The sequence below is a fragment of the Megachile rotundata genome, chromosome 5, assembly GCF_050947335.1.
Source record: "Megachile rotundata isolate GNS110a chromosome 5, iyMegRotu1, whole genome shotgun sequence".
Classification (NCBI taxonomy): domain Eukaryota; kingdom Metazoa; phylum Arthropoda; class Insecta; order Hymenoptera; family Megachilidae; genus Megachile; species Megachile rotundata.
In genome coordinates, this window is record NC_134987.1 from 6558037 (window position 1) to 7134752 (window position 576716).

Sequence of the window (576716 nt, forward strand, 5' to 3'; positions counted from 1 at the left end):
TCGATGAATATATCACTGACAATGTGTAAATAGAGTCAAATAACTGAGCTTGTTTTGAGTTGTCTGTGCTAAAGGTGTATTAAAAAAAGTAATATAGTAAGTTGGTAAAATAATGGTACAATAAAATAATTTAATATTGGTATATTAGTACATCCATGCAGAAAATTAATGAAATAGTGAAATAGTAGAATTCTAGTAAAATTCTAAAATTCTAAAATAGTGAAATAATGGTCAAAATAATAAAAGAATAAACTGAATAAAATAATGAATAATTTAAAAATTGGATCATAGATACATTTTAATATAATACGATAAACTTAAAAACTAAAGCAATAAAACAGTGAAATAATAAATCATGAAAGCAGTACAGCTGTATAACAGTAACTTAATAAAATAGTAGAATAATGGAATACTCAAACACAAAATTGCAAAAATTGTAAAGTAATGGAATAACATAATTTTGAAGTTGCATCATGTGCACGTAGTAACACAATAAAGTACTAAAATAATAAAATAGTAAAATAGCAAAGCACCAAAGTAGCAAACCAATAAACCAATAAAAGAACAAAACACGAAAGCAGTAAACCAATAAACCAATAAAATAATAAAATATTTATACAAGAGTATCCCTCCTTTTAAAAATACTTTCAAAGAGACCAAAACTGCTCTCTCGTGCAAAATAGTAAAACAATCTAGAATACTTGCTAAATCGTATAAATAAGGAAGAAAGTACCGTACAATCAGATTATCTTACGTTACCGTTATTAGTAATTATCGTGGTACTATCAATGCCAGAGTATAACTTGCAGTTACCCGGTAACATCTTCGAAAACTTCGGGAGCAGAAGTTCGCGAAAGTTGGACGCGAAACTACGATAATGAAACCAGAAGTAATCTTCGTTTTCTTACATAAGGTGTTACGTTTTACGCCTCAGTTTCAGCTTGCATCGGCGAATAATATCGTGGGTTTCTCATTTTTTCTTTACATTTTTCTTAACCGCGAAATGTAGCCACGCGGTTTCACGTAACGCTACATGAATCATGGTTGCTTTAATTCGCGTTATCATTTGCGAGATAATCGCTTCGATCAGTAACGAGACAAGGTCAACCAATCACGACTTGACAAGAAGGTTATTTATATAGACGGTGAGCCGCAAATTAATCAAAACAAAACATCATGTTAGGAATAATAGAGAAATTAATTTAAATTCATTTTTTATTTTTGTCTCAGGATTTTAGGGATTTTAGGGATTTAGGGAGTTAGGGAGTTATGGATTTAGGGATTTATGGATTTGGGGATTTGGGGATTCGGGGATTTGGGGATTTAGGGATTTAGAGATGTAGGGATTTGGGGATTTAGGGATTTGGGAATTCAGGAATTTGGAAATAATAGGATTTGAAAATTTAGAAATTTGAGAGTTTAGGAATTTTCGAATTTCAGGATTTGGAAATTTAGGGATTTGGAAATTTAAAGAGTTAGAAACTTGGGGATTTGAGAGATATGAGAATTTAAGGATTTGGAAATTTTAATACTTGAGAGTTTAGAAGTTTGAGGGTTTAGAAATTTTTAATTTTCAGTATTTGGGTTATTGGGGGATTTGGAAATTTGAAGAGTTAGAAATTTGGGGATTCGAGTTTAAAAATTTACGACTTTCCAAATTTGTATATTTGAGGGTTTGGGAATTCACAAATTCGCGAAACTAAAAATTAAAAAAATGGAGAAATTTGTTCTAGTAAATATTCGTAGCTACAAAAATTTAGAAGCATAAATCCTTAAAAATATAAAAATTGAGGAACATAGAAATTCTTAAATTGAACTATTGACTGGTAACTTGGTGACCGCAGTTGCCCGTCGCTGCTTTGACTGGTAGTCATTTAACGCGCGGTTACTTAAGGGAGGACCATCAAACACATGACACTGCATTTTTCAGAAAAAACCCTAATTATCCTCATAGTTAACTTTAATATAGGTATGTTTTATCAGAAATTCAAATTTTTCGAACACTTACCTGAGTAAGTGTGACCCTAACCTGACACTTACGGTTACAAGTAATAATGAATTGGGCCACCAAATATCTGATTCCTCAATTGAAACACTATTGAAAGTAACCGTCCCCGAATCTGTCTTCAAATATCTGAATGGTTAGAATGTAGGTGTCACCCGTTACACTCAGTTGCAAGCAACGTACCGATAACGTTATCGCTGATGCACCTGATTTTTTACATCGATCAAGGCTTTTTGACGTCACTCTCATGAATATTCGTCCTAAAATATGAATTAAAAATCCAGTTTTTCGAGGGATCGCTCGGTCATCGATATAGGTCAACCTTTGACCGAAAAAATCCCTCTGAAAAAATGAAAATCAGCATGCAGTCTCGAATACCCGTTACTATCCACATGTGGGATCTACGGTGGTGAATCGTACCCCTAGACCACAGGCTGACTATTAGAAAACGTGCTAAATCTAAAAGACTACTTTGAACGTGTTATCACTCGCGTTTCAACCGCTTCTCACAATGGCGGATTTTCTACGCTTGACACTTTCTATGTGGTACCAGTGTATTTTACTGGAGTTTCAACTCGTATTTCGTACTAAATATCGGCCTGCGTGGCCTCATTTCTATTTAAATATATTTTACGTATACCTATTTTGTATTTGAATTGTTGTAACAGAATAATTTGTGTTTAAATTGTGATAAAAGAGTAGTTTGTGTTTGAATTATAATGTCAGAGTATTTTGTGTTTAAATTATAATTATAGGATATCTTGTGCCTAAATCATGATAACAGAGTATTTTGTGTAAATTATAACAACAGAACATTTTGTGGTAAAAATTATAATTCTAGAATATTTTGTGCTTAAATTATGATAACAGAGTATTTCGTGTTTAAATTATAACAACAGAACATTTTGTGGTAAAAATTATAATTGTAGAATATTTTGTGCTTAAATTACAGCAACAGAACATTTTGTGTTAAAAATTATAACAACTATAATAATATTTTAGGTTTGAATTGCAGTGACAAAATATTTTGTGTTTACATTATAATACCAGAGTTTTTTATGTTAAAAATTTATGTGAAATGAATGAAATAAAATTACGTGACTTTAAGAGAATATTTGTATATTTTTGGATATGTTAAGCTTGTTTAAAGAATATTGTATTTTGTGAGAGCAAAAAAGTTGTAATTTATGGTGCACAATTTATTTTTTTATAGTGCAAAATATGTTCATTGTAATTTTGCATGTAGTGTCATATGTGCTTGTAATAATTTTGTTTATAATGTAAAATATGATCGTTCTAATTTTTTTATAGTGTAAAATGTGTTCGTTATAAATTTTTTATAGTCTAACATGTGTTCATTATAATTTTGTTTATAACATAAAATATATGTTCGTTACAATTTTGTTTGTAATATGCCAATATCAAATATGCCATTTTGTATTATAATTAAAATAAAAAATTAGTCAAGGTGAAAAAGTTAATTTGTATAATTTTACGAATATTAAAATATCAGAAGTATTTAATAAAAATTGTTCTGTGGTTATTGAACGAATGAAAAGAAATGGTAAATGTGATTCTAAACATATATGTTTTTGTATATCTTTGTAGTTTATGTTTCATATCGTCCCACACTATAAACATAAAGAATTTTACGGTGAAGTGTCAGTAACTCAAACTACGTCATTCTATATTGTTTTCTCGTGTACGACACATTTTCACAGGTTGATAAAAGTAATAATTTGATACCATATCAGTTTTGACCTTGTTATGTAACAACAATTAATTTTATCATGCATGGTAATTTAAGTTTTAAATTTTTTAATATTTGTTGCAAATTTAAAATTCCACATAAAAACGAATATTATTAGTACACTTTTTTTAGAATATGTTTTTCTGTCAATTTAGGTTATAGCATTCTTTCTTAAACATTGCAGTTATGAAAAAGAATTTCAGGTATTTGCTTAATAATTTTTTCGTAATGACCATATAATTTGGAAATTTCTAATTTTAATTAAATTTGAAGAATCGAAAACTTGTAATTTTTAATTTAGAAATTAAAAAACTTGAAAATATTTGAGTTTGAAAATTATTAGTTTACAAATATGAAACCATCGAAATTATAAAGTTTAAGAATGTGAAGATCCCAGAAATTAAAAATTGAGAAGTCTCTAAATTGAAAAATTTACAAATGAAATGAAATAAACCTAAATTTCAAATTTACAAGTATATCAATATTAAAACTTCAAAATCTCTAAGTTCGAAAATTAATAAATTTCTAAATTCTAAACTCCAGGTACAATTGTCTCTAAACTCAATTATCATTCAAGAATTTTTATCATAATTCCCTATCAGTTTCTATATCAGGTCATAAAAGATAAGGAATCTTACCTGTAAAAATCACATTAGTTACACTCTCCTCTATACATAGATAAACTACTACTTTCTAACGACAATCTCTAATCGTTAATTGCTTGTACATTTCTCGACCAGCTAAACTTTTTCGTGTGTTTACAAAACAAGACCCGAGGACGACTCATCGAGTCAGCTTCGATCTATTGTCGATTCATCGATTTGGCGCTGCTTTGAGTCATTGTTGGCGGAAAATATCGTAACAGTAGGGTCATCGTGTTATCAGTCGAGAACACAGTCAACGTATTGGTAAGAATTGGTTGCATTCCTACTGTTCGAATATTTGTTTAAGTCATATCGAAAACAAACACCGGCATTCATCACCGGATGAACCATGGTTTTAGCTGGAGGGAAAATGTGGCATGGGTCAGTGCTTGCTCGAATGTTGAACATCTCGAACGGGATGAAATTTTGTTGCCAAGAATATGTCGTTAAACTGTAATTCGATTGATCACCGTATTAAACGTTCTTCTCTTCTCTGAAGACTATTCTGTAAAGTTTGTGTTACTGTGCGCGTTAAGTGAAGTTATATTTTTCACTTGTGAGTGAAAATTTAATTGAAAATTGATTAATTTATAACAATTCTTGTTGTGAATTGTAGTGACATTTCAAGTGTTCCAAGGTTCAAGTAAAGGTAATGTGCACAGTGTTTCAATTGTATCCACACTGTGAATTTTAATAATAAACTACAAAACCCATTTTCATTTAACCCATTGTCATTTAACCTATTCAGAATATTTTTATTTTAAATTACAAAATTTATTAAGCTACTTTTCTTCAAATGTGTTACTTGCTATCAGGGTGAAGAATTAATGTATTTATTTATTTATTTATTTTTCTATTTTAATTTTTATTTCAAAATTATTATTTTATAAATTATTATAGGCTGGTAGGATTACTATTAATTTTAGAGTTCGGTGTTAATTGATCAGAATTTTTAATTTGATTGATTAAGAAGTTTGTGACAAAAGATCAAGAGTGATTTTATCGACTGATGGGAATAATCGTCATGTGCTGATTAAACGCTGCTAATTGTACACAATTGTGCAGATTGTGTAGAACGATCGTTTGAAATATTAATCGTTAATTAGTTGATAGTTTTTTATTGAAATTTGATTAAAATTATTCTTGATGCAGGTTCAAAATTTGTGCTAATTATTTTACATAAATTGTGCTAGTTGATATAAATTGTAGGTAAGAATTATTTTCATTTTTTTGTCATTTTAATTAATTATAGATTGAAAATTGTATGTGTGAAAATGATAAAAAGTGTGCTTTAAGTGCTAATGTATTTATTTATGGAATTTTATTATTTATTCATGTTTATTTTATGTTTTGTTTAATATTTCTTTTTTGAAAAATTTTTATTGAATAATACGTGTAGCTTTGTGAATTTATAAATTTATAAAGTAATAAGTTTTTAAATTTGCAACTTTAAGTATTTCTAAATTTCTACATTTCTAAGTTTCTAAATATGAAAATCAACTATTTTGAAAATTTTCAAGTTTCTTTCTTATGAAATTTGAGAGTAATATCGAAAGTTTCTATATCTGAAAATTCATAATTTTAATAACGTTTAAACTTGATAATTGAAATTCTTCAATTTTTAAAATCGAAGATTTTTCAATTTTCTACCTATAAATATGTAAATTTCCAGAGTTAAAAATTTGAAAGTTCAAAGTTCAATACTATGTAGCAATGTAGCAAGTGTCGCGAAACCTTGCATTTACCATAAAGTGTTTATAAGGACTGAAGTTTTCTAAAGAGCAGATCCATGTCTTCGCTTATAAATAACAATGAGATAAAACGATTACGAAGTATTCTTCACAAAAATAGAGCAGTACTAAAACAAGTTGACGAAATAGGAAGTAGAACTACTGACCTCGATTCGGTCAATGGTTAATCGAGTTGATTAAATAACTAATTTTATCGTTAACCCTTTCGTAACGACACACTTTCTCCGAAAATCATACATTGTAAACTGGATAGCAATCTCAGTTCTACCATAGAAATTATTTATGTTAGTTAAAAATTAAAATCAATTAACCACAAAATTAAATTTTTATTCTCAAGCAGACGAAATTTCAATTAACGAATATAAAAGAATCATTTATTGAAGTCCAGTATAAAAATGAACTTTCTATCGTCAATTTGATCAATTTCAGAAATCAATCTTTAATTCTCAATTAGAAAATCGATTGGTGGAAAATTAAGTTTTTGAATTAAAAATTATCTAGTTATTAATTAAATTCAATTTGAACTGTTTGATTAGTTACGAAATTGAATTAATTATTTAATTTTTAAAGAAAAATATTTGAAATTATAAGCAACACGTATAATTGGTCACAACAAACAGTATTGTAATCATACTTCATATGTTATAATAATTGCATAAGTGGATGAAAATACGAGTATGCTTGTTACCGGTCAACAATACGATAAGAAGTGTATAATTAATAACACAAAATCGATGAGGTCAAATTAGTAAAGTCAAAACATGATCCAAACAAGAACAATTTATAGTACAGTGAAATCGAGATACAACATTTTTGACAATTTTTAGTTACGAGTAATGTTCACTTATTTAAAAAAAATTAGCAACCAATAAATTTTGTACAATTAAGTAAACATCAAAAATAAAGAATAATTTACTTAAGGCATTATACGATATACTATATAGTAATTATATTATATTACTTAAGATATGATAAACGTATGACCTCATATTTTACACGTGCATTTATTGAAAAAGAAAAAAACATTGTCATTTATAAAAACTTAGCAACGAATCAATTTTATAAACTTAAGCAAACATTCAACATAAAAGTAAAGAGTAAATTAATATTAAAGTATGATAAACGTATGACTTTATACTTCATACATGCATTTGTCAAAGAAAATATTGCCTCAAAAAATATTTTTGCAACATACGAAAAACACATTATTTGCCATACGATATCAAATTAATTTAAATAAATAAAATTCGTATTCTCACCGAAAAGTATGATGTATTATAACAAAAAATAAAAAATTTGCTAATTTAATTCTGGTTGAAGAAAGTAAAAAATATGAGTTATCAATAAAAATAAATAAAAATAGTAAAACTAATACAGAATAAATTACTAACGGAGAACATTCTAGTCTCCAAATATTTATGAGAGCCACTGTGTCAATGTACAACAAAGCACCCTAATTTTCTGTCCAATCAAATTGTCTTCCGCTTTAAAAATCTTAATTGTATGAAATTATTGCTTCGTGTAATTAAATCGGTCACAAAATCCTATCAGCTAATCTCCAGAAGACCACACAAGATGGCTCTTCTTCCCAAAATCCGATAAAGTCCGATCGAATTAGAAGAAAAATGAATTTCACGGTAATTTGTAACTGTACGTGCGACGTCACAAGGAGGAATTAACGAACTAGAAGCGAACGTCAATCGAATTGACCGCTTCACGACGAAGACGCGAAAGCCGGTCGTACGCTTATTAAATTAGTGTCTCCATGACGACCGGTGGTCAAGGAAATCAGTATTTCGTAGACAGTTGAAGTGACAGCGTCTGTTACGACTGTCAAAACGGCACAAAAGGTTAACGAGAGAATGATGACACCGAATCGGGTATCTCGCTGGTGAAAACGGTGCCGGTCTTTTTCGCGGGAAAAGGCGATTCATCGACGAGCTCCATGCTCGCCAAGATCGTACGATTATCGTTCGTTTAACATTCTTGGATATCGAATCTTTGTCACGTCTTCGTCGTCGATACAGAAGCCGACCAAGTGTACGTATAATGGCTTACTCGTTGCTGAATACCTCGTGCACGTTCGTTGATCGAAGATACGCGTTTTCGTTGTTCCATATAATGGTTTCGGTATTTTTATCGGGGACCAGGTGCGCCGAATTTTATTGTGCCTCCGGTATCGAAGAATGTACATACTGTATCTATATTGCGTCTTTGATTTAGGTGGAAATTTAACGAACAGATCTGTAACGAGTTATATCTTATGTCAGTGCTTCTTTTATGTAGAAAGGAATTTTTCGGAAATATTTTAGAAAAATGAGAAAGTTAGCATTATTTAAAATTCCCTCTTTTGTTACATACAGTAAATCTCTTTTGTCTAATTGGAAATTGTATACGAACAGGATATGTGTGTAACGAGATATAATATTCAGACAGAGTCGATGCATTCACTTGTGTAAAATGGAAATCGATCTTTCCGAAATATTTTAGACAAAATAACAAATTTGACATGGTTCAAAATTTCTTCGAATATTTCTTCTTCACATACGGTGAATGTAGGCTAAATCGCTGGCTATGCTGCATTTTGCATTTACAAATATAGTTACAAATTCAAATGTATGATTAGAACATATCTGGGAAGACATAATATTCTGTTTGAGTTGATGCTTTTTTTATGTGAAAGAGAATATGTATTTTTTTAAATATTTACAAAATGCATTTTACTATATTTGCAAGTTTTTTAAATAAACAATTCTTCTTTTCTGAATGTAAAAGAGGTGTTGATTAAAATTGTACGCCACATTGTATCTCGTTTGATCTAATTGAACGTTGAAGTGTATGAAGGTACAGATTTCTGTTTGTATTGTTGCTTTCTTTTATGTAAAGAGAAAATCGAAATTTTCCAGGTAATTGACATCATTGAAAGTATTAGTACAGGGGTGGCCAAGCTCCTTGATAGTCCAAGCCATTTTTCAAAATTTGAAATGTTTCGCGAGCCGCAATTTTCGATGGCGCAGTTTTCGATGAGTCATATCATTCTTAACTTGGACGGAAATTAAATTTGTTACAACGTTGCACTTAGTATTTCATATTTGTCGTTAGTAATTTCAAAGACATTTTGAACCACATACGGAATGATAATAATTTTTTAAAATATAATAGCACAAAAATGAAAAGGGAACTTGGGTACATTTATCGAGAGCCACAAATAATCCTTCAAAGAGCCGCATGTGGCTCGCGAGCCGCAGGTTGGCCACCCATGTATTAGTAGTTTAGAGATTTGATGATTTAGAGTCTAAATTTAAACATTTGGAGATTTAAGAATTTTAAAACTTTCAAACTAAAAATTTTGTAATTTTCAAAATTCCAAACTAAAATTTCAAGCTAATAAAAATTTAGTAACTTAGAAATTTAAAAAACTGCACATCTTGCGCGAGGTTTCCCATTTATACTAATCTAGCATACATTTAATATACATTTAGCATAATCTAGCATAAATTTATTTCCTATAAAGCATGAATTTAATTATCAAATTGTGTAATATTGAATTAATTTAGTAACATGAATTTCATACTTATTCACAAATATCGACAATAAATTTAGATGAATTAATATCAATAATTAATAAATCATAAAAGTATGTATGCATACCGAACAATTTGTAACTGCATATACAGGAAATAATAATTTATTATTTTCCAATAAAACGGAAATATAACACCAAGCTCATACAAGAAAGGCCATAATAACGAAACGGGAAATGTTAATAAACTGTAATTACGTTTTCAGTGTCATTGATATTACAAAAAACAATTTTTATTTAAATGAGCAACATTTTATTACGTTACCTTTGTGTCGGATAATACTGTATATTTAATTGCATCTAATTATCAGTTGAAAGATTAATTAATCGAGTATATCCACATAGGATAATAAATTCAATGATACTTTTGACATAACCTCTTCAGCGAAGAATTTTTAATTCCAGTTATAATAAGGAGTTATTATTGTGAGGATTAATTTTATTTTGATTTATTATTGCTTAGTCAAGAAAATGCAATATAAAAGTATAAATTTTAGAATTTCAAAAAATAACTATAAATAAAAAAATGTGGACGTTTAGTACACAAGATCTAATATGATTTTTTTGGAAACATCAGCAAATACCAGTGAATAGTGTTATGAATATATTTTTATAGCTAAAAATTATTTTTTCCTTCTAGGGTCGTAATATTTCAGTAAAACCAGGACTTACTTCGCGTAAGGAAAAAACAGCGCTGCTCCTTCAATTGTTTTTTCGAACATGTACAGGTTCTGTTTTAGAAAGGGTAGTTGTACCACCATTACAGACATGGTGCAACCGCCATTTCCAGATGAATGAATCTAAATGGAAAAATAAGTAAAAAATATGCAATATAATTTGTTTGTATATGGCTTTATTTTAAAGAAAATTGAATATGAATATTTTTTAAGTATTTGTAAAAAACTTTGTTCACAATGTAGAAAATTATAAAATCCACAAATTTCGTAATTCTACATTACACAAATATTATAAATCAACAGATATAATTGTTAACACTAGAACTACCAACATTAAGTGCTCGTTTATCGAAGAATAAAAGATAAAATGAAAAGGGAAATAAATAAATACTAAAGCATCAAGTAACATTTAGAACTAGTTTTTACCTCAACAAAATATGGCAGACATTTCCATAAAATATTGTAATATAAAGTGAGAAATCTGAAGACAGTCATTTTTCACTACTGATTGGTAGTTCTAGTGTTAACATTGCTAAAATGGGTTTTATTGATTTATTAGGTTTGTTAGGTTACTTTATTAGGTTTGTTACTTATATGTTCTTATCATCCCCTAAATTCATCACATTAAACATTGGTATCTACATCAATAACGTTACAAAGAATGACTGATAACTTTAGTAGTATTAATAATTAGATTTATTTGTTTATTAACATTCATTACGTAATTTTCAAAGTAATGAAATGTTGTATTTATTACTTTACGTGTCATGAAAAAATTTCTTTTATAAATACTTTAAAACTGTTCAAATTCAGTTTTTTTTGAAAATGAATGACATGAAAAAATTGTATTCTATGTTTTTGCCTTACTTTTTCATGCAGATTCGCCCCTTTTTTCGGTCTTACCATCATTTCGAAAACACCCTGTATACAAGATATTTTCATTTCCTTTATGACTATTGGGATTTATTTTCCGGTTAGCAAATTCTGCAAATATTTTACACGTATTTTTGTAACGATTTTGAAAACTGAATGTTAGCTTTATTTTTTGTTTGACTTTAGACAAGGTTGCACATGTATTTTTGTAACGACTTTTGGAACAGATTGTTTGCTTTATTTTTTGTTCGATTTTAGGAAAAGTTGCACAGGTATTTTTATAACGATTTTGGATATAGATATAGCTTTGTTATAATAAAGTTAACTTATAATAAACTACCTATTCATTAACGTCCAAAGACGTGAAGGTGTTAAACGATTGCATGCAGCTTAAATTTTGATTACACTCTTGTTTATGCAATATATTTGCTTTATGTCACAGAGTTAATCTAACAAAACCAAATAATATATTATTCCATCCATATATACTTACATGTGTGTGTATTTCGAAAACATTTAATAAAAGTTATTAGATTTCAAGCGAATGGACAATTTTATTAAGGAATTATCAAATGTTGGATTTCTATTTCGGGTCAATTTAACATGGTCGATGCACGAAAACCGAGAAAAATATGAATTGTTAAAAATTATTAATTAACGTGGTACAAATATTTTTATCATTGTAGATTATCTGTGATTATCTCTTGCCATCAAATACAATTTGTTTGTAGAAATCAATGTCAAAATCGTGTTAAACATTCATTTATTTTAAATTTGAAGATTAGGGAATTAAAAAATTTGAGATTCCAAACTGGAGATTTAGAAATTTTGTACTTCAGGAATTTTTTAAATTTCGGAAATTTAAGAATTTAAGAATTTGGAAGAATTACTATAGGAATTTGATCATTTGAAACTTAAAACTGTTGTGTGTTTGGGAGTTGAGGAATTTGGAAATTTACAAAGGGGAAAATTTGGAAATCTACTAATTGAAGGACTTGAAAATTTGAGAATTTAAGAATTTTGAAAATTCGTGCATTGAGAAATTTGAAATTCGATGAATTAGGAATTTTGGAAAAATTTGGTATTTGGGAGTTCCAAAATTTGAAACATAAAGTTTGGAAATTTGAAAATTTTAAGATTTAGAAATTCGAAAATTTTGGAATACAGCAACATAGAAATTTTTTAATTTAGGAATTTGAGAATTTGGGAATATAAGGATTTTGAAAATTTATGTATTTGGGAATTTGGAAATTAAGGAATTTGGAAGATTAGAAATTTGAGAATTTAAAAATGAAGGAGTTCGATATTTTAAGAACTTGGTAATTTGAGAATTCAAAAAATTGTAAAAAATTTGTAAATTCAAAAATTTCTAATACTAAAGATACTAAAGAAAAATTATAAGACATTATAAAAATGTCCATTTCTATTGCGACATTTAACGTGTTCAGCAAATGGCGTCTTCCCTTATATCGTTCATTTTTTACCGTAAACAGACAATCGAGGACAAACTTTCTTTTCTCTGTTGATCATGGTGGAGAAACAGTGTCAGATGGATATGGTAAATGTAAATTAGGGGAATGAGAGTTTGTGACGTGATTGCATCGTGAAAGTGGAATAACATGGTATGTACTGGGAAAACATCGATTCAAGTTTGTATCGTGTGTTTATTCAATAAAATCGAATTCCATTGATAATGTAGTATCGTTTCTTCGTGATAAGAAAGACCAAGTTGAAAAACATCAATTATTTAAGATAAGCGACATTAACGGTGCTAAAAAGTTCTCTTTAATGTTATTTCTGTGAGATTTCATTTAAATAACCATATATGATATACTGTTTCTTACTTATAATAATAAAAGTATTAACAAATGTTTATATGAAAGAATAAAATAATTTTTATTTTAAATGTTGAGTGAGTAATGACAAAATTAATTGTAATTGTCAAGTCAATAATTGTAAAGTTAAGGATAGGTCTATATTTTCTAGGAAGAATATGGCGAACAAAGGGAAAAATTTTTCCACTCGTTGATTTTTAGGGACTTTCGAGAATTTAAAAATATCCATAATTGCTTAAGGAATAATTATTAAATTAAGAACAAATTTAGCTGTTTTAGGAAAAATATGATAAACAAGGGAAAGGGATTTTCCACTCTATTTTCAGAGATCTGAGTATTTTTCTTGGGATAAGCAGTTTCATCAAAACAGACTTTGAGACTTGTTATAATATGAATCCAGGAATTTAGCAACTGTTAATTATTAACAATTATTATTTAGTATATAGAAATCAATCCAACACCCTTAAAAATATAAGGAAATTTAACACAAATTTTCCACTCCTTAAAAAAAAAAACACTCTTAAGTACTAAATGCTTTAAGTACCGAATAAAATCATGGTTTAATTCCGTTTGTTTCAGATTAAGTTTAATGCATTGTTAAAGCTGATAGAAAAAGAAGCTGTTCCAAGAAAATCTATTCAGAATGTTCTGTCTAAAAGGAAGAAACAATACCGACGGAAGATTTAAAGAAACGTCAAGGGAGGACGATTTCGGTTGGTGGATAAATAATGAAGACGATTTCAAGTCTCCTCGATCCAATCAGACCAGAGAATGTCAATCCCTAGGATCCTCGGAGTCGATGCTTTCTTGTGTCGATTCCGACGACAGCGAATGCTATTTTCTTGCACAAGAATTCAAGGATGATTACAACGATAACTGCGAAAAAATAGAGCTTACATCTTTGATTCATCAGGATCTGGACGTCGATCTTATTGAAAACGATGCGATCGCGAAGGAAGAGGTAAATTGATACAGTTTCTATTCTTTTAATAAAAATAATAAAATAATATAAAAGTATGAAGAGATGACCAAAGATTAATATTTATGTGTATATACACATTTAGATACAAAATTTTAAGGATTTTATATTATTATGATTGGTTAAGTTTGTATTTCTATGATCTACGGTAACATCTTTCAAATTGCTATGTTAATTTTTGTCTTCTATGTTTTGTCAAATAAAGACAATATTTTAAAATTAAATATCATATATACGCAGTTGATTAAAATTATTATTGGATATTGAAAGAAAATTTGTTAGAACCAATGCGGTTGAATGACCGTTTCACAAATTTATTTTATATTTGTTCAGATTGATAAAGAATTATATGTATATTATTAATTTATGTCTTATAGTTTATTCATTTGCTTTTAAATATCTTTTAACACATTTGTGGACAGTGAAAATTTCAATGAATTGTAAAAATAGGCAATTTTCTCGCGTCAAACGACCATTTTCTCGTGTAACGCTTCCAATTTACACAAAATGGCGGCTCAAGCAAAGTCAATACACAGGGGAAGGTAAAATAGTATTAAAATGCCTAATGAATTAGCTGATTACTTTAAAATGCATAATAACTACAAAAACTAGTGGTCATATAAAATACTGAAGTGAATAACAATAAAAATTTGACTATTCATGTTGTTTTGTAAATAAATTTTTATCATAAGCTATAACATTCACAGTCCGCGAACGTGTTAGTTTTAAAGTAAATACACATTATACATCGTTAGATAAACTACCAGTATTATAAACATATAAATATACTAAACTACCAGTTGAAAGATTAAAACACACAAAAATCTAATTTAATTGCAGGGTGTCACGACGTTTGCAGCGAATGGTACGAAACAATATTTTGACGGGACGGAAAGAAAGTCCGACAGATTCCAAGCTATTTGTTACACCCCCGAGAGGCTGGTTAGAACTCAGGAATACAGGATTTTAACACCTTCTCCCCGTTATTTGTCTATCAGTCAGTCAAGAGTGACGCCAGAAAATGAAAATCGTTCAAAGACTTTCCGCAGCCGGCGGCGATTGAACTATCTTATCGACCCTAAACAACTTGGTGCGTATTTTCCTGTTTATAGGATAGCTTCGAGCACACGTTCGACATTTTGCGCACCGTGCAAACTTGTTTCGAGCCCGTCAGCCAACTTGAATATAACCCAAGCCATTGTGTTTGACCCAGTAAAAGTTTCGCGGTCTACCGATATGTGAAATCGGCTCGCTTCGTGCTCATTAAACGTGTACTTTCGTTTCAATGCCTGCACTCTTAACACCTTATCGACGAGTGACGCTGTTTTGCGTGGAACTCAATACCCTGGAACTCGTATTTATTCGAATTCCATTTATCCCGGCGAAGTTTCTCTTGATCCCTGGCTCTGTTGCTGAACTCGTTACAGGAAGCGTTTCGTCGGGTTGCGAGGACGTTTGTGCAAACCGAGTAAAAAAGTAGTCGAATTTCGTCGAATGCGAGAGTTTCACCCTTAAACGGTAAGGGGTCCATTGTAACCCAGACTTGACCTGGAGATAACAGTTTTGGCGCGGTGGCACATTTCATGAGTGGATTGTCAGATTTATTGTACAAGCGTTTTTCTAAAATAACGAGTTTTATTTTATATTTTTAGATAATTTAATTAGGCTTCACTTCTTTTAGTTTCTATGTTACCTTGTTAGATGTTTACCTAAATACCAAACTATATTTCCAAAGAACATTTTACAACATTTATAAAAAGCAACAAACTCAGCTGCTATTTCTTCGAGGCAATTAAGTGATCATTTAGCGCCTTGTTTACAGTCGTATGCATGTACTTACGTGACTCGACTCGCAGTTAAGAAGAGTTAATCTCAGCAAGTTCATAATCCAACATAAGTTGGTTTAACGCTTTGAAAAATCGCGCAAAATTATGATCGCGTCCGTGTAACCGCGTTGTCGTAACAGTTTAGATAACAGGAAAGTTCAGCGGAGTTCAGCAAATTGGGCAATCGATAGAGCTCCGTTTAGATAAATCGAGTTTATATAAATGAACTTCCGTTCTGTTTGACCAAAAAACTTGACGTTCGATTAGGTGCAACAGTGGTGAATTCGGAAAAAGACGAGATGGCTTTATCGACGATCACCTGTCACGATTGGAAAATCAACCATGATCATTCGATGAAGAACAACAACGATCCCAAAATGGAAGATAAATGTCTGAACGGTGTAAATGGCAAGCAATCGATCACTCTACAAACAGCGGACGTCGTCAGCAAGAAGTCCAGCTACGAGAGGTTCAATGTCAGCTCGGAAGATGGTGAAAAAATGGGAAGCCATAGCTCTTTCTTGGAGGATGTTTCTAGCATACGAACCAGCGATTGGAGCACGGATTCGCACAATAATTCGCAAAATACTCCGCTGTGTCTCAGCGACGAGTTAGCCACGACGAGCTACAAGCTGGATACATCGCAGGTTTGAATTTTTATTTGTAGCTGCTTTTTCTTGTTTATGGACAGTAATTGCGGTTGGATTGACTGTGTGTTGTATTGTTAATTGGGTACATCTGGACAGTTACTGCAGGCTATTTATCGTCTGTATTTGTGTTGCGTCGGATAGTGTTGCTGTTCGATAATTACGCGCTTTCGGGGCTGTAGGGATAAAGCTTATTGGGTAATAGCTCATCATATTTACACTGTTTTAAATATTTGTGAAAAATAGTGAAGCTAAGATGCTTAAAAATTTGCAAATATTGACATTCCTATTTGAGTTGAATTTTTTGTTCTATTTTACATTTCTGTAATTTATTTTGAATTTCTGTTTCTATTTCAAATTTTCTTTGTTGAACTTCAATGTTTTAAACTTGCTTCCAATATTTTTTCTTGAACTTCAATGTTTTAAATTTCTTTTCAAAGTTTCTTCTTGAACTTCAATGTTTTAAATTTGCTTTCAATGTTTTTTCTTGTACTTCAATGTTTTAAACTTGCTTTCAATGTTCTTTCTTGAACTTCAATGTTTTAAATTTGCTTTCAATGTTTTTTCTTGAACTCCAATATTTTAAACTTGTTTTCAATGTTTTTTCTTGAACTTCAATGTTTTAAACTTGCTTTCAATGTTCTTTCTTGAACTTCAATATTTTAAACTTCCTTTCAATATTTTTTCTTGAACTTAAATGTTTTAAAAATATGAAAATTTACAATTTAGAAATTTAAAAATTAAGAAATGTAGTAACATTGAATCATAGAAATTTCAAAATTTTCTAATTTGAAAATAAGCGAATAAAATGTTAAACAGTTAACACTATAAATTAACAATTAATGATAATATTCACCAGGAACGATGTACAGCTGTTAACGAGGTGGTTTCGATTCTCGAAGTGCTCGACAGAAACCCAGAAAAAGCAACGGTCCTTCTTGAAGAAGATCGTTTTTGTGAGAGTACTTCCTCGCACGATCAATTAACCAGGCTGGCCCTGACAATTGAAACGGATGCAAATGTGCCTGGAGTTCATGACCATCCGGACAAGCTGGTGAAACATCTCCGAAACAAGGTGGAGAGACTTCAAAGTAGCAGCAAGGATATTTACAAGGACATTCGTGATCTTCGGAAGAGCTTTCAGGTAATTAATTGTCGATGTTTAATTATTGTTTCGAATTAAATTGTGATGTTATAAGGGAGTTAAGTTATTGTGAAGGCAAATCATTTTTAAAGTTAGGAATTTGAGAAGGTGAGGATTTAGTAATTTAGGAATTTGGGTAGTTGGAATTTAGTAGTTAGAGGAGTTTGGGAAGTTGGGAATTTAGTGGGTTAGGAATTTGGGAATTTAGTATTTTGAGAATTTAGTAATTTAAGAATTTGGCATGTTGGGACTTACTAGTTTAGGAATTTGGGAAGTTGGAGATTAACTAGTTTAGGAATTTGGAAATGTGGGGATTTACTAGTTTAGAAATTTGAGAATTTAGTATTTTGAGAATTTGGGAATTTAGTAATTTAAGAATTTGGCAAGTTGGGACTTACTAGTTTAGGAATTTGGGAAGTTGGAGATTTACTAGTTTAGGAATTTGGGAAATTGAGGATTTACTAGTTTAGAAATTTGAGAATTTGGGAATTTAGTAATTCAAGAATTTGGCAAGTTGGGACTTACTAGTTTAGGAATTTGGGAAGTTGGGAATTTACTAGTTCAGAAATGTGAGAATTTAGTATTTTGGAAAGTTGGGAATTTAGTAGTTTAGGAATTTGGCAAGTTGGGATTTACTAGTTCTGGAATTTGGAAAATTGGGGATTTACTAGTTTAGAAATTTGGGAATTTAGTAATAATTTAGTAATATTTAGAATATTTATTAATACTCTAGAAATTTGGAAATTTGAAAATTCAGAAATTTTGTAATTTGGAGATTTGGAAGTTTCAAAATCTTTGAATTTGTTTATTTAGGAAATTATGGGATGTAGTAACGTGGAACCTTGAGGATATGTTAATCTGAAATTTTGAAAATTTAAAAACTTTGGATAGTTGAAAATTCGATAATTTGGAAATTCTTTAATTTAATAACATAGAAATCTAAAAGTCTAAAAATTACAAAAATGAAACGCTTGGAATGAAAAGTAATATCTTCCAAATTTTCAAGTATAAAATTTCACACGCAACAAAGCCTCATATGTGGAATACTCTACGCATTTTGCGTAATTCGTATTGATCCTGATTGCTGTTAATGGAGAAACGTAACTAAACAATGACCTTATTTATTTTGCGTAACTAATAAGTTTAATAATAATTATTTATTAATTATTAATATTGCCATATTCTTTCATGGAGGGATACAATTTATAATAGTAACTGATATTGTTATTATTAAATGAAATTTTTATTCATTAAAGTAAAAATTTGTACATACATTGATTCTTGATGAAAGTCGCAGTTTTCAAGAAATATCGTATTAACAAATTTCGTGAATTAAAATAAGGAATTTTGTTATATAAAAATGACAGGAAAAATTGTCATATAAAATTGTCAGTTGACCGCTTTGGTAATTTTAGAATTAAAACGTATTCTTCATAAAAACTTACATTTTTCACTTCACATCCACTTTCAGTAAAAAAGAATATTCTTATACAATTATCACTCGCACCAATTATTTAAAAAAATAACAAAAGTAGCCTTGCCTCTTTAAATATCTAAAATTCACTTTCTGACATGGAGAACATACTTCATCTCCTTGTATTCCAAACAAAACGTTCTTATTATTATTTTCCAGTACGATGAGCAGAAGATAACAAGCATCTCGTCTAACGCGAATAAACTACGACAGGATGTTCAAGAATTACGGTATCTCGATGATCTATTAAATCTTCTTCGCGGAGAACTGGAGAGGATCTCAAGGATGAATTGGCCGTTCATTGTAGGACGTACAGAAGAACATCTTTCGGAGGAAATGAATCTTATCGTGTGAATGATACGAGTTCCTCGATTGTATTGGTACAAATTAATTGAAAAACAAAACTTTCGAGAATAATGTATCTTGTCACCCAAAGAAAACATTGTTTTAGGTATATTCGTAACAGAAACACGTTCAGAGTGTTTCACTGCCAATGTTTATATACGACAGCATGAAAATAGTTTTGTAAAAGAAATTACATATTCTATGATGTTGTCGTTGAAATTTTGAAGTAGGAATGTTTTCAAGGGTAATAGCAATACATTTCCCTACAGGGTATTTTAAAATAGTTGTACAATAGACATGGTGGAGTTTAATAGGGATAATGGCGATGTTGGGGATCTTGATGCTTTTGAGGGTACTCGAGAGTTAATTTGAGAACTGCGTGTATTTTAATGCGTTGTATTTCTGTGCGTTGAATTTCTATGCGTTGTATTTCAGCGCAATAGATACTTATATGCGTCGTATTTAGCGCATTGAATTTCTACGCGTTGTATTTCAGCGCATTGAACTTCTACGCGTTGTATTTCAGCGCATTGAACTTCTACGCGTTGTATTTCAGCGCATTACACTGCTATGCGTTGTATTTCAGCGCATTGAATTTCTATGCATTGTATTTCAGCGCATTGAATTTCTACGCGTTGTATTTTGATACATTACACTGCTATGCGTTGTATTTCAGTGCATTGAATTTCTTCGCGTTACATTTCAGCGCATTAAATTTCTACGCGTTGTATTTCAGCGCGTTAAACTACTACGCGTTGTATTTCAGCGCATTGAATTGCTATGCGTTGTATTTCAGCGCATTGAACTGCTACGCATTGTATTTCAGCGCATTGAACTTCTACGCGTTGTATTTCAGCGCATTACACTGCTATGCGTTGTATTTCAGCGCATTGAATTTCTATGCATTGTATTTCAGCGCATTGAATTTCTACGCGTTGTATTTTGATACATTACATTGCTATGCGTTGTATTTCAGTGCATTGAATTTCTTCGCGTTACATTTCAGCGCATTAAATTTCTACGCGTTGTATTTCAGCGCGTTAAACTACTACGCGTTGTATTTCAGCGCATTGAATTGCTATGCGTTGTATTTCAGCGCATTGAACTTCTACGCGTTACATTTCAACGCATTGCATTTCTACGCGTTGTATTTCAGAACATTGAATTGCCATGCGTTCTATTTCAACGCATTAAGCTACTACACGTTGTATTTCAGCGCATTAAAATTCCACGCGGTGTACTTCAGCACATTACATTTCTACGCGTTGCATTTCAGCATATTACATTTCTACGCGTCATATTTCAACGTGTGGTCTCACTACGCGTTATATTCCTCCACATTACATTTCTACGCGTCATATTTCTATACATTACAACTCTTACGCGTGATACAGCTACGTATACTGCACGTCCACACGTTACACTTCACCGAATTAAACTTCTACGCTTTGTATTTCATTGCATTGCAAGTCTACACCGCTATATCGCTACAGGTGGTGTCACTACGTATTGTATTTATACAAATTACATCTCTATATATTATATCTTTCTATATTACTAATTCTACGCGTTATATCATTACGCATTGTATTTCATCGTATTGCATTTTTACGCATTACACTTTTCACGCGTTATATCGTCACATATATTTCAACGCATTAATTCTTCGCTTTGTATTTTCGCGCGCTATGTCATCATCTTTCAACACTTTATATCGTCATCTATTAAATGTTGATGTGTTGTATCATCACCCGTTACATTATAACGCGTTATGTCAACATCTATTAAATTTCGACGTGTTATATCGTCACCCATTATATTTCAACGTGTTGTAACATCATTTATTAAATTTCTATGTGTAATATCGTCACCCATTATATTTCAACGTGTTGTATCATCATTTATTAAATTTCTATGTGTAATATCATCACCCATTATATGTATTTCAACGTGTTATATCGTCATCTATTAAATATCGTCGTGTTATATCGTCACTTGTTATATTTCAAGGTGTTATATCAACATCTATATGAAATTTCTACGTATGATATCATCACCCGTTACATTTCCACGCATTATATCACCGCAAATTGTATTTCTACGCGCCGTACAACCTCATGTCTCTCGAGTATTATAATATAGAATACTACAGAGCGTCGTAACTCCCAAGTAATTATAATTATAATGAGTGACAAGATCTCCTGTCTCAACATCGCCATTTTCACTATAGAAGCTTTGCATGCTCGACAATATACACTGTAGAAACTATAAATTCTTCATGGCAAATGAAATCGAGAAGTTCTTCACTATTTTGTGATTTCTTGCTTCGTCCAAAAACAAAAAGTATAAAACAATTGAAAATTAGACATATTTCAGATTATTATTTGATTGTTAGTCTTCGAATGATAAAACAGGGTCAATTATGATCAAAATCTATAAAATTACGCAAGGATACTTTCATAAAAATTAAATAATGAATTTAACACTAAATTGAACTTTGTATTTAACACTCAAACTTTAACACTGAATTTTTCTAGCGAAAAATAGTGTCCTTTTAAAAAAAATTAAATATTAAAAAATAGAAAGGACAGAGAATTTAAAATTACAAAATTTCTCAGTGATCCGCCATTCGAAGGTAAATCACGTATATTTTAAAAACGAAGCAAAATATTCTAAAATACTGAAGTACTTTTCGATTAATTTTGCTATTCACAATTTTTCGACCAACAGAATTGTAATTTATGAAGTTGTTATACCTAAAATCCTCAAACCGTTGTTGAACAAACTGTTGCCAGTATTAGCGTTAGTATTAACCGTGGGATTTAATAAAAATGAATATTTACGAAAGCCACAATACAAATTCTAGTTTTATAGTTATTTTTTATGTTTCACTTTAAAACATCATGTAAAACTGTAATATTAATCTGTTTTTTTATGGTACTCATCTCTGAAACATTAGGTTAGTTAGATTAAATTAACATTAATGTTGCGGTTTGAAACGTTGAAACTTTCAATTTCTGCTAAAATTTGTTAAAAAAAATTGATGAAATGTCTCGAAGCACATTTACGTAAATTTTTACTGGACATCGTTCGTGTTTGTACTAAAGAAACATTTTGGAATGTTTCTGAAATATCAAAATTTATAAAACTGTGAATATTTAGATTATTGAAAGTTTGATATAGCTGAAAACAATTGTGTACCTTTATACATGTGATACCCTCTTTATAAACATATTCCGAATGTTATAATCCAAACGTTTTGAAAAATATATATTTTAGAATTCTGTTTTGTACCACAATTTGCAACTATTTTTATTACAAAAATAAAAGGAAATATATGTTTCAGGAAAGTCACTGGAACAAGTCGATTGTGTTTAGAACATTTATTTTCCACTGTAAAAACATGTTCTTCGCAATCGCAATTCTTTTAATCATAAAGGAACATTTTTATTTCTTTATTTATCAATAAAAGTCATATCATTTATTTATTTATACTTTCATCGTCGTTGATAAAAAATTAATTATCAGCTAATGTGTTTAAATAAATTATATCTGAAAATTTTGTTTGTTATTTTAACACATTTCGCACCGTTATCACGTTTTTTTTATGGTAAACTCGTTATATTGCCACGTGTAGTAAAATGGTAAATTTTTTGGAATTGACAATATATTGAATCTTGTAAACAAGTTTTTTGGGATAATATGTGGAATTCTGAAGATGGCAATATAACGAAATTGTACATATTTTGATTCAAGATTTTTGAAGAATTGGTATGAGGAATGGAAAAAAATTTTTCTCTAGTGTAAAATTCAAGAATTTGGAAATTTTGAAAATCGATAATTTCAAATTTTGAAATTTAAAGTCTAAGAGATTTGATTTTTTAGAAAATTGAGGACTTCAAATTTTAAAAGTTAGGAATTTGGGAATTTGAGGATTTAGCACTTTAGAAATTTAGAAGTTTAATAATTTAAAAATTTCGTAATTTAGAAATTTGGAGATTTGGAAGTTTACGTACTTGAAATCTTAGATGTTTCATAATTGGAGATTTGGAAATTTTGTAATTCGAGAGTTTCGCTATTTAGTAATATGGAAACTTAAAAATTGGTTAATCTGGAAATTTGGGATTTAAAGATTCTAAATTCTTAAACTTTCAAATACCTCAATTCTTAAATTCCCAAATATTTAAATGCTCCATATTTCTTAATTTTCAAATATCTAAGTTGCTAAATTCACAAATACTTCAATTTACAAATTTCCAAATCCTTAAATCTCCACATTTACAAATTTTCAAATTCTACAAATTTCTCCATTTTCAAATTCTACAAATTTCTCCATTTTCAAATACCTCAATTCTCAAATTTCTAATTACCTAAATTGCCAAATTCTCAAATTTGCAAATACCTCAATTCTCAAATTTCTAATTACCTAAATTGCCAAATTCTCAAATTTGCAAATACCTCAATTCTCAAATTCCGAAATATTAAAATTCTCCAAATTTCTCAATTACCAAATTCCTAATTTACCAAATCTCCACCTTTAAAATATCCAAACTCAAAAACCGCAAGATTTATAATCCAGCGCTAATCCCATCAAACTCTACTAATCACTAAACCAGACTATCCATAACCTATACATTCGATTAATTGATTGATTTTATATGGGCCTCGACTGCTACGACCATTGTCCCCACCTACACACTCAAATAATAACATTTAAAAAATAAGTAACCAGCGCGAAATATGTTAATCAAAACCGAATTAATTTTAAGTACCACGGTAGTTAACGCGTTAAGTAACATCGCTACGGTGTGTTTGTTTATGATGATGCCTGGAGGAGTCGTGATAAGCGATGTCTGCTCGCAGCATTTCGCTGTGTCGGAACACATCGTGTGGAGAGGAAAGAGAAGGCAAAGTCGGTAACGAAGGTAACAAACAGCTTAACATGTTGGAATTACCGTCCGACGAATAAATTCCGTTAGTGGCGGATGCAATGGAAGCTGTGCAGGAAGTTGCAGCAGCCAGCGCTGAACTTGCTCCTTGATCACCAGCTCCCGGAATACTTGCAGATCCCATCAAGCTTCCTGAATACAAATGTACAACAGTAACGATTATACGATTAGCAGTTTGTTCTTGTCGGGAAAAATTTTGGGAGAAATCGTTTAATTAATGGTGCTTAATTGTACCACGTTTTAATTGTGAACCGTTTTAGTTCACGAAAGAATTCATCACTAATGTTTCATATCGAGTGGAGTATGAGTGGAGTATAGAGTGTGATAGTTCGATAATTTGTTGTTTTAGAGAGGCAAGGTTTTTATAACGTATTGTGATGTCAAGTTGGATATTGAATAAAAATTGGATATGGAACAGTAGGTAGACATTTGAAAAATATAAAATGGGTTAAGGACATAATTTAGAGATTAAATACAGTTTGTTAACATGTAAGAGATATTTAACTTTGAAAATTTGAAGAAACTTAAACTAGTATACTAACAGGTGTTAGTATTCTACTGCGACCTAAGCTTTACCCTTTAATTGCATCAATCATTCCTCTTCGTATGGTTCAAGGCTTTTTAACCATTCACCTGCAAGACTGACATTCGATGCGTTGGTCAACGAGGCAATGGACAGGGACGTTAACGTGGAAAAGTCTGTATTCTCGGCAGCTTTTGATTGATCCGTCCTCGCTACGTGAGGTTGACAAATAGATGCGAAGGCTGATCGAATGAGATCGTTATTTCTATCTGTTCGTCGATGTCTCGTGTTCGTGCCGGATTTATTATTGCTACCGAGCCCAAAGTGTAGGAGCTCTAAGTGTCTCCTCAAATTTCGTGATTGACGCAAAATCGCACCGCACAGTGGACAAGAGGCTGGTTGATCGGACATGCTTCGTGATTTGCACTGACCGTCTCCTAGAATTAATTCCGTCAAATCTAGACACGTTCAAATACAGCTCGTCATGATGATCCGTTATCTGTAATCGAATAGGTTTCTCTTTATATTCGCAATGTTTCAACAATCACAGAAATAATTATAGAGATCAGGCATGAACAAGTGGCTATCGATCTACGTTTCATTATTATTCTGAGTTTGCAAGTTTAAAAATTAAACTTTAAACTTATGAATTTCAACCTGAATTTCAACTTTAGGAATCATTGAAAAATATCTAAATTATCATGATTTTTCAAGTTTGAAATTTCTTAATCCCAAGTTAGCGAATTCTCAAATTTCCCAATTTCTAAAATTCTTAAATTTCAAATGGTCAAATTCTCAAACCCTGTTACCACTCAATTTTCCAACTTTCGAAGGAATTTCTAAATTTCCAGAAACTGAAATTGTCATATGTTTGAGTGTCAAATGTAAGAGTACAAATTCCCAAATTGACATTTGTATATTTCCAAATTTCAGAATTCCTAAAGACCTATTACTAAGTTTTCAAATATTCAAAAATTTACAAATCTGTACAAATTTTGAAATTTACAAATTTTTCGAGATTGCAAATAAAAAGAAATGTTAGTAATGTAACGAGAGTCTACTGTACCTATGAAAGCCTCTATAAGTACATAAATCACACGATATCATGTAGAGTAGTGACTTGCAAGCTGATTTGTAGAGGTATGGGCTGACTGATGATAGAACGACAGTCCATCTGATAAGAGAGATCGTATAGCTGTCAGCGGGCGGCACTTGGTCATACCTGATGTAAATGATACTCACAAAAGTGACTCAAATATATATAATGTATAGTAACTTCTTTTATTAATACGAGTATAAAGTTCTATAATAAAATAAATGTCTACTACCCTATCGATTTCAACTTGATTGATTAGGTATACTATCATCGACGCAATTAAGATTTTGTCTAAAATGTAAATGCATGCCAGTGAAGACGATTAATCCTAGAGAAATGAATCAATCGTATAAATTAGGAACCTGAATTTCCGCCAATTATCACAACACGGGTATCTCGATAAACGTAAATGAGAAACATTTGATTTCTTCTTTTTTATTGGAATTATTCCAGGGAACGTATAATCGACAGAAATTCGAATTCTACTTACATACGTACATGTATAATGTTAAAATATCGAGTCAATATTTTATTCACAGAAGAAATGAAAAATAAGCTACAAATATAGATTTGTAATTCGTTAAGTTTATATAAAACTGATGGTACAGAGTTATTGCGTAGGTGTGTGATATCGAAAATTCCGAATTTTTGAATAATTACTATGCCTAATTATTCATCGACTGCTATACCCATTAACCCTAAAATACTGCTCTTACTTACTAACGTGGAAGATTTTTGTATACTTTAACTTAACTTCAGAATTTTCCTCGGATCATTTTTATCTGAGTCGGTAAAAAAACAGATAAGAAAATGGAAACAAAATAAATTATACAGACATGTAACAACCAATTCATTCTGACAAATTTTATGAAACAATGTCAGTCGATGGCAGACAATACAAACAATAGTTTAAACATATATTCATATAAGTACATTAAAACGGTAAGTAAAAAAAAGAGAGGAATTGCGAATTCTTAAATTAAAAACGTGATATACAAAGATGAAACAAATCTGCAAATAAACCAAGGTATCTCTCGAATCACAATAACAGAATCGAACGATCCTGTGCCTGTCTTTGCTTTCGGTATGTTGCTGTACATTCATCTAGCGATGGTCGGTGACGGGATGTTGTTTTGAGGCGAAACAACATTCGACCCGTGCGATGTCGGCGAAGGAAGCGGGCTGGGTTTACAAATAATTTGTTCACAGGTACTATTTCCACTATCAGTTCCATACGTAACAGGCTGTTCGCTGTAATTGGACAACTCGACTTCAGGCTTTATTTCTATCATCATTGCATCGACCGGGGAACTCTGAATCGAATTATTACTAAACCGATATTTGCAAGACGATAAAAGGTGTCTCCGTAGATTTCTCGCTTGCCGCAACGTAGCACCGCAGAGCGGACAAACGCCTGGACAATCTGATGCACCACGTATTTTAGCCAAACTCATATTCCCGGTAATTCCACTGGACGCCGTTCCCGCTGTCGTACCCTGGGTAACTAGTGGGAGCGGTATACCGGGAGGAAAGCCCATATTAAGAGGACCAGGAAATTGCGGTATTTGTAGCGGAGAATATGGCTGCATTGGCATTAATGTATGAAGATGCGTTTCACTTTCCGACATTTGATCCTGATGCTGTCCTGCTTGAACACTTTCGGACGACACTGGCTGCGCTTCTTGAGCACGTGGCGAATGACAACCCCGATGATTCGAATATTCCAACCGATCGTTCGCTGCTAACAGACACAAACACAACATTACCATGCAGGGCTGAACTGATATTTGGGTCTGAAATTTTTGAATTGCAACGAAATCAATTAGATGCAGTTCAACCCAATTGATGGTTGTGCTTGTGTCCGTTCTAATGTAGGTAAAATTCTTGGAAAGAACTTTGAATATTGATGGATCATACTCCAAAATTATATTAATATTGTGATAAAAATAATACATCGGACACAAAACACAAGTAGCATTGTATATTTGTTTTTGTTCAAATTTTTTTACTAAATCAGTTATTCAATGTACAGAATAATGAAAACGATAGAAGATGTTTAATGTATACTTCGTAAATCGATATAAAAACACACCTAAATTAAATAATTGTAAGTTTATCTTATGTAAATAATCTATGATACTAAAACTGAAACATGTATTTCTAAACTTCCAACAGTTTTATTAAATTAAACAAGTAAAATAAACATAAAATATAACCCTATATATATCTTTTAAGTATTTCTTACCTGTATCGTCACCGTGTTCTGTATTGTCTTCATCTTTATGATCATATCCACTTGATCGATTATCACTTCCATCTACAGGCCTATTTTCACTATCAGTAGTATTAGAGGTACGTGGCCATTTTCCTGAAGAAGAGGATGACTTTCTTCTTTTCTTCTTTCGTTTCAATGGAAAATATGGATTATGTGTTTCCTTGGATAAAGCTTCATTTGCTGTTGGTATTGCTGATATAGGTACCTCTTCTCCATTCTGTATAAAATAAAATTTTAAATTATCGTATTATAATATCAATAGATACGTAGATTTCATCTACAAATTTTATTTAAAAAAACATACTTCAGTTAATATAGTAGGTGGTGTTAATCCATGAATACAAAGGCAATGAGCAGCTTGAAGTAACGAAGGTAATTGGGATGGTTCCACACTAACTTCACCACGATATACAAATTCCAATAATGATTCCAAATCATCTGCACCTATTCCAGCTAACATAACCACAGGGTGCTGACATGGTGTACTCTGTTAATATAAATAAATTATAATGCATTATCATATATACAATCGACGATCTTAGTAAAAAACAAATACATGTTATATCTATGTCAACATTTTACACAGCAACGACTTAGCAAGAATATATACTTTTTATGTACATTTATGGTATTGCGGCATGTGTTTTTTGCCACTAGGCCACTCAATTATGTATATTTTGAAAAGAAATCTTATAACCTTTAATAAGTCCAATAGGAAAGGACTAGCTGCACAAAGAACTATTTTATGTGCAGGAAAACTGCGTCCACCAGCAGCCAAAGTAACATCGACCAAATCTCCATGCCCTCTTAACAATTGCACTGCAGAAGCCAATGATGAACTAAATTCTCCCCAGGAGAGACTATATAGTTGGCCACTGCTTCCCATTCTAAATAACAAATTAACATGATTTAAAGGTGATAATGATATAGTAACAGTAACATAGTAAACTGGTGTCTCCATATTGTTATAATAGAATTATACAATGTGTAATACTTTAGAAAGAACTTAAAAATCCAACATACACGAATTTATTTAACACAACAGCGTACAGAAACGAAGTTAATAAAGATTCGAGAAAATTGACCACTAACGGTAACGATACGTTCTTGTCTCCCCCAACCACATTCTCTTAATTAGTGCCCCCACCTCGAAAAATATGATCTCGGCGTCGTCTTAGAGTTAACCTAGCAAAAACTTGTACTCCCAAAAAAAAAAATAGTTGAAGTATCAACGAAAAATATCATAAATATTATTGTTTATACATTGAAAATAAACAACATTAAACTGAAAAAATGGGGCACTGAAGCGCTGTATTTAATAGATAATAACTCACATCGTTAGAAGATTATTCGCTATATAAATTGTGCGTTAAATTAACGGCAATATGTTTAAATTCGTTGTCGTACGAAATAGGAACAAAAGTAATAGTTACAGATTTGTAACTTTGTTTTATGATCGCCTTCTTAGACCAAACAGACGCAGAACTCGAAAAATGAAATTCAAATGCTGTCAGAAATTATCATGCACGTCACATTTTATAAGATTGTGCTGCCCTCGTATTACCTTTAAAAAAACAGTTTAAGAATTTTGGCGGTAATTATGCGAAAGTGGAATATAAACACTTTAATGTCACTGTTATTTATAAGTATTTATATAATTTGTTCAATATATGTTCTTTATTATAATTCAAACTTGAGCCTGGACTTAGGAGCTTACAATAAATAGAAACAATTCTTTCTCTGATATAAATAGAAAAAACATTTTATCAGTTATATTGAATATTTATACAAACAAATGTAACTTTTAGAAACATTCAAAATACTTCATTTATTCAGTTCGAAATAACTTTGAAGAAGTTCGTACATTAATGTCAATAATGTCCTGTGAAAATAGTAAACTACACATAAATAATAACATTAAACAGACTGTAGAGGAAGAAGTTATAAAAGCATTAAAAAATGAGGGTATTAAAACCGCTATAATATGCTTAATTTATTTAGTATTACTTAATTCAATTATTCAATGAAAAGAATTAAACAATAACATTACATTTTTTATCACTAGAATATACTTTAAATACAGTAAATAGCTATGGAGAAAATTTATTACACGTTAGTGCAGCAAATGGTTGCCTTGATATAGTAAAAGAAATTTTACAAAAATGGAATAACTGTGGTGTTATAGACAGAAAAAATAAATTTGGTTGGACACCACTGATGTTAGCAATTCGTAATGGAGATACTAAAATAGTGAAATTTCTTTTAAAAGAAAATGTTAATATAAATGAATCAACCTATCTTGGTGAGTGAATTTATTTAATGAATAAGTAAAATTATAACTTACTTTCTATATTTTAGGTATATCAGTTCTTGGATTAGCTGCTGCTATCAATAAAGATATGTTTGAAATTGTATATGAAGCATGTCCATCAGCATTATCTAATTCTATAAATGATGATATTAATCCACTTTGTATTGCTGCTATGAAAAATGATAAGGATTTGTTTTTCAGATTGTTAGATATAGGTTTTGAAGTTTCTAAGAGCAGTAAAGTAGCATTTGTTTTTACACTCAATACAAACTTAATAAATTATTTATATATAAATAATAAATTTATTTATAGATGAATATACTCAAATTATGATGAAACAGTCAACAGTACCTGAAATAAGAAATTTAGCCAAAAGACAGCTTGAGATAGAAAATTATTGGAATGATGTTTCAGATAACATTCCTGTAGAACAAAATATTGGAACTAAATGTACTGTTAAGAATTACTGCAAGAACAATAATCTATTATCTCCAAATATCCATATTAATCCAATTTTTTCACCTCAATCAGTAAAACATGGTACTAATGAAGATACAATGAAAGAATGTAATAATAATATAAGAGTGAATTCAAACAAACACTTGAAACCTTTAAAATTAATATTAGAGCACTCAGAATGTGCTCCACATAGCATAATTTCACCAACTTTAACTTGTGCTCTTAGTGAGATGTTACCACAATCTCCAAATATATATTTTATGGAAAATAAACATGACGAAAAAATTGATTTTAATGTAATGACTAATATAGAAAAAGAACATTCATCAAAAAATAAAGGTACCATGACAACATGTTCAAAAAATAATGACTTATCTGAACCATGTTTGCGAAGGTACACTGATGTATATATATTAATATTTATATATGTTGATAAAGTATATTTTAATCAAATAACTATGCTAATTATTTATAAAGATTACAGTCCATTTGCCCACCAAATTTAAATATTCAAAGTGAGCCAGAAGATCTTGATACTACTCTTGGATACGTACCTGAATTTAGCCCACTTCGTTCACCAAATGTACCACCAGATATAAATGATGAAAATGTATTTGGAGAAAGTACACCAACTCCTCCACATTATAAAACACCTCCAAGAGGAATGATTTTAAATTCAGAAGAAACAAAAATGTTTGTTTTATTGGAACAGTATGGATTAAGCCAACACTTTCCCTTATTTATTGAACAAGAAGTAAGTATATTATATTGTCATTTTCAATTGTGAGAAATACAAAATTGCTTATTTCAACTTTTATATGTTTTATTTTAGATAGATATTAATTTATTTTTAACTCTTACTAATGATGATTTAATTGAAATTGGTATAGAAAATAAATCAGACAGAAAAATTATTTTAAATGTTATAACAGAGTGTAAGAAATCGCTGATGGAGGAATGTGTGAATTGTTATTGGTAATGATGTGTTTTTAATATATTTATTATGCATTTTATCTCTTCTGTATATAGTATAATATTTAAAATAAAATAATATTAATCAATATGAACAATGTAAATGAAAGAATAATAAACTTTATTTTTTAATATTTGATACATAAGTTAATTTTAAATATTTTGTGATAAGTATATATACATGTTAATATATATAATGTTATATTTTTCTACTTTAGTTCTGAAAGTATCTTTATAGTTACATACGAAATTTATGTAAAACTTGTGTGTTTTTTATATGAGACAATATTTTATTGATAAGTTCAGTTTTCGTTTCTTTTGGTTTATGAGGAATTGAATGTTGTTGTAGCCAATTACTTAACACATTATTGTGTAATTGATGTAACTGATTATTTCTTGCCATTGCTTCTATATTAACATTCTCATCCTGTTGAATGAAATATATAATAAGTCAAATATCATTTATACTTAGAGATGTCAAATTAAAAAAATGCAGTTGCTTACAATTTCTAGTGTGGATTTTTGAATTTCATCTGATTCATTAGATTTAGCTTTTAATAATTTTTCTTTTAATGATAACTGTTTCTGTTTTTCTTGCTGTATTGACCAATATAAAAATAAAATAAAATGATAAGAAATATATAAGATGAAAGAGATTTCATCTTGTATACAAGATTTATATATTATATAAATAGACAATGAAACATAAACATACCTCTGCTGTGTTAGAGTAATCTGGTTTTTGAATTGGAAAATATTTGGAAATTGCTATCTCCTTTGATAAAGTAAAATTATCATTTAGTTCTTTTGATACAATACTTTTAATACAGAGTTTCTTTTTAGCAGGCAACACTGAAATTTGATTAGTACTTGACAATTGAATTTCTACACAATTTAACTAATTATTAAATCTTTATAACTTGTTTGTAAATATAAACTTGTGTTAATACCATTTTGATGTTCATCAGTATTTTCAATGTTTAAAGTGTTTGCATCTTCACCAACAGGTATATTATGAAGTTGATGAATCATAGCTAAATGTGTTTTTAATGATGTAGAAACCCTATTGGAATTTTTTGTTAATTCATTTACATATTTTGCAGAAAATTCTAATTGTGCACTTGAAGTAATATTATTTTTTGGTGAATGTGCATTTAATTCTGTATTTTTTAATAATGTATCAACTAAAGAACTTGTATTTCCCAATGTCTATAGAGAATGAAATATTAGAGAAACATGTGTATTTTAGGACATATAGTAAGTCATATTATTATTAACTTACAGTATTAAATGGAGTATTTTTAGATACTTTTAATTGTGTATTACAAACTACAGGTAATTTTATAAGCATATCAGATAAAAACTGAGTAATTGTAGGTTCTTTATCTCTGTTTGGAATAATATCTACAGGACCACTTATTATACATAAACTAGGATAAATAAAAATATTCGATTTCGGCATTAAAAATTTAATTTCGTAATATAAAATTCCATCCTTATTTTTTGGTAAAGAATAGCCATACTGAAACAATATTTATGAGAAAAAATCTGGAAACTTGTTTACTTGTTAAAAAAGAAAAATTACATAAATATTTGTACCATGTTTTTCCAATGTCTCCGTAACTGATCATAATCTTTAAAAGGATATTTTGATGGAATTTCTTTAAATACCGATAATAATTTACCTTTCTTGGTGCTAAATAAAAATTTTCAACATTACTTGTTTATAACAAATTAAATAAAAATTAATATACAACTTAATACACAGTGAAATAAAATTAATTTTACCTAGGTAAAACATATATAAATGGAAAATTATAAAGTGATAAGTTAATGTATCCCTTAGGATCTGCTAGAAATTGTGAAATAACAGATGATGGAAGATAATCTTCAAGTTTAATGTATGAAATTTTTATTCTTTCTGCATAAAGTTTTAAACATACGTTCGTATCTAAAAGTTATAAAATATTAACTTTTATTGTTAAATGTATTTTTAAGTAACAATAAACAATAATTTTTATGATACCCTCTGTAAGAATATCTAATTGCAATGCTTTAGCTCCTCCTATGAAGTTATAAAATTCTTTGCCCTGAACAAAAAATTCACCAACTTTGTTCCATAAAGGAGCTATCTTAGTTTGTATTGTATAAATAAGACAAGATTTGTAAACTATGTCATTAACCGGCCGTAATCCTCGATACTGATAAAAGAAACCAGCACAATAATTTAAAAACCAATTTATTATTTTAATGAATTGTTGAAATAAATAAAACGAACCACTAATTTAAAATTTCTTAAAATTCTCTCCAATTTTCCTGTATCAAAGAATTTTTTATTCGCAATAACGAATATTAATGTTTCTGTACCTGATACCGGTGAAGCAATTACGTCAGAAATTAAATGAATAAGCAGTCTAAAATCAAATAAATATGTGACATAAGTAAAAGTAAAAATAAAATCAATAATATAAAAAAAGACGTAATTATAATACTTACCGACATTTCATTGTTTTCCAGTGAAAATTCGATTTAGATGATGAGTCTCGAACTTCAATAAAATCAATTTCACAAATTGCGCAACGCAAATCATTCATTGACGGAAACGAAGTATATACAATTGTATCTTTCTTGGTATCGCACATAATGTTATAAATATTGATTATTTAAGTATATATTTTATTGTTCTTATTTCATTTATTATTGAATTTTTGAATTCAAATCGCACGAATAACCAACATCCAAAAACTAAAAAATTTTTCAAACTGTTTGCATGTTTCTGCACAATGTATTAACCAAGTATGGATTCAGATATAAATTTAAAAATTCATAGGCTTTAAGTTTCAATTTTTGTATATAAAATTATAATTAAAATTGTTTATTTATGAACAACCGTTAAAATTTTTAATCTAGGGAATTTAAGAGATGACACTTGGCTATCCTATCTGAATGGTATATATAAGCGAAGCTCACGGCATTTCACATCACTTTGTGTAGTTATTGTGTCGTATTTTGTACGCTTCTCTGTTTTTTGGTTTTTGTAAAATATTGTCTAACTTGCGTTGCAAATATTTTCTTGTAAATTGTTCGAACGTATGTAAGTATACATTATTTACTTATTTTGTGCTTAAACATAAAATCGTGAGAAATATACATTCAGAAACAATGAATACTTCTTGCTGTTTCATTAATTATCCACCATCTTTCTCAACGAATTTTATAAGTAAATCAATAATATTATAAGAATACGTAATATAGAATAAAATTATAAATACGTCAGTTTATACAACAATTCTTAATTCAATTTATATACTGTTGAATGCATAACAAAATAAAACAGTTATAATATATTTTACGTAGGTATAAGGATTTCTCGAAATTTCTGGACGACCCCATTTTGTTGTACCTTTGTATTGTGGACTCATCCACAAATTCTACTGTAAAAATGCGTTTAGTGCAACAATTGAATAAAAATATTTAGATAAAAGTAATAAAATAGATTCAAATTATAAAATGAAACCAACATTTTTTTCTAATATAATACAGACAAATATAAACTACAAATATTAAATAATAACGTTAAACACATTGATTGCTGTGTACGAATATTCAATTCATCAGAATGTTGCATAATTATTTAGTATGCGTACTTCTAAAATGCGAATATAAAATATATATTTAGTTTCAAATAGAATTCTTTGTCTTATCAAATGAGGTAAAACTATTGCCGTTATCCTTATTATATCTTATTGCTTCACTTTTATGAACACAAAACCAATCAAAATATTGACATAAGTCTATTGTTGTTAATAGATTAAGCTAAGTATTGTCTGCTTATTGAAGATATAGTATATTCATTTTTATCCTTTCATTATTTCCAGCTTATTAGATCTTCAAATATGCAGATCTTTGTCAAGACACTTACAGGGAAGACCATCACCCTGGAAGTCGAAGCTTCAGATACGATAGAGAATGTCAAAGCTAAGATCCAAGATAAAGAAGGAATTCCTCCTGATCAGCAACGATTAATCTTTGCTGGAAAGCAGCTGGAAGACGGAAGGACACTTTCAGATTACAACATTCAAAAAGAATCCACACTTCATCTGGTTCTGAGATTACGAGGAGGAATGCAAATCTTTGTCAAGACACTCACAGGGAAAACCATCACCCTGGAAGTCGAAGCTTCAGATACGATAGAGAATGTCAAAGCTAAGATCCAAGATAAAGAAGGAATTCCTCCTGATCAGCAACGATTAATCTTTGCTGGAAAGCAGTTGGAAGACGGAAGGACACTTTCAGATTACAACATTCAAAAAGAATCCACACTTCATCTGGTTCTGAGATTACGAGGAGGAATGCAAATCTTTGTCAAGACACTCACAGGGAAAACCATCACCCTGGAAGTCGAAGCTTCTGACACAATTGAAAATGTAAAGGCGAAGATCCAGGACAAAGAGGGAATCCCTCCAGACCAGCAACGATTAATCTTTGCAGGGAAGCAGCTCGAAGATGGAAGGACACTGTCAGATTATAACATTCAAAAAGAATCCACACTTCATCTGGTTCTAAGACTTCGAGGAGGAATGCAAATCTTCGTCAAGACTCTCACAGGAAAAACCATCACCCTGGAAGTCGAAGCTTCTGACACAATTGAAAATGTAAAGGCGAAGATCCAGGACAAAGAGGGAATCCCTCCAGACCAGCAACGATTAATCTTTGCAGGGAAGCAGCTCGAAGATGGAAGGACACTCTCTGATTACAACATTCAAAAAGAATCCACACTTCATCTGGTTCTAAGACTTCGAGGAGGAATGCAAATCTTTGTCAAGACACTCACAGGGAAAACCATCACTCTGGAAGTCGAAGCTTCTGACACAATTGAAAATGTAAAGGCAAAGATCCAAGACAAAGAGGGAATCCCTCCAGACCAGCAACGATTAATCTTTGCTGGAAAGCAGCTGGAAGACGGAAGGACACTTTCAGATTACAACATTCAAAAAGAATCCACACTTCATCTGGTTCTAAGACTTCGAGGAGGAATGCAAATCTTCGTCAAGACTCTCACAGGAAAAACCATCACCCTGGAAGTCGAAGCTTCTGACACAATTGAAAATGTAAAGGCGAAGATCCAGGACAAAGAGGGAATCCCTCCAGACCAGCAACGATTAATCTTTGCAGGGAAGCAGCTCGAAGATGGAAGGACACTGTCAGATTATAACATTCAAAAAGAATCCACACTTCATCTGGTTCTAAGACTTCGAGGAGGAATGCAAATCTTCGTCAAGACTCTCACAGGAAAAACCATCACCCTGGAAGTCGAAGCTTCTGACACAATTGAAAATGTAAAGGCGAAGATCCAGGACAAAGAGGGAATCCCTCCAGACCAACAACGATTAATCTTTGCAGGAAAACAACTCGAAGATGGAAGGACACTGTCAGATTATAATATTCAGAAAGAATCAACACTTCACCTTGTGCTGAGACTTCGAGGAGGAATGCAAATCTTTGTCAAGACACTCACAGGGAAAACCATCACTCTGGAAGTCGAAGCTTCTGACACAATTGAAAATGTAAAGGCAAAGATCCAGGACAAAGAGGGAATCCCTCCAGACCAGCAACGATTAATCTTTGCAGGGAAGCAGCTCGAAGATGGAAGGACACTCTCTGATTACAACATTCAAAAAGAATCCACACTTCATCTGGTTTTGAGACTTCGAGGAGGAATGCAAATCTTTGTCAAGACACTCACAGGGAAAACCATCACTCTGGAAGTCGAAGCTTCTGACACAATTGAAAATGTAAAGGCAAAGATCCAAGACAAAGAGGGAATCCCTCCAGACCAGCAACGATTAATCTTTGCTGGAAAGCAGCTGGAAGATGGAAGGACACTTTCAGATTATAATATTCAAAAAGAATCAACACTTCACCTTGTGCTGAGACTTCGAGGAGGAATGCAAATCTTTGTCAAGACACTCACAGGGAAAACCATCACCCTGGAAGTCGAAGCTTCTGACACAATTGAAAATGTCAAGGCGAAGATCCAAGACAAAGAGGGAATCCCTCCAGACCAGCAACGATTAATCTTTGCAGGGAAGCAGCTCGAAGATGGAAGGACACTGTCAGATTATAACATTCAAAAAGAATCCACACTTCATCTGGTTCTAAGACTTCGAGGAGGAATGCAAATCTTCGTCAAGACTCTCACAGGAAAAACCATCACCCTGGAAGTCGAAGCTTCTGACACAATTGAAAATGTAAAGGCGAAGATCCAGGACAAAGAGGGAATCCCTCCAGACCAACAACGATTAATCTTTGCAGGAAAACAACTCGAAGATGGAAGAACACTCTCAGATTATAATATTCAAAAAGAATCAACACTTCACCTTGTGCTGAGACTTCGAGGAGGAATGCAAATCTTTGTCAAGACACTCACAGGGAAAACCATCACTCTGGAAGTCGAAGCTTCTGACACAATTGAAAATGTAAAGGCAAAGATCCAGGACAAAGAGGGAATTCCCCCTCATCAGCAACGATTAATCTTTGCTGGGAAACAACTTGAAGATGGAAGGACACTCTCTGATTACAACATTCAAAAAGAATCCACACTTCATCTGGTTTTGAGACTTCGAGGAGGAATGCAAATCTTCGTCAAGACTCTCACAGGAAAAACCATCACCCTGGAAGTCGAAGCTTCTGACACAATTGAAAATGTAAAGGCGAAGATCCAGGACAAAGAGGGAATCCCTCCAGACCAACAACGATTAATCTTTGCAGGAAAGCAGCTCGAAGATGGGAGGACACTGTCAGATTATAACATTCAAAAAGAATCCACACTTCATCTGGTACTAAGACTTCGAGGAGGAATGCAAATCTTCGTGAAGACTCTCACAGGGAAAACTATCACCCTAGAAGTGGAAGCCTCAGACACAATAGAGAATGTCAAAGCTAAGATCCAAGACAAAGAAGGAATTCCTCCAGACCAGCAACGATTAATCTTTGCAGGAAAGCAGCTCGAAGATGGGAGGACACTGTCAGATTATAACATTCAAAAAGAATCCACCCTTCATCTGGTTCTAAGACTTCGAGGAGGAATGCAAATCTTCGTCAAGACTCTCACAGGAAAAACCATCACCCTGGAAGTCGAAGCTTCTGACACAATAGAGAATGTCAAAGCTAAGATCCAGGACAAAGAGGGAATACCTCCAGATCAGCAACGATTAATCTTTGCAGGAAAGCAGCTCGAAGATGGGAGGACACTCTCTGATTACAACATTCAAAAAGAATCCACACTTCATCTGGTTCTGAGACTTCGGGGAGGAATGCAAATTTTCATCAGTACATCTACAGAAAAGATGGTCACCTTGGGAGTCGCATCTTCAAATACAACTGAGAATGTTATGGATAAAATTCAGGACGAAGAAGGAATCACTGCTGATCAACTTCAAGGGGTCACACAAACGCACATTCCATTAAATTATTGGAAATTGATGGTTGCTGACAAGCTCTTCGATCATGACGGTTTGATGAGTTATGTAAGCTACGGACTGTCTTACAGTTAGTAGTAACCATGAAGAATCACATCCTTGAGCCATTCGCAGAGAGTTACATCTTTGTCGGCGATGTCTATTACAAATGATAGTATTGATAGTCTCTTTTATTTGTTTTTTTTTTTATGAACATTTCATGTATTCATTAGTACTTGTTGTCGGTATGTAGATGTTTATTCATAAATGTATTACGAGAATGATAAATTGTATGGCTCAAATTACTCTTAAGAACTCATTCTTGTAATTCGTTTGCGTTCATTAAAGAACCATCTGAATATATGTATTAAATAATTTATTCCTTCCGTATTTATTTCTAGTGATATAATTTGAATTTCCATATTACTTTAAACTTTTTTGTTAATTGTATTTTTAGTTACATAATGTGGAATATATAGTATTTAATTTTCCGTTATTCAATAATAAAAATTATTAATTTCATTTTTCATTAAGTTTTAACAAAATTCATAAAAAATTAAATTTCAAACATGAAACTTAATTTTTTATGGATTTTGTTGAAATTTAATTTTGCAATTTTAAATTAAAAATAATTAAATTCTTAACTTTCTTTTTGCTTTTATTTTTCCTTTTATACATCTATTTTACGTTTAATTTGAATTTAATTTAGTATGCATGAAGTTAGTGTTTTAATTTTGTTCGTTAGTTTCCAGCACGAATTGTAGAGGGCATAATCAAAATTTCCCGCCGATTTCAACGTTCCTCAGTTGTGAGAACACGTTTGTTCTTGTCGGGTGTACGTGTTTATTTCTCTGATTAGTTTTAACAAATTCTATGAAATTCGTGTGTGTTTTTTTAAAATATGTGTTTATTCAGTGTATAAAAATATGGTGATGCAGTAAATAGACGAGTTCAAGCGATTTCTCTGTAACGTAAGTACCTGTTCGTTTAAAAATATTATACGCATTAAAAATATTTGACAGATACGCATATATTGGTGGCTCATGTTGTGTATAAGTATTATACGGTTTATAGCAGAAATTTGAACAGTGTATAGATATTTTGTTTAATTTCATTAACTAGCGTACAATAATTGTCAGTTATTGATCATAATAGTTATATCTCCAATTTTTTATTTTCTATTTTAGCGTTATTAATGTAGTGCAAAAGATTCACGATCACTTTCTCTTACAAAATTGAATTCCACACAGATAAAATACGGTATGCAATATTTTATACAAAACATGATGCAAAACACCGTGCATGCAATATTATTTATGTGCATTTTATACATTCAATCGTTAAGACCGGTACGAATAGGGTATCATTATCGCGATGGATTGCATAATTAATAAAGAAAAGTTTCGATTGTTATATCGTGAATATTTATCATTTTTCATACTCTGAAGAAAATGCGATTACCTTTTACTTGAAAACGAATAATTTCAAACCTCTGTAAAGTTGCGTTATACAACGAATTTCAAATGCATTTTTGAATAATACATGATAATATTTTCTGCCCTGAAGTATTAAAGATTGCATTCGATAGAATCATAAATTAAAAATGGTAAATATTACTGTTTCCTGTTTTATAAATACTTACTCTACATAATTATGCAATTTATGGATGCAATGATTATCAAGGACGAATAAATAATTTTAATTTTTAATAAGTTTTTAATATAAAAAGGAAGAGTATGATAAAGATCAGTATGAAGGTGTAAATAAAAATAGTAATTTATTACAATTTATTAAAATACTTATTTTTATAATAATTTGACGATTTACAATTTCGAGCTCCTTGAATTTTACGATGCAGAAATTAAAAAATTTGAGACTTTTTGGGGCTTTGTAAATCTGCAGATTTACAAGTTTGACTTTGGAGATTTATTAGTTTAGGGACTTGGAAATTCGAACATATACAAATTAAAGAATTTTGAGGTTTGGATGTTTGAAAAGTTACAAATTTCAAAAGTTAGTAGGTTGAAAATTTGAGAATTTGTGCATCCAGAAATCTGTTAATATGGAAATTGAGAATTTGGTACATTTGGAGATTTAGAAATTTGAAAATAAAAAATTGTTGAAATTAAGAAATTCTGGATTATTAGCTTTTGGAAATTTTTGAATTTAGGAATTTGAGAATTTAATGATTTCATGTTTTCAGAATTTCAGAATTTTTGTGTTTGAGAATTTGAGTGTTTGAGAGTTTAAGAGTTTGTGAGTTTGAGAATTGGAAAATTTGGGAGCTTGAGAATTTTGGAGTTTGAGAATTGGAAAATTTGGGAGCTTGAGAATTTTGGAGTTTGTAAGTTTGAGAGTTTGAGAGTTTGAGAATTGGAAAATTTGGGAGCTTGAGAATTTTTGAGTTTGAGAATTTGGGAGTTTGGGAGTTTGTGAGTTTGAGAATTTAGGAGTTTGAGAGCGTGAGAATTTGAGTGTTTGAGAATTTAAGAGTTTGAAAACTTTAGAGTTTGAGAATTGGAAAATTTGGGAACTTGAGAATTTTGGAGTTTGAGAATTTGGGAGTTTGTGAGTTTGAGAATTTGCGAGTTTGAGAGTTTGAGAGCTTGAGAGTTTGTGAGTTTGAGAGTTTGAGAGTTTGAGAGCTTGAGAGTTTGTGAGTTTGAGAGTTTGAGAGCTTGAGAATTTGAGTGTTTGAGAGTTTGAGAGTTTGAGAGTTTGAGAACTTTAGAGTTTTGGGAGTTTGAGAGTTTGAAAGGTTGAAAGTGTGAAAATTTGTAAATTTGATTGCCTAGGAATTTGAGAATCCATAAATTCAGGAGTTTGAGAATTTTCAAATTTTCAAATTTACATATTAATGGTAAGAGGTCCCCTTAAGTTATCCTTATCAAAAGTAAACCCCCAGCACCCTGATCTATACAATATCATCGGAAGTATATTAATTTTCCTGTCAATTATCATCAAAATAAAGATACAATATATGCATCCTCGTTATACCCAAGGAAATGGAATAATTATCAACGCGTTTTCTTTGCCGTACTTTTTGATTTACAGGTTATACAGTATGCGCTAAAACCGTAATCAGAAGCATAGGTTCGTTAACGACTCTCATCGCGACTTCCTCGAGACTGCAGCCCTTCGAGAAGAAGGTTCGTTTTCTTACGGTTAATTATTATCCGACCGCGTGAATCGCGTGACCAGAGTCGTCCCACAGTCATGAACCCGGAACCATCTACATACATACATATTTCCTGTACAAAGAATTTCTTTTTCTTTTCATCTTTTATTCCGATTCGTTCGCATTGTTCGTTTCTTGGATTATTATCATTTCATTCTGATTGCACTGATTCGTACGCTCAACCTTTAATAGGGTAACTGTACCTGATGTGGAGCACTACTTAATATGGGACACTGCAATATTTCAGTAAATGAGTAGCACAGTCATGCTACTTAGCAGAAGATGTCAGGAAATATTTTTTTATAAATAAAGGAATCGTATTAATATTTTTGTTTTAGTTGATAGTGCGTCGCTTATGTCAAGCAATGTTGTGTTTTCTCTTATAGCAATTTAAATTTTTTAAAAATTAAATATACATTTAAAGTATAGTATAAAATATTGTTAAGTGTATTATAAATTAATAAAGCAGTCATATTAACATTTTTGCATCGGTTGAAACAGTGTCATTTATGTAAAACATTGTTATTTTTCATAACAATTAAAACTTTCTAAATGTTAAATGATTAATTTATAAATAGTTAAACATCATAAAATAGTACTGAAATATATTATGAAAACCTATTTGGTTAAATATGTTAAAATATTATTAAATAGTTAAATATTGCTTTATTATTAAATGTGTTTGTTGTTGAGAGTCTATGAGTGAATTATTATCTAATTTAGTTTTTCCTATAATAATTATTATTTATTCATATATTTTGCGTATATAATAATTAATACGTGGAATGCATGTTTTATATTGATTAACTATATCTTGTTATTTATTTGATAGTATTAGCATTAAATTATATAGGATTTTCAGATTTAATTTTTTTTTTAGTTTTTATAAGATTTCATTGAACTTTTCTTTATCTTTTTAATTCTATTTTAAAGTTTCTTTGGCGCCGTAGATTTATGTAAAAATCTTACATAAATTATGGATGTTTCTTGTAGAACTGAAATGGTGGTCAGTGAAATTCCGATTGACTCCGTTTGAAATAGCGATTGTTACGAAATAATAAGTGCTCGCAACGATGAAAGTGCATAGAGACAAAATGTGACATCAAAGGCATGATTTTTCCTTATATAAAGCTTTCTACCGTGTATCTTTACTTCCGGAAAGAAGTTACGAATTAAAAGTTCTACTTTGAGTAGAATTTTTCTTTACAATTACGATTCTGTTACATTCATTATTGAAACAGTTACTTTTCCTTTTTGCAATATAAATGTACAAATAAACAGTATTTGTAAATGTACAAATAAACAGCTATCTTTCATTTTTCAACATCTTTCTGCAACGAATTATAGATTCTAGAATATATACAGATAATCCATTTTTATGTATACGGAAGTCAATAAATATTGGGTTTTGCTGGTATAATATATAATGATAACAATAATATACTATAATGTAGCGAATAATATAATGTATAATACAAATATAATAATACTATAAATATTGTAAACAAATGTAATAATTCCTAAATTCCTAAATTCCTAAATTCCTAAATTCTTAACTTCCTAAATTACTAAATTACTAAATTCCTAAATTCGCAAATTTCCAAATACCTAAATTCCTAAATTCCCAAATTCTCAAATACTCAAATTGCCACATTTCCAAGTTTCCAAGTTTCCAAATCTCCAAATCCCCAAATTCCCAAATTCCCAAATTCCCAAATCTTCAAATTCCCAAATTCCCAAATTCCCAAAATCCCAAATTCCCAAATTCCTAAATTCCCAAATTTTCAAATCCTCAGATTCTCAAATTTCCAAGTTTCCAAATCTCCAAATCACCAAATTTCCAAATTCTCAAATTCCCAAGTTCCTAAATTTTCAAATTCTCAAATTCCCAAATTTCCAAGTTTCCAAATCTCCAAATCCCCAAATTCTCAAATCTCCAAATCCCCAAATTCTCAAATTCTCAAATTCCCAAATTCCTAACTTCTCAAATTCCTAAATTCCCAACTTCTCAAATTCCTGAATTCCTGAATTCCTGAATTCCTAAATTCCCAAATTTCCAATTCCCCAACTGTCAAATCCCCAAATGATTAAATTCCTATATTTCTAGATCTCCAAATTGTCAAACTTCTAAGTTTCCAAATTCCAAAATTTCAAAATCTCCATATCTCAACTTTTGCTCCTGTGATCCTAGTAATACATTGATCTAGTTTGAATATTAGCTGTATTTCATTTTCTAACATCTTTCTACAACAAATTATAGATTCCAGGTTATATACAGGTAATCCATTTTTATACAATACGGAAGTCAATAAATATTGGCCGGTTTTTGCTAATACAATATATAATAATAACAATAACATACTATAATATAGCGAATAATATAATGCACAATATAAATATAATAACATAATTATTGTAAACATAAATGTAATAATATACACATATTTCGCAATATAAATCCAATAATATAAATTTCTATTGCAACACGAATAACATAAACTTCTGCAATATAAATATATTAATATAAACTTCGTTTATTCTATAAGAAGGCAGCGAAGAATTATCGAATAAACAGTGAATCAACTAATTAGTACAAAAAGAATTTCAATCGCTAAATGATACAATACATTCAGTAATTTACACGTTTCTCTGTACGTATAATGTCAGAACTCAAATTTATTCGTATCAATTAAATTTCTATTTTCACTTTTAAGGTTCTACGTCCTCTCTTCCAGAAGCAATAAACTCTAACTACATACATTCCCACGTTAAGTATCATGTATTCTTTTCTTGTTAGCACAACTAATAGCTCGATTATATTAAATTGTTAAGTCTTTTACACCTTTTTCAAAAATTTATTTAAGATCATATTAAAAAAATAAACATACGCGTTCACGAAAAATAATGTTATAAGTAAAATAAGTAAAAACAAGTAACTTGGTAAAATGATAAGTTAGAAACAAAACGTGAATTTAATATGAAGAAAATTAAAGATTAACCAGCTTATTATGCATCATTAATTATTTTGATCATCTTAAATATAAAATAGTGAGATGGTAAATTTTTAGGTCTATCTCAAGTCTATATTTCATTGTTCAGTCAATATGTTTTTAATTTGTATTTAAGTTTTAAGAAAATATTTTTTTATGTTTGTGCCTTGTATATTCTATGTTCACATACATGTAATATGAACATGTATTTTAATTTAGATAATAGAATTAACCCTTTCCATTCGAAATATGACTCACTCATAAATAATAAGTATAATAAGAATATTTTGCAATAATAAATAAGTTTTATTTGACTAGATCTGTAGTATTACACATACAATGCATAAACATAATGAAGCAGCCAAGTGCAAATAATATGAGAGAATAACTGCAAAAGAATTAGCTAAACTTTTCAACTAAAAAGTTTTGAGTTGCTGTCTGTTAATGGCAAAAATACTTTCGAGTACAAAGGGTTAATCATGATAAAATTAATAAACTACATAATAAAACTATCTTAAATTTGAACAGGGTATTATTGAAAGCTAAAAATTCTATATTAAAAGTTTCACATCCCATCAGGTCAATTAACGTATTAAAACTCAAAATTGTTAATTTTGCATTCAAAGTTTAATTTAATAAAATTGTCAATTCTACTGATTCCTTCAATAATTAATTTTTATTTACGTATAGTATAGCATTTTAATTTTTATAGACTCATAAAATTATCGCACAATCTGCAGTAAAATTAGATCTTCAATCGTTTAGTTTGATTAGATCTCCCCAAATTTCTACAATAAACCTTGATTTGTAGCAAAAATGATTAAGTATCTTTTCTCACCATTCAGTTAAGATCAATCGTGAATATAGAAAGGTCGCAGATTCCCACGTTGGGAAAATTACCCTTGGATAACGGCTATATGTGAAATGTTAGCGATCTCGGTCGTGGGTGGTATCCACGGCATTCCGTTAGAAGTTGCACCTACCTTTGCTTTGCAATGTGGATCAGTTGTTGCAGAAAAGTCTTTTACACGCATCAAGAGTTTTTGCTTGATCGATACAATGCTTTACGTAACGATCCGTTGCAGGAAAACTTTTACGATGAAAGGTTTAACAATTATCCACACTAAAACTGTATTTCACACTAAAACTACCGGTCTATTATTTTCTCCTCTTTATTGTTTTCACCAACTTTGTCTTTTCCGCTTCTGTGTTCTTGTTTAATATTTATCTGATTCATAATTTATCTAACCATCGTTCATTTACGGTCTGAAATTCATTTTATTAAAATTTTTCTGTACATCTGTTTTGTTTGCATTGTTTATACGGGGTATTTTTGAAATGATACAAAATGGCTGAAACAACATGGAAAAATAAGTAAAAATTGTAAAATAAAATTTATTTCTGACTTTATTTTAAAGAAAATTAAATTTAAGCATGTTTCAAGTATTTGTAAAAAAGTTTGTTCGCAATGTAAAAAATGATAAAATCAACAAATTTTTTAGTTGTGAATAAATATACACAGTATAAATATAAATCAACAGACATAATTATTAATATCGCTAAAATAGATTTATTACTTTATAATACCTTATGAGGTTTGTTACTTATATTCTTATTATTGACAAAATTCATCACATTAAACATTAATATTACATGTAACATAACATTTAAAATTAAACAATAATGTTAGAATGACTAACAATAAATTTTAGTAGTATTAATAAGTTTCATTCTTTTAATAACATTCATTAATTTCCAAAGTAATGAAAAGTTGCATACATCATTTTATGGGCCATGAACAAATTTCAAAATTATTCCAACTCAATTTTTTCGAAAATGAAGTGATAAAAAAATAAAAATAAATCATATAAATTCACCCTATTTACCATTTTGAAAACATCTTGTATTTACGTATTTTTTGAAACTCGAATTTAATTGTTCTCCGTTTCACCTTCGACTTTCAAAGTGATTCGACACAATGTTATCGTTGTTAATAACTAGTTGAGTGCGTTGGTCTGGTTCGTATATATTCCCTCGTTTCTTTCTTCAACAAGAGAAAGTGCTACGCGACACATTTTCATTATAATTAATCTTGCACGAGGCCAAGATCTTCTTGATAATAAGGTACACAGGTTCATACTCGAAAGTACAGTGAATTTCATTCATAGTTTATTCAATGAACGCTACACGAACCGTTCTATTCGTTCCTCGTTTTTGCAGCACTCATAATATCATAAAACTCACTTCTTATAAGTATCTGTTAGATTACTGATGCTTGAGAAGGTCGCAAATGCATTCTGTCATTTATTAGTTGATATAAATACAATTAATTGATGTAGTTGATATAAATACAATTGTTTATACAGAAATTTTCACTTTTCATGAAGGATTAATTTGTTTTAGCAATTTGGGGAAAGAAATGTGTGAAATTTTTATTTGATTTTTATTTGAAATTTTTATTTCATAATGTTTATTATGAAAGCTTGGAATGAAATTAATATTGTAGTTTTGAAATTCATTTCTCAAAAACATATTAATTTTTGTAATAAGAAAGGTAAAATGTTTCATTTGTATTCTATTATGAAATTATTTTTGATAAGAATCAAAAACATTTCTTTTAGTGATATCAGTAATAACATCAATATTTTTATGAATATAAATAAATACATTAATACTTGAGTGCCTCCCGTAAGAATTCGAAATAGAAACTGATAGAAAAAGAGATAAATTGTAATATTGTATTGCATAATATAAAAAAGATTTACTTCTTGCAAGGAAAAAATTATTTCTGTACTATAGTATAGAGAAAAATATATTTAAGTATTAAGCTGTAAATAAAAATTTATTTACGTATCAAACTATAAATAAAAATATACTCATGTACTAAACTACAAGTAAAAATCTACTTGTGCATTCTACAATTAAAAGTCTATATAATAAGCAAAAATATAATATACTATACTATAAATAAAATTGAAATTATATGCGATAGTACAACATAAATAAAAATTGTCTTATTTACTATAAATAGAAATTTGCTTGGGTACTATACTATTAGCTGAAATTTTCTTACATACTGTACTATAAGCTGAAATTTTCTTACGTACTATACTATAAGCTGAAATTTTCTTACATACTGTACTATAAGTAAAAATCTACTTGTGTACCACACTATAAATATAATTGCATTCATATGCTATAATACAACATAAGTAAAAATTGTCTTATGTATTATAAATAAAAATTTGCTTAGGTACTACACTATAAGCTGAAATTTTCTTACGTACTATTCTATAAGCTGAAATTTTCTTACGTACTATTCTATAAGCTGAAATTTTCTTACGTACTGTACTATAAGCTGAAATTTTCTTACATACTATACTATAAGTAAAAATCTACTTATGTACCACACTATAAATATAATTGCATTTACATGCTATAATACAAAATAAGTAAAAATTCTGTCATGTACTATAAGTAAAAATTTTCTTAAGTACTACACTATAAGCTGAATATTTCTTATGTGCAATGCTACAAATAAAACTCTATTTATGAACTACACTATAAGCAAAATTTGTTGCGGATTTACCGCTATTCGAAGCGAGAGTAAAACAGGAGTATGTTACCCTCGTGCGTATCTACGAGCTAGTCAAGATCAGTGAAAACGTTAATTATTACGGAGAAATCATTAATTATGTCGCTGGTCTTCCGTCTTCGTTTCGTTATTTCTTACTTTTTTTTTCTTCCCTTTCTTCACTACTTCCTTCTCTTTTTCCTCGTAGTCCTTCTGTCTCCTTTTTCCCTCTGTTCTCGTCTCTTTTTCCAAGCCTTCTCTTTCACCGTTGCATTCTTTCTTGGCGTTAATTATGCGAACAACTCCCACGACCGAAGAATGCCGCTCAAGATCATGGACTACGGTCGTGTCAGTCGTCGACTTTTCTAATTATTCTCCAACAATTTTTTTCCGAGACGTACACACCGAAACCGCGTTGTTCGAATATTAAATCGACAGGTGGCTTCCTGAATTCGTTTAACCCTAACTACCGAACCGACCAAATGACCGTTTTATAAGTTTCTTATCTTAAGTTACACTTGTGAGGCTACAGACCAGGTGCCTCACGCGAATTCGAATGCACATTCAAAATTTAGAGTACCAGCTGTAAACGTATAGGACAAGACATTTTACAACCGTGTCAAACGATAAAATTGACTGAAACTATCGGAAATGATATCAGACATGATTTTTGTTGATTTCGCGATTTACGTTGATGACGCAAATTTCCAAATTGGTAAATTCACAAATCCCCAAGTCCCTAAATTCCCAAATTTCTAAATTTACAAATCCCCAAATTCCTAAATTCCTAAATTCCCAAATTCACATATTTCCAAATTTCCAAATCCCGAAATCCTCAAATTTCCAAATCCCTAAATTCCCAGACTTCCAAATCCCCAAATTCCCAAATTTCTAAATCCCCAAATTTCCAAATCCTTAAATTCCCAAATTCTCAAATTTCCAAATTCCCAAATTCCCAAATTCCCAAATTCCCAAATTTCTAAATCCCCAAATTTCCAAATCCTTAAATTCCCAAATTCTCAAATTCCCAATTTCCCAAATTCCCAAATTCCCAAATTCCCAAATTCCCAAATTCCCAAATTCCCAAACTCCCAAATTCTCAAATTCCCAAATTCTCAAATTCTCAAATTCTCAAATTCCCAAATTCTCAAATTTGCAAATTACCAAATCCCCAAATTTCCAAATCCCTAAATTCCAAATTTCCTAAATTCCTTAATTCCTAAATTCCTAAATTCCTAAATTCTCAAATTTCTAAGTTTCCAAATTCCAAAATTTCCATATCTCAACTTTAAAACTCTACAAACTCTCAAATTAATTTCTCCCATATTCCAAATTATCAAATTTCCTGCTCGCCAAATGTAAAAATTTCTGAATTCTACAAATATTTCCACTTGCAATTTCCATTCAAATAAAGAAATTACCATTTAACTCTTATTTTACAAAAATTTACTCCTATGATCCTAGTAATACATTGATCTACTTTGAATATTAAAATTCGACCCGTTACAGAGAATATCCGTTACAGAAATCGAACAAGGTCTGTAGTTTTCAATGACGTCGCGTTTGTCACAGTCGCGTATTCATAACGTAAGGTACGCATTGTGAATTATAGTTACCGTTCATCTATTCTTCACGCATGCACAGATTTCATGTTGCACATAAAAATGCTGTGAAACTCAAAGGAGCATGCATTGACCGCAAAAGCGAGCGAACGAGTATCTGTTTCAGAATCTACTCACCTTTGCAGATCCGTTTTGATGATATACAATATTTCGGGAATCCTTAGTTGGATGAAAACTTTACATATCTTTATGAAACTTCGTGGATTTATTCGTGTATGTTTGTGCTCGGTTCATGAATTTTTATACGTTGTTACAGGTTTGCGACATACTTTGATTCTCGGCTTGTAGATCACCGAGATTACAACAGCTTAAATTCAATTTTTGACCCATTTTCATTTTTATTTCGTTAATTTTCGGTTATTTCTCCGGACATTAATTTTATTATGGAGCAAAATTTTTACTACAAAATTTTAGTCCATAATTTTGGAACACTTTCTACTTTTATTGGAACGGCTTTTAATTATATCTTTGGATGTCAGTTTTCTAATTTATGAAGAATTTTTGTTACAAAATTTGAGTGCATGATTTAAAATTTTTTAGCCCTTCCATTCTTATTTTATTAATATTCAATTGTTTCTGCGAATAAAATTTTTCTAATGTATGAAGATCCTTTGTTATAAAGTTTATACTTAAAAAATAATAATACTCATATTTAATAAGTATCACTAAATGAAAAATATTTATTACATAAAGGCATTGAATATTGTATACATCGACAAGGAGCAAATTCTATTTAAATTTTTGCAATACAATTTTGCAACACACCGGTTCAAAAACACTGATTCAAAATTGAGCAATTAATCAGAGAGTTACTGTCTGAAATATACATGTAGTAATTCCGTTTGAGAGGCAATATTTCATCAGCGAATTAAAATTCAGTTTTGTACGCCCACAATGGTCCACTCTTGCCAGATCTTAGCCACATTTGGAGATGCTATCAGCACAAAAAATATCGGTGATTCAGCACTTCAAATTTGTTCAGTTATATCGTAGAAATACGAAACTTTCGATGCAGATTTTATATAATTACTAGCCTGCCGCTTTGCAGGGTTAATAATAAATATCTCAAGATTCGATAAGAGAATAAGATATTCGTGAAATTCGTGTGTTTCATTTTTGAACAGGAGATAATATCAATAATCAGATTTACTTTTTGTAGTGATTGGAATATTAAAAAACTGTTGTCTAAATTAGGATGTTGGAAGCGGTGAAATTTCATAGGCAATTAATTCTTGAAGTCTGGGTCGTTGAATAACTTGTAACTATCGCAGAGCTCTTTGATAAACTATATTCTTTGTGCGTTTGTCATAACAGAGAATGTGCAACCCGTGCTGAAATTGTGGTTAAAGTAATTTTTGTGGTACTTCTTCAATTTTGATCACCACAAAACCTGTACTAAAACCATATAGTATCAGATCTCTGTGTAAAATTTCATGAAATATTCAGTATTTTTTGTGTGATACGACATACATAAAATTGAACTCAGATTTATATACAAGATTTCTATCTTCGGTTGTAATTGTTTTTATATATTCATTTTATTTGTTGTTCACGTTAATTATCAGTTTGTTTGAAATAAATATGGACGCTATTGTTTTACTCAATATTAAATATTGTTTTGTTATTGTTATTATTTATTCGATCATTTAACTATCAATTCAGTTTACTCCTCGTTTGCAATAATTATCTGTTTAAAATGAATGTGGATATTATTATTTCAATGTTATTCATTAAATCATAACGAAAATGACAAATAATAATACATGTCATCATTGAATATTATAGAAATTGATTATAAACTTTATTCAGTTCAATGTATACAGAATTAATGTACACATTCCAACGCATTCTTGTCGATTCGTTAGAAGTTCAGTGTCTCAATAATTAATACATCGTCTTGAAATGCGTATATCATCTTACGTATTAATTATCCTCACATTCTCAGCGGTAGAGAGCGAAGAAAATGCTGAGAAAAAATCGTGAGAAGAAGCGTTTGAACTTGCATCGAAACGAACAGTTTTCACTGCAAACACTTTTCCTGTTTCGAACACTTTTTCTTTTCCTAATAGCAAAAGTAAACTTACCTCAAATGAAAGGTACTTTTTTCTTAAATAATTATATGACTTAACTAAATACAGAAGTATAGTGTTTAACTTTCATTAAAATGAACAGTTTGAACTGTGAACACTTTTTTCCTTTTCTAGTAGTAAAAGTAAAAGTATTTAAAAGAAAGGAACTTACTTTTCAAATAATTTTGAGACCTAAATATTCATTTCCAGTATATACAAGCATGATGTTTGTCCAAATGATTTAAATGAAATAAAAAAATTATTTGAACTTTTCATAACGAAAGTGGGGCATCTCCATTTTTAAGAAAATCTAGTTCTTTGTATTTCTTAATTTTAATTAAATTTGATTCTATATTCTTCAAGGTTTCGTTTTATGTGGATTAAAAATATACCAAATCAAATTTTCTTATAAACTGCATTTGCATATTTTTTCGTTTATAAATTGTTTATTTTTTTTTAACAGGAAATGAAGTTATTTGTCAAAAGTTATTAAGTTGACTACTAATTCTTGTGCAATTTCTTTTAGAACTGTTCGAATTTTGTTGTAGAAGGAATAAAAAATGATTTGAGCTTCGTTAAAAATGTTGATTTGTTACATTTCAGTAAATAATTGAAATAGAATGTAAATGGGAATATAACGAATTTTGTAGTCAATTTAATATTTTTGTAATAGAAATAATATCGTATGCAATACAATATTAGTACAATAGAATACAATACGAGTACAATATGTATTATATAAATGCAATACGAAATATAATTTACAGCATCAGTACAATATAATATCGTTATATTATTAGTCCATTAGGCAATTTCTTATTTTTATTATAAATAAAATTTGCGTGTCGTCTTCTTCATATCTATTTCACGAAGCAATGTCCAACACGTGACACTTCCGGTGCGAACACGACCACCGTCAGTACTTACTTCCTGTTCCGGGGGTTTTCTTCCGGTGTAAATTAGTCAGCTTGCAACGAGTCTGTCGAGAATTAGTTAGCCCTTAAATACTATAGTTTAGAAGTATTGTATACACGACATATTTGATATTTATTGTTACATACTTTTCAATGTTACATACTTTTTATGAGTAAATTGTATGTATATTTACATAACATAGTTTTACTGTGATACAATAATTTTTGTTGTATTTGTAATGTACTATTGCATATTTTTATCCACTGACTGATATTATAAGAATGTTAGACGATTAAATAATGAATATTGTATTTAGGAGATTGATTTTATATTTATTTCATATTACACATATATAATATTATTTTATATTATACTTGCATATTAAATTATTATAGTGAAATTCATATTAAAATACATATTAAGATAAATTTAAAATATACATATTTGCATATAGAAAAGTATGTAAATTTTTCTTTTATTTACTTTAATTATTTAAAATTAAGGTGTTTTTCACTGTTTCGATATTTTAATTTTTTTGAGCATCTTTATTAAGAACAACAATTTAATATTTCATCTTTCAAGAGAAATTTTTAAAGAGAATTTTTGTAAGAAATTTTTATTAATTATAGATAAATATAGTATATCACATCAACTGAGTGTTCTACTTAATTCTAACAAGTTAATTTAATTTCAATTTTCTAATTTTATTCGAATTACAATTACTATTTTTACTGTTTTTCGAATTACAAATTACACTTCACATTAATTAAATAGCTCTAAAAAGTTGCAACGATGAAAACTTAATACCACAAGCAGAAAAAAAAACAGATACGAAATTTACATTTTTGAATAACGTATCGAATATGGAGAACATAATAGACCTCCAAGGAAAGTACACACGTAATTTCATTTAAAAAAAATTCATTAAAATGATTGTTCTCATAAATAGTAATTAGAGAAAAAAGATCAGATGTTCTATCAAGATTCATTCATCCAATCGTATAACTTTCATATGAAACAATGTTTCATATTGCCAGAAAGATCAGACGTATGATAGCATCTACAAACCTTGATACAGTGGATAATTAATGATTATCAAAAGAGGCGAATTATCTCATGACTCTTCTTGCGAGAAACAATGTAATCGTTATAAATTAATCATCATAAATTAATTACTTTATAAATTGATCGTTGTAAATTATTGTTGAATATTAGTAGTAAACTACGAATACTATTATATAACATTAACAATATAATATTTAATATAATTTTATTTTGTTAATAATAAAATATGAATGTAATTATGAATGACATAGTATTAATAATGTAATATGAAGGTTTACAGTAAAACATTTTCAAATTTTCTAATTGCTGAACTTTTGAACTGCAAAATTTTCAGATTACTAAATTCGACATTTTTGTATTTACAAATTCACAAATCTTTAAATTCCTAAGTTTCTAAATTATTAAATCACTAAATTCTTCAATATACAAAATCAAAAATTCTCAAATATACAAATTTCAAAATTTTCAAATTTCAAAATCCTCAAATCTTCAATTTTATAAGTTTCTAAATGTCTAAATCTTTAAGTATCAAAAACTGAAAATTTCTAAATTTCTAATATTGGGTTATCAAATCCCTAAATTTTCACTTTACTAAATTTGACATTTTTGAATTTCCAAATTTCTAAATCTTTTTAAGTTTAATTTTTAAGTTTCCAAATTACCAAACTAATAAATTCTCAAATTTTTCAATTACAAAATTTCCAAATTGTCAAATTCTCACAATCCCAAATTTTCAAACGTCCAAATCTCTAAAACCCAAAGTATCAAATTTTTAAATTATCAATACTAAACTATGAAACCCCCAAAATTCCAAATTAGCACATTCCCAAAATTCTAAATTTCCAAATGTCCAAATCTCGAAAGACCCAAAGCGGCAAATTTCCAAATTTTCAATATCGTATTATCTAAACCCCCAAACTTCTACATTAGCAAATTCGAAATTTTTGAATTTACAAATTTACTAAATACAAAAATAAAAAATTACCAAATCCTTGAACTCTCAAATTTGAAGTTCCCAAATTTCAAAACTAGCAATGTTCGAATCTCCCCTGAATTTTCCAAGATACCAAATCTCCAAGCATCAACATTATCATATTTCCCAAATCATTGAATTGTCAAGTCACCAAATTTACAAGCTACTAACCTCTCAAATTCCCAAATCACCAAATTCAAAATTCTCAAATCCCCAAATTCCAAAATTCTAAAATATTCAGCTTCCTAAATTCCGAAACTCTTGAATATCTAATTAAAATTCCAAAAGTCCACCCAAGAAAAATTTGTTCAGTCAACTATAACTACCGTATAGCCATAACTCCCATAACCTCACCTAACCTAACCATAACTACAGCCCTAGATCGAAGTAGGATCACGTACGAAAATTTCACTTTTATGTCTACAACATTATGTCATATACATACAAAAAATTGTCTTGGATCCTTCAAATTATTACTAAATACATTGATAACGATGTACACATAGCAATTTGTTACTATCATGATAATAAATTGTGTAGGTGATGAGCGATTAAGGGCCTTGCAAGCGTTAACGTTAGGCTCGAGTATCGATAACGCGTTAGATGAAATTTGAATGCCATAGAAAATGTTTGCCTACTCAAAAGACTAGTTTACAACTCTCCAACCACATTATTTGAGTTGAAAAGAATTACAGATATTTGGGAAAATAATGAAGATATAAAGCGTATGATGTATACAGAGCATGCCGGAAGCTGTGACCAAAGCAAAGGGTGGAAATACAAGATATTAACATGTGTTAATAATGTTATGTACAGTAGTATACCATGTTAGTAGCTAATACATTATATTATTACAATTTGAACAGGTCTTTTAATTTTGTGGAAAACGTGAGAATGATGAAAATTTATAGTAGTCCTAATTCGATGGCCAGGGACTGTGTTTGCATTGTTTCAAGGTTCGTCTCTGTTGTATGAAAACGTACGGGGAAAACGCGAAGCGATTAAATACGAAAAACGACTTGTCCGATCGCCAGCACGGAACTACTATCGCGAAGCGTGGAAGCGAGCTGGGTTTACGATCGCGACTTTTTTTTTCGTCGGCTTTATAACATGGCATCCGAGTCTCGGTCAGTGGACTTGAGTCATTGCAAGAGGAGAAGGAAGCCTGCCAAGGAGAACGAGAAAATTCTCCCTGCTGCATATAGCTTCCTATTCTCTATTTCCAATCTATTGGAAACTATAATTATATGCTCCGCGGAAGAATCAACGAAGTCCATTCGCCATACAGGAACAGAACGTTTTCATCCAACCATTTCATGTTAGATCAATGAGCGTGTGGTAATATTATTATAAGATTCATCATTGATGTTATACTACTGTAATATTTGTAGAATGTGGAAAGTTGGAAGCTTGGGAATGTGTGAAGGGAGATTTTGAATTGGTAATTTGGAAACTTGTGAAAATTTGAAAATTTAGTATTGAAAATTTGGAAATTTAAGAATTGAAGATTTGGTAATTTGGAATATTGAAAATATGGAAATTTTTGCTACTTTGGAAACTTGGGAAGATAAGGAAAATTCTATATTGAAAATTTGGAAATTTAGATATTTGGGAATTTGAGAATTTGGGGATTTGCAAATGGGCATTTGGAGATTCAAGAATTTAGAAATTTCAGACTTTGAGAATTTGGGAATTAGGGAATTTTGAAATTAGGGAATTTGGGAATTTGAAAACTTAGGAATTTGGGAATTAGGGAATTAGGGAATTTGGGAATTTGGGAATTTGGAAATTTTTGAATTTTGGAATTTGGGAATTTAGGAATTTATGGATTTGGTAACTTGGAATATTGATTGTCTGTTGATTCTGGAAATTTGCAAACTTAGAGATTTCAAAATTCCACTGTTTCGATATTTGCTCCTTTGAATATTTGGAGACTAGGAAAATTGAAAATTTGCTACAATAAATATTTAGATATTTATACACTAGAAAATTTGAAGAAGATTTAAGGAAGTTTAGGGACCTGGAAATTTGGAAACTTGAATAGTTGGAGATTTGGCAATTTTTAATTCAGTAATTTAACGACTTGAACATTTGAGAATTTATGAATTGAAAGATTCAGTAATTTGCAATATTGAAAATTGCTCATAAATCTATAAAAAAAATTCGAATTTGCTGATTGAGAAATTTATAGATTCACTAACTTTGATACTCGAATATCTAAAAACTTAGAAATTCGATTCTTCGATAATTCAGAAATTTGCTAATCTTGATATTTAAGTTTGCTAATTTTTAAAAACTTAGCAGTTTTCAAAGAAAACTTGCAAAATCGAAAATTCAAAAATATCATACAAAAATCCAAAAACATATAAAATGTCTAATTTAACACTTTAATAATTTTAGAATATGGAATTTGTAAATCTTGTGTCATTATTTTATAACAGTCTATGAGTACACACACTTCTTATAAACACTTGAGAATACCTGCAATTCCAGGCAGCAAGGATGCCTGTTATTAACGTAGTAATTAATTAGATGCTTTGGTCAGTACATTTTTTTTTTCGATTTTAAATTAGCCATTAAGGGAGTAGAATTTTTCATTCAGTATCAGATAAGTGTTTAAATGAAATAGGTTATTATAAGAACTGTTACGAGGCAGTGCATGAACTTTAATGGTCCAATAAATCAAGACTAGTAATTTCAATATTATTAGTTATTATTAAGACGAAATTAGAGTTTGTCAGATGGCTTCAATAATAACTTTCCATTAATCTCAGAATGGGAAATAGGTCGAAATTCGCGTGCAATATAATATGCAATATGATATGCAATATAATATAAAGGTATGCAATATAATTTTCCTACGTTATTACGATAAATATATCCGATTACTTTTTTATGATTTACCGTCCGATAAATAACACAGATAATAATTTAATAATACGTAGAAAATTCACAACAGCTAAAATTGCAAAAATTTCATTGTAAAATAGAATAATATTTCATAATGCGATCATATGAGAAATATTTGTGTACTATTTATCAGTTCATTTGTCCTTCATCATTAATACTAATTATTTCCGTCTCGTTCTATAAAAAAATTCTTGAATAATTACTATGCGATGTAATTTATGTCACAGTGGATCAAAGTGATGTTAAGATAAGTTTGCAGTCCTTTCTCGTTTAAAATAGTCATTTTAATCGTTAATCATTTTAGAGTGGTCACACTTGTCACTTCGATCGTGTGCTAATTTAAATCACATAATTATTTCAATGATAAATAATTTAATCAATCACTCATTTTAAAGTAGTAAGATAGTTAAATTATTGATTAATAGGAATTCGTTGAAATTTATTAAGGAAAGTTTAGAATTTTGTTAAATTATTAATTGCTAGGTAATTAACTTTTTTTGTAATTTAGCTATGTTACGAGCTAATTAACATTAGTCGTTAATTCAGCTAAGTTTAGGGATTTGTAAATTTAGCAATTTGCAAATTTAGGAATGTGCAAATGTGGGAATATGCACATTTGGGAATTTCTAAATTTGGATACTTGTAATTTTGGGGATTTGTAAGTTTGGAGATTTGCAAATTTGGGAATGTATACATATGGGAATTTCTAAATTTGAGGATTTGTAAATTTGGGCATTTGTAAATCTGGGGAATTGCAAAATTAGGGGTTTGTAAATTTGGGGATTTGCAAATTCGGAAATTTGCAAATGTGAGAATTTCTAAATTTGGAGATTTGTAATTTTGGAGATTTATAAGTCTGGGAATTTGCAAAATTAGGGATTTGTAAATTTTGGGGTTTGCAAATTTGAGAATTTGTAAATTTTGAGATTTGCAAATTTATAGACTTATGCCTTTGTTAAAAATAATTTAACTTACTTGTCAATTACTAACCAATTAAAATTAGTTACTAAATTAGTTAAATTATCAATTAATAATCAATCAAAACCACTTTAAGCTTTATATAAATTATAACCAATTAAAATCAATTGAATTATATTATCAGTTACTAATGAATTAAAATTCGTTAATAATGTGAATAAATTACCAATTACCAATCAATTAAAATTAGCTAATAATTGAGCTAAATTACCAATCACTAACCAATTAAAATTATTTCGTAATTGGATTCTATTATGAATTATTAACCAATTGAAATTAATTACTAATTTAGTTAAATTACTAATTATTAACTAATTAAAGTTAAAAGTAGTTAATAATTAAATTCTGTCACATTTGCTCTTTTCACATTTATTTGTCTACAGAATTATTTATAAGAATTTTGCAAATTCTCAATATTACAAAAATTTTCAATGAAACCTTCGCATCAATTTCCCATTCCTCCACATTACAATAATGACTTCTGAAAAATTGTTTTTGGCTAAAAACTGAATCCTCAAAAGCATGTAGCCAATGTAGATCACATTAAATTAAAATTCGCATCGTACCTTCTTTAAACTCTTTCGCAAGTGTTTCTCTCAACAAAAACTGTGCCGTTTTTCACGAATTTCCCAATCGAAATCAATTTTTTCTTCCATGTCCAAGAAAAGCGATGGTTTTCGAAACTGTTTGCGATTCGCGGGAAAACATTTGCGTAACGGAGTTCGATAATTGTGGCAACGGAACGCGGTGGAAAAAGTGGCAGGCATTATTATGGAAAAATGGAGGGCCGTTGTTAAGCGATGGCGCTCCTCGGTCGAGGAACGAGGAATAAATAAGGCGACGAGAATGACCCACACTCGATTATTGGCAAAGCTGGAAGGAGACAGGCATCGGTGTTGGACGAAGAATGAGTTGGATAAAGACGAGTGGATAGAAAATATGGCCATGATATTTACTAACTGCGGCCTCCACGTGAAAGTGCTTGGTTCTTCGCTTTGTACCGTGGCCGAGGAACGCGTACGGTTTCATGTAACGGGTGACATGACCGAACTTTTCGACGGAAACAGAAAAAAAAAGAGAAACGAAACCGAGAGAGAGAAAAATTAAGATCACGCTCGGATTCGAGGCAAGTGTCGTGTTTCAACGTTGTTATCCCTGCATCGGCGACAGAATTCGTTTATTATTAATATATTCCAAGGATTCCGTCCTCCGTGTAGGCTCACCCTGAACAGAGAAACGTGGAGAGAACGTGGCGGAAAAATGGAACGATCGAGTTGCGAGAGATTCGAATGCGATGGAATTTGACCTAAATAAGAGTTTGTAGAAGCGTGAACTCTCTCCCTTTTACATCTGCCCGATGGAGCTCGCGAATAAATCGTAACCAGACGTGTTTTTAATTAACGGACTTGTTCAATGAATCCTTCGTTTACGGAGCTATTGTTTTCGGTGATATTAATCGCCGACTTTTTGTTTTACTGAACTATCGCTTTCGTTAGTTTTACGCGATTTTTGTATTACTTGCTTCTGGAGGATTCGTGTATTTTGTTTTTTACAAGTTTTATGTTTTACGAGTGTTTGTTGTTTTTCTACGCTGTTTCATGTTGGTTTGCTGTATTGTACCGTTTGATTGTTATGTTTAAAGTAATAAGACAAACGCTTTCAGTTTTGTTTAATGAAATTTTGTTGAATAAATTATTTTGCTAAAAATGGACTATTCGTATTGAATTATAAAATCGAAACGAAAAGAAAGTTATTTTGTAACACTGTTACTATTATATGATGTAAAGTGACTTGCTCCAGGTTTCTTATTTTAATTCTTTGGATATCTGTATACTTGTCATGAAAAAGTAACAACTTAGCAGTTTAATAATAACTTGCTCCAGGTTTCTTATTTTAATTCTTTCGATATTTGGTTACTCGTCATGAAAAAATAACAACTTAGTACTTAATGATAACAATTCTTATTACCTAAAATAAAATTTAGGTAAAACAAGAAATATGTTTGTGATGTTAATACATTTTATAGTAATAAGCTAAATATTAATAAATAAAACACGATATGTGAATTCATAAATAAAACAATGAGGAGACAGATAAAAATCAAACTGATACGTAATCTGCCATGAAAGACAATATAATATGTAGGTAATCCATGTGAATGATCTCAAGTTGCATAATTTTATTTCAGTTTCAAAATTCACAGGAAAAAAGTTGAATTTTTAAATTCATTTTGTTAAAGTCACTTGAAGCCATTAAGAATAACTCTTCTTTCAAATAATTATTTTTTTTTTTAATAATTGAAGAAGTAATTGATTATTAGTACTGAACAAACTTGTCCAATTTTTTACAAATATTAAAAAAAATGGTTTAAATATAAATTCAGTAAAAATAAGTTTATACTTATTCTTTTAAATAAATTTTTTTTTAATAATTGAAGAACTGATTGATTGTTAGTACTGAAGAAACTTGTCCAATTTTTCATAAATATTTTGAAAAAAATGTTTTAAAAATATAAGTTCATTTATTATAGAAATTTATATGTTACAGACTATAGTATAATATATAATATAAATTTTTGTAATAAAAGTCTGAAGAGAATCCCGAAAGAAGGCCAAAGAGTTGTTAAATTATGAACAACAGTAATTTGCACAAATTACTTGACACATTCAAACGATCGAATGTTATAAATAATAAATATACGAAAAATTCCAAATCGTACAATAAATATTTTTTATTCTTGATTTACGAGTACTTTTCGCGGAACGAGGTTTTTAAAACCACGTTTAAAATATAATATACAAAAGATTGCTCTTAAAAATAAAATTATGCTTCGCTTTATCTGGAGATTCAGTTATTTCGGTATTCACAACTCCAGTTATCCCTGAGGTTTATTTCATGTTCGTCGTGGATAATCGGGAACACCTCCATTTTTTTCTGTTGGTGATGTTTGAGTGAACCACAATATTGGGACTAATTGTGCCCAAAAAACTAGTGAAAGTCAATTTCTACGAGTAGAATGGAAGACCAATTACGTTGAAGGAAGAGTCGAAATCAAAGAAGGAATCAAGATTAAGATTAGTAGAAGAATGGAAATTAGTTTCAGAACATTATATTTACCATGTCGAATTGATTTTGAAACGTAATTAAACAAAGGGGTTACCTGATGAAATATTAATATTTTCAAAGAGTGGCTCAACAATTTCTCGCTCCCACCCTCTAAAAAATTAGTGCAGGGTGTAAAGGAATTCTCTGAAAATTTGAGCTAAAAAATTTAAATTTAAGAGGTTGAAGTAATTTAAAGCTTTGCAAAATAAAATTGGAAATAAAATCTTTTAACTACTTTTTTATTTAGTTGAAACTATTTATTTATTTATTTATCAATAATTATACTTTATATTCATTATGGATATTTTATAGGGTTTATAATTTTATACATACTTTTATGTGTTTGGTTTAACCCCTACAGTTTTTTTTGCTGAATAATCTTTTTTAATACATGATGTTTATTTTTTCGGTTACATTGTTAATAAATATTGCAACTGATCCTCGCTTTTGGTTAAATATTTATCAAACTTGTCTATCAATGCTACTCTTTACTCTACCATATCATTAATTATTTGCAAACTCTCAAATATTTTTTGACAATTTTTATAACTTTCATTTAAAATTTACAAATCAGAATGCAAATCAAGGAAATCATATAGATATTCGAACTATTTATAAAGACTATGTATAAAGGCTATTTATAAAAATAATACTATTTATATTTAAATTAATGATTTCTTTATCAAAAAGTCATTAAATTCTTTTGTAAGAAATAAATGAATGTCGAACGACAGCAAGAAATATCAAAACTTTTAACAATCATCAAACATCACTATTTTCGACACTATCTTTAATATTAGTTAACCTCACTTATTATTTGATTATAGTTGATTTCTCAACTATGTAAACATGGTCAAACTTGATTAACAATCGTATTGCGTTTTATGTAACACTTTTTCCAAATACCGGAACTTTTATTTTCGAACGAGACAATATTTTGAATACAAACGTGCCTTGAATTCTTACCTTTATTTGTTTACCGAGCATAAGACTTCCGATTTTTCATGACACAGCTGTTCCTTCGAACTGCAAGCATTTTAAAGAAAAATTTTTCGATTTTGTTAAATCGAAGGAATTAATGTACTGCCTCGAGAACGGTATTCCAGTTCGTCAACATTTTAATCGAGACACTTCGTAGAAGCAAAAAATGTAGGTTACTCAAGCAATTTAATCCGGTAACGCTTGACTTCACTTCATCAACCTGTTCGAAATGCCTAAACTTCATTGGACATTTTAAAACATGCTTCTGCGATTATTTTATTAAACAAATCACGGGGCGAACTTGGTAATGTAATTTATTTTAAAGCTTGCATCGAGCTACTGAAGCTTTGAACAGGAAGCAACATCCTCGATGTCTCTCAAGTAGCACACTTTACAGAGTACACATTTTTACCGGATACATAACTTCTGCAATTTTATGTCTATATGGAATTAACCATTTTGAAATCATAGATTAACTCTGTAAACTTATTTAAGTTTACAACACTTATTTATTTGCAATTTTTTTTTTTTCATTAGTTCAGGTACAAATTAACATTTTTAGACGTATATTGATTGATTGATTGATTTTATATGAGCCTCGACTGCTATGATCATTGGCCTTTGACATATACTGTTCTTCAAAAGTATAGAATTTTATAAACGATGTATTGAGAAGTTATAGAATTTTTATTGAAATAAAAATGTTGTATACTATGGAGAATTATATGTACATCTTATACGTAAAAGGAAATCAGTTGAAATGTAAAAATAAAATAAACTGTTATTGAATTTTGATCTCATTAAAATGATTTTTGGGTTAATAATCTTTGATCAAATTCTGAGTTTTGTATTGACGAAATGTCACTTCATTATATAGTTAAACATTGATTTAATATATTAATCTGTTGTGTATTTAAATAGTAGTTCAGTACAATATCAATATATTATGTAGTTAAATATTAATTTAGTATGTTAGTCATTACAGTATTAAGTATTAATTTAACTTATTGATTTAACATTGCTTAAATATTATTGCTATATATTATTCTTCAAGTGAATTAATTTAAGATGAATATTAATTCGTCTGTTCGTATTCTGTTTTAAAGTATTCCCTCCAAATTCTATTTTACTTCAAATATTACAAATACAAAATTATAATAAAGATTTAGTCATTTGTGAGGTAAGAAACTTTGTTTAAATTATTTAAAATATATATTAAGTTCCTATTATGTGCAGTAATTTTCAGTATGCTAAAACATAAATCTTTAACAAACATATACAACTTTCTTGCAATCTATTAATGCAAATTAAGAATTAATTATTTCCTGGTTAATTTAGTATTCGTTCTTTTTACAACTAATACCTTGCATGCTTATTTATAATATCGAAGTGTTAACATGATATGTGAACCACGTATGGTCGTTTTCACCGAGGTAAACGATGCATTAAGCCTTTTTCTTTTCGATAAACTCTAATCTACTTAATATTATCTATTAATAGTATTAAAAAAATGAAGGACTAACAGTCTCCTCGATTTCCTTATCCTTGTACCGTAACACTTCTCAGTATCTTTCGAAATATGTACTTGCGACGAATGCATTGTATATGGTTCATTCAAGTACATTAATTTCTTATGTAATATGTAAAAACATTCATTCCTCGAAACTATGTTCTATATGTAAGTTTTCTGATATTTTCTTTTTTGCAAAATGTATTTAAACATCGTTCGATTTTTGTAGCGTTTATTTTATGTAGGTATATGGCACCAGAAGGGAGACTTTGGAAATTTTGACTTGGTGGAATTTGGAGATTTGTAAATTTGGAGATTTGCAAATTTGGGAATTTGGAAATTTGGGGATTTGCAAGTTTGAGAATTTCCAAATTTGGGAATTTGTAAATTTGGGGATTTGCAAGTTTGAGAATTTCCAAATTTGGGAATTTGTAAAGTTGGAGTTTTTTAAATTTTGGGATTTGCAAATTTGGAGATTTGTAAATTACTGAATTAGTAAATTTGTAAAATTAAAAATTTGGGAATTTGGAGTTTTGAAAATTTTGGCGTGGATACAGTATTTGAGAACATAAGTACTTGGAAATCTTGGAAATTGAAGACTTCGGAATTAAAATGTCTGCAGACGCTAGAAACTAGGTGTTTATGGTATCCAAAGTGCATAGAAATTTGTGGATCTAGGGATGTGAGAGTGTAAGATGTTAAAGACATAGCAGTTTGGTGATTTTGGAATTTAAAGATTTACTAGAAATTGTATAATGTACAAACTTCAATATGTAAGAATTTATTCGGATGTAGAACTCTAGAAATTTGTAAATCTACAGATGTGGGAATCTACGTATAAATTTACACATATGGAAATCTACACATCTGGAATTAAAGGAATATGTGGATCGTGATATATGGCAATCTAAGTATTTATGATTTTATCTTGAGATTTGAAGATTTACAAATATAGAAAACTAGAAGTTTGCAAATTTACGGCCACGAGAACCTATGGACATGGAAATGAAATCTAGGGACCTGAGGATATAGAAACATATGAAGGTCCACATATTTGCAAACCTTACGATGTGGACATCTACGGACATAGAAATCTAGCAATTTCAGAATCTACATACATAAGTGTCAATAGATTTATAAATCTATATGATTTCAGATTATAGGACATAAGAACGTATGAATATGATCTTGGCATATGGTCTAAGTATCCACAGACCTTGAAATTTGAAAATTTACCGATACATAAATCTAACATCTCAGAAATGTAGAAATTCAGAGATCCATAAATTTGAGATTGCAAAATTTGAAAATCCCCACATTCACCACCTACCGTTTCCATAACCTGGTACAAATTCGAAAATCCATCGTCGGAGGAGCTCAAAATTTGGCTAAAGGAACCTCGTCAAAGGTCACACATGCGTGGTGATCGAAAGGAAGGCCAGATTGCATCCGAGTACCATTTGGCAGACGCGTTGGTAAAGGTAATTCGTCCAAAGAATTTCGATGGAAAATATTCGCTGGCATCGGTGGTATCCTTAAGGTCTCTTCGGGTACTCCTCGCGAAACAAGGACAGAAGAGAAGGGGATACGAAGTTGTATAGGCACCTTTCTCGCGGCGCTCGCTATGGAATGGCAAAAAAGAGAGGAGGCACTGTCTGACGTCACGTTGGTTGGTCGGTAGTGCCGCTAGCCTCTCACTTGGTCGTCGACGTTCGGCATGCTCGGTTCGTTCATGCTCTTAATCCGATTTCGATCCACCTCGATTTTGTGCATCAGTCGTTCGATTGCCTCCCAGCCAGTCGGACGAAGGTCGTCTCCCGAGATTCGGCCGCGGGTACCCTGCAAAATGTGCGACAAAGTACGGCGAACCCTCCGCTAAAACCGGTGGTGATAAAACTGACAGTGAAGTTGTTCGGTGCGAATCGGCCGGCTCCATTTCGTCCGACAGTGCATGGCTGATTCGAAGTTTGTTTCTATCGTTGGTGCCATGATCATTTGGATACGATTGTGAATGGATTAGATACCTACCGCGGTAAGTCAACCTCTTTTCGACACCGGTTTCCGGTTGCCTCTGAACGTTTGCTCCTGTCGGGTTTAGCAGCTACTGTTTCGACTGTTGCAAGATTTAATTTTCTTGTGATTTGGTATCTTTGTGAAATTGTGGTAGACCAGGTACATGCGGAAGTAGAGAATTGAGTAAGATCGTGTGGGCGATCACAATGGACAGTTCTTTTTTTATTATAGGTATGAGTTTATTTGAATTGTGTTTTTGGAGAATATTGGGAATCTTCGGGTCTTGATTCAGAGACGAGGTCATTGTTAGGAAATTGGAAGGGTGATACAGATTTTGGATTAATAATTTGGGTACCAAAGAGTTTGGGTGAATAATTAGATACTGAAGATTTTGGAACAGAAACTTGAGTGAAATAGATCAATAATTTGGATATGGAAGATCAGTAATTTGACTAGAATAGACTTCAGATGAATAATTTGAATACAGATTTTTGAGTAGAATACACTTAATAATTTCAGTAGAATAGACTCAATAATTTCAGTAGAATAGACTCAATAATTTGAGTAGAATAGACTTTAGATGAATAATTTGAATACAGATGATTTTTTATTAGGATAAACTCAATAATTTGAGTACAATAGACATCAAATGAGTAATTTGAATACAGAAGATTGTTGAGTAGAATAGACACAGTAATTTGAGTAAAATAGACTTCAGATGAATAATTTGAATACAGATGAGTTTTGATTAGAATAGACACAGTAATTTGAGTAACATAGACTTCAGATGAATAATTTGAATACAGAAGATTTTTGAGTAGAACAAACTTTATGAATAATTTGAATACAGAAGATTTTTTATGAATATTTGAGTACAACAGATTTTGAATCAATAATTTGAGTACAAAAGATTATGAACCTTGCACACAACATTTTGGATCACATTATTCTGACTACATAGAACAGAAAAATTTTGTTTATTGTTTATGTAAAATTGTTGATGACTATAAAGAAATATTAGATCATCAGCTTTATCCAGCTTGATACAACAGTATAACTTAAAAGTGAATAATTCTTTTTTGTTATTTGTGGCACGCATTTATAATTTTGTATTATGAAAATAAGAAAGTTGGGGATTTTTAAGAGATTATCATAAAGTTTTATACAGGTTCTGTTGCTGTTATTTGGCGATGATTCATTGGTAGGGAATTGGGTACATTGAGGATAATACGAGGGAATTAATTAGGATATAAAAGGATCTATTATTTACCTAAAATTGTTGATGACAAACGTGGTTTCATTCTGGATAAGGAAATGAAAGGAAGTTAGATCATTCGTTGGGTAGATACAGTTATAGACAATATTAAAAATTATGTTTTACTTAAAGATTATGCATTGTTTATGCATTGTTTATGTATTGTTTATATATTGTTTAAATATATTACTATCGGTGAATTCGTATTTTGTAATGTTGGAAGTTTGCAAATTTTTAATTTGGTAGATTTAAAATTTTTCAAATTTATAAATTTCGAAATTTACAAACCCTTCAAGTTATTAAATATCCCTCAAAATTCCTAAATTCCGCTAATTATTAAATTCATAAATTTACAAATATTCTAGATTTCTAAATCATGCAAATTCCAAAGTCCCTAAATTTTCTAATAATCTAGAATCCTAAATTCTGCAAATTCCTAGATCTCCCAGGTGCTTAAATGTTCCAAATTCTTAGATCTTTCTTCCAAATACCTGAATCCTCAAACTTCGAAATATCCCAAATTCATAATTCTCTTAAATTTCTAAATCACCTACATTTATAAATCTCACAAATTTTTAAATTTCACAAATTTCTAAATCTCCCAAATTCCTAGATCTCCCAAATTCCTAAATCTCCCAAATTCCCAACTCTCCCAGTTGTCTAAATCTTCAAAATTCCTAAATCTCCCAATTGTCTAAATCCCCCAAATCCCTAAATCCTTAAATTTCCAAATCACTCAAACTCTGAAATCTCCAAAATACCTACATCCCTCAAACTTCCGAATCCTCCATATTTCCTTCCTTCCCAAAATTCATAAACTCTAAAAATATCTAATACTCCACATTCATAATCAATATTAACCATCATCCCAAACAAATACCGACAATTCCTGAAATAGTGACAGTACAACATTATTCATATAAGACTTCCACAAAATGCACTGTTTTGCACAAAACAAAGACAGAGAAACTTTCGGTGAATTTTTCCTGGAATTAACTGGTTTTTGGGTTGATTCAGCCATACCTGACTTACATGGACGAATACATGGACCATTGACCTTTAAATGTCTCTACGTTGGCGAACTGTTCAAAATGCTCTTTCGTCCTGCTTAGTATGAATAATTGATGGTAAACATCCAAGTTGGCCTGAATAGAATGAAATATCTGAATTCGGTTTCCCGTCAGAGTATTTCATTTTTAGAGAAATTTTACGGTAGTCAGTGATTTTTTTCTCCTTTCTTTGTTGAATGCATATTTAGCATATTTACCTTTCAACCGAATCGGTCGCTCCTTATTTGATTAGAAAGCGTTGTTATAGCGTTCGAGATGGACTTGTTTGCCTTTCTTAAAAATGTTTAAACGAAACGGTACAATATGTAAAAATTTCGAATCATCAATGAACTTTTCTGTTGGTTAGTTTGTATGCGTTCTTTTGAGGCTAGTAGGACATCGTTACAATTCTTTTTTCGTGTTTGTAACAAAATGGAGGCGATTAGTTATGTAACGGTTGAAATGGGAAATTGGTGATTGAATTTGAGTATTTGGGGATTTAGGAATTTAGGGATTTGTTAATTTGAGGAGATTTGGTAATATTAGAATTTATGGATTGTTGGTCACTTGTGGATTTCAGGATTTGGAGATTTGCTATTTTAGGTATTTGGAGATTCGTGGATTTAGAAATTTCAAACTTTGAAAGTATAGAAATTTGGAAATTTAGGAATTTGGGTATTTGGGAATTTCAGTATTTGGGAATTTGGGAATTTGTGAACTTGGTAATTTAGGAATTTTAGAATTTTGGAATTTTGGAATTTTGGAATTTTGGAATTTTGGAATTTTGGAATTTTGGAATTTTTAAATTTTGAAACTTTTGAAGTTGGGAATTTGGGAATTTGTGAACTTGGTAATTTAGTAATTTGGTAATTTCTGAACTTAGGAATTTGTGAAGCTCAGAAATTCCGAATTCTGAAAATTCAGAAATTTAATGATCTAGCAATAAATAGAACTGATTATAATTTTGCAATTGTAATTAAAATTTTGTTAAATACCTACCATGACCCACATCAAAAAACTTGAACAAAAATAATATTTCATATTTCACAAACAATGATTTAACAAATATTCCACATTTTCTGCATTATTTCACAAAACGCAAAGGAACGTTTTATCACAACAATTTCAGCTGAAGCGAAAAGTGACACCGATTCTCGATGTCTTCTTTATTTCTTTTTTTTCCTTAAGATTGCATATAATGATCACGTGTGGTATTACGTGAGCACGAACTAAGAAACCTTCACTGAAGTTGTTAACTCATCGATACGTGTTGTAAATTTACGTCTTTAGACTTGCGACTTTATTTCACTTGTGTCACCGGAATCGAGATTTCTAATCGAACACGCGAAACATAGTTGCTGCAATCTTGTTAGTGTGTGCATTCTCATTTATCAAGCTCTACCGCGTCTTACGTAATTATATAAAAAACTTTTTGTTAAAGTTGTATGATTTTTTTAGACACATTTTTACAGTACATAAATAGTGTTTGTTTCACGATTGACGTAAGTTTGGCAAAAAAAGAAACTGATAATAAACAGAACTTTTCTTTTGGTCATAAAATAAAATGAATCATAGTGTATTAATATGCAAAATGTTTAAAAGAAAGAGATTTTTTCTATTGTTTTCGACAGAGAAAAGTTGTAGTCTGAAGTTTTGAAGGAAACTGGGATTAATCATGGAATGTCTTGTTGGTTCATTTTTTTACAAAATAAAATGAGTCAAAGTACAGATGTCAAACCACGAGTTGGTTGACCCAAAGTAAAAGAAGCTCCTCACGGTGAACACTTCGTTACATTTCAAAGAGCGAGATCTCACTTTCACTGTCGATAACTTTGATTATATATAAAATATTAACATAGCGTTGCATTGTCTTTTTCTTCCTAAGTAAAATTACACAGCGATGAACCACAAGAATGCATTGCATCCGAAGATTATAACTCACTATAAGTATTCCATTAACGAATGTCAAGTCTGCGAATGAATTACTCGGAACACTAGAAACTACCGTGACTTTCAAAACAGTGGAAATTGATTAAAAAGTTTGTTGATACATTATTCTATAGTATATTGAAACAACCAGTGGAACCGAAAACAGTTTTAACCCTTAGAGCACTAGAGACGTACAGATGTCAACCCACGAGTTGGCGCGTGACCCAAAGTAAAAGAGGCTCCCCACCGTGAACACTTCCAGTTACATTTCGGCAAATAGGAATAATAATGACGATAACAACTGCTGAACGCAATTCGCCCTATCTCACTCTCGAGACATTTGCCTGTCATTGTTTTTGTCCTAATTGGTGTGTGACTGCTCGAGCCAATATACCGCCGAAAATACGTGTGAGGCGTCCATTTTTCTATTTTGACCAATTGGAGCCGTAGATTTTCTAAACACCTGGGTCAGCTTCTGCATGCGTCAACTGATGGGTTGACATCGGTACTTGCATCATTAACTGTGTTATATGACAATATATTATACTTGTATTACTATTCTTTATATGAAAATCTATTGTATTTGTATTAATATTAACTACGTCATATGAAGATCTACATTTGCATAACTATTAACTGCGTTATACGACAATCTGTTGTACCTGTATTACTAAGTACCTATTAATATGCAAGACATTAGAAAGAAAAAGACTTTTTCTATTTTATTTTTGACAGAGAATAGTGTACGCAGTTTAAAGTTTTGAAGAATATGGGATTAGAAACGTAATACCGTTTCGTTCGTTAATTCTTTTCTGTGTCGTTCAATTGCACGAGCTAAACGTGCGTTCTTCTTCTAGAAAATGCACCGATCTAGTAATCGTAAAAGGAATAAGGGGTTAACGGGTTAAAACGAACTGCTGCGATTAAACAGCACTGTCGTACTGTGAGAATCAGCTTAGAATTACCGATGAACGCCGAACGGAATCGGTCGTGAATGTTCAACTGTGCTCATTCGAATTACTTGAAAACTACGCGAAAAGAATTTACATCCTTTAACCCATTAAGAGTCTTATTATGTGTTCTGTGTGAAATTACAGAAGATAAATAACTTTGATGTAATCCGTTTTTAAGTAATATCTTATTACTTCTCAAGGTCACATGAAACATGGGTTAATTCCAATAGGAGAGTTAGGAAAATTTTATTTGCATTCGAATTGATGTGCTTCAACTATATTAGAAGAAGAGGAATTTTATGTTGTATTAAATTGAAATAAATTATTTTCAAATAACTTTTTATTTTAGTTCACTCATATAATGGTACAAATTTTTGGAACAAATTTTTTTTGTTTAAAGTAGTGTTATTCAAAAATTGAATAGAATACTATAATTTTAGTGAAATTTTGTCTCATACCAAATGTCTGTTATTATTAAAAGTAATTTACACATTTTATTTTCTATTAAATTAGATTTTAGTATTACATTTGATCACGTTTAAAACGAACATACAATTCCTGCTTTCACTTTCTTATAAAATGAAGAAAAATCTAGAATACATTCTACTGAAGTTTTGATTCAAAAATAACTAAAATTACGTACTTCAAATTTGGAATTCAAGGCACGATATGACTATCCAGAGTAAACATTCCTCATTACTTTTAAAATAACCCAAAACACACCGAATGTATAACGTTTCTTTAAACAGTACACTTTAAACCAAAACACAAATACTAATATAATTAAATTTTCTTAACAATGAAATAATTTTGCGTTACGGTGTTCATGTATAGACTTCCTTACTCATTTACTTCGAGATTTCACGTTAGACAAATTAGATATAATTTAGTTAATTGTGTTCTATATCAGTTATAATTTAGTTTATTATGTTCTAAATTAGTTACACTTTGGTTTATCATGTTCTAAATTTCCTTATAAATTAGTCCATCATGTTGTGCATTAGTTATAATTTAATTTATCTGGTTCTACATTAGTTACAATTTAGTTTATCATGTTCTAAATTTCTTTATAAATTATTCAATCATGTTGTGCATCAGTCATAATTTAATTTATCTGATTTTACATTAGTTACAATTTACTTTATTTGGAGATACATTAGTTACAATTTAGTTTATCATGTTCTAAATTTTTTTATAAATTAGTCCATCATGTTGTACATTAGTCATAATTTAATTTATCTGGTTCTACATTAGTTACAATTTACTTTATTTGGTTGTACATTAGTTACAATTTATTTTATCATGTTCTAAATTTCTTTATAAATTAGTCTATCATGTTGTGCATTAGTCATAATTTAATTTATCTGGTTCTGTATTAGTTACAATTTAATTTATTTGGTTATACATTAGTTAAAATTTATTATGTTTTACATTAGTTACAATTTATTATTTTATACATTAGTTATAATTTATTATGTTCTACATTTGACTACAACCTAATCCATATTCCTCCTAGGCACTCCTAATTATTCTATTCGTTTTTAAACAATCACTTATTATTCTCGAACATCTCTAGCATAAACTAGCAGCAAATTACCACGGTAAAGCGCGTTAAGATTCAAGACCCATGTAATCGAATTTCTCAATACGATCGAATATTTTTGGTTGACCAGCTCCGTAAGGTCGAAGAACTGTTATACCTTGTTCGGTGGTCAGTTTCCCATGGCGCATTCAGGGCATCTCGATTCGTTCGATTTGTTTCGTTCTAGAGCATAACTAACAAATATCTCTGTTCCATGAATCGCCTTGCAGAACTGCGGAGTACTTTGACTCCACGGTATCCAGTAAGTCCAGTTTGAGTAAGCATCCCGACTTCTCTCTGCCTTCAAGTGGATTGACCTCTGCCGTCAGGATTCGTGATAGGAATAAATTCTCGAATGATGTCTCCTTAGTCGTGTGTATTCCCAGTTAAACAACACGTCGGATCGTTGCTTTCAATTTTGGATACGGTCTACTCATAGTACAACTGGAATCGGTATGTGAGCTGTGTTCGACTTAACCCTCTTTTTTTCTCCTTGAACAAACATCGTCGTAACAGTTGTTCGGCGACCTCCGCAAGAGTTATATGCGTTTAACTTGCATGACACTGGAATACAAATTTGGAGATTAGAGAAATTTTAGGAAATTCGATCGATATTGAGAAATACGGGTTTTTGAAGTTTGTGGATTTAATCTTTTGGAAGTTTAGAGGTCTTTGAACTCGAATTACGTCAGTTCGAGTTTTTTACTTTTGGATTTTATTAGTGGATTTGTTTGAATGTGACTGTTTGTAAATAGGTGTTTATTTATATGTCAAGCTTTTTGGGTAATGGACGTTAATCTTTGTAGTTTCAAGTTTTAAATGTTAGTCAATTCTCAAACTTAATTTTCAAATTTTAATGTATTTTCAAAGTGTAAGTAAATTTATTTTCAAATGGTAATCGGCTTTTGTTAACCAATTCTTAAATTGTAAGTGAATCAATTTTCAAATTGCAAGTAAGTAAATTTTCGAATGTTAATCGATTTTTAAATTGTAAGAGAGATATAATTATATAAATAAAAATATGAAAATGTAAAATATTTTTCATTCATCTTGTTAATATATAAAAGTGATATTTATATATTTAATTAACATTCAAATACCACTAACGAGATAAACTAACATTTTTAAAGATGTCTTCATGAAGAATTGTAATTATAAACTGAAATTGCAAATTAACCCTAAAAATGTTTCTAATAAACAAACTACTGATTATTTCAGCTTGAAAAAAATTATAAATAATCTTTGAAAGTTATTTTAACATCTTGTTAAAAATGTTTTAAATCACAGATGATTTCACTAAATTTGAATGTTGAATACGAAAATAAATTCAGAAAGGTAAAAAAGTTAGAAAACGACATTTGTTTCATCTTCAAAACAGACGAAAATTTGAGTAAATGTCCTCTTAATTAATTGTAATAGATTAAATATTAAATGATACATGTAATTCATATGTGCTTGAAATTATTTTTTAGAGAAATAAAGTACTTATAATAATCCTTTTATGATCAGTCGATAAAATTCAAGATGAGCAACCACCAGTTACATAATTCGTGTCCTTTGATTCCTCTTGTTTTAAACCGCAGAAATAGGAGATGAAGGAAATATAATTTCAGTCAAAAATTATGGGGATAAGCTTACGAAACATTAGACGTTTGCGGTGTGTAAATAGAAGAAATATCTGTTTTACGCTTTTTGACGATTAGAATCATTAAGTAGATGATATAACTTACTGCCTAGTTAGAATGATCAAATTTTTAAACTCACAAATTTGAAAAATTTTAGTTTAACGTATGTCTACATTTTATAATTGGAAACTTTTAAATGTTAGAGACTTCAAGTTCATGAATTTTAAACATTTTTGAACTTTGAAAATCTCAAGGGTTTTCAAGTTAGAAATTTACTATATCTCAAATTTTCTAATTCTCAAACCTGCAAATTTACAATTTCTCAAATTTTCTAATTCTCAAATTTCCAAACTTAAATTTCCAAATTTTCAAATTTCAATTTTTTGTTTTCATACACCCAAATTCTTCGAATTGCAAATTCTCAATTTTCCAAATTTTCAATTGCCTTAATTTTCACATCCCAAAATTCTCAAACCCCTAAATTCTCACATTCTCTAAATTTCACATCCCGATATTCTCAAACCCCCAAATTCTCACATTCTCTAAATTTCACATCCCGAAATTCTCAAATCTCCAAATTCTCACATTCTCTAATTTTCACATCCCGAAATTCTCACATTCTCTAATTTTCACATCCTCAAATTTTCACATCTCCAAATTGTCACATCCCCAAATTCTCACATTCCCTATCTTCAAATTCTCATATCACCGAATGCTCAGATCCTTAAATTCTCAAATACCAAAATTTTCAGCTTCTCAAATCCCTGAATTTGCAACTTCTCAAATCCCCAATTCCTAAAATCCCTAAATTCCAAAATTCTCAGGTTTACAAATTCTCAGATCTCTAAATTCTAAATTTCCTCATTCTCAAATTTCAAATTTCCCAAATTCTCAAATACCATAACCTTCCAAATCCCTAAACCTTCCTATACCCCTAAACACATATCTCCCTTCCAAACATAAGAAAAATTCGCTCCTCCGACCCCAGCGCACTCGTTCAACAGCAATTAATTAAACACCGTCGTGTTCAACCATTAATACGTACCATTCTCATTATGTGCAAAGTACCAGACACGCACCAGAGGAGCTTGAAAAATAAAACTAAAAAGATGCGGCATCTGCTTAGTTAGCATATAATGTGGATTGATTTGCACACACGCGAGGGTCGGAAATCTTCTCATAAAGTTTGTCGCGATTCGTGCAGACTGATTCGTGTGCGCGATAATTGACTTCGCACGGAAATTGCGCGTGGAAAGAAGTTAAAAAGTTTGTTCGCCGTTCTATGGTGTTAGCTCGATAGGATTTTGACGTGCCATGCCGTACAACTATGAGAATACGAGACAATCGAGAAAGCATCGCGGCAAAATTCTCTCTGATTGTTTTCGTAGAAAGTAAATACACTGGGAAGGGGATTCTGGCGAGAGTACGCTCTTTCTCGTCTTTCGAGTGAGACAACCGCACCAAATGATCGTGAAAATCCAAATTAGACCTAATTATACGGTTTACAAAAAACTGAACAGAAAGGAACTTCAGGAAGCATAATTTTACGTAGACTGATCGATAATTACGTCCGACATTTTCCCTTTTACTTTCTGTACGAACGTTGTTTTATTACGAAAATTTTTAGGTGGATTATAGGGTTAGGTTTGGTTTGTAGTAACTATAAGGTGACTTTAAATGACTAGAGACAGTTGAATCATATATGTATTTTTATTATTTATAGTTTTTTCTGAGTGCAATATGTGACAAATGTAAACACACTATTTTAATGAAATTGCTTTTTTATAAATAATATTATAGAAAATATTCGTTGTTTCGTTTTATAAGAATTCTTTTTATATTCTCTGCAAAATGATACACTTTTGCGATACTATATCATTTTTGTTTGGTAAATTGTTTTATTAAAGAATATTAATTTATTCATATTTCCTTATTAATATTAAATTTGTGAAAACTGGAAGAGTCATTTTCATACTAGAAAAAATCATACGAATATCAAACTCAACAAATCAAACTAAATAAACTTTATTTTAATTAAATAGATCTAATGTGATTAGATCACTTTTTCCTTTTGTTTTTGTATTTCAATTATTCAGCATTTCTTTTGATATTTTATAATGTAATAAAATATGTACATATATGTATATGTATAATGAAATATGAAGTTGGTTTGTTGATACAAGAGTGTTATTTAATAAATAAAATATATTAACCTGGTTTCATGAAGTTTATTGAGTTCAGTAGATTGCAGTAGTCAAGATGAAAATTATTGCTTTTATATATCTTTTCGTGAGTAGGTTAGCCACACCAGAAACATGGTGGCATTCGACTATTTACTCGCCTATTGACACACTTCGCAGCTGTGGTGTAATGCGGACTTCACGAATGGTCGAACTTCTGCATCGATTTCACGCTGTTTGAAAGTCCGATATGAAATTTGTAAACGTTTGTTCAGGATTTTAGCGGCTGAGAATATTTTCGGGACGAAGGAGTACCGTTTCGATTATGGTTCTCTGAGTATTATAAAGGACGGTTCAAAATGGAATCAAAAAACATTTTTTAAAGTTCATATACATTAGCAAGTTTTATTTATATTCAAGATTTATTATATAAAATATAAATATGATGCATAGTAGAAATACATATGTTATAAACAAGTTATATGTTTTCTATATATATATGTCTTCTACATAACAGTACAAAATCAATATTTACACAAAGGATGATTTAAAGTTTAATTAAAATTCGTTGATTTTGTATAAATAAATGTATTGAATTATACAATTATTGCTATACATTGCTATGTATTAAAATACTGCAAATTTAAATTAAAAATTATTTTGATATTTAAAGAATTTTGGTAGTCACACTTATAGATCAAATCTGGATGTACGATATATCAAATTATACATAAAATACAAATGAAACTCTGTATTATATCTTAAATATTAGTGTAATACACTTACAATATGTAAAATGTAGTATATGTAACATGCAAATACAATATGCATATATATATGTATACATAACATATGTGATACCATATCTTGCAAAACATGTAACATATATGTACAATCAGTATATGTGTGTATATGTGATACATCGTATACAAAAATATTTAGTATAAAAATATCCACCATAAATTATAAATATAAAATTTACTATGAGAAGTACAAGAACATGATGTAGAGTCTTATAAAGTCTTATGAAGTTATGTGGGACACCCAGTACATTGCACTCAACGTTACACAAAAGAAAATGTCTTTTTGACAAAATTACATCAAGTTTTTTGTTCGTACTTTAATTTTCACCGAGAACACATTATACCTAACTTGCGAATAAAGGCTTTTATCAAAGGAAAGGTGCCATTCTCTGGACGTGATTTGTCCGTCGAACTTTAACAGGGTCGGTTTGCTATTACCGTGCTGTAAAACGGTATACATACGTATTATCTATTCTTTGTGCAACGGTGCATCGAGTAACAAAAGGTTACTAGGTTTCGCATTACGTAATTACTTTGTCGCTCCTTCCTCCAGGAACTCTATATGCAATGAGCTAAATCCTGCTCGAATCCGAATATAATCCCTCTCGAATATAATCCGACATCGGATCACTTCACGGATTTTTCTACCTTGTGAAAAATCCTAGACAGAAACTTATACTGTTAAACTGTTAAGATATTGTGCATAATTAAAGTTTGTATAACAATTTGTACATGGATGGATGATGTGAGATATTTTTAAAAAATCTACCCTTAAAATATGGTGTAAGGTACTCTTAAAAAATCTAACCTTAAAAAATGGTCTCCCAACACTTTTCTTTGCTTCCACATTTTTAATTTATTTTTCATTGCAATTTATTTTGCACCTGTTTCACTATATTTATTAACGTTTCCATTATTCATGACACAGTTTTATAAACCATCATTTGCAAAAAGATATATGTAAAAGTTTCAGTTCACAGTTTTGTTCCTAAGACATGAATTTGTGTCACTACATGGACCCCAGTTTTTAACACTTGCTACTTTCTCCGAAAATTATGGAAATGTGACAAGTATTGGACCATTAGGACGTTAGGAATTTTAAGTCAGTTCTGTGAATTCGTTAGAAGAGTTATGGGAATAGGCCTACAGTTACTTTATGGGTTTAACAGGTTCCATTTTTAGTCGTCGATCGTCAAATTTCACTGTCTTCATGGTTAATTGACCTACTATGGCTGAAATATGAAAGAAGACATTTTGCATTGGCATTTTTTAAATTTCTTTAATTTACTTTATTTTATTATTTAGTAATACACGTATTGACATCTTTGAAATAATTGTAGACAGTAATAATAGTAACTTGAATTGTACAAATTCTTTTTATGGCCTACATATTTTTTATAAGTGTTGTAACTAAAAACAATTTGTAAGTATAAAATATTTAACAACTTCAAAAATCAAAGATCTTTTTTTTTGAGTGACCTGCATATTATTCTTTGAACAATTTTGCGTATACAGGTTTTATAATATAATGTTACACCTCATTAATATAAAAATGCCTCAGGAAAATAATTGAAGTTGCAAATTCTGAATATTTTTCTCAAAAAATTTAAATATTTTGCAAATTGATTTTCGAGATTATGCTATACTGTTGAATGTAACTTACTGATAAGATTTATATTTATTAAGAACGATATAAAGTCACTCAAAACAGTAAACGAATAACTTAACCTAACCTAATTATGAACCATTGCGAAATACAATAAAATTTTAATCGCGACATTTCTTAGCACACAGAACAAAATATCCAAACTCTTCGAATATACAATATTTTAAAAGTTGAATCTTATACACCATCTTAAAATATGAAACAGCAAATGTCAGCAGGTGTTGAAAAATTTCCTGACCTAACCATGAACCATTACGAAATACAATACAATTTTAGTCACGACATTTCTTAATACAGATAACAAAATATTAAAAATGGTCAAACATCCAATATTTCAAATGTTGAATTTTATACACCATCTTAAAATATGAAACAGTAAACGTCAGCAGGTGTTGAAAAATTTCAGCGTCCGTTTATTTTAAACGATCTCCGTAAAATCGCAAAGGGATTGTCGAGATTTATGGGTGAAAATATCATCCTCGTGAATCCGATTCTCCGCGCGGACAATTATCTTCCCGAGTAATAGTTCCTGTTCGAGCTCATTCGACAAGACAAATGGAGATGACCCGTTTAGTCTGGTCGTCGATGAACCGTTGATCACGACGAACGCTTCGAAGCAAAAACTTGGAAACGCGATGGTCGACCGGTTTGAATTCTCGCTATCGAGAAAGGAAACATCGACTTTCTTCCTGTCTTTTTCTCTTTCTTTGGGTTTCTTTGTCTCCTACGGACGTACAAATTCTCCTTTCTTGCCTTTTACAACCGAGTACTGCTACGGGCGCGACGATAACACTGTTGTTGGCAATTTTATTGTTAACGGAATTTTCATGAACTTTTTTGTATTAATACTAGAGCACACCAGTCAAAATGACTGGTTTTGCAATTTCATTTTAAAACTTTTCATGTTACAATTTTTTTCGCAATGTGATGACGTTTGCAGCGATAACTAAAGGTGTAATAGAATGAATTTTATTTTTGTTTCATTTATTCAGCATCAAAATAATTTTGTATCGTGGCTACTTATACCAATACCAGTCATTTTGACTGGTGCTTTTCAAAGTGGAAAAGTATTCTACAATTCGTTTACCGAACCCGAAATCGTTTAGTATGTTTTCCTAGGAAATTTTATCGCACACGTCTTATAAGGCGCCAAAACGTGAACATAAAGCAGCGATGTAACGTAACATAGTCGTCGATGTTTCACGCGGTCATTTTGTTCACCGTAGTCGTTGGAACAGGAGCTAATTCTGCTTTATATAACGTTATTTTACAAGCCCTAAAAATGGCGAAACGATTGAAAATCTCTGAATTGTTGCAAAAAGTGAAGAATATACCAATGGTTGCTCTGATATCGAGGATGGTGAATTGTACGAGTATGAAGAAAGTGAATCAGAAGAAAATGAAATTGAACTTTATAGTGATAATGAGATAGAGAAAGAAAATGTTCAGGAGTCCTCGGAAAGTGAATTAGAAAATATTTGGGATCTACGTAAAAGAAGTGCTTGTGAGCTTTCAAGTTCTGAAGATGAAAATAAAAGTATAAATCATCAAAATGAAATTGCCCCAGTTGGAAAAAATGAAAGGGACTAATTATATTACTATAGTAATAGCTATCATTATACAGTAGTTATAATTCCATAAAGTGGTATTTCTTATGTAAGATTGTAACAAATAAATATAAGAACATTGTACAGTTATAAATTTTTTGAAGACCAGTCATCCTGTCTGGTTTTGGTAGCTTCGCCCTAACTGTTGACAGTTTTAGCGTCAAAATGATCGATCGGAGCGTTGTTTTAAAGTCGATGTTACTTATCATTGGTCTTTTATGGTGTTCGGGACGATTAGAGGAATCGCCCACTTAAATAACTGTATCGCTCGATAAGGTTACATGACTCGAGAACCTGAAGCGGTGCTACGTGTAGAAACAATGTAAAAATGTGGGGTTAAGTTCAATATTTTTGTGTTGGATATTAATATTAGATTTATGGATTTTGAACAGTTACTTTTAGAATATGAATGAAGTACAACAATCAGAAAATGAAATATAAAACATAAATTAATTTGTAAAATCATTCTTTATCTCAAAAAAAATTGACATACATTTCGATAAAGGCATCTTAATAATTTCTATAATTGAAGACAAAAAATCTAAGGTGCGTCATGATTTTACCAATCGATTATTATGATTGTGTTATGATATGTGAATGAGTTTGATAGTGAGTGTTTAAGAATGCTTGAAGATGTCCATTTAAAGAAATATATATTTCTTTTTCATAGAACAACAAATTTTCCTGTGAATTTTAATAAGAAACGAAGAATCATGTATGTATGTACATGTACGGTAAATATGTACATGTGTATATGTATGTGTACATGTGTGTAATAATTTATATGTACATAAGTGCATACAATGTGTCTGCATATATGTATATACTTATACATGTACATGTGTGCATATTTGTATACAAATGTGCATATATGTAAGTGTATATATTTATTGTATATGTGTGCATATGCATGTATGTATACGCGTATATGTATATGTATGGACGTATATGCATGTGTATATGTATAAACGTGCATATGTATGTACATATATGCATAAATGTATGTATATGCGTCTGTGTGTACTATATACGTACTTTCATGCATGTGTACATATATGTACATATGTGTACGAGTACGTGTATGTGCGTATACGAATGTGTGTGCTTAAGCACGCGTATTAAAGGAGGAATGATATGAATAGCCACATTGCATCGTGAATTTACAATTACGTTATTAAAGAAAGTAGTAATTTTGCTCTACTGACCAAATACATTTCCTGTAGGCTCGCGTCTATGGAATATAACATACGTGTGTAATCTAGAGGCTATTAACCCTGTTTCCGGAAGAGAGCAGTGCACGAGCGGAGGCCATTGTCTTCACTTTCCGATTGCTAGACATTCGTGTAAGATCTCTTATATATCATTGATGAATATTCACCGAAACACGTGACTAACATCAACGACAACTTCCTCTTTGTATGCTTCCATGTTCGCATCTTATCGCTGGTTTTCTATCTACGTATTTTCGTTTCGAATCACTTTTTACAGGCGTGTGAAACAATTAGCGACATCGATCTTACTGCTAATTAGTTTTGTCGTGAAGTGCTGTGAAACGTGAACAATTATACACGAACTTACGAACGTAAAAACTTGCTGTTTCAATATATATTTTAACAGCATTCAATCAATCTTTTATGTATCTCATCGCCTGTTTTATATCTCTATTATTTTTAATTGCTTTTTGAACACCTTTAATGGAACGGACGATATATGATTATTTTTACTGCCTGGTGCTACTAATTGCGAATGATTAAATATCTTTTTCATTTAGAAATCTTATTTCTTAGATCAAAATCTTGAGCTTCATTGTCATACACTTTAACAAATATTTGATACGTTCATGTTTTATTAATGATTTTCTTGTCTCTTTCCAAATTGTGTTTGGTCAATGTATACAATATGGTATTATTATTACATTGTTTAGTACATTATCATTTTCGTTAGATCTTCCATTAGTAGTACTGTAATTATCGTAGTAGTTATTGTCTTTACTCGATATTTTACTAATACATATAATAATATATTACAAATAACATAATAGCTGGTGAGTTTCTAGTGTATCTTAGAAACTCAACTGCAAGGATGAATAATGAGAAGTATGAGAAAATTTTATTAGACAATAGATCAATCATTGGTTTGAATATCAAGCTAGTTTGACTGGCAGTAAAAGTGTTAGTAATAATTAACAATAATTGAATGTAACTAGAAAAAAAATTTTGCTATAGATGCAGATTATACAATTTTTTGATTATTAAATTTTTTTTAGACAAAAATGTATACATCAGCAATAATAAAAATAATGAAGAATAATTATTCAATAGTAAATAACAATTAGTCAATGATAATTAATCAATGATATTATTAATCAATAATATTCAATCAATAATATTTAGTCAATGATAAATCAATGATGTTATTAGTCAATAACAATTATTCATAATATTTAATCAATGACAATTAGTTAATATTATTTAGTCAATATAAATTTGCCAATAATATTTAGTCAGTAATAATTACTCAATAATAATGGTCAATAAGTAAAATAAAATCTTGATTGTTGTAAATATAAATTATAAAATTTATCAATTATTAAATTTCTTTTAGACAAAAATGTATACCTCAGCAATAATAAAAATAGTCAAGAATAATTATTCAATAGTAAATAACAATTAGTTAAAAATAATTAGTTAATAATAATTAGTCAATGATTAGTCCATAATATCCAGTTAATAATAATTAATCAATAATATATAGCCAGTAATAAATTACTCAACAATAATGATCAGCAAGCAAAATAAAATCCACGTTATCGATGACTCAGTTATTTCTCCATAAAAAATTGCGAAATAACTACTTCAGACTTCCGGTATTAAACAATAAATACAAAACGCATTAAATTCAATTATTTATTCGATAACGTCGCACGAAAGCGTGCAGAATGCATGCCGAACAAGAAGTAGACAGTTCTACATATGATGGCCTCCTTGTTGACCCAAAGTAAACGGAGCATGACTTGAGTTTGTTCGATGCTTGTGTGTGACTATGTATCACGTGAAATAGAAGTCATCCGCGTACAGTCAAGACCAAATCTGGTTTCCCTAGGGAAATATTCAAAAACCTCTTATTCTTAGATTTTCAGTTGGTAGTTTTGTAAATTTGGAATTTTAGAAATTTGGAGAATTTAATTTACTATTTTTCTAAATTAGAGATTTAGGAATTTGGAAACTTAGATGTTTAGGGATGTAGAAATATATGGGGATTTAAAGATCTGGAGATTGGGGGAAATTTATAGAACTAGGAAAAATTTAGGACGTTTAGAAATTTGGAGATTTGAGAACTATCAAAAATAGAATTTAGATATTTGGGAGCATGAGAATTTGGGAATTTGGGAATTTGAGAAATTGGAAGTTTGAGAATTCGGGAATTTGAGAAATTGGAAGTTTGAGAATTCGGGAATTTGGGAATTTGAGAAATTGAAAGTTTGAGAATTTGGGAATTAGAGAAATTGGAAGTTTGAGAATTCGGGAATTTGAGAAATTGGAAGTTTGAGAATTCGGGAATTTGAGAAATTGGAAGTTTGAGAATTTGGGAATTTGAGAAATTGAAAGTTTGAGAATTTGGGAATTTGAGAAATTGGAAGTTTGAGAATTTGGGAATTTGAGAAATTGGAAGTTTGAGAATTTGGGAATTTGAGAAATTGGAAGTTTGAGAATTCGGGAATTTGAGAAATTGGAAGTTTGAGAATTTGGGAATTTGAGAAATTGGAAGTTTGAGAATTTGGGAATTTGAGAAATTGAAAGTTTGAGAATTTGGGAATTTGAGAAATTGGAAGTTTGAGAATTTGGGAATTTGAGAAATTGGAAGTTTGAGAATTTGGGAATTTGAGAAATTGGAAGTTTGAGAATTTGGGAATTTGAGAAATTGGAAGTTTGAGAATTTGGGAATTTGAGAAATTGGAAGTTTGAGAATTCGGGAATTTGAGAAATTGGAAGTTTGAGAATTTGGGAATTTGAGAAATTGGAAGTTTGAGAATTTGGGAATTTGAGAAATTGAAAGTTTGAGAATTTGGGAATTTGAGAAATTGGAAGTTTGAGAATTTGGGAATTTGAGAAATTGAAAGTTTGAGAATTTGGGAATTTGAGAAATTGGAAGTTTGAGAATTTGGGAATTTGAGAAATTGGAAGTTTGAGAATTCGGGAATTTGAGAAATTGGAAGTTTGAGAATTTGGGAATTTGAGAAATTGGAAGTTTGAGAATTTGGGAATTTGAGAAATTGGAAGTTTGAGAATTTGGGAATTTGAGAAATTGGAAGTTTGAGAATTCGGGAATTTGAGAATTTGGAAATTTGAGAACTTGGGAATTTGATTAGTTGGAAATTTGAGAATTTGGGAATTTGAGAAGTTGGAAATTTGAGAAGTTGGAAATTTGGGAAGTTGGAAATTTGGGAAGTTGGAAATTAGGGAAGTTGGAAATTTGAGAATTTGAGAATGTGAAAATGTGAGAATTTAAAAATTTGACCATTTAAAAATTTGAAAATTTAAAAATTCAAAAATTTACAAATCTGGAAATGTATACTCTTTAAGTTCACATATCATTATTGAAAGAAAGTCTACATTAGGTTAGTATGCGTTGTATCCGAATGTACCTGCACATATAAAATTCCATTTAATTGAAAAAAAAAAAGTAATTACAATAATCGGCTACCTAGTACTTAAACAGTTCGCTGTTTCTTCTGCGGTATATAATTATATTTAATTCAAGAAGGAAAAGTTGCTCGACAGTCTAGAATACTGTCCGATTAAAGTGTATCGGGTGTATTGAACCAAAAGTTGACCACCGATTGCAACTTTTTTTGTTTATTTAGAAACAAAAACCGACTGCAGAGAAAGGAATTATGGTCTCAACCGGAACGCTAGTTTTCCTTGAACCATGAAATTGCACATTTCTCGTCAGAACTATCAGCTTCTTTTTTAATTTATTCGTTTTTTTCTGCGTTCACTTTCGCAAAGAAGAAATAGATACGTTTTAATAAAACTTCGTTTAATAATTACATTGTGAATATTGAGTTTCGTGTTCAGAGATCGGTAGACAGTCTATCAAAAAACTAGCATTGCTTAGTTACACCGTGAGTAAGAGAAAATTTAGAGATTTTAAAGATTTTAAAAGAAACTTGATAGATGCAGTTATTTAAAAATTTAATTGGATGATTTTTATATGGCTGTTTTATTCTTTGAACGTAGACTTGTAAAAGAATCATTTCTTTCTTATATTTATTTTAAATAAAAAATTTAGGTAATTCAAATTTTTTGGATAAAAAAATGGGGAATCGTTAAGGTGAAAATTGCTAAACTTTTTAATTCTCTAATTTTATAAATTTATTCTTGTATATATTGAGAATATTTTAAGTTACTGTTAGGTGAAATTATTGATTTAAAAGGAACTTATTCGTAATAGATTTTGAATTGAGCATTGATTATTTATAGTGAATAATTGATCAATTTAATTAACTCAACAAAATAAATTATGTGAATTTGTGATTTTGAAAATTGATAAATGTGAACATTTGTAAAAAACTTCGAATATTCTTCTAATAATAAACTTCTAAATTTCTAAAATTTTCAAATTTACAAATTTACAAATTTTAAAACTTGATAAACCTAAAATTTCAAAGTTAATAAATTTTTAAATTTGAAGGTTTACAAATTTATGAATTTTTTAATTTAGAAGTTTGAAAGTCAGTCAATTTTAAAGTTAGTAAACTTGTAAATTTCTAAAATTTTTAAATTTACAAATTTACAAATTTGAAAACTTGGAAAACCTAATATTTCAAAATTAATAAATTTTTAAATTTGGAGGTTTACAAATTTTCAAATTTTTTAATCTAGAAATTTGAAAATTAAGAATTGTCAATTTTAGAGTTAGCAAAATTATAAATTTGTAAAATTTTCAAATGTACAAATTCACAAATTCTAAAACTTGAAAAACCAAAATTTCAAAATGCACAAATTTTCAAATTTCAAAATTTACAAATTTGAGAATTTATTAATTTTAAACACTAAAATTATACAAACCTGAAAACATCCAAACTTCCCTATCTGTAAATTTACAAATTTTACCACAAAGCATGAAAACATTTACCACAAAAAAAAAATGAATAGAACATTCACGCGAAGTAAAAATAATTTCTGATCGTACGCATGCTGAAACAAATAATTAGTATTAATAAACTTCATAGCGCGAGTGACTAGAGAGAATCTCGTTTGCATATCTCACGTTCGACTATTTGTAAATGTTTACGAATACCGTAAAGTCTCGCTTTACGTTACATCGTGCTTTGCATGTACAATAAACACGCGGGTATTTCAATGAACACAGCGTAAGTACACACCTAATCTTCTCTCATAAAGTGAAAAATGAATTATGCAATAATTTTTTAATTTTTTTTAATCTGCACGTAGACATCCTTATTCAAACATATATTTACTCTTGTCAATAAAAAATTTGTACATTTTATCTTAAAATCTTTTTACAGCAATTTATCTTTGCTATGTGCAAATAGATTAAGTAGTTTTCAAATGTGGAAGAGTACATGGTAATCAGAATATAAGTACGTGGTAATCATTTCAGTTCACATTTTTGTTCAAACTTATTGTTGGACTAGTTAATAAATGATTTGTTAGATAGTTTTGTTAGGTAGGCATTTTAATTATTCAATTTGAGGTGTAGTTACAAAAATTGGTGCCTATCTAGTCTATGATTTGTTGGTCTAGATTACGTAATTAGAATATTACATTAAATATATTGTTATTTATTATAATTATTATTTAGTGGAATTAAAGATTGTTAGCTTGTTGGATTGTTAGTTGATACTGATTACAGTATCAACTAACTTAAGAAGTGATATAGGACATAAGAAGTTGGGGATTTGGAGATTTGTGGATTTGGAAGTTTGGACATTTGTAGATTTGGAGATGTGGAAAATTTGAAGGTTTGAGAGTTTGCAAGTTTAGAGGTTTGTGGATTTAGAAGTTCGGCGATTTGTGGATTTAGAAGTTTGGACATTTGTGGATTTGGAAATATAGAGATTTGTGGATTTGGAGATGTGGAAAATTTGAAGGTGTGAGAGTTTGCAAGTTTAGAAATTTGTGCATTTAGAAGTTCAGCGATTTGTGGATTTGGAAGTTTGGAATTTGTGGATTTGGAAATATAGAGATTTGTGGATTTGGAGATGTAGAAAATTTGAAGGTTTGAGAGTTTGCAAGTTTAGAGATTTGTGAATTTAGAAATTCGGCAATTTATGGATTTGGAACTTTAAAGTTTTCTGTATTTGGAGGTTTAGTGATTTTCTAATTTGCTCATTTGGAAACTTGTGGATTTAGAAAAACTTGTGGCTCGATAAACGAATGAAGCGATTCGTTGGATGAAGCGATAAACAAATAAACTTAAGAGTATTTCATCTTACAATTCCAATTCTCAAAAGAATTCACTCGAAAGTAAACACAGGTGTTTCAGTGATCCGAACGCCGTTCACAAGTGTCCCCTTCAACTCCAAAACAGTTGGCTTCCCTTCAATTTTGTGCAGATGCACAAACAATCGATCGCATTTGAATTCGAATTCCGTTTACTAGCAAATGCGTTCTATGCTTCCTTCTGCACCATGTCATACAATTACATAAGCCCTCTCGAAATGACCCCGTAAACGCAAAGAGGTAAAAATTTCCTCGCAAGCGAGCATACAATTTGAGCTAACCTACTCCCCACCTACAATGTAGGTAAACGGCTTTCTTCGCTTCATGAAAGTAGCCTCTCTTCGGGCGTGCATCGCGCAAACATTCTTTACGCAAGCTCGATCTCTCCTTTCTTCCCTTTCACAGCCACTTACGACCATTCTTGCTATTTAAACGCATTTGCATACTTCCAAATGGGTCAGTCGAGCCTCGGTAACCTGTAGACAACTATTATGCTATTGAAACATATGCGTTTAACCCGTTAATCGACCAAGACGAGTTAATGCGTCGTACGTTGACTGGCGCCAGAAAAAACTCCTCTTGATTTAAAGACTGTAATGCAACTTTGAACTCTTAGATGTAGATGGTTTTCTACATTTGATCATTTAAGAAAATGTATTTAGGTTGTGAAGCATCTATTTCTTATGTATGTTTGCTTGTAAGGTATATGTGTACATATGGCGCAGAGAATTTGAAAATAATTGGATCAAGTTCGATTTGGAGGTATGAGGATTTTGAGATTTAAGGATTGGGGCGGTATAGGGATTTTGGGGTTAGGGATTTGGAGATAATGAGGTATAGACATTTAGGGAGTTGGAGGTATGGAGATATGGAGATGTAGGGATTTAGCAATGTTGGGATCTGGAGATATAGGGATTTGGGGATATAGAGATCTGGAGATGTAGGGATTTGGGGATGTAGACATCTGGAAGTATGGGATTTGAGGGTATAGGGATTGGGAGATGCAGAGATCTAAATGTTTAGGGAATTGGGAGGTGTAGAAATGTGGCGATATAGAGATAAGGAAATATAGAGATTTGGAGATGTAGGGATCTAGCAATTTTGGGATTTGAAGATACAGGGTTCTAGCAATGTTGAAATATGGAGATATAGGGATTTGGAGATGTAGACGTTTGGAGGTATAGGGATTGGCAGATACAGAGATGTAAATATTTAGGGAATTGGGGGATGTAGAAATGTGGGGATACAGGAATAACGAAATATAGAGATTTGAAGATGTAGGGGTCTGGAAATATAGAAATCCAAGTATATAGGAATTCGGAACTATAGAAATATGAAGATATGGAAATTTGGAAATAAAGATATTTTTCTTTATACCTAAAGTAATTCAAATATAGAGTCGTTATCAAATCCCTATTTTTATCACCTCCCTGCGACATACATATATGCCTATACATGCGTGTAATGCATGCACATGTGCACGTCCGACTGGCGCCACTAATCCAAAGACTCTTCGATACAAAGACTCTAATGCAACTTTGAACTCTCAGTAGAAGGTTCTCCATATTTGATGACTTAAGAAAATGTATTTAGGTGAGGTAAAATTCACATATTTACTTATAACGCATATGTGCACGATATACAAAATATAAAACTCTGATTACTCATATATACAAAAATACAAGACAAACCATGCCATATACGACTTTTTGTCACAAAATCAAACTATCCTAAAATGGGTCAAAATCTCAAGAAAAATTGTCAAAAGTGCCGAAATGATTAGCAGAGGGTCAGGAAAGAGCCTTCAATCGAAAGCGAGTATAGGTATGTGTTACGTATGTATATGAGTGGGACCACAAAAAACTCTTCTTGATGTATGAACAGTAATGCAACTTTGAACTCTCACGTATAGAAGATTCTCCATATTTGATTGCTTAAGGAAATGTCGTATTTAGGTTAGAAAAAGTTAATTTCTTACATATTTTTGCTTATAATGTATGTATGTACGAAATATACATGTATGAACATGTGCGTATTATTATATATATGTACATGTTTGACGAGCAGCATAAATAACTTTTTTCGATTTAAAAAGAGTAAAGTAACTTTGAACTCTAAGATGTAGAAGGCTCTCCATAATTGATTACTTAGGAAAATCTCGTTAGATAATATGATCGCATAGGTGATAATATTTTATTAACGCGTTTAAATAGATTATTTGCATGATCCTGTCGCAATTAAGGTATGCTTAATATTATTAGCCTTAACTGCTTTAATTATTGGGAAGGGAATCAAGATTGGATATTACAGGTTTGCTATAGAAGTATGAGAAATGGATAAAAATGTAAGATGAGAGCTTATGAAAGAACTGGTCCAAATATGAATATAAGAAACTGTTTAATTATTCATTTGATTTAAAATATGTTGTGTTGTATTAATTTTGTGAGGTTTTGCAAAATGTAAATTTGAAATTGTCATTTAATATTAGATTCATAACTAAATTTGTTATACATTCCTTTTGTTTTGAAATCGTTTACTGAAATTTAATTAACAGTCAGTTTGAGTTGAAAGAACAATAAATGTTCAAATTGTTAAATTTCTATATTCACAAATTTTCACTTGTGTATGTTTCGAAGTTTTGAAATATTCAAATTTTCTAAATTTACAAATTTGAAATCTTCCAAATTCGTCAAATTTCACAAATTCCCCAAATTCCTAAAACTTCCATCTCAATTCCCCAAATTCCCAAATCTTCCATCTCAATTCCCCAAATTCCTCAAATTCCCCAAATGCTCAAACCTTCCATCTCAATTCCCCAAATTCCTTAAATTCCCAAAAGTTCCAAATTGTCTAAATTCCCCAAAACTCCCAAATTTTCTAAATTCCCAAATCTTCCATCTAAATCCCCCAAACTCCCAATATCTCCAAATTGTGCAAATTCCCCAAATTCCCTAAATTTCCTAAATTCCCAAAAATTCCAAATTGTCTAAATTCCCCTTTCCCAAATTTCTCAAATTTCTCGAATTTTCCAAATTTCCCAAATTCCCCAAATTCCTCAAATTCCTCAAATTCCCAAATCTTCCATTTCAATTCCCCAAATTCCCAAAAGTTCCAAATTGTCTAAATTCCCCAAAACTCCCAAATTTTCTAAATTCCCCAAACTCCCAATATCTCCAAATTGTGCAAATTCCCCAAATTCCCTAAATTTCCAAAAATTCCAAATTGTCTAAATTCCCCGAATTCCCCAAATTCCCCTTTCCCAAATTTCTCAAATTTCTCGAATTTTCCAAATTTCCCAAATTCCTCAAATTCCCCAAATTCCACAAATTCACTCTTTCCAAATTAGAAATGTTTCTAACAAAAAATCTAACCCAAAGAAAGCAATTACATTTACGTTTTCCTCATCAGTGATGTACATTATACAAATTTGACACCTGAATCAGATTGCGACATCTCGCTTATATAACCGTGTCTCTAATGTAATATGTAGTACCTGAACCGGAGAAATCATTGAATTCGACTTTCTTCTTCTTCATCGACAGAAATCTACTACATATTCAAAGTCGTCTCCATTTAGCTCCACATTTTTCCACGATTGCTTTACAAACTGTAACTACTGATCGTCTATCTGACCAGAGAATGTCCGTGGCAATGTCCCTGGTATTCTATTCAGTTATGAAAAGAATAACGTGCCTTTCAGTGTTGCGTATACATTAGAAACGTAAGACGGCAATAACGTAAGAGTGTAATGTGTTATTACGACGGAAAGTGTGTTTTATAACGAGTACCACTTTCGTTTCACAAGTAGGTACGAACTAAAATCTACTCTTCATTCATATTTTTATCTCTGTGCCACTTACTTGTACTTGTTGACTATTGTAGTAGAAATAGATACATGTATAAGTGGATGGATAATGGAGAATTTTATTAAGAATAATCGATAAATGTCTTGTTATAAAGTAGACAGTGATGTCATTAATTTTTGTTATTGCATATTTGTTACTGTACGTGTGCAATATTGCACATGTACATGTGTATATGTTTAAATATGTGTAATAATACAGAAATTGGTTCTTTTATCTTTATACTGCAAGTGAATGCTTCTGTTCTTCACTGTGTATATGGTCTTATATGTATATCTATTAACAATATGTTATACATATGTTATACAATATGTTATACATATGTTATAGAATATGTTATACACGTGTTATAGAATATGTTATACATGTGTTATACAATACGTTATGCATATGTATACATATGTTACACATATCTTACATTTATGTTATGCATGTGTCATACACATATCATACACATGTCATACATATGTTAAACATATTGTACATAACAATATAAAATAAAATTGCATAACATGTGTCTCATATAATTGTTAACAATATGCAAAAAATAATTATTTTGTATACACACTAAAAGTGTATAGATACTCTCAATAAATTAATTTTAAATATTTAGTGTTCCAGTAAGCTTCTTATTGACATGTGTAATGTTTAAGATGAAGTCACTTGTGTACTACTAGTAAATAATAAATTAACAAGTTTCTATAAATTAAAAGATAATAAACAGATACAATTATCCACATCCACACAGAAGAATTACATATTCAATTTTGAAATTAAATTTGAATCAACAGCATAATTAAACTAAAAGCACACAAGATCTCCATCTCAAACGTTTTCTCAATCAAAAGAAGGAAAGTAAGCTAAAAAACTATGCATAAAAAGAAAAAGCAACCTGAACACTGATCGTACATTAGCATTGATATGAATTCGTGCATAAAATCACAGTGCAACAAGTAGGTATAGTTAGCCTAATGGTGGATGTATAAAGGAATAGTTTGAAAGAAAGGTAGGCGTGTTGCGAGGTATCGAACTCTTTTTTGACGTCGATTTATACCATTCCCCATAGATTTGTAGTTGTGAACCGTACACATGACTTACGCCCAAAGAGAATCTACTTTCATGGAGCGAGGAAAGTCCGTCTGCTTAGGTGCACGTTGCTTCGAAGCAAGTTTAGAATACAACTATACACACACGTACAGAGACACGGAAATATATGTGCAGGTGTGCGTACACACAGGTGGGAGCAGAAGGAAGTCGACCAGGTTCGCGTAACAACTCGAGGTGTCTTTGAGCGGACACGAGAACGGCTTGAGTTTCACGAAGAAAACTCGTTCGTTTCTTTTCTGAACATGCTTTCGGTATCGCGGTAAAAGCGAGAGAAAAACGAAATTACGTTGACACCTCGATCAATCGTTGAGGTAGGAAAGGTTATCGAGAAGGTTTCTCTTGTGATGTTCTTACGTTTGTTTCTTTGCTACCTTGTTAAAATATTCAACTTTCATGCTATCTATGGTTATATTACCATACTTGTTTGTAAGAAATTATTCTATATTTTGGGGAAATAATTTTAGTTTACAGGAAATTCTATAGGTAGATCGGATTTTAATTTACAGGAAATTAGATGGGATAATTTCAATTTATAAATTCTGTAGTTGGAACAATTTTAATTCACGAAATCCTAATCTAAAATAATTTTAACTCAGAAAAAATTATTGTATACATACATAGAATAATTTTAGTTGAAATTGTTCTGCAGTTAAATTAATTTTAATGTAGAAAAAATTTGTCTATGTTTAGCTAAAATTATTTTAATTCACAAAAATTATTTAAAGCTCAACTAGAATAATAAAAATTATTTAAATCTTAACTAAAATAATTCACTTTATTTGATCAATTTTTTTAATAAAGTAAAGTTGCATCTAAAAATGTAGAAACTAAAGAAATATTTTCTTTAAATATTTTAAATATTTTGTTTTTAAATATTTAAGCTTAATATGCCTAATTGTACCAATACTGAATTGAATATAGTAAATTGAATAAAAATAGTAAAAAGAGTTCTAAATGATACCGAAGTGAAATTTTTGAAAGATTCGATGACATCACAGTAGCTACTAGATGTTTTTAAGCATAACATAATTTGTTTTCGAGGTATATTTTTGTTAAGACGATTCTGAATATTAATTCTAGAAACACGGTGGAGCAAGACGTGCTAGAAACACATTTTTTACGCAAGTATGCAGACGCGATCGACGAGCAGTTAAAATCATGATAATGAGCGTCGTGCGTGTGAAAGTATCGTAAAATAACGTGATTTTAGTTTAGAAGACTCCCCAGGCTATCGCTTTGCATTTTATGTGTGAAATTCTGCATATTAATTGTGATGCAGATGAGTCATTCATGCGATAAAGCGTTGGAAATGTGGAATTTTAATTATACAGTTGTAGATGATGATAATTATTGATTTTTGATAATTAGAAATATTAATATAACTTTAAATATTAATTAAAGTAATCTTTTGTTTATTTGAATTTGTTTATCAGTGCACCTATTTTTGAGGAACTAAAAGCTTCTATTAAAAATCTTTTACGAGTTTAAATTATATTTTTAGGGTTATAAGTATTTGCAAATTTAATAGAAAATATTTTGATAATTTTTATAAAAGTTTCAAAACGTTGTAATTTTTAAATTTTACAGTATTTTGAATTTGGTTAATGAAGTCTACTTTTATGTATTTTATCTCAAACGCCTATCAATCAATTATTGCGTGAAGTTAATATTTAATCAATAATTAATAAATTAATTAATAATTGGTTATTAATCAATTGTTAGTTGGTACTAACTATCAATTAATATTATACTGTACTAATTTTAATTGCAAACAATTGTCAAGTACTATGAATTTTACAAGTTGTAATGTTTCTATGTAATTTGAGGTTATGTTAAAGTTTTCGATAAATATTGATATTAATTATTCATCAGTATTTATCAATTGATAGACTCTGTATACAAAGAGATAATACGTTAATTGCCATAAAAGTTACCTTTCAAATCCAATCTAATTGAACAATTATTAAATCAAATATAATTGAACAAATATTGTGAATATAAAACATAGAAATTAAATTTGCAAATTATTTAATCATTGTTTCTAAAAATTCAGCTATATATTTAATTAATATTATTAAAAAATGTAATGATTGGAATAACACATTAAATATTGAATATTACGAAAATATCATAAATTTATTTAAAACTGAAAAGTTACGAAAAAAATAAATTGAAGAAAATTCGAAGTAATATTAATATTGCGTGTATTAAGTTCGCAATGTGGTAAATGGAAAGTCTAAATTGGAAAACGAAAGGTGTGTATTCATATTCTGAATGCATAATTGCAAGAATAGTATGCCGTACTACATACACTCGTTTTCACTGCGGTATTTAACGCATTAATAACTCGCAATATAATGCCTCTTACCACATACGACAATTTTCACTTGCGGCTAAGTAGAAAAAACTGCAATCACGTATCTCTTGTACGATAATATGTACCATTAAAGATATTAAGCATTAACTTTTTGATATAATGATCCAATTTGCTATTACAAATTATTACCCTTCTTCTCGGGGCTGATACGTTGTAAGAACTTCATTTAACTTCTTATGTAAGATCTACATTTAATTTTTTATGTGAGATTGTAACTTTTTAAGTACGAACTTTGCTCTTATTTTCAAAAAAAAAAATCGTAAAAATACTTTTATGAAAGTCACAAAATATCGTAATTTTCATGAATTTGATATTTCAATAAACATAATTCTCTATACTACAAAATTCATTTTAAATTTTCATATTTTGTATGTGATATCAAAATTCCTTTTGAATTTTCATATTTTATACGTGACATATAAATTCATTTGGAAATTTCAAGATTTATATATAATTCTTGAGTTTTATATTTTACTTCAAATAAAAAATTGATTTGAACCACTGCATTAATTGAATCATATGGACATACATACCATTACATTTTCCACTTCCTAAATTGTTGAATTTTTAAATTCCCAAATTCTCAAGTTTCTAGAATCTTAAATCCCTATTTCCCCAAGACCCTAAATCCCTAAATCTCTTAATCCCTAAATCCCTAAATCCCCAAATCCTTAGATTCTCAAATCTCTAGATTCCTAAATCCTCAAATCCCCAAATTCACAAATTCCCAGATCTCTAGATCCTCAGATCTCCAAATCCACAAATCCCTAGATCCCTAAATCCTTAGATTCCCAAAACCCTAGATCCCAAAATTACCCAATCCCCAAATTTACAAATTCTCAAATCCCTAGATCCCTAGATCCCTAGATCCTTAGATCCCAAAATCCTCAAATCCTTAAATCCCTAGATCCCTAGATCCCAAAATCCTCAAATCCTTAAATCCCTAAATTCCTAGAACCCAAAATCCCCAAATCCCTAGATCCCTAGATCCCTAGATCCCTAGATCCTTAGATCCCTAAATCCCCTAATCCCCAAATCTCCAAATCCGCAAATCCCCATATCCCTAGATCCCTAAATCCCTAAATCCCAAAATTCCAAAATGCCTAGATCCCTAAATCTATAAATTACAGAATCCCAAAATTCCTTACTTTCATGACAGCGAACGTGTCTTATTAAAAAAAAGAAAACAAAAGAGAAATAAAATGTCCAAGTATAGCAAGAGACAAGAAGAAGATACAGCGAAAAGTCAAGTCTTACGTCCAACTTTCGAACTTTTTCCCCTTTTTTCATCGAATGAAAGGTGAATCCGTGGTTTTCTTAATCAGCGCACGGCTATCTTCGCTGATTGTTTTAACATCTTCAACTGTTTCGGCCAGGTGAGCCGTGAAAGAGCCTCCGATTTCTCTGGTTCTTGCGAAATCGATAGACGCCTCCACCGCAACCCTTTTTCGACATGCAAATGCGGTAGAAGCAGCCGCTAAAACGGAAATTATTTTTCGCCAATTGTGGTTTCTATCGTTCTTGCGTTGAAACATTAGAAGCGGTTCTCGTTGAAGAATGTTTGCCTATGCAACATGAACTCCCACATGTACCGTAAAAGCTGCGGTGTAAACAGTTGACTGAACCAATTTAACTAAATTACGTTTATTAAACGTGATACGTCAATCCTTTAACGTATGTTAATCCTTTATGTTAATCTTTTAGTTTTCTTTTGACTTTGAATAAAATTACATTCTTTAACATTTATCATTAAGTTAGATGAGATAATAAAATTGTCATGATAATATATTAGGTTTTGTGTGAGACTTACTTTCAAAATATAGTAATGAACAATTACTAATAATTGTGATAAATGTAGCTTATAATCATATTATCGCAATTGTAAAATTATTAATAATTATAGTAATTGTTACTTAGTATCATAATATAATAAACTGTTATTAATAATGATAATGATCATTGTCTGAAACTACTGTAGCAGTTAAGCAATTGAGCATTTACAGTTGAATTAAAATAAATTTGTAGTTGAATAGAACCTTATGTATAATACAATAGAATATATTATTCAATAGTACAGAATAAATTATTAACTAATACAGTAGAATAAAATATTAAATAATGTAAAGGAATTAAATATTAAGTAACACAGTACACTAACATACTAAATAATACAGTAAAATGAACTGCTAAATAATAGAATAATGTAAAATATTAAACAGTAATAAAACTACCACTAAATACCCCAATAATATAAAATATTAAACAGTAATAAAACTACCACCAAATACCACAATAATGTAAAATATTAAACAGTAATAAAACTACCACCAAATACCCCAATAATATAAAATATTAAACAGTAATAAAACTACCACCAAATGCCCCAATAATATAAAATATTAAACAGTAATAAAACTGCCACTAAATACCACAATACTATAAAATATAAAACAGTAATAAAACTTGAAATACCATACTTCACTCCATTAATACAGTATCTGACTAAATAAATAAATTCGTGAAATAATTTTGTTTTCACAGATTGCATCGCGTATACTGCAATAATAATCAAAACAAGAGAAGCACCACTTATCGACACAAAAATTTCTTACAAGATTACCCGAAGTGAAAAACCAATAAAATTCTGGAAATTTATATCAATAATTACAGTATCTTCTGCAATCATAAATTTTAGACCTACAGGAGCCATAACCATTACTTACTTAACAGTCTGCACTTGTACTACCACTTTCCCATTAAACTGTTTCCGGTAATGAAAGCAGTTGCAGCAACTATTAATTTCAAACTGAAAAGTTTGTCAAATACCATTTCATAATATCATTTATATAATTGATTATGTTATCGCATTTTATTCTTTTATTTTAATTTGTTATTTCAACGCTTGTACGTTTCCTAACGTCTTACTGTAATTTACTGGTAATTTCTAGTTTCTTTTGATACACCTTTTAGAAAAACCTTATTTCTTGCTATGTTTTTGCGACTATTAATGGATTAATACTTGTAGGTTTCAGTTTTTGTAAACTATGAAACTGTGAAACTGTAAAAAATATTTAAAAAACATACTGACAAATAAATCAGTCAAGGAAAATGTGAATAATTAAAATTTAAACTTCATGGAAAAGTAAACAAATTTTTACGAATTAAAATATTTTTTTAAAACCTAAATAATCTCTTATTGCAATATTTATAAATGAGGTAAAAACTGCTGATGTGAAAAATTCGGTCAAGAGAAACTTAAACGATTAAAATTACAAAATATAACTTACCAAAAAATAAGGAGTTTAATAACTGAATTTTAACATTTTTGAAATTAAATATTTTTTAAAAATTGATATCGTCAAATCTAAATGACTGTACTCTCTTAAAGAAATATTTAGAAATAAAATTTACTGATATGAAAAATTTGATCAATAAGTATTTAAATGATTAAAATTAAAATATAATTTAGCATAAACTAAAGAATTTAATATAAGCTGAACTACTTTCTTGAAAATCAGTATTTTCAAACCTAAATAAATGTACTCTTAACTAAACATTTAGAAATAAATATTCAAAATGTACGAACCAAAAAATTTAAATCGAAAGACAATAAAAATGTTAACCATAACCTCAAGAAGGTAACAAATCTTAAAGCTAAAAATCTCATTTTTCTACTAATTGATCCTCAATCGATACCAATAAAAATCGACAAATTTCTGTACAAATTGAATTGAAAACCAATATAGTTTTGTACAAATTGAATTGAAAATTTGTTTCCTACAAATCCAAGGAATGTTTCTTTCCGTCCAGTGCATCCTTTGTTCCAGTTATTTTCACTTTTTCACCTGACTGCCAAGCCAGCATTTTTTTACACCTGTCTTTCGGTTTTCTCTGTCTCTGCGTGTCGATAACCGTTTCTCTGGAGAACCGTTATCGGGTAACTTAACCGAGTAACGAGATCATGTTCTCTTCGGTTTAATGGATACACGCGAAAAATGGAGTCTCGTTGAGGTTATTACTTTTTCTTTTCTTGGCAGACATACTACTGATGAGAATCCTGTTCCATTGATGCACTCTATTTTAGATTCAAGGTCAATTCGATTTTATTAGTTACAAGGGATCGTCGATAAATTTTACTGTGTTCAATATTATGACATAAACCGATTGATACCGGTCTTATAAGCCCTATCTTAAATTCTAATGACATAATCGTGTTCAGTGTGCCAATTAAAAGTTATCTGATCAGAGTGCAACATAGTTGCATGTCCAGTTTTCTTTTAAGTTCGATGCATCTCAAGCAGAACATCTCAAGTTTTTCCTAAGAGATCGCGTGGGAATATTCAAAAATTATCTTATGAAACTTCTCAAGTTGCAATTGCTATCAATTTTTTACACTTGTTATGTGAAATTACTATGTATATTTGTAGCAATTTATAGTAATGTTTATGCTATAAACATTTGTCAAAATAATTCTATACTTTCAATAAAAATCATGAAATTACGTCATCATAGAGCATTTTTGGATACTTTATTAAAATTATTAAATTATAATATAACAAATATTTCACATATAATAACTGTATAAAAATTGTTGTAGAAAGGAATACATTTTTTTATTGTATGTTACATATGAAAAACTAATTTTGTATTTCAATACGTTTTTCCATTAAATATGAATAATTCATATGATTAATTTCATTGATATCTTATTAATTTATTAGTCTTATTAATCCAGTAAGATTAGTAAGATAATCTTACTAATTAATCATACTAATCTAATAAAATTAATAAGATTAATCAATCTTATTGATTATAAAATTTCATTAATCTTATCAATTTTATTAATCTTATCAATCTTATCAATTTTATCAATCTTATCAATTCTATCAGTCTTATCAGTCTTATCAATCTTATCAATTTTATCAGTCTTACAGTCTTATCAATCTTGTCAGTCTCATCAGTCTTATCAGTCTTATCAAACCTATCAGACTTATGAATCTTATCAATCTTATCAATCTTATCAATCTTATCAATTTTATCAATCTTATCAATCTTATCAATCTTATCAGTCTTATCAATCCTATCCATCTTATCAGTCCTATCCATCTTATCAATCCTATCCATCTTATCAATCCTATCGACCTTAATCTGATCTTACTACTCTGATTCTTACTAAGCTCATTAATATGATGACCTTACATCTTAATTATTCACTGTCAGCTAATTAGAAGCATAAAATATTTGATACTATAAATTCCATAGTGAGAATAAAGGTCACTAAGATAAATCTATGTCCAGAGAGGGATCAGCAATGAGATCAACGGATTGTAATGCGTGTCACGACGATTCTTAAATAAAAATCAGTCAGCGACATGCTGATGCATCATAATGAATCTCACCAATGCGAGCTAACAGTATTGGGTGTATAACTACACCGTTGACTTTACGAGAGGTGTGTCAACCTACATTGTTCAGGTTTCAAATTCTTTGCCTTTCTTTCCGGATCTGACACGTTAGAAATTCCAGAATCCATTTTGTAGTCGATTAATATAAAATTATATTATCAATATAAAATTTTCTTTGTTATAGAAATTGATAGTGTAAGTTTCAAATTTTCACTTACTCTCTGCACTTAATACTCTAAAAATTCAATGTTTCATTTTTTAAACACTTTAGTATCGCATCATTATCTTCCTGTTATTATAAAAAATTAATTATAGAAAAATTTATTACTTCGTTTAATTTAAGATTATTTTCCTTTCATTTATAAATTTGTCACACAAAGAATACCAAAACCCATCATTAGGCTAAATTTTTAACATGGTATTATATTCTCTTTACTATGAAAATTAATCTTCACAATTTATCCTTTTTTGGCAATTTTTGAAGCAATTTGATATTTTAGAAGTTTTAGATTTTATTTAAAAAATCACCTTTTTCTGATAGTAATAAATGAATTTGATATTTAATAACTATACATGATTCTTTATGTTAAAAATTCATTTTGAATTTTCATATTTCATATGTGTTATCAAAATTCATTCTACATTTTCATATTTTATATATAACATAAAAATTATTTTAAATTTTTCGTATTCTCGAGTTTTGCATTCTACTTCAAATAAGAAATGAATATGAATTAAAAAAATTACAAATTCAAATTTTTAGTTTGAATACTAGGAAATCACTAATTACAGTCTTGAAGTTATAATGTATTCATATAATTTAATTAATGCAGCTGAACCAAGTATGTTCTGAATTAACATAATCACTTAACTTCATCAGTCTTGCTGGTTCACCGTGGTTACCTTAATTACGAAATAAAACATGGTTTCTTAATTCACTTTTGTGCCAATTTCATGCTCGTTTTATTAACACGAAACAATGTTTACAAGAGAAAACGATGACCTGATTTTGGTCCAAAACATGTCCAGCCAAAAATATAAATAAATAAACGTGTCTTTAAAAAACTTGCAATCTCACGTATTTATATTTACATATACAAGTTTAAATAACACATTTTTTATTAATTTTTTTAATGGAAATTTGAAAAGAATTCTTTAAATTTTCTATTGCGTTTTCTATTAAAGTTTAAATTATTCAATGCATAATTTATTACATTGAAAAATATATACTATACAAAATTATGCAGTAGGTATATTTGAAAAAACTTTGTGTCCAACGTTTGTAATATATGAGAGGGGATTTGAGTATTGAATTAAACTAAAATTAAAAAATAAATATTTCGTACTCGACAGACGAGTCAGTCAGGTTAATGTAACAAGTTATATTAAATACCTTCAAACTAAATCTATAATGCTATATATCAAGCATTGAAATATAACAAAATAGGTGACAGTGAAAAATAATAATTTCAATAAACTTTAACAATTTCTTAAAAATGAAAAGAATTCAGGTTTCTGTTCCAATTATATGAAAAATATTTTCGAGTGCAAAAGTTTGGAGGAATATATTTAACATCAGAATTAAAGAAGAATATATCAAATATTAGAATTGAAGAAAAATATATCAAATATTAGAATTGAAGAAGAATATATCAAATATTAGAATTGAAGAAGAATATACCAAATATCAGAATTGAAGTAGAATATATTAAATTTCAGAAATGAAGTAAAACATATCAAATATCAGATTTGAAGAAAAACGTATCAAATATCAGAATTGAAGCAGAACATATGAAATATCAGAGTTGAAGAAAAACATATCAGACATCAACATTGCAGACGAACATATCAAATATCAGAATTGAAATAGAATATATCAAATATCAAAGTTAAAACAGAATATATCAAATGAATAGAGAAAAGTATATCCATTATTCTCCGTCAATTTTTTATTTCACTGAACGGTACAAAAACAGTTATCTCTTTTTCCTTCCTGAAAGGAGTGAAATTTCTAGAGACAACCGTTTACAGCGAAAGAAACGTAAAATCGAAGCGATGTCTTTTCTTGCTTCCTTTGTCATGGGTATATAAAATCATGCCGAAACGACGATTCGTTGCGAAATCATTTCGATCGCATTACGACATTGTACAATAGGTACCGTGCAATTTCGCTCTCGCCAGGAGATCGCAATTGCACAATTTTCGTCGCGCCAGACGAGACATTCGGGCGGACCTAGAAAGCGTCTAAGAAATGCTAATACAGCCAAGTTACTAGTCACTTCTGTTATCTGAATGTAGTAACTATACGAATGTACTAGCTATGGGTCTTCTGAAACCTTGGAACCCTTTCAAACACAAAAAAATTTCGAGTTTCGAGAATTTGTTCTTCAAACATAAGAAGATTTCGAATTTCGACAATTCCTCTTCTAAATATAAGAAAATTTCGAATTCTTGAAAATTTCCCCTTCAATCATATGAAAATTTTAAATTTCGACAATTTCTCTTTCAAACATAAGAAAATTTCGAATTTCAAGAATTTCCCTTTCAAATATAAGAAAATTTTGAATTTCGACAATTCCTCTCCCAAATATAAGAAAATTTCGAATTTCGACAATTTTCTACTTTACACATAAGAAAATTTCAAATTTCGAGAATTACCCCTTCAAACATATGAAAATTTCTATCTTTTTCTGCGGTTCAAAAGTTTTAATCTTTTTCGACAATTTGAAGCTTTGTGCTTTTTTTTGTGATACGAAACCTTGTACCCTTTTTGTGATTCGAAACCTTGTATCTGTTTCGTGATTCGAAACTTTCGAAATCTCGATATAAAAACATATAAAGTCAATGAGTAAAGAATCGTTTGCAACAAGCCTAAAGAATATTTGATTCGTCTATTGTTATATATCAGGAATATTCTATATTGTGGTATTGATTGTCATATTACTACTTATGAATACTAGTGTACAAGTGCTTCAATGATATCTTGAAATACTTATACCCTAAATCTTCAAATTTATAAATCCCCCAATTTCTCAATTCCTAAATCTCCAAATTTTCAAATTCCCAAATTTGCAAATTAAAAAATTTCAAAATTTTCACAATTTACAAAACCTTAAATATCTACATTCCTAAATCCACAAATATCCATGTATCAAAATACTCAAATCAACAAATCATCTAGTTTTTAAATATATATGTTTCCACATTTGTAAATTTCCAGATTTCTTAAATTTTCAAAATTGCTAATCCCCATATCCCTAAAACTCCAAATCTCCATGTCCTTAAACCTCCAAATCCCCATATTCCTAAACCTCCAAATCTTCAAATCCCCATATCTCCATATCCTCATATCACAAAACCTCCAAATCCCCATATTCCCATATCTCCAAATCTCCAAATCTCCAAATCCCCATATCCCCAAATCCCCATATCCCCAAATCCCCATATCCCCATATCCCCATATCCCCATATCCCCATATCCCCATATCCCCATATCCCCATATCCCCATATCTCCATATCCCCAAATCCTCATATCCCCAAATCCCCATATCCCCAAATCTCCATATCCCCATATCCCCAAATCCCCATATCCCCATATTCCCATATCTCTAAACCTTCAAATCTCCAAATCCCCATATCCCTAAACCTTCAAATCTCCAAATCCTCAGATCCCTAAACCTCCATATTTCCAAATCTCCAAATCCTCATGTCCCTAAACTTCCAAATCCCCAAATCCCTAAAACCATATTCCTGCAAATCCCCAATTTTCCAAATCCTCAAATCTTCAAATCTTCAAATCTCTAAATTCCCTAAATCACCAAAATCTACAAATCCTCAAATTTCCAAATCTTGAAATCGCTAAATTTTTAAATTCCCAAATATACCTACTCATATACACAATAAACCCAGCCATATATGCAATCGTACCTTGACAAGAAACGAAAATATTAGTTAAACGATGTGCATTCATGTTCCAGCGGTCACGGTACGAGGATGAACAATTACGAAGATCGCAGAAGGCCGCGGACAGGTGGTTCGAAGAAGCCGAGGACTGCGTTCGTCGTAGGAAATGACCATGACGAGCGTGGCTGTCGCCCCGGGTAGCCTCGGTGCACCACCATCTATGCTCACCCCGAAGATGTATCATTTACAGCAGGGGTTAAATTCAACATCGGCCTCACCCACTCCAGGAAAGGTACGTCTTATAACCACATTACATTACCGAACATAATAAGGCTCCTAAAACTCTGCATATATATTCGTTTATACACTAAAGACCATTTAATTTGACTTGATTTGACCGCCTTTTGACTTGAAATTTTGAGGGTACAATGATAAAAAGAACAATTTACCAGAATTATGAGATTGCTAACCAGGAGAACTGTTTAAGTGTTACCTCCAAAATGGAGTATATTCAATTGGATATTCTTTAAGATGACAGAATTTCTTAAATGAAAGAAGGTAACGTTTGGTGAGTTACCCTGGTTACTGAACGTAGTGAAGCTTCTGTGACGATTCGATCTGTATTTGTTCGTTCATCTGCTTGTTTATCTGTACGCTTCAGTCCGCCATTTTTGGGCTTCTGACTTGAAATTTTTAGGGTAGACTCGTGAGACACCCTAAGCTTGCTGTATAGATTTTGCCGGCGATCTGACGACAGGAACCTGTCATCATCGACGTCAATCGAATCGATAAATAACCGTTTGATATTGTTTTCGATAATTTTTCACACATAGAATCGATTGCGACCACGTTGAAAGCTCTATAACTTATCGTTGACGACAGTATTGGTCGTCATTGACGTCAGTCGTCGTGACATCAATTAATAATCGTGTTTGGTATCGTTTTCGATAATTTCTGACATATTTAATCGTTTTCAACGACTTTAAAATACCTATATTTAATTCTTGTCTACCTATACAGTAGATACTTTAAATTTTAAATACACATTTGAATTCGTATGAAACATCTAACCCACCACTATATATAATTAAGTACATTAGAATCCAAAATTAGAACACTTGTCATCATACACTTTGAAAAATTAACCAGATTGAAATTTTTAAAAACATGGATGCCAAAAAATATTTTCATCGAACACTTAGATTGTTACTAAAACTTCATTACAAGTCACTACATAGAGTTTTATTAAATTAAAAATTGCATCTTATTACATAAAAAATGGTTAAATAAAAAATAATTTAACATGTACCGAAAAGTTATGTTAAAACTTAAAAAAGTTATGTAAAATATTTTGAATCTTGTTACATTGAGATGCAGTTAAATATTTGGAATTTATTGTATTTGACGAAATACCAAGGTGTGCGATATTTATCCTGGTTTTGCATAATCGTTCGCTTATTTAATTCAATTAATTACGTAAACTCCATCAAGAGTCGCGTTTCACGTTTGAACACGAAATAAACGTGACTCGAATTTATGAACAGGAGTTAAGGACGTATACGTTTTGATAAAAACTGTGCAGAGAAAGTTCGCACAGACGGATTGATAATTACAATTCGTGACCGGCCCCTTGCGTAACGGTATAGCATATATACATACAAATATACATATGTAATAACAGTATCTACGTTTCCATAGATCTTCTCGTGTATCGTTGAGTTTTCCTTGTCGATTACTTCCAACACGTACCGAAATGTAAATAAGATAGTAGGTCAATAGGATCTTTCGTGCATAATAATTAACTTCAATTTTCTTCTAACTGTATTTTCTTCGGGACTGCCATTTGTAAATGTATTTATCATACTTACTGTGGATCTTATAATGTAAAGTAATCATGTGTAATACGGAACTGCTTATTTCAAGATCTTGCCATAAATTGATTTATGGTTTTTATACTCAGAATTAATATAAGATTAGAACAAAATTAATTTGTATGTCGCCATTTGTATATAGGGTGATCGACAGTAGATTTTGCAGGAAACAAGATTGAAAATTTAGAAGGAATTTTGTTTATCTAATGTTTATTGAAAACATTCGAAAACTTGTAGAAATATAACAAAATTAATTTGTAGGTATATCGACATTTGTATGCAGAATGATCGACAGTCGATTTTGTAGGAAAAACGGTTGAAAATTTAGAAGAAAATTTGTTCATATAATGTCTTTTGAAAAAATTCGATACCTTGTAGAAATATAACAAAATTAATTTGTATATCGACATTTGTATGCAGGATGATCGACAGTGAATATTGCAGGAAAGAAAGCAGAAAATTTAGAAGGAATTTTGTTCATCTAATATTTTTTGGAAATATTTGAAACCTTGTAGAAATATAACAAAATTAATTCGTATATCGGCATTTGTATACCAAAATGATCGACAGTGGATTTTGCACAAAAGAAAGTTGATTTAGAAAGAATTTTGTTCATACACTTTTTGAAAAAGTTCTATTAGAAAATTTGTGCAAATATTTGTAAAATTTGTTTAGTAACACAATAATTTTGTGTAAATGAATGACTTTCGTAGTCATAGGGTTAAATAGAACCACATTTTATAACGGTGTAGAAAATATCTAAACAAGTTCAGCAGCTACCGGAAATATTACTTTCACTTATGTTTAATATCACATTTAAAATATTACTTAAGATATCATTATACTTGAATGATATTGACCTGTTGATAGCTAGTTTAATTTCTAAAAACATTTTGTCACCGACGTTTAAAAAGTTATATAATTGAATAATTAGTAGTCTTTGAGGAGAAATAGAAATCTTTGTATTACCATAAGGAAGTAGATTAAGTATTGTCTCCTTCAAAAAATTTCTATTTTCACATACTTGAACGTTCAGTTTTGAAAAACTTGATCTGAAATTTGATTTGAACTTTACAAACTTGAGAATTTTAGAAATGTAGTATTCAAATTTTCAGATTTTGAAACATATCAATTTGTAAATTTCTAAATGTTTAAATTTTGGAATTTTATGTATTTTTATATCTATGAAGCAAGTTCTTAAATTCTTAAATTCTTAAATTCTTGAATTTCCAAATGACCAAGTTTTCATATTCTAGAATATGGAAACACTTATGTTTTCGAATTCGTAATTATAAAATTGAGAAATTGCTTGAATTCTTTTTGTACATTTTCAAATTCCTAAATTAGCAAATTGCCGAGCTCTCAAATTTCCGAGTTTCTAAATTACCAAAATTCCAAATTCCCAAATCCCCTAATTACCAAACTCCCAAATTCCCAAATTACCAAATCCCCAAATTTGCAAGGTCTCAAGGTCCCAAATTACCAAACTCCCAAACCCCCAAATTCCCAAATTCCCAAATTCCCAAATTCCCAAATTCCCAAATTCCCAAATTCTCAAACTCCCAAACTCCCAAACTCCTAAACTCCCAAACTTCTAAATTTCCAAATTCCCAAGGTCCCAAGGTCCCAAAGTCCCAAATTACCAAACCCCATATTCCCAAATTCCCAAATTAGCAAAATCCCAAACTCTCAAATGACTAAACTCCCAAATCCCCAAATTACCAAACCCCATATTCCCAAATTTCCAAATTAGCAAAATCCCAAACTCTCAAACGACTAAACTTCCAAATCCCCAAATTACCAAACCCCAAATTCCCAAATTTCCTTAAACATTCTTTCACACACAAACATCAAAATAAAAATATTCCCTTATCACATATTTCTCCCAGACCATCTCGATTACTCTTAACAGAAGTATCTTCCTTTTAACTACTAATAATTTCAGTGTTAATTCAGTGAATGTAATTTAAAGTAATTCCGCTATGCACAAGTCAAGTGCTCTTCAAGATGACTCTATATCGAAACTCTTGAAACACGAAACGTGTGAGCAAGGACGTAGCAGCTCTTCCGATGATGTAAGAGCATTCGCGTACTACGCGATTTTATTCGTCCAGCTCTCTCACAAAGGCCTGGCTCCGGTTTTACCTTAAAACCTGACCTCGTCGGTGACATCGAATACCCCGCTGTTTTCTGCGAAAGGGTTGTGCTCAGGTGGACACTGCTCTTGTCTCTCAGTTCCTTTCGTTAAAATCGTCAGGTAAAACGTGCCCGGTGTACAACGTACGTCTTGTTCTCGTTCGATTCTGTAGTTTCCTTGTGGTCGAAGTTGCAAAACAGCTGTAATTAATCGTACACGTTCGCTGAGCTGATCTTTGAAGGAGAACACGCAAGTTTGCGATACGATCGATTGTGAGTTTGTCTTTTACGAAATTCTTTCGATGTTTATGGCATTTTATTTGGTTCTTTTTAATTCTATTTACCGGTTATTTACGTAAAATTTTATTTTATGTTTTGTAAATTTCGTTTATACTTTAGGTTATAATTTCGTTAAAAGTTTGTAAACTTTAATTTCTTTCTTCCTCTAATTTTTTAAAATTTGTTTGAATCTAGGTTAACATTTACATGACTTTTTGTGGGGAAGAAAATTTTAGTTTGATGTGAAAACTTAATTTAGTACTAAATTTTTCAAAACTGTAACATAAAAATTTTCAATATGATCAAAGAATAGAATCCATTGGAATGATTTAAAGATTATGGAAAGTAAGTAAAATGATTTACACGGAATAAGTTTGGTAAAAGGTGTTATAAATGTACAAACAGGTAGTAATAGTATCATTTAGGAATAATAAAGCGATCATGATAGTTTAATCATCTCTCAACAGCGATAATTGACTTTAATGCTGTTAATGGCAAGAAAATATGTGGAAGTTTAGAAAGCATGGTAACAGGTTGTAAGGAAGCGAAGAAAGTTGTATTCTATCTGTTCTAATAAATGATACACCTGCGATATGATTTACGATGACTGATTACGACACGTGACGAAAAATTTCAAATTCACGATCTACTTCGCAAATTTTTCCTTTATTTTTTTCACATATAAACTATTAATCGATAGTTTAAATGAAACGGTGTTTCTTGTGGATTATTGATCGAATTATTTTGAAGGATATTGCGCACATTGGTGAAAGCAAATCGTAGAGTCGAAAATCGCGATATGTGCAGCGGAAGAAAAGTATTAGAAGCTGATAGAAATCTAACAGAATTTGGTTCTACTTCAAGCGAAAACGTTTCGCTCTCAAACAAAATCATTTGTTTAAATAGTGTATACACTTTCACTTTGCTTGCTGGAAGTGCAATTTCAGGTTTCAAATAATGGATTTTTCTTGGATAATAACGGAAACAAGTGTAAAAATGTTGATATAAATTGTAACATTACAAAGTTAAGAAGGGAAGTGCACGAGCTTTCAAATGTAGATTGCGTTTAAAATTTACACAATTGTAGATGGTTTTGTTAGTGATAATTTTGTGTAATTATAGCACTTTTGCAAACTAAGGAAGATATTCGCTTTAGAAGTCGTGGTATAGTTTCCTTTGTAATTGTTTAGGTATGTAGTATTTATAGTAGTAGTATTAGCTCTTGTAAGCTGAATATTATCAAGTTTTGTTTCCTCAATTTTTTATATTTTCAAATTTTTCAGTTTTTCCGTTTTGGAATTTTCGTATGATACAATTTTCCAATTTACAAATTTTTAAATTATTGAATTTTCACATTCGCAATTTTTCCTGTTTTTCAGTATTTTTACTTTAAGGTATTCCGTTTTCAATTTTTCAATTTTTCAATTCTTCAATTCTTCAATTTTTCAATTTTACAATTTTACCATTTTTCAATTTTTCAATTTTTCAATTTTACAATTTTTCAATTTTACAATTTTACAATTTTTCAATTCTTCAATTTTACAATTTTACAATTTTACAAATTTCCAAAAGTTCAAATTTCCGAACTTCAAATTTCAAGTCTCAAAATGTCAAATCTTTAAATTTGTTTATTTTTAAGTCTAAATTATCAAATTCATAAATTTCTATACTTTCAAATCTCCCAACTCTGAAATTCATAAATCGAAATTCATAAATCCCCAAATTCCACTATTCAATTTCCAAACTGCCTCCGATTATCAAAGATTCATTTCTAGATCAATCGACACAACTATATTTTATTTCCACATCAACCTTGTATAAAATAAATTCCACCCATGTATCCTTCGATATGATCATTCCGTCAAATGTTACCAGCACGGTAGTAAGTGCCTCACGTGCAACCGGTTTTGCGTTTGGCCCACATTGCTATGCCACACGATAGAACTTTCGAGATATTGCGTCCCAGAAGTACGCACTCTCTTCGCATTAAATCGAGAAAACACGGTTTTCTTGCCATTTCCTTTTTCGACTCATCGGATATAAGCTAAAGAATTATCCCACAGATAAATCTATATACATACATGAACAGGCGATAGAAAGACCACTATTATAGAACACAGGTATCGCGTGCACCGATCTAATCGAGATCATTATCCGCATCCGGGTTTCGTGTCAATCAGTGAAAACATCACGGACCAGGATTATGAAAAAGATGAGGCTAAGCATCCGGTAAGGAAAACGTCGAAGAAGAACCAGGTCTCGGTTCGCGAATTGCTGTATCGTCTGAATACGGGTTCGAGAAGATTGTGTAACTAGTGTCTCGTGTTCGCATACAGCATGATGCATCTATGGTGCATCCGCCGTGACCCCGGTTCATGCACGGCCACCTTACAAGATCGGATCTGGATAATTCCTATATTCACCTGTCTTCGATTGCGTACCTCTTTTGACCAAATACGATCCGTCTACGGTTTACTCCCTGTGATTTATTTGTTAGGGGGGTCTGTTAGAACTAATCAAATACTATATGTAGTCTTTGTATTAAAACAGACAAAGAAAGTTGAAATTTTATGTCAATGTGGTATTATGCAATCGTTGATGCAAATTGGACTTGAACTGCAAGTTTGAATATTAACCTCTTAGAATACGCCATTATAGTAGCTTTCGCGGATACCATCTCTTCGACTATAGTGGCTTTCGCGAATGTCGTAGATTACATAGCGCCACTATAGTGGCTCACTCGCTCACCGTTTCACAGCCGTCAAGAATCCCAGTGAGTACATTCGTCCATGTGATAATTCTTCGTTTCTTTATGCCTTGTGTTCTCCAGCACGTACGCGTTACGTATCCGCTTCCATAGGGAACCTTAAGTAAAACTTGCTACTGTTTGTACTTCACCTTATCGCGAAAAACGTGTGGGACACGGTTGAATTTATGTGTAATTTTATACATTCCGCCATCTTAAATGACTATATGAGTTCGCCTTTTTTACAACGGTCTGAATTAACGAGAACTCCCCGTGTAATGCTCACTTGCAGTTACTTTAACCTCTTAGGCACGACACGCCACTATAGTGGCTTCCGCGAATGTCGTAGATTACATAGCGCCACTATAGTGGCTCAACTGGCCCACTCATCGTTTCAATTGAATGATCTTCATATGTTTTGATTCGCACTTTTTTGCCTTCACCACGTTTTATAAGAGTATTAACAAATATCACAAAACTACATTACATGTAAATAAAAGGTAACGCCAAGTTTAGGCACCATGGGACCTCCTTGCACTAACCCTTTGCACTCGGAAAGTTTATTTTGTCGTTCAAAATGTCCCCTCAGAGGGGACAGCCGAGTGCAAAGGGCTAATACACGATATTGGAAACATTTGGAAATTACATATTTGTGAATTTTCTAAAAAAGTAAATTATCAAAGTTAAAGTATATGTATCATATCTTTGGGAAAAATTATGATTTAATCATCAAAAACTTCGTTCCAATGTACTCGTGTAGAGAACAGCATTGTCATACATTGTTATCGTTTAAGAATTCGAGAAAAATTGATTGCAGTTGAATAACGAGTGTGTCACGTGTCGGACTCGTCAAAGTATGGCAAGAGGTTAACTTGCTGTACTTTGATGCTGTACTCGTGACGCACTCGCTGAGTGAAGCTTGCTCGGATTTTTAGTTTACTTAAAAATTCAACTCATTTCTGGTTAATTTGAAGTTTAAATCTGATTATAGTTCGCGTAGTCAAGGATCGTTGAATATGGCGGCTCGTAGGTGAAATTAGTAGGGGTGCTGCTCCATGAAGTTCTTAGCCTTTAAATATTACATTAAACATCACATTAAACATCATACATTTAAAATTGTGCAACAGGAAATAAGCATGTATGAAAAGAAAATGGACGAACTTGTTAAAATCCTATAAGAACAAAATCAAATATTATTTACTATGTTATTGCTAATATCAAGTTGAAATTAGAGTTGCTGCAGTTTCACAATGCGTCTCTGAACCTCTCATTGACTATAAAATCGAAATGACATTTTAATTTTATTTGTTTCAATATAGCAGTGGAAAAGTAGCCGCAGCTGGTGAATAAATTGTATGGTAAAAGTTAATGCGAAACACACGCGTGATGCATACTTAACTTGAAATTAAAAGTAAAGAGAAATGAATGAATAAATAGTAAAATGTAAAATAGTATACGTATCATTCTTATTTCAATATGAATCATCATAGACTTCAAGGAAAGAGACGTAAGTTGATCTCAAAAATGTTTAATTCAACAATTTACTTTGTAATAATATTCCAATGTTAAATATTGGTAATGTATTTATATGAAAATATGTGATACACAAAATTGAAGTAACATGTTAACTTTCTTTATTTTGAGATTGCAATAGTGTCTACATTGAGCTAACTAATATACCTGACAAATGAGTTGTATAATCGCCATATCACTTATGTGATGACTCGTGAGTGCTTGAAATAATCACTTGTGTGATGACAAACATTTCTACTTAACCCATGATAAATAATTTTATTAAATAGTTTCAGGTGATAAAAGTAGCTAGCTTTTAATATTTAATTGTGATAAAAATAGGTAACTTTTGGCATCTAATTATGATAAAAGTATCTAAACTTTAACAGCTAACTTTTAGTATCTAACTATGATAAATATAGGTAACTTTGATTATGTGACTACGATAAAAGTAGCTAACCTTTGATACCTAACTTTTAGTATCTAACTGTGATGAAATTAGCTATCATCAGAACAGTCGATCATTATTAAAAATAAAATAAATTACTGTTCATTAAAGTTTCAAACGAGTTCAGTTTAGCCACTTGAAGTGTTACAAGAATGTTCTTTATATTAGATTTAACTATAAATAATCCTTTCAATCTGCCAATTTGCCTTCGTTTGATCTGACCATTTTCTCAAGGATCACTGCCTATTACATGAAGAAAAATTATATTTTTACACTTCTCCAAAGAATCTAGTGATTTGGTCGCGTCACATCTCTCCAACATTTACTGATTGATTGATTGCTTAAATTACGGACGTTAACTGCTGTGATCTAACAGTCATTTATAATATTGGCTGCATTTATTTATAATAGATATTAGTTTGTCAACTGTTTCAATTTTTACTGCTCATGATAAATTGTTAAACCTTTACAAATTTTAGGTAAATAAATTCTCAATGTTTAGATTTAATCTTAAAATTGAGAATTCAGATATAAAATGTTTAGACATGTTTAGATATAAAATGTCATATTGTAACATTAAGCAATGATGAATAAATACATCGAACACAAAGAAAATACTCTTATTATATACTTTATTAAATAAGTAATCCAAAACGAGAAATGATTAAAATTTTATGTAATAAATAATTAATAGTTTGATAATGACAATTGTTGTATTGAAATAAACCTTTTACTTCATTATTGAAATTTTGAGAAACAAGTAAACCAAAACGAGAAAAGATTACATTTTAATATAATAAAAGATTAAAAATTAGATAACGTCAATTGTTACATCAAAATAAAGCTTCTATTTCATTATTGAAATGAGATTGTAAGAATTATAGCAGTTCCGATTTTTCTTTCGTATTCCACGGTTCCGAAAGCGAACGTTCTGCGTTTCGTCTTCGTAATTGGAATTTACGAGTGCTATCACGTTAGCATCCATGAATTAATAAACTCTCTGTCGGGTTATTATCCTTTTCATGAAATTTAAAAAACGCGATTCGCTTATGTTTAACTACCTTGGGAAACAGAATCGCTGAATAATTCATTTTTCTTTTACCAATTAGGTTGTTTTCATGGCCTGTCAAATCGTATTCTGTAATATTTTCATAGATCAATCGTATTATACATTACAATAAAAACAATTATTATACTGCATTAGATCAGAATTTTCATCTCTATTTACAAATGTCAAGCTCAATATTTTGCATAGAGTACATATAATAATCAAACTTTCACTTGAATTAAAAATTCTTTGAAACTCAAGTTAATAAAATATTCTTTTCATTGTTTTTATAATATAATCTTATCTTGATCCATCTTACAATTGGTCTACTTTTATTTTAATTTTCCATGAACACCCCTAATACTTTGAAAGAATTATACAATTAAATCGAAACATATATTTCTGAATTCCTAACTTTACCTTATTTTCTCAAGAATAATCTATTGAACCAAGAGTTGATTTGAGGCCACTATATTACTGACATTAAAAGACAGTTTTATCATAAGTTATGCAATGAATTCCGTCGTGTAATAATGACTGCCATTACATTCAGCATTCCTAAGCAAATGCTCTAAATACATGCAACGTTTCCTAGCTCGATTATCTAGTATTTAACCATTTTTTGGTATATCTCAGAATATTCAACTCTAAAGTATATTCAAGAAAATAAAGGAAGTGTCGGAATGAGGAGAGCTTTGGACGATATGTTATGTTATATCCAGATAGTGCGCCGGTGTTGGAGAACATATACATTTGTGACCATTGAAAATTAACCATCAGCATTCGTTCATTTTATCAGCATTCTAAACGTATTTTTAAATATTTCTGAAAATATGCATTACTTTTCTTTTAGGTTACTGTAACAGTAGCTCGTATTCAGACGCTTTCAAAAATGAACATCCTCGCTTTTATTTTAAATACATTTGTACCGAACGTTACTTTCGTTCACCTAATTCGAACTCTGTATCATGAAACAGACTTATTTTAGATATAAACTGAGACGTTACGTGTTTCAAATATTTAATAGGTTTGATACGTTGTGAAATAAATATGGTAGCAAATATTCAGATCATTTCCTCTACCGTTGTCATTTTTGATCGTACAGGTTGTATTCGTGTAACCCATGGGAGCGTTCTTTTTGCTCGATACTCGCAAGCAGAACGACATAACACGATAGTGTTAAGTAGTGCATACACTTCTCTATGTAAGATTATACTTCTCCAACCGTGGACGCTGACTTGGTAATTTCTAACTTCACAAGCACCGTGTCGGAATTCGAACGTGCAATTTCCTATCGGTCGTTGTTCATCATTGATTCTGTGTCCGCTATTAATTCATTGCGCGCGAACCGTGAACAAATAAGGTAAACCTATCTTCAATGCTAACATTAATCATATCGGTGTAATTAATCTTGACGATGATCGTTTGTAAGACTAGATGGAAAATAGCAATAATTCTGTCTGACGATAAATAAATTTGCTTCGATAGGAGCTAGTTTGCGGCAGTTAAATTGTTGCATATCGAATGTTCGTTTCAAAATACGTGACGTGGATGTAACATATGTGACATATATACGACATGATATGTGACATATATGTGACTGTATATATTTTGCATAATTTTGTTACGTACAAGAATAGCAATATATGTGACACATATTTAACATAATGTGCGACGTATGTGTGACTTAATATGGTACATGCGTGTGACATAATATGTAATATGTATATATTTTTCATTAATTGACATAAAAGAATTGCAATGTGACATATATGTAACATAACGTGCAACACATGTGTGACATAATGTGTGGCATATGTGTGACTGTATATATTTTGCATGATTTCGTGACTTAAAAGAAAAACAATATATGTGACACGTATCTGACACATATGTAACACAATGTATGACATATATGCGATATAATATGTGACATATACGTAACATATATATATTTTACATGTTTAATGACATAAAAGAATTGAAGCACATATGACATAAAGTGTAACATATGTATGTGTGACATAATATGTGACATATGTATGACTACATATTTTCCGTCATTTCGTACTACAAAAGAATTATAATACATATGATATATATGTAACACAATGTATGATATACAGTGGGTAACAAAAGTAAGTAAACACTTAGAGTATCACTGCTGTAACTGCATATTCGCGTTGTGCAATGAAGAATAGGATTTCGGCCATTCATTTAACCTTACATTAAAGAATAACTAAACATGTAACAACTTCACATAGTAACGGCAGTGAGACTCATCACTGACCGTCGTCTTTTTTATACGAACGTTTTTTGGATTTCGTACTAATAATTTTCCGAAACGTTTAACACATGTACTCAAAACATAACACGATTTGTTATCTTTCTTGTGTACCTTTTTCAACTGTAATATTTACTGTTTCGTTTGATCTGGTTAGAATTTTTCTGAAACTCTTAGTCGTTGAAATAAATTAAAAAACATCAGCAGACATCGGCGAGTCTTGGGTTTCTTCTTCACTTCCATTGGCATTTAAACATAATTAAATAATTACAATTTTATCACAATTCATATCATTTTATTCAAGAGAATTTGCAGAATAGTTTGGTATAAAAATAAAATGAATAAAAGCAACTATAAGACCGTGAAACATTTCCAAAGTTGAAAATTTACAATTTTCCTTTAAGTCAAATTTTCTCGAAAACGATAACCACTACAAAGAAACAGTTTACGAATTCAGATTCGGCATGAAATAATCTATAAGTGTCATTTATAAATAAATTGCAAAATTGCAAGTATTAAAAAGTTATTGAGCAATGCCGGTCGTGTTTACTTACTTTTGGAACGTGTATTCGTTGCATACCGTGAATCTTTATTATTTTTTACGAGAAAATCCAGCACTAATAAACATTTTATCAGCATAATTATATAGATTATTTCATGTAGTTTCAGCAGATATACAATTTGTTTTTTGAAGTTACATATTTGCTTTGACACAAATGTTTTTTTGCCACAAGCTCTAAGTGTTTACTTACTTTTGTTACCCACTGTATGTGTGACATACTATGTGACATGTGTGTGAATTTCAGATGTGAGATATTTTCAAGTTATAGAGTTAGAAATTTAGAAATTAGGAATCCAGAAATTGAGGAAATGACTAATTTGAAAATTTGAAGTTACAAGTCTGAAAATTAAAGAAGCTACCAATTCTAAAATTTGAAATTTTGAAAACTAAAAAATTTGTAAGTATTACATATTTGATTTTTATTCGACTGTTCTCCTCAATTCAAGAAAACTCACGTTTCAATTTCAATGACACACGCATCATACCTTCACTTTACAGCGTAAACTTGCATCACACAGCATTACAAGATTACACTGCGTATCATGATAAACTAGTCACATTCTAAATATAAGTAGTAATCTCAACAAAGAACATGTTCGATAATCTCACCACTTAAAAGAAGATTTCCTCGATGCGATCACTACTAAACTTGCTATTAAATTTCAAAATTCTTCAAGCCTCGGTGAAAGAAATACACATAAAAACGGAACTGCGCTTTTGAAATCGCGCTGAGTGCAAAAGGAAACGAAAACTGTTTGTACAGGAAGAAGAGTGTGTCGATTGTTGCGAAAAGGGAAAGAGGAAGACACAATGAGTAAGAAAAAGAGAGAGGAATAAAAGATGCCCATCACTTGAGGTCATCTTGATCCGAGCCTTGGCCATCGAGGGAAAGTGGACTTCTGCCTTTTATGTCACACGTGGTCGACTTTTGATTCTTTCCATTCTCTTCGTCCTTTCGATAGACTCGATTTTGCTCGGATACCGTTTTACTCGGCAAAATCAATAACTATATTTCTATGGAACCTCTTCTTTTTGTCTTGTGTTGAGTTATAAACGAATAGGAAAATGCGTAACTACATATACAGGGTGATTAATAACTGGTAGTACATTCAGACAGGAGGTGATTTTACGTTAAAAATAAGTCGAATATGTAGTATAAATGTTTTTCGTATGGAGTTTCGTTTTTAAGAATTCAAATTTGAAAATTGATAAAGGTATTAATTTTGGAGAATTTCAATTTGGAAATTGATAAAGGTATTGGTTTTCAAGAGTTTAAATTTGAAAATTAGTAGAAGTATTGGTTTTCAAGAATTTAAATTTGAAGATTGATAGAAGTATTGGTCTTCAAGAATTTAAATCTGAAAATTGATAGAAGTATTAGTTTTCAAGAATTTAAATTTAAAAATTGGTAGAAGAATTTTCTCAAACATTTGTAAGATTTGTGCGGAATAAAATTTGTAAAAAAGTGATGCTAAAGTTCTTCGTACATGTAGAACTTAGTTTTCAAGAAAACTAAATTAGAAAAATTTGTGAGAAAATTTGTAAGAAAATTTGTAAAAAAATTTGTAAGAAAAAGTGATATATAAGAATTTTTCGTAAAGAACTTGCTTTTTGACAAAATTGAAAAATTGCAAAAATATGTGTGAGAGAAAATTTGTAAGAAAATGGTAGATTTTTATGAAATGAAATTAAAAGAATATGATATAAGTATTTTTTGTAAAGAACTTGGTTTTTGAGAAAATTAAATTGGAAAAATTGTATAAATACAATTATAATAAAGTTTGTAAAAAGGTTTGTGAGATTTGCACGGAATAAAATATAAGAAAATAAACATGACAATTTTAATAAAGTTTTCGATAATTTAATGATTAGTGGATGTCGTAAATTAGCAAACTTGTAATTGATATGGTTTTAGTGCAATTTTGCGATACTTTTATGTCATAAAATCGTGTCTGACTTTCTATGTTTCGAAATTGGCCATTCGATACATGCCACCTAATATTAACGAATGACTGAATTCCGTGTGGGAACCTATTGATTTTCGATACCAGAGGGTTAAATATATTTTTGTAATCGATTCACTTTGTAAAGAATGAGAGAACGTTATTAATCTTCAAACTATTTCGAACCTACCGATTTTCGATATCGAAGAGGTCAATTTACTGTAAACGAGTCACTTTTTAAGAAACGGGAGAATGTTATGTATATTCAAACCATTACCAAAGGTTTTCAGATTTAAAAATTAAAAGAAAATAAAACTATTCAGGAATATTGAATAATTTTTGTTGTATGTGAATATATACTTGTTGAACTGTATTTGAATAGAAATTTAATACGAGATTAATAGTTCTTTATTAGAATAATTTAAAATAAACTTTTATTCAAAAATATTAGGATATATTAAACAATCCAGAAGGATATTGTTTCAATCAATAGGGATAAATAATTGTAATCCATAAAGTAGATCAAAGAATAGTTAGCAATTATATAATATTTACATATATAAGGTAAAAGTACCAGTAGTTGACCATGTACCAGTAGTTGACCATTTTGTTTAAAAAATGATGAAATAAGGTTTGTATAAGTTGCGCACTTCAGATGATAGTGACTTTTAGATGCCACGACATTTGTTGTTTAAATTTTGGAACAATTGCGCGTGAAGTAAAGTGTGTCTATTAGCAGCGAATATCCGAGTGCAATAAGGTAAGTAGTGTGCCGATATATTTCTATTTCCTTAACGATTCTGTTAAGAATAGCTCTATAGTCCAGATAAAAAATTTATATGTTGCGAACATTTTGTGAATAAATCAGTTACTGTGTAAGCGCTTACAATGTTTTATCAATTTAATAAATACATTGTTTTTGTCGTTCTAACTTAAAAAAACAATAGTTTTTTAATGGTCAACTTTTGGGTATTGTTAATGTACAACTTTCAGAAGTTGACAGGCATGGAAGTGAATAGTGGCTACTTCACTATTTCACTATTTTACTATTTTACTATTTTACTATTTTACTATTTTACTACTTTACTATCATACTGCTATAGTGTTTTGCGATTTTCATATTTTACTATTTTATTATTTTGCATCTTTGCTCTTTTCCTATTTTCTTGTTTTTCATCTTTCCTCTTTTTCTCTTTTGTCATTTTGTTATTTTGCTATTTTACTAGTTGATTATGGAAGTGGCCAGAGAAGCCCGACGTGTTGGACTACAAATGGAATGCTGTAGTTTCTCATATTAATGAGCCCACCAAAGCAAGCAGAACTCGTAATGTTTATTCTGTTCCTGAGTTGAATGTTTTATTCAATTAATTTGGTTAATTTCGTCGTTTTATTGTTTAAATATGATTTGTACTGCTTATTGTTAAAATTAAACGATAATAAACTGATTTCCAGCATTAGTCTTTTAACCTTGCTTCGAATATAAGTGGTCAACTACTAACGAAAAGAGGTGGTCAATTACTAGTTTTTTCCTTTTCAAGAGTGGTCAACTACTGGATCATTTTCCGAATTCTCAAAAATATTTACCAAACTTGTATAACTTAACTTTTTTTAAAAAGTGGTCTTGGTACATAATCTGAAGGGTTTAACGAACGTCTCCATGCATTGATTCTCGCCATTTATTGATAGAGTAAAGAGTTACCATTGTTTCCGTAGAAAATTTCTCTTAACTGGTCAACTACTGGTACCTTTACCTTATAACTATATGCACTTATTTATTTATAGTTTATTGTATTTTAACAATTGTTTAATATTTTTTTACTTTCCTTACTTGCTATTTATTTTTAGAATGTATACATGTAGGTGTAGTTCAATAATTAGAAAACCGAGGAACAAATTTTCACTCATTAGTTAGAAATTATAAATTTCTAAATTTCTAATTATCCAGTTCTCAAATTTCTACATTCCTAAATCCCCAGTTTTCAAATTCTAATCTTTCTCATTCTCCAAATTCTCAAATTTCCAATTTTCAAAACCACTATATTACTGAATTTTCAAATTTCTGAGTTTCTGAATCTTTAAATTTATAAATTTATAAGTTCCAAAATTTCTCAATTTCCAAACGCTAAATCTCCAAATTTTTAATTCCATATTTCCAATTTCCAAATCCCTAAATCCAGAAATTTTCAAATTACCAAATCACCAAATCACCAAATTACCAAATTACCAAATTACTAAATTACCAAATTACAAAACTACCGAATTTCCTAATCCACGAATCTCCAAAATCTTAAATTTGTAAATTGTCAGATTTCTAAAATTTTCAAAATCCCAAATCTCTTTATCCATAAATCCCCAAATCCTCAAATTCTCAAATCCTCACATTTTCAAATTCTCAAATTCTCAAATTCTCAAATCCTTAAATACTCATATCCCTAAATCCCTAAATCTCTAAATCTCAGAATTTCTAAATCTCTAAGTCCCTAAATACTGAAATACCCATATCTCCGCATTCTCAAAACCCTAAATCCCCAAATTTTCGGATCCTTGACACCCCAAGCTCCCAAATTCCCAAATTCTCAAATTTCCAAATCCATAAATCCCCAAGTCCCTAAATTTCTAAATTCTCAGGCTTCCTAAATTTCCAAAATCCCATATCTTCAAATCCATAAATCACTAAACACCCAAATATCCAATCCCCATATTCTCAAATACCCCTACACCTCCAAATCACAAATCCCACATATTCCAAATTTTTCAGATTCCTCAATTTCAAAATCTCCACCTTTCCAAACTCCAAAACCAAAAATTTTTCAAATTCCAATATTCCACATTTGTCAAACTCCCAAACTCCAAATTTTCCAAATTCCAAAACTCACAAATTCTGCACTCAAAAAAAATAAATTAACTGCCACCGAATCTACTGCTCAACTCCATACGGAAACGTTAGCATTCAGTAGCGCGATAAATTTCACCGTGGCCGGAAAAATCGTTCGAAAATGTCACTGGATCGAAAGCTGTACCCGTTAGGTCTGAAATTTCGTCGGCCACGCCCGTCGCACCTGCAAGATATTAACACGTTTCTATAACCGTTGAAACTGTTTTATCCGTATGTCTATACGTCGATTTTCTCGTTGTTTCTGAAACGACCGTGCAGGCCGCTCCTCTTACGTGAGCTTCTGGAACACGAGACTTTTACGAAAGTCGAGTCGAGAAAGTAAAGCGTATCGAAGTTTGCCTTCGGGCTAGCAATCTGCTCCATTTTCCGACACTCGTGATGTCATATCATGCGATATCCATCTCACGAAATACGAATAACCTCCTTTTTCCCCGTGGGGAGGAAGTACTCGGCGAAGGAAGTCACCGATTTTCTTCGTTTCTCGACGTGTCTGGATATCGAACCCTTCGGCCCCGAACGTTAGAGGAAGTAATTTATCGTAATCGTTCATTATCGTTATTCAACATCGTTCTCGATGCTCCTCTCGTAATTCCACGAGTGTACGAAGGCTGGCAAAAAGGAAGAAAACAGGTGGAATGAAAGAATGTGAAATGAACCCGAGTTCGATCTCGTCGAGGAGAAAATGTGAAACGTTTTTCACGTGGGATCTTATGAAAGTAAGAGGCGAGGTGTTTTGATTCTATAAGAATTTAATCACCGTTAAATTGATTCGATGAATTTCGTTCTTGCGAAGAATGCGCATTCTCTTTCTGCTGTTAACGCATACGGGGATTGTCAATTGGAGTTCTTGTTAGGATTGATAGAGGTATCTTGTTTGAGGTAATTTTTTGTATGTTGGACAGTGTTTTGTGTGGTCTTTTGACTCGAGTTGAAAGAAACTATTTATGGATAAGTAATAGATTGTATGTTCGATACATTTTTGTCTCGAGTGAAAAGGTATTTGAGTAATTGGATAATATAATTATCATAATCATAATCATGACCATAAAATGGATAGTTAGAAATAAATGACAATTGTATCTGATAATTAGAAAATAACAATTATATTCGAAATAATATGTAATTTTTAATGAAAATGCTTGTGAACTAAAAATTGTATAAAAGTTTTTTAAATATTTGTATGTCATTCGAGGGTTTCATTTCTAAGTTTATGTTATAAAGATTTGTTTGAAGAGTAAATTACTATTGGGTTTGAAATACTCTCATTGTACATATATAAAATACATATATAATGTGTACATATTAAAAGAACAAAAGCCTGTATATTTAAATAGAATAATGAAATAGCAAAATAGTATAATACTGGATGAGTGGAACAGTCAGACAATGAATAGTTAATATTGAATAATATGTAACTAAATAATAGTGCAGTGTAGTCAAGATACATTAAAATAATCGAAATAATATAGTAGCAGTAATTGTAAAATAATAAAACAGTGCTTAGAATAGTAAAATAGTAAAAATAGTTGGAATAACAAGAACAGTAAAACATACATAGTAAAATTATAAAATGGTAGAATGACAGAATGGCTGAATAGTAGAATAATAAAATAGTTGAATAATTTAAGAATTCAACAGTTGAATAATTGAATAATCGAGTAGTTGAATAGTTGAATATTTGGACAGTTGAATTATTGAATAGTTGAATAATTGGACAGTTGAATAGTTGTGTAGTTGAGTAGTTAAATAGTTGAATAATTGAATAGTTGAGTAGTTGAATAGTTTAATACCTGAATAGTTGAATAATATAATAAGGAAATAATCAAACAGTAAAATAATGAAGTAGTGTAGTAGTTAAATAGTAATGTAGTAAAGTGAAAAAATGATAGAATAACAGAACAGTAGAATAACATGGTCCTAAAACAATAAACTAGAAAAACAGTAAAATAGTAAAGTAGTTAAATAGCAAAATTGTAAGATAGCAAAATAGTAAAATAGTAAAATAGTAAAATAGTAAAATAGTAAAATAGTAAAATAGTAAAATAGTAAAATAGTAAAATAGTAAAATAGTAAAATAGTAAAATAGTAAAATAGTAAAATAGTAAAATAGTAAAATAGTAAAATAGTAAAATAGTAAAATAGTAAAAAAGTAAAATAGTAAAATAGTAAAATAGTAAAATAGTAAAATAGTAAAAGAATAAAAGAGTAAAATAGTAAAGTAGTAAAGTAGTAAAGTAGTAAAATAGTAAACTAGTAAAGTAGTAAAATAGCAAAGTAGTGAAATAGTGAAATACTAAAATGTTAAAATACTAAATTACTAAATTACTAAAATATTAATATTCTAACATTGCAAAATGATAAAGCAGTAAAGTGATAACGTAGTAATATAGTAAAATCGTAAAACAGCAAAATAGTAAACCAAAAAAATAATGAACTAATACAATAGTAGAAAATGGAATAATAAAACAGCAGAACATTGCAAAAATTTTTCTCTACATCAACATTTACACAATGAAAATACAACGCTTACATAATTTGCAAATATCATTATATAACCAAATAAATAAACATAAGTGTTACCCAATTTCAATGCAAATAAATGCCATAACATAGAAATATTTCTTAACTGTTTTATTGCATACAGTAACATCCGTTCAAATTCCTCATGATACTACCCCACTATAATGACTAGGCAAAATTAATAAAAGATCGACAACAAAGTTAAAGGAAAGATTTAATATGTACTAATTCGACGTTCAATTTAAAAAATGTCCAAACACACTATCACTTACCTGTGCGCAACTATTAATTTATCATCAGTATAAAAAGAGAAAAGGGCGTACGGATAACTTCACGTATATATTTTCTTGAAAGATCATAGATCATATGTAACCTTGGATCACGCACATCGTACACGCAAATGCGGCCTTAATCATTTTTTTTTCATTCTCTAGAAACAATAGTCGAGAGACAACGGCCATTGCTTTACGAGTTTCCTGGTTTCAATTAAGCTTTCGCTTTCCAGGTAACTCTCGTGTTAATTATCCTCGTACGGTATCCTGCATGTGTTTACGATAGAACTTTAACCCGTTATTTGCATTTGTTAAATTAGTACGTAAATTCGTTTTAATTCGGGAGAAATAGTTCTTTTATAAAATATATAATAATTTAGTTACAATGTAAAAATAAATATATAATAACTTTGGTGTAATAAAAAATATACATATAATAACAATGAAAAGCATATAATAAAAAAATATGTAATTAAGGAATTTGTATATGTATAATTCATAATGAATTTATGAACAGGAACAATGGTGAATTTTCATATAAATAAGAATGAACTTATTCATGAATAAAAGTGATGGTGAACTTTTTGTACAAATAGAAGTGAATTTATGTATAAATGAAAATCATGATGTATTTTTATATAAACGAAAATGAATTTACTTATGATTAAAAACGCTGATGAATTTTTATATAAATATAAATAAATTTATATATGGATAAAAATGATATCGAACTTTTGTATAAATAGAAACAAATTTTATTTATTTGATTCGTGTTTTTGAGAAATTTTGCAGTAATACAAATATGTGTTCAATAATGTTACATTTTCCAACATTACCAACAATTTATTATTATTTTATATTTCATTTTGTAATTCGTATATGTCTTTGACGTAAACATATGTTATATGTAAACAATATGTTTTTGATGTAAATAATTAGAACAAATTTACATCGATAAAAATTATGGTACGTAATATTTTAATGTGCAACATGTTCCAAATACAAAAATTCCAAAATTCTGAAATACGTAAGTTCAAAAATCTCAAAAATTGTAAAATTCCGAAATTCTGAAATACCAAAATTCAAAACTCCCCAAAACTCTACATTCCATAATTCCAAAATCCTAAAATACTAAAATTCAAAAATGTCAAACTCTCAACCCTCAAAAATTCCAAACTCCTCACTTACCAAATCCCACAATTAAAAAATTATAATTTTAATTGAAATTTTCAAACTTTATAGACAAAACTTTGTCTCGATTTCCGTCTTGAAAAGTGGATCTTCCCATAAAAGTCCGATAAACCACAAGCAAGGTCACCGCGTAATAATAAAAATTTGCATAAACGCCTTGATCAAGTACCATAAATCAAATCACACAGCATAAAAACCAAACAATAAAAGAGATATTATATTATGCGTACATTTACAAAGACACGATTAAAATGGCGGAGTAAACTGGCTCGTCAGAATTGAATAATTGTGGAACACTTGTAATGAACTTCGAAACACTAGCGTTCCACAAAACACCGATTAAGAACCGCCGCATTAAGCACTCAACGTTGTAAATAAGATTCTGAATCTTTTATTTAGCGGTATCGTTAATATTCAGTGCAAGTACTTGTTGCGAATAATTACCTGCTTGTTATTATCGTTCGGAAAGGAGAATGTGTACGTGGAGCTTTCGTTTTCGACAGGATATCCTCTTTTAGCAAACGGAATTCTCGATGAGTTGCACGTATCCGTAACACGACTCCAAATGTTGATGTTAACTTGAGGTCGAATATGGCGCTCGAAAATAATACTTTCGTTTGCAAAAACAAAACAATTCGGAGCTTTTTTATCCTTTGTACAAAGTATTTTTGATGTTGGTAAATTACAACCTTGAAGTTTGTTGAGAAAATGAATTCTTTTGAAGTTGTTTCTCTATTACTAGTTTTCCAGAACGACTCTGAATAGATAACTGAATTTTTTTGTTGATAAAATAAATTCTTTTTAAGTTGAGAAATTGGAGATTTAGATATTTGAGAAGTTTCTCAAATTTCTCCTAATTTCTCGATTTCTCAATTTTTCAACTTAGAAAGAGTTTACTTTGTCAATAAAATTTTAGAGTTATCTGTTTAAAGTTGTTCTGTCAATTTATAAATTTAGGAACTTAAAAATTGGAAAATTGGAAAAATAAGAAGCTTGAATATTTGAAACAAATGAATTTAGAAATTTAAGAACTTAGAAATTTGTGAATTAGAAAAATTACTACTTTGTAAATTCGAATATTTTAAGTACTAGAAATTTAAAAATTGTAGAGATTAGAGTTGTAACTTTGGGAGTTTGGAAACTTAAAAAAATAGTAATTTTTAATTTTGAGAAATTGTAAATTTAGAACTTTGAGGAATTAAAAATTTGTGAATTTGATAAGTTAAAAATTTGAAAATTTCAGAAGTTAAAAATTTACCTGTACTATTAGTTTCACAGAACTTTACAATTTTTTGTTGACAAATTTAATGAATTCTTTTAAAATTATTCCTTTGCTATTATCTTCTACTAGTGTTTGTTTCACTGTATTTATACGTCACATATACAGAACACTAAATATCTTTAAAAAATACCTATTTCATGTTAATTTAAACCAAATAATGAGTCACCTTTCGAGGGTAAAGAATTAACTTTCGATCACTAATTACTTATTCCTAAAAAAAGAATCATGGCGATGCCAATCAATTCTTTAAATTAAATCACGATTTTTCATTTGTATAAAATATCTACAACATATTTATACAGAAATAGAACCTATGGCAATAATAACATGAGAATTGTACAAAGAAAGTGTGCAAACAATAAAATTTACAGAGTTTAGACACAACGAGAATTTATTTAGCATGATCTTATATGAGGACGCCGAAAGGGTTTCTTCGACTCGAAGAAACGCAGTTTGTAAATTTCCTGCGCAAGAGATTCAACGAAGCACGACGTTTCATTGACTCGCCAGCTAATTACTGTTCTAATTAAAAAATAAAGATTATCCGATAAAAGTTGTTTCCGCGAGACAAGTTTTTCGTGTAGTTTTAAATGAATACGATTCCGCGTTTGCATAAATATTATAGCACATTTATGGTGGCTACTCGAGAAAGAGCAGGGGCTATAAATTTGATCTTGTTAATTTTACGTTAATGTGAGATACATTTTTATTTTAAGATATATATTGTGAAATATTTTATTCGGAGGAGTATGAGATCTTATCTGGAATTTGAGTTTTGTGCTGGTTTTAAGTGGGATTGTGGGTTACGGAAATAAAGAACAAAGAGAATGTTAATTTCTTTGTGATTATTTTTTTTATAATAATTCATTTTGATTTAAGATTTTTGGTTATAATCATATACAAAATTGTACATTTTTTATTTTGTACACATATGTACATACAAAATTAGTCGATGTTATATAACCTTAAGAAAAATTTATCAGACATATCTAATGTTAAGAAATAACAATAGAAATGAACACAGTTAAAAATTTGGAAATTTGCTGTGTCTCAAATTTTCACGTTACAAAACTCTTATTTGTCTAAACTTCTCAAGTTTCTTTATTTTAACAATTTTTTGCGTTTACAAATTCTCAAATTCCATAATTTGCTAGTTTCTAAATTCCCAATAGTAAAAATTTGTAAATTTCTAAATTCCTATATTCAATATTTCTAAGTTCTCAGATCCTCAACTTCTCAAACTTTTCAATTCATAAGATCCTATATTTTCAAATCTTCAAATACTGAAATGTACAAGTCCCTAAACCTCTAAATACCTCAAGTTACAAATCCCAAAATCTGCAAATCCCCTAAAGAAGAAATGATCGAATCCTCAAATCTTCAAATTCTGTCATTTTCAAAAATCTAAATATCTCAATTTTTAAATTTGTAATTTGTCAAATGCGCGAATTATTAAATTTACAAATTCTCAAGCTTCTAAACTCTCAATTTCCAAAAAAATCTCAAGTCTCCAAATTCTCAAGATCTCGAATTCTCAAGTCCCCAAATTCTCAACTCTCGAAATTCTCAAATCCCTAAATTTTCAAATCCCCAAATTCTCAAATCTCCAAATTCTCAAATTCCCAAATTCTCAAATCTCCAAATTCTCAAGTCCCCAAATTCTCAAGTCCCAAAATTCTGAAATCCCCAAATTCTCAAATTTCCAAATTTCCAAATTCTCAAATTTCCAAATTCTCAAATTTCCAAATTATCAAATTTCCAAATTCTCAAGTTTCCAAATTCTCAAGTTTCCAAATTCTCAAATTTCTAAATTCTCAAATATCCAAATTCTCAAACCTCCAAATTCTCAAGATTTCGAATTCTCAAGTCCCCAAATTCTCAAATCCCTAAATTTTCAAATCCCCAAATTCTCAACTTTCCAAATTCTCAAATCCCCAAATTCTCAAGTCCCAAAATTCTCAAGTCCCAAAATTCTCAAGTCCCAAAATTCTCAAATCCCCAAATTCTCAAATTTCCAAATTCTCAAATTCCCAAATTCTCAAATCTCCAAATTCTCAAGTCCCCAAATTCTCAAATCCCCAAATTCTCAACTTTCCAAATTTTCAAATCCTCAAATTCTCAAGTCCCCAAATTCCCAAATTCCTAAAATTCCAATTTTCTAAATCCCCGCGTCTCCCGACACCTAAATTAAATCCCCAATTTGCCAAGTTCTCAAGTTTCAAATTCCCCAATCTCTCTCACATTGACCACATAACACCTGACCCTGCAAAACGTCAGAACAACACGTCTGATATTATCAAGCAAAACGATACCTCGAAAGCGTATTTGTGCATTGAATGCAAGGACGAGAGCAGTGCGGGACCGAGGGAAAGAAAGAAAGAACGAACAAACATGGATAAAAAGAAAAGGAAAGAACAACAGGTTTCAGGGAAAGTAAATGACGGTAGGAATCGTTCGAGACCGCGTTTTAAATTTGTTTTCCCCTGGTGAAACTGGCAGGATCGAGAGAACGGGCTTGTTTTAGGGCTGGACCACAAACGAGAAGAGAAACCGGGGGAGGACAAAGACATGTCTCCTCTTTCGCAGAAAAGAATAATTTCATGCCTATGCACGATCGTAAAAAATATCTATTTATAGGAAGCCGTAAAAAGAAGGGGGATTGAAAAATATTTGAATTGGTCATCGCCTGGTTTTTCTGGTTTAAACTCGCTCTTTAAGAAACCGTCGTTTCAAATGATACAGGAAATCTATCTCGTGATACGGTACACGCGTTTGCCAACTGGTTTGCTCGGAGGAAAAATTTCGTTCTTATGAAACAAAAACGTGTTTTCATTTTACCAGTAATCGCTCAAATTTTAATATTTTTATAGCTGGTGAATGTTTATTGAATTTGGCGTGGGTGGAGTCGGATGTCAAGGGCGAAGGGAAATATTTGAACGAAAATTTATTAATCGTATTCAATTTTTTTTAATAGTATGTGCTGGATGTTCAAATGTATCTGGCTACACGCACATAACTTTGCTTACGGTGTTTATTGACATATTTGTAAGTCTAATAAGATAAATATTAACACAAGATGTGAGTTGATTGATTTAGGTTTACACATTCGTGTTTGTTCGTAAATTTTTTAATTGACAAAGAGTACATTTTTTTGCGACACACTACACATTAGAATACTTGTTGATCAACAAACTTTTTGTTGTATTTTTTCATAACGAGTTTATTTTGTGTTCAAAGATGCTTGAATATGCAAATTATAATTGGACTTATATTTAAAAATGAACAGTACTATGAATTCGAGTGAGACTCATATTTGAACTACACGTGCGTCACGAGACTCAAATGCCAAGTTAAATGAAATGACATCGAAATGGATTTTTGAGAGGATTTTCAAAACATGTTTTCAGGACAAATATCTGTTTGAGGTCTCCAGCTATAAAAACAGTAGAAATAGCAAGTTATGACTAAAAAAACAAATTGTACTGATATTATCATTACAAAATATGTTTGATCTAATGCATTATCTTCTGCTTTCAATAGCAGACGATTTATTCAGTTAACCTATTTTAAATTCCTCTCTGTGTACAGTTTCTTTTTTAAAGTATATATTATTTTTGTCATTCGTAACTTATTTGTAATTTGTAAATTATTTTTAATAAAGTATGTATTAGTAATTAAAGTATATATTATTTCGGTAAGAAATAAATAAATAATGGAAAAATATGTTTGTTCCAGAATTACGACACGTTGAGCAAAGGAAAAAAGTCGTGGAGTGTGAGACTGGGTCTATCGAGGCAGAATCAGAGCACCGATGATCCCGGAAAAGGGTGGGGAACGATAAGCGGCGGTAGCGGGATTTCCCGTCAAATGATCTATGGTGATCCATGGCTGTACGGTACGGTTCGATCTTCGAGGGCTGGTCACGAGCCACGAGGATTCATGACACCACCACCACCACCACCACCGGGAGCACCAGTGTTGGTAGTATGTTCCTGTCCAGAATTTCTCAGCGGAACCACCCGGAAGTTCGGCAATTGCCGCAAGTGCGGTGGTCACCGATTGGCTGGTGTACCTTTAGGAGGAACATGTCGACTTCCGTCGGTTTCCTCGAGATCCAGACCCAGCCTCGCGGGTAAGTTCCTTAACAATTGATCTAAATACGAATTACGTTTATTTAATAATTTACGGTTGGAGAAGTATAATTTTACATAGAGAAGTGTATGCACTACTTAACACTATCGTGTTCTGTCGTTCTGCTTGCCAGTATTGAGCAAAAAGAACGACATGAAAGAACATGGGTTACACGAATACAACCTGTACGATCAAAAATGACAACGGTAGAGGAAATGATCTGAATATTTGCTACCATATTTGTTTCACAACGTATCAACCCTATTAAATATTTGAAACACGTAACGTCTCAGTTTATATCTAAAATAAGTCTGTTTCATGATACAGAGTTCGAATAAGGTGAACGAAAGTAACGTTCGGTACAAATGTATTTAAAATAAAAGCGAGGATGTTCATTTTTGAAAGCGTCTGAATACGAGCTACTGTTACAGTAACCTAAAAGAAAAGTAATGCATATTTTCAGAAATATTTAAAAATACGTTTAGAATGCTGATAAAATGAACGAATGCTGATGGTTAATTTTCAATGGTCACAAATGTATATGTTCTCTAACACTGGCGCACTGTCTGGATATAACATAACATATCGTCCAAAGCTCTCCTCATTCTGACACTTCTTTTATTTTCTTGAATATACTTTAGAGTTGAGTATTCTAAAATAAACCAAAAAGTGGATTAAATACTAGATTTATGGAACTGGGAAACGTTATACGTATTTAGAGCATTTTCTTCAGGAATTAAACCTCGCTATATTAATAATATAGAGGGTGTTCAGAAACGGGTTGATACTAATGCTTCATCGAAAAAAGTCATTTTTATCCATTTTAAATATTGTAGTTTGAAGTTTATTGTAGTTTAAATATTGAAGAACTGACTGATTTGTGTTCAAAATATTTTTAACCGGATAAATTATCGAAATTAATTGAAGAGAAGTGGACAGTATTTTGCTGAACACCTTGTACATTAATCGTTCAAGGCCTTCATAGTAAAAGTCGAACGGAAATAAGTTTATTTGTTCTGTAGGTATAAGGAGCTCGTACAATAAACAATTGCAGTGAATGAGACGATAAACCATCAGAAAAAGACGTTCTGACTGTGAAATGTTAGCTTGATCGATAATTAAAACGTTATTAAAGACAATTTAGTGTGGAATTTCCCTGAGGAAGTTTTATGTAGAATTTACTGTGGAAAATTTTATATAAAATTTACTGTGGAAAATTTTGAATTGAGTTTACTATCGAAAATTTATGTAGAATTTACTATAAGATATTTTATTTTACGTAGAATTTATTAGAGAAAATTTATGTAGAATTTACTGTGGAAAATTTTATATAGAATTTACTACAAAAAATTTTGTATTGAATTTACTAGCGAAAATTTATGTAGAATTTACTATAAGATATTTTATTTTGTGTAGAATTTATTAGAAAAAATTTATGTAGAATTTATTATAGGAAATTTTATGTAGAATTTACTATAGAAAATTTTATATAGAATTTACTACAACAAATTGAATTTACTGCAGAATCTTGTATGTAAAATTTATTATAAAAAATTCTGTATAAAATTTATTATAGAAAAGTATGTGTAGATTTACTACAAAAAATTTTATGTAGAATTTTGTATTAAAATTATTAGTATAGAATATAGTTCTCGTAATTAGAAATCTACTTTAATATTTTAAACATCGAAAGAAATAATATAAAATAGTGAAAGAAATAAATATAATAGAGTTAGATATGAAAACTATCGCAATATCATACAACCACAAAATCATTTTCTTTCTAATTTATTCATCGATAATCATAGTAATCTTAATCCTCCGTATTTTGTTCACGCTTCAAAGGAAATGTGAGTAACGGAAAGATGTTTTGTAATTAACACGCATGCCTTTTAGATCAGTTAGCATTTGTTAATGTATTCTAAGTGGCAATGTTTGCTAAGTGTTCATAAGTAAGTTTCCAAAGTGACACGTACACCGGATGAAACTGCAATTTCGCAGATGCAAAATGCTATTTTATATAACTGCACGTCTGCACCCATAACAAGTCGCCTACTTATGACAAAAGTGACATAACGTAAAAAATACAATTGACGAGTCAACGGTACAGAAACATTCTTTGATTATTATGAAAATTTTATTCATTTGTTTTCATAATTTAGCGGATGAAGAGCAGTTATGTCGCTTTTTATGATTCATGCGACAGTGTAAGGTGCTTCATAAATGAGTCTTACTATGAAAATAATAACAGTAATAAAGATATTAATATTAATAATAGCAGTATAGTAATTGAAGTTCATACATTATGCATATATGTGCAGTTAGATTTGCGTTGTGCAATATTCCAGAAATATTCTTATATAATATTTAAAAAATTCAATATGTATATTCTTATATATTGTTCGAAACTAGTTTCTCGTTTCTGAAAAATATACTTTTTTAAGTTGTGTCACGTTTGTCGGATGTGATATGTTTCATAATACTTCAAACAATACATAAAACCTTCACACGCAATACATATTTCAATACATCCATTTTAAAGCAATAGTTGGTTAATATATCTAAATCTTATATAAAACGAATAACATAACTTGATGACGAAAAAATATGGTAAAATATTATTTATATCAGTTTGAATTTTAAAATTTAATAAAATTTGTCTCATAGACAAAGTTGTTCTATTTTTAAAAACAACTATGTATTAGGATTATGTCATTAAATAACAAATAATCAATTTCATAAAATAGAAAACTTGACACAATTTTGTAACATAAATATACTTATGGTAAATTAATATAACGCTTAAATTTTTATAAAAATAATTTCATAAATGTTTTATTGACATTCTCAAGATAAATGGCTCTTCCATAAAATATAATACAATTTATAACATAACAATTATTACTAGCCATTAACATGTTTAGTTTATACTTCAATTATCACATATTTCTTTTAGAACGATAATCTTTCAACTTTGCGTAATATCTGTAATTTTCAGTTTGTACAATTAAAATATTTTATTATACAATATAAAAGTTTGAAAACTATTTGACATTATTTACTCGAGTCAGCCATTTTGTATGAAACGTTTACGCAAACATTTTCGACAACTTTAAACTGTAAATTAGTATGCTAAAAGATATTTTGTAACGCTAGACTTGTTAAGCAACAACTAACATTAAAAATTATTACTTTCTTATGTATTGTGTGTCTTACAGCCATTTTGTAGTAAACATATTAACCAAAAGCTATGTTACCTTCATCAAATTTTAAAGAGGTAATAAACTTCAAATATTCTTTTGCGACTTTGTATGTCAAATCGTATACTTTGTATATTTGCACATTAACCATTGTTTATTGTCATTGACCATCTGCCATTTTTAAGAATATCAATGGAAGACATGAACAGACATTTTCAGCGAGCTTAAGCTTCAAGTTGATATGCTAATCCTAAAATAATTCTATCAGTCTGTAGTACCGCCATGCTATCAAATTTCTTTTGCAACATCATATACAATGTAATCAAACCCTCTTAGACCCCTGAACTTAACATACAATGGCGACCAACTACATACTTAACACTCCTTCACAATCTAGACAATGAACACTATTGTTTATAAAGATAATTTTTTATAGATAGTAGATGTAACATAATTACTAGCATTACTTTGTCAAATAATTTGAACACAAATTGAAACGTCTGTTTTAGACCTACAAATGTACAAGGTTTTTGGAAAGTATTCTCTGTATACTCTTAATTAATGCAATATATGAGAAAATAGTTTTGCAAACATCAGTTACTAAAAAATTTTAAGTACTCAGCTGATTTTTATTGAATTTAAGGTAATGTAATATGTGAAATGTGTGTACTACAGTAGTCAAACATTTTAATTAGAGAGTTCATAGCTTTTAATATGCAAAGTAAATCACGCAAACAATATAAAAAATGAAAAATGACATTTTTATTCTGTTTGTGGATTTTTATTTAATCATTCATATTACACTCTTTAATAACTCTTTAATTTCTGAAGAAAATTTTAAATAGCATCTTCGTATTCTAATTAAAAATGTATCTCCAGCACCTCCTGCATTATACATAGTAATTGCAATTATTTCCATTTTGATTTCATTCTAAACCTTGTTAAAATTTCACTAGAAACAAGATTTCATTTTAAAATCTTGTTTAAAGGTTTTAACCTCAACAAAGTTTAAAACGAACAAGGCAGAGAACAAGATCAAAGATTAACCAAGGTTCAAAATGAAACCTTGTTCTTCACAAAAAGTAGAACTTCCAAAAAATTCATAACAAAGTTTGTGATACAAACTTAACCAATAAAATAACCTCGATTAATTTAAATACAAAATCCGCAGGAGTTCTGAGGTCACCGATAGACGATCCGTACGACCAGATGCGTCGGAACCGTCTGATGGAACCTCGGACACGGGCTCGCAGTATTTCGCCGCACCGGCCGTTGTCCCAGCGGGATTCCCGGAGCCAGAGTGTGGCAAGGAACCCGAAGGAGCGCAAAAGCTCGATCGAGGGTACTTGCTCGAGGTCCGAATGGTTCGACAAAGAAGCGAGTTACGAGGAAACGGCGCGAAAGTCACGAGCGAGCTTCACTGGTGTATCCACCGGCGACGATTGGTTAGAGGAGGCGCCTTCTTCGGATCAGCCACGAGGTCAATCGACTTCCACGACGCCAGGCAGGCTGGTTCGGATACCGAAGAAGATCAAAGGCAGAGATTGGCCGGATCGTGTGGTGGTAAAAGGAACGGAGACGAAGAGCCAGGATGAGATGTGGAAAGAGAGGCCGTCCAGCGCCGGCGATTCCAGGAGGAGCATCCTCGAGTGCGACGTAAATCCGTACCTTTTACTGAAGAAGCACAAGGACGAGGACGATCTGAGCGACGATCTGTCGGACAACGCGCTCGAACAGGAGGACAATAGACCCCTCTCGAGTCTGTTCGATTCGTCGAAGGTGAAATCGATCGAGAGGATACCGAACAGGAGTGCGGTGGCGGCGATCGGCGGTCAACGAATCAGGGTGTTCAACGAACCACGGGAAATCTCGGACGACGAAGAGATCCCACCGGTCACCAGGATTCCCATACCAAAGGTTTCACCGAAACGGCCGCCGAGGCGGTTGAAGGAAGCCAAACAAACGTTGAAGAGTATCCTGAAGCGGGGCAAGGTGGTCGAGACCAGAAGAAAGAACGTTCTGTTCAACGTCGACAACGTTATATTCGCTCCTGAGAAGCCGTCGGAGGTGACCCGACTGTCCTGGAGCAGAATCGGCAGGATCTGCGTCTCTGCCAGAGAACAAAGAGACAATGACGAGTCTGTGGAGGAGGAAGAGGACGACGAAGAGGAGGAGGAGGAGGTGCCAATAACGTCGCACGAACAAAGGGAAAAGTACAATTTCATCACTATTCCAAATATCAGGGATCCGAAGGAGGACAGGGTCAGACTGAAGGAGCCCAGAATCGCGCAGGATGTGTGCCAAAACCCCGTTTACATGGACGGGATTAAGGTAGATAAATTTATACCTCCCGGCAATGCCGAGCGTGCTTTCGCGAAGAAGAAGAAAGAGGAGCCGACGCGAAAGAGCGAGGATATTTCGAGAAGCTTTGCCGATCAGACGACCGTTCATCCGGTGAGACACGAGAATAACAAGGAAGAAATCGAGGAAAGAAAAAGGATAACGGAAGAAGTGAACGTGGACAAGATGGAGGAGGATACGGAGATGCAGATCGAGATCGAGGAACATGAAAATCGCATTCCTGGAATTGCCGTCGATGAAAAGGACTTGATACTGAAATCTGAGGGTGAGAGTATTTCTTTTTTTATTTTGTTTCGTACTTTTTTATTATTTTTTATTTTTGCTGTGGTAGTACGTAATTAACTAATGTCTATATTATAGATATGTAGATAGATATATATGTCATAATTTTTTACTTTCCACATTAAGATATTTCAGTGTAAATTAGCAGTTTATTGAAATTATTCAACTTGATACATTCTAATCTATTTTATCTTGTTTCGCGTCATTGTCTTCTTTCTTTTCATATTTTTTTTTTTATACAAGTTCAAACTAATCTAAAACTAGTCTAAAATTTTATTAAACCTTTAAAAGCTTTAAAATTGTTAAAACTTAAAATTAAAACAAAATTAAAATGTCAACAACGAACATGCAACGAAGAACAAAATTTTAAATCTGGATGAAAATTATTTTAAGTATAATTAATGATTTTGTATCCTCCGGAAGCATTCGAGCAATCAATTTGTATTCGAGTTTCAAAAAACATCGAGTAAAAATTATTTTCGTTAACAATGACAATTTCACGAAAAATATTTTGGCCTTAAAACTCATAAATCATCAGACAGTTTGCAGAGTGCTCCTTTCTCTGTGTATCACGAGCGTGTAATTATCCTTTTCAGAGATCTCACACGTTTTCTCTTCTTTTCATGGCTATTCACCTGCGAGTGATTATATTTTGTACAATGGCAGACCTTGTTTACCGAATGATAGGTTCACATATTTTTTGTTTGGCATAAATTACTATTGAACTTAAAATTATCTCTTGAATGATTCATCTTTTTTATTTTTACTCGTACAGTACTCCGTACGGTTTTTTGTGCACGTCTTGTTAGTTGTGAAGAGTAATGTTATCTTTTTGTCTTATCTGATTACTCGTAATAAGGTGTAGCGCTTTTTATTTGCAAACAAAATTAAAGTGGATGCTTTTAACATTCAATGTTTCATGAAAATAATGATATATCATAAGTGAACATTAAAATTCTTAATAAAAAATGCAACTGCATATTCATATTAATTATAGTTATCATATAAGTCATTTTAATTAATTATATTGATTATATATTGTGTTAGAATAATATTAGATAAAAAAGTATGATACAGAATTCTTGTTGTTTGTTATACATAAATGAGTTGAAATCGAATATTTTTTACTGAAGAATATTAATAAACTGTCTTGTTTCAACAAATGAAGTAACAGCCATTTTGTATGAAGCACATTGATAAAACATTTCATTTTTTTTTAAATTTGTATACAATGATTTTTGTTGAATTTCAAATTTCTAACTAGCTTAATATGTATCAATATGTTAATTAATAAATGCAATTAATAAATATTTAACAGTACTCGTATATTAAGAAATCATATCTGATTTAATGTAAGCTGTTCTATAATTCATGAACCAGTTCAATATTACTAAAACTTATTCTAAAAAAAAATCAATGAGAGATTGAATTAAATTATTTTTTTTTACAATAAACTGTAAAGAGTGAAGATGTAAAATTTATACAAAACCACGTAAAAACCGGTCAAATTCTGTCACAGAAAAATTACAGAATGTCCAGATATAAAAAGATTAATTTAAATAATAATATGACACGTAAATTTTTACTAAAGTTGCAGAGAATTCGAAAAGACCGCCATTATCGCGCAGTCAAAGCGAACGATCGTCCAACAGACCCGAAGTATCGGCTGCCGACGTGTTTTTCATGGACACCATGCGTATCAGCCTTTGCAGAAAACTGAAAGACACATCGTCCTCGTTAAACTCGAGCGAGCAAACGCTTCACCAAGAAGATTCGATCGAATCGTCGAAAGAAACCATAGAAAACGTGAGCCCCGACGACTCGACTGAACAAGAGTCGTCGAAAGCCAAGGAAGCGGAGGAAGCGGTAGAAGACAGGATACAAACGATTAAAACGGAAACAGAACAATTGCGAGAATCTCCTAGCACTTTTGAAAGAAACAACGATCACTTCCGAGGGATGCGACCCACCAGCTGGTCTCCTCCTCCTGGAAAACCGAAACACCGTTACAGGATCAGCGATCCTGGTATAAAAACTAAAGTTTTCGATCCGTCCGAAACGAGTTCAACGTTGAAGACCACCTGGAACACGTCGAGTTCCTACAATTCTTCGAAGGTGGAGATCGGTACACCGACAACGGAGAGCAACGTGTACAAGATCACGGTGAGTCCTCGAGCCTCACCTCTCGTCCATCGGTTACAAATCGGTCCAGGCACCAATGGCTCGAGGAGGACCTCCATTTTGATCAACGGTGACGCCACGGCGCCCAGCGCAGCCGAAACAACGCCGGACAACAAGGTGACCATTAGCGTCGGAGGAGAGGACAGTGTCTATAATCCTACAGTGATTTCCGTCAACTCGGATAATCCTCCTCGGATAAAAACCTCCGGCGAGAATCGCACGCTCGTCATCCTGGAGAACTACAAGTCGAACATCGTCGTGGAGACGGGCAAAGAGGATACGAAAAAGACAGAGTCCGTCGAGGATGTTCCTCTCAAAACTAACAAAGCTGGGGACAAAACTTCGGATTCCGATAGCAAACCCGTCAGTACCGAGAAAAGCGCGAAGTTCTACGTGAGCGATCAGAAGAGTGATCAGAAGGAGCCGGAGAAGTCGAAGCTGTCCGGACTTTCGAAAGAAGCGTTGATCTCGAAGTTGCTCGAGGATTCGCTGCGAAAAGCGCGGGAAAATGGGGAGATATTGAACGAAGATAGCGGCGAGGCTATCTTGAAGATCCTGAAGCAGAGCTTGTTGAAGACCAAGGAGTACGAGAGTTCTGAATCGACTCTCGAGGCTAATTATTCGAGAGCGAGCAGCTTGAATTCGGAAGGTGACTTCATCTCGACGAATTTGTTCCTCGAGGAGAATCCTTACGAGGTAATCAAGGAACCCATTTACGAGGAGATCCCTGATGAACCTCCGCCGCTGCCGTTGAGCCCGCCACCGACAGAGGACTACATCAAGGATAGAATTTATTTCGGTGACGTCGATTATTATAGGAAGAACAATTCTGAACAGTTCCTCGACACTTACTTAACGGACAATGTCTTCAAGAAATCTAATCCTGAAGATATCACGGAGAACTATCTGTCGAAGAGTCCGGAGGATTTCTTCAAGAAAATGTCCACGTCGCCGGAGAAGGAAAATATTTCCAGCAAGTTCGAGTTACTGAATTTTTTGATGGACTCGAAAGATCGAGCGATCTCGGTTGAAGAGGAGGAGGACGACGATGAAGAGGATGAAGAGGATACTGAGGGGGATTTGGAGGCTTTGTATGAACAGAAGGAGACTAGTCTTGGAGATCTCAGCTCGAAAAGCTCGCAGATTTCTAATGTTTCTGACAGCAGCGAGGAATGCAATATTATATTGACTAGCTCGTCGGAAACATCAAAGGTAAGTTTTATTTGTACACGCTTAATATTGATCTCATATAAATTTAATATAATTTAGGAAACAGAATTTAGCAAAATCATAGGTGAGATTTTAAATCATTTAACAAATTCAGGTTCTAATGTTTTTAAACTTCTTCATTTTCGAGATGGTATATTTTCAGATTTTTAAGTTATTAAATTTATGTTAAATTTTCACTTCTTAAATTGTAAAATTTTAAAAATACCAAATTATCATATAACTACCCTTGAGCTGTGGCAAATTCCTAAATTCTTGAATTATCAATTACAAAATTCATTTTGATATAAATTGGACTAAAACCACTAAAATTTAAAGAGATATTGTTAAAATACTAACTACTAATATTATGTTTGCTGAACAAGCATCAATAGTATCTATTAATATATAGAAATAAAAATTTATATCTGTCTTCCAATATTACTTAAATTATTACGTTACATTACTAATTAAATTATTACCTTTTATTAATCTTAAATATTATTCAATTTTATTTACAATGAACATCAATTTTTAAAAGCTTCATTTCATTATAAATTTTATCGCAAAATTTTATTGCTGTACCTCTTAATTTTTAATCATGATTTGATCAATCAGTTTAATCACGATCAATCAGATCAACCAGATTCAAAAAATCTTGATGTGGACCTACATTTGGTCACGCAATAAAATCATGTCTATATTATTAATCAAAAATTTATTGTATTAGTGGAAGTAAATGTCTGAAAAACTGTGACACGAATTATAATGGATTTTTACAGGCAAGGGCTGTAGATATAGAAAGAACTGATAGCGGAGTGGGATCAGAAAGTAGTCAGGCTAGCAGCACTCGAGGCGTGCCGAGACGTTGGAGAACAGGAAATGTCTCTTCGGGACCAGGAAGTCTCCTCGGTGGAATCCCACAAGTGATTTCCGGTGATTCAAAGCTCTGCGAAGATTGCGAACAACGTTTGGATCCTTTAATAACTGACAGGTGAAACGATCATGTTGCTAAAACATTAAGGCATACCTGTCGGATAAAGATGAAGTGAAATTTTTATGGAGAGCAAATATTGTTCTTTATTCTTTTACAACTTTAACCCTTTACATTTATATCTACATTAGATTTTTAGATACTTTATTGAATCACACAAATATTTTATATTTCTGATATTTTTTATTGGATTACACAAATATTTCATATTTTTAATAATATTTTTTATCATTCACCAGAATATTTCATATTTCTTATGGTTCATAAGAATGTTTCATAGTTTTTTAAGAAATATTTAATTTTAAAGATTATTGGTTTTATTAATGTCAAATTATTTTTGTATTTAATATTAAACTTTTTTTGGTTTATTTGATATTTAATATTATCCTTTTTATTCTACATTGAGAACTATTTTTTTCTATTTAATATTAGAAATTATTTTTGTTGCTTAGTATTAAAGATTATTTGATATACAAAATTATTTCTTTATTTATATACAATTATTGTTCAAATCGTTAAAATTCTGATTTTGGTTGATTTCAAATAATTAATTTGCTACATCTACTTCCCTTAATTTTCTTCTTAGTTATCACTGTTTGAATCAAAGGAAGCGTCTGAAGAGTAAATGAAATTCATCATTATTACTTTCAATTTCACGGTACACGTCTGCAACAAACTTTCTTTTTTCCATTTTAGATCTCTATTAACCCTTTGTACTCAACTGCATTTGCTACAAAGTGATACGTATTATACTTTAATAGAAAACTGTGAAATGTGAAATTCCAATTTCATTTATATTGAAATAAATCAATTTTCCAAGTAAATTGAAAATTTTGTTACACAACTTCTTCGTTTCAATAAATACAAGACTGTGAATAAATAAAACTGCCGATCATTGTGACTCGAGCTTTTGGATACTAAAAAAGTTGTTACGACTTGCTCATTAATAGAAAATAAATTAATAATAATGAAGAATAATCGTTTTTGAATTACTTGAGTGACTTCATGCTTGAACTTACGTGAATTTCATTTTGAAACATCAAAATATCAGAAATTAAAATTATTATAAATACATGTTGAAAATTATATTAATATTCGTATACATTTAATGACATACCTATGCTATTAAAGACAGGTTACATAAAATAGAATTTTGTCAAACGTAAATAACAAATTATATAAATAACGAAATTGTTTAAAATATTTATCGTTCATAATTACAATTTTTTATATTGCCTTTTGCAATATTATATAATATAATATAAACAAAATTTAGACGATATATTAAATTATAAATAAATTTTTTTAATAGGAATTACTTTCTTATTAATGTCACATACATATATGGAATAATTTAATTTGAAAATCCATTTGAATTGAAAAATGTATTCAATGAATTCAAAAATGCATTTAGAAAAAATAAAAATAATCTTGATAAATTAGTATATACTATTGCATACATGTATTAAATCAGTATACATGCACGTATCGAATATTACACTATTTTAAATATATTGCAAAAATTAAATTAGTATAATACATTAATAACAGAAGTGATGATCGATAGTCTCTCAAGAAGAAAACTTGTCGGAATAGCGTGCACACGATTTCAATAATACTCATGAAAGACAAAGTACGTAACAAATACTTAGAATCATTGACTCGAACTTTCTCCTACTACTAATTCTGTTTACCGTTGTAAGCGAAAGTTTTATTACCGAATATGCACGTTAACTTCCAACAAATTATTGTATAAAGGAGCATTCACAAATTTATTAGTAATAACGAACTATATAATATCCAACCCTAATTTGTAAAACTGTAATATTGTAATATCAAGTATATTATATTGTAATATAAATTGTAATATCAAGTAACAAAACCTATGAGTAATATTAATAATAACCAATAACTCTTGAAACTATAAAAAATGGAAACAGCAATATCAAGTAGTAGTATTTATTAGTATGTTGTAATATTAATAGCAACCACTATTTTTTGAAATTATAAGAAATAGAAATAGTAATGTTAAGTAGTAGTATCTATTAGTATGTAGTAGTATTAGCAGTAACTAATTTTAACAATAACAATTTTTGAAACTGTAAAAAATACAAATAGTAATATTGAATAGTAGTATTAATAGTAACCATTAATTTTTGAATGTGTAGAAAATAGAAATAGTAATATTAAATAGTTAATAGTAACTATTAATAGTAACAATTAATTTTTGAAAGTATAAAAAATAAAAATAATGCCAAATAACAGTACCTGTTAGTAAACAGTAATTATTAGTAATAATAACAAAATTTAATAATTAAATAATAACTATGTTAATCATTTATGGATCATATGTTTCTAATCTTACTTAAATGATAATTATTATAATGTGTTTCTTTTTATCTTACAGTGGTGTGGTGTACGCTCCTTTCGTATGCAGAAAATGTTCCAAAAAAAGAGTGGAACGTAAAGAAATCATTACAGAAATCGTAGAGACTGAACTGAAATATGGAAGAGATTTGCAAATCATACTAGAAGAATTTCATCGACCTATGCTGAGGGCTGGCCTTCTAACTTCTGATCAACTTACAGCAATTTTTCTCAACGTCGAGGAACTTCTAGAGCATAACCTTGTACTTGCAGAGAAACTGAAAGATGCCGTGGAATTTGCTCAGGTGAACATAAAATTATTTTCTCTTAAATAATAGTTAGACGATGATTGTTGAGTACAGTCTTGTTATACGAGTTGTATGAACATAATATTCTGCATTAAATGCAAGTTTCAAATTTGCTAATTAATACTTTACGAATTTACAAATTTACCACTTGACAAATTATTATTTTATATATTACAGAGTTTGTAAACTTGAAAATTTCTCAATTTTTTAATTAAGAAATTTACTAATTTTTAAAGCACGAAATTTACAAATTCTAGAAACTCAAAGTTTATATATTTTCAAATTATGAACACAAGTCTTGGAAACTCAAAATTGATAGTCTTAGAAAGTTACAAATTTAGAAATTTTCAGCTTTACAAACTGATATATTATCAAGTTTATTAATTGAAAAATTGAGAAAATTTTAAGATTACAAATTCTCAAGTTTTAAGGTTTATAAACTTTCAAAATTATAAAGTTGGAAGTTTCCAAATTTATAAACTAATAAATCGTCAAATTTGTTAATTGAGAAATTTTTACAATACTTCCCCAAAATAAAAGTTATTTAATATAATTTAAATAACAATTTTTTTATTATAAACATTAGAAGAAAAATAAAATATTCGATCAATAATATGATAATTTATAATACTGTTTCTACAAAAACATAATACTTTTTATTAAATATAATTTTACATAATAATGATATTAATTAAAATTTGATAAGCATCTGACGTGCAATAAATAAAATTTAATAAACACTTAACGTGATGAATAACATTTTTAAATAATTTACGATCCATTAATGTCACACAGGAGTCAGGGGACGAAGATCTGTTGACAGTCGACGTCGGAAAAATTTTCTTAGAGTCCGAACGAATGCTTCACGCTTTTGAAAGTTACTGTACCCGTCAAGGAAGCGCAAGTTTATTATTACAGAACTTAGAGAAAGAGAAAGAGTTACTGCGAATCTTTCTGAGAGTTTCACAAATGGAAAACACAGTTCTACGTAGGATGAACTTGAATTCTTTCCTCATGGTACGAGTAAACAAAATTGAATATTCCTTGAATACTAATCGTGCATCTATTAATATATCTTTTTTCTTCCTTCAGGTTCCAGTTCAAAGAGTAACAAAATATCCTCTTCTGCTGGCTCGATTATTGAAAGCCACGCCATCCGTAAGACCAGATATTCAAGAAGCAAAAGAAAGACTAAAACAAGCACAGGCTAATATAGAATTGCATTTGGAACACATGAATGCTGTAGATATATTTATTTATGTATTTCGAGTATTAGGTAATTGTTGCGTTTAATTATTGAACGATTTTGCAGGAAGCGAAAGACGTAACTTCGACGAAGCTTTGGAGGAGAATTTCGATTATACAAAATGGTAGACGACCCATTGGTGAACAGGATATGGTCAACATCAAGTTGAGGAAGGTAATTCAAGGATTTGAAAACTATGTAAATGATATGTGAATGTAGGATACATCAATTGCATTATATTAATAATTTATAAATTTTCAAAATTACAAAATCCTAAATTCATAAATTCTCACAATTCTCAATTACCAAATTACCAAATTCCCAAATTTCCAAATTCTCACATTACCAAAATTACCAAATTTCCAAATTCTCACATTTCTGAATTTCCAAATTCCCAAATTCTCACACTTCTCAATCACCAAATTACCAAATTCTCACATTACCAAATTCCAAAATTCCCAAATTCTCACATTTCTGAATTTCTAAAACCCCAAATTTTCACATTTCTCACTTACCAAATTCCCAAATTCCCAAATTTCCAAATACTCACATTACCAAATTCCAAAATTCCCAAATTTTCACATATCTCAATTTCCAAATTCCCAAATTCTCACATTTCTGAATTTCTAAAACCCCAAATTTTCACATTTCTCACTTACCAAATTCCCAAATTTCCAAATACTCACATTACCAAATTCCAAAATTCCCAAATTCTCACCTATCTCAATTTCCAAATTCCCAAATTCTCACATTTCTGAATTTCCAAAACCCCAAATTCTCACATTTCTCACTTACCAAAGTACTAAATTTCCAAATACTCACATTACCAAATTCCCAAATTGCCAAATTCTCACATTTCTGAATTTCCAAATTCCCAAATTCTCACATTTCTGAATTTCCAAAACCTCAAATTCTCACATTTCTCATTTACCAAAGTACCAAATTCCCAAATTTCCAAATTCTCTCATTACCAAATTCCAAAATTCCCAAATTCTCACCTATCTCAATTTCCAAATTCCCAAATTCTCACATTTCTGAATTTCCAAAACCTCAAATTCTCACATTTCTCACTTACCAAAGTACCAAATTCCCAAATTTCCAAATACTCACATTACCAAATTCCTCAATACCCTAACTTCAAAATTTCCAGATTCCATAGATTCTCAAATTTCCAAAAATCATGTCTACTTTGCCTAACACGAAACATTTATACAGAATATTAAAAATGGCTAGAAGTCCTAGCGCACCTAAAAAATCCACTTACACTCAAAATACAAAGTATCTAAAATATTTATAAAATTGAAATATATATTAATTATATATTTGTCATAATAGATGGCCGTGGAAGTATTAGAATGGGCTCACGAAGAAGCGAAATTCGTTTTGGAAGGACGACTTTTGGTTGCACAACCAACAGATAATAATTGGAGACGCGGACGGACTGTCAAGCTAGCTCCTGTTACTGCCATGTTGGTTACTAATGGCAAAGTAACTATTTCTATCTTTTTATTATATATTTAAGAATGTTCAGCGTGTAATTTATTTACATGTAATATTTATGATTCACAGCCAAATGGGGAGGACCTTGAATTTAACGACGACTCCCTTTTTCCGAGACACATAGGTATCAAAGAAGCTACCCTTCTGTTGGTCAAAGAAAAACTTGGTCGTTACTCTTTATTGCGTGTAAGTTTACACTTTTGAATCTGAGACATGAAATTTGGATATAAGTTTACAAAATTATTGTTCATTTTAGGAACCATTGTATCTTGATAAGTGTATTGTATGCTGTGAAACAGACCTTGAAGATTATTTCGAAATTCAAGAATTGTCGTCCAAGGAAACTTTTATATTTAAGGTAACTTTCTGTTATTGAAAGGAATGTTAAATTTCTAATTGTAAATTCTTATGGAAAATCATAAATTCTCAAATTTTCCATATTCTTTAATTCTCAAATTTTTAAATTTCCAGATCTACAAGTTCCAAGTTCCTAAATTCCTAAATTCCTAAATTTTCAAATCTCAAAACTCTCACATTTTGCAATCTCAGATTCCCAAATTTTTCAATTCCATAATTAAGTTTTCAAGTTCACTAAATTCTCAAATTTCCAACTGTCCAGTTCCTCAAAAATATTTCTCCAAGTTTCTAAATTTCCAAACCCTAGTTTGAGTTTCAAGGTTTTCAATTTTCAATTCACCAACTCTTCACAAGCTCTCAAGTCTCTATTTTCCTAACTTCTAAATTCCTAAATTCCTAAATTAAAACCTTACATGTTTACTTTCTCTACTTCTCTACCACAAGCAAGTTTTTATTTCAAAAAGACATTTATTTCACTAAATATCATTAAATTGAATAAATATCTTTTTTGATTATAGGCCGAAGACGGAGCCAGAACAAAAAGATGGTGTAGAACGTTACAAGCGCACGCTCAATCTCTCGGTGCATGGCGCAGACGTCGCGGAGCATTGCCAAATATCATGATATGTGGTGTTGCAAGAAATTAATAAAGGATCCAGACACAGTTAGATATAAAAGTCAAACCTATATACACTTACAGCAATTATTTAAAGGTTACAATGATTCCTAAACGCACGAGTGAACAAACAGCCGTACGATCTCCGGATGAATATTGATTTATTGAGGAGAATGTGTTGGACCAAAGGATTTCCTCTGCTCATTGACGACACATGTCGATGAGTGACACGAAAGTCTAGTTCTCACCGCACGCGTAAATGCGTTCGGTTACAGTACGTTGCAGAAACTAAAGTTTCCTACGTAGCTGTAGTCAACACGTTGTATAGCGTCAAATCGCATTAAGCTATTCTCTTTTTCCTCTTGAAACTGCGCACATATATCAGATCGGGTTAATTATGGCAGGACCGTTTAATTGTAATTTACATTCGAACCGAAAGAGCAGAGTAGCTGTGATACTGACCGGTGTATTGGGTACTTTCACGTTTCGCAATGTCAAATTCTGCGATGCGAGTTCGAGTTTCTTTCCTATGTAAGTACTTATTGTACGACATTTAAGTTTTGCGTGAACATCGATAATAGTGCGTATAATATTTAAAGAAATAAAAAACGAGGTAATAGGGTTGTCGCATTTTGTACCTACGATTTATGAAAACCAAGAAACTGCCAAATGTTTCGTAAACCAAGCTTGACGATTTATAAATTAATTAATTTACCGCATACCTTGATTAATTATTAACAGTATTTTATGCCGTCTAACACGTAAAATAGGAATTGTACATTGTACTATAATTTTATTTAAGATGTAAGCCATATGTTTGTATATAGATGTATATTTATACTGAGATTGGTTTTAGCTATACAACTGTTATATTAAATACATCATTCAATAAAAATCAAATATACCTACTCATATGCTGTACATTACAGCATAACTATATTTCATCCTTTACCATCATCTGAAATGCTTTAATTTAGAAATGTAGAAATTGTCAAATTAATTAGTTTAGGGCTTTGAAAAATGATTAATATACGATACTTTAAACATTAATCATTTGTTTACAAGTACAAATAGAATTTTTCTTGATCGACGACTTTGATAACAAAACTCATCTTGATACGTATTCATATAAATACATCAATAATAAAGAAAACAATCTTTTAAAAAAACCGCCACAAATGCTGTTAGCAGCGCCATCTAACAACAAACTGCTGAACTATGATGATCGCGTGTAAAGTACCGACCGGGTTCTGTCGGTAAATAATTGGTTACACATCAACGGTAATATACCATCAGAGAAGTTTCTATTGTAGTACCGCGTATCACTGCTAGATGGCGCTGCGTCGAACCTGCATAAGGGAGCATTCAGATAGGGCAAATACGTGCCAAATAGCCTAATATGAACGACATTTAATACAGCCCAAGAGAACAATCGTCCCATTTATGTATTCATCACATTTCTTCCATAACTTACAGTTGTCTTCAACTTCTTAGACGCAAATTAATTGCTACATTACCTTTAACCTCCCAACAATTTTTTTTAGATTTCTACAAGATCCTGTATTACAACGCAAACTAATATGTACATATTATTATGATAATTGCGTCCTAGAATTAAGTGTTAATAATGTACATATCTATTAATAAAATATAGTAAGTCATTTGATGTACAAAACTATTTGCAAATAAATATGAATAAAAATTTGTATTTGCATATTTACTTATTTATACATCCCGTCATTCCGATCCTCAGAAATTGCCCAAATCTTAAAAAATAAAGAGTAAAGAACAAAATACTGAAAATATGTTATGTACAGGAAAACCCTGCACTATGTCAAGATAACCTTTGTGCTTCATGGAATTTTTATAACGACATTTCAAAAATTCTCAGGGCTCGATTTTTGAAATTCTGGCGACCGATTTTGGCAATTTGTATCAGGAGAACATAAGTTGTGTGGAGGTATTCGTGCCACTTCCTGGACTTTTTGTGACGTCAAATTCCAAGAATTTCCGGGCAGGATTTTTGAAATCCCACCGACCGATTTTGGAAATTTGTATCAGGAGAACATAAGTTGCGAGGAGGTATTCGTGCCACTTCCTGGAATTTTTGTGACGTCAAATTCCAGGAACGCCCGGGCAGGATTTTTGAAATTCTGGCGCCCGATTTTGGAAATTTGTATCAGGAGAACATAAGTTGTGAGGAGGTATTCGTGCCACTTCCTGGAATTTTTGTGACGTCAAATTCCAGGAACGCCCGGGCAGGATTTTTGAAATTCTGGCGCCCGATGTTGGAAATTTGTATCAGGAGAACATAAGTTGTGAGGAGGTATTCGTGCCACTTCCTGGAATTCTTGTGACGTCAAATTCCAGGAACGCCCGGGCAGGATTTTTGAAATTCCACTGACCTATTTTGGAAATTTGTATCAGGAGAACATAAGTTGTGAGGAGGTATTCGTGCCACTTCCTGGAATTTTTGTGACGTCAAATTCCAGGAACGCCCGGGCAGGATTTTTGAAATTCCACTGACCTATTTTGGAAATTTGTATCAGGAGAACATAAGTTGTGAGGAGGTATTCGTGCCACTTCCTGGAATTTTTGTGACGTCAAATTCCAGGAACGCCCGGGCAGGATTTTTGAAATTCTGGCGCCCGATGTTGGAAATTTGTATCAGGAGAACATAAGTTGTGAGGAGGTATTCGTGCCACTTCCTGGAATTTTTGTGACGTCAAATTCCAGGAACGCCCGGGCAGGATTTTTGAAATTCCACTGACCTATTTTGGAAATTTGTATCAGGAGAACATAAGTTGTGAGGAGGTATTCGTGCCACTTCCTGGAATTTTTGTGACGTCAAATTCCAGGAACGCCCGGGCAGGATTTTTGAAATTCTGGCGCCCGATGTTGGAAATTTGTATCAGGAGAACATAAGTTGTGAGGAGGTATTCGTGCCACTTCCTGGAATTTTTGTGACGTCAAATTCCAGGAACGCCCGGGCAGGATTTTTGAAATTCCACTGACCTATTTTGGAAATTTGTATCAGGAGAACATAAGTTGTGAGGAGGTATTCGTGCCACTTCCTGGAATTTTTGTGACGTCAAATTCCAGGAACGCCCCGCAGGATTTTTGAAATTCCACTGACCTATTTTGGAAATTTGTATCAGGAGAACATAAGTTGTGAGGAGGTAATCGTGCCACTTCCTGGAATTTTTGTGACGTCAAATTCCAAGAATTCCTGGGCAGGATTTTTGAAATTCCACTGACCTATTTTGGAAATTTGTATCAGGAGAACATAAGTTGTGAGGAGGTATTCGTGCCACTTCCTGGAATTTTTGTGACGTCAAATTCCAGGAACGCCCCGCAGGATTTTTGAAATTCCACTGACCTATTTTGGAAATTTGTATCAGGAGAACATAAGTTGTGAGGAGGTAATCGTGCCACTTCCTGGAATTTTTGTGACGTCAAATTCCAAGAATTCCTGGGCAGGATTTTTGAAATTCCACTGACCTATTTTGGAAATTTGTATCAGGAGAACATAAGTTGTGAGGAGGTATTCGTGCCACTTCCTGGAGTTTTTGTGACGTCAAATTCCAGGAACGCCCGGGCAAGATTTTTGAAATTCCACTGACCTATTTTGGAAATTTGTATCAGGAGAACATAAGTTGTGAGGAGGTATTCGTGCCACTTCCTGGAATTTTTGTGACGTCAAATTCCAGGAACGCCCGGGCAGGATTTTTGAAATTCCACTGACCTATTTTGGAAATTTGTATCAGGAGAACATAAGTTGTGAGGAGGTATTCGTGCCACTTCCTGGAATTTTTGTGACGTCAAATTCCAGGAACGCCCCGCAGGATTTTTGAAATTCCACTGACCTATTTTGGAAATTTGTATCAGGAGAACATAAGTTGTGAGGAGGTAATCGTGCCACTTCCTGGAATTTTTGTGACGTCAAATTCCAAGAATTCCTGGGCAGGATTTTTGAAATTCCACTGACCTATTTTGGAAATTTGTATCAGGAGAACATAAGTTGTGAGGAGGTATTCGTGCCACTTCCTGGAATTTTTGTGACGTCAAATTCCAGGAACGCCCCGCAGGATTTTTGAAATTCCACTGACCTATTTTGGAAATTTGTATCAGGAGAACATAAGTTGTGAGGAGGTAATCGTGCCACTTCCTGGAATTTTTGTGACGTCAAATTCCAAGAATTCCTGGGCAGGATTTTTGAAATTCCACTGACCTATTTTGGAAATTTGTATCAGGAGAACATAAGTTGTGAGGAGGTATTCGTGCCACTTCCTGGAATTTTTGTGACGTCAAATTCCAGGAACGCCCCGCAGGATTTTTGAAATTCCACTGACCTATTTTGGAAATTTGTATCAGGAGAACATAAGTTGTGAGGAGGTAATCGTGCCACTTCCTGGAATTTTTGTGACGTCAAATTCCAAGAATTCCTGGGCAGGATTTTTGAAATTCCACTGACCTATTTTGGAAATTTGTATCAGGAGAACATAAGTTGTGAGGAGGTATTCGTGCCACTTCCTGGAGTTTTTGTGACGTCAAATTCCAGGAACGCCCGGGCAAGATTTTTGAAATTCCACTGACCTATTTTGGAAATTTGTATCAGGAGAACATAAGTTGTGAGGAGGTATTCGTGCCACTTCCTGGAATTTTTGTGACGTCAAATTCCAGGAACGCCCGGGCAGGATTTTTGAAATTCCACTGACCTATTTTGGAAATTTGTATCAGGAGAACATAAGTTGTGAGGAGGTATTCGTGCCACTTCCTGGAATTTTTGTGACGTCAAATTCCAGGAACGCCCCGCAGGATTTTTGAAATTCCACTGACCTATTTTGGAAATTTGTATCAGGAGAACATAAGTTGTGAGGAGGTAATCGTGCCACTTCCTGGAATTTTTGTGACGTCAAATTCCAAGAATTCCTGGGCAGGATTTTTGAAATTCCACTGACCTATTTTGGAAATTTGTATCAGGAGAACATAAGTTGTGAGGAGGTATTCGTGCCACTTCCTGGAATTTTTGTGACGTCAAATTCCAGGAACGCCCCGCAGGATTTTTGAAATTCCACTGACCTATTTTGGAAATTTGTATCAGGAGAACATAAGTTGTGAGGAGGTAATCGTGCCACTTCCTGGAATTTTTGTGACGTCAAATTCCAAGAATTCCTGGGCAGGATTTTTGAAATTCCACTGACCTATTTTGGAAATTTGTATCAGGAGAACATAAGTTGTGAGGAGGTATTCGTGCCACTTCCTGGAATTTTTGTGACGTCAAATTCCAGGAACGCCCCGCAGGATTTTTGAAATTCCACTGACCTATTTTGGAAATTTGTATCAGGAGAACATAAGTTGTGAGGAGGTAATCGTGCCACTTCCTGGAATTTTTGTGACGTCAAATTCCAAGAATTCCTGGGCAGGATTTTTGAAATTCCACTGACCTATTTTGGAAATTTGTATCAGGAGAACATAAGTTGTGAGGAGGTATTCGTGCCACTTCCTGGAATTTTTGTGACGTCAAATTCCAGGAACGCCCGGGCAGGATTTTTGAAATTCCACTGACCTATTTTGGAAATTTGTATCAGGAGAACATAAGTTGTGAGGAGGTATTCGTGCCACTTCCTGGAATTTTTGTGACGTCAAATTCCAGGAACGCCCCGCAGGATTTTTGAAATTCCACTGACCTATTTTGGAAATTTGTATCAGGAGAACATAAGTTGTGAGGAGGTAATCGTGCCACTTCCTGGAATTTTTGTGACGTCAAATTCCAAGAATTCCTGGGCAGGATTTTTGAAATTCCACTGACCTATTTTGGAAATTTGTATCAGGAGAACATAAGTTGTGAGGAGGTATTCGTGCCACTTCCTGGAATTTTTGTGACGTCAAATTCCAGGAACGCCCCGCAGGATTTTTGAAATTCCACTGACCTATTTTGGAAATTTGTATCAGGAGAACATAAGTTGTGAGGAGGTAATCGTGCCACTTCCTGGAATTTTTGTGACGTCAAATTCCAAGAATTCCTGGGCAGGATTTTTGAAATTCCACTGACCTATTTTGGAAATTTGTATCAGGAGAACATAAGTTGTGAGGAGGTATTCGTGCCACTTCCTGGAATTTTTGTGACGTCAAATTCCAGGAACGCCCCGCAGGATTTTTGAAATTCCACTGACCTATTTTGGAAATTTGTATCAGGAGAACATAAGTTGTGAGGAGGTAATCGTGCCACTTCCTGGAATTTTTGTGACGTCAAATTCCAAGAATTCCTGGGCAGGATTTTTGAAATTCCACTGACCTATTTTGGAAATTTGTATCAGGAGAACATAAGTTGTGAGGAGGTATTCGTGCCACTTCCTGGAGTTTTTGTGACGTCAAATTCCAGGAACGCCCGGGCAAGATTTTTGAAATTCCACTGACCTATTTTGGAAATTTGTATCAGGAGAACATAAGTTGTGAGGAGGTATTCGTGCCACTTCCTGGAATTTTTGTGACGTCAAATTCCAGGAACGCCCCGCAGGATTTTTGAAATTCCACTGACCTATTTTGGAAATTTGTATCAGGAGAACATAAGTTGTGAGGAGGTAATCGTGCCACTTCCTGGAATTTTTGTGACGTCAAATTCCAAGAATTCCTGGGCAGGATTTTTGAAATTCCACTGACCTATTTTGGAAATTTGTATCAGGAGAACATAAGTTGTGAGGAGGTATTCGTGCCACTTCCTGGAGTTTTTGTGACGTCAAATTCCAGGAACGCCCGGGCAGGATTTTTGAAATTCCACTGACCTATTTTGGATATTTGTATCAGGAGAACATAAGTTGTGAGGAGGTATTCGTGCCACTTCCTGGAATTTTTGTGACGTCAAATTCCAGGAACGCCCGGGCAGGATTTTTGAAATTCCACTGACCTATTTTGGAAATTTGTATCAGGAGAACATAAGTTGTGAGGAGGTATTCGTGCCACTCCCTGGAATTTTAGTGACGTCAAATTCCAGGAATTCGCTTGTTCTCTTGATTCGAATTGTCTCTTTTGCATATTTGTTTTTTTTTTCTGTTGGGTTTGTTAGGTAACAATAAATAATTAAACTTATTGTCTAATCATTTAATTATTATCTTGTATCATGCCCGTGCTATGCACTGGGAATTAATCAGTTAACCTTTATCCGCTATGCAGTCCTAAATGGTATAAGATAGATATGCGCAATAAATTTTTTACAATGGAGCCTAACCGAGAACAGTCAAATGGACTACTCTCAATGATGAGATAATTAATGTTTAATTTGGAGTAATTTTGAGTTTTCGAAAATTTGTTTCCCAGGATCTGTGATTATCTCATGAAATGCTTATCTTTAAATTTCTATATTTCGTTTTCCTAACTCCAAATTCGAAATGATCAAATTATTCAATTTGAAAGTTGTGTAAAGATGTTTAGAGCAAAATCATTTATAATCTATTATAAAATTGAAACTTCGTCATCATATATCAAAGCGTAACATACCTATTAAATAGTAATATAACAGAAATGGAAATCTGCTCGAATGCAACATTTTGTTGATGAAAGAAATTGTATGGATTTTTAAAAAGTATTCAATATTCTAAGCTTTTAATTATTTTATTAAAAAGTTATTTATAGAACATGCTACAGTTTCTTTTTAAAATAGTCATGTATAATTCTAGGTGAATGTGTAGAATTAAATATGATTTAACTTTAACATAATTTTTTTAAAGTTCGTAGGAAGTTTTGAAATTTTCTTGTGGCGCTGCGTGTCGCGCGCTGAAATGCGTTTAAGTGGTTCTCATACGTGTTTAGCCAGTTTTAATTTCACAATCAGAACCCCTGACATGTCATAAACAACAGAGATGGGTTACAAATGTTACGGTAGATATGAGCTGTTCCATTTAAATGAATGCATTTAACTGTTTACAAAATTAATAATTTTATTTAATGAAGAATTAAACTGTGTATCGAACTATGGCTCAAGCAAAGCTAAACTCTCAAGAGGAAACAAGCGGAACGCTGAATGACAAAGAAAAAGAGAGCGACGAGAAAGATGGTATATTAAACTAGTTATTTTCAAATTATTGCAAGATATATTTCTATTATATTTTAATTATTCTTTGTTTTTATTATTATGTTAATTTGATTACTAATCGATTTAATGATAATTTGCTTGAAATATTTCTTTCGAGTGTCTTACATTATTTATTATGTTTTTACTTTTTTTTATATCCTTTAAAATAATCAGGAAATTATTTATTTGTTTATTAGGTTCAACAACAGTATTAGAATGCGCAGTTTGTCTTCAACCATGTATATATCCTGCAAGATTGCCTTGCAATCACATATATTGTTATCTCTGTGTCAAAGGTGTTGCAAACCAAAGCAAAAGGTGTCCTATGTGTCGCCAAGAAATTCCTCCTGATTTTCTTAACAGACCTCAGTTAGTGGAAGTTGACGAAGCACAAAAAGAATCAGAGCATTTCGAAGAAGAATATCAGTGGTTTTATGAAGGTCGAAATGGTAAAATATTTGTTTTTGTCTACATTAATTTCATTTATTAAATATAATAATGCAGGGGAAGTTTTATTAATACATATTTATCTTTTAAAGAAAAGGTTTATGAGTATACAAAAAATATTATATGTTACAAATAAAATTATTTTTTTTTAATTATATTAAAAATAAAACATTAGTTTCTTCGTTATTTGTTAAAAACATTGGATAAAGTTATAGAGAAGTTTATGTCCTACCCATTCATAGGTTGGTGGAAATATGATTCACGGACCAGCGAGGATTTGGAAGCTATTTACAACCTAGGTAGCACCCAGTGTGAAATTTTAATTTGCGGCATGCTTTATGTAGTTGACTTTAAAAATAAATGTCAGTATAGAAAACATCAACCACATTATAAACGTAATATTAAGCGGGACAGAAAAGACGCACCTTGCAAAGGTGTTTCAGGAATAAAATAAGTGGTTGTATTTTGCACATCTTTTTATCTATGATTGATATGAAGCATTTTTAAAACTTATTTATATATAGAAGACATACAATAGCTAATAAATCTATTATAGTTTTACATAGAGTATATAATAAAATTTCTTGGTATGATATAAGAAATACAAAACTCCACTATTTTGTTACAAAAATTATGATTTAGTTTTAATGTATATTTGTAATAAAATTTCTATATTCCAGAATATAAGTTATTTTTCTTTGTGATCCCTCTAATGAAAGTGTTATATATTTTCTATGTACTCTTACAACATTAAAATGTTTGTGGACATCATTTGTTATTTCCTTCCTGTTGTAGAAGACATAACTTGTGTAATATTTCAATTATATTGTTGCAGGTTGGTGGCAATATGATCAGCGTACGAGCCATGAACTCGAAACTGCATACAAACAAGGCAAACGGAATTGTGAATTATTAATTGCTGGGTTTCTTTATATTGCTGATTTTGGTTCGATGCTTCAATTACGTAGAAATGACCCTTCTAGACGAAGAAAAATTAAGCGCGATTTATATAATGTACCTAAAAAAGGAGTTGCAGGTTTAAGATTAAATCATCAAGATGAAGAAATCATTAGAGAAGTAAGAGGAGCAGAAAGACCAGCTAGTCCTGCAAGCGATGATATGGGTATAATGTTTAGTAAATATTTTCATTTATTAAAGCTTTAATATCACGTATTACAACTTTGTAATATTTATTAATATTGATTATTTGGATAATATGATTTTATATTTAAAGGTACAGGAGATGGTACAAATACTCCAGTACCTCCAAGTAATACACCACAAACACCAGCGGGTGGAACAGCAAGTGGTGATGCTACACCCCTAAATGATAGAATGGAACAAAGAGACTCGCTGCATCAGGTATTAGAACAAATGCGTTCCTTAGTTCTAAGAGAACATTTGTCCCCAGACACAGATGATGAATTAGAGGAAGATGAAGAGAATGAATCGCCTTCCACTCATCCTACATTATAATGCCTACAAACATCTAACATTTCCTATTCATCAAACGAAGATCATTTTTAAGAAAGCTTAATTTTATTGAAATAAATGTAGCATCCCATTAAATGAAAGATATAGTGTAATAAATTCATGTACATGATTTGAAGATACAAAATACTTTATAATACTATACAATCTGTGATGTTTATTAGAGAAGAAGAAGTTAAGTACAACAATTAAGTCTTTCACATTCAAATTATTCGATGAATGATCATCTCAATTATTGTCATAAAATACTCAGGCTTTGTAAATTTCTATCAGCATAAACTTTGATCATCTGTTCACAAAATATTTTCCAGGAAGATATCATTCCGTACTACTGTACTTTAATATTCTATTTACTTAATTTAGATTTATATCATTTTCGTTATTTTTATTGTAGATTATATCGTGAAACTCGTAAATATAAATCGCTAAGGTTAATTAAGGGTTTCTGAAACAAAAGAAATAATGCAATCTACTTGTACATAAAAATGTAACATATTTAAGTTTTGCTTGCACACTCGACATAATTGGTACACTGCCGTTTTTTACTCGCTTTTTCTTTAAAAAAGAAGAAATTCAATGAAAGTTTTTAATTATGTTTTTTTTTGTTACAACATTTGTATCAGCACTATGTGTTACAGTCAAACTGTATCGCCACAAGACGAATAAATTGCCAAAACTAGAGAATCATTGCAGTTTCGAATATGTACATTCAGTACATCGAAGTTTAAATAGCATTATTTTCTCAAATATGTAGCAACGAAATAATTTGTTGTAAATATTGAAAAATAAGAGCAAAGATGTAAAGAACTTTGTATGTCTCAAGTCTTTTAGTATTAGAATAGCCTTTATCAGTTTTATGTCATGGTCAAATTTCTTAACAAGTTTGTATTATATTTATTACAATTAATTCTGATGGAATCAATGCAAATATCATTTAATTTCTACACAATATATAAATGCAATATATTGTTTAAGAATACAACTTATATATTTTTAATGTGTTTAATCAGGTTGTCAACAAAATTTCGACCATAAAAACAAGAAGTATTATAAATAAGCCAGTATAAGAGAGAAAAGAAAAGTAATTTTATCTACAATAAATAATTACAATATAAACAATACTACTTAAAGGAAATTGTTAGTTTCATATAGTTATTTAAATTTTTGAAAGATTTAGCCTTTAATGAAGACCTTATATGATCAATATATACAGTTGTGAATATTTTAGGAGTTTCAACATTTATTAACAATATATATTGATCGTTTTTCAGGTCTACAATAAAATGTATGAAACAAAGGAATTAATGTACTTCTTTTGTATATTTTAAAATATTGTAATTGTTAAAAATTAAAATATATATAATTTTATTAAATAATGTCACATTTATTTCAAATCATATGCGTACATTTATGTATAACATTTTTTATTTTTATATTTAATTTGCGTGATAACATCAGCTTTTAAACGTCCCTTTCTCATAAACCTATTTCACATATTATTAAATATTAATATTAATTAATTAATATGTTCATTAAAAATTAAGAATTAACCTTTATTTATACGGATATACACATTATTATTCTATTTGTATTTTTGTTATTAATCAAATTTACCCGCCATGAAAGTATGTCAAAACTATGATCAAAGAAACTTCCATGTGGGTAATAAAAGCCGGTCTACCGCCAGATTCTGATTTTATTTACGAAAAGGAAATCTTATAGAAAAAGTATTGATTCATTACGCACTAATGATATGAGTTAGAAGAAATATAATTAATACAATATTCATAAGGTTTGTGTTACTTTTAGTTGCAACATTGACATAGATTTTTTTATACGCAATATGATGTAGAGTATTGGTTTTAGGTATGTACGTTTACAACTTATAAATTTGGTATAGACCGTTAACGTTCAACAAACAAGTAAAAATTACTTGCCAAATAAATTGTATACAATTGTTTTCTACAATATTACATGACATTCGAGTGGTCAAATGCTTAAATAATTATTGATACGATATGAAACAGTTACGTTATACGTACAATACGGTAAAAATAAAAGAATTTATTTATACGAATAGTTACAAAAACGAAATAAATTAAAAGTAATGCAACAATAAGAAAGTGCATATAGATAGAAACTACCGTAATCGCGTGATCTTCCGGTCGCATTATTTGATAAGTCTAAGGTGGCCCAGTTTCGGTTAACGGTTAGACTTGAATAAAAATACATTTACGTTATTTAACAAAAATTTCGTGTTTCAGATTGCAGATTCATCTATGTAGTTAAATAAAAATTAGTGCACCGTACTAATTTAAAAGAACAGAAATAGTATAACGCAATGAGCGTACAACAAAGCACAGAGTTGATCATCTTTGTGACCCATATCGAAGCAGAGGATTCATTCCTCAAAATTTGGGGTCAAGTTGACAAAAATTCTGCGACATGTGTGGAACGTATGATTTTACCTCTGGTTGAACATTTTATTCGAAGTCAAGGCTGTGTTGGACCTTTGGCAGCTAATTTGCATATAAATGCTCTTTGTTGTGCCAAATTTCAAAATGAAGGATACTATCGAGCCAGAGTAATTAATATACGCTCTGATGGTATGGTAGTTCTACAGTTTATTGATTATGGCAATATCGAAGTACTACCACCTCAAGAGGTTCATTTACTTGATACTATACCTGGTTCCGAGTCTTTGCAATCCCTTCCACCAGTGGCATTAGATTTCACATTAATGCATGTATTACCTGTGAATGGTATCTGGGAAAACAAGATAATAGAGTCCATTAAGAAGACTCTACGGTACAATGAATATAAAATTTTGTTTCATAGTATGGTTAACAATCATCGCTTCATTAAACTTTGGTGCAATAATGAAGATTTCAGTGAATTACTGATTAAGAGACATATGGCAATAAGAGCCTCTTTGCAAGACATGTTTAGGTATTTATGTTATTATTATATATCAGTTGTTTTATATTTATTTTGATGTAAGCAAATGTCTTATATAAGTTTTATTCTGATATTAATTTGTGTTTCATTTCTATGGTTGTTACTTTTATAAAATATTTTTAATATTAAATATGTCATTTATAATCATTTTTAGATTCTTAAACCAGAGTATACTAAACTCATTTAATTTGTAAAATTTTAAAGAACTGTGCAACTAGAATAATGATATGTACATATTTTTAATGATTCCGAAACTGCACAAATTTTGACTTACTCTTCTCTACAATTAGAATAATGTGATTTAATATGCTCTACGTTTAGACTCCAGATTTGAATTAACGATAATAAGTTATTAAAAAAATATTGTCTTCATTATCTTTGCTTAATGAAATTTATCCGTATGTTTTAGGCTAAAGTGTGTGCAACAACCTCAAGTACCAATCTACCAACCAAGTAAACATTCTCTTAGCAGTAACTGTGCTACAATGACACCTGTAGAAAATATGAATGCATTGCGATGTGATGGAAGTGAAATGCATGGATATCAATCAAATGTTCCTTTATGTTGTTTGGCACAACAGAAACAAATGATGCAGACTTCAGTTCAAGAAGCTCTGGTGTTTAAATCTCGTGTTTTGGATGTTCCGTCGAAACATGATGTATACGTTTCTTGTGTAGAAGATGGTCCACATAAATTTTCCGTTCAACTTCGTAGCGCTAAACAAATATTAAGTTCACTCATGAGGGAAATTAATAGTCATCCAATTGAACCATTACAAGAACCTCCTTTACCTGGGTCAGTCTGCCTAGGTCGTTACACACAAGATAAAGTTTTATGTAGAGCAGTCGTAATGTCTGTAATGGAAAATAAGTGTAAACTTTATTATGTTGATTTCGGCCATACAGAAATGTTACCATATACAGATATTTTCCAGTTACCACCTCATTTTATTAATCCTAGAGTACTTTCTATACGATTTACGCTAAGTGGTGTGTACGAATTAAATACAACAGAGGAAATGAAAGAATATTTTAAAAAAATAGTATCACACAAACCGCTCGTTTTACATGTACGTCCACCGGAAGGACCACCTTTGGTTCAGTATGGTGACTTATACGATGAAGGGAAAAATATAAAAGACATTCTTAGACAAGCATTTCCAAGTCCAACTGTAATGACACCAAGCTCTCCAACCTTTACGTATCAAGAAGCAAAAAAGTTGTTAAAGGGCACAGAAGAAAATGTACTCGTGTCATTTGTAGAATCTTGCAAAAAGTTTTTTGTACAGTCGGAAAAAAGTATTAAATCTCTTGAATTAATAATGACTCATCTGGCAGAGTTTTGTAAATCTGCACCAAATTTGAATTTGGCACAGCTAAAAATTGGTTTTCCTTGTGCTGCTTTGTATGATCATCAGTGGTATAGGGCACAAATCATTGCTATAAATTCAAATAACGTGAAGGTTTTATATGTTGATTATGGTAACGAAGAAACAGTACCTTTAACATCTCTTCGTTACATCCGCGAAGATTTAGTCAAAAAATTACAAGCTCAAGCTATAAAGTGCATTTTAAATGGCTGGGAACTTTTACCTTGTACTCAAGAAGTTTACAATCAATTTGAATTATTGATTTTAGAGAAGCGTTTAAGTTTAAGAGTAGTAGATGTAACTATGGATGGTATAATTGTAGATTTATACGATCCCGAAAAAATGCAGGACGTTAAATCTGAAATGCTCCATTTAATTGGAGATGAGAAGAAAGTAATAAATGAACTGAGTTATAACGCTATGGAAGAGAAACACTCTGTAAAAATGAGTTCAAAAATAAATCAAAGCGAAAGTACAAATAAATGGCACGAAAAGAAGCAATCAGATTCTTGGCATCAGAAATCAAATAACAACATTGCTCAGGAAAAGAATAAATTTAAATCGTGGAAGGATGAGTCGAACGAAGGAAAGCTAAATGACAACAAAAGCGATAAAAATAATTTCCATCGTAATGATACACGAAATGAAAGTAGCTTTCATCGTAACGATACAAGAAACGAAAGTAATTTTCATCGCAATGATACGCGTAATGAAAGCAATTTTCATCGTAATGATACACGAAACGAAAAATTTAATAGGGACGATTATGCTAATAATAGAAATTCAAAAGATAAGTGGAGTAACAAAAATGAATATAATGAATCGTCTAGGAGTGGACGAAGTCCTAGAGGTGGTGGCAGAAAAACAAGTTCTGGCTATGGATTTAGGAATTCTTCTTCTGATAAAAGTTGGAGCGATAAAGATTCAGATACATCGTCTAGAGGTAGCGGTAGACGCGGCAGGAGTTCAACTCGTGGCGGTTATGCGAAACGCGAAGGAATTTCCGGAAGACTTCAAAGTAACAAATTTAACGATAAAGAAAATGATGGAAATTTTAAAGGTGGAAGAACGAACAATGACTTTTATCGTGGAAATAGTAGATCTCGAGATAAGAAAGGGCAAGGGTACAGATTAACACAAAGTAAATTTAATTCTTCAAGTTCATTTTCTGATGGGGAAGGTCGAAGATATAGTCCCATGCGAAATAAAAGCGGATTTCATATTCCATCTCCTAATATAGTTGTTGGATCCACAAAAACTTGTGAAGTAGTTTTTACAACTAATTTGTCCGACTTCTTTATTCAATTAAGTCCTGATTATACTGCGTTAGATTCTTTAATGGAAAATATTGCATCAATATATGAGAATGGTGGAGAGTTAATGAAGGAGTCCGAAATATCACGCGGAGCGTACTGCGTTGCTCAATATTCAGTAGACTTAAAATGGTACAGGGCGCTAATCAAATCTGTTGAAGGAAAAACTGCAACTGTACAATTTGTAGATTATGGAAATACAGAAAACGTTGAATTTGACAAAATTAAAGCTATTAAAGAAGAATTTGTGAAACTCCCAGTACAAGCTGTACATTGTAAATTGTTTGGAGTAAAGAATGATGCTCTTGATAAAAGTAAAGTAAAAGATTTTGAAGATAAAGTTGCTGAAAAAACGTTGGAAATCGAATTTGTAGTCGAAGAAAATGGTATATATAGTGTTTTATTACGAGAAGTTGTTAATGGTTTTCCAAGTAACACTTTCATAAATGAAGAATTTTGTGAGGGTATTGATTTATTGAAAACAAAAATGGATGCAATACTTAGTGGAAAAACTTCGGCCAGTACAAAACAATTAAATTTACCTGATTATGTGTCCTGCGATGCCAAGTGGGCAACGATTTCGGACATTCTTGAAGCTAAAAAAGACGTTATTATTACGTGGTTTACTAATCCCAATAACTTTTATTGCCAAGTACTTGATAATGAAAAAGAATTTAGGATTATGATGAATGAAATACAAAAAATATATGCTGGGAGAGAGCCTGTTTCACACACATTACAGGTAATAGGTTAATACAAAATTTTCAACATTTTTTTATTCAAAATTGCTTAAATGAAAAATTATTACTTTCAGATTGGTTCACCAGTGATAGCAATATTTTCTGAAGATGGAGCTCTCTATCGCGCAGAAATTATTGAATTAAATAAATTAAACGGTCATCTTGTTCAGTACATAGATTTCGGAAATAATGCTGTAGTTGATCCTCGAAAGATTTATTCGGTAGAAAAAAAATTAATGCAGCTTCCTAAACAAGCTATCCACTGTTCTTTATTAAACATTATTCCACAAGATGGTCTTAGCTGGTCAAAAGTAAATACAACAGAAATTGATAACTGTTTTAATGCTGACAAATTTGAATGCGTTTTCCATGACATAAAGGATGATAAATATGTAATATCACTGTCGAATAATGGAAATGACGTAGCGACTACATTGGTTCAAAAAAATATTGCATCATTTGCGTCAGAGAGTAAATCAGATACCATTGCTAAAGGTACACTACTTGTCATTTTTAGACAGAATGTCCAATAGTTTTAGTAATCTTATAACTTTTCTTATTATTTTGTTTGCAGTTGACGATACTGCAACACCCGAAATTTTATGTAACGTGGAGAGAATAGATATAAATCTTCTAAGTGGTCAAGTGCTTAGAGTTAAAGTTTCAAGCGTTGAAAATGCATCTAAGTTTTATATTCAATTTCCTGCAGCTTCTGAATGTGAAAACCAAATCAACAACTATATGGCTAACAAAGATCCTAAGGTATGTTTTACACGTTCATATCAGATTATATTTATTTATAAGTACATAACCGTGATTACATTATTTTTGTAATCATAATACAAAAATATAGATTTAAATTACGTAGTTGGATAAGACATTGGTATAGTACTAGCACTACAGCTAGTACTACAATAACTAGTATTATAATTCATTTTTGTTTCTTTATACATATATTTTTGGTGCTACTATGGATAGTAAAAAAATTATGTTAACATACTAATTCTTCAACTAACTGAAATTAGTATAAAACAATTGTATACCGTTAGCATAATCGTATTTTACTAATTTTCATTATTTTAATCATATAATATTTCTTACATTCCATTGCACGATGTATGGTATTAATAACTTAATCAGTAAATTTGTATTGTCCTTATGCTGTACTGTTTTAAATCATATACATACTTAATATGTTACCCATTATATTGATTATGAGAAATATTCCTGTTATATTTTATCTTAACTTAATAATCTCTAAATTGTATATGTATATTTGATGAGGTAATTCGAGAGGTAAGTTTTTTTGTAAAATATTGTATTACATTCTTTTTTTTAATACATTTGATATTTTTCCAGAATACTATATGTAGTATTAAATAAATGTAAATTTCGGTATATTAAATTAAAATTTATTTTGAAAATATTCTATGTAGTACTGTACATATTGAAAAAGATTTTAATTTATTTTGTTCTTATTGTGATCTTACAATTAAACCTAATATTTTCATTATATATACCTTCGCATTTTTACTTATACTGCATTTGTAACATGTCCTGTTGCAAATAAATATGTTAATATACATTTAACATTGCATGCTTGAAATTGTTTATTTTTATGTATTATTAAATGTATATGTCAAGTAATATCTAAAATTTGTAATCTTTTAGTACTAATTAAAATAAGATTATCATAGTTATTAATTCATTTTTATTTACATTTTAAAAATGTTGATTCATCCAGTATTTCACCAATATGGTAGTTCAAAGCCTATTCATTTATTAATACAATTAAATTCTGATTATTATGTCAATATTACTCTATCATGTATACTTCGAAGTTCATTAAAATATGCAGGATAATATAAAATTAATATTATTGTACACTATTTCAAAATTAAAGTTTCTTGTATATGGTTGTATAAACAAATTTAAGCGAATAATATCGGTAAGGATAAGTATGGCAATAACAGGTGATGCAACGATTAGCGGCCCATGAGATATGCCTGGGCACAGGTTGTTTGGTTTATTCAAATGGAGTTTGGAGGCGAGCAGTAATCAGTAACCATTCACGAACTGCAGGCTTTGATGTAAAATTCATTGATACTGGAGCATATGATGAAATTCTCTCGGATAGTGTGAGTTTTTTTAAAAGAAAACGAGATCAATCTACATGCTAGATTCATTTTACCTACAGATAATATAACATTACTGCTATGAGTAGGAGTTATTTAATACCATACTTACTGCATTGAAGAATGTTGATACAAAAACGTTTAGTAGAATTAAATGTAATACAAGTTATATTTAGGCTATTAATAATATTCAATATATATAAATCTATAAATTAATAATTTTATTGCTTTCTTTTTCGTTATTAAGCACAGTATTTATTTAAGTGTTTAAAATATTTATTGCAATACTTATTACTATTAATAAGATTCTTATACTTTCTGCTTAAAATATTTCTTTTATTTGAATGTTTAGTTACTAATAAAATCTGTTAATTTAGGTGTTAGCCTTACCAGGAGAACTTTCAGTTATGCAAAATCAAGCAATAGAATGTTCCCTTGCAAATATATCTTCTCCTGAAACAGATAAGATATTAAAAGAACGCATTGAAGGGAAAGAAGTACTAGTACAAGTTAACGAGGTCGATAATAACAGGTAAATGCGATAATAACTTAAACAGTTAAAAAATGAAAGAAGTGTTAGATTTTTATTTAAAAATAAATTTTGAAAGTAATATATTGTTCATGTATAACCATCTAACAATAAGATAAATTTTATTTAGGAACAAAATAATTAATAGCTTTAACATACTATTTACTTTTACCTTTAAATTATATATATTTTATATCTTTTTTAGACTCATTGTGAAGGTCTTTGATTTATTTGGTAACAAAATAAATATTTCTGAAGATTCTGATGAGAAGATATGTCCAATTTGTCCAATGCCTATTTTAAGTTCTACTTATAAAGTAGCCGTGTCATATGCAGATCATTCTGCCAGTATATGGTTGCAACGTAATGAAGAATACTATTTGGACAAAACTTTAGCTGAAGCTCTTGATCAGTATTATTCTACATCTGGAAAATTAGTGGAACCAAAAGTAGATCTTCTATGTGCTGCAAAAAGCGTAGATGGTCATTGGTACCGAGCTAAAGTTATAACATGTACAGAAAATGGAGTTTACGTAAATTTCATTGATTATGGCAATAATGAAGAAGTAACGCCTGATGTGTTGATGACTTTAGATTCACAATTTTATACACCGCATCAGTTGGCTATAAATGTGTCATTACCAGTAACGCTTAATGGTCCAATATCTGAGCAGTTAAACATACTACAAAATTACCTATCCCATAAAGAACTTACAGCTGTTTTTCGTAATGTGAACAACAAGTGGGTTGTAGAATTATTACAGGACGGAGAAAAAATCAGTGACAAATTCCGTTCGCTTAATTTAGCATCAGAAAAAACATCTAGTGTAGGAAAACCTCGTATTCATCACATGTCAGTAGGTTCCATGTACAATGTACTTGTTTCTCATTCGGATTCACCTAGTCAATTCTGGCTTCAACACAAAGACGATATTGCTGATCTTGAGAGCAAGCAAGAAGAGCTTCAAATACAAGCTCCTACGTTCCCGTTAGTAGATGGAATATTGGAAGAAGGAAGTTTATGTGTTGCTGTGTACAGCATAGACAATCTGTGGTATAGAGCCCAAGTACTTGATGCCGATGAAGATATCACGACTGTTCGATTTATCGATTATGGAAACACGGATATCATCGATAGTAAGCCTGGAAACATTCGACAAATACCAGACTCATGGAAAGAATTGAAGGAATATGCAATTAAATGCAGACTAGATGTTATCTCAATAGATTCAGAAGATTGGAACGTTACAACTTGTGAAAAGTTTGGAAATTTGGTAACATCTGCTGATTCTTTACAAGCATTGATAATAGCAAATAGTATTCCGAAACGAGTTGATTTATTAGTAAATGGTAAAAGCGTAAACGAGACATTGGTCGAAGAACATCACGCTATAAAAGTTCACACTGAAGAAGAATTAATTGACGAAATAGTTGATCTCGAATTAGATCCTCATTCTGCTTTTGTAAGTCACGTTAATTCTCCAAGTGAGTTCTGGGTTCAAGAAGAAAAATCTGTAGGTGATTTAGAAGTTATGTCCGATAGGTTCATTGTAGCACATATGTTTCCCAAAGTTGATGAAATTAAAGAAAATCTGTTATGCATTGCAAAATATCCTGAAGACGACTGCTGGTACAGGGCACGCGTTGTATCACATAACGATAACGCCACACGAGTTATCTATATCGATTATGGAAATTCTGCTACCTCGACTGAAATACGCGCCATACCTCCAGACCTCGCGAATGTACCTCCATTATCAAGAAAATGTAGTCTAGTTATGCCACAAGGAATCACAGAATGGTCGCAGAAAGCTTGCGAAGAATTTGTAAGGTTAGCTGCTGATGGAGCAACTATATTTTTATTAGATGTTCTGAAAGAAGATGAAACATCGTTAGTAAAGCTAACGTTGAATGGTAATAATGTTACTGATTTGCTTGCAAACTTCTGTGAACGTTATCCACCGATTATAGAGGAACGATTACCTCCTTTGGGCGAAGAAAATTCACCGAATGTATTTATTACTCGCGTTAATTCACCAAACGATTTTTGGGTTCAAACTGAAAGCAGTATCACGGATTTGAGCATAATGGCTGACAGACTGCAGGCAGCTCACAGTTTTCTTCCTCTTAACACGTTTGAAACCGGTACTATTTGTGCTGCTCAATTTTCTGAAGATAATCAGTGGTATAGAGCTAAAATCTTATCACATTCTGAGAATGGTACTGAAGTTTTATACATAGATTTTGGTAACAAAGACATTACGAATGAGGTGCGAGTGTTGCCTGTAGATATCATAAATATTCCTCCTTTATCTAAACACTGTGCTCTACAAAAATTGAATACCATAAGCGATTGGCCTCCAGAAGTTTGCAAAACATTTGAAGAACTTGTTGCAAACGGAGAAACGATGTTTCAGTTCGAAATTCTCGATGACACAAATGATCCAATTTATGTGAAATTAACTCTTAATGGAACAAATATTATTGACCTTCTGGTGCCAGATTCTAAAACAGCAAACGAAGAAGACATAAGTAAGGAAGAAAAAGATGAAATTTATTGCAGTCCTAAAACAGACACGAATATCGACATGCCGTCTGAAATGTCAGAAACATTCGAATCTGCAAATAATTTTGAAGATGAAAAACAGGAAATGGATGAAAACGCGGATAAATCCGCGAATATGAATTCTACAATAGAACTTAGCATTGATGAAATCGTTCAGAATATGAAATCCGAGGAAGAAGAAGAGGAAACACTCGAAAGTAACGCCAATAATTTAGAAACTTGTGAAAATATTGATATTAAAGAAAAAACAAATTTAGAACAAGTTGAATCACAGGCTGAGAATGAAACACAAAAGCCGGACATTAATATTGGAATCAATAATGATTCTCAAATACAAAAGACAAGTGAGGAAGAAATTTCATCAGACGTATCGAATACAAGCTCGTTAACTACCAAAATTGATTTGAAAAATCTCGAAGAAGAACAAAATAATTCATTCAATTCAAAGACAGAAAGCGAAAAAGAAATATCTGAAGATAATACAGATATTCAATGTAGCAAGCTTAACGAAGAAAATAAAGTAGAATTAGAGTCAGAGAATAAATTACCTGTAACAAATGATAAAGAAGAAATATGTGAATTAAATACAAATGTTCAAAATAGGCTTGATGAAGAAAAGACAGCAGAATTAGAGTCAAAAAGTAAACCGCCTGTAATAAGTGATAATGAAGAAAAATGTGAATTAGGTACAGATATTCAGGCTAGCAAGCTTGATGAAAAGATAGAATTAGTATCAGAAAGTAGAGAGTCGGTAACAAGTGACAATAAAGAAGAGATGTGTGAATTAAATACAGATACACAGTGTAGCAATCTTAATGAAGAAAACACAACAGAATTGCAGTCAACAAGTAAACAATTTGTAACAAGTGATGTAGATGAGAAGACTATTAATATGGATAAAACTGTTACCCAAGAGCAGGAAAATGATAGTGAAAACTGTAAAATACAAGGTGATAACAAAGTAAATGTTAGTACAACGGATCCTAAAGATTGTTCTGAGATTAAGACAGATAAAATGGATAAAAACGAATGTTTAAATGTACAGCCTATAGAACTAGCAAACAACGAATCTAGTAAGATCACTGACAAGCAAGATACGATTTCATTATGTGAATCATCAGTTTCTATGAATGTTAATGAAGGAAATAATACTGAAAACGTTTCACACTCTGAGGAAAATTGGGTAAATGATTCTATACAAAAGTAATATAATTGAACGCAATTTTTTAAAAAACTTTAAACTCTTGTCTTTTGAATGAATATTTAATTTTGAAAAGAGATCTATGTTTTACTTAATATAGTTCTATTATAATGAATATCTTGCTTGTAACAAGATCAAATTTATCGTACATGAACATAAGAAATATTATTGTGCTTTCTTCAAAGAAGAAATTTTCAGTAATGGACAACATTCCTAAATATATATTGCAGCTTTAAATGTAAAGAAATTGGAGTATAAAACATTATTTTTATTTTTGTGTTATCTTTTATATTTTTTCACGTAATTAAGAATTATCATTTGTATTATTTGATTTTGTATACTGTTATTAAACAAACTTTGTTTTATATAAACATAACAAGATAAAAACAGTAACAAAATATTTTCTGGTGCTTTGCCAAAGAACAATTTGTGGTATATTAATACAAAACTATACTTCAGTTTCGATATAATTTTAGTGTAGAATAAACAAAAGTAATTTCAGAAATTAGATATCTGAAGCATAAATTTGATATAATGTATGAAAGTGATATAAATTTTTTTTTATTATACTTTTCGTTTCAAAATTTGAATTCATATTATTTATTCATTTAAAATTTAGCATTAAGTTTGTTATTTTCTTAAAATATTTTAAGCCATTATAATTTTGTATCTAAATTCAATTGCAACTATAAAAAATCAAGTATGACTATTAAATATTAAATGTTTCTGTTTAGACTAAGTGTATCTAATTTATAACGCGTTTAAAAGAAAAAAACTTCAAATACAAATTAAAAATCCATATAAAAAATTATAAAGAATATAAGTATGTCATTACTATTATTCAGGTACTATTTATAAAATTGATAAAACATTTTATATTTAAACAAATACTTTATAAGATTATATCAAGTTTATGGTAAGAAATAAGATTAAAGATGTTTATTTTTTTCTGTCTATTTATTTTTTTAAATGATTAACTTTAAATATTTGATTTATAACTATTATTTTCCTCTTTGAAAGGAAAACATAGTTATCAAATTTCGTACTATTTTGTTTAGTTTTTCTTTAATTTTATCAATATGTATTTGTGAATAAAACACAATTATATTTTAACATCTATTATTATTACATAAATTAAACGATTTACAACAATTTTATTTTTAGAACTGCTTTAGTTCAATGCTACTATATGTTTAACGAATTGTTACAACTTTTATTAATTACATGTTCATATACGCCTCTATAAAAAAACATGTTTATTTTCTTCATTTACGAAATGCGTAAATGTAAAATTAAAATGCCTCTAATAGTGATATTGTTAACTAATAATGCGATATTTTTTCCATGAGACTTTATTGCAATATTGTGATAAGATTCGCAATTGTCTTCTAGTTATTACTTTTGTACTATCTTAACATACTGAACACACATTGTATGTCAGTGTTAGTGCTCAAGAAACGGACTATGTTACAAAATTTCAACAAATAACTATGTATTACTCACTTATGCAAAATTTTATAAACAAAAATAAAACTTTTCTTTTTATAATGCCGGTAAGTCTCATGACAAATTATTGTCGCGTCCAAGCATGTATAATTTTTTCTAATAATTTATGATGACAATATAAATTTTTGCAAATTCTCACAGCTTTTCATTTTCCGTTCCTTGAGTATTGATGAATCATACTCCTATAAAATAGTACCTAACGTCTGTAAATAATTTTATTGAACGAATATAACAAAGAAAAACAATTATGTACTCTCTTCGAAGAAGAAGAAAACAAGAATGATAGAAACCGGCTACATAAAAGTGTTACTTTTGCGAATAGACACGACAATGTTAGTTCCGTTTATTCTTCATTAAATACTTATATATAAACATACATACATATATGCGTGCGTTGTAGCTTTATAAAAATTTTTAGCGCTACGAAACTTTATCATATAAAACTTTTGAGTAGCATATTCACAGTATTGCGTTCTTCAACATGAGATTATGTAAACATTTCTATTCGAATAAACTATATATTTTCTAATACGAGTTCAAAAATGTTCAATGCTAAATACAGTACAACGAACAAAGAGAAGTATCTTAATTGAAAAAATTATATTTTATTTAAATAACAGTAAAATTTCATAGACTTAATATTTTTTCTAAGTTTTTTCTTCGTTTTCATATGATTCTTCTTTCTCTTCGCTTTGTTTCTTTTTTACTGTCTTACGTAGTCTTCTATGTTTTTCTGTAACAAATTATTTCGATTAAAATTGTATTAATATTTTAATATTTCTTCTCACCGCTCTATAAGAAATATTATATTACTACATACCTTTTTTTTTAGCGATTTTTACGTTTCTATCCATTTCAGCATTATAGTCTTCTATTCTTCTATTTATCATGAAGTCGCGAGCAACGGCTATTTCATCTTCCAGATACCATTGTAATGGTCCTCTGCATCGTTGACATACCATTCGTTCAGAAACAGTTTCTCCCAAATCGGTTCTTGAATTATTTGCACCTCCACGTTGTCGATGTCCACCGTACCTCATACTTAAATTAAAACAATTAAATTGTACTCAAAAGTATTTATCACAAACTAATTGTTAATTGAACGATTACCTAATGAAAATTAAAATTTAATTTCACAATCAGCTAGATAAAGAAACTTCAAAATTAAAATTTAATTTTAAACATTATAAACTCAAAAGTTAAATTTTAATTTACAAACTACCCAATTAATTATAGGTTATATAACTATTAATGAAAAAAATTTAATTGTAATTTAATGATAATTAATTGCTTATTTTAAATTCAAAAGTTGATTATTGAGACCCTGGTAGTCCAATTCCAATTCCAAAGGGTTGTCTCTTTGAACTTCTTCGACCTCTTTGTCCACTTCTTTGAGCAGCACGTAGAGCGGCAGATGTAACATCCTCTTCGTGAATGCGAAATTTAATATCAGGACCTTCATTAGGTTTACCGGTTGAAAGGAATGGTGGCATATAAATTCGCTGTTTGGACAATGATCTCGGAGCATCTTCTTTGATATCGCAACAGAATCCATATGGTTTTTCATAAAGGTTTTGTTTGGATGTGGTAACATGTTTCTTTGATGCACCTTTTTTCATGTTTTCGGAAATTGTAAGACTTATAATTTGGACAAGGAAATTAATGAGTAAGAATTAAGTTACAGTTTCAGGTTCATTTTAAAGTTTCAAGTTACAGTTTTAATTTCATTTTAGAATTTTGTAAGAGATAGGTTTGAGAAATTGAAACAATTGTCTATAGAAATGATTTATTATGTATTGTTTTTGTTTGTTGTAGCTACAAATAATAGCTAAAGAAAATATCTTTATTTTAATCATTTTGTTTCCTCATTTATCAGCAAATGGTTAGAAACGAAATTTTGTAGGAAAATAAATACGATCTTCCCGCTGCAATGACGTCGCGTCACTTTTTATTGGTCAGATCACACAACACGTGTATTTTATTATGCGACGTTTATATCCTCAGAACGTAAACTGATAATGAATGTTTAAGAAAAATGTCTTTGAAGATCATTAAATGATGTGCGAAGTGTTACGAGTTAAATTATGAATTCCTCCACTTTGTCATCTGGAACTTTGGGCCATTCGCCAGGACAACGAGCTTCAGAACCTGAAGATTCAGAATTAACCTCTAGCGGGAATCAAACTTCAAAAATCTTGAATCAAATGAAATCCGAATTACAAGAACAAAAGCAACAAAAACGTTTACTCCGGGAATTACATTTAAAACGTGTGCAATCGTTGAGAAAGGAATTGGATTATATTAAGGCAACAGAGTGGAGATATCAATCAATCGACCGGTATTTTCTAATTATCATTTTTAATGTGAAATATTGGAATGTTAACTTATTCATAACAAAGCAATTATCACATGAATACGCCCTAACAATTGGCAGCAAAAGAATGCAATAATTGTCCTTGTACTACAAGATATATTTGTCCCATAATATAATAAAATATTGCAACAAATTATAAGTATAAGAAATATAATATTCTTAGTGAATTAAATAACAACTGTACTTTTTATTTGATTACATCAAAATTTTAGTATCATTAAATTTTGTTATGAACTTTTCGAACAACCCAATATTTCATATTTATAACATTGATATGAATTTTAATCCAAACTAATGAAATGTTCGTAGGTATATGGATAGAAATAACAGAAATTAAATATGTTGTCATTTATATATAGTGTTATTAAATATACTATGGGGTATGAATCACCTATAGCAAATGACACAGATGAAATAAATAATGTTATAGCTCGTATTGAGAGTGCTCATGAAGAAGAAGCGCAAAAAGATGAATACCATGACAAGCAAGATTGTTACTACAAAACAGGAAATATTACTTTTGTTTCCACAGATTATGTGGTAGTTGATCATTCTTATACATGTGATATTATAAATGTCTCAGTAAATAATCTAAAAGTAGGTGATACAGTTGACTATTTGGCTTCTGAAAATAACAATGAGAATGGATACAAAATAAAAAGAATTATTTCTGTGACAGATAATTCTTGGGATAAGGTAGTCACAGATTCTCAAGCAAATGTTATTGAACCAGAAGCATTAATAAAATGTATTGTTGGAAAAGTAATTGAACGTAAGAATCGTTTGGTAATTGTAGAACCTAATAATATTTCTGTTGATTTGAATGAAGTAAAATCTGAATTTATCCCTGTGATTGGGGACTGGTTAAAACTAGAGTCCGAAGTAAAGTTTGATGAAAATTCTTATGATTTAAATGGAACAATATTAAAGGTGCAGAAAATACAACCTTTACGATCTAAGTTAGATGTTGGAACTGTATCTACCTATGATCCTGTTAAAGGAATTGGTACTATCGGTAAAGATATTGTATTTAATAAAAGGATATGTGGTTCTGGTTACATTCCTTGTGTTGGTGATAAAGTAATTAGTGACAGTATTGAAAGCGATCAAGGAATTTATACATGGAGATCATTAACCGTAGTTCCACTAGTTCAAGTAAGTTGTAATTTAAGGAAAAATAATTAGTTTTTCAGAAAACAAATTATTGTTAATAAATTATAATTATGTGATTTGATTTTTACAGACCTCAGAGAAAGAAAATAAATTACCAACATTGTGCAATAGTCTCAGAATAAACAAAAATTTAGATGAACTTGTGAAAAACAAATGTGGTATAGTTATTAATGATAATTTAAGAATTGAATTAGATGTGTTGGAGAAACAAAATTTAACAGTTACAGTACAAAATGTAGGTAATACTCCACATGTATTACAGAAGGGTCGATTCATGACAAATAAAAATCAGTCTCAGCTGGCTTTAGTGCAGCCAACTACACTTAATACAGTTTCAGTATTAAACCCTTCTGATAAACTAACATACATATTTAAATGTACAGCAAAATTTATTGGTACAAGCGAAGAATTATTTATTTTTAATTTTAAAGATTTTGAAATTGGAAGAGTTTTTCATATAACTGTTAGACCTAAGAATGTACAAAACAGAATGTGCGTGAAAAGCGATAATATAAAACCTAATAAATCTGGTCATGTATTAGATGTAGATGAATGGGGTCAAACCACGTACATTCCAGGTATTCGTCCATTTAAACCACCAGCATTTATTAAAGTGCGAAATGTGATATTCAAAGTTCCTCGACATTACTGGAATATAATATCAAAATGTATAGATGAAGGGAAATCACAAACTGAATGTGAATATGAAGTAGGCAATGCTATACCTTGTTTACTGAATAGGCTTTGTTTTGAATTATACAAAGACCGTTTTCATTCTTTACTATATTTAGAAGAAATTGCTCAAGCAATAAATATGCAGCAATATAGTATAGAAAGTACAGTAATGAGACGTAGTGGGGAATATTTAGTTATGCAAGTGCCAGGACTTGCAGAAAAACGTCCATCCCTACTTGTTGGTGATAGAGCTATAGTGTCCTTTAGATGGGATAATTCTCAAGGTATGATATTAAATTTCGATATGCGTAAATCAGTAATCTTTAATTAATACAAGTTGGAATTTTAATGCGTAACGTTTAAAATAGGACAATTGAAGTATGAAGGATTCATCCATAAAATAACGAACTTGGACATTTTTTTGAAATTCAATTATAAATTTCATCAAGAATATAATTACGAAGATTGTCAAGTCACATTTAAATGTTCGAACTCTGCCATACAGCGTTGTCATAATGCAATTAATATGGCAATACATCGTCTTGGTTCCAATTTCTTGTTTCCTTCGCATGTAGTTCAAAAAGAATCTCAGGTAGATCTTGAAGAACTTGAACCAATCGATAAGCCAGAGTTTAAGCAACTGTCTCATCAGCGAAATGATTCCATCTCATCAGGATCTTCTACCAGCAGTACACCTACAAGTAATAAATCTAATAGTACAACAAAATCGTCTACAAAAATGTCAGTAGTACAGAGATTATTTAATGTTCAACCAATAGCAGAAAGTAAGCAATGTGTAACGAGTCCTATTGCACAGACAAGAGATACTCAAGATGTTGAAGTAAAGAAGAAAATAGTTAATGATAAAAATTTAGCGGAGAAAACGTCAAAACATTTAAACGAAACATCAGTTTCTTCTTATGGCACTGAATTACAGCCATATATTTCACAAATAAAAAAACGAAAGTTAATTTGGTTTAATAAAAATTTGAATTATTATCAGAAGGAAGCAGTAAGAAACATATTAAAAGGACACGCGCGGCCATTACCTTATGTAATATTCGGACCTCCAGGTACAGGAAAAACTATTACTTTATGTGAAACAATTCTGCAAATTTTATCGACTATACCTGAAAGTCGATTATTAATTGCAACACCATCTAATAGTTCAGCAAACCTTATATCAGAACGACTTCTAGACAGTGGTGTTCTCAAACCTGGTGACATGGTATATAATATTTATTAGAACTACGTAATAAATTTATTAATTGTTTTTATAAGAGTATTAAAGTTTTGTCATCTGATTACTGATAAAGATTTTATACTTCAGAATTAAAATGTTTTACAGGTACGACTTGTAGCACATCATTACTTAGGTAGTGATTCTATATCTGGTAAATTGTTACCATATTGTGCTACTGCAGAGTTGGCAGAAGAGAAAACAGTCGAGAAAATGAAATACAGTGGAACAGGTCCAAGATTAAACTGTCCTATGAGTGTAATTGGTCGTCATAGAATTACTGTTGGTACCTGTATTGCATTAGGAATATTGAACAACATGGGTTTCCCGCGTGGACACTTTTCACATGTACTGGTCGATGAAGCTGGACAAGCAACGGAACCAGAAATTATGATTCCATTAAACTTTGTTCATTCTGATTATGGACAAGTAATTCTTGCGGGTGATCCATTGCAACTCGGGCCCGTTGTACAAAGTAGATTAGCAAAGAACTTTGGTTTAGACGAATCGTTTCTGACGAGGTTATTACGTCATTTCCCTTATCAAAGAGATCCTAATGGTTTTGAATCACAATATGATCCTAGGCTAGTTACAAAACTAGTTATAAATTATCGAAGTTTACCGGAAATACTTGAATTATCAAGTTCATTATTTTATGACTCTGAATTAATTGCACAGGTATGCTCATTTATATAAGTATAGGTTTTTTGTTTAGTATGTTATTTTTACCTTATGTGAAAAACTTAATAAAAGAATATTTGTAGGTATCAACTAAAACAAGCAAGGAAGCAAAACTTTTACAGACATTAGCTTCTGAATTACCAGAAAGGAAAGGTGCTCCGCCGCCCATTGTTTTCCACGGTGTAAATGGAGAGAATTGTAAAGACAATGATAGTCCGAGTTGGTATAATCCGGAAGAAGCAACACAGGCATATCTTTACTTACTAAAACTATATAGATGTGGTCTTTCACCAGATGATGTAGGAATTATAACCCCTTATCAAAAACAGGTAAGATCATTAAATATAATTTATAAAAAAATGACTGTTAAGTAATTCCATGCTTCATTTTAATCGTTTTGTAGGTTCTTCAAATTCGTGAATTACTTATGGAGTTAAACGTGGATTTACCAAAAATTAGCAGTGTTGAAGGATTTCAGGGCCAAGAACGTAATGTCATCATTATTTCAGCTGTACGGTCTTCAAGCAATTTTATAACCGATGATATTAAACACTCCCTTGGATTTGTTGCTTGTCCTCGAAGACTCAATGTTGCGATTACTCGTGCTCGTGCTTTAGTAATAATTTTAGGAAATCCCAGTCTTTTAGCCCAAGATCCGTACTGGAGGAGCGTCCTAATATATTGCATCAATCGAAATTCTTATACCGGATGTAACTTTACCTTTTCTGATATGGATGATTCGCAAACAGAAACAAGTAATTCTTTTATTACGAATAATTATAATGATTCGTGACAATAGTACACAATTTTATATTTATCAAGATATCTGTTATTAAATTATAAAATTACATTTTTCTGGTATACAGTACTTGATATCCATACATATATTACAGACAAATAAATGATGTTATTAATATTATTTAAAAATACGGCGCGAAAATTATATTGACTTCACATAAATCAAGGTAGATTTTTAACGTAAAAATCTAATGATGATATATTCTGTTCTGTAAACTTAATACTTTTTTTAACAGAATATTATTTAAAATATTCCAAATTAGAAATGCTGCAGAATTATAAACTTTAAACAAATGTACTCTGAATTATATTTCTTTTCCTGCACATTTTCAGAAACGAAACGTGTAGATATATATTACGAAAAAGTACATTTTGTATGTTTAACATAGGCATGTACATAATATATGTGTGTGTAGTGTTTGTAATAATGTATATTTTTATTCATTCGATTTGATTATTCATAAAAATGTATGAATAAAAATATATTTATTTCATTATATGTCACGGACTTTTTAAATATGTAAAACTGAATTATCTGAATGTCGATGTTTTGTTTACACTTTGTTTAAGCGTCGTTTACGACAGTATTCCTGTACATTGTATCCTGATGTCACAAATCCAGAGCCCAAGAAATTTGATACTGTAAAAAATAATGTTTTTTATTATAAAAACATATAAAACGTATAAAACAACAGAAATCAAATCATGTTTAAAATAAAAAAAAAATTGTTATAGTTTGGTTCTATACATATACATTAGTTAATAAATATCTTCTGTACTGAATATCATATAATTTAAATACAATTTAGTTGTTAATAAAATGGTTTTAAAAATTAAGAAGCAAAAATGAATCATGAATTAGTATAGTACAGTAATTTATTTCTTTTCAATTTATAAAAATAAAGCGCATAGTGTATAATAGCATAAATATTAAAAGAAGAAATCATTGAATAAAAATCATATAATTCAAGAGAATAAGTTAAGTGATTTGAAAGAAAAAAATATTAATATATGAAAAATGATCGTGAATGATACTAACCTCGATTAGTTCCACACTATACTTACAGGATCCTGGTTTTTAGCTTTTAATTTGCGTTCAATTAAATTCTCTAACGCTTCGCTTCGTACACTTAAAGTTTCAATTTTTTCAACTAGTTGTTGATATGGAGAAGCGGGCTGACCTCCCATTACAACATGCCCTAACTTACTGTCTATTTTGGCATCTAACCGGGCATTACGAATTAGGTTAACGATCCAACATTCGGCTACATCTGCTTTCATATTAAGTTTTTCTGCAAGCATTCTGTAACAATGTGAAACGTTGAAAGTTTTAAGAATATGGTATACTATTTAACTGTAAAATTAAAAATAAAATTATTGTACCCAATGCTTATACACTGATGGATTCTGCAAAATGTCTCAAAAATCATTAAACGAGCATTTTCTACAAATTCACTTAATAATGCAATCAAGAAAAAGTCGTTAAATACGACTGTTTGACATTCTTGCAGTTTTTGTCTTGCGCCATCAAAATCAAAATTAACGTATAAATGTTCCAAAAATTCAGTAATAGGATCACGATATGTATAAGATTCCTGTAAAAAAATAAGTAGTTTTATGATTATGAAAATTGTATATAACTTAATTGTAATTTTGAAAAATCTTTCACTTTTACGGACCTGTTGTATTACTTTTACAAGATCTTTTAGTATAGATCGCCTAGAACGATTAACTATGACGGCTGCGGCCAAGTATCGTAATATATGTGGACACATTGTTTGAATGGCATTTAAATAGCTGTAACCATTACAGATAATGATTAATTTTTAATCATACTTCTCATATTACATAATAATTACTATAAAAATAACATACTGTGGTCGGTAGAGGAACATTTCAATAATTAAATCTCTACCCTTCACATGGTTGAAAAATACAAATAAACTCCAATGAATGAGCCATGTTCTCTGTTGTAATACTTGAAGAGAATTTCCTATAACATTACTATCAATGTATTCTCTTAATTTGTTTACATCTTCTAATGCAGTTTCCCAGTTCTGCACTAAAATTTCTGATGCCAATTTACCCCAAAGTACATTTAAATAATTCTGAAAATAGCACAGCTTCCTATTATAAAAGCGAAATATTAAAATCTTATGAATTATTATTGTTAAACTGATCATATTCATACCTTATCTGTTGGTGGCATTATAAGCATATAAAAATACAGATATGATGTGGAAACAGAGTAATTGCCACACTCATAACGATATTTTGCTAATTTTACAAAACTATCCATCATTTCGACTCTAAACTATAAACGTTAACATAAATTAAAATTATTATTATAAACTAATATAATATTAGATAAAATTAAATAATAATATAACATGTTACACTTACATCAGATTCCTGCGTAAGGTAATTATTCAATGCTTTAGAATCTCGCATATTTTCCATCTTCTTCATCACCTCTTCATTATTCATAAGCGCAACAACAACTGATACATTATTTTGTAAATAACTAAGTTCTTGAAGAACATCTGCACGACGAGCTTTCAACTCCTATAATTAATATATTCAATCATACTTGTCATTCATAATTGTATCTTTCTGTTTAAACTTATCTGTACCTCTGGCACTTCTAAATTAGGATAAAGCTGTTTTCTGATGTCAATAGTATAATCTATCATATTCGTCTTGCTAAGAATATCCAATTTAGCTTGAAGTAATTCATCCTCATCATAAATCTGAAAAATACAATACATACATATTAGTATACGTTCCGTATTGTATATGTTATAACAGGTTTCATTATAATCATGCATTTTGGTTATAACCAAACATATACAATGAAAGTATTCCATCTTTTATTGTACCTGTTTTGCAGATAAGAATTCCAAAAGGGGGAAGACTAAATGTCGATCAAGATACTGTCCTATACGTGATGTTAGATCAAATTTTGCCATTTTGCTTTTGATAAAAGATCAAACAAAATCAATTCTAACCACAATCTGTGAATGAGAGATCGAGCACGCTTCGTGCTAACGTCAAAAGGTATAAGAAAGATTGTACGGAAAGTTGTTTCTAAAATGTGTTCCTCTTTTAGCGCTACCTTATGCTTTTTCAAGTGAACTAAAATATTTCAATTTTGGTCAAAATTGAGGAAAAGTAGAAAATGAAATAACGATAAAAATATATGAGTCTAAAAGTACATGTTCAATGTTGTAATAAATTTATTTAATAAATAGAAATTTATAATTTATAACTCAAGTGCAAATCTGCGCTTCCCCGGGAAAAGTGATAACTAGAGGATACAAGACTCTATTATCTGCAATGAAATTGGTTTATTGAAAAGTTCATTATTTATTGATTTTGGAAATAACCTTTTATAAATTCGGTATAATGTGCCATTTTTCCAAAGGCCAGATTTGCATTGGAGCACGTTAGTCACATCTGCAAAATAATATATATTTTATGGTCATAATTTACTACCACATTTACGCATACAAATACATGCATGAATCGTTCCACGATCGGTGGTGAATTTTCATTCATTAGTAAATTTGATTATTAAATTTTTGGGAATTTACACTTCTAAATAACAAGAAGTGAATGAAATGCCACCCAAAAAGGCACCTGCTCCTAGCAAAAAGGCGGAGCAGAAGAAAAAAGAAAAAGTTATTGAGGTATTTAAACATGATAACTTTACATTTTTAACCTGTAAATACCGAATTGCATATTTTATGGATATACGCGTACCGATTTGTTATTTTGAATGTTTTTTCAATACCATGATGTTCCTTTTATAGGATAAGACATTCGGTATAAAGAATAAGAAGGGTGCTAAACAACAGAAATTTATTCAACAAGTAGAGAAGCAGGTAAAATCTGGTGGTGTTAACCCACGGAAATTAGAAGATCCTAATGTTAAAAAACTTGAAAAAGAAAAGAAATTAAAGGAGCAAAAAGAATTAGCTCTTATATTTAAACCTGTGCAAACGCAAAAGATAGATAAAGGTATTAAATGAGTAAGGTTTTTGCAAAGATATAGTTAAAAGAACAAGTGTATCCTATAGTCATGTTATACCATTATTATCTTTGTAGCAGTTGTATGTTTCATTTTTGTTATTTCTCTTTACTTACTTGAATGACAATTGTTTCACTTTTGTAGGAACTGATCCAAAATCGGTAGTATGTGCGTTCTTCAAACAAGGACAATGTACGAAAGGGGATAAATGTAAATTTTCTCACGACTTAAGTGTAGAAAGGAAAGCAGAGAAACGTTCCTTATACTGTGATATGCGAGATGATGATAAGGAAACTGATACAATGGACAAGTGGGATGAGGATAAATTGAAAGAGGTAGTAGAGAAAAAGCATGGTAGCGGTAATCGTCCAACTACTGATATTGTAAGTACATTATGTAGGATATTCTTGTATTCATCTCTTTGTTTCTAAGTTTGTAATGTTACAAGACAAAATGCTTCTCAAATTTTAGATTTGTAAACACTTTTTGGAAGCAGTAGAGAAGGCAAAATATGGTTGGTTCTGGGAATGTCCATCGGGACAAAAATGTATTTACAGGCATGCACTACCACCTGGTTTTGTTCTTAAAAAAGATAAGAAGAAAGAGGATAAAAAGGATGAAATTTCATTAGAAGATTTAATTGAAAAGGAAAGAGCTAATTTAGGACCAAATCAAGTAAGGCTATATTTTAATAATTCATTGAATGATTTATATATGATTATACCTATATATGTGTACATATGTATGCACATATCATGTTATGTAAAAATTATATTTAATATAATTGTTTGAAGTGTTCAGTAACTTATTAAATATTTTAACAGACTAAAATAACATTAGAGACATTCTTAGCATGGAAGAAAAGAAAACTAAAGGAGAAAAAAGAACAAGCTCTAAAGGATGAAGAAAAGAGACGAAATGATTATAAAGCTGGTAGACAAGTTGGAATATCTGGAAGAGAAATGTTCTATTTCAATCCAGAACTTGCAGCAGGAGATGGTATTTTCATTTTTAATTTATAAGATAGATAAATTATATATATTTGTATGACTTGTATTGTACTTATTGGTACAATGTTATAAATATTAATCTTTTAAATTATATAGGCATTGATGATGGAGATGAAGCAATATCTAGTTATGTACGTGAAGAAGAAGAGGAAGGAGAAGAAAGGGTTGAATATAGAGAACTTGATATGGACAGGTTAGCTTTCGAACCGAGTGAAATAGATACATCTGGAATAACTGTTGCCGGTGTAGATCGACTCAAAAAAGATGAAGTTACAAATAATGAAGATTCTACAGGTATGAATAAATTAATATCAACATTATTATTATTACTATAACATTTTGCTAATAATAATTTATATTTCCATAGTAGTTACTGTTGGTGAAGGTGCAGCTGCATTAGCAATCAATGAAAATTTGTTTAAAGAAGAAGATTTAGAAGGCTTAGAAGAGGAATTAGAAGATCTAGATTTAGAAGAGTGATTTAGATTTATAATTTGTTAAATTTTTTTCTTCTACTGAGTGTCTCATTTATCTGTATTTTTACAATATATGTATTATCTGCCTATTATATATATACTATAGATATGTAAATTCACTAGTTCCAGATGTAATTTCCTGTATATTCTCATTTACATTTCTACGCTCTACTTACAATTAGTATGTTTATATTATAAACAGCTGAACCGATTAATGCTATTTTCATAATGAAATTGTAATTTTTAACATTTTACAATTTAAAGTTTAACTTTGTTTTAATACATTGTTGTGTTATTTAAAATTTTTAAGGGTTGAAACAAATTATGCTGCAATTGTGGAAGTAATTAACATATTAATTTTTTAATTATCTTCAAGGATATAAATATAAATTAAGCAGATTGAAAGTTTATAGTGACGAGAGTAGTGAATAGGATGAAACATATTTTAATAAAAGCATTCATTCTATGTAATTATTAACAAGATTATCACGAATATTAAATAATTTATGGATATATTTCGTTTTTTTAACCATTTGAAAACTACAAGTGGAAATATATTGGGAAAGTTTCAAGCAGCGTGATTGTGTTTCAGTTGTTTCATATTTTCAAAAACTGAATTTTATGTCAAAACGATCCTGTAAAGTTCCATTACTTATAAAATATTGTAAACATCGGATGAAATTTACTTTATTTATTACTTAATTTGTACATTCTAATTCCTCTAGAGCATATTCCATACAATCCTCAACTTGTAGATCTGCTGTTTTCGATAGTGGTACAATTCGTTGAGAAGAACGATACTCATACGACCTAATTTCTGGATGTTTTTCTAGTAAATATTTATATGCGGTAACAAGTTTATCGATATCTTCTACTGTAAGTTGTGTTGGTCTTAATTTTGGTTCCAAATTACTAAGTTCATACATTTTCCGTCCTAATTCAACTCGACATTCCAGAGGAAACAATGTCCTAAAAAATTAAAAGAACGATACGTGCAGTAATATTTTGATGATATAACAATATTTTCATAGAAGTTTTACTTACTCAATCCCTCGTATAGAGTATTTTTGACGAAAACCAAAAATTTGTCGTGTTACTTTTTCAAAAATTTTAAATTCATGTTGTGTACGTGGTATAACCATAGGTGCAAATGATACAACACCAACATCAACTTTTGGTTTAGGAATAAAAGCAGTGCCTATTTTTTCAAACCACAAAGTAGAATAAATGTTATATTCAACAAAATTGAAAGAAGTAAATTAATTTTAAAGCAAACATTAAAATCAATATAGTACCTGGTATAATAAAATGTAATATTGGACGTGTCCAAGCTTGTGCCATTACAGATAATCTACATCTTTGTTCAGTCATTGGTTCAGCTACTATACGTTCAGCCACTTCTTTTTGAAATGTCAATGTCATTCTAGTTCTTCCATATGTCCAAGGACCTCTTTTTTCACAAATTGCATGTAGCCACTTTATTATCAGAGGTGTTGATACATTAAATGGCAAATTGCCAATTAATCTGATCTTAGGGGATTTGTCTTCCCAAGCTACTTTAACAGTTTCAGGAAAAAGATTACTCATATCTATCTTCATGATATCATCATAAATAACTTCCATTTCACCATTAACTGCAGCATAAGCATCTACCAACATTTCTAATGTAGGTTTAAATCTTGTATCCTTTTCTATAACAATTAATTTTTTTGGATGCTGTTTTAAAATTGATCTTGTTAGTCCACCAGGCCCAGGACCAACTTCTACCGTGTAACAGTCAGCAAGGTTTCCAGACTTTTTAATTATTTTATCTGATAAGTTATCATTTAATAAAAAGTTTTGGGAAAGTTGTTTCATTGCTCTCAACTTATAAATTTTCAATACATCTTTTATGGATGGAAGAGGTGGTAATCTTATAGCAGTCATATTTCTATGTTCTTATTTATATATATTTATAACAAATAAAAACTTAATGTAATTTATTTATTATTAATAATTATTTGTATAGTTTACAATTCATTTATATTAATCGCATCACTTTCTTCTTTTCTTGTGTAAATAACACACAACACTTTCAAATTCTACGAGCTTAAGACAAATTACTCTTTGAATTTGGATCAATTATTTTTTCAGGTTCATTCAGATCATCCAAAAATGTTTCTTGCTTCACAGCATGTATTGTGTACGCATAAATTCCTACAACAAGACAAGCTAAAGAGATACCTGCTACTGTACAACGATTACGAGTTTTCCTATATCTAAGTGCTCGATAGACAGCTACTTCTTCCGCTTGTTTCATATACATCAAATCTGCGTATTTCAATTTACTCTTGTCCTTTTCCAAATTAACTTTTGGCATAAATTCACCACTTTTTTCACCTATAAATAAAATTAAATAATTAAACGGCGAAATATTTCTGAATAAGCATTGTCGAAAGAATATTGGGCTTGCCATTCACCAGCTTGCATTTTTAAAATTCTTTTTTATATGTGCCTTTTGTATGTAGTTGACTTCTACGTCGTTATAGTCTGTTACCTTATAACAAAAAAGAAAGTTGAATTTATTAACTTTGAAATCACGATTCTATAATGTAAAAAGATATGTAATTTTTATTAATCAAAAACATAGTTCTGTTTTCTCTTGTTTAACAACAATTATATATATGTTATAAACTTTGTTATACAAAAATGAAGGTTATGATATTGTATGTTTGCAACCTCTAAAATTTATAATCTACATTCTCAACATAATTACAATGTTAAAAGATTATTTTAAATATGATGAATGTAATTTTAAATTCTTTAAATACTGACCTTTCGATTAAAGAGTCGAAAAATGAAAACTCTTCGATATCGTGATGTAATAATATCAGAACGCTTGCGCCTTTCAAGCACGTAACACTGCTATGGAATCGTAAAACGCACTTCCTGGAAATTCTTTCTACACTACATCAGTTCATTTACCTACTAATTAATATATTAAAATATGTATATAATATTGAAATATTGTATTAAATAAATTCAATTATTACAAAAAAAGATGTTTTATATTGTGCTTATGAGTTTTTCCTGTAAAAGGGTATACATCAATACTACAAAATTAAAATAATGTAATTTTCAGAAATTTGTTTCTAAGAAACTACTGAATGTATCAAGCTTTTTGTAATTAAAAAAATTTTTGTTGATCATTATACTGAAAAATTTTGCAAAATAGTAAAAGTGAGTAGTAATACTAAGTAATAATAAATAAGTAATAGTAATGACAATAGGTAATAAGTATTAATAATATAGTAATATAGTAATGTTAATAATAATATTGTACTGTATTTATGCTGTAAATAAATTTATACTATATTTATGTTATGTTTAATACTCATACACCATTATAATATTTGTAATAATATTTATTACAATAATTATACCATTATACTATTATTATATTATTATATTATTAATTATTATATTGATTATAATATTTATAATATTTATGCTAATATGTTATATTATTAGAACTTTGACATTTTCGAGACTTTTTAATAAAAATTAGTGTTTAATTTCATTTTGTACATTCACGCATATTTAAACTTACATAACATTAGAACATAGCTCAGACATTTTCCGAATTTTTTTATATAAAATTTGTGGGTGTAAGTTAATTTGGCTGCATTCGCATACATTCTTAGAAAATAATTGTAATTAATAGTGACGTTACAATGCAATTTGTAGCGATTAAGGGTTCAAGCTGTTTTATAAGCTATTATAGGATACTCCTGCGTTTTTTAGACCCTCAGGGTAGTTCGAGGGGATCCTGTGGATCAACTCTACAATGCAAGATAAGGGAAAGCCTGTGGGATCCTTCGAGACATGCCTTGGGGAGTGACTTACGAGTCGACCATACGATGCTGAAGTCTCAATAGAGTCTCAAGATCTCCTCAGGCTATGTCAGTTTGCTCTGCATACAATTCTAATAAAATAAGTATAATGTTCCATAATCCGTGTACCACTTCCTCGGAACCTCCGCATTGTTCCGTGTGGACTTTTATACATACACGTTCAATCTTAAATCAAATTTCTTTGCACGTAAAGCGTATCATATTTCAAATAAAGCAGCAGTAGAATATTTATTTGCTTCTTGAATAAAAATATAGGAGAAATCATTCGTGGAATCGTTTAAAGAAAAATATGGATATTTAAATTTTAAGAAGCCATGAGTCAACTGTTATTGCAAATTTTTCCTGTAAAATTATAATTAGTCTTGCTAATTATAGTTTAAAAGTTAGAATTGTAAACGAATAAGAAAATTAAAGATTGTTTCAAGAAATATTCGTGTGTCGTCATTTAAAATGAAATTTAATAATTTCCTAAACATCAATATCTTCGGTATATTATTTAAGAAATTAGTACAAATAACTACTTTTAAAAATATTATTTTTAAAGAAACTTTAATATATAATTTAACGGAAATAATTATTAAATTATGATACGCAGATTTGTATAAGAAATACTCTTCACGAATTATAATATACGAAATAGTTATCAATTGTCAAAATAATTGATTAAATATCGAAAAGTAATAATACTGCCTATAAAATGTAATTATTGAGTACAAAAATGCATCTACAGTCGGATATCAATTTCAAAATCGTAAATAATTTCACGTAGATGCGGTAAAATATGGTAGATGTTATATGAACATACAATAAATCATTGTTTCCATAAAAGTTTCTCGGTAGTTTGTGCCATGTGATGGCATATCTGTATGATATTCTATTGGTAATAATTTTTCTGCGACACTGTTCGTGTGTTTCAAGCCAAAGGAATAAAAGCCGATATCAAAAGTCACCTGAATGATATATTGGTAAAAAGAAATGATCTATTTCGTAATAAATAATGTGTTACATTGTTATATTACACGCATTATTAACGTGACAAAAATTCTTTAAATAAATTTAATTTTTGTTGTAACTTTTGGAGCAAGTCACTTTTAAAGCAAGTTATTAACTTGGAGAAATTTAGGTGCTGGCTGATGTAAAACATTGGAAATATGAAGTTTTGGGAATTCAGGAGGTTAAGAATTTAGACAATTTTTAATTTAGTTATGTGGAAATTTGGGGTATTTGACAAAATTTGAAATTTGGGAACTTGGGCACATGGGAATCTGGTAATTTTGGAATTGGAGAATTTGGGAACTTGAAACACTGAAAATTGAATAATTTATAATTTAAGTATTTGCAAATTTGGTATTTAGAGATTTGGAAACTTGAGAATTTGGAGAATTGGGGTATTAGGGTATTGGGAAATTTGGAAGTTGGAGAATTGAGGTACTGGGGAATTTGGAAATTTAGTATTTAGAGATTTGGAATTTGGGAATTTGGAAAATTGGTATTTAGAGGTTTGGGGAATTGGAATATTGGGGTATTGGAAAATTGAGGTATTGGGGAATTCGGAAATTTAGTATTTAGAGATTTGGAATTTGGGAATTTGGGAATTTGGTATTTATAGGTTTGAGGAATTGGGATATTGGGGTATTGGGGAATTTGGAAATTGAAGAATTAAGGTATTAGGGAATTCGGAAATTTAGTATTTAGAGATTTAGAATTTGGGAATTTGGAAATTTGGTATTTAGAGGTTTGGGGAATTGGAGAATTTAGGAATTTGAAATGTGGTATTTAGAGATTTGGGAACTTGAGGAATTGGGGTATTGGGAAATTTAGATGTTTGGAAAGGGAACTTAGGAACTTGAAAATTTTGGAGCTTGGGGAATTGGGATATTGGGTAATTTGGGAGTTCGGAATTTTGGTATTTTGCGCTTTAGAAACTTGGGAACTTTAAGAATTTGAGTATTTGGGTCTTTGAGAACTTAAGAACTGGGAAATTTAGAAATTAGAGAATTCAGAAATTGAGAAATTGGGAAATTTGAGAATTTGGTAAATTGGTATTTGGAGATTTGAGAACATATGAGCTTAAGAATTTGGAAATTTGGAAATTTGAGAATTTGAAACACTAAAAAAGTAGTAATTTACTATTTGAGTATTTGGAAATTTGAGAATTTAGGAATTTTTGAAATAGGGAACTTGAAACATTGAAAATTTGATAATTTGAGGATTTAGAAATTTAGAAATTTAGAAATTTAGAAATTTAGAAATTTAGAAATTTGGAAATTTGGAAATTTAAGAATTTGAGAATTTGAGAATTTGACAATTTAAAACACTGGAAATTTGATAATTTGGAAATGTGGAAATTTAAGAATTAGGAATTTTTGAATTAGGGAATTTGAAACACTGAAAATTTGATAATTTGGGAATTTAAAATTGAAACCATAGAAATTAAATACATAAATAATTCTTGGAACATGGAAATTTGACAATGTTTAAATTTGAAAACCTAGAAATATACGAATTTAAAAATGATAAAACATGGAATTTTGGGAATTTTAGGGGTAACAAGTTCAAAACCTTGAAATTTTATAAGTTTCAAAATTTCCATATTTCTAATACGAATTGTACGAATTAATCTTACATTCCTCACTCAATCCCTATCTACTTACGCTAATGATAACAATTATAACGATAGACAAATTCCTTCCCATAATCTCGTCTAAATTAAACAAACAATTTTTCCTCTCTAACTAAGCATCATCGCCTCGACGCTAAACTGTACGATAACAGCACGATAAAACCGACTGAAACACAAGAAAACCGAATGAATACAAAATACAAGTTTAAGACATTCACCAAAAGTGATTCTTGTTACTACAGAGAAGTCTAAAACCGTTTTATCCAAAAGTGTACTCTTGTTCACTTGTCCGATGAAACTTGAATATTTGATAACGCTGCATTACGTTAACAGCGTCGTATGTTCATTTTAATGGATTATAAAGTAAATTGAAACATCCAATTCCGCCCACGTATGGCCATGATATTAAAGTTCTCGTATTTAACAGTAAATTTTTGATGTTCCCGGAAAAAGTGCAATTATCATAGAAGCAAGTCGAAGAATGTACATCCGAATGAATGCTTTTTCACGCATGACTTTTTTCCTCACCACGGAGAAAAACTGCCGCGTGTGTCAATTCTTTACACAGAATTGATCGATATATCGCGCATAGGGGAGCCTGTTATATTCCAACTCTTCCTCATACGCAAAACGCATCAGTTTACAAAGCGGGTCACCGTAGGGGGTGGGCCACGAATGTGTGTGCAAACGCGTTCGTGTGCGTGTCTATAATACAGTCACGAGTTTTTATTTTCTACGAGCAACAAGCGCCACTCCTGAAAAACCCATTTCGTGCGTCCTTTTTCACGTTACCTTCACCCGGTTTCATTGTTGGAATTTTCCAGTCAATTGACTCCTGAGACGCAACGTTTTGTCTTACGCTTTAGCGTAACCCCAACTCTGACTCGCGTCTGTACACTTCTCGTTACCGGTCTGAACTTCGACACGAATTAACCAACGTGTTGACTAGGGTGCTTGGAATCCGACTTTCCAAATGTGGAGGTTTAAGCTTCTCCATTATTTTCGAGTGGGGGGCTTTAATTAATTTTTACACATCAATACATTTTTGGGTATTGATACACTTTTTTGTTTACAAGTCGCATTGTAACTTGCAGTTGTTGAATTTTGAGGGTCATGGATGTGAAAAGAAAAATTTTATACTGTAGTGATTAATGATTTTTATTGAAAATATTAGCAACTCTATTTAAATTAAAGTGATTATAGAGTGACAAGAGTTACTAGTTTATGAATACTATGCAAATTTAATAAACTTGTTAAAATTACTAATTCGTAAACAAAAGGCATTATGACTAACGAACTGCATGTAACGATGATAATAAATTATATTTTAAGATGAATTAGTTACATAATTATAAGCACACTGAGAAATTCTATTATATTCTATTAATATGATAATTTAAGAATTTGGACATTCAGAAGTGTAGGACTTTGAGAATTTCAAAATTTGTGGATTTAATTTAGGGATCCAAGGATTTGGAGATGGGGTGATTTGTGTATTTAGATTTTTAGGGCACAAGGGGTTTGTGGATTTGAAAATTTGGAGACCCAGGGATTTTGAGTTGAGGAAATTTGGAAGTATGGATACATAGAATTTTAAGGGTTTCAAGACTTCAAATTTTGTGGATTTGATGATTTGGAGATTTAAGGATTTAGAGATGAGGTAATTTATACATTTGGACATTTAGGACTTTAGAGGTTTAAAGACTTCGAACTTCGTGGATTTAAAAATTTGTGGACATAATGATTTAGGGACAGCGTAAATCATAAATTTGGACACTTAGATCTTTAGAGGTTTGAGGACTTCAATCTTTCCGGATTTGAAAGCTTTGGGATTCAACGATGTGGAGATGAGATAATTTATAAACTTGAACATACAAAACCTTAAAATTCTAAGGGGTTTGAGGACTTTGATCTTTGTGGATTTAAAAATTTGAAGATTCAAGGATTTGGGGATGAGGTAATTTATAAATTTGGATATTTACAACTTCAGGAGTTTGAAGACTCCAAACTTTGTGTATGTAAAAGTTCTGAATTACAAGGATTTGGATATGTGGAAATTTGTCAACTTAGATACATAGAGTTCTGGATGTTTGAGGACTTCGAATTTTGTGGATTTAAAAGTTTGAATATTCAAGAATTTAGTGATGAGGTAATTTATAAATTTGGACGTTTAGAACTGCAGAAGTTTAGGGATTTTGAACTTTGTGGATGTGAAAGTTATGAAGTACAAAGATTTGGGTATGTGGAAGTTTGTCAATTTAGATACATAGATTTCGAGAGGTTTGAGGACTTCGATTTTTGTGAATTAAAAAATTTGAAAATTCAAGGATCTGAGAATAAGGTAATTTATACATTTGGACATTTAGAACTTCCAGGATATGGGGACGTTGAAAGTCGGTATGAGAACTACAACCTCAAAAGTCTGGAACGTACCCAAGAGCCATTTAAGGATTCAGGAATTAGGAACACTTGAAACTTTCATGAACTAAAAGGTGGAGATACTCGTGAATTTACAAATTTACATGACCAAGAATACAGTTTGTATGCACAAAAATAAGCTACCCCGAGTTAGCCCACGTGCGTGTAATCGCGCGCGAAGGAGCATCTCAGGCTCTCCGCAGGATACTTCTCCTGGTTGCCCGAGGATCTTTCCCTTCTCCTATCCGGGAGAGAAGGACGAGCTTGCGCCCTGAGCTGCTCTTCGTCGAACTCTCACGGCAAGAAAGGAGTGGGAAAGACACGGTGTTCAAAGTTGGTTTCATAGTCTGAGTCGAAGTCACGGTTGGAAAGGGGTTGAAGGAGCGGAAGGGAGTCGTGCAGAGAGCTCGAAGGATGCGAAGGTTGGCAAGGTGGGGTATAGTAGGCGAGCTTTTTCGGCAGGCGCGTACAGTGGCGGGGATTTGGGAGACGGGGGTGTAAGGAGAACCAGGGAGAGCCAGGGTGAGACGGGTGGTCCGCACGGTGGGAGAAACAGGAGACCCGGGCAGTGCAAGCCGGGCAGCCTGCCCGACGATATCGTCGCTCTGGATAACACGGTGATTCTATTTTTTTTCTTACTCCGTTCTCGCATCACCGAGTCCGCAGCTTGCCCGCGAGTTTTCCTTTGCGTGTCCTTTTGACGCGAGCATGCGCGCAGCCTCCGATCGCGGAGGAACCTAACGTGCGTTCACACGTAAATGTATGTGCCCGCGCACGAAATATAAGTGAAGAACAGAGGAACACAAGGATCGGGCACACGCGTGTCACGCTGCTCACGCGTCCGATCGTAAAATACACGGAGAGCACGTGTATCCATTCAGAGGGACAACTGAACGCGAGAGTGCGCCCGAAAGAACGCACGCATTTCCCGGCTCCCGAGGCTTCCGTCTTTCAAGTAACAGGTTGGTCATTCCGGCTTCTCTTAAAAACCACTTTCGCGCGCTTCTATCCTCATCTTTGCCCACCGTCTACCGTGTTTCGCGATATTTCCTTGTTCTGATCCTTTAAAACTTCTTCTGCGTCCTTGGTCCGTGTAAAACTTTCGTGACTTTTGCGGTGCTCATCGGAAGCTGTAAGAAAACGATTGATCAAAAGTTCTGGAATCAATACTTCCGCGATATACCAAAACTTATGGTTCTTGCAGCACACTGACGCTGCAAACCTGCGCTGCATATTTCAGATTCTTGCAGCTAACTTTTTATTATCGTTCGCTTAATGACATCACCTGACGTCTCAACTTCGACGCATTCTACTGTATATACTTTAAAAACGTGTCGTTTCACTTACTGCATTGATTTGCAGCATTGATTCTTAGAATAATTTAAATTATCCGTTCACTCAGGTGCTAGTATGTGATCGTATGTGATCGCATGATCAGATGTTCTTACGCAGGTTGTTTAGGTACTTTTATATAGATCTAATACTTAGGTGTTGTTACGTAGATCTGATGTTTAGGTGCTGTTATGCGGATCTGATATTTAGGTGTTGTATAAATCTGATATTTAGGAACTATTATGTGGAGTCTGATGTTCAGGTATCGTTAGACAAATCTGATATTCAAGTGCTGTTATGTGGATCTAATGTTCAGGTGTTATTATGTGAATCTGATATTTAGATAAAGTTATGTAAATCTGATATCTAGGTTGCTATGTGAATCTGATGTTTAGATCCACATAGATGTCTACAATCATGTAGAAGTGATATGTAGGTACTGTCATATAGATTCGTTGTTCAGGTGCTGTTATGTGAATCTGGTGTTCAGGTGCTGCTATATAAATCTGATATTTAGGGATTATTATGTGAGGTTTAATATTCAGGTACCGTTAGGAAAATTTGATATTCAAGTGCTGTTATGTGGATCTGATGATCAGGTGCTGTTATGTAAATCTGCTGTTTAGGTAATGTTATGCAAATCTGATAATTAGATTGTTAAATGGATTTGAAGATCAGGTGCTGTTATGTGGATCTGATGTTTAGGTCTAGCCTAGTGGATCTGACGTTTAATTGCAATTACCCAGAAGTGATGTTCAGGTACTGTTACGTGAATCAGATGTTCAAGTACAGTTATGTAAATCTGATCTTCAGGTGTTATGTGTGTTTGATGTTAAAGTGCTGTTATGTAGATCCGATGTGTATGAGCTGCTATGAGGTCTTGATGTTCAACTGCGGTTATGTAGATCTGATGTGTAGGTGTAGATCTGATATTCAAATGCTATTATGTAGATGTGATGTTTAGGTATCAAATGTTAGAGTCAGATGCTGTTATGTGACTTCTCTGCTATTCCGTCAAATAAACTGACAAATCTTCACGATGCTTTAAGATGACCAATAAGATGTCGTACCTTTGAACTGCATCTTTAAAGCACTAGAACCTCAAAGTGTAGAAGAAAATTTTCACATAAATTCCTGTAAAATTCACCGTGTTCGACGTATGCACGAATCGGATAGAAAACGGCCGAAATGTATTTTTCGCCAGTTGAAAATAGCCGAATCGATGGCACTGTTAATTAACGAGCCCGTAGTCCCTTCGTCTTTCCGCGGAATTGCGGTTTTGCCGTGGGAATCGAGCCACGTATGCAACGTGATTTCGAGATGGATTTGATCCCGTTTTAATCGACCGATTTCCGTTCCTATTTCCTCGATTCCCGGCAACCTTCCATTCTGTCGACGAACTTTATCTTCTTCGCGCTTTTGTCCCGAATCAAACGGTCGTTTCTAAACACCTCGACACTTTTCATTCTTTTTTCGCATTGTCGAAGAACAAAGTCTTTTGTCTACGACTGGTTGGAGAACGAGAGCAAGGGCGAAACGTCGCCGGAAAGCGAAAGCGCGCGTTTTATTTTTCATGTTAAACGACGCGACGGACGCTCGCGAGTGTCGAGACGCATTGATTGCACGCGACGCGTAACAGGTCATGTATCAGGACTAATGCAGTTTATTAAAAAGAACTATTTATGCTTTCACGCCCCTGTCACACATTTTTCGACGGTAAAAGTGCCGTTGTGCTTCTGTGGGTTTTTAGTGGATTCATTATCTTCCAAAGACTGAAAATGAACTTTGTTTTAATACTCGTTTTGGGAAGTTTTAGGAGGTTCTGCTACGGTAGTGAAGTTTGAAAGTTTGCACATTGGTGATTATGGAAGGGTGTTGTAAAAGGGGAATGCAAGATCTTCGGAACACCGATTTGCTACGAAGTTAGCTTAATTGTCGAAGATCTTGCAGGCAATAATTTGGTGAAATTACAGAGTGCAACTATTTGAAATCGAGGGGGAGTTCGAATCGAAAATGTGGAAGCCACTGAGATGAAACTTTGAGAGATTATAAGTTTGTGAATTCGTAAATTTGGTATTTTTAAATTTGAATATTTATGAGTGTGAAAATTTCTGCATTTGAACATTTGTAAATTTGTAGCTAAATTCCTAAATTTGAAAATTTATGAACCTGAAATTTTATGGATTTGTATATTTGTGAATTTGAAGCTTCTGGATCTTTAAATTCCTAAATTTAAGTATTTATGAAGCTAAAATTTTATGGATTTGTACATTTGTCAATTTGAAGTTTTTGGACCTTTAAATTCCAAAATTTGAAAATTTATAAATCTGAAAATTTGTGGATTTGTACATTTGTGAATTTGAAGCTTTTGGATTTCTACATTCCTACATTTGAAAGTTTATGAACCTGAAAATGTATATTTGTGTACTTAAAGATTTTGAATTGTAAAATTTCTAGATTTTGAAAATTGCAATTATAATAATCTACAAGTTCGTGAATCAAAAAAGTTTAAATTTAATTTTTAAATTTAGAAGGTTTGATAAATTGAATCTTAGAGAATTTAATAATATGTAAATTTCTACAATTTTAAACTTCCAACTTTCAAATTTCCAAATTTCTATATTTTTAAATCTCCAAATTCTACATTCCTAAATTTAAAAAAACCACATTTTATCACAAAGCATACCGAAACGTGTTTAATCGAATAAACCACGAATTGATTGATATAAACAAACCAAAATAAAGGAAATTAATGATTAAAAAGTCAATACGTGAAAATGAAATTCAAAATTTATTATGCAATGCATTCTCAGCAAAAGTGTTTTTGAAAACCGCTGGTGAAATTGCGAGGCCGGCAGTAATACTCGCGTAAGGCAAATAACTAATTATGCAGACAATAAAATGAGAAATAAACTGCGGTTTCATATAAATCAGCGAACACGAAATTTATTAACACATTAACATTTATATTAAAGTAACTGATTCATTAATTACACCGCGTATTCAGTGAATAAAAAATGAAACCACACTCCATCACATTATGTTTTACAAAAATCTGATTGTGTTTTACAAATTTATTTCTGACGCATTGTAATTTTTGGACTAAACGTTAACCGAGGTTTACAAACTTTGCACTAATGCTATTCAGCGATTCTAATTCGTAGTTTGTTTCCCGTGGGCGGCGAATTTGAAGACACTGGAATTATGCACCCACCATATTTCCAGGAATATTTCCTACATGGTAGATTATGTTAAATGTCACGATTTGAAATGCAATTATTTCTGTCTTGGTTAAGGTTTTACATAGTCCGCTGGTTTTAAAGTATTACTATTACATTTTACATTTTAATGCTTTCCGATACGATTTTAAAGAATGATGTGTCGGAGCAGGAAAATACGTTTACCAATATAGGTTAGTGCATCATTGTGCCACAAATTGACGTCAATCTTTTATAATAATTTGATTGATTTTCCCGATGGTCGATCTAGAAAACTTGCGTATGCGATGTAGCTTCTCCGTTAACGCGTTGACTGCCGTAGTGAAAACTGATGTACATGGTCAGACACTATAAAAGAATACAAGACTTGCTCTTATATTCTTAATACTTAATCTTTCAAATGAATTTTTTAATCTGTTACTGTCTATATCATTGTCTCAATATTAAGAGTTCTAAAATATCTACTTTCGTTCGCCTTTCCAGTAAATAATTAATTTAATTGAATTTGCAACACTAAACGAATGGCCGCCATGACAGTCAACGGGTTAAGTATTCTTCTAACTCAACTCTGTGTAATTAAATTTCTTATAACTGAAATAATTTAATAGTAAATTTATAATGATAATTTAATATTAAATATTAAATTTCTTTAACTAAAATAATTTGTGAGTGTAGCAAACTTTAATCCTCCATTGTGATCTAATGATCAGTTTAGGATTTTCAGCATTTTATTTAAAAACAAGCAATTTTGAAATTAAAATGGAGTAGAATATTTGCACATACATACATATTTTTACATATTTGTTGATAAAATGTATATTTGAAAATATTTACACAAAACATGTATTGCACATATTTGTACATAATATATATATCTACACATATGTAACATAACCTTACTACAAATTATTCAATACAGAAGTTTTACGATTTTATAATTCATCAAGTAAATAAAAAATGTCAAGGTATTTAACATTTCGAGGAAAGATACCTTTCCAAGAAGCAATCAATGAATTTTCTCTATAGGATACAATTTTCCCGGAAAATTCATTTAATATTCCTTCATAAGGATTCAGTAATAAATTCAATATCGGCAATATTTATACGACGTTCAGTGAATAATTTATAATAAGCAGATTGCTTTTTGTCCGTGTCAAGAGTCGAACAAAGAATAAACCGATTCATAGTCACAAATGATTTCTCCTTCAAATTTTTTGCACAATACATCAATCTCCATATTTCGACGTATAATGTATTAAATGAGCGAAGAAATAACCTCAAAACGTTATTCAAATAACACGTCGGGATTATAATATATGACATGTGAATTGCAAAGCTGTGTTATATAAAAATAATAATAAAATTTAGTGACAATAAAAATAATTACTGTAATGATAAAATAATTTACATTATGAAAATAATGTGCATTTACCTGCTACTGAAATAACAAAATAAAAAGTACTTGCAAAACAATATTTCTTTATTGTTTGTTTTGAAATGACTTTTAGTAATAATTTAGTAATAATAAATGAAGTTTCATTATGAAAGAATGATACAACAATAAAATGTTACTCTACTGCGACAAAGAAATGAAATAAAAGTAAAAAATATAAGTAGATGACTATGTAATATTAAAATTACATGGTGTTACAAGATTCAGTTGATAAGAAATAATAATAAATGTTAAAGTAAATATTTAATAAAACAACTTACTATTGTTCACTTAAAATAATGCATGTAAAGAACATATATAAAGCTAGACTATGTGATATTACAATTACATGGGGTTCGAAGGTTAGACTGACAAAAAATAACAATAATAAATGTTAAACTTAAATTTTTAAGAAAACTATTTATTATTAGTTGAAACAATGCATGCAAAGTACCTACATGAAGCTGACATATGTAATATTAAAATCACATAGTATTACAAGATTGAGTCGATAAAAAATAATAATAAATGTTAAAGTAAATATTTAACAAAACAATTTACTATTGCTCAGTTAAAATAATGCATGCAAAGAACACATACGAAGCTACGTAAAATAGATTTCGTTCAATGGGAAGAGATCAAGGTAAATAACGATCTCCATCTTTTTACAGTCATTTACTTAATTTAATAGTCAGGTTTACAATTAAAGTACAATTAAGACCGACTAAATTAACGCCTTCTACACCACAGGTCTCAGGATAGGATAGGCATTATCGTTTAACAAGTTAATAATGAATTAAACATGGAAAGATTAATCGGTATTATTAACGGTAAAATGAACATTAAATATACCGAGTGTCAAGGTAATTTTCCAGGCGAATTTTCCTCGATTTTATCGCCGCTAAGAGTCTGCAGGATTCTCGATGGAAATTTTCCTACGTTTTATCAGCACGGAAAGTTTACGGTGGATCGGGGTTACTCTAAGATTAAGTTTTCCGTTCGAATTTTTTCTCGGGGATTCGATTTAAATTCGCGATACTGAGTCTTTCTTAAGAATGTATAAAAATGTTTGCTTAGGTTCTTGAATTAACGTTTCTGGTATTTCGTTTAGTGACTATTTTTCGCTTGTTATGGTAAAACTTGTTGCTTTTATGAGGAGGTGACGGAACTTAAGAATGTAGAGTTGCGACGAGTTTAATTTTGATTCAAATAAGTAAGATTGGAAGATGTATGCTTGCAAATATTATTTCTACGATAATATTTATAGTAAATATTAAGGAACATTAATAAAAGAACAAAAATATTGTTCTTTTTATTTCTATACTTCAAGTGTACGAATTCTTTTGTCTTCCACAGTATGTACGTTGAAAATTGGTGAAAAATTTCCTCCTTTATTTAAGTGAATGCTATGAATAATTAATATAAGATACATATAATTTATGTAGTTTAAATATAAAATATTAAGTTGCAAGAAGATACAAGTTTACTGTTTATTGAAAATATTAATAACATCTCAAACAAATACTTATTTTAAAATATTAACATTTCGATTAAATATTTGTTTTAAAATATTTACATAAGTTTCTATTAAAATATGATTTCAAAACCCTATTTATTTAAATAACCGTCATTACACACAAAGAGGAAAGAAAATCCACGTAAAAAATACAGTGAAAATGTGAAATAAAATGTCATATGCAACCTCTCTGATGAGGAAATTCAATTTGCAAATTCGTTAAAATATTTATAAAAGGAATTGCACGCAGCTTTGAAAGTGACAATTTGAATACTTTCGTTAATTCAGCGATTAATTGGTATTTAAAACGAATAACAATTCTGTTATCAACCTTTATTTCATTATTAATGTATACAAAATTTCATTGAAAGTGTATGAAACACGTGAAAGCAATATAAAGACTATTGACTCATAGTATATTTCAACGATATCAATAATTTCATTTATCAATTGTTGAATTAACAGAAACGTTCAAGATTTGATGAAATTCGATGTTTCCTCTGCACACAAATTTTCCTACAAATATTTGAGAAATGTTTAAATTCAATTTCCTGGAAAACAAAGTCAAATTCAAACAAACGTTATTTTATACTTTCAATTTATTTTCGCACGAAGAATCATTCCCTTTTCTGTTGTATCATCAATACCGGAACGTCCTACACGCTGCGAGCAAAAACGATGAAATACCGAAAAAGGGACAGGAAATGAAAACATTACACGACTGGAAGACACTTTTATCTGTGACAGGTGAATGCAAAATGTGCACCGAGAATACTTTGCAAATATTTTTTATGCAAGGGTGATTTGCATAATTCCTGTCCCATAACAGTAGTTGAATTTAATTTGTCTTACGATAATAGCAAAAGAAATTAAATTTAAAAAGTAAAATATATTATCAAAAAACTAGATTGAAACTATAAATTCAACATATTATTTTTAATTTTTATGTTGAGTGTCAGATAGTTTGTGGATTTTTCAATAATCTCTTGACTGCGAATATTTTCTTCCTCTGCATATGAGAGCTTGAAGTTACTGCAGCCATTGTTCTTCACTGCATAACTCTCTTTTTTCATCTTACTTTTACAATGGGTTATTTACTTTTATTTTTATTATGTGGATATTCAATTGAAATAAAATAATTGACTTCTATCAGCTGATGAAACTAGAAAAATAGTTATAATTCGTAATGTTTAGGTTAACCTCAAAATTGAAGGATGTGTCAAGTAACAAATGTCATTGATTGATTTCGATCGAAGTCTTCGCAATTTTGCATTGAAACATAACCTATAAATTTATTCGTCAATAATTTCTATAAATATTCCGATGCTACTATTACTATGGAACAGTAATGTATTTTTTTTAATATTAAACGTTTAAATCTTTCTTGGAAGTTAAAAAAATATGTTACATCGATGGTTCAATATCGACTGCATCATTTTTCGCAATAAAGTGCAATCATTCGACAGTCGCACTACATTTTTAAATAGAAACCTATTTATAAAAATAAAAAATGTTCCCTTCGAAATAAAAAAGATAATACAAAAAAAGTTCGTGAGAAAAATGAAATATTTCATAAAAACGTATAAAATGTCTGACAGTTAGTTGACTTCCTTGACTGTACTCTATTATTTTTTCACAGAATATTCCGAGAAATAAATCGGTGTGGAAACAAATACGTAATTTTATTTTTACAAGGAGGATATATGTTTGTATTCCGTTTTTTATGGAACTACATATTTGTTCTTTTACACCGATCGCTTCCTCGAAACGTTTTGCGTATAAAAAGTACGATGTCACAGAAGTTAACAATTTGTTGGATTTCAAGCTTTTGTGTAAAATATCTCGCTCTTCAATTTGGGATATTTTGCAAACTGTTGATTTTTTATATAGTTTTCTAATACTTTTTCATGTGGAATGATGGTAGAATTGCTTATATATGAAGATTGATGCAATTTTTATTAGAAAAGTGTTTTTAATGTACATTCAATGTATAGGTAATAATACATTTAATATACATTTAATGAAATTTTGCAATTTTACACATTTGAAGAAATTTTGAAATTTTACATATTTAATGAAATTCTGAAATTTTGCACATTTAAAGAAATTTCGAAATTTTATACATTTACTGAAATTTTGATGTTTTACACATTTAAATGATGTTTTGAAATTTTGCACATTTATTGAAATTTTGTAATTTTACGCATTTACAGAAATTTTGAAATTTTTTACATTTAAAGAAATTTTGAAATTTTACACATTTACTGAAATTTTGAAATTTTGTACATTTAAAGAAATTTCGAAATTTTATACATTTACTGAAATTTTGATGTTTTACACATTTAAATGAAGTTTTGAAATTTTACACATTTACAGAAATTTTGAAATTTTGTACATTTAAAGAAATTTTAAAATCTTACACATTTAATGAAATTTTGCAATTTTGTACATTTAAAGAAATTTTTAAATCTTACACATCGAATGAAATTTTAAAATGTTACACAGTTAATGAAATTTTCAAATTTTACACATTTATAGAAATTTTCAAATTTTGCACATTTAGATAAATTTTCAAGTTTTATACACTTAAAGAAATTTTCGAATTTCATACATTTACTAAAACAAATGAAATTTTTCAGTTTTAAAATATGATTTAGCAACTGCAAAATGTACATAAATTGTTACACCCGTAAAGAAGATATGATTGCAAATATGTATATAATTGTTTTGAAAAATGTATTTTTCTCTAATATTTTCTTGCAACATCAATAAAAAGGATACAACTAATTAGAATTGCGTGAGTTATCGCGCAAGTGCAGAAGATGAGGGTATAGTACTTTAGAAATTGAGTTTAATGTTCATATAATGGAAGTTTCGATATGGGTCAAAATTGACTTCGTATTGGACGTCGTTGTTTGATGGTTGCCGTTATGGAACATTTATCCAGTTAACTGGACACGACGAGTTAACATTATACTAGTTTTCATAAATTGGAAATATTATGTACAAGTTTAATACACATGAAATAAAAATGAATACATAACCATACTTAGGTATTATAACATAAGGAAATAATACAAAAACATAATGAACACAAAATAGTTGAATAATATGGAAGCAAAAGTATCTTTGGTACAAACGCACATCTTGACTGTCTAAGGGTTGCAACGGAAACTGAAGGAACAATAGAAGAGAATAAAACCCCTATACTCTTTTTCTGTTAATCTAATATCTGGAAATGGGACAAATAACTTTCTTCATATTATTTTTCAGTAAATAGTTTTATCTACTTCCAAGAAATTATATTATATCAAAAGGTTGTAACTGTATTTTTAAGAATGTATCGATATATCTTCTAAACAGAAATATGTTACATTTGTATTTATTATAAGTTATGTTAATATTATTAATATTATTATATGTATTTAGATAAATTACTCTATCCACACATGTTCGTTTATTCTTCATTTCTATACTGTGAATGTGTATCTATTTCAACTTGGTATCAGTAAAACCCAAACAATTTCATATTTACATTCACTGAAGATAAAGTTCAATATTCCTATTTTTATCAGTTAAAATATATTTGTAATAGAGTGATCATTGCATATAACAAGAAAGATCTATATTTAATATTTCATACTTTCAAAAATGTAAATATTAAAGAATCTCAAATGTAAATCATAAAAGATCTCCCTTAAAATTTACATTTTTGAGTAGTATTCACTAACATCAAAGAGCAATATATCAAAGTTTGCTAGGAACACATAAATCACATAACGATAAAATTGTATCGTGCAAAAAAAATGCGTGGGTACTCTACTGGGAGAATCATATTTTTCATACTTTGATTATCATGCGGGCATAAACAACACACAAATACAGAAATAAAACACGGAAAACAGAGAAAACAAGTGATTAATGAATGAGAAAGGAAAGAACAAAATGACTTTCTTTTGAATAGGCAATTAGCTCAATTAAAGGTTTAATTACTGAAACAATTCTGTATTATGAGTTTTCAGTTGGGACTCGATACTTTCTCAAGTAATAATGTGCGTTAACAATAGAGTAAAGAGAGAATTCCTCGAAAAGCCTACGCCCAGTGAAATGTCGGGCTACCAATCATTCAACGTGCTAAAAATACTGAAAAGATCATGTTCAAGTCTTCCTACGCGAAAAACGAAGGGGGTGGGTTTCCTAAGGAACTTCACGGACGATCACGTTGAACGTGTCGAGGCACGATATTGCCAGGCTGGAGAGACCCGAGCAAGAGGGTCAAAGAGGGAATTTCTCGACGATCGAACGAGCTTTCTTTTTTTCTTTCTGTATTTGACCGATGGAAGGCGAAAAAAAAAGGAGACGAGTCGACAGAGCTTAAGGTTCTGTTAATTGATGTGCATTGAAATGATGGATTTCAGGACTCTGTGATGACGGGCAATCAATATAATTGAATTGATGATTAAAGTGAGTGATAGAATAGATTCTATTCTTTTAAATAATTAAATAATATTCTTTGGCATTTGGTAGGAAATTAACTGGTTTTTACAAATTTCGTTTTATTGTTTTCAGTTATAGTGCATTTGGTTTTGCTATGTATTCATGAATTTAATAATTACGTTGAATAAATAATAACATTGAGTATGTATGTATTGTATATATTGTAATATTGTATTTTATAAATAAAACATATAATATGTATATATATGTAAACTAACAAATGCAATGCGAAAAGTGTTTATTTAATATAATATAAACTTAACTAACTTAATATCTTTATTTCATATGACTATTGAATATTTAAACTATTTAATAATATAACAATATTAAGCCTCATCTTTATTAAATATATTAAACATTGAATCTTTAGCCTATTTAATAATGACAATATTAATACTCATGTTTATTAAATATATTAACCATTGAATCTGTAGCCTGTTTAATAATAACAATATCAATATTCATTTTTATTAAATACATATAATAGCCATTGAGTCTTTAACCCACTTAATAATAATAATATTAATAACCATCTTTATATAATACAATAACCATTGAATCTTTAATCTATATAATAATAACAATACTACTAATCCGTATTAAATAGCAATTGAATTTTTAACCTATTTAATAATATTCGATACTAATTATCATCTTTATTTAATACAATAATAATTGAATTTTTAATCTATTGAATAACAATAATTTTTAATATATCTAACCTTGCTTTTAGTGCCTTTTATCATTAAAAATGACCATACATATTATTTACAAAATATCGATTTCAACAACAAACGTTTGAACCAAATATGATATCAATAACTTTATTTTATTAAATTATACTAGTTCATAATGACATTAAGTACATATAATGTGTGAACAATTATTGTTCTTCTATACAATGCAATGCATAAAGCTTCCTTTCCAATTGTGTTAGGTGAAAACACTCTATTGTTCTATCTATCGAACATATCAACTTGATACGAGCACCAACTTCTCATATACTCTTGATAATCCATCAATTTGGAATGGATTTGAAGTGACTACTTGTTGAAACAGGAAGTGACAGTCAAATCCAGGCGAATAAAATTTTTATCACAATTTATAGAATAGCATTTAAACTTGCAATTACAAAATTTTATTATACTAATTCAAATTTCTTATATTTTTCTTCCATATATTATATTGTACAAATTTTCTTACATGTGTTGTATTTCATAAATTTTAGTATGTATATTTACAGATTTTATTATATAATTATATTTCATAAATTTTGCTATGTATATATATACATATATCATACAGGGTGGATCACAATTAGTGAAGGTCCCTGAAATGGGGGCTAGCTGACGTGATTCTGAATAAGATTTCCCTTTGCCAAAATGATGTTTGAACCTTCGTTTTTGAATTATTAAGGAAAAGTACGGACCAGTCAGAGCACGAGGATTATTACGTGTTGGATTACTACGCGCTGGTTAAGTAGGCGTTACATTCCTACGCTTAGAATTACCATGCGTTGCATTACTATGCGTTGGACTACTACGCGTTGAATATTCACGCTCTGGATTACTACGCGTTGAATATCCACACGCTGTATTATTAAGCATTGTATTACTACGCGTTGGTTAACTACGAGTTAGATTCCTACGCTTAGAATTGCCATGCGTTGCATTACTACGCGTTGGACTACTACGCGTTGAATATTTACGCTCTGGATTACTACGCGTTGAATATCCACACGCTGGATTACTACGCGTTAGATTACCACGCTTTAGATTCCTAAGCTTAGAATTACCACGCGTTGCATCATTACACGTTGGATTACTACGCGTTGAATATGCACGTGCTAGATTACTACGCGTTGGATATCCGCACGCTGTATTACTAAGCATTGTATTACTACGCGTTGGTTAACTACGAGTTAGATTCCTACGCTTAGAATTACCATGCGTTGCATTACTACGCGTTGGACTACTACGCGTTGAATATTTACGCTCTGAATTACTACGCGTTGAATACCCACACGCTGGATTACTACGCGTTAGATTACCACGCTTTAGATTCCTACGCTTAGAATTACCACGCGTTACATCATTACATGTTGGATTACTACGCGTTGAATATGCACGCGCTAGATTAGTACGCGTCGGATATCCACACGCTGTATTACTACGCGTTGGATTATTACGTGTAGGATTACTACGCGTTACATTACCACGCGTTGGATTACCACGCGTTGGTTAACTACGCGTTATCCGAAGCTGTCGCTCTCGCATCTGCGCATGCGTAATCCTCGCACTCTGATTGGTCCGTGTTTTTCCTTAACACGTTGACTGCCGCGCGCATTTTACGTGGTTTGCCCATGGCGCCGCCATGAATTTTTTACTATGCGGTGCATATTATGTTGAAACATTATTTACAGCAAATAATAATGCATAAGTTGTATAATCATGTTTAATGCATTTTTCGTGGTGGGGGTCTTCAAACAATGGTATTATTTAAAATTTGATCAGTATCAATATTTACTCTATTTATGTATTTTAACTATTGGTCGCGTCGCCGGTCACCGGTGGCCCCCACGGTGCTGTAGCCAAGTCAAGTGCCGGTCACCGGTGACCTCCACGGCAGCCAACGTGTTAATAATTCAAAAACGAAGCTTCAAACCCCATTTTTGCAAAGGAAAATCTTGTTCAGAATGACGTCCTCTACTGCCCCTTTCAGGGAGCAACACTAGTTACGGGACACCCTGTATGTACATATAAGTATCATTACATTTACATTTTTTATATTATGTACTCATTTATACATTTTATATTTAAATTTCAATATTATGTATATTAAGTATCAAGTATTTATTATTAGTATTTATATTAAATATCAAACATTAAATTGATATCGTAAATAATCACATGTTTAATATTGGAACTAATACTTCATGAAAATACGTCTTATGTAATTTTACGTTCCATTTCATTTCCACAAGAACTACTTACAGAGTCATATTTGCTTGTGCACTCTACATTGCAAAATTACCGATCGATAAATTGCAATTAGCACGTGATATAATTAATGATTTCATTTCAGGGATATGCAAAATGTGATCGCTTAAAAACAGTTATTAATTATTGAGGATTGCTGTTTCATCTTCTGTAAATAAATCAATTTTTGAATACAAAAAAATATTGCTACCTTTAATTATTTAAATTGCATGTTTCTTTAAACTAAACTTCTTTTTTACACGAATCGATTTTCATTTAATGTAATGAAAAATACAGTTCTATTTAAAAAGTTGAAGATCACGATAATTCCGCGGAAAAAACTTTGAATATAAAAACCCAAATACCCTATCACGTTCGCTATAAAAAAAACAACAAAACTTTTCACGCTTTGATTGTCTTCAAATATTTACCATTTACGAGAAAAGCGTTGGCTAACTTTGTCTCGAACATGCTATATAAATGTAAATCAATGTTTTCTTTTTATTCCACTATTAATTGCGTCGTTTTTGTTAATTTATATTATCATGCAAATTTTGGCAGTATTATGCATGACTGGTAATTTTAGAAATGTACATTTTATGATCCACTTCGATAAAGTATTACATACCGTCATATATGTTAAATTTTAATCAAATATAAAATGTCAACAATTCAACTTGAAATATGGAACATATGATAAAATATATAACAATAGAATTAACGTAGGCTAAAAAATGTAACATTAAAATATAAAATTTATTATAATACATAATACTAATATTAACATATGTCAAAACACATAATATTAGAACAAAAAATATATTAAAATACATGACACTAAAATTAACATTAAATATATCAAAACATATAATATTAAAATTAATGTGTATTAAAATATATACCATTAAAATATAAAATATATTAAAATGCATAACCTTAAAATTAACATGTATCAAAACATATAATATTAAAATAAAAAATATGTTAAAATACATGACATTAAAATGAACACATTAAAGTATATAATACTAAAATGAACATATAATAAAGTACATAACATTAAAATTAACATAAACTGAAATATAAAATATGTAGTCAAAATAATTGGTAAATAAAATATTGTACTGTTTCAAGCAACATGTAGGTCGCTTTACGTGTCGTCATTAATAAAGCGAAATAAATAGATGATCAACACGATGTGGTCGCTAATTGGTACATGTACTAAATATAAACAAAGTTAAGCAAACATGAACAAAATAAAAAGTAAAACATCGAAGTCACGCAGATCATAAAAGTATTAACAATCGTTACATTATCTGCCGAGTTAACAACCACGTGTTAATTGCGATTAAAATGTACAAATATCAATGCTTCCTGTGATTTTAGCATGGCAAGCTTTAATAATAAGTCAAAGTGTTAAAATCGTTGTTCGGTGCGTGCTTGTTACGTCCTTCGTGAAGAATTAATGTCGGCAACAAAATTTATCGCATGATTTGTTCTCCTTCTGTTCCTGTGTTCCGTTTACTCGTCTGGAAATCGGGGGAAAGGAACACTTGCTCAAGTCCTGACAAATTGAAAGCCTAGACAGATGCTGAAACAGAACGTTACAGTTTCATTTTGTAGCTATTAGTATTGCATTTATGTAGTAGACTGGAATATTTTGTGCATCCAACAGAAATTAATACTCTGCCACTATATTAATATATCTGCATATGGGTGACGTTTCAATTTGTGAATCTATCAGTTGTATTATTAAGTCTTCTTCGTTCTATATACTCGTATTAATTAATTAGAACTATGAATGAATACATTAAGATATTATTAGGAAATTTTTGGTAACATTTGTTAGAAACAAAAATGTCATGTGATCTAATTAATTGCTTCAGTGTGGCAATTGGAATAATGAACAAATACATGAAAATGTTTGGTCAGATTTGTTAAAAACAAAGTAGGTATACATACACAAATATTTGACTACTTCAGTGTGGCAATTAGAATAATGAATAAATACATGAAAATATTGCGGAAATGTTTGGCAAGATTTGTTAAAAATCAAAATATTTAATAAAATTTCCTACTGTCTCAGTGTGGCAATTAGAACAATGAATAAATACATCAAAACATTGTGATAAATGTTTAGTAAGATTTGTTCAAAACAGAAATGCTATGTAATCAAATTTTTAACTGCGTCAGTATGGCAGTTGGAACAAAGAATAAATATATCAAGATAATATCTAAGTGTTTGGTAAAATTTGTTAAAAGTAAACATTCTGTGGGATCAAATCTTCACTTGCAGTAGTCAGTGTGCTAATAACAAGATCTTCACTTTTCATAAACAAATGTTCTAATTTATAATTATCAAAGTTTCATCAGCAAGGTAAGGTACCAAAAATATCTTACAAGATACCAAACTAAATACTGAATGACTCAAACTAAATACTGAAGGTAATAACCTAAGTATTGAGGACACCAACCAAGTACTAAGGGTAACAAGCTAAATACTGAATGTACGAAATTAAACACTAAAGGTACCAATCTAAATAATGATAGTAGTAAGCAAGTATTAAAAGGTACCAAGCTGAATACTGAATGTACAATATTACATACTATAGGTACCAAATTAATTACTGAAGGCACCAAATTAAATGCTGAAGGTACCAATCTAAATAATAAGGATACCAGCCAAGTATTAAAGGTAGCAGCTAAATACTGAATGTACGAAATTAAACACTAAAGGTATCAATCTAAATAATGATAGTAGTAAGCAAGTATTGAAAGGTACCAAGCTGAATACTGAATGTACAATATTACATACTATAGGTACCAAATTAATTACTGAAGGCACCAAATTAAATGCTGAAGGTACCAATCTAAATAATGATGTTACCAACCAAGTACTAAAGGTAGCAAGCTAAATACTGAATGTACGAAATTAAACACTAAAGGTACCAATCTAAATAATGATAGTAGTAAGCAAGTATTAAAAGGTACCAAGCTGAATACTGAATGTACAATATTAGATACTATAGGTACCAAATTAATTACCGAAGGCACCAAATTAAATGCTGAAGGTACCAATCTAAGTAATAAGGATACCACCCAAATACTAAAGGTACCAAGCTAAATACCGAGTGTGCGAAATTAAGTACTAAAAAGCCACCAACCTAAACATGGAATACACCAACCAAGTACTAAAGATACCAAACTAAATACTGAATGTACCAAACGAAGTACTAAAGGCACGAATCTAAATATTGAGCACCAAACAAGACACTGAAGGTACCAAATGAACCCTTTACACTCGTATATTTATCTTGCCACTTAAAATATCCCCTCACAGAGAACAACCGAGTGCAAAGGGTTAAATACCGACCACCAAACCGTTTCCCAAACCAAATGCCGAAGGTACCGAAGCCGAAAGCCACAGTTTGAAACATCGTCGCTGAAATCTCAACACATAATTAGAATTCCGTGATGTCAAGCAAGTTCATTTTCAGTATGTCAGAGCGATTCTTCAAAAGATTTTGAACCGAAATTTCGACAGCCGAACAATGTAACACTTTGACACGCCGACAGATTGACACTTTCTCATTTTCGTAAATTAACGCAAGTTACAGTATTGCTCTCGAACGCCTGTTCCAGGTATAAAGTGAAACACGGAACGTGACAACGTCGATGCTGTTGACATATTGACATCTTAACGCACCGATATCATGACATTTTAGCACAGTGTTGTACGGTATCACCGGCTGTGTCAAGTGTGTTCGACGATCGAACGTGAAACCGCAACGTTAAACCTTGAAACAGGTGGGCAAAGTTGGAAAACCTTGACTCAAAATTCCCGCCGAATGGAAACGTTTTATCAGGAATTAAAGTAATTTCCGATTTTACCTGATTTTATGCAGGGTGAAATAATGGCAACATTAAACACTAATGAAAACGTTTCATGAGAAATTATATTGTAGTAATTGCGAATGTTAACAGGTTGTAAAAGATCGATGTGTAAGCGACAGATGAAATAATGGATACGTCAAGCATTGATGGAAATGTGTCGTTGGGAAATAAATTGATTTTCAATTTTTTGGAATTTTAAAATACTTTTGATTTGGAGATATGATTGTTTGATGAAGATTTTGTTGATGTTGAATGGTATATCGTTATATCGTTGAGATGTGCGTGAAGAGAGAGGTTAGGTTAGGTTTTGAATTTATTTAATTTTCAGATTTTTAAGTCAAAATTATGAACTTTTAAAATTTCAGGGTATTGAGTTGTAAAATTTTTTAAATATCTAAAGTTTTGAATTTAAAAGTTTCTAAATTTTACAAATGTTGAAATTTGGGAATTTGAGAGCTTGGAAATTTGGGAATTTGAATATTTGAAAACGAAAGTATCTCTATACGTTTTCAGGAACAGTATGATTAATTTAAATAGCTTGATTCAATTTCATTTTCGAATACTCAATTAATAAGACCATAACCTCCACCACCATTTGCAATTCAAATTGCTTGCTGCACCCTATCAAAGTAACTCTATGAATATCGACAACGACTCTAAATAATAATCCAATCTATTTTCATAAAAACAAAGGAGAGGAGATCTTTAACTCTATTTCATGCATTAAATAATCAATCAATGAATCAATGCTTAAAATTAAATTTTTAAAACATTATAAATATGTAGTCAATTTTAGCATTCAAATATGTACATAATTTGTAAATTTAAATAAATTTGTCAATTTAAACGTTTGCGAACATAAATGTGTAAACAACTTGCAGAAAAAAATGTATTCAATAACACATCACCTTTTAGTTAATTTATCCTATTAGACCTGCAAATATGTCAATAAAGACCTTGAACAAAGTTCAATAAACGTGTAATAACCAGATAAAATATACATTTGGAGATCCTGTACACAACATTATTAAAAAAAATTGAATACTAAATAACAAATTTTCGTTTAAACATTCTCTCCTTTTCGTACTCGACATCCAACTCCGTCAAATTCAATAAACATTCACCAGCGATAAAAATATAAAAATTTGAGCGATTACTGCTAAAATGAAAACATGTTTTCGTTTCATAAGAATGAAATTTTTCCTCCGAGAAAACCAGTTGCGTATACCGTATTACGAGATAGATTTCTTGTTTCATTTGAAATGTCGGTTTCTTAAAGGGCGAGTTTAAACTAGAAAAACCAGGCGATGACCACTTCAAATATTTTTCAATCGCTCTTCTTTTTACGACTTCCTATAAATTGATATCTTTTATGGTATTCTTTTCTGCGAAAGACGTCTTTGTTCTCCCGCGGTTTCTCTTCTCGTTTGTCCAGTCCTAAAACAAACCTCGTTCTCACGATCCCGCTGGTTCCAGGGGAAAAACAAATTAGTCAAAAGGCTAATTTACTTATTTTTTGTTGAGCTTTCGTTCATTTATCTTCTTACACTCGCAAATATGTCAATAAACACCTTCATCAAATCAGAATTCTGATCGTTAATTAACTTCTTAACCTACAACTTTTTAGACAACTTTATATTTATAGTTAGCTAATTATTGTTGCAATGTTAAGACAAGTAAAGAAAGTTGAAATGTTAAGTACTTTTTACCTTTATCAAATCAGAATCCTGTAATCGTCAATTTACTCCTTAACCTACAACTTTTCAGACTGTTGTCATTTATAGTTAGCTAATTATTGTTGCAATGTTAAGATAAAGAAAGTTGAAATGTTAAATATATTTTACCTTCAGCGATTCTTGATTATACAAGTTATAATTGGAATTGAACCAAAAACTCAAATGCAGTGAAAATACAAAATAAATTCAGTGGGTATGGTTTATCACATTCTAACTGTGGTGTGCGTCACGAGTGTAACACGATATTGCAGGACAAGGGGTTGAAGTATTAGTACGTTCTTTGAGATACTTTGTACATATTATTAAGATATTCATAGAAACTGATTATCAACTTCGGTAATAATATTTAATGTCAAATAAATTTGGTTTGAAATTATAAAACGTCGAAAAGAGGATTGCATCCTTTTTTCTGAAAAGTAAAAAATCCTAATATTTGATTAATACTGGAACTAAATGGTTAAGTAACTGATATATAAGTGTTTTATTTGTCACATAATTTGTTAACGTAATTTTCTTGAAGTCAACATTAATTTTCGTGGAAATAAAGAATTAATATATACATTAAGTTCTGTATTGTCCTTTATTTATTTATTTCACAATTTCATTATTTATTTCAAAGTAAGTGTACAATGTAGGTCAGTAGGTTCAGCGTCAAAAATGTTAATATTTTTAAAAATGCTAACTATTATATTCTTTAATAATAAGAGATGCATTTGACAGGATATCTCACGAAAAATACCAAATAATCGTGATCCGTCGGCGGATCAAACAAGGATGCAATAACATCATGCAAATCGATTATTCCCTCGCTATTCGAACGGGTTGTCGACAACGGAACAACAACAATTTCGCCGAGTGATTACTCGATCGGAAAAGCTGTTCGAGGATCTCTCCTTTTTTTCCTCTGCAGGCCGAAGGATACACACAGCGATCGATAATAAAGAACGCGCTTGCGTTTCCTATTTCTCTGGTAATATAGAGGCGAACATGATGATCGGTTGACCCAGTTCTGCACTTTGAATACCGGCTTCGAGAAATTAGGCTACAAACAACAAGGCGGAACAGAGGATGACCACTCGAACAGTGCGTGTTTAACAGCCGTGTTATAGGCAGGAATGCACACGCGAGCTTCACTATTTTTCAGATCGAAATAACGCCAGGAAGATTGTAGGATTAGGAAAGATTTCGATGTTAAATGTAGGATGAGAGATCAGAAATGGATTGAAGTAATAATATAAATTTAATAGACTGGAAGGAATACAAAAAATTAAAGTAACAGATTAAAGGATGCCACGGTTCAATCGAAACTCCTCTTCAATTTCCGCGTGATTCTACACTATGCTAGCTTGTCTCGTAGTTCTTGTTTTTTCCCTGCGTAGATAGTTGCATCTTCTTCAATTCGTTTATTTGAATCAGTTATTTCAATTTTCCGTATTTATTCTTCGTTCTAATCTATTAAATTTATATTATTACTTCAATCTGTTTCTAAACATCTTGCTCCCATCCCACACAAATGTTCGTGATTTACGTCAATTTTTTGAAAATGCATCGCTTTTTAGTTGGAATTGGAGTCATAATTAGGTGCCGGAGTCATAATCAGGTGCAAACTAAGTTTTCTTCAATTAGCGGAAGCGTGAAGGGATTTATTCGCTGTCTTTATCCGTCCTTGTTCTTTACTGCAAGGACGAGTTATATGGAGATCTATGCAAGGGATTTCCTTGGGTAGAGTACAGAAAGTGCGGTGTTTTTCTTTTTGTCACGCCTTTTGATGAAGGATGCTATTATCTTATCTATGTTTGTGAGGAATGTTCAAGTTGGAGAGTTGGAGCGAGCTAACAATGAGTATTCTTGAATGTGAGGTTTGTGAATTTTGTTAATTGGAAATTAGAAAAAATGGGTTTTTGCAATGTTAGATGTTTGAGAATTTGGAAATTTTTAGATTTGGTGGTTTGAAAATTTGGGATTTTGATAATTGATAATTTTGAGATTTGGTAATTTGCGTGTTTGGGAATTTTGAGACATGGTAATTTGAAAGTTTGGAAATTTTTAGAGTTGGTCATTTGCAAATTTAGGAATTTTGTGATTTGGTAATTTACAAACTTGGGAATTTTGAGATTTGACAATTTGCAAGTTTGGGAACTTTGAGATTTAGTAATTTATAAGTTGAGGAATTTCGTGATTTAGTAATTTGCAAGTTGGGCAACTTTGGGATTTAGTAATATTCAAGTTGGGGAATTTTGTAATTTGGTAATTTGCAAGTTTGCGAATTCTAACATATGGTAATTTGAAAGTTGGGAAATTTTGTGATTTGGCAATTAGCAAATTTTTTTATTGGGTAATGTGCAGGTTTAGGAATTTTGAGATTTAGTAATTTGAATGTTTGGGAATTTCTGAATCTGGTAATTTGCAAGTTTGGAAATTTTGAAATTTGGTAACTTGAAACTTTAGGAATTTCTAAATATGTTAATTTGTAAGATTGGAAAGAAGAAAATTTTGAAATTTGGACATTTGGTGATTTTGAAACGTGAACACTTAAAACATTAAAAACTTAAAATTTGGAAATTTCAGTGTTTGAAACTTTAAAGACTTAAAATTTGGAAATTTGAGTATTTAACAATTCAGTAATTTGCAAATTAGAAAATTTAGATTTTTAGATATTTATAAATTTAAGCATTTGGACATTTGGACGTTTGTGAATTTAGGAAAATGACTTCGAGAACTTGTAAATTTGAAGATTTATAATCCTGAAAAACCGAGAATTTTTAAATTTCTTAATCTGAAACTTCTGAAATTTGGTAACCGAAATTTAGAAACTTGAAAATGCCTTAAACATAAAATTCGAAAAATTTATTTATAAATTTTGCGTTTAACAACGCATATAATATAATCCTGTTAATACTAATAAATATTTATAAAATTTCTAACAAAATTTTTCATGAATCCCAAAGACATAAATGTTACATCACTCACTACAAAAATAAGCTTAAAAAAATTCAAGGAACAAAGTAAAATAAGTATCCACATTATTTACACTACATAAACAATTTCTAAAACAAATATTAAATTTGATCTACCATAATTCTTACCTCCGTCGCTATAAAAAAGTGACACGACATAGAGCACAGAATACCCAAGTTCCACTTTACTTTTGCAGCAGCCGATAATTTTATGCGTCCACCATTTTACACTCTGCCTTCTAAGAAATTCTATGTGCCTGGAAAGGTTAATATTTACCATAAATCTCGTACCTATACGAAGGTAGAGACACATAGGGTGGAGTTACGAAGGACACGATACTTTGGATCGATAAAAAAGTAAAAAAGCTCTTAATGCTATCAAAGAATTTCCTCTTTTCGTTCCTTCTTTTTAATGTTCGTCGGTGTCGAATATTGTCGTGCCAGGATGAATTTCTTTCATACTTTACTACATCGGAACAAATTTATCAGTGGTGCTCTCTGCACGATATCAACCCTATTAATCGTTTTACTGGGTGTTGATGGCTGTCGGATTTTCCCGAATGCTTCTAAGAGGGGATGTTTTTTGCGGGAGAAAAACATCCAGCTCTTCTTATCGTTAAAATTAATGAACCATCCTTTGCTCCTTGCTGGATATTTTATAAGGCGCTTTAAACATGAGTATGAACCTTTTTGGTTGTATTAATGCCGAAGAAAATGCTACATGGGCTTTCTTAGGCGCAGGTAGTGATGGGTTTAAGTATACGTAAAGTATTGAAGGTACACGATGAGCATACTTTTTCTAGTAACGCAATTCTTATTGCTTTAACTCTTGGATAACATACTTTTTTGTACAATAGAACGTTGTCTGTGGTTTTGTCATTTTGATTATGGGATTTTGTGATGATGTCGCTACAGCTTTTAGCGCAGGAAATTATCGAGGTGTGGCTGTTTTTCAGAAATTAAAATCGGCGAAGTGAATTGAATTTTTGTAAAAGAAATAAATATACTTTTTTTATACAGTAGTAGTACTGTTTGTTTATGTTCTTCTACAGCCCGCAACGCAGGAAATTATCAAGACTACTGTATTTAGGAAATGAAATATTGTGAAGTAAAGTGAATTTGTATTCAAACGAAAAATATTTTAATATCAACTATATGTTATTAATTATTTTAATAACTATGATGAATATTAAAATCTCTTGTAAACATGCTAAAATATGTTAACGTTAATAATTAATATAACCGATGTACGAGGAAAGCTAAAATTTTGTATAAAACAATTATGCGATTATATTATTCTCATTATAATTGTGCATGAATTTGAATGTATTAAATTAATTTTATTCTAATATATGAAAAATCAATCTAATCTATAAATTCTATATTTTTGCATACTTCTCGCTCGATCAGAGTGTGTCGTCAAAACGGACGTCAAAATGGATTTTGAAAACGAGCAAACAAAATAAAATCTCGAATGTATAGATTATTTTAGATACGTTCTAATTTTGAATATTGAATAAATGTTTGCTTGATAATATTTCCTCTATCAAATAGTACTTTGATTTAAATTTATAATAAAATTTGATTTGAGTTTGTAATAAAAATGCTTAATTTTATTTAGCTTATTTTTCATTGTATTCGATAAATAAAGTAATGGAGAAAAATTGTTGAAGATTCTTTGAATAACTCTATAAAAAGTGTCAGTTTTTGCGTCACAGCTTTTAAAAGATAAATTGTATGTCACAATATAGTGGAAAATGTGCTTGTTCCTGTTATTTTTGTGTCTCATTAAATCTTAAGTGCTTCACTTTGTCCCGAATTTCCCAATTCTGTTCCGTCGCGTCGCGTCGGTTCAGGCGCTGGTTGAATCAACGAGACAGGAAAAATCAATGACATTTTATTGCAATAATATACTACACGGTAATATAATGTAACGCAGTTTACAAAATTAATGATAAATTATTAAATTGTTCAAAAAAAATGTTTTTAAATATTTAGAAAGTATTTCTTACTAAATTTTCATTTATATGAAATTGTAATTTGATTTATAGATTGTTTCATGAATTACTTACATTCATTAAATTTATTATTTTTTAAAATAATAAGAATTTTAGTTTATACTATTATTTAAAAAAATAATAAGTTTTACATGTAGTAATATTATTTTAAAACTGAATGAATTTTTATTTAAATATTTAAATTAAATTTATTTAAAAAGGAACTGGATATCAATAAAATTAATTAACATTGAATACTTAAATGTATATTGATAACTACATTTTGACATAAAAATTATGTATAATTAATTGTTTTATTTTCGAGATGTTTAAATACTGAAAGTCATTTGACTCAATTTTTATACAAAAAGTACTAAAACAATTATTATTCATGTTAATTCATATTAAAATTTTTGTTTAATACATATTCTTAAATTATTTCATTTATATAAAAAGTTAAATGAAGAAAAATATTTTCTTCCCTAATCAATTTATTGTTGAAGGCGAGGAGATCCGTGGACGAATAAAGTGTCGTAATTAATTATGTACAAAGCACAAAAACTATTTATTTAAAAACGATATAAAATACAATCAGAAATACGTGAGAAGAAAATTAGAGAACAAAATTGAATCGGAACATGCGAACACAAGAAGGAACGAACAATGATGATTAACATCGCTAGATGGAGACAAATGTTAATGCTAATTCGTGTATCGCTCTTATATCACTTTTATCTCCAATATTTATAACGAGACTTAAGTAAAATATTAGAAATAGTAAATAATAAGTATGTAATATATTTTATATTAAATCGAACGTGTACCTTCGTAAATAGAATATTGAATTTGTGAGATAAAGTTTTTAAAATAGTATTTTATTTGAAGAATACTGAAAATGTGGTTTATATTTGAAATACCAACTTTATTTGAAGAAAAATAAAGCTTGAAGAGAATGAGAGAAATATTTAAGAACTATTTCAAATACTATTTATGATACACAGTTAAAATATTCAATTTTGTTTTAACATTTTAATCCGTTAAGAAATTTTGTTTATTATTATAACATTTTTTGTTTTTTATTTAAAATTTAAAAAATGTAAGTCGAAGTTTTATTTACACATTAAAATATATAATAAAACACAATAATATTAATGTTACTTTTTATTTATTACTTCTCCAGTAATAAATAAAAAAATAGTCCTTCCGTAATTACCAAAAAATTTGTAACAAAATTTACATAAAAATAACATATCTCCGAATTGTAACGAGAAACAATTTCAATTTAATCGCAAACCAAATCATAATTCCTTAATTAATCAAAATTAACGAGAGCATGTCAATTTATAAAACTGAAAGCAAACAATGAAGTTTATGAAAGTATGCAATTTTAATTAATGAATTTTTTAATAGCGTAACGAACAAAAGAAGTTGAATGTACCTTTTGTACCACAGCTTTCATGTAAGGGACGTTCTATTCATACCTTTCAATTGTGCCCCTTTCAAATGTTGTAAAATCGAAAATTGAATCAACAATCGGTAGAATGAAAGCAAAAGGTAGATCAAATTTCGTGATATTAATTTTAAATAAATACCTGTTCAAATGTACAAGGAGAAATCAACCCTTTAAATTAAAATTAATCATGGCCTTTAACGCGTCATAATGGGTATGAAACAACCCCAACCAATTTAGCTTCAATTTTAGCCCCTTTATGTCTGAAAATCTGAATAAATACCTTTTTTGAAACACCGGTATTTTTACTGTTTTTTTTCTCGAACATTTATGTGTTCAGCTGAAATTTTAAAAATTTTGAAAAAGGTTTTGAATTTTTCTGTGAATACCATTTTTTCAACTTTCTCGCGTTTCTACATATTTTCACATTCATCGTTCAAATTTACTGAAATCAGCTGTGAAATATTTTAAAACAACTTTCGATTTATTAACAATTTTTTCAAATTAAAATAATGAGTAGATTTGGAGGGAAATTTTTTATTCATGGCGTGTTAGACCCAATGTACCAAGTATTTTGATGAAGTACGTTAAGGGCTGATACTTCACAAAAAGTTTTGAAAAACTATTTAAAATTTGACTTTCACTATTGAAACAGTTCAGTCATATTTTACTGCCTTGTTTAAAACAACGATAGTTTTAAAGTGACTATATTTCATAAAATAAAGAAATGATCGATGAGTTCGAATCAACCTTGAAATACTTGAGATTTTACGTCATTTCTTTCCTATTGCTTTATTAAAAAAAATGGCATTTAAATCTTTTTTAGTTTCAACACGTATTTAAAGCAATAAAAATATTGCACGAAGAATCGATCTTAAAGTTACATAACCGCATCAGTTCCCTTTATTCTTACTATCTCCGTATTACCAGCGTTTCGTATCGGATAATCGACAAGTTACGTAACTTACATCATATTACACAGCTCCAGGTGCTAAATCTCTAAACGATACTGAAAAATTCTAACCAATCGATAAACGCCGTTCTAACTGTTCTATTTCAAACAAACTATTAATAGAAACCTGTACAAACATTTTTACCGCTTATTTTCGCAGATTTTTCTTGTTACACGAACCTTATTATCATATAAGTACATCCCTTTATGCCGCCACAAGAATATGGTTGGAGCTTTAAAGTACATATGTGATACATCGTCGTGGTTGCAAAAGCGAAAAGGGGTTCACGTTTCAAACATATCGAAGTATCATCCGTCAATAAAAGTCCCGATAAAGCTGGAAAGCGTGATTTATCGTCTGGAAATTGGAAATGGAAAATCTTTGTTCCGTAAAGTGCAGGATTCCCGTTCTAAATGGTGCCATTATGGTATTAAAGGGATCCTTTTTCAACGCCCTTTTTTCCCATAAGAACGTTTATAAAATTGTATTTGGCCCTAGTAAGAAGAGAAATTATGGGGGTAAGCGTTATCAGAAAAACCGAGGAACCAGACCATGTTCCTTTCTTTTGAGTTAGTGCGATTAGGTTGAAATAATGAAAAAGAGAGATTGTAGATATTCATGCAACTATAGTTACTGTATAGACGGGTGATTATGGTGTTTTAACGTGGAATGTAGGATACAGAAATTTATCACATGAGGATAGTATTGGGAATTAACGAGGATATAACGCGTAGGTATCTATCGCTTTGGAAGATAACGCGTATCTAACTTAGGATACGACGCAAATTTAATCCGTGAGTATTTAACGTAGATATCTATAACATTCAGATATAAAGCGTGAGAATCTACCTTGTGAAGATATAACCCCGGCGGTATTTATCGCATTGGGATTTAACGCGTGAGCATCTAACTCGTGAGGATATAATGCGTTGTTATCTATTGCATTGAGATTTTACGCGTGGGAATTCAACGTATGAGTACTTAGCGTGTGAGGATAATAACGTGTGAGGATAATAACGTGTGAGAATAATAATGCGTGAGAATTTAACGCGTGAGGATAATAACGCACAAGAACTCCACGCGAGAGTATCTAGTATATGAGAATTTAACGCGTGAGAATTTAGCGCGTAAGTATCTAATGTGTAAGAATAATAACGCGTGAAAATTTAATGCGTGAGTATCTAATATGTGAGAGTAACAACGCGTGAGAATTTAACGCGTGAATATCTAATGTGTAGAAATTTAACGAGTGAGAATTTAACACGTGAGGATTTAACGCGTGATAATTTAACGCGCAAGAATTTAACGCGCGAGAATTTAACGCGTGGGAATTTAACGCATGGGTATCTAACGTATGAGAATAATAACGCATGAGAATTTAATGCGTGAGTTTCTAATAAGCGGGAGTATAACCCGAGAGAATTTAACGCGTGAGTATCTAACACGTGAGAATGTAACGCGTGATAATTTAACGCGTAAGAATTTAACGCGCGAGAATTTAACGCGTGGGAATTTAACGCATGGGTATCTAACGTATGGGAACAATAACGCATGAGAATTTAATGCGTGAGTTTCTAATAAGCGAGAGTATAACCCGAGAGAATTTAACGCGTGAGTATCTAACGCATGAGAATTTAACGCATGGGAATTTAACGCGTGAATATCCCACGTTCCAGTATCCATCACATCTACAAAGAATTTCTTTGTTTAAATGATATATCAATAACTGCTATAAATGATTGAAATGAAGTGTTATCGATAACTGTCATGAAAATTGTTCTTGGTTACATCTAACCAATATTGGTGATGGAAATTATTGCCGGATACAGATAACCGTTATCGATGATGGGAATTTTATTTTGGTTATCGATAGCCATTATCGATGACGGAAACTTTATTATTTATCATTATTGGTAATGGGAGTTCTATTTTGGATAGGTTTCGATCGCCGTTCATTTGTGTCAACATTACTCATAATTAGTATCTTCTAATTAATTCTAGCAAATTATTTTATAGCCTCAATTCTATAAAAATGTTTGCTGAAGTTACAAATTTTTTTCTGTAAATTTATTCATAGAATTTATATATTTTAATAAGATAAAGGAGTTATGAAGACTTTGAAATAATAAATAAAGTGATAGATGATGTAATTTAATTTTTTTTAATGAATTGTGCAAAGTAATGGTTAAAATTTATATTTAGTTTTACAAAGATAAGTTTTAAATGGATGGTAGTTAAATGATCAAATTAAAATTGATCGTTATTCGTAACTAGAAAAATTTGTTATTAATAATGTCCATATGTGATATTATTTTACATGTCCATATGTAAAATAATTTTCGTAATTAATAATGTTTATTTGTAACCAAAAACAATTTTCGTTACTAATGTTTATTCGCAAGCAAACACAATTTTCATTATTAATAGCAATTACTTAATGATGATAAATATCAAAATGTTAATTTTTAACTATAATTGATATTCACAGCCGGGACAGTTATAAATTAATATTGTTTAATCGCATTATATTTTGATTCGAAAAGTTTAATGACAATTGCATTTGATTTCAATAAAAATTAATTTCCTCCGATGTTTTCCTCACGAATTTATAAAGCAACTATTATTTCTTATCTCTCATAGAGATTTACTGATAACAACAAGCAGGAGGGTGAAAATATGTCAATAAAGGCCTTAGTACTTGAAGCTCAACATTTCACAAATTACTGTAATTAGGTGACCAAGGTAATTTAGGTAACTAGGAAATAATAAGAATTATGGGGATGCAACAAATTCCAGTAAAAGATTTATGGTTTCTCCGAAGCTACTACGGATTGAAACCCAATAAGAAGAAGAATTGTGGGGCTGTAGGAGTGCCAGAAGAAGATTTAGAGTTTTATATGAATTACTATGATTGAAACCTAATAATAACAGATATTATAGGGGTGCAAGAATGTAACCGGAAGACTCAAGACTCGAATTTCTACTTTTTACGACCTAACGTAATTGAAAACCAATAATAAAGTGAAATTATGGAAATACTCCTCCATTATTTTACAGTTTTTTAATTGTTCATTCTTGTATATTATTTTACAAGATTTTCTAAAATGGAACACAAAGCTTTTCTATCTTTTATTCGGTTTTGTTACTGCAATCTCAAAAATGAAGATCTTTATTTTTTTTAATAGAAAAAAGTGAAGATTAACAATTTTATTTATAAAGAGATTCATGAAAATGAATGAAAGAAAAACTATAATTTTAAAATAATATATGTTACATTCACTTTAATATGATTTGTATATTAACTTGCGATATCCTACTGAAATATCGAAATTGACTGAATTTGGGCAGAAAAGAACTGCAATATAACACGTATGCTATATCTATTTAAAGTTTAAAGTTTATCGAAAAAACTGTATAAATATTTCGAATACAAAATGACAAATTTTATTAATATCTCAAATGCAAAGTGGCTGATTTTATTAATTCTTCAAACTCAAGATGGCTGACTGTTAGATACAACAATAATCAATTTCATTGATCTAATGAAGTTTAGAGACCTAGATGACTATGAAACATCTCACAATTATAAACATGTAACTATAAAATTATGAAAAACAAATAAAATATAAACACTTTATTAATTATCGTAAAGTAGTCCTTCAGTGCAGCCATCTTGTTGCACACTGCACGTAACCAATACAACTATTTCAAACATATTAAAAAATTAGAGATACTTGTGAAAAGTTCACAACGAACAGTCAATTATTTACAACGAACATCAATCTCGAAGCTTAGTACTACTAAGTTTAGTACTACTTTGTATTTATCACCAAATTACATCGGACCCTTTCATCCACCATTTTATCGCGACTTGAACACGAATTATATTTCAGTTCGAGTAGGACCATACTGCGAGCGTGTTTTCGAACACCTGTAGCTAAATCGATCGAAGAAGCCTTGACTTTTCTAAGCTTGACGCCTAGAAGCATTCGTCGTCTTTGCAAAAAACTTAAGTTCCAAACGGATTAAAGCAGCAATCGTGGCTGATAGCGGAACGATGGACAGCAGATAGAAACAGAGCACCAGTTTAAGTTCTGTTTCTTTTTTTTGTAAACGAACAGACGAGCAAAATGGATAGGGTTTCAGACACCTGTAGCTATATCGATCGGCCGAGGTCGGTCGACAGCCCTCGACCACGAAACCACCCCTTTGCCGGCGGCACTCCAGGAGGGGAAGTTAAATTCAATCCTCTTTCCCTGTTGCTCACCCACATTCGACAGCCACCGACTTCGTCCTTACTGTCTGTTGCTTCCAAGAAATTTCGTACTCCGATCAGCTGACTTCTGTATTAATCCTCCATTTTGCATCTTCGATTTATATTCATCGAAAGTATTCTTAAATTGCCGGAAACCGGTTCCATTTCTTCCGTGCGATGAATACGATTTTCGAGGTTTTATTGGATTTCTTCTTTTGCATTCGATTACAAATTTTACTGTTAAATATAATTTAGACTAGTTGTAGAAATTATATTTGAAGATTTACATTTTTGTAGCGATGGTTTTACAAAACTAGCTTGATACAGTGTTGATTCACAAATGAAACATCAGACATAATACAGTACTTTATACATATATGGGGTATTTATAAGGTTCCATTATAGTTAAATATGTAAATAAAATCTCTGTTAAAATTTTACATATGTAACTAAAATCTCATGAGATTTAAATATCAAATCTCTGCATTCGAAAGAGGACTCACTGCATTTAACATAACTATAAATAAATATTATTTAGATAAATTTACTGTGTCATCTATACAGTGTGATTTATATAGTGTGAATAGGGGCAATAGAGAAACATAACAATCCATCAAACTAACTAGAAAGTTGTTACCAGCCAATTTCGATCAAAACTTTCGAAAACTTGATACAAAATTTTATTATTAAACGTGAAAAATCGATAAGGTATTCGTAAATGTAGATATACATCGCTGTCAAAGAAATAATTTTGTGACCCTTAAAAGTTTCATGGTTTTCCGAAGAGGAAAAAGGGGAGTGAAAAATAGAAACGTTCGGAGTATAAAGAATGACGTAAAAAAGGGGGTTGTAGAATTTGGGGAAGTATCGTGCTTACAGAAATAGATGAAAGATATATAGGTTATGTGGGATCGTAAATCAAAGCTGACGGAAATAAGACGGGATAAAGGTGGGTGTTTATTTCAAATCAGATTTTTATATCGGCCATTGATAAAAGATATTTTATGCATCCATTTTGGAACGAGTCAAACTTGTACGAAGGATAAAGTTAGACATCTTTATTTTCAAAATATTTTTTAATAATGTAGGCACGTTTTAGAAAGATATTCTTTTATTTATATTAACTAAATAATTTTCTTATTCTGTTTTTAGTTTTTTAATTCTTTAATTTTTGATGTGAGAATAAAATAGTACTAATACTTCATATGTTAAAATACATTAAAATTATTGTTGGTAGTATAATCTATCTAGGCTACCGAATGTATAAGTTGGTAGAATGCGTTGTTTATGCGTTGTCTTTTGTTTATTCTTTCTTCTTGCTGTGTTCGGCTACCGGCGATGCACCAGCGCGTCTTCAATTTATATCTATTAATTTATAGTAACATCCTGTCATATTAATAAACATTATATATTTAATATTAACCAGCGTTAAACTCTGTCAATTATTAATTTAAGTAAATTTTGTTATTTTTTTTTAGGTCTATGTTTATATATTTTGTTATATTTTTAAGAATAAGAGACTGTTATATTTATATTAAATTAAACTCTGCAAACTTCTATTGATTTTCCATTTTCCATTTTATATTTTTGATTTTACAGTTTTGTATGCTTTTATGGATTTTTCATTTTTCATTTTTCATTTTTCATTTTTCATTTTACATTTTTTATGATTTTATGGATTTTACATTTTTGTATGACTTTATGGATTTTACATGTTTGAATAATTAAAAACTAAATTCTTCTAATAATCAAAAACAAAATGGTATTAAATTATGTAACAAAATAGTATTTTCTAATTATATTCTAAATATATTATAAAATTGAAGTACAAAGTAAATGAGTAATTCAAAAAGTAAAAATTTACATTCAATTTTCAAGGTTTTCCTCTGAAATTTAATTTCAGAGCCCACAGAATAAACGTAGAAGCCATAAAGCATTTACGTGCGTCTAGAATGCAATTATTAATAAATAACCGAGTAAGTAGAAACTATGTAAATATTATTAATACTTCCGCCTCTCGTATCGACAGGGGAACAATGTTTCCTAGAAAATTGAATCGCGAGCAACTTTTAGGTTAAAACGCCATCACACAAATAACGATTCCCCATCAATAATACGTTAGTAGGGAAAATATTGTGCTGAAAGTTTCTTGCATCTACCGAACAACGATAAATTATAGTGACGTTAATTGATTACCTAAGTGAAAATATAAAGAAAAGTTAGGAAAGTTTTCATAAACAGTGCTCGCTTGCGACGTAATTCAATTTCTTTGCAGATTTCATTTTTGGATGAAAAAAAGAGAAAGGAAAATAATCTACACGAGGCAACTGTGTTTAACTTTTACGATCTTTTGAACAAATTTATCGTTGTAATATACCACAATTTTGCTTCCCGTGCGCTGCAATGATTTACTTTTACCGAAATCTGCTTTTTTATCTTCCTGGCGGTAGATGTACGAGACATGGAAATTAATCGCTAACGGTTTCAGCTTCAGACATATTGTGGGACAAGATGGAATTTTAGAGGTTTTGATAACTTCTGAATTTTTACATTTGTGAATTTGTAGCTTTGAATATTTTTATATAAAAAGATTTGTATATTTGAAAATTCGAAAATTTATAATAAAACTTTGGAAACATTTTTAAATACAAAGATTTGTAAATTTATAAACTTATAAAATTGTAAGTTTAAAAGCTTAAAAATTTGAGAATAATTTTCAGTGCAGTTTGACTGTAGAAAATAAACGATTAAATGATAGAAAATAATTAAAAATGAAAAAAATAGCAGCACGTTAAAGTTTGACTGCCTATTTTATTTACTATAATTAATAATAGATTAATATAGAATATGTAATATTAATATATTCTAACATTACTAATTAACATTCTAACAATATTAAAAGTTTAAAATAAGTCGAATTGTTTTTATTATAACAGCTAGTAATATACGTTTTATTATGTAAAATAAACTCCATTGTGGCAATCAAGTTTTCGAAGCTTATCCAATTTTCATTTGCTCTTAAGCATATTTAAATTCCCATTTTCCTCCACTCTTAATTTTACAGACTTGATCAATTTGGCTTTTGGAAGCCTCATATATCACCGGCATAAGATTGACGCTGTTGCCTCCCCTATCTTTCCTATCCAATTATTTCTTCATCTTCATTAGTCTATATTATCTTCATAAAATGTAATAAACGGGATGTGAACAAACTGTAATAAATGGGATACTCGTGCAGAGAAAAGTGTACTACATTACAGTACATTCGAAATTGTAGAAAATATTTGCGAAAACTTGTTCAAATAATAATTTTATTTGCAATGAACCTACTGTACTATTAGAAAATTACAAAAATAGAAATTTGAAAAATTTCGAGGATAAATAAATTTTAATATTTTATATAGTTTTGAAGTATTAAAATTGTAATATCTTCAGATTTCATAGTCCTATAGTTCACAAATTACAAAATTACAAAATACTACAATTTCAAATTTCCAAAAATCCGGAATTCCAGAATTCTAGAATTCCAAAATTCCAAATTCGAAATTCCAGAATTCCAGATTCCATATTTCCAGATTTCCAAAATTCCCTAATTCCAATATTGCAAAATTCCAAAATTCCAAAATTCCGAAATTCCAAAATTCTAAAATTCCAAAATTCCAGAATTCCAGAATTCCAGAATTCTAGAATTCCAAAATTCCAATTTCCAGAATTCCAAATTTCCAAAATTCCAAAATTCCAGAATTCTAGAATTCCAAAATTCCAAAGTTCTAAAATTCCAAATTTCAAATTTGAATTTCCAGAATTCCAAAATTCCAGATTTCCAAAATTCCAAAATTCCAAATTCGAATTTCTTATATTCTAAAATTCTAAAATTCCACATTAGAATTTCCAGAATACCAAAATTCCAAAATTCCAGAATTCCAGAATTTCCAAAATTCCAAATTCGAATTTCCTATATTCCTAAATTCCAGAATTCTAGAATTCCAGAATTTCCAAAAATTCAAAAATTTCCAGATTCCAAATTTCCAAAATCCTAAAATTCCAATATTTGAAATTTCAATCTCTCAAATTCTCATAAACCCAAAATCCCCAAATGCCACAACAGAAACAATTTCAAAGTCACCCAAACATGCCTGCCATCGCCACTCCGTCGTTCAAAGCGTTAATCCAGAACAGACAGAATATCCAGCGAAGACTAAAAACGGCGTCAATTAAGTTAATTCTTGTTTGGAGACCCCAGCTTGCTATTCCATAGTGAAAATTTTCGTTTCGTATGCCGAAAATGTTTCACATTCCCGAAACCGCTTGTTTTTCGGCATTTCGGAAAGCGGATCCTTCGGTTGGTCCACAAGTAGAATTACAACGAGGCTCTGGGCACTCTACCCTTTGTGAAAGCTACTCCATTGAGACGTGGGGGAAAAACAAATTCAATTCGTCGAAATTTAGCTATGGGTTGTTCGTAATTGCGCAAGCGTTCTTTCGAGTCCTGCGGCTATAAAAGTGAACCATTTTTGTTTTTTTTTCCGAACAATGGAGTGGTTTTGTTTGTTCATCGATTCTCGTATGAGGAATGCCTCCAGGTTTCAGATTTCCTTTGAAATGGGACTTTTATAGATAACAATTATGAAGTTTCCGATCGGAAAAAATTAACTGCTCATAGAACAATTGTTTTAGTTGCTTTGTTTCACAATGTAGAACTGTATAGAACAAACATTAAAAGTATTGCAAAATGAAGTAACAATTATGGTATTATTGGTATAATAATATTTTTAGTAAATGTCTGTGTATCAGTATGTGTAACATATGTATAATTAATTATTACGCTACATATGCATTAATAATTTTATGCAAAATACACTATATTCTATATAATATGCATAATAAAAATCATTACTATACATTCATTATTATGTACTGATAATATATAAGTAACATAATAAATTAATACCACACATGTACATACATGTATGGCATACATACATTAATTTTTATCTACTGCTAATGCTGTTAATTGTTATATATATTATAGTAACATATTATAACTACAAACATGTAACAATAATTTCATATGAAGTATAATGTATGTATAATGTAACATAACAAATAATACATACATAACATGTGTAATACACATATGATGCATATCATATGGTTAATATAATAGTAATTCATCATGACATTATGAAATAAAAATTTTCAAAAAACAATATCAATATATCAGTATTTTAACTAGATAATGTCAATATAAATATTTATATCTTCAATAAATATTTAGAATATGAATTTTTCAAATTACCATACATATCTAAGGTAGATTGTTCCACGATTCCCATTCAGCAAACATGACCGAATCAAATAAACAAATCTAAAGTATACCCACTCAAGCATTCCTTATACCCCAAAATTTGCACGCATCGAATATTCCAATACCCTTGATAAAAAATTCCCACTCAAAGTTAGCCGAATTGCTGAAAGCTCCACTTACCGCGAATCAGAAATTCCCTTCGGCAACCGCAGGACGTCCTCGAGCGTCTAACGAGTAATCCCGATGGATCAGCGAACACGTTAAAGAATTAATGAGCTCGTTAACGGAGTCGATACGATTCCAGGAGCCATCTCAATCGAACAAAGTGCTGTTCCATCTGCGAGAATAAGGGTGGTCCGGCGACAAACGCAGGAAAAATCGAAGGGCAGACAGGGACACGTCGGGGTTGGATAAAGATCATTCGGGCGAAAAGGGGGAGTTTTCGGCTAAGATAAGGTCAAAACTCGTAAAAATGTTGGAAACGATCAGGGAGGGTCAAGTAGAAAGGCCGAAGGTCCGATTCGTGTACGATAAGGTGAAGTCACGTTGCCGAAACGAATGGGCAATGGGAGCGTGTTTACTTAACTCATTGAAAAGTCAGTAGGGTGGTGCTATAGTGATCTTGCGTGACCCAGCGGTGCTGGAAACGTGGACGCTCGATCGAGATAGCGTATCAACGAGTTTTACGCTGCAAGTCGAGTTGGGTCATTTTATAATTAATGTCGCTTCTGATCTTGTTTATACGGGATGTGTAACTGGAGGTATAACCGGAAAATGGAGGAAGTATGGATTATTTTTTTATGATGTTTGGGTATGTGTTGGTTCGATGTATTTGGTTGTTAGAGAGGTACTCTACATTTTTGAGATAAGACAACAGGATATGGAGGATACTGGTAGTGATGGTACTGTACAGAAAAACAGGGATCATGGAGAAAGTAATTCTTAGGTATAGGATTTAGCAATGTTGGAAGCAGGATCTTTTGGATTGAAGTGTTTTTGAAATTTGGAAACTATGAAATTTGGGGATTTAGGAAATTGGGAAATTGGGATTTTTTTAATCTTGGGAACTAAGGAATTTGGTGACTAGGAAATTTGAGAACTAGAGAATTGGGGGACTCGGGAATTTGGGAACTGAGGAACTTGAAAACTAGGGAATTTGGGAACCAGGGAGTTTGGGAACTGGGGAATTTTGGAACTAGGGAATTCGGAAACTAGGAAATTTGGGAACTGGGGAATTTTGGAACTAGGGAATTCGGAAACTAGGAAATTTGGGAACTGGGGAATTTGAGGACTAGGGAATTTGGGAACTAGGGAATTTGGAAACTAGGAAATTTGGGAATTTGGAAATTTGGGAACTAGAGAATTTTGGAACTAGGGAATTCGGAAACTAGGAAATTTGGGAACTGGGGAATTTTGGAACTAGGGAATTCGGAAACTAGGAAATTTGGGAACTGGGGAATTTGAGGACTAGGGAATTTGGGAACTAGGGAATTTGGAAACTAGGAAATTTGGGAATTTGGAAATTTGGGAACTAGAGAATTTGGGAACTTGAGAATTTGGGGACTAGGGAGTTTGGGAACTGGGGAATTTTGGAACTAGGGAATTCGGAAACTAGGACATTTGGGAACTGGGAAATTTGAGGACTAGGGAATTTGGGAACTAGGGAATTTGGAAACTAGGAAATTTGGGAATTTGGAAATTTGGGAACTAGGGAATTTGGAAACTAGGAAATTTGGGAATTTGGAAATTTGGGAACTAGGGAATTTTGAAACTAGGGAATTTGGTAATTTAGAAATTTAGAAATTTGAGAAATTAGGGACTCGAATATTTAAAAATTTGATAATTAGAGAATTGAAAGTTTTGCAAATTTAGATATTTAGAATCTATGGAGTTTAAAAAATTGGGAATTTGGAGATTTAAAAATCAAGGAATTTTGTGATCTGCTCATTTGAAGATTTGTGCACTTATTATATAAGAATCTAAGAATTTGATAATTTGGGAACTTGAGAATTCAGGAATTTTGAAATTTGGGTAATCTGAAATTTATAAATCTATTCTTTTATCTTACACAACATCATTAAGAATGAATATTCTGTACAAAAATTACAATTATACATCTGCTTTTATATACCTACTTATTAAAATCTGGGTGACCTTTCATGCCTGTCACCTACACACGCAGCATTTATATTACCAGGAAGATTGGAGTTCTTTAGCAAAAGAATGGCGAAATATTTCATTAATTTCGCTATAAAATTAGTGCATCCTATGCTAAGAAGATTAAAAACTGTTTTAGAGACAAAAGGATGGCTGACAGGATATTACTGTAACTCGTAAACCCAAACAATAAAACTGTACACTTGTATGTAACTGTACTTTCGTGACTTACTTCTTTTTTTAGTTATCGAAATATGTTTATGAAATAATTGTTATTAGAAATCTGGGTCCACATAGGCGATTAACTGCACTTGAACGTGTGTGAGTGTAAGCTCTTTACTATATTGAGTTCGGCTAAGTAAGTGGAGTCAAAACTTGTCTCTCAAGTTGGCAACAACTTAACGGACCAAGTAATTTAACGGAAGGGTGGTTGGGATTCAGTGATTAGTATGGGTCTCGTATCTCTTCGTGGTTGACCCCGTAATCGATACCGGTTTCTAGGAATTCAATTTAAAATTCACGTTAATCCTTCACTGCACAAATGTTCAACGTACAGGTAAAATTGAAATTACGCATGCAGAACTACACGTGAGAATAACGTATCGTAAACACATGGCCACACACGCAAGCACGCTCATATCCACATCATAAAATACACCGATACGTTCGTGTACTCATGTCGAAACACATAGATACTGCAAACACGCTAAAACATTTGGGTACACATGCCGAAACGCATAGGGAACCACATGGTGAAACAATCTAACGCACATGTGTATACATGTCAGAACACGTGGAGAACCACATCGTAAAACACACTAATAAATCCGTGTACACATGCCTGACCACGTGAGGGAATACATGGAGAACCACCCTATCAAATGTATTGATATACCCGTGTACACACGCAGGAACACATGAGGAAACATGCTATGTACACACGATATTACATATGGCAACGTATAAATGACCTCACGAGGGAAGAATCGAATTGTCAATTCGCATCGATATGCGGTTAGGTAGATTATTGAAATCTACCTAAATACTCATAGCTATTGTCGCGAGGTAGGTTAGGTGTGAAATGAATAAATATTACTCGCAACAGTGTGTTTGCAAGAGGTAAGGTGTTTTAATGTGAACTATGGAGACTATGTGTGATATTACAGAAATGCTATTGAATACAATGTTACGGAATTAGTATAGAATGTTCGATGATGCAGAATCGGAGGCTCGACTGATTATATCTGTTTTGACGCCCTTCCGCAGTATATATAAACTTTTCGGAGAAGGCGTAACTCCTTACACAGTTGAGGGTGGAGTTATTTTCCTCGCAGAGTCCTCCCATTTTCGACGGGGGAAAGAGTATTGTAAATTAGAATTTGAGAGTCGAAAATGTCCTTCCGGACCGCGCTGACCATGTGGCCTAATGAACCGTAACGGGACATGGCTGGCAGCGTTTATGGTAGGGTAGTCTATTGAGCTACGCACGTCCAAAAAACATAAAATAATTTCGCCGACTTACAGACTTTAGGGTAGGCTTAACTGCCTACACCTAAACATCTGTAAACGGTCAATGCTAATTTCTACCAACGCTGCGAACCATGTGCCGCTACATCACCCCCTTGCCAGTGATAACGCTATACAAAATTTACATGGTCTATATACATACATACATACTTACATACATGAAAATACACTAACAGTAATACAAGATAGAGCGCAAAAAAAACTATATACAGACAAGAAAAACTATTTACATCGGTTACTTATGCCTGATAACGCTCGGTAAATCTAACTATACGGCCATGCCGTGTTTTAATTGGCACAGCTTGTTTCAAAATGCTCTTAGGACTACGGCTTGCTTGATCGCTCGCACTTCGTGTATCGGAAGTATTGTTCGTTACAAGTTGAGTCGGTTCTACATGCGCAGGTTTTAACCTATCGATACTAATGTTTTTCTCACGATCATTAATTAGCACAGTGAAATATTTACTGTTACGGTTGATAACTTTATATGGTCCGTCATACAGCGGTTGTAAAGAACGTTTTTCGCCATCGTGTCGAATAAATACATGTGTTGATGTGTGTAAATCTTTGTGTATAAATGGTGTATGTGTGCCGTGTCGTGAGGGTTTACAAGGTTGTATGTTTTTCATTGTGTGTTTGAAGTGTAAAACAAAATCGGACGTCACTGGACTATTTTGATCTTTATTGAAAAATTCTCCCGGTAATTTTAACGTGCATCCGTATACTAATTCTGCTGGAGTTGCGTGCAAATCTTCTTTATATGTGGATCTAATACCTAATAAGACTAGTGGGAGTACCTCGGTCCATTTGTCGGTCTCATGACAACGGATTGCTGATTTTAATTGTCGGTGCAATCTCTCTACCATACCATTAGATGAAGGATGAAAAGCGGTAGTTCTGATATGATGTGAACCAAGACACTGTGTTAATTCTTTAAAAAGTTGAGATTCAAATTGTCTACCCTGATCTGTAGTAATAATAGCTGGAACACCAAAGCGTGATATCCAACCTACTAAAAGGGTGTTTGCTATTGTCTCGGCTGTTATGTCCTCGACCGGCCAAGCTTCTGGCCAGCGGGTAAAGCGGTCGACACAGGTAAGGCAATACCTGTATCCTTGTGAAATGGGTAATGGCCCTACTATGTCAATATGAATGTGATGAAATCGTGAAACCGGTAATGAAAAATTGCCTAACGGAGATGAGGTGTGTCGTGTAATTTTGTTTCTTTGACAAGGAATGCATTGTTTAGACCAAGTGTTACAATCTTTGTTTATAGATGGCCAAACAAAGCGATCAGTAACCAGTCTGCGTGTGGCTTTAACTCCTGGGTGTGATAAATTGTGTAGTGTGTTAAAAATTTGTTTACGGAGGTTTACAGGTACATATGGACGAACAGTAGGAGAAGAAGTGTCGCAAAAAATTTCCAACTCGCGATCTTTAAACGGGAACCTAATTTTCTTTAATTTAAGGGCAGTCTCAGACAGCAAGAGACTTTGAAGCTCTTCATCTGCCTGTTGAGACTGTGCCAATTCCGATAGATCAACGGGTTTATTAATCTCCTGTATTCTGGACAATGCGTCCGCGACTATGTTGTCTTTCCCTGATATGTGTTGAATGTCTGTAGTGAATTGTCCTATAAAATCTAGATGTCTGAACTGTCGTGGAGTGGAACGCTCTGGCCGCTGTTTGAAAGCGTAAACCAGAGGTTTGTGATCAGTGTAAATTGTGAATGCGTGACCTTCAAGGTTGTGTTTAAAACGACGAACTGCGGTGTAAGCGGCTAATAATTCCCGGTCATATGCACTATATTTTCGTTGGGCTGACGAAAGGCTTTTTGTAAAGAAAGACAAAGGCTGCCAGGTATCATCCACCCATTGCTGAAGTGCCGCTCCGATTGCGAAATCAGACGCATCCACGGTAACACTAAGCTTAGCGCCAGGTACCGGGTGCGCCAGAAGGGTCGCTTCAGCAAGTGCTTCCTTTACCTGGGTGAAAGCAAGTTCGGCTTCTTTCGACCAGGCAATACGAGGATTACCACGAGCAGGTGCACCCTTTAATAAATCTGTTAATGGGACTTGTAATTTTGCGGCGTTAGGGACAAAGCGACGATAAAAATTAAACATCCCTAAAAAACGTCGGAGTTCTTTTATATCTTGAGGTTTTGGAAAATTTCTGATGGCATCTACTTTCTCTGGATTTGGAGCAGTACCTTTACTGTTTACTGTATAACCAAGAAAATCTATTGAAGTTTGACCGAATGTACATTTAGCAGGATTAATAATGATACCGTATTTTTGAAGTCTATTGAAAAGCTGACGAATGTGATCCAAGTGTTCTTCCTCGTTACGCGATGCTATTAAAATATCATCTAGATATGCATAACAGAAATCTAAGCCAAATAATACTTCATTAATAAACCTTTGGAATGTTTGAGCTGCGTTCATCAAACCAAATGGCATTTTGACGTACTCAAACAAACCAAAGGGAGTAGTAACTGCTGTTTTTTCTATGTCTGAAGGTTCTATGGGAATCTGATGATATGCTTTAACAAGATCTACTTTGGAGAAAACGGTTTTGCCATGTAATAAACTAGAAAAATCTTCGATATGCGGCAAAGGGTAACGGTCAGGTACTGTACATGCATTTAGTGCTCGGTAATCCCCGCACGGCCTCCAACCTTTGTCCTTTTTAGGAACCAAATGCAAAGGCGAAGCCCACGGGCTTTTCGAAGGTCTAATTATACCTTCGGCCAAAAGATGCTCGAATTCCTCTTTTACTATTTTTAATTTATCAGGTGCTAACCTACGTGGTTTCGAAAACACGGATGGTCCTTTAGTCGTTTTAATGTGGTGTGTAATGTTGTGTTTTGTGCCTGTATGTGTACGTGTGGGAATGGTGATATCTATGAACTCTGTGAGGATTTTATGGTATGGAGAGTCACCGACAATTGTTTTGATTGAATTTAAATCGGCAATCCCCAGTTTTCCTCGTGACGTTAATTTTGTTTCAGTGTCGATTAGCTGTTTATTCCTTAAATCTACCAACAAGCCGTAATACTTAAGCATATCCGCGCCGATTATTGGTTTTGTGATATCCGCGATTATAAATTTCCACTTGATAATTCGCCGCAATCCTAAATTTAGATTTAAAACGATATCGCCATACGTTGAGATGGTCGAATCATTCGCGGCATACAAAGTGTATGTACTTTTGGGAGGATGTCCCTTAACTAATTTACGCGGATAAACGCTGATATCGGCGCCAGTGTCTATTAAAAATTCTACCTTACTGTCTTTGTCACTTAAGAATAGGCGGCTCGTGGCTGGATCGACGACTTCTGCCGCATCTAAGGTCGATCGGTCTCGTTTCCCTGGTGTTGCTGTTGACGTTGCGGGTAGGTGCAGGGGATGGTGCACCTTGTTGACCTGTCCCCGAACCTGCGATGGTACCAGCATACACCTGGCTGCGACGGGCTGGGGCTGCGGCTGCTGTTTCTGCCTCGGCTGGAGCTGCGGCCGTAGTTGCGCCACTTTTTCCGTCCGCGGAAAGTGGATCTCCCTGGATGCGTGGAATTGCTGTGCTTCGCAAGCTCCGCAACTTGCTGTGTTAAACGCGCCATCTGCTCGCACAATAGCTCGAATCGGGTGTCCGTGGACACAGCAGCACATTTCCCGATAGGCGTGATTTCATTGACCTTATCGGCCAATTCCGCCATCTTCTCGAGAGATGCATCCATCTGCGTGGCAAGGATGGTCCGCATTGATGCTGGCAGTCGATTCATCCAGATCGTCCTCAGGAAATTTTCCGGCACTTTAATATCCCCAGCCAGGTTGCGGAGATGGCGTAAAAATTGCGAAGGTGTCCTATCGCCAATTTCTTCATGTTCCAGGAGCTGCTGAATCCGTTGCTCCTGCGATCTGGATAACCTCCGTATTAGCTCCTCCTTGATTTTTTCATATTTACCAGTGGCAGGAGGATTTTGTATAATATCCTCGACTTCTTGCAAGCACTTAATATCAAGGAACGACGTGACATAAAAGTACTTTGTGGAATCCACAGTTATGTTGTTGAGTGCGAATTGTGATTCCAATTGATGAAACCAGAGCAGCGGGTTACTGGACCAAAAAGGTGGGACACGTATACCCACACGGTCGATGTTCGACACCTCAAAGGGGTTTGATCCTTGCTGCTGATTTCCACTCTTTTGCGGGCTGAAGAAAACGTCTCTATCTTCATTAGCCATCACTAACACTAAATTCGCACTTATTGAACTAAATATAACTATGTGTGTCTCTATGTAAACTAAGTAAATGTCTGTATGAAGTCTTATATTTAACTGTGTCTTTTTGCACTTTATCACTGTGTTTCCACTAAATCACGTAACACTCACGCCGTGATCACGTCGCGGGTCACCAATTGTCGCGAGGTAGGTTAGGTGTGAAATGAATAAATATTACTCGCAACAGTGTGTTTGCAAGAGGTAAGGTGTTTTAATGTGAACTATGGAGACTATGTGTGATATTACAGAAATGCTATTGAATACAATGTTACGGAATTAGTATAGAATGTTCGATGATGCAGAATCGGAGGCTCGACTGATTATATCTGTTTTGACGCCCTTCCGCAGTATATATAAACTTTTCGGAGAAGGCGTAACTCCTTACACAGTTGAGGGTGGAGTTATTTTCCTCGCAGAGTCCTCCCATTTTCGACGGGGGAAAGAGTATTGTAAATTAGAATTTGAGAGTCGAAAATGTCCTTCCGGACCGCGCTGACCATGTGGCCTAATGAACCGTAACGGGACATGGCTGGCAGCGTTTATGGTAGGGTAGTCTATTGAGCTACGCACGTCCAAAAAACATAAAATAATTTCGCCGACTTACAGACTTTAGGGTAGGCTTAACTGCCTACACCTAAACATCTGTAAACGGTCAATGCTAATTTCTACCAACGCTGCGAACCATGTGCCGCTACAGCTATAATAATTAAAAGTATGAAATAATTATTATACCCCATAAAATACCATATAATGATGTTTAGTGCTATATAATAATTCGATTACAAATATCATATTTCTGATGCTGTGTAATTTAATACATGCAGTATTGTACAGTAATATAGATACATGACAACTTGTGCTTATAATATAAATATAATAACTACTATTAATCCTATTATTATATTTTGTCCTATATTTAATGTCAGATGGAAATAAATCTTAAAGAAATTATTATATTTTTAACTATACTAATGATACACAATATCTAACAACTTATGCGCCTTCTACTAAATAGAATCTTCTTGCAAGAATAGTTATTTAATTATCTCTAAAAATTGAACTTTTAATACTACATTTTTTCTAACAACGTACGAACTAATATTTATTACCATAGATACACAAAAGTATTTTTAAAATTATTATATTTCCTTAGAGAAATTTCCTGCGATATCAGTTCAAATTTAGCGTAACAAGTAAAAATTTTTCCTTCACATAAAGTTACACTTCGCGCACACATAACAGGAGAACAACAAATTTCTGTTCTCGCGTTAGTCAGAGGATGTTGCATTTCGCGAAACGACATTAAGGCTGCAACGCACGCCCGACTAGGTTAATTGGAAGCCGTATTGTTGGCCTCGCGAGCGGACAAATGCAGCTAACGAAACTAATAGATTTTTTTTTGTTCCTGTCACGGTAGCTTTTCGCGCGGAAAGCAACGCTCGACAAATTTCTCGAAACACGGTGGCAGCCGCGGCTTACACACAGAATGTGCATAAATTTTCGCATAAAACCCGGCATCATGCCGGCAGCGAAAGCTATTAAGCGAAAATGTAATCGCGTTCTTCCTAATTTTTCCAAAACTCGTTAAATCTTTGTTCCTTTACCGCCGGACTTTAATCGAACAGTTTTTTAATTAAACGTTTCAGCGTGATTGAACAATATTTAATATGTTTTGACGGCGGTTCTCAAATTTCATTGGAAATAAAATCGAAGGGCTTTTAGAGGGAAGTGTGAGTATTTTTATTTTGAACTTTTGGAAATTTGAAAATAGGAGAATTAGAGAATTTGGGGGTTTGTGAAGAGATTTACAGATGTGGAAATTTGATAAGTTTGAAGGTGGGCAATTTTGAAAAATTGGGGATTTTAGTTACTGGGAATTAGGGGAGCTAGGAAACATGGGAACTAGAGAAATTTAGAACCGGGGAATTTGGCAACTAGGGAGCTTGGGAACTAGGGGTTTTGAGTAATAGCAAATTTTGGAACTAGAGAAATTTGGAATTAAGGAATTTGGGAACTAGGGAATTTGCGAGCTATGGAATTTTGGAATTAGAGAAATTTATTATCAGGGAATTGTGGAACTAGAGAATTTTGGAACTAGAGAAATTTAGAACCAGGGAATTTGGCAACTAGGGAATTTGCCAGCTATGGAATTTTGGAACTAGAGAAATTTATTATCAGGGAATTTTGGAACTAGAGAAATTCAGAACCAGGGAATTTGGGAACTAGAGAAATTTAGAACCAGGGAATTTGGGAACTAGGGGATTTGAGAACTAGGGAATTTCGGACATAGGGAATTTTGGAACTAGAGAATTTCGGAATTTGAGAACTAGGGAATTTGCGAGCTATGGAATTTTGGAACTGGGGAATTTGGGGACTAGGAAATTTTGTGCCTAGGGAATTTGGGGCCCAGAGAATTTGGGAATGTGGTAATTTGGGAATTAGAGAAATTTAGAACTAGGGAATTTCTGAACTAGGGCATTTTTGAACTGCGCAATTTGGAAACTGTGGAATTTTAGAACTGTGGAATTTGAGAACTAAGGAATTTGGGAGGTAGCGAATCTGGGAACTAGGGAATTTGGGAATTTAGGGGTTTAGAAATTTGGAAATATAGGATTTTGGGAGTTTTGGAACTTAGAAGTTTGAGAATTGCAAAATTCAGTAATATAGGGGTTTAGGGATTTAGGAATTTGACGTTTAGACAACCGGGAGTTTAGAAATTTTTGAAATTTAATAATATTGAAAATTGGGCTTTATAAATTTAAAAAGTTGAGGATCTGAAACTTTGAAAGTGCTGGAACATGAGTCTAAAAAGTTTAACCATTTAACTATAAATTTACACTAAAATTTCAGAAAATTACTTAATAAACACTTAATAAAATCACTTCAGCCAAATATGGTATCCTCAAGAATAAATTAAATAAAGATAAGTTTCCTGTATTTACATACAATAATAAACAAATGATAAATTTCTTAAAAAACAAATAATATATAAGAAATATGAAATGCATTCAGAACATTTCAACCATGTAATAAGCTCTCCGTTAAGCATTGAACGGTTTCAATGACAGAAACACAGGTTCCAGTTGGCAACTGTAGTTAATCAATCATTTTCATTGGAATTCCGAGTCTTTTGGTTTTCATTTCAGGCTGCATTCAATTGCAAACGGCTCGAACAATGTCGAAGTATTTGGGCAAAAGCCAACTGAAAGGGAACGTGGGTAAGCGTGAAACTGCGAGCTGATGAATAACTGTGGTATGCAAAGGAACGTCGAAAAGCCGGATAAAATCTTGATAAATTATCTAATGAAATTGTAGCTTATAGTTTGCTCTTTAGAACAAATCTCCACGTTTTGTGCTCACCCAGCTCGCTTCCGGTTTATGCAAATTAATATAGGTACATTTCGAGAGTTGTTGCATTGTTGCATCCCTGGGAGAATTCGCCCATAAATTCTTGCCTGTTCTCTTGGATTATTCAAGGTAATAACAGTATATATTCCAGATAACGGAATTACAAGTTTATAATTATTCTATAATCCAATAATCGCGGTGTAAGTATACAAGATTATATATCAAAAAATGGGATTCTTAAAGGCTTTCTCATTTATTAAATAATTTTTTACTTTTTATATTAACAGCTTGATGCCTGATTTCATTAATTTTTAAAAGAAACACATTTCAGTATTTTTATGAGTATTATAGGATTCAAGAATACGTATAAAAAATGTATTTGTACATTTACCGAATTTTTAAATGTACTTTTCAAATTTGTATAATTTAATTTTTTTTTTAAATTGTCTTGTTACACAACCTAGAAGGTTTGGAAATGTCTGTGGGCATCAACTCACGTTATTTAATGACGTAGCACCATTGTTCACATAGAAGATTTCTCTTAACTGGTCAATCGCTACCATAACCTTAATATTTTAAATTGTCAAATAAAAAGAATATAGTATTGTAAAGTAATATGTCGGGAAAAAATAGTAATTATAAAGGTTTTTTAAAATTTTATCAAGTATAAAATCTACAATTCGTCTATAGTACAAGAATTTTCGTTAAAATATAAGAATTTTATAATAGTTACATTATTTTATGAAATATAACTGCAACGCATTAAAAGTAGCCATCATGGAGAAAGTTATTCTTAGGCGTCGGTTTTAGCAATGTTGGAATTAGGATATTTGGGATTTAGGAGTTTTTGAAATATGGGAATTGGGGAATTTGGGAATTTGGGAGCTAGGGAATTTGAGAAGTAGGGGATTTGGGAATTTGGGAATTTGGGAATTTAGGAATTTAAGAATTTGGGAAGTAGAGAATTTGTGAACTAAGGAATTTGTGGAACTAGGGAATTTGAGAACTAGGGAATTTGGAAATTTGGGAATTTGGGAATTTGGGAATTTGGGAATTTGGGAATTTGGGAATTTGGGAATTTGGGAGCTAGGGAATTTGGGAACTAGAGAATTTGAGAAGTAGGAATTTGGGAATTTGGGAATTTGGGAATTTGGGAATTTGGGAATTTAGGAATTTAAGAATTTGGGAAGTAGAGAATTTGTGAACTAAGGAATTTGTGGAACTAGGGAATTTGGGAACTAGGGAATTTGGGAATTTGGGAGCTAGGGAATTTGGGAACTAGAGAATTTGAGAAGTAGGAATTTGGGAATTTGGGAATTTGGGAATTTGGGAATTTAGGAATTTAAGAATTTGGGAAGTAGAGAATTTGTGAACTAAGGAATTTGTGGAACTAGGGAATTTGGGAACTAGGGAATTTGGGAATTTGGGAATTTGGGAATTTGGGAGCTAGGGAATTTGGGAACTGGGGAATTTGAGAAGTAGGGAATTTGGGAATTTAGGAATTTAGGAATTTGGGAAGTAGAGAATTTGTGAACTAAGGAATTTGTGGAACTAGGGAATTTGGGAACTGGAGAATTTGTGAACTAGGGAATTTGGGAACTAGAAAATTTGAGAACTAGGGAATTTGGGAACTGGGGAATTTTTGAACTAGAGAAATTTGGAATTAAGGAATTTGGGAACTAGGGAACTTGTGAGCTATGGAATTTTGGAACTAGAGAAATCTAGAACCAGGGAATTTGGGAACTAGGGGATTTGAGAACTAGGGAATTCAGGAACTGGAGGATTTGGGAACTATATAATTATGGAACCAGGGAATTTTATAATAGTTACATTATCTTATAAAATATAACTGCAAAGCATTAAAGTGTTAAAATAATTAATAACGATTAAAATAAATGAAGTTCCAAAATCATATCGGGGGAGGAAATATTACCCAAACGAAGGAACAGCTGTTTTTAAATTGAACAAATTCATTGAAATTAACGTTCACTGCGATTTATTCGCAGAAAAATTTCAGCCTTTCAAGTAAATGGGATTAATAAATCATAACAGTACAGTAGAATCAACGTTTCGTCGTTAATGACCCAGTTTTGCATCGAAACTTGCAGTTTCCCGTTTAAACGAGGTTAATATGGTAAATCAGTTTAGATACGACGCCATGTTATGAACAGTGTTAATTACCTTATCAAAACATCGCTGTTTTGAATCTGATTAAAATGTTACAATTTCCTGCGCAACTTCACACAGTTCTTTAACAGAAAGGAACAAATATTTCTGAATCAGCTTCCGTCAATAACGTTGCAAAATCAACGCATTGTATTTGGTGTTTCGTTATTGTCGGTCCAACAACTCTTTTCAAAATTCGACTTTTTCTGAAAATAGTTTTACAAATATAAAGGGAGGTTTTTTTAGAAGTCCTTTGTGCGCTTTTGGTTATTCTTTTGGAGACTTTTAGCAAATTGGAGTTTTTGTTGTTAGAAAATGTGTAAAAAGAGGAAATATGGTTAAACTTAAAATTTCTCAATAATTATTTGAATATGACGATCCTATTATTTTATTAAACTTGTTGGTACTATACTGACTTTTAGTATTAAACTTTTAGTAGTAAACAATTTCAAATTATTCATACTAATTTTTTGAGTAATGTATTCTAATATTATTGAGTTTCAGGAAATTATTGTTAAATTTTATTATAACTATTGTGGGAATAAAAAAAAGGTTTAAATAAAACACACAAAACTATTTATTTTAAGTAACAAAACGAACACTAATAACAACAACACTTTTAATTAACTATTTCTAAACGGAATTTATATGCTCAATCGCTATTTCTATTCGTTTCTTTAAATTTCGCCAACTTTCTCGAAACGCCTTTCGTGTCTGAAATTCGTCAACGAACTGCCGTTTTTTTTCTCAGCGTTTCTTTGTCTCGCTATCAATTTGTTAATCACATCGATAATTCTCGAACACAACATTTAGAACTATTTACAATCGATTCCAACTCTCAAACACGATATTCAAAACTATTTACAATCAATTCCACACTCCGCACTATATGAAAATTATATTCTTTTTATTATTTCTGGATCTTTTTATGTAACATGAACTGTTAATAATTACAATTATTTATTTGCAATAAAATACTGGTGTTGTATGTTTTTCTGATTGCATGAAAGAAGTACATATCGGTAAAAAATTATTTGTAATCAATATTTATTTTTTGTCGTATTTATCGTGGAAATAAATGGTCACTTTACATATGATCTATATTATACATATGATAAAAATAATTTGTACTACTGTATAAATTTACATTTATTATTTAAATAAACATTGAGAGATTAAATTGTGTATTAAATAAAGTTGCTGCATATCAAATGTCAAATTTGAAATGATAGGTTAGCTTAAAAATATAAAATTTCACTTAAATTGAATTTATTTAAAAGTAAGAGTTAAAATCGTCATACAAGTTTTTTCATCAATAATCATACAAGCTTTTCAGCAATCTTTTCAAGTCACGTGTCATGATTTGTGTCAATTTTTAAATTAAAAACATGAAAATGAATAATTTAAAATATTATAGAATGCCACATATGTTAACTTAAAATTTATTACATAAGTTAAAAATTATCACACAAATCTCTTATTGTTTTATTTAAAACAAAATAGAATTTTAATACAACCACAAAATGCAGCATCCAATTAGAAGTCGAGAGACAACAAAAACGAAACACGAAAAAAACTAGAATAAATGAAAGCATATCGCGTAAAATTCAGAAATAAATTGCAAAAGCGTATCAAATTTTTGAATATTCATTTCAGAAAATATTCAGCGGTCAGTGCATTTATAGTAGAATATTTCGGACGACGAATTAATTAATGAATATTATTTTTAACGAAGTAAAATGTATGCACAGACAGTGTTCTAAATAATCCTACAAATCGATTATTTTATCGGCACGTTGTCAATAAAAATATCGAAAGAGTAACAAGCAGAAATTGTAAGAATCGTGAGAATTTCCTGAAAATTATTTGTCGCTTGTATTTGCAATATCGATTTTTGGAAAACAATTTTTTTTTCAATTCACTGGTTCCTGATAACAGAGCAGGCCTCTTAAGGGGCTCGTGACCCTGAACAACTTCCACGCTATTCCCGCCGCGATCCGTAATTACATTTCCATTTTAATTAATGCATTCAGAACGGCTCGAGTTTCCACGTAGCCGCAGCTGCTCGATTTATCGAATCCTCCATCCGCTTTCATCGAAAAACAAAAGTATGAAAGATGAAATGTTTGGAACTCGTGCGTTGATTTGTCTCCGTCTGGTTGAATAAGTAGTGACGATTTGAGGAAAATAGAAAGCTTGTTTCATTTATTAGGAGGTTATGTTTCGTTGACATCTTAAATCTTGCACAATATTAATATATTAATACTATTAATTTTTAAAATCATGAAGTAATTTTAACGCTCACTAATTAATTTTAATTTTAAAATTCAATTTTAGAAAATTTTAAAACAGTGAATTAAATTTTAATATTATTATATGAATTTTAGTATAAGTTTAGTTACACGCGGGGATGTCTTTTATTTATTTCATTTTGCAAATTTTGTAATTTATTTCACAGAATTAATTATTCGATCTCTGGCTTTAGCTGGTCGTATGTTATGAGTAATTTTCAAATTTTAGTTTTTAGTGCTTTTTATTTTATTGTTTGATGCCTTTCAATATTTTATTTAAGAGTTATATGATGGTTGAACAATGAGTAAGTTATAGTAAGAGATTGGGATATAGAAAATTGGAAAACTTGAAAAAATATAGAAATCGTAGAATATTGAGTATATAAAAATTTTACAAAGTTGAATGTTGAGAATGTGAATATTTAAAAATATAGAAAATGGAAAATAGAGAGATTTTGAAATTAGTAGTTAGAAAATATGATGTTTGAAGAACATAGAGATTTGGGAAAATAACAAATTCTGTATATAAAAATTTAGATATTTAAAACTGGGGGATAGTATATAGAAAGCTATGTCTTTCATATTTGAAGATATTGAAATTTCAAAATAGAGCGATTTAAAAATACGAAAATTAGTGATAGTTAAAATATGGAGATCATGAAGTTTGATTGTACATACAGGCAGGGAATATAGTAACTTGGAAATAACTAAAATAGATAGAAATTTTTAAATATGGCGTTCTAAGAAATAGAGATTTCGAAAATATAGAAATTATTTTTAGAAAATATAGAAATTTGTAAATATGAAGATTCAGTAGTACAAGTTGAAAAATACATAAAAACAATAACAATTGCGAAACACAGAAATTTGTAAATAACTTAAACAAATAGAAATTTGAACGCATAGAGTTCTAAAAATACAGAAATTTGAACAAACACAGAAAATTTAAAATCTCGACCTCGAAATTGAAGAATACTTGTGAAAATATAAGAAATATTAAAATTGAAGGAATAAACGTAACTTTCTAATAATAATAATTCAAAAAATTTAATAATAAAACAGAGCAACCTAGAAACTGGGGGATACAGAAATTCGGTTATATACACACTTGAAAATACAGAAACAAAATCCGATTGAACACATAAAGATTTCAAAATACGAAGCTACAAATACAGAGCTTACACGAACTTGCAATCTAGAAATTGAACACAGAAATTCATAAGAGCACTTGTATTGCGTCAAAAATACAAAAGACACAATAAAACGAGTGGAATCACTTTATTACAAAGATAAAATTTCAATTTTCACTCAAAACTTCAGGTTTCACGAAACTGAGAGTCGAAACATAAACTAACAATAACAGTATACGAAAAAATATATGAGAAAAATCGGAAAAATGCATCATAAATCGTAAAAGTATTCGTCGCAAGATGTCGAAGTAATAATTCAACTTCGAAATCACCGTTGAAAAGGTTGAGCGGATCAAGATTGGATAAAGGGTGGTGGCACGTTCGAAAAATCGACGAGACGATTTTGATGGAGGGTACGGAAACGAGGATGATGACAAGTAGAACGGCTGGTAACCGGATGTAAGCCTACAAGGTTGTTCTGGTGAAGCTCGACACGGCTGGAAAGAGGACCACTACCACTGGGAACATCACTACACGCACTCGGCTTCGTCCTGCCGATCAATAGCTACAGGTGGCAGCCATTTCCTAGCCAACGGTTGCTTCCACCCTCCACCTTTTCCCTCTTTGCCCCTCTGTGTTTCCCTTTAACTGTATCATTTGCTGCTTGCCGTTATTCTCGCGAGCTTTTCCCTTTTTGCTGCTCTACCGTTCGTTCAACGTCGACAGGAAACTAGATCCCATGGACGTTTTTCTTCAAAATGTAAAGCCAATTTCTTGCCGCTAGTTTTCCCGTCCTTTTTCGACCTTCGTTTTGAATGACGGATCGAGGGATACGCGAGGGACCCGACGGGTCATTCTGGGATCAAAAGGTTCGGATGTGAATGGGTCGAATTAAGTTGCTCGGTGAAAGGTTAAGGATGGCTGATTTTATTTTTAGGATTTTTAGGGAGGTGTGTGGGTGGTTCTGATGTAAAATTTATTTTTGCGGTGCTTGTTTTTTGGGGTCATGAGGGTGTGATTGTGGGGTTGTGTTTAATATTTATGACTGGGTTTTGGTAGTTTATGTAATTGTATTTGAGTTTGTGAAGTAGAAGGATATTTTATTATTCTATTTAAGTGAATCGTGTTTGGCGGTGATTATTTTTAATATTTTGTTATGTTATTAATTTGTTATTTTATTATGTTGGTTCAGTTTGGTATACCACTATTTTATTATTTTATGATTTTATTGTTTTATTATTTTGCTATTATACTGTTTCATAATTTCAGTATTTCAATGTTTCAATCTTCAACATTAGTATTATTTCACTATTCTACTATCTCACAACTTCAGTATTTTAGTATTTTAGTGTTTCAATATTTTAGTCTTCCAATATTAATCTTATTTCAGTATTTCACTATTTCACTATTTTACTGTTTTACTATTTTACTATTTCACTATTTCACTATTTCACTATTTCACTATTTCACTATTTCACTATTTCACTATTTCACTATTTCACTATTTCACTATTTCACTATTTCACTATTTCACTATTTTACTATTTTACTATTTTACTATTTTACTATTTTATTGTTTTGCCACTCCAATATTCCAATATTTTGTTATAATATTTTCCAACTTGAAAATCTGAAAATTCAGAAATTTAGATATTTAACAAGTAGGAATTATACAATCGAGTGATTTGAAGGTTTTAAAACGATAAAAGTTGGGTATTGTGGTATTTGGCGATTTAGGCATTTATAAATTTGAGGGGTTGAAAATTTAGAATTTGGGAATTTGATAATTTAGAAATTTGAAAATTTGAGAGGTTGAAAATTTAAGAATTTGGAAGTTTGATAATTTAGAAATTTAAAAATTTAAGGGGTTAAAAACTTAGGAATTTGGGAACTTAATTACTTAGAAATTTAGAGCATTGAAGGATTGAAAACTGAGAAATTTGAAAATTTGGTGATTTGCAAGTGTGAAAATTTTTAAACTTCTGCACTTCTAAATGTCTCCTATACAAGATATATAAATAATTCAAATTATAATCATAATTATTAAACAATAAGATGTTTATTATTATAGTAAATCGTCAATGAACTTATGATCCGCATATTTTTTGTATATACTGCAACATTTCTGTACACGTTCATACAATACAACAAAAAATAAGTGTATCATATAATTATTATATCGACAAATTGTAGTGATAACAACTAATTAAGTACTTAATTATTACAACTACAATTTAAATTATTTATATGAGACATTTACAAAAATAGAGATCTTTAAACCTAAAAAAATTCCCTATTATTATACCAAATTGTCAAAATACTTATCACATGATCCACATATGCTTCATATGCTACATGACTACACATATGAATATGATATACATTCCTATATTATAAATGTACAAACATTCGCAACCTATTATTTATTATTTACCCTTGTCATAGTGAAATAATGAAATCATTGTGATATAATATTCAATACTATGAATAATCTTTACAATCCACAGTACTTATCCTCACCTCGCAAAACGATTCATTGTCGCTGCCAAATATCCCTTTATTGTTATCGGTATTTTCTATCGAATATCTCGGTTTGAGTTTCGATGAATTCTCTACTTTTATTGTAGTTAATCTGCGACGGGAATCCGGATAAATAGAGATTTGTGATTTTGGATTATACGGATAGACGGTTATACACGTTTGGATGACCCCACGTTTGAGGGACATGTACGATATAATCTCGATGGCTTTAATTAAAATGGACGTGGAACAGGAATTATTTACTCCGTGTAAAGCTTGTCCGCGTAAACGACGCCATTCATTTAAATAAGTTGCAGAGAATTTTTATCCGATGACGCGAACGAAATTATTTATGAAATTTCAACCGTTTTGGTGCCTCCTCTCGTTTTTATTTCCCACGTTAAAATTATCTGCCAGTAATTGTAACGGATGAAGCGTGAATTTGTTTCACTGGAACGTGTAATTTTAATGAAAAGAAGCGAAACGGATACGTCAGTGATATTAAAATATGCATATTGAAATATTCGGATATTGTTGAAGGAAAGGAATTAGTTGAGAATCGAGAAGGTATCAGTTCCCGAGAATTGATAAATATGAAATCTATTAAGTGAACCGATGAACCTTTCGAGAAAGAAATCTGCAGATTTCAATAATTAAATTGTTTCGCAACAAAGGTGTATGAATTAAATGTACTCCTGTTTCAAAGGATTGTAACTGCAACAATATTCGATATAAATGGTATATAAATATACAGTTCTACAGAGCAAACTTAATTATAAATTTCCATATAAATTAAATGTAACGTAGTCTTTACATTTCTTCGGGTTAAAAAGATTTTAACGTATTATGTATTTAGTTGGTATTTTAACTCTTCCGTTTGCATAAATGTTAGCCATCTTTTAATATTCATGCAATTTTTTACAATTTATACTTTTGCTACATTTTTTCGATTTATTAAAGTTCGAATATTTAAACGAATTTTTTAGTTATTAAAAAGATGTGTTTATTTTAATTGTAATTAGTTAGTTTAGGGTTAGGTTAGGTTCAGGATTAGATTAGGTTTAAGGTTAGGTTTAGGGTCAGATTAGGTTTACGGTTAGGTTATGTTTAGGGTTCAGGTTAAGTTTAGGGTTAGGTTAGGTTTCGGATTAGATTAGGTTTAGGGTTAGGTTTTGGGTTAGATTAGGTTTTGCGTTAGGTTAGGTTTACGGTTAGGTTATCTTTAGGGTTAGGTTAGGTTTAGGGTTAAGTTAGGTTTGGGGTTAGATTACGGTTTTAGTTTTCAGGAGTGTTACAAGGCGTGTTAATACATCAACTTTAAATTGGTTCAATAATAGGGAGTATTTTAGCGATATTAAAATTAATTAATGAAAAAATAGTCAGAACATTGTAAATTTTAAGCTAAATTAGAAATAATAGTTTCTAATTGTTTAAAAATCAGTTGAAAGTAAAATGGTGGACTGTATTTTGACAGTTATAAAATAAATTACTGATGAAACTTGACATTAATAATGATTCATTACAGTTTATTTGTGTTATTATTTATTTATTATAATTTACTTATATTTTTACCTATTTAATATCACTTAATTATGTTACTACTTAGTTATTACTATTTATTTACATTATTACTTATTTATTGCAATTTATTTATATTATTATTTATTTGTTATAATTTATTTACATTATTGTTTGTTTATTACAGTTTATTTACATAATTAGTTATTTAGCACGATTTATTTCCATTATTATTTATTGATTATAATCTATAATATTTACATTATGTACTATTTTTTGTAATGTATTTGTATTATTGTTTATTTATTATAATTTATTTATATAATTGCTTATTTAGTACATTTATTTATTTATTTATTTATTTAGTAATTTATTTATTTATATGGAAATTATTTGTTTGTTATAATTTATTTATATTATTACTAATTTATTATATCTAAATGTACATCCAACATGATCAAAATATCCTTCATTGAAAGCATCCAAACTATCACGTTTTTCACCATTTTATATTTGGAAGCTGATATTTGTTTCGGTCCAATAAAAAATCCTATAATTATCCTTCTATGTCGTTCGCAAGCCATTTACATTCAACAATCAGACGATTTGTTCGAATTTCATCATAAACTCGATCCTCGTACGAGTAAAAAGATAAAAGGCCCGTTTCCACATAGCTGCACCATCACAGCAGCAATTCGTCGTTTTTAGTCGAACAAAAAGCCAATATTTGGTTCGTTGACCAACGTTGTTAAAGAAAAAAAGAAAAAAATCAGGCTGGTACCAGAGCCAATACTTTGTCTGTGACATCGAAGCCTTTGTGTACGAACGGAGCTATATTCGTGCAACCGGAAGTTTCCCTTTCGACAAAGGCCGGAAACTTCTTTCACCGGCGTTATTACCCGAGTACGATGAAATGAGCATGCGATATTATTAGCAGTATCGATGACATCAAACTACTACCAGTGGATAGAATTGCTAATAGATTCATAAATAAACATTAGCATTCTGCATGACATTGCCGAAACAATTTCTTGTAATTTCAATTATTTACACTTGACAATTTTTATTTTTATGAATCATGTTCATCTTTATGCGGATGACTTGTTAGTCATTGTTTTAACAAAGTTAATGATGTATGTGTTGAAATAATACTTTATTTATTTCATTTGTTAAAACAATGATTATACTGTAATATAAAAGGATTATAAACTTTAACTTGTAACAATTTATATAGTGAGTGTTAAATCGAAACTTTTATATTGTTGATTTTTAATATTCCTAGTCTTCTGGATCACTATAATATATCTATATATTGCTAATTTTCTTAGAATTTTGTATTCCTATTTCTTAATTCCTTCATTTTAAAATTACTATATTCCTAAATTTCTATATCCTTAAGTATCCAAACCTCAAAATTCTCTATACCTTCAAATCCCTATATCTCTAAATTTCTACATTCTTAAATTTCCAAACTTCAACATTCCCTATACCTTCAAATCCCTATATTCTTAAATTTCTACATCCTTAAATTATCAAACCTCAAAGTTCCCTATATCTCCAAATCCCTATATCCTTAAACTTCTATATCTTGAAATTTCCAAATCTCAAAATTCCCTATATCTCCAAATCCCTATATCTACAAATTTCTTCATCCTTAAATTTTCAAACTTTAAAATTCTCTATGCCTTCAAATCCCTATAACCCTAAATTCTACATCTTTGAATTACCCAACCTCAAAATTCCCTATATCACCAAATCCCTATATCTCCAAAATTCCCTCTACCTACAAATACCTATATCCTCAAATTTCCATGAACCAAAATTTCTTCATCCTAAAATTCTAACACCTCTAAATCTTTTTAGTTTGCAAAAAACCCTAAAGGAAGTCTTATTCAAAAATATAATTATAACTGACGCAGGTTTCTGTGGAATAAAAAGTTGCGGAAAATGTGTGAAGATAAAATATTCATATTTATACTCAAACCATATTCATGATAAAATCTCTGCAATATTAATGACGCGTTTATACAAAATTCATCAGAAAATTCGATTTTGATGGAAATCAGCGACTGATTCCGAATTTGTGGCTGGTTGCGCATCTGTATTGCTCCGTGCACAGCAATGAAAACAAATTAAAGTTTCAAATATTGAACGGCAATATTTCGAAATTAAAACGTGTTTAAAGTTGCGTTTGCTGTTTATAGAAAAGCAGTGCTATATGACAAATTCCTATTAAATTCTTATCTAACCTTAATATATGTTTTTGTGATTTATAACATGCTTTTATTTGTTACATTATTATTTTATTTATATAAGACTGCAACATGTTTTTATTTGTTATAAGATTATATTATTTATATACGACTGCAGCATGTTTGCACAATATTATTTTTATTTTTACATTACATTATTTTTTTATATATGTTGTTTTTAGCATCATATTTGTTGGAGTAACGATACCTTAACCCTACACGACATCTACATGTATCCGTATATGGACTAATTTTCTATAAATTGATACTTGAAATCGACTTCCAGTCTTGCGTGCCAACAATACATAAATTACGCATTTTGTATTTCAACAATTATCTGAATAAAGTCTTTTCTGTTTCTTGTAATTAACTTCAATAAACACGTCTGTGTAAATTCCACTCTTAAGCCACTCTTAACCCTCCGGTTATATCAACATTATTTCGTATCTCTGATATTATAATAAAAAAAGTAATAAACTAATACGTGGTAAATGTTTTATAACAGTATCACACAGATTTGTGACTTTTACTGCTGTCAATTAGCAGTAAAGTTTATAACTTTCTTTACTCTTCAACGACACTTAATAAAGAGTATACAGTTTGCTATATATAGCACGAAACGGTTAATCCGACGCCATGTTGTAACATGGAAACACACTATAACGTCAGGTTATGTCATTGAGATACGCTATAATGTTGTATTATTACATGGAAAGACACGATAACGTCATATTATAACATGGAAATAGAGTGTAACATGTAGAACATATTTTATTCCAAGTTTGTTATTGCTGTTTAATTATGTGACGTATAGGGCAGGTGGTCAAGGACGTGAGGATAACAAAATTTTAATTTTCATCTGGCACTAAAAAGGATTATACCATAATGTATCACTTTTGAATAATATTAAACGTTACTAAATATTATTAATAACATTCGCAATATTCGTTAAACTAATAACGTTTAAGAAAAAGTCCATGTTCCTCAAACAGCAGTATTCAACAATAATATAAAAGCAACTAATTTTTTATAAACGTACTACAAATTTGTGAAGAAAAATATATGAATAAATTTTCTTAATTATTTCAATAGAGGTATAAAATAATTTGTATATGGATAAAGCGAATATTAAATGTAATAATAAATATTTTGCAAGTATATCAGTATCTGTTGATTTTATATTGCATAAAGAGTCATTGTATGAAGCTACTTTATGTATCATCAATTATTTATTTATTTTCATAATTCAGATACAATTTAAACATAAGCGATCATTAATTGTCCATAAATTTGGATTAATATTTAATACGTAGCATAATTGATTAAATAATTTTGTGTCGTTCATGAATTCAAAGATAAATATTAAAAAATACCCCTCTGTTTTTCACTTCATACAGTTGTTTGGTTAGTTGGTAACCTTCTTTACATATTACTAATTATTTATTTATTTTCATAGTTCAGCCTCAATTTAAATACAAGTGGTCATTAAATGTCCATAAATCTAGATTTAATATTCTACATATAGCCTAATTTATCAAATAATATTTTCTCAATCACACATCATAAAATAAAGATTAAAAAATACCACTCTGCTTTTCACTCCATAAAGTTGTTCAGATTAGTTGATAACACCTTTTACATATTATTCATTATTTATTTATTTTTATAGTTCACTCCCAATTTAAATATAAGTAGTCATTAAATGTCCTTAAAATTAAGGTTAATATTCCACATGTAGCATAATTTATTAAATAATATTTCCTCACTTACACATCAGAAAATAAAGATTAAAAAATACCACTCTGCTTTTCACTCCATAAAGTTGTTCAGATTAGTTGATAACTCCTTTCACATATTACTCATTATTTATTTATTTTTATAATTCAGTCTCAATTTAAATACAAGTAGTCATTAAATGTCCTTAAAATTAAGGTTAATATTCTACATGTAGCATAATTTACTAAATAATATTTCCTCACTCACACATCAGAAAATAAAGATTAAAAAATACCCCCCTATTTTTCACTTCATAAAATTGTTCAGATTAGTTGATAACCTCCTTCACGTACCCATTACTTTTATGCTTCAATCTCAATTTAAACATAAGTGGTCATGTCCTTAAATCTAGGGTTGAAGCTACTCAGGCTGTATACCGTGGACTTCATGCTCTTTCGCCTAACTAGCGATATAACGCGCGGAAGTTTGTGTGCCAGTTTCGTGTACTGATACGAGGTCGGAAGGGTTAATTGATCGCGCTACTCGAAGCGTGTGTAATTCAGGAAGAAAATTATTTAAATATCTTAATGTGCCGGGTAATAACGAGGCTGCACGAAGCAGGCGTGCCTCTCGAATCAGATCGAATCGAAATGGATTGAAAAACGAGCGGAACGTTACACGAAGATTAACGGCTTCGCTGAAATTCCCTGGGCATTAATCCTTTGTCCGGTCCTTGTTTCATTTCGCTCTTTTGTATTTTTTCGCTTTCTTTATTTTTGTTATTCCACGTCGAAACCATGTAACATCGGCAATACGTATATTTTTAGAACTCGCTGCTTTAATCCGCAGATTTTTGGTTTCCTGATAATATTATTTTTTCGGATGGTTTGCGGTGCGTTTGCAAACGAATCAGTTTCGCGTAAATCCATGATTATTTTGCCAGGATTTGTTTGTATGTTATTCTTGAACCTTTGTAATCTGATTTTGAAACGTGAAAGGATTTGTAGAATTTGCCGAACATTCACAAGGTGAATCTAACAGCAGTAACGCAGTTATTTCTGAGTTATGCCACCTCGAAATCGTTCGAAACTCAGCTTTCATGTAAGTTTATCATTCAGAGAATTCGAGACGAATTCTTGTGCTCAAATATTTCATTAAAATCGTAAAATGTTAAATACAGTATTTAACGTTACATTTGTAACCAGTTGTACGTTTACGGAAATGCTAATTTATTTTTAGAGAGTGGTTCTAAGTTAGAGTACACAATGGGTGGTTAAAGAGAGTTGAAGAGAGGGTTGAGGACATATTCAGCGACAGAAAAAGTAAGGAAATAGTAGAATGGATAAGAAAAAGAAAGGTCAAAGTGTAAAGAGCTGTGAGGAGATGTGGGTGAACAAAAGAGAGTGGAATTAAGCTAAGTATAACTTGAAGTAAGGTTATGTTCTTTAAACCGTGGTAGATTTATTACGTCGCTGAAAGTGTAGCAGAGTTGAATTTATAAAACCTGATTTAGGGACATATTACAAAGTATTACTAACTATTAAAATATTATATTACAACAGCCCGTAAAACCGTTATCTTTTCATAAACAAATTTTATAAACATCTCAAAAGATCTTCCACTTTACTTCTCTTGAATGTGAAAAAATATTTTACATTTTTTACAAACTGCAGACCTGTTCTTTTTCCGTATCATAAATAGAGGAACACACTGTATATATAAACGTGTTCCGCTGGAAATATTCAGTGGAAAGGATTCGTTCTACTGACCCGGTGGCTGCTCCAGTTAACCTAGGAAAATGGATCCCGATATATGCAGTTTAATCAATATGTCAGAGGATTATGAGTCGCGAAACGACTGGTCGAAGTCTTTACAGTGAAAAGGTTCTTCAAGACACAGCCACACTTGGCCTGGCCAGTCAGGGAAATTGCTTTCCTCAGGATTACCTTTCAGTCATTTAATCTCTCTTTTGAACGTGAGTTAACTCCGGTGACATAAATGGTTTCTCATAAAGGGAAACGGTCGTTTTACGATTCTGTAAAAATTCCTTCACACGAGCGATCCAACGAACAATAACACTATACCTCTTTGACCAGACGTATGCACATTTCAGTTTCATTTCCATGGGTCAAAGTTGACGATGGTAGTCTGTTTATTTAATCGATGCATTTCTAGATATAGTACAATTATACTGGTGAACAATTTCTGGGTATACGAAGTGAAATGCATTGGTGCAGTTAGTTTCAATAAATATGTAATTTTAATTAAACATTGAAACATGATTATTTCCAATTATTTTAAGTGCGTTTTGTTATAAGTGCGATTTATCTTAAAGTATGGATACTTACATTTATTATTTCATATTTACTTACACCTTAAAATGTTTGATTAATATTAAGCAGTATCTCTGTTTAAATATTTTTATTATTTCATATGTACCTATACTTTAAGATGTATTTTTAATATTTAACAATATTAGTGTTTAAATATTATTACCATTTTGTATACATACGTATAATGCATACATACAATTGAAAAAAATATACATAAATATATACTTATAACAATTTATATGTATATTGGTTGTAATACAATATTACATAAAATTTAATGAATAAATATGTACGAAATAATACTAGTTTGTATAAAAGTATCATTGCATATATAATACAATATTTACCTTGTAGAACGCTGTCATTGTCTTCACGAGGTCCATAAACTCCTTAGGGTATCTGGTACCATTAACTTCACTCGTAGAAGTAATGCTAATTCTGAAGTACGATAGTGTCTACTAAAACCTGTCTACATAAATTTTCCCTAGGGAAGTCCAGCGTTCACAGGTGAATCCCAGGAGTATTATAAGGAGTGACGGTATCTTTACTCCGCCATTTTCCCCACAGAAGTCTGCTCAATAATGTACACGTCACCTGCATTGAATGCATAAAGTGGCAATCATTGTATACATAGTCTACTTTATAATCAATATTAGATACGGTGGTGTGTTGTACTTCGTGTTTCGTGGGTTTTGGTTGCACATCATTCATTAGTGATGGCCGCCTTCGGTTGTTTGGTAACCCGATCGTCAAACCGAATCACTATAGAAAAATAGCTTTTGCATTTAATTCTATTGATTAACCATCCGTGGTCTCGTATTACCATGATTATACGAATCAATGGAGACACCGTATGCATTATTCATTTCAATTACTGGAATTTCTCTGTCACTGTTAAATATTGATACGATCATTCTCCTTTCTATAACCTTTCTTCGCGTAATTCGATGTCTTTCCACGATTCAGGATATTTAGGTCACTGTCATATTGATACCTTTTTATTTCATTATTTCTTCTTCAATACGATGGCGACACTGCTTGATTTTAGACAGAAAGGTTCAATGAAAGTGACTAATATTTTAATGATGCCTTTGTGCATTCAGATTCGGTTTGCTGAACAAAGATCATTTAAATTTAAATAAGCTACATGTCATATTCTTTTTATTTTATAAAAATATTTTTCAAGCTTATGGTGAAAGGTAAAAATCATAGAATTTATTTTGGGCAAATTTTGTTATTAAATAATTCTTACTTTGTTCTTGACCTAACAGAAAATGTTATATACATTTTTCTGGGCTAAATGTTATATACAAGGTTTTCATCAATTTTACAAATTCTTACATAAATAAAGATGAAGTAATTTCCAAATAAATGATGCTAAAAATTTCAATACTAAACAACTTTGATCCACCAGAAACAGTTGAGATGGCGATTTTCAGAATTCTGTTCGTATTACAAGACCGTCAAAGCTGGTCTTTCTTGCATCCTGTTCTAAGAGGCTTTTGTGTCATGAAAGCAATCGATCGGTTCGATTAAAACCTGCCAACTCGATCCATGCACGTAACACGTTATAATCGAGCCTTGAAGACAACAGTCTCTTCATGGTTTAATACACTTCGAGGCTGATAACGTAGTGGCACGTCTTTGTATGCCAAAGTCGAGGAACTTTGACGTAGCACGTCATTTTCCTCAGTTTTAGCCCTAAATTAGTCAGTGGTAATTTCATCGTTATTTTAGCACACTTATTTGTCACTGTTTTGGGTGCAAAGTAGTTTCTTGTGTAGATGAAATGTAAGTAGTGAATTGATAACAGCTTTATTTGACTGTAGGTTCAATTGTATGATCATTGATGAGTAATGGTATTTGTACTAATTATTGGATATTGGAAATTTAGTACTTTTCAAACTTTTACATTTATAGATTTTTAGAATTTTTAGTATCTGAAAGATATCTGAAAGATCTTAAACTTTTTGATTACTAAGTTTGAAATTTTTAAACTCTCATGTTCTCAACTTTCAAGCTTTTAGCTCTCCACATTTCAGCAAGTGTTAAATCTTAAGATCTACAAATACTGAGGTTTCTGTACATATTTAAATTTCTCAAAATTCTTGAAATTTCAATTTTCTAAAGATATACACTTCTATATCTTCAAGCTGTTAAATTTCTCAATTCTCAAATATAAAAATGCAGGAACTTAAAAATTTCCAAAATACTAAATTTCTAACTTTGCACTGACTTTTTAATTTCAAAATTGTTTCGGTGTATACTAGTAATAATAAAAGTCCAGTATCATATAACTACATAATTTGAAATAAGAATTTTTTAATTAAATCTACATTAAACATGTGATACACGAACACAGCGAAACAGGCAACATGGCGTCTAATAATAGAGAAATAGCTTCAAAGGAATTCATCAAACTTTTTAATTAGAAAGTTTTACAGTTTCTACTTGCCAACAGCAAAAATACCTTCGAGTGCAAAGGGTTGATTTTCGAATAAATTAAAATTACATAGTAAATATAACGTAAAATACTTGAAGCGATATATAACTCTTTCGTAATTAACTTGGTCAGCTATTTCCGTCGTGACCCTTTTTTTAAAAAGCGGACAACAAGCAACAAAATTAACTTCGCCTATCAATAATTAAGCCGAAATAACGATTCGTCAAGCGTCGAGTCTATTCATTTAAGATCTCGATAATTAATTTCGAGCTTCTTTCTTGGAAGCTTGCAGAGGAGAGAACGAATTCCTTCGAGTACGCGGCATCGTAGAAAGGAATTACCAAGGGATTCGAGCTGCTTCGTTGGGATCATTACGAGATAAACTAATATGTGCCGGACCATTATGAGACGATGCTTGAAATTCCATGACGCCTACGTTTTCACCCTTATTCGGCTTCTTTCTACCCTCGAAACCACGTCAAACCCCGTTTTTATTCATCGAAACGAAGGAAACGCTGGAATTTTCGGAAACGAAGGAATTTTCTTCCGTATATTATATTTCCCTTAGCTAAGCTCTGTGTGCATTTTAATATATTAATGTTACTATTTATTTAATTTATTTAAATTTGTAGTTACTATTTATTTTACGTTATTATTGAAATTATTTCATTCGTCATATGTATCAATGTTCCCATTTTTGAAATTGGCTATAGTGAAACAGCTGGTATAATAATATTGTTTATTTCTGGTTAGGTTGGTGCATTGTACGCAATTCCAATGTTAAACAATCCAACAAAAGGATTAACAAATTATATCTACATATTAGATTAGCAAATTACCTATACTTTAGGTTAGGTTCGAAATTTTCACAATTTCATTATACAAAATTAGATATTAAAATTTAATGGATAATAATTCTCAATTAAGTTAAGAATTATTCTTAGAATGAATCAAAATTATTGAAACATTAATATTTTGTCTAATTTATGACAATTTTTGTAAAAATATTGAGTTGCTGAATTTGATACTTCAGTCAACGTCAGCCATTTTGTATTAACACTCTACTAGTACATAGTGAACATTTAAAGTCAAAAATAAATCATTAACAAAACATAAATTAATACAAGTTACTTCTTTATTTTCGTAAAAATCAATATACGATTCAAGAAAAGTATCTTAACAAAAATTTTAAATAAAAATCTTGTGAATTTTTGATTATTTTTAGTAAACATTGATGAAATCTTTAAGAAGTTATTGTTATTGGAGATAAAAGTGATATAAGAGCGATACACGAATTAGCATTAACATTTGTCTCCATCTAGCGATGTTAATCATCATTGTTCGTTCCTTCTTGTGTTCGCATGTTTCGATTCAATTTTGTTCTCTAATATTCTTCTCACGTAATTCTGATTGTATTTTATATCGTTCTTAAATAAATAGTTTTTGTGCTTTGTATATAATTAATTCCGACACTATTTGTACACGGATCTCCTCGCCTTCAACAATTGTTATAAAGTATTAAACTACGAATTGGTGCAGCATAACACATTTACCATAATGTAGTTATTATGATAAATTTTTATGTTACCAATTTTATAGACATCTGCATTTGTCAAATTTGATAAATTATTGTTTTTCTTACCAAGAATGCAGAATACAAAAAAAATTAAGACGAATAGTACGCGTATATTTAAACTCGCACATATTTACTTCGTCGCAGCGGAAGTTTTACTATACTACTTTATCAAGTAAATTCACAATGGCACTGAAAGTTTGCATGACTCTCGTGATATCTTCCGCGCCATATTGTAGACCATTGACGGGCAACTGCGCCCGTGCGAGCGTGCTACATGTCTCTGTGTTTTGAAATTTTCAAGTTACCAAACTTCCCAATGTTTGTATTTCTGCATTATCTGGAGTATCTAAAACTTTGCAATTTTAAAAATTTAGTATTTTTACATTTAACATTTTCGTAACTTAAACTTGCAGTATTGGGAAACTTAACTTAAGAATATGGTGATTTTTAACCCTTTGCACTCCTCAATTTCTTTCGCCTACTGACTCATTAATTTACAAAATAGATCCAGAAAGGGCTTCGCAATAAAATGTGCTGCAACAGGACGGAGTATGTGACAAATTTGTCTTTTATTGCAAATAGTAAATAAAATACGATATACATATTCAACCAATCTATTTATTTAAATTGAGATCCAAGAGAAATGTGATGTCGAGTCGCACTCGACATAGAAGTGCAGAGGGTTAAACTTGAGAATTTGGATATTAAACAACTGTTAAATACTCCCAGCGTAATTATTTAGTTTATTTAGATATAAGTTAGGTTATGTCTCATTTGAAACCTTGAACACTCAGAAATGACATCAGTTCGTATTATCAAATCACTCCGAAATTTGCTTCTCATTTCCCATAAAAAAACAATCAAACCACGAACATAACACTGACGAACCACCCTAACGGATAATATACGTATTAAGAAGTTTGCGAATAAAGAAAGTTGCTGAGGTTGTCGTATAGAAATGATCAATTTCATGGGGCGTGCACTTCAGCGATGTAAGAGGACCTCCCCTTAACTTTGATAAAAAATTTTCTTCCATCTACGGTATATTTTCCACTCCCCTTGGATCAATGTCTTTTTCCTGATGAGGGTGAATCTACTTATTCACGAGGTTATCACGATGCATAAACGGAGCTTTATAACCGAAGCTACGGAAGAGAAAATCATCAGAGTATCAGGTTATTAATGTTAAAGTGTTCTAAAATGAAGCAACACGGTAACGATATTTAACGTCGATAAAATATCATGAAATTGGACAACGTTAAAGCGATTGCAACCTTAACGTGAACAATAACATATTCGAGTAAAAAGCAGAGAAAAAAATAACAGACGAGTATTAAATGAAGCTGAAAATTTATTGCGTGTATCATCAATTGAAAGCTCTCTGTTTTCTCTTCTCTCTCGTTTGTATCGCGGAAATACATATTTTCCCGCTTCGATAACGATCCTGTATGTACGAGTTATGAACTCTCAATATTTTTTCTTTTTTATAATGTTACCCAGCCGAAATGTGCTCGCATTTTGTTATACGAGTATTACTGCAATAAATTGTACCGACTGATGCACGATAAATATGCAGATACGAAAGTTTTCGAGTTGACGTATGGTAATTCGGCTATTGGAATTTAATCCGGCACGTGTAACGAACCGTTTCATGAATAAGAATGCATTGTTTTCAACTGGGTCACATCTTAACATGTTTGTTTCGATGAAATTATATTTATTTATACATCCTCGAGTAATTGTTTAAAACGGCTCTGAAGCGTTTTTCGATACTGACAGAACTTTAGCTTCATTAATTATTGATAGGGAGAAATTAATTGGTCTGAAGTTTCATGTTTACTGATACAAGTTTGTTTACGACGGGTAAATAGATCGATAAGCCGAAATTAATAAGGGCGTTAAAATTAGTAGGACGTTTTGTTTATTTCAATATTTGTTGGCGATATGTGTAATTTGTTAACTATGAAAATATTTATTAATAAAAATTGTTTTAAAAGTGGCTCTCATACTATTTCTGTGTTCCTCAATTTATTATATTAAAATTATGTTTGTTACTATTTGATTTATTCAAATGGGTTATGAGCTAATCAATATTTGATTGGTTTTTGTGATGTGTTGATTCAATATTTAGTGCGTCAGATTTAGAGGTTAGGAATTTGACGAAACTGTGGATATCGAAATTTGAAAATTAAACATTTGAAACACTGGTTTGTAAATTTGAAAATTCGTTTTAGAAATTAATTGAGAATTTAAAAATTAAAAAATTTGAGCATCTGAAAATTTGTTTTGGAAATTTCGTTGATTTGACATTTCATAATTTCAATATTTGCTCACTACAATCATTAAAATTCAACAACAAATAATTACCAAAAATAAATATAAAATGCACAGAAATCAATCGTCTGCCACATCTCACTTTTTCATCCCTCGACACAACGTAAAAGTTTTATAAAAAAAAATACGAAAAGAGACCACAAATTTAATGTCCACTCGAATAATTATATTTTATTAATAATTTCTTCTTACATTATATTATAAAGCATAAAATATTATGTCTGTTTCAGATTCAATTTTCCAAGAAAGAATTTTGATGGTGCACCGAGAGAAACCATCCAAACTTTATGGGAATGTGTTTCTGGCAAAAGGATGAGCCAAGTGGCTCCATGTTCTGTCGATTTCTATTGGAACATTCACGTTTTCGTTGTACCGAGGACATTGCCGTGATCTTATTGTGAAAAGAAGAGAAGAGGAATAGCAGATATCTGCTCTGAGAACGACTTTATGCCGGTAACCAGCGCCGGAAAACAGAACGCCACTGGAGGCGCAACAGGGAGCTAAGAGCACTTCCGTTTTTTCCTAAAACAGTCGTGCGGTTTTACAATTACCAGGATGTTGCCCGCTAATGTGGTATCTTTCGTTAAAAAGGTAACTTTTTTTAAATTTACTAACTTTATTTGGATATCGTTGAAATATTTGCAATTCTACTATTAGGAACGATGATAAACATTTTCATGTTTGTGTTATTAGATTTTATGAAAGTAGATATGAATTTTATATCTATAATATAATAATAGTATAATTTAATAATTCAATGTTATTTGAGTTCAAAGTAATAAGTTTAATAGATGTTTTAAGGTAATATAGGATTTTAGAAGGACTTTTCGTTTCGGTTATTACTATTAAAAATTCTGCGAAAATGAAATATATTTAAATACATCAATTTCTAAGTTTTTAAGTTTTCTATTTTGTCAAATTTCCAAATTTAACGTGGTTAATTTTTGAAGCTTGAAAATACATGATTCTTAAATCCTCAAATCACTAAATTTTCAAATTTTTATTTAAAATTCCAAATTTCTTGGTTATTGAATTTCTAAATTTCTGAATTTCTGAATCTCTGAATCTCTGAATTTGCGAATTTCCGAATTTCCGAATCTCGGAATCTCTGAATCTCCGAATTTCCGAATTTCCGAATATCCGAATTTTCGAATTTTCGAATTTTCGAATTTCCGAATTTCCGAGTTTCCGAATTTCCGAGTTTCCGAATTTCCGAATATCCGAATTTCTGAATTTCTGAATTTTATTTCTAAATACATAACATTTAGAATACAATACTTTATCTCCAAAATTTTCAAATTTTTATATTATTAAAACCCCGAATTTCAAGTTTATAAAATTCCAAAAATATTAACCAAACGTTTATAATTTTCCATCTTCACATCTAAATTGCTGATTAAATGCTTCAAGCTTTAAATTGAGCTTCTTTCCGGTCTATTTATTATTTCACAAGTAAATATTTTAACTTATTTATAAAATAAGTAAACATTTCAACTTCTTATGAAGTAATAAATACACAGGAAAAATGTTTTATTTGCTATAACATACAGCATCATTGAATGTACCAACATATTGTATACAATGCTGAAAATGAATATACGCAGCGTAGGTATTGTATTTCTGCAAACTATCGATATGTTCGCGTTTCGTTCAATTTAACACAAGCGTCGGTACTTATGTTTTCTCATCGAACAACTTTTTTTTCGAAGTTTTATTTTAAAGTTAGACATATTCTTGTTTGTTACTGAACGACGCTATATTTTTTTATGTGATCGTGCAATAGAGTTTGTTACTCGGTTACAAGCTTGTTTACATGATTACTGTATGCTCTGGAAATATAACCTCAATTTTTCTGTATATTCTGCATCTGTGTGCAAACTATATGAAAAACAGAGATTTAATTTAGTTTATTTCTTTATTCAAATCTTTACATAAACTGCAAATTTTAATTGAAATAGATTATAAATCAATACAATTTGGTTAATCATATACAAATTCAACTATTAGTTCATGAATTATTTGAAAATAAATCTAAATGTAGTTAATAAAACATATTTAATTTAATATAATGAGTTTTTATTAATAAACAAACTGATAGATTATTTAAAAGGATATAGTGGTAATATTTTAGTACTAAATTGTGGTTAAATATTATTTAATAGTAAATAATATTAAATTTAAATTTAAAAATAATATTATTATTTAATAATATTATTATTTAATAATATTATTTTCGGTATAATTACAATATAATTATGTTATTAAATTGCAAAACTTATCTTTATATTTGTTTTTAATTATTTAATTATTTAAAAGGATATAGTGGTAATATTTTAGTACTAAATTGTGGTTAAATATTATTTAATAGTAAATAATATTAAATTTAAATTTAAAAATAATATTATTATTTAATAATATTATTTTCGATATAATTACAATATAATTATGTTATTAAATTGCAAAACTTATCTTTATATTTGTTTTTCAGTATCAATAAATGTTATTAAATACTATTATAATTCGTTACGTATTATTTAAATTATTCATTCATTATCTACTGTACTATAAATTACATTAGTAATTTAAATAACTGAATTCTTCAACAAATTGTTCAAATATTTTGAAAGTTTTAACCTTTCACTATACTTGAATTTTTAATTGTATCAACAGTTTCCTACAATTTTTCTGTGAATATTATAAAAATATATAAAAATAAATAAATCAATTTTCTAAAAATATATAAAAAGTCTTTTATGATTACTATTAATAATTATTATTAATTATAATTTATTGAAATAGAAGTCTCAATCCTCTTCAAAATACTAGTATGGTATCTTTAGAATCAGCAACAATTATTTTATTAATTATTTTAGTATGTACTATATATATAGTATCAAGAATTAGAGTAACTAGTTTTTTTCACAATATTTAGTAACATTTTATATTTTATGTTTTACAATATTTTATAAGATTTTACAATTTACTTTACACTATTTTATGACATTTAGTAACATCCCAAATTACAATTGTTATAAATTCACCAAATATTTGCATATTTTACACAAAAATTTTCTTCATAACATCTTTTTATATTACACCATAAAAAAATACACCTTCCATTACCGTCACAACCGTAAATTTTTTTTTTATTGAAATTTACCCTTCAATACGAAAGGATTTCTTTCTAAATGGAAAACAGGGACCTAGTACGTGTTCAGATAACCAACGATTCGCTTTAATCAGAACTCTTTTCACGGCATTCTTTATTTGATTATTTTTCTTTTCTACCTGATTATGAAACGCGAATTACGTCCATTATAACATAAAGTTGAGAAGAACCTCGCCCACGCAAGAAACGTTTCCAGGGGAAAATGAATTCGACACAGGGAAGCCGAAAATAACCGAGATTAAACTGGGATTAAGTTTTTTTTTTTTTCACTTTTTACAAGTGCACGGAAGATTTAGGTCGATTTAACATCGGAACACAATTGTTCGCTCTGAAGGATTAAATTCCCTTTATGGGAAATTACGCTGGCTATTTTACGGTGTTAATCATCCGTGAAAATCACGTGCAATTTTCCTAGATGACTTAGATTAATTATGGATTAAATTAGCCCGTCAGATACATTATAGATTTTTGAATAAAGAATTCTCGTCTGTGCTTTAGATGTTACAGCCAGTTACAGGCACAAACCTTTTAATATTTTATTACATGACGAGGGAAATTAAATGTTCGTTCGTGTATTAGATATTAAAATTTACTAGATTATTTTATTTGGTGGAGGATGCTAGGGAATTATTTTATAAGTGATTTTCAAATTACTATATTTTTGAATATTCAAGTTTAGTAATTTTTTAATTTTCAAACTTTAAACCCTCAAATTTTTAAGTTCTCAAACTTTCAATTTTTTAATCCTTCAAATTTTCAAATTTTCAAATTTCCAAATTCTTAAATTCTCAAATTCACAAATTCACAAATTCACAAATTCCTAAATTCCCAAGTTATCATCCTAATTTTCGAATTTCCCAAATTTCCAATTTTTCAATTTCTCAATTTTCCAATTTTTCAATTTCCCAAATTTTCAATTTCCCAATTTCTCAATTTTCCAAATTTTCAATTTCCTAATTTCTCAATTTTCCAAATTTTCAAATTTCCAATTTCCAATTTCTCAATTTCCTATTTCAAAATTTCCAATTTCCAATTTCTCAATTTTCTAAGTTCCCAAATTTTCAACTTCTCAATGTTCCAAATTCCCAATTTCCCAAATTTCCAATTTGTCAATTTACCAAATTTCCCAATTTCCCAATTTCCCAATTTCCCAATTTCCCAGTTTCCCAGTTTCTCAAATTTACAATTTTCCCATGTTGGTTTTTTACGCAGTTTTATTATATAAAATTAATGTGTGTTACAATACGTCTTTATTTTACGGCGTCTATACTCGCACTGCCGCCAAAATGCGCGTCTCTGCGATTCGCGATGCATTGACAAATGAATGCCGATTTTGTTAATTCGCGACATCTCTCGACATATCACGATACTCTAACATCCCATTTTCTAATTTCCAAAATTCCCAAATTTCCCAAATTGCCAAATTCTCAATTTTTTGTATTTTCAAAATTACAAACTTGCAAACTATCAAAATGTCAGATCCTTAAATCTCTGAATTGTTATATTGAAGACTTTTTTTCTCTAAAACCCCAAATCTCAAATTTTTCAAATTTTAAACAATTCCTCACTCGTGAATAATTTACTTCTGATTAGCTTACAAATTGTATTAAATAACCTTATATTTACATATTACTATAATATATGATAGTAATATTATATTATATATGATATAAGTAATATATAATACATAGAACTACATATAGTATAATATATAATTACACCATATTTTGCCACTTTTCTCTTCTCAAATCTCAAAAGTAAAAAAATCACAACCTGAATACCTATAATGTTTAACACTTTGTTCCTTTCATTCACAAACACACAAAAATGGATGAACGCATCAATATTAATTTCCGTAGCAGTTTCACCCTTTCAGAACCGTGTTCCATCAAATTTATGGCGCCTGCTGTGAAATTTACACCATGATTCGTAAACACGGTCTATTTCTTTGTATCAAGGCAATCTGACGTGAGTTAGTATCAACCGACAATGACTTATATTCCTTTATCTGGTAACCAGTTCGTGCCGAGTATAGATTAAACGGCATTGTTTCAAGTTCGTGTCAAGATCCATGGTTGACAGGAGGGGATTAAATTTCTTCGAGCTTCAACGTTCCCGAGGGGCGATTTCTTTTTCAACGTCGACTTTGTTACCTGTCGTGTCAGACTTTGTTGCCTCGTTGATTTTCCACTTGCTTTGAATTCGTCGAAATATAACTGGTTATATTCATATTTTAGAATTCACTATCAATTTCGTATTTTTACTTTGATATAGTTTGAATATTCTTCATTCAATGTCTTTAAAATGAGATGACCAATAAGTTACTAATAAATGATTTTCAGGAGCTTAATATGACAATTCATAATAAAAATATACAAAAATACTTGAATACAAAAAATAAAATACAAAATTCAAAAAATAAATAAAACCTTCAAGTTCATGGGTTTGACACAATTTCGTTAAAGTTATTATTTTCGCTTATTAATTATTATTGTTGTGTGTTTCACTATGTTTAAACGTTACATTATATAGTAACATACAACATTATAGAGTTAGTTAACAAACATTTATTTCTAATTGTTGTATTAAACCAAATAGCGAATGTGCGTCACCCTTCGAGTGTACATTGTTAAATTAACAGATTTTCAAGAAGAAAGAAATTTGAAACAGTGCGCAACATCGTAAATAATATAAAAAGTACTTTAGAAGAAATAACCAAAAAAATACGTATCATACGTTATAAATTCCTCGTTAGCAATCGGTTCACGCATTTCTACGATCACGTCGTTTCAGAGAGCGAGCATAATGGACGCATAAAAATTTAGTCGATTCAAATCGTCGATGCAAAAGGTCTGCCCATTCGGGGAACCGTTTCACTTTTATATCCTCGTCAACGTTATCCGATACACAGTATCATCCAAAAGTTTTAGGACATGTACTAAACTTCACACGTATCTCGAAAGAGATTGAAGAAATAAATGTAAACTTTTACTTGTTGAAAATGACTATTCCGTTAACAATATAGGCTACAAAATTAAGTTAATTTGTAATTAGAAATGATTAGAAGAACACAAGGTAAAAATTGAATGAATAAGCAATTTTTATTCATGATAGGTCTTTGTTATCTCTTATCGTACATATGTATTTTTATACACATATACATATGCACATACATTTTGGTGTGTATAGCAAAATTATACACATCATCAGTAATTTTAATCAGTAGTTCAAATTGCATCTGTAAATATAGTAATATGAGATAGAAAATTGAAAACTTGAATTAAAAAATTTATTCAATTCATTAATAATTAATATTAATTAAGAATTTGAAAATAAACGAACATTCATGTAGCTGTAAGACCTCGAAGAATAGAATAATTGAAGGATACAACAAAACGAGAAAAGGAAAGTAAAGCAACCAAAATAAAATGAAATTAAAATCGAAGTTGAAAGATTGAAAATATGATAATTAATATGAAGTTAAATTAACATGGAAATTGAAACGAAATTTGAACGTAAAACATGAGAAAGTAAAGAACTCAAAATAAAATGAAATTTGAATTTAAATAACTAAGAAGGCTGTAAGTGAAATAAAATTAAATTCAAATTAAAAATAAAACTAAACTCGACTTTCAAAATAAGAGAAAAAAATAATTGAAAACAAATTAAATTAAAATTAAAATTGAATGTAGAAAATATGAAAGTAGAGTAACTAAAATTAATCTCAAACCAAATCTTAAACTCAAATCAAATTGAAATAAAACATCACAAAATGTGTAAATAAGAAGAGAAATGAAACCAAATAGAACTAAGTGAATTAAAAATCGGATAAAAAATTGTTTAAACAAAAAAGGAAAATAATTTTTGGACGGTAGTGTACGGATTTCGGGTAGTGAGAGGTTCCATGTTTTCGTTTCCCTTGCTGTCGGTGAAAACTCACGTTTGGAACACCATATGGTGCAGTGCGTCGACTATGCATTACCAGAAGTCCAATGGTACAATATCGGCCGTTTAATATTCCCCCGTTGAATTTGCATTCCGAGATTCCATCGTTCACTCGGATTACGATGGCGTGTGCTTCTCTCTGGCCTCTTTGGACCCCAACCAAAAGCCAAGCCTCTATTATACCCTGCTTATGGATCGAAGGGCGAAGGACACAATACACTAATCCTTACATGCATTCCTATGTATCAGTGTACACTACTCTACATTGTACATGATCGATTATGTACTGATAACAATATTGCTATGTGCAAATTTGAATGGAGTTTGTAGGCTATATTATAGTATTACACATTTATTAGCTTGTTATATGGCGTTTATAGCGTTCAAATATTCAATTTTTCAAAATCTCAAATTTTTAAAGCTTCAACTTCCCAATTTCCCAATTTTGTAATTTTCCAATTTCTCAACTTTTTAATTTCGTAATTTCCCATATTTCCAACATTACTTAATTTCATATTTACTCAATTCCGAATTTACCCAATTCCCAATTTCTTAAATTTTCAATTTTCCAATTTTTCAATTTCTTAGTTTTCTAACTTCCCAATTTCTCAAAATTCCAATCACTCTATTTCCCAATTTCCCAATTACCCAATTACCCAATTTCCCAATTTGCCAACATTTGTCAATTTTTCAATTTCCCAACATTTCCAATTCCAACATTACCCAATTCCCAATCTCCTAATATCGCAATTACCCAAATTTTGAAATTTCCTGATTCCCAAATTCCCGAATCTCTAAATTCCTCAATTACCAAATTTGGACTAGTATTGTATATTATACAAGCATTAAGCTGATCTGTTGACTCCTCTAAAATTACTGACGTTTAAAATGGCCTACCATCAGTAGCATCTAACATTTTTATTTTAACCTTATATAATACATAATCTAATCTAACATTATTTTATAACTTAAAACTTACTGAATATCCAAAGCATGGATGAACTTTGAAACACCCTATACAATTAAGAATTAATGTTCCTGAATTAACCTTCGGATCCATGTTCAAAAATTAGGATAAATTAAAATAAATTTCAAATTTAGAATGTTAAAAATATTTTTCTGATCAGCTGAACAACAGCTGATAATAACACTGTAACGTTAAAAATTGCAACAAACATTATGGTTTAAATAATATTTAAAGTATATAAAAATATACTTTAATGCATAGTCCAAAAGTAAACGCAAAGTATGGTCAGCGATGTTTATATCAGGTGTTGATACACGCAAATGGAGTTCTGAAATTCCAAATGGATTTCATACATCAGAAGGATATTATTTAAAGAAACAGCGTAGCACGTAGGAAATGAGAATGCGAGAGAATTTCAAATGAAATTTAAATTGTAAATTACACGTTAAGTGAGTATTGATCCATCCTTGACATAGGAACGTTGAATACATCGAAAGAAGGGTTTGCTTTGGTTAGTTTCATGGGGAACATTATTTTCTGTCGTAGATGGTGACGACGCAACCAGATTCCGGAACAACCGGATCGGTTACGCCGGATGATGGCGGCACCACCTTCAGCAAATGGAGGCAATTGGGAAGTGGTGTGATACGGGACGGTAAGTTCCATTACTCATCCTGACTAGTCTACTAATTTCGTGTCTGTATCAACCTGAAATCTCTATTTCTTGTCTGCTTTCCCGATGGAGTATTTACGTCGAAAAGTTGCTTCTTTAGCTGGATAATTTATTATGTAACAGATAACAAAAGTTAAGGCAAAAGTACCAGTTTTTTGAAACATCAATAAGGTTTTTATAAGCTGAGTGTTTTTGATGAAAGTGAACAGATGCTATGTCAGTTACATTTTAAAACAATTATATGTAACGTGAAGTTTACTATTAATATCTAAATTCATTAATGTAATGTGCCATTATATTTTGATCTCCATTTTCCAATTTCTCAATTTCTCAATTTCTCAATTTCCCAATTTCTCAATTTCTCAATTTCTCAATTTCTCAATTTCTCAATTTCTCAATTTCTCAATTTCTCAATTTCTCAATTTCTCAATTTCTCAATTTCTCAATTTCTCAATTTCTCAATTTCTCAATTTCTCAATTTCTCAATTTCTCAATTTCTCAATTTCTCAATTTCTCAATTTCTCAATTTCTCAATTTCTCAATTTCTCAATTTCTCAATTTCTCAATTTCTCAATTTCTCAATTTCTCAATTTCTCAATTTCTCAATTTCTCAATTTCTCAATTTCTCAATTTCTCAATTTCTCAATTTCTCAATTTCTCAATTTCTCAATTTCTCAATTTCTCAATTTCTCAATTTCTCAATTTCTCAATTTCTCAATTTCTCAATTTCTCAACTTCTTAATTTCTCAATTTCTCAATTTCTCAATTTCTCAATTTCTCAACTTCTCAATTTCTCAATTTCTCAATTTCTTAATTTCTCAATTTCCCAATTTCCCAATTTCCCAATTTCTCAATTTCTCAATTTCTCAATTTCTCAACTTCTCAATTTCTCAATTTCTCAATTTCTCAATTTCTCAATTTCCCAATTTCCCAATTTCCTAATTTCCCAATTTCCCAATTTCCCAATTTCCCAATTTCCCATTTTCCCATTTTCCCATTTTTCCAATTTCCAAATTTCTCAATTTCCTAAGCCTAAATAGGTCCTCAAATTTCCATTTGAGATCCTTTTTAGACTTTTGTTATATCTATACAAATTTATGTTGCATTGTAGATAGCGTTATTTATGTTGAAGAAGTATATAAGTGATTTAGTAATTAATAATAGTTCTAATTAGTTATTTTGTATACAGCTGTACGTAACTTCAATTTATTGACTCTAAACTATTTTTTGACGTTTGCAAGCTTTATTGCAAATTTTATCAAGTTTTATTTATAATAAGAGTTAAAGAGATTATATACTTGATAAAATAATTTCAATCAAAATTTCGATGCAAATATTCGACCACATGTTTGCCACCATTACAGAAACCTGTATTACTCTATTTTCATTTGAAAGATCATTTTACGTCCTTGAAATGTTAAGTACTGCATTTTGGTGGCGTTTCATCGCGACTATAATTCAAATACAGAGTTCCTCAAGTTTCTCAAGATGTCTTAACGGATAAGGTGTTAACAACAAGCTCTATTTAAGCAAAAGCAACAAACAAAGAGAAATTGTATTCTTCTAGCTAACAAACCCTGCATAAATAGCTTGTTTTTTACTTAATTATGGTTGGGCTGCGTTTAAACGGAGGTAAACGTGGCAGGAAAGTGAGAGAGCCCGAGGATAATCACAGAACTACGGATTTCGTTTTCTCTTTGTGCTTCGTCTTTTTTTTTCAAAGGCGAAATAATTTGCTGGAAATTACGCAACCGACAAGTATAATTTATTCAGCTTTTGTAGGGGCCCATTTGTCATTTGAACGCAGTTTCTTGATTACGATCTTATTCTGTCTCTGGTCTGGAGATCTTTATTTTCCTCGTTTTCTTCAAATTAATTAGCATAAAAGCAACGAACATTTGATTGCTAATGTCTGTTACTATGTGTACTTTTTTTTGCAGGGACTTGATTATAAAAGTAAACACGCAAATGCACGTTACGTTCATCTGTTTCAATTACTTCCTTTTCATTCCTTTATTAAATTACGTTCTTCTCCATTGACGTGCGCTGAAATAATCTACCCTTATTCCAGTAAATTATTTTCTGGTTGTGCGTTTTGTGAAAATTGCTGCTATTTTATGTGCACGTGTATTCATTAATTTTATTCTTAATTTTTTATTTTATTGTTGTTATTTGAGTATTATTATTATTCAATTATTTAAATTTTATTACTATGAAATTATTTGAATTTTATTGTTGCTAATTTGAGTGTTATTATTATTTAATTATTTAAATTTTATTACTGTTCAATGATTTTAATTGTATTATTATTTTATCGTTCGAAATTTATTAAATTATCTGAATTTTATAGCAGTTCAATAATTTGATTTGTATTATTATTTTATTACTTGAATTTTGGTACTATTAAATTGTATTTTATTATTATTAAATTGTTTGAAATTCATTATTGTTAAATTACGTAAATTGTATTATTATTAAAGTATTTATATTTTTAAAATATTAAATTACACATAATATAAAATAATATTCCTTTTGATAGTATTTGCATTGCTTGAAATTCTAACACGTTTTGTATTAATTTTATTTCGATGTAAATTAATTAATGACACATATTATTTTTTATCGTGTGTGATACATGATATCGTATGAGCTCTACATATGATTACATTTTTAAATAATTTCATAGTAATAAAATTTAAATAATTGATTAATAATAAGATTCAAATAATTACAATAAAATTCAAATAATTTCATAGTAATAAAATTTAAATACATAATTGCAATAATAATAGTATTCAAATAATAACATTAAAATTCAAACAATTTCATAGTAATAAAATTTTAATAATTGATTAATAATAACACTCAAATAATAACAGTAAAATTCAAATAATGTCATAGTAATAAAATTTAAATAATTGATTAATAATGACATTCAAATAATAATAATAATTCAAGTAATTTCATAGTAATAAATTTTAAATAATTGATTAATAATAACACCCAAATAATAACAATAAAATTCAAATATTTTCACAGTAATTAAATTTAAATAATTGAATAATAATAATACTCAAATAACAACAATAAAATTGAAATAATTTAATAGTAATAAAAGTAAAATAATTGAATACTATTAAATTTAAATTATATAACATGACTGACATTTAAACCATTGAACAACAATAACGTTCAAATAATTTAATAACGAAAATGTCAAACTAACCAAATAACAATAAAATTCAAATAAACTGAAAATCATTTCATGTCTATAATTTCTGTACAATATAACTTAATCCCCTTTGACATTCGCGGATGCATCCCCGATCGAAACACAACTGTACCGTAAAATCAGAATTGTATAAAAATAGAATTGATTGCAGAGAAAATCGGAACACCAGCATAATGATGTTAATTTGACGATAAATTATCCTGGTGGAAAAGGTCGGTATTGAATTCCGCGGAAAGGGATCCGACTCAGTATCTATCGGAAAAGAAAGAAATCCGGCTGAAAAATTTGTTCACGGAGCTCGACAGATATTTGCAATTTCGAAAGAGGGCTTGGCTTCTTCGAAGAAACCATCTGACCTACTTTCCAACGAGATCCTCTCGGTTCTCCCTTCGTTACAGTCTTTCTCATCGAATTTACCAAATGAAATAAACTCTCCGTGGAAACAGTTTTCTTTGCGACACTACGTATTCTTCTCGTTCTCGTACCACCTTTTGTGTTCCCGCTACCTTTATGGACGACCCTTTTTCGAAAGCTGTCGATTAAGATGGGGTAGTTTTCCTTCGAAATTACCCTTTCTCGCCATTCTCGAATACAATGCTGTCTTGTTCAATTATTGGATTAAACTCGATCCACGGTAACTTGAATCGCTGTGATTTCTATGTTTATACATGGATGGGGGTGGAACAGAAATTGAGTAGAGAGGATTTGCAATACAAATGTAGATATTGCGACAGTCACGTTGCTGTCACAGAAGCGAAGTGCCATGCTGATGATTTAGCGGTTCATATATTATTGTTTAACTGTGTAATTATATCTGACTATTTAACGATCTATTTAATTATCTGCCCAAACTATTCATCTACGTACTTACTACTTCATGTATGTAATCAGCTATTTGTTACATTACCCATTATTTGGTTATGTGATTGTTTATTTACATATAAAGGTATTTAAATATTTGAACCTAAGGGCTATTAATATTTTTTTATTTATTTACATGTTTATTGTTATTATTATTTATTTGTATAATATTTGTTAATTTAGATATAAGGATATTTAAATGGATACATAATTCTTCCATATCTATTTACATTACACATATTTACTTCTTTAGTATCATCATTATACTTTTACTTATTATAAAACATAATTTAATTTTATTTATTATAAACATTATTATAAAACGTTATTATCCACTAACAGCTGTACAAACATTTAAAACGTTTTCCTCCTTTTTTCCTTTTTTTCCAAAAGATTTTAAATCTTGTAATAAGATTTGAAATTCTAACAAAAACACCCCCCGCCTAATTATCAATTAAAATCAAACAAATTTTGCTTTAAAACATTCATAAGGAAAATAAATGACATATTCAAAGAATAAATTAATTTTGCAAGAATGTTGATTAAATTACATTCCGTTTAAAACATGATATATCTAAGTAGCTGTTGGGAAACTTTAGCGTAAATGTGAACAAGTTCCCACCTCCATACCGGCAATCTTTCTGTGCGTTTAAACAGTATGAACAGTGGTGAACTGGTTGGTAGAGTTAAGTTAAGTTAAATACAACCAAGGCTAATGAGCGTTTATATGAAATGTTGCATAAATATTCATCAAAGTTCAGAAGTTCTTGTTAATTTCGTCGTTACCGTAAATCATTCTAAAGGGGTTGAATCCTTTAGTGTGAGCTCTTTTGCTTAACCAGACAGCGAAATAATTTCTGTGCTAGGGAACTTGGTAACGTTTTTGCTCCTTTTTATTGTTGTATAGAGCAGTAATTATATACTTAAAATGTGGGTTAAGTTTTATTTTGAGGATGGATTGTAAATGTTACGTTCTAGTATTTCTTGCTATGAAGCAATATTATTAAGTATGAAGCACGTAGGCGTCCCTAGGGAAATGGCTAGATACGAGGCACTATAACTCACTATAATTATATTTAGTACATTATCTCTATGTAGTAAAATGAGGAAAATTAAAATAATGCATGAATGTGTAAGTGAGAAAATATGATAATTGTGTAAATTCCAATTTAGAGAATATTAATTTAGTCAAATGTAATGTGAATTTTGATTATGTAAAATTTCAAACTTTAAAGTATCAAATTTTCGAATCTCCAAATTCCTTTTTCCAATTTCTCAATTTCCCGATTTCCCAATTTCCCAATTTCCCAATTTCCCAATTTCCCAATTTCCCAATTTCCCAATTTCCCAATTTCCCAATTTTCCAATTTCTCAATTTCTTAATATCCAAATTTTCCAATTTCCCAAATTCCCAAATTCCCAAATTTCTAGTTCTCCAATTTCAAAAACTCCTAAATTACAAATTCGCAAATTCCCAAATTTTCAATTTCTCAATTTCTCAATTTCCCAATTTCCCAAATTCCTAAATCCCTCTAAATCCGGAAATCCCCAAATCCCCATTCCCCGAATCCCCGAATCCCCGAATCCCTGAATCCCCGAATTCTCCAATTTTCAAATTCGCAAATTTCCAAGTCCTCAAATCCCCATATTTCTAAAATCCTCAAATCCCTAAATCCACAAATCCCTAAATGCACAAATCCCTAAATGCACAAATCCCTAAATCCATAAATCCCTAAATCCACAAATCCCTAAATCTACAAATCCCTAAATCCACAAATCCCTAAATCTCCAAATCCCTAAATCTCCAAATCCCCAAATCCCCAAATCCTCAAATCCCCAAATCCCCAAATCCTCAAATCCTCATATCTCCAAATCCCCAATTCCCCTTTTTAAATCTTCAACTCCTTAAAACCCTAAATCCAATAATTCCTAAATTTTCAAATTTTTCAAATCTCCAAATTCCCAATTTCCATAACCTTCAAATTTCCAAATTTCCAAATTTCCTTACCCGCAAATTTCCATATCCCCAAATTTGCATATACCCCAATTTTTAAATTCCAAACTCCCAAACTTCCCCACTTTTGATATTTTCAAATCTTCAAAGTTTCCATATTGCTCAGTTCTCAATTTTCACCCAAAGCACAATACGCGAGAGTATTAAATTGTTAGGTCACGTCGCTGACAGTATAACAACACTTTTCTTAACTCTGATATACTTGACGATGCAGTATTCTGGTTTCAAAGCTGTTCATCACTCCCTTATTGCTTTTGATATCATGGCATACCGCGGATATCATCTGGTACCTCACTCGTACGGTATATAACATGTCAAAGACGCACACATCAACGTGCACGAGTTTATATTACGTTCTTGCATATCAAACGGCGTAGGTATTCCAACAAATAGAACATCAGACATGTTTTAATCATATAATAGTATTACAATTTGCATTATAATTTGAAACTTTGAAATTTCACAAAAATAATTACACTAAACTATTATTAGTTTCAGTTTAAAAACTCTTTAAAGAAAGACTAGTTTCATAAGAAAAAGGATAAAATAATAAAATTAACACAGAATTAACACAAATTATTTTTACAAGTTTCATAAGTGAAGAATTCTTATGTTAATTTGAATTTTGTTTGAAACTTCTATCAGTTTTTGAATTTCGCGCCGAATTTAAATAAAGTATTTAAACGTAGTTATAGCAGTTGAAGTTTTTGCTGATTTATGCGAGTATTTTGCAGATTCTTTTTTGCCTTTAAGATAATTTCTATGTATATTGTTTGTGAGAAACTTTAATTAGGTCGATTCCTTCAAATTTGGTGCCAAATTCAAAATGTTAGTAGTAGGTTGAAGAATCATTTAAATTAATGTGAAGATTAGCTCACTTAGTAATGAGTTAATGATAATTTTGCTTTTATCTATTTACTTTCTTTTCTTTTACTACTATAATATTTAGTAATATTTACTACTATAATATTGTAATGTTAATAACATTATAAAGGTATTAAATATTAAATCAAATATTCCCAAAATATTATATGGTATAAATATTATGCTAAACACTATATTAAATATCTTATAATACTTCTTATAATACTAATAATATATAATAGTTCTTATAATACTACACTAAATATTATCAAGTAGTCTGTATTATTTGGACATACTAAAAATATAATATAATATGAAGTATAGTATTTGTAATGTATAATATATTTTATAATATAACATTTATAACTACATAATAATTATCTTCATATAAGCTACATTTTAATTTCCTCATCACTAGCAAAATAATTTATAACCCACATTTAATGATCAAAATTAAACGCATTGAAAAACACAACTATATGCTTAAACCGTGCGCACGAATTCTATTTAAAGACGTCAAAGGCTAATTAATCGTCAAAGCGGCTGAATTTGTAAGAGGATTAGCAACATTTCCCGGGACCGTGAATCTAGTCGAACTAATTACAAGAGTTTCTTTATTTTCAAACATCACGGTCATCTTGTTCGTCGTGTTCAACATCTGAACACGAGTATCCGCTCACCGATGCAATGTCGAACAAGACTGTACCATTGTAATCTGTCACGGTTTGATTCAATCTCCTTGCCGACCGTTTGATATCGACGAGGACATTGTTGTAATTGATCTCGAAACGCAGTCGCATTGTTAATCATCGAGGTAATTAATGGATCACGGAGTGGGTTCGAGGTCGGATAAATAGAATACCTTGGCTGCAGGTTCAAGTTCCCTTCGTGTTATCTCTTCGAGAATAAGGCCACTTGTGTTAAACTGCCGTCATTGTATTTCAAATGCCGAAGTACAATGACTGATTCTATTCCGGATACTTACGTTACAATGATTGTATTTGCAATTGGTGGATCATAGGTAAAATTGGTGAGAGAGCAGTCAATTTGTAGCTGTTATTTTAAAACTGTTTAAAATGAAACAAATGTGTATACATATAAATTTATAGAGAAACTTGAAAAAGAAAGGATTCACTATATTAATTAAATAAGGACTCATTATATGAAATAAATAAGGATTCATTATATTAAATGTTGTTGATGATATCAAGTGTAAATAGAAGGTGCAGTACCTCTGAGCGCATGCGCAAGCCGCCATTGTTTACTATATCTTAACCGCATTATGAGTGATTAAGAAGCGTTAGTAATTTAGAAGTAATCTATAGATTTATTACTATATACATATATAAAGAATAAAATAAAAATTAGAAATAATCGAACTGAACATAACTAACACCTTCATGTTTCTTTTGCAATATGCGTAAAGTAGAATCAGTAAAAGAATCATTCTGGTTTAATATCTCAGGATTTCTAAAAATATAATGTTTTTGAAGAATTATTATTGTAAAAATTATTCAGATAATAAATTCTAGTAAATTTTTAATAATAAGGGTTGAATTAAATTTTATAAATAATCTAAGTAATTTAATAATCTAAGGATGGATAGGGTGAAGTATAAAAGTTTGTTAGGGGTTTCACTCTAGTGGGAATTGTATATTTCATATCATGAAGCTGTAATTTCATATTATTAGTCCTACATTAAAATGCAGTATAATGTTTTTTCAAAAAATAATTTCGAAGAAAGCAAATAATCACTTTTGTTATTGTTAAGTAAGGTTAACTTGTAGATCGTGTAATTTTGTTTATTTACATTATAAACGACTTTACAGATGCGCTCATTTTATTTCTTTAACAATAATCTGTTGAACCAAGAGTTAATTTGATAAGACCACTATTTGGTTCATATAAACTTTATTACAAGTAATATGAATTCTATCGCGGAATAATGATTGCCATCATTTTAAGCATTTTTGAGTAAATAATATAAATACCCTGCAACCTAATCTAATTCCATAAATTATTTATTATATAAACTAACTTTTGATATGAATTTCTGAATAGTTCAGAATATTCAGAACTACTCTAAAGTATATTTTACAAAATGAAAGGAAGCTTCGAAATAAAGAGAGCTTTGCACGATGTGTTTTAGATATGTAAATATGGACAATAAAGTTAATACCATAGCTCATATACACATATAATTCTGTAATATCGTATGTGAACGTTAAATGAGAATTCATGGATTTAATTAATGCATTCAGTTAGAGGACTGCTAATGAAATATTTAATATCTGAGAATCCTTACTATTCTTATGGATTTCATATTGTTTGAAGTTCCCAATGTAATTATGGGAATGGATCGAACAGAATGGAGCGAAATATAATTCATGATATTATTAGAACGGTTATCAGTGAATGGAACATTGAAATGCTTTGAAACACATATTACAAAAAGAATAATTTATTATTTTGTGGTAATAAAATTCTTATGTTACTAAATAATTTTGTATTAATTGATTTATGAAAATTTGAAATTTATTTTGATATCATTTAATACTTTTGAATCTGTAAATATTTTCATGGAGATTTGAAAAATTAGGAAAGGATTCAGATTTTGATATATTTTTTGAATTAATTTAGGAGGACTCGATAAAGTTTCTGAAGTATTGTATTTATAAGTTACTAAATTTCTAAATTTAAAAATTTTTAAATTACTAGATTTTTGAGTCATCAAATTCCTGAAGTATAAAATTTTTAAATTAGCAAATTTCTGGATTTGCAAGTTTCCAAATTACCAAATCTTAAAATTCCCAAACTTGCAAATTACCATATCTCAAAATTTCCAAACTTGCAAATTACCAAATCTTAAAATTTCCAAACTTGCAAATTACGAAATATTAAAATTCCCGACCTTGCAAATTACCATATCTCAAAATTTCTAAACTTGCAAATTACCAAATCTTAAAATTCCCAAACTTGCAAATTATCAAATCTCAAAATTCCCAATTTGCCAAATTACCAAATTTCTGTTTTCAAACATATAAATTACTAAATTTCTAAATGACCAAATTTCCAACTTACCAAATTTCGAAATTTCTTTATTATTAATTTTTGAAATTTCTATTTTGACAAACCCCTAAATTTCTAAATGACCATATTTCTAAATTTTCAAATTAGAAAATTCAAAATTTCCACCGATTTTTATCCCTGTTCACCTAAGATAAATCTTCATACGATCTACTAATCTAACATAAACCATTTTTATTTTAATTCACAAGGCATGAATTAAAAACGTTCCTACAGTATTCAAAAATCAAAATATCTACTCTAAGATATTTGTCACTGCAAGTAAAACTTGTTGACCAAAATTACTTTATTTATTGAGGGCCAGATAATTTAAAATACAAATATTTAAGAAGTATCCTGTTGCATAGGTTAAAATAAAACGTTTAAAATGATTGGATAATAAGAACTAAAAGTAAACTTCTTGAATAAATTCAACGATAATTAACATTGATTCCTGTTTATACAAAGAACTCTTGATACAAGAGTATCGATGGATTTATTTCACTTTTCTTTGGTATCTCTATTCATGGACGATGGATGTGATTGGTCATATTATTGTACAAAGAACATTAATAAAGAGCAAAGTACTAGAAACCAGATATCCCAGGAAACGATTTATTAGAGAGTTTGTTATTTAAAATCGTAATAAAATTTCCTTTGTCAATTACAATTTCCTTATTTCCAAACCAATTTCCTCAACGCGTTAAATTGACTAAGAACAATGGAAATATTAATTAAAATCTATTATATTGGAATTAATTCATTGTTCTGTAACAAGTAAAAGCGAACGAATTTAGCTAATTGCTCGTGAAAGAACAAGTACTGCTTCAACACGTAATTACACTTTGGAAATCGAACAGAAATCGTTTATCAATTACGATGATTTATCTGCCGAATCCCGTGGCACGTTATATAATTTGTGTCAATTTAATTGATTGAATTTAGACGTTAGTTCCATTTGACATTGTATAAATGAATTTACTGTATGATCGAATTTTTATTTGTTTGTTAATGTATCATTTTTTAATTATTTGTTAAAGGAATTAATTTAGTGAATTTAGTTTCGTTGAAAGATATGGGAAGAAATTACAAACTTTAGTAACATGAAAATTCGGTATTTTAGTTTTTAAATTTATAAACTTTTAAATTTCTTTTCATTATTTACTGTTAGTATGTTAGTTTAAAATTGACTAACTTATTAATTTTTATAATTAGAGTATTTTAAAAATAATTTTTATTCTTCATTTTTATGAGTACATCACTTTATAATTCAGGTGAAAGAATTAGGGAAAAATATGAAGAACAATATACTTTTTTTTTAATGTAAATTATTAATATAATATAAGTTAATGTATTGTATAATATATTATATTGATATATTAACTAATATTATGTAAGTGATCACAATAATTCTTGTATTAATTTGAATTCTGTTCTGATATAAAAATAGTTTTGTAGTATTAGCTTTTTGAAATTGGCGTCAAAGGACACTTAAATGAATTTGCGTAGTCAATGACTTTATTGATCCACATATAATAAAAAGTAACTAAAAAACAAATCATTTAGTTGTAAGTATTATTAAATTAGCTCTAACATGTCTTTTAAATTATACATATATTATTATATGCGTAGCATTCAACATGCAGTTGATGAACGAAGTACAACAAAATGGCTGCCACTTTACCACAAATGGCACTACTTTGCGAGCGAACCAGAAACTTTTAAGTAAACCCCGCTATTATCAACTATTAACAATTATTATTAATACTCTCTATCTCATATTTTCTCTCATAACAATATAAATATCCCAAGTTCTCTAATAAAACATAATCTTTAAAAATAAAATATATCAAAACACATCATAATTCGTAAAACTACTTCAACACTATTAAACTTCTTGCTGCACGCGCGGAAACTTGCAACATTTTCATAAATTTCGCCGTTATTATATCTGAAAATTGCGGGTCGAAACGGCGTAAAAGTGGAGCATCTGAAATAATAGCATGACGCTTCGCATAAAGGTAAAGAAGCGATGGAACGTGAAATGGAATTGAGACAGTTAAGCCTGCCAATAAATTTTCTGTCACGGAAAAAAGGAACGAAGGGCTGAATAAAACCGATAGCTGGATAACTTTTAGGTTAATTAAGCGATCGTTCGACTCGCGGTCGTCCATGCACGACCCTTATGCTCCAACAATGCTGTGAATTTTCAAAGAAGAACCCAAGCTAAAGAAATCGCAAGAAATCCTTTGCCTGTCTTCCAGCAAGGATTTCCACTCTATTTTCTCCTGAGTCGTTCGATCCTTTGGTAATCCTGCTTGTTTGCGTTGTTCGAACGAGAATCTGTCCCCGACCACAAACTTTCAAACGTTGAATAAATTTTTCTAGATAAGTTCGACGATCGATTCGAGCTTACACCGTTGTTTCAAAGTCTTGCGACATTCCTCGATAACGGATTGCTTCTCTCATTAGGAAAAGGTGCTGCACAGTTATTTGTACAGAAGTTTGAGACTTGAATCGATGTTGAAGTAGTTTCTAGTATTGCTTGTAAAGGGTTTAATACGTCGGTGTACAGTTTTGTTAGCTTTTGCGTTTTGTGGAGATTGAAGGATGTGGAAGGATTTTGAGATTTTTGAAGTTTGGGACTTTGAGATTTTGGGGTCTTTAGGATGTTGGGTATATGGAACTTTGGGGATTTTATGATTTCAATGTAGTTTAATAGGGTTTAAATTTTAGGGGTTTTAGAGTTTTAGAGTTTCGCAAATGTGGGATCTTGAAATTTTGAGATTTTGGAATTATGGAAATATGGAACCTTGAAATTTTGAGATTTCAGAATTTTAGGACTTCGAGATTTTAGAATTATAGATCTTTGGGGTTTTCAGATTTTAGAATTTTGAGATTCTACAATTATAAAATCTTGGAAATATGGAATTTGGAGATTTTAGAACTTTTTGGGGTTTTATGACTTTAGAAGTTTGATTTTTTGAACTTTGAAATTTGAAAACATTAGTGGTTAAGGACTTTCGAATTTTGAAACTGTAAAGCTATAGGAATTAGGGACTGTAGAATTTTTAGAATTTTGAAACGTTGGAACTATAAGAACTAGGTACTCTGGAATTTCGAAACTTTGAAAGTACCGGGATTATGGTCTTTAAAATTCTGCAATCGTGGAACTTCGAAACTTCGAGACTTTAAACTTCTGAAACTTCAGTTCAATAAATAATGCAGTGCGATTGAATGAGTTATAAAAAGATACTGTTCTTGAAAATAGTTACCGAATTATCAAAATTTCATCTTTGCCATAACTGTTATTTTACAATATTTTGTCATCCTGAAACTCTTTAACTTTTTATTAAAAAAAGAATACAAAGAAAACAAACCTTGTTATAAAGGTCTAATCAATGAATATTTGTTAAAACAACTTAAAACTTTAAAGTTTTGTATTAATATATTTGTATTAATATAGAACAAAAGACAAAACTAAAATATAAACTGAAAATATAAAAATCAATGAACAATAAATTATTAAAAGGACTATTTTTGTTTTCTATAGTTTATCTCTACAAATTTATTAATAATATTATGACAAAGCGTTTGTAAAATAAATATTATAACTTATTAACAAACTTAAACATATTAACAATATTAAACTTATTAACAATATTATAACAAAGTGTTTTTAAAATAAAGTAATGAAATCCTCCCCTATGTGCCCCAGCCATTTTGTCTAGGCAAAAAACGCGGGAAAATCTAAAAGTCTGAAATGTTCATATCAAATTTTATGCAGTACACTTTGATTTAGGGAAGTGTTTCAACGTTTTCACCTAAAGATTTAAAAAACTATTTAACTTTATATCATCATATGTGTGTTTTGTCTTAGACAAAAACGTGGGACAATTCAAAAGTCTGAAATCTTTGTACAAAGTTTAATGCTGTAAGTACATTTTGGTTTACAATAGTCTTCTAACGTTTTCATTTGGAGATTTAAAAATTCTTTAACTTTGCATTATATATCGCCATTTTGTCTAGTAGGAAAAGCGCGAAAATTCAAAACTCTTTGAACTCTTTCTATAAAATTTCTTACAATGTACAATAATTTACAAAAGTATTCTACTTTAGTTTCAAGATATAAACATTGTTTAACTTTATATTCATTTAGACAAATAAAAAGTCTATATAAGAATAGTATAACTATTTCAAGAAATCACACAGACCGAGTAATTTTTCTGATTACAAAACATTTTACAATATCTACGCTTCATAACACCTAAAGAAAATAGAACATTCTAAGGCAAGCGAAAACAACGTCGAACGAGAACTTCAAAGGGCGTTAATGAAAAGAAATTCGTGTTCCAGATGCTTTCGTGGTCCGTCTTTCGTGTTCTAATCTTCGTGTGCGGCAATTAGGTTAATTGGGAAAGCGTAGAACAACAACGTTTCGTTGTGTAACTGCAACATTTTCAACGACACTCTCTTTAACACATTCTGTGCCACGAGGAACTAAATTGTAATGCTTAATTATAAAGAATTGCGATTATATTGAGTCCTCTGAAAAGTTTTCAATGTTTCTATGTCGACTTTCTTCGTTAATATTCTTGACATAAAAACATTTTCCTACATTATTTATATTTTATACTTTTTGTTTGTTTAAATAAAAGTTGTAAGCTAGAAATCTTAGCTTTTGAAATTATTTGTTTGAAATTAATGAATTGTTACTTTTTTTAAGATTTTAAGATTGTTAACTGGAAGAAACGAATGTGTAGCAGGAAATACAGTGCACTCTTATTATATTGCCGGTTCAACGAATTTTATTATTATGATTGTAAAAGAATTAATTCAATTTTGTTACATATTTCTGTTTTGTTCTTTTATCGATGCTTTAAAATTACTTTAGAATTAAAATTACTTGAAAAATTGTGAAATAAATTTTAGTTCAAATTATTCAAAAAACTGTGTATTAAATTTGAACTAAAATTATTTAAAAACTGTGAATTGAATTTGAATTAAAATTATTCAAAAACTGTAAGTTAAATTTGAATTCAAGTTATTGAGAAAACTATGAAATAAATTTTAATTAAAATTGTCTTAATATTAGTTGAACAAGAATTAATCGAAGAAAATGTAAACTAAAACGATTGAAAAAACTGTTAATTAAATTTGCATTAAAACTTGCATTATTTGCGTAAGATTTTGTCTTATTCTTAGTTGTATAAGAATTAATCGAAGAAGATTTGAATACAAATTATCGAAAATACTGTAAATTAAATTTTAATTAAAATTTCTTCTATTACTAATTAAATAAAAATTAATCGAAGAAGATTTGAATTAAAATTATTGAAACACTATGAATTAAATTTGAATTAAAAGTTCTCCAATTCTTAGTTGACCAAGATTTAATCGAAGAAGCCCTGAATTAAAATCATTGAAAAAAACTGTGAATAAAATTTGAATTAAAACTTCTCCTATAATCATTTACATAAGAATTAATCGAAGAAGAAATCTTCTCCACTTAATTAAAGCAATGCAGTTCAGACAAACAGCAGTGATTCACGCAGCAAGTTATTTCGCCTACAGCCAAATTTTTTAACAAGTTTCCTGGAGACTGAAGTTAATTACGGCTCTAGTTCTTATACTTAATTAGCCAGCTTAGGTTTTACACGAGCAGCAACTTTTATTTGACTACTTCTTAACCGTGTATTTTTACGTTTCCCAGTGTTTTGATGGTTATAATGAATTTAAGCTGTTATCGTTGAAAGCCTCGAGTGACACACTGTTAAAATACTCTGGAAGTTTAAAATATTAAGAATTATTCTTTCGTTCGAGGCGTCTTCATTTATCGACTCCTCTTTTAGCAAGCTTTTCATAAACTTCGTCCGAGAACGAATTATCATTATTTCGTTTATAAAAGATTTATTCATTAAAATAGTATTTAGTTATATAAAAAATTTGTGAAAATTTAATAAATAAGAAAAGAAGAGAATGTGTAGTTTGGTCATAAAATATATGTTAAGAAAAAATTTGTTCCAGAAACAGGGACGTCGTATTTCATTTTATAACCTCAAATTTTAAAGGACACAGTTATGAAAGCTGTTTGTAAATCTTGCATAACTGTACATAACATTATATGTGGGTGTTTATGCATAAAATTTACTAGCATTATTTTGCTGTCGCAGAATTTTATTAGGCCTCATAAATGTTTAATCATATTCTGTCGTTTTATTTCGTTCATAGCCATCTCCATGTTCTAATAAAATTTTATTTTCGTTGCGCTCAGAAAGGTTTCCTTTATTAAAAATATATCTAAAAATGATGTGGTTAAATTGTAGAATTAATTTATATTTAATTTATCAAGTTGGTTTCTTATCGAAATTTTATTGTCTTTTATGTTATGTAACACATCATACTGTAATTTACAATATGTAGACATACTAATGAAGAATATGTATGAATATTTTTGATAATTCAATGAATTTTATGATAAATAAAAATGGATTAAATGATCACTGTTTTTAAAAATAATAATGTGGAATATTATTATATGCAGTATGGTACATTACTGTTATATTCCCTTTATTTTTGTTTAAAGAATGAATTTCTTTTTTGCAGTTACGAAATTCGGTCCTGCAAAGGTCACCCCCGCTGAGGAAACACAACCTAAGGAAGAAACAACAACAGAAGCAACGAAAACGTAAGTGTCGAAGACTTTCCCTAATTATGAAATATCGAAGCATCAAAATCATACAAAATATTAAAAAATTGAATAAAGGAATAATAACACAAAATTGACATAAAACTAACAAAAATATATTATGACTAAAAGAGAATAATATTGAGAATAATATAAAGAGAATAACATTTTATTCAAAAATGAAAGAACTTAAAAAGACAGATTACAATCCATGAAAATTTTTTATTGACACGAACGAAAAATTAATTAAAATCTAGTAAACGAATATAAATATTAAAGTATTATATTTACAAGATTGTAGATGAATAATATTTACAGAAACAGTTTATTGTATTTAGTCAGAGAACTAGTTTAATTTCTCTTTCAATGTTACATCTGTTCTACCGAATCGAACATTAATAGTTAAAAATGCTTCTGACCGCATTCTGCTCGTGGCGAATAATTAATGCTTTAATGAGAACGGATAATTGCTTGCCCATTACTGCTGAACTAAAGCAATAATTAAATAGACGTTAATGTTTAAAACTTAATGACCCTAGGTCTACGTTTTATTTTCACTTAATGTAAAATTGTTCCGGAAAATTAAATTAACCTGTAATTGGTTACTTTGTAACGTAGATAATATAGTCAAAACCATAGGTCAAAGTAATATTCAAATTATTGAACATATCATAGAAATATTATTGAATATTACTGAATATGTCATAGAAATATTTAATAATTTTTGGTTGCTATTATTAAAAATAAAAGAAACAGTATTGTAGGTTATTTTTGTTAGTTTGTATAATGTGTCTACATTTATTAATACAGTATTTATAGAAAATATTAACATGTCTTTTTATGTAAGACAATTAAAAATTATTGTAACCAGACAAACCTAAGTTATTAATTATAATACTTCGATTGTAACGAAGACCGTATGTGATCAACATTCAAGATTAAATATTATTAAAGAATTAAGAAAAAAGAATGTATAGTACAGATGTATAGTACTCTTACATATTTTAAGAAGAATTACTACTGATAACAAAATGAAAAATTGAAATCTTTAATTCTTCATTAAATATTTACAGTTATGCATAAACTAAACACAGTCGTAGTGCATTACAGTCCATTTTTCTCATAGCATTGCCATTTTACTAAACGTTTCCTTTGTCGAAGAAAAATGAAAGAAAAGTCGTATCCGTATCAGACAGACGAAAGAGTACCTTACAAATGTACTTTTCTTTTTATAAATGACTTTACTCCAACAAACTTCAGCCAACTTTTAACTCGGACATTTCAGAAAGTCGAAAACCGGGGACGATTGCAGAGTATGCCGGAAATCTTTCGCTCCCGACGAAACCTCGAGGACCTGCTGCGAGTGTCAACACAAAGTTTGCGAGGATTGCGCTTGCTATTCGACGACAACGAACTCCGATGATCCGGTGAGCTTCCACTTATGTACTACCACTGTTACTAATAGCTATTATTTAGTATATTGATTTCACAATACTATATGGAGTTGTACATGTATGAAGTATCATTCACTCTTTCGTTCCCATCTTCTTTTAAAAATATGAATATGAGTAACATTGAAATTATTACATTAACCTACTTAAAATTTGTTACTTAACCAACTATGAAAACAGTTTTTAACTCCAGTCGTTTCAACACGTGTTCACACAATTTTTTAATTAATTTTAATATGCTTAATCAAGACACATTTAACCTCTTCGGCAAGGCTGAACTTCACGCGGTGCTGCTTCTCATTCAGCACTAAAGAATAAATATTTTTCACATATAATTTTAAAATTATTTCTTATTTCATTGCAAGTTTATGAACATACTATTTTGAATTCATAATACACTTTTTATTAAGATAAATAATAAGTAGTTAAATTTGTTGCAGTCGTCATGGCGTTGTAGCGTGTGTCGACGAAAAATCGCGTCACGGGACCAGCCAATCGTTACACAGGAATCGACGGATTCCCTATTGGAGGTTCCAGTATTGGAAGCACTTCAGAGGAGACACAGCGATGCCAGGTTGAGCTGTCAACGCGGAAGTCAAATTGGTGGTCTCGGTTCCGGTTTGGCTCCTCCAAGAAGCCCAGAACTGAGGAGACATTCGGATGTGTCTCCTGCAAGTTTGAAGGAACTCGAGAAGGTAAGTTGACGGATTTGTTAGCTGAAAGTTGTAATGTTACGCTTCTCAATCATCTCTCGACAACAGAATACACGGCAACGTTTGTGTTTGCATATGTATTCGTGTTAATGATCATTCTTGGTAATTAAGTTGAAAACGACACAGATTTCAGGAGTTTCCTTAACTTATGGCGAACTCGGATGTGAACTCGTGACTGCTGTTACTAATTGCCGGATGGGTGCATAGATATTAGACGAGAGGAATTAATAGTTCGACTATCGTTAGTTCTACGAGTTTGGATTTCAATTTTGTGATCATATATTTTGTTTGTTCGATTTTGGAGAGCTTTCATTATGGGTTGTTTTAATTATGAATATTATGCAAATATAGTAGGTCTCTATAACAAATATATACCCTATAGCAAATATAGTAGATCTCTAATGTATTATATTTTAATATTAGTACAATAGATTTTCATATAACGCGATTAATAATAATACAAGTACAATAGATTGTCATATAACACAGTTAATAATTATGTATGTACGGATGTCAACTCGTCAGTTGGCGCATGGCTGACCCACGTGTTTAGAAGAGCTACGGCTCCAATTGGTCAGAATAGAAAAATGGACGCCTCACACGCATTTTCGGCGGTATATTGGCTCGAGCAGTCGCACACCAATTAGGCCAAAAACAATGACAGGCAAACGTCTCGAAAGTGAGATAGTGCGAATTGCGTTCAGCAGTTGTTATCGTCATTATTATTCTTATTTGCCGAAATGTAACTGGAAGTGTTCACGGTGGGGAGCTTCTTTTACTTTGGGTCACGCGCCAACTCGTGGGTTGACATCTGTACGTCTCTAGTACTCTAAGGGTTAAAACTGTTTTCGGTTCCACTGGTTGTTTCAACATACTATAGAATAATGTATCAACAAACTTTTTAATCAATTTCTACCGTTTTGAAAGTCACGCTAGTTTCTAGTGTTCCGAGTAATTCATTCGCAGACTTGACATTCGTTAATGGAATACTTATAGTGAGTTATAATCTTCGGATGCAATGCATTCTTGTAGTTTATCGCTGTTTCTACTTATGAAGAAAAAGACAATGCAACGATATGTTAATATTTTATAAACAATCTAAGTTATCGATAGTGAAAGTGAGATTTCGTTCTTTTTTGAAATATTCACGGTAGGAATAGAGCTTTTTTTATTTCCCGTCGACGCGCCAACATCTGGGCTTGCATCTGTACGTACAGTATTGCGCAAAAGAAAACAGTAAAAAGTTATCCTAGTCAACAGCTAAAGCAAAGTTTCGACGCACCCGGCACGAATTTCTGCAAAGTAACGCATTTACGGTTCACCAACCAGCAATTTCGCGATTGTAATCGGTATTATATTAATCCTCCCATTAGCAGGAATGATCAGACTAAAGGAAACGTTATCCAATTCAGAGCTGATTACAAGTAACTGTTTGCGGTCGAAAACTGAATATTCCCAACAGCTATGCTTTAATCCTATTGGCGATATGCCAGAGAAAATCTGGCACATTCAGAACGAAAATTTTATTTGGTCCACGGGTTATATTTGTTCTACAATATGGTGCCCTGTGGCTGGACGCATGTTTATGTTGTGGTATGTCCTACGCTTGGAAAATACGCTTTATATCCTGCTTACTGTCGTCGATCGCGAAACAATGACCCAGAAAAGCTTGTAGGATAATATTCCATACGATTTTTCTTCAGGCACAGAATGATACTGATTGTATCGACATTTATTTCAGCTCTGATAGGTATGGTTTTTAATCGGAGATGAGAGTACAATATTTATGATACGTTAGCTTAGTCAAATGTTCAGATTCTTATTTTATATTAATTATCATAAGGACAATTATTTTAAAATAGCGATGGGAAAATTAAATGAAAAAGTTTTCGTGTGTTTAAATTTTCTATTTAATAAAACGAAATCGTTTTATTTCTTTATTTTGAAAGAAATGAAAAGAAAACTTGCTTTTATTTAATATAAAATTTTAGCATATAATAAAATTGTTTTTATTTACTTTTTCTTGTTAGAGTTAAAAGATATTTTCTACAGCCAGATTTTTAGTAAAGTTCAAAAAAAATTAAATTAAAAAATCGTGTAACTACTGAGAGTTTCGAACTTGCGAACCTCAGTTTAATAAACTGAATGCTTTTTCATCAGACTAAAACACAATGTTCATTAAATGATATTCTTGGATTGTCCAGTGCAATTTTTACGAACATTAAACATAACTTTCTTTTTCATTTTTAATGAAATTTTTACTTGTTGTCGTTTTGTGAAGTTATTACTTTTAATGACCTTTATAATTGCATAAAGTTTAAATGGAATGAAATCAAAATTTTTATAGGTGTACAACGTTTAACTGAATTATAATAAAAGCGGGAAATTGAAATCTTAAATCTTGTGTTGGTATAAGTATGATTCATAATACTTCTACTTTTAATAAAGATAGAACATTAAAGGCTTAAATTTGTATGTTAGTAAAATAACTCGTTGAGTTAGGTATTTAGAAAAGTAATTTGAACACATGTAAGCTTGGGGACTTTTAATCTTCTCAAATTTTTATATTTTCAAATTTCTGAGTCTTTAAACGTTCGAATTTTCAAAATTTCAAAATTTTTATACTTAGGAATTATGTTATTTATAGATTTCAAAATTTTCAAATCTTTACATAAAGCTTGAAGTCTTCAAAATTCTGCACTCTCGAATTTCTAGATGCTAAAATCCCTAGATTTACAAATTTCTGGGATCCTATATTACTAGATTTCTATATTCATAAATTTCTCAAATACCTAGGTTTGCAGATTTCTATGACCTTAAATCTCTAGGATCCTAAATTCCTAGATTCTAATATTCTCACATGCCAAAACTATAAATTTTCCAAATTCCAAGAGTCAAGTTCCTGTATTCCCAAATTTCTATGTCTACGAATCTCTAGATCACCAAGTCTCTAGATTCCCATATTTATATATTTTTAAATCGCAATATTCTCAAAGTCCCACATCCCTAAATACCTATGTCACCTAATTCTTATTTGTCCAAACTCCTAGACCCATAAATTGTAGTCTTCAAATTTCTACCTTCACAAACTTCCATGTTTCTAAATTTCTAGAACCCCAAGTCTCTAATCTATCAAACCCCTGTGTCATCCCTAGATGCCTACATTCATATATCTTTACATTTCCAAATCTCAACATTCAATAATTCCTATACTTCCAAATTCATAATCACCGCGAAAATTTTAAATGTGCCTCACCGATTATCATACATACCAAATTTGTTCTTGACATTACGTGCGGCCAAACAAAATGGCCCGTTCACACAAGAGGAGAACTCGTAAACTCGTTTACTGCTTTTCTCATCTCAGTGCATTTGGTTAACACGAGGACCGCGGTGGATTTTATCGATGTTCTCGATCTAGCGTGAGACGCAGGCAATAAGAAAGCACCAGAAGAGGCAAAGAATAAGAGAACGTTCGGTCGGCTTTTCGATCCTGAGAATTTATTGGAGAATCGTTTTTGTTGGCTCGAAGAAGAATCAGCAGAATCTCATTTCATTGGAAACGACTGCGGAAACGAAAGAAAGTGGAATGAAATTGAAATCAGGCCATCGGTACCGTGACAGGACGGTGTCTGGGGTTAGGGTGGATCCGGAAATCGGTCGAAAAAAAGAGGAGAGAAAAATATATAGAAGGACACGAAAGTGAAAAAGGAGGTCGCGAACGAGAGCTTTGTGATTGCTTTGAATCTTCAGCGGGTACACAAACGGGAAATTAGCGGTCGCCGGCAACAAAAGGAAACTAGCTTGAATCAGTTTGTAACAAGGGTATTAAAATGCATTTTCGTTTCTTGCTCTTTCGGTGACTTCTGTAATCTTTTCGGGAAGCTTTCAAGAAAAAACTTTAAGACTTTGTCACTGTAAAATCCGTTGTATTTATACTGATTTTGTAGGTTTTTATTTTTTGGGGTAGCCTTTGAAGGATTTGTGTGTAGTGGAAATTGAAGATTGTTATGTGATTAGTTTCATCAATTTTGTTATAACACTGACTTATAACTCTAACTTACAAATTTGATTTGTGACTCTAATCTGTAACTCTGACTTATAACTCTAACCTACAAATTTGACTTGTAACTCTGACTTATAACTTTAACCTACCAATTTGACATATAACTTTAACTTTGACTTAAACTTCTGACTTATAACTCTAACTTATATTTGTGACTTATAACTCTGACTTATAATTCTAACCTACAAATTTGATTTATAACTCTAACTTGTAACTCTGACTTATAACTCTAACCTACAAATTTGACTTGTAACTCTGACTCATAACTCTAACCTACAAATTTGACATGTAACTCTGACTCATAACTCTAACCTAAAAATTTAACATATAACTCTAACTTGTAACTCTAACTTCTAACTCTGACTTACAAGTCTGATTTATAACTGTAACCTACAACTCTAACTTCTAACTCTAAACAAATATGAAACCGTAAAAAATCTAAAATCCGTTCATTATATTTCTTTTTACACAAAACTTCCCCCATAAATAAATGAATTGTATCATTTAGTTTCATTCACAAAGAACCCTATCCGTAAATTCCAAAGTTCGACAGGTTAGGTTGATCAAGGGTCGTTAAAGAAGATATTCGCACTCGTTGCCCCTAAAATATATCCACATTAACCGACTTAATACATTCGCCGTGAAATATACAACAGAGCAAAGCACCGATCGATCGTTCTCCCTCAGGATAAACAAAATCCCCAATTTTCTTTCGTTGCCGAAGTACCCAATTGGTTAAAGATAGCCGAAAGAAACGTATCGGCCTGGATAACGGCATCCTGATTGATAACATCATCCTGGTTGTTGTCGAAGCGAGCCGGTGACGCAAGAACACGGGATTACAAGCGAGATAATACCCCGCGACAAATTTATCAGGGCTAAAACGCCCCTCGAACGGCTGCAATTAGCAAGAGAGAGAGAGGGGGAGGAACCTCGAAATTAGATCCCTGCGATTCCGTTAAAATCTGACGCAATTTCCTCGATTACACCTCCAATTGGATCAGCCGTTTGCCTGCTGCTCCAGCCCTCGAAATTCGAGCATCGATCGAATAACAGACACGTCAATGCCAATTAATAGGAGGATGATAAACAATAGTTTACTACGGGACAAATCAAATCGCGTCAGACGCGAGCATACCTCTTCCTGGTTCATCGTAAACAACGAATTTCTACCAATTCGTAAAATGGCCATCATGCACATTCGTTCAGATGCGGTGACAGCCATGTCGCTCGGAAAATGGATCTCCTGTGTTTTCCTTTTTTGTCCACGTCTCGTTCCGGCATTTTAATTTTCACACGTCGACTTTACTGATTTACTGATGTTTCAAATGAACTGATGGTTGGAAGTTTGTTATATGTTATTTAACAGTAATTTGTTATGATACTGGGCTGTAATGAATTGTTTAAGTTAATGCATCTAGTCATTAAAATGCATTTAGTGAGGGCGGTGACAGGAGACTGGAGCAAATTTTGAATACTGTTACATTTTTTAGAACAATACTATTGGTTGATTGATGAGAAGAATTGCCTGTAATTAACTGTTGGATGATGAGAAAAATTGTGTATTGCTACAGAAAATTCGTGAATTTCTAGATTTTAGAATTTGTAGTTTTAGAAATTTGTACAGCAGAAGACTTGGAAATTTGAGAAGTTGGATGCTCGAAAATTTGAGAAAATTTGGATATATTAGAATTTTTAAATTGAAGAGTTTATGGATTTGAAACTTAGAAATATTAGAATTGAAGGATTTGAAAAATTGCAAATTACTAATAAAAGAATCCAGAAATTAAAAAATCTTGTGATCCAAAAACTGTGAAATTGCAACCCAAACAATTCCACAAATAAACCAAAGCTTTGCATAAAATTATCTATCAAATTTTAATTCGAAATCCATTCCTCTTTTAATAAATTAATAAATTAGATACTATTATATACAAGATTACCAGTAAAGTAGAGATTAGTAGCTTATAGATAATCAGTAAATTAGAGATCAGTAGATTAGAACGTATAAAAATGACCAACAAAAGCACCATTAATGTAATTGTCGTTGCTTATCATTCCGATATTTTCCAGAACATATCAGCTTTCCTCGAATTCATAGCTTGTCGTGTGAATATGTGATACACGTCCCGATGCGAGCATTATGACACATCACGCCAACAGTCATAACCTCCTTCACGCAATGGTGTCACTCCCTGTGAAACTCTAATCTGTGTGTCGTAATGTTATAGTTTCGAAAGGTTGCAGGGGAACGCCGGGATGATCTCAGATGGGAGAGGGACCTTGATCGCAACAGATCCAGGGCAACTTCACCGGATCGACATCAGGTGGACAGAGGAAGGACTGCGAGTCCACAGAGGGTTGGAGTCGAATCTTCCTCAGGTAAGAATATTTTCAAAACCTTAACATATTTTAACCTTGAGGTTCAAGTCTGGTGATACTTCCAACATTTTTTGAGGATTTTGGAACCTCTGGAAAATTGATACATTCTGATGGTCTTTGTTTATCATATTTTATTTTGGTCAGGAGAAACGACAGGTGTTTGGCTTCCAAAATGTGCAAAATGCAATTTCATAATTTTAGTTTAATGTCAAACAGCAATATTTAGTAATACTTTTTCGGAGATATTCTTTAGACTATACTTAAGAGTCACATAGAATTTTGCAATTTTGTTTTAAAGTCTTCTTAAAAAATGTTTTTATGTACTTTCGTTCATTCCTTTTCGCTTCAAACTACTAGAATAATGAAATTGCATTTTTGCATATTTTTAGGAACCAGACATCTATCCTTGTTCTAGGTTAACAATGTCCTTCATTAACAAGGACAACCGAAATGTATTAATTTTTTAGAGGTCCTAAAAATCCCTACTCAGAATAATTTGTACTTATTCTTCGTCCCTAACATATTTCAACCACTTAAGAGTTTATCGTCGTTCGATACTTGCTCTCATATTAAATATCAAGTGCGATAAATATATAAGGGATGAAACATAATTTATACAGTTGTTCTACATCTAAACAATAGTTAATAAAACTACCAAACCGGTGAAATAACCGCCCCACAAGTTTTTTATTATAAGTTACACAATTTGTACTTTTCTTGAAATCTGCATTGGTTTTCATCAAGATAAAGAATTAATATCTGTATTAATTTATGTTTTGTCATTTGTCTATTTATTTCTTAACATAATTTTTCATTTCAAATTAAGTGCACATTATATGTCGGTAGATTTAAAGTTAATGTACATTTTGACAAAAGTACCTTAATTTTTGTAGTTTAAAATGAGGAATTTCAGATGTGTCATTTCTGTTACTCCGTAATTTCCTAGACAGTTGCGTTATTCATACTAGTTAATTATTGACGCAATGACAAATATAGAAATGTGATATGTTCAGCTCATTTTGTATTTAGCGATGTTTGATTCGTGTAGATTATAATTAGAAGTGAATCTGAAATTGCGGTGAAAATACGAGATCGGTCACATTTGAACTGCTATGTGTGTCACGAGTGTGACACGATATACAAGGGGTTAATGATATAGTATTGGGTTAAAAGGTTAATATAAAGGGTTAATGAATACTGTTATGTATAGTAAATAGCCAAATTATTATCCTAAGGAGATTATTGTGTTATAGTGTGTTGGTATAGTATGTTATGTACAGTAAATAGCCAAATTATTATCCTCAAGAGATTTCTTCCAAAATGCAACATTTCAATTAGTCTAACAATACCGATATTTCACAATTTTTATATCTCGAAATATTTTCCAAAAAATTTTTCGCGTCGGACTAACAATTTGTATAAAATTCTAATAATTGACATCTGTCACAAATCAAAGAAATTAATTATAAAGTCGTTCTAATGTCAACAGAACCACCAGAGTCAATGGCCATCGACGTGGACGAGGACGAAGAACGTCGAAGACGAGCTCGTCGAAGTAGCACGGTTCGTTGCAAGTCTCGCATGACCAGGCAAAGGTCGTACGACGACGAAATGAAGAACGTGGCTGCGATGTCCGGAAGCGGAGGGCAACACGCTCATCCTGAGCCTGGTCTAGGACTTCCGGTGCAGCTACCAAGACGAGCATCAGCCTATGACGTGTACGCCGCGCCAGGAGTTGGAGGACTTAATGCCATGGCCATCGCGGCTGCCCAGCAAAGAGCATCGATCTCTGCCCAAGGTAGACCATATTTCTATTCACTTCTTATCAGATATTTGTTCACCTGTATGTCGGCCATGGACGTGTTTTTAGAGATTACAGTTCAGCGACTTTTTGTTACTTTTCGCTTCGGCTTTCAACACTTTGCGACAGGTAATTTTTCTTCTCGCGCCACCCGTGGTTAAACCGTGCTTTAAAACATCGTGTACGTATTAAGGAGCTTTATTTTATTGTACAATGAAAGTGGATCGAAAAACTCGTTTTTAAGATATTTGTAAAAACTGCTGCTATAATATTGAAGTTGCAAGGTATGGTCGCTTATCGATTTTGTTCCAATTGAACAGAAAGAGGTGTGCGATCTTAACTCCGTATAGTTTGAAGTATTGCAGTGGATGTAAAGGGAAACTTTTCCATTCGTGGAATGTGCGGAGATAAAAATCACATTTACAATATTGAACATGGAGAAATGACAAATGTGCTAGATTAGGGAAGACATTTGCTGAATTTTTGTTCAAATTATGCTGGTAGAATAAAAATGTTACTACAATGGTTAACACTTTGTGAGAACGTGACTAATACCTACGTAGAGATAATAAGTAAAAATTTGTCTTGCAGCTTTGGTAGTTACAGCTTTGTTTCATTCAATCAAAATGGATTGATAGTCCATCTATCAAAATTGAGATATTAATTAAAAATAATTTAGGTCGAAAACGTTCAGTTAAAGTTTGCATGAATAAATTGAACAAAGTAATACAAGTGGTCTACAAATGGTCTACACATTTTTTATATAAGATTGTTTTTTATTTTCGAATAGATTGACGTTAAAGTGTAATGGCAAAAATATAGTGGTTGTAAATGCTTGTGATGAGTAAATTGATATCCATAACACTTGAGATAATATAATACAAGGTACTTCTAGATCGAGACACGATTATACTCGTCCAGGATATATTTTATTATGTATTGTGTTTACAGTGTATCATTTGTTCCCATTTTTTAAGAATATTATTTCAATATATCATTGTTATCATTTGTACACCGTCACATGACTCAAATAATAAATCTAGATTACCATCTTGATTTCTGAAGGTATTATGAAGGTTACTGAAATTAATGATGCTCTGCACTTGTGGCGCAGATAGTATTCGATGTATGAGATTAGGAAATTAATAATTCTTAAAAAATAAGTCATAGCAATCAAATATTATCTAATATAATTTGAAATAAAGTTTGAAGTTTAGTTACAAAAGTTGAAACGCAGAGATAAAATTAAACTGCAATCATTTTTCAGCGAATTATTCATATCGTTTGAAAAGATTAGATGATGGAAAGTTTCAAACTTTGGGTCAAACACGTGGCTGTCATTAGAGTTTGATAAATCTAAATTGCATTTGTTGTAAGTTTCTAGTTTCTTTCTGACTGTAACTTTTTAAATTGAGGGTTGATACGTCAATTTTCCTTTTACGTTGTTTTAATGGGATATCAACTGACTAAATATAAATTTTCTTTCTTCTTTTTCTCGTTTAATATTGTTTTGGTCTTCTGTAAAACATTGGAACGGAAAATAGGAAAAAGGTGAAACTTTGTTTTTTAAAAAAATTAACTTTTATTGTAAATTTTTTTATCGAGAGTTCAATAACTTGTAATAATTGTGATAAACTAATGTAACATGTGATGAACTAATTAAACTTCGATTATAAATTTTTTATCGAACTTTGAGTAATGAAGTAATTTATAGTGGAAGTTTAATTATCTTTTTCATTGGGAGTTCCGTAGAATGATTTATAATGCCAGCTTAATTAATTTTGTAATTAATATTATTTAAAAAATAAAAGTTCTATCGTTTTATTATTTTATTGAGTCCAATAACATATTTCACTAAACTCCTAAAAATTTTCACGGAGGAAATTAAATTTGATCAAGTACCATATTTACCGAAAAATTAATAATTGGAAGAAATTTGTGTTATTTTATGAAGTGTTGAATTTTCTAATAAATGACTGTGTCGTGAAAATGGTACCATAAGACTGAGAGGGTTATTTCAACGTAATTAAATGGAGAAAATACTACTGAAAATGTAGAAATTTACGGGTCACCCAAATATATGTGCAAAATTTAATTGTTCACTCTAAATTTTATTTGACATTACAAATTACGGTCAAAATTTATTTAACACCTCAAATTATTTAGTTAGTACGTCATTTAATTTACAGGAGCAATTTTGAATGAATAAGCAGAAAATTAACCAAAAAAAGGGAAAACTGAAATTGCTTAACGATTTAGTAACCGAATAATAACGTTAATTATCACGGTAATTAGTGTGAAAATAAAACTGTTATGGAAATAAAACCAATGTGCAAGCTAAACGTTTAAAGCGAACAATTAAAACGATCACAGTTTTCAGCGTGATTCTAAATGTGCTCATTCGAGCATTATGTTCGAAAGACATCATTGATTTTATCATTCGTATTCCTATCATAAAAAGATGATTATCGAAAATACCAGGAACAATGTATAATTCAATATCTTTTATGTTCATTTGACGAAAATAATTTTATTGAAAATTATTATTGTAATTGCGTCATTGATGCGAATACAACGTCAAAATATTGAAATTCTGATACGATCAATTACGGTACGTTTGATAACAGAAAAGGGTGCAGTGGTTTCCAAATTAATGCAATTTTTCGACGTCTGTTAGGAATTCTGACACCCGCAGACAATGATGCGAAATTTACGATAGACTGACTCCATTAATTAATGCCATTTTAATTAACGGTGAACCATGTAAGTAATTGACAAATTGCCGTTCTCCATTGCGTTCGTGTGGTTCGTGCGATCCGAGTTATTTAACCGGGTTACAGGAAATATTGCAAATATTCTGGTTGCTGTCGGAACTTTCGAAATTAAATCGACTTCATGAACGTTCGATCAACTTAATAGGAAATTATTGAACTAGAAACTTTCTTGAAACTTCTAGGTAACTTTACCGAAACATTGTTGTTTTCCAATTACTTTCCGGTAAATAATTGCCTTATCGTTTATTAATTAAAAGGGGTCAGTTGAAGAGTGTGGATTATCACTTTTGAGGTTAGGTTCGTAAGTCTCTCCTCCATTTCTTCAAAAACAAATGCAAATGGTGGAAAACTTTTCCATCATGTACAAAGTAGTATATGTTTACAAAACTAAATACGAAAATATAAATAAAAATGTGCAATTTAATTCATTTCCCACGAACAACTAAAATTTGCACAAATTTGCTTAAATTTACCCCTATAACATTTGTCACTAGAAGCAACTGCAGTAGTTTTAGCCTCAATCGCGCGTTTAACTACAGAATAGTTACAGAAGGCCATTCATTCGAGCCTTACAGCAGAACGAAAGACCTACAAACGTGTAATTAAGTTTAACTTCCTTCAGAATGAACAGTTTCCAGTCGACCATATCCGTGTCCACAAGGCCGGACCATGCCTAACTTCGTTTCATTTTGGTTGAATCTCAAACTAAAACTTTGATCTCTAATGGTTGAAACACGGTGTAACGAGGTGAACGTTGTTCTAATTAATTTGTCGACATGTTACGTACTTTGTAATCGAGACTCTGACATATATTTTCAACACAATTTGCTTCTAGATTATAATGGAATTTCGTTCGATCGCTGAATAAAATCCGGGGATAATTAACCTTTCGTTGTAGGTGCACGGAGTCGGTATATGATTATAGAATATTGTACTATCCTCTGTGCACGTAGTTATATTAAGGTTACTGAACATGATTCTGCTAGCGTTTTCAAATTCACCACCCACGAGAAATTCATAAATTATTATAAAGTAAACCTGGTAATCCGAGGATACCAATTATGATGAAATTTTGCGAGATTATGGAACATCGATTTATGGAAGGAATAATTATTTTTTGCTGTATAACTGATGGGGGAAGCTTTACTTTTACTTGTAAGTGAAAATTGAACTATGAGATATATTTAAAAATTTGGCTACAGGTTCTTTGTTAAAAAATTTAGAAAAATTATCTGATTCCAACACTAAAAAATAGTAATTTTAGATAGTGGATAAATTGTTCCGTGTACTATTCAGAAATGGGAAATGATTAGGCAGATTTAGGGTAGCGTTTTAGAAGTTTGCGCTAAGTGAAGCATCTTCTTCGTTAATGCAACATGAATTTTCAGGTGGAAAGATGCTTAACACTAGTTAAACGCTAAGTAGTAATATCAGTAACCCCTTAGGTCCCTAATGATGTTCAACGTAACGTTGACGAAACGTTAGAATCATTTCTCAGAAATTGGTATCGTAGAGAGATATTTAGTATGCTTTCGCTATAAATAGTAACATTTACGTCAAAACAGTATTACGTCAATTTCGTGCCATGAGAATTGCTAATTATTTCATGTTATTAAAAAATAAAAATTAAAAGATATTGAATATTCTATATAAGTAATAAATAAATTTTATGTCACAAGAATTTAATCAGTTAATAAAATTTAATCATTGATATCTTCATTTTAGTATGTAGCACATATACTATATTATAATAATTTAGTGCAATGTAAAATTCTGTTTTAATACAAGATATCATTAAAATATATAAATACTATTAAAATAAAAATTTTAGATACATCTACACATAATTTAAAATAGCAAATTAAATCATTATATCAAAATAGTTTATGTTTTTCATCCCCATCGACGATTTAATGAATTTTTATAATTACAAATATTTTAAAGCTATTATTCCATTCGGAATTTTTATTTGTTTCACAGTTATCAGATAAAACTTAACAAAGATTGAAGGCATGATTGTCTTCCTGAAGTTTGCGATTCCTTAAGGGATAAAAGGGATAAATAATGGAAGAAGAATCGGGTAATTGGGTTGCTAGGATAGGATTTTGTACTCCATTCTTACTCTTGTACGACTGTTTCCACCAATTACGTTATCTAGGTCGTCGATAAACTCTTCTCCCTTAAGCCTCATATCTGGCCTGACTGTCTCTCTGTCGTTTTGATTAGCCTGATAAACGTTATTTATACTTTATACTTCAGAAATAATTTATTTGTTGTTATACATTCGGTTTAAAATCTCTAGTATCATTTTTTTCATATTTTTGTGTTTAAATTACTGTGATTTCATATTTATTATGAACATGTGATAATTATTTTATATACATGTGTATAATTATATACAATAAGCATGAGTATAATTATTATGATCTTATATTCATTGTGAATATTGTAATCATATAATTATTATGATTATACAATTATTAAAGTAATACATTTAGTAAAATAATATTAATAACTATTGTCAAAGTTATTAGATTACTTAGTGAATTTATAGAAAGGAAAATATTATTGCAACTTAATGAATAATTGTTAAGTAGATTGTTTATAAAGTCATAACAATTATATGTATAATAGACTTACTTAGACTTACTTATCTTACACTTACTATGAACACCGTGATTACATAACTACATAAACTTTATAAACAATCTACTTCAAAACTATCATTCATTAAGTTGCAATAATATTTTCATTTCATTAATATTATTTTATTAATTTACTTACTATGAACACCGTGATTACGTAACTACATAAACTTTATAAACAATCTACTTCAAAACTATTATTCATTAAATTGCAATAATATTTTCATTTCATTAATATTATTTTATTAATTCATTTACTATGAACATTTACTATAACCACTGTGATTATACAATCATAATAACTTTATAAACAATCTATTTAAAAATTATCATTCATTAAGTTGCAATAATATCTTCATTTCCATAAATTCTAAGTACTCTAACTTTAATATTAATAGCTAAATAAGACAAGTAGCAGATAAATAATCCTATAAGTTTGAAATTTCTCTTATTACATAACACAGTAGCAAGAATTGATCGGAATAAAATGTTCTGTTGACAGGTGGCAGGAAACCCGAGGAAAGACCAACATCTCGAAGATCATCGTTTAGGGCAGTGAAGCCGGTGATGCCATACGAAGTCGGTGCTGAAGATGAAAGTATGATGAACTTGGAAGCATCCTCTGTGCCAGTGGTTCCACCAGCACAACCTGTATTAGTTCCTGACGAGGAACGACGAACTAGGCGAAGAGGCTCTCAATTGTAAGTACTATACATTTAACAGTTTCCAATGCACATCAAACTCTATCAAAAATTTATTAGCCTTTGACCGATGGAATTTAGTTTTATTAGAACTATGGAATTTGGTTTTAACACCAAACCAAAATGACTGTTCCATAAATTTCTTATTATAAATTATACAATTTGTTGAATCTCTTGAAATCTGTATTGATTTATATCGATATGAAGAATGAATGTACTAATTTATGTTTTGTCGTTTGTTTAGTTATTTTTCAGTTTCACTTTTAATTACGAATTAAGTACATAGACTAGTAGGTTTAGTGTTAAAATCCCTTACTACTATGAACTATGAAAATTTTTCAAAAGATCTGCAAAGTTATGCCACAACGAACATAAATGATAGAAATTCAATGAGTAATAGACTGTGCATCCTTATGCACTTGATATGTGATTCATCACATATGACATATCAACATTCACAAAATAAACCTTAATTTTTTAATTTACTAACTGTGAATTTTACTAATAAATACTATTGAAATATCTCAATACTAATGAAATACAGATATGTAATTTATAAACGAGAATATTTTACAAATTATTTGATTTATTTATATATCTCATAAAATTGTATCTTATTGCATTTTCACTGAAATATTTTATTTTTAAGAAAATTAACAAACGAGGTTAAGAAACGCTGTTGCCTGCATTTTCGTTTGATGAAAAATTTGCAAGTCGATATTCTTTTTCCAATTTCACGTAGTTTCCTATGCAATATTTCCTCTGTGAAAAAATAAGACAAAGAAATAACTCGTTTTCGAGTTACACCGTGCTTCAAAGTGAACCGAAGTTTATTTTCAATCGAATAAGGTTTCATGAGTTTATTTTGAATGCATTAATTTTCCCATGAGATACTGTGTTTTGCAATTCTCTTTGAACTTTGTTTTATCATGTATTCCTAGTCCGAGTTTCTGTGTCAGGTCGTAAACAATTTTTACATCTCTTCGAACTGTTTCGTGTGGAACGACAAGATATAGTAGCCTTTTTATGATTTTGATCAAATATTCATGTTTCAAGTACGCGTTGAACTTGAGTCGTTTCATGCTGTTATAAAAATTTTCGCTGTGTTTGTTGAATATTGTGTTTTTAGGAACATTAAATTTGTAATATAAATCATATGAAAAAGTGTACGGTTAAGTGGATTAGGGATTAAATGGGAGAATGGAAAAATCGAGTTATGTTTATGGAAACGTGTTACAACGTATGAAGCGAGATAAATTTCAGGGATTTTAGGGAGATTATTGAAGAGAAACATTGGGGAGATACTTTATGAAATACGTTAAAAGAACGTGTGAAAAATATAAGTGCAATTTTATTGAAATTGCATTTTTCAAGTACTTTCAGAACATTTTTAGTACAGTAGAACCGTTTGTTGCAAGACTTTAATAATTTATAAAAAAAGGTATAAGTCAGCTTATAAAATGAAAAATTACATTTTTGAACTTTCAAAACAAAAATAATAAAAAAATTACAGTAAACAATTTTTTAGCATCTTATTTTATATGAATATATAATAAATTATATAGAATTCAAATAAAATTGTATAAATGATATTTTGCAACGTTACATGAACTTTAAAGAGAAAAATTTAATTAGAAAAGATAGACATAATTATAATTGTATCAGAACAACTCAATTTTTCGACGGTGAATACGCACAGTTTATTTCAATTATTATATAACACACGTATTATAATTTAGTCTGCGAGTGACATCAATATTACAATCAAAGCCGAAATACTTGATCCCGCAACGAAAGTCTTTGCAAAATACAAGTAAAGTCCGTAATGACAACCAGTATGTCCCGTAGTGACAAGTTATAAGTGAAGCCTCGTAACCACAAATAGAAAGAAAGAAGCGCGTAGCAACAAATATAAGAGAATGAATCGAAGTGAAGTGAAGTGCGGGCCCGGTGCCCTCGCCTATTTTATACGTTTCACTCCCCTACGACGTCTCCTAGCAACCACCCGATTTCTTCGAAATCTGCCACGTGCCCTCCGTCGACCTTGGCTTCGCGGTCATCCCTCTACGACCGATCCTCGCGATGCCGCCCGCCCTTTGCGGCCGAGCCGCCGCGCCGCCACGCCGCGCGCCGATACCGATGTCGCGCCGGCACTTGCCGGTACCCGCCGTCAAACGGAGCGGTCCGCGCCTTTGTACTCGTTTCTCGAAAATTACGCATCAGGAGACGTCGCCGAAGAGTGCCTTTCTTTTCTGCCGAAGTGCGCACCTGGGTTCGCCGGCATTTCGCGGTGGATCAAATACTTATTAATTAGCATTTTCTTGGAACTTCAGAGCATGTGCCACGTGCCACTTTTGCCACGTGCCCTTGCCACGTGCACCACGCACGTGTACATTTCTTAGAAAAATTAATTATCTATCGTCTTCGAGTGCGACCGATCCCGCAGACAGCTAGCCGGAGCGCAGGGCAAGCAAGCTCGCCCCCGCCCGGGTTCTCACCTCTCCCGAGCGGAGTGGCCCTCGGTGTTTTGGTGAGCACCACCACTCCCGGGCGGATTGGTTACCCCCGGTGCTACGATGGTGTTTTTCATGCCGAGACACTCATGGTGTTCGACGAATACGGCCACAGGTTTCCCCGTGCACGTAGGGCTTCGAGGCATGGAAACTCGCCATGCCTGCTGCTTTTGACCAGTCGTCCCCGAAAACCCCGCTAAATTCATTAAATCTTATGTTTATCTTTAAATTCTCATCCCATGCTCTGAAATGCCTCAATTGGCCAGCTCTATCCGTAACAATCCTCCCCCTCGTACAAAATTCATTTAATTTTGTACCTCATTTATTCCTAGTAGTTTTATTAGTTTTCGTGTCGGACGTATAAAATCACCCGTTCGTGTGCGCACCTCGGCCACTCTGACTTCTTTATCTACACCGGGAAATACTCGTGTAACGGTCCCTTTTCGCCAACTATTTCGCGGTGCTTGTAAATCTACGATCAACACTATATCGCCTACTTCTAAGGGATTTTCCTTTTCGGTCCATTTCTTACGCGGTACGAGCGTAGGTAAATATTCGCGCAACCATCGTTTCCAAAACGCCTCTGCGAAACTCTGCGCTGTTCGCCACTGTTTTCGCAAACATACATTTTGAAGATCATATCTACCTAGCTGAATCTCACCCGAGGACGATCCTATCAGGAAATGATTTGGCGTCAGTGCCTCTTTATCGCGAGGGTCTAACGACACGTGCGTGAGCGGCCGCGAGTTTACCGAATGTTCGGCTTCGGCAAAGAGCGTAGAAAGAACTTCTTCGGAGGGTGCTTGTTCCCTTAAGATCACGTTTAACGCGGTTTTTACCGACCTAATCAATCGTTCCCACGCCCCACCCATATGCGGTGCGTCAGGGGGGTTGAAAACCCACTTCACACGTTTTGACAATGCGTATTCCTCGATCTTAGCTCGGTCCATACTCGCGGTCGCGTCTTTCAGCTCCTTGTCCGCGCCCCGAAAGTTCGTCCCATTGTCGCTGTAGACCACCTGCGGTGTGCCTCTTCGCGCCGCGAGTCTTTGTAATGCCATTATGGCCGAACTAGCACTTAGCGAATGCGCGATCTCTAAGTGGATGGCCCTTGTCGTGAGACACGTAAACAACACTCCCCAACGTTTCTCTCTTCGCCGCCCGATCTTTACCATCAATGGTCCGAAATAGTCGACCCCACAGTGTGTAAAGGGTCTCTGCCGAAACGCTACACGCCCGACCGGTAGCGCGGACATCAGCGGGTTCTGTGGCCTGCCTCGCCGTATACGACATACAATACACCTACTTATGAGCGAACGTAAAACGCGTCGGAGACCGATTATATGGTATTTTTGCCTTAATTCGTTGACTACCGCGTCGCTACTCGCGTGATAGAACTTCCGATGATATTCTGCAATTAGTAATTTTGTCGCGGGGTGTCGACCCTCAAGTATGATTGGTCGGTTGTCAAAGCCCTCAAGTCCCGTTGCCGTTACGCGCCCGTTTGCCCTCAAAATTCCCTGTTCGTCTACGTATGGATTTAAACCGGCGATTTTACTTCCCTTGTTCATATTACGGCCGTTTCTCAACGCAACTATCTCAGCTCCGAAATATTCTTCCTGGATAACGCGGTACCAATATTGTTCCCCTATCTGAACTATTTCCAACGGTTCTTTCACGGTGTTCTTCCCCTTCCAACGACCGACGATCGCGTGTACTCGTCGCGCGATGACGAGAAGACCGCGCCAACCCATCAATCTTATCGGTAGCGAAAATTCTGCTTTTACCGTCGCCGCCACGTAGACGCACGCTTTCCGCTGCTCCAATCCGTCGATTGTCGCCTTCTCTTTCGCGGTCAACGTTTTTTCTATCGGCCATTCGGATTCCGGACGTCGCAAAAATTCCGGGCCTTCAAACCATCGCGGGCTTATAAATTCGAAGCTATTTTCGAAGCGCGTCGCGTCGTCCGCGGGATTCTGACCGGTCGGAACCCACCGCCACTCCGTCGTCCGCGTGTTTTCCCCGATCTCTCCTAAACGGTTCGCTACGAATACTTGACGCGTCCGCGGCTCCGATCTGATCCACGAAATCACGGTAGTCGAATCTGACCAAAAAACTCGTCTACTAATTTTAATGTCTAGCTCCTTTTCTACGAACGTCGCGAGTCTTGTCCCCATCAAGGCCGCCTGTAACTCTAATCGCGGTATTGTCAACGGTTTTAACGGCGCGACTCTGCTTTTGGCCATGATCAAGGAAACGTGCGCGGATTCAGACTCATTTTCGTTTTCGAACCGCAGATAGGCTACCGCCGCGTAAGCCGTTAAGCTCGCGTCGCAAAACACGTGGAGTTGCGCTTCTGACTCCCGCGATTCCGTTACCCCGTAACACCTCGGCATCCGGCATTCTTTTACCCTGTCTATCGTGGACACCCACTTGCGCCAACGGACAAAATCTTCCTCCCGTAGTGGGTCATCCCAATTTATACCGCTTCGCCATATTTCCTGCATGATGATTTTTGACTTTAACGTGAACGGCGCGAGGATACCGAGCGGATCGAAAACCGACATGATAACGCGTAAGAACTCTCGTTTGGTGGGCTTCTTTTCGCCTAGCAGGATTTCTTTCGGTATATTCTTTAACTCGACATTGAATTTGAGTTCGTCAGTCTGTGTGTCCCAGAAAAGACCGAGGACCCTCTCTCCCCCTCGGTCGCCTAACCGCATGTCGCCCTGCTCTAACCGTTGCCCGTGATCGACGGAATTTCGCAAGGCCTCCGCCTTGTTGCTCGCCCAACCATGCATGGCGAAATTCGCTCGCGCGTTTATCGCGATTACATCCCGAACGAGCTCTGCCGCTTCGCGCACGGTTCTTCGACTCGATAAGAAATCGTCCATATAGCTATCATTAATAATACTTCTAACTGCCTCCGGGTGAGCTTCATTACAGTCTTTCGCATTCTTATCTTTGACGTAGATCGCGCTACACGGGGATGATTTGGCGCCGAAGATTAACGTCGACATCTCGTAAATGTCCGGTTCTCTATTCCTGTCTTTTCCTCGCCATAGGAATCTCTGCGCACCACGATCGCTTTCCCGAATTTGCACGCGTAGGAACATATCTGAAATGTCCGCCTTCACCGCGACCGCGTATTGTCTAAACCGAATTAATATTCCCGGCAATGATTTTAATAGGTCCGGACCTGACATCAGCTGGTCGTTTAAACTTATTCCTCCGGTTTTTGCCGCGGCATCGAAAACTAGTCGAACTTTATTTGGCTTGTTTACGTTTCGCACTCCGAAGTGCGGTAGATACCACGTCCTAGCCCGCTCTAACGTGTTCTCAACCCTTTGAGCGTAACCCTGGTCCAGAAAACGCTGCATTTCCTGGTAATATAAACGTGCATATTCGGGATCGCGATCTAACCTTCGTTCTAATAATTCTAACCTTTTCCGCGCAGTAGACAAACCGTTCGTGCTCGGCGCGTGATCGTCCTTCCATAAGAGGCCCGTTTCCCAGATTTTTCCCTTACGCGAACTAGTTTCCTCTAGTATCCGCAACGCGCGATCCTGCTCGCCTTTACACGCGACGCTATCCTTTATTCCGGTATATTCTAGCGCGAAATAACCCTTTACTAAGTCGTCTAAAGAAGTCAGAGCCTCCCCTGTACATTGGTATTCGCTTACATCTATTTTGTATACCGCGCGTGAGGAGCATTTTGCGGACCCATGCACGGTCCATCCAAGACGGGAGCGCGAAACCGCCAAATCTGTACCTATTATCTCGCGCAGTTCCCGTGTTACGATTAGGTCCCAATTGTCTTGACCGATTAATAATTCTACTCGTGCTCCGTGGTACGGTCGGATCTCCACGTCTTTGGCGGCACCGTGTACCCGCGCAATAATGTCCCGGCTGATCGACTGTGTGGGAAACTTCAGATTTTTGACGGTTATCGCTCCGCGGATCCGGTGCGTGCCGAAGATCCCTTCCACGTCAAAATCTACTTTTTTGCTATTCTCTAATCGAATTTCTCCTTCGCCTATTCCTTTTATAGACACGTCTATTCGCGAACCCTTTACCCCTAGATCTCGCGCCAGCCTATCGTCTATCAGGGTGACCGTGGAACCCTCGTCTAGTAACGCGAATGTATCTATTGTTCGCTTCGGCCCACCCGCGCGTACCGCTATAATTTTCAGCAATACGCTTTGCCCGTCTAGTCAACTATCTATGGAACCGCGATTTTCCCCCGACCTGTTGTCGCTCGCGACGTATGCCCTGCCCGACGCACTCTCTCCCCCGGATATCGCCCCGCGCTGAGATTCATTTTCCGCACTATTTGCGTCGACATATTTATGCAACAGGATGTGATGCTGCCTCTTGCAGACCTTACACATCTCACTCTTGCAATCATTTCTTGAATGACCGGGCCTCAAACACCCGAAGCATAGGTTGTACTTTTTCACGAGGTCCCAGCGCTTACTCACGGGCTCGCGGGCAAAGAAGAGGCATTTCGGCGACGGGTGATTATCCTTTTTGCAAAACGCGCATTTTCGAGTTTCAGTCGCGTTTGTTTCTACGCGCCTATCTCGCCGTTCTGCCACGCATACCACAGCCGTTTTCGCCGACGGCCGCCGCGATCCACCGAACGCGCCGCGATCTACCCTTTGTGTCGGTCGTTCCGTCGTGAAATCGATATCAAAAATCCCGGCTTCCGTAGCTAATTCGGCTTCCGCGTATATGAAATCCGCGAGTTTCTCGAGTTCCGATTTCTCTTCTCTAACGCTTACGGCGTACCGGTTATATGCATATCGCAATGCTATCGGTATCTTATGTCCCACGGATTTTACTAGTTCGGGGCTGTGCAGGTACCCCAACAACCTAAACGTTTTAAACGCTACCACTGCACTGCGTAACTTCGTCGCGAATTGTACGAGCGAAATTCTCCCCGAATCTATCTCCGGTAATGTCTTTAACTCCGCGACGATTTTCTCGGCAGCGGCCCGTTTATTCCCGAAATGTAACTCTAACGTCTTTATTATTGTGTCCGCGTCGCGGCTGCTCGCGAGCAAAGTTTTAACCACGTCGCGTGCCTCGCCCTTTAGGGCATCGAACAATCGTGCAATGTTTTCGCGGTCCGAGTATCCGCCCGATTCGGATGACAATATATATGCCTCCTTAAAGTGTAACCATTCTAAGCGATCACCGGAGAAGCTAGGTAACGCTTTCGCGGTTGTGAGACGATTTACTAATCGCGAACTTCCTTCCCCTGCGAGCGACGCTTCACGTACCGCCGCTAACGTACGTTCGATAGCCGCGGATAGTCGATCAGCCGGGTCAATAAAGGATTGCTCACTCACGTTTCGCTGACGCCTTACTGGTAACGCGGTGCTGTTGCTCCATGGCTGATGCGTTGCCCTGTCGTCCTCGCTGCCCTGGATTTCCTCCGCCTCGTCGGAGAAGTCCGTGTCCTCGTCGGCTGCGGATGGGATGCTCGCCTCCGTGGGTCGCTGCCATCCTGCTCCGCGACCGCTGCCTCCTGGCAGCTCCTGCTGCCGCTGGTTCCCAGTGGTCCTTGTTGCCCGACGCCCCTGTCGGATGACAGGTAGGATGGGAGACGGTGCCCTGGAAGGCCCCGCAGAATCGTTGTCCTCCATGGTTGCCGGTCCTGGTCCTGGATCTGCCAATGCTCTCGCCTTCGCTGGTCTGCCCCGCTTGGCCGCTGGCTGCTTCCCTGACTGCTGGGCTGCTGCTCGTTTTCCTCGTACCATTGTCTCGAGTAAAGTTCACTTTGTGTGTCACTCGCACTTCCACACAAATCACGATATCGCGTCAAACACCGTCTGTCCGGTCAAAGTGTCCCGGGTTTCGGCACCAAAAATTGTATCAGAACAACTCAATTTTTCGACGGTGAATACGCACAGTTTATTTCAATTATTATATAACACACGTATTATAATTTAGTCTGCGAGTGACATCAATATTACAATCAAAGCCGAAATACTTGATCCCGCAACGAAAGTCTTTGCAAAATACAAGTAAAGTCCGTAATGACAACCAGTATGTCCCGTAGTGACAAGTTATAAGTGAAGCCTCGTAACCACAAATAGAAAGAAAGAAGCGCGTAGCAACAAATATAAGAGAATGAATCGAAGTGAAGTGAAGTGCGGGCCCGGTGCCCTCGCCTATTTTATACGTTTCACTCCCCTACGACGTCTCCTAGCAACCACCCGATTTCTTCGAAATCTGCCACGTGCCCTCCGTCGACCTTGGCTTCGCGGTCATCCCTCTACGACCGATCCTCGCGATGCCGCCCGCCCTTTGCGGCCGAGCCGCCGCGCCGCCACGCCGCGCGCCGATACCGATGTCGCGCCGGCACTTGCCGGTACCCGCCGTCAAACGGAGCGGTCCGCGCCTTTGTACTCGTTTCTCGAAAATTACGCATCAGGAGACGTCGCCGAAGAGTGCCTTTCTTTTCTGCCGAAGTGCGCACCTGGGTTCGCCGGCATTTCGCGGTGGATCAAATACTTATTAATTAGCATTTTCTTGGAACTTCAGAGCATGTGCCACGTGCCACTTTTGCCACGTGCCCTTGCCACGTGCACCACGCACGTGTACATTTCTTAGAAAAATTAATTATCTATCGTCTTCGAGTGCGACCGATCCCGCAGACAGCTAGCCGGAGCGCAGGGCAAGCAAGCTCGCCCCCGCCCGGGTTCTCACCTCTCCCGAGCGGAGTGGCCCTCGGTGTTTTGGTGAGCACCACCACTCCCGGGCGGATTGGTTACCCCCGGTGCTACGATGGTGTTTTTCATGCCGAGACACTCATGGTGTTCGACGAATACGGCCACAGGTTTCCCCGTGCACGTAGGGCTTCGAGGCATGGAAACTCGCCATGCCTGCTGCTTTTGACCAGTCGTCCCCGAAAACCCCGCTAAATTCATTAAATCTTATGTTTATCTTTAAATTCTCATCCCATGCTCTGAAATGCCTCAATTGGCCAGCTCTATCCGTAACAATAATAGAAATGAAATACAGGTATGTAGCTTATTGATACCTGAGAACATTAAAAAGTTATTTTATGTAGAATGTCGACAATACAGTGAAGAATTAAATAATGTCTCCTGACTCCTTAAAACTTAATTCTAATTCTACGAATTAATGTAGTTAATTCAACAGCCAATTTTTGTAACGCTTTGCAGATAATTTTAACCTTTAAATAAATTAATGGTGATTATATTCGATCTTCCAATACTTTCACCCCTTTACATTATTGGTGAATTTGGGAATTCAAAAATATGGAAATTTGATTATTATAGAATTTCAAAATTTATAAAATCTGTGAACTAGAGAATTTAGAAATTACGGAAGTTGTAAGTGAAAATTTGGAAATCTTGGAATTTGGAAATCTGAGAATTTTGTAATTTTGAAATTTTAGAATTTGTAGATTTGGAAATTTAGAAATTTCAAAATTTGAGGATTTGAGAATTTAAGAATTTGAGAATTTGAGAATTTGAGAATTGGAGAATTTAAGAATTTGAGAATTTAAGAATTTAGTGATTTCACAATTTAAAAACTAGAGAATTTACAATTTAAAGTTTCGGAACCTGGGAATATTGGAGTTTGGAAACCTGAGTCCTCAAGATATTGGAAATTTGGAAAGTTAGAAATTGGAAAATTGGGAATTTGGGGACTAGGGAATTCGGGAACTAGAGAATTTGGGAACTAGGGAATTGGGGAACTAGGGAATTTGGGAACTAGGAAATTTGGGAACTAAGGAATTTGGGAACTAGGGAATTTAGTAATTAGAGAATTTAGTAACTAGAGAATTTAGTAACTAGAGAATTTCAGAACTGGGAAACTTGGAAATTTTTCCAAATTTGGAAACTTGGAAACTTGGAAATTCGGAAATTTGGAAACTTGGAAATTTAGAAATTTCGGAATTCTAATATTTCAAAATTTGAGAATCCAGAACTTTAAAAATTTGTAAACCAGTATATTAATGCACTCGGCAATTTAAAAAATAAAAAATTTCTAAATTTTCTAACTTAAAAAACTTGTCTTCTAATACCTTATATGTATATTTAAAACTTCAGAAACCTAATTCGAAAATTCATAACAAAATGTATCCACAAAATAGTTCCTACTGTCATCTTCTAAAATATACACTAATGTATACTATTCCTGTTGACCTGTGAACAAAAGCGAATCAAGTACTTATGTATATCAGCCAGTATGTTAAATCATGTTCCAGCAAGGGTGGAAATTGTCCAAAGAAATATAATTCCCTGAAATCGAGTCAAGGACATAAATTGCCAGCATATTTGCTGGTTGTTCACCCTTGTCAACCCCTTCCACCGCTCCCTTCGGTATTAAGGACGCGTTTTGCTCGCGGAAGCAGCAAAAATTGAAGTAGATCGCAAACACCAGGTTTCCGTCACTACAGAAATAATTAATGCCACACCTATATACGCAATCTTTCGCGAAGATATATGAATATATGTATTATAACTATATACACGCTGTTTTCCTCGGTTTGTATTATTATCACAGTTCCAGGTCGAATTTCTGTGAATTCTCGGCCCACGTTCCTAACAAGGCTCTTATTAATCTCGAAGACGAACCAGTTTCTCGATTTTCATTAAGTTGAGACGGTTACGAATTACGACGTTAGTTATTAGTCTCAAAGATGACGACGTTTCTTGCTCACCGAGAAATCTCGTGTTACGTTGAATTAAATTAGTCACCGTGGCTGACGATATCTTGCATAATTTATTGAACCCACGATCTCGCAATTTGCAGTCGGCGATGATTTATTTAGTAGGAGAAATCGATATGCAGTCGCACGTCGATTGTATCAACACCTATTTAATTCTGTGACACGAATGGACACTTATGAAATACCATTTCAAATATCATTAACATTCTGTCTTATTTTTGCATGACTACTGTACTAATTTCTGATAATTTTAATAACTCAAAAAATTCTTAATAATCTTAATAATTTTTGAAACATTTATTTCTGTATATTGATACGTTGATTAGATAATTAATTTCATACATTTTATAGTAATTTTTCAGTAGATTTTTAATACTTTTATTTTTAATGACATTGTTTGAATTATTATGAATGAATAGGTTAGTTTTAGGAAACTGTTTAAAATGACAATCATTTCGAGATTATGTTCTTTTGTAATGTAGAAATGTATTGAATTTAAACTACTGATAATAAATTAGCTGTATTCATTGGAAAATGAAATTAAATATAAAATACTGTAGTATATTGCAAATATATATATAGAATAAGATATTACAGGTTATGTATACATATAAGATATATGTATAATATACATGTTAAATAATTTCAAGCATATAATATGTCAATGTATAGAATGTATAGTATAAAAAGTAAAGAATTGCAGATATTTAATATGCAAATACATCACATATTTATATGAATTAAAGAAATATTCGAATTATTATGAATTTGTAGGTTAGGATACCTCGTAAGCATAATGACCTGTATAATAATTCTAAACAAAAACATTTCTAAACTGTGGTAATAAATGTAGCAAGAATTATTTACAATTAGCCAACTATAATAATTGACATAAAATTGTGAAAATGTTAATCGAAATGCATTAATAAATGAATTAATTATTCTTGGAATTTTTAATAAACCAAAGTTAAGCTTTTTGTACAGTAATAATGTTAAAATAATAATAATAATGAATTATTACTGTGAGTAATAATTGTGAATAATATTGTGAATAATATTGTGAATAAAATTCTGAATAATAATTATGAATAAAATTGTGAATAAAATTCTGAATAATAATTACGAATAATAATAATAATCTTTGCCAAATCATTCAATTAATACAAAACTAAACAACAAACTTAATTGTAACTACTACAAAATTGAAATAAGAAATTAGCGATTAATACACAGCACTGAAGAAAGAAAAAAAAATAATAATTTTTTTGTATTGTAATAATCTGCTGATTATAGTTTGTGCGATGTTTCAACGATGCTTAAAAACTACCAGAAGTTCCCTTTATTCGCGTGGACGTATTCAAATCGGTCGTATCGATTAGCGAAAACTCGCAGGTCGAGCAGAAACCACGTGAAATACTTTGTTTCACTTAATTCAGCGATTTTCGAGCATGATCTTCTTAAGCCACTCGATCTTCTCGGCTGTGGCAGAAGCGTTTTAAAGCAGGCAGGTCGTTTCAACCACTTCAGTCAAGAGAGCTAGATTAATTAGGATTACGAGAGGGAAATAGCGGGGAAGACAGAAAGAGAGGGAGAGAGATAGAGAAAGAGTACAACAGTTACCCTAAAGTGGTATGTTTTCCCTATGCTAATTCAATGTTACCATGAAACGGGCAAAACGTTCGACCATAATTACGATTGCGTTCTGGAATTAAACGAAATTCCACAGAACTATATCCATTGTTGTTCTGTTTCGAAAAGTTCCGAATTGGATACCGAAGTGTATATCCACTATGGTGTTCCGCAACATGTAGCGAAATCGGTCATAACAAGGTGATTTTGGATGCAGAACTAAGTTCAGATGGGAGAATGAAAGATGTTATGCTATTTCTAAGGAAAATTGAGGTTAGAAATATATGGGTTATAAATTAATGTGGTTGTCATGTTAACACGTTCCGTGCCACGTGTACCATTTGTGGTACACGTCAAACTTGATCTGCAGGCCACGTGTACCATAACTGGTACACGCAGACATATTCATTTAATCCACCAAAAACATATGTTTTATGACAAATTTAATTCTATAAAATATATTTCCACTAAAAGAATGAGACATTAAACAAAATGCAGTATAGAACAAAGCACATAAATTTGTTTATTTGTTATATGTACAATAGTTATGAATTTCAAGTAATGGTTGATTTTTTTAAAGCAAGGAATGCATAGAAATGGCTTATTCGGGCAATCGTTGCAAAACGTTACAACTCTTTTAGTTCTTTGCCTTGCTACTTTAGTACCATACTGTTTTACTGTTTTAAATTAAAAGATGAAAGAATAAACTAATGAAAGGCAACAATAGAAACATGTTTTCTAACAGAAACAAATGAAAAACAAAGAATGTTTTCTCTGCATATATATACCAACCGCCTCTTTTGTTAGATATTCTATTTCCCTTGCATTGTACTTAACAATTCCGAATACAACTGGTTCCCTTTACTAATTGAAAATTTCCGAACTGATTGACTTTCACAATCGAAATGATCGCAGCGCCACGTGTACCATAAATGGTACACGGTGTCACAACTATGTACTCTAAACAAGCTAATTACTTATGGATTGATGATGTAATGACATATTGTGTGACAATATATCAATTTTTAGTCAAAACAACGAATGGCCTGGAGATCATTTTGGGCAAAGATGGCGTGGCAAATATAGTTAAACTGTAGTTAACACATAGTTAACTATAGAATAATTAAATACACTTAACATATAGGTAACATATTTAATAATGATAATAATAATATTTAATACGTATTAATAATAATGATAATACAGTTAACATATAGTTAATCATGCTATTATTATACAAACATATAGTTTACCACATTTTTATTAAATATAGTTAATATACAGTTCATCCTATTATTATTACATATAGTTAACTTTCATATATCGAATAAATGCATGTATCAAATATATATTTTTAAATGTATTATTTATTTAATAAATATGTAATTTATACAATGAAAAAACTTATCTAACAAGTATATTAATCGTTCACAATTGACATCATGTATTAAAGTACTCTTTTTTAATAATATTTTAATAATTTTCATGGCAAATGAACAAATAAACTAACATTGTTAATTGATATAAATGTATACTTCTACATTTGTCAGTGAAGAAGTATAATTACGATACATAAATTAAAATATGAATGATCTTAGTATTCTTAGCGTGTCACTTTAATGGATCTTTGCTTTCTATTTGCATAATTGCGGTCTCGTATTAGACCTTTCCAACTTTTACGGATTCATAATTAATTGATGTTAATTACTGTTGTAATTAGGAGAACATTTAATGGTAAAATTATAGTCGATCAATAAAGATACATCTATATTATTATCGTCGATTATAGCTAATCGACGGTAATTATTGTATATTTTACGATTCAGCGTAAAATTACTTGATGATAGTTCAAATATGCTCAAATCATTAAATTACATTAAGATGTTAGATATTCGAATGCAAGTAGTAACAAGTAGATAATAAATAATCTAAAAGAATTATTGATATAGCATAAAGAAAATTAAATATTATTTCAAAGAAGAGCGAAAACCACTTTCACTGTCGATAACTTTGATTATTTATAAAATATTAACATAGCGTTGCGTCGTCTTTTTCTTCCTAAGTAAAATTACACAGCGATGAACTACAAGAATGCATTGCATCCGAAGATTATAACTCACTATAAGTATTCCATTAACGAATGTCAAGTCTGCGAATGAATTACTCGGAACACTAGAAACTAGCGTGACTTTCAAAACTAGAAGAAATTGGTAGAAATTGATTAAAAAGTTTGTTGATACATTATTCTATAGTATGTTGAAACAACTAGTGGAACCGAAAACAGTTTTAACCCTTAGAGTACTAGAGACGTACAGATGTCAACCCACGAGTTGGCGCGTGACCCAAAGTAAAAGAAGCTCCCCACCGTGAACATTTCCAGTTACATTTCGGCAAATAAGAATAATAATGATGATAACAACTGCTGAACGCAATTCGCACTATCTCACTCTCGAGATGTTTGCCTGTCATTGTTTTTGGCCTAATTGGTGTGCAACCGCCCCAGTCAATATACCGCCGAAAATACGTGTGAGGCGTCCATTTTTCTATTCTGACCAATTGGAGCCTCTTCTAAATACCTGTGTCAGCCTCACGCACAAACTTGTGGGTTGACATCTGTATATTCAATTATGCTTTCCCCTTTGCTTGTCTACTTCACTACTGTATTTTTAATTGGGGAGAGTTAGTGCATTATACATCGGTACTGTTTGTATAGCAATATTCAATTGAATAATTCTATATCATGTTACGTATAAGTATTGATCTTTGGCAGAGTTCATTATTCCATTGATTCTAGTTATCTTTTTCCTTGGTTCAAGTAAAAATGAGATGTTGATATTGTGATTTCAGACCGGACATAAACGCCATTAAGGCATTGGCATCTGCAGCTCCAGGGGCGGCTAAAGTTGTTCCCCCACCTGCTGTGAACAGGGTTGCAGCTGAAGATCGTGAATTAGCTCGTCAAGGAAGTCTTGTGGATGGGGAAAGCATTAAAATCGTTATTCATCATGCAGATAACGACATGAGTGAGTATACCTTCATTCACAATTTATTGTTCAATATTTTCTCTTCGAAGAAAATGTAGAAATACAGAAATCTCTTAGAGAATCATATGCATCTTTTGTATATCTATTACATCCACTTTGATATTATTATCATTATCTTTCTATACCAATATGTGATATTTTTCTTAAATAAATAATTAAAACGAAATAGAATAAAATTATAACATTTAGAAAGTTTAGTATTGTAAAGATTAAAATAAAATTTTAACTATTAATTTTATACATAAATGTATAAATTGATATTCGGCAAATAATTCAATTCCTAATTTATTAAAATAAATATTATTTGAATAAATAATTTGTTGATAGATCTGTGACAATTTTTAGACTCTCCTGCGGGAGTTTTGACGCGAAATACGCCGAAAGGTCACGAATTTAGTTAGTAACTTTATAGGAACTATGATAATTAACTTTTTGCCTTATAATTTTATCAACAGTTGCGTCTGTAGGAGTTAATTATTCTCTACGTCAATGTTAACGCAAATAGAGTTTAAATATTCTGTGTATTTTGCATTTAACGATTTTTCGCTTAGCAGATTATTAGAGCTGAACATAAAACTCAACTTTACTGCAAATACTGCTCTGACGTGTCGCATTTGAATTTAAGTTGCGTCACGAGTGTGGCTCGATTTTATTAGGTCATTTCAGAAGTTCGCTCTCTTTTTAAACTTTAAGATGTAAAAATAAGAATGTTACATTTCATTAACATTAAAAATATTAATATACTTATCATTAAAAATGTTAATATGCTTATCATTAAAAACGTTAATATATTTATTATGATAGTCGTTTATAATAATTTGTTTCTAACAAAAAAAGTATTGATGTTCAATATTCATATGTGACCACTAAACGCGCGAAGAAATTAATTAATGTAAATAGAAATTAAATGTAAACGTTAAATTATGTGTTAAGTTACAATTTTTTTTATTATGACAACATTTGAATTTATTTTGTGATCTGTTGTTATAAATAATTAAATCTTGTATCTTTTATTATAAATAAGTAAATCTTGTATCTTTTGTTATAAATAATTATAAATAATTTGTATATATGATTGACTAACAGCTGTGCAAAATAGAATGTGTGTTAATAAAGTAAAATTACATGTGTAATGTTTTGAATCTATAAAACAAACAAATTAAAATTACACACTACATACATATTGCCATAATCGAATAAATTTTATTTTGTTTATTACACAATTTAGTATTTTATGAATAGTAACAATAATAAAAGAATATTTAATAAAAATTAAATAACACAATATGCAATAATGAAGATTTTTATAATTTAATGCAATACATAAATTATGTATGTTTTAATTTAAAACTGAATAAATAAATTCGCACGTTTGATTGCATAAGTACATTGAAATTTAACACTTTCATTATTAAAACCAAGTTGATCAGTATTAAATCAATAATACATCAAAAAGTAAATTTTGTATACCAAAATATGATTGGTATTTAATCAATATTAAACTCAGATACGTCATGAATTTATTACGTGAATAAATATGTAATTAAATTAATTTAAATCTTGATTTCTTTTAATCGATTTTTTTAATACATTACTCTGATTAGATTTCATAAGACTAAATCTATATATGTATATTTTATTAATTAAATCCATAAGGCTTTGCAAGCTTTGAAATACCCGATCAACGTTATCTCTCTCATTTTCTATACCTATATTCTCTACATATGCCCTACATATATTCAAGCAAATTATTTCAACGATACTGGAATAAATTAAATTTTATTCTTAAAAAATAATTTTACGTATTTACCTAAAAACTAAAATTTCAAATTTATACAAATGTAAGAATTAAAATTTTTAATTTATAAAAAGGTAAAAATTAAAATTTTTAATTTATACAAATGTAAGAATTAAAATTTTTAATTTATAAGAAGGTAAAAATTAAAATTTCAAATTTATAAAAATGTAAGAATTAAAATTTCAAATTTATAAAAAGGTAAAAATTTAAATTTATCATTTCTAACTGCAGTTGACTAAAAATTGTGTTTCTTAAAAAATTATGCAGCGTTCAGAAAATGAACGAAGCTTCTGACTCCCAACTTCGATTTCCATTTTGGCAGGCTTTCTGTTATATTTGCAGTTTCTTGAAAAAGACTTGAGGACTTGCAATGAGAGTAGGAAACACTAACTCACTTTCTGCAAGAACGAGCATCGATCGAGAGTTGAATTGGGGATATAAACGAAATCGTCTTTACGTTACATCAAGCGGAAGTCACGCGTTTGCGTTATAAAAAGAAAGCTGGTTCAATCTTCTTTCAACTTTCAAGGACTTTTCTTTTGTTACCAGTCGGATATGGATATTGAACAGACGTACTTTTTGTTAGAAACTAACTTGTTGGAAATTAACAGGTGTAGGTGATGTATGTGCAGGGTTTTTCTGTGTCCGCGAACTCATAATTAGCAGTTTCACTTATTCGGCTGGGTAGCTTCAGTACTTGGTTTTTGGTTTACAGACTTTTAGATTTAGGAATTCATAGAGATTGAGATGTAGAAATTTATAGAGTTTCAGATTTGGAAATTTATAGATTTTTAGATTTAGAAATTTATAGGTTTTAGATGTAAAAATTGATAGATTTACACATATAAAAATTTATAGATTTTCAGAGTTAGAATATTACATATATTTAGATATATAAATTTATAGATTTACAGATTTAGAAATTTATAGATTTTCAGATTTAGAAATTTATAGGTTTTCAGATTTAGGAATTTACAGATTTTCAGATTTAGAAACTTACAGTATTGCATATTTTTGAGAATGGAAGGTGGGCAATTTTTTAATTTGAGAATAATTCTTAAAAGTTGAGACTTTGAACATTTAAAAGAATTTGAAAATTAAGGACTTGAAGATGAGTAATTTGGAAATTTAGAAATTCATATATTTTTGAATTAGAAATGTGGAACTTGAGGAGGGTGATGATTTTGATACTTGGGAATTTAAAAATTTGAGAAGTTGGGAGGTTGAATAGTGAGAAAATTTTGAATTTGATTGGTTGATAATATGAGAGTTTGAAAATTGAAGAAACATAAAAAATTTCATAATTTCATCATATTCCATAACTTTATAATTAAGTTGATAACTTGATAATTTGGGAACTTCATAACTTGATACCTTGATAACTTGCTACCTTGATAACTTGATACCTTGATAACTTGATAACTTGATAACTTGATAACTTGATAACTTGATAACTTGATAACTTGATAACTTGATACCTTGATTCCTTGATAACTTGATACCTTGATACTTTGATAACTTGATACCTTTATAACTTGATACCTTGATACCTTGCTACCTTGATAACTTGATACCTTGATAACTTGATACCTTGATAACTTGATAACTTGATAACTTGATAACTTGATAACTTGATACTTTGATAACTTGATACCTTGATAACTTAATAACTATATATTTTCATAACTTGATACCTTGATAACTTAATAACTATATATTTTCATAACTTGATATCTTGATAACACGATAGCTTGTTAACCTTATGACTTGATAGCGTGTTAATTTAATGATTTGATATTTCCACAATTTGATAACTTGATAATTTAATAATTTGAACATTTGAAAATTTACAGATTTGAAAGTTTAAGAATACACCCCTATAAAGACTGGGAAAGTCAGAAATATAAAAATTTGAAGTAGACAATGCCTATCAGTAATAAAATGCAATAAAAAATTCGTATCTCTATTAAATTATATACTTCTCTCAATAATATTCATCTAAATTTATGTTTCATATAATTTGCATTTATATCATCGCTTTAATTCATAAAGTTCTCAATTTCCCAACAAATGAAATTACTAAAATCTGATAAATACTAACTTTAAACTGAAATATGCACTTGAATAAATAATTGTTCACCACGGTAATTTTGCGACCCTTTTGCGATCCCGGAAATTTCATATAACAAATAAGTATATTTTAACTTTGAATTCGGCGAACGTGAAACCATGATTTCGTTTGCTTTAGCTAATTTCGTGTGTTCAAACGATGTCCAAAGCAAATAGGACGAAGCAAACATTTACACTGCTTTATATTTTTCATTGCAGCGCCATGGGTGAACGCAAAAAGAAGACTGAAGCTTAGGAGAGATCCAAACTTGGACAAAGGACACCGAAGTAAGTAGATTCAATGACCACAAATTAACTGAAATTCCTCTATTTTATTATAAAAACAAAAGGAAAAAGAATGTACATTTTTTTTGATAAAATTAAATGAACAAGTATATTTTATTTAGAGTCAAGTCTGGTAGCAGAATACTTGGAGCATAATTTGTGATAAAAAATTGATACATTTCAGCAACTCTTGTTTATCTTCACTTAAAACCTTCACTTAGAACGAAAGTATGTAGAAACATTTTTAAACAATTTTTTAAAGCGAAATTGCAAAATCTGCCTCTGTACAACTCTCAAGTATGGTCTAAAGAATATTTCTGAAAAAAAAGTATGACAAAATATTGCTTTTTGGCTTCAAACTATGTAGAAGAATTGCGAAATCGCAGTTTGCTCATCTATTGTCCTTGTCTCTTCTAACCAAAACAACATAAGACAAACAAGGACCGTTGAATTGTATCAAATTTCCAATAGAGATCCCAAAAAATATACTCGGAGTACATATTCTTGAATTGCAAACAAATAACATAGTTTAACGATTTGTATAAAGAAACTAAAGAATTATTCATATAAACTAAATATTTGCATGGCTTCGCAGCATGTATTATTAAGGTTATGTATTTGAATTATTAAGGTTATGCATGTGAATTATTAAAGTTAAATATATGAATACTTTGTCACATGAGGGATATTACTATGTTAACGTATTATAATTCATCTCAAACATACGGAAACACGATTTTGTGTAACAGCGACTGCAATTGTTTTTGCTAATTCCATCACACATGAAGTTTTCTACACCGGCAGCCATTTTGCCCAGCTGACTGCGGGCAAAAACTTTCATACCAACTTTATGCTACTGCACATATTGCATCTAATTTTGAAAATTTATGATTTCATATAGTTTTATTAGGAATTTGGCTAAACTTCATATTTGAGAATTTGTAATTTGGAGAGTTTGGAAATTTGTAGACTTTGAAGGTTTGGAAATTTGTGCTTTTGAAGTTGGAACTTTGTACATTCAAAAGTTTGAATATTTATAGATTTATAAGTTTGTGAATTTGAGAGTATTTTGACAATTTGTAATTTTATGTAATTTCATTATGAAATACTTTGATTTGTAAATTTGAAAATTAGAAAATTTATAATTTGTTACCTTGATAATTTGTTACCTGTAATTTTGCAAGGTTTTAGATGGGCTATAAATTTTAAAATCTGTTAATTTGAAAGTTTTTAAACTTGACAATTTGTAAATTTCAAAGTTTGAGAATTTCTAAATTTTGAAATTTTGAAATATGAGAATTTACAATTTTAACATTAGAAATGTAAAACTTTTAATATTTCTACATTTGGAAGTTTGTAATTTTACAAAATTGCAAATTTTTAAATTACCAAATTTCAATGTTAAAGCACTTGTAAGTTTCTGCACTCAAAAATATGAAACATAAAAAATTTCTATATCTCCAAATTAGAATGAGTAATTTTTTAAATTTGTGATACTAAAAATTTACAATATTAAACTTTCTTTTCCTTTCATTTAACTTCCCCTCTACTTTTATACCATAAAACCGTGTCATCTTCCAATATTTCAAAGTCCATCATTTAATATGCAACAATTTAATACAAATACAAACATATCCTAAATAAATTACTGAGACAAATTAATGAGTGAATTCAGATAAATTTTGATGGACACATGTCAGTAAGAAAAATAAAGAAAAAATTAAAGAAAACAAACTTATTAATTAAAACAATTGTTTACCTCCGTTGCATGTGGCATTTAATTACTGTTGTACCTTCAGTCGGGTTTGTTCACTTTTCGCTTCTGTAGAATTTCGAGGTAAATTCACCGGCGTTAAATATACGAGACTCATTCATTGTTAGAATGACTAGGGTAATGGAATAAATTAAAATTATTCTGTGGACATTGTGTTCCTAAAATGAGATGTTCGTCCATTGGAAACATATTCTATTCGCTTTTAAACTTTCAATTCTTTCTCTGAGTTCATTTACCCCATATTTAAACTGAATAAAATAATTCTATTTTATTGTTAAAAATTTTTTTATGTAATTGCTTTTATTTCTGATTGTCATATGATGTTTATCATATGTATATGTTGGGGCTATTATAATTATATATGATAGTAAAAGATATAAAATCGAGAAAATGAAAAATGACTATTAATAACAGACTTTTTTCAAAATTTTCAATGTTTAGATTTCTTAAAACCATATTTGAAATGAATAAAATAATAATATTTATCGTTAGTTTTTTAATGCAACTGCCTTTATTTTTAATTTGTCATGCGGTTGTTATATACATATGTACATGTATATCATATGTTGGACAAATGCAAATGTATGCGATAGTAAAAGAAATAAAATTAGTTAATTATCAAAAATCAAGGTTTCGTCGAAAAAATGAAAAATGGCTATTAATAGCAGACCTTTTTCAAAACTCTCAAGGTTTAAATCTCTTAAGTCCAGAAATTTGGTACAAAATGTCCTCTAAATCTTCGAGACTGACTACTTAAAAAAAGATTCCCCTACTAATTACTTAAATTGTTCAAATTTCTATAAACAAACAGATCTCAAAATAATTTTGATATACGAAGAGTACAAATCGAACGACTTGCATTTGTATTTTACTGAAACTTAACCTCAAAATAAATTTCTCTCCTACTCAATAAAATTCGTGAAACTTTTAATAAACAGAACAAGGTATTCTATGGAAGGTAACGTAATAAAATATTTATCGATTCAATTTTTAACACCCTTGTCAACAAAAGTGCAAAAGATGACTAATTTTCAAACTTCGAACACAAAAAAAGAAACTACACAATTTCCATAAAGGAGTGTTATTATTCAAGAAGTATCTTCGAAAATTTCATAAGAGAACTTTTCACTCCGAAACTTTGAAATTGTTTTTTTTATTCGCTTCTTTTAGGGCTTGCAGGGAATTCATAGGAAATGGGAATAAAACTTGGCTTTTTCTGTCAATGACCAACTATAAATGTACTAGATATAAATGTATAAACTGTAACTAAACTATAAATGTATGAACTATAAATAAAATAAAAAATGTATAAACTATAACTAAACTATAAATGTATAAACTGTAACTAAACTATAAATGTACAAACTATAACTAAATTATAAATGTAAAAACGTAAATATACCAACTTTATAATACCGCAAACTTGTAAAAAGTCGAGGTCTTGTACGGAAAACAGGAAAAGCTCGTAATGATGATAAATTGTCCCGTTTTTGGATGACTTCCTCTACTGCGGTGAAATTATATTACTGGATCAAGTGTCTTTAGCTATGATTTAGAACAGGATTGTACAGTAGTTGAATTACTGCTAATAATGAGTCTCTCTAGGATTATGAACAACACCGGTACGGTGCTTAAACATTGATCCTATAGCAATTCAAAATAAGCTGGGTCAAGATTAATTGTAAAATATATACACGGCTGCCCAAATGTTTTAGCTCGATCAGTGAATAAAATGGTAATTAAAAGGCGTATATGTTATTTGTTGATGGGAAAAATTTTCTGGTTACTTTTTATTGGGTAGGAATTTGGAAATTTAGGGAAATAGAGATTAGGGGATTTGGGGATTTGGGGATTTGGGGATTTGGGGATTTGGGGATTTGGGGATTTGGGGATTTGGGGATTTGGGGATTTGGGGATTTGGGAATTTGGGGATTTGGGGATTTCGTGATTTGGGGATTTGGGGATTTGGGAATTTGGGGATTTGGGGATTTGGGGATTTGGGGATTTGGGGATTTGGGAACTAGAGGATTTGGGGATTTGGGAATTTGAGGACTTGGGGATTTGGGGATTTGGGGATTTGGGTATTTGGAAATTTGGGAATTTGGGAATTTGAGGACTTGGGGATTTGGGGATTTGGGTATTTGGAAATTTGGGAATTTGGGGACTTGGGGACTTGGGGATTAGGGGATTTGGGGATTTGGGGATTTTGGGATTAAGGATTTGTGGATTTGGGGATTTGGGGATTTGGGAACTAGAGAATTTGTTGATTTGGGAATTTGAGGATTTGGGGATTTGGGGATTTGGGGATTTGGGAATTTGGGGATTTGAGGATTTGGGAACTAGAGGATTTGTTGATTTGGGAATTTGAGGATTTGGGGATTTGGGGATTTGGGGATTTGGGGATTTGGGGATTTGGGGATTTGGGGATTTGGGCATTTGGGGAATTGAGGACTTGGTGATTTGGAATTTGTGGAGTTTTCGAATTTGGAGATTTGGATGTTATGGAGCATGAAGATTTGGGGCATTGGGGATTGAGGAATTTTATGATTTATCGATATGGAGATTTAAGAATTTAATAATTTTCAATATTTAATATCATTATGCTACATTGAAAATTTGGAAATTAAGAAATTTGCCCAATGTATGAAATTCAATTTTACAAAATTTACGGAATTCATAAAACTCATATAGCTTGCAAAAGTTATAAAATTTCTAGACACACACGTAAACGAAACTGACAAAATTTGTAAAGTGTATAAAATTGATTGAATTTACAGTCATACTCATGTGCAAAATTTATAAAATTTCGAGGAGCACATGAATCAACTTGACAAAATTGTCACAGCTTGCAAAATTTATAAAATTTCCCCACATGCACTTATACAAAATTCACAATATTCACAGGATTCACAAGATTCACGAGATTCACGAGATTCACAAGATTCACAAGATTCACAAGATTCACAAAATCCACAAAATTCACAAGATTCACCAAATCTAAAACTAGGAAATCAGAAGACTCACAGATATAAAGAATTCCCAAACGTGAAACAATAACAGTATTGCACCCAGTATCATCAAGGTGTCGATCCTTGTCTATAGTTCTCCGTATTGTCCGTCAAATTTACGCTTCATCAACGACAAGATCCGCTCAGTTACGCTCGCATTACCTGGACACGTTCGAAAATGGCCTAACTCTGTTCGGCGAATTAATGCAAGAACCGTGAAAGGACGTAGGTGAAACTCGATTTACGGTGAATCTGCGAGGCAAATTTTCGTGCAACGGTTACCCCCGTTGCGAACGTTAACAAGATGGACCCCCCAGACCATGGTATTTATCGAAAAGCCTGTGTTGCAGAGGAACGGGTTGCATGGCTAGCCGATCAGATAATTGCGCTGCAACGTCATTACCAGAACAAGCCTGTGGCTCGAGGCCTGATCGTAGACCCGTTGGTTCCAGGCTTGTTAATTAAGGCTGAATGACGGCTCTTGATTGGCGTTTCTCCCTTCGTCGACGATCGTCAAAACTCTGTTCGATTCTGTCAGTCGGAAAAACGAACGCGGACTTCCATTTTTCACGCTGTTTCAATTATTTCTTTTCATTTACTGACTCACTATCAAAATTCTACGCCACTAATCGTTTTTTAATCTTGGTTTCAAAATGTGGAAACGAGATGACTGTTTATTTCTCGCATGTGCAGACAGGGTCAATTTTTAACACGTTTTATGAAGAATGAATGTGTTATTTCATAACTGATATCGTACGTCACAAATCGTTTTCTGATTTTGACTAAAAAATGAGTTAAATAAACGCGATACTAATAATATCTTATGTGATGGGCTTAATGATATCCTGGGTTTATTATAAATTGTGTGTGCAAAAGAAATTAGATTTTAATAAACATTTTACATAAAATGAGTATACACTGTGTCACAACTGATATCGTGCACCAGAAGCCATTTTCTGATTTTGGCTAAAGAATGCGTCAAATAAACGCGACACTAATAATATCTTATGTGATGGGCTTAATAATATCCTGGGTTTATTATAAATTACTTGTGTGTGCAAAAGAAATTAGATTTTAATAAACATTTTACATAAAATGAATATACAGTGTGTCACAACTCGATATCGTGCACCAGAAGCCATTTTCTGATTTTGACTCAAAAATGAGTTAAATAAACGCGACACTAATAATATCTTATGTGATGGGCTTAATAACATTTTGGATTTATTATAAATTACTTGTGTGTGCAAAAGAAGTTAGATTTTAATAAATATTTTACATAAAATGAATATACAGTGTGTCACAACTGATATCATGTATCATATGTCGTTTTCTGATGTTGGTTTAAAAATGTGTCATATAAACTGTATACTAATTGAACTATATAATAATATACATCTAAATATTCCACATAATGTATAAATTGCTCATGTGTTAACGAGAAATCGAATTTTGTCAAAAACATGCAAAATGATAATGTTTGATGACATGTATGAAATATGTTTGCAGCCAAAATCCACATCCGAAGAGTTCAACACACCTCTACTGTTACAAATCTTAAAAAGGCAATTCTCATAAATTTGTTAGTATCGAACAATGTATCAGTAAAACACTTGTCCCTGACATAACTTCTTATAAAAATTGAATTTAAACAAAAATACAAAACTTGCAAATTCAGAATACTTATCCCGAACTATAACGATACTTTCGTCACATCGCAATTTACAATGAAAACGAAGGAAAAAAGTATTAAAAAGTAAAAAGACTCTGTTCGGGTGGAAGATGTTCCACATTAAATCACGACGTTTAATCTCGTTTTCGGCTGACAGAATGGAGAACCCAGTTTACAACTGGATTACAAAACGAGGAAAGGGCGAACGAGAAGAGCAAGAACACGAGATTCTGACTAAAATTTCCGTGAGACGTTGAAAGATTAACGTCGCTGATTAGCTTAGATCTTTCATTCGGATGGGCAGCGATTCGTTAATCTTATAATTACTGTCCTATCCAGATCCCTGGGACCTGTTGCACCGGTGTACGCGTATGTAACCAAGTTCATTAGTCCTCGCGTTAGGATCAAGTTAGCTTGGTGTTAATCACCCGCTTACTTCATTTTACGACGAACAGACAGATGTCGGCTCGAGATATTCTCCTCCTTTGTTGTTTGGTTCTCTATATTTCTGATTGCTATAGAACCGTCGTTAAGTGAAATAGCGTTTATTACTCGTGTAAAATTAATCTGATATCTTTTCTTAACTTCTTGACAGAATTTAGAATGATATGGATGGTGTTGAGAATATTGGAGGAAAAATTGGAAGTTTACAAATTTGGACATATGAATTCGAATTTCATTTTAATTTAGAAATTTTTATTTTCAAATTTCTAAATTTGTATTTCGGAAATAATTTCTAAACCTTTTAATTGCTTGATTTTCAAACTTGAAATTGTCTAAATTTTTTAATTTTTAAAATTATCGAAATTATCAAAATTATCAAAATTATCAAAATCATCAAAATCATCAAAATTATCAAAATTATCAAAATCATCAAAATCATCAAAATTATCAAAATTATCAAAATCATCAAAATCATCAAAATTATAAAAATGATAAAAATGATCAAAGTTATCAAATATCGAAATCCTCAAATTTCAAAACCGGTAATTCTCAAATTTCTAAATTTCTACAATAACTAAAACTACCGAAATCACCAAATTTTTAAGTTTCTAAATGCTCAAACTCCAAAATCCTAAACTACATAATTTTCAAATACCCAAATCTTCAAACCCTAAAATTTCAAATCCCCAAATTTCTAAATTTTCAAATTTCTTATTTCAAGAACCAAATTTCAAAGCTTGAACCCTCAAATTAAACTAAATTCTCGAAGCTCCAAATCCTCAAATTCCAAAACTTCTAAATTTCCTAAAAATCAATTATTCAAATTTACAAATTTCTAAATTCTCTAATTTTCAAATTATATTCATTATCATGAAAAATATAAAGTGTTCGTATTATACTTTGGAACACCCTGTATATACAGAGAAAGGCTGCAGTATCGTATTTCATACTAAAAGACAGTAATTAGTTGATTGATTATTTGTTTCAATGAGGAATTAACCAAACTCTATTAGGAATATTGATTAAACGTTTATATACACAGCTATTTTCAACGAAATTTAGCTTTAAGAATTCCTATATATGCACAAATATTATTTTGCAGCATTTTTATTATATAATACTATGTCAGACTTTCTTCGTATTTTGTATTAAAAAAAAGCAGACAAAATTTTATGATTGTTACTCTTTAGTTATTAACAACTTTAACTTCTAATTATCTTTCTTGGTTATTAAAAAGGTTTGGTTTTTCTGTTACACTCTGTATGTATGATACTAAAAAGTTAGTTCAGTAAATATGTACATAATTTACGTGTTCCCTTCAAACTTTCTTGACTTCATGTGAATGATATTTAATCACTTTTAAAATTTCAAAAACAGTTTCCCCCTGCACAAAGATACTTTTTCTTACATATTTTATATAAAAACTCATATTTAAGTAAAGATTTCAATCTATTTTAATTTTGAAATCCTTTAATTAAATTTTTTTCTTCAAACTTGTTTTAATAAATCACTGTTGAATATTGAAAGAGTTTCTTGCTATATAAAAATTTGTCCCCTTACAGATTTTTGTACACAATGAAAATTGAGATTTAAATAAAAGTTCAATATTTACTTTAATTTTAATATTCTATCTTCAAATTCTTAAAAATTCATTCAAATAATATTTAACCACATTAACAATTTTTTAAATGTTTCCTACAGTATAAAAATTCCTGTTCTTGCATATTTTATATGCAATAAAAATTAATTTCCTGATTTTATAAATAAATATATTTACAAGCAATAAATTTCCAACTTCCGCCAGATTTATGCACTTTCGCGTGTGATTCAGTAAAAGTATGCGGACACAAAAATGCATTAATTTAACACGTTACTCCCAGGACGATTTTTCGAGGTCCAACCTGGAGTACTGCAGTGATTCTAGACTGCATTTAAAAGCACGTAGCCCAGGTAGATTTACGTCTTCCGTGGCTATGGTTCGTCTCACAGGAATTAAATTTATGGCACTCGGGAGCAACGTGTTAAATGAACATTTTTTATAGGAAATGGGCACATAACCTATAAATTTGATATATGATCCCTTGCTCACTGTTGAAAGTATATCACGCATTTAATTTCAGTTTCTGATATCGGAAGTGAAGCAATGTATAAATATAAATTACGTCAGGTAATATAACAGTTTTGTAGGAAACAGTTTTTACAGGAAGTGGGCACATAACCTATAAATTTGATAGATTATAGGTTGACCATTATTAACAGTATATCATATGTTTAATTTCGGTTTCTGATGGAAAAAATGATTTATAAATATAAGTTCCGTCAGGTATGTTAGGTTAGATATAACAGCTTTATAGGAAACATTTCTTAGGGGAAACGTTTTTCACAGGAAATGGACACATAACCTATAAATTTGATATATAATCTTCTGCTCACTGTAGGAAGCATGTCACACATTTAATTTCAGTTTCTGATATAAAAAATGAAGTTTTCTATAAATATAAGCTACGTCAAGTTAAATTAGATTAGGTATAGCAGTACATAAGTTTATATTTAAAATTATATTATTCCATGTAATTTAATGTTGGTCAGTTTATATCATTAAATACCACATACCACTGTTCTGTTATAATATTCTTACATATTGTAAATTTGTATTATAAATTATTTCAGTATTTATCCATTTAATTATTACAGAACGAGTGAAATAATTACACCAGAAAATGAAGTCCTAACCTTAAAAAAAGTCGCTCCTAACCACCCTAGTAAATATCAGCAAATGTAATAAAAATACACATAAAATTTCTATAACTTATTTAAAAAATGTAATTTACTTAAAGAAACATCTGTACAATAATGAACCCTCTGTTACATATCTCATTGTTAACGTTAATGTCATTCCACATGTGGGCGCTACTAAACTTGAAACTTTGCAATTCATAGTGCAACTTGGTGCAAAGGGTTAAATGTTATCTAGTTGGAGCAAGTGAACGGAAACAGGAAGACGTTCTTTCATGCGAATTGTAACGTAACCTCAACCAAATGATGCCGTTTGCAGATGTCATGTAATAAAGTTGTCTTGACATTCGGTATTATTGATCGGCTCCGACAGGCAACCTGCATCGCGTCATAACACCGTACAACTCGTTTAATTTACAATTTCATACAAAAGACCGCACTTTAGACACGCTGAAATTTTCAACTCACAACGAGCTTGCTAGCTACGACGAATACCAATTTACAAACATAAAGGTCACCCTTTACGACAGTTTTTTTCAACTTCTTCCGATATTATTTATTATTCCACGACCACAGAGTACGATAAACCTTTAAACTTTGTTAAAATACACTTTCTCTTTTGCATGGTTGAATGTCTATTAACTGTTGTGTTTAGAGAACCGAAATATGATTTGCAAATGTAAAGGACGCTCATGCAGCTTTTGCAAGTTCTTCCGATATTATTTAGTATTCTGTAACCACTTGAACTTTGGTAAAACATCTTCTACATGATTTGAAAATTTTTGCATTTGGCAATTTATCACTTTTGATATTTAAAATTCGACATTTAAAATTTTAGAAATTTTTGATGATTCATATGTAGGAAATTGTTTTCGAAAGTCCCTTGACTCTGCGTCTGAGGCTTAATATTAAAATAAACGTGAGATAGGCTTGAAACTTAATATAATATTAAAATAGTAAACCTTTTTTTTAAATACCGACCCATGTATTTCAAATAAGAATGTATTATCCTTCATATAAACATCAGATGTGTCATAAGATTGTTGTGTTATAAACCGAATTGCATATGTTAGGTTGAAAGGTTTGTTAAACATTCAAACTACCTTTTACAGCGGCTGGTTTTGGGCTAAGAGTGGTGGGTGGTAAAACAGGGGCTGATGGACGTACTTTTGCATACGTGATGTGGACTGTACCAGATGGGCCAGCAGCAAAAGCTGGCATACAACGTGGCGACAAGGTAAGATTCATAAATTTTTTCTTTGCCTTAATGCATCCATGTGTCACTTTATTAAAGACATATTTTCCTTCGACACTTTTTTTTCGTGCAAATTTTTGCAACGATGCTCAATTGTTAAATTTATATTGATTAGTTAGTATTGACTGCCATTATAAGTTGTGTGTGATAAAAATTCAATTAAACGAATTATTATTTATAGAAAAAATAAGTGGAATTTTTGAGAGTTCTTAATAGTGAGTCAATAATATATCAAGATATTAAAAGGTAAAACTGTAATTTTACCTTTGTGTTTATAGTTGTGTTATAATTTGTGTTTGTAGTTTGTCTGATTAGATATGTTAATTTTTACTGTGGCAGTGAATGTATTAATTTATTAAATTTGTTTAATCTTACATTAGATGTAAAAATAAGTTCCAGTATAATAATTTAAAATATATAATTAAATCTTTGATTTAAGTACCTCAATTTGACCAAAATAATATGATTAAATTTTAAATTTGCATACTGTAATCACATGAGAACAATACAATTAAATCTTGAATTTAATACAATTACAATAAAGTAATATAATTAAATTTTAAACTTAAATATTAACATCAGACAAATTTATCATACGTCTAACAAAAATATTGACTCTCATACTAAAAATGGCTTCTATATCGAATTACCTGCAGATAAAACTGATCCTCTTCCAGCGCCACCTGAAGAAAATCAAATTAATAAACTTGAATAAAGAAACTGTGATTTTATAATCACGTTAGCTTGCACTTAGATAAAGACAATCATAACCAGGTTCTATTTTAAAGAAGCTATCGATTCATTTTATAGTATGACAGAATATTAGATTTATTTTATTTAATAAAATTTTACCGATTCATTTATAACTTGATAGTTATAGACACATTTCATGACCTGATAGGTTATCGACGTATTTTATAATTCGACGGGTTATAGATTTATTTTATTATCTAACAGTTCACAGATTTATTTCATAACTTGACAGTTCGTAGATTCATTTTACAACTTGATAGATTATAGACTTATTTTATACAGTCAGGAGATGATTGATCAGTTTTGTTATCTGAGAAGTTTAAGACTTATTTAGTATCGAGAAAAGTTATTAATTTATATCGTAATGTGACAGTTCATAGACTTATTTTATAATTTGGGAGATTGTAGATTTATAACCTAACACATCATAGATTTTATACCTGACAGTTTATGATCTTATTTTATAATCTTGTAGATTATAGATTTATTTTATAATTTGACAAGTTTAGGACTTATTTTATAACCTGACAAGTTTGATGCTTATTTTATAATCTGACAAGTTCGGGACTTATTTTATAACTTGACCAGTTAGGGACATTTTGTAACTTGACAAGTTTAGGACTTATTTTGTAACATGACAAGTTTGGGACTTATTTTGTAACTTGACAGGTTTGGGATTTATTTTATAACCTAACAAGTTTGGGACTTATTTTGTAACTTGACAAGTTTGGGACTTATTTTATAACCTGACAAGTTCGGGACTTATTTTATAATTTGATAAGTTTGGGGCTTATTTTGTAACTTGACAAGTTTGGGACTTATTTTATAACTTGACAGGTTTAGGACTTATTTTAGAATTTCATAAGTTTGGGACTTATTTTGTAACTTGACAAGTTTATGACTTATTTTGTAACTTGACAAGTTTGGGACTTATTTTGTAACTTGACAGGTTTGGGACTTATTTTATAACCTGACAAGTTTGGGACTTGTTTCGTAACCAACAAATTAATAATTTATTATGTGATGTGACAGTTTACAATTTATTTTATAATGTAACAGATTACAGGCCTATTTTACAGCCAGAGCGATTATAGATCTGTTTCATAACCTGACAAGTTCAGGACTTGTTTCATAACCTAACAAATTAATCATGTATTATGTAACATGACAGTTTACAGTTCTATTTTGTATCCTAATAGATGTATACCTATTTTACAGCTTGGCTTATTGATCTGTTTCATAACGTTTAGGACTTATTCATAATTTCACAAGTTATTAACTTATTTTGTAACATGACAGTTTATGGACACACTTCATAACCTAACAAACCATTTTACAGCCTAAGAGATTATTGATCTGTTTTATAACCTGACAAGTTTAGAACTTGTTCCACAACCTGAGAGGTTATTAGTTTATTTCGTAACATGACAGGTTACACTCTAATTTACAATTTGACAAGTTATAGTCTCATGTAACTAATAGGTTGAGGACTTGTTTTATGTCCCATAAAGACTGATTCTGCGCCCCTAATGCGTGTTGTTGGGTTCGTTTATCGCCTGTTGCGAGCTAGAATTTAATTACTCGCGCTCTAAAATATTTGATAGCCATTTAAATATCAATTGAAATCAAGAGAATATCCTGGCAACGTGCGTCCACTGTTAAGTGGGTAACGTTATTGTAAGCGGTTAATGCGTGCGAGTATCGACAACCATTCTCTCCAGCTGTGATTTTAATTAAGTTATCGACAGCTGTGCGCACCGGAAACCTGACACAATCGTAAACCTCGGTTAGAAAGCTACATTCCGTGAAATCGCACGGATTCTATTAACATATGATCTTATTTTATCCTGTTTATTATTCGACCAAACATAATCATACGTAAATCAAATTCTTTTTTGTGTACCACTATATACAGAATATTTCAAGTTTTCTAGGTTATAACTGAATTATGTTATGATATAATTTGTTTAAATATCTTATGTAACATAAAATAATATTGTTATCTTAATAATTATAAAATAATATCAGTATATACATAATCGTAAAATTGCATATAAATAATTATAAAATAATATTTTTATATAAATAAAAATGTTTTCAAACTACATAAGAAATTGTGTAATACACCCACAATGTGTACAATAATTTATGTTTGCTTCAATATATTATAAATGCACGATTTATAGTATAATAATATTACACAGATATATAACACAGAAAAGGTGTAAAAACTTGCTAAATTATAGTAAAAGTATCTGCCATTTTCCAGTACAGAGTAGAAAGAAAAAGTTAAATAAAATTTGTAACAGGGAGGTTCTTAATTACAAGGACCACCCAGTGTCCCCATCAGACTTTAACGAACTTCAACAAGAAAACTTATTCCTCGACGAACTTTTTCGTAATAACATAATGTGTCAATATGCAAAAGTTCATTAAGAAATTCGAGTGAGAAGACCTTAAATTTTCTTTGCAGGTGTTAGAATGGGGCGGTGTGTCTTTGGTGGATCGAAGTTTCGAGGAAGTGGCTCAGATAACCGAGCGTGGCGAAGATGTGGTCGAGTTGCTTGTCGAACATGCTGCCGACACGTAAGTACCACGTGAAAAATGGAAGGAAGTGTAAAATGTCATTAGAAAAAGATCTGTTCAGTTTATCCTTGTAACTGCCTTCTGCGCTATCTTTCACAATTTATTGCAATAAAATAGAAAAATAATATTGTTGCTGAAAATGTGTCGTGACTCTTAAAATCGTAAAACCAAGTTTATCTTTCTTTTTTGGAATATTCGTGAATAATCCGCTTTTGCAGCTATTACGGACAATTTGTATTTCCAAATTTTTCTATTTTACATATTTTGTGACCTAGCAAAATTTTATAGTTTTATTACTGTTCTAATATTTATTGTAAATTGTTCTATTAAACCATAAAAAGATATTTCTGATCAGGAATACTCTGGACAGGTTTCTACAAGGTGCGACAAGATAATAAAGCTAGCATAGATAAAAAGATGCCGAAGAATTTTACATAGATCATAAAAAATAATTTTAAATAATATAATGTTTATGGCGTTAAACGTGTGGACATTGAAAATGTTTTTATCCATGAACTATGAACTTTGCCTTTCAGTTGGACGCATGTGTTGGACGCATGTGTTGGACACATGTGTTGGACGCATGTGTTGGACGCATATGTTTCCATCTTTACTAATTCAGATGCAATAAACTAGATAACGATGTTCATCAGCTAATTGCAGAACATTTTTGCAAGAATTCCTTCGTACTTTACTTTTGCTTAATTCTTTGATAATTACTGCTTTTATGACTCCTTCAGTTATTTTTAATTCACACGCTATTCCGAGTGTGAAAAAGTTCTAGAGGTTGTTTTTAAAGGCGCCGTGTCTTTTATGGTTTGAGTGCTCATTTATCTTTCAACTTTTAATCAAAGTTATTTCAAAGTAGTTATTCACTAATTATTTATCATCTATTGTGTTATAATTTACTATTCGTAAGTTTATAAAAAGACGTTAATTGTATTTCAGAATGAGAGTGTTCAGATTTTTATAGATGTTCCAAATAAATCAATTAATTTTATTTTATTAATTTAGTGTTAGGAGATCATATTTAATATTTCTAAGATTTTTTCTAGTTTAATGTACATTTTAATTTTATAGTGTGACTTTATTGTGAAGATTATGATAGCGCGTTTCTCTTATTAATTGATACTAAAAAACACTGGGTTTGTTGATTTTTAAGTCTTTTACGTTAATTTATCTTATTTTATATAAGTTATTTTGTAATTCAATTGTCACTATTCTTTTTTTCATAACGAAACCATATGTTCTTGAAAGGCAAAGTTTTGTATTTGTATCAAAAATGGTAAAATTAATTCTCTAAAAATTTTCTGCAATAATTTTTACTGCATTAAAATTAATAATATAGAGAAAATTTCAAATTCCTGTTATTTTATTCATATAATTTCTTTAACATTTATGTATTATTCGTGAAACATTGTTGTTGCTAAAAATGCTGGTTAAATATTATTTTGACGCACCTTGTAAATATAAAGGATGCTGCTATCGATAATATTATCGATGAATATTTATAACACTATACATAATACCGATAATACATTTTATGTAAATTTCAAATTAAACGCAACTTAAAACTTGATCATTTTGATACATTTTCTCTCATTTAAACTTCAAATCTAACATATCTTCATACAAAATTTTATTATTCACAGTTAATTGTAAACTTATTTATCTATTAATTTATAAATTATTACATATTTAGATCATCAGATCTGCAGATCCCTAAATTGGTTCATCTCTAAATCCCTATTTCCATAGTTACATCTCTAGATTCTTATATTCTTATATCCCTATGTTATTTGTATGCATCTGTATGCATTTCTTGATCACAGAATCCGCTATATTCGTACGGCCCAAAGTATATCTCCAGCTGGCTTTCACAATATCCTCATCAGATTGATCGCCACGTCACCGGCGATGAATAGTACATTTTTCATTCAAGCCATGTCCGTCACTGTTGACTGACAACATTCCGTCAGCAATAAATTTAAAAGCAATTTACAAATCACAAATAACATAAATTGCAAATTTTGCAAATAACAGAGCCTACCTGAACATTACTTATTGCCAAAAAAAAATTGTAACAAATATTATTAAAACAAGAAATAGCCAAAAATGATTATACTGTTTATTTATAATTTTTTGCAATAACAGACTTAAAATTATTATCGATATATCAGTAACCCTCAATAAAATATTGCTAGAAAATTATATATCGATAGCAGTATCTTCAGCCCTTTGCACTCGATTGTCCTCTCAAAAGACATTTCAAATGACAAAATAAATCTTCTGAGTGTAAAGGGTTAAACAGAACGTTTGAATTTCGTTGTATTACACTTTTGCGCAGCGGGGATTTGCCCGAGGATCTAGGCTCTGTACCATCATCGGGGAAAGTGTCAGGGAATATGGGCCTATTGATGGGTGAGTAGAAAAGCGGAAACATCATCGATTCAGCAGTAAACATCAGTGAAAAAACTGATCAATCGTTTGATTCTGAGTATCGTTTGAAGTGCATCGTCGGCTTTAAAATCGATAACTACGAACGAGGATTTGCCGGTTGCTCTACACAGAAACGTTCCGAGAACGGGAAACGAGTAGATTATTTGACCTCGTACAGTAATAGTTCATTCATTTCTCATCTATCGGATTAACCCTTACATTGCTGTTGGCGTCTGTAGGCGTCTGCAAACGTACAACTAATTTTAGCAGTACAGTTCATCCGAAAAAGTCGGGGCAATTTCTGGTTTCTTCTCTTTTTATCGAGAACAGTGAAGATAAATAGCACTCATAGTTTTTGGGATAATAGTGTACTGACAAATATATTAAATGTTTTATGTAAGGACTATTTAGTTCTACATTTAAATATATTATAATTAGTTATTGAAACATTTTAGGTACAGCTTTCGTATCTTCTCTTGGAAGTCTATAAGATCATTATTGTTAAAATGATGCAAACACTATATAAATTAATTTAATAGATATTTCATATTTGTATCTATATTATTTATTACGAGTCTATAACTACCGATGTCAACCCACGAGTTGGCGCGCGAGACACAGGTGTTAGAAGAATTACCGCTCGAATTGGTCAGAATAGAAAAATGGACGCCTCACACGTATTATCGGCGGTATATTGGCTCGAGCGGTCGCACACCAATTAGGACAAAAACAATGACAGGCAAACGTCTCGAGAGTGAGATAGTGCGAATTGCGTTCAGCAGTTGTTATCGTCATTATTATTCTTATTTGCCGAAATGTAACTGGAAGTGTTCACGGTGCGGAGCTTCTTTTACTTTGGGTCACGCGCCAACTCGTGGGTTGACATCTGTACGTCTCTAGTGCTCTAAGGGTTAAAACTGTTTTCGGTTCCACTGGTTGTTTCAACATACTATAGAATAATGTATCAACAAACTTTTTAATCAATTTCTACCGTTTTGAAAGTCACGCTAGTTTCTAGTGTTCCGAGTAATTCATTCGCAGACTTGACATTCGTTAATGGAATACTTATAGTGAGTTATAATCTTCGGATGCAATGCATTCTTGTAGTTTATCGCTGTTTCTACCTACGAAGAAAAAGACAATGCAACGCTATGTTAATATTTTATAAACAATCTAAGTTATCGACGGTGAAAGTAAGATTTCGTTCTTCTTTGAAATGTAACTGTAATGTTCACAGTGGATCACTTCTTTTACTTTAAGTCACGCGCCAACTCGTGGGTTGACATCTGTATCTATCTATTATTAAATTACCTAGAATCAAGATTTCCAGTATCAGAGAGTATCCAGCTATGAAAAGTTTACATCGAATGTAGTTTCAACAGTTTTAACTCGTTTAAAAGTTTTTGAATCTTACAAGTGCTCACTCAGAAATTTGAAATTGGATTCTACGAATTTAAAACGTAGCTATTATTGAATTGTACTTATAATTATATTTATTAAAATATAAATGTGTTGAAACTAACCCAAATTTGAAAATGCTTATTGAACTTGATCTCGAACCTCTCTTTATTGTTGTTGGAAGTTTATGACCTTTGTGAGGTCAAAAGTTTCTACACCTACGAGCTACAATTAATTTTAATATCGTTTTATAGAGATCCCTTGATAGCTAATCAACTGTTCTCGATACAGCTTTTACCTCTGCCCCTGGGAATTTATGGTTGCTGTATTATTTGCTAAAGTTGGTTTATTGACGTTTGCTGATTCCTAAGAAATCTTAATCCTTCAACAATAACAAAACTTTTGTATACTAATCTATCATAGAAACTCAGATAAATTTTCGATATAACGTCAGAAAACGATATTGATAATTTCATAACATTTCTTTTAATAATAAAAACTGTTGATATAAAATCGCAGTCGGCCCAAAAAAAAAGCCGACAAAGTATTAAAAAAGCTGATAATCGATACAAATCCTTTGATAAAAAATGAACAATTTTCAATGTAACTTTTATGCTCCACTTTGACAATATGCAGTTTTATATTATTTATCAGAGGATGTGTAATTAATAGCCAGCTACGTACATTTTTTGCAATGCAAGGGTTAAATAGTACGTTTATCTTGTTATCTCAACAAAGGAAAACCAGAGCGTAGTAATTTTTCACAATACCTTCGACAGCTAATTTAAAAAGTAGAACAGAAGTTCATGTCAACGCAAATTGATGATATGAATGGATAATGGTGTCATGTAACATTTTTTAAAACTGCTTTTTTAGTATATTTTTGGTGTGTTTATAATACACGAGTATCTCATTATTTTGTGCAATTATTATAATATTTTCTTTCTACAATAATTTCTAAAAAAATTATTTTCATTTTTATAATAATAATTATAATATTTTCTTTTAATATTTGTATGCTTTTAAGGTTTATAGTAACAGTTTTTATTTTAGAAGAGAAATGTTTTCGAGTTATCATTACTCTTAATAACAGTATAATTTTATAGCTATGTAATGATTATTTTTTAACTGAAAAGAAATGTGTATAAAAATAACAATTAAAAATTTGTAAATCTTTAAGTTAAGAATTTATGACATCTTTATCCACTCGTATCTTCAAATTTCGTTTATCAACGTTCAAATGAAAAAAATTATAAAACAAAATTTTTTGTGAAAATTGCACGTGTAACCATTAATTTACGTAAATCCTGTTCGTCATCCATGAAAAAGTTAAAAGCTGTTATAAACTTCAGATATCGTCTGTTCACGTTCTAGTACGATTGATTCCTTTTCCACATTTTTTTTACTATATACATCTGATAACGAGTAGGATATCTACAAAAGCATATATTCGATAAAAATTTCAGTTGCCTGCACTGATTTTATCAATGGCAGTGATATCAAAGTTACGGTAGTTTGTTAATATCAATCGGAAAGTGTCAGGTGAATTTGAATACAGATCGAATTTTTGGTATCGGAAGAAATGTGGGACAGTTATTGTATCGTGAATTACTATATCGTACATGTATAGTAGTACTGTTAGAGTAGAATTGTGTAATATAGAAATTGGTAGATTTTTTTTAAAGAAAAAAAGCAATTTAAGGGAAATACGTTCCACCATTCACGTTATACAGGTTCCAAGAAATATTATTTAGGTATATTTATTATTAGTATTTTTTAGTTATTAATTAAATTTTATAATACTTGATAGTTATACACAGTATTAATTTTTTTGATGATTGCTTTGTAAAGAACGTTAATTGTTCCAATTTTTTCTAGTTAATGTTTTCTGTATTTTGTATAACAACATTTTCTAAATTAATATCTTCAAAACTAAGATTCTGTGATTTACCATTCTTCGATTCATTTACTCAATTATTTACACATTACTTAAATTCTTGCAAATATAACGAATAGTGTTACTTTTCTTACATCGCCATTTTCCCTAGGGAAATCTACGTTAGCACTTCGTCGTATTTAGTTTCGAAAACTAAAATGAAATGTACAATTTTATATTATATTTCTGCTTTAAAATACTTGATAACCTGCCACAGATTTATTTAAAATAAAAATAAAATCAACAAAGGTAATATATTTTATTTACGTACACATGTATGTACTAATATGGCAACTCGTATTAGAACCTGGGCAGATTGTATTCTGAATATTTTAAAGAAGGAGCAACAAGTTAATTAGTGAAATGGTATGCAAACAGCTATATGAATGATAAATACATTTGATAAATATTCAATTAGGAAGTTGAAATTCTAATTGACCCAGCAAGCGTTAGGTGAATATTTTTCATTTAGTGTAATCTTACAATAGTCCTATTATTTATTTCAATTTCATTTGAGTGACATTGATATTAAAATAAATAAAACAATTTTTCTTGGCAATATTTCTACTCAGATTTGTGGTCCTCTTTAATTTTTATTACGTTTTAAATTTTCATTCAAACTATAATTATCAGAACTATTGTACATGTTGTTAAATTTGAATATTAATATCATAATTCTTATTACTTTATTTAGAAAGTAAATTCATTTCTGTTGCTTTAAAATTTTTATTGTAATTGCTATTCTTTTATAATTATTATCCTAATTGTTATTAATGCATTGTCGATTTCTAAAAATTGTTATATGATTATTTATATCGTCAACTGTTAATAATTCTTATATTATTATTTATTCTGCTAATTACTAAATACTTTCACATTACTTACAATATTAATTATATTATTAATTATTTCGTATTACTAATTAAAGGCAATATATTTAAAGAAAAAGAAGTGGAAGTTATTAAGATTGAATATGAGTATAATTTCAACCAAATATGTTTCTAAAAAGAGAACATTATTATTTTCCTTACCCCCATATCAATTCTGCTCAAACAAAATTGAAATAAAGATATAAACTTTTGATAAAATTTCACAATACAACATAAATATATTCAGATCAACATTACATTCAATAAAATTGTTTAACTAATCTAATTCAAACTCAATAAGTCAAGTGAATACAAACAATCAAAATATCCACAAACGAAATTTAATTATCCCCAGAAATACACAGATAGTCAACCTAACCTAACACTCGCTGGGTGTTTAATTTCCTAAAAGATTCCAATTTTCTTCGAATATTTTACTACCTATTTCAGTAGAAAAAAGGTACACCATAACATAATCTCGCTGCAACAATATCTAGAAAGAATGTGCACTATTTTTTTCCAGAAGCGGAAACGGATAAAACGCCCTCTTCACCGACTCGCAGGAAACTGCCAAAGACGCCGGTATAACGAGTTCATAAATTGCCACCTACACGTGACCGTCTGTCTCTATTTCTTTGTTCTATTTCTCTCATTTCCACGCAGTGTTACACGCATACGTATATATATATCACACGGAAATAAAAAAAAGAAACAAAGCTCGACTAGACCGAGTTTCGTTTAGCGTAGCGGATACGAGCGTCTCAACAACACCACTAACACATTAGTAACCGTAAGGAACTTACACCCCATCCCCTATTTCTCTCTGTTTCACTTCCTGTCGGGTCTTTCGCTTTGTATATACATATATATATTATATATATCTCATAAATCCGTATCCGATGCGAGTACCGAGCCCCCATTCAACTTCTTACAACATATTTGTGCTGCGTACACACAGGAAATATTCGATCTGAGCGAACCTGTAAAAGGTCGCGTTCGATTGTAAATAACAAGCGTGTGTTTATCGATACGAAGGCATACAAAATATCGCTTTGCATCGATTCGAAGAAAGAACGGAGGATTGATGGCTGGGAAAAAATTGGGCGATGCCGCCAATTTTCGACCTTTCTAGAGTTTTCCTTTGTAGGGTGGTTCAAACAAGTGGAACGAGTCACACCTTGTTTCTTACGTTGATTTTATAAAAATTGGGAACAAACGGTTCGAAGGTAATCATATTCTTTTCACGAGTAATGATGCATGTGTTTTTTATATTATTGCACATTTTTTTGTTGCAAATTTAAATTTTGGCCCTTTCGGTATTTTAGTTACCTGATTATTAAAATTCAAGGGAATTTAAATTTTTAGCGAGAAATTTTGGAACAATATTGGGTGTACTTAATTGTATAATTTATATTAGGTGTATTGTGTATTTGATATAGATTGTCGTATGATATACCTGATATACATTATTATATAATATATCTGATATTAAATGTTATATGATATACCTTATATAGATGATTATAGGATTATCATACATTACATATGTTTTTTGATATAATATATTTAATACAAATTATCATATATTATATATTTTCTATATAGGGTGCTCAGGTTAATTTTCTCTTATAAATAATAACAAGGAAATTTGTAATTCTTTATAATCAATATAACAGCACACCTATATAATTTTTACACATTTGCTTTATACCTTAAAAAACGTACGTATACTTTAATTTGTAAAATTGCACAATTCTTTTACAAGGATCGATGCTTGAATTCTGAATAAACGAATAAAATATTAATTAAAATATTGAATAAGTGTTCAAATAATTCATATATGTTCATATATGCCAGTTCTAAACTAATATAAAATTATACAATTTTTGAAGTTCCACATTCCAGCTAAAAATATTTTTAAAAAATATCGTTTTACACTTGATAGACATTTTCAAAATTTACTTATTAGTCAATTTTTGTTATTTTATTGAGAAAATCTTTTATCAGTTATATTAAAAGCCATATGAATCTGCATTCAATTTTGTTCACATCATACGAAAATTAATATGAAAACCTACAAATTTTTATAAAGGGATGTTCCTATCTCTAAAGCCATTTCATTCAAATGGAACAAAAAATGGTCCCGTTATTAGCGCGGAACTACATTTCTGCAAAACTTGAAATTTTTTTGAACTTCTGAGTTGTTCGCAAATTAATTCGTAAAAATGCTAAAAACATGCTATAAAATGAAGTATCAAATTATTTCATAATAATTTGCAGAACTTCCATAAACAAATTACGTCGTACATTTATAAAATGTATATATAATTTAAGTGTAGCTAACGTTAATTTAAATTTCATGTTCGTTTTAATTAAATACGCTGGAGTATACGAAACTGTTTTTAACTTTGCAAATTTTTCCATGTTTTTCATTTTGAGAAATTTTGCTGATTACGTTGAAATAACTTAATGTAATGAGTGAATGTAATAATTCAATATAATTGAAATACTTTGTTGTAGTAAGGCAAGGTAATAATTCAATATAATTTAATTAATTCATTGTAATAATACAAAGCAACAATTTAATATACTCGAAATAATTCATTGTAATCGTGCAAAGTAACAGTTCAGTATAATTGAAATAATTCAAAGTAATAATTCAATTTGACAGTTTGATAGTTTGACAATTTGATATTTTGACATTTGGACAATTTGATATTTTGACATTTGGACAATTTGACAAATTCACAATTGCATAACTAACAGCTTGACAGTCTGACAATTTAACAATTTAACAACTTGACAATTTATGGATTTGAGAGTTTGACAACTTGACAGATGCACAATTTGATAACTTAGCAATTTCACAGTTTGATAGTTTGACAATTTGATATTTTGACATTTGGACAATTTAACAAATTCATAATTTCATAACTAACAGCTAGACAGTTTGACAATTTAACAACTTGACAATTTGTCGATTTGAGAGTTTGATAACTTGACAGATGTACAATTTGATAACTTAGCAAATTGACAGTTTGACAGTTTGACAATTTGATACTTTGACATTTAGACAATTTGACAAATTCACAATTTCATAACCAACAGCTAATTTGACAATTTAACAGTTTAACAACTTGACTATTTGTCGATTTAAAAGTTTGACGACTTGACAGATGCATAATTTGATAACTTAGCAATATGACAATTTGACAGTTTGCCAGTTTGCCAGTTTGACAGTTTGCTAGTTTGACAGTTTGACAGTTTGACAGTTTGACAGTTTGACTGTTTAACAATTTGACTATTTAACAATTTAACAAATTGACAACATAACTCAAATACTTCAACGCATTTAACCAAATCTATCGAAATAAAAAAAATTTAAGAAATCATACAACTAAACGAAAAGTTTGAATTATTATTTTTATACCAAATCAGGTCAGTAAAATATGCTTTGGTAAAAAAAAGTATGATTCTCTTTGAACCCAGTTTTCAATTTTACTTTACATGTTTTCTTTTTAATTGCAATTAGAAGAGGTACGATTCGTTCCAATTTTGATGGATCACCGTGTATTTTTTGGTTTCGTTATCGAGGAGATCCGATACTTGAACTCCGTCCTAAAAATTGACGACAGTTCGCTGAATACCAACGCGTTTTACCAGCTTCGACCGACTTTTGCGTTTGAAATTCTGCCTGGTTGCACGTTTAAGCTTCGAAACGCGATTGTTAATGCGTGAAATTTATGCATCGCTTATGCTCAAACGAATTTGCAAATTTCACGAACCTAAAGACGGTTCAGCATCATTCTTTTTTCGTTGAATACACGTTGATTGCGTTCTGCACCCTTCACACGTGCGTTCTAATGAGAAATCTTGCAAATTTGTGAATTCTAGAAGCTTAAAGACGGTCGAACGTTTTCTACTTTGTTTCTATTTTTGTTTAGCTTGAAATTTGCATTTTTGAAATAGGTGTAGAACAGTGATGGGTGAGTTCTGTGTAATTATACACGATTGTGGGTAGTTATGGGTTGTTATGATAATTTTTGGATGAATATTTGAGGATTTGTAAAATTTTAGATTGTAGGATTTTCAAATTTTCAAATTTTCAAATTTTGGAATTTCTAGATTTTTGGATTTTAGTTTTCGAATTTTTAATTTTTCGAATTTCTAAATTTTAATATTTACGAGTTTTTGAATTTTTAAATTTTCCATATTAAATCATTTTTGAATTACTAGTTTTCCAAATTTCTAATTTTCTGAATTTCCAACTTTCCGAATTTCTAATTTTTCGAATTTCCAATTTTCCGAATTTCCAATTTTCTGAATTTCTAATTTTCCGAATTTCTAATTTGCCGAATTACTACATTTCGGAATTTCTAATTTTCCGAATTCCTCAGTTTCCAAATTTCTATATTGCAGAATTTTTTAATTTCTGAATTACCACAATTTCGAATTCCTAAATTTTCCAAATCAGTACATTTGGAATTATTAAATTTCCGTATTTCTAATTTTTCGAATTTCTAAATTTCCAAAAATCGAAATTTCTGAGTTCAGCAATTTTCAAATTTTTAAATCTTGTAATTCCTAAATTTCTCAATTTCTATATTTCCACATTTCTACATTTATTAAGTACCAAAATTCCTACCTTCTCGAATTTCCAAATTTGTAAATTCCTCAGTTTATATCCACCTTTTCTCAACTATCAAACCTTTAAATTTCTGAAGTTCTTAATAAAAAATTTGAAAATTAAAAATGTTCAAACTTGCATATACCTTGATCCATTACTGCACTCACCATGTATCAGCAGGCACTTAACCTACCCCTCACTGTTACGAAAAAAAAAGTGGTAAGTGCATTATAAAACACAGAGACCAAATTTTATACTATTTGTATCGAAATAAAAGGTTGTGAATTGTTAAATTGAAACAAACCAAAAAAAAGGTTACATTTTCTCAAAAAAAGAAAAAATAAATGAAATTTTTAATTTTGTATTGCAATTGCACGTACAAATTGAAACTGAACATATCTGCAATCGATTTAATCGAGCGATCAATATACTTTTATATCAATGTTTAATAATCTATAAAATTGTATTCTATACATTGTTACGGTAACGAATGTTCAACGTTTTAAGAACGTTTAATTCTCGTCGATCACGCACGAAATTTCAGAAAGAATTTAAAACCACTATCGGTTTTATGAAATATGGAATTTTTCAGGATTTTTATATGAAATATTTTACACCGAATCGACAATATTTCTGTGAGAAGAAAATCTAAAAAAAAGGACAAAAATATGGGATTATACGTTGATTGGGAAATATGTTGATAATTTATATCAACTTGTTATTTAATTAATATTTCGATTTGATGAAGCTATTAGGTTATTTCTTGTTTTTCGTTTTTCCTAACCTTAATTGCATTTTACCTAACCTAAATCGTTAATAAGAGCTAGTAGGTTATTTATTGTTTTTCGTTTCTCCTAACCAAACCTCTATTTTATTTAACCTAAACCGTTAACGAGAGCTGCATTAGATTGAGAGAGTAACATATGAAGTTTTGTTATTTTCCATTTCTCCTAACCTAACCTCTATTTTATTTAACCTAAACTGTTAACAAAAGCTTCATTAAATTGAAAGAGTAACATATGAAGTTTTGTTATTTTTCATTTCTCTTAACCTAACCTCTATTTTACTTAACCTAAACCGTTAACAAGAGCTCCATTAAATTCAAAGAGTAACATATGAAGTTTTGTTATTTTTCATTTCTCTTAACCTAACCTATATTTTACTTAACCTAAACCATTAACAAAAGCTTCATTAAATTGAAAGAGTAACATACGAAGTTTTGTTATTTTTCATTTCTCTTAACCTAACCTCTATTTGACTTAACCTAAACCGTTAACAAGAGCTTCATTAAATTCAAAGAGTAACATATGAAGTTTTGTTATTTTTCATTTCTCTTAACCTAACCTATATTTTACTTAACCTAAACCGTTAACAAATGCTTCATTAAATTGAAAGATTAACATAAAAACAGGTTGATAAAAATTGTCAAAGAGTACATAATAGTCATACATCTTTCTACTAAACCGAGGTAGAAAATTTTTGAGAGTTTTGATAAAGTAACAAATGCGTAAAATGAAAAATCATCCAATTACATCGAGCCAGTTTGTGAATTCTGACAATCCATTTTGCTAAAAGACAGTAAAATCGTTTTTGCTATTAATTTAAAGTACTTTAATAATTTCTTTTGAAGTATTATCGTAAGAAGATTTTCCTCCGTTCTATCTTTCGGAAAAGGAAGCAAACAGGTAATTGAACTAATTTCGGTTTTCGCAACGGATTTCGGAGAACGTAGACGTAGACATACAGGAACCGGAAGTAATCATGGTACAACCGTGAAAGGGTCGATTTCTGTTGCAAAGGTAAATCGAAATTGAATAGATTTGTTCTCGGGTTAATTGGACGCACGTGTACGGGTTAACCTACATCTTTTATTTCGTTTCGAATTTATTCGTCGTGAAACTAACTGCAGCTTCGGAATAAATTGCGTAGCATCGACTTTAATAAACTGCAACTGAATATTTTGCGAATAACCGAGCGATATAAATCGTGAAAATAAATTTCGATACAATAATCGTTCGAAGTATTGAATATTCGAAATCCATTATCTCGGAAACAAAGGATCGTAGAATAATTTCTCGATTTTCGATGGATTTTCGTACGGGGTCGCTCGTTTTACGATTGTATCGAAACAACCGGATTCTGTGTAAATGAAACAAAGTCGTGACGTTTCCCGTGAATCCTGTCTTTCCATTAAAAATTATAGAGACTAACTTGTACGCTTTCACTCGATGTCTCGTTCGATAAACGTGCGTCCCAAAGAACTTAATCTCGTATGTGTAGAAATGATTAAGAACTATGGACGAGAATTAATAAAGCTTCCTTGTGTCGAATCTGATAAGGTGAATGCACGTTCTTTGGAACGTCAATTTGTGCTGAAGTTGTTGCTGACGTAATTGTAGAAAATTTCGAAGCAGAGTTTGCAAAATTATAATGTTCTTAGTTGTGAAATTAAGAAGGAACTAACGTTGCAAGTTTTTAATTTCTAACGCTGCAAAGTTTTTCATTTCTATTTGAGTGAAAAAATTGAATAGAAAGAGTGGTGAAAGGACGCTGTAAGATGTAAGAATTATATTTTGGATATTTGTAATATTCAAATTCATAAATTTTTGAATCGTTGTACTTTTTGATTTTTAAGTTTCTGAGATATTAATTTTTTAATTTTCTAATTTTTCAAGTTTTTATATTTTCAGATTTTTAAAGTGCTACTTTTTTGGTTGATTAGTTTGACAATTTTCGAGGTTTTTAATCATTCAGTTTTCAATTTTTCAATTTTTCATGTTTTCGAGTTTTCAATTCTTCAATTCTTCAATTCTTCAATTCTTTAATTTTTCAAGTTTTCAAGTTTTTAAGTTTTTAAGTTTTCGAGTTTTCAATTCATTAATTCTTCAATTCTTCAATTCTTCAATTCTTCAATTCTTCAATTCTGCAATTCTTCAATTCTTCAATTCTTCAATTCTTCAATTCTTCAATTCTTCAATTCTTCAATTCTTCAATTCTTCAATTCTTCAATTCTTCAATTCTTCAATTCTTCAATTCTTTAATTCTATAATTAGTTTTTCATTTCCTACCTTTTCAAATTCTCGAATTTCTATAGTTTTCAGTACTTTTTACTGAAAAAGGTACTGAAAAGTACTAATTTTCTTCATTTCTGAATTTTCAAATTTTAAGTTCCTGTATTTGAAACAAACTTAAAAGTCTGTAAATTGTTTCAATGAAAATATCAAAATATTGTAAATTGCATTACATGTATATATTTAATCATATTACATTGTACTATATTATCAATATATTATTTTTTTATCATATTTTATTTGCCAATACAATGTCAAAATGTCTAAGTTTCTGAATTGTAAAAATCAGGCAATTCAAAAGTTTGTGAACTAAAGAATAAATTACAATATCTAATTTTACAAAATCATCAGTTCACTATTAATCCACATAAAATTGAGTATTAAACACAAATCAAATGTTCAGTTGTTCTAAACACCATGATTGATACAATTTATATATACATTAATGTATATAATGGTGTTTAAACCCAATTGTACGTAATATATGCACCTATAATACAAATTTAAATAATTTTGTGTTTAACACAATTTAAACATTTCTATTGCAAAATATAATAATCTTAGAATTTAATATTAATTTTCATTTAAGAATAAATAGGAATTAAAAGCTGTCGATACAAAAGTAGTTTGATACTTCAAAAAAGTGCATATTATAATTTTGCTCGATTTTTTCTCAGATTTCCTACAATTACGTCAAACTGAAATTGAATTCGGCGTTTCTAAGGTCGTGCCGTCTCCTTGTAAATGTTACTAGCTAAAATATACACCCACCCATAAGTGTGTACTATAACAAGTGTTGTTGGCTTGCTTGATTACGACTTTGCTATCACTTTCTTTGTATAAGAGAATCGAGCACGCAGCTACATGTGAATCGTAATTACGTGTCTCTTCTTTGGGTGGAACTGTAAATAATTATACAGGGTCTCTGACAATAGGTGTACGTCGTATATAAGATGTTAAACAGTGACTAAGAGAACTTTTAATCAACTACCTATTTCAATGTTATGGCAGGAGAAAGAGTTTATTTTTTAATTGATTGAAGCATACAGATTTTATCGAACAAAATGTTGAAGTCTTTAAATTATCAAGCTTGTAATACTCATTGAGGAGAGTAAAACATGTAGAATCAATATTTTTAAATTTACAATCAATATTATGAATAATTTTTTGTGAAAAATTTTGTAAAATTATCATTTTTATAGTAGGTATTCGAAACTCTATAGTTAACTGAAAAGTTGTAGAAGTATATTTGTAAATTTATGTTCCTGGCGATATATCAGATTGTTACATAACTAAATGACCGATTTTGAAATGTAAGTTGGACAAAACGTAACATATAGATGCTATAAAATATTTTTATAAAATATATTTCATTATAAAATGTTACAAAATATTAATGTCACAAGTTTTTAGTTAGGAATAATATAAAAGTGACTGTGAACGAAGATCTTTCGTTAGTATTCTTAATATAAAATGGCTGCTTCTCAGTCATAGCAAATGACGGTCGCTAACTGACGCTTTCTATATTATGTTGTTTCAAGACATTAATAAAATTTGATGAGATCAAAGTGAAATAAAATGACACTTAAATTACAGGAGTTCAAAGCTTAAAGTTTAAGAAATATGGCTGTATTAAAGCACCTTTCATAAATGTCCTTAATACAAAATGGTCGATGGTTAAACACTATGAAGATTCAAAGTATAATTTCTGTATTTATTGTCCTTTCACTTTGCTTTTAAAATATTTTACAAGGTTGTTACAATGTTATTTTACTGAATTACTAGAAGATTTATTATAACACTGAGAAGCACAGTTAATGAATGTACAATGTATATTTGCAGAATTAAAAGATATTCTATAATGAAATTATAAAGTACTTGCAGAATGAAAATTTTGAGGTTATGTACACTCCAATAAGCAATTATGTATAATCTCGAAGAATTCAATTTTATTTCCAACTACACATTTTAATTAACAACTATTACTTCTACTAATGTTATCATTGTTACAACTTTGTTAATAAATCGGTCGTTTTATCTGTAACCTAATCATATCGAAGTGTCATAAAATAAGACATCAAACTTTTGTTTTAATTTTTATTTGAGTGTTAAAATTGAATAGAAAGATAGTTGTTTTTGCTACAAAATTAGCAAACTTATTTCCATTACAAAATAAGCAATTTACATTTATTCAACTAATTTATCTACACACCATTGAAGGTGTTATTAAAATTACATTTCATACCAAAAGTGTTAATTTTAGTACACGTATACGTATACTTTAACATTTTTTGCTCCTCTCATTGAATATTATAAGCTTGTAGAGTTTCAGATCCTTTTTCAAACATTCTATGGGTACACAAGTATGTACTTTTTTCCTCTTCTTTTTTGTGAGGAATGAAAGGAAATGGGAAGTTCGTGTTGCTTTCGAATATATAAAAGAAGCTACGATCTCGTATCTCATCATCAATGAAACAGAAAGCATCTGGTTTTCAGAATTCTTGATGTTAACTTATACGTAACTCTACGTTATAACTAGATTGTAATGTTTCATAGATTTCTGTATATAAACGTAATTGTTTCAAAGCAGACAGTAGAAGTTGTAGATAACTCGTGTTAATTTGGTGAATCAAAATGAAATGTAGAATTTCTTGTATACATATGTAGTGCATTTAGCGAGGGCAGTTTAACGCGATTTCTATATTTAAATATTTTTATTTTGTATAGTTTTTTATTTTTATTTGAGAAATTTTAACTTGATGTACTTATAAATGAGAATATTTAATCATTTTTAAAGACGATTTTTTTCAGATTTTGATATCTGAATTCAACATATATTTTCATCTTTTAAAGTTTCAATTATTCAAGTTTTAATGTTTTCAAGTTTCTAAATATTCAATTACTCAATTTTTCAAGTTTTCAAGTTTTCAAGTTTCTAAATTTTCAATCATTCAAGTTTTCAAGTATTTAACTTTCTAAATTGACGATATCGTAGTTTTCCAGTTTTTCAATTCTTTAATCCTTAAAATTTTTTAAATTTATGAATTGGTGAATTTACAGATTTCTGAATTGTCAAATTTCTAATATTACAAATTTTCACATTACAATATTTCAATCATTTAATTTTCTAATTATCTAACTTTCCAAATATTCTTATCTTTAAATTCTACATGACGGATCTATCAAAGTATTATGTTATTAAATCACTAAATCATCGGAGTTTCAAATTAACAAATTTTTAGTTATAAAATTTTCAAGTTGTGAAATTACTAAATTACCAAATTACTGAATTATTAAGTTACTGAATTACTACATTATTAAGTTATTAAGTCACTAAATTACTAAATTATCAAATCACCAAGTTATCAAATTAATGAATTACCAATTTGATAAATTCCCAAGTTACCAAATTACAAAATTACAAAATTACAAAATTACAAAATTACAAAATTACAAAATTACAAAATTGCAAAATTATAAAATTGCAAAATTACAAAATTGCAAAATTGCAAAATTGCAAAATTACAGAATTACAGAATTACAGAATTACAGAATTACAGAATTACAAAATTGCAAAATTGCAAAATTGCAAAATTACAGAATTACAGAATTACAGAATTACAGAATTACAGAATTACAGAATTACAAAATTACAAAATTGCAAAATTACAAAGTTACAAAATTACGAAGTTACAAAATTTGCTAAATTGCCAAATTCCCAAATTACCAGATTACCAGATTACCAAATTACCAAATTATCAAATTACAAAATTACAAAATTAGGAAACCACAAAACTACAAAATTATTGGATTCGAAATTTCTCATATATCCGAATTCCAAATTAGCAAATTCTAACTCACCAAATTTCTAAATTTCAAAGTTCCATGCAATCAAACTCCCAAATCTCAAATTTTCTAAATTGGAAGATGTGCCAAATAATAAGAATTCGCCAAAAGTCCCCAATTATATATTTTAATACCTGATAAAATTTCTTCAAAAGTCAAATTTCTTGAAGGATCCTTCATTCGTAATCGATACACACATTCTGTGCAACTTAAATTGTACACATTTAAAAATTAAATCCATTATATATATTTTCTCAATATTTTAGTATATTTCGTTACATTTTATCCGCACAAACGCGTGCTACAAATCTAATTACTACAAATACTCCAATATACGTCAATCTGATTATTATTGTTGATTTCCTAATGAAAACGTGTCACTTGGTTTGTTAACGGCAATTAACAACGGTTGCTCAATTCGAACATGCTTATGGAATTGACGTTGGTCATCCAAAAGGAGTGCACTCGCTCTCTGACGTCAATTGGGATCAAGCTCCCTTGAATGGGATAAAATTTTATATTTAGTTCTCGTCCATTTTATACCGGAACGTACGTAACCACGTTTATTTCCATTTACCGAATGGCTTTCGCTATAAATTATTCGTTACTGCCACTCGAAACGAGAAAAAGTGTGACGTCAATTTATCGATACATACAATGGTACACTTTCCTCAAACCGTTTTGCGAAATTAAACATATCGATCATCGACAGAGATTTCTGTACCTGTCGTTAGAAAAAATCTGTAGCTAACAATCAATAACAACAATCAAATTATCGATTAAAGTGTATAGGGTGTTTCAAACTCAACATGTGTCTTCTAAAAATAAATTATGAAAAATAGACTGTTACGAGTAAAACGTAGGTTCATTTTATTAAATATTAATATAATTTGTTCTATTATATTGAAGAAATTTTAATTTTTTATCGGAGAGTATTAATGGATTAGATAATTATTTTATGTAGGATTTTTTAAATGAAGTTATTAGTAATTGTACTTAATGTAAAATATTATGAAAATTATAGAAAGCTGAATTAGTTGAAAGAATTAGTGTAACAGAGTTATCTACAATAATAAGAACGCTTTGAAATCAGAGTTATACGCTGTGTGTATAGTCTTAACAAGGATAATAAGAATGATTGAATTTATGGCTTTTCTGATTAGTAATATTTTTATTTCAGATTTTATGAATTTTAGAAGATCATTATTTGTGAATAATTATTTAGGGAAACTTTTTGAACAATTTAGTGCAACCATGATCTAAAAATATGGAAAAGAAGGAATCTAAAATTAAAAACATGATTGTACGAAATATGTTATGTATCTAATAATTATTGTTATCATATTACAATGTTTATCAGAATTATTTCTGTCACTTATTTTTATATTTAATATAGATTTTAATGTATGATATAGTTTTTGTAGTTTTACATTTTATGAATACTTTCTAAAATTCAATACTAATGTCAAGCCTTTAATTTGTTTTTACACATTGTTCTCCTAATTTACTATATTATTTTTAATACAAACTAGTAATAATATTATTCTTCAATACTTACTTTTTCCATCATAACTTCCCTAGACAATTATCTAAAAATGATTTCTCAAAACTTGTAAAATTATTTATTAAAATATTACTTCCCAGAACAACCATAAATTAAATCATTCTTAATTAGCAAATGTTAATATTTTTTCTGGAAAAGTTTACGCAGATGCTTTCTTATAATCTATTTCAGTCCACCATCCTCATTGCAGGATACTAACTTTGAAATATTTATTATTATTCTCACTTGCTATTTCTACAATCATATTTTACGTTTTTAATTGTCTATTAATGATTCTACATCTATTATCATAATACAAATATGAGCAATTTATGCTTTTCTACGATCAAATTAAATACGTACCTTATTTACAATAATTAATTGAATATTCGTTTTCATGAAACGAGATTTGAATTTTTTTAAATCTGGACAAAAAGTTTTTCGCTAATCCGGCGATGCACACTGGGATAAAATTGCAAAAAATAGGGGATGAAGTTAAATTTTTAAATTCGTCCAATTATGCTTTCACAGAAATTTTTTATTAAATACTTGAATTAAAACGGAAAAAGTAGCTTAAATACTACTAAAAATTTTGTATACATGAATGTAATTGAAAGGTTCCATAAAAGCTTTTGTTGAACACGATACAAATTTTATGAAGATTTCTGATCTTTTTGCAAAAATTAAATTTTTTTATATAAAATATAATTACATTCATGTTTTTATTAATCAATTAATTAATCTTTAATTAATTAATCTTTAATTAATTGATTCCAATTTTTATTAATCTATCTAAGAATCTAATTAATTAATTCATACATTCTATTTTAAAAAATTAATTCAAACGAAGACAAATTTTGTGTACAGTACAACCAAATAATTCGAGGAACATATCAACATTTGAATGAAATAAAACTGCCATATAGATAAACATATAAACATCACCAAATGATCGACAATTTTTCCTAGAAATCTACATATCAATAACATTAAACAAAAGCATTTTAATCTCTTTACCCAATAAATGTAAAGATGTACGAATACCTACTTTCATATTATTCAAAAACATGTTCAGTATGTTATTTTAAATATTACTTTGAAAAGATACAAATTTATTGAATCCAATAAATTCTCATGATTATACAATACAATAACGATTACTATAACGCAGTCGCAATACAAGAATATTGAAATTCACAAATTATTAAATTTGTTCTATGTACAAGGAAGATTTACCTTCATGACGTTTAAACCACATTTAAAAATTTTAAATCTTGTTACATTATTTATGTATTCTACTTTTGCATTTAACAGTAGAATTACATATTTCGATACGCAAACATATCCTCTCAAAATTAATCACTTTTCACAAAACGTTACCCTTCCTTTTAACAACGAAACCAATTCTCAGCATACAGAATCCTCTATTTTTCGCAAATTTACTTGCAAGCCGGATTAATCGAGGACGGTGGACTCGCTCGATTTTTCGCTGTTCGAAGGAGCGCACGACAATCGATCTATAATCGCTAAGAGAACCGTGTAAATCAGTTATGTGTGTAGAGTAGAGAAGCGAGCGTGAACAAGAAACTATAAACCCTGCGTTAATATCTGTAACTCGAGGAAAATGTGTTCCTCGAATACACGCGAAGTCCGTCGCAGAAAAAGCGGTATATTAATCGCAGAAGCTGATCCCTCGATACCTTGGCGAGAGAGAACGAATGTTACACGCTTTCCCCCGTCTGCTTTTCCCGCGCCGAAAGGGAGCTTCGGAGCTTTTAAAAAGATCGAAAAAGATCCCTTTAGTCGCGTTACATTTGATTACGTAAGGGAATGAAACACGAGAGTGTCAGTTGGGGGTGAGTTGCGTCGTCGGCGTTCTTCTCCCTTTCTTCCGCTTCGTTTCCTCTACGAATCCGTCTCGACCAAGCTCTGACTTTTTAAGATGCACAGAAATCACTGGCAAATATCATTCACGGAGATTCGACCCTGTTTGAACGATAACGTCGACGTTCTTTTATGAAGCTCATGGAAGAGAAATTATTTTTGTACTGGGTTTAATCGATACTTGGCGAAAAGTAAAGAATACGTTCTAAGATATTTGGATAAAAGATATTAATAATGAAAAGAATATATTTAGGAATAGGATTTTGGAGATATTTTTGTTTTTAATGTTTGATGGTTGGTTCATGAATTAATTTCCACGTCTAATTTTCTAAATAATTAATACAGAATTTCTGCAAAAATATTTAAAAGCACATTTCCAAGCGACTACAAAGTAAACCTACAAATCTACAATCTTCTTAACTAAAATTAATTTTCAAATATTTAATTTAAATTTCATATCAGTAATCAAATAATTGCCTCGATGTACAAATTTATTTTCTGACATTTTAAATTGCCTTTACATCTCGATTTTCTCGCAAGACATACGATAGAATTTCGTTCTACATTTTCCATTTACCTCGATTCGCCTCTTTAATCTCTTTCTCGGTAGGTCGATAAACGAGGTCGATGAAAGATATTATCGGTCAAATGGAGTCGACATAAGCTCTGTAGATGAGATTTTTGTCGATGATGTCGGTGTATGCCTAAAGTTCATGCTTTTGATGATCGATATCATACTTACTTTTTTAGCTGGTAGTCGATATGACTTTTAGGTCGCGAGCGGTCGAGTGACAATGCTCGTAATTCGAAACATACATATACTCCACGCGAATCGTCCTCGAATCTGTGTAACCGGATGTAAAGATAGAGCAAAATAAATTCAAAGGAGAAACGAAGAAAACATAGGAAACTTTTGCGCGATAGATTTTCTCTCTGCTTATTTTCCTTCATCACATTTACGTGTACTATCGTTCACTTCGTATATGGATATAATTATTACTTGTATTTTATTAAATTTTATTTTTATAGTATTAGTATGTTGTTGTACAGTGTTAGTGTATTGTTATACAGTGTTAGTATATTGTTACACAGTATTAGTATATTGTTATACAGTATTAGTATATTATTACACTGTATCAGTACATTATTATACAGTATTAGTATATTATCATTTTTAATATTTTATCAAACTTCAAATACACAGTACATTAGTTCAATGTTGACACTAAAACCAAATCAATCAAAAGACTGTTCTACGAATTTATTTCGTCACAAAATGTTTCTTCTAAACAGCTGGGTGAACGCGACAGCTCATGCGTTGACATCAGTACATCATTCCTTACGAATTTGTATTAGCTTATAATAGTCAAGCATAACACTACGTCTTACCATTATATCACTTTACATTAAATGATCTTCAAATAAAAATATTGACAGTCATATTTAATTTCTATTAAACCAGTGACTCAAATATTTCTGTCGTAAAATTTCAATCTATTATATCTATGTCAACATATGTATGAGTCATCTACTCTGCTGTTAATACAGTATGTTCAGATACTTGTGAACGATAGTGTACGTATAAAAATACAGCCGTGAACACAGCCACCAGAGTGACAGAAAAAACGATCGAATGAGTGTGCGTGTATTGGCCTTATGCTTTTCTTTTTGACCTGTCAACTTTCCTGTTTCTATTTTTACACTTCTGTGTTTTCCCTGTACGGCTCTACGAAGCTGCACGACTTTTCTCTCTGTCTACTTATATATATATATATATTTCTGAACTTGACTTCCGGCGACGTATTCATCGCATCGACGTTTATCCGTGTATCTCTTTGTGACCTTGAGTTTATCATGTGTACACCTGTAATTGTTCTGTCGACCCTATTCTCTGTCATCACCTGACCCCATAAAAGAGATTGTTCGGCTACGAAAATGAGACTAAAAGAGAAATAGACCCGCTGACGAAAGACAAATGAAAAGGAAATGTAAGTTGTCCATTTTGAACTGAACTTAGCATATTGGCCCTCCATGCTACTCTCTCCCAACTGGCACGACTCTAGTTGTATATTAGCGTTCATTTTCTTTTGCGGCTCGTCTTTTTGCGTCCCTTTTAATACTTTCTTTTTTTTATCCTGTTATTTCTGTTCGAGTTTTGTTCTGCCTACCCTGTCGTTTTGTTGTAGGGTATGGCTACTTCGACGTTTAGCAGTGACCAGCTCTCATAGTTTATTCCGAACGTTTACTTCTTTGATTCAATTCCTTCGTTTCACTGATTACTACATTTAGTGTATTACGAACATCTGATGCATATCGATGGTATGCTTATTGATTTAACATTTAAGTTACATGATTGGGACAGATTTAATGATGAGGTTGAATTTGGGGTTTCTTAAATTAATGTTATATGAAGATAGTTACAAATAAATACTATTTGGCATTCTTTAATTGTAAGGGATACTTTAATAAGTCAGAATAGAACTGAGAGAATAATTAAAAATAAGAGGAAAATAATGCTATTTGTATGTTTCAAACTAATGTAACATATTAATATGTGTTACAGTTTTCATGTAAGACATATGTTACATTTCTTTATATGTTTAATTCTTTAAAATAATGACAGTGTTGAGCATCGATCGATTAAGACTATTTGATTGATAGATTAATAATTGATGTTGGATTCAACTATTTCAAAATTAAAAATAAATTAATATATTTTGTCGATGAAAGTCAATTTGCATTTCAACAGAATAGAAATAATTTTTATGACTATTATTAATTGTATAGTTTTAATAATAATTTCTATAATTAAAAATAGAAAAAACTGAAGTTTATCAGTATATAACATTGATTATTCTAATGTTGATTATTAAAAAGATTGCTTACGTGCATCATTCACTAACTATGAATATTAAAAATTACGTAATTGTTATTGTTACTTTTCAATTAAAAAATTACGGTCCATTTGTATACTTCTTGATTTTAACAGAAATTAAATTGTAGTTAATTATAAATGCAATTAACGAAGATTAATTTAATTGTAGCTTAAATATAAATTTCAACTGTTAACATAGTAATGCAAAAATAAAGTAAACATTTCACAATAAAATTTATTGTTTCATGGATTTTTCCAACGAAAACCCATTGTATTTATTTTTCAGATTAACGTTTCTATTTCACGCTATATTTTGTACTCGCAGATTTGTTTTTTTTTCGTTCCCAATGTAATAGTCGAAAATAAACAACAGAAAAGACCAAAAATAAAACCGAAGGGAAAATAACATTTGGTAGCTTGAATTTTATTCTTTCAACATTCTGTATCTTAGGAAATAAAATTAGAAGGTCAGTTTTTTTATTAACTTGGAAATATTCTTGTTGTCGTTTCATACGTTAGTTGAATTAAAAGGTTGATTTATTTAAGACTAAACAGTGAAATATCATTTCTTTGTATAGGACCTTCCATTTTGTTTAAATTACAAGAAAATAGAAAATATATGAAAAGATTTAAGTGACAGTTTATTTATGACAAAATTACAAATTGCTTTGTCCATTCATGAAAAATACATACATTGAATAATAAATAGTTTATAAAATCCCACTATACATAAAAAAATTGGAAACACATTTTTATATAAATATTTTTATATCTTCAAAATTCTTAAAATCGAAAACGAAACAAAAATTATTAAATAAATTATTGAAAATCTCTTTCATAGGATAGAAAAGTATTATTCCAGGAAATATTAAATAACAGTGTTCAATTAAGTAAATTGACTATAAAAAAATGCAACATTGCTCAACACTGATCATAGAAGAGTTTTATTATTTATTACAAGATATGTGGATGGTCACAGTGGATGTGGGCATATGCATAGTAAGATATGTTATAATAACTTTGATTAACACGTTGACTGCTGCAAGGAACATTAATGTACATGGTCAGTCACATTATAATTTTAATCATTCAGATAAAATCGTATTAGTATACGTTGCAAATATTTGCTATTTTACGTAATTAATACCGTTTCTTTAATTTTATTAATGAATCATTAAACAGATGTTCGATTATGTCCTAAGTTTACAAACTGTATTGTTCGACAAAAATTGTTATAATTCGTCAGTAATTAAATTTTTCACTTTTCTGTTTCTTACAGAATTTTTGACTAAAACTCACATGTACGCGAAAAAATCAACATAGAAGCATTATTTGAATTTATAAGATATGTTATATTTTTTTAATTTTGCAATTTTGCATTAGAATTCGATTTTAAAATTAGGAAATGTTGAGAATTTCGTTGCCAATCGAATAATTAATTTCTCAGTTTTTGGACAGTATTTTGCAAATGATTTATAAATGTATTAAAGAACTAATATCTAAAGGAATAATTTGAAATTTAGTAAATGAACATGGAAAGAAAATAAAATTTACATTTAAACTCTCGTTATTTGGTAGAGAGATTGTATAGTCTATAAGAAATACTTTAAATTCCATAAAAGGAATGTACATTTTGAATGAAGTTACTATTATTCTAGTAAAATAATATAATATACTACAATGTGGTATGTACAATATTTAAATTTGCAAAATTAAGTAATTGTATCTTTAATCATTTTTATTTATAATGTATTTTATCATGTCTGTCGAGTCTTAACACTCAATGTGTAAGCATACTACTGTTAGTATATTAGTTAGCATATAACCGCCACAGTAAATGAAATCATATGCATTCATATGTTGTACAGTACGACATATGTGAATATGTATCTATCACATATAACAGTAGTTTAGTTTTTATGTTCCAAATTTTTTCTTTCAAATATTTTTATAAACATATTATTCTTAGTATTTTTACATACATTTTGTATTCTTCATTCACTATATTCCTTTTCAAAACAAGAATAACATATACTACAATTTTAATAAAATTTTCGTCCTAATAATTATAATATTCTTCCAAAATACAAATAACATTATTAACATCAAGAATATTAGTTTCCGTAAAAACATACATGTGAATATTCAGTTTCTCTGCAAATTTAACATTCAATATCCCCAACTTGAATTTCACATTCTTTCTCTTTACATTAAAGTCCCTTTTATTTTTTTAATCTACCAATTAAAAATGAATGAAATCTATCTCCAAGTGAAATCATCTCTCTTTCTCAATTAAAATAAAAGAAAAACTCGTCTGTATAATAGCTAATACTTTTGCTGTCACTGACGCATTCAACTCGCTCCATTATTTGTGCCACCTCTTTGTAGCATGTTTTAAAACGAACTCATCAGTATTTCTGAAATAATTTCTAAAAAATTTTGCTTCGACAAAAATAAAAGAACATTAAATATTTGGTTGTTTTATTGATTCCTATGTGGCAGGTAACAATACATCTATGTCAGTTTAGTGAAATACTATATTCTTTAGAAAAATTTACTGGACGTACATAAATACATGCATATGCTTTCGCGTATGTGCGTCTGAACATGCATGTCTAATTCTAAAGTACATTTGTATATATTATAATTAATATACGAGACGAATATTTGTATATTTCCTTTACATAAATTTAAAACTAGATTTTACTTAAAATTTGTCAAGAAGAATTATTTATATAATTTCGTATAGAATACATTTGTTTTACACAAGCATTTCATTGTGAAGATTTGTTTTTAAAGGAATATTATTTGGCAACAAGAAATTGTTGTATTATTTTCATATTTTACATGAAATGTAATATTTTTATATTTCTATATTGTAGAAAATTATATTTATACGGAACAATTGAATAATTCATTTATTAATGTTGAAATCGAAACTGTTGGTTCTCAGAAATTGATGAATAACAATATTAGATAATTACTATTGCATACTAATCTTATAGTACATTCTATTACATAATAATTATATAGAATTGTATAGAAAATAAATTTGTCAGGAATTTTTCATTTGTCATTAATTCACGAAATTTAATAACTGTAACTACATTAGTATGTTCGCGATCTAATATCACATTCTATTTCATAATAGAGTTATGTATTTAAATAAATCTGCCAAGGATCAATTCTTTTTCGTGAATTTAAATCGTTAGATTATTTAATGAAATTTCATAAATGTGACTATACTGACACAGGACTAATCTAAAAGCACATGCTGCTACATAATAGAATTATATCTAAATGTCTACTCCTCTGTTGATTCAAATCATTGAGTTAATTAATGAATTCATTAAGCTATATTAGCACTATATTAGTACTATAACTAAACTAGTACTATAACAGTATTATTTCAAGATAGTAATATACATATAAAAAAATATTACGTATTATGCCAGAATACAAAATTATACCAGAGTGCAAAATTCCTTTTATTTTCTCTCCCAATTGAATCATTCAATTACCACACATCACTGCGCACAAATAAAATCAAAAAAGCAGTCAGCGTGTTAATAAAATAACCGAACGTAATTTTTACAATTCATCGAATACTGAAACGAAGGAATTTTTTTTATCTCCTCTGTCGCCCTTTCTCTTAGCTCTCGTTCTCTCTCTTTCTCTTTCCCTGTCTGTCACTGTCTAGCTCTGTTTTCACTTGTTCGTCTATCTGTCTGTTTGTACGTCTAATCTACCCACGTACCGATTTTTATTTCGTCTTTAAATGCTGAATATACACGAACAACATACTAGTCCTAAAAACCACCGTATATGCGCGCCAAACGTCCGAGGACTTCCTTTATCGATCGACCACCATCAACGAAGGGACTTTTTGAAAAAAATTTTCACAGGAAAATGAAAACACGTGGGCGTTTGGCTTACGCTTTCCCCTGAATTTTTCGAAAAACGAAAAGGAATCGTGACACGATGAATGCTTGAGTTTTCTGGTAAAAAACTCTTCACCGAGGTTCATTAAAACTTGCGGTTACAAAGAACTTGGAGTGATCGATAGCCATTTTTTTTGGTCTGCCTTTTGAAATATTCAACGAGGTTCTTCGAGAGCGTACATTATGCATCGCGCGTTGCCGACTATGATGAGTGAAATTATATTTTATAAGTGCGATAATCGATCGCGTTCGATTCGTGTAATCAAATTTTTTATTTGTAGGTGTCAAATTTTTATATTGAAATTAGCAAATTTATTAATTTCTACATTTTTGAGTTATCAAGTTTCTGAATTTCTTCATTTGCAAATTGTCAGATGTCTAAATTTGTATACTTGCAAATTCTCAAATTTTTTAATTTCTACATTTGCAAATTGTCAGATGTCTAAATTTCTACATTTTGAAAGAATCAAATTCTTACCTTTAAAGATAGAAGTTCTTGCATTTCTAAATTTTTATATTTGAAAATTTTCATTTTTTACGTTTTTGTATTTCGAGACATAACATAATAAACATAATTTATGTTTACAAAACAAAATGTCGTACTATACAAATACGTATAAGTACCTTTAATATTTATATAAAATACGTACGATTATATTTCACTTAAAATTGAAATATTTTTATATACACTTTTCATTTTCTCACAGTTCAGTAATTCAATAAAGGTTCTTAATTGCTTCGTTTTAGTCTCGAAATTGTACACAATTTGTATACAAAATCCGTTCACGTGCAACGAAACGTGTGCAATTTAATGAAATTTATTAGTGGGTCCGGCCAAATTGGTTGCATTCATCGAACCAAACAAACGAGCACCTTGAAATTAAATGGCACATTACATGCAATTAATTGATCCATCGGAGTAGACTCAATTACCAACTGATGCAATTATCTGCCAGATAAATGAATCGAACGGGATCAACAAGATAATTCAGTTTAAGGGTAGTGTTTGAAGGGGTCGCATTTAGGCTGTTTCTAGGACAAGGAATTTCGATTTCATTCATGCTACTACATTTTTAGTAGATACTTTTGTACTTGACCTTTCTTTTACTTTAAGTCAATTTTTATACTGGATATTTGCTTTATTTTAAATCAAATTTTGGACTTGATATTTGTTTTGTTTTCAAGCAAATTTTGTACTGGATATTTGCTTTATTTTAAATCAATCGTTATACTTGATATTTGCTTTATTTTAAATCAATTGTTATACTTGATATTTGCTTTATTTTATATCAAATTTTGTACTTGATATTTGCTTTATTTTATATCAAATTTTGTACTTGACATTTGTTGTGAAATCAAATTTTGTATCTGACATTTTATTTTAAATTAAATAAACATATAAGGAGATGCATTTTTGTGGTACATTATATGTTATAATATATTCTTAAAATAATATTTGTGTACTGTAATAATCTTTTTTATGTACTATAATAATATCTCTCAAGTTAGAAATTATTATCTGTTCTGGTATAAGTAGTTTTACAAAATGTCAAAAAGTGAGAAATCGTGTCTGAATAAGTTAATTAAATTATTAGGTTAAAATCAATTATTTACAGTATTATTAGTATCAACGATAGTTATCAGAATTCTTGTCAGGGTTTAAATAACAAAAATCGATGACATTCTTCACCTAAACAGCTGTGACCGCCATTTTTATTAGCTGTGACCGCCATAACATAGCGAGAGTAATCTTGACAAAATGGCGGCCATGTAAAAGCACCTGCTCCCTAACGAAAGTTCCAATATTTGAAATATTGAAAGCTAAAAATAAATTGGTATATAGTTTATCCTTTAAGAATGTATACGCATAATTTTACAAGATAAATATACTAAATACACAAAAAATATGAATAAATAAAAAGTCCTTCCATTACAAATATTTTAAAAATACATTTTTTTATATCATATATGTATCGTAAATATATCTTTCGTATTCTAAAAATATAGAAGTATATCGTTTACATTGCAAATATTAAAAGATTTATATTGCAAATATGTACAAAAATCCATCATCTTAAAGTACGTCAAATGCATTTCCTCTCTGTTACTGTCAGGTTTTCACAGTTTCCGAGAGTAGCTTAACAACGTCTGTATATTGTACATACTTCGAGCAAGTTTTTGACATAAGTGACGGAAGCGACCTTCATATTTTCTGGAGTTAGCAGAATAACTGCTTCTGCTGAATACCCGATTTCTCTGGAGCTTCCTCTTCGTGACATTACAAACGTTCTCAATCGGATTGGTATTAGGAGACTGTGAAGACCGATTTTAGTTTCCATGTAATTTCATAGTGATTTTGATGACATAATACGCACGTGTGTGCTTTGCAAATATTCAAATATTCTAATTTTATGTTCAAGCAATAAATGACAATTCTACAAAATTATGGGGCAAAATTGTTACTGCAAAATTTTTTTGATTAAAATTATTTGATGTTGTACAAAATGTAAGTTGTGAAATATTTTAGTTAATTTTGTACCAATTTATTTTTTTATTACTACGTCAGATCTGAATATTGTTTTCATCGATTTTAACATTTTGTATATAAAATAGTTTTATGTCAGTCATAATTATAATAATATATATAATACTTGAATTACAGTAATAAAATGACAAGTTTGACTTTTGCAAATGATTCTCACAATTATAAAAAACCGTAAAATTGAAAGTACAATCTTGCTAAAATTTTCGCCGAACCTAAAAGCCACCCCTTCAAATGCTCTTTCGATTAAACAATCGATACGTCAATTATAAAACGCGTGGAATAAAAACGGTCGGTGACGTGATTTTCCAGGATTATTCTGCGAAAATCTGAAATCCTAGGGGAAAGCGTATGCAAGGAAAAGAAAGAAATAAATCGTAGCCTGACATCGATGGCACATACAACACGAACGTCATGCATTGAATCCTCGCGACTCTGCTTCGGCTTTAAAGGTATTCGCGCGAAGAAGCACGCGTGATCGTATTATTTCTGCTCGTTAGCGAGAAGGTTGTCGATGGCGAAAATGCGCAAAAATCGATTTAACGTCGATTTTTACCTTTTTCGAATCACTTCGTTCGCCGACGACCTGCGTCGATTTTTTACTTGACTTTAAAGCCGAAAAAGCGCCGCGACACGCACACCCTCGCTTGCGTAGAGATTTTATGTTAGGGTTCGTTTACATTAAACGATCGAATACGTTCGACTTTGACGTCGGTAAAATTCAAGCGTAAATTAACCTAAGCGTAGAGAAAAAAGGAGATTGAATTTTCCTGAAGTGAAGCGGGAACTATTTGTTCGTTTAGTGTAAACGCACCTTAACGAATTGTAGAGCACGTTCACGTATTGCCTCTAGCGAGCGACACGATTTTTACCTCTCTGAGTGGCAATTCGTTGACTTCAGTATTTTGTAATGGTGCAAATACTGTTTCTATAGTTTCGTTTTTATTGTGATCTAAGAATGATAGCCTTTTTGGAACTAACCTTACTTTGTACCTAACCTAACGTTAGAACTAGTAGCGTTTGTATAACTAGTTTTAGTATAACCCTTTGTTGTATAGGTATTTTCTATTTTAAATTATTTGAGATTCGGTTTGAGATGCGTGTTGTACTAATATGATATTAGTATGTGGTTTTATTGTCATGTGTAATATTAATATTAGTAGTTATGATCACGTGTTATATTAATAGTATTACTGTCACATGTAATACTGGGATTGGTAGTATCATAGTTATGTATTATTATAACATTAGTAGTATTACTGTCGTATGTTGTACTAATAGTAGTGTCACTGCCATATGCAATACTGGTATTGGCAGTATTACTTCTCATATGTTATGCTAACATTAGTAGTACTACTGTCAGATGCAATACTAGTATTGGAAGTATTACTCTTCACATGTTATACTAACGTTAGTCGGACTACTGTAACATGCAATACTGGTATTGGCAGTGTTACTGTCATATGTAGCACTAATATTTGTAGTATCACTGTCATATGCAATACTGGTATTGGCAGTATTACTTCTCATATGTTATACTACTATTAGTAGTACTACTGTCAGATGCAATACTAGTATTGGCAGTGTTACTGTTATATGTTGTACTAATATTAGTAGTATCACTGCCACATGCAATACTGGTATTAGCAGTGTTACTGTCATATGTAACACTAATATTAGTAGTATCACTGCCATATGCAATACTGGTATTGGGAGTATTACTTCTCGTATGGTATACTAACATTAATAGAACTGTTTTCACATGCAATACTAGTATTAGTAGTATTATTGTCATATGTTATGCTAATAGTAGTATTACTGCCATATGCAATGCTAGTATTGGCAGTATTATTTCTCATATGTTGTACTAATATTAGAAGTACTACTATCACATGCAATACTAGTGTTATTAATGTTATTATGAGATGTTATGCTAATATTAATACTATTACTGTCCCATACAATACTAACATTACTAATGTTACTATTACATGCAATTCTAATACCAGTAGTACTACTGACACATATAATACTAACAAAAAATATAACAGTGAACAAGTATGTTTTAACAAGAAAATTTATACGACATTCAAAATACATATACATCATATGGAGATCATACAAAAGATTGTAATTATATAAAATGATGAACGTGTTCAATATTCTTGTTAATTATGAAATTTGATACTATTCAACAAAATACAAGAGTTTCATACTATTATATACTACATATACGCGCAAGGAATACAACGAAGGGTTAATTGTGTATTGGAAACAGACATTCCATTATTAATATTGAATCCATTATTAATATTATTAATATGAAATCATTTTAACATAGATGAATTTGTGTAATTAATTGCTTACGATTTATAGAACACTTTGAAAAGGAATTTTTGTTTTTTATTATAGGGAAGGAAGTAGTAATTTAATAATTCATACATAAGCATATTTTTTATGATTTTGAAGAGGTGTCATTGATAGACTGCAGATGTTTATGCGTGTAAATATGCCAGGAACATACGTAGTAATACATGTGTGCATATATGTATACTAAATATGTGTATACATTTTCTGTATCATGTACCTTAATATTGATTTATGGTACACATTATTATACACATTTATAGTGTATTATGAAAGAGGATATTTAAGAATCTAATTAATCATTTACTAGGTTTTATACGAAATACGGGACCTTTTTGAATTTTGACCGTGCAGAATTATTAATATTAGAAAAATAACGAGTTCGATCAAAGAAGTGCTATTCAATAATAGTTATGGTATAATATAAGAATACTAACTCGATAGCAATGTTTCTATATTTATGGTAATTTTGGACTCTTCTATAGTAGAACTCGAATTGTTATGCAAAACAGGAGAAATTATATACTAACTTACTATCTATATTTAAGCAGTAATATACCCATTTTTTATCAATTTTTGCAGCATCTAAATGTTACATCTTCATCGACACATATTAACAACATATTTAATACGAAACCTGCATCAAATTCATATAAAACAATTTTTTACTGCTTGCTATTTCAATTTGTAGTTCGACCGAATTATATGATTAGTACAATTTTTCTTATGGCAATGTTTATGTCCGTCCTGAATTATTATTTTGTTTTTCATTAAATCCTTGTAAATTACTTACACATTCACATATTTATTCTAAACTTTGCAATATAGAATATTTATATATTTAATGCTTAGTTGTTAATTACTATCTATCTTTCTTCATTTCCTTTTTAGATAACTATACATAATTTGTGGTATCTTTATGACTAACATTGTAAGTTTTCCGTATGGCATGAATCGTAGAAGAAACTTGTATTATTGTTACTATTTTAATTAATTAAACTTGTCTAAGTCTAAGTCACAGTTACAGGGTGTCTCACAATTAGTGTAGGTCTCTGAAATGGGGGGTAGCTGTCGTAACACGAACCAATCAGAGCGCGAGGATTACGCGTGCGCAGACGCGAGAGCGACAGCTTCGGATAACGCGTAGTTATCCAACGCGTGGTAATCCAACGCGTAGTAATGCAACGTGTGGTAATGCAACGCGTGGTAATCCTATGCGTAGTAATCCAATGCGTAGTAATCCAACGCGTACTAATACAGCATGTGGATATCCAACGCATAGTAATCTAGCGCGTGCATATTCTACGCGTAATAATGCAACGCGTGGTAATTCTAAGCGTGTGGATATCCAACGCGTAATAATCTAGCGCGTGTATATTCTACGCGTAGTAATCCAACGCGTAATAATGCAACGCGTGGTAATTCTAAGCGGAAGAATCTAATGCGTGGTAATCTAACGTGTACTAATACAGCATGTGGATATCCAACGCGTAGTAATCTAGCGCGTGCATATTCTACGCGTAGTAATCCAACGCGTAATAATGCAACGCGTGCTAATTCTAAGCGTAGGAATCTAATGCATGGTAACCTAATGCGTAATAACCCAGCATGTGGATATCCAACGCGTAGTAATCCAACGCGTGGATATTCGACGCGTAGTAGTCCAACGCGTAATAATCCTCGCGCTCTAATTGATCCACGTTTTTCCTTAATAATTAAAAAACGAAGCTGCAAACCCCATTTTTGCAATGATGAAAAAATAAATGAAAAATGTCGACTGAAATTTTGTGTGAAGCTCCATTTTTAAATCGACTGAATAATAAATCAATTAAATACTAAATTGATTGAACAATAAACTTTATATATTCAATTAATTTAGTGAAAAATTGAGAGATACAAACACGAGAAATGAATCGTTTGTTCCTTATTTAATATAATAAACTGTAACAATAATACATATGTAGTGTATATTATTTACAACATATGAACGTACGAAATTGTATACAGCATGTCTTGCAACCTCACACGTACATTTTAAATACATTTTAACTTTGAATGAAACATATTTTTTATTTCATTATCATCTTTCTATCAAACTATGCCTTTGCATAAACATCAGCAGTCTAATCATTACCTTTTCCTATTAACTATTATTGATTTCCTAGATCATACAGATAATTGTTGTGACAATTTCTATTTCAAAATGATTTATTTTCTATTTCTATCTTTTATGTAGAAAGATACTGTTCTAGGTTTCCTTCATGTAGAAATATTCTTACCTGTAAATTATATTCTGTGTTTAATAGCTATTTCTTTAAATCTATGAATTTTTTTCGTGTAATACTTAATTACATTATGATGGTTATTATTTTTACTTTCAATAGATTCTTATTAACAGCATATTCATATTTTTAATGAATTAATCATTCTTGTTAATAAATTTCCATATTTTTGATACATTACAAATTACTATTAATTATATTCACACATGTTTATTGATGCTATACACACATTTCTAATTAATAAAAATTTCTTATTAATTATATATTCATTCTTTTAATACATTACTAATTTTTACTAATATTATATTCATATTTTAAATTAATTAAAATTTCTTATCAATTATATATTCATGTTTTCAATGCATCAATAGTTAGTATTAATTACATATTTATCTTTAAAATAAAACAATATTTCTTATTAAGTATATATTCATATTTTAAACTAGTTAATTCTTATTAACCACATACGCATATTTAATTAATTACAAATTATTACCAATTATTTCTGAAATGATTAACATTAGTACAAGTAAACCGAATTTTTGCGCCACTTAGAGAGGTAATACTGTACGTACAGTCCGGAAAAACGGTACGTGCAGGATAAAAATGATAAATGGACGTTCTTTGTTCCCCTTCCTATTCAATACTCTAAATATAAGAAAGCGAAGAACAAAGCAGTAACGAAGACTTCGACGAAGAAACAGTGGATCAGAAGAGGAAAAGAACATGGAATGCGAATCATCATGCGGTTATTGCGATAATAAAACTAATGTTAAAACCCTTTTCTTGACTGTATCGTACAAATCAGTGATGGACATTTCATTACAATTTATAAAATCATTATTAAAAAATCATTTACTAATTGAGAAATATTCTAAACTTCTAAACAAAATTTACAAAAACAATTTTATAAAAATTTACAAAACAATGTTATACATTATACATTTCATGTTATGAAATTTACAAAAACTGTACAAAGAATATAAAGTTAGAAATTATTTTTAAAAATTTATAATATTGTTTGATAAAATTGTCATTTATTTTTGTAATTTTCTCTCCGTGCAAGCATAATTCGATATTTCCCGAATTAAACTAACAGGAATTTACAACTTTCGACGGAATAATTAAACTTTAATTTCGTTTAACACGTTGATTGCCACAGTTCGTATAATTATATCTATGCAACACGGTATGCTGTAATATGAATTATATATTAACGCGTTGAGTGGTGTTATAATCTCCCGGGACTGCTATCACGAACTTTACGTAATTGAATAACTGAAAGAAAAAGAATTAAAGAAAATTTCACGCAAGGTTGAGCGTGAAACGCTTAATACGTTTCGTGGAGGGGTAACAGGTGCAGGTCAACCGCGATAAGGAGAGGTCGTAAATTATACCATTAGGAAGCAGCGCTCTTTTGATGATGCCAGCACTCAGGACCGTATATTGCAATCTTTTTTAAGAATTCCGGTCGATAGAGAAATTTTAAATGTTTCTCATTTACATGTTTCTAAATATCTGAATACGTAAATTGTCGAGCTTCTGTGCATAAAAATTTTAAATTTTAAATACTAATTTACATATTTCTTAATTTATAAATTCACATTTGTATTTACATATTTTGTAAACTATAAATTTGTAAATTATCAAGGTTGTGTTTGGATATTTGAGGTTAGGTTTAGAGTTTATTCATGAATTTTTTAATTTTTGCAAAATTAAATTTTTATGCTTAATAATTTGGAAATTTGGGGTTTAGGAATGTTGAGAAATCAGAAAGTTCGAAGTTTGAATACTTACTTAATACTTCAAGCTTCAAAATTCTGACATTTTTTAATTAACATATTCAATCCTTAATTTCCTTAGTTATCAAATTTCTGAATTTCTAAATTTTCAAATTTTCTGATTTCCAATTTCCCAATTTCCCAATTTTCCAATTTTCCAACTTTCCAATTTTCCAATTTTCCAATTTTCCAATTTCCCGATTTCCCAATTTCGCAATTTTCCAATTTCCTCATTTATCAATTTTACAATTTGTCAATTTCTAAATTTCCTCGTTTCCCCATTTTCCAATTTTTCAATTTCTCAACTTTCCAACTTTCCAATTTTCCAATTTCCCCATTTCTCAATTTTACAATTTGTCAATTTCTAAATTTCCTAATTTCCCCGTTTCCCCATTTTCCAATTTTCCAATTTTCCAATTTCCCAACTTCCCAATTTTACAATTTCCTCATTTCTCAATTCCTCAGTACCTCAATTTCCACATTCCTCAATTTCCCAATACCTCAATTTCCATATTTCCCAAGTTCCCAATTTCCCAATTTCCCTAATTTTCCATTTCCCAGTTTCCCAATTTACAGTTTCTTAATTTTTCAATGTCTCAATTTTCCAATTGTCCAATTTCCCCATTTCTTAATTTCTCAATTTCCCAATTCCTAATTTTCTAATTTTCTAATTTTCTAATTTTCTAATTTCCAAATCCTTAATTTACTAATTTCTCCATTCCTATACTTCCAAATTATCTAATCTCTTAATTTCTCAAGTTCTCAACATTCCCAATCTTCCAGTTCTTAATTTCGCAATCTTATTTTTCAATTTTCAAAAATTTCTACATTCTTAAATTTTTTAATTTTCAAATTACCAAATATCTGCATTTCCACACTTGAAACCACAAAATTTCTCAACTTGATGTTTTCAAACTTCCAAATTCCAAAACTTTCTATCCCCAAATATCTAAATTTCCAATCTTAATATTTGCAAATACCCAAATTTCCAAACTTGATTTCACTAAATTTCTCAACCCAATATTTTCCAATTTGAAAATTCACAAATTTCCTACTTCTAAATCTTCCAATTTCTAAATTCCCATCCTTTCACACCCCATTCCACCACTCACCATGCAAATCCACCTTGTCGATAAGATCATATTTACACTACGATACATATCTTTATACGGTCCTGTTCTTGCGTTCCACAACGTTCTTTCTCTCTTCAGCATCAAATTTCGTGTTCTTCCACGCCTAAAGGTTTTTACGATCTCCTAAAGAACTTTACTACCTCTCAGTTAAAGTAGCTTTACCCAAATGGGCGCGAACATATTAAACTACCCTTGATAATCACAATTATATACCCTTTACTCGTTGTGACAATCAACGTGTTCAAATATTAAGAGGAAGTTTTGTAATATAATACTTGATGTTATTAATAAAATTTTGGTATTATTTCAGACTATTTTACTGTTTTTATTTTTCACATTTTCAGTTGTGTTATTATGTGAGTTTTATGTGACAAAATTGGGACTGTCAATTATTTGCTATCGCTATGATGAGATATTCTGACGCTTAAAAGTTAGTATAAAATCTTTTTTTTGCATGACAAATTTTTGTGATGGAACAAAATTTCACGAGGGAGAAAATATCGTAAAACAATTTTTAAGAAATTTATAACAAAATGAGACTTCCAATTGTTACATGCACATATGACATGTGTATGCACATATAACAATATGATGCATTATATTTCCAATAAGAATCCAACAAATATCAATACGTAAAAAGATTATAAAAATTGTGATTGTGCGATGTTAAAATGATTATAAGTTGTCCATCACTGATAGCTCACCCTTCAGTAGCATTATCGACCAAAAGCACCCAGGAAAGTCCACAACTAAGTAGTTTGTTTTGTCGTGTCGATAATCCTTTCACAGAGCTTTTGCATGATGGAATGATTCCGTTTTCAATCGAACACCCTCGTATTTAAGAGTTCACGTGTGAGACACAGACGTGTTTCAATGTTTTGTCGATTCTCTCCTCGGATCATCATCATGTAGATCACGTCTCTGTTCATCCGTAGACTCTGCGATTTTGTTTTGTTTCCTGAATCGACAGCTGACTCGACAGAATGGGGAAACTGAAGCTGTCTCTCGTCTATTCTAGGAACAAATTGCGAAGGAGAAGCAAGTGACTAGCCGAGTACAGATTCAAGTATCGTACGAAGCGGATCGTAAAGAATTGATCGTTTCCGTCTTTATGGCCGACGATTTGTGCGCGAGGGAGGACACGGGATATGGTACTCTGCCGGAAGCTTATGCCAAATTGGTCCTTCTTCCCATCTGGTATGTATTTCGATAATCGACGTTGTTAGGTCTTACAATATTACAGTGAGATTAGACTTCAATATACAGGGTGGCTCAGCACATTTTGCCATCTAGATTTGCGTCATTATTATTACACATAGCAAACAATGTTTTAGATGAAGTTGAATGGTTTTGAGGAGGACATATGCTGGTGGTATATTTTTTTTTGTAGGTGGACGTGTAAAGGACATATGAAGGTCATTAATGTTTCTTTAAATGGAATCATATGTTTTATTGCATCAGCTGATACTCCTTCATATTCTTTACAAAAAAAAGTATTAATCTATACATGTGAAAAAATCATTAGTTTAGGAGATATTTTAATTCTAACTTGTTAGGAAATCTTGACTTTCTGGTCAATATTATGAATTGTCCTAACTGAACAGCAAATGTTTTTCTACATGCTTTGAGAGGTCACGTGTCACTAAACGAATTGTGAGCTTTTTTTATTTTTTTTGTTACGCAGTAACAGTGAAATTTTGTCTTTGTTACGTCTCTAATACGATGAATACGACGATACGGTGAATTATCACTTCATAATGAAGTATTCTAAAGAAGAAAAGATAGACATGTTATCAGTTTATTTTGAAGCTGGGAACAGTGCTACACATGCAGAAAGATTATACACTACGGAATGTTAGTAAGTCATTAATTTCTCGATGCAGAAAGTGTTCTGATGCAAATGGTCGCCACATTGAACCTATTCTGTAAATAAACATTAAAATTAAACTATCTCCTAAACTAATGATTTTTTCACATGAATAGATTAACACTTTTTTGTAAAGAATATGAAGGAGTATCAGCTGATGCAATAAAAAATATATGATTCCATTTAAAAAAAAACATTAATGACCTTCCATATGTCCTTTACACGTCCACCTACAAAAAAATATACCACCAGCATACGCCCCCCTCAAAACCATTCAACTTCATCTAACACATTGTTTGCCATGAGTAATAATAATGACGCAAATCTAGATGGCAAAATGTGGTGAGCCACCCTGTATAGTGGAAGACAAAAGTATTCGTACATTATCATTTATGTTAATAAATACAACAGTTGTGATGGCATCAGGATATTCTAATCAATGTAACCATTACATTAGTAGATGTTATGTTAGTTTAGTCAGTGGTAGTCGAGTACACTTTAACACTAATATTTGCAAATTTTGTAAATTCTTAGTGACACAATAATTTAACAATTCTTCGTTCCTTCAGATACGTTTTCTGTTCCAAATTAAGAGTTGTTAGGTTAGGTTAGGAAATTCCTCTTGTAGATTCGTTATTATCGATTAAGTTCTTAATTGTTATCGACTGAGATGGTGAAACGTCCTATTTTGATTTCACTTATTAACTAATAATGGTAATTTAATTGAATGATATTCCAAATGACAATTATCTCTTTCAAATGTTCGAGTATTTCACGTGCATTTCAGCGCTAATCAAACTACTTTGAAAACGGTGGTGGCCGAGCCATCTCAAAAACCAATTTGGAATGCAACATTGCTCTTCTCCGGGGTCGACGGGGAGAGTTTAACGGAACGATCGATCGAAGTGACTCTCTGGGATTTCTGTCCCGACGGTGATAACGTTTTTCTTGGTGAATGCACCGTCGACGTGCAACGAGCTCTCGAAAACGACAGGGCAGTTTGGTAAGTGTTGCTATAGTATGTTAACGACACGTTTCGGAAAAGTGGAAGTGTTCTAAGCGCAAATCCAATTAAATGCCGTTACCCAGAATGGGTAGGGGATAAATCCTGTGGGAAATGACGTCAGATACCAGTCTGACTGCTCCTTTTCTTCCCATTTTCTTGCCATTTTCACGTCTATTTTTTAGAATCATACGTGAACTGAAAACAATAAAAATTCTGTCAGAGAAAAAGATATATTGCTCTCTCGATTCTTTGTAACAGAGATTAATTTTTTGGAACATTTTTGATAAAAAAGTATTAGGATAAAATGACATTTTAAAGACATGAAGAAGTCATTCGAACGTTTCGAATTTTATGAAATATTCGATAATTCAGAATTTTTATTTCATGAACTTGATCTTGAGTTTAGCATAGAATGATCTGAAGATTTAATTCGTGCAAAAAAGTATATGTAAATTGACTTGATTTTTTAATATGACTATCAAGGTAATTTTAAGGTCATCGCAAGGTCAAGCAGGTAAGAGAGTAGTATGTCTCCCCCTACGTCATGTAATTAAATAATTACAATTAAATAAATTAAATAAATATGCAGGCAGTTTTGTGTGTCATTCAAATTTTTTGAGATACTTGAATGTGTTCAGGTAAAATGGACACCCTATGTATTAAAATGAAAACCAATCAAATTAATAATCTTTTCCAATATCTGTAATAATTAATTTTGAATATTTGATAGTTGATTCTGAAATAAAATGTGGAATTAGTTATGAACCAGATATAAAACTAGTAGATTGTACTATTAAACTAATTAGTAATTAAATACTAAAAATTAGTAGATATTAAACTAGAAAACTATTAAATGCTATACTATTACACCATAAAGCTATAAAATAATTTTTAACAATAAAAATACATACAAACTAGTTATAAAACTAGTAGCTATTACACTATTAAACTATAAAATACTAAAAATTACTAGATACACTATTAAACTATAAAATATTAAAAATTAGTAGATAAACTAGAAAACTATTAAATACTGTTTTATTGAACCATAAAACTATTAAATGCTACATAATTAAACCATAAAACTATAAAATAATTTTTACCCATAAAAATATTTGTAAAACCACAAATCAGTTATAAAACTATCAGCAAAAAAATTCCTCACAAATAAGAATATTTCCACAGGTATCGACTGGAAGATCCTCGCGGACTGCGAGCGAGCAAATCACCATATTGTTCACCTCGCGGGTCTCTTTCCATGGAGATTGCCCAAAGATTCTTACGGAAGACGGAACTACGCGAAAGAAGTTATAGCGATGATACGCAAAGCGACAGCGGAAGTCCGGAACTCGGCTTTCTGCATCCGGATCACGCTTGGCATGCAAATTCAAGGAGAGGTTCCAGTCAATCTGAACAGCTAGAAGTCGAACCGTATGAACTCAACAGAGATTACAGTAGATCCTTGCCTGGTAGCCGACGAAGTAGCTTTCAGAGTCAGGGTGGTACCGATAGCAAACGTAAGTTTTCATCTTTCTGCAAACTTTGTGGTGAAAATAATTTCTTTGATCAAAATACTTGTAATAAAAAAGTTACTTTGGCATTGTATTTCTTTTTAACTGTCTGCAATATTCAGATGATTGTATAAGTCTGTTTTGTCTAATTTCGAATTTGAAATTTTCAAAGTAATTTGTTTATACTACCTTTCTCATAATTTTTCCTATGTCATTATGGGATCACATGATACATTATTATCTTCAGCTAGTACTTCACTTTTGCAGAAATTTAAGTCACTAACTTGTAAAACCTCGTTCGTTATCAATTACCTAATTCATTAGTCTACATTTCTTGCTGAAGTTGATACTTTTTTGTACACCTATGTTAATGTAACCTGTGTTGATATAGGAACTGCATAAATTAATGAAACTTTGTATTTTTAGGTAACATACTTGCAACATAGACACATTCATACTTCAGCATACTTGGAATAATTCCAGCACCTAATCTTGTGTTTCTGAATTTACAGCTTGCTAGGTTTACTAGGTTAACTAGGTTTATTACGTTTACTGTACCAGGTCAACTATCACGATTATGTTCAGCAGCAGTTAGGTCAACTAAATCAGTATTTAATTTAAAAGTCCACGTATCAAGTCTTAAATTTGAAAATACCTTAGCCCTCTCACAAGTCAGACATAGAGGTTCTTCAGGGTCACATGGACATTTAATTTCACAGGAGGAAGCATGGGAGAAGCCGACATGCCGGCCATAGTGCATTACAACCGAGATCGTCGACGTAGCTCGTTTACTCGACCAATGAGGGACCCAGAAGAGATACTGGAGGGTCTACGATCGTTGAAAGCGGCGAAAAGGGAACTAGGCAGGACGATGAGTCTTTCTGGAGACAAAAGGCGCGAAAGCCGTGAGTATGGTTACGTTGCTTTTTCTGGCCATCATTTCTCGCCTATAATCATTCGCTCGTTCGTTCGTCAATTCGTTCATCCATCCGTGCAATTGTTTGCCTGTCTGTCAATCTGTCTGTCTGTCTGTCTTTCACGCTCTGTATCTCTATATTCTCTTCTCTTTCTCTCTTATTTTATCACCACCACCGTTCTCAATCGTTGGATCGTTGCTCGATCCATCTTCGTCCAGCCGATCAGCAGATCGAATCTTCCTCGTCGACCAACGTCGTGCGTATCGTACGCATGCGAATAAATGTTCTGTGCACGGACTTACATGTATGATCATTTGTATTTCAAAGGCGACATTGTTAATCGATTCGGGAAAATTGAGGACGCTTTTGTCGATGAATTACGATTTCGTGTGTTGCGAGATTGTGGCCCTTTGTGGACTGACATGATGGATGTGGCAAAGGTGAATGCAACGAGATTTACAGCGACGAATGAGATAATTGAAATCCATTTACAGGTTCAAACCACTGGCAGATAATTTGCTGTAATTTTGGACGATAGAAATCGCTTTTGACAGAAGTTATTTATAGAGGACATATGAAGTTTTATCTTTTAATTCAAAATTAACACAATTTCTCTGTTATAGTTTTGATGGTTATTTTAAGACACCAGGTGATTTTAACTATTTTTGAACAAGATTAATATTTGACAAATTGTAATCACAATTGTTCATTTGTAACAAATGAAAGATTAATATTTTTGCAAAATATTGTTTAAATCTAAAAAGGGAATAAAAAATCTTAAACGAAAAATATGTTGATTTGATAGAAGCTTCTCATAAAATTAAGAATTACAAACCATCTTATCATTTTTGATCTATAATTAATTGATGGTTAATTCAATGAGTGCTTTTATACAAATCTGTTAAAAATTTGAAATTTGACGTGAATGTAATATATGGAATTACAGATCGTATTGTATTATAGATCAATCATAATGGAAATTATAATTACACATTCTCTCTAATTTTTGTATTACCTATTCTGTTAAGTACGAAATCCCTAAATGGGGCTTGTAAGCCAATAGGCTTACAAGGATTATAGATTTACATAAATTAATTATTTTGAAACTACCTTCTACTAAGTACTTAATTCTTAAATATGATTTGTAACCAAGTGATTAATGTTGCATAAAATTTCTCAAAGTAGAGATTTACAGGAAAATAACACATTTGCATTCTTTTTTATATACTGACCTAAATAAAATTCATATCAGTCAAAAATGAAAAAAGTAATTAAAGACCTTAATTACTAGTTTCAAATTATATATCGTAATTACATTTTCTGTACACGTATTTGACATAATTTTGATGGAAGTTCAGCATTAATTAAAAAATGGAAATTATAAAATCGCTAATTACATTTTCCTCTGATTTCTGCATAACCCACTTTGCTAAGTACTTAAATCCCTGAACGAGACCTGAATTTGTGCTACCAAGGATTAAATATTTATTTAAAAGTTATATTAAAAGAGTTATTACTTCAAAATAGGGTGTGTAAATTTGTAATTATTCGTTTAGGTATTTTCTCATTTTCTGCTCGAAATCCAATTACAATTGCATACATTCTTCCAGTAATTATTCCTGATTAATGGAACAGAAAATTGAACCACATACGTGTAGGTCCGTAATCATTTGTGTACATTTATGTGCATTTTCCTACGCCATCATTCACCTTTATTATCTTACACTTGTGCGTGTTTCCTCTGCGACACCATGTTTCTATTTTTCTTTCTCTCAATCTTTTGCACTTCACACGTCCGGTTTCTACTTCTTTACCCGTGTGTCTTCGTGTGATATCACGTTTCATCAAAAATCTCGCGCGATTTGACCGAGCGAACAAGTACGTTATATCCAGATTGTCCAAGGTCCAAGTCAACCCTCGTAGAATTTCGATAACCGGAAACGGATCGGCCTGGAAGGGAGTCCAAAAAAAAACCGAAAGTCGGATAGAATTTAAACCACACACTCTAATATGATCGATCGGTCTCATCCATTAGTTTGCTTCAATTTTTGTCTTAAGTTCGCACGTGTCCACGTCGATGCTACGTTCGATCATCCAACATGTGGCAATCATCGGCAAAATCTCTCACAGAATTCTTACCAGACAGAGCTTATCTCTTTCGTTTGCTCAATCGCACGGGATCGATAACCCAAAGGTAACAAGCACCGTCGTGCTTGTTAAAGGATCTATAAAACTTGGACGTTGTTGGGAGGGGTAAACGTTTTCCACGTATCGCAAAAATCGTGTCATCCTGTCTCTGTCTGTCTGTCTATATTCTGTTCATCGGTGAAGCTGGCATTTTCAAAAAGTTCACGCGTCGCAATGATCTGTGCTCTGTGCTCATCTCTGTGCGATCGCTCTGTTGCGCCGCTGTTGCCTGTCGCCTGTGCCGGTTTGAGACCACCAACGACCCGACAATCATTTTGGCCGAGCTCCCATCAGGTCCGAAAGAAAGTAACGAAACGATCGTCACAAAAGTCGTTTAACGGAGAAGGATCGCCAAGAGCCTGTCGAGTCCTTGGTTCCTTCTCTCCAGCTTCCGGTGTTCTTTCGTGTCTGCCTAATTCACGCCATTGTGTGAGTCTCCGACGCCATGTTTATCCAAAAGGAGCCCGGCTCTCTTCGTTCGAGCTAACTGCGCTAACTGTTCTATATTTATATACCCGAAGAGTGTTCTCTGTTTTGCCACCTGTTAAAAGAAACAATTCTGTTTTTTGCCATCGCCAATGCCAGTGTGTTCTGTGCAATTTGTCTCTTTTTGTTGATATTTCTTGATCTCCGTTCTCGGTCGGCACCGTCCGGCTAATCCTCTGACATGCCAATACGGTCGATCAAATTGCTCGGTTCGCTCGGTCGAAACGCCATCCGGCCATCGTCACCATCCTGACACCACGATCGACGACGAATCGTGGGGGAAAATCGATCGACCGACCAACCAATACCACCAAACAACAATACATCGATCAACGACAACCAGCGTGCGTAGTCCCAACGGTTACTGTGTGGCAGTGCGAGCCTGTGTCTCCGAGGACCGGTAACTCGGCCTCCTTCCCACTGCCGCACTCAATACCACCACGATAAGTAACCACAGGACACTGTGGACCACCGTCAATTCAGACTTCCGGTAAGACACATTTTCTCGCTTTCTCTATTCTATTCACCCCAATCCCAGTCTTTTCTATACCTCTCTCTGTCTATCTGCCTATATGTTTGCTTTGCATTTGGTGCTATACACTGGCAGACAGATATGATCATGCTGGCGAGATCGCTTTTAGAGGTTAGAGTTTGAGGTTAGGATACGGTTACTGTGTAGGTTGTCTGGAAAGGTTTATGTTTGAAAGTTTGAGGATTTGGGGATTTCGAAAGTAACTTATCAGATTAGATTTGGAATTTTGAGATTAACGAAATAAGCTTAATGTAATAAATTTAATGAGTTTAAAGTATGGATATTTTTTAGTTGGGAAGTATGTTAAATTATGAATGTTCAGAATATTGAATTTTTAGATTTGGAAACTGAGAAATTTGAGTCTTCAAATGTATTTACGAATTTTTACATGTCTTTATAAATTTTTTAAATTGGAAATTCGAATGTGTTTGTGTCGAGAGATTTTTAAATTTGAATTTTAGCTAATTTAGCAATTTTTAAGTTTTCAAGTATGTAGATATGTTACGGAATCAGAAATTTACAAACTTTCATATTTTCGAACTAAAAACTTATACAATGAAATTGAAAAATTTACAACTTATCAAATTTAGATATTAGAATTTTTATAATGAAGAAACTTAGAAATTATCAATTTGAAAAGTATATAAATTAATTTTCAGTCATCAGGTTTAGAAACTAAAAATTTTGTAAATTTTCAATATTTAAGATTTACAAATTAACAAACATTCAGAGCTTTTAATTTGTAAACCTTCAAAGCTTGATCTTCAAATTTTTTAACTTACAATTAGAAGTTTGCAAGTGTTATCAATGTACTAATTTTACATATTATAAATTCTGAAGTTTAAAAACTGAGAAACTTAGAAATAATTGCATAAGTTATGCTCGTTAGCGTCCCTAACGGGATTCTAAGTGACAGCACTTTATCTGTCGGCCAGTGTATTACGTCATTCCATAGATAATGTTATGTTGTAAAAGAATAGATTAATTACTATTCACTTTAAGTTTTATAATAACATGAAGTATTATTTATTTTGAATTTTGAAATGAAAGACAAGTGATATGTTTGTACCAATACAACAATTTTATAAAAAGCAAGTGATATTAGAATACAATTTGACATAATTATTAAAAACAAGTTCACGTTTATATCTATTTATATATTTATGTATATCTTATCCTGTAGGTATTATTTATTTCAGTCCCTATAAAATTATTTAAATGGAAAAAGATATAAATTTGAAAATAATTTTTGAAATAAAAAAATAATATTGAGAAATTAATTTTTCTGTAGATAACAGTGAAGGAAAATTTGTTAAAAGATATGTTTGAAGAAATAAATAATTGAATATAATAGTAAATACTGTTTCACACGCGTTTTGAAAAATGACATTGTTTATGGAATGACCTAATATTTAACCAATTCTGGAGGAATACCACTGGTATTTAATTTTGAGAATTTTTAAGGTTTCGTGGGTAGGTTTGCTATTGTTAACGCGTTGAATGCCATGCAGGTTATCGGAAGGACTGGAATGACCGGAATTTAATATGATCGAATAACTGAGAGAAAAGAGAATCCAAGAAAATTTCGAACAATACTATCAGCAGGACAGATGAAATATGACCGCGCAATTAAAATGAGAGAAAAGAATTAAATACTTTGAATAATGTTATCGTTGGTAACACCAAGCTCTTTAATTGCAAGTTTATTAAAAATTTAATACTTAAAATTCAAAAGTTTGCCAAAGTTAATTTAAAAAACACTATTATAATCTGAGTGATTGGAATTAAATTTTGTAGGAAAAAATGTGACATGTAATAAGATACAGTACTTTTAATTATAAAGCATACAAATAATTACAACATTTCGCAGTCAAAAATGGTTACCTAATTAAAAATAGCAATATAGAAGAAAAAATCCTCATAAAGAAGATTTGTTAAAAATACTTAATGAAATTTTTAACAAACTTTCGTCATAAATATCTGATATGTGTATTTTTAACGAGGTAACTATTTTCAAAATAAAACTGCTGTGAAAGTTCTGCTGTTAACTTTTGTTAGTTATTCCATTATATTACATTTTAGGGGTTGGAAAATGTGTTTGAGAGGAGAAAATTTGTTCCAAAACTTTGTTAATGTTGCAGCTATTTTCTGCATGGATTTGAAGGATAAATAGCCCTCTTTAATTTAACTAATTCTTAGACTTCCTGTAATATAGTACACACATTATGTTATCCACGTTTCAGCATTTTACCACTGAATTCTTTATTGTTTGAATTATTAACCAATTAGTTATGTTCTGAGTTATTGACTAGTCTTGATCAATCAATTTGTTAATTTGTGTCAGTAAATTTTTGAAGAAGTTAATTGCAATGCTGATAAAACATTGAGAATAAATTTTAACACTCAAACTATCAGTATTTGTGTCATCTACTATTTTAAATAATTTAGTAAACTGAAGTATAATTACACAAAATTTATGTTTTTGATGCATTGAGTCAGCGAAGACCGTAATAGAATTTTAATTAAGTTAAACACATGAAACACTCAACAATATAATTAAATAATATGTTTCTATTAATGCATTTATCTAGTTAATGATCATCCACAAATATTTGTTATTGATAGCTTTTATAGGGCTGCATACAATGTTATTGGTTTGTAAATAGTATTTGTATAAAAAATCTTTATGAAAAATTGTTAATCTAATTCGTAAAAGAATTAGGTAAAATTAGATAAAAATTTAATTTGTTGAAGTCGAGTAACTTCATAGCTATTAATTTTTAATAATAAATATTATTTTGCAGAATTTTATTAACACAACTGCGCCAGAAATAAAATTTATCTTTTATTGTATCATGTTGCAAACCGTGGTATATAAAATAATATTACAAAAAAATGTATCTATTTTGTATAATACGAATAAACTGCAAATATTTTTGATTGACGAAACCATCGAAAATATTTGCTCCTTCTGTTGTACTTTCTTAAAATATTGCAAGTTTACGATATTTTTGAATTTTAGATTCACTCCTCTTGGATAGAAAATATTTATGTTTTGATATTTCTCTTTTATTATATTTATAAGTATTCAAAAATTTATTATGTTTTTAACATTGAAAAATGATGCAATAAATTATTTGTTAAATAACTGTTCTACCTAGTTATTTGACTCATTAAAAATACAATCTATTTTATTTAATATTACTCTCACTATAATAATCGGTAGAATACAAATTTGGCATTAATTACAGGTTACCATCTTTTTTATACAGGGTGTCTCATAACTAGTGTATGTCCCTGAAATGGGGGATAGCTGACGTGATTCTGAATAAGATTTCCCTTTGCAAAAATGGGGTTTGAAGCCTCGTTTTTGAATTATTAAGGAAAAACACGGACCAATCAGAGCGCGTAACGCCCACTCAGGCTCGAAGCTGTCGCTCACGCGTCTGCGCACGCGTAATCCTCGCGCTCTGATTGGTCCGCGCTTTTCCTTAATAATACAAAAATGAAGCTTCAAACCCCATTTTTGCAAAGGTAAATCTTATTCAGAATCATGTCAGCTACCCCCCATTTCAGGGACTTACACTAATTGTGAGACACCCTGTATTTTTTGCTCTATTTGAAGCCTTAACGAAAGAAGGCAAATTTTTTTTTCGTTATTTTAAATGAAAATGTCGGACTATTGAAAAAAGTGACAAGAAAGAAAACACTATGAATCACTCTGTTTTATGCTCGAAGCAATTTCTGATATGTGTGTAACAACATTTGAAAGCAGTATGCATTCGGAAAACCTCTGTGAAGATATTTTCGAGTAGGCGTCGATTTACTTCCGTTTCCTCTTCTCGCGTTGATCCTTTTTCTCTATTTGCAATAGTAGTGCTTTGTAGATTAGAATATTTGCTTAGTATCGTAGTATTAGTGATAGAATACATGTAATCGCTAACCACTCGTTGCTACATCTACAATCATCATCTTAGGTAAGGAAAATCAAACTCTAAAACATTTTTGAATGTATTTTGAGAACATATTTGTATAAACTTATCGAAATTTCATTCTGCAATATGAGGTGAAAAAGAACCAACTAATATCAAATTAGCATTTAATTAGCATTTAGTTAATAATAATTAGTATTGTTATGAATATATAATTTTTATAACCAGTGAAATTATGATATAGTATAAATTGGAATTATGTTTGGAATTAAATTAAATTGAAATTATAATAATTTTTGAGTAGCTCAATTTTTATCAGCTTCAATTGTTGCAGTAGTATAACTATTATTATTACTATTTAAACAATAGTTAAATACAAAACAAGTTCATTAAATAAATGAAGGCAAAATTATTGAAGAAATTTGAATTACTTATTATCTTTGAAAGAGTTCAGTATAGAAAAAGGTTTATTAAATAAATAAATAAAGAAAGAATTATTAATATAAAACTGTTATATGTAGAAAATGTTAAATAAGTAAAGAAAATATTATTTAGAAATTTGTAAATTATCAGAACATTTAAACAGTTTATTAATAGTTTAATTATAAAACAGTTAAATGTACCAGAAAGTAATTAAATAAATAAAGTAAAGATTATTCAGAAGTTTTTAAATAATTAAGGTCATGTATGAAATAGTTAAATGCAGACAAAATTTGTATTAACACTGTAATACGTAAAACAGTTGCTTGTTGGATCAGTTTCTGACTTGTACTACTTATTGCGGCGCAGCGTACCGAACACTCGTCTGACGTATTACTGACTTATACTACTTATTCCGTCCTATTAAACCGAATTTATGTATAGTTTGCACCAGTTATTAATTCTGAATCGATTTTCGCATCATTTACGAACTATACAAGAACTGCCATCACAAAATATTAATATAGCTCACTATTTAATTATATTTATTCATTTTTATTATACTTTTTATTACATGTCTGAATTTAATGAATTAACAAAAATATGAAGGGAGAAACTATTTTAATTCTCTGTTTTAGAATTATGTTGATATTTCGCGATATCAAAATAAAAAATTTAATTTATAGTTTACACAATTATATTACGATAATATTATCCTATTTCGTTGAAATGTTCTGTGTGCAATGTCTGCTATAATTAATTGCTACGTTAATTACATCCAACTACATTTGCTGTCTAAACACATATTCTATCAAAATTATGTGGAGTGTTATGAAATAATCAAATTTTATAAATTTTGCAATGAAAGTGGTTTTATAAAGGTGTATAAAAAATATTATCTATATTTTTGTGTTATAATTTTAAATAAATAAATTATGTCTACAGTTCATTTATCTCATTTTCGTTGCTTTTTGCAATAAATACATTGCACAAAACAATACAGTCTGAAATTCTTGCATTTAATTTAATATAAACGAATCTTTTTAATTTTTTATAATTAGCATTTTTTGTTGCATTTCTTTAAAATGTTGTGAATTTTCAAAATTAAAAATTTGTAACAAAGGGTTAACTTCTTTTGGTTCGAATTTCTTACATTATTAAAAATACATGCATTTGTGACCTCCAATTTTTGCTACAAAATTGTAATTTTTATTAAAATTTGATTAATCAGTGTAAATATGATTCAGACTAATAATTTTAATCATTTATTTTAATCATTAATTTTAATCATTTCTATATTTGTAATACTTTTAATAATTTCTCTATTTTTTTTACTGTAAATTTTCGTCAATTTTACGTAACAAAATAAGGAAGCTAATTACAATTAACCTCATATAAGAAATAGTATCATTCTTTCAAGATTAATAAAAAACAAAAGTGCACCACAAAACACGATAAAATCTTGCTTTCTATGTTCAGAAATATTGAAACACTTCCTTTACAAGGATTAAAACAGCTATTAATTTTTCGTAAGAAGCATTTGTAAGCCCAAATCTCCAGTTCGTTAACAAACTAGTAAATTCCGTAGCTCTCAATTAACTCACAGCAATTATGTACTAATATAAGGAGGCATAGTTTCAACAGTACTGCTTTGATGGCCAAACACGCCACAAATTGACCCATTAATTTCAATCCTGCCATAATCTTCCAATAGATTCCAACGATGCTATCGGTATTCCTACCAAACATGCTTCACTATAGATTTCTCACGTGGCTGTCAAATATTTGATCGAATATTATTGTTGTAGAATTCTAACCACTGAATGTAAATTCTGATTGATCTTCAGTGACATTTTCATGGATCCAAATCCTCAAATGATGGATTACTCAAATAAATATAATGTAAACTAACGTTAGACTAATCTTTGCTGTTAATAATTCATTTTTGTGTTACATTTTAGTTAAAAAATGTTAGTAAATAAATTATAGGTATTTTGCAGTAGTATAAATTAAGCTTTATTTAAGGTTTTATATGTATAAAATTTCAAGTCATTCTGATACTGTTCAGGTACTTCAATCTTTTTATATTAATACTTTCTTCTTCATTATTATTCACTAATTCTGTAGAGCTTACATAAGATGTACGAAGTAAATAATAAATAAACAAGAAATAATAAATAATAAATAACAAATAAATAACAAATAAGAAATAAACGACAAAAAATATTAAAAAGAAGAAAAATGTTAACTTGATATTTAACTATCGAGCACCCGTTAGATAATTTCAATCAGGTTCTCAAAGTTCATTCAACGATGATAGAAGATACAGTAACCTTAATCTGAACTAACAATAAGAGATAGTTTAAATATTTGCTGATCGCAGAGCGTGATTAAAGTTGCTGGATCGAAAGACAGAAACCTCTACATTCTAGTACGTATTCCAACAACTGTTCATCACACTTATTCATTTGTACTTGTCTCGCATAGAGTCGGCAGATAATAGTAGATAATTATCTAGTAGCGGTGTTAATAGCAGTAATTTCGTAGGCGTTGAAGAAGTAGCTACAGTTCAAGTACCCGTTCCATTCTTAGAGTTTTGCAACAAGTAGCTAATGAAACAAAGCGTAAGTAGGCTTCTTTGTGTTGGTTAATTGTTCTGCCCTTGAACTTGTCGAATCCTCTTCTTATTTCCATTCTTAGTTGCCTCTAAGTTATACAGTTCTTTGTTTGTAGCACTGTCGATTCTGCGAGTGTTTTTTCATTTTAATTTGTGCTTCTATTGCAGATTAAGACGGATAATTTGATAAAACGGTATTGACATTTCACTGTCGGTCGAGGTGCTTTTTTCAATGTATAGTGAAATTCGAGAATTAGGATTACTTTTTACGAGTAGAAATTTTCAGAGTGAAATGAAATCTTGCCAGCAGTCTGCGTGATACTAAATGTACTACTCGTGCAAAGGTATGAAGTTTTAGTATCAAAAATGATATATTTAGGAGTTAGGAATTTTGGGATATTTGATATTTGAAAGTTGTCGAATATTGGGATTTTACGAAATTGGGAAATTAAGAATTTGGGAATGTGAGATTTTGGAAATTTTAGGATTTTGATATTTTGCAATTTAGAAATGAAAATATTTGAAAATAGAGGAATTTAAGAAATTTAGATATTTAGGAAGTTGGAAAGTTGGAAATTTGAAAATCTGACAATCTGGGTATTTGAAAACTGAAGAAAACTTTGTAAATTAAAAAATTTCAAACATTTGAACATTTGAATATTTAGAAATTTAGAAAGTTCGAAGTTTTGGGAATTTAAAGATTGAAATAGGAGAAAATTTGAAAGTTCCAAATTATAACTTTAAAAATATAAAAATATAATGTATTAAACTCAATTGCGAATAAAATAAATTAATCATTTCCGTAAATGAATTTCACTTTATCTGAGTGTCATACGTACATATAACTTCATACTTTTGACTGGTACTGTATTTTTGCACTCAAAGGGGCGGAAAAGAAATAACTCTATTTCCCCCTTGACAAGACATAGCAAGAAGATCACCGTGTCACCATGGGAGAAAATATATCATATGGTACGCAGGTTGCTGGTCAGGTAATCACAAAATACACCAGAATATAGAAAGAAAATATTTTCCTGTAATTCACAGGGCGGGGTGAGCGCATAGACAGCGTCGTGAACATTCCGGGGAAGTTTTATGATCGCAACAGTGAATCCGACGAGGATGACAAGTGGAGGTAAACAAATTCACATATGCAAACGTATAAACACAATTTGTTGTGTGTAACATTCAAACGAGATTTTGATTTTTAAACGAACAAACAGCAAACAGTTACTAATATGAAAAATTAATTGAAGTTACATACACATGTCAACCCGTGAGTTGGCGCACGATCGATCCAAAGTAAAAGAAGCTTTCCACCATGAACATTTCTAGTGTTACATTTCAAAGCAGAACGAAATCTCACTTTCACTGTCGATAACTTAGATTGTTTATAAAATATTAACATAGCGTTGCGTCGTCTTTTTCTTCGTAGGTAGAAACAGCGACAAACTATAAGAATGCATTGCATCCGAAGATTATAACTCACTATAAGTATTTCATTAACGAATGTCAAGTCTGCGAATGAATTACTCGGAACCCTAGAAACTAGCGTGACTTTCAAAACGGTAGAAATTGATTAAAAAGTTTGTTGGTACATTATTCTATAGTATGTTGAAACAACCAGTGGAACCAAAAACAATTTTAACCCTTAGAGTACTAGAGACATATAGATGTCAACCCACGAGTTGGCGCGTGACCCAAAGTAAAAGAGGCTCCTCACCGTGAACACTTCCAGTTACATTTCGGCAAATAAGAATAATAACAATAACAACTGCTGAATTCGCACTATCTCACTCTCGAGACGTTTATCTGCCATTGTTTTGGCCTAATTGTGCGACCACTCGAGCCAATATACCGCTGAAAATACCTGTGAGGCGTCCATTTTTCTATTCGGACCAATTGAAAGCATAGTTCTTCTAAATACTCGGGTCACTCTTCATGCACCAACTCATGGATTGACATCGGTAGCTGCTTTTTATACTAGCGCATTAACTAGAATGACTATAGCATTAACACCAGATGTATGGTTGTTTGTTAAACATTAGAAAAAAGTTATGAAGTCAGGAAATAAAGTTTGTAATTATTTTAGTAGCCCAGATATTTGTTTCAATTCCCCGGGATTAAAAATACTTGTTTCCCTTTTTTGGGATATTTTTGTTCACAGATAATATTGTGTGGACTTTTGTGTATTATTTATTGTAAAGTGTACTAATATTGACGTCAATTTTCAGTCAGCAAACGAGAAAAGAAAATGGTATTGATGGTTACCTGGGTCGCGGACAAGTGCAACCGAAGGGAATCAAAAATACAGCTGGTAAAGATTTCGAGAATTTCAACAATTCTATCTTTTGAGTGTATTTTGTTATAATTTTTAATTTCTTTTCGAATGACCGAGAAAACATTGGTATATTTTAAATTTTTTAAATTTGAGAAACATCTAATAGTATCTGTAGTTCTATATTATATTTTTGAAATATAATCTAAACAATTAGAAAGTTGTTTATAAAATTTTATAAACTAAATTGTTGGTTTCTTTTATACATTTGTATTAAAAGCAAATAATTTTAGAACATTTCTCTGTCGTATACAGTGCACATACTTTCGGTCGATAGTGCAAATATGATACAACCGTAATACCCATGAAACTTTTATGAATTTCAGGAGCTCAAAATGGCAAGGTCAAGCTTGGTTTCTGTCTAAGCAAAGGGACTCTCGAAGTAGAGGTTATCTGCGCTATAGACATTTGTCCAGAGGAAAAAGAAGAACCAGGTATGATATTTATAACTTCTAGAAATAATAAAATTCGTAAAAAGAAATTCTAATAAACTTTCTATATTTTCGTTTTCATTGTCGCATTTAATGTGCTGGAAAGATTGAAGTATTTAATTAAATGAAAATGTGACATTAGGGATATTTATTATTCATTTTGAAATTAGAAAACTAAATTTGGGAATTTTCAAATTTCAAAAATTCTCAAATTCCAAAATTCCCAAATACTCAAATTCCCAAATTCCCAAATTCCCAAATTCCCGAATTCCCGAATTCCCAAATTCCCAAATTCCCAAATTTCCGAATTCCCAAATTCCCAAATTCCCAATTTCCCAAATTCCCAAATTCCCAAATTCCCAAATTCCCAAATTCCCAAATTCCTAAATTCCTAAATTCCTAAATTCCTAAATTCCTAAATTCCTAAATTCCTAAATTCCTAAATTCCTAAATTCCTAAATTCCTAAATTCCTAAATTCCTAAATTCCTAAATTCCTAAATTCCTAAATTCCTAAATTCCCAAATTCCAAAATTCCCAATTCTCAAATCTCCAAACTCCCAAATCCCCAAATTCCCATATTCCCAAATTCCCAAATTCCCAAATTCCCAAATTCCCAAATTCCTAAATTCATAAATTCCCAAATTCCCAAATTCCAAACCCTCAAGCCCCCAAATTCCAAAATTCCCAAATTCCCAAATTCCTAAATTCCTAAATTCCTAAATTCCGAAATTCCCAAATTCCCAAATTCCAAAATTCCCAAATTCCCAATTCTCAAATTTCCAAACTCCCAAATCCCCAAATTCCCATATTCCCAAATTCCCAAATTCCCAAATTCCCAAATTCCTAAATTCATAAATTCCCAAATTCCCAAATTCCAAACCCTCAAGCCCCCAAATTCCAAAATTCCCAAATTCCCAATTCTGAAATTCCCAACTCCCAAATCCCCAAATCCCCAAATTCCCAAATTCCCCAATTCCCCAATTCCCAAATACCAAAATTCTCAAATTCCTAAATTCTCAAATTCCTAAATTCTCAAATTCCCAACTCCCAAATTCCCAAATTCCCAAATTCCCAAATTCCCCAATTCCCCAATTCCCCAATTCCCAAATACCAAAATTCTCAAATTCCTAAATTCTCAAATTCTCTAACGTCTAAATTCCCAATTTCCACGAATCGCGCCCGTGCGACTGCAATCGTTGCTCCTCCTCTCACAAATAAAAATAATAACCGAATCATATCTTCTTCTTTCATAATAGACACCTACGTAAAGACGTATCTTCGGGACGGCGACAGGTGGCTTCAGAAACGTAAAACACGCGTAATCCGGCACTCGAGAAATCCGCAGTACCGTCAAACCATCAAGTACAGCAGCTGCGACGTTCTTGGAAGGAATTTGTTGGTGATGTTATGGGAGAAGAAACAAGCATTCGAGAGTAATCAAGGCTTAGGCGGTGCAGAAGTGGACCTCGATCTTCTTCCATTGACACGATTGACCGTCAGTTGGTATCCGTTGTTTCCTATTCACACTCTTGGCACTCATACTGCTGATTCTCCTTGATGGTTGAGGGAAAAATGGGCCCTCGAGGCCGGAGAACTCGACCTCAGATTGAGTCTTCTGCTCAAGGACGAGGAAGAGTCCGTCGTCAAAATCATCTCTTGATGGAACATCGATTATCGTTCCTTCAAACTACGTTCTTTTTTGTTCTGCTTTCCTCGTTCGAATCAATTTTCATTATTCTATGATTATTTTTGTTCATTCATTGCAACGAATTTTAACCCTTTGCTCTTCGTGTGTTGGTATGGACTTGAGAACTTTTGAGTATATACAGGACTAATATTAACAGCTTGACATAGTATTTGGTTTTCTTATTTAGAAATTTGAATTATGATACTCAGAGATATTGATTTAACCTCTTTAAGGATGGTCTTGGTAGGTTCAATCATGTGTACATCACATATGTAGACAATCACATATGCAGACATATGTAGACAATTTTACATTCATGAAAGATCACATATGTGGACAATTAATTTGTTCTTAAATTCATTAATTGATCACCATATTTGTAGACATTTAGTTTTGTGTTCGAATTCTTCAAATAAAGATCACATATGTGGACATTTAGTTTTATATCTGAATCCGTCAACTAAAGATCACATATGTGGATATGTAGTTTTGTAGCTGAATTCATGAAGCAAAGATCATATATGTGAGCAATTAATTTGCTTTCAAATTCATGAGTTGATGATCACATATGTGGACATTTAGTTTCGTGTCTAAATTCATCAAAGTTCACATATGCGCACGTTTAGTTTGTTTTTGAATTCATCAACATATGTTTTCGCATATGTGGATATTACCATTGTTTTCGTATATTATATATTTTTTCTGAATTTATTTATGTAAATGTTAGAGAGACCCCTGAGGAGGCTAACTCACTATCTACATAATAAAATTCATGAGGTACTTGTTAATTAAATTTCTAACTACCTAATTCAGTTGTCAGTGAACCAACTATTTTCCCTTTTAGTTAAACAACTAAATAAAAATTTTAGTTTCTTCATACAAATTATGACTGAAACAAAGAACACCTTCAACATATAATGCTAAACAAAGAAACAACTCTTATTTTTGGAGTAATTATAATTTTTTCTAGCTAAAAAACCATAAAATAGAATAGTTATAAATTCTGAAAAAGTTACACTTGTCAAAGTGTTAATACGTACATGTATGCAAAATATAGAAAAGTGAAAAAAATTGATTCACAATATTGAAACAAGATATTGAAATTATAGCAAAGGGTTAAAGCAATTCTACAAGAAAAGTTTTGTCGTTCTACGACGAAAACAACATTAGAGAGGTTCTATATATTTTTCATGAATCGTTAAAAAAGGCTAACATACAACAGGAGAGGAGAACAAAGAAGATACGTCTTACAAAGACGACGAGGGTCCATTTTTCCCATAAATTAAAGGTTGATGGAGACATACACGAAAGACGATCGACATCTGTCATGGTAACACATGCTCTGGTTGATCCAGTTTCGCGATTCGATCGTGTCTCGTTGAAAATGTGCGAATTTTATCGACGAATATGTCGTTAGATTATTTTTTGGTGGGGGTATCTCGAAAATGCAGACAGTTTGAAAATTATGTAAACGAAGACAAGACAAAACGAGAGAGATAATTATGATCAGAAATGAATTGATTATGGATATTTAATAAATGTATACATTTGTTGACAAAATGAATAAACACAGAAATATTTTTAAATAATTAAACTCTTAATTGTTAAATAATTAGTAAATATAGAAGCATATAGAATATGTTTAGAAGCCAAATTTTTTGTCAATATGCAACAATTGAGAATTAAAAAATAATTAAGTCTTTATTAGATTCTTTTGTGGGCAATCGGGTTGGATATCCATTTTTATATTCTTTTGTAACAATTTTTCATGTTATAAAATATCGTAAAATCATTCAAAATCTCAAAATAAAAATATTTAACTTCCACAATAAAAATTTTGCATATTAATGTTTCCAAAATAGAAATTTTACATGTTAAAGCTTTTCAAAATAGAAACTTTAAATATTAAATGTTCCTCAGATTTTAGATATCGAATCTTTCGAAACAAATTTTTAATATCAAAGTTCTAATCTATTTCAATATTTCCTGTCAATAACTTTTTATGTCGTTCTTGAAATATCGTCAGAATATTTCAAATTGAAATCGTGTATTTACGTCGGTTTTTATTTTCAAACTAATTTTGAGTATATCTTGAATGGGTTCCATTTGAAACGCTCACACAAGGGTCAATTACAAATATTATTTGCATAAATTTTGTGTAACGAAAATATAAGAGCACATTTGTCAGAAAAAGTACTGAATTACATACATTTTTATTTGCACTTTAAATTGAACTAGAAAAATATTTCTGCTTTAAAAGTTCTTTCAGTAAAAATTTTGTATAAACATATTTATCAAATTTTGTGTATGTATATTTATCAAATAAATATGTAGTTGATAAATGTATACATTTACTAAATGAATAATGTTGAATCGAGATAACTCCACTTGAATTATTATTTAATTTAACGATAGACAATCGTCACTGAGGCTCGCTGGCCGAGCCCAAATACGAAGAGCAATCTGTAAATGGTTACCGGAACAATTTTACGGGAAACACGAATGGGAAGCAGATAATTTTGGTGTTTAGACGTCAAGCAATTTTTGTAGCTCGTAGACTGACAACAGAGATTCCTCGGACGAGGATTACGTGGATTAAGACGATCGTCGAGAACTACTGCTATTTCTTTGGATTAAAGAAAATCTGACGATTTTATTCCATGCAATTTTTTACCCTTGTGTCAATATTTATTAGCATGTTGACGTTAAAAAATGCTATGTCAAATTATTTAAAATTTTTTATTTTTAAGGTTTCGTGTATTCTCTCATTAGATATTAATTATAATTTGAAACTTAGTAATTTTTCTCATTTATAAATTTGAAACGAAATGAGTGATTTTTGTTCATTTTTAAATTGGCTTCTTACGTGAGATATCGATTATAATTTCGAAAACTCAATTTTTATGCTAATCATGGCTTTAAAGCAATTTTGTAAATTTTCAAATTGGCTTCTATTAGATGCTAATTTTAATTTGAAAAATTTTAACCAAAACACTAATTTTTAAATTAGATTTTATTAGGTATTAATTAAAATTTGAACAAATTTTAGTCAAGAATTTTTATTTTTGTATTAGTTTAAATATCAATTATAGTCTAATAAGGAAATGAATGATTTTATAAATTCATTAATAGTTAGTAAAAAAGTAAATAATTTCATCATTTTTCGTTTTAGCTTCATCCATTAAATACAAACTAAAATTTGTAAATGATCAGCCTTTTTTCAAACTGATTTTATTTCTTCAATATTAGTCACAATTCAAAGATCACTTACGCTACTTTTTTATCAGACATCATTATAAAAAAATTATATATTTGAAACGGTAACAATTTTTCAGCATGTTAAAAACATCCATCAACGTTAAAAAGCACATAAAATTACAAGAATCGTTAAGTGACCTTCAGAACGTTAAACAAGATGAACATTTTGCTTATTAACACAAGGCTCAATTGATCAATAATTCATCTTTCGAGAAATTCAGTGGTTCTCGAGATCAAGTTACCGTTTTCTTCTTTCGCTGCAAGAATACCGAAAAGTTTCGGGAAACGTCGCGAAAGAATTGAAACGATACTCGAATGATAAACATTCCTAAAAGTATTGCGCTTACCCCGCCCAAGTTATAAGCAAAAACTCTACTCTATATCGTGAAATATAAATCATAAATGTATATGAAAATACACGCACGAGTTTAGACATCTAAAGTCTGGTGCGTGGTACGATAACTTGAAATAATCAAGCTTAAGTGTTAATGATATATATTTCGCTGACCAAACCCCATTATTGAACAGATTTAACCTTCACTGTAACAAGCTTCCCCTGAATGGGAACAGATACTAAAGTCAACAGTTTTAGGCGAATGCAGAAAGTAGTTTGATTTTAATAAAAACTTAGATAAAAGCACAAGATAACAATTATTTGTAGTAAGTTTATTTTGTATGTTCTAATATAGTTTTCGTTCTTTCTCTTCTCAATTGATTATCAGACGTTGAAAACAATTTTTGGAGAAGACGCCTCTCACGGCGGCCATCTTTGTGGGACGTTTGTACGTCCTTGTCGTTTGTTGTAATTTTACTTTAAACGTTTTGATATTTTTATATGTTAATTTTCGTTTGTGTATTAACTAACTATTAACTCAATACATATATAAGAATAAAGTAGTTTCTTTCGTCAAATTTTTGTTTGAAGAATAGTATTTTCTATTGTAACTTTCATATTAAATGGTCTATTGTAACTTTTAATTACTTCTTAATCACTATGTACAGTGGAAAATTGATCATTTTGTACACATCAAAATTTATGTAAATTTATATATAATCTGTATAAAAATTAATTCTTATAAATCATTGCTTTCATATCTATTTTACCATAATATTTATTGTATATAAATTTCATTTTTTAATTTTTGTACAATACAAATTTAGTGATTTTGTTGTCTTAAAAATACTTGTAATAAAAAGTACCAATAAAATAATTTTCTATTCTACATAAATTTAACACTTATACAAAAATTTGTAGTGACAAATAAAGGTATCTAATAAAATAGTTAATAACTAAAAAATTCAAATAAAATTTACCAAAGAACTATATATTATTTAATCTAACATACTTTAAATTATTCTATTTATTTCCATCCTACGGGATTTCAACTCTGTTATTTCAGAGCCAACAAACTTTGTCTAGAGAGATTATATTCGTCCAAAGTAGAAAGGGTTAAAGTTTACGATCTGATTAATAGCCCATTTAACTTGCTTCTCATTTGTAAATATTCAGCCATTTTAAAAGTTCTACAATGACCTAAATAAACGAAAATCTATCAAGCAAACTTCGTGATTGCTTTCTTGATAACCGGTTTAGTGCAAAGCCTGTTTTATCATGGCGAAGCAATGTTTCTTTTCCATTCATTCAATTAAATCTTTTGTCTTTCATCAAATTTTTAAACTGCTGGATCTAAATCAGATCAACGTTAATTATATAATAATATTGTTTCAGGAATATGTGTAAAGATCTTTTTGAAAACTTGTTTTATTTTCTTATATTTAAAATATTAATTGATAATGTAGAATCTATAACAATTTCTGCATTCGCCTAGTGGATTTAAAATTATTGTCGATGATTCGTGGCTCGTGGTTCCAATATTAAGAATAACGTGAAATTATGTTGTTTGAAATTATATCTTTGTGTTTTACTAATGACAGAAAATTCTATCAAATCTAAGTTAATTTTGAGATAGAATAATTAAATGATTAAAGTCGTCTAAAGTCTACTGTAGCAAAATTGAAAAATTACCGAAAATATCACAAAAGATTATTCACTCTTTGTTACACGATTTCTTCTGAATTTCAAGTATTCATGTATCATGTGATCGATACATATTTTTTGAAAGTATAACTTTCTCAGATTTTAAGCTTATGTCCATCATTCCTAAACAAAATAACCTTCGATATACTTTTTATTTTCCAACCCTAATAATAATATTAATTCAAACATCCATGTTCTGTAAGTAATTTCATTGTCCTAATTCTGTATTTACAAATTGGCCACAGAAGATTCGAACAATAATTTTGAATCACCCTGTATATCATACAGCGATACGTAGGTGCAAACTAACATGCACACAGGAATTGAAGTATTTTTTGATTAAACTACGAACAAATATTTTATTTCCGATTATTTAGACAGAGAACCTCATAGAGCAATAAACATGAAAAGTATGGACCATTTTGTCAATCTATAACGTACGATGAAGGTTATAATCTGTTATGACCCAATGAAATTACTAATTATCGTGGACGATGATCTTTTCCCAGCGATAATTGAACAGTTTGGTAAGAAAAAACGAAGAAAAGATACTTATTTCGTGTTACAATAGAATTCTATCAGCAATTTATCTCTAATATTCACATTTCATTTTTGCCGGTTCTTCAAGGTAACTGTCGTCAAAATAATGACATTGATTTTTCATCAATTTTTATTGTAAATCATTTCTTATTATACATTAATTTTTTCTTTATAATTAATCACTGAGAATAATGTAGTTGTTGTTTCAGTAATCTGTTATTTAATTAATGTATGCAATTTATTTTCTATGTTTTTATGCTCGTTGAACAGCAACGTGACTTTGCAAGTACTATAAATAATGTATGTAAAGAATTATTATTTACATTATTTAAATACAATAAGACAGTACAATAAGAATACAGATTTCAAAAATTCAGTTTCATTATTTTAAACGACAGACAGCTTCAATATTTCTCAGCTTGATTTAACAAATGTGACCTATAATTCTTTAAATAATAAACAAGAGTACGACTACTTCTTCCATTAGGCCTGGGCAACCGCTCTTAGGGCAGCCATTTTACTCACTCAACAATAGACTCTAACCTCAAAATCGAGCGAAGATAAAATATTTCACGCGTAAAACAAAGTTAAAAGCAAAGTACTCAGAAAATATTACTTCTCCAAGTATTTTCTGGTATTCAGTGCCCAAGGGCAACGATACCGCCTTAAATTGCCCGGGCCATTCTCGAACAGACGGTGGTCCACGAAAAGGAGAATGCTCGAATAATCGAGCAGAGTGACAAATCGCAAAAATCTGATCGGCCTACAAACATATCCTAAACGTTTCTTTAAGGGTACATCCAGCGCGAAGACGCTTTCGACAAAAGCTTCCGAACGCACGTTCGCATTTTCTTTTTCTTTTTGTAATTCAGATTAGCCAAGCTTTCCTCGAAAACGTACTCGTCCGATGTTAAATCGCAAGGACAATCCTCTTGAACGAATGCAATCATCTAAGAAACCTGTAGATGAGACAAGTTCTTCCTTCGTAAGTGGCTAAGGCACTGTAGGCGTATTTTCTACTAGACTTCGAAGCGACCTACCCTATTATTAATTGACCTTGTAAATCGTTGACTATCCGCATCCGATTTGGTGATATTTCACGAAGCTCTGGTTGAAGGTGAACAACGTATATGAAGTACGATTTGAAAGCTTGAACTTTCGGTAGAACGCTTTCTCTTTCATAATTTGGGTGTGCGACTGCTCACAATTATGGGTCGAATCCTTCTTTTTTATTACAAACTTTTATTTTAAAAATTCAATTTTTTTACTAAAAATGTTACGAAAGTATGCATCGTGCATTATACAAGGCGATTCGCATATTAGGTTATAACTCTATTAACATTACAGAAAAATGTGAAATGCGAAATGGTTCACAAAATATCAGGTGTTTTTTTTTTTTTTTTAATGAAAATGCAGAATTTTTTTTAACAGTTGACTCCCTTTTGTTATTCCACATAAAAGAGTGGATAACAAAATATTAATTGCCGAGATATTTTAAGAGAATATCTCTGTGGAGTTGAATTTACAGACTTATGTTCATGACTTTGAAAAAAAACCGATCTTTAAAAAAATGCAACTTTACATCATATTATTTTCTGCACTATATTTGCAATATAACAAAAGAATAGAGAAACATAACATTAACTTTGAATTTCTTCACATGCAGTACGTTAATGAACACATTAATAGTAAATATTAATATGTATCATTTGAAATTTTAACCAAGTATCAACATACACAAATAAGATTTCTAAGAAAGAAAATGGGGTAGAAAAGAGAAATTCTTCGATCTTATTTATCATATTACATCTTTTTTCGTGTCGTAACTTTGTATCAATCTTCATTCCTCACTGTTCTGTTTCACTGAACTCACCGTTAGTTTCCAAGAACCGAGAACTCTTTGCCACACCTTTCCGAACTTTCTCCTTCTATTTATTTTCTCCATTTTGCTCATCCCTCTTCCATCTTGATGCAGTAATTGAAATACTCCCCTTTAATCTCCCCTGCGCCACATTTCTGTAAGATATACTCCAAAGTTTCTATTTCCCTACTAAATAACCTACATTTCCAGTTCGTCTTTCGAATATCTGCAACCCCTTTTCTCGTTTCGTAAAACTGTATAGGGTGTTCCGTGTTTTATCGTTGATAAATATTTTGAAGAACATGAAAGTTAGGAAGATATACAATAAAATATATTGAAGAACACGTATTCTTGTTTGTCGATATTGTTTATATAAAATCATTCAAATCAATCGTCAAAATCATTGAAGTATCTAAAATTGAAAATATTTAAACATGGAAGGTCGATCAACAAAAGTATACTTTCATGAATATGTTAACTGGAGAGGTAAATATTAGATGATTTTAACTGTTTAAAATATTAGGTGATTTTAGTGATGATTTTTACTGTTGAAAATGTTAGGTGATTTTAGTGAAGATTTTAGTGAAGTGTTGAGTATTCTTAATAGTAAAGTTGCCACTGTATCAACATAATCTCTAAATGTATATTTTATCTGCCTATCTATCTATTTGTCTGTTTATATATCTGTTCATCTATCTATTTATATTTCTATTTATATGTCAGTCTTTCTATCTTACTGATTGTCAATTCATCTATCTATCTATCTTTCTATCTATTTATTTATCTATGTATGCATTTATTTATGTGTCTACCTATCTATCTATCTGCCTTTCTAATTATTTATGTATCTACCTATCTACCCATCTATCTTTCTATCTATTTATTTATCTATGTATGCATTTATTTATGTGTCTACCTATCTATCTATCTATCTTTCTAATTATTTACGCATCTACCTATCTACCTATCTATCTATCCATCCATCCATCCATCCATCTATCTGTCTATTTATGTATCTATCTATCCACGTATCCACCTACCTTCCCACCTATTTATTTATATTAAATTTCCTAATAATAAAGTGTGTATACTTATAATTCCACCGTAAAATTTTGAGTAGGCCCACACCCGTTCAAGCTTCTCGTAGGGTCAAATACGGACGATTCTAAAAGAGCTGTCTCTATTCTCTCGACTAAACGCCATCACTTTTTTCTACGAAACAAAGATTCAGCCTTTCGATGTCGAGTATGAATCAAGTCTGCCTAACTCTGTGACTACTGTATCGCCTACATAAAATACTATACATATAGATATTTAAAATATGAAAGAAATCTATATATATACATATACATATACATATTATATACATAGGTGAATAAGAATGCGTACATATGCCGTATCGAAATTGACAATCGAGATCGTTGATCCAATGATGTACGTATATCTGATACGTAATCGTAATTAATCGAGACACGATCACGTGTAAAATAATACGTGTAGAGGTGTATAGGTATATTACGTCACTGATATAACTGTATTGTATGTACCTGCGATACACATCGTCGCGACAATCGATTGCGTTCCGTTACAAAGCATTCTTCGAATTGCAATCGAAATTGAGGTGAAAGGAAAGGATTAGGGATTACATCCAAGCAACAGCCTCTTCCCGTACATATCTGTGTTGTATGTACTCGTTCTAACGTCTAAGTGTCAAAGACAATCTCATTAAATCGCGTCTAGGCCTGTGGGTCGAACATCTATCACGGGATATTTAATTCGATGCAGTTAATGATAACTGGTTACGGTAAATTAATCTTCTGTTGACCTTTTGTGATTGGAGGAAAAAGGAAACCTTTGGGCAAATCAGTGAATTGTTAATCATTCTTTTTTTATGTAGTTGTAATATGATATACATTATGCTACATAGTGCAGTATCATATGAATAAGAAACTTGAAAAACATTTCTGAAATATTGCTAGTTCATACGAAGTTTTGATTGAATATATTGCATATTCTAAATAAATTGAGTCGTTTGGGATTACTGTTAATAATATTGACGATAAACAGTCGAGTTTAGTTAATCTATGCTAATTATACTAATTATTAGAAATTAGTATATGTAAGTATTTTTCTTTTATTGTACTATAATAATGTACAATAATATATAATTATAATAATATAATATTATAATCATAATACTATTTCTTCTATTATATTACAGTAATATAATAGTATAGTACATAGTATGAGGTAGAATAAAATTGCAAACTACATCTTTGATACATGAATAGAAATATGAGCGAAATTCTTCGAATGACATACCAATCTTGGAAAATTAGATATTTCGAATTTTGAAAAGCTGAGCGATGGGAAATTTGAAAATTTGGAATATTAGAAATTTGGGAATTTGCAAATTTGATTGATTAGAAATATATAAATTTGGAAAAATTGAGAAATTTGGATATTTGGGGAAATTGGGAAAATGAGGAAATTTGAGAGAGTTGAGAAATTTGGGAAATTTAGAAAAGTTGAGAAATTGGGAAATTTGGAAAAATTGGGAAAATGGTGAAATTTGGTGAAATTTGAGAAAATTTAGTGAAATTTGGGGAAATCTGAGGAAATTTGAGGAAATTTAAGGAAATTTGGGAAATTAGGAAGTTGATAAATTTGGTAAATTTGGTAAATTGGGAAATTTGTGAAAATTAAGAAATTAGGAAATTTGGGAAGTTTGGGAAGTTTGGGAAAATTGGCAAATTTGGAAAATTGGGAAATTGGGAAATTGGGAAATTTGGTATGGTTGATTAATTGACTTATTGGAAATTTAAAAGTTGAATGATTAAATGAACAGAGATCTTAGACATGTGGAAGGTTAAAAATTGAGATATTTTTGGAATTTGTGAATTTGGGATTCGATAATCTTTTCTTGCGAAAAATTTGGAAATCAAGGAATTCGTTCTGCTGTAAAATGAATTTGAAGATTTTATAAATTCCGACTATTTACGATTTAGAATACTACCCTAAAAATTTAGGAACTTGACAAATGTACTAATTACCTTCAATCTGATATGATCTAGAATAAAAATGCGATCATAATTAAATAACTAAAATGAATTGAAATCGCTAAATGAATTAGCGAATAAATAATCAACAAACAAATCATCCATTATTTACATTATTTTCATATTACCTAAATTTCTGACTAAAATAGTGTATAACAGTGCCTGAAATTATTTTAACAATATTCATTGATTAGCCCAAAGATACTGTATTTCCTTCGATCATAATCGATTCGACAGATTCTGATTTGCTTACCATTAGAAAGTAACAAAGGTAGACTCGGTTCGTTGTTCTAAATCTGTACTTCTACGTATCACTGTGCCATTTCTACCTAAAAAGAAACTTACAAAAAATTTCTCTCGATACCGTAGTCAAATTCTAGAATCGTAATAGATCATCGAAAACACAACGTTGAAAATTTATTTTTCGATTAGACAGCTTAGAGTAGTCTCGTCTCAAATTGAGAATATATATCGCTTGTGTTTGATTGTTAGAAATCTAACGGGTGACCGAAACAATAATTCATGAAATGATTACGCTATTTCCCTTTGGCAATCAGTTTCATACGAGTTGTACAGACACTGCTCAATTACGGCCTAAAACCGAGAAAAAAGGCAAGCGAACGTGAAGTAAATTATTTTCGACGAGTGCTTGATCCTCGTATGTGGATATTTCATTGCGAATTGCACTCGAAAAATCATGCACATCGTGTACGAAGCGTGTGTACACTTGTAAGCAACGTAGGCTTACTTACATTAGGGGGAAATATGAAATAAATGGTAATGTGATCAGAAAAATTGAGATTCTACATAAAAAAGTGAAAATAAAGTGTAAAATAAAATTCTTCGAGATTAGAGAACATTTTCGAGATAATAAATAAAATTATTTTATTATTAATTTAAATAATCAGTGTATCATTTCAAAGCTTAAGTTTTGTTGTAAAATTACTATATAACCGTATTATCAATATATTTCATGTGAAGTAATTGTTATTTATAGCAACTATAACTGATCTGAAATTTGAAACTGTAAGTTTGACAAGTCTTGATGAAATACTATAATACATATTGAAATTATAATACAATATGTACTGTAAAATACTCATATCTATTTGAAGCTTAAATAACTACAAAAATTAGTGTCTCAACTTTTGTTTATTATTTTATGTCATATTATCATTTCATATTATATCAGTTGCGTGAAATATTGTATTGTGATCGTTCAATGATGATTTGCCTCTCTACCTTAATGAAATTAATCAGTAACTGAACAATATTTTGTTATTTCATAAAATTATATGTTATGCTGAAATAAGTATTAGTGGAACATCTCAAGAAACATTTGTCAAAAAATGAGATTGACATTTTATATTGTAGGGCGAGTCACGTGGATAAATTAGGTTAGGTTTACTAAGAAGTAAAATCAGAACTGGGAAAAAAATTAAGTGGTATGACAATTCCCAAATTTAAAGCTTGAGAAGTCATTAGTTGTATTCTATTCATAATTGAACTAATAAGAATTATTGAAAATAATATCATTATTCAGGATCTTAAACAGATACAGGTCTTTTTTGTACATTCTTCTTTAATTTTCTCTAGGCTACATTTAAGTGCCCTAAAGAAAATTATGAAGTTGAAACAAATAATAATGAATGTGAAGTAAAAGATGGTAAACTTGAAATAAACTATTATGAACTTAAATTACATAATTACAAACTTGAGGTAAAAGTTATAAATTTGATGTAAAAGATGACAATCTTGAGGTAGAAAATGATAAACTTGAAGTAAGCAGTTATGGACTTGAAATAAAAATGATAAACTTGAAGTAAAAGATTACAAACTTGAAATAAAAAATTATGAACTTGAAGTAAAAAATTACAAACTTGAGGTAAAAAATCTTAAACTTGGAATAGAAGATGACAAACTTGAGGTAAAAAATTATAAACTTGAAGTAAAAGACTACAAACTTAAAATAAAGAATTATGAACTTGAAGTAAACAATTACAAACTTGAAGTAAAGAATTATGAACGTGATGTAAAAGATGACAAACCTGAGATGAAAAATTATAAACTTGATGCAAACAATTATGCACTTGAAATAAAAATTATAAACTTGAAGTAAAAGACTACAAACTTAAAATAAAGAATTATGAACTTGAAGTGAAAAATTACAAACTTGAAGTAAAAAAATATAAACTTGCTTTAAACAACTGCAAACTTGAATTCAAAGACTGTAAGCTCGAGGTAAAAAATTATAACCTGAAGTGAAAAGTAATAAACTTAAAGTAAAGAATTATAAAGTTAAAGTAGAAAATTATAAATTGAAAGTAAACAATAGCAAACTCAAAGTAAAAAGTTAATAAATGCACCGTAATTCAAGAAAGTCTACGTTGCACGAATGTACACAGACGACCCCATAGTCACTAACGCAAAATGGCGTTTGGCGGTCGATCACTTGTAAAGTATTATGTTATCGCAAACAAAGTGTACTATGATTAATGCTTTAAGTGTCGAGCGATTTGGAAGCTGGTGTTTTTTAGGTCGTACACGTACCTTGATGCCAAAGGATGACGATATTCATCCGAGACCTACAGACGTCAGCTACAAAGATGTTAGGTATCCCCACTTATTTTTAATTTAATCGATCTTCAATTTTCAACGAATGGCGTCATTAAACCATTTCGAATAGTGCACATTTAACGTTCAAAAGTCTGAGATATTTTCTAAGTCTATACAGATATCTGTAGCTTGCTTATTGAACGAATAATCACTATCGCTTTGTAATTGATAGTAATTAAAAATGTAATAGGGTGATTCGTGTCGTTGATTTTCAGTTGATCTTGTTATAGGTTTAGTTTGATTTGGTTAGGTTAGGTTAATTGTTAGATTAATGAAAAGTTTAATTTTTTAAAACCGCTGGTAGTTCATTAGCAGATTTTTATTGGATAACAGTTACTCAGAGGTGGATCGAAATTGGGGGTGACGAGGATTATAAAATATTTTTGAAAATATCATTTCTGTGCAATGAATCTTGTTAGTATCTTATCCTTATCAAGTTTTAATTTTAATTAAATTTAATCGATAAAATTAAAATGACAGTAAAATTAATTATACATATAATCACACGAATTGTAATCATATTTTTTGTAACGTACAAATAATTAATGCGAACTTGATTATTTATGCGTCCAAAAATATGCATAAATAAACTGCACACAAATCTCAAATTATGCAACATAAAATTAAGAATATTTTGTATAATTTGCAGAGCTTCCACCCCTGAGTTGCTTGCTAAGGAAATTTTATTTAAGTAATTACATAAAGAAGCCCATATTAAATAATAAATTAATTAACTAATTTAATTAATTGTGGAATATGTCAGTTAAATAATTTGTTACTTCTTGAGATTAAAACAAATTTATTAAATCAATTAATTAAACAAAGTAACAAGTTCTTCAGTGAATTCCACAATGAATTAGAATTTATTCATTCATTGAATTAATCTTATTTTAAATACAAAGAGTAATTTCTTGAATTAAAAAACTTTATAGATCCTTCCTTAATATTTCTTCACACTAAAATCACTGCAAGAATTTATCACTTCGCATAATAAAATAGAATATTTTTTTCAAAGCTTTTTCACTCTAATCTCAATAAACAATTATGCATTTACTATTCGCTAGGACTCGTAGAATAATCTAACCTAGTAATATTTAGAAATTTCCTTTGAAACGTTTCAAAGCAACTTTTTCTAAGAACTAGTGTTTCTATGATATTCCAAAAACTCCCTATATGAAATTGACGAAAACGAGGGAAAACGACGTCGAGACTTCGTGAAATGCCAGACGGGTCTTTATCTTTCTCTTGTTACGATTCTTACGATCATTATCAACTTCTCTTTCGGATGTTTGTGGATTATCCAAAATTTGTAGTAGACGCTGGGTGAAGCATCTTTTTAAAGGTAATCGAGCAAACTTAGATGATAATATATCGCTCTATACAGAATTTCATGTGATGTCCTTACGTGTTAAGTGTTGATTGTCGCACATGTGGATTAGAATCACGGTGTGCGGATATTAGACTTACGGATTAATTCGAGTATCGATTAACTTTTAGCGGCTATACACGATCGAATATTGTTCGATTCAGTTTTTGGCGATAGTAAGTACGTGTGTAATAGTTCATGCGATCGGCGTGTTTAGGTCGGAGGATTGGTTTTTTAGTTACTTTCGGAGTTACAAGTCTGTCGGTGAGGTGTTCGTAGATTTTATTGGTGTAATTTTTACAGTTGGAGATAATGAATTTTTTTTCTTTTAAATTCCTTAATTTAGAAATTAGGAGATTTGTGATTCGAAATATTCATAGTTAGTTTCATTATATTTCTCATTTTAATCATAAGTTACAGAAATTAATATCTTGGTTTCTGATATTGAAGTTGACATTTCAATTTTGATAGAATTAATTAATTTTAATATCCCATTAAGTGAATTGATATTTTAATTTTGATATTCAAATTAGGCTAATTGATATTTCCATTTAGTTCTATATTGAAAATAATTGGTGTTGCAATTTTAATGTTTAATAAAATGAATTTATTAATTACAGACGAAGTTAAATTAATAATTGCATATACTACTTTTTTATTTTTCCATTTCAATTTCAAGTTGAAATATTTGTGACACTAGCAACTGTATTATAAATCAATAACATACTAAAATATGTTTAATTATAATCTAAAATATATGGAGTAATTATTACAAGCAATGAAATGAAAAATTATCGTAATTAGTAATTAATCGTTGATTTAATTAATATCAACGATGCTAGATATAATTATTGATCTCTTTAGTTTAGTGTATGACAAATTTTGTCTTAAATATTTAACCTACAAAAAATAATTTTGATCTCAATTTTGTTACACTATATTTTTCCTTTGATATAAACTAACAGCAAAGAAATTGTTCTATTTAATGAAAACAAAGATTCAATTCAAAATAGAATTCTTTTTAACTTCATGTTAAGTAATAGCATTTTATTAGTTTCAGACTCGAAAATTATTAATTAAATTATGAAAGGAAAGGTATTTATTTGAGTAACGTAAAAATCATTTTATTTACCAGAAGGAATTTTAAATATGACACTGTATACAATGTCAAATTGACAATATTAACAAAATTAATTGTAAGAACGCAACGTTAAATAAATGCAAGTAAAATGTACGAATACTTCTCTGACAGACTATGTCAATACGAAAATATCTTCTAGGACAGTGTATTTCAACCTTTTCGTCCTAAAAGTGTCCGATCCTGTTCGAAAGGACAACTCGGAAGGTTAATTAATAAGAAAGTATATCGTAAGGTGGAGTCAATAATTCTATCGAATGTTGAAAGTATATATAATCATATAATTTTATGGAATTAGTTGAAGACTCAGCGAAAAAACGAACGAGCACATATTGCGATTCTTCTCTCGTCAGGGAGTTAAATGTACAGAATTTTATCGATGTTGCAGATGAAACTATGATCCCAGAGTTTATCACCTATAGCGATACAAAAATACAATATATAATACGATGGTTCCTCAGAAACGAACAAGTTGAATGTCAGTAATTTTATCAATGTTGCAAACTGGACAAATTATAATTCCCAGAGTTTATCAGCGATCGGTACACAATAAATATCTCGGTACACAATGATTCCTCGTGGATAAATAACTCTTGTTCAACTATTATCTGATCAAAAACGGCTATATGAACAATTATTTTTGTCGATGTGTGATGAAAATTATATCACGCTGATGCAAAAGATTTGTCTTATAAAATAATTTTAGAAATAGGAGACTGGACGGGTCTTTGTTGACTTATTGTGCGATTTAAGTTTTATATAAACTTTAAACCTTATATTATATTTTATTCAATATTGTTATTACATTTTACTATTGGCGTTGTATATCTTCTCAATATAATTACTTTTTCATAATTCATGTATGATAAGCATTGTTATTTTAAAATTTGAATTTCGAATAATTGAACTTTTGTGTACTGATTTGGGTCAATATAGACACACCGTAAAAAGAAGATGTACTAACAATGCAAAAGTAATTACAAAATAATAAGTACTTTGAAATAAATGAAGACTTTAGTTATAAACCAAGTAAATCGGTCGATAATGTATTAGTTAGTCGCTCGATAGTTTCCTGCGTTTGGGGCTTCAGAGGCGGAGTAAAGAGTTATCGAACGCAATTTTTATATTTCTTAATTTTGGAATTGTCTAGTAGGAAATTATGGAGTGACTATTGATAATATGGTACGATATTAATACATATGTACTAAATATTAAAATATGATGATTTATTTTCAATTCTTCGCTACTTTAATTGTAATTTTTTTTAGAGAATTACAATCATAATTGGACATTATTTAGAAGAGTTATTTCGAGTATTTTGTATGTATTAAAATTGTATTTAAGTATATGTAAGGCTTAAAAACTGTGACTTGCAATACTTTTGCTTCAGCTGCTTTAGTTTTTATTAAGTTATTAAATAAGAAATATTATAGAATCTACTAAAAAGTATTATGTAGAGTTCTATCTTTATTAGTTACTGTGAGAAATTTTGGAAATTCAAAATTAACTAAAAATTGTTGTAAGTTACCGTGATCGAAACATAATTAATTACAAGTAACTTAAAACTTAAAATCAACATAAAATTTATGTTTGTTATTAAGTAAGCGTCAAGCATTACAAAGATCTATAATTTATTGATTGCATTGTTATAAGTTATTTCAGAAATTCAGTATTAACAAAAATAAAGCTTTGTCCCTACTATTAAGTTACTGTAAATCATTACGAAAAATACGTATAAACTAATTTAAGTTTTACTGCGATTTAATTATATAACTTTAATTATATTATTTAATTATATAACTTTATTATGGTTATTGTGAAATACTGCAGAAGCATATAATTAACAAAAGTCGCTCTAATATTAAGTTACGAAACAAAATGCAAAAATGAAACCTTTAGTAGTTCTAAATTAATTAAAAAAATTGTAATTGACTCAAATATTAATTCATGTATTAAATTATAGCAAATCACTGTATAAACTAAAATTCTGTCCTTGTTATTGAGTTACTATAAGTCGATACAAAAATCTATAACAGAATTTTCATTTTTGTGTTGAGTTGTAAATTACAAAAAATTATTGCAATGTTATAAGTTATTATAAAAGTTATTGTATCTTTTGCAGTTATTACAATATTAGCTCTTTTATTAAATATTACTGTGTGACAGTATCTGATATTTATCTGTCGGTATGAAGTTACAATAAGTCATTACAAAAATCTATAAATATCTATTGTCGTTTACTAAATTACTTTAAAAATCGACAACTAAACTGTCATCTTTATTTCATCTCATAACTCACAACTAACTATCTAACTACATTGAGTTAATTAAAAATAAACTTCGCAACGCACAACAAATCTTTTGCATCAGCTCACCAATAAAATAAACAATTCAGAATATACAAAAAACGTTTCCAACCAATAGCAATAGATATCTGGTTGGAAATCACTGTTCTAGGAACGACAGAATGAGAAAACGAAGAATAAATTAGGAAAAGAACCGAAAAATTCCAACAATCGTAAATTAGGCGTGACAGTGAATCGAAGGCGACTTAAAAGATGAAAAAATACGAAACTTTTGTGAAAGCCGTATCTGACGTAGTGTAAAGTGTGTGTTTCAGATGAGAGATTGTTACGTAGCTGGTGATTTATTATTGTAATGATAAAATTCAAAGATGAATGATGATTTTTTTGTAGTATGTATGGGTCATGCGAGTCTTTCGAAATTTTCGCCCATTCCTCATCTCGAGGAACTTTGTGGATTTGTGTACCCCATCCGTAACCCCAGCTGGCCTATTCCCTTAATAAGAAAGATGTATAAACGGATATTGTACAAATACAGACATGATAAAAACCAAATTTTTATTATTTCATTGCCTATGTTATATTCAGTGAAGACTTGCAGTAAAAGGAAACAAACGTAGGTCGTTTTCACTTATATCGAATCTTTACTTACACTAAGCAGCAAAAGTGAACACACGCGCGATACTTTTACAAACAAGAATTTTTATTCAATGTTTGCATATAAAACAAAAATATGTATATACATATACATAATATTAAATATAATGTTTTAGTTTTTCAAAAAAATTTTATCAACCATCATTATTATTTTGATAAATACAAACCTTTTCCACGTAGTCGGTTTTGCACCGCATTAGAACGTTTGTGACACTTTGCCTGATGTTAAAAAAAATCTGCTAGAAACAAAAGGTAAAAAAAAGAAATAGCTTTGTTTGATAATAGCTTGATAAAATCAAAAGCATTTTAATTATTCTTGATCTGCAATGTAATTTTATAAATATTATAGTCCATTAAGTCAATAAAATCAATGTTAATTGAATTTTTTCGAAAATTGAACGTGTGGGCCATCTCTCAGGCGAACAGGGTGAATTATGTATGTACATGAGCCACCTGTGTCAATTCTACTGCGCATGCAAAGTGCAATATTTCGGCACTTTGACGACGTAGTATGGTTCCGGACGCATTTAGAAACAAATTTCTATTAGGGTTTGATGCGTTTTGATGCCTAATAAAGCCAGAAAAGCAATTTTTGTCAAATTCGGTTCAAAACGGTACAGGTGGCGCTATTTAACGGCGAGCGGCGGAACTACGAAAAACTACAATTTCGATTTTCTCCGAAATTAAGCAACTTTACGTATATCTGAGGGTCAGAAATTGTTCTGTGGCCTCTCTACAACCTATATAATGCCACAAGAACCTCCTCAGACCGCTAGAAAAGAAAATTAAAAAATAGGTCAAAACATAGACTAAAAAATTGGCGTCCATCTAGCGGTGAAAGTAGGAACTACAAAAAAATTAAATTTCGATTTTCTCGAAAACTAGCGAATTTTAAGTATTTCTGAGACTCAGAAAATATTATGTGATCGCATTAGAAGCAAAATAACGCAATAAAAGCTTCCTGAAAGCTTTAATAAAGAAAATAAAGAAAATGTCATTTTATGGAGAAAATTTGTGGCGCCATCTAGCGACGAAACTGCGAACTAAACTGATAAACCGTATGTCCGTATGTATCGTTTAAAAAAGTTCAGTACTAATTTAAAAGTGTTAAATAAAGTTCGTTCTTAAAGTTATAATTTGTGGCTATAATGTTCTTTTCCTACATATTTCCTGTTCCATATGCCGAATTACCAATCATAAATAAATGAGTGCCCTGCTTTACCATTGACGAGTAGTTAATGTTTTAACGTACAATTCGTGAAATCCAAAATCGTGTACTACGCACGCGGTCTTCGTTCTAAGAAATAGTCTCTACTATAAAAGAAACTGTTGTGAAATAAATGAAATTCCTACTTGAAGAAAAATCGTAGTTCTTAGCTCGCTTTCTAAAAATTATCTTTCGAAACTCTTTAAAAAAGATAACTATTGCCAGGTTTCACCATCTGAAGGTTTCTACGACAGTGACCCACCATATCTTCAAATTCCAACCGCCCCCTGTTTGCAATTGCCTCATTTATCGGAAGGATAAATGAGTTCTGACTCTACTTAACCCGTCGGCTCGCGAAAATATACGAGTTCTTTATGGACCAATGATCGTAGCAGTCGAGACCCTTATAAAATCAATAAATCAATCAATCAAACAAGTTCTTTACCATAAAATAGAGCGAAGCTCTTATACTTGACTTTGCAATTTCTTTGCCCGCGTTTTTCTTTTGCACCACTCAACCAATTCTCGTCAAATTTTGCACGCACATGCATATGTACATCCAGATGGACATAGAAAAAAGATTTTAAATCGGACTTACCACGGAAGAATAGTCACCGAAAACATTGATCCTCATAGACTTCTATGTAGAAATTGAATTTGCTCGCGCTTGGAGTCTTCGTCATTGGGAATACATATTGCAAAGCACCCACCATTTGATATTCAACACACACATTTTAGAAACACTATTACCAGATAAATATACAGTTTTATACATATATCTTCGTCCGAAAAATAGTCTTGATATATCGACACTAACTTGAGCCGTCCAGGTTTAAGGGGTGAAAAAATTTCACTCTGCGCTGAAATACACTCGTTGAAATTAACGGTCAATTTTGAAATTTGACTCCACGCGCAATAGCAAACCGTCACAAATAATGCAGCGTATGGGCTAAAAAATTGGCGTCCATCTAGCTGTGAAACGGGTGAACTAAATTTAAAAACTGAGAGCCGAACACGCAGATACGGAAAACAAAAAAATGAATATTTCGGCACTTTGGCGATGTAGTATGCTTCTTTAGACATTTTAGAGCAATGTTTGTTGAATAACTTAATAATATTTTTGCCTATTATGACAAGAAAATCAATTTTTATTTGACCCCTTTACCGCGTGTTCGGACATACGTTTTTTCAGTATAGTTTGGTGTTTCGCCGCTAAATGGCGCCACAAATTTTCTCCATGAAATGACATTTTCTTTATTTTCTTTATTAAAGCTTTCAGGGAGCTTTTATTGCATTATTTTGCTTCTAATGCGAACACATATTTTCTGAGCCTCAGAAGTACTTAAAATTTGCTAGGTTTCGAGAAAATAGAAATTTTAGTTTTTTGTAGTTCCAACTTTCACCGCCAGATGGACGCCAATTTTTTAGTCCATGTTTTGACCTTTTTTTTTTATTTTCTTTTTGAGCGGTCTGAGGAGGTTCTTGTGGCATTATGCAGGTTGTAGAGAGGGCACAGAACAATTTCTGACACTCAGAAATACGTAAAATTGCCTAATTTCGGAGAAAATCGAAATTGTAGTATTTCGTAGTTCCGCCGCTCGCCGTTAAATGGCGCCACCTGTACCGTTTTGAACCGAATTTGACAAAAATTGCTTTTCTGGCTTTATTAGGCATCAAAAGGCATCAAACCCTAATAGAAATTTGTTTCTAAATGCCTCAGGAACCATACTACATCGCTAAAGTGCCGAAATATTCATTTTTTTGTTTTCCGTATCTGCGTGTTCGGCCCTCAGTTTTTAAATTTAGTTCACCCGTTTCGCCGCTAGATGGACGCCAATTTTTTAGTCCATGCGCTGTACTATTTGCGACGGTTTGCTATTGCGCGTGGAGTCAAATTTCAAAATTGACCGTTAATTTCAACGAGTGTAGTTCAGCGCAGAGTGAAATTTTTTTGGACGGCTCAATTTAGTGTCGATATATCAAGTCTACTTTTCGGACGAAGATATACAATAAAATTGTATATTTATCCAGTAATAGTGTTTCTAAAATGTGTGTGTTGAATATCAAATGGCAGGTGCTTTGCAATATTCCCAATGACGAAGAATCCAAACGCGAGCAAATTCAATTTCTACAGTGAAGTCAATGAGGATCAGTTTTTTTGGTGACTATTCTTCCGTGGTAAGTCCGATTTAAAATTTTTTTTCTATGTCCATCTGGATATACATACGCATGTGCGTGCAAAATTTGACGAGAATTGGTTGAGTGGTGCAAAAGAAAAACGCGGGCAAAGAAGTTACAAACTCAAGTATAAGAGCTTCGCTCTATTTTATGGTAAAGAACTTGTTTGATTGATTGATTTATTGATTTTATAAGGGCTTCGACTGCTATGATCATTGGTCCATAAAGAACTTGTATATTTTCGCGAGCCGACGGGTTAAGTAGAGTCAGAACTCATTTATCCTTCCGATAAATGAGGCAATTGCAAACAGGGGGCGGTTGGAATTTGAAGATATGGTGGGTCACCGTCGTAGAAACCTTCAGATAGTGTAACCTGGCAATAGTTATCTTTTTTAAAGAGTTTCGAAAGATAATTTTTAGAAAGCGAGCTAAGAACTACGATTTTTCTTCAAGTAGGAATTTCATTTATTTCACAACAGTTTCTTTTATAGTAGAGACTATTTCTTAGAACGAAGACCGCGTGCATAGTACACGATTTTGGATTTCACGAATTGTACGTTAAAACATTAACTACTCGTCAATGGTAAAGCAGGGCACTCATTTATTTATGATTGGTAATTCGGCATATGGAACAGGAAATATGTAGGAAAAGAACATTATAGACACAAATTATAACTTTAAGAACGAACTTTATTTAACACTTTTAAATTAATACTGAACTTTTTAAAACGCTTTTTCACTTTTACCAATACGTCTTGCTCTTATCAACGCTCTTGTATCACTAATCAATGACGCCTTTTTTTCATTTCCCTTTTTAAAAAAAAACGAAACCCGCCCGCTCGCTCTACAACGCAACGGCTTGAAATGTCGGTAAACATTCATTACCGACGATCAATTGCCATACTGATTGATTACCGACATTCAGTCACACTCTCATTCTTTCCCGGGACCACAAATAAATATGGACATGTATAATCTGTATCATTTGTGTTAATATCTTCGGCTAGTCTTTGAAAATCCGACATGCTCGAAGCCACATCAAATTTTGCAAATAAGCTGCTTTTTAAGAAAAAAAACATCGATAAAAACGATTTATGGCAACTCAAAAAAATTTTTTACTGTATTTATTTCCTTTTCTACTTTATTAACAATCGATTATTCTGAAAATGATGCCACGAATTTGATGTATATTCGTCGGTAATAGAGAGAATGACATTGCAAAATGTTAATAGAAGTATAAATTATAGTACCTAACTTTTCTGTGGCGCTGGCATCTTATTTCAATCTTAATCGATAACATCATGTGTGGTACGAAAGTAGTGAGAATACTAGGTAAAATAAAAATGTAATAATAATGTAGAAAAAGTATTTAAAAATCAGTTTATTTGATCACTAATATTTGTTCAAACACCAATACATCCTTTTATTTATTTATTTTAATGTTTGCGAATGCAGGGACAATACGGTTATCGCTACTGCAGCCACCGGCTGACTATATTAACGTTATACTACTGAATTTCAATCTACTCTATGACAGTGAAGAATAAGATCAAATTATCATAATCATTTTCGTAGAAAACATATTTTCACATTTGATATTTCTGTATATCGTATTTTTATGTTTCATAATTTTATATGTCATATTTTTTTATTTCACAACTTTATACTTTCCACTATATTTTTACATTTTATGCAATACAATTATATTTGTTAGCAGATAAATTTTAATACTATACTCCGCATAGTAATTTCATAAGAAGTTATAATGTTATCTATAAAAATTAATAACCATTCCAAGCTAAACGTTTTATGTGATTTAATAATACTCTTTATTGATCACAAAAATCTTTATCGTTTACTTGCACGCTGAAAATCATTAATAAAAGGATATAGTTATTTACGAGTTTCCAGGTTTGCTGATCTTTGATCGGTTACGTTATTACAGATATCTATGAGCCATTAAGCACGTACTCTGAATGGTATCATAAAATCGAAGGATAAACAGCCATTATATTAAGATCATTGTCCGAGAATAATAAATATGGTCAGTTCAGTAAAAAGAAACGTAGATTATTTATGACATGAAAGTTTCTTTTGTTGATGAAACTCGAACTACTAAATATTGACGTAGTTATTATGGCTGTAGTCTTAATAATGTTCAATACTTCCTTCCTTGCTGTTATTAATTTTTCATTTCATTATTCTTGCATTACTCAAGTTCGGAATATTTTTTCGTGTTGAGAGTATTATTTGAGAGGAAATTTTCTAATTCCTTAATTTTTTAATTTTCAAATTTCCAAATTCCCAAATTTCCAAATTTTTAAGTTCCAAAATTTCCAAATCCAAAATTTCTAAATTCTAAAATTTCCAAATTCCAAAATTTCCAAATTCCAAAATTTCCAAATTTCCAAATTCCAAAATTTCCAAATTCCAAAATTTCCAAATTCCTAAACTTCCAAATTCCAAAATTTCTAAATTCCAAATCTCCCAATCTACAAATACCCAAATCTTCAAATCTCCAAATCTCCAAATCTCCAAATCTTCAAATCTCCAAATCTCCAAGTCTCCAAGTCTCCAAATCTCCAAATTTCCAAATCTCATAAAGACCCAATTCTTCAAAACCTCCAATTCTCAAACTCGCATTTCCAAAAATTCTATCTTCCCAAAATCTGAATCTACAAATTACCAGTATCCCTAAATACCAAAACCCCAAAAGTCCCCACCTTGCAAACCCCACGTCCCAAATTTCCGAAACCACAATACCAAAAATCAAATTCTGAGCACTACCATCTTCCCAATCCTAATATTCCAAATTTTCTACTATAGCATAAAATTTATATATATTTCTTCAGTATTTATTTCTAAATCGCTAGCGAAGTCGTAGGGATGTACTGTTCGATTGATTCCAGCCTCATCTCTTATCCTCCCTTCATTACACTCGTACTGTGCGATAGATCGTGGCCCACTGAGTCAAGTTCTGTGATGGGTGCCCGTGGCAACAGGTTGCCTAGCAACAGTAAACCTCTTACATCCCTCGTTGGCCACGGCACAGTTGCTCAGACCACCGTTGCTGCGTTATCATCCTCTTCGTTCTTTTCTTTACACATGCTTCTGGTTATCGCTATTCTTTGCAAACCCTTCCACTCTAAAACATTCTAACATATAGCATGCGTTCCAGGCAGAAAATTTATAGCAATACTCGTACATTTCTTGCTAAACGATGCAACAATTCGTCATCAACTATTGCTTCTTCTTTTTTTTTTTTAGAACAATACATTCTTTATTTTAAAGTTTATTCGTGCAAGTATCTTCTTGAGAAAAATACCTTTTTTATTTAAAATTTATTTATGCAAGTTTCTTTTTGAGAAAAAATACATTTTTTATTTTAAATATTTCATGCAAGTTTCTTCTGAGAAAAAATACGTTCTTCATTTCTAAATTTTTGGTACAAGTTTCTTATTAGAAAATATATACATATTCTTCATTATTATATTTTGGTGTAAGTTTCTTCTCAGAAAATATATATTCTTCATTGTTATTTTTTTGATGCAAGTTTCTTCTTAGAAACCATATATTCTTCATTATTATTTATTTAATGCAAGTTTCTTCTTATTGTTAGACAACATACATTCTTCATTTTTACTTTTTTGTTCCAAGTTTCTTCTTATTGTTAGATGACATACATTCATCATTTTTATTTTTTAACGCAAGTTTGTTTTCAGAGAGCAGTCTATTTCTTTATTTTTCAAAACGAATTTGCACTCCACTATTTCTATCAATATTTATCTTTCCTGCGTCAGGAATTGTTTGTACATTGCAGTTTAAAATTGGTTATAGAGTTATATATGTAACATCCCTCGTTGCTGAGGCCACCATTGCTGTTATCAACCTACCCGTTCTTTTCTTCACACACGCTTCTGTTATCGCCATTCTAAACTCTTACACTCTGAAATATTCCAACAGATAACATGCGTTCTAGGCAGAAAATTTGTAGCAATGGTACTCGCATGTTTCTTTGCGAACGCTGCGACAATTTGTCACCAACTATTGCTCTTGCATTTTTCTTCCAAGGAAAATACGTTCTTTATTTGATATTTTATTCTTGGAAGTTTCTCCTGAGAGAAATATCTTCTTTGCTTCAAGCTTAGTTGATGGAAGTTTCTTCCGGAAAAAAATTCTTTATTTTAAATTTTATTCATGAAAGTTCTTTCTTAATAAACAGCAGATTTTTTAATTCTTTGCTTGCCATGAATTGTAGCTGTATTTAACTTTTTCTGAAATTATTTACGTGCTCTGTTAATACATTGATGATTATTTTTACATTGATGATTGAGATTGAAGATCAATAGGTTTACTGTATTTACATGGGTTTTTATGGCAAACATAATGATCAAACAATTCTTGTTTAACCTCTTAACCTATAATTTTCTAGACAATTGAGTCATTTATAGCCACTTAATTATTACTATAACGTTAAGACAATTGAAGAATGTTAAAATGTTAGGCATTGCCTTCACTCTTCATGACACAGATTCAAATTAAAATTGAATCCAAAATTTAATTGCAGTGAAAATACAATTTTTTGGAACCTCCTTTGGAAAATTGATACGTTTTGGCAATCCTTGTTTATCTCACAGGATCCTATCACAGTTGATTACAATTCCAAAACATAAAAATGTAGGGTTTTTATTAAAAATATAAGGTTTCTATTAGAATTGACAGCTTCAAACCCAACTGTGTTTCATTACACATATTCCAAATGTAAGGAGCTGTGCCATTGTTATTCCGGGATTGAATGTGTTAAAATTTAACAATTAACCCCTTAACCTACAATTTTCTGGACAGTTGCGTCGTCCACAGCTAGCTAGTTATTGCTACAACGTGAAGACAACTGAAGAATGTTAAAATGTTAGATACATTATACATTCTGCGATTCTTGAACAAGCAGATTACAGTCAGAATTGGACCAAAAATTCAATTGCAGCGAAAATACGAATCTAGTTTATCACATTGTAGTATGCGTCACGTGTGTGACACGTAGTTGTGGAGTAAAGGGTTAATTTCTCGTGCAAAATCTCATCAGCACTTTCTCCAACGTCAATAATGTAAAATAAAATAAATATTGTACTGTAATAAATGTCTAAACTTTCCGGTATAAAACCTCAGATTTCAGAAACGTAACCCCTCGAAACGAAACATCAAAATGAAACCTTGAAGGTTAAGAAAACCTTTCCCGACCACCGCAGACTACAACAGCAATTAAAATTGACGAAAACTGAAATAAATGTGAAACACAGAAGCACTGTTACCGTAAATATACAAACAAAGTATGAACTATAGAAAGAAAGAATTAAGCGCGTAATTAGTTTTCGTTGGTAGAGTAAATGGCGGAGTATACAATTTATCGAAAAAGTTCGAGGACTGATTTTTCTCTGATATACTAATGACGCAATCTTTTAGCCCCTCTTGGAACTAATTAGTATAAGAGTTTCCGAGTTCACCGTATTTTCCTCACCGGTCAACGAGAGCAGAGATTTTTTTCATTATTTTCGAAATGGAACAGAGTGTTATCCTTTAAATTGTTTATGAGTACTTCTTCCGTAAGACAATGAATTGCTTTTTGAACAGTATACCGTGTCAGACTGGATTTGTACCAATCCGGAAATTACTTTCAGAACAATAACGGTTTGGTAACTCCACTGATTGTCGGTGAATTTTTTAGTGTAAAATGTATTAGTTCGTTGGGTGATCTATCGGCTTGTCTGGATTCGAACGCAGTCAGCTTTTCCTGTTCTCGAAGTGGAAAATGGCTCTCAAAGGAACTCTTGATGATATGAAAGCAATCCGAAGTGACAATTGTTCTTAGACACAGTTTCGAGAAAAGACTTTCAGTGCTTTCCCGGGTTTATAGGAATAGCATGTACTAGTGATCGGCAGATCAAGTGCTTGGAGATCTTACGTGTGAATGATACAGTATTTTACTGTCGAGTAAATGCACCAACATGGAATTCAACTTTTTATTTTTGCGTGAACTAAATAAGTTTTTAGTAAGTTTGCAAATTTATAGATTTATAAATTTATTGAATTATGGGTTTATAGATTTAGGAAGTTAGAAATTAATAGATTTACTGATTTACTGATTTACTGATTTACTGATTTACTGATTTACTGATTTACTGATTTACTGATTTACTGATTTACTGATTTACTGATTTACTGATTTACTGATTTACTGATTTACTGACTTACAGATTTACTGATTTACTGATTTACTGATTTACTGATTTACTGATTTACTGGTTTACTGATTTACTGATTTACTGACTTACAGATTTACAGATTTACAGATTTACAGATTTACAGATTTACAGATTTACAGATTTACAGATTTACAGATTTACAGATTTACAGATTTACAGATTTATAAAGTTACAAAGGTACAAATTAGCAAATTTAAATATTTATGTATTTCCAAAGTTACATATTATCAGATTTACGATAGGAAAAATTTACAAACCTACACATTTATAGATTTACAGATTTACAAGGTTACAAATTTACAAATTTACAAATTTACAAATTTACAAACTTACAGATCTACAAATTTACAAATTTACAAACTTACAGATCTATAAATTTACAGATTTACAAGTTTACAAATTTACAAATTTACAAATTTACAAATTTACAAATTTACAAATTTACAAATTTACAAATTTACAAATTTACAAATTTACAAATTTACAGATTTACAGACTACACATTTATTTACACATTTAAATCTACGTGCTCACATATGTACAAATTTACAAACAAATAAGTTTACAAATATACAAGTTTATAAACACACAAATGAATAATTTAAATTATAAATCTACAATTAAGAATAATACTGTATATAAATATATATAATTGCTGATTTTTAAAATTTGACAGAAATATTTGTAGGTCTTAAAACTTCTAAATTACTTAATTCTGTTAATTTGATAATTTGAACACTTCTAAAGTTCTTCTAAGGTAATAACATCTTATTAGAAATCTTGAAAATTTGTAAACTAGTAAACCTCAAGAATTTCACATTTGAGAATTTAGAATTTAAAAAGTTCGTAAATTTGTACCTTCCTTTATAAACATATTTAAAAACTTATATATTTGTAATTTATAATATACATATATTATTGTCCAGTTTATTTTCATGTGTTATTATATGTATGATTTTTTAAATTATTTTTGTGTTTCATATATATATTGTCAAGTCTATTTTTAAGTTTTGTATACATATGTATATTATTTAAGTTTCTTTTCAAGTTTTACATACATGATCAAGTTTATTTTCATGATTCATATAATGATTCTTAAGTTTACTTTCCAGTTAATTTATCCTAAATTCAACTTAAAACTTCAAGTCAAATTCAGAAATCCTAAAGTGTTGCTTTCACAAAAATAATCGCATTCGAATAATGTCTAATACTCACCCTAATCAATCCACTTGTATTTTATAACCCCATCCACAATTAATTTCTCCATAAACAAAGAAAAAATTATGATGTTCAACTTTTTCTATCTACTCCACGTAATAATGAAGGAATACATCGATTCGACTACAATACAATGATTTAGGTTGCTTTGGAGTTGTACGATGCGTATCCCCGAGAAAAAATAAGAGACAGTTAACTCAGGAAATAAAATATCTTCGGACCAGCATGCCAAGACATTGCGAAGAAGCAGATAATAAGGGTAATCTCCTTTCTTTCTGATAACGAGCCTCCGGAGAATTTTCTGGAGAGATAGCAGGCCGATGGGATATTTCCAATTGTTCATCATTGTGTCGCGCGTGTAGTGATGCGGGAGAAATTTTATTTCAGCATTTTTCCGTTCGAATATCAGCGAAACCATATTTCCTGGAAACTGCATCTTAGCCGAAGCTGCTTATACACTGACGTCTTCGAAACTATTGATTATATTTCGTTCTTGGTTGTTTAATATTGATGGGTAATGATGATGGGCGCGGTTGTTACATGAAATGTGAAAAATTAGGTTATGTATCGCTATTTCGATGTGGTAACTTTGGAGTGTTTGAATGTAACCACATTTGCAGTGGTTTTAAAAATAATGGGATGTTTAAGCGGGATTTTTAGAATATAGGATTAGTAAGATTAGAATACGTAAGTAGGATTAGAATGTTTAAATAGAGTGTTTAGGGTGTTCAGTGCTCAGAGGATTGGAGTGCTTAAGAAGGGCATTTATAGTATATTTTTTCTATTTGGTGGCAATATCAAAGGTATAATATAGTTTGAACTTTTGCTCATTTTATTTAACTTCTGAAGTAAATAAGAAATGACTTTATTATTCTAGAAAATAGCAAAAGTTTACATTTGATGAAATTGTTGATTGTAGTATGGTGATTTATTTACCACAAACAAATTTGACATTATTTTATCGGATTTAGTATCGACAAATGTAACTATCCAAACATATTATAATACACATCAGAAGAAACTGTAATTTATTCATTTTTATAATTATTAAATACGTCATTAAATCCACCTGATCAATTACCTGAAAACAATAAAAAAATCACTGCTACTAATATTTCCTTCAAATAAATATATCATCATTCAGTTTAATCATTTCTCTTAAAGTCACAGTATTATTAAAAATAACTGAAAAGACAACTATGTATTGAATCCTATTGTCATTCAAAATTGAAGAAAGTATATTTATTGACATATTATTGTATCATTAATATTTAACCGTAACATAGAATTTTTATTTTTAATGCATCGTTGTACTTCAATGAACGAATTTATTTATATCTGTTCATAAACTTGACAATGTGTTGGTTTTATCAATTTATAATTTGTTAAATTGCTGTATTGATTTTATCCAACATACAATTTATTTAATTGCTACGTTAATTTTATTCATCATACAATTTGTCAAATTGCTATATTAATGTTATTAATCATGCAAATTTGTCAAATTGTCCGCTTCATTAAAATAAAAAATTAATGAAAATAATCAAATCGACTTGAAATCGTTAAAATCTTGTTCACAGTCGCACACGAATTTGTGGTTTATGTTAATGTTATGGTAGTCCGCAATTTCAGTTGTTCAAAGGCTTGTACGATTTTCGGTATCTTCGGCAAACACAATTTCCTTAACACGTTTCTGGAAATAAAAGTTCATTGGTGAGCTTGCGGGCCAAGGTATCGGCGAGATTCAGTCGGATATGTACAATCGTGCTAGTTCGAAGAAACGTAGTTTCCTCGAAAATGAATATGCAGGCAAAAGAATTTCGTTCTGCATTTTCAATTTTCCTTTCTTTAGAATCACTGTGTTCAGTTAGATTCACTTGGTATGTAATATTATTTAACTATCATGCTTAGTTGACTTTTTGTACACAACTATTAGAACACTGGTTTCTATGTTTACTTAACAATGTTAAACATACCTGAAAATTAGCTTAATCAATAATTTATTACTTTCTTATATTGGATTATATAAATGCAATTGCAGTTGTACAATTACTCAAGTATTTTAAAAATTGAGTGTTTAAAGCTTGGCTTTAAATTTTCTGACTAATGCACTGCCAAAGCAAATCTTCTGAATAATAAAATTTTATAATTTTGTTTATACTGCAGGATGAATAGTATTTTTTAAATAATAGTCTGAAGTTTGACATACAAAATGTCTGTTAATTCACATTGATATATGTAATACTGTTTAAGTTATGATTTTTTTTTTAGCAAAAACTGACTTGTAACTTAGAAACTCTTAACCAAGAAACAAAATATCAATTTAATATCGATTTAATCCCTGAAACTGAGTATTCTTTTATTTGTGTAGAACTGAGTCTTACAAATACATGACGGTTTTCAAAATGCAAGAGTACTCACTAATTGTAAGTGTGATAATTCTATATAAAATAAATCTTGTGTATCATTAAGCATTGTTAAGTCTAACCCTCATATTTCTCCATATGATTGTACATACCATGTGTACATACATATATTTTACATTATCTTTTTATAATTGTTTTATCATTTCTATTTTTACGTATTCGATATGGTTCAACGAATAATAAATTATACAAAAGCAATCTGTAACCCAGTTCTGACACGATCAAATATGAAACCATGCTTCCGGTTAACGATAATGGTAACCATATTTTCGCTGCATTAGTAATTTAAATCTCAGTAAAAACGATAATTACTTTTATGTCAGCTTTTTATTCAGCTACTTACAATTAGAAGAACGTAAAATTCATGTAAGGAACCCATTGAAAATGGATTAGTCAGTATGTCGAGCAAAGAACGACACTGAGCTATAAATCTTCGTGACAGTCGAAATCTTGGCGAAAAACATTGGACAGTTTTGCTACCGTGGATCGTTTATCTCTTGTTATACGGGGTGAAAATAAGACGACGAATGTCACGTGTGACTTTTCCGGGTCTAATATATTTCATCAACTCATCATATTTTCGGGGGTAATCCTTCGTGTCCCATAACTTATGTTAGGACAGCTTTGAGGATCGTGTATCTGTTAGAAAAATAATGTGAAAGCGTTAGAATTGAACGTTATTCGTAAACCATTTTAATTGTTCTTTATTTATATTCGATATAGCTTTTGTAATCGATAATATTAAGCATTTGTACATATTTCGAATATCATAAGTATTATTTATTTATATTATTAGGAAAAAAATTGAGATCAGTTCTAGCATATTAATTAATCATCAGCTGTTATAAACTTTGTATGTATTAGAGGGTTACTTAATCGTGTTAGTAAATCAATCAATAAATAAGAAATTAACTAGTACTAGGAGTTATTTAGTTTGTCTGTTATGGTTTTTATAAATTTTTATTATTATGCATGTTTACTTCATTTAAAACAGAAGAAGCAGTGTTCAACAGACATTTAACTATTATTTATTTTTAACAAATTAAAAATGTGTTATTATATAATATAATTAATAAAATAGCAAATAAATAATATTGCAGAGTGTAGTAAATAAATTGTAAACATTCAGAAAGAGTACATTAATAAGATGTATATTTTAAAATTCTATTATTTATTTTTATTTAATTCTTTTCATAAAAGCAAGTATTTCAAACCTGAAAATTATTTATTTATTTATTTATTTATATACATATGTACAATATATAAAAATAATAACATAACCTAACATAATATAATATAACATAATCTACCTAACATAATAACATAACATAACATAGCAACATAACCTAACCCCTTTGTTCCTTTATTCAAAATAGTTTCATAACAAAAAACAGTTCTGAAATTTTATATTTCTATTTTCCTAACAAAATTGTTCTGAAATTCTCTACTATTATTTTCTGGCGCTTCACTGATTCTCCTTAGGTAGAAAAAGTTTTCAACAATAAATCACGCGAATCGTCGAAGATGGCGTGACAAATGAACACGCGGTTCCACCGATTTAAATGAAAATAAAAAAAAAAAGAAATTGAAGTTGGTAACAGCTGGTGATTGATTAACGTATTAGAAACGATCTCAAAATTTTTTCCTGATAACGTAAAAAGTTATGCGACAGATATTCCAGAAAAGTTAATATACTACGTGGCAGTTTGCAAATTTCTAAAGACCACGAGAAGTCTTTTAAAAGTCTTCAAAGAAGATAAATGATATACTGTGGAAACAAATGTACCGATAAATTCAGTTCGACATCCTATTTTTAACGGGGTATAAGTACTTGCTCTGTAGTATCGAGTGACAAAGTTAAATGCGTCTCAGCAATTTGTCTATATACTGTACGAGGTTTGTTGTGAATCGATAGCGGTGATCATTTCTTACGTTGCACATAAAAAGAGCGATTTTTCTAAAATCGCTGTTATTACGGACCTCATTTCTTAGGTTCCGTTTCCAAGATCGATAAATGTGAAAAGCGATATGTGCGGAAGTACAAAGTAATTATTTTGTCTTCGTTTTAATGAATTAGATGTATCATCCATGTTTTATATTATATATAAAATTTATAAGTTATATATTACATATTTTATATGTAATGTAAAATGTTTTTAATGTATGAGAAAAATATTTCATCTCCTATTATATTTTATCATACAGTTTGATAAATATGTTACAACAATATAATTCTACACTTCAAAATACATCAAAGATGCAGCAATAAAAGTATTAAATAACAAAAATAATATTTGGAAAATGAAAAATTTTTTACTGTTGAATAATGAAAAACTAAATTGTTGTATCTTTTTAATAATTACTTACTTACAGCAATTTATTTATATTTAAATTATTGTATTATAATCAAGGTGAAAATAGTTACAATAAAAATGAACAAAATGAAACATCTTATAATACGTCACAGAATATATGGCAGAGAAGTTGCGCATATAATTTACTGTAATAAAGTACTAAACATGTCCGATGTCTATAAAAAGTCATCAAATGTATTGCAAGAAATAAAAAAAGCGATAAAACTGAAGATTTAAGTCGCATCGGATAAAAGTACGATGTTACATTGACATTGGACGTTTTTATGTCAGCGAAAAAATGAAAAATATTGCACCATGTGTTACGTACGTAAAGAACTCGAAAGATACTCGTAGCTTTTGCTAGAATCGTTTATATATAAATAATGTCAAATTTGTATATAAATAGTGTGAGAATATTTAATAAATTTTTATCTGCAATTTAGTATGAAAACATAATGCAATATTAATCAGAATATTAGAAAACAAAATTCATTACTCTTATATTATACATAACCTCAAAATTGAGAAGGAAATGCAATATACATTAACCTATTTTCTTTAACAATTAAAGTATGTTTACGTTAAAGTATGTTTATATTTATTTAAAGTTTATTTTAAATTTAATATGTGTTTTATTTTCTACACTTTCTTTCCTACATTTAACATGTCTCCTATTATTTTAAATTAAACCCAAAAAGAAGCAGTAATTCCGAAAAGAGAATATACTACCAAAGATTTTTTATTTTTCAGATACGTTATAAAGCTTCGAAATTTTTATTCCACTTTTTTATTCACTTTTATTTTTCCGTTTTTCTTTTTTATGGTATCCTAGAAATTCTTTTTGTTACTGTTACTTGTAAAATGTTTTGTTACAATCTCTTATTCCAATATTATAAAATTGATTAAATTAAATTAAGAAGGATGAAGTTTTGTTTCTTTAACTTTCTTTCAAAAATAATAATATTAACGCAGACTACAATAACGTTCGATTTTTAGGAAAAATGTACGATAAAAAGTATGCATTCGCAGTATAAAAGTCGGACAAAAAAATAGATTTTTTTTACAGGAAACTTGAAGCATCTTCCTGCCCTTCGACTAACGTATCGAAAATTCATGAGAACGTTGGATTTCGAAAGGACGTAAACGAGAGGTTTCCAAACTGGTTTCTCCGATTTAATAGTACATGTAGCGTTCTTGCAACACATATCTGCATACTGTATGCACCGAAGTTGGGCACATCGTATGCAAAATTCAAATCGCCCAAAAAATATTCGTATTAACATTTTCCTTCCTTCACTACCTAAATGGAAATCTGTGAAAGTTCTTTGCTCAACGAAATTACAATATCTCGGGTTAAATTCGGAGATGTCATGTGCATTTACTACATATTTTTTGTAAGCGTTTTATTGTTTAAAAATTTCAAAAACTTTTAAATCTTTAATTTTATCAAAAAGGTAATAAAAATTATTCTAATAATACTGAGAACTGAAGACAAAAATAAAAATAAAAAGACTTTCATTTTGCTTTAAAAGAATTAATATTTATTTTCATTTTGTTTAAAAAAAATTAAGAACCATTTTCATTTTGTTTAAAAATAATAAGATTTATTTTCATTCTGTTTAAAAAAAAAGAACATTTATTCAATTTTGAAAATACAACAATTTTTTAAGAAATGTTTAATGAAGAATTATTTCTTACTCTTCAGTTATTTATAATTATATTACTTTAAAAACTCTTCAAATAATGTTGAATTTTGTTGTAAAATTACCTAATAATTATTAGGTAAATTATTACCTAACCTAACAGTTACATAAGACTGTTTAAGTGGAGCCAATATTGGAATTATTCAAATTGGATGTAATTGTAATTGTTAAAAAATTATTAGAAGAGAAACAGTTATTGAAATGTATGCTCTTTAATTTTTGTTTTTATTTTTAATTCATATTTATTATACACGTATATTCATTTTGAATAATATTGATTATATATGTGTAAATATTTTCTAACTTGAAGGAGAAATAATGAAAATCACAAATTTCTTTGTCAACCTAATCAACCATTTTACTAATAACGTAAAATAGTAAAATGATGGTTTCACTTAAGAAAATTCAATGTATCATATTTCAAGTATTTTAAGAACCTAACAGTAATTTTTATTTATGATTCAAAACACGTATATTTGTTAATCTAACAATCGAAAACTTAATTCAGGTTGTTTGTATCACGATTATAGTGGCATACAGGCAATTTCTATGAAGCGTGCAGGTGTCGTCAAAATTGAAATTACTCCTTCACCCATCAAGTATGCAACCTCTCCAAACAGCATGCATGTCTAAATTGAATTCTCAATTGTGTCTGTAGAATGTTTAATACTCCAACAAAGTTAATTATGCATTACACGTGTTTCCCGTGATTAAATGTGCGAAAACGTTTTATAAATGATGGAAGAAATCGATTGAACGCATTGTCATGTACGTAATAATATGAACTAATAAATGTACAGACATTTGATTCGCCAATTTCATTTTTCAGTTTGTTATTTCAAATCGAGGTAGTTTATTTTGAAATTGTTTTAAATATTTGTTTTGATTAATATTGTGATAGACAATTGGTGATTATTCTGATAATGAGTTTGTTAAATATTTATTGAGGTATTGTAATGAAGTCATGATCAAATTTGATCAGTTTTCTGATTTCTGTACTTTGTAGTTTATATATTCACAAATTTTCAAACTTTCAGTTATTAAAATTGTAGGTTCTTGAATTTATAAATGCACAAATCCTTAAATTCTCAGGTTCTTGAATTTCTAAATGTACAAATCTTTAAATTTTTAGGTTCGTGAATTTCCAAATATACAAATTCCGAAATAATGAAATCCACAAATTTTCAATACTTCATATTTTAAAATCTACATAATTTCAAGTTCTAAATTTCAGTTCCACTAATTTTCAAATTCCATGAGCTTATCTCCAAATCTTTAAGTTCTCAGAATCTCAAATTTGCAAATCCACAAATTCTCTAATTCTTAAATTCTCAAAGACCTAAATTGTCAATTCTCCAAATTCTCAGATCCACAAATTTTCACACCCAAAATTGTCAAATCCTGAAATCTCCAAATCCCCAAATTTGTGCATTTCTAAATTTGCAAATCCCTAAGGCCTTAAATCTCAAAATTCTCAGATTCCAAAATTTGCAAATTTACAAATTCTCTAATCTTTAACTTCTCAAAGACCCAAATTCTTAAACCCCAAATTCTCATACCCAAAATTGCGAAATCCTGAAATCTCCAAATCTCTAAATTCTCAGATTTCGAAATTTGTAAATCCCCAAGTTTTCGAATCCCTATATTTGCAAATCCCCAAATTCTCTAATTCTTAAATTCTCGAACCTCGAATTTTTAGATACTTATATTTACAAATCCCCAAATTCTCTAATTCTTAAATTCTCAAACCTCAAATTTCTGGATTCCTATATTTGCAAATCCCCAAATTCTCAAATCCCAAATTCATAAATCCTCAAATTCTCAAACTTCCAAATTCTAAAATTGCCAAATTCTTAAGTCCCCAAATGCTCAAATTCCCCAAATTCTCAAGCCCCCAAATTCTCAAGTCCCCAAATTCCCAAGCTCCCAAATTCTCAAGGTCCCAAATTCTTAAGCCTCCAAATTCTCAAATTCCCCAAATTCTCAAATCCCAAATTCATAAATCCTCAAATTCTCAAACTTCCAAATTCTAAAATTGCCAAATTCTTAAGTCCCCAAATGCTCAAATTCCCCAAATTCTCAAGCACCCAAATTCTCAAGTCCCCAAATTCCCAAGCTCCCAAATTCTCAAGGTCCCAAATTCTTAAGCCTCCAAATTCTCAAATTCCCCAAATTCTCAAATCCCAAATTCATAAATCCTCAAATTCTCAAACTTCCAAATTCTAAAATTGCCAAATTCTTAAGTCCCCAAATGCTCAAATTCCCCAAATTCTCAAGCACCCAAATTCTCAAGCCCCCAAATTCCCAAACTCCCAAATTCTCAAGGTCCCAAATTCTTAAGCCTCCAAATTCTCAAATTCTCAAATCCCAAATTCACAAATCCTTAAATTCTCAAACTCCAAAATTTGCAAATCTCCAAATTTCCACATATCTAAATTCCAAAACTGATAGATACACTTTGCCAACCAAAGCTCCACAAATAATTTCAGCTGTCCCTACATCGCCATATTCCCTAAGAAACCCCATTACGTACATTATCAATCTATTATTCCCTTACGTTCATATTTACTTCCGTATCCTTACTATTTATCTCTGCCTACATGTTTTACTTATCTATAGCGAAGAAAATCTACATATCTGTGTTCATCAAATAAAGTCACATCAAAACACAATTTCAAGATCATCCTCCATCCTGCAGACTTAATCCCTAGAAACATAGAAACCATACTCCTCACACAGTGACCATAATAACTCGATGACCCACTGTATTCGAGTATCGCAAAAGTACATACAGGTATCGTCACGAAAGAGAAGCTCTCCTTCTGTTCCGTTTCTACTTGCGCAAGTGCTCGAAGCACAGACAATTCTCTCCAAGTTCGAACGACTTCCTTCCTCCTAACCCTCTGTCTCATTTGATAATATGAAAACCGAGGAAAGAAAGGGGGATCGCGACAGTCCACTCGATAAATTACGGAGTTAAAGCCGTCTTGCGAGCCCTTTCTTCTCAACTTAACGATATTAATAGCTCCAGTACGGGTATTAATCTTCCTTGCTGTCACAGGAAAAAAAAACGGGGACAGGTATTCAATATATGTATATATGCACATATGTATATGTATGAGCTTAAACGTGTGCGATTGTAAATGATCCTGGAATAACTGCATTATGCTCCTTGAACTTGACGGCTATCTCGACAAAAATTATGAATGCGTCACAGATGGGTCTATAATGCTTTTTGAAATCTTTTGTAAGGTATTATTTATTTATGTGAAGATGGAGGAGATGAAGGTGGAAGAATTTCGAGAATTTAATGATAGGCTGTGGAAATAAATAATAACAAGTAGGTGTGCAGAATCTTTAATTAAATGTAATTTTTAAATTTTATTTTTTGATGACGATGAAAATAAATTTTTAGTAGAATATTAGAAATTTATACTTGTAAATGAATATATGTATTTTTTATAAAATGAAGAGATTATTTTTTAATACAATTGTAAATAGATTTTTAGAAAATTAGGATAGTAGAATATTACAAAATTTATCCTTGTAAATGAATATATGTACTTTCTATAAAATGAAGAGGTTATTTTTAAATACAATTGTAAATAGATTTTTAGAAAATTAAGATAGTAGAATATTACAAAATTTATCCTTGTAAATGAATATATGTACTTTTTATAAAATGAAGAGGTTATTCTTTAATGCATATGTAAATAGATTTTTAGAAAATTAAAATTGTAGAATATTAAAAGCTCTATGCATTTGAATGCACATATGCATTTGCAATAAAATGAAAATATTTAAGATAAATGTCTTTTAATATAGACATGAACAAAAATTTAATGTAATAAAAATGTAAACAAGTATTGAAAAATCTATATTTTAAACTAAATATACATCTATTTAATAAACCCTAAATCTGTATTAATTGTGCACAAAATCGATTAATATTACCTTCTGACCACAACCACAGAAAAGAAATATCTTTCCTATTAAAAAAAGTCATAAAATCGAAAAAACTAAGAGTCCACAAACGTTCCAGGTCGAAAATGCGTTATCAAAACTGGCTACTTCCGCTAGTTAGTTCAAAGTAAAGCACTTCCGTTACCGGATCTAAACAAAACCACCTTTAATCACGAAAGAAGCAGAAGAAATCCATACTCCATCGGAAGTACGTACACATTTAAAAAGGATTGAAAAAGATAGTGAAACTCGGAAAATTAGTTCCCCATAAACTGACGATGCTGAAACTACAATACATCCAACAGTCGAACATTTCAGGTTCGTTACGAACTCCGGTCGAGAAGTTGCCCATTACTTCGAAATGGATTGTCGCTGATCACGAGCAAAGGATTCTATAGAACAATCCTAATCGTAAAGGACAGAGAATGGTGCGAGATGAAAAATCTATACTTACCGTCTACGAGTCCAAATCTGTAGCCAATAAAAAAAGTTTACTGTGCTTTTCACAATGTATGAGACGCCGCACAGTGGCGAAAAACGGCGAAAACGTGGACAAAAGTCAAAAAATGAAAATCGCAATTCTTGAAATCCGTTTAATGGAATTAGTTTATAAGGAATCTGTGCATACTGTTTTCACAGTTTTAATGAATTTATTACTACCATTTTGAAGATATGAGCCTCCAAAGTTGAACATTTTTTAAAGTCAATTTTTCCGGGTAAAGTTTAACATAATGCTGTTCATTATTTTTTAAATATTATGTTCATCCACTATTATCGGCTGTTTATATGGTACTTTAACATTATGATTATGTAAGTTGCACAACAAAATGTTTATTATTAACACTGATATGGAAAAACATATAAACCATAGTCATATTTAATGTTTGTGTAAGGTAAAAGTTGTGATCTTCACCTCGGTTCACCTACCAAATAGGCTTAAATGAAAGCTGGAAGCTTCCCGAATAAGGATCTATAACAATATCTTGCGGTAATTTGCGGTTTTATGAGTTATTCCCATTTTTGTCCATATGCGCACCCTATTAACGCGCGCGACAACAGCAGTTCCGGACGTTTCACAGTTAACAAAGTTTAACATAATACTACTTAATTGTTATTTAACTATTATATTCATCCACTTTTATTGGTATTTTTTATGGTACTTTAGTATAATAATTATGTAGGTTGCACATTAAAAGGTTTATCTTTAACACTGATACAAACTGAAAAAGGAGATATAAACCATAAACGTACTTAATGTTTATGTAAGGGAAAAGTTGTGAATTCCACCTTGGTGCACCTACCAAATAGTCTTAAATGAAAGCTGAAAGCTTCCCGAACAAAAATCTGTAACGATATCTTGCGGTAATTTGCGGTGTTCTGAGTTATTCACATTTATGTTCACGCACGCGCCCTATTACCATACGTGACAACAGCGGTTTCGAACGTTTTTCAAATATGTCGTCGCTGACCGTTGCAAAAAGTCTTGTTTTGTAGGTGAAATTTCAATATCCACATCCATATATATATATATTACATATTAGATATTTAAACATTATTAAAAAATTTAAAAACTAAAAATTTATTTGCAATTTCTGATAATAAAAAATGAATTTGCTAATGAAAAAAATATTATTATGATAGCTCAAACATTCAAGTTTAAAATGCAAAAACATTTAATTAATTTCGATAAATAGTTTTCGAGATAAAAATTCATACGTACTAGTTAACTAACCGTATTAGTTAACTAACAAATCAAAATTCGATTTTTAACACAAAAAATTAATTTGTAACACTAATATAATCATTGTATCTAAAAACATTTAAATAATTTATCTCAGAATCGAAGATATTAGTTTTGTCCACGTTTTCGCCGTTTTTCGCCACTGTGCGCCGGGTTGAATTAATGGAGGACCAAATCTTTTATATTCTCTTCTTTGCGGAAGTCTTATGGAAACAATTTTATATAATTTGGAATGTTTTATTTTATATTTCTTTGTGTTTTATGAAGTTTGGAGTGTTAACAATTATTTACTTTTTTAGTGATTTGGATTTTATTGTTGGTGGTTTATTGTTATACATATGTGGTAGTTTATTATTATATGTATAAATGCATTATACACTTGTTATAATTTAGCACAAATTTGTTACAGTTTAATAGAAATTTGCAAACTATTACTTCCGCCATATTTATAATTTTTCGACTTGTCAAAGAAAATTTGAATGCACTTAATTCTAGTTTAATTGCTAACAGTGACTTTCATTTTGACAAATAACTTCCAAATTTCCACAATTATTTGTTCTACACTTTCAGTAAACTTTGAGTAAGTTTGAGTCTTTCACTACATACTAATAATTGTTATACACCTTAAATTACCTACATCATTTCAAAAAATTAATACAAATAATAAAGAAATATTTTATTTGCTTGATAAGAAAGTTCAGTTACTTTGCATACAGTAACGTCACAAAATGTGATGGTAATTAAAAGTTAAAGGAACCAAAGTTCGAGACGTCATCCAAACAATGTTTTCATTCGTCACGTGTTCGACAACGACGTCGAAGTTGAGATAATTTTGCGACTGCGTGTATGATCTTGTTCAAAGGATGCACGGAATCGAGAAAACAAGGAGCCAATTAGTACAAACGGTAGCTTAAGAGACGGATTCTGGTATCTGTCCAAAACAGATATCTGACAGGTATTCTGAGTGCCGGGTAACACGACTTCCTGGAACATTTCTGCCATCTAGAACCTTCATTGATCGCACCTTGCTTCGAATTTCTACGGGAACCTATTATAATGTAAAGCTTCAAAGCGTGCCGAAAGAAATTCGTGTTATCTGAAAAATTAATTAAGAGCCCTTGTTTACACGACGTCGACCGGACTCTCTTATTTTTAATTAAAATTTATGTTAATTACAGAACATTTTTGTATTGCTCGATTGAGGATCAGTCAGAAGTAAATCACTTTTTATTCGTATTAATTATGCAATGAAGAATCTTGTTAAGTTTTCATGAAATATTGTTTAATATTATAAAACATGTTACAGATTTCTATTGAGTTCTAAAAAAGTTAATTTTGTAGCAATTTTGTAGTGAAATTTCTTTTGTAACAATTTTATAGTGAAATTTCATTTGAAGAAATTTTATGAAGCTTCTCATAAAATATTTTTATGAAGTTCCTCATAAAGAGACTATAATGAGAATCTAAAAATGTGTAACCTTATAAAATCAATCACTACTTATAAAATCAATCACTACTTGTAAAACTTCCAAGTATACACTTCAAATTAAGATAATATAAAATATGTAAAATATTTACGTGTTTATCATAATGAAATGATAAGAGTATGTTTACCATTCCCATTTCAAAAGTCGATAATTCATGAAATATTAAACAGTTACGTAAAAACGTTGCATGTTCTATTCTGCAAAAGGCACGTGTACACAGGAAACGCGTTTTACCTAGTAAAGATATTTCTGTCGTTGCAGTTTTCGTTTCTTCCATCGTTTATGGAACCGATAAAAGGTTTTTTTTACCGTTTTCAATTACCTCTTCGCTCTCACGTCACTAGAAACTGGGTCATCCATTAGTTGGTTAATAACACTGTTTATAGATTTTTGCCTCGTCGTCGATGGAGTGTCAAAATATTTAGCAAAAAGTGCATCGATAAAATGTCAATTTACGTTTTGCAAGATATTTTGGCACTCTTAAAAGAAATCGGATATTTGTTGACGAGAAAGTGGTATGCGCGTCTATAAAAAATATAAATAAAATAAACGAATTATAAATAAGAAGGAGAACGACTCTTTCGGTTTTTTTCAGTTCATACAAAATTTAAGGATGTTAATATGAAGTTTTCTTGGGATTTTTGATCTCTTGTCGAGACTGTTAACCTCAAATGATGGTTAGGTCAAACATAACCTATACTTACAATATTCATATTCATTGTGGTGCATCAATTAAAATTAGTGCAATCAATTTAATTTCATTGGTGCTCACTGTAAGAGTGCAAGATATGATTACACAAAATGAAAGAAGATTAAAAATGCAAAATGTGATGACCTAAAATGTGTTAACAGTGCAAAATGTAACGGTTAGATGAAATGTTGTAAAATGAGTATCAAAAGTAACAAGACCCTGATAATATTTTGAAAGAATAACATTTAAAGAAATTACAGATACAACAAAACTTAAAGTACAAAATAATAAAATTTAAAAGATGAGAAAACAGAATGATCAATGTTTAAACTTGAAATAGATTGATCAAACGTAGAGTGATCAAACGTAAATCATCGCTAAATAAGTATAAGCAAATTTAATATATTCCTGAAATGAAATTATCTTCTATTTCGTTTACGAAAATTGCCTATATTACATATTCCGTTTCCCCGTGTAACGTTGTATAATAAAACATAATCAAAGATTCTCTTTAACTAACGAACACGAAATACATTAAGTATTTCCGTCGCCATTACTCTGCATATTCAATCTGACACGATATTGCTCACCTTCAGAAGCTTCGAAATTGCCAGGAAAACAGTCATTTAATCACATAGTACATAATGTGGTATATGGTGGAATAGGGTCAAAGTATAATCTCTGCCAAGCAGTGCGAAGTATACGCATGTACTAAAACCATAAGGAAATTTGCAAGCTTGCAACAATTGCGAACCAAAGTGGATGCATCGATCATCCTCCCATCTCGTGATATAAGCTCGTACATAGTGTATGTAATAAAAATAAAATACAGCGATTCTCCAAGTATCGTGAGAAATATGATGCTTCCATCGTACTCTAGCCACTTCAATTTTCATGGCCATTATTTTACGATTTATATTCTCTTTAATTTACTTTCGAATTATACTGATCATCATACACTAGTGAATGTTATAAAACAATGTCGAATTGTGATAACGTAAAGAGGATATTACAAATGTTATTGTTTTAAGGAACTACAAACTTGAACTACAACTTATATACATCACTACAATGTACACAACGAATTATGTATACAGTCAAATACTAATAAATTTTATAAAACAATGTCGAATTGTAATAACATATGGGGATGTCACAAATGTAATTTTTTAAAGAACTACAAACTTGAACTACAACTTATATACATCACTACAATGTACACAACGAATTATGTACACAGTCAAATACTAATAAATTCTATAAAACAATGTCGAATTGTAATAACATATGGAGATGTCACAAATGTAATTTTTTAAAGAACTACAAACTTGAACTACAACTCATATACATCACTACAATGTACATAGTGTATTATACACACAGTCAAGCACTAGCAAATTTTATAAAACAATGTTGAATTGTAATAACATATGGGGATGTCACAAATGTAATTTTTTAAAGAACTACAAACTTGAACTATGACTTATATACATCACTACAATGTATACAGTATACTATAACTTATATGCATATCTACATCTATGTTTTGTCCAAACATGTCATTTAATTTTTGCATAATTCATTGCTAACTAAAAGTGGAGTTAATCATATTAAATAGAGAAAATGATCCCATTGTACACACGTGTAATTTTAATTTTACAAAAGTCAGTGTATTGAAAAAGACACACTTGAACAATGTACTTGGATATTTTGATATAATTAACTATACCTTAGACAGTATATCAAAATGTCAATTCCAAAGAATTAAGGAAGTCACAATACTTACGTTAATTTATGCAAATACCACACTAAGTATGAAAATTTATCGGAAAAAAGGTTTTGATATTCGATGCACGTAAGGTCTATACAACTTGGTGCTTTAATGTGGGGAATCATAACAGCCCTCTTTGGGAAAGTGTCTCCATATTTTTCGTGGACACGGTATCCCCAAACGACCCGTGTAGCATACAAAACGTAGTGGACTACAAGAATTGGACTAGGTTCAAGATTGAACCGAGTGTGCAGGTTCGGTCAAGCGTGATAAGGATACCAGGTAAAAGATTCTTTTTATCAGTAAGGTGTATTTCGGTGAATGTTGAAGAGAAAAAAAAGAGCCTGCATCTCGTCACCCGGAAACCAGCTTTCAACGTCTTTTGCGTCAAAGGTGCGCGGTCTGAAGCATACTTCACCAAGCGTGTTAATCGGCGGTGTACCGGCTGAGAGTTTTATAGCAAACCGCGTTAGAACCACAAAGAATTTTAGAAAAAAAGATCTTGCCTCTTGTGCAATATGTGCTGCTTATTTTTAATATGTGCATGAATTTGCTGTTTGAAGGTTCATTTCGGTTTAAAACGAGCTTTTTTGGGTTGTTAACCTGTAAATGGCTAATTTTGAGGTATGATATAATTTTGTGACGTGGAAGTATCAGGAGCGTTTGTGCCGCGATGTATCACGGTGATGGACAGGTCAAGTGACTGCTGAACTGCTGAAGAGCAGAGCGTATGAGTGCAACAGTGAGATGTATGTATGGTTGAAATTTCGAAATTTAAAAAGTCGGATATTTAGGAATTTAGAAGTTTTAAAATTTGTAATTTTGGAAATAATGTAAATTAGAAATTGAGTATTTAGGAAGATGGAAGATTTAAATATTCAAATTTAGAAATTCAGAAAAGTGAAAATTTGAAGAGTAGAAATTTCTGATTTATTAAAATTTCGAATTAAGAAATGTAGAAATGTAAAAATTTACAATTTTACAAATAGAAAAATATAAAAGTGTAAAACTTAAAATTTTGCAAGACTCAGTTTTCAAATTTACACATTTAAAAATGTTAAATATTTTAAAAAATTCAATAATTTAAGGACTTGAAAAATGTCATATCAATTATCATATTAGTTTAACGTTTGAAATTTGTAAATAATAAGTGAACCTGCATGAACAGTTTTCAATATAAAATGTTGAAATCATAATACTGTATAAAAAGAAAATGTCAGTCTTATTGTTTTCAAAATGGCCGTCTTATAACCTAAAAACACGCAACTGCATATTACAAGATTTATTTTCGTACCGCCTTCGAAATAAATGAAAAAGGGACCGTACTCGAAAAGTTCACCACTTGAAAATCATTCCGATAACAAATGATCTATTGAAACACTGTGCTACGTATTATACCGAAACGAAAGGAACTTGCGAAGCCATGCATTTCCCTCAATAACTTCGATAAGAGGTCGAAATTTAATTCCAAGACTTTTGAATGCCATTCACTCAGTTTTCTCCTCGTTTCATTAAAGCTCCGTAACTAGTTAGCTCATTTTCCCGGTATTTCCCAAGGTCTTCCTTTGTCGATGGAAAAACAGGATTCCCTTGTTTCACCTTGTATGTCCTGAAGGTAAGGATCTAATGAGGTAACCGAATTACGAACAAAAAAGGAACGAATATCAAAAGCTGATTTTTATGGGAATAAGAAATAAATGAAACTTTTGAACCTCTTCAAACATTTATTAATACGCTATGAATACTTTTGCATTGATTGAAGTGTGCTATGTATCCATGTCCTAATTATGGTTCACAGATTATTGTGTTATAGATATGATTTTTTATTTATTTGTCGAGACGCAATTTTAAAGTCCAAAATATTCGCAGTCTATTAGATATTTGAGGAATTTAAGTAATGCATAAATATGTGAGTAGTTTATGTAATACATAAGTACGTATGTGTGTAAGTGATTAAAGTAGTGCATAAATACGAAAAACGATAATATAAGTATTTTAATGCGTAAATACATAAGTAACATAAATAATTTAAGTGATACAAGAGTACATGAGTAGTTTAAATAATATTTTTATAATTTCATATGTAATTTAAATAATACATACGTACACATGTAGTTATAGTACTTATAGTATTTATAATATTTATAATACTGTTAAAATATGGTATTGAATATTAAATTCAGAGAAATTTTAATGTATGTACTAGACGTTAAAGGAGGGTTCAAACTGATATAAAAATATTTGATATTATATCATTTTTATTTGCAATAAATTCTTGATATATGACCATCATTTATATCATTACTAGAACAAATTTTCCTTGCTAATATTTAACAAATTAAATATTGCAACTGATATCGAATATAATTAAAAGAATGAAATTATTTACATTAATAAATTTAATTAACATACTTTAAGGTTAATAAATTGTACTTGTACTTGTTAATGGATTTTTAAATTTCTTTTTGCATATTATTTAATTTTAAAATCGCTTAAGAAATAACAAAAATAATTATCTCTAAGAAAATACCCCTACCACACACGATTTAAAAACCACCCCTAAACCAGATAAATAATCGATTAATAATTTCATAATAAAATTATCTGAATCATCAAAAACTTGTCTGAATCATGTATTCATGATAAAAATGGCATTTCAGAAACTCCCTTTTGTTCACTTATTTTCTCTTTAATTAAGATACAATGTATCTACATAATGTAAGATGGTGTGGGTAGTAAGCCAATATTATGCACGATGAATTAAACATTATCCGTTCTAAAATGTATTGAGTTTAAGCTCCACTTGGTTCTATTGCTTATTAAATTACAAATTTTATGGCACAATCTATGGTAATCAAATGGATGTTCATACGGAAAACGGGAAAACATTCATTCGTTTTCTTTTTTTTTTTTGAAGAAAAATTGTAGAGCACTAAAAGACAGCGAAGATGGAATACATGAAATGATTTGTGTCGCTGCAGAGAGAATATTTGAGAATATCTTCTTTAAAGCACTCTTTCCATCACATTTAATCTTTAAGACGATCACGTAACCAAAAGCAATTTTCGGTCGGAATTTTCATTTAAAAATTTCTTTACATTTAATTTGAAGATAAAACTAGCTCCGGGAGTATCTGATGCTCTTTTAATGGAAGGTACTGGTAATCAAGGATTTATACTTGATCTTTATTTGAACGGCGGCGTGATATTAATTATTTTGTTGCTGAGTAATTAGCTGATTAATAGCGGTGTTAATACTAAAACTACCAAGTTGAAATGATGGATTTTGAACTGTTTAGATTCAGATGATTACTAATGTGATCTTAATTCTTGAATTAATAAATTACTAAATTCTTACATTTGCAATTTAATAAATTCAAAAATTCCCACATTTCCAAATTCCAAAAATTCCAAATTCCCAAATTACCAAATTTTAAAATTTCCAAATCCCTAAATCCCCAAATCCCTAAACCCTGAAATCCCTAAATCCCCAAATCCCTAAATCCCCAAATCCCCAAATCCCTAAATTCCTAAATCCCCAATCCCTAAATCCCTAAATCCCTAAATCCCCAAATCCCTAAACTCCGAAATCCCTGAATCCCAAAATCCCTGAATCCCAAAATCCCTGAATCCCAAAATCCCTGAATCCCAAAATCCCTGAATCCCCAAATCCCTGAATACCCAAATCCCTAAATCCCTAAATCCCCAAATCCCTAAACTCCGAAATCCCTGAATCCCCAAATCCCTGAATCCCAAAATCTCTGAATCCCCAAATCCCTAAATCCCCAAATCCCTAATTTTCCAAATCCCTAAATTCCCAAATTCCTAAGTATGTAAACTAAAAATTTTTCCGAAAAGAAATATTTTCCACATATACAATGTTAAAAAAAAATCCTGGCTTAAAAAGGCTACAGTATATATTCCTTTTTATATTTTTCGTAAAACAACATGTAACTTTTTCCCCGTGAAATAAACATTGCAATTGGATCCTTTTTTTCTCTCCACTGTGCATATAGGAAGATAAACAAATGTATTTAGAGCGGATTCCACAAAGTAAACTGCATGTCACAGCAGGGATTTCATCCCCTTATGTTTCCTTATTCCAGATTAGTGAAATCTTCCCTAAGAGACTCGCATAGAACTACGAACGGGCTTAATAGAAAGGAACACACTTCATTTCGTTGCACTTTTAGCAAAAAGGGACGCATAATTTGTTTTTGATTTAAGAAATTTTTAATTGTTTCATTTGGAGGATTATAAGTTTATTAAGGTTAGATTTAAGAATGATGATCAATTGCTTTTGGATTGAAAATGAAATTGCGAAATAAATGAATGAGGAATGAAACATTAGTTAGTTTATACAATTTATTTGTATATTGATGTGTATTGACGTACATCTTGACAAAATAAATAAATGAGGGGTGAAAGATCAAATAGCTTACAAATTACTCTCTATCTTGATAAAAGTTGCTATACATCTCGACAAAATAGATAAACTAGGGATGAAACGTAAATTAGATTATACAGTTGCTTTTTATTTTGATAAACTTTGCCATACACCTTGACAAAATAAATAAATGAGGGAAGAAATATCATTTAGCTTGTACAGTTACTCTTCATCTCAACGAACGTTAACATACACCTTGACAAAATAGATAAATGAGGGATGAAACATCAATTAGCTTGCAGAGTTACTCTTTATCTTGCCAAAAGTTGCTATACATCTTGACAAAATAGATAAACTAGGGATGAAACATCAATTAGATTATACAGTTGCTTTTTATCCTGATAAACATTGCCATACACTTTGACAAAACAAATAAATGAGGGATGAAACATCAATTAGCTTGCACAGTTACTCTTTATATTAACGAACGTTGACATACATCTTGGCAAAATAGATAAATGAGAAATGAAACATTAACTACCTTACACAGTAACATCTCGACAAAAGTTGTCACATATTTCAATAAAAACTTCTAAATAATTTCCGTACTTTAAATATAGAAATCCATAATCCGCCATTTTGTGGAGTTTCGTAAATACACGCTTAAAACTGCGAACACAGCACGCTTCGTTTTATCTTCAATACTTGATTGGAATAACGTACGCAACTTTTAATTAATATTTTCAACTGGCAACAACGAATGAACGCAGGGATTCCAGACAACATTATACAATGTTTTCTGCTCATTGCTCGAAAAGCTAATTAAAAATGTTCATTAATTAAGTTCGTTTCCTAGCCATAACGATATAAAACATAAATGGCTTACTTTGGTCCCTTGAGTTTATGTTCCGCTCAACTTGATAAATTACTTCATTCCGTTTTAAACTACGTTTCTTGTTTATCCCTCAAATTTCGTGGCGGAAACTTTGCCAGTTTTCTATTTGCAAATTGCTCGCTAAATCTTCGTGTGAACGTTTGAAGAACTATTTGGTTCAAATATTAAATTGGGAATTAAATTCGTGATCTCTGGATTTTGTTGTTGCGAAATTAACTGCGGTTTCTAACCAAAGCTTGTTTCAAAATTAGTTTGGAATTAATAGAAATATTCTGTGATTTTTAGAAATCATGTTTGTGATTTTTTTGCGGTAGAATTTAATTAGGAAGATAAATACTAAAATGGGGACACTCAATCATACAAAATTACATTTTAAATTATGTCAAGTTGAGACATTGGAACATATTAGGTTTTTTACAAAAGTGAATCAATATATTTATTATTAAAAATAATTAACATAATTTGCTATTTACGTATTTTTATAAATTTCATTTTTCAATTTCACATAAGTAAAATATTCACATCAAAAGTTCTATACAAATAATTCCCTTATAAAATAATTAAAAAAATAATTCTATAAATCACTCTAGAATTTATAAAGACCAGAGCTGCCTGCTTAATATTCACGGATTTTCTGATTAAAAGCGTGCATTAAACGCATTTATCAAGAATTCGATGAACATTCTCCTGATCAGCAGCTATTTAGCCGAAAATTCTTCCACACTCGACCCAGATTTGATTAAAAAGGATGTACCAACCTGATTTCTGATCAAACTTTCATCGGAACATTAAACTAGTTGTCGAAGAGTATCGAATTCTTCGTTCATTCAAAAGGGGATTTTATTAGTTGCTTGCGTAGTGTCGGAAACATTCGTTTAAAATGAAATTCGTAATTAGATTTCTTCACGAATAAATGAAGCCAACTCTACTAAATTTCTTCATTTAGTTCTCCTTGCACATTTACTGTATTTAATTTTGACTTATTTAGATGAAAGTATTTTGTTTCAAACAATGTTCAGTTAAAATAATAACTTCTTTAAATAAATTTAAATAAATGAAATTATTTTAATTTCAAATTAAATGTTAATAATTTAACACAATTTAAGGCGTGGTAAACGTTTGTACGTTTAATCTTAAGCTCCAGTTGAACTGGATATCTCGGACAATACGAAAGCATTCGATTAAGAAAAATGTCTTTTTGAACAGTGAAAGAGTTCGATATCGATGAAAGTTTTATCAGAAGTCAAGTGGGTACATTTCAACGGCAAATCCTTTATACCGCACCTGGGTCAAATATCGAACAAAAAGAATGTTTATCGAATTTTTCACAGTCGTGTTTCGCGTCTCCTTTACAAGAAATTCAAATGTTTCAATCAGACCATTATTCAATAGTTGTCGTAAATGTTAAGTCTACAGACGTTACAAGTTTCATTATTAATAAAGTTTTTATGCTTTTTTCTCCTTTAGAATATTCCTTTAAAAACAAATTCAAAGACAGATGTTGGACAAAAATTTGTTCTTTTATATTTGAAATAGGCACTCTTCATTTGAAATTGTAGTACATAATGAATAATAATAATATGACAAATAATAAACAGAACATAATTATAATAATATTAAAACAAGCAGTATTACTTCCAATACAAGATCAGCAAAAATGAATAATAATTTTTATGAATATCACTTCAAAAAAGATAATAAATGATCATTTTAAACAGTTAATTCTTGTCGACTGCAATTATTAACATTAAACAAAGAAATTAATAATATGCAGATGTAGAACAATACAGAATACAATTGCGACATAACATTAATTTTTCTGAACGATTAAACACGTACAGTCTTCCTGCTGCTCAGGATTTTATTCTTTATTCCAGTAAAATATGAGGATCAACAAAGGAATAAATAAATACCATTAAGAGAATAACTTTCTTTCATTCATCTGTAAATGATAAATTAACATTCTTAGAAACCTGCTTTTATGAAATAAGAAATATACAAAACGTCAGTATAGCGAAATTATGTACCGATGTCAACAGATTAGTTGGCGCGTGAAGAGTGACCCGGGTATTTAGAAAAACTATGCTTCGAAATGGTACGAATAGAAAAATGGACGCCTCACAGGTATTTTCAGCGGTATATTGGCTCGAGTGGTCGCACAATTAGGCCAAAACAATGGCAGATAAACGTCTCGAGAGTGAGATAGTGCGAATTCAGCAGTTGTTATTGTTATTATTCTTATTTGCCGAAATGTAACTGGAAGTGTTCACGGTAAGGAGCTTCTTTTACTTTGGGTCACGCGCCAACTCGTGGGTTGACATCTGTACGTCCCTAGTACTCTAAGGGTTAAAACTGTTTTTGGTTCCACTGGTTGTTTCAACATACTATAGAATAATGTATCAACAAACTTTTTAATCAATTTCTACCGATTTGAAAGTCACACTAGTTTCTAGTGTTCCGAGTAATTCATTCGCAGACTTGACATTCGTTAATGGAATACTTATAGTGAGTTATAATCTTCGAATGCAATGCATTCTTGTAGTTTATCGCTGTTTCTATCTGCGAAGAAAAAGACAATACAACGCTATGTTAATATTTTATAAACAATCTAAGTTATCGACAGTGAAAGTGAGATTTCTTTTTTGATATGTAACTGGCAGTCTTCACGGTAGGCAGCTTCGTTTACTTTGGATCGACGCTCCAGCTGGTGAGTTGTCATCTGTACATCTACTTCAAATACAATTTTTAATTAAACACAAGAAAAACAAACAGAATACATTTTCCTCAAATAATACAAACAAAACGTAGAAACAGAATGAAATAAGATGATCATTATACTTTGACAATATTTACTTTAATGTTTTTACTAATGGATTTATTTGGTTCACATAAACAAGTCGCTTTATGGTTCGCACAAGCATTTCTACACATTAAAGGTGCGTATAGCTGCTACAGCCGCGTTATGATTCTATGAAAGTATAATAGGAGGCAAGTGCACACGCTTCTGTACTTTTAACATAAAACTTGAATACCTTTATAAAGCTTGCCTTTATAGTCGTACGCAGAATCTACGTTTGTCGTAAATATCGTCGCGTTTCTGTCTCGCTAGGTTTATTATTCCACGAATTCCTCAGCATCTAGCAATCCGAAGCACCTTTTGATTATCTTAGATATTCCTTCGTATAGTCGTAATTCAAGGTGGAACACCTTGCTGAATATCGAGATGGATTCATCCTATCAAAAATTCGATCAGACGATTAAAATGATAGAATGCTTCTAAGGAGATAGTAACCAGAATAATTCATCTTGCTCTGTTTGCACGACAAACGGAATCAACGATTGTTATCGTTCAGTTTGATAATTTTTGGAAATTATTTAGCAAGTTGTTTAATTTGAATTTATTTGAATAGATGTGAGATTTGATTATTTAACAGTGATTTTGAAAATTTGGGGGTTTGGAAATTGGGGGTTTGAGAGTTTTGGAATCTAGGAAATTAGAGATTTGAGAATGTGGGGATTTGGAAATTGGAGGTATGAGAGTTTCATTATCTAGGAAATTAGGGATTTGAAAATTTTGGGGTTTGGAAATTGAGGATTTAAGAGTTTCGTTATCTAGGAAATTAGGGATTTGAGAATTTGGATATTTTCGAATTGGGATCTTTTAGATATTGGGGGATTTGAGAATTGGGGAATGTAGAAAATTGAAGATTTGTGAATTTCTGATTTTGAGAATTTGGGAAATTAGGAGTTTGGAATTTTTAAAGTTTTCCAATTTAAGAAATTGAAGATTTAGAAATTCAGATACTTGAGAATTTGGTAATTTTTAAAATTTTCCAAATTGTCTAAGAATGCACTTTGTCCTCCATTATTTACTAAATTTTCACTTTCTGCATCACATACAAAATCAACAGAAATTTATGAAATATATTTTTAACTCTATATACATAAAAAATGAAATACTTAGTTAGTGTCATCTAACCGAATATTTGCCAACTAACATCTAATAACTATCATTTTACTTATGTCACCCAAAGCACAAGATAAAGATAAGCGATCCTTGATAGAGCAATGTTTCCTCGCCAAAGATAAACATCAACGTTGTTACCTCTGAAAATAACAAATCAATACGTCTAGCCAGTCATCAGCTTTTATCTTTCACCTGTTTCGGTGAGCTAGGCGACCTATTGTTCATTGTCTTTCTTATGGTGTACTTTTATCTGTATTGTATTCGAACGCGTCTTTGTTTGAGCGCAAGCTTGTTTTACTTTTGTTACGTGTCTACGGTGATGAAATATTAGGTCACACAGTAACTAATGTCCTCTCTGCAGATAATCCTCAATGCAAACAAAATTTTTAATTGTTGTATTGTTAACAAATTTTTTGTTACAAGCTTTGTATTCAGTGTAACTTTTACATTTCTTTTTTAAATATTTTTTTTGCTGAATTAAGGTATTAAATTTACAATGGATTTTACATCGTTCAAATTTGTTATTGAACTTTTTGTAAATATGATGTTTAAAATATTAAAATAATTTGATGTTTAAAATATTTTTCTCTTGTTAATGTTTTTTATTTGTTAATTGTGAACACTTTCAAGTAAATGAAAGTTACATTTTGTATTGCGTATTATTTGTATTAGCATTTTTAAAGAGACCAGGAGGAAACGCGGAACAAAGATGGTACTCTCGCGGCGATAAGTGGCGCGAAATTCAAACTTTCAAAGATTTCTATGGTAATATAATGATGTATAAAACATTGTTCAATCTGTAATATTTTGATCTTCTGTACATTCTGAAGACTATTAATATATTTTTTACTATTATATAAAGCAATAAATAATACACTTACTACGCAGGAAGTGTGCAAAAATAAAATCAAATAGCTAAAATAAAATAATAGTTAATTCAACAATAACTTACGTCGTTTCTTTCATTATACAATAATACATATAGTAAATAAAAATTTTGCATTAAAAAATTTGTCCATCGTTTTACAATTTTAAAAGTAATATTTCAAATATTATTTCCAAACCTATTATTTTCAATCAAACTATTATAGTGGTCTAAAGGAGGAGCAGCGATAATTTGCACATTTCTAAGTAATGTTACTTTGACTTCCAAATGCAGCAAAAACTAAAATTGAACTCCGCTTCTGTGGAGTTGGAATTGGAAGATTTATCGTGAAAACTTAGTTAATTCTAATTGATACTAATTGAATCACTTGAATTGCTACATTAATTGCTTTTTCTATATGACGGTTCCAAGCGAATCCTAGCTGCTAAGGTGATTTTCTGATTCCATCGGAGACTGTGATCAACGATAAGATACCTTATAAGCTTTTCTGCTTTTCGTGTAGTCGTTCAACCTAAGAAGGATCGCAGCCTATCCCGTCTATATAGGCCACCATTATTTTCCCCGTCGATCTTCAACACTTCAGTAACTTTGAATCACTGATAGCACTTTAACTGCGGCCAATTCTGGCTTGAGAGAACGAGAATCACACCTTATCCCCTAAGACGCATCGGTCCGACAGAAATTTTCTGGTAATCTAAGCGTTTGATCAGGTACCGAAGGAAACGATCTTGTACGTGACATTCTTGATTAGGAAAATGTATCAGAACAACTCAATTTTTCCGACGGTGAATACGCACAGTTTATTTCAATTATTATATAACACACGTATTATAATTTAGTCTGCGAGTGACATCAATATTACAATCAAAGCCGAAATACTTGATCCCGCAACGAAAGTCTTTGCAAAATATAAGGTAAAGTCCGTAATGACAACAAGTATGTCCCGTAGTGACAAGTTATAAGTGAAGCCTCGTAACAACAAATATAAAGAATGAAACGCGTAGCAACAAATATAAGAGAATGAATCGAAGTGAAGTGCGGGCCCGGTGCCCTCGCTTATTTTATACGTTTCACTCCCCTACGACGTCTCCTAGCAACCACCCGATTTCTTCGAAATCTGCCACGTGCCCTCCGTCGACCTTGGCTTCGCGGTCATCCCTCTACGACCGATCCTTGCGATGCCGCCCGCCCTTTGCGGCCGAGCCGCCGCGCCGCCACGCCGCGCGCCGATACCGATGTCGCGCCGGCACTTGCCGGTACCCGCCGTCAAACGGAGCGGTCCGCGCCTTTGTACTCGTTTCTCGAAAATTACGCATCCGGAGACGTCGCCGAGGAGTGTCTTTCTTTTCTGCCGAAGTACGCACCTGGGTTCGCCGGCATTTCGCGGTGGATCAAATACTTATTAATTGGCATTTTTCTCGGAATTTCAGAGCATGTGCCACGTGCCACTTTTGCCACGTGCCATTGCCACGTGCACCACGCACGTGTACGTTTCTTAGAAAAATTAATTATCTATCGCCTTCGAGTGCGACCGATCCCGCAGACAGCTAGCCGGAGCGCAGGGCAAGCAAGCTCGCCCTCGCCCGGGTTCTCACCTCTCCCGAGCGGAGTGGCCCTCGGTGTTTTGGTGAGCACCACCACTCCCGGGCGGATTGGTTACCCCCGGTGCTACGATGGTGTTTTTCATGCCGAGACACTCATGGTGTTCGACGAATACGGCCACAGGTTTCCCCGTGCACGTAGGGCTTCGAGGCATGGAAACTCGCCATGCCTGCTGCTTTTGACCAGTCGTCCCCGAAAACCCCGCTAAATTCATTAAATCTTATGTTTATCTTTAAATTCTCATCCCCTGCTCTGAAATGCCTCAATTGGCCAGTTCTATCCGTAACAATCCTCCCCCTCGTACAAAATTCATTTAATTTTGTACCTCATTTATGCCTAATAGTTTTATTAGCTTTCGTGTCGGACGTATAAAATCACCCGTTCGTGTGCGCACCTCGGCCACTCTGACTTCTTTATCTACACCGGGAAATACTCGTGTAACGGTCCCTTTTCGCCAACTATTTCGCGGTGCTTGTAAATCTACGATCAACACTATATCGCCTACTTCTAAGGGATTTTCCTTTTCGGTCCATTTCTTACGTGGTACGAGCGTAGGTAAATATTCGCGCAACCATCGTTTCCAAAACGCCTCCGCGAAACTCTGCGCTGTTCGCCACTGTTTTCGCAAACATACATTTTGAAGATCGTATCTACCTAGCTGAATCTCACCCGAGGACGATCCTATCAGGAAATGATTTGGCGTCAGTGCCTCTTTATCGCGAGGGTCTAACGACACGTGCGTGAGCGGCCGCGAGTTTACCGAATGTTCGGCTTCGGCAAAGAGCGTAGAAAGAACTTCTTCGGAGGGTGCTTGTTCCCTTAAAATCACGTTTAACGCGGTTTTTACAGACCTAATCAATCGTTCCCACGCCCCACCCATATGCGGTGCGTCAGGGGGGTTGAAAACCCATTTCACGCGTTTCGACAATGCGTATTCCTCGATCTTAGCTCGGTCCATACTCGCGGTCGCGTCTTTCAGCTCCTTATCCGCGCCCCGAAAGTTCGTCCCATTGTCGCTGTAGACCACCTGCGGTGTGCCTCTTCGCGCCGCGAGTCTTTGTAATGCCATTATGGCCGAACTAGCACTTAGCGAATGCGCGATCTCTAAGTGGATGGCCCTTGTCGTGAGACACGTAAACAACACTCCCCAACGTTTCTCTCTTCGCCGCCCGATCTTTACCATCAATGGTCCGAAATAGTCGACCCCACAGTGTGTAAAGGGTCTTTGCCGAAAAGCTACACGCCCGACCGGTAGCGCGGACATCAGCGGGTTCTGTGGCCTGCCTCGCCGTATACGACATACGATACACCTACTTATGAGCGAACGTAAAACGCGTCGAAGACCGATTATATGGTATTTTTGCCTTAATTCGTTGACTACCGCGTCGCTATTCGCGTGATAGAACTTCCGATGATATTCTGCAATTAGTAATTTTGTCGCGGGGTGTCGACCCTCAAGTATGATTGGTCGGTTGTCAAAGCCCTCAAGTCCCGTTGCCGTTACGCGCCCGTTGGCCCTTAAAATTCCCTGTTCGTCTACGTATGGATTTAAACCGGCGATTTTACTTCCTTTGTTGATATTACGGCCGTTTCTCAACGCAACTATCTCAGCTCCGAAATATTCCTCCTGGATAACGCGGTACCAATATTGTTCCCCTATCTGAACTATTTCCAACGGTTCTTTCACGGTATTCTTCCCCTTCCAACGACCGACGATCGCGTGTACTCGTCGCGCGATGACGAGAAGACCGCGCCAACCCATCAATCTTATCGGTAGCGAAAATTCTGCTTTTACCGTCTCCGTCATGTAGACGCACGCTTTCCGCTGCTCCAATCCGTCGATTGTCGCCTTCTCTTTTGCGGTCAACGTTTTTTCTATCGGCCATTCGGATTCCGGACGTCGCAAAAATTCCGGGCCTTCAAACCATCGCGGGCTTATAAATTCGGAGCTATTTTCGAAGCGCGTCGCGTCGTCCGCGGGATTTTGACCGGTCGGAACCCATCGCCACTCCGTTGTCCGCGTGTTTTCTCCGATCTCTCCTAAACGGTTCGCTACGAATACTTGACGCGTCCGCGGCTCCGATCTGATCCATGAAATCACCGTGGTCGAATCTGACCAAAAAACTCGTCTACTAATTTTAATGTCTAGCTCCTTTTCTACGAACGTCGCGAGTCTTGTCCCCATCAGGGCCGCCTGTAACTCTAATCGCGGTATTGTCAACGGTTTTAACGGCGCGACTCTACTTTTGGCCATGATCAAGGAAACGTGCGCGGATTCAGACTCATTTTCGTTTTCGAACCGCAGATAGGCTACCGCCGCGTAAGCCGTTAAGCTCGCGTCGCAAAACACGTGGAGTTGCGCTTCGGACTCCCGCGATTCCGTTACCCCGTAACATCTCGGCATCCGGCATTCTTTTACCCTGTCTATCATGGACACCCACTTGCGCCAACGGATAAAATCTTCCTCCCGTAGTTGGTCGTCCCAATTTATACCGCTTCGCCATATTTCCTGCATGATGATTTTTGACTTTAACGTGAACGGCGCGAGGATACCGAGCGGATCGAAAACCGACATGATAACGCGTAAGAACTCTCGTTTGGTGGGCTTCTTTTCGCCTAGCAGGATTTCTTTCGGTATATTCTTTAACTCGACATTGAATTTGAGTTCGTCAGTCTGTGTGTCCCAGAAAAGACCGAGGACCCTCTCTCCCCCTCGGTCGCCTAACCGCATGTCGCCCTGCTCTAACCGTTGCCCGTGATCGACGGAATTTCGCAAGGCCTCCGCCTTGTTGCTCGCCCAACCATGCATGGCGAAATTCGCTCGCGCGTTTATCGCGATTACATCCCGAACGAGCTCTGCCGCTTCGCGCACGGTTCTTCGACTCGATAAGAAATCGTCCATATAGCTATCATTAATAATACTTCTAACTGCCTCCGGGTGAGCTTCATTACAGTCTTTCGCATTTTTATCTTTGACGTAGATCGCGCTACACGGGGATGATTTGGCGCCGAAGATTAACGTCGACATCTCGTAAATGTCCGGTTCTCTATTCCTGTCTTTTCCTCGCCATAGGAATCTTTGCGCACCACGATCGCTTTCCCGAATTTGCACGCGTAGGAACATATCTGAAATGTCCGCCTTCACCGCGACCGCGTATTGTCTAAACCGAATTAATATTCCCGGCAATGATTTTAATAGGTCCGGACCTGACATCAGTTGGTCGTTTAAACTTATTCCTCCGGTTTTTGCCGCGGCATCGAAAACTAGTCGAACTTTATTTGGCTTGTTTACGTTTCGCACTCCGAAGTGCGGTAGATACCACGTCCTAGCCCTCTCTAACGTGTTCTCAACCCTTTGAGCGTAACCCTGGTCTAGAAAGCGCTGCATTTCCTGGTAATATAAACGTGCATATTCGGGATCGCGATCTAACCTTCGTTCCAATAATTCTAACCTTTTCCGCGCAGTAGACAAACCGTTCGTGCTCGGCGCGTGATCGTCCTTCCATAAGAGGCCCGTTTCCCAGATTTTTCCCTTACGCGAACTAGTTTCCTCTAGTATCCGCAACGCGCGATCCTGCTCGCCTTTACACGCGACGCTATCCTTTATTCCGGTATATTCTAGCGCGAAATAACCCTTTACTAAGTCGTCTAAAGAAGTCAGAGCCTCCCCTGTACATTGATGTTCGGTTACATCTATTTTGTATACCGCTCGTGAGGAGCATTCCGCGGACCCATGCACAGTCCAGCCAAGACGGGAGCGCGAAACCGCCAAATCTGTACCTATTATCTCGCGCAGCTCCCGTGTTACGATTAGGTCCCAATTGTCCTGACCGATTAATAATTCTACGCGTGCTCCGTGATACGGTCGGATCTCCACGTCTTTGGCGGCACCGTGTACCCGCGCAATAATGTCCCGGCTGATCGACTGTGTGGGAAACTTCAGATTTTTTACGGTTATCGCTCCGCGGATCCGGTGCGTGCCGAAGATCCCCTCTACGTCAAAATCTACTTTTTTGCTATTCTCTAATCGAAATTCTCCTTCGCCTATTCCTTTTATAGACACGTCTATTTGCGAACCCTTTACCCCTAGGTCTCGCGCCAGCCTATCGTCTATCAGGGTGACCGTGGAACCCTCGTCTAGTAACGCGAATGTATCTATTGTTCGCTTCGGTCCACCCGCGCGTACCGCTATAATTTTCAGCAATACGCTTTGCCCGTCTAGTCAACTATCTATGGAACCGCGATTTTCCCCCGACCTGTTGTCGCTCGCGACGTATGCCCTGCTCGGCGCACTCTCTCCCCCGGATATCGCCCCGCGCTGAGCCTCATTTTCCGCACTATTTGCGTCGACATATTTATGCAACAGGATGTGATGCTGCCTCTTGCAGACCTTACACATCTCACTTTTGCAATCGTTTCTTGAATGACCGGGCCTCAAACACCCGAAGCATAGGTTGTACTTTTTCACGAGGTCCCAGCGCTTACTCACGGGCTCACGGGCAAAGAAGAGGCATTTCGGCGACGGGTGATTATCCTTTTTGCAAAACGCGCATTTACGAGTTTCCGTCGCGTTTGTTTCTACGCGCCTATCTCGCCGTTCTGCTACGCATACCACAGCCGTTTTCGCCGACGACCGCCGCGATCCACCGAACGCGCCGCGATCTACCCTTTGTGTCGGTCGTTCCGTCGTGAAATCGATATCAAAAATCCCGGCTTCCGTAGCTAATTCGGCTTCCGCGTATATGAAATCCGCGAGTTTCTCGAGTTCCGATTTCTCTTCTCTAACGCTTACGGCGTACCGGTTATATGCATATCGCAATGCTATTGGTATCTTATGTCCCACGGATTTTACTAGTTCGGGGCTGTGCAGGTACCCCAACAACCTAAACGTTTTAAACGCTACCACTGCACTGCGTAACTTCGTCGCGAATTGTACGAGCGAAATTCTCCCCGAATCTATCTCCGGTAATGTCTTTAACTCCGCGACAATTTTCTCGGCAGCGGCCCGTTTATTCCCGAAATGCAATTCTAACGTCTTTATTATTGTGTCCGCGTCGCGGCTACTCGCGAGCAAAGTTTTAACCACGTCGCGCGCCTCGCCCTTTAGGGCATCGAACAATCGTGCAATGTTTTCGCGGTCCGAGTATCCGCCCGATTCGGATGACGATATATATGCCTCCTTAAAGTGTAGCCACTCTAAGGGATCACCAGAGAAGCTAGGTAACGCTTTCGCGGTTGTGAGACGATTTACTAATCGCGAACTTCCTTCCCCTGCGAGCGACGCTTCACGTACCGCCGCTAACGTACGTTCGATAGCCGCGGATAGTCGATCAGCCGGGTCAATAAAGGATTGCTCACTCACGTTTCGCTGACGCCTTACTGGTAACGCGGTGCTGTTGCTCCGTGGCTGATGCGTTGCCCTGTCGTCCTCGCTGCCCTGAATTTCCTCCGCCTCGTCGGAGAAGTCCGTGTCCTCGTCGGCTGCGGATGGGATGCTCGCCTCCGTGGGTCGCCGCTGCCATCCTGCTCCGTGACCGCTGCCTCCTGGCAGCTCCTGCTGCCGCTGGTTCCCAGTGATCCTTGTTGCCCGACGCCCCTGTCGGATGACAGGTAGGATGGGAGACGGTGCCCTGGAAGGCCCCGCAGAATCGTTGTCCTCCATGGTTGCTGGTCCTGGTCCTGGATCTGCCAATGCTCTCGCCTTTGCTGGTCTGCCCCGCTTGGCCGCTGGCTGCTTCCCTGACTGTTGGGCTGCTGCTCGTTTTCCTCGTACCATTGTCTCGAGTAAAGTCCACTTTGTGTGTCACTCGCACTTCCACACAAGTCACGATATCGCGTCAAACACCGTCTGTCCGGTCAAAGTGTCCCGGGTTTCGGCACCAAAAATTGTATCAGAACAACTCAATTTTTCCGACGGTGAATACGCACAGTTTATTTCAATTATTATATAACACACGTATTATAATTTAGTCTGCGAGTGACATCAATATTACAATCAAAGCCGAAATACTTGATCCCGCAACGAAAGTCTTTGCAAAATATAAGGTAAAGTCCGTAATGACAACAAGTATGTCCCGTAGTGACAAGTTATAAGTGAAGCCTCGTAACAACAAATATAAAGAATGAAACGCGTAGCAACAAATATAAGAGAATGAATCGAAGTGAAGTGCGGGCCCGGTGCCCTCGCTTATTTTATACGTTTCACTCCCCTACGACGTCTCCTAGCAACCACCCGATTTCTTCGAAATCTGCCACGTGCCCTCCGTCGACCTTGGCTTCGCGGTCATCCCTCTACGACCGATCCTTGCGATGCCGCCCGCCCTTTGCGGCCGAGCCGCCGCGCCGCCACGCCGCGCGCCGATACCGATGTCGCGCCGGCACTTGCCGGTACCCGCCGTCAAACGGAGCGGTCCGCGCCTTTGTACTCGTTTCTCGAAAATTACGCATCCGGAGACGTCGCCGAGGAGTGTCTTTCTTTTCTGCCGAAGTACGCACCTGGGTTCGCCGGCATTTCGCGGTGGATCAAATACTTATTAATTGGCATTTTTCTCGGAATTTCAGAGCATGTGCCACGTGCCACTTTTGCCACGTGCCATTGCCACGTGCACCACGCACGTGTACGTTTCTTAGAAAAATTAATTATCTATCGCCTTCGAGTGCGACCGATCCCGCAGACAGCTAGCCGGAGCGCAGGGCAAGCAAGCTCGCCCTCGCCCGGGTTCTCACCTCTCCCGAGCGGAGTGGCCCTCGGTGTTTTGGTGAGCACCACCACTCCCGGGCGGATTGGTTACCCCCGGTGCTACGATGGTGTTTTTCATGCCGAGACACTCATGGTGTTCGACGAATACGGCCACAGGTTTCCCCGTGCACGTAGGGCTTCGAGGCATGGAAACTCGCCATGCCTGCTGCTTTTGACCAGTCGTCCCCGAAAACCCCGCTAAATTCATTAAATCTTATGTTTATCTTTAAATTCTCATCCCCTGCTCTGAAATGCCTCAATTGGCCAGTTCTATCCGTAACAGAAAAATTGCAAATTCTTCTATGTCCAATATCATAATTAATCAAATAGAACTAGATAGTGTTTAGGTATAATTTTTAAACAGTTTTCATAATTAAATAATTTTTAATAATTAATTAATTAATATTTAATAATTAATTAGGTTAGGTTAGGTTAAATTGATGTTACAATAACTATTCTACAATTTCGAATATTCAAAATGGCAATTAACATCAGTAATTTAAAGTTCTATCAAGTTTGTCATTTTTATGTTTGATATTAATTTTATTGGTATAAGCAAAGAAATTTTATGCTGTGGTGCAAAGTTTAATACTATTTTATGTTCCACTTCTATTTAATAGACTGTACTTAACCTTAATCTATCTCCATTTAATTAAAAATAAGTAAGGTTAGGTTAAAGATGGCGATGTACCATATACAATAATTCTTTTATCACTTTTACTGTAAATAAATATATTAAATAAATATGTATATTCAACCAATTCGTAAGATCCAAAAGAAATCGATATCGATATCCACATAGGGGTGCAAGAGTTTACCCATAGCACTCGAAGGTATTTTGCTGTTATCATATATCAACCTTAAAACTTTTGTACTAAAAAGTTTACTGAACTCTTAATTGCCTCCATTCTTCACTACTATATCATACGTATAATACAGAACATTCAGTTAAAAAATATTTCTTTCAAGTTGTATAAAACTGACCGAGTCACCTGTCGAGTGCCAAGGATTCACAACGTGTCAGCGATATCTCTTCGCGCCATTTTCTGACCCCCGGTTTAATCGCTCACCGCCATCAGTTGTGAACGATTTCACGGTCAATTATGAATTTTTTTCAGCCCGTAAGGCGACGGCAATTAAAAGGGAGAAAGTGGAGATAGGAAGGTGCAAGGTAGAATTGAAGGTGTCGAGTGACGAAGGACCGGCTAGGACACGCTTGGTATACGTCCCCAGTGCGCAAGGGCGTTGGCGCTGACGACGAACGGTACTGGAAGTGTCGAGGGTGTGGGATCGTGGGGGAAGCTTTGGAGCTTCATGTCGGGATACAGAGTGGGGATAGTTTGAGGAGAACGTGGGGTGGGACAACCGGAGACGACCGTGCTCTCCCAGTCGTTCAGTCCGCGCCCCGACACGCAATCACGCGCACGTTTCTCGCCGTTGAGAATACGAACTTTCCGTTTCCTCTATTTCTTTTTTTTCCCTCTCGATCGTGACATTCGAGTTCTTCCAGTGGCAGGCCACGCGCTTCAGGAAATTCCCTGTTGTTCGCCCGTTTTTTCTTTTCCAACGTGACGCGGCTACGCGCGGTACCCCTCTTGGTGAGTACCCTCTTAAACTTTCGTCGCTTCTCTCCCCTTTAGTTGTATCGCCAGCATTTTTATTTCTTTCCCTCCGACAATTTATTAAATCTGTTTCCACGAATGTACCCTCAAATTTCGCCACTTTATTCGAGTTTCGTACGTCGAAATCCAGTCTGACGTTTCCTTTGAATCGACGCGATCGCAATCTCGATACCGTGTTGGCCGGCTCCATTTGGAGCATTCGGTTAATCAAAGGTGTTCGATAGGTGTTCTTTGTACCGTGGATGCTGTAGATGTTTGGTGCATTATTTTATGATCGTGAAGATTTTCGGTGATGGGGTTTTATGAGAATCGCCGGACGATGTTGCTTCGTCGAGAGGACTTTTTAGCTCGAATTGCTTTGGTACTTTTGAAACGGAGAAGGGTGTGTGACAAGCTGTGGCGCGTTTCATTAAAGCAAGCCTCGCTTGACAGCTTTATAGGAAATGGGTGAAATCATAAGTGACAATGAAAGCGGCCGCTTTGAATTTCATTAAACGTTGAATTACCCGCGCGTATCGAATACTCTTCGGTGTTTAGAGACGCGCATAGACACAAATATAACGGAATTATCTTCTATATCGAGAACAATGTGACATCTTGTATATCTACACATTTTTATTCCTATACAATTTACTTTAAACGTTGCATTTTTTTATACAACTTTTTTTGTAGTTCTTCATTTTCACATCTTATTTTGATTTTAAATTTTATTTTAGTTATCACATGATTCTTAATTTTCTTTGCAATGCTAAAAATATGTGTGTATATTTTTTTTGTATAACATATAATCTTCTTTGCAGTTTTAAATTTTATTTTAATTATCGCATGATTCTTAATTTTCCTGTAATGCTGAAGATAGTTGTGTACATTGCTTTTTTATGTAATATCTAACTTTCTCTGTGGTTTTATATTTTTATATCTTATTTTCATATAATTCTTCATTTCTGTTTTTAATTGTTACAAATATTTGTGTATACAGTTCTTTTATGTAATGTTTAATTTTGCAATTTTATAAATACTTTTTGCATCTTGTTATTTTAATATAATTCTTACCTTTTCACAAAATGCTTCAATTATTTGTGCACATTGTTGCCTTCATGTAATATCTAACTTTTTCGCACCTTATTTTTATTTTTAGTTCATTCTTAAATTTTTTACCAGTGATATTTGTGTATATTTTTTAAACGTGATATCTAATTTTATTTTTTTAATTCAAGTTTTACGTCCTGCATCTTATTTTTATTTTCATACAATTCTTAACTTCTGAGTGCTACGAATACTTGCATACACTGTTCCTTTCACATAAACTTCCTTTGAAGTGCATCAAATATTTTAACATACACGTTCCAAAAATTATATGCATACTTTCAATATTATACAAACTGCAATTTCCCATTTTGTATAGTCTCTTATTTTTAGTATTGTAAATATTAAAGTATTGTAGATATTTGTGTACATATACTATTTAGACTTATATATGTATACATCGCTTTTATGTAATACTTTGAACTTCTGCAAGAATTGCATAAAATCTTAAATTACTGCGTTCTTTATTTTTATGCAGTGCCTAACTGTTCTTAGAGTGCTACAGGTAATACTGCGTGTGATATTTTAACCTACTGCTTTTTATTTTTACGTAACTTTCTTTTGAGTGCTCCAAGCATTTCTGTGTATCATACCGTACTGTTTTTCTAATTACTTACTTTGAAGTGATACAAGTACTTTAACGCACTGTTCTTTGTACGTGACGTTTAACTCCTTTTGGAATGCTGCAAATATTTTAACAGACTGTATTTTTATTCATACGATATCTAGTATTCCTTGAAGTGCTGTTCATGTGGGTGATATTATCGTTATCCTTGCTTTTCCATTTCTGCTTAAATATTTAATTTGCAAAATTATTATCCCTTTGTATTTTCATTTTAACACTTTACCACCGCCGTCAAATAATTAAACAGTGCTGTTACCACTTTTAGATAGTAAATTGAAACATTATTTTAAACAATTTATTTTTAATTAACTTGTTATTGGTAGCCATAGTACAATGAAATAAAATATCAAAATAAAATGGACTTTCAAAGCTAATAATATTTATTAATAAATAAAAAAATGAGAACTTTTATATTTTTAACATCTACCTACCATGCACAGTTCAATTTGAAATTAAAATAGGAAAATAAATAAATGATACAACATAAATTAATATACGTAAATATTGTTCTCCATAAAAAGCAAGAGAAGTCTCTTCATAAATTCTATAATTTAAAATAAAAGAATTCTGAACAGTTCAAATAGGTTTAGTAGTTTTAGTGTTAATGACGTGTCTGACCACATACGTCCAATTTCACTGTCAGTCACAGTGATCAGTATCAACTCAATTTTTTTAAATTATTTCTTGAATAAACTGCGTAACAATTTTTATTTTAAATATTTTTCACTTTTCTGAACGTGTTGTATACAAATTCAATTTCAATAGTCTGGACAGAGATTTATTTGAGACCAGTTTTTCACTAGTGAATACTTGAAAATTTTTTTTAGAAACGTTGCAGATACCTGGTTTTATTCGCGTTGTTTTCTTGATATACAAACAGTACACAACACGGGAAACTATGATATGAACTTTGAAACAGGTATCTTATTATCATCAATTACCCTATGAACTTTTTGTGTATTTCATGTGTACTTTAGTGTTTCATAGACTATTTAAAGTATGTTGATCTTCGTGCGAGCATAAATAGAGGCAATTGCTATAAAATGACAACGGAATGTTAAACAGATAATACAAACGTACGTAAACAGTGAAAAGTATTCTTGATGAACCTGTGCGAGGATTATGCAAATATTTGAGTGACGAAAGTGCGAATATTCACCGGGTGGGTTAAAATGTTTGTAATTAGCGCTGTACATATTGCTCCTTTTTATTAACAAAATTCAAGTGGCATTCGAACGTGCATGGTTAATCAAATGTGGTACAGAATTTTCATTTCATTGAATCATAAATTCTCTTCTTTTTACAAGGTTCTTTTACAAGGACTTATTTTTATAATTTTATTAAACATTAACAGGTTACAATATAGACATTATTATTTTTAATTAATTGATAAAATGTAGGTGTATTGTAAACAGACAATTATTACTAAAACTCATTATTTTAAAAAAGAGCAATTAAATGTCATTTTAATATTCGTTATCATTTATAATATTTGTTACTGTCATTATCAATACCTATTACCTTATATCTAAATAAAAAAGAAAGAAATAATCTTAAAACAATAATTAAAAATTATGAGCTCCAAAATTTGGAAATTCATGAAAATATTATAAAAAAATGTAATAAATATCCCTTCGTTTTTAAAATAACTAAATTCAAGGAGAATATTAATTGATTTATTTTCCGTTATCATGATTACCATCCATCACTTTCAACTCGAACGATGCTCACTGGAAGAAACATTTAAAGTGAGATTAATGACTAAACTTTCAAACAGTTTCGATAAAAAATATTTCGTGCATATTTATTAGTTAAAAACTCGGAAAATTATGTGTTTTAAACTACTTAATTTCCAAGTATTTCATACTTTTTGTTTTAGTAATTATGAGAGTCATTATAAAAGTGCATCAATGTAAAAAAATCGATTTCACATTGCTTTAGCTTTTATCGAACATGAGATTTTAGTTTACAGTCAATTTACTGTTGTGAAGAACATTAATGCTTGTTTTCATGATAAATTGCGAATATACTAATTAAAAGATAGCTTTGCAGACACAGTTATAAACACTTTCAAATATAATTCTATATACAATTTTAATTTTCACATAAAAAGAACATGGCCCCACAAAAATATCCTTGTTAAACTACTAAATTGTAATTTTATTTAATAATCTATACGAATATATAAAACCCTTACGTCTTATAAACACTCTGTACAAACTTAAGAAGCAACAATCAAACGTTTACTAAAAATTCTACCCTTTGATCACAACACGCATAACCTCAAAATTTCCAAGCGTTCAAAACACACTTTGCCTACAAAATGAACGCACAACGACGGAAAGAAATAATTGACCGAACAGAGCCAGCAAATAAAGACCCAAAAATTGGTTTAAACAACCCCATTCTGTTCGAAAAAAAAAAATAAAAGTCGGGACATTTTTTACAATTTATCAGTGGAAGTTGCTTTCCGGCCTGCGAAGGGTGTATTCGTTTCAATTGTGCCCGCTGTTATTGTTGTATTCGATAAAAGTTCGGAGCGAACGATTTTACAAACGGTATCAATTTTCTATGCGAAACCGATACACCCTATCGGCGTGTGTTTCAATTTCAAAATCGACTTTGAATGATAGAGTATCTTTATGGCATAACGTACGCGGTGTCTGTCGAAATTGTACTTCGTCATTGCGGTTGATCGTGTTCGAGATAGTCGTAGGTTTTTTTCCGTAGGATCGTATGTGGAGATAAGGACGAACGCCATTAGGTGGAAAAACGGTTTCCGATAGCGGTGCAAGGGAAACTGCGAAGAAACGTGGACCAAAAGAAAATATCTTGGGGAAAGCTTTGCACGCGGTGAATCTCAATTACTAGTTCTTTTTATTTTGTCACTAGCGTCATTTGAGGTACATGGTCGACCAAAAGTTTCGATAACATTATGGAAACTGTTTTGCGTGCGTGCTATACTGTTGTCTGCTTTCTGTGAATAATAGGAATTGCATTTTGTCACTAGCGTCATTTATGGTACAAAATCGATCAAAACTTGCCATAACATTACGTGAAACCGTTTTGCCTTCTCGCTATATTATTGTTTGCTTTCTGTGAATAATAGGAATTGTCACTAGCGTCATTTAACCCTTTGCACTCCTTAATTTCTATTACCTACCAACTCCGTTATTTACAAAATAGATCAAAAAGTTCTCAATAAAATATATTGCAGCAGTGTGGAGTATGTGACAAATATATTTTTCATTTATTATAAATAGTAAACAAACGAAAATATACAGGGTGACTCACCACATTTTGCCATCTAGATTTGCATCATTATTATTACTCATAGCAAACAATGTTTCAGATGAAGTTGAATGGTTTTGAGAGGAACATATGCTGGTGGTATACTTTTTTTGCAGATGGACGTGTAAAGGACATATGAAGGTCATTAACATTTTTTTAAATGGAATCATATATTTTTTATTGCATCAGCTGATACTACTTCACATTCTTTACAAAAAAGTATTAATGTATTTATGTGAAAAAATCATTAGTTTAGGACATATTTTAATTCTAACTTGTTAGGAAATCGTGACTTTCTGGTCAATATTATGAATTGCCCTAACTGAACAGCAAATGTTTTTCTACATGCTTTGCGAGGTCGCGTGTCACCAAACGAATTGTAAGTTTTTGTTTTTTTTTTTGTCACGCAGTAACAGTGAAATTTTGTCTCTGTTACGTCTCTAATACGATGAACACGACGATACGGTGAATTATCACTTCATAATGAAGTATTCTAAAGAAGAAAAGATAGACATGTGATCAGTTTATTTTGAATCTGGGAAAAGTGCTACACATGTAGAAAGATTATACACTACGGAATGTTAGTAAGTCATTAATTTCTCGATGCAGAAAGTGTTCTAATGCAAATGGTCGCCACACTGAAGCCTTTCTGTAAATAGACATTAAAATTAAAATATCTCCTAAACTAATGATTTTTTCACATAAATAGATTAATACTTTTTTGTAAAGAATATGAAGGTGTATCAGTTGGTGCAATAAAAAATATGTGATTCTATTTAAAAAAATATTAATGACCTTCATATGTCCTTTGCACGTCCACGTACAAAAAAATATATAGCATATGCCCCTCTCAGAACCATTCAACTCCATCTAAAACATTGTTTGCTATGTGTAATAATAATGACGCAAATCTAGATGGCAAATGTGCTGAGCCACCCTGTATATGTTCAACCAATTTATTTATAAGATCCAAGAAAATTCGATGTTGAACCACACACGACACAGGAATGCAAAGGGTTAAAATACACAAGGGACCAAAAGTTTCGATAATATTACGTGAAGTAACTATTTTGCCTGCTCCGTATACTATTGTCCGCTTTTTATAGTAAACAATAGGAATTCTATTTTGTCACTAGCACCATTGCAGGTACAGAATCGACCAAAACTTGCCATAACATTATGTGAGACCGTTTTGCCTGCTCGCTATAGTATTGTCTTTTTCTGGCGAATAACAGGAATTCTTAGTGAGATTAAACAAGAAATTAATGGAAACCTAGCGTAAACTTAATTGGAAGAATTGTTTGTAAGTGTTAGGTTAACTCGGTGATTGTGCATTCATTGTGTATTAGAGATTTTGTTACGAATAATAGGAATTCGTAATAAGGTTAAGCAAGAAGTTAATGGAAATTTAATCACGATTGGAACAGTTTGTAAATGTTAGGTTAACTTGGTAATATTGTGCGTTCATTGTCTATTACAGATTTCATTATGTATTATAAATTTTATTGCGTATTATTTTATGTATTATAAATTTGATTGCATATCGTGCGTTTTATTGTACATCGGGCATTTTATTATATTATATGCTTCATCACTATGCATTTCGCTTTATAATTTTACTTTTCATTATACATGTCTTATTACATATCATACATTTTATTGTACGTCATATATTTTATTACATACTATTCGTCTCATAACATGTTATTTACATTATTTTATACATTATTCTTATTACGGTATTTTACACATTACACATTTTATCACATAATTCTTATTACATTATTTTACGCATTACCCATTTTATCGCATATTATATTATTATGAATTCATTGTACATTATTGTACGTTTACAGTCTACAACATTTGTATGATATGAACAAATTTTCTTTTTGAGCACAAATGAAAGGAATTCGTAATAATAAGATTAACCAGAATATTAAGACTAACTTACATTTATTTAACCTATGTAAAAGTTTACAATCAATAGATTAATGAACTATCTTGCTGTTTATTACATGTTTATAGTTTAAAAATACAACTGAAATATATTATATGTATACCTTAGGTCCCTTATTTTCTAAATAGTTAATATTATTTTTCTAAGTAGTTATATTGTTTTGTAAGCAGTTATAAGTTATGTATTCTACTCATCTATTACTGTTACAAAAATGAACAGATATTCGTTATAATTATTTTCATGTATAAATACTTTACTTTGTGAGTAAAATTAAGAAGACAATACCACTATTTTAACTTCTGAAATAATCATAATCTGTCAAAAAGTACTCATTTCAACTTCACAACTTTATTTTTGTCACTGACTATCAAAACTACTCATTTACATCTAAATCATTTGCACGTATTAACATAAATAATTTATTTGAAAACTTTGGGGAAAAATAAAAATTGTCAGAAAATATTTAAAAAATAATACGGCCAGCAATCAAATTCATGAAAGCACATATATAAATTTTATGACAATTTGCCATAATAGAAGGGACCTGAATTGAAGTTAACTCTAAATTATATCTACGTTAAACTTATCAGTATGAATTAGTTCCACAAATGTTCTGAATCTGATAATTAGACTTCTAGGTTGGGTGACTTTGATAGTAAGGTAATAAATTGAAAGCTTACTATTAAAATTAACCGTCCGTATCCTGATTAACTACGGTACCTATCTTATTACATGTGTTTTCACTGTGATAGTATATCTAATATCTGCAAAGTTCTCACATATGTAAAATCATTCATTCAGAAAGCGTTCTTGCATTCACAAAGCATCAATCAAGATGAGCCATCTTGAGAAAAAAATATAGAATAACATTTTGCACACTAATTTTTCAGTTTCTAAACAGAATTTGAAACTCACTTAAAATTTGTGCATTTATCTATTTCATAAATAATATCAGTCTTAAAAATTGAGAAAATAAATAATCGCATTAATTTAAATAATAGGTGATACAGATTAATGTGTACGTATTTTTATGTACGTACAAATTATAATATTACATATTATAATGAAATTCAACCGTAGTATATTTGAATACCATAAATAACACTCGCCAACAATACTGTATTTATTAATTACGAATTAATATTCGTGCCCCCTTTTGAACCCTGTATCTCCACAGAAACGATTGAATTTAACAAACGATGAAAGGAGTATTACAATAGAATCTAAAATTTAGATGAAGTATCACAACGGAGATAATTTCGAGATAATGTAACTTACATTGCCTTTCAGAAGACAAATTGATATTTTCACATGAAAATCAACAACTACAATAACAATATACCGTTGTTCTCGTGATGAATACGTGCCTTGACGTGCGTTCGAGAAGGATGATAATTAAAGTCTTCGGTGTCGCGTTACAGGTTCAACTTAATTTTATTACTGGAGACGCGTCTGCGTAAAGTTTGCTGGTAATCTCATGTTTAGCAAGCGTTCCGCCAGCTCTGTCGAAATTTGCGTCCTTAGATTAACCCCACGGCTTCTCTCCGGGCGTATTAATTACTCTGTTGTCGATATAGGCGAAGTGATTTAATTTTATGTTTAACACTTTTTTTACTCCGTGTCACATTTTAGCTTTATTCGGTTATTTAGAATGGATTCAACTTTGCGAACTGTTAGGTTATTTTAGTGTTGGGTTAAACTGTTTAAACTGCTAGGTTAGGTTACTCATATTAGGTTAGTTTTGATATTATAGTATCATGTAGAGTTGGGTGTTATTTCAAATAAATTTATGTTGAAATTATTGTCTTGGACATATAGTAATTTAATGTAGGAATAATTATTTTGGACATTTAATAATTTAATGTCAGGATTTCGAAAAATGAAGATGATTGAATTGAAATGAATTTTTATCTTGAAAAGTATTAGAATAATTGTTGAAAATTGTTAGAATAATTGAAATAATGAATAATTCAGAATTTGAGTAGTTGTTAAAAAATAATTGATGGTATTACATGTTATTTAAAATAAAATCTTATTTATAATTTGTAAGTTGGATTTTAGAAGTTTTAAATTTATAAATTTCCGAGCTTTTTTATCTTGAAATTATTAATTATGAATTCTCAAGTTTCGAAATTCTCGAACGTTGAAATTTTCAAATTTTCAAATTACCAAACGTTCAAATTCTCAAATTTTCACTTTTGCCAGCATTTAGATTCTCAAATTTTCAAATTCGAATGCGTTTCAATCCTACAGTTTCTAAATTCTCAAATTTCTAGATTTTCAAACGTTGAAATTCTCAAATTTTTAATTTTGTAAACATTTAAACTCTCAAATTTTCAAATTTAGATGCATTCGAATTCTACAGTTTCTAAATTCTCAAATTTCTAGATTTTCAAACGTTCAAATTCTCAAATTTTCAATTTTGCAAACTTAAAAGTTTAACCCATTAAGAATCGAATTTTTGTACAACTGCACTTTTAAGTCCAGTTAAACGAACCAAAACTGAGATTTATTTGCGGAACGATTAATTACAGATTAAGGTTGCGAATGATGAGACTCGTAACTAAATCCCGTTTCTAGTTCTTTGATCGTTAGTTCCCTGAGCATTTAAATCCTTACATGGAACTTTCGATAGTAAATTAAGTAATAAAATTTAAAGATACAGATACTGTTTTATTGTACTGCAGGTTTAGTTCAAATTATTTGACTGCTTATCATAGGACACATTTAGAAAATAAGTATTCTACTTTTAGAGAATAAGTATATTAGTAACGTATTTTTGAAAAACAAAATCATTATCAGAATGATATCCTCTACTACTACTTTCAGGGAGTAACGCTAGTTACTAATAAATTTACTAGTTACTAGTAAATTATAATGCATTATTCTAGTTATTTAATTTACAATTATTGTATATATAGTATAATTTAGTGTCTCATAAAATAGAGTTTGATCTTCATGTTTCTTGAAGTAAAAAAATTTGTGTTGAAGAGTCTTGAAGAAAAATTCAGTGGCTCATCAGTGCAACCTAACCTCACTTCGTAATCGCTTTAAAAATCATATTCAAAAATAAAAATCCCACTATAAAAGAATTAGAAAATTGTTATAAATGCAACAAAATTGTAATTGGACAAAATAATAAACATTTAAAATCGTAATATATTTATTTTCATAATTTTGCTCATACATTAAATACAGTACACAAACGTACATTTCACAGAGACTTTTCAATATGGCCACCTATGACTCATCGTAGACAAATTGTTACCTGTTAAAGTATAATAAAACATTCATATAAATACATAGTTTGTGAATTTAGACGTCAATATAATATTGTCGATAATTTATATTTTAATAATAGACCATGAATCTAATGAATCACCCATAAAAGTGGTGGTTCATTTTGAACCCACCTACATGTGCATAAGAAAAATATACTAAAAGCGTGAATGAAAATTCTCTGCTTCGAAAGTTAGAAAACACGTTGGGTAGAAGCATGCTCTTTAATTAACAAATGACTGCGAAAGCACGGCTTAATATATAGCAGAAATAATGGTATTGCAGCAATTTTTAAGCTAATGAAATTAAATTGTTATGAGGTGAACATTTCTTTTTATAGTATGTACATCGATTATTATTGAACACAAAAATATTAACATAGGAATTTTCGAAATCATGTTAAATATAAAAACTTTGTACGAAAAAATTTTGTTTCACAATTTTTATTTATTTATTTTGCATGAAATTATTTTTAGTTTACATTCTTGATGAGAATACAAAGGTTAAAATATTTTTTCATTCTTATGAGTGTTCCATCGATTAATATTGATTTAATTTATAATTTTTAAAATTATGTTGAATTAAAAACTTTGCACGAAAATATTTTTCTTCACAATGTTTATTTGCTTACTTTGCATAAAATTATTCTTGGTTTACATTTTTCATAAGAACTGAAGGATTAAAACATTTTTGTATTGTTATAAGTGTTTCATTCCTTAATATTGATTTAATTTATAATTTGCAAAAAGTTATATTTTGTAAGTCATGATAAAAGTGTTAAGTATGATTTATTATTTTCACTCGTTGTAATTATTATTTTATTAATGATACAAAGATGTACATAAATAAATAATTTCACAATTTATGATGAAATATGTTTTGAGTGAAGTTTTTATCAAGAACGATTTTTGGTAGTTTTTAAGCGTGAGTGAATCGCATATTTATAAGAACATAAATTTTAATGAAATTGAAGCTATCGATACCGTAAAAAAATGTGTCACGTGCAGTGGAACATTAGCATTGTATTTCATCTCGCCTTTGGCGATCACCTGCTTCTCTCTTATTAATTAGCATGAAACAACATAACGCTGTGTTGGCGTATTCAAATAACACGAGTAATTAGCTGCGACATTATATATTCTTTAATAATACCTTAAAGCTGAAAGTAAAAGAACCGTGTGAGGGAATGAAAAATAAACGATAATGGTATTTTTGATAAACGTCAGTTATAAGAAGCTATTGAGGCGTTTTAATCATCAAGGTTTCATATTTTCATGTTTTTCAAATTTTCAATTTTTCAAATTTCTAAGCTTAGAAATTACTAAGACTTCAAATTTCCAAATTTCCAAATTTGGAGATTATTAAGTTTTCAAATTTCTAATTTTCCCATTTTCCCATTTTGCAATTTTGCAATTTTCCAAATTTTCAAACTTCCAAGTTTCCAAATTTCCAAATTTGGAAATTACTAAGTTTTGAAATTTCCAATTTTTCAAATTTCCAAATTGGAGATTATTAAGTTTTCAAATTTCTAATTTTCCCATTTTCCCATTTTGCAATTTTCCAATTTTCCAAATTTTCAAACTTCCAAGTTTCCAAATTTCCAAATTTCCAAATTTTCAAATTTCCAATATTCCAAATTTCCAAATTTGGAAATTACTAAGTTTTGAAATTTCCAATTTTTCAAATTTCCAAATTGGAGATTATTAAGTTTTCAAATTTCTAATTTTCCCATTTTCCCATTTTGCAATTTTCCAATTTTCCAAATTTTCAAACTTCCAAGTTTCCAAATTTCCAAATTTCCAAATTTTCAAATTTCCAATATTCCAAATTTCCAAATTTGGAAATTACTAAGTTTTGAAATTTCCAATTTTTCAAATTTCCAAATTGGAGATTATTAAGTTTTCAAATTTCTAATTTTCCCATTTTCCCATTTTCCCATTTTGCAATTTTGCAATTTTCCAAATTTTCAAACTTCCAAGTTTCCAAATTTCCAAATTTCCAAATTTTCAAATTTCCAATATTCCAAATTTCCAAATTTGGAAATTACTAAGATTTGAAATTTCCAATTTTTCAAATTTCCAAATTGGGGATTATTAAGTTTTCGAATTTCCAATTTTTCTAATTTCCAAACTTGGAAATTGCAAAATTTTCAAATTTCGACATCATTAAATTATCTAATTTCCAAGTTTCGATATCACTAAATTCTCAAATTCCTAAACCACGAAATTACTAAACTGTCAAATTTCTAAATTCCAAAATCACTAAACTTTCAACTTCCCTTCCAAATCACTAAATTTTCAAATTCCTAAATTTGTAAATCATCAAATTACAAATTGCAAAATCTTGCAGTACCTAATTAATTATTAACCTTCAATCAATATATTTTTAATTGTACTTGATTGAAGATTAGAATTTATTATGTGTAAATATACAATACTAAAATATTGTATATTTGATTCTCCTACACGATTCTCAAATATTAAATTTATTTAATTACGACTAAATTATCAATTCAATTTCTTCTTAATTAGAAAAGTTTCCGTTAACGACTGAAAATTAATCATTAATTAAAAATTCTCGACAAAAATGAAGTTTTAATCCGCAATCTGACAATTTTTAATTACATATCATACCTTACTTAATTATCGTATAAAAAATCTTGTAATAAATATTTTTTATTGTAAGAAATATTACAGTTTAATTTTACTGTAGGAATTCACTGAATCAGTAATAACACTCTAAATCGAAGGAACATTTTGCTACAATTAAACTAAAGGAAATTACGATCAAATTAGCTACAATTCGATTAGAGTCAAATTAATTACTCGATTACGATTACAATTACAATTCGATTGTACTAATTACAATTCGATTACAGTAAAATTATTTAGTTAAAACTTAAACTAAAAACTTAGTGAACTATTCCAAAGCTCTCTAGAAAAATATTCCATTCTCTGCAATAATAGAAGCATACGAATTTGAACAATAACAAAAATAGTAATACATAATTCCAGTGCGCGGCATACAAAACAAAGAGTTTAATGTAAAAAGCTGATATCGATCCATTAAGCAAAGGAGTGCAGTCGCACTTTGAAAATGCTTCCAAAATGCATAAATGTAACACAGAAATATAGAACACACGACACAATTTAATTTTGACCTGTGACATTTTTTCTCTCTCTACTGTTTCAAAGATGTAGATACACGTCTGGTTCAATATCTATACATATGAACGAACCTTTAATCCTCGCTATCCGTTACAGGCAGTTGTATATCAAAATTGTGAAAAAACAGTTTTGTAGAAATAAAAGAACTATGAGCTATAGACTCTCGTCGATAAATTATAAATAACAAAGAATAATAAATATTCGGAGATTATAGTTTAAAACGGTTCATATTTCTCGTCGGGTTTGACCCATTTCAACGACTGGGTTAATTATGACCCAGACTTATGAAATACGCGCGACAAAATTGAAATCTGACAGGAAGATTTTGGAAAGAACTTTTCTAACAACATTATGAGTTGATTTTGTTAAAGGCATTGACAACTGAAATTTTTAACAATATAGACAGCTAATTTTGTTCACAGTATTGACAACTGAAATTTTTAACAATATAGAAAGCTGAAATTTCTAACAACATTGTCAGCTGATTTTCTTAACAGTATTGACAACTAAAATTTTTAACAATACAGACAGCTGAAATTTCTAACAGCATTGACAGATGATTTTGTTCACAACAATGACAGCTGAAATTTTTAACAATATAGACAGCTGAAATTTCTAATATCATTAACAGCTGATTCATTTTGATGTTTCGTTTTGAGGTTTCGTTTCTGAAATCTCAGGTTTCATACCGGAAAGTTTATAAATTTATTACAGTACAATATTTATTTTATTTTACAATATTAACGTAGGAGAACATGGTACCAATTTTGCACGAGAGCTTAACCCCTTACCCCACAACTAAGTACGTGTCACACATATGAAACACACTACAGTTCCAATGTGATAAACTAGATTTGTATTTTCACTGCAATTGAATTTTTGGTTCAATTCTGACTGTAATCTGCTTAATCAAGAATCGCAGAATGTATAATGTATCTAACATTTTAGCATTCTTCAGTTGTCTTCACGTTGCAGGAATAACTAACTATGTAGTTGTGAACGACGCAAATGTCCAGAAAATTCTAGGTTAAGGGGTTAATTGTCAAATTTTAACACATTCAATCCCGGAGTAACAATGGTACAGCTCCTTGCATGTGAAAAATGCGTAATAATACACAGTTGGGTTTGAAGCTGTCAATTCTAATAGAAACCTTATATTTTTAATAAAAACCCTACATTTTGATGTTTTAGAATTGTAATCAACTGTGATAGGGTCCTGTAAGATAAACAAGGACTGCCAAAACGTATCAATTTTCCTAAAGAGGTTCCAAAAAATGGTATTTTCACTGCAATTAAATTTTGGATTCAATTTCAATTTCAATCTGTATTATGAAGAGTGAAGGCAATGCCTAACATTTTAACATTCTTCAACTATCTTAACGTTATAGTAATAATTAAGTAGCTATAAATGACTCAACTGTCTAGAAAATTATAGGTTAAGGGTTTAAAGAAGTTTGACCATTATGTTTATCATAAAAACTTCTTTTCGAAAAGAAGTCCCATAAATTCCTCAAAAAATGTGTTCTTAGTCTTCAGTCCCCAAACTTGATCCTTGAGATGCTTTCCTTGAAATCTGCGTTGATTTCTAACAAGATAGGGTCACTAATTCGTGTATAATTTTATGTTTAGTTGTCCATTTATTTATTTTTTAACATTTTTTAATCTCAAATTAAGTTCACGTCACATACTAGTGGGATTAGTTAATTGAAACGAATTTAATCGATTGTTAATCATTTTTTCGAAAAGCAGATGTACGGATTTGAGATTTAATACATAAATTTTCGAGCTCGTTTAACACGTTATTAAAATAGCTGTCACGATTACGGATGCGTCGCGGATCGGAAAACGTAATTAACAAGTTATTAATTAATTAATTCGCGCCGACAGAAGGCGTACGAGATATAATGCGTTTAACGATTTTATATTTGGACAAATTTTTTTTGTACAAAATGATATTTCCCGTCGAAATTATATTATCGATTCATAAATTTTTAACGCTAATATTTCCCCAACGAACGTTTCGACATGTGTGTGAACTTGGCATATCAAATGTTAGCATATCAAAAAAAAAGTGAAGTTCTCTTTGCATACAGTCGAGTTCTATAGTTCTTGATAAATTTTAACAATAGTTCTGGTCATTTACCAGAAATAACAAAAATTTAAAAATGATATGCTAACTTCCCACGAAGTTAGCATATCATATAACATTTTCGAAATTTACTCTAGCAAATTTTATAGTTTTCGACGAGTTCTATAGTTCTATAACATAGTTCCGACTGTAGGCTACTTCTAAATATTTATTAACAATTATTAACAGTATATCACCCACACTATAGTGACATGCTATGCCTCTAAGATAAGTTCTCGGTTCGTTCGAGGTTTTAAGCAATAATTCTAAGCCCTCTGACAATAATTCCGCGAAGTTCCGACCACTCGTTACCGTTAAATAATTATTAACAATCATTATCAGCATATCATTCACACTATACTGGCGATATACTCCCACTCAAAAAACTTAGATTTTCATATATACAGATGATATGCCGGTCGATTCTCGAAAAGTCTGTTAATTATAAATGAGTTTTTATATAGTTTTGTTCACGTACATTATGTTTCCAAATTGTTGGGATGATAAGAACAATTAGAAAATTTTTTATACAATTATTTTACCCGTAAAACTTAGATTGTGTCGGTTTGTAACTGGAACGCTATTTAGCTGTTATTGTGACTAAATTTTGTGATTATATGTACGTAATTATATGTCCAACAATTTGTCATAATTTAAAATTGCAGTATTCACAGTTTTTGAACGCTAACAAACTTATTTGATCCGAACCGTTGCTGGCGCCGTCTTCGCGAAAGCCGGGTGGTGGGGAGACTACGGCCTCTGTCCACTCAGCCGGGTGCATGCGCATATGCGTTATAACCCCACCATCCGGCTTTCACGGAGGCAGCGCAGCGGCAGCAGCGGATTAGAAAAGTTTATTAGCGTAGCCACGAGTTCCAGCTAGGCACATGCAATTACGACTCACAGCGTATTTCAATTTATTCGCTTCAGTTGAACAAGCGTCTCACACTATTTTACTTCCTCTTACATTTTGTCTATTGTTTTCTTTTCTTTATTATTTTCTTACTATTAATAATTTTTTACTATAATTAATTTACTATTAAAGTATTACATACAAGTATTATATAAAATAAGTATTTGTATATTTACTTTGTAATACTCATTCAAACGCATCGCAGTCACTCAGTCACGCATAGACAGTTATAAGCGAAAGAAAGATAAATTCCAAAATGAAAGGCAGGTCGGGTTACAATAAAATAAGCTTACAACAAATTTTAACAAAACCAGAATGCTGCCCCCTTACTGATACAGGCCGCGTGCTTCCACCTTCCCACGAGGTTTATAAAGTCATTTCAAAATTGATGCTTGATAATGGTTTTGTGATAACGCCAAAACATGTTCACACCATTATTAATAATGATCGTAATGGTTTGAAACAATTCGTTTTAAAAACATTTAATATCTCGAAATTCGAATTGAGTACACGAATTGACAGAGATTTCTTGATAAATGTAAGTCGATCTGTGGATGAGCCCAGTACTGATACTTCGAACACATGCATCACAATTGCTATCAATCTTGTGATATCTGCGGAAAAATGGCACGGTATACAGCCGGAAGAGAAGTGTTACGGTAAGCGCATTTATTGGAAGTTGCGCTCAGGATGGTCAGATGTAATTGCTGAAGCAATCTGGGTACAGCATCACATCGACTGCGTTTTTAGTTTTAAAAATCACACTGTTTATCGTAGTGCCATCGCACGTCAATTTTTAATGTTTTTCGGTCACTGCGTCGAATGCAAAGCCACAATCAATGGTAGCTTGCTAAAAGAACCAGCAAAAATGGTTGATGTAGTGTTGACATGTCGCATCGAGGGTATTAACTCTCGCATGCACTCAGGAAAGAAACAAAGGCATTTGAAGGGAGAAAGGCGTCGCAAAATGGCCGATGCTATGATCGATGGAAGAAAAGACGCGGTGATTTTACGACGCGAAGAGGCTGGTCGGTTGAAGAAATTTGGAGAAAAAAATCCACAGATTTTGCCGAGTACCGCAGTCTTGCGCAAAGCCAAAGAACATCGGCTCTTGAGAAAGTATGATTTGAAGTTCTCAAATCCAGCATTAAATTTATACAACAGCTCTCAAAACGGAAAATATGTTGGATGTATACACTTCATAGGATTGCTGAAATTCAGTTGTATTTACTGGACACCAGAACAAGCACAAATCTACTCAGCCCGCTGCCGTAACAATAGAAATGCAACGCTCGCTCTTGATGCCACGGGTGGTATTGTGAAACGCGAAAAATCACACGAGCCGCACGTTTTTCTGTACCAATGCGTGCTTATAACAAACCAAGGTAGCGTGCCTACATTTCAAATGGTGTCAGCTGATCATCGAGCGCTAAATATCGCTAATCTGTTACATTTTATCCTCGCCGCGAATTTACCGATTCCACCAATTGTAGTAACGGACTTTGGATGGGCACTTCTCATAGCAGTAGCCAAAACATTTGGTAGGTGTTCAAGTCTCGGCGATTACCTAAAAAAGTGCTACGATGCTGTTTTATGCAAATCTGTTACATTACCATCGACGTACATTCGATTGGATGTGAGTCATATTATAGCCATGGTATCACGTTGGGACTGCCTGAAAGGGAAAGACAAAATTCTCGTGCGACGATTTTATTTGAGGTGTGTTGCACAAATGTACCAAATTTCAACCATGGACGAGTTATCCTATTTCGCTAAGTCTGTTCTTACCGTTGCTCTCAGTCATTACATAGGCCACACCCCGTCCAACAATATTCTGCCTTCCGAAGAACGAATTCGATTTTTAAATGATAAAATTAAAGGCGTGCCGATAAACGAAGAAGTCGACGACCATGATGCCGATGAATTTGCCGAGAAAAAAAATTTAGAAGAAGAGGAACATCCTGTTGAAAGTGAAGGCTTTAATTCAGATTGGAAAACCTGGAGCGATGATCAGTACAATGCAGCGAGAGAAATGGCAAATAATTCATCGGTCGGTCATACGATAAACGCCTGCTATAATGAGAACTTTGCTGAGAGGCTCAAAAGATACTTATTACCTTATGTGGCATTATGGACGGGAGTGATGTTGCCTATTTTCAGAAAAGGGTCAATAATAGCAACCTCGGCTGCCGTCGAGTCAGAGTTTTGTGATATCAAAAAGCGCGCGTTCAAGGGCGAACTGCCTATGAGAGTGGACAAGTTCATTTTCAAACATCTCGATCATATCGATAACAAACTCAAGCTACTTTCGAATGAATCGGATATTCAATCGGCTGATAAAAGAGAAGAACTATCGAAGATCACGGATAGTCTAAGTTCTCAGTCTACTCTGCTGTCAGCAGTATCATTTAAAAGCGACATATCATTTACTATCGAAGATAAAAACGCGTGCAGCACTCCCATTAAAACTGCAAGAAAAGATACGTTAAGCACTCGTATCGTTGATCTGCCAGTTGATAACGACTGGATAGTATGTGAAACATGGGGTGGTTTAAATAAAAACGAAAAAAACATCGAAAACGACGAACCCCCGAAACAGAAACGGTCGAAACCAACATACTTGGACAATTGTCCCGAATGGGATTTTATTAAAGACACAAAAATCGGACGCATTCCCATTCTTAGAAATGGAAATATCTCGGCCCCTGTGAATATGGGTGTCTACAATTTGAACATACGAAACACGTGTGCTTTCGATTCCATATTTCATATCGTGATCAACAGTATTTTGGGTAACCACCTTTATCGAGAAAAAATAATTTCATCTAATTGTCCCCTCATACAACTTTGTTACAGTGTAATCGGTGCTAAAAAATTAACAGCGAAGCATTACAGGATGAGAGCAGAGATCTTAAACAAAATTTCGATGTTTGAGATCAACAGCTACACCAGAAAGACCAAATCACTTGATGCAAAATGTAATGCTGCCCATCTTGCCCAGATAATTTTAAGATTGGAACCTAGTTACTCGTATAAAGTTGAGTGTTCTTGCGGATATACTAACAGCAATACATACGCTTTGCTGGATATCAATATTGACATAATTTGTGGTGGATTCCATCAAATGCAAGCGGCGATTGACGATAATTTATGTATGAGTAGATCCTGTTTCAGCTGCAAAAAATCAGTTGAAAATCACGCCAATTACGGTTCCCACTTAATCATTGATACGAGTATTGTTACCGATAATCGTTATGAAAACAAAAACAAGATCACTGTCCACACGTTAGATTCTATTTCCAAAACCGTAATAATAGGACAAAAATCCTATATACTAATAGGTGTGATAGATTATAATGAAGAAATTGAGCACTATATCACTTATGCATTAGCAGGAATGTACTGGTATTGTTACGACGACCTATTAAACACTCGGAAATCAGTAAATCCTACAACAAAAATAACGCCTCATATTATTATGTACGTGATATGTAATGATATGCAATAATTAAACACTGATTAAACACTCATCGATCTCATTACATAAATTTAAAAATTTTTTAAAAGCAAAAACGTTTTAAATAAAAAAAATATAAAAATAAAAAAAAATAAAAAAAAAAAAAATAAAAAAATTTTTAAAAAAAGTAAAAAAAAATAAGGAACCGCTTCTCTACCACGTCCGCGTTCGTGGTTCTGGATTCGACAGAGAGTAGAGAAAACTTTAATATAAAAAATAATAGTCCATTAAATATATTACAATTTATGATTACGAAAGCATAGTATATCATTATAGTGTGAGTGATATGCTGATAATGATTGTTAATAATTATTTAACGGTAACGAGTGGTCGGAACTTCGCGAATTATCGTCAGAGGGCTTAGAATTATTGCTTAAAACCTCGAACGAACCGAGAACTTATCTTAGAGGCATAGCATGTCACTATAGTGTGGGTGATATACTGTTAATAATTGTTAATAAATATTTAGAAGTAGCCTACAGTCGGAACTATGTTATAGAACTATAGAACTCGTCGAAAACTATAAAATTTGCTAGAGTAAATTTCGAAAATGTTATATGATATGCTAACTTCGTGGGAAGTTAGCATATCATTTTTAAATTTTTGTTATTTCTGGTAAATGACCAGAACTATTGTTAAAATTTATCAAGAACTATAGAACTCGACTGTATGCAAAGAGAACTTCACTTTTTTTTTGATATGCTAACATTTGATATGCCAAGTTCACACACATCGTTTCGACGATGTGGCAGAATTTATGAATGGAGCGAAACAATTACTTTGTCGTGAACTAGTAAAATAGTATTTATCGATTGAAATTCATTTGCTAATTGAGATATTCTGCCATTTACAAAACCGAATAATTCCTGACACGCTGTTCCGCTTTATAAATTTCCAATGAATATCGGTGATTTCAAATTTCAATCTATTATTTATAACTTTCCTGTATTTAGGAATGCTTAATAGGATAGCAACCGGTTACAATGTATTCAAAATTAATTTAATACGAATGATTGAGTAATTCGATCGATAATTGTATTACCGATGGAATACGGAAATTAAAAATTTGGAATAAAATTTTATTTCAAGCTAAACTGAATGAATCTACTGAAGTAAAAATTGTAAATAAAGTTTCAAGTAAGGGAAAAATTTCAAGTGAAAATTTTTTAAACAAAATTGTTTCGTGTACATAATTTTGATATTCTTGCAGTACAAACGAAAATTAGTGGTATATCTTAACGAGACTGATACATAATCATATTCCAAATTGCAATAAAATTATTATTAATTTACATGCATGACTATAGTTTTATGTGCCTTGGGTTTGAAAATTTGGTAATTAAGGAATTTGAAGATTTGGAAATTTGGGAATTAGGGAATTTTATAATTAGGGAACTAGGATTTTTGGGAAATTTTGCAATTCGAAGAGGTAGAAATTTGGAGATTTGTGTATTTGTATATTTGAAAATTTGCGAGTTTATAGATTTGGTACTCGATACTTGAGAATTTGGGAGATTGGGAATTTTTGAATTTGAGGAATTATAGAATTTGACAATTTAACGATATAAGAATTTGAAAATTAGGAAATTTGAGAATTTGGGTACTTGGGAGTTTGGGAATTTGAGAATTGAGGAACGAAGGATTTGGAGAATGTAGGAATTGGGGAATGAGGGATTTGGGAAATGTGGGAATTGGGGAATGTGGAATTGGAGAATGTGGGAATTGGGGAACGTGGGAATTGTGAAATGTGGGAACTGGGGAACGTGGGAATTGGGAAATGTGGTAATTAGGCAATACAGAAATTGGGGAATGTGAGAATTGAGGATTGTGGGAATTGAGGAATGTGGAATTGAGGAATGTGGAATTGGAGAATGTGGGAATTGGGGAAATTAACAATTTGGAAATTTAGAAGTTTAAGAATTTGTGACTTTGGAAATGTAGAAATTTGAAAGTTTGGGAATGTAGAAATTTGAAAATCTAAAAAAAAGAAACTTGGTAATTTTGAAACATGTAAATATAGGACCTAAAAACTTGTTGACCTTGCTTAACTTCCAAATTTCTAGATTTCTACTTTTGAATATTCAAGAATTCAAAAACATAGATACAGCAAATAGTTATGAAAATTAGTAATTCAAGAGATTATTAATTCGTCGTCTTAAGATGTACAAAACTCAGAAGTGTACAAATTTATGAATCTAAAATTTGATAGCGGATAAATATCACTTCAGAGAAACCACGTGATTATTCTCCATGATATATGTATACGTACCAGCTTGTGTGCTGCATTATCAACACATCAATTTACAGTTGGTTGACATTTACGACCACGCTGTATCTTGCCGTCCCGATAATTATACCAATACCGTGTCAACCTGTTCCATAATTGTATAAATTGAATTATTGTTACACATGTACGTCATTGAAGTCGTAAAATAATTTCCGTAAACAATCTCACACAAGTGACCTTTCCACTGATTTTCGATTACCTCGAATGGATAAATCACGTCTTTGCCGTCACTATAAAACGATTTATGCGATATAAAATTTCGCATGTACGTCGCAGCGTCAGCAATATTAAATGTCGATCAAACGACGCGTATCATTAGAATTTACAATAAGCGAATATAAGTGGGCTGCATCTAAATGAATTTGACTTCGAACGACTAGTTTATTTTGCTATATACTTGATGACAGTGCGAGTATCTTCAAAGATGTTTTACGGTTTACAAAAGCTCGGAGTGGGTACAATTTTTGCGACATTGGTGAGGGAAAACGGTTTCCAATTTTCTATTGGTTTAGCTAAAATTCGGATGGAGATGGAAATACAAATGACGTATGAAGTGGATCTGGGTTTCTCAAAGTGACCGTAGCAGGTAACAAAACCAAGCAATACATGTATCGAAAACTGCAAACAAGGACTACTGCTGAGGTTAAGGCTTCACAATCAGATGTGACTAACAATAAAATACTCGCTATAATGTAATGACTTGGGTCTTATTACGTGTAAATTGATTTGAAACTACAAATGTGAAGGAACGAAAAATATATGACTGAAAACTTGTACTGAGGTTTCGCTGTAACATGCATAACCTAACAATTTCACATTTGAGTATAGGATTTTAGAAACTCGATTTAATCTTTTCGAAACAATATAAATAATAATACTAATTACTCACTTATCACATTAGCTATTAATAGGACGAACACAAGGTAAAACAAATTACGCAAGGCGAGTCTAAACACGCTCATTAATTTTCACGAACCATCGCAATAACACGGTGTTTGCATGTTTGGTCGCTACAAAACAATTCCACTATATATTTGATTGATCTATGCACCAATTATCTTCGTACGCGAATGGCACAGATATGTTTTGGAAAACAACGAATATCGTTGCATCAGAGGTTATTTATGCAGGTGTACAAAGTAGTGGATTTTCGTTGTATTGCGGGGTTTAATAGGGTCATACGCTGTAATGCGAGGTAATATGGGAAATATGTTCGATCCTTCAAACCCAGAAACTAATTTCGAAACTCATTTCGAATCTTGGAAAATTATCAGAAATACGAAATATTTCAGAATATTTATTTTGATGTGTAGAAATATCAAATATACAACTTTTTAAATTTGAAAAAATGTAAAATTGGTAATGTGATGATATAAAAATTATAAAATCTGCTGCAACATTTAAAATTTTTTAAATTTGAAAATTTGTGATTTGCAAATGCGGAAATTTAGAAGGACAGAAATATCAAATATGCAATCTTTAAAAAAAATAAGAAAATTAATAATTTGAAAAATTAGGAAGTTGGTAATGTACCAATACAAAAATGTAAAATAAGAAAATTAGAAAGTTGATAACTAAAAAATATTAAATAACTTTTGCAGCTAAGAAAAATTAGAAAGTGTTCTAACAGTCGATAATCTCTCGGTCATTTTTCGGTAAAAATGAAATAATACAAACATATCGAATTATACTTAATGTTACTTCTAAAGAAGAAGAACCGCGCACTTTAAGCGACTACGAAAAGCAGTAAACACGATGACTCTTTCGTCGAAAGTTAATCGACAGAACGATGCACAAACATGACTTTCCAATCCTGTAAACGTTGGTCCCTGATATTGGATTTCTGGGTAAAAGTTCGTAACTTCCCCGGGAACGTTTTCTACTCTTTTCTTGCTCTCTAGATCCATCAACGAAACTTGATTCATCTAACTTAGTCCCACGGACGTGGCTCACAAAGTAAGTGTTCCTCGCGGTGAAAATTTCTTAAGGATCTATTCTTTCACTACGGCGGAAGTAACTCGGAGAAATTGAGCTTCGCGGCAGCTGTTCGATAGGATTCGATAGGTCGAATTAACGAGACGTCAGCTTTACAACGCGTGAAAACGATCGAAGCCGAATTCTTTCCGTCCAAATCCTCGAGAATCTTAAAAGGAAATTGTCCTGAAAACTTGTCATATTATATGATTGGAAAAGTTACAACTTCGCCGTGCTTTCGTACTGCTTCGTCCATTATGTTTCATGACAGCGTTATTGCTTTTTAAATTGAGAAAGTTGTATCGTGGCTGACACGATGATTGATAGAACTAAACATTCGCAGATCTTTTAAGAAATTTTTGCACTTTAGAATAATATTGTTACCAAGTCGGAATATACTCGAAAGTATTTCAACAGCGATTTGTTAGAGGTAAAGGTTAAAAGTTCTTGAACGAAGACAAATTTTTGTTATTGTCAGTTTTTGACGTTGATTTATCGTAGGAAATATTAAAGTTTTGTAACTTGATTTGTTCTTGCTTATGGAAACAATGATGGAGTAGTTTTAGACAGTGGTTAAATTAGAACACTTAAATGGAGTTTCTCTTGTATACAGGGTGGCTCACCACATTTTACCATCTAAATTAGCGTCATTATTGTTACTCATAGCAAACAATGTTTTAGATGAAGTTGAATGGTTTTGAGGGGGACATATGCTCGTGGTATATTTTTTTGTAGATGGACGTGTAAAGGACATGAAGGTCATTAATGTTTTTTTAAATAGAATCACATATTTTTTATTGCATCAGCTGATTCTTCTTCACATTCTTTACAAAAAAGTATTCATCTATTTATGTGAAAAAACCATTAGTTTAGGACATATTTTAATTCTAACTTGTTAGGAAATCGTGACTTTCTGGTCAATATTATGAATTGCCCTAACTGAACAGCAAATATTTTTCTACATGCTTTGAGAGGTCACGTGTCACCAAACGAATTGTGAGCTTTTGTTTTTTTTTTGTTACGCAATAACAGTGAAATTTTGTCTCTGTTACGACTCTAATATGATGAATACGACGATACGGTGAATTATCACTTCACAATGAAGTATTCTAAAGAAGAAAAGATAGACATGTTATCAATTTATTTTGAATCTGGGAAAAGTGCTACACATTGCAGAAAAATTATACACTACGAAATGTTAGTAAGTCATTGATTTCTCGACTCAGAAAGTGTTCTAATGCAAATGGTCGCCACATTTAACCTTTTCTATAAATAGACATTAAAATTAAAATATCTCCTAAACTAATGATTTTTTCACATAAATAGATTAATACTTTTTTGTGAAGAATATGAAGGAGTATCAGCTAATGCCATAAAAAATATATGATTCCATTTAAAAAAACATTAATGACCTTCATATGTCCTTTACATGTCCACCTAAAAGAAAAATATACCACCAGCATATGCCCCTCTCAAAACCATTCAGCTTCATCTAAAACATTGTTTGCTATGAGTAATAATAGTGACGCAAATCTAGATGGCAAAATGCGGTGAGCCACCCTGTATATGTACAAGAATTGTTAAATGGAAACGTTATTGTAGGTTTTTCTTAATTTTGAAACAGTGGTGTTTATTTTAATAGCAGATTTTCTGAAATGGTATTCAAAGATCGTCAGGAAGCTTGAAAATTTAATTTAGAAATCTAAATGTTTAGAAATTTCGATATTTGATAGCTCAGAAAAAAATGTTCAAAATATGCAAATTTTTCATTTTTTAGATTAAAAAATTCTCATCAATAATCACACATCAATTCTTCACTTATAAATTACAGCAACAAAATAAAAAGTATAAATTACGCCTCCAAAAGTATCATAACCTCCAAAAACGTCATTACCCTCAATATTCAACCTTAAACACGAAATACAAAAAACTAAACCTTGAATTACCTCGTTACATGAGTCATTTTAATTTTCCTGTCCCTTTTAATTCCGCCCCGTTCACCTAAGCCAAGGATAAAATGCAAAGCTAACTCTCGATTTATTAAAAAGAAAAAAAAGGAACGTGCGAAAACACTCTCTCATCGGAACGCTCATTTCTTTTTTCCTCCAGCAGATCCAATGTAATTACCTTTTGTAAGCCGCTCAGCTCATTAATCTTACGTTAATGAAACCGGCTCCTACCTACATCGTTTGCAGATCAAATCGATTTCAGTGTCCGAAAGTGCTTTTCATTAACCGGCCATGCTCGTAGTTTCGATTAAATTCTGTATGTTCATTTGGCGACTACGAAAGTTAAATACGCGATATCGTATATTTCCCCTCGAAAAATTGAAACACGACTCACGTGTGCATCCTATTTTCGCCCGAAAATCATCCGCAATCTCCCTGTCGTGATAAATCACGATTTGCTACAATTTCCAAGCGTTCTGTCCGAACAATTCCATACAATCGAGAAATGATCGTTTTCCTTTTTTTCCTCTCTCTTTTTCATATTAGCTCCTCGAAGACAAGCATTGTTCCTATTTTGTAAAGCATCAGTCGTTTTCTTTCGTTTATTCACGGCTAGTTTGAATGCACGTAAACAAAGGGGATGAAAGAATCGGAACAACGATTCTGATTTGAAAAACAAGACAGAATTGTTGTCGAGGAAATGCGCCGATTCAGATTACAGCTTACGAATTCGCTTTTTTTCGAGGGGAATTTTCTCGATATGAATGCATAAAGATAGTTCACACAACTACATCTTTTCTGTTAATGAAATTTCCGTGTGGGTTGCCAAAGTCCTCCGGCGTGGAATTTAGGTTATCGCGCGACAGCTTTCCTGTACGAAACCGTAGTGACGCGACCGTGGAAACAGGATCCTGCGGATGAATCTCCAAAAGATTACAAAGAGACTCTTTATTTATATTTTAGTAGGATTATCAATTTATAAACTAAAGTGGTTGAATAAAAACGGAGGCCCGTGCAAGCGTTTAAGGTACGTTTTCGTGTGATGGTAAATCGGGACATTCGGTTAAAGGATTTGGGTTGGAGAAGTATTCTGATCTGGTCTGAGGCATGTTCAATTTGGAAAGTTCAAGTTTTATTTGTTTTTGTTGGAACACAAAATTTTTGAATTTAAAATTTTCAAATCTTAAAGTTTTTGAATTTTCAGATTCGACTTAATTGATATGTTTTCAATTATAATTTCGCAGTTTGAAAATGTGAGAAAGTATATCTGTGGATCAGGAGTTCTTTTATGGCATGAATTTGTATGAGTTTTTATATTATGCAATTGATCATTGAATACAACATGCGATCAGCTAGTCTGTATCAAAAACGTTTAGGAAGGATTTGTTTGGCCATTTATATTCAACTTAACTAATTTAACCAAATTTAACAAACTTAAAAAACTTAACGAACTTAACGAACAACGAACTCGATGAATTTGACGAATTTGATGAATTTGATGAATTTGATGAATTTGATGAATTTGATGAATTTGATGAATTTGATGAATTTGATGAATTTGATGAATTTGATGAATTTGATGAATTTGATGAATTTGATGAATTTGATGAATTTGATGAATTTTATGAATTTTATGAATTTTATGAATTTTATGAATTTTATGAATTTGATGAATTTTATGAATTTTATGAATTTTATGAATTTTATGAATTTTATGAATTTTATGAATTTTATGAATTTTATGAATTTTATGAATTTTATGAATTTTATGAATTTTATGAATTTTATGAATTTTATGAATTTTATGAATTTTATGAATTTTATGAATTTTATGAATTTTATGAATTTTATGAATTTTATGAATTTTATGAATTTTATGAATTTTATGAATTTTATGAATTTTATGAATTTTATGAATTTTATGAATTTTATGAATTTTATGAATTTTATGAATTTTATGAATTTTATGAATTTTATGAATTTTATGAATTTTATGAATTTTATGAATTTTATGAATTTTATGAATTTTATGAATTTTATGAATTTTATGAATTTTATGAATTTTATGAATTTTATGAATTTTATGAATTTTATGAATTTTATGAATTTTATGAATTTTATGAATTTTATGAATTTTATGAATTTTATGAATTTTATGAATTTTATGAATTTTATGAATTTTATGAATTTTATGAATTTTATGAATTTTATGAATTTTATGAATGTTGAGTGTCATGAGTTTCGTGAATTTGATGAATTTTAAGAATTTTATGAATTTCATGAATGTTGAGTGTCATGAATTTCGCGAGTTTCATGAATTTCATGAATTTGAAGAATTTTATGAGTTTCATGAATTTCATGAAAACAAGGAAATAGGTAAACTCGATATAATTGATAAGCTTGATATGTTTCATAAACATGATAAATGTAATAAACTTCATTAACGTGATAAACCGAATTACCTTGATATACTTGATGAACTCGATAAATTTTATAAACTTAATAAACTTGATAAACTTGATAAAATTGATAAACTTGATAATCTTGATAAAATTGATAAACTTGATAAACCTGCTTTACTATATGTATTATCGTTACTTTGATATCATCACAACAAACTAGTCTCCTAGTGCTTCCATACTTAACATTTAAAACTATATTAACCTTACGCTTACAGCTAGGTTAGTTTATATTACATTCAAATTATTCTTAAACACTACTTTATTTCTCTAAAGCTGTCACTGCTCTAAAATTTATTTTATATCACGCTTTACTATTTCCCTCTCCCACTTTCACATTCTAAATTTTACACTCCTCCTTAAACATTCAAATACTCGATTTTAATCGAACTGCTATCGTACACTAAGTAATTACAAAACTAAATATAGCCCATTTGTTCGTAAGCATTTAACTGAAATCGTTAAAGTAGAGTATTTATGCGAGCTTTAGAAAGTAGGTTCGCTGTAAAACTAAAAACTGTTCAAAGTTGGTTAAATCCCTCGTCGCGGTTTACATATTTGTTGGAATTACCGTACCTCTGTAAGAGATACTTTCTTGTAAAAGTGCGCGGAAGAATTCTTCCCTAGTAATGACTGTTCTGCGTGTTTCGTGAGCTTACGGAGCTTCGCAGAAACTTTTTATCCGTTCAACCTGATTTTGACTTACTTGCTCGAAATTAAAGTGGCGAATTGAAAATACGACGAAGCATAATTTTTCGATTTTAAACATTGGTTTGACCAACAAAAAGGGAAATATTCAATTACAAATCATAACTGATTAAAACCTTATTATGAAGTAACTGTTTTCTGAATATACATGAACAAACATTAAAGATTTTATAATAAAGCAAAATTATAAACAATATCATGTAAAGTGTATGTACAATAAAATAATAAATGTTTATATACAATAATATAAAAATGTGTAATCTACTATAAATGAAGTTCCATTTAAAAAAATTGTTTGAATATTTTATCAAAATGTTATACATCTTCAATATTTTAAATAGTTGTATTGTTACAAAAGATAAATTATCAAGTATTTTGATTAAATTTATGAAAGATTATTAATTTTTAAGATTACTTTTTAATTAAACCATTGTTGCATAAATTTCACAATCTTGATTAAAAATTGCATTTTTAAAATCCAACAAATAATATTAAAAATAACACTGAACTAACATTGTCTACAAAAAATTTTGAACAAAAATGATATAAATTTGAAAACTTGCAACACTTCAAGAAAATGTAACAAAAAATCATTAGAAATATTTTTTAAAATTTTATTAATTACAAAATCTGTTATTTACTTATGATGGAAGTACATCAACTTTGCCCACTTTTGCAAGTTTTATATGTTTGCAACGAAATGTAAAAAGGGAAAATGTAAAATTATGCCACCATATGCAAATATGACCCATCGTATCAGAGTTCCCTTTGTTTAAATAAAACATTTCGAATGTTAACTTGTACCGTCAGATCACGTACAAAGATAAAAGTTAGCCGTTCGTTGCATAAATTTGTGTGCTCATGAAAAAAAGAATTGGGTCGATCATTGATAGGAAAAAGAAGAGCAATAAACGTAAATAGGAGCGAACGTGACTGAAATTAATTAATCCGAAAACAAAAAGTCGTTCATACGCAACATTTATTTTTATCCGTACGCAATCGACATTTGATAGGACGTACATTATTGAATGGACAAATATGCGCGGGAAACGTCCATTAAATGATGGAGAGGACAGTTTTGCGAACGGGAAACAGAAAATTCTGAATGTTTCATGAGTTCGTTTCGTTAATTTGGAATCATTTGCATGGTAAACACACGATGTAGTTGCAGTTTAATTTCCGGAAGAGCTTCTAAAACTCTCAAAGTGCCAACTAGATTGACTTTCAGCGTTTCAGTTGCTGCCACCCTCTGTGCCAACTTAAATACTTGTACGTAATTGCCATATGATTTGCATATTTACCGACAATTACATACTGAGTTCGTTAATATCGGCTCAATTAATTGAGTAAGTTTCGGTGAGTTATGAGGAATAACTTAATGGAGTGTATTAAATAAAAAGAGCGTACGAGGTTTTCACGCGAGTTTCGAAACTTCTGTATTTAGGTTGCGGATGGAATTATGGGGATTTGAAGATTTAGGGATTTGGGGGTTTGGAAAGTGTAGAATCTGGAGATTTGTGGATTCGGGGATTTGGAAAGTTGGGGACTTGGAAATTTGGGGATTTGGGGTATGGTAATTTAGGGATTTGGGGATTTGGCAATTGAAGGATTTGAGGGTTTGAGAATTGTAGAATATGGAGATTTAAGGATTTGGGGATTTAAGATTGGGGAGGTGGTGATTTGGACATTTAGAGATTTGGGGATTTGGTGATTTGGGGATTGGGGGATTTGGGGATTGGGGGATTTGGGGATTTGGGGATTTGGGGATTTGAGGATTTGAGGATTTGGAGATTTGGAGAATTCGAGACTTGGGGATTTGAAATTTGGGGATTTGGGAATTTGGGAGTTTAAAAATTGTAGAATCTGCAATTTTAGGAATTTGTGAATTCCAGAATTGGGGAACTCAATGATGTGACAATTTAGGGATTTGAGGATTTGCCAATTTCGGGATTTGGGGAATCGGCAATTTAGAGTTTTGGGGTTTGAATATCGCAGAATCTGGAGATTTGCGAATTTGTTAATTCGGGAATGGAGAAACTTGAGAACTTGGAAATTTAGGAATTTGTGAATTCTAGAATTGGGGAACTTGATATGACAATTTAGGGATTTGGAGATTTTCCAATTTCGGGATTTGAGATATAGCAATTTAGATATTTGGGGATTTGACAATTTCAGAATTTGGATATTTGGCAATTCAGATATTTGACGAGTGGTTTGAAAATTGTAGAATCTGGAGATGTACGGATTTATAAATTCAAAAATTGAGGAATTGAGGATGTGTATATTTAGGGATTTGGCGATTTGAAAATTTGAGAGTATAGAAACGTAGACATGACAAATTATGAGGATTATAAGAGCTGAACATTTGGAAGATAGGGACTTAAAAATGATAGAATATGTGGATTTATAAAATTGGTAGAAATTCTGAAATTTAGAGATTTAAAAATTAAGGAATTAGGGAATTTGAAAATTCTAGGATTTCAATAACTTGAATTTGTGTATCTTAGGTTTTAAATATTTGGGTATTTGTTTTAATACATTTTTAAACTTGAAAATTTGAATATTTGGAAGATAGGAAAATTTGCTAGTCCCATATTCTTTTATCCCTTTTTGCGTTCTTTTTGAACTCCATACACGTATCTGTATATGTATATGTATTATACATACATGTATATGTAATAATACTTCCTTTAGCACCGTATTTCGTTTTATTTATGCATATATTCTGTTTGAATACCTCTAATATTGTCAGTATATACTTATTTATCTAATATTATCAGTACATACTTAGTTACCTAATATTATCAATATATACTTATTTGCCTAATATTATCAGTATATACTTATTTACCTAGTATTATCAGTATATGCTTATTTACTTAGTATTATCAGTATATACTTAATTACCTAATATTATCAGTATATAAGTATAGGTAAATATTAAGGTGAATACTCATCTACCCAACTATCCGCATATTCGCAATTATATATCTTTCCGTCAAAACGCACCATGTTCAAAGTAACATATCCTGAAGCCCCGCGAATTAATGGGTTAACCTCGATTGACTGAGAGAACAATATTACTCGCTGGATGACCTAATATTAGGAGGTCTAAAGTCGTCATGCTTGTTAAGCCAAGATCCATTGAATTACCAGCGGCAAATCATATTGCGAACGTACCCTTGAGAGAAAACAGAATATCATTATCATGGCCGTTATTTCCAGAGGGATGTCGAGTTCGTCGATTGCCTATTGCCACAGAAGTCAGTTCCCAGGGTGTATTTACGAGCTTGTTTTCTAGAAACGAGACGGGTACAAATACCGTTTATGTCAGGCACGGGGTAATTTGGACCCTTTATTGCCCGCGGACACACATTGAATCAAGCTTCGGGCAATGATGTCACAAGAGAAAATCAGGGGAAACTGTTTTGCTTTCTTTGCTATTTTTGCGAACTCCGATATTTTGTTACACTTTGTCGCCTTACTTGCTCGTGACTGATTTTACACGCTGGATTAATCATGGAGGTCGTGTGATACCGGAGGAGGTATTGAAGACCTTTCGGTACGAAGATTATGGTGTTATAAGACCGAAAATGTAGATAAAAACAGTTTTCATACAAAATTATTTCTACGAGTTTTAATTAAAATGAATGGGTGACAAAGGGGTGACAATTTTTATTGATTCCAGATGAACGTAGTCAAACTTTTAAGATACATGAAACTTGATACAAGACATTTGATAGCATATAAAAAAAGTTTTAACCTTATACCAAGTTTCAACCTCGTATCTCAGTTAAGGTTGTAACGAGCAAAATTTGTATTTTTTCTTCCTATTTAATGACGTACAAAAATTCTTAAAAAATTCTGGAGCATTGGGGATCTAATAAGGTACATCATAAAATTTTTTTAGATTTTTTGTTTACAAACTGTAAACATGAAAAATAAATTTCGAAAACATGGAAGATAGGAAGTATAGGAGCAGTACTTTTATGTCATTGTAGTAGTACATTAGTATAATTATTACTTGAAAATTTGGTCTAATTTTTACTTGCTAACTGTAGTTGTGAAGAATGATCCACGACAAGATTAAAAAAGACACAATTTTTTATTGAAGATGTCCAAGCATGTTAACAGAAAAATTAACAAAATTCAACAAATACTTCATATGAATCCACACTATACAGAATTAAAAAGGAGTTGAATTTTCTGAATTTGTTTTATTTATCACATTTAACAACGGTGCAAAAACTGTCTCAAAATCGATATAACCCATAAACAATATTGAATACATTAAGCTATTTATGAAAGCACAATTTTCGTATACATCGCAGCATCATAAAGTATAATAGATTCTGTAGAAAGATTCTTCATACGCGATTTAGCAGATCGTAGCGATAAATGTTCAGAGGGCATCAAGTTGTCCAAGCTTGATCTAGATGATCGCCTTGGAGACAGGATGGGATCTGAATTCCTGAAGACCGGCGTCGCCGACTTCCTAGCTCGCCTTTGAGCTAACGCTAGGGTATGTAATGTCTATCGCGACCCCTTCTGAATATTCTCAAAGTCTTTAACGTGTTGCATAATGCAGCAGTAGTCGTCGTGGATCTTGGTCCGCCTGCTTTGCCTCTATTTCAATTAATGTCCATTGATTCGCCTCGGAGGTTGCCAGTTACCTACACATCATGGCGTTTCGTAATTTGCATGAAAATTCACGGACGCTGCGATATATCGTTAATCGGAGAAACGGTATCAGTCGGTGATGTACAACCGGGGTCAAAAGTGAGCACGTTGTAATTAGAACGGTTCCACGATTGTGGATATTGAATTGAATCGGTGAATCGAACAGTACGATTTCAAAAATCACTTTTGTATGTATAGAAATTTTATTTGATGTAGATTTTGATATGAAATATCTTGTGCTAGTTGAAAGGCATGATTATGTTGTATGGTGGGCTGGGAAAGTGTTTGGGAACTTGGCAATTTGGAAGTTTTGAAATTAGGGAACTTAGGAACTTGAGGAGTGAATGATTTAGAGATCGGAAATTTTTACAGGCGGGAATTTGGGAAGTTGGGAATTTTGGAAATATTGAGAGGTTTGAAGGTTTGGGGATTTGAGGATTTGGGGATTTGGGGATTTGGGGATTTGGGGATTTGGGGATTTGGGAATTTGGGGATTTTAAGATTTAGAGATATGGGGATTTAGAGATTCGGTGATTTGGGAATTTTGGGATTTGGAGATATGGGGATTTGGGAATTTTGGAATTTGGAGATATGGAGATTTGGGAATTTTGGGATTTAGAGATTTGGAGAATTTTGGGATTTGAGGAATCGTGGATTTTGGGTATTTGGGAATTTGGAGATCTGGGGATTTAGAGATTTGGGGGTTGGAAATTTGGAGTTTTGGGGATTTTGGGATTTGGTGATTTGGAGATTTGGGAGTTTGCAAATATGAAGATTTGGAGATTTGGGGCTTTTGGAATTTGGTGATTTGGAGATCTGGGGATTTGGGGATTTGGGGATTTGGGGATTTGGGGATTTGGGGATTTGGGGATTTGGGGATTTGGGAATTTGGGGATTTTAAGATTTAGAGATATGGGGATTTAGAGATTCGGTGATTTGGGAATTTTGGGATTTGGAGATATGGGGATTTGGGAATTTTGGAATTTGGAGATATGGAGATTTGGGAATTTTGGGATTTAGAGATTTGGAGAATTTTGGGATTTGAAGAATCGTGGATTTTGGGTATTTGGGAATTTGGAGATCTGGGGATTTAGAGATTTGGGGGTTGGAAATTTGGAGTTTTGGGGATTTTGGGATTTGGTGATTTGGAGATTTGGGAGTTTGCAAATATGAAGATTTGGAGATTTGGGGCTTTTGGAATTTGGTGATTTGGAGATCTGGGGATTTGGGGATTTGGGGAGTTGGGGATTTGGGAGCTTGGAAATTTAGAGTTTTAGGGATTTTGGTATTTGGTGATTTGGATTTTCCAAAAGCCACTTCTAAATTACAACAATTTTGTCTGATATAAAATCTTGATATGAAATATCTCACTAGTTATTTTGCTAACTTCGATAAGTTATTCTGATAACTTAATTTGGTGTATTTGAGTTATTTTGGTAACTTAAGTATTAACTAATTTTACCCCAATGTGCTCATTTGAGTACACATTTCTTAACTTTCATAAAACATGAAATGTACACATGTGTTTCTTGTATATTCATATGAGTACAGTAAAGTTCGTAATATGAAGAGATGCATTTTTATTATAACAAAAGGTTTTATTTGCTCAATAAAAATGCTTCTAAATATGTGTCGGAGCATCATTGCCCCTTTTTCCAAAAAAAAAAATACTTGTGGGAACATTATGTTATGAGCAAAAGGAAATTATGCTAACCCCTTGTTCCATAATATCACACTTGTGACATACCATAGTTCGAATGTGACAAATCGGATTTGTATTCCAATCGCAATTGAATTTGGGTTCGATTCTAATTATAATTTGCACGATCAAGGGTCGCTGAATACGAAATAGACATTTCAACCTTGTCTTGACATTGTAGCGATAATTAGGCTATGGATGACGCACCTGTCTAGAGAATTGTAGGTTATGAGACTAGTATTCAAGTTTCAGAAAGTTTCTAAGCGCATTCTTGTGTTTTATGGTGCTTAAAAGTTCCTAAGGGGCAAATAGTTATTGTGCATTCTTCAAGGTAAGTCCTTCAAGGTAAATGAACATTATGTTCAGGTAATTTATCATTTATACATTTGTATGTTAGTATGTTTCTCGAACTTGTAAATACTTTAGTACTTTATTAATACACATATAATGACTCGTATTAATATTCAGACACCACGACGATACGGTGAATTATGACTTCATAATGAAGTATTCTAAAGAAGAAAAGATACACATGTTATCAGTTTATTTTGAAGCTGGAAAAAGTGCTGCACATGCAGAAAGATTGCACACTACGGAATGTTAGTATGTCATTAATTTCTCGATTCTGAAAGTGTTCTGATGCAAATGGTCGCCACATTGAACCTTTTCTGTAAATAGACATTAAAATTAAAATATCTCCTAAACTAATGATTTTTTCACATAAGCAGATTAATACTTTTCTGTAAAGAATATGAAGGAGTATCAGCTGATGCAATAAAAAATATATGATTCCATTTAAAAAAACATTAATGACCTTCATATGTCCTTTACACGTCCACCAACAAAAGAAATATACCACCAGCATATGCTCCTCTCAAAACCATTCAACTTCATTTGAAACATTGTTTGCTATGAGTAATAATAATGACGCAAATCTAGATGGCAAAATGTGGTGAGTCACCCTGTTTATAGATTAGTATTGTATTGAATATTTTGCACTTTCTTGTTAAAATCTACTTGTATATCATCGTAAAATGATATACCTCACACGTATCACTATTAATTTATGTATACATTATTTAACCTACGTACACTACTAAAATATTGTCGCATGTCTGTATGATGGAACGCCGGGTGACATTAACCTAACCTCTGTTCCGAAAGAATGATTATGAATAAACCAGAGTATGTAATTAACTCTTCGATAGTTCATCGCGAACGATTAAAATTATTTAATTTATCAGAAATGTCAAAGTTCCATTGTTGGATGCTACAATATTATCACACTTACAAAGGGTGCACGGGACTGTAAACCGATCGATTTTGCTTAATCTTTGCCGAATTACAAAAGACCACGAAAATTAATAATTCCGCGATACCATCTCGCACGATTCATGAACCGCAGGAGATATTGCAGAAATCTGAATTTATAGTCGATTCAATGAAAATGGTACTTTATAAAGTCTGATTTTAACAACTTGGGTTTTTAATAAATTTTGAAGTTTTGATATTAAGGAATTTGGGACTTTAGGGATTTGAGGATTTGGGGGATTTCGGGATTTGGGGATTTCGGTATTTGGGGATTTCGGTATTTGGGGATTTGGGGATTTCGGTATTTGGGGATTTTGGGATTTTGAAATTTTAGTTTTGGAATTTTGGAATTTTGACATCTTGGGGATTTGAAGATTTCAGGATTTGGGGATTTTGGGAATTTGGGAATTTGGGAATTTCAGAATTTCAAAATTTAGAGATTTTGGGATTTTGGAAATTTGGGAATTTCAGAACTTCAAAATTTAGAGATTTCGGAAATGTGAGAATTTGGGAACCTTGGAATTTCAACACTTTCAAATTTTGGAATTTTGGACTCCATCTTAAAATCTTGAAATTTTAGAGCCTTCAAATTTTTAAACCTTGCAATGTTGAGGTTTCAGTACTTCGGTATTTCGACATTTTTTAATTTTGTAATTTCAAGATTTAAGGACCTTGAAATCTGAAGAGTTTCAAACTTTAGAACTTCGTAAATTTGGACTTTTCGAACCTAAAAATTTGGAAACTTTTAAATCTCCAAATTTTTTAATTTCGAAACCTTGAAACCGTTTAATTTCAAAATCTAAAAATTTTGCATTTTTAGAAAAATTGACAAAATTAAAAATTTGACAATTCGAAACCTTGAAGCAACTTGAAACTTTAAATTTGGAAATCTTACAATTTTAAAATTCAAGAATCACAAAATTTTTAATTTTTGTAATCTCGAAATTTGTTAGTTTTAATAGATTAAGGCTCGCAGCACAATTTTGGCATTTTTTGAACCCTTTTGCTTCAGAATTTTGATACTTTAAAATATTATATAAGCGAGTGAAATAACGACGATTTTTAAAAGTGACACCGAGTCTACAAAAGCTTGGGAACCATTAATTATACCAGGAGTGCTGGAATTATGGTTTAATTACCCTTACAAAGCGTGATTAAATAATAATATGCAGAACTGAACAACATCGATAAATTAAATTACTAAATCCAACAGTGAATAGCAATTAGCATGAATTATACTTTAACAAATTTAATGGTTTAAAAACAAGCTACACTCAATATTCAATTATTTAAATACAGCTTATTTATTTGCTGACAAAGTAGCTTTTAGCTTCACTTTCCGCATACGGTTCGGAATAAATTACGCAATTTTCGGTTAAGGTTCCTGTAATCTTAAGAATCCTGTAGTCTGGGACCCTTATCGAGTTTGAAATAGGCGGTGATTAATTAGTCAGGCAACGTGATTAAGGAATTAATCTAAAATTTAATAGAAATGCCTCCTATTTCCAGCTATTTATTTTGCATAGAGCAGCGTCTTTTTCCTTTTAACATGAACTGTTCAACTTCTTAGCGGAAAGATTTTAACCTGTTCATAATTACGAGCTTTTAGTCAAGAAGAGTATAAGAGAAGGAGACGAACAAAGGGGAGGAAAGAGAGTTTAATAGTTAAAAGGTATTATTATGCTGTATGGCGGGCTGTTCTGTGAAAGTGTTTTGGGAACTTGGCAATTTGGGAATTTTGAAATTGGTGAACTTTGGGATTTGAGGAGTGGAAGATTCAGAAATTGAAAATTTTTACTATTAGGAATTTCGGAAGGTGGAAATATTCGGAGGTTTCAGGTCTTTGGAGATTTAGGAATTTAGTGACTTAATGATTTGGAGGTTTGGTGATTTGATGGTTCGGTGATTTGGAGGATTAGGAAATTTGAGAATTTGGGGGTTTGGAAATTTGGAGTTTTGGCGATTTGGTGATTTGGAGGATTAGGAGATTTGGAGATTTGGGGATTTGGTGATTTGGTGATTTGATGATTTGGTGATTTGGTGATTTGGTGATTTGGTAGTTTGGTGATTTGATGGTTCGGTGATTTGGAGGATTAGGAGATTTGGGAATTTGGGGGTTTGGAAATTTGGAGTTTTGGCGATTTGGTGATTTGGAGGATTAGGAGATTTGGAGATTTGGGGATTTGGGGATTTGGTGAATTGGTGATTTGACAATTTGATGATTTGGTGATTTGGTAGTTCGGCAATTTGGTGATTTGATGATTTGGTGATTTGGAGGATTAGGAAATTTGCGAATTTGGCGGTTTGGAAATTTGAAAATTTGGAGTTTTGGGAATTTAGAATTTTGGGGATTTTAGGCCTTTAGGATTTGGAGATATAGAGATTTGGCGATATCGGGGTTTTGGGATTTGGTGATTTGGGGATTTGGACAATTGTGGGTTTTGAGGATTAGAAAGCTATAGGATATTATTAGCTATAGAATTTATTATCAGAAATTCAGAAATTCAGATGTTCAAAAGTTTAGAAGTTCAGAAGTTCAGAAGTTCAGAAGTTCAGAAGTTCAGAAATTCAGAAGTTCAGAAGTTCAGAAGTTCAGAAGTTCAGAAATTCAGAAATTCAGAAATTCAACAGTTCAACAACTCAGGAATTGAGGTATTTAGTAATTTAAAGTTTTGAAAAATTTAGAATTAAAGAAATTGAGATTTTGAAAATGTATAGATTCGAAAGTTTAGAATTTACGAATTTATAAGTCTACAAATTTACAAATTTACAAATTTACAAATGAAGAAAGTTGTTCGTCCATTTAGTTACTAGTTTCGTAAGTTCGACGCGTGCCGATTTTCAGCCATGCATTTCTACAGTTCCTTCCACTTCCGTTGCGACCGTCACAGAACGAAATGTGCGGTAGTAGCATAGATAGTTTTTCCTTTACTTTATTATATTAGTCTGTAATCATTATCTTTTTGCATTATCTCTTTATATTATAAACTTTAAACATGGTTATGTGCTCTTTTATTCCACTGAATTTAAACCTGAACAACAAATTTACAAATTCCCAAATTCACAAATTCACAAATTTATGATGTCAAGAATGCATAATTCATTACCCCAATTATTCTCACACCACCCACACGTCTCTCCCATAAGCATATTACATACCGGTTAAGAACAGGTGATTCAACCGTAGTAGACTGCTTCCATTTTGTCATTCAAGGCACCGGTCCAAAGGATCCCAGTATTGTCCACGCTACATAGTTAAAGGAAAGCTGCAGTACACGCAGGGAAACAGGGGATAATAGCAATACAATAGAGAACAGGTTGAGAAGAAAGAAAAAGCGTGTGCAAGTCAGCAAGGAAGGATTTTATTTCTGCCTTCTTCGATACCTTTCTCGCTGTTATTTTCTTCTAACTAGATTTTCTGGTTTTTACCTCATGGACGTGCGTTTACTTTGAACGAACCACTTACTCGGAACGTAGCAGTTAATTATTCTATTACGTACTGCCACGGAATTAATTGGAAAAGGTTGTATCGTGGAATGTAAACACAATTTCAGAAGTCGACGCAATAACCTCAACGTGAATTCAACTTTTGTTTTCTTCATATTATTATCGTTATTTGAACGATGTCCGCCATTTATTTCTTGGTCATTTACTACGTTTGCTTTCGCACTTTATTTCTTCTGATATGTTTTTATTGTACTTGTTTTATCGTTATATGATTGCAAATATGTTTAGTTTTGTTACTTTGCTTTTTTACCTTTTTTGTTACTTTAAAGGAAGTATTTCGTGTTTAAGGGAATTTTCAGCGTTTTAAAATGCTTTAATAAAATACAATTATAACAGGAATTGTTATTTAATCAAAAATGTATAAAATATATTAACAAACATGATTCATTATAAATGTAACAAATATAATTTCTTTTTCATAATAGTTATTAATATTGTTTATTAAAGTTCGCTACAAGTAATAAATATTATTTCCAAAATGTATATTTAATATTTTATTCGTAACACATCCTTCTAAAATGTAATTTTAAATAAAATAATAATAATGAGGATGTATCATTAAATATGAAAACATGAGATGAATTTAGTGCAGATATATTTTCAAAAAAAAATCTTTCTTGTTATAATAATTAAAATAATAATAACATTCACTTGCTCAAACCGTGTATTGCTTGAAACTGTAACTAACAAAGTCAAAGATTATAGTTTTTGAATAATACATATAGTTATTATAACATAAAAAATTATTTATCAATTGCAGGTTATGAATACTATTTTCAGTAGAACAGAAACACAAGATTGTCTTCGTGCAATCAATGTTAATTACAAAAACATGTACTTTAGCATAACTAGAATTGTCATCCCACCTTTTGCATCCTGTTTTAAATGAAATTTCTCATCAAATATACTTGGAGCATAATTAAATTTCTTGTTACACAGTATCGACCTAATTTTACTTAATTAATAATCATAGTTGCGATGTTGTAAAGGGTGCAAATTAGATCTCTGTAAACTTCAATTTAATCGAATGAAGTTTCCCTGCAGATTTTAAACAAGTTTACACGATTTAACGTAGTGCGGTGTTTGAATTTCTTTTGCAATATAGTATAACATCCAATCTGCGTTTATAAATACAAATTTTGTATTTATGGCACTTCAGAGAATTTTCTGAATTATTTCTATTTTACAATTAATCAGAATAATAGTTTTTAGAACATAAAATAATTATTTTTATTTGAAATATTCAGTAAAAACTGAATTCATTTATTCATACAAGTTTTGGGACAATATTTGACAAAAAATCATTTCAAACAAATTAATATTTATTTTTTAAACGAATCAATAATTGCAGCCTAATTGTTAGAATATATTCTATTTTATTTCTATATTATTTTATTTTATTTCTATTCTCTTTTATTTGTGTATTACTGTATTGTTAATGCAAAGTTATTACATGCTACTAAACTCATTTATCTATTGTATTTGATCAATAAACGTAACAGAATGGAGGAGGAAAGTGAGAAAAGATTGTCGCAAGAAATTTGTTGGAATTCCAGTTAGTAGAGTAATAATCATGGACGTTTTTCTGCATTACCATAATCATGACCGAACAATTTACATAATTTATTTTTTAAGCACGCAGAAAAGTTTGGAGAGCAAATAACTAGAAAACTTTCGAGTACTTACTCCTACATAAGGGATGATCTATAGGCAGAAAGAAATCTATTACACTTTTTAAATATTAAAGTTATAGTATAATACAAATATTTTTATTCTTTTACTTAGTATAATATGTACTTCATTTTGATTGGTATCATATGTAATCGATCTTCATTAATTTCATATGTAGAATTGATTTTGATTAATATCATGTTTAATCGATTTTAATTACTATCATATGTAATCAATTTTAATTAAATTTCATATGTAAAATTGATTTTAATTAATGTCATATGTAATGAATTTTAATAACTTCATATGTAATCGATTTTGATCAGTATCATATAATAATCGATTTTAATTAACTTCATATGTAAAATCGATTTTGATTAATATCATATTTAATCGATGTTTAGTAGTATCATATATAATCAATTTTAATTAACTTCATATGTAAAATTGATTTTAATTAGTGTCATATGTAATCAATTTTAATAACTTCATATGTAATCGATTTTGATTAGTATCATGAAATAATCGATTTTAATTAACTTCACATGTAAAATTGATTTTGATTCGTATCATATGTGTACCTACACGATTTTGGTTAATATCACATAAAATCTATTTTGATTAATATAATACAATAATCAATTTCATACAATATTTATTCTCTGATTAGTAAATCAGAAAACATAATTTGAGCTACTATTTTCTAATAAAATTTGAAACGAAGAGTATTTTCTTTCAACATACATTTCATCACTATAAATGGAATTCTTTTTCGGAAATTTTGAAGCAGGGTGACTATTTGTGGAAATGTCAAGGACCTAATTATGCAGTAACGGTATTACGGAATCTTGAGATCGATAGATATCTGGGACGTTCATCTTTGCATTGTTTGGAATTTCGACATACTTGCACAATGCGTGTGACAGGATATCGATGAAGCGTGAAATTCGAAATCGTTAGGTTATGGAACGTTGAAAATGATTTTCAATACTTGCTGATGTGTATACATAAATCTAGTGTTTCGATGCGTAAATATTGAAACTTTATATGAAATTCGTTTACACTATTTTACTTCTCACATTTTAGTTTATAACGATACATTTCTTTCAATAAAAATATTTTGTATATTTGTTTCTTTAACAAAAAGATATTATGTATCATTAAATAGATACCAATAAATATTAGTTGATTGTCAATGAAAACTGTTGAAATTGTATATAAACGATATATTTATTCCATTATTAAGTACTTATTTTATCTTGTATTTTACAATTATGTAGCAAGAATACGTTTTCAAACTTTCAGAGGTGATAACTCTATGAAAATAACAGTAACTAGAAAAATTTAGAAAGGTTACACAAGTTTTGTAAATATTTGCAATAAAGATCATAGCAATATTTTGAAAAATAATTAATTAAATAATTATTATGAAATAATTATGAAATAATTAACTGTAATGAGATGTAATGAAATAATAATTAATTGTTGAAGAGATGTGAAGTATAGCACATAAAGAATACTCAACAACTGAGATTAAAAAATTCTTTCAAAAGAAATTTATCCGAAAATTTTTGCATAAATTACCACAAAGAAATAACATCACTGTGAAATTAAAATTTGAAGTTCAAATATTAACAAAAACTATTTATTAATTATATCTAAACTTTTGCTTTAAAATTTATTTCAAAATTTTGTATAGATAGTAGACAATCTTTTTATCCCACATTCAAGATTCAGAAATAACAAATACTTTCCTTCTATGTTTAAACATTTTTACTTCGAAAACGCATATATTTATGCATCACGTTAACGTAATTACCTACTAACATGCAAATATGTTCAGAAACAATTCACAAAGTACCCATTCTGTAAAAACAGCTTTGCATTTTTGGTACACAATCGTAATTACACGAGCAGACAGTTAATTATTGGATTTGGCACACGAACACCTACTAAAGTGTATAGTTGAAGAGTTTTCGATACATTAAAACAGAAAATGGTCGCGCGCGAAGTACGGCCATTTCGTAACAGGTGGCCTCTTATAGCTTTCTTAAGCACCAATTTGCGCATTTTCACCGGATATATTGCAAACGACAATAAAAATAATTTATTCTCTCGATATGAAAACGGTATTAGCTACCAAACAATTTTCAAGAATCATTACACCATTTTTATCACATATTTTTTAATTTCTACTTAATTTTTATCTTTTATTTTCTCTCAATATAGGACATATATTGATATACAGATGACAGTATTGATATATTGTATAAGTAACTAGATAGGGATTAGTTTGATATGTCACGAACTCGTTCTCAAATACAATTGAACGTATAACTACTTGAATATGGTAATATAATGATTGGTAATCTCATATGAGATAGTATAACGTTCAGTAATCTAATGTGTGATGATGTAACGCTTAGTGCTCTAATGTGTGATGATATAATACTCAGTGATCTAACATATAATAATACTAAGTAATCTAACACATGGTAATATAGCCAGTAATACAGAACATGGCAATATAGCGTATGATGATATGACTTATGGTAAAGTAACAAGTAACGACCAAACTTATTGTAACACGTAGCCGTATAAAGTATAAAAATCTAACGCATAGCTCTGTCAACACAGTTATGTATTCAACGCGTTGTTATGTCAATGAATGATGATTTAACGCGTCACCATAACACTTGATCTAACCTTCATGATATAACGCGTAGCTATATCAATACTTGACAGTTTAACGTATGGCTATGTCAACGTCTAATCTATTGAGTAGGTGTATCATCGCGAGGCTATATCAACGTGTAATGACCTAATGCGTGGGTAATTTAACGCGTAGCTACATCATCGCGTGGTAATTTAACGGATAGCTATATCAACGCGTAGGTACATTAATATGTGCTGACTTGACGCATAGTTGTATCAGTGTGCCGGGATTTAGCGTATATGGATGATGATTTCATGCATAGATATATTAATACGTGGTAATATAACGTTTAGATATATTAATGCGTGGAGATGTAACGCAAGGCTATATTAATGTATGGTAATATAACGCATAGTTGTATTAATGTGTGGAGATATAACGCAAAGTTATATTAATATGTGGCAACATAACGCATAGTTATATTAATGTGTGGAGGTATGACGCACGGTTATATTAATATGTAGTAACATAAAGCATAGTTATATTAACGTGTGGAGGTATGACGCACGGTTATATTAATATGTAGTAACGTAACGCATAGTTATATTAATGTGTGGAGATATAACGCAAGGTTATATTCATATATGGTAACATAACGCATAGCTATATTAATACGTGATAATATAACACATAACTGTATCAATACATGGTAACAACGCATAACTACATCAATGCATACGTATATTATCCTGTGGCGATCCAACATATGATGATCTCATGCATAGCTGTATCCACATATGTATATCAACGTATGTATATCAACGCGTGGTAATTTACCATGAAGCTATACCAACGTAATTACACACACGGCTATATCAGTATTTGGTAACTTAACGCATAATTATAGCAATGCGTGGTAATTTAACGTGCGCAGCTGCAACATACTGATTTAACGAGTAGTTACATGAACGCGTAGGCAGACATGTGGCAATCGTATATCGCATTGCTACACCAACGGTGATATTAGACATAATTATAACCTGATGACCTAACATAAATATTCCTGATGATTTAGTAGACAGCTACATCAATGTGTGATTTAACACTATGTCAACATAAGGCTCCCCAGAGTAACTATCTAATGCATTACAATGCATAATACGTGTCTACCTTTAAATTTTCAATTAAACCCCATGCGACCACTGCATAGCTACCACTACTTAACAAGTAAAATAAACTTCAGCATGAAGTCCTTGAAGTAACAAGATCAATTACTCTTCTCCCGAAGACATACGATGTCGAAAATTTCTCGAAGCATTATCAATAAAATACCATTAGTCAACGTTATCAGTAAACGGCTTTTAGTCAAACTACCGTTAGTAAACTCAATCAAAGTCGCTCAAGACCAACTCTCGTAGTTCGACAACGATTCGACTGGCGCATCGATCTTTGTCCCTCCTCTCAATTGGAAACTTGAACATTACAGCAATCCAACAACTTAATGTTCAAAATGAAACCAGCTGGACCTCGTTAATCCGAGATACAACGTATCGATCAAATGCTGTATCGCAACCGTTTAGGAAGCGGTGTTTTGGCCGGCTGATTCGTTCAGAATCACGTTACGATACGGTAACAAATGGCCGACCCATTCGCGTACTCGCATTTATTCACGCTCTACACGTGGCACCGACATATCACTTCACGGATATAGGAAGCATGCTCGGTTGCTGATTTCCATAGTTCGGGATTTCTGCTGATGTTAAACCGAAACATACTTCTCGAGCTTATGAGAAGTTCTGACCCGACGCTCGTTTATCTATCCGATACCCCCTTCGAACTCACAACGATTCCTTATCGCCATAATACCGGCCAGGATTCAGGAAACTTGCATCCGCTCGTTTGCAATGCATAACTTCTTTACAGAAACGAACTTCAATTTGTCAGACTAGATATTTTGATAAGTATATCTGGGAACTGTGTGTAGCGCGAAAATAGAGGTTTATGCAACTAACCTGAATGGAGAACTTAGGTCAGAGATTCATTGATCGTACTTTGTGATAGACATATTCTTAGATACTGTTCATACGTGATTCTGTGTGATATTTAGTACAAATTTTGAATTCACTTTTAGTGTATATAGTGTTATATTTTATGAAATTTTGTGCGTGTGAACTATTGAATTTAGAGACTGTCGAACAAGATTTGATGACATGAAAGTAATACAAGGTAATATTTATTGTGTATTAGTTTGAAATTTTGTTTTTGAGGAAAATAATTCATGTGATAATATGAAATTTTATTAATATGTTACATATGAAATGGCTGGGTTCAAATTATAGCAGGTGATGATCGATTTTGAAATTTTCGAAGTCTGACATAGTTTAATGGCATAAAACTATGATAAAGTAATACTTACACATATATCATATAAATAGCACATAGTAGCACTTATCATATATTATATGTATATGTTACGGTGAAAGACCGAAATCTGGTGAATGTCGACATTCACCGGTGAATGTCCGAAATAAGAGTAGTTAGCATACATATTTCGGCATACATATTTCGGACATTCACCGGTGAATGTCGACATTCACCAATTTCGGTCTTTCACCGTAACATATAGACACGTATTATACATATGTATGTATAATATATAGTACGAGTACATCAACATAAAACTTAACATTTATTAAAAATAATTATATAAACATTTCTTATACGTTCTCTTAAAATTTGTTAATCTTCTCAACTTAATATTACTGATTATTAAATATCCACCCAATCGTACAATAAACACAGTACAAAGTTTCTTGATACTAATTAATTTATTATTAATCCCTTATTGCATATGTCTCTCAAATTTAAAGACAAATACATTTTCCTCCAAAAATAAAGTAACAAATATGTGTTATGAACGAAAACACGTAAAATTGATAATAATCTGGATATACAATATACCTTTGATCTTTGTCACGTAAACATAGAGCAGTAAATTTTGATTAAATTTTACCAAATTTAACGGCACGAGTATAAGGAAGGTTTACATTAACGTTAACGCGATTACAATCGATAACATGACGTAAACAGGATTAAGCCTGATAAATTAGTATTTCACGTCAGAGTAATGTCGGGGGATAGGAGGGATTCCATAAAGACCATAATAAAGCTTCAAAGTACCATAACCTAAAATTACAGGCCTGTACAGCGAAGTGTATAACATCTTCGTTAGTCGTTCTTTTCTTTTCTTTTGAAAATGAGAGTTGTTTATTTATAAAATAAATAGAAAATAAGGTATTGTAGATTAGAAAAATTAAATTTGACAAGTTATAATTTCTTATAAATGAATATTTTTAACTTTGTTGAATATATAATTATTAAATTTGTTAAATACAAAGTATATATATACATCTGTAATGAATGTCTATTATATTAAATACTAAGTAATAAATAAATATATAATTGGATTACTTTTAATAATAAATAAACAAATAATCAAACTATTTTCATTAATAAATAAATGAATAATTTAACAAACGTAATTAACAAATAAATAATACATATTTTCTTCATAACTTTCTTTATGAATACTAAATTTTTTTCTAACTTAAACCTGTAACTCTCAAAAGTTAAAAAACTTCTCCTTCGAAGCAATAATTCATTGCATCCAGCTATAAACATTCACCAAAAGCACGTACTCGTCAGAAGTGTGTTACAACTTGAAAATAATTGCTACTAATTTTCGGATACGTGTTTACAAACATCTGTTAATTTATTTTATCGCGCGTTATTCCAACGTGCACGTTACATTGCACATGATGTAATTACAGTAGTCGAGTATAACTAACTTAAATCGCATGAAACATTTTGCATGTTATTAAGTAACTTAATTCATTTCGTTTCAACGTCCATTATACACAACGTTTTGTTTGTTGGATCAATATATTATTGTACAAAGCGAATGAAATACAGTTTCAATGATAAATAATATAAATTATTTAATTCATTACGCAGTATAAACGTCGCTGCAAAATTAATTAATCAATCATGAAATTGATTAATAACTTTCGAAGTTTTCAAATTAGTTTCGAAATTAATATTTTTAACTTAATATTGTTAACTTTTAATATTCTCTTCTTTATTAAGTTACATATAGATGATTTTTATTTATTTTGACAGAATTTATCAACAAATTCAAAAGATAATTTCAATAATTTTTTCTTTCAAAATAGCATAATTTTGTATTTAAGGAAAATTTTTCTTATAATTTTTGAGAGAGGTTTAAAATAAGAGACGTTTAAAAATTTGGAGATTTAAATAATGTATAAATATTTGAAGGAAAAACAATTCCTTAAATTTTAAGTTTGAAGGTATTTTAAGTTTGAAGTTTAATTTACAAAGAGACTTGTATAATTCCAATTAAATTGTAATGCTTTTAATTAAGATAAATATTGTAAGTAAATATTAATATCGTAAAATGTAAATTACATCTGGAAAATATTAATAATAAAATGAATAATAATATTTTAGATTCGTGAAGGTAGAACTAATACTAACGTAATTATTTTGTTAATTAAAAAAGTTTGCAAAGTAACGTAATTACAGAATATATCAAGAGTCCATATTTCCTATTAAAAAGCCTCGTAACTCGAGATCCAAATTTTTAAATTACAACTTCAATGTTTGGAAGTTGGTTTTCACGAATTTAAAAATCCTCTGACATTTCTCGGAACGGCATGTGCTGTTTTGTAAATAGTTCTGCAGAAGCAGAAGTTGAGTTTACAAATTGATCCTAAAAATATCTTTGATTCCGGAAACCTGTTTTTGGCACCGCTTTCGAAGCTTTATAAAGTTTCTCCGTAAAAGAACGTGTAATGGAAGCGACACCAACAAGCCGAAGAAAGGCGGAGTAACTTTTACACCGAAATCGTCGAACACAGTTTCCCGAAAATCTTTTTTTAACTACTTCGAACGAAATATATTAGTTTCACAAGGACTTATTGCAAATTTTTAATTTTTATTAAATATAGAGAATTCTATAATCTAATTTTTGTAATGGGACTTATAATTCGTTCATTCACTGATGGTGAATATTTGTGAAATTGTATAATATTGTTAATATTTGTTTTCTGCATGGTTTTAAATTTTTGAGAATGTCAGTTCTCAAATTTTTGTGGTTGAGAAATTAGAGGGGATTTTGGAATTTAGATATCTTTGAGTTTGGGAGTTGCCAAGTTTAGAAATTTGTAAGTTGGGAAATTCTGGAATTTAGAAATTTTTGAGTTGGAGAATTTTTGAATTTAAAAAGTTGTGAGGTGGGAAATTCTGGAATTTAGAGATTTGTGAGTTGGGAAATTTTGGAATTTGGAAATTTGTAAGTTGGGAAATTTTGGAATTTGGAAATTTGTGAGTTGGAAAATTTTGGAATTTGGAAATTTGCAAGTTGGGTAATTTTAGAATTTAAAAAGTTGTGAAGTGGGAAATTCTGGAATTTAGAGATTTGTGAGTTGGGAAATTTTGGAATTTGGAAATTTGTGAGTTGGAAAATTTTGGAATTTAGGAATTTGTGAGTTGGGTAATTTTTGAATTTAAAAAGTTGTGAGGTGGGAAATTCTGGAATTTAGAGATTTGTGAGTTGGGAAATTTTGGAATTTGGAAATTTGTAAGTTGGGAAATTTTGGAATTTGGAAATTTGTGAGTTGGAAATTTTTGGAATTTGGAAATTTGCAAGTTGGGTAATTTTAGAATTTAAAAAGTTGTGAAGTGGGAAATTCTGGAATTTAGAGATTTGTGAGTTGGGAAATTTTGGAATTTGGAAATTTGTGAGTTGGAAAATTTTGGAATTTAGGAATTTGTGAGTTGGGTAATTTTTGAATTTAAAAAGTTGTGAGGTGGGAAATTCTGGAATTTAGAGATTTGTGAGTTGGGAAATTTTGGAATTTGGAAATTTGTGAGTTGGAAAATTTTGGAATTTGGAAATTTGCAAGTTGGGTAATTTTAGAATTTAAAAAGTTGTGAGGTGGGAAATTTTTGAATATTTGCGAAAATAATTGGTGAACATTTGCGAAAATAATGCAACCGCGAAATTAATTAAGACTTCTAAACTAAATGTTAAATTTTTCACTAGTTAAGAGGATAAAATGTTCTACAGGAACCGTGTGCCGGAAATGAGCAATTCTGCCCGAACATACTCTTAAAATTTTATAGAATTTTGATGGTTTTCAGCTAAAAGGTGGCCTAATTTCTTGCTTTTAAAGCTACAGAACGATTTTATAACGAAAGTTTGCATAACTGGTGTTCTTCGCTGGCCATTTATTATTGCCCCGTGAGGATATTTTAAATACGTCACTAATTATTAAAAAACTGAAATAGATTCATCCTGTCACGTGCATACAAACCTTACTTAATTAAGAGTCACCTAATTAATTTACGCAAAATTGTGTTTCGTTTAAAAAAAAAATTTTTAAATGAATTTAGGCACTCAAGGTTTGAATGTGCAATATGTTGCTTTCAGAATATGATAAATTTGAAACATATTTTTCTGTAAAGTATTATAAATAATTTGAAAGATAATTGAATTTGTACGCAGATTCAAATGGGTCACTCTGTGTTATTTAAATAATCAATATATCAATATCTATGAATTAAACTGGAGTCTGTTATTTCGAAATAAATATCGGTCACTTATTTTAAAATTAACTTTTTTAGTATTTTTATCTGTTTCTAAAGTATTTGAGGGTGGAAAGGATATTTTACATTTTGTCTGTTTATTTTAGGTTATGTCAGAAAATGCCGAAAAAAAATGAATGAAAGCAAAGATTGTGGATGATGTTTTTATTTACTTTCTGTTTTGATTGTTTAAGCTGTCATAAATTGTAATATTGTATTTTACTATTCTTCGAAAAAAATGTATGCTTGAAATATTAATAATTCAGTTTGTAAAAAAGTAAGTTTAGTTTTCACATATGTATAATTAATAACACTTTTTACTAATTATTTCACCTGATTTTAAAAGTAATTAAAGGTGTAACAAATAATATACGAATAAATTGATAGTCAAAAAAATTGAAAGACAGTGACTTTGAAATTTTCAAATTTCTGAAGTTTATTTTCTCACATTCCAAATATCAAGTTCCATAAATGTAGATTTGAGAATATGCAAACTTAAAAATACAACACATTTACATTTCTCTGAATAATACATAACTTTTCTATTCATACATTTTGAAATGTCCGACTTCTTACACGTTCAAGTTCTTAAATGTATAAATTCTTAAATTTTCGAATTCCTAAGTTTGCAACTTCCCTTCCCAAATTTTTAAATATATGAATCCCTCCCAAATTTAGAAATCCCTGAATATAACAAGGATGATAAATACCTCCGTACCAGTTTTGTACTATTCTTATTGTTAATTCTACAATTCTTTATTCACCATCAACCTTGATAACAAGTAAAAATTTTTTTTTTTATTCTCGAACGTAGTGAAGCTCCAGGGACGACCAATTTGCATTTGTTCACTTGTTGGTTTGTCCACCACAATTTTGTGTCTTTTGAAATTTTTGATGTAGACTCCTGAGACACCCTTTTGCTGTACAGATTTTAGCGGCGAACGTCAGGAATCTGTCATCGACGTCGATAGCCGAATCAATTAAAAACCGTGTTTGGTATCATTTTTAACAGTTTCAGACTTTCAATCATGTAGAACTTAAAATCTTTACCTCTCATTCTTGTTTTATCTATATATGTACTTACAGTTAATATTCTAAATTTTAGACAGAAATTTGAGTTTGCGTGAAGCATCAGATACGTAGACATTAGCTTATAATGTATCGCTTTCGAAAAAGGGTTAACCTACGGAGTCGTTATTTTTCCGCTTTGAAGCCCGACGTTCATTATTCATTTTTCTTCCGTCTAAGATTACATCGGCTAGAAACCCTTGTCCTTCATCGGCTGAAAAATCGACAGCAACAGAGGTTGTCAGCTATCTGAAAACCGGTGAAAAATTATGTGTCAGAAGTAACACCCTATACATGATTTCCTATCTATTTGCATATGTATGTGCATCGCAGCTTCAGCAGTAGTGACGATTAAACGACGCGTGGAGTAATTAGATTTCCCAATAAGTGAACATAAGTGACTGTATCTAAATGAATTTGACTTGGAACGACTAGTTTATTTTGCTATGTACTTGATGACTGTCCGAGTGTCTTCGAAGGTGTTTTACGTTTTACAAAAGCTCGGAGTGTGTACAATTTTTGTGACATTGGTGAGGGAAAACGGTTTCTAATTTTCTACTGGTTTAGCTAAAATTCGGGGGGAGATGGAAATACAAATGACGCATGAAGTGAGTCTGGGTTTCTCAAAGTGACCGTAGCAAGTAACAAAACCAAGCAATACATGTATCGGAAACTGCAAACAAGGACTACTGCTAAGGTAAAGGGTTCACAACCAGATGTGACTAACAATAAAATACTCGCTATAATGTAATGGCTTGGGTTTTATTACGGGTAAATTGATTTGAAACTACAAATGTGAAGGAACGAAAAACCGTTAAACTACTGTATCGCTAAAACTTGTGTTGAGGTCTAATCATCTTGCTGCAATTCTACAACCGAGCAGTATATTTTGAGCGGGAGTGTATAGTAATGAGTAGATAATGAAACTTTGCGCGAGCGATCAAAGCACAGATCGAATACTTGTACTTGGGTCAATTTTTCTTGATCGCCGTTCCCCGAAAGCTCCGTTCGCCTGCACAGCCATGCAATCTTGTTCGCGCAACCGCAAAAGCAAACTTGCACGACGTGCCATGGATGCTGAGAATTATTTACGAGAACGTGTAGCGAACACCAGTCTCGTAGGACTTTCAAACCACTCAGCCAATTTATCGGGCTTAAGGGGAATCCGAGCTTGCAGAGGTGTCGACCCGACACCGTTCACAGCATCTTCGATAAATTTTCTTTAATTGACACAGTCATTCGCTGCACGAGACCTATCAACTGGGGACAGATTAATTTGCCTGCAACGTCGTGCAATTTCATCTATGATTCCGTACAAGATCGTTCACGAAACATGTACGGTGTAGAGAGTGCGAAATCCTGAGAGCTTTTTGAGATTAAATGCGATTTAATCTTCGCTTGGTATATTATCGGAGGCTCCCTCTCTCGTCGCGTCGGGTATAGCTTTCGATTTTGGTTGGATAATTAGTGTTAAGAGTGGAATTTATTGTGAGATGTAGTGAATTTCGCGCTTTACCTTGATTCACTTTGAGTTTGATTTACTGATTGGAACTGATTTGGTTGTCTTTGTTCATATTTTTGGATTTATAGATCTTGGAGGTGTCAAGTTTATGTGTTTAATATCATTATGTAGGTATTTAAGAATTTTGGTTTTCAGGTATTTAGATATTTGGGAATTTAGGTAATCGGAGATGTAGGTATTTGGGGATTTAGGTACTTTTGGAGTTAGATAGTTAGGTATTTGGGAATTTAGGTAATCGGAGATATAGGTATTTGGGGATTTAGGTACTTTGGGAGTTAGATAGTTAGGTATTTGGGTATTTAGGTGTTTAGGTATTTAGGTGTCTAGGTATTTAGGTATTTGGGGATTTAGGTTTGTGGGGATTTAGATATTTGGTGATTTAGTTATTTAGGTATTTAATTATTCAGGTATTTAGGTATTTAGGTATTTATGTATTTAGGTATTGAGATATTTAGGTACTTAGGTACTTAGGTACTTGGGTATGTAGGTACTCAGCTATTTAGGTATTCAGGTATTTAAGTATTCAGGTGTTCAGGTGTTCAGGTGTTCAGGTATTCAAGTGTTTAGGTATTTAGGTATTTAAGTATTTAGGTATTTTTAATGTATACAGAAATGTAAAAGTTTGGAAAGTGTTTTTCAGACTTTCTAATGTCTAAAATTAAAAAATGTAAAAATTCTGTAACTCAGAATGTTCAAAAATAAAATATGTACAAATGTAAATATCAATACACCTTAAAATTGGGAAAATTACAAGCTCCAATATTTGAAAATGGAAGAACCGAACAAATGAAGCAGATAAATAATGTTTGTTCGAGTAAAATCCGCCATTAACGTATTAATTAATTAATTCCAATGATTAAACCCTGTATATTGTACCTCTATTAATTACTTTGTAATAAATTATTTAACAACAGTGCAACTGACCACCCCTTTTCATTAATTATAATATGTAACCCCTTTTATTAATCGTAATCGTAAACTAACAATTTAAAAATGATCAATTATTGAAATAAAAATTAAGAAATTCGTATTAATCGTAATTTTTAAATAGTTTTTAGGTTAAGTTTCACTTTAGTTTTAATTTTCATGCTTCAACTTACATTATCGATCTAAATAACAAAAGTCTTCGAAATAATATTCGAACGCTTTGAATATATTAATTATCTAAATTAGAATCACAGAATTTTCTGAATAAATATATCTACAAAAATCATAAAAATATTCAATAAAATTCGGTAACAGCGTGTGACAGTCAACGAATGTTGAATATAAGAATAAGTTTCGGCACAAATCCGTTGCACAGTGTGCAAATTCAGAATAACGAGATATTTTTTTAACACCTGCGAAAATCACAGGAACGAGAAAGGGAATATACGGATTGACTTTCACTTCCCAACGAGTTCGTGAAATTTTCGAATTAAAGAACGACGCCGGAGGCGTTTCATTTCCAGAACAAATTCAAATTTTCCCATTGCGACAATTCCGGCGTATATTTTTTCTTCTCTCTCCCAATGTTTCCGGAAAAGGTACATTATTTTCGCCCGCGAAATGGTCTTGTAGATTAACGATAACCCATTAAAATGCTATTTAGCATTGCTAAACACGTTTTGATGCCTAATGAGTATTAAAACAGTAATCTACAATTTAAAACGCGTTTGTTCTCCATTCAAATTTACCCGCATTCCCGATTTTCATAAAAGCAATCGTTTTACGAGGGATGAAATTTATTGAAATCCATTAAAATAATCCTGTAGGAAATTTCTGAAAAATTATCTGGAGGAATCTTTGTTCAAGAGGGTAATTTAATTTGATTATTGTTTAAAAATTTGTTCCTGCATTTAAATTACAACTTTATATCATTGTTTATATCAATGACTTTAATTTATAGCTACGTACCATATGCTTTCTTTTATCAAAACACTTTGTTATTTTATTTTAAACATTTTAAAAATACTCAAAATTAAAAACTTAGATAAAAATTTAATTTTCTTTCTTTAAGTGAAAAAAGTTTGCAAATTTCTAAATTTCTAAAAATCTGAAATATTTATTGTTGACAAGACAGAGTGTTTAAGTTTGAAAATTAGAAAGTTTACAAATTTAAAAATTTGTTCACAGTTTTATCTGTTATGAGTCAAAATTGCAAATATATGTATAGTATTAGGGGTTGAAATAACTGAAAAACAATAATATGTATAATCTGACCTAACCTATTAAGCAAGAGGATAATATATATGCATATATTATAAATTAACATAATGAATAAATCACTGAATTATAATTATAACGTATCATGAAGTAACATAAGAAAAACACAAGATGGCGGCACTCAACAAACATTAAAATCCCTGCATATTTTACAGTGCTGCCAATCATGGCAACTCTTCAAATAATTATTAATTTTAAATATTCTTTTTATTATTTATTATCAAACTCAAAAAATGGATGATTTCAATAACTTTTTCTTTCAAAACAGCATAATTTATATATATTTTGTATTGGAGATAAAAGCGATACACGAATTAACTTTTACATTTGTCTCCATCTAACGGTATTAATCATCATTAATTATTCCTTCTTGCATTCGCATATTCGATTCAATTTTGTTCTCTAATTTTCCTCACGTAATTTTGACTGTTATTTTGTGATCGTTCTTGAATAAATAGTTTTTCTGTTTTGTACATAATTAATTACGACACTTTATTCGTCCACGGATCTCCTCGCTTTCAACATTTTGATCATCATAAATGTACTTAATATTTGAGAGTAGAAATATTATTTTTGTTATAATTTTTGAGAGAGATTTAAAAGTTTAAAAATATTAACAATGCATAAGTAGTTGAATGAAAAATAATTCCTTAAATTTTAAGTTTGAAGTTATTAATGTTAACAATATGTATAATTTACAGAGAAGTTTGTATGATTTCAATTAAATTATAGTGATTACAATTTAAATAAATATTGCAAGCCAATATTGCAAGCAAATATCACCATAGTAAAATTTACAACATAACCAAATAATAATAAAAATTTAATGTACTTCATAATATTTTTATATTTGCATTATTTAAATAAATGTCAAGCATATTCTGAATATCTCCAAAGTAAAATTAATTAAAAATCAGAAAAATTGAGTATACAAAAATGAAAAGACATAAACAGAGATAAATCCACTTTATTCGAACGAATTTCTGTCCAATAGCAATCTGTGCAATACAAACTACAGTACCACATAAACTTAGTTTCGTGAACAATACATTTATGAAACTACGAAATATTAGCATAATTGTACCTATTTGAAACTTGTATTGTCCACTTCTGTTTAATGTTCTTTAAAAGTTCGTACATGTATAACATTTCCGTATGCGATCCCTTGGTTGCCCTATTTTACAGATGCTGGACGAAGATAAAGCGAGATAATCGTTCACGTACGTACATAGATATCAGTGCAGAATACGGATTATACTTTAAGCACGAGTACCATTGGTTTTGTCGAGTATATATCGATGATCGATTTTCGAGTATTCTAGAAATTGTACTGCGAAACTGTTAACGACTTTAAAGTGGACCATTTGTACCAGAAAAATGTGAACCGAAAGTGTATCGCCGCCGGTGATTCAACTACGTGAGAACAGAAATCTCTGAAAAAGTGTATATTGTGCACGAAATACCAACACGCTTTTATTATCTCGTCGCTTTTCTATTTTACGAGGCAATTGTTGTTTTCTACATGGTTTTACATTTTTGAAAATGGGAGTTCTCAAATTTTTGTGGTTGAGAAATTTTAGGGGATTTTGGAATTTAGACATTTTTGAGTTTGGGAGTTGCTGAGTTTAGAAATTTGTGAGTTGGGGAATTTTGGAATTTGGAAATTTGTGAGTTGGGTAATTTGGAAATTTGGAAATTTGGGAGGTGGGTAATTTTAGAATTTAAAAATTTGTGAGTTGGGAAATTCTGGCATTTAGAAATTTGTGAGTTGCAAAATTTTTTAATTTGGAAATTTGAGAGTTGCGAAATTTTGGAATTTAAAAAGTCGAGTTGGGAAATTTTGGAATTTGGAAATTTGTGAGTTGGGAAATTCTGAAATTTAGAAATTTGTGAGTTGGGAAATTTTGGAATTTGGAAATTTGTGAGTTAGGAAATTCTGAAATTTAGAAATTTGTGAGTAGGGAAATTTTGGAATTTAAAAAGTTGAATTGGGAAATTTTGGAATTTGGAAATTTGTGAGTTGGGAAATTCTGAAATTTAGAAATTTGTGAGTTGGGGAATTTTGGAATTTGGAAATTTGTGAGTTGGGAAATTCTGAAAATTGAAAATTTGAGAGTCGGTGAGTTCTTGAATTTAGGGGTTCGTTTCTAAGCAATTCCGCTTGCGAAGTTGTAATTTTTCAAGTTTAAATCTTTGCAGATTTCTTAATTTTCGGAACTACTATTTTTCAAATTTGGACTTTTACAAAAATCGAAATTTTCAAGTTTCCAAATTTATACAATTTCCAGTTTAGGAATTCATAAATTTTCAAATTCACTCATTTTCAAAATTACTTCTCAAGTTCAGTACTTCGTAGATTTTTAAATTTTCAGAGCTTTGATTTTTCAAATCTGTTATTTTGCAAATATCGAAATATTGAAGTTTCTAAATTTACACAATTTCGAGTTTAAAAATTCATAAATTTTCAGTATTACACTTTTTCAAGTTCAAAACTGCAAATTTTCAAATTTTTTAAGCATTAATTTTGCATACATATATCTGTAGGGTTTTTTCCACGAGGGTAACCGGTATCATGGTTTTTTTGCATTAACGAGCGATCGTCTTTTGTTTAACGACGCTCTACGTGTACGAAATGCTTGCGGGGCAATCGTAGCTTTGCGCTCCTGCGAGTAACTTCGACGGAAAGCAGTGCCGTCCGAAGTGTTGTTGTTGAGTGTAGAAATGCAAAAATCCTAAATTTAGTTTAATCGTTGGCATTATTTTCGTAGTTTGTGTTGTTTTAATTACTTGTTATAATAAGAAAAGCAATTTCAGTTTATTATGCATTTATGCACATCTTTGCATATTGTTAAATTCAAAAAGACATGTAAGGGCGCAAATGAAAACCTGAGAGAAAGGTAGAATACTGGAAAATTCGCGTTTAATTGGCAACCTGGACGGTGATCTCTTTGCGTGCACAGAGACGCTTTTGCGAACCTGGAGCCGTTCAGGCCGTGGCTAGGAGGGACGTTCATGACGGACCCCTGAGGCCTTCATCGACCTCGATTTGGACGATGCTTGCATCTGGTGAGAGTCCGCGAACGGAAAAATTACCCATGTAAAAAAAAAAATTACATGAGTAATTTTTCCGAGACGTTCAGGCTGATCCTAAGAGTAAAGCCGCCAGATATTCGCAATTGTATAGGCCGGAGTGGGGGAAGGGCCACGTGATAGCGCGGGGCTCGGGCCGCTACGGCTTATCAATTGCGAGCATTCTTTCGACGACCGTCCTTTCGATCAGTCGTTTTCATTGCGCTCCTCGTTAGAAATTGTCGCTTAGAATTTTATCATTACCTATAAATTTCGTAAATAATATAAAGCTATACCATTTCAGTTGATTTGAATATTACATTGAAATTTGATTTGCAATTTCGTTCTGTATTTGTTATAAATAATTCAATTTTGTTTCGCAATAAATATTAATTAATTCCTTACCTTTGTGTTTTGCGTTTTTGTTATTTACACCCTTACCAGAGAGTAGTTAACCCCTTGCACTATGACTTATTTGTCAGATGCGTCAGCCAAAACTGAATAATTACAGCTACAGTATTAAATTAGAGAAAAAAATTTGAAATGTTAGGTCAATATATTATAATGCAATCGTTGACTATGCAAATTATAATTGGACTTAAACTCCAAATTGAAGCGTATTAAAAGTTCGAGTAAAATTGATCACGGCCGAAGTACGAGTGCGTTACGAGTCAGACTCGTCAAAATAGTGCAAAGGGTTAATATTTTTCCACCACATAACTCACATAACCGCACAATACTCACGTACTCACAGAATCATATAGTATTAACTACATTTTTCAAAAAAATAAACTCAGTTCAAAAAAAGAATAAATTGAAAATACTTGTCGAATATTTCATTAAATTTCGTCCCGCTGCAATCGTCGATGAAGAATTACGGATGCATGTAACGAGAGAGCCAGTGATTTATTAACACGATAATTATCCAAACGAAACGAACTGTAGATTGTTAGTAAACTGAATCGCATGAAAAAAGAAGCGCTCCAGGATCGATATCCAGTATAAATTCGTTTTTCTAGAACAATGAAATGTGTTTAAGCTGAAAAATTGAGTACCGCATTGTTTCGTTTTAATTAAGAGAACTCAATTAATATTTCTCGCTGCAGAATAATCGTATATGTTTGACACGTCGCATGAACATGAAATATGGAGCAAATTTTTATTCGAAGTACCATGAATATTTATTTGTTTTAATCCCGGATAAAAGATTTAAGGGATTCAAGAAAAATAAATGGCAAATAGCCGAGTTTTTAAATAATGCACGACTATTTCGGATTTGGAGGGTTAATACGCATTCTTTTGATTTACTTTCAATTGGTTTTACTTTATTTTTGTTTATTGCTTTCACTATCAATATTGTGTAATATACTTTACTTCCATATTTACACACATTTTGTAATAAATCATTTTTCAATAAAATAGAAAGAAATAATAAACCGTAGTGAATTTGTTTTATTATTTTCCTAAAGTTATTAAATTTGTTTTTAACAGGGTTTCAACTCTTGAAAACTTGACAAGTTTTGCATACTTCATTCTTGTAAAATTTATAAATTTAACCCTCTGCACAAAGATATTTTTTGCTGTTATCAGATTGCTCAAGTTTTCTAAATGAAAAGTTTAACAAATTATTTTGAAATTATTTCTTTATTATTATCTGTAACTATTGTTTGTTTCACTATGTTATCCACAGATATGTTCACCACAGATTTAATTAAAAAATACTTCATTCAAATTATAATAAACTGAACGAGTCACCTTTCATTTACATTTTACTGCCTTTATTTTTAAATATTTTGTAAAAGTTCATTACCATTTATTAATATTTTTATTCACGAGTGAATAAACAATTGCAAATTATAGACATGACTTCATAGAAACATTTGAGATTCAGGAGTATGTGGAATTGTATTCAAAAGTGAGGTTAAAATCTGAAGAAAGGTGTATGTTGATGTTGATATTACATATTATATAAACATTAAACGATACTGTTAGGCTATTGGATAACGATAATGACCCTCCTTTAGGTTTAAGTGCTTTCGCTCATAAAAAGAAAGTGTCTAAGAGCGATGGCGGTGTAAACGGGTGCAAAAATACGGAGAAAAAGGTCCACACAGCTGACCCTATTTTCGTCCCCAAATAGATTTTCTTTCGATTTTTGCGAGATGAAAGTACCCCGTGATAGGTATCGATTTCTCGTTTCGGTTTCACTTCAAAACTGCAAGCAGTTGCAGTACGAAATTTTAATTCTTCACGCGATTTAACTTCTTTGAGAAAGGTGAGGTCTCGATACACAACGCTTCAATTATTTTATGGTAAATAAAATCTGCTATCAGAGGCTTCATTCTATAATCAGAATTAAATTAATCAAATTAATTCAGAAATTCAATTATGATCCAGAATAATCAAACATTAAATATACAAAGGTATTTTTATTGTAGGATGCTGACATTTTTTTACTGAACACTATTATTGTTAGAGAAAGATTAATAGAGCTTGGTAAAATAGTTCAATAAAAAAATCTAAAATTAACTGTGAATTCTGAGGCACTCTTTGGGTCAACAAAAACCCGGCTCTGTCGTTCGAGGGCTGAAAAATTAAACAGACGACTTCCCTGACGCTTCAACTGCCGTAGGGGTTGATAAATTTATTGAAAAATGAAGGAGGAAGAAAAATACGGCGATGAAATTATGTCAGTGACCCGATATAATAAATTGACACATGAAAGTCGTTCTTAAAATCTTTTTACGCCTTGACTTTTATAGGGGTCGTTTATGAGCGACGCGACGGCTCTAATAATAAAATTTTAAGCTCTAAACTAATATTATATTAACGCCATTAAAAATTGTATTAACGAGCACCGTGTTAGCTTAAACTTGAATTTAATATTTTGGAAAATTATTCTTGTGTTAATTCATTTTAAATTCTCAAGATTGTTATTTATTTACACGAAGATGACCAAGTTTGATCTACAGCTTTAGTTTAATGTAACGGAATTGTAATAGAGAAAATGGAAAGCAATGTAAATAATGTTAATATTATTCACACTAACTAAGAAGTATTAGAAGCATGCTAAAGAATTTGTACTTGTAAATTATTTTATATTTTTAATTTCATTTTTGGAATAAAAAAAGGAAAAGCAGTTTGAATAGTAATAATATTATTTATACTCAGAAGGATCAAAGAGATGAAGTATCTCTTTGTGAAAATTACTTTGTGTTTTTAATTTCATTTTTAAAACAAACGAAAAGGAAAAGCAATTTATAAATAATGTTAATATTATTTATAATGATTTGAACTATTAAAAGAATGTTAAAGTATTTGTTTATGAAAATAATTTTGTATTTTTAATTTTATTTTTTCATCCCTCCTAAAAGTACAAGCAAAACCTTGAATTAACCAGAAAAAAACCGTCAAGGCGGAACACGTGCTCTTTAATTCTCTTTGCTAAATGTGCTTTTGCTTCTAATTTGAGGTTAATTAGCGAACTGTAGAAGCGCTACTCAGACTTTGTCAGACGCTTTGCATTTCGTTTAGGTAATTCTATTTATTAGTTCACTTTCACGTTAATCAAGACCCTTGCGAAGTGTACGAAACACGCGGCCATTTTAAACGTGTTCAAGTAACAAGTACTTGTAAAATATAAAAGACTTTTAGAAGGAAAGAAAATTCTTAGCTTAGTTATCTTGGAACAACTTCGTGGAAACTAATTTTATTTGTTTCGTTCAAGTTCTTGTTTTTGGAAATTTAGAAGTTATGAGATTTAAAAGTGAACGATTGTCGAATTTTCCAATTTTTCAGTTCTTTATTTTTTCAATTTTGCAGTTTTCCGATGGTCTCTTCTTTTAATATTCTTAGTTTCATATTTTCTATCATTCTAATTTTCTGCTCTGTCAATTTTTCACTTTTCAAATTTTCTATTCTTTTTATTTCTTACTATTCTAATTCTCTACACTTCTAATTTTCTAACCTGCTAATTTTCTACTCTGTTAATTTTCCATTTTTTTTAAATTTCTATTCTGCTAATTTTCCACTCTCCTAATTTTCTATTCTGCTAATTTTCCACTCTTACAATTTTCTATTCTGCTAATTTCCACTCTCTCAATTTTCTATTCTGCTAATTTTTCACTCTCCTAAGTTTCTACTATTTTAATTTCCTTCTCTTCTAATTTTCTACTCTTCTAATTCTTTACTCTTACAATTTTCTACACTGCTAACTTTCTGCTCTGCTACTTTTCCACTCTTCCAACTGTCTACTATCTTAATTTCCTTCTCTACTAATTTTCTACTCTTCCACGTTTCTACTCTGTTATTTTCTATGCTCTGCTAATTTTCTACTGCACTAACTTTTTACTCTTTTAAGTTTTTACTCTTCTAATTTATTACTCTTCTAATTCTCTAATTTAAAATTTTACAAAGTTTCCTAATTGACAGAGTTACTCATGTTAATAAAAATAAGAATATTTTATTAATGAAAAGATATTAGTTAATAAAATACAATGGTTAATATCAAGGGACGCGTAAAGGCAACGTGTTTCACCGATGGCAGTACAACCAACACTAAATAAACAAAAGAATGCTTATTGCAACATCGTTACCAACTTACTGTAGCTAATGGAAGCTTGCCTCCCCATATTCATAAATTGCGCGATGTATAGGGATTCAGCGTTCTTATGTTTTTTATTAATCGGAACAATATTCAGGTAGCATCGTCAGAGCGTCTCCCAGAGAAAACATTGCGACATGCACGTGCTAATAATAATTATATCTGCACCTTCATATACAGGGTGTCCCAGGTTTTCCAGCCAAACTTTGTCACCGTGTTCTACACGAAAAAGTAAGAAAAATATGTTATATGAACATATGCTCGTAAATGTTTTATTAAGGAGTTGTAACTAATAATACAAAATTATAATTAACTACCATTCCATACTTATTAACACTAGAACTACCAAACCGGTCAAATGACCTCCCTACAAATTTTTTATTATAAGGTACACATTTCGTTAAAGTACATTCCTTAAAATCAGCATTGATTTTCATCAAGATAAAAAATAGATGTGTGTATTAATTTATGTTTCGTCGTTTGCTTATTTATTTTTTAACTTCATTTTTAATTTCAGATTAAGTACGCATTATATGTCGGTAGGTTTAGTGTTAATAATAACGAACGTCATTTTGAAATGTTAGTTTGTTAATAAAACATTAATAAAAAATGCGGATTTTTTGCGGAAAAATGCGCAAGTAGACATAAGAGTTTATATAAACAGAAATAGATATACATAATACATCAGCATTTCGCTGAGTCTACGAAATGCCAGTTCATTATAATTTTGTATTATTAGTTATAATTCCTTAAGAAAACATTTAAGGGCATATGTTCATATAACATTTTTTTTTTTACTTTTGCATGTAGAACACGCTGGCGAAGTTTGACTGAAAAACTTGGACACCCTGTATATATATATGACATTAAATAAGTTACAATTCTAACAATAACCTAAAGAGATTCCAATATCAACACTAATTTTCCATTTTCAAATTTTCCATTTCACCTATTATTCAATTCTCCAATTTTTCATCGTCCAAATATCCAATTTTCCGATTCTCCAAGATAGAAATAAAAATAGTTCACTCAAAGGAACCCCGCGAATTATGGAAGTCGACGTTAGATGACAAACTCTGCAAGAGGAAATAAGTGCATTTCCGTCCTCGGCATCATACGACGACGAATGCATAAAAAATTGAAATTTCAGCATACGCAGTTCCGACTTGGACGTCAAAAGGAAATGCCATGTGCATAGAAAGAGGAAACGAATCTTATGAATTCGAGAAAATTTTATCTGGCTCAAAAAAAGGTCGACCAAGTTTCTGTTGCAGAATGCACAACGTGTACGATGCATTTTTGCGTGAAAACGGAAGGTTTTAGAAAAACGAGACGAGAGGAAACGAACGAGCAAATTTGTGGAAGGAAATAAAACATGTGCGATGCTGAAGTTTTGTCATTGAGACCGAATTTCCTCGAGATTCGCATAATTGACTGTACACTGCGATCGAAGTCACTTTGGAGGGTTCTGAATTATTGTTCCTTTCGCTCGTTGAAGAAAGAAGTGGTTGATTTTCGCTGGAAACTTTCGCGGAAATAAATTGGAACTGTTCTTTTGAGGAAACCTTGCTTGAAATTTTATTCAAACGTTATTTGACGAAGGTAAAATTGAATTTTTGGGAGTTGTAGCAAATGACTGATTTTCAGGGAATCGTTAAAATGAAAGAATATTTACGACGACGTTAACTTTGAGAGCGTTGCAGTCTGCGGTTTCGTGGATTTGATTAGTTCGAAGTTTTTCAATCTGTAGATTTCTGTATCTGAGGGTTTTTGATTTTGAAAATTTTAGCATTTTGTGGATTTTAAACTTGGGAGGTGATTTTGTAAATTTCTAAGTTTTTAGATGTGTAGTTTTGTGGATTTGTGAATTTTTAGATTTTTGATTTTGAAGTTTGTCAGTTTGAAAATGTAGAGATTTGGGAATTTCTGCGATTGAGGATTTTCAAGATTCAAATTCTAGAATTTGTAACTTTTGAGATTTCTCAGTTTTAGAACTTGTGATTGTGAAAATTTCTCTGCCACTAATTTTTTGAAATTTCTGAATTTCTAAATTTGGAAGTTTGTATGTTAGAAATTTAAAAGTTAGAATGTTTCGACATTGAAAATTTGAAGATCTGCATTTCTATATTTCTATATTTCTATATTTCTATATTTCTATATTTCTATATTTCTATATTTCTATATTTCTATATTTCTATATTCCTATATTTCCATATTTCTATATTTCTATATTTCTATATTTCTATATTTCTGTATTTCTATATTTCTATATTTCTATATTTCTTTATTTCTATATTTCTTTATTTCTATATTCCTATATTTCTACGTTTCTAAGTTTCCACATTTGTACAATTTTACGAGGGACATTTGAAAAAAGGGGTTATTTATTCTAATGATAGAAATGTGAAACATACCTTATTTCTCTACATAACCTTCTGAACTTCAATGCACTTTTCCCAACGTTTCACAAGTCTTTTGATTCCGTCGGAAAAAAGTTTTTCGGTTGCATCTGCAACCAATTACTTGATTCCCTTTACTTTTTGACTTTCCCTTGTACATTTCTACATTTTTACATTTCTACATTTCTACATTTTTACATTTTTACATTTTTACATTTTTACATATTTACATATTTACACTTTTACATTTCCACATTTGTACATTCCTGGATTATTAGATTCTTAGATTCCAGCATTCTTAGATTCTTAAATTTTCACGAATTTAGATTCCTAGATTGGTAAATTGGTAGATTGGTGATAAAACAATACATGTATTAACACATCTGCCCCGATTAATGGAAATCATACTCTTTACTTCATCATTAAATTTCGTCTCGCGTTTGCATGCATCTCTTGAATTTTGCTTTTTATTTTCTTCGCGTAATTAAATCGTTCATGTATTGTATTCCTTCATTAAAATAAATGTTCTTCGTTCTTGATATATTTTTATAACGTCACTTTAACTACGGCTCTCCTCACCTGCAACAGATTCCTAGACTCTCAAATTTACATATTTATATATTTATAAATTTACTGATTTCTAAATTTATTAACTTTGAGATTAATTCTTTTAAAATTACAGAATTTCTAAACTTCTCAATTTAAAAGTCAATCTAAAAATATATTCGTAAATAAAAAGTTTTTAAATCTACAATCTGCGCACGTATAAAATATGAAGAGAAAGAAATCTTATTATGTCAGATTTCATCATGGTATTATATGACTGTAGTTATACTGTGTGTATAAAAATATTTTATAGCGAGACATATACACGATGGCCGTTTGCTTTCCAAGGAAAACGAGTGCCAGAAAATCGGGAGAGAGTGCTTTTCTCGTGAGGCTGGAAATATATGATGCATGTCTATTCATATAGACTCAAGCATTGTTACAGTTGTCTTCTTGTATGGCCTTTAGATAGCTGGTTATTGCTGAAACTGTCAGATAATGTGTCCATTTGGCAAATACGTATTCAAAGTCTCCAAATATTTACTGCAATATGCTGCAATAAATTTACTACAAATTATAATTAAATTTTTATTAAATATTTTTATAAAATAGAAACATACACAGAAATGAAACTGAAAAGAATAATATATTTATTAATCCATAAACAGATAAATAAAATAGAAATGTTTAACTGACTTTCTTGAACAATTTTAGTATTGATACTAAGCTTCTTCCTTTTTCTAAAGTTTTACATTCCAAATTTCTAAATATCAAATTAAAATTATTTACCTTAAAATTTACCAATTCTCCAAGTGTTCTGAATTTCTAAATTTTAAAATACAGAAATTTTCAAATTTAAAAATTCTAATATTTTAAGATTATTGAATCTTCTAAAATGGGCACGTAGAAGTACTAACATAATTTTTAATTTCTTCAAGTTAAAACTTGATACTATTAGAAAAAAGGCAGACTAAAAAGCTACTACACATTTTTCATCTTCAATAAATTCGCTAAGAAAATAGTTATGAAACCAGTTAAAAGTCTAAAAATAATCATTAAACAAAAATGTAATAATGAAGAATATTTCAATTGGAATGTTTCAAGAATATTTTCTATTCAAGTATCAAACTTTTAATTAACTTCCATTTTTCTTCATCACTAAAATAGTTGATGGAAGTTTGCCTCTCGACATTCATAAATCGTGCGTTATACAGGATGTCTCACAACTAGTGTAGGTTCCTGAAATGGGGGGTAGCTGACGTGATTCTGAATAAGATTTCCCTTTGCAAAAATGAGATTTGAAGCTTCGTTTTTGAATTATGAAGGAAAAACACCGGACCAATCAGAGCGCAAGGATTATATATGCGCAGACGCGAGAGCGGCGGCTTCGGATAACGCGTAGTTATCCAACGCATGGTAATCCAACGCGTAGTAATGCAACGTGTGGTAATGCAACGCGTGGTAATCCTACGCGTAGTAATCCAATACGTAGTAATCCAACGCGTACTAATCCAGCATGTGGATATCCAACGCGTAGTAATCTAGCGCGTGCATATTCTACGCGTAGTAATCCAACGCGTAATAATGCAACGCGTGGTAATTCTAAGCGTAGGAATCTAATGCGTGGTAATCTAACGCGTAGTAATCCAGCATGTGGATATCCAACGCGTAGTAATCTAACGCGTGCATTTCTACGCGTAGTAATCCAACGCGTAATAATGCAACGCGTGGTAATTCTAAGCGTAGGAATCTAATGCGTGGTAATCTAACGCGTAGTAATCCAACATGTGGATATCCAACGCGTAGTAATCCAACGCGTGGATATTTGACGCGTAGTAGTCCAACGCGTAATAATCCTCGCGCTCTGATTGGTCCGTGTTTTTCCTTAATAATTCAAAAACGAGGCTTCAAACCCCATTTTTGCAAAGGGAAATCTTATTCAGAATTGCGTCAGCTACCACCCATGTCAGGGACCTACACTAGTTGTGAAACACTCTGTATGATAGGTGTAACTTCTTTTACTTAGAGTCGACCTCAAGCGTTCGCTCGTGGGTTGCCATTTGTACATATCCTTGTAATTATACACAATAAATAATATAACAATTGCTATTATTCAAAATTAATACTTAATAGAATTTCTAATAAGTACACAAAGGTCTAATAAATAATATTTTGCTTTCATTTTTATGTCTGGTTTTAAATAAATATTAGTGGAGAGAAAAGTAAGATGTATGATGATGTAATTTCCTTCTTCATTAGAATTTCGGCCGAACATCTTTATTACATACCACCATTCTTTTACTTTCATAAATGCTTCGTAAAAGTCGTTCAGGCATGTACTCTTTTTCTGAGAAGTGCCAAGAGCGACAATCGATCGAGATGCCTCGCGTTCTTCAAATGCGAGGTAACTGAAAAAGTGAAGAAAAAAAAAGTAAAACGGTTCAAGAGATCAAAGGGGAGTTTGCAAAAGGGAATTAGTATTTTAACATTATAAATGAACGTCTAATTAAATGTCGAAGAAGTTTTATGGACGGAATTAAATGAATATTTTATGTAGTTACTTTTTCTGTCTTCGATCGATCAATGTAATTAGAGTTCGATTTTGCACTCTATTTTATTAAATTTTAATTAGTTTTGTTATGTTAAGTTTGTTTCTTCTTCAAATAGCAAGGTTATCCGGGTGGTATTTAATTTAGAAATTGAAAATAACTTTGTAACGAAAATATAAAAAATTACGAATTTAACAGCTGTTTTATTTTGTTATATTTTTAAGTTTGTGAAAATAATATAAAATGAAAGACACTTGAAAAAAGCAAAAGTTTTATTAAATTTTGAGCTAATTGCAAGTAGAGTAAAGCAATAATTTCTACTATTTCCATATTGAAGATATGCGTCAATTTTATTCATAATTTTCTTCAAAATGTGATGTAATATTTCATTTCCAAAATTTACTGAAATATGTGTTTAATTAATTGAAGAGGAACGCTGCTTCGAAATTAATATGGATAATTGACAGAACATTGTAACAATAATTAAATTTCGTAATAGTCCCTATGTTATTCCAAAATTGCAGCAGTTGAAATTTATGTACATTCACAGCATAAGAAAGATGTTAATAATTATTTAGCATTTTTATTTACACAAAATTATGAAAACACATTTACTATATTTTTAACCTTACAGATATTAGAGTCACAGAATTTTATACCAAAGTTATTTTATTCTAAATAAAAAGAAATTAACAATTCGAAAATTGAATTTTTATTTTTGAGAAATAATGTGAAAAATGTAACTTAAAAATAATGTAACTAATTTAGCTTGTGTGTAATTAAAATAATTTTCTGTTTGAATGAAAACTGTATATTTTTACATCTTGTACCTCTGTATTTTTAGTTTATATATATTTTATTTAATGTATTTATATTTTCTTGTTTCAGGTGAGTAGCAGTGTTTCCTTTTGACTTCTAAGAATCTCAAATTTCTTCATTGACACATCACCAGTTAGAACACATTGTGAGTAACATTAAATATTATTTTTATTATACAAGATAATCAAGTTACGTTGATGAGGGGTTATGTTGATGATCTATTTACAATTTTAGTATTTTAACCAGGAAAATGAACATAAATATTATTACCAAACTGCAATATCACTAGTATAAACAATTTTATGCAAATATATATTTTATCCAAATAGAATATTATTCAATTAAAAATAATCCTTATAAACTTGTATCAAAACTTTAAATTTTTCGCCTGCAACAAATCTTCCATTAAAATCCCCTTCAGCAAAAAGGTACAAAAAAAGAACACCCCATAATAATTTCAATTCACCTAAATTTTTGTGTTATAATTATAAACATTTTCGTCTATAAAACTCACCGTAGCTTATCAGTAATACAATTGTGTATTCTGTAAACGTTTTCATTTAATTACCAAAGAAACAAACACGCGAAGTGAAACCACCAGTTACATAAATATTGATGCAAGTTAACTAAATATTATTTCGAACATTGGTAGAAACAGTAGCGTTTAACGGATAAAGGAAACATTTGCTTTAATTCGAGCAGTGCAGGAAGCAATCCAGGAATCATTTGATATCAATATAATTCCAGGGAATACAAAGAGATATCGTTGGACGAGAAGAACGTATCATGTCAAGTAGCAATGCTTCTCATGGTATTGGTATATCTGAGAACTTTTGACATGTGCTTTTCAAAGCGTATGCTGGTAGAAGTGACGCGATATTATCTTCAAAAGAAAGTCCGTGAAGTTTTATTAAACATGTCACGGTACATCCAACCATTTCTGCAAGACTCGGAAAATAGAAACAATAGGGGTATTTAAATTAACTCGGTAAGTTGGTGCTTCTGTGGATTGTTCAAATTAATTTTTTTAACTTGTCAAGAGATTTATTAAACTTTCGTTAAAAATTCATTTTTAAAAATTCAGAGACGTTTATATTCTTAGTTTAACTTCTTCAATTTTTGTTGATAATTTTCTGCTTGGTCGTTTTGTTAGATAGCTTTATTCAGGTAAAAAGTTCGTAAGTGAACATAAATTAGGGTAAATAGTTAATAACTAAAAATAATTTTGACAAGCTAAATAATTAGTATTTTTTAGAAGAACAGAGAAATATATTATGGAAAGACAAAGGTCTTAAATTTAGAAAACTGCTGAAAATGTAAAGATAACAAAACTAATATTATTTCAATCAACTTCAAAAATTTCATCGATAATTACTTTTCAGATATGTACATTGCTTCATTAATAAATTTCATTAGACAAGTCATCAACAAACTTAAAATTTCAAGATTTGTAGAAACATTGTATCAATAATCAAATTCTTAGATTTTGACTTAGTTTTTCACAACTATTCTTAGAAATATAAAAACAGTACTAAAATTATTTTACCGAATTAAAAATATTATGTATAATTATTTTCCATGAAGGATTACACCTGTCACAAAACAACTAAATTTTGTCAGATTTTTAAATAATGTACATAAATATTTTAAGAAATTTTTCAAATAATAATTGGTAACTGTTCTCTAAGCGAATTATTCCGACGTTACATTCCATTAAACATTTCACAAGTGAAGAAAATATTTCTGGGAGATTCTTAGGAAAACATGGAGACATGTCACGAGGAAACAAAACATTTCTGGAAGTTTCTTAGGAAAATAAGGAGACATGTCACGAGAAAACGTAACATTCACAGGAAACCTTTAAAAGAAGCAAAAATGTTTCAAGCTTTTATCGACAGTTGTTTTTCAAGTAGGTTAGTTTAAACACATTTGCAAAGATATTGTTAATAAAATGAGAAAGCACTTTCGTGTATGTAGATGCTAGAAATACTTTTTGAATTAATATTCAATTAACGATGGACGTTTGACATGTCCATGTTGACGTCTGAATTTTTGTATAAATCTCTTAGTTTAGTGAGATCTATATTGTCAATTAAAAATAACTTTGTCGAATATGTGAAAAATTGAGTGTCATCTTCTATGATTTTTATAGTATCATCAAGAATTTGTTCTTTCTTTTCAAAATTTATGTATTTGTATATTGATTGTTTTGATTGAATCTATATGCTAATTATTTCAATTATTCAGAAAGAAAGAAAATTCAACAAAAATAAGTTATGGACTATAATTTTTACAATTTTGTAAGTAACATTATTTTTCAGACTTATTGAAACTGAAATTAGTAACTGGGTCATTCAGCGCCAAATCGATCACTTTTTGACGTCACCATTTGGGATTTTACTCTAATCAAAATATGTCGTCCATTTGAAATTAGAGGAGTTTAAGTCATCATTTGAAAGAAAGAATTCGTTTAAATTTTCCAATATTTTATAACAAATCGAGCGAATTAGAAAAAATATTTTAAAATACTCCAATCCTTAATGAATAAAACAAAAAAGAATTTAGCTAAATTAGTTGAATAGTTTCTAAGAAAAAAATTCTTAAGTGAAGCCTACTTTCGCAAAAATGGGTAAAAATTGTAAACTTTGAAGGCTTGTTATTCCTTAACAAACTCGAAACCGGCGAAATGATGACTTAAACCCCCCCTAATTTCATATGGACTATAACATATTTTGATTAGAGCCAAATCGCGGATGGTGACGTCCAAAAGTGATCGATGTGGCGTGGAATGACCCAACTGAGATTTAAATGTATCACGTGGTATTAATTTCTCTTTTCAGAAATTTGTCACTCGTAAATTCAGCATTACTCAGCTTTCTAATAATCAGTATTTAAACAGTATTTCATTTAAACAAATATTTTCGATTACAAATTCCCTCTACGGAAAATAATTTTGCTAAATGAAAATAATTAAATGTAAAAATAAATTTACAATAAACACCTTATATTTTAATACAAATAACCTTACCTACAAAATATCATATACCAACATTATCTAAGCGAAATGTAATTATTTATTATAAACTTCCGACCAAGATTTACACCTACGAACAATAAAAAGTAATATACAGCATAAAGACGTTCAATCGTTACAGAAGCCAAAAAAGTAGAATATTCTTTAATACGCTCGAATAATCGTAGCGTAAAGCAACGGAAGACTGCTATAGGGTTTCACTTCCTGTACCGAGCTTCATTTTCTCTGGTCGTTTCTTTTAACGGAAATAAATCCTCTCGAGGGTGAGAAAATAGAGGATTCAGGACGGAATGTTGGGAGGAATGTCAATGTGATAACGAGTCTGTGTTGTGGAAGACCGGAGATACACGTACTTAGGGTGCAGCGAAGTGGGCGCAAAACGTTGGGGTCGAAGAAAACGGATGCGATGGGGGCTGCTTTCTAAAGCTCCGCAGATGTATCCAAAAAATTGAGCTTCTAAAAAGAGCGTTCGCCTTCGAGTAAAGTCTCTGCCAGTCATGATGTCAAATTTCCGAAGGAAATGTTTGAACGTCCGCCATTTTTTTTGTAAATGACTTACAGCAATTGCAAATGCTTTTAAAAATATAATATTTGGGACACAGTAATTAATTGTTTGTTATACTAATTCATAATTGGCTGCGGAGGGTGTCCTTCAAAGATGTGACATTTTATTAAAAATTTGTTTCAATATTTTTTTGAACAAATTATGAATGAGTCAAAGATATTGTCAATATTTTTTTAAAGAAATTATGAATGAGTTAAAGCTTTGTATTTTGCTAAAATTTTGCTTGTATATCTTTTGAATAAAAATTGTGAATAAGTCAAAAATACTAGATAGAATGTTAAATACTTGATTAAATATTTATTATACTAATTCGTAATTGGTTAGAGTGTCATGCAAGGATTTAACATTTTAGTAAACTTTCGTTTAAACTTTTTTTTTGATAGAATGTCTCGAAGGTATTTGAGAAGATTGCAGAATTTTCAGAAGACTAAAAACTTCAGTTTCTAGAAATTTGGAAAATTGGTTTATTATCAATGATGAAAATTTGAAACTTTATAATTTAGGAATTGAAAATTTCGACGTTAAGAAACTTTAACGCTTGACAATTTTTGGAAGTTTTAATTTATGAGTTTTTAAATTTTAACACCTTGAGGTGTTTGAGTTTTGCAATTTTGGAGTGTTAGAACTTTGAAGTCTGGGACCTTGGAATTTCAGAACTTTGAAACTTTGAAACTTTAGCTGAAAATAAACTTGGCAGCGTGTTAAAATATGACACTGTTCGTGCAATGTTTTTGAAACATTTTATAATTAAATGTTATCTTGGTGAAATATTTCGATGAAGTAATTTAAATACTCTTCAGATTGAAACTCTAGAACTGTTTTATATGTATGCAAGTATATGTGCAATTTTTATAAAAATTTATATTTTATAAGTGGTAATATTGGTTATATAGTAAAATTGGTTATATATGATTGTTATTAACCCCTTAACTTGTACGCTCGAGTTAATTCGAGCGCGCTAAACAGGCTAAACTGTGCACACTCGAGATAATTCGAGCGGCGTTTTTCGTTTTATTGATATTTATCATTTACATGAGATTATAAGCTATAACACTTATTTATTCAAGAATAAAATATAGCCTTTTTCCATAGAACAAAAGCACAGTATATAAAAATTGACTTTTCTATTCGATTTCTTAAAAAAAAACTGTGCGTTAAGGGGTTAATATTTAAACTAAACATATGCTTCAATATCTTGAACAGTTTCAAATGATTAAAAAGTAAAAGAAACTATAGCGATTTAATTGTTATATTTGGATTATGATTTCAATACTTGAGCTAAACATTTCATGAGAAATATTTTTCCTTATTCAATGATAAATAATTTCGAGTTAATACGATGATTACGATACCAAAAACATCACATATGTTACATGTGCTCAGAGACACTATGATCACAGACACAGATATAAGACTATAATACTATAATACTGTAACTCCCTAATACTATAATACAATAATACTGTAATACGATAATACAGATTAATACGTACAAGGTCATTTAATCTTTCAATTTCGTCTCTAAATCTGTCAATGTATAATACAACATTGTCTCATTATCAATAATCCGTATAATAATAAGGCCAGCTCAGCCGGTATGCCGGGTTCGGACTCGGCGTCGCAGTATAAATCGCAGGTCGCAAGGTAGAGGGAAGTAAAAATATGAATGTAGAATATTGAAGTAGTGTACTAAAATATTATTGAATAATAAAAACTTTCTATAAATATACATCTCATATTTTCATTTGTTACTTGCAGTGTTTAATTATAATGCTAAGTGGTTGTTTTTCTTTAAATACATGTATTCGTTCATACGTCAAATTGACATGAGTTCGTAGAGATAGGTATACATAATATAGAGGTATACATAATTAGAGATAGGTATAGAGATAGCTGTATAAGAAATGCCGTAAACCCAGTGTTAAGGAGCACCAAGGCTTAAAAGCAAAAATTTGCTTTAGTATACGTATATGTACGTGAGATCGGTTTATCCGGGGTTCATCGAATACGATCGGGCGCGATCGGGCGAGTGGGAAACGTGGACGATTGGCGCCAAGATAATTCGGCGGTATTACGATTTGGCGCGGAAATTTAGAGAGGGAACAAAGAATTAGATTGTATTTGTTTCCTTTTACGCAGGAACCAAGGGAGAACGAGGAAAACGGCGTGGCGTCGGGATCAGTCTTGTCGTATCGTTGGAAGTAGCAAGTTGTCCGAAAAATTGTATCAGTGTCTGTACTTGGTTTTTATATTTTTGTTGATTCTTATACTTTTGTTAAATTATTAAAATTATTCTGTTATTGTTATTCCCAAAAGAAACTATTTAATTCCGTCAACCTCGATAATTTCCGATCCTACATGTATTTATAGTATACCCATAAATATCAATATATCGTAATGAACCTTTTCTTCAAATTACCACACCTGTTTGTTGGGTCGGTAAGCAGCAATGGTTTCAGAGCGAACAGTTTGCGAAATGGCGACAGATAAGGGATAGAGCTGTCCGGTAGACAGCGACTTATGGCACATATTTTATTCATACAATTGTATAATACATACAAAGAAGGCAAGCGGGGATAGAAAGTTGTCCTTACGACTTTATTCCATGTTCGTCGCGATAAAGACGAAAAAGTGAAGAGGAGCCGATCATTGTCTTGCAAAACAGCAGAACGTGTAGTTGATCCAGGTTGCGCAATATCATCAATCAAGCTGGCTTTCGGCTTCGATGGACAACAATGGGAACGTGGGTATCATGTGCTCCGTGGAACCATCGATCCAGAATGATCGATCTATCCCATTTCGTACGATCAGAGAATGTTTTGATTCGAGATATCGCTTCTCAGGTGTCGCGACGTGACTCGCGGTTCTTTCTCGCCCCGTAAATCATTAATTTTCATTCGGTTAAATGGTTACTTACGATCGACTGATCCGAAAAAGATTTCATTTCAAATTATTCTTTCTGTTAAATCGTTTGTCGTTCCTATGGGATTATGGGAATTATTAAAACGATTTATGATTTTTGCATGTGGTTAAAAGAGGTTACGGAGGTAAATTGCACCCAAGTGTGAACGAGTTGTAATTCAGAAAGGAAGTATTTATTATTCTTTTCAGGAAAAATGAATGAATTTTAGATATAAACGAGTCTTTTTGTAGACTTGAATACATTTTTAGCGGAGGTTCTCCAATTAGAATTACTTAACATGGCTAACATAAAAATTTGTTGGGGTACGACATGTAGGAGTGAAATTAAAGGTGTTTTAAAAATTATAAATACTTACATCTTCTGCGTTTTCCATTTTGAACGTTCTTTTTCAAGTTCTTTACATTTTTATCCAGTTTATATCTCAATCAAGCGACTTTCATCGAAAACCTCTATATTTAAATTAAAACGTTTAATTTAACTACAAATTTCAAGTTTAAGAAGATTTGAAGCTTGCAACAAATTTTTATTTTTAAATTATAATTCTGTAAATATTCTGACTTTATGTAGTTGTTTTTGTTCAACCTTTGTTTCCTGACAATTTTATCAGTTGACATGAAAGTAATATGACTTGTAAAACATTTCTGATTTATGATAAATAACTGTGTGTGGTACTTATTATTCTGATGGCGTATTATAAGAAGGAAACAGGTGAACTCTGAGGAGAATAAATTTTCTTACGTATCATTTTATCCCCATAAGTTTAAAGAACAAAACTATAGCTCAGAGAAATATTTGTGATTCAATAACACAAATTTGACAATTGTAAATTCAAATTGCTAGCCCAAGGCAATATATTATGCTCACGAACTAAATGTGATTGCATGCGAGTTTCATGAAGCTCAAAATGGCTGTGGAGACTATAGAAAATTATTGAAAGTGTATTATTCAATAAATATATTGTCGTTGTAAATCACGTTATGTTCCATTATTTCTCAATTCTCAAATTTTCAATATTTTTGGAGTTTCAGATTTCCAATATTCCGTATGTGCATCTTAAGAAATTTTTAAGTATTTATTTTTCAATTTTTTAAATTTATAATTTAGGATATTTCTAATTTTTTATTTTTGAGAGTTTCTAACTGGAAAATGTTCAAATTTCCAGGTTTTGAGATATGAAAATTGTAAATTTAAGAAATTTCAAGTTTATGAATTTGGAAATTCTAAGTATGTATATTCTTTACGGTGAAAATTTAAGATTCCTAAATTTGAGAATTTTAAATTAAAAAATTTAGGAATTCGGGAATTTGGGAATTGGGAATTTAGGAGTTTGGGAATTTAGGAATTTGGGGATTTTGATAATATGGGAATTTGGAAATTTAGGTACTAAAGAATTTTGGGAATTGGGGAATTTAGGAACTAGGGAATTTGAGAATTTGGGAATTTGGGAATTTGGGAATTTGGGAATTTGGGAATTTGGGAATTTGGGAATTTAGTAATTTGGGAATTTGGGAATTTGGGAATTTGGGAATTTGGGAATTCGGGAATTTGAAAATTTAGGAATTTAGAAATTTAGGAATCTAGGAATCTAGGAATCTAGGAATCTAGGAATCTAGGAATCTAGGAATCTGGGAATCTAGGAATCTGGGAATCTAGGAATCTAAGAATCTAGGAATCTAAGAATCTAAGAATCTAAGAATCTAGGAATCTAGAAATCTAGAAATCTAGAAATCTAGGAATCTAGGAATCTAGGAATCTAGAAGTCTAGGAATCTCGAAATCTAGAAATCTAGAAATCTAGAAATCTAGGAATCTAGGAATTTAGAAATGTAGACATAATCAAATTTCAGTACGTAAACACACAAAAATATCAAATGTTCAAAATCTTCAATCACAAAATTAAAAAACGAATCGCTTAATAATTGCTCTTCAATCAATTTTCCAACCTACTTAAGTTCACCTTCGATTCAGTCAATGCAGCACCATATCATTTTTATCGCCATAACGCATTCTTGAAATGTATATCCAATCTTCACACACAAACTACAATTTTTAAACCAACAATTCTACCTGCTACACAAATAAAACACATAATTCCTTCAATAACTACCAATTATTTTCACCAGCAACTATATCTCTGCAAATGGCGACAATTTAATTTCACAAAACCCGCCCTCATTAACCATAACCTCCAAGCTCATAAACGAAAGAATCTTTTCTCGATACAAAAGCAGTGTATCTGAATGGCAAAGTACATTTCTAAAGAAGCAAAAGCTTGTATACCTAATTAGATTTCAAAGGAATTCGTGAGTCACAGAATAATTGGCGGAGACAAAGCGTCTCTCTGATTCGTGCACCTTTGCTTGTTGGTTTGAGTTTTAACGGTGAAGCTTATTACCAGGTACCATATGCATGAACTACGTAGGTACATATTGTGCGTACAGGACGATACAACGTCTGTTGCAGATCTAGTTTTGCCGCCAGCAAAATATACGTTCAACGTGCAACACGTCCCTTGTTTACGCCCGGAATATGTCCACACATGGACACCTTTGTTAGCATTCTGCTTTACATTACCTCTTAATTTCAACAGACAGTAGGTCTGACTCGATAATGTTAGTGATACGAAAACGAAAAATGTAGGAGGACGTTATAACTGTTGGACAAAACGAATACCTGGATAAAAATTTAAATTCTCGATATTTTTAATATCTTGCCAACAATTTTTGGGGAACGCGATTGTTGGAAAATAGACTTGGGTGAAATAACTTATTGGTTTATGTATATAGTTTCTATTTATTCTTAAAAATTAATTTAGAGTTATTTCAACTTTCTGGATATTGGGTTAATAAAAAGTACTCAGAAATTAGAAGATTAAATTGCAAAATTAAGAGTATGTACCTTATGATTTGTAGTAAAGTATTATGTATTATTTCTGTCTGTTAATTTTCACCGTGACAGTTAGTGTATTGATTCAAAACAGTAACATACGAATTTTCGTATTGATTGAACATTTGAATTATTTGTATCATGTTAGAGATTCATATGTTCATCTAAAAATATCTGTATGTTAAACTTTAAAAACTGGAAACTTTAAATGCATATTTCATACATTAAACATAAGAACATACTTTATATTTCAAATGTAAATTTATTCTTTGTATTTTTGGTTGTTTATATTTCATATGTTATGTTGGAGTTTTGAATTTACGCGCTTTTAAAACTCTTAAATGAAGAAATTCGCGGTCCTTCGTTTTCTGTTTTTGGTTGCCGTGCAGCGTTTGTGTGTTTGGAGAATCGTTAGTGACTTCACGTTTTACGATGCCCGACGTCTTCTTGTAATAATATATTTTGCGTGTTTTAATAAAAATAACTGTGTTCACTATTAAAAATCCATCATGTTACATACGAGTTTATATTTTACATTTCAAATTTAAATCTGCCTCCAATAATTTAAATACAAGTTTATATTTTATATTTCAAATTTAAATATAAATTTTACATTTCAAATGTAAATCTGCCTCCCATATTTTAAATGCAAGTTTAGAATTTATATTTCAAATTTAAATATAAATTTTACATTTACATATGCATTTCACATTATCAATACAAGTTCATACTTATACCTTAAATTTAAATTTTAAACTTGAACTTATATTGTGTATTTTATATTTAAAATTTGAATTTATAATCCATATCTCATATCTCAAATATTAATTCATGTTACATATTTTATATTTTAAATTTGCATTTACATTGTATGTTTTGTATTTTAAATTAGAGTTACATTCTATGTTTTAAATTATAGTTTGCATTGTATTTTAAATTCGAGTTTACATTCTGTAATTTGTATTTTAAATTAGAGTTTACATTCGATACCATAAATCAAAATTTCATACATAATAACATAACGAATAAACGACACTATTATGAAACAAGTTGCCGAATATATCGCGGTGATTAAAATTAGAAGCTCGAAGCTATATTCAGCACTTTGATAGGTTTAGATCTCTCGCCTGTGACATAGACAACACAAGAGCACAGCATGGAGTAGTCGTTTCTGATGAATCATCATTTTAGAAGTAATTTGATGGGAAATTGAGAGAATATTTCAAAGAGTAATATTCATGAAGCAACGATAGGGTAGAAATTGTTTGAAGGATCGTTTAAGCGCGAAAGAGCTAGTACTATTAAAACCTCGTCACGGAAGTGACGCTTTATCTAGATAGGATATCGATTAACTTTAATGCAAGTGTCTTCAATAACAACGAGACGAGGAAGAATCGCAGAAAAGCACGATTGACTGTTAATGAAGTTAATTCAAAAGAACGGAACCAAGTTCGATACTGCAGACCCCGTTTAAACTCGGAATAGAACTTCACGGAATATACGGAACAATCGATACTGTTTTAAATGCATTATGTTTCATTTATCAAACGAAATATTAATACAATGATAAATGTATGAAGAAGGTTACGAAGATTGAAATATTTTGTTATTAGTCAAAAATTTAGAAACACTTGCTGAATTGTTTAGTTGACTGCTGTATAACTACATATATAAGTAAATTATAATGTTTCTTTATGGACAGTCAAGATGTACTTTAGGAGATTGAGAATTTAAGTATTTTGAAGTTTCAGGTTTTGCAAGTTTGAGAATCTAAAAATTTCAGAACTTTGGAATTTGAGAATTTTTATATTAAAGTATACTAAAATTTGAGAATTTAGAACTTTGAGATTTCAGAATTGAGTTTGAGAATTTGAGAATTTGAGAATTTGTGAACTTGAGACTTTTGAGCATTTGGAAATTTCAGAATTTCAAAATTTGAAAACTTGAAAATTTGAGAATTTGAGAATTTTCAGCACTTTTAGCATTTTTAGCATTTTGAGAATTTTGAGAATTTTGAGAATTTTTAGAATTTCGAGCATTTGAAAATTTGTGAATTTTGAGAATTTCGAGCATTTCAAAATTTGTGAATTTTGAGAATTTTGGGAATTTTGGGAATTTTGGGAATTTTAGGAATTATGGGAATTTTTAGAATTTTGATAATTTTGGGAATTTTTAGAATTTTGATGATTTTGATAATTTTTAGAATTTGGGAATTTTTGGCATTCGAAAATTCGAGAATTTGAATATTTTTAGAATTTTGAAATTTGAGACCTTGAAAATTTGAAAATTCTAATATTTTGAGAATTTTGAGAATTTTGAGCATTTGGAAATTTGAGAATTCTGAGAATTTTTAGAATTTTTAGAATTTTTAGAATTTTTAGAATTTTTAGAATTTTCATAATTTTGAGAATTTGGAAATTTTGTGAATTTTGGAATGTGAAAATTTATGCACTTAACACTGAAAATTTGAGAACATACAATTTGCAAGCTTGCTAATTTGATAACTTAAAAATTGAGAAATTATATTTCCAAATTGCAGTACTAAAACCGTATAATCTCATATCTCTCTAAATAACTGCATACGACAGAATCATACACGACCTTCAATTTACCGCAGTGTTAAAAAATTCCAACAAAGTTTCTCCATCTTCCAACTTTTAATTGTAACATATTCTTTAACATTCTTCAAAAAGAATGTTCAGCAAATCCGTGTCAAACAGCAAGCCGAAAATTTAGTTTTTAGGCATTTCACGTGGATTTTGTGTGTCGTAAAAGTGAAATTATAAGGATGCAGTGATGCATGAAACTTGTCAGACCTTACCCAGAAGGTCTTCAGAGATGCATAGAATTCTTTAATGAAACCGTGGAAACGTTTCTGTGCATATAAGAGTGCTCATGACAAAGACTGGTTACGTGTCTGTCGCAGAATCTCTCGTATTCTATCGTTCTGCTCTTCTTTTACGAAGCCTTTGTTAAACGATCGAATCAACGCGAAAAACGACGAAAAGACTCCAGGTTATTGTTTATGACAGCGAATTACTCATTCGACAACACACGTTTGATCTTCTACTGGATAGTTTCTTTCGTTGCCGCTTTCAACTTTATGAAACTGGGACGAAATTTCTAAATATGGACATTCAGAGATATGAAAGTATTTTTATGTTTGAGAGGTTTAAATTTGTAAAAGAAACTAGTTTTAGATATTTATTTTATGTACTTTTGAACTTAGAAATTGAGGTTATGCATTTTTATATAAAATTGAAATAATTGGATTTTTTTGGCGGGAGTTTCATATTTCTTAATTTGGAGGTTAGGAACGTCGGAATTTTGAAAATTATCAATTTCTAAATTTCTAAATTTCTAAATTTCTAAATTTCTAAATTTCTAAATTTCTAAATTTCTAAATTTCTAAATTTCCAAATTCCCAAATTTCCAAATTCCAAAATTTCCAAATTCCAAAATTTCCAAATTCCAAAATCTCCAATTTCCAAATTCCAAAATCTCCAATTTCCAAATTCCAAAATTTCCAAATTCCCAAATTCCCAAATTTCCAAATTTCCAAATTCCCAAATTCCCAAATTCCCAAGTTCCCAAGTTCCCAAATTTCTAAGTTCCCAAATTCCCAAATTTCCAAATCTCTAAATTCCCAAATTTCCAAATTTCCAAATTTCCAAATTTCCAAATTCCCAAGTTCCCAAATCTCTAAATTCCCAAATTTCCAAATTTCCAAAATCCCAAATTACGAAGTTCCCAAATTTCCAAATTTCCAAATTCCAAAATTTCCAAATTTCCAAATTTCTAAATTCTAAAATTTCCAAATTCCAAAATCTCCAATTTCCAAATTCCAAAATTTCCAAATTCCCAAATTCCCCAATTTCCAAATTTCCAAATTCCCAAATTCCCAAATTCCCAAATTCCCAAGTTCCCAAGTTCCCAAATTTCCAAGTTCCCAAATTCCCAAATTTCCAAATCTCTAAATTCCCAAATTTCCAAATTTCCAAATTCCCAAGTTCCCAAATCTCTAAATTCCCAAATTTCCAAATTTCCAAAATCCCAAATCCCTAAATTCCCAAATTTCCAAATTTCTAAATTTTCTAATTGTCCAAAATCTGAAAATTGGAAGATTCAAAATTTTTTAATTCCTACATGCATATTCTAAATTTTCCAAGCTTCGAAATCCAAAAATGAAACAATTTCAAAATGACCAAACTGATAAGAAATAATTGATAATTGATAAGAAATAAACATAAAAATTCCAACTAAACTTGTACAGTGATCACCAGCAGAAACGCGTATCAAAGAATAACCAACCGTGTCAATAAATTCGTAGCTTCATCCACAAAAGCATCTTTATCTCGACATTGTTGCTAAAGCGTCGCATAAAACCGCAAGCTTCATCCAGAAATCGATAGAAAGTATCCACTCTGTTATTTCAGCATTCGTGAATAGATTGTTTTGTTGTTGCAGCGTTTTTGTCGATTGATCGTTCAATCTCACGCGTTGGCGCAACAAAGAAAACATACAAGAAAGAAGCTGAAAGATACATAGTAGTTTAGCCGGCAATATCCGATTGTGGGCCGAAACTGCATTTCACCAGGACAGTGTCGGTGAAAAATAACGAATACCTCGGTCGGTTGGTTCGCTAGGGAAATTTATTTAAACGAAGCCATTCAATAACGACATCCCGAGCCAAACCATCGATGCTCATCTCCTCCTCTCTGTTTAGCTCTCTCTCTGTTGCTAACCCACCGCGACACTCGACCCATTAATTTTTCAACTAGTCAGCAATCCACCACCACTTCCTCTTGCTTCTTTTCCATTTTTCTTTAGCTGCAGGTCCCTTTGAAGAGCGTTCATCCACCGGCTCGTGTCTTCAAATACCACTTAACCGGTCAGCCGACTGTTGGGCATGAATAAAATCATCATCGGTAAAGCGATAGGTCGATCGATCCGTTATCAAGTGTCTTCTCTCTCTTAGCTCCATTCAGAAGGTTCAGAAACCTTTCTGCCTGATACTTTGCATTCTGCATGTATTTAGGTCTTTCTTATGGATCGGATAAAAGCTTCCTTGTTGCAGTCGATCGGCCTCCATAATTGCGGGACAATCGGTAAGATTCTTCGGGGTCTAGGATGCTTGAATTATTGTGGGATTGTTTTAATTGCTGCTTTTGTTGCGAAATGAACCAAAGTTGAAGTTGCGTATGGATTTATACTTTTTGATTGAGTGTGGATTTATACTCTTTGAATATGGATTAAATTATATTTATAAAGTAGTTGAGTGTATCAGTAGCTGATCAGTTGATCAGTTTCTATAAAACACATAAGATTCTTATAAGTTATGCACTTCAGATGAAAGTGGCCCTCGGATGCCTCGACATCTGTCAGTTAAATTTAAAACAATTACATATGAAGCAAAGTATGCTTACTAACCAACATCTAAATTCATTAATTAATATGTTACATTTCTATTTCCTTAACGTTTCTGTTGAGAATAGCTTTACGGTTCAGGTAAAAAAATTCATACGTTGCGATCATTTCAGGAATGAAATGTATTTCTTCTAGTATAAGTCGCTAGCAACGAACAGAGGGTGAATTAATAATTCTTTAATTTTTAATAGTGGCCAACTTCTGAAGCATTTGCCAAATTTTTAAATATACTTTCAAATTTGTGTAACTTAACTTTTTTTAAAGTTATAGACTTTTTTGAAGGCTTGTTACATAATCTGGAAGACTTACAAATGTCTTTAGGTATCGAAACTTGCTATTTGATGGTAGAGTTATTATTGTTCACATGGAAGATTTCTTTTAACGTATCAGTAATTGATGTCATTAGTTTAAAGTAATATAATACAGTATATTAGTAATGTGATAAGATGGAAGAGTTTATTAGGAAAATGGCGACTTAGGGGAAAATGGTGCTGTCATTTGTTTTAACACACTTGTAGAGGAACCATGAATTTTTTCAGTGAATGAGGTTAGCTTCAATTTCTACACAATTTCTATATTTTACATAATGAATTTTATTGGGTCTACTGTTCACTACGGTACAATCGTAAGCTTATATCAAATTTCTGTTGATCAAGACTTTTGCCATCATGCAAATATTTAAAAATTTTCGAACTAGTGAATTAGTTTAACGCAAATTTAAAAATTATTCCAAAAGAATTCTCAAATTAATTTCCTTTTTTCTATAATTAAAAGTGAGTTGATTTAAAAAATTGTCAAATAGATAGTATGATCGATAAATTAATTTTCGAATATGCGTGCAGCTGAAACATGCACTATCTGCGTGATTTAAATTCCCCGCGTGGTTTGATCGAAAAATCGATGGAATTTTATCAAACTTTATTGCTGGTATTAGCTGTTCTATATCAAGGTTGATTTTTGCAGTTTGATGTTTTTATATATCCTCGATTATCTTATCAGCTACATGTGCACAAAATTTCGTGAACAATGAAGATTGACCGAATTATTATACAAGTAATCCTCGGTAGATATATTTTGTGGAAAATCTGTGTTTGAAATTTTAAATAAAGCTGTATGAAACTGCAAAAAACCTTTATAAGATAAAATATTGTATAGTCTGTAACGAAATCCTTTATAAGCTAAATAAAACTGATATAAATTAAATGAAAATGTGTGTATAAATTACATAAAAGAATACATATAAATTACATTAAAAAATGTATATAAATTCAATAAAAAGATGTAACAAATTCAATTAAAAAATGTATATAAGTTCAATTTAAAAATGTACATAAATTCAATTAAAAAATGCATACAAATTCGACATAAAAATATATATAAATTAAATCCAACTTATTGACCTAATAAATTAGGTCAATAAGTTCGTACTGAAGTTATTAAAGTTAGTACTGAACAACATAGGCACATTTTGACAATAACTTCCAATTATAAATTTACCTATAACTCATAGTTTTTGTTGTACTACAAATATTTTCACCGTGGTATACGACTTTTTAATAAAGAAATATGTACATTCAAAGAATTCCGCATAAAAAAAATACAAAAATAAAATATTGGAATTTATTACTCTTGAAAATACCGTGACACCAAAACTAGTTTGCACTTTTTCAACTATCACATAAAAAGCATAACAAATATTCAAATCGGTTAAAACTTGATCCTCGTTTTGCAAATCTTCATATTTTGGAGTCTCTTAAATTCAAATATAGTGAAATCCAGTACGAAAAATATGCGTACGCATACGTATATTTGTATGCACATGCAGTCACTTGTTTTGTATTTTTCTAGATAAAAATGTACAAAATTCGTTCACAAATGACCTTTTATATGAAACAGTTTCTATAAAATTTTGATAAGAGATAAATCGCTAAATAAATTAATAACTTTCAAATTTATAATTGAACAGTTTTCAAACGTTCTTATATACAAATTTAGAATTATATAAAACACTGAAATTTTTTAACTTTTCGATTTTTTAATACATTCCCTAATTTTAAAATTTGAGAGCAATATCTTGTAGCGTGTGTACCACACATGGTGTGATGACATCACGTTATATCGTCACTCGTTATATCGCCACGCATTGTTTTAATCAGACTCTTTGACCTAACATGTTAAAATACATAAGACGTGGATAATAACCTTATTATCCCTTTCGGCACCTTCTGCTTCACAAAATTCAACTCTTGTATTCTTCCAAAATGTTCCCTTTTGCAATAAAGGTAAAATTAGTTTAACGGGTAAACAGCGACTGTTTGCTTACAAATCCCGCCTTTTTATTGTCACAAAACATCAGAAATAAGCTCACAGTTTTACCCGGGATCGAAAAATTGAAGCTGTGCGGAGAGTATCTGATCAATATTGCGTCCATATCCTGTCTTCACCGTTCTTTCTCCGCGAATTAAAGCCAATAACACAAGAGCTCTTGCTGTTCTTCACCCCTTTCCCCTTCGCCATTTGAACGTTTGTTGACCTTTCCAGATTCTATTTTCGGTCTTTCATTTCCTCAACAAACGGACCTTATTCGGTTTTTCCGTGCGATCTGAACTTTTCCAACGTGGCTCCTCTTACGTTCGGTGTTTTCATTTACTTCCGTGTAACCTCTGTCCTTTGCAGAAAAGAGTAAAGACTAGGAATTCGTTTCGCTCTAAAATATTCAGGAATTCTTTTAAAGTCTCGGTTTATCTTGATTTAACGTTATTAGACGGTTGCTTGAAATTCTGGCTGGCGAGCCGATCGTTTCCAATTTCAATGTTGCTTGTTGCTGTGAGAAATGAGTTCGAGGGAACAGGGGAAGCTTTTCGATTTCTACTGGTAACAGGGGCTTCCAGAAAATTGCTCTTGAATTTCGAATGAGCTATTTTGTTAAATACGGTGAGACGGGAATAGATGCTCGTACCTGGTAAATTTATTTATATTAACTACGAAGATTTATTTGCAACGTTATTTAAAAAGAACGTGCGAGGACGTGACACCGTAGCGTTAAAAATTTATTTTTACAACTGAACTTTTCATTTAATACGTTCTTGAATTTATTGCACTAGTGTAAGATGTAGAACACTCTATTTATATGTTCATTTACATATTATAAAAAGTCATTTGAAAATCTAATATATCATAAACTAGTTTGAGAAACTACTACATGTATAATAATTGAATATAAAAAACTAACAAAACTAAACCAATTAAACTAACTATTACATCCTATAAACATTGTTCTTCTCAAGTATTTGTAACAATTTACCAAGAAAATATTTTTAACAAGAATTAGTCAAGTTTCAATCCATAATGAAATCCCAAAAATATTTATAAAAATATCAAGGTTCCTGCTTTCTTTCAATGACGCTATCATAGATTCAGTAGTAACATCAATCGTTCATAATACTTAATATTGTATAGATAAAAGCGTATCACTAATTTGTGAAATGGTATTGTGTTCTATGTCTACATATAGTCTTCTATGTCTATAGTCATCTATGTCTATAGTCTCCTATGTCTATAGTCTTCTATGTCTATAGTCTTCTATGTCTATAATCTTCTATGTCTACAGTCTTCTATGGTCTATTGCAATGGTCGTCAACCTGCGGCTCTTTGGATATGAAGCTGCGGCTCTTTAGTTCTATACGCAAACATTATTTATTTTATCAAAAATAAAACATTCAAAAATCGTTCTGAATCGATTAACGAAGATTAGGCACTGATTCTATCTCTCAGCCACTTGTACTGGCTCTTCACCGCACCCCTTCCCCGTGACATGCGTCGTCACTGTCGTCAGTCCGTCGGAATCTCTTGAATGACGCCGTCGTCGGATGTTTTTCTTATGAATAAATAGTTTAGTTTTTTTTTTATCAAAAACTTTATTTATGCGAGTTCTATTTATTGTTGGCAAGAAACAATTTTGAGGCTCTTTAAAAACTTTGAAATTTTGTAAATTGTAATTTTTGTCTCTTCCGACTCAAAAGGTTGCCGACCCCTGGTCTATTGTCTTCTATGTCTATAGTCTTCTATGGTCTATTGTCTTCTATGTCTATAGTCTTCTATGTCTACATACACGTATAGTGACCATGGAACACGTTCACATATTTTATCTTGGCGTCCAATATTAATCCCTTGCTGCCATCGTGTCTCAGCGGATATTTTGCCGATTATCCTCCTTTTGCATATACTGACCCGTTATGATTTACTGGCAGCGTTTAAAAAACAGATAAATTATATTTCCATGTACTCGAACGATAAAAATGTAAACGCTGCTGATACGCGCCGATATCTGACACGTGATATATCTTCAAAATGCAGCGTTGTGATGACCTTTGCAGGCATGAAAATTTTGAGATTAGAAAATATTTTCGTCATTTTTTACTGCAATTATATAACTGGTAATAGCTGAACAAAATACAGTTCAAATATATTAATAATGTATGAAAAAGGAAGATAATTGAGGTAATATTAATCGCTATGGCGCCATTTTCGGTTTAACGAAAACAAAATGGACACTCGTATGACGCTGTTCTTGAAGAATATTTAAAAGTATAAAATGTTGAAGATATTATTTTAGTTCTGTGTAATACTTTATAATATTATAATAATATTTGGGGAGATGAAATTGTAGCAATTATAATATTTAATATTTTTATACAATTTTTAAATGAACGTATGAGTCCATAATGAAAGAAGAGTATTTATTATAGTACTATGTACTTCATACTATAATACTCTTTGAGGAGACAATTATTAAGGACTATAATTATTATAATTATTAAGGACTCTAGCAAAGTACTATTTAATTTTGTACACAATTTTTAAACAAACACATAAGTCTATAAATGAAAACAAAATAATTACAGTATCTAACAAAATTTAATTTTCTATACTCTATAAATTTTTACCGCTTACAAAATTTTTACGTTTTTACGTAAATTGTTTTAATAAAATTTTGTTAAGAAATAATCATTCCATTTCTACTATAATAAGACCTTGATTAGCAAAATAATTATAACATAACTCTGTTTTTCAAGAATTGATATAAAATCTAAATTCCTTTTTCTTCAGCAATCTTGCAATAGTTGTTTGGACAAATGAATCAGAAGAATTAACGATAAATCAAAGTTTGATTGCTCGTAATACTGATTAAGCAACTTAATTGCTCCCGATTCAAGGTAATTGGAAACTCGATTACTCCCGACTTTAATCTTGATTGATCACTAAATATTAGCGTCACTGGCTGCTAAGTTAGTCGACCGTGGACAAGCGTTCGCCGACGATGCAAAGTAACCTCGTCCGTTGTCGTTCCGGAAATCATTAAAAAAGTAACTTCTATTTTTCTTAGGGAGATTCCTGTCTTTACGACATGTCTGTTTACCATCAAAGCCAGAATGGAACGAATATTTAGAGATTTAAGCAATAAATTCTAAATTCCACTGGTGGGGTGCATCCTATTTCGACAAAACACGTGGCAGTTGTAAACGTAAATCCATAAACTCGAAGATAAACCATCTTTCATTATTTTGAAATTGATTTTCTATATAAAAATATGTAACGTTATTCCAAACGCAACTCGCTGTAAATCTTTATAGGGTTTCATTCGTTTTACGTATTCTTTTCGTTAAATATTGAGCTTCAAATTCATAAATTGTATTTTGCAATATTTTTATGTCAACAAATTGTATCAGCTTTTGATACTTCGAAATTTTAATATGTAGCAATTTAGTGAACCCGATTTTTATTTAAAGCTTCGTTTTAATAAAAATTAAAAGTGGCGTTTCTGGTTTTAATTTTATTGCAATACAGAATTGTTTGAAGCGTAAATTATTTTATGTTATAAATAATTCAAGAAGAATTTCAATATTTTAAAATCTGATTGTCTCATACATCATACATTCGACGTTCATGTCAACATCAAAAATATTTTGTGGGTCCTTGAAGTGACGTTGAGTTATACGAAAAATTCTGCATTAAAAATTATTTAAGCTGTGACATATGCACATGCACGTGTCATGTGGAGTACATAAAAATGAGTACACGTATGTGAAGCATACATGTTAATGAAATTAATCAGCATATATCAGTCAAATTAGTCAAGGTACAATCAATGGAATTGATCAGTATGCATGTCAATAAAATTAATCATATACAGACAAATTAATCAACATACATAGCATTGAACTTAATAATAATCAGAATAGGTTACAATATAAAATAAATAAAGTAATTAATACTAGAAATATTAGAATAATTAGCAACAATTAGTGCATTTTGTTTATCACTTAGATTTAGAAATTAAATTTGTAAAAACATAAATCATATGTAGTACAAGAATTACTATGGAATCACAACACAGATATAAAATTACAAGGACAGTTAATTACAACAGTTATAAATTATATATCACATATCACATATCACATATCACATATCACATATCACATATCACATATCACATATCATATATCATATATCATATATCATATATCATATATCATATATCATATATCATATATCATATATCATATATCATATATCATATATCATATATCATATATCATATATCATATATCACATATCATATATCATATATCACATATCACATATCATATGATAAATTACATATCGTAACTCAAGTTACAATTGATTAAAGCATCAGCTACAATTAATTATAATTATACTTGCACATTAAATGAATTTTAATAAAACACATCACTGTGATATCCTCCCGTACGAATTTGTTTATTTATTACAATCCAAAGAAAACATATGACACACAAATATTATATTACTGAAAATCAATCTAGAACAAGTAGAACAAACTATAATAATAAGTAATAAACATTAACTAATAGCAAGATTTTCTGATGTTTTCCAGTTCATAAAAAGAAAAGTTATTTTTAGCGAACTAGAAACCTCAAATTGAAACATCATAAGTACTATGTATAATATTTCTTGGTACTTTGTCACGAAGTTGTATCAGACATCTGATGTTTTCAAATCGGCCATTCGAGACGCGGCAACCTAATATTTGATGTTCCACGTCAAAAGCAGAAATATTTCATAAGAGTCTTTGCCGCACGAAGTCTCTTCAGCTATTTCCCAAAGAAACGTTCGCCTTCGAAGCTGAAAATCCAGAACGGATCTGAAACCCGTCGAAGTTTTGGTTTCATTTCGCAAGATTTATCGAGATCATTTCCATCACAGCACGCTACATATTGGGAACAAATCGCGGGTAAACCGCGCGCGCCGCAACCGGGAAAAGAGTTTCCAGCCGCAGTATGGATTTTATTTCGTTGTTTTGTCTCGGTACAGAAATCCCTTTGATTTGGTCCCCTTACAAACGGACACGTTATTATAACGAGTACACAACCGGTCGAAATGAGTTCTTTGAACGTGACAGGTGAACTCCAGTTATTTCTCCCCGGTCTATCTGGACTAAAGCGGACTGAAAAAAGAGTAAAGATATGAAAACAGTGATGGGACACAATGTGACGGTCCATGTAATCGTCATTCTTTTTATGGACTTCATTCAAATTTTTTGTATTATGTTGGAAGAGTAATGAGATTAGTAAAAGTTTCATATGTAACATGTCATAATATATGAGTGTTTCTCAACTTGTCACGTGAACCAATTTGAGGTTAATCTGCTTGTACGATATTTTGAATGAAATGTTTATAATACAAATTTTTTTAGGAACTTTCTATACTGAATTAATTGTATATTATATGTATACAAATACATAAATTAAAGTCACCTTATGTTCATAAATAAAATTATACATATTTACAGCAGTTTCCACATACGAAAAATGACATATACAATGTTTCTGTAGTTTCATTTCTTATTAGCAAATTAATATAATTATTTTGATATAATATACTGTGTAACACTATACAAGTTTAATATAATATTGCATACTACAAGTACACATATTAATATTATATGTATAATGTATTACATATTACTGCATATTATTTTAAAATAATAATAGTTTAATAGTAAATGTGCTTAAGACTATAATTCACTAAAATAATAATCTACTATGTTAAAATAATAACAATTCACTGTTTATTACAAAATAAACGTATCATACAATCATAATTTTCATGTAGCAATAACATCTCATATATGTATAAACATGAAATGACAAAATACAGTGAACATAAATGAGAAAAATGAAATAATTCATATGAAGTAAAAATTGTGTAACTACAACGATATAATATCCATACAAGTATCGTGATATAACATACTTTTAACGAATAATAAAATAACGACCAATGTGAAGCATAAATTTGGCTGTTGGACGCAAGGGCGGCTCCAGGCCAAGTACTTTTTACATAAAACGTATAATTAGATTTCCAATTCTTTCATACATATTCCTCCTATATTTCGTTGATATCTTTACTAAAATATGTGAAAATTATCTGGAACAGTTGCAACTGACTGCAAAGCTAAAATTAATACGATGGCCACTCCAATCAGCGAATTTCATCCCCACTGTGGAATTTCAGCTTGAATTGGATAGACATATTCGAAAACAGTGTTCTACGTCATTAAATGATATACAGATATATTTATCACAAATCTGAATACAAATGCCAGAACGCGTGCTGAAAATATTCACAAAATAGACAAAATTTCTACTGTCGTAGATAAACACTATGTTTTAATAATTAAAAATTGGCCAACATCATAAAGAATCAGTATTTATACGATTTATATTTATAAAATACTAACAATTCAAAATACAAAATACCAACAATTTACTGTTGTGAAAATAACTCTCTATTTCAACAATTTTTCTACAACTCAATAATGTAGAGTGTCTGTAGATATTTCACAAAGTATTGCAAACGTTTTCTCTTGTTAATAAGCATCCAATATTTCATCCTTCACATCAGTAATTGGAAGGCTACAGATTGCATCCGTGAAGTTGTTACAAGATTTTCGAAACGTTGTTCAAAACGCCGGAACATTGTTTTGTGCTACACGAAGGTTAACGGCGTACACATGGATCGTTATTGATCATCGCGAATCTCGCAAGCATATAACGTGTGCAAGAATTCCTGAGAACATAACGCTCTAATTACTGAAACGACTTCGTTTTCGAATAAGCCGAGTGCAAACGGAATACGGCACGATCCAATTCAGTTCACGGTGGTGAAGCTCGGGATTAAGAGGTTTGACGTTACAATCGTGACGAAAGCACTTTCCGGTCTGTGCTAATTCATCGCGATGGATGCTTTTCATTACTCGGAGAATTGATTGAAACTTCTCACCGTTAAAATCCTGCTGTTCTTTGCTCACCTATATTGATGATGTTATACGCGAATGCAGAATGACAGCCGTGTTTTGGATCTGCTAACAAAAGCTACTGGAAAGCAAACTCTTCTACAGGACGTTCCAAAATATTTACTCGACACTTCTCGAGTTTACACGAAGGTTTACTGAATTATTTATGCACGAAGGACTACTGAATTATTTTGTTAATTTATCTTGTTGGAAGTATACTGATCAAAATTAAATATACAGGGTGTCCGCGCCAAAGTGTTACAGCGTGATATCTCATGAACTATTGATGTCACGAAAAAGTGCTTATATGGAAATTGCAGGGCAAAAGAGGCCCTATGTTTTGGCGGAAGGAAAATTTTTTTATTGTTATTAATGTAAAAGATATGATGGTGAAGTTTCGTTTTTAAATGGAACTATATATTTTTTTTTCGATCAGGCGATAGTACTTTTCAAGACGAATTCATCAAAGTTTTATGTACTTACCCGATTTTTATTAGTTTTCGAGATATAACGCTTAGAAATTTAGTGATTTTCAGCAGTGACGTCTCGGTTTGAGTAGTAAGTCATAAAATCGGTCTTATTGTTGCGGTAAGTGCCGCGGGTTTGACTCTGCCTGCCGAAACTGATAGCCGAGGGTCTACGGTCCCAACGGTAAGTCCGAAGAGTACGAAATGGAAAGAATTGTCCATCATCCTCGATGCGGAAAACTTAGAGCGTAATGGACAATTCTTTCCATTTCGTACTCTTCGGACTTACCGTTGGGACCGTAGACCCTCGGCTATCAGTTTCGGCAGGCAGAGTCAAACCCGCGGCACTTACCGCAACAATAAGACCGATTTTATGACTTACTACTCAAACCGAGACGTCACTGCTGAAAATCACTAAATTTTTAAGCGTTATATCTCGAAAACTAATAAAAATCGGGTAAGTACATAAAACTTTGATGAATTCGTCTTGAAAAGTACTATCGCCTGATCGAAAAAAAAATATATAGTTCCATTTAAAAACGAAACTTCACCATCATATCTTTTACATTAATAACAATAAAAAAATTTTCCTTCCGCCAAAACATAGGGCCTCTTTTGCCCTGCAATTTCCATATAAGCACTTTTTCGTGACATCAATAGTTCATGAGATATCACGCTGTAACACTTTGGCACGGACACCCTGTATATATCAAAGGGTGATCACATGTTTTGAAGCAGCCTACACAAATTTAAAAGGAAACTTGATTTGATGTTCAGCTTTTGATTCAATTTTAATTTTAGTGTCATGTTTAACAAAGACAGAGTCCAGTCATTGACAAAGACGAAAGTTTGATTACACATAGGTGCACTTTTTGATCAAATTTAAATTTTCCAAAAGTGTAAAAAAATATTACACGCCATACCATAAGTTTTGGCTAATAAGCGATAGCGTCCATTTTATAAACGCCGTTGCGAAGATACTACGATCGTTGACTTGACAAATAATGTTCAGTGACTCTAAAAAAAAATATACGGTCAATCGACGTGATTCGATGCTATATTCATCGCACGATATCACTCGGGGATTCAAAATTGCGAACCTCACGGACGAGTGCTTTCCGTTTATTCACCCGTGTAATATATTCGCGTGAGAACGCAAGCGGAAATCGTGGAACAACAAACTCGCACTGAAATTACACGGTGTACTCGCCTCTCAAAAGAGCTATACAGGTTGAGCTGTAATTTCATGGAACGATCAAAAAAGAGGTGATACTGCATTCAAAAAATCCGCGTAAACGAAAACGTAACACGTTTACAAGATTCATAATCAATATTTGTTCGATACAATGTTTCAGTATACGTTCGCCTTTGAATCTGCGTCCGTAATGTACGTTTACTTCTACAAGATATAACATCGAATTTTAGGAAATTAAAAATTAGTTCGAACATAGTAAATTGTGTTTACTTGTACAAAATTTAAATTTGAATTTGACAAAATTAAAAATGAGTTGAGACGTCGTAAATTGTACTTACTTTTACAAGATATAGATTTGAATTTTAGAAAATTAAAAATGACTTCAGACACAGTATATTATGTTTACTTCTACAAGATATAAATGTGAATTTCAAAAAATTGAAAATGAGTTCAAACACATTAAGTTGTGTTTGTGAATTCTACAGTGTTGGTTACAATGATAATGTAGATTGTTAAGGTCAACAATTTTAATTTAATGATGCAGTCTGCTATTTGGAATCATTAGTATAATTTCAAACCATGCAGAATTCTTTCCCTCCCAGCTTTTAATTATCCGATTAAATTGAGTTGGAAATGTAAAAACTAAGAAACATTAAACTGGAAATGAAATCATGACCTGGATTATACGTGCAGATTGTTGAAGATAATTGGAAGTGTCAGATGTGTGTGGTTCAAAATTGACCTTGGTTATCTGTACTCGAATTTAAATATTTTTCTCATCAGATATTAATTTAGATATTTGAGTAATGCTGAGTGAAAAAGAAACTTGTAATTACTAAAATATTTAGTCAAGGATAATTTAAATATGAGAATGACATAGGGATAATTTAGACAAAAGAATGTTTGATGAAAATGAAATTTGTCTTGGCATGTTGCTTGTTTTCAATAAATAATTCTATAGAAAGAAAATACGGCTACGAATTTAGTTAATAACCCAGTTCAAGGAACGAAGACATTTTGGTGATGCTCTATTTATCGTGACTCACTCTGAATGCATAAAAGGAAGGTATAGAATATACACATGTAGGTTACCATGTTCGGTTAACAGAGGGTTTCGATAATGGGTGTTGCGATTATCGAGGTTCTACCATAGTAGAACCTCGCAAATGCAATTGACCTATATATGCAAATAAGTTTTAGATCCTTTTCGAAATCGCTATTGTATATGACGTACCGAAATTTTGTTAACATTCGTCACATTTGACTTCCTGAATTCAGACGTCGCGATCAAAGTCACACATCAACGAAGATCAAGAAAATCACAATTATTTTATATACAGGGATCCATAATTTTTATATTTTTACTGATAAATATTTTGCAAATTTTGCTAGTAAATGTGTTAGATTACTATATTTATTATAAGCACTGATTAATTAATTTTTAACATAGATTATATAAAAAAAGAGTCGTTTTAGGTTTTCATTTATACTGTATATGCTTGATATAATTTACAATAATAAATATTCACTGTATATATTACTTATGTATATAGAACATAAACGCTTGTTGTTCAATAAAAAATAAAAATAAAGATATTATAGTCATGATACTTAGCACGAGATAAAATTGAATAACCGAATATAAAAGATCATAGTAACATTGAAAAAAAAATTCATTTAACAAAGACCATAATCTGTATTAAACACATAAATGAATAATAAAAAAAATCTACTATTTACATCAATTCCTCTTACTAACAAAAATTAAACATTGCAGTAAAATAATTTCCAACCATCAATAGAAAACCTAAATAATTTTCCTAATTTTAATTAAAAAATCTATCACCTTGAGCAAAGTCTCATAATTAAATTTGTTATTGTCCTTTCATGTTATTGTTTTCATTCACATCATTTATATTTTGAAATTCATTATTGTTCTGTCAATTTTAAATCGTATATAAAAAGCCGCTTTAGAATATTCTTTCGTGAAAATTTGATTTTCAGTGTAACCTAAAAAGCTTGTAGTTTTGTAAGCGACAGGCTTCGAGCATTAGACCCCATACGGCATCGTGGTTAGCCACCCTGTGTAAACATCCCTGTCATGTCTACGTAACGTGCGAAGCACCTTGGCACGTAACTCGGAAGTTTCCATACTTCGTAACTATAGGCTGCTCCCTAATCTGTGGACACAATTTCACTGTGAGAGATCCATTCAGATAATTGACCAAGAGAACCTATCAAATAAACGAGCTCGTTAGTGACCAATTATTTATTTCATTCTGCTGATTTTTTATTTTGTTTCTGGCAAAATTTTTCGTCATTTATTTTCTGTCAAAATTATTGGTTATTTGTTTTCTGTCAAAATTATTGGTTATTTAAGTTCGATCAAAATTGTTGGCTATTTAATTTCTGTCAGAATTGTTGGTTACTTAATCTCTTTTCCAATCCTCTCTGATTATTTCATTTATTTGCAACTGAAACTGTTTTGACAATAAAAATAATTTCTTCTATCAATTTTTATGTTTTAATGTATTTGTATGTATTGTGCAATATGAAAGAACCTTATATTTGCATTTGTGTACAATTTTTTAATTTATCATAGGGCTATTAAATTAATATTAAATTAAATTAAGAGTAAAGCTGGATATTTTGTAGTATTTATAGTATTTATAGTATTGGACATTTTGACAAAAATTGAATTGAATTTATAGGAATTTATGAAATTTATAGTAATTATAATAATGAACATAGTTCAGTAATAAAGATACATTATATTAAAAGTCAACGATTCATAAAATATTTAGAATATAAATGCACTACAAATAATACATAAAAGATTAAAAATCTAAAAGTAAAAGAAATATCTTACACGAAATTAGAATATCATGGAATATTTCTTAAAAAAATGTGAAATATCTCAAAAATTGTATATTCCTGAATTTTCTGCTTCTTCAGTAAAATAATTTATTTTCCAAAATATTCCAAAGCGTATAAAACAATTTGTACATTAATAGAATACATGATAGTAAATAATGCATGAGATATATTATTTACAAACATTTTATAAAAACAATTTAATACAAGACAAAAAAACAACAGTAACTCAAGAACAAGATCAAACTAGTTATTATTTATGTACCAAGCGCAACTTTGAGGTTATGTTCGTATATTATCTGATATAAAGCGAACACAGAGTGTTAACGATTTAGTAAGTTTGCAGTAGCAAAACAAAAAGGACAGGCTTTGAACTTCTTAATTAAGAATCTGGAAGGATAAGATTTAGGTTATAATTTTTATATAGACGTTACAGTCTCAAAGGATAAACTTTTAATTATGGAACCTTTCTTTATCGGTACTCGCACAACCTCTCTTACTTTGTGTTTATCGGAGTTTATCCCCATTCTCTGTGAACTTCGAGCTCGTTAAATCTATATTAATTTTATTCTTCTGGAAAACACATCATACATCATCATAGTTTATAATACATTCCCTGCAGAATTTCCTTGCTTCTACCAATTCATTCTTTGCTATGCAATTTTTCACGCTTTTCTGAATGTTAATCGATATTTATATACGTATGTACTTTGTTCTTAAATATTTAGCACAGTTATTTATACTATACGGTAATTAGTATTTAACTTTACTATTTAGGTATTGGATTAAGATTATCGTTTTCTGGGTTTTATAATTAGTACTCTTGGACTGCAGTTTTGAAGAAGGTTATTATGCATATTTGTTACTGATATTTCAATTATACTATTTCAATGAACATTTATTCGGTTTAAATACGTTCGTTTTGATATTGATCAGTTTTTCAAGCGTTTAATTTTCGAATTGTCCGATTTAGAAATTTAGAAACTTGGGAAGTTGGTATGTTGAAGAAATTAAGCGATTGGGAAATTGGGAAGTTAAAAATTTGATTAAAGTCAAGAATGCGTCATGAGTATGTCATGAGTGCATCATGAATGCATTACGAGTGTGTCACGAGAGCGTTACAAGTGCGTCACAAATGCGTTACAAATGCGTCACGAGTGCGTCAGAAGTGCGTCACTAATGCGTTACAAGTGCGTCACGAGAGCATCACTAGTGTGTTACAAGTGCGTCGTGAAGGCGTCACAAATGCGTCACAAGTGCATCACTGTTCTTGGGAAGTTCGGAAGTTGGAAAGTTGAAAATTTGGAAATTTGGAAATTTAGAAATTTAGAAATTTGGGATGTTGGGATGTTGACAAGTTGGAAATTTAGAAATTTAGGTAGTTGGAAGGTTGGAAAGTTGAGAAGTTGGGAAGTTGGGAAGTTGGGAAGTTGGGAAGTTGGGAAGTAGGGAACTTGGGAACTTGGAAAGTGGGATAGTTGGAGAGTTGGAAAGTTGGAAATATCAAAATTTAGAAAGTTGCAAAGTTAAAAACTTAAAAACTTCGTAATCTGGAAACTGAGAAATTTGGTAATTTGGAAATTTGGAAATTTGGAAATTTGGAAATTTGGAAATTTGGAAATTTGGAAATTTGGAAATTTGGAAATTTAGAAATTTGGTAATTTGGAAACTTGGAAATTTAGAAATTTAGAAATTTAGAAATCTAGAAATTTAGAAATTTAGAAATCTAGAAATTTAGAAATTTAGAAATCTAGAAATTTAGAAATTTAGAAATTTAGAAATTTAGAAATTTAGAAATTTAGAAATTTAGAAATTTAGAAATTTAGAAATTTAGAAATTTAGAAATTTGGAAATTTAGAAATTTGGAAATTTAGAAATTTGGAAATTTAGAAATTTAGAAATTTGGAAATTTAGAAATTTAGAAATTTAGAAATTTGGAAATTTGAAAGTTTAATGATTTGAAAATTTGAAGATTTGGACATTTAAAGATTTGGAAATTTGAAGATTTGGAAATTTAGAAATATCAACATATAGAAAGTTGTAAAGCTAAAAACTTAAAACCTTGCTAATTTGAAAATTTGGAAATTTAGAAACTCCGTTAATTATTTTCTTTATTTTCGCGCCAGTAAATACCACCAAAGCCTCTCAGGTACCTCAATGCTAAATCTACCATATTTGCAAAATGAAGTACTCTTCATCCGAAAGAAGAGAATCTCATTCGCTAAATCAGAAACGATATTCTTTTTACTAGAACCCGACTAGCGCTCATAGCGTCAAAGAATGCTAAAGTTTTTGTTAGTAGTTTAATTAAGTTCTTGCTATACAGTTTAATATCAAGGAATGAAAACGGTTGTGAAAGAGAGCGATACACAAAAGGAGAGTTGCGTACAACGTTTGAGATGTCGCGGAAGACACAGGAACAAGCAATAAAAGGATAAACGTAGTTAGCTTTAATCGAAATCTATGCAATATGAAAGGCAACTTAATATTGAATCTACTTCATGCTATAACTCGAACTAAACTTTCGAGGAGATTGAAATCACTTTGTCTGAGAAAAACTTTAGCACTTTTATTCAACAAATATTCTTCGTATTTATATTATTATGGATTTTTCATGTTCATAACATGAATTTGTGGCTTTCAATCGGGAAAACTTGGTCAGTAAAAGCTTTATTGTCGAGTAGCATAAATAATGGTTTTAAACTGTAGGAAATTAAAATGTTAATGATAACTGTTCATTGATAAATCGGGTAAAATTAAACTTTGATATTATTAAAAAGTCTCATTGAGTTAATATGTACGAGTTCATCTAAGTATTTATAAAGGAAGATGGTTGAAATAAATTTATAAGACTGTTAAAAGGTAACGAAGTAATATAATGAAAATTAATGGAAGGTAAATATGTAGATAAATAAATAATGTAGGCAAATAAGTAAATATTGAAATATACACAAGAATAAAAGTAGATATCTATTATAATTTAATTGTACTGAAATATTAATAAAATTCCATGTAAGTCATCTGCACGAACAAAACATTCAAGTGAAGTAATATTTTAAAAATACCATCCCAGACTATTTTTGTGAAAATTTATTCAGTACAAATAATTCAGTACAAATAATTGTTATAGTTTCAACTTCCTGGTTTATCGAGTCAGCACGTTAAATTTCAAACACGACAAACCTAAATTGTATTCGCATAAGTTTTGAGTTTGATACCAATTATAATTTATACGACTGAAGATCTAAGACACACGGAACACTCCAAGTTTCCTCATTTATATTAACTTCTTGTCATAGTTTGACGAGTCTGACACGTGACGCATTTGTACTTCAGTTATGGTAAACATATACATTTTTAATCTGTTTCAATTTGAAATTAAAGTCCAATTATAATTTGCATAGTCAAGGACTGCTAATTCAAATTTCATAACATCTCAACTTCCTTCACATATTTTAACTCCTTGCACTATAATTTATTAGGTGCACCAGTCAGTCCTAACTAATTACAGTTACAATATTGAAAGAGATAAGGAAAAGGTTGAAATGTTATGACAATTTGGTATTATGCAATCTTTGACTATGGAAATTATTGTTGAACTCCAAATTGAAGCTTAATAAAAATTCAATAAAATTGATCATGGGTGAAGTATGAGTGCGTCACGAGTGCGTCATGAGTGAGTTATAAGTGCGACACAAATGTGTTAGAAATGCGTCACGAATGCGTCAGAAGTGCGTCACTAATGCGTTGCAAGTGCGTCACGAAAGCGTCACTAATGTGTTACAAGTGCGTCATGGATGCGTCACAAGTGCGTCACTGTTCTTGGGAAGTTGGAAATTTGGAAATTTGGAAGTTTGGAAATTCGGAAATTTGGAAATTTGAAGATTTGGAAATTTGGAAATTCGGAAATTTGGAAATTTGAAGATTTGGAAATTTGGAAATTTGGAAATTTAGAAATTTGGAAATTTGGAAATTTGGAAGTTTGGAAATTTGGAAATTTGGAAATTTGGAAATTTGGAAATTTGGAAATTTGGAAATTTGGAGATTTGGAAATTTGGAGATTTGGAAATTTGGAAATTAGGAAATTTAGAAATTTGGAAGTTTGGAAATTCGGGAATTTGGAAATTTGGAAATTCGGAAATTTGGAAATTTGGAAATTTGGAAATTTGGAAATTTGAAGATTTGGAAATTTGGAAATTTGGAAATTTGGAAATTTGGAAATTTGGATATTTAGAAATTTGGAAATTTGGAAATTTGGAAATTTGGAAGTTTGGAAATTCGGAAATTCGGAAATTTGGAAATTTGGAAGTTTGGAAGGTTGGAAATTTGAAAATTTGGAAACTTGAAAACTTGAAAACTTGAAAACTTGAAAGTTTGGAAATTTAGAAATTTTTATACGTCACAACGTGACTGTCGAAAAAATTGCAGGCTCAAGTTCTCAAAGTGCCGAAGTGCGTCACTGAAGAAAGTGATTATATTCTTTCCCTTATGTCTAACTTCAGACATGTCGACCAGGATAAAAACTGACATTTGTCATTATGATACGAATTATTAAAACAGACTATGATATATATTATTCACACCACGAATACTAATTTCGTCATTCTCTTTATATATATATAAAGGAAGGTAAGGTAAAGAATATATATAAAGGAATATATATATATATCAACATGTCTTAAGATCCTTCAAACGTGCCTTTTATCTCCTTTTCCTAAATAATTAATTTAACCGAATTTAACGCGTCAGTCGCATGACCACCGTGACGCGTTAATCGATTCCACCGTACTTTTCCATAAAACTCACCCCTTCAAAAGTTGGTCTACACAGGCAAAACTTTGGGATTCCCTGGATTAAGGGATTAACTCTTTTTGCCTTATCTTGGACAAGGAAAGGGCAGATTGGAGTTGGGAAACGGGCTCGGAATCGAATGCATTGAAAGGTGGTAACTGATTTCAGCCAGCTGCGAAAGAATGGAAATCTATTCCGCTGTCTGTTCGACGTCCAGCAGATATTGGTCTCGGTTTACCCGGCGAGCACTTGAAATCGCTAAACGCACTTGGACGGAATGGAATTGCAAGTGACGGCAAACAATTTCCAACGGGTCGGCGACGGGAAAGAGCCAGATCGCTTTCACGTGCATGGCAAATATATGGACAGTTGCATTGTCCGTGACGATGGTGGTCGCGGGCATTACTTCGATCGATAGGACAAGTAGGGAGAGAGTATAATTGAGTGTCGGGCAAGTACTGGCCGGTATCAATCAGCACGGAAACGCTCCATTTGTGCATCACCTATCAGACAGGATATATCGACGTAACTCGAGTAAATTGATGTGGTACATTGGTTTAGGATCTGCAGATTGCCACCTACATTCCAGCAATACGTCGTCAACGTGCAGCAAGGATCATCAACGTTGCTATTCACATATTTCAATGGATCTGTCGCGGTCAGACCGGTGTTCTGATTTCGAAACGTCACAGGCCTTTTGGTCGATTCGCACGATTTTTGGATCAAACGCAGAAATATTTTTTTCTAATTTCGATCTTTAAGCCAGGTGTCCTGGACAAATTATTCTCCAACAAAAAATGTTGTATTTTATTACTTTATAGTATTATTTTTATGGTATGTTACGATATATTATTTCTGTAATATACTATACCTATAATGTATTATTTTTGCAATGTACTATAATATATTATTTTTAGAATATACTATAATATATTACTTTTAGAATTATACTATAATACATCATTTTTTTCAAAGTATTATATTATAATTGCAATACACTTCAACATGTTACGATTGCAGTGTATGAAGATTTAAAAATTACAATATCTGGGTCACAACCCATATGCTACATGTACATACATATACATACACGTGTATTGCAATTATACCCATGTGTATATTGTACAACTTCGTCAAACTGTTAAAAAATAACCCTTCTTTTAGTTCAAACATATCTATAAAATAAAACTTAATCTCATAATTTACTTCAAAGCGTAAGAAGCAGTATTAAGAATTATTTATAAAATGATTTTCTTATTTGTTTTTGTAAACAATATTTTATCCAGCAGTTTTCGATACATCCAACTACAAATCCTTCTTAAAGGATTACGTTAACTTTCATTCCATTCTTCAAGTTTTAAAATATCCTCTTATCCGAAACACATAACAAATCGCCTGTTTATTGGTACTTCTCCCAAGCTGTTTAGGAAAATGGCTACGGAAGCATCTGTTGCGAGATAACTGCACACTTTTCGAGTTCGAATCCTGCGGGAGTTGCAAGATCCAAGATTTACTCTTTACGTTTACGAGCAATTCAGACTTTGATCATTTGCCAGCTCTATATTGACCAATTTGTTTATAAAGCAAATTATACCTACTTGTACAGTGTACAAATAAATATCGGTCACCATTGATTTAGTATCAAGTTAAACTTACTTCCACAATACATATTTGAAATTCAGATATTTTTTGTGAATGACTTATTTCTTTAAAGTAATAAATAATGATATGGGGTTGCAATAAGAGATCATTATTTTAGTAATTTAGTTGCAAATTATGATTAAAGAGAACGAAGCTATACAATTTGAGGACTGTAATTTTGCACGTTAAAAAAATCGAGAAAGTATACTGAATGTTGCTGAAATAACGACATAGCTTTTGATATTATCGCTACATGAATTGTATATTAACCTCTGCAGTAACATGTCACTTGTGACGCACAGTACAGTTCGAATATGATAAACTGAACTCGTATTTTCACAACAATTTAACGTTTTAACTTTCTTCAATTGTTTTAACCTTGTATAAATAATTAGCTAACTCTGACGCAATTGTCCAAAAAATTATAGGTTAAAGATTTAATAAACGTGTTACTATTAATACACAATATTAGTAAAGCGATACAGTCACTTTCACTCAAATTCCTCTCATCATCTAACATAGCCAAAATTTTACGAATAATGTCAAAACATAAACGAATAATGCTAAAACATAAACAGAAACGATTTAAGAAACAGAAAAAACACCTTCAGCAAACGAATGTAGATAGAAATCGATAGAATCGTATTTCCAACGATTTAATCGACAGTTCTATCCATTTTTAACGGTGAAATCGGTTCTTTTCACAGTGCGACTCTATTTCCCAGTAGGCCGATCAGATCAGGTTGTCGAAACTGCTGAAATTCAGGAACACTGGTTTGGCCTGTTAATCGTATTGAAACACGTTTCTTCGGATTTCGTGCCGGTTTCCGAAGTAATACTCGATCAACGTGTGAATAGGTGCAATCCGTGAGCTTGTTGCAACGCAGTTTCGCAATCAGTACTCGATTGACAAACTGAGGTGCTTTCGTTTTCGAATCGGTTTGACAGTCTCCGTAGACGAACTTCGAATAATTGCAATTTCACGCGTGTTTGCTTTATGAGATTTGATTTATTGCTATCTGTTGGCTCTTCAATCTGAAGTGTGTTAATCCTGAGTTTCGATCGATGATGCGCATCATATGCTGAGAATGTGGGCAGAGGTGTTTATGGTGAGTGGTCTTATTAGGTGAAGATGGATAGAGGTTATGGCATTTGGAAATTACGAGGCGTTAATAATAATAATACTAAGACTAATGCAGTTGTAATACGCTTAAGAAGGTAGTAAGATAATAATAATAATAATTAATAATAATAAGAAAAATACAGTTTCAGATTTTTAAAAAATTTGCAAATATTACATAGAGACATTAAATCTTCAATTTTACCAAATAAATTTCTTTAGTCAAAAGAAAACGCTTCATGCTAAAAATCTGTCATGTATTCATTTGTCCAATTGAATTTCATTCGCAGAAACCTTGCCTATATTTTCCACCAGAACGTAATTTTATTTGACTGCATATTCGAATGCTAAAAAAGATTTCCAATTTCACAGTCTTTCAGGTACATAAACTCGGAGGTATAAGGTTTTAATAAAATTGTGTTGCTTACTCTGAATCCACCCAGCAAATCTCGCGACGTTCAATAAATTAGAAGTGTTCGGGATAAAGCTTTAAAAATATCATGATCGGTGCGAGAACATCCAGTTGATCAGTCGATTGAACCATAAAACGAAGGGTTTATAGGTGTCACGTATCCGTGAAACCTATCGAAATGGTAGAAGCGACAGGAACGAATTGGATTAGATGTAAAGAAATTTATTTCATTTTGCAAGTACGTCGACTGAAATTGCTCTCGCCTCTTGTGCAGTGGTGGCACGTATAGTTTACGTGGACATGTTGAAATTTCTCATCGTTTCTGAACTCTACCTTTCATACGAGAGCGCAAATAGAACGTTTGGAATTTGTGCAAATAAATTGTTTACGTTCGTCAAAAATAATTTTATCGATTCGGAGGATGTGGTAAACAAAATAAGTTGAGATATGAAAAGTTGGAGGATAGGTTTTAGTTTCCTAGCTTCAATGAGATATGGGGAATTGAATGTCCCTAGGGCAACGGTTTTATTGGCGGAGCAGTTACACCGAGTCTTAGAACACGCTGGGTCAAGGAGACACCATCTAATGTTGCGAGAGTTGAAAAATAAGAAATAGTGTTTCTTCGCGGGGAAATATTTTTGATCTTGAGGTAGGATACCTTTGGGGGAAATATTTGATTATTATATGTGATAGGAAAGAAGTTAACGATGGTACTTAATATTAGTAAATTTAGTTGTGGGTCGTTTGATAGTTAACTATTTTAGCAGTAGGTAATATTAGGCTAGAATTATTTTGGAGAAAAATATTTAACTAAAATTTGTTCGCAGAGTAAATAACATAATAAGCTACTGTATATTAATAGTTATCTGCATAACCTAACCTAACCTACATAACATACATAACCTAACCTAACCTACATAACCTACATAACCTAACAGTAATAAATAGAATAACTAATTAATATAATAGTACCATCCAATAACTTGCTAATAATAATAGTATAAATTCATAATAATTTGACAATTAATGATAACCTGATAATTAGTTATTTTGAACTACCACTTTATTTAATTTGTCAATACGCAAAGTACATTTCGTGAAGATTTTTCTATAAAAATTTCATATTATTTCACATATTAGTGTATACATATGATTATAATCGTATGTGAGAATCATTTGCTCGTATAAAAGTGTTTAATCGAATGAGGGAATTGTATTTTTCATCCTCCATTGTGACACGAATTTTCCGATTGATTTCGATGTAAAAGGCTACGCTATTATATATGAAATAATCAGGTCGCCACTTGACACCGCTATTTTTGAGGGTTTCACTTACCCCTGTAATACTTTCTCACTGATAAAAGGAAGAACGTGTCACTTACTTTTCCGTCTGCTACAATAGTGATGGGTAGAACTGTCTGCTGAAAAAATGGGTATCGGTGTGCACACTGTGTACTATAATGAAATGTCAAACGTAGACGGAGATAAAATTTTCAAGTTTGGAAATTTAGAAATTTGGAAATTTGATGGTGTAGAAATTTGGTGGAAGGGAAATATCGAATTTTTTAATTGAGGAATTTTGAGGTTTGGAAGTGCAGAAATCGAAAATTTACAAATTTAACAATTTATAAATTCAAAAAATACGAAGTATTAGAAACTAGATAGAAACAATTTTGTTTTTAATATTACATTTCAGTCTTTAATTTTTACTCCATATTGTGTACTATTATAATAACGATACTGAAAATATAATATTTCTCTATTTAATATAATTTTCTGCTAAATTATACTAAAATACCTATAATTTGCACAAGCAGCATTCTATTTACATATCTATCAAATTTAAAAGCAATTTTAAATATAAGTAGATTCATACTTTCCTTGTCAGACGTGTACAAGTGATACCGCACTACGATTAGTCAGACCAAGGCGTACAAATATTGACTCGTGCTACTAGCATCTTCCAATAATCTCATAAAAAATTGTTATATACCGTCAAATATTTAACATTACTATTTTGCTAAATAAATCAATGTTATATACCTTTCAAAATTTATGAATTACTCTTTTAAAATTTTCGAAGTTAAAAAATTTCTACGTTAAGCTTACACACCAATTAAAACAAATAGTAAAACTTTCTACATTTCTCAATTTTCCCTAAGAAAGACTACCATGCTGTGCCATATCTAGGA

General features: G+C 31.1%; 17 protein-coding genes and 1 long non-coding RNA gene across 43 annotated transcripts; 10 read left to right on the forward strand and 8 right to left on the reverse strand.

Moving 5' to 3' along the window:
* Positions 1-4532: 4532 nt before the first annotated feature.
* On the forward strand, positions 4533-22901 carry LOC100879350 (uncharacterized). 4 transcript variants are annotated; one of them, XM_076531944.1, is made up of 6 exons: positions 4533-4663; positions 13698-14079; positions 14938-15187; positions 16191-16570; positions 17430-17714; positions 19348-22901. In XM_076531944.1, the coding sequence occupies exons 2-6, from the start codon at positions 13762-13764 to the stop codon at positions 19540-19542; spliced, it is 1428 nt and encodes a 475-aa protein (XP_076388059.1). In that variant the 5' UTR covers positions 4533-4663; positions 13698-13761; the 3' UTR covers positions 19543-22901. The 4 variants fall into 4 exon arrangements, with proteins under 4 accessions (XP_076388059.1, XP_012147118.1, XP_012147120.1 ...); XM_012291728.2 differs by lacking the exon at positions 4533-4663 and adding an exon at positions 4670-5048; XM_012291730.2 differs by lacking the exon at positions 4533-4663 and adding an exon at positions 7950-8190.
* LOC100879463 (uncharacterized) lies at positions 22902-29851 on the reverse strand. 6 transcript variants are annotated; one of them, XR_013038237.1, is made up of 7 exons: positions 29400-29534; positions 29074-29263; positions 28681-28863; positions 28347-28593; positions 25116-25442; positions 23936-24614; positions 22902-23879 (listed from the first exon to the last, which is right to left on the reverse strand). XR_013038237.1 is itself a non-coding variant. In XM_076531947.1 (6 exons), the coding sequence occupies exons 2-6, from the start codon at positions 29260-29262 to the stop codon at positions 24322-24324; spliced, it is 1239 nt and encodes a 412-aa protein (XP_076388062.1). In that variant the 5' UTR covers position 29263; positions 29400-29534; the 3' UTR covers positions 22902-24321. The 6 variants fall into 6 exon arrangements, 5 of the variants coding, with proteins under 5 accessions (XP_076388062.1, XP_076388063.1, XP_012147127.1 ...); XM_076531947.1 differs by having other exon boundaries at positions 22902-24614; XM_076531948.1 differs by lacking the exon at positions 25116-25442 and having other exon boundaries at positions 22902-24614.
* On the forward strand, positions 29845-32252 carry LOC100877107 (uncharacterized). 3 transcript variants are annotated; one of them, XM_076531942.1, is made up of 7 exons: positions 30115-30341; positions 30442-30678; positions 30735-30923; positions 31000-31137; positions 31219-31540; positions 31624-31900; positions 31979-32252. In XM_076531942.1, exons 1-7 carry the CDS (start codon positions 30245-30247, stop codon positions 32123-32125), a joined length of 1407 nt encoding a protein of 468 aa, XP_076388057.1. In that variant the 5' UTR covers positions 30115-30244; the 3' UTR covers positions 32126-32252. The 3 variants fall into 3 exon arrangements, with proteins under 3 accessions (XP_076388058.1, XP_076388057.1, XP_012147126.2); XM_076531943.1 differs by lacking the exon at positions 30115-30341 and adding an exon at positions 29845-29970 and having other exon boundaries at positions 31000-31540; XM_012291736.2 differs by having other exon boundaries at positions 31000-31540.
* LOC143264492 (uncharacterized) lies at positions 32223-33808 on the reverse strand. Its single transcript, XM_076531950.1, has 6 exons — positions 33718-33808; positions 33401-33640; positions 33069-33327; positions 32834-32970; positions 32623-32715; positions 32223-32545 (listed from the first exon to the last, which is right to left on the reverse strand). Exons 1-6 carry the CDS (start codon positions 33718-33720, stop codon positions 32357-32359), a joined length of 921 nt encoding a protein of 306 aa, XP_076388065.1. The 5' UTR covers positions 33721-33808; the 3' UTR covers positions 32223-32356.
* Positions 33809-33879: 71 nt separating this feature from the next.
* Positions 33880-35013, reverse strand: LOC105663353 (uncharacterized protein C18orf63-like). The gene is made up of 3 exons (XM_076531949.1): positions 34615-35013; positions 34397-34532; positions 33880-34319 (listed from the first exon to the last, which is right to left on the reverse strand). The coding sequence occupies exons 1-3, from the start codon at positions 34758-34760 to the stop codon at positions 34077-34079; spliced, it is 525 nt and encodes a 174-aa protein (XP_076388064.1). The 5' UTR covers positions 34761-35013; the 3' UTR covers positions 33880-34076.
* Positions 35014-35080: 67 nt separating this feature from the next.
* Positions 35081-39941, forward strand: LOC100877220 (polyubiquitin-A). The gene is made up of 2 exons (XM_076531941.1): positions 35081-35212; positions 35997-39941. The coding sequence occupies exon 2, from the start codon at positions 36015-36017 to the stop codon at positions 39672-39674; it is 3660 nt and encodes a 1219-aa protein (XP_076388056.1). The 5' UTR covers positions 35081-35212; positions 35997-36014; the 3' UTR covers positions 39675-39941.
* A 318-nt stretch (positions 39942-40259) lies between these two features.
* Positions 40260-151678, forward strand: RhoGEF64C (Rho guanine nucleotide exchange factor at 64C). 4 transcript variants are annotated; one of them, XM_076531939.1, is made up of 15 exons: positions 67123-67480; positions 74460-74682; positions 106310-106527; positions 132961-133357; positions 137728-139182; positions 140791-142592; positions 143369-143580; positions 145988-146252; positions 147051-147272; positions 147348-147497; positions 147568-147675; positions 148837-148989; positions 149071-149187; positions 149258-149359; positions 149877-151678. In XM_076531939.1, the coding sequence occupies exons 3-15, from the start codon at positions 106402-106404 to the stop codon at positions 150003-150005; spliced, it is 5238 nt and encodes a 1745-aa protein (XP_076388054.1). In that variant the 5' UTR covers positions 67123-67480; positions 74460-74682; positions 106310-106401; the 3' UTR covers positions 150006-151678. The 4 variants fall into 4 exon arrangements, with proteins under 4 accessions (XP_012147137.2, XP_076388054.1, XP_012147135.2 ...); XM_012291747.2 differs by lacking the exons at positions 67123-67480; positions 74460-74682 and adding an exon at positions 40260-40549; XM_012291745.2 differs by lacking the exon at positions 74460-74682.
* On the forward strand, positions 121628-122521 carry LOC143264472 (uncharacterized). Its single transcript, XR_013038207.1, has 2 exons — positions 121628-121824; positions 122291-122521. It is a non-coding gene; the product is annotated as an uncharacterized LOC143264472 (long non-coding RNA).
* A 6045-nt stretch (positions 151679-157723) lies between the features above and the next one.
* On the forward strand, positions 157724-160790 carry Rnf146 (Ring finger protein 146). 4 transcript variants are annotated; one of them, XM_076532128.1, is made up of 6 exons: positions 157724-157852; positions 157925-158027; positions 158243-158494; positions 158735-158791; positions 159328-159627; positions 159727-160790. In XM_076532128.1, exons 2-6 carry the CDS (start codon positions 157946-157948, stop codon positions 159966-159968), a joined length of 933 nt encoding a protein of 310 aa, XP_076388243.1. In that variant the 5' UTR covers positions 157724-157852; positions 157925-157945; the 3' UTR covers positions 159969-160790. The 4 variants fall into 4 exon arrangements, with proteins under 4 accessions (XP_076388243.1, XP_076388242.1, XP_003706054.1 ...); XM_076532127.1 differs by having other exon boundaries at positions 157781-158027; XM_003706006.3 differs by having other exon boundaries at positions 157782-158027; positions 159328-159615.
* Positions 160791-161619: 829 nt separating this feature from the next.
* On the forward strand, positions 161620-174830 carry LOC100877332 (protein tudor). Of its 6 annotated transcripts, none has more exons than XM_012291751.2 (8): positions 161620-161775; positions 162248-162932; positions 163351-166366; positions 166439-166859; positions 166939-167126; positions 168338-168502; positions 168877-169031; positions 169234-174830. In XM_012291751.2, exons 2-8 carry the CDS (start codon positions 162325-162327, stop codon positions 172799-172801), a joined length of 8121 nt encoding a protein of 2706 aa, XP_012147141.2. In that variant the 5' UTR covers positions 161620-161775; positions 162248-162324; the 3' UTR covers positions 172802-174830. The 6 variants fall into 6 exon arrangements, with proteins under 6 accessions (XP_012147141.2, XP_076388240.1, XP_012147140.2 ...); XM_076532125.1 differs by having other exon boundaries at positions 161630-161849; XM_012291750.2 differs by lacking the exon at positions 161620-161775 and adding an exon at positions 161850-162031.
* Positions 174831-174886: 56 nt separating this feature from the next.
* Positions 174887-176519, reverse strand: LOC105663354 (uncharacterized). Its single transcript, XM_012291757.2, has 3 exons — positions 175625-176519; positions 175122-175342; positions 174887-175034 (listed from the first exon to the last, which is right to left on the reverse strand). The coding sequence occupies exons 1-3, from the start codon at positions 175918-175920 to the stop codon at positions 174949-174951; spliced, it is 603 nt and encodes a 200-aa protein (XP_012147147.2). The 5' UTR covers positions 175921-176519; the 3' UTR covers positions 174887-174948.
* Positions 176504-181305, forward strand: armi (probable RNA helicase armitage). Of its 2 annotated transcripts, XM_012291759.2 has the most exons (8): positions 176504-176639; positions 176985-177830; positions 177919-178807; positions 178892-179224; positions 179303-179751; positions 179872-180441; positions 180528-180773; positions 180848-181305. In XM_012291759.2, the coding sequence occupies exons 2-8, from the start codon at positions 177015-177017 to the stop codon at positions 181235-181237; spliced, it is 3693 nt and encodes a 1230-aa protein (XP_012147149.2). In that variant the 5' UTR covers positions 176504-176639; positions 176985-177014; the 3' UTR covers positions 181238-181305. The 2 variants fall into 2 exon arrangements, with proteins under 2 accessions (XP_012147149.2, XP_012147148.2); XM_012291758.2 differs by having other exon boundaries at positions 178892-179751.
* Positions 181306-181655: 350 nt separating this feature from the next.
* Positions 181656-184312, reverse strand: eIF3e (eukaryotic translation initiation factor 3 subunit E). 2 transcript variants are annotated; one of them, XM_012291760.2, is made up of 9 exons: positions 184122-184312; positions 183876-183992; positions 183646-183807; positions 183434-183556; positions 183118-183350; positions 182922-183039; positions 182626-182837; positions 182308-182545; positions 181656-181882 (listed from the first exon to the last, which is right to left on the reverse strand). In XM_012291760.2, the coding sequence occupies exons 1-9, from the start codon at positions 184209-184211 to the stop codon at positions 181853-181855; spliced, it is 1323 nt and encodes a 440-aa protein (XP_012147150.1). In that variant the 5' UTR covers positions 184212-184312; the 3' UTR covers positions 181656-181852. The 2 variants fall into 2 exon arrangements, with proteins under 2 accessions (XP_012147150.1, XP_003706056.1); XM_003706008.3 differs by having other exon boundaries at positions 182282-182545; positions 184122-184311.
* Positions 184313-184728: 416 nt separating this feature from the next.
* Positions 184729-186873, forward strand: LOC100880015 (zinc finger CCCH domain-containing protein 15 homolog). 2 transcript variants are annotated; one of them, XM_003706009.3, is made up of 7 exons: positions 184729-184931; positions 185055-185262; positions 185417-185655; positions 185744-185947; positions 186097-186271; positions 186379-186576; positions 186653-186873. In XM_003706009.3, the coding sequence occupies exons 1-7, from the start codon at positions 184863-184865 to the stop codon at positions 186760-186762; spliced, it is 1203 nt and encodes a 400-aa protein (XP_003706057.1). In that variant the 5' UTR covers positions 184729-184862; the 3' UTR covers positions 186763-186873. The 2 variants fall into 2 exon arrangements, with proteins under 2 accessions (XP_003706057.1, XP_012147151.1); XM_012291761.2 differs by having other exon boundaries at positions 184731-184931; positions 186650-186873.
* Positions 186874-187429: 556 nt separating this feature from the next.
* On the reverse strand, positions 187430-188684 carry mtTFB1 (mitochondrial transcription factor B1). Its single transcript, XM_003706010.3, has 3 exons — positions 188054-188684; positions 187803-187956; positions 187430-187727 (listed from the first exon to the last, which is right to left on the reverse strand). Exons 1-3 carry the CDS (start codon positions 188682-188684, stop codon positions 187457-187459), a joined length of 1056 nt encoding a protein of 351 aa, XP_003706058.1. The 3' UTR covers positions 187430-187456.
* A 42-nt stretch (positions 188685-188726) lies between these two features.
* LOC100880242 (Coiled-coil domain containing 56) lies at positions 188727-189725 on the reverse strand. Its single transcript, XM_003706011.3, has 3 exons — positions 189573-189725; positions 189218-189294; positions 188727-189137 (listed from the first exon to the last, which is right to left on the reverse strand). Exons 2-3 carry the CDS (start codon positions 189225-189227, stop codon positions 188848-188850), a joined length of 300 nt encoding a protein of 99 aa, XP_003706059.1. The 5' UTR covers positions 189228-189294; positions 189573-189725; the 3' UTR covers positions 188727-188847.
* Positions 189726-196098: 6373 nt separating this feature from the next.
* Positions 196099-404492, forward strand: Fife (regulating synaptic membrane exocytosis protein fife). Of its 2 annotated transcripts, none has more exons than XM_076531515.1 (23): positions 196099-196654; positions 267036-267396; positions 275433-275541; positions 292203-292284; positions 293570-293711; positions 294176-294430; positions 300755-300896; positions 302386-302694; positions 308619-308817; positions 324520-324695; positions 328843-328911; positions 339655-339779; positions 343024-343136; positions 345484-345557; positions 350302-350360; positions 382689-382867; positions 384325-384540; positions 385729-386060; positions 386774-386959; positions 398193-398280; positions 399380-399462; positions 399810-399917; positions 401172-404492. In XM_076531515.1, the coding sequence occupies exons 2-23, from the start codon at positions 267361-267363 to the stop codon at positions 401471-401473; spliced, it is 3384 nt and encodes a 1127-aa protein (XP_076387630.1). In that variant the 5' UTR covers positions 196099-196654; positions 267036-267360; the 3' UTR covers positions 401474-404492. The 2 variants fall into 2 exon arrangements, with proteins under 2 accessions (XP_076387630.1, XP_012147152.2); XM_012291762.2 differs by having other exon boundaries at positions 196100-196654; positions 300746-300896; positions 401172-404491.
* Positions 404493-459486: 54994 nt separating this feature from the next.
* Positions 459487-464949, reverse strand: LOC143264516 (uncharacterized). The gene is made up of 2 exons (XM_076531991.1): positions 463578-464949; positions 459487-463361 (listed from the first exon to the last, which is right to left on the reverse strand). Exons 1-2 carry the CDS (start codon positions 464947-464949, stop codon positions 459487-459489), a joined length of 5247 nt encoding a protein of 1748 aa, XP_076388106.1.
* Positions 464950-576716: the final 111767 nt, after the last annotated feature.

Excerpts from the sequence above, each read along its gene's own strand:
- LOC100879350 (XM_076531944.1), top strand. The coding sequence starts at position 13,762 with ATGTTCTGTCTAAAAGGAAGAAACAATACCGACGGAAGATTTAAAGAA. Across the intron at positions 16,571-17,429 it reads ACAAGCTGGATACATCGCAG|GAACGATGTACAGCTGTTAA; the intron begins GTTTGAATTTTT and ends AATATTCACCAG. Across the intron at positions 17,715-19,347 it reads ATCTTCGGAAGAGCTTTCAG|TACGATGAGCAGAAGATAAC; the intron begins GTAATTAATTGT and ends ATTATTTTCCAG.
- LOC100879463 (XM_012291737.2), bottom strand. The coding sequence starts at position 29,262 with ATGGGAAGCAGTGGCCAACTATATAGTCTCTCCTGGGGAGAATTTAGT. Across the intron at positions 28,594-28,680 it reads CACCTACTATATTAACTGAA|AATGGAGAAGAGGTACCTAT; the intron begins GTATGTTTTTTT and ends TATTTTATACAG. Across the intron at positions 27,843-28,346 it reads AGAACACGGTGACGATACAG|CAGCGAACGATCGGTTGGAA; the intron begins GTAAGAAATACT and ends TGTGTCTGTTAG.
- LOC100877107 (XM_012291736.2), top strand. The coding sequence starts at position 30,245 with ATGTCAATAATGTCCTGTGAAAATAGTAAACTACACATAAATAATAAC. Across the intron at positions 30,342-30,441 it reads AAAAGCATTAAAAAATGAGG|AATATACTTTAAATACAGTA; the intron begins GTATTAAAACCG and ends TTTTATCACTAG. Across the intron at positions 31,901-31,978 it reads CCTTATTTATTGAACAAGAA|ATAGATATTAATTTATTTTT; the intron begins GTAAGTATATTA and ends GTTTTATTTTAG.
- LOC143264492 (XM_076531950.1), bottom strand. Across the intron at positions 32,971-33,068 it reads TACTGATGAACATCAAAATG|TGTTGCCTGCTAAAAAGAAA; the intron begins GTATTAACACAA and ends ATCAAATTTCAG. Across the intron at positions 32,716-32,833 it reads ATTACTCTAACACAGCAGAG|CAAGAAAAACAGAAACAGTT; the intron begins GTATGTTTATGT and ends TGGTCAATACAG.
- LOC105663353 (XM_076531949.1), bottom strand. The coding sequence starts at position 34,760 with ATGTGCGATACCAAGAAAGATACAATTGTATATACTTCGTTTCCGTCA. Across the intron at positions 34,533-34,614 it reads TGGAAAACAATGAAATGTCG|ACTGCTTATTCATTTAATTT; the intron begins GTAAGTATTATA and ends ATTTGATTTTAG. Across the intron at positions 34,320-34,396 it reads TAAGAAATTTTAAATTAGTG|TATCGAGGATTACGGCCGGT; the intron begins GTTCGTTTTATT and ends TTCTTTTATCAG.
- LOC100877220 (XM_076531941.1), top strand. The coding sequence starts at position 36,015 with ATGCAGATCTTTGTCAAGACACTTACAGGGAAGACCATCACCCTGGAA.
- RhoGEF64C (XM_012291747.2), top strand. The coding sequence starts at position 106,402 with ATGACCATGACGAGCGTGGCTGTCGCCCCGGGTAGCCTCGGTGCACCA. Across the intron at positions 133,358-137,727 it reads ATCCAGACCCAGCCTCGCGG|GAGTTCTGAGGTCACCGATA; the intron begins GTAAGTTCCTTA and ends CAAAATCCGCAG. Across the intron at positions 139,183-140,790 it reads CTTGATACTGAAATCTGAGG|TTGCAGAGAATTCGAAAAGA; the intron begins GTGAGAGTATTT and ends TTTTTACTAAAG.
- Rnf146 (XM_076532128.1), top strand. The coding sequence starts at position 157,946 with ATGGCTCAAGCAAAGCTAAACTCTCAAGAGGAAACAAGCGGAACGCTG. Across the intron at positions 158,028-158,242 it reads AGAGAGCGACGAGAAAGATG|GTTCAACAACAGTATTAGAA; the intron begins GTATATTAAACT and ends TTTGTTTATTAG. Across the intron at positions 158,792-159,327 it reads GGAAGCTATTTACAACCTAG|GTTGGTGGCAATATGATCAG; the intron begins GTAGCACCCAGT and ends ATATTGTTGCAG.
- LOC100877332 (XM_012291751.2), top strand. The coding sequence starts at position 162,325 with ATGAGCGTACAACAAAGCACAGAGTTGATCATCTTTGTGACCCATATC. Across the intron at positions 167,127-168,337 it reads TGGCTAACAAAGATCCTAAG|GTGATGCAACGATTAGCGGC; the intron begins GTATGTTTTACA and ends TGGCAATAACAG. Across the intron at positions 168,503-168,876 it reads ATGAAATTCTCTCGGATAGT|GTGTTAGCCTTACCAGGAGA; the intron begins GTGAGTTTTTTT and ends CTGTTAATTTAG.
- LOC105663354 (XM_012291757.2), bottom strand. The coding sequence starts at position 175,920 with ATGAAAAAAGGTGCATCAAAGAAACATGTTACCACATCCAAACAAAAC. Across the intron at positions 175,343-175,624 it reads ATTGGAATTGGACTACCAGG|TATGAGGTACGGTGGACATC; the intron begins GTCTCAATAATC and ends TTTTAATTTAAG. Across the intron at positions 175,035-175,121 it reads AAAAATCGCTAAAAAAAAAG|AAAAACATAGAAGACTACGT; the intron begins GTATGTAGTAAT and ends AATTTGTTACAG.
- armi (XM_012291758.2), top strand. The coding sequence starts at position 177,015 with ATGTTGTCATTTATATATAGTGTTATTAAATATACTATGGGGTATGAA. Across the intron at positions 177,831-177,918 it reads CCGTAGTTCCACTAGTTCAA|ACCTCAGAGAAAGAAAATAA; the intron begins GTAAGTTGTAAT and ends TGATTTTTACAG. Across the intron at positions 179,752-179,871 it reads TTCTCAAACCTGGTGACATG|GTACGACTTGTAGCACATCA; the intron begins GTATATAATATT and ends AATGTTTTACAG.
- eIF3e (XM_012291760.2), bottom strand. The coding sequence starts at position 184,211 with ATGGCAAAATTTGATCTAACATCACGTATAGGACAGTATCTTGATCGA. Across the intron at positions 183,808-183,875 it reads CTAATTTAGAAGTGCCAGAG|GAGTTGAAAGCTCGTCGTGC; the intron begins GTACAGATAAGT and ends TATTAATTATAG. Across the intron at positions 182,838-182,921 it reads TTGTAAAAGTAATACAACAG|GAATCTTATACATATCGTGA; the intron begins GTCCGTAAAAGT and ends ATTTTTTTACAG.
- LOC100880015 (XM_012291761.2), top strand. The coding sequence starts at position 184,863 with ATGCCACCCAAAAAGGCACCTGCTCCTAGCAAAAAGGCGGAGCAGAAG. Across the intron at positions 185,948-186,096 it reads CTAATTTAGGACCAAATCAA|ACTAAAATAACATTAGAGAC; the intron begins GTAAGGCTATAT and ends ATATTTTAACAG. Across the intron at positions 186,272-186,378 it reads AGAACTTGCAGCAGGAGATG|GCATTGATGATGGAGATGAA; the intron begins GTATTTTCATTT and ends TAAATTATATAG.
- mtTFB1 (XM_003706010.3), bottom strand. The coding sequence starts at position 188,684 with ATGACTGCTATAAGATTACCACCTCTTCCATCCATAAAAGATGTATTG. Across the intron at positions 187,957-188,053 it reads ATTACATTTTATTATACCAG|GCACTGCTTTTATTCCTAAA; the intron begins GTACTATATTGA and ends TTGAAAAAATAG. Across the intron at positions 187,728-187,802 it reads TACTCTATACGAGGGATTGA|GACATTGTTTCCTCTGGAAT; the intron begins GTAAGTAAAACT and ends TTAATTTTTTAG.
- Fife (XM_012291762.2), top strand. The coding sequence starts at position 267,361 with ATGTTGCCCGCTAATGTGGTATCTTTCGTTAAAAAG. Across the intron at positions 292,285-293,569 it reads ACAACAGAAGCAACGAAAAC|AAAGTCGAAAACCGGGGACG; the intron begins GTAAGTGTCGAA and ends CGGACATTTCAG. Across the intron at positions 399,463-399,809 it reads GGGAATCAAAAATACAGCTG|GAGCTCAAAATGGCAAGGTC; the intron begins GTAAAGATTTCG and ends TATGAATTTCAG.
- LOC143264516 (XM_076531991.1), bottom strand. The coding sequence starts at position 464,949 with ATGGTACGAGGAAAACGAGCAGCAGCCCAACAGTCAGGGAAGCAGCCA. Across the intron at positions 463,362-463,577 it reads TTCAAGAAACGATTGCAAAA|CGGTACGCGCGGGTGGACCG; the intron begins GTGAGATGTGTA and ends TGAAAATTATAG.